We start from the raw sequence: 576,716 nt of genomic DNA on the forward strand, positions 1-576,716 counted from the left end.
TGAACCCAGCTATATAAAACAAATACTAATGGACCTGAAAAATCATATAAGCACAAATACAATAGTAGTGGGGAACCACAGTACTCCACTGTCAGAAATGGGTACATCAACTAGACAAAAAATAAAAAGTGAAATACTACAACTCAATCAAACTCTTGAACAAATAAACTTAACAAATGCTCACAGAGTGCTCCACCCGACAAAATCAGAATACACATTCTTTTCAGCTGTACATGGGTCGTTCTCTAAAATAAACCACACACTGGCTCATAGAACATGTTTAAGTAAATGCAAAGGAATTGAATTTATCCCGTATATATTATCAGACCATAGTGTGATGAAATTTGAGATCAATTGCAAAAGAAAGCACAAGAATTTCATAACCGAATGGAAATTGAACAACACACTTCTGAATAACCAATGGGTCACAGAGGAGATTAAAGAAGAAAACAGACAGTTTGTACAATTAAATGACAATGCCAATACAAATATTGGAATCTAAGGGACACAATGAAAGCAGTCTTACAAGGGAAATTCATAGCAGTGAATACGCATATTAGGAAAATAGGGCAAGCTGAATTAAACAACCTGATGCTGAACCTCAAGCTTCTAAAAGAGAAGAGCAGGACAATCACAAAGCTCATACAAGGGAGGAAATTATAGAGATCAGGGCAGTAATCTATGCAATGGAGACTAAGAGAATGATACAAAAAATCAACAAATCGAAGAGTTGGTTCTTTGAAAGAACAAACAAAATTGACAAAGCCTTAGCCAACCTTGTCAACAAAAGGAAAGAAACCCAAATGCAAGCAATGAAAAATGGAAAGGGTGAAATTACAAGAGACCCAGCAGAAATCCAGAGGATCATCAATACCTACTTTGAGAACCTATACGCCAATATGATGGAAACTACAGAAGAAACGAACAGATTTCTAGATACGTGTGAATTACCAAAGTTGAAAGAAGATGACCTAAAGTTCTAAATGACCCAATATCAATCAATGAAATTGAAAATGTAATTAAAAACTTACCAAATAAGAAAAGCCTGGGTCCTGATGGCTTCACTGCTGAATTCCACAAGACATTTAGAGAGGAACTGCTGCCACTACTGTTTAAACACTTCAACGAAATTGAAAAGGAAGTAATTCTCCTGAATTCATTCCTGGAAGCAAACATCACCTTGATCCCCAAACCAGAGAAAGGCTCAACCGAAAAGGAGAACTATAGGCCAATCTCACTAATGAACATAGATGCAAAAGTCCTCAGAAAGATACTGGCAAACAAAATGCAGAAAATCATCAAGAAGGTCATACACCCTTAGCAAGTGGGTTTCATCCTAGCAATGCAGGGATGGTTCAACATACACAAATCAATAAATGTAATACACTGTATCAATAGAGGCATGGACAAATCCATATGCTCATCTCAAAAGATGCACAAAAAGTGTTCGACAAAATCCAACATCCATTCATGATAAAAAACCTCCAGAAAGTTGGAACAGACCGTCTCTACCTCAATCTGCACTTGATCTTAGCCAAAAGGCCGAGAAGCAATCTCTCTACCTCAATCTGATAAAGGCCATCTATGAAAAACCAACAGCCAATATCATACTAAATGGTCAAAAACTGAAATCCTTCACACTAAAATCAGGAACAAGACAAGGATCCCCACTATCATCATTCCTGTTCAATATAGATTTGGAAACCTTTGCCTCAGCAATTACACAAGAGGAAGAAATAAAGAAATAAAGATAGGAAAGGAAGAAGTCAACTTGCCATTATTTGCAGATGACATGATACTCTTGATAGAAGACCCGGAGTCTCCACCAAAAGTCTTTTAGACTTAATGACCATATTCAGTACATAGCAGGATGCCAGTTCAACACACAAAAATCAACAGCTTTTCTGTACATGAAAAACAGACATATTGAGGGAGAAATGGGGCAATCAATTCTTTCACAATAGCCTCCAAAAACTTGAAATACTTAGGAATCAGCCTAACAAAAGAAATAAAAAACCTCTACTCTGAAAACTATAGCACTCTGAAAAGAGAGATTGAAGAGGATGCCAGAAAATGGAAAAACATCCCTTGCTCCTGGGTAGGAAGAATAAACATAGTGAAAATGGCAATATTTCTAAAACTGCTGTATAGATTCAATGCAATCCCTATTGAAATCTCAGCAGCATACTTCACAGCCCTTGAGAAAACAATCCAAAAATTCATTTGGAATAAGAAGAGACTAGAATATCAAAAGCAATTCTAGGCAATAAAGACAAGGTAGGGGGTATCATAATTCCCAAGTTGAAACTATAGTACAAAGCTACTGTGAAAAAACCAGCATGGTACTGGCAAATAAATAGACCTGAGGATCAGTGGAATGTATTAGAATATGCAGAAACAACTCCAGACACACTCAACCACCTCATCTTCAACAGTGGAGCCAAAAACCCTCACTGGAGGAAAGATGACCTCTTTAATAAATGGTGCTGGAAAAATTGGGTTTCAACTTGCCAAAGATGAACAATAGACCTATATCTCTCACCATGGACTGAAGTAAAATCGAAATGGATTAAAGATCTAAATGTTAAAACAGAAACACCAAACTTGCTGGAAGAGAGGTTAGGTAGAACTCTTGAAGACATTGGTGTAGGAAAAGATTTTATGAACAAAACCTCAGTTGTCCATGAACTAGCACCATCAATCAACAAGTAGGATCTCTCCTTATTAAAGAGCTTCTGCATAGCAAGAGAAACCACCAACAGTGTGAACAGACAAGCCACAACATGGGAAAAATTTTCACCAGCTGTCCCTCAGACTAAGGTCTGCTATCTAGTATATATAAAGGACTTAAAAAAATCAGTCCTCCCAAATTTAAAGACCCAATCCAAAAATGGGCATCTGAAATGAACAGACATTTCTCAGGCAAAGAAATAGAAATAGCAAATAAACATGAAAAAATGTTCAACATCACTGGACAATCAAGAAATGCAAATGAAAACAACACTGAGAATCCATCTCACCCCAGAAAGTATAGCTGCTATCATGAAATCAATGAATAACAAATGCTGGCAGGGCTGTGGGGAAAGAGGAACCTTGCTCCACTGTTGGTGGGAGTGTAGACTGGTGCAACCACCATGGAAACCACTATGGAGATACCTCAAAGAACTAGGATTGGAAGTCCCATTTGACCTAGCTGTTCCCCTGCTGGGTATCTTCCCCAAAGAATTAAAAAAATCATACCAGAGTGATATATGTGCACCCATGTTCATTGGAGCACAATTCATGATACCTAAAACTTGGAATCAGCCCAATTCCCCATCAACTGGAGACTGGATAAAGAAAATTTTTTTTTAAATAAAATCGAGTATTAGCCATAAAGAATGAGAAACAAGAGACATTTATAGCTAAATGGATACACAATGAGATGATACTCTTAAGTGAAATAAATAGGACACACGTATGAATACCAAATAATTTCTTTAGTGTGAGGAATTGAAAGTGTAAATATGGACCAATGGGTATAATAGATAATGTGAAATAGGAAGAAAATGTGCAAAGGGGAAAGGGAAGTGGGAGGGGTAAGGGAAAAGAAAGAAGGGAATGCAATTAATATGAGAAAAAAGCAAAAATGGAAAGAAAGTCTTCATAGATAGGGAGTGGTGGAGGGGATGAAGGGAGGGCAGGGGAATGGGGAAAAAATAAGAACCAAGATGAATTATGTAAAGGTGCAAATTTCCAATGTTGAATGTCATTGTATACATTAAATGTACCAATAAAATTAATTTTAAAAAGACTGCTTTCATTATATCTCATAGATTCCAATACATTGTATTGACATTGTCAGTTAATTGTAGAAACTGTCTGATTTCTTCTTTTATTTCTCTCTGTGACCCATTGGTTATTCAGAAGTATGTTGTTCAATTTCCATTTGGTTATGAAATTCTTGTGCTTTCTTTTGCTATTGCTCTCCAAATTCATTGCACTGTGGTCTGATAATATACAGGGGATAATTTCAGTTCCTTTGCACTTACTTAAACATGTTTTATGAGTTAGTATGTAGTCTGTTGTGGAGAACTACCCATGTGCAGCTGAAAAGAATGTGTATTCTGATTTTTTCGGGTGGAGCACTCTGTGAGCATTGTTAAGTTTATTTGTTCAAGAGTTTGATTGAGTTGTAGTATTTCATTTTTTATTTTTTGTCTAGTTGATGTACCCATTTGTGTCAGTGGAGTATTGTGGTCCCCCACTACTATTGTATTTGTGCTTATATGATTTTTCATGTCCATTAGTATTTGTTTTATATAGCTGGGTTCACTAGTATTTGGTGCATGTATGTTTATGATTGTCATCTCTTCCTCTTGGACTCTTCCCTTTACAAAGATGTAGTGGTCTTCTTTGCCTCTCTTAATTAGTGTTGGTTTGAAATCCACTTGGTCTGCAAATAGGATAGCTAGTCCTCTTTTTGTGTGTGTTCATGTCACATGGAGTATATGGAGTATTGTTTTCCACCCTTTAACTTTCAGTCTATGAGTTTCTTTTTGAATTAAGTGTGTTTCTTCTAGGCAGCATATTGTTGATCTTGCTTCTGGACCCATTCTGCCAGTCTATTTTTTTTTTTTGATTGTTGAATTGAGACCATGAACATTGATGGTTATAACTGATATGTGTTGACTTATCCTTGTCATGACTTTTTCTTTTTTGTTGGATTCTCCCCCTTTGCATTTAAATTCTTGTTGTGCCTGATGGATTCATTCTGCTGGGCTTCCTGGGGTTGTGATCCTCATTGTCTTTTCCTAGGATATTGTTTAAAATTCTTTGGAGTGCTGGTTTGGTATTCATGAAGTTCCTAAGGTGCTGTTTGTCATGAAATAATCTTATTTTTCCATCAATTTTGAAAGATAGTTTTGTAGGGTACATCGATCTGGGTTGGAGGTTATTTTCTTTTAGGGCTTGGAATACATCACTCCATGTTCTTCTTGTCTTGAGGGTTTCTCTTGAGAAGTCTTCTGTGATTCTCATGGGCTTTCCTTTGTATGTGACTTGTTTCTTTTCTCTGCTTGTAGAATTTTGTTCTTCTGTTGGGTTTCTGGAATCTTAACTATTATATGCTTATGTTTAGATTTTTTTGATCAAGGCTAGTTGGAGTCCTGTATGCCTCACTTATCTGTATTTCAAGTTCTTTTACACTGCTTGGGAAGTTCTCTACTATTACTTCTGTGAACAGTTTTTGGTTTTTTTTATGTTGTCTGCACTCTCTCCTGCTTCTTCATAGACTCCAATCAGTCTTATGCTATGCTTTGCATCATCTAACAGCTGCTGGGTTGATTTCTTGTGGTCCCTTACTACTTGTAAGAAATTTTTCTTTTCCTGGTCACTAATTGCAATTCTGTCTTCTATATCTGATATTCTGTCCTCACATTGGCTCATTCCTCTGCATAAACTATCAGTGGAATTTTTAATCTCCTAGATATCTGTTTGCTTCTGTTTTATGGATTCCATTTGTTTCCTATGTTGGGAATTCCATCACGTTCCTCAGCTCCTCTTTTTTTTTTTTTTTTAATCTGTTTCTGTTCTAGAGTTGTCAATAAGTGAATCATGTCTTGCACTATGGCCACAATCTCTGTTGTTATCTGAGAAATTATTTTTGATTTTATTTATTTTTTTATCCTCTCCTTTTGCTAGTTCCGGGCATCCAGGTGGTTGAGTATCAGTTTGTTCCATCTTGTAACCTCTTGGTATTGCCTTAGGTGATCTGGAAGTCTGGTTTTGATACTTGTTTATGTGTCTTCTCATTTCTGCAGATGTAACCTTATGCACCTTTGTTGAGGTGACTGTTTTTGCTTGCCCAGTGGTCTTCAGTTCTCATCATGCTAGAGAGGCCTTTTCTCTGCTGTTCACCACTGAGCCAATTCCTAGATTCAGAATGGTGGCCTCTGTATCTCTGCTGTACCCTGTTCTCTGGGCAGGGTTCTGGCTGGGGCCTGTGCACACTTGGGATGCTATCTGGGCATGCTTCTGGCTTGGGCATGCCCCTGGCTTGGGCATGCCCCTGCATAGCTTTTGTCTCAGAGGGTCTTTGCCTGGTAGCCATGCCCCTGAGTCCCTGGTGTCTGAACCTGCTTCTGCCTGGTGTCTGCACACACTTACCAATGGTATCTTGGGGGGCCTCTGGCTGTTGCTTCCCCACCCACGTAGATCTTTTCCATGTGGGCCTTTGGCTGGGTAGCTGTTGGTGTCTGGGAGGGGCCCTGGCTGGGATCTGCGGGCTTCCACGCAGCTGTGTTTCACATGGGCCTCTTGCTGGGATCTTCTGCACTGTTGTTATACATCTCTGGTATTATTGTTTTTGAACAGAAAACCTCTGTGTTTTCTTACTGTTTCCACTGTAAGAAAATACCTTGGATAATAAACTTTTAAGGAGAAAAGGTTTATTTTGGCTAATAGTGGAGATTCTAGCCCACTTTGAACAGCCTTCTCAGATAAGAAAAATCACACACATGGTGTTTTATATGTAACAGGCAATCTTGGGCACTCTTCATTCACAATGAGGTACCATTTTAGATATTAATATTTATATTTTGGAGTTATATTATTTGTGTTTTATTGTATTTTTGTTTTAATATCAAACAGATCATTGCTGAAAAGTCTGGAGTAACTTATTCAAGGTTACCCAGTAAGGCAGAAGCACTACCATTGTGAAGCAGGTCTTTCTGAATTCAGTGATTACTCACTGAACTATTGTGTACTTCTGGTCTGTCCAACGTGAATGGAATTTCAGAGTATAAAATTTAGAAGAAATGTAACATGCAGGCTTTAGCTTTTTCACAGCTTAGTTTAGTATTGCATTTCTATCCAGAAACTCAATTTAGATGGTTTCTGTACTGTCTTTAAAAGCATTTCTTTCTCTGCCTTTCCCTGAGCTCTTCAATTCATGAGTGATTATTTTACCATCATACTGGTTACTGATTGATCATATTTGGACCCTGTATATGACATATCAGTGATCTGTACAAACTGTTTTTGTACTAGTGAAAATAAAGAATGGAAGAAAAAAAGGTATATGTAGTCTCCTTTTCAGAGCAAGTATTCACCACTGTGGTTAGGTTCCCCAATAAATTTATGGTTATTGGATGACTCATACAATTTCATGCATCTATTTACTACCAAAAATTTTAGTAATCATTTCTTAGAAAAACTGTTTTTCTATCACTGAATTACTATATTGTTTATAAGAAAGGAGGTCCTATTTTTTAAAAAAGTTTTAAGCCCATTTCTAGCTCAGTTGTATTTTGTTGTATACAACTGCTTTCTTATACTTCCTTTCAGATTGATTATTTTTAATGATTCCATTTTATGTTCACTTTTTGCATGTTAGTAATTCCAGTTTTTTTATATTTTTTAATGTTGATTATAATGTTTATAGTATATGTCTTTAACTTACAGCAATCTACCTTCAAATAATGTTATGGCATTTCAGGTAGAGTACAAGGACTTAAGAAAATAAACAGTCATGTATATTTCCATATTTTCCCCTCCCTTTCTTTATGCTCTTATCATATATTTCACTTTACTTTTTTTTAAACTGTACAATATATTATTCCTATTTGCATTTTAGACAATTAACTTTTATAGATATTAAAATAAGTGTATAATGCCCTTTATATTCATACATATTTTTGCCACTTCTGATATATTTTATTCTCTTGAAGAAATCTGGATTTCCATTTCTTCTTTCTGAAGCATTTTTCTGATACGTTTTGTTGTAGTGCAGGTCTGCTGAGATGAATTCTCTCAGCTTGTGTTTGTGTGAAAGAAATTTCTATTTTATCTTCATTGAAATATATTTTACCTCAGTGTAGAATTTCAGGTTGACATTTTATTGTTTTGTTTTGTGCTTCAAAGGTGTTCTTCATTGGGTTTTGTGTTCCATATTTTTTGATTAATATGCTCTCATTGATTTATTTTCTTCTTTCTATACAGTGTTGATATTTTCTGTGGCTGATTTTCTTTAAAGAAAAAAATTTAGAAAAATACTTTAAGATTCACTCTCTTGTTCTTTTGTTTTACAGTGCTGGGGATTCAAACTCAGAGCTTTGTCATAGGAGGCAAGCCCTCTTTCATTGAGCCACATCCCTGGCCCTGAAGATATTCTCATTACCTTTGGTTTTGATGTGTGCATATATGCTTTTATTTGTGTTAATTCTTATCTGGGTTCCCTGGCCTTTTTGGAACTAATGGTTGATTTTCACTAATTTTCGGTTCTTGGTCAGTATCCCTTCAAATATGTCATCTGCTCCCTTTAGTCTCTCTTCCTTTTCTAGTTACTCACATGTAGGAGACAGAGACAGAGAGAAACAGAACAGACAGAGACAGACAGATAGAATTGTTTCTAGCTCTGTAGGGGGAGAGAAAGAGTGAGAGGAGAGGAAGGGAGAGAAGGGGAGAGAAGAGAGTAGCAGGAAGGGAGAAAATTACTATGGTGACATGAATATTAATGTACATATTTTTTGTTTGTGTTCCTGTTTTCAATTCTTTGGATATATTCCTAGTAGTATATTTGCTGGGTCATAAGGTAATATTACATTTAATTTTTCAGTAAATGTCAGACTGTTTTCCACAGTGGCTATACAATTTCACATTCTTACCAGTATTTCAGGAATGTTCCAACTTGGCCACATCTTCACCAATGCTTGTTTTCCATTTAAAAAATACCATTTTACCAAGTATGAAGTGGTATTTTACAGATTAGACTTTTCATTTCACTAAAGAGTGTTTTGAGCAACTTTTCATGTGCTTGTTGACCATTTATGTATATCATTCAGAAAATTGGCACACTTTTTAATTTTGTTGATCTTTTTGTTGTTGAGTTATAAGACTTCTTCAGTTCTAAGAGTTCTAGATATCAAACACTTTTCAGAGATATGACTTGCAAATATCTTGTATCATTCTGTAGACTGTCCATTGATGTATAAAACCTTGTAATTTTAATTAAGTTTAACTTACCTATTTTTTTTGTTTTTACCCTTGGAATCATTTCTAAGAATCCACTGAGAAATTCAAAGTTACAAAGTTACCACTATGTTTTCTTCTCTTTTATAATTTTATAGTTTTAGCCTCTACATTTATCCTCTGCATTTATGTCATTAATCAATTGTGAGTCAATTTTTGTATGCAGCGTAAAGTAGGGGTCCATTTAAACTTTTGCAAAAAGATTCTCAGTATTATTAGATAACCTACTCTTTCATGGACTAGTGTTGTTATTATTATTGAAAATCAATTGACCATAGATATATACGTTTATTTCTGGGCTTTCAATTCTATTTCATTCATCCGTACGTCTATCCTTAATGCCAGTATCATGCTGGTGTTTTTTTTTCTTAAATTCTTTTATTGATACATTTTAGGTATATAATATGTTTACATTTATCATTGGATGCTTGTACCTGTACATGATGTATCTTGGTTCTTAATTTTTTCCCCATTACCTGTGCACCCTTCCCTATTTACATAGACTTCATTTCCATTTTTTTTTCTCATAATTTTTCCTTTCCCTTCTTTCCTTTCCACTTCCCCTCCCAGCATCCCTACCCGTTTGGACCTTTTCTTCCTATTTCAAATTATCAATTATTCATTTTAATCATTTTAACCCTTATTTACACTTTCAGTTTCTCACACTAGAGAAACTATTTGGTATTTGCACATGTATGTCCTACTTATTTCACTTATGAGTATGGCCTCGATATGCATCCATTTAGCTATAAATGACTCTAGTTTCTCATTCTTTATGGCTGAGTAGTACTCCATTTTATAAAAAAACCACATCTTCTTTATCCAATTTCCAGTTGATGGGCACTTGGGCTGTTTCCAAGCTTTAGCTATTACAAACTGTGTCACTATAAACATGGGTGCACATATATCGCTGTGGTATGATTCTTTTAATTATTATTTTTTTCTTTATACAAGATTTATTAAATGTCTTTATGTAGCAGCTTCCATTTTCAGATACTGCTGCCAAGGATGCCCTGTTATGCTGTAGGGACTGGCTGGGGCATGGCAGGTGGCTCTGGCTTCCCACCCTTCTGTTCCAAGATAGGAGTGGTGGGCAGGATCTCATCTTTGGTTTCCACAATGCTCACATGGTCAGGCAGAGGCTTCTTGGGGCCAATCTTACCACTTGGATCTCAGGGCAGCATGATCTTTACTTTGATACCCAGCACACCCTGTCTGAGCAGCACATGGCGCACGGCGGTGTCAACATAGTAGTTAACAGGGTCCCCGCTGTGGATCATCAAGCCATCCACAAACTTCATGGACTTAGCCCTCTGTCCTCGAAGTTTCCCAGACACGAAAACCTCACAGCCTTTGGCTCCACTCTCCATGATGAACCACAGCACACCGTAGCAGGCCCTCAGCACAGCAAGCCCTCCTAGGAGTTTGTAACGCAGAGATTCTGCCTGGGCAATGGCACACAGACCTCTTGTCGCCACCTTTTCAGCATAAAGCTCTACGCTGCCCTCAGGGAAGCCAAACCTCTTCTGAACTACAGCAGTTAATTCACGGATCATTCAGCCCTTCTCACCAAGAACATTCTGTGTCCTGGTGGCCAAGATAATGATTTCTGTCCTGGTTGGTGTAACTCGAACTTCAACTCCAGAGTAGCCATCTTCAGCCAGCTCCCGAGTAAGAAACTCATTCAGTTCAGCTTTGAAGATGCCATCCACAACAAACTTCCTCTTCTTGGAAATCTGCACCGCCATCTTGCCACCGTGAGCCACCGAAAGGAAAGTTGATTCTTTTAATTCTTTTGTGAAGATACCCAGCAGGGGAATAGCTGGGTCAAATGGGACTTCTAGTCCTAGTTCTTTGAGGTATCTTCATACTGATTTCCACAGTGGTTGCACCAGTCTGCACTCCCACCAGCAGGGGAGCAGGGTTCCTCTTTCCCCACAGCCCCACCAGCATTTGTTATTGGTTGATTTCTTGATAGCAGCCATTCTTTCTGGGGTGAGGTGGAATCTCAGTGTTGTTTTCATCTGCATCTCTTGAATGACCAGTGATGTTGAGCATTTTTTCATATATTTCTTTGCTGCTTTTACTTCTTTGTCTGAGAAATGTCTGTTCATTTCAGATGCCCATTTTTGAATTGGGTCTTTGAATTTGGGGGTTCTGATTTTTTTCAGTTCTTTATATATTCTAAATAGTAGTCCTTTGTCTGAGATACAGTTGCTAAAAATTTTTTCCCACATTGTAGGTTGTCTCTTAGTTTTGTGGATGGTTTCTTTTGCAGTGCAGAAGCTTTTTAATAAGATGAGATCCCAGTTGTTGGTTCTTTATGCTAACTCCCACGCTACTGAGGCTTTGTTCATAAAGTCTTTTCCTATGCTAATGTCTGCAAGAATTCTACCTAACTTCTCTTCCAGCAGGTTTAGTGTTTCTATTTTAATATTTAGATCTTTAATCCACTTTGATCTTAGTTTAGTGCATGGTGATAGGTATGGGTCTAGTTTTAATCTTTGGCAGGTTGAAATCCAGTTTTTCCAACACCATTTATTAAATAGGCTTTCTTTCCTCCAATGATGGTGGTTTACTACTTTGCCAAAGATGAGGTGGCTGAGTATGTCTGGAGTTGTTTCTGCATCTTCTAATCTATCCCACTGATCCTCAGGTCTGTTCTTTTGCCAGTACCATGCTGTTTTTATCACAGTAGCTTTGTAGTATAGTTTCAAATTGGGGATTGTGATACCTCCTGCCATGTCTCTGTTGCCTAGAATTGCTTTTGCTATTCTAGGTCTCTTCTGGTTGTGCTGTTTTGAATACTATAATATGAGTTTTTGAAATCTGAAATTGTGAGTTCTCCAATTTTGTTATTATCTTCAGTGATGTTTTGGCTATTTGGGGCCCCTTTAAATTCTGTTTGAATTGATAATTGTCTTTTGCTTTTCAGTGGAAAAAAAAGGAATTTTAATAGGAATTATAATTAAACTATAAATTACTTTGAATTATATTGCCCTTTTATCAATATTAAGTCCTCTACTACTTATACATGGTATGTCTTCCCACTTACATAGGTTTTCTGTAATGTCTTTTAGCAGTGTTTTGTCGACATGTATGTCTTTTTTTTTTTTTTTTTGGTACTGGGGATCGAACTCGGGACCTTGTGCTGCTTGCCAAGACAGGTGCTGGAACCACTGAGCTGAATCCCCAGCCCTCGACATTTAAGTCTTTCACCTCTTTGATTAAAAAATTTTTAGGTATTTTATTCTTTTGGATTCTATTGTAAATCAAATTATTTTCTTATATTCCTGTTTGGATTATTCATTGTTAATGTATAGAAACACAACTGATTTTTGTGTTTTCATCCTGTAAGCTCCTACTTTGCTGAATTTATTTGTTCTAGTAGTTATTTTTAAGGGTTCCTGTATTTAAGCTCATTTTTAATAAAAAGGAATAGTTTTATTTCTCTTTTTAAAATTTGGATGACTTATTTCTGTTTTCCCTGTCTACTTAGTTTTGACTAGAACTTTCAGTACAATGTTGAATAGCAGTGGGGAAAGTGGGAATCTATGTCTTGTTCCTGTTATTAGGGTTAGGGAGAAGAAGGTTTTCTGTTTTCCACTATTGAGTATAATATTAACTATTGGTTTTTTATAAGTGTCCTTTCCCTTTCATTCCTAGATATTTAAAATTACTTTTGTCAATAAAGGGTTTTGAAATTTGTCAGTGCTTTTCCTGTATAAATTAAGGTGATTTGAGTATATTTTTTTACCTTATTCATGTGGTTAATTACATTGAATCATACTGAATATCCTTTGTATTTCTGGGATAAATACCACTTGGTTATAGTATGTAATCCTTTTTTGCTCTGGTGCTATATTTATTGATACATTCATTAATTTTTTTATGGACTTTTGATTCTGTATTTATGTGGAATATTAATCTCAAACTAATAGGAGTATGTTTTCAATGAATACCATCTTGTCATTAATAGTATACAAAAATTCTGTTCCTATACTCGTCCACTTCCCCCTTTATGCTGCCGCAGAATACAAATTTTTATATGTTTTGTGCCCATTGACAATGATTTGTAATTATAATTTTATGCATATGTCTTTAAATCATATAAAAAAAAGAAAGAGGAGTTCCAAACCAAAAATACAATAATAAAAGGTTTTGTAGTCATCTGTGTGGTTACTTTTACCTGTATTCATTATTTTTTCATACTATGTCTAGTTACTGTCTAGTGTCTTTTCATTTCCACCTGAAGTGTTCCTTTTAGCATTTATTATTAGGTAAATCTACTGGTGACAAACTTCCTTAGCTTATGTTCACGTAAGCTTATCTTAATTTCATCATATTTTTAAAAGAATAATCTTGCTGGATATAGAATACATGAGGGACAGGTTTTTTTAGTATTTTAGCTAAATCATTCCTCTTTTTTGACATCTATAGTTTCTGCTGAGAAACTAAGTTCTAATGCTATTAAGGATTTCTTGTACATGAAAATTTATTTCTCTTTTGCTGCCTTTAAGATTATTTGTTTTGACTTTTGAAAGTCTGATTATAATGCGCATTGCTATGGAAATATTTGGTTTTTATCCTTCTTTCCGTTTGTTGAGATCCTTGGATGTGCAAAGGTAGTGTCTTTTATCAGTGATGGGCAAATTTCGACCATTATTTCTTCAAATCCTTTCATATCCATTTCTCTCCCCCTTCTCTGCTTGTACCTCCTATAATCCTATAGGAGATAATTATATATTTGATGTCCCATAGGTCTCTAAACCTCTGTTTGTTATTCTTCATTTTTGCTTTGTGTTTCTCAGACTCATTTACTTCAACTGACCTATCTTCAGGTTTGCTGATTCATTTTTTCTGCCTGTTCAATCCTCTTGTAAATTTTTTAAATTTCAGTTATTGTGCTTTTGAATTTCAGATTTCTTTGCTTCTGCTCCCAGGTGTCTGACTTGCTTGTCATTTACCTCAGTGGCATGCTGGTGCCTCAGGAAAGAGTGGGCTGTTCATTTGCCTGGTGAAGTTTAAGAGGACTGTCTCCTGTAAAGCCCTTTTTCTACCTGAGTGTTCCAAATAGGGTAAAACAAGGAAAAACACCTTTATTCCTCCTTCAGGTAGCCCTGGACAGGCAAACACAGACAAACACAATTCTTATCTCTGCCGTTTCACAAACCAGAGACCAAAGTGCCAGCCTGGAAAGAGTTTCCCTCTTCAGACTCGTTGCCATGCTGGGGAGGAAGAAGGAGAAAGAGCACATATAAGAGCTATACAGTGTTACTATCATTTTAATTCCCTTTTTTCTTTATCCAATATTTGCTTAATGGCTATAACCCTTTGACTATCTTCCAGAGTTCTGACAAAGTTGATTTTTCTAGTTTTTGTTTGATTTTTTTTGGTTGGCGTTCCTGTAAAAGAATAGGCCCCGTAGCTAGCTACTTCACTATTTTTGCTGTCATCAGCTCTACAAATGCTTTTATACCTGAAGAATTTTTTTGTTTGTTTTTGCAGTACTGGGAGATTGGACTCAGGTGTGCTCAACCATTGAGCTAAATCCCAAGCCCTTTTTAAATTATTTTATTTTGAGATATGATCTTGCTAACTTCCTCTGGTAGGATTTGATCTTCTTATCCTTCTGTCATCATGCCTAGCTATTCTTTAAGATATTTTAAAAAATCAAAGGATACTATTTTATGGCCTGTTTAATATATGGAATTTAAATTTCAGCATTCACAAATATGTGGGGACATATCCACACTTGTTCATTTGCATATTGTCTATGTCTGCTTTCATGCTACAATGGCAGAGTTGCGTAGTTATGACAAAGATAGTATGGTCTGAAAACCTAAAATATTTACAATCTGGCGCTTTCCAGAAAGTTTGCCAACCTCTGTTTTAAAGTCTGTCAGCCTTTACCACTCTCTCTAGCTTTTATAGACTAAATTGTTGTTATGGACACCATCATCTAAAATGGTTTTATTGTGTCTAAAATCTTCTTGGTTTGACATATAGGGTGCTTCTTCATCTGTCTCCAACTTGCTGCTTGACCTCATCTCCTATCTCATCTCGAGGTTCATTCAAATAGTACTCTTTCTCATAAGTGGCATGCTCTTGCATGAATGTTTTTCTGCAATGGTGTTTGCTCTTACTTCTTAGAATGTCCTTTCAAACTTTTCTCCCATGGAAACTTCTGTTTGTTTCTGGTGCAGGTTGAATAGCACCCTACCTCCAGCCCCGGAGACATAGGCCTCCCCCGAACCAGTGAATATAGTCTGATTTAGGAAGAGAATCTTAGATTATGTAATCCCTAAATCCAATGCCAATTTCCTTGTGAGAGAAGAAAAAGGGAAAGGAGGGGCTGATGGGAAGACAGAGGAAGAGACTGAAATGATGCATATGGCAGCCCACAGTCATTAGAAACCAGGAGTGAGGCCTGGGAGGGACTCTCCTTCAGATCATCCCGAAGGAGCTGAGCCTGCCAGCACCTTCAGTTCAGACTCTGGGCTCCAGAACATGGAGAAAATACGTTTCAGTTGTTGTCAGCCACTGAGTTAGTAGTAATTTGGCTTGGTCGCCCTAGGAAATTAATATATCTTCTACAAAAATACATATTTCATATTTTCAAATATTATTTTATGAAAAATTACCTGATTCTCCTAGACCTAGACAAAATCACTTGCTCATTCCTATTTTCTATTAGAGCATTTATTTTAATTTATTTAAAAATATTTATCTTTTCTAAAGGTTCTGTCCTTGTCCATTATTTTATTTTGTCCTTCACTTGTAGCAGGTTTCTTGTATATTCCAAGTGCTTAGTGTTTATGCAATGAATGAATGAAAAAATTGATGTCAGGTGACAGTAAACACTGCTTGGAGTCAATTTATTAGTATTATTTATTTGGTTGTGCCACTTACAAGCTAGATTATATGTCACTTTGATTTTTATCTTGTTCATCTATGGGAATACTATGTACTACATCTTAGCCCCACTATGAGTGCAGGACTAGGTATTTCCTAGCCATAAAATTTTAAGATATACTATTTATTTTGGAAGATTTCTTTCATGTCAGCCACATTTTTATGCGTGAACATGGAAAATAATATCTTTTAGATTTTTCAGGGAAAATTTGGACACTTCTAACACTGATTATATTTAAAAGCACTTTAAAGATTTTCTCCTTTATTTGTAGTCTAAAACCAGAAATAATCTGACTGAAGTATGTGAAAGAATTTCCTTTGAGATTTGTCCACTGTAAACACCTTTTCTGTCTTTAAGAGTTGAATTTGATGAAGAAACTACCTTTGGAATTATATTTTTTCCTCGAGATATTTTATAATAGTTGTTATTAACCATTTGAAGTTTCCATTTTAGTATTTCAAAATAGGTACAAAAAATAAATACAATTATTATAAAAAGATAAAATCAACTGTATTGTTCATGAGTAAGTCACTGCAATCAGATTTTGTTTATATATAACTCAAATTATACACTATCTTCATTTTCAATATTTTTTTTCTGTTTTTAATATTCTTGTGGTAAAATACTAATACATCATCACCAGTGATACAGGCATTTGTGTATCCACATGTTAGAAAACAAGTGAAAGCCAACAAAACATGTTATTTGTACGTTATTTGCATCAATGAAGATGCACCTTTATATAGACCCTTCTTCAAACTGCTATTAAAACTTTGAGTCATCAAATCACTTGGAAGATAATTATTCTCACAAAGAGATAAGAAAATAGAAATGTCAGTACAGTTACAGAACCAAAGATAGAGGTAAAATCATTGGCTGAATCAGAGTTACAAGAAGAGAACACAACTTCAGAATGCAGGCAAATGTTGTTTTGGAAAAAAATTGGGAATTTTTATAAAAGTTCCTTAATTGAAGGAGCACTTAAAAAACACACACCTGATTAAAATTCAGAGAAACCTGGAAGTTCCTTGCATTTCAGATTTTGGTCTTTTCTCCCATGCTGTTCGCAGAATTTTCTCTTATCTTTTTCAATACAACACATTTTTAAAATTGAGATTGTATTATATTTATGGATTTGGTAACAAAAGTGTACCTTGATCTGTTTTTTAAAAGCAAGAATCATTTAGTTTTTATTCTTGATCATATAAGACATGTGCAAAATATGTATTTCCTTGGTGTAAAAATTTAAATGGCACAGTTCAGAAGAGATCACAAAAAGGAGCAATTAGTGCAAGGCAGTGTTTTCTAGTGTTTTCTGAAGGCCATTAAGCAGAATATGAGATTGGATCTAGGCTTTTCAGAATGGGGGTGACAAACCTAGCATGGATAAGACAAACCTGACACAAAGAGGCAGGAGTAAGAGTGACATTCATAGAGACAATGGGGAGGTGCATTGATAAGTGGAGATCAGCTGTGGAGTGTGAGTCAGTCTGGTGGGATCTGCATTGAAATCATCCTGGAAATATAGTATTGTACTCTTTAAAGACTTAGGAAAGGCTAAGTCTTATTATTTGAAAGAACCTCATGGTTCTTTGAAGTAGAAACTTATAAAATCCAGCTTATAGACTTACACAATCTTGGGAACAAATTATTAGGTCTACTTGGATTTATGCTCTCTATATTATAAGTCTGCCTATCCAGGTACTGAGATATTTCATACCGTACTGGGACTGGCAACTTCATTTCATTTTTTTTTTTTTGGTACCGGGGATCGAACTCGGGTCCTCGGGCTTGCGAGGCAGGCTGCGGAACCACTGAGCTAAATCTCCGGCCCCAGCAACTTCATTTTTGAAGTTGGGATGCACTCCAGTTCATGGAATTTCACTTTTCTATTATGATTACTACGTAGTTAATTGTAGTATTTACCTTTTTATTTATCTTGTAACTATACCCACACTTTCATTTTCTTACCAGTGTAGGAATATCAGTTGAAGGGTTGATCTAGTGGTTGGTTGATTGATTTCCTATATCCTTCCCTACCACAATCTCCAAAAAGAATCAAAGACATTATAGAGTTGCAGGAACTGGATTAGACATCATGGCAAACCAAACTTCCATATACCATTAATATCTCTTTAAATAAATTCCTGTAAATTAAATAAATTACATTTTCTTTTGTTGTGACAAGAGAGTAATTTTCATCTAGTTCTTGAATTGCATGAGGTATGTGAAAGAGTTAATCTAATTCATATAATCTGTCAGAGAAGGATGAAGGGAAACAGCTAAAGACATATAGAAAAATAAGGTCACTTTTAAATTTAATCTAATCACAATAAATACTTAAAATAGGAATATATGAAGATATTCGAAGTCTGAAAACCAACAAAAATAAAAACCCTTCAGAGAGTGAGGGGCTTATTTCCTTAATACTATTGCTCCTTTCTGAACATGAATTATACTTCCTCACTTGTATATACACAGACACACGTAGCATTTGATATCATCTAATAACCAGGATGTAAAGGAAATCTGGTTTTACCTTGTAATCCCTGGGCTACAAAAATACTGTCAGACCTATTTGTCAATCTTTTGCCAAGCTATGTGGTGTGGTGGACCAAATTCACTTTTTTATCTATATCTATATATCTACATTTATGTCTATCTACATATCTATCTGTCTATATCTTCATATAAATATACCTTACAGCTGAATTTTATTTTAGGAGACCTATTTGCTTGTTATTTTTCCTTCTGAATTTGTATTTGCAATTTAATCTTAATTTTGTGATTGAAAATGACCTAAATTTCTTGGTAATTTTGTAAGCACATTTTTTAAATGATATCAGCATAATTTTTTTCTTAGAATGAAATTCTTTTTTGGGGTATTTATAGAAGTATAACTAAATCTCAAATAATAATTACCATTTGGGCAAAGGATAGCCTGCATATTTGCATGATGTGTGTGCATGTATGCATGTGTGTGCTTGCAGTAATTCTTGTAATTGTACACAGGTTGGTAAATAAATGTGCAATTATTAAGATATTCAAAAAATGTAAAATCCATTAACAGTTTCTTCATGTTTCATTCACTACAATCTGGCTTCTGATGCCATTTCTTCTCATAAAAGAGGAAAAGGCTACTTATTGACACATCCAGTGAACTGTATTTAGTCCTTTGCCTACTTACCTCTCTCAGTCTTACTGTACTTAGCCATCCCTTTCTTCTTGAAGGACTCTGTCATTTGTTCTTTCACCTTGCATTTGTTTTTGTTTTATTTCTGCTGATCCCTCTCAACTGACTTTGTGGGCTCTAATTAGTCTGTTTCTACCATAAGTAGGACTTTTTTCCTACCTGGGAGATTCTGTGGGTCATTTTATCACTTTCTGTGATACAATTTGGGCTAGGATTCCCCACAGTTATTGCTTTGATATATGTCCTATTTTGGACCCATAATATTGTGAACAAATAGCTTATGGAGCATTTCATTTAGAATGTCTCAAAAGTGCTTCAATATTCTGGAATGAAATTCATAATATCCCCCTATCTTGCAACTCTCTCTTTTCCTGTTTGCTATTCCAGTAAATGACACCACTGTCTGCTAAACTGTGCTAAATTCCGAAGTTGGGAGGGATATTTGACTGTTTACTCGTGCTCAATTTTGACAGCATCTTTTCTATTGCTGTCCCTTTAATTTTGCATATTTGTTCATTCTCTCTAATGCCTTAGTTTAGTTCATCATCACTTCCCACTTTGATTATATGCAATGACTTTTTAAAAATTAACTAATTTTAATAAGATGTAATTTTCAAGTGACAAAATGCAGATGCATCAAGTATACAATTACCAGAAGTTTGACAAATGTATGTACCTGTATGACATTTCAACCAATATATGGAACATTTCTATCCTTCTAGAAAATTTCCTTTCTTCTTTTCAGCTCATCTTTTCAACTTCACCCAAAGGCAGTCACTCTGCTGATTTCTATTTGTGTAGATGAATATGACTATGCTTGAAATTTTTACAGAGTAATCAAATGTCTCATGCTCTGTCATCTTATACTCAAAATAATGTTTTGCAATTCATCCATATTGAGGCACATATCTGTAATCTTTATTGTGAAGTAGTGTTCTAGTATATGAAGACAATATAATTTGTTTACTCATTCGGTGATAAATTTTTGTGTTGTTTCTAGTTGTTAATTATGGGTGAAACTGCTATGAACATACTTATAAAAGCATATTTGTGGGCATATTTTTTCTTTCTTTGGGGTAGATATCTAGGAGTGAAATTGCTTGATTATAGGACTTAGATATTTGTTTAAAGTAATGAGAAATTATCAGGCATTTTTTCAAATTTGTTGGACCATTTAACACTTCCCTTAGCAATTTATGATATTTACATTTTTCTTCATCTCCTTAGCACCAATTAGGTTTCAGTCTTTAAAATCTTTATAATTTGACAATTTTCCCATGTGCAAGTATGAGGTGGTATTTCATTGTGCTTTTAATTTATATTTCTCTGATTCACTCATGTTGAACATGACTTAATGTAACGACTGACCATTTGTATGTCTATTTTTATGAAGTGACTGTTCAAGCCTTTTGACATTTAAAAGAATTAAGCTGTTAGTCATTTTCTCATACATTTGTGGGAGTTCTGCACATAGTCTGGATATAGCCCTTTGTCATGTACATTTCTACCTCTATGTCTGTCACACACTGCCTACAATGTCGTTTGCATTTTCATTTTTTCAGTGATATCTTTTGAAAAACAGAAGTTTTAAATTTTGATGAACTCTAGTTTATCATTTCTCTTTTCATACCTCAGGGTTACAGAGGTGCTCTTCTATTTTCTCCGAAAATCTTTGTAGTCCAACAACTTTTTAACTGCTCTTGCCTTCTCACATGGTTCAGGCCCATAATTTCTCTTTCATTCAGTTTACTTCTGCAAAGCTCAATATAATGATGTTACTTATCCTTTCCCCACAATTTTCTACCTTCTTAGCAGCTATTTGTACCCTTTTTTCCAAATTTTTTCACATGGTCTCCACACACATTCGTGTCTTTTCTCTCTTAAAGGAGCTTTCTCCTACCTCCATCCTCTGCTAGTCTCTGGATTAGCTTTGCCAAGTCATTTTTATTTCTATTAAAGCATTAAACTCTCTCACTTCTGGACAATTGCAATTTCTCTGCCTGGACCATCTTTTTATCTACTTGTTCTCTTCCTCTAGGTGACTCTCATTTGTCCCTCAGTCATGGTTTCAATATCACTTTTCCCGGGAAGCTTTTCCTGACTTTTGAAGAAAGTTGCCCTTCCCACGTGGTCCCATAGCACTTTGGGCTTCGTCCTATTGTAGTAAGTTCCGCGAAATTCTGTAGTGATTATGTACCAGTTATGTTTTTCACTTGATTCCAGTCACCAAGGCAAGGGCTATATCCTGTTCACTGGTGTCTGTAGCATTCTGCAGAACATTTCTCACATAAAAGAAGTAATAGACTGAGTTAATGAGTAGGACAGATAAAGATAATATTTGTGACCTAGTAAACTGAGTTTTTGAATCTGTTATCATTAATAGATATTTAATTCCCATTTTATTGTAAAATTTTAATAAATTTATATTTATTCAAAATAGAAATTTTAGGAAAGAATAAAAAATAAAATAATCCTTCTATACGTAATAATTTAGTATTTGGATGAGATTTAATTGAAGTCTTTCTTAGCTATCTCTATGATTTGCATACTATTTTAAAATAAAATGTAGGTCAAATAGTATGTACAGTTTTAAATTTTGATAATTATGTCTTAAATAACCATCAAGATCAATCTATACAGAAATAATGATGAATTTAAAAAATACTTTTTTATATATTCATGAGATTTTATTGCCTTCACAAAGCCAAAAAAGTGGCAATAGCTCAAATATTTGTGGAGCTACTCCTCAGTATTGCCTTTAGAGCTAAGAAATATAATTTCTTCATAATCACAAATTTTTCATCCAAAATTCATCTGTTTAATCAACATATACTCAGTGAGTTACAGGTACTACTTTAGATTCTAGAGATTCAATTGTGAGCAAGACCTTTCTTTGCAAGCATTGTGGTTACTTTATTGTTAAGAGTTTTGAGTAGAATTAACCATTCTCAGAAAATTAAATCCACATTCAGTGAATGATCATTTTCCATGAATAATGACATTAAAAAGAATGCATTTCTTTTAAATAATTGTATTGCTTATTATTTGGATAACTATTCTAAGATATTTTGTTGATGGCCATGTAATTGGAACAAGTCATTCTTTTGAGACCATAATAATTGTGAATGAGATCTAGAAAAATAAAATATTCAAAATCAGTAATATTGCTTCACTGTACCTTCTCATTTAATAGCTCTCAATAAACACTCTTTTAGTGAATTCCTCCAGTATTGGAAATTTTCATGGAAGACCTGGATTTGGAATTAATTTTGAAAAATGTCAAAAACATACAAAGGAAAGAAAAAAACGAATGTATACTTTTTTTTTCTGGCATGAGCAGTGTGAGGTAAAGCTTGGGAAAATGAAAGATTTACTTGATTAGAAAAAGTATGAGTAGGAAAATGGAATGAAATTTTATCAGTGGTTCAAAATTAAGCATCGCATTGGAAATGCCCAGAGAATTTTCAAAAATATGACTTCAGCATTTTGACAACCCCTTGGGAATATTTAAGTCAGATTTTTCTTTCTCTGACTTTCTTCCTGTCTCCAGCCTTCCTACTGTAGAGAAGAAAATGGTTGGATATGAGCAGTTAGCTTTTTTGTTTCTGTAAACCCATTGTACATTCAAACTACTTTGGATGCCAAAGGGGTAGTCATTATAAAGGAATGTAGACTGTATGCTAGTGACAACTGGGATCTATAATAGGTTTTGAGCCATGTAATGGAAAGGATAAAGACTGATTTTGGGTAGATCAATATTTTAGTGTTGTGCTGGTGGATAACAACAACATTGTAGATTGTCTGTACAGTAGAGTAGGAGTGTAATAGAGTGCTGTTTAAACAGAAGTAATAATTTACTAAGATAAAGCTTTTTAAAAAAAAGAAAATGAAGGCTTCTATTGGATCTGAAAATTTAGATACTTTTCTTGCTTAATTGTTCAAAAGTTGGCTGTGAGACTGTGTAAGTAGGTTACTGCCTTTATTAGAACTGTTATAAAAGATGACTATTTTAAGCAAATAGAACAATCACCTGTAATGTTTATGCCCTCAACAGATGAAAGGCCTGAGAATTCAAATCCATTTTCTTTATTACTTTGGTGCTTTCTGAGAAGAGATTATCAGTTCAAAGCTTTTGAAAACATGAAAATAAGTAACACTTAGCTCAGTCCATAAAGTTGGCTTTTATTACATTCTCTTTATGAAGTTGGAATAAAGTTAGTGAGATGTGGGACTGCCTTTGATTTGCTCTCTAAATTCAGGCAAAGAACAGATTCTGGATGTCACAATTTCCCATCTCTAGGAATATGATAATATGCCTGTTTTATTCATCTCACATGCTAGTCCTATGAATATTTCCAAATGCTTGTTTTTCAAATTATGTAACTGCAACGTTAGATAAATTTTAGCATCCATTTATTACTTTCCTTTTATCTTTGTAAAGTCTCTAAATTTCATTTGTTATAGGATAACATATGTGTTACAGTAATGAAAATGATTTCCTCACAATTGGAACACATTTAAATACTTGAAATGTAATAAACTTTGTAGTATAAATAGAGTTATAAATAGTTTAATAATAATTAGGCTAGTTACTTACATTTGAGAAATAGGCACAAAATAATTCTTCTTCTTACATTCATTATATGAAAAGTAAATGAGAAAGACTTTTAAACTGACTTTGATTTTCTTGGAGAAAAGCATTATCACAGATTATAATTTTAGAGCTCAGAAAGAATATATATGGTTATTTATTAAGAAAAATTGAACACCTATCATAAACCAGACATTGTAGGCACTGGGAATACAGCAGGGAATAAAACAGATGATAATTGCAGTCTCTTGTTGTGTTCCCAGAATAATTGTGTTTGCCTTACTCTTATCAGTTGTAGTACAGTAAAAATAAATGTTTGGACAGTTGTGGCAGAAGAGTATGTGGCCAAATGCATGCTTCCCAGTTTGTCTGCATGAGGCCACTGTGCCCCTGATGATTTCTAATTGCTTATGGAGGCTGATGCTGTGGATCTTGTCATTATCTATTGCCCTACTCTAATTAGTCAAAACAGTGAAACAATGGTGTATGTAGGAATTCTTTTAGTTTCTATTCAAAAAAAAATTTGACACACTTTTTTAATCAGCCAAGATTTATAAGAATGTTTTGAATTTCTAAAGGAAAAATGTTTTACCTTGTAATTTTATTGCCTTTGGTTCTGAACATAAAGTCAAGTGACGATATGGCAATTTCCCTCTTGATGTAAGCAATGTAGATAGCCAAATTGGATAAACAAACTGAAAATTCTCACTGGGGCTTGAATTATCTTGCTGAACCCATGAATTAAATGGAGAGATGTTAGAAATGTCACATTAAGTTAAATCAATTGTTTGTGGAGCATGGTAGTTTATGGAAAAGCATGATATTCTCTTTACGCAACATTGATCTACCTTGAACATTTATTATATTCCCTTAGTAATACATTACTTATCAATTTTCCACAAATCAATTCTCTACAAAGACCTTCTTGATCCCATTTCTATTTTAAGTCAGTACTACCTCTTTAGTAATGAGTTTATTGTCTCTTGTGTGTACTTCACTTCTATATTCCAATGACTCTATAAATGTTAATTTTCAAAATATCCACTACAGCACACTACAATGTGGAATAGATGCTTAACTCATCCATTTCTTTCTTTTATATTATTCTTACCTTTCTAATTCAAAGGGTTTGAATTTTCAACTGATTTTCAGAGCATAAAGTCAAATGATGATATGGTAATTTCCCTCTTGATTTAAGCAGTATAGCTAGCCAATCTATCTACAAAAGTGTAGATAGCCCAAACAACTTTTTATCCTTTTACTCACTTGTAATTCTAGACTCATTTCTCTGTGGTTGAGAGCAGTGAGAAATATGTACACATTCATAAAGAGTCATTTTGTTTATGGGCAATATTTGCTTTATTGTCATATCAGCACGATAAGCATTTTGTTGTACAACAGCAATGAAATAATTATCTTGCGATAATGTGTCAGATATCCTTTTGCTTGATCTCCACTACACTTGCTATTAAATAAACGCCCCAAACTAAAATATTAATGACGTTGTCTATCCTTCTACAGCTCACATATTAAGTGTAATATACTACTTTATCAGTACTGAATAAATATTCATACTGGCAGTTCTTTGGGATTCATGAACCTTTAATATTCTTTGAGTTCTTGGTACATTAACTTCTCTTTGTTAATTTGTGTGTAAATCATTCTTTTTGTAACTTTCTTCAGTCTTTCTAATAGAATCACTCCTGAGATATTGCCAAATGTATTATGCCTTGCCTCCCACAGTGAAGCTTTTATTTCCAAAAGATAAAGTATATTTTGGTGATCTTGTCTTCCCAATACCTTCTTCTTTTCTTATTTTTATCTTCATGCCTTCAAAAGTTCAGTCTCAAATACTTATCAGGAAACTTAATCGATAATTTCAAGTTGATACACTGGAAATTAATTATCCCTTAACATCTCTAGTATAATTTATGCAGATACATATGTCAGCTTTTTTTTTTTTTTGTACCGGGGATCGAACTCGAGAACTTGTGCTTGCAAGGCAGGCTGCAGAACCACTGAGCTAAATCCCTGGCTTAGCTGTGTTTTCATCTTCAAGGTCATTGTCTCTACAGTGCTTTGTTTCAACTGGATTGAATGTGTAGTCTTTACTTGGACTGTAAAATGAATTTGGGAACCAACAAATCTGAACATTGAATTATCTCTTCTAAACAATAGAAGCCAGGTATGATGGCACACACCTATAATCTCAGTACTTGGGAGCATGAGACAGGATTGCTGCTAATTCAAGGCCAGCATGGGCTTCATATTGAGTTTAAAACCAGCCTGAGCTGCATAGTGAGATGCTGCCTCAAAAAACCTCAACAAATAAATGAACAAACAAAGAAACCAAAATAAATTACACAGTGTGATATATTAAATATCTCCAGCTTTGAGGAGTACCTACTAAAGATAACTGTGGACTTTAGAGGCATTACTTTTTGTAATCTTGGCATCACAGTTGTTCATATATGGCATATTCCCTATACCTATGAAATATTTCAGGAAAAATCATATTTAGAGATTATAGAACTAGAGTATCATTATCTACAATTAAACATAAATGACTGTTGGGGAAGTGAGATACTATGGGGACACTGTGAATACCTGCGGCTTTCTTTTCTTAAAACAAACTTCTTCCTAGGAAATAAGCAGAGAAGAATTTTGCCTTATATGTGAAGATATCTCTTCCCATTTTCCTTGAGTAAACATGTGGCTACTTCTAAAATGTAGATTTTTTTGTCTAAAGAGTTTATACTTGGTTCAGTGCATTATTTGAGGAAAAATTTTTTTAAAAAGCTTAGCCTCTTTTACTTGCACAAGAAAAGTCCAGAAACAATTGACACTTTCTTAAAAAGAGAAGACTCAGACCAAGAAAGACCTTTTGATCTTGACTAGAGGCATTATTTCCCTTCCTAAGTTTAGCGGAACACACTGAAGAGGACTCAAAACTGGCTCCTGTGGTTTGTGTCCTCCAGCCCAACACAGCACCTTACCATAGTACAGCAATGACATGGAGAAGATAGTGATAAAGGGCCCAGAGCAGCTGATCTCCAATCTGTAGATGACATGAGCAGAAAGCTTTGAACAAGTGTGGAAAGGCATGACACTTGTCTTCCCTTCTGAGGAAGCCAGGGTGCATCTTGCTCAGCCATCATGTTCCCAGAGGGATGCGATTTAACTTCCACTTTTCACACAGTAAGAATCAACACTGTTGACCTGTTGGGAAGGTGTGGCCACCAGGGAGGAATGTGGAAAAGTGTTTTTCACTCCAGTGTTTTCATGTGACCTGATCTCATTCTCAATTTAGTTACATCATGACCTCTAAAGGGCAGCCATGGTGTGCCTCTCTCCATTTAGTGCACCTCGATTTCTGATGCCCTTGCCCCTCCCTCCTCTTCTCCCACCCCATGCAGCCTCCTCTGCTTTCCTTGCAGTCTACTGATAGTTCCCCCCCTAGATGTCGGTACAGTATTTGCACTCTGATTTCCTGGGTATGGACTGTCCTTCCAGAGAGAAGAAATATATTTGAGTTCCTGAGAAATAAGATATCCGCTCAAAAGCAGCCTAAGCAGTTCCTGATGTCTTCCTAAGGATTATTCATATATCTGACAGCTTAAGACCTTCCTTGTAGGCAGTACAGGCAACAATAGTCCCCACATCTCACTAGCTTCGCTTCCCTCCCCCCTATTAAACGACTGAGTTTTATGCATGAAGTAATAGACAAGCCATGGGTGACCTGTTTTTTTTTTCCCTTCCCTCCCTTCCCCCCTTTTTCCCTTGCGGTAAAATAGTGCTGAAGAAAGAGGGCACTAGTGTACAGCCCAGATTGCATCCTTGCACCGTCTGGATTGGAGCTGAGGCGTCTGCGAACTGAGGGATGCCAGGGTCTTCTGACCTGGGGACCACAGCTCTCTCTACCCCGACTCAGGTAAGTCTTAAGTCTGCATCCTTCAGACAGGTGAGCAGACACCTAGCCGTGGCGAAACCTACCCACAAAGGCAGACTCAGTCTAATCTATTGGATTTCCTCCTAATTCCAGGCAGATCTCTGCTTATTTATTTCTTTTAGTTCTGCATGCTTGGGAAGCGGCAGGGGCGGTGGGTGTCTGGGTTGTCTTCCTCCTTTTGCCTGCTTCTCCTTCTGAGCTCTCGCTCCCTGCTCCCTGCCCGCTCCCATAGCCCCTTTCTCACCCGACTCTCACCTTGAGAAGGGATGGGGAGAGACAGGAGAGGGAGCCAACTTCAGCCTCGCAGGCGGCGGAGGTTTGGCGCCTCTGCCCCCAGCCCGGTGGCTGGGTTTGAATACAGACCTGCAGAAGCACTGCCAGCGAGCGGAGAGAAGGAGGTTGGAGCAACGGTGGGGAGGCGAGGGGAGAGGTGTGTGTGTGTGTGTGTGCATGTGTGTGCATCTGAGTAAAGAGCATGGAGGAGGGAGGTAGAAAAAAAAGGGGGAGTGGATCATGGAATTGCAATTCACGGGTCAAAGCATCCTTCGCAGGCCCTGCGGGGGACCGGGTCTGCGGCTGGGCTGGGCGCTGTCCGGGGTGCTGAACGCGGCATGGCTTGGGCTGCGGTGGCAAAAATCAGCGCTCTCTTCCGTTCCCTTTGCAGCAACTGTGCAAAGCCCAGGGGTCCTATCTGTAGTCAGGAGACCTTTTACCTCTCTCCATGTCGGAAAACAAGTCACCCTAGCTGCACCTCTTCTCCTTGAACATGTACAGTACGCTTGACTTCTTGGGAGTGGGGCGCATACCACACTCCAACATATGGAGACTTTACCAGGCGTTGCCTTAGTAACTAATATAGATTTTCCACAAACTGGCAGATTTATATTTACTACTCGGATTGGATGTCCAGGTCTCTTCAACCCCTCTAAGTTAAAGTAAGAGGTGCACCACTTGTTTGCATTCATTTTACAGTAGCGCTCCCACCTTTGCAACACGCTTCCAAATTTTCTTCTGGGAAAAAGTTGATCTTTTCAAATTCGGAAAGTTCTCTTAGGTTGGAGGATTTAGCTCCTCCCCTCCTTTCTTCACCCACCCCAGTTGCTCCAGTGCCTCCCTCCCCCAGTTAGGAAGCGTGGTGAGTACCTGGGGACAGGGATGAGACTCAGGCTGCAGGAAGAGGCGGGTCGGGGGCTCTGAGCGCCAGGACCACGGGGCGTCGGGGCAGCAGGCAGCGCTATCCCCAACCACTGACCTGCCTCCCGCGCTGAGCTGTCCCTGCAGCCGCTATCAGGATGTGTTGAAAGGAAACGGACCAGGCAACAATTAGCATCACTGACCCCAGGTTTAAACACAGATCCTGATCAACCGGCTTTGATTTTTTTCTCCCCTTTATTTTCTCACCAGCGTCCGGCTCACCGCTGCCAGCACGACGTGCAGTGCACGCTTGATCAATTTACCTTGATACACCTGTGAAGAACGGGGACTCGATTTCCCTTAAAAACGCCTCCAGGGCGCGGGGCGGTCGTGGAGGACCCGCAGGAAGAGGTGGTGGGGAACGAGGCGTAGGCGGTGGACGAGCAGCGCTGGTGAGGGGGACCCAGTCGCGAGAGGCAGCGGCGGGCGTCCGGAGGTGCGTGCGGAGCCTGCGGGCGCGACCGGCGTGGGCACGCGGCTGCGGGCTGCGGCTGCATCCTCAGCACGATGGTCCGGCTCCTCTTGGTCTTCCCAGCGATCTTCTTGGCGATAGCGCTGCTCCCTAGCAGCCCCGGTAGGAAAATGCTGCTGGCGGGAGCCTCGTCTCAGCGCTCGGTGGCCAGAATGGACGGGGATGTCATCATCGGAGCTCTCTTCTCAGTCCACCACCAGCCTCCGGCGGAGAAGGTGCCCGAAAGGAAGTGTGGGGAGATCAGGGAGCAGTATGGTATCCAGAGGGTGGAGGCCATGTTCCACACGCTGGATAAGATCAACGCGGACCCGGTCCTCCTGCCCAACATCACCCTGGGTAGTGAGATCCGGGATTCCTGCTGGCACTCTTCTGTGGCCCTGGAACAGAGCATTGAGTTCATCAGGGACTCGCTGATTTCCATTCGAGATGAGAAGGATGGCCTCAACCGGTGTCTGCCCGACGGCCAGCCCCTGCCCCCGGGCAGGACTAAAAAGCCCATTGCAGGTGTGATCGGCCCAGGCTCCAGCTCCGTAGCCATTCAAGTCCAAAACTTGCTCCAGTTGTTCGACATCCCTCAGATCGCCTATTCTGCCACAAGCATCGACCTGAGTGACAAAACTTTGTATAAATACTTTCTGAGGGTTGTCCCTTCTGACACTTTGCAGGCAAGGGCGATGCTAGACATAGTCAAGCGTTACAATTGGACCTATGTCTCTGCAGTCCACACGGAAGGTAGGCATTATGTTTGGGTGAGGGAAGTTCTGAGAGCCAGGGCATTGCATGATGAGCTCCTGGGATCATAGTGTCCTCCCTGTTTATTTCTAGCACTGTGAGAAACAGATTTTACCTTTTGGTACACATTCATCCGGGCATTGCATTTTACCCTAATTTCCTTATCATTATAGTGTAAGAAAACTGTATCTAGAGGCGTTTCTAGGGATAGGAGGAGCAGAAATGATGTACATCTCTCCATACAGAGTCCAGCTCTAGATATTACACTGACAGGATGGCTTGCCTCCATATCTGGAGTCTGTATTTGTCAGGGTTATGGGCAGAAGCTGTATTATATCACCCTTCAGTGACTGGCCATGACTTACCAAGCTTAACGGGCTAATCCAAGATGAGTGAATAACAACTGAAAAATCTGTCTCATAATTTAGACTTGAAAGCTTTGTCTTATCTTCAGCAGCTGAAGGTTCTCTTTCATCCTTTTGTGCCCCTTGCTACACTTCCAAGACTTCCTTGATATGTAGGACTAATGGAGTCATTTCCTACAGGATATCAAAAACTCACATTTTCAATTTTGGAGTACCTTTGAGACAAAGAAAAAGTAAAGAATTTAAACCATTTACTTTTTCTTTATATAATAAAACCATCCAAACTTTCTCACTCCCTCCAAAATTATTTGGTTTTGTAAAAAAATAGAACTAAAGACCTCTCAGAGTTGAGTTTTGGTTTTTAGTCTGTTTCTTCTAATGTAATGACTCTCCTTTTTGGAATTTAAAGTTAGACCAATTATAAATTACCAATAAAAGGACAGTAGATGCCAGGTTTAAATGGCTTTTTAAAATGAAACGGATTGACCTGAGGTTAAAAGCTTTGATTTTTCCAGAGTTTTACAGGTACAAATTCTCAGAATTTGTTAAAGATTTTCTTTACTCTCTTTGCTTTATAAATTTACTCTTTTTGCCTATATAAATTTTTGGATTAAATGAGTATTTTTTTTTAGTGCATCTATTCTTAACTTCCCTAGTAGGTTTGTAATTAAATTTAGGTCCTATTAATAAACTGGCATCTGGGATAACTCACCTGTATATTTTCTGGCAGGTAGAAGAGAATCTTGAGGGTATTGGTGCATTCATATTTCTTAAAATCAAATTATTAAAAAAGGCCATAGAGATGACTTCATTTAAAAATATTTACAGTGTTCAATGACTTGTGTGAGATTTGATCATAAAAATTAAGAAGCATTCTTATGAAGTAGCTGTGTAGTTGTTGCCCATGGAAACAGCTGCTTTAATGTATAAAGAGAACAGAGTTTTCAGAAGAAAAAATCTAGAACTATACACTATATTCCAAAAGACTTTGCTTTTGGTGAAAAAAAAACTTTTTGCTGCAATATAGTGCTTTCAACATCTGATTCTTATTTCTGATTCTTGATTTTTAAATTAACTTCTTTTTAAACACAAACTCATTAATTTTTAAGACAAAAATTGAAGTTCCAAAGTTAATTTCTTACATGTTAATGTTTAATGTTAATTTCTTATATTTTAATGTTTAGTAGTTTCTTCTTAGATGGAACATTCTGAAAGCACAAGTTAAAAATACTGGAAATATCAGCACTGAAGTGGTCTCTCCGAAAGCAATGGCAAAGATCTAGATTGAGTATGCTTTATTTAAATATTTAATAATTCTCCTTCCATTGAACTAGGTAATTGATTATTGGTATTAGAAGTATAAGCTCATCCTTCAAGAAGAGGTAATACTTCATAATTTTTATGTAGTAGTTTTATCTTTCATGTTTTATTATGAGATATTTTATTTCAGGGGAGGGAAAGAATAGAAGGCATAGAAGAAAGACTCCTCTCTCCTGAATTTATTTTGCAATTGCACCACTTTACTAAAAACAATTGATAATAGAGGTTGTTTTCTGAGAATAGAATTACATTTGTGAAAAAATTGGACCAGTGCTTGCTAATTTTTGTGAGGAAGGACTTGCATTATAATTTTACATATATATAAGTTTGGATTACTTTCTTTTCTGCGTTCTGACTGCTGCATGGCCAGAGACAAGTTCTCTACTGTATTACAGTAATTTATTCCAGACTGGATTGTGTTCATAGAACAGACAGCATTATAGCTAACCTTGGTGTTTATTCTATTACAGGAGATCACACCATTCACTTTGCCATTCATGTATGCTATCTTGTTTCTTCTCCAAAGGAATTAATTTCTCCTCTTATTAGACATAACAACTGTGAAAACTAAATTGCTTTTATTTTCTCCTATCTGCAGATCTATTTTGTGTAAGCTCTTTTGTGCAAGCTCCAACTGAACATGTTTCCTGAGGCTCTGGCCTCTGCTTCTCAGGGACCCATGGTGCACTGGCCTACAGGCCCTTTCTTGGATCACTTAGTAATTTTCCTGCCTTTGGAATGATGGGGTCACCTACTGGTGACAGTTTCCTGTCAAACTGCAGCTAAGACCACATATCTTTGTTGTCTCTACCATCTGGCCACTATTTATCAATGAATCCTATCTGTCTGAATATTGGCAATTTGGAGTTGAGAAAACTCGGACTTCCAATGACCTTCAGTTCTCCTTCCCAAATCAACCTTTCCCTCACCAATTCATCACCAGGTCTTTCATTAGAAACTAACCTACTATGGTTACTATCCAGATGTCTAGACTAGTGTACCTTAATTTTTATACTGAATTTTGTGACTTTAAAGTCATATATGGAGCATCCATTCTTTGAATGCCTTATTGTTTTTATACTCCTTTATACTTCATTTTATACTGAGGTCAGCTTTGAGATTTTTTTCTGTTTATCTAAACCACTAGAATTTTGATGTTAAATTCCCTTTGTTTTAAATATACTACAGTATCACCTCATTTGTGCTGCACACATCCTTTGACCATGACAACTGTCAGTTTAACTGACATAAAAGAGAATCAGTATATGTGAAGTCACCTACAATTGACCCTCCAGAAACTGTTTATGATTGCTCCCTGAGAGAAATGTTGAGATAGGTCTGTCAAGGGGGTAGCAGGCTTCTTAAGCAGCAGGGCCTTATTTACTGATGAAATCCGAATGTACTCCAGAATAAGCTGCTCACCTGCAATGTGTGTCTGCAAATATACTCAGCGTAGAGTACTAAAATAAGCACTTCTGAGGTGAGTATCTCGGCCAAGGACACTTTATTCTGCTCTTCTGATAAAATGCAGACTCCCCATCAAAAGCCAAGTTTATAATTTCAGTTTACAGTACTTCAAAATAATTTTAGTTGTTTGAATTCAAATCACTGAACCAGTGCAATGAACAATATTCTTTGAGTTTGTAGCTTCAAAGAGATTCAAAAAATTGGATATATTTTCATTTGTTTTAAGCCTCTCAGATTTTGTTGTAGGCAGAAGAGCAGTGACAAAGCAAGCTTAATGATGCTGCTTTTCTTATGAAAATATCCACTTTAAGGTGGCTTTTTGTTTAGTTAGGGTTTAATTGTGGTGCAACATTTTTTGGACATTTTCTTATATTTTATATGAAAATTGCCCTTTTGTGCTTCTTTTCAAAGTCTCATCTTTTTCTTTACAGAATTTTTCTCCTGTTTGATATAATATCTAACTTAAACAATATCCCCTTAACCCGTAAATATATATGTTAACCATTGCTTTAGATAATGCAATTACATATAATAATTTTGTATCTACTCTCACCTTATCTTGTTAATTGACCAATAACCTTCTCTATAGACTTTTTTTTGTCTTGATTGCAATCCATTGTACATGATGTTATTTCAATACATTGTTTTATTTTATCATAGAACAAAGAATGAAAGTATATTGAAAAGTTATTTAGGCCAACCACTTAAGGATGCTTAAAACACCACTATTCCATCATTGCCCATACTCCCCGTTTTCTCATTGTGATTAGGGTTTCTAATGAGAGTGAGGGGATTTATGAGTAGATTTCAGATGATGAATTTCACATGACTCTTAGTCCATTCTTTTACATACATGAAAGATGACCCTAAACTTTCACCAATTCTCTACCAACTACTGTGAGTCATAGAAAACAACTCAAGCTCTTCTTCCATGTGATATTTGTTATCAATGAATCCTTTCTTCTTCCTACTGTACCTCACCAGTCTCTTTCCTCATATATTGCTTTTTTTCTCACATCAAAGCTGATTCAACTAGATCCTGGATCAACCAGTATCCCAAAATCTTTAAAAAATTATGCACTACTATTAAGCCGTATGTGTTTCTGTTATCCTTGAGTAACTATTAGTATTGTCATTATTCATAATATTATTTTATCTGTGTATAAATTTGATCTTTTCTTTTAAACATGAAATTGTCTTAAATCTGCCTAACTTACTAATTAGTTCCCACATTTTGATTAATTTATCTTGCTGTCTCAACCTTGTGTTTTCAGGATTTAATAATGGACATTAAAACTTGAGTAAGATACAGTCAAGTGCAAAGCCCCAGCCCTCTCATCTGCAAACTGCTTCCTTGCTACCTTCAGTGGTTACTCAGCCTGTTATGAATTCCCTGGGCAGTGTGCTTTTCTACTGTATATCATATGCCACCTTGTACATACATAAAAACTACAAGTCGTTTAAATGAAAAGCTATTGCAATAAATATTCAACTGTACTTGAACATTTACTGCAAAAACTATGTAAGAAATTTGAAGACTTAGTCTCAGATACTAAGTAGTTTCCACATTAAAGCAAGTGTACTTTGAATACACATAAAATAAACAAAAACAAATAAAAACTAATCATTGAAGTATAGACATTTTAAAACATGAATTTACACATGTTTAGGAAGTTTTAAGAGAAAACATTGGTCATGTAATCATTTAGAGAAAAGCTAGAGAGAAGGGAATCTTCCTTAATGTTTTATTTGGGAATATAGCATTTATGAAGTTAGAAACAGTACTGAAAGTGTCTCCATGATGGGAAATATAAACAGGTCTACTTAGCTGAAGAATTTGGGCCAGGAACTAATAATAAGGACAGTAGTGACTGTTGATATTCCGTGATTCTAATGAATTTTTATAGCTACAAATGACAACTGATGGGAATCTTGAAGTATGTGCTGATGAGCTTTGGTTTCAAGAAAAATATATCTAAGCAGAGCTTGACATAATTCAAGTATAAATAAAGAGCTCTCTTTCTGAAATATGTAAGGAGAGTCATTGGATGGGAAGAGATAAAATCAATGATAAAAAGCATAATTATTTTAGAATTCTAAGTACTTGGCTGTTAAGAGAATTAGGAAATATAGAAAATGTTCCAGAGAAATACTTTATGGGAGAATTTGATAAAACAAAGTGTTAGGAACAAATAAAGAGGAATCAAAGATGCCTACAGTTTTGTAATCCAGAACAATCAGGAGAATTTTGGTATAATCAACAGGCTTGTGATGAGTAGGTTTCAAATCTATAATTCTTTCAGTTTAAACTGCACTTACTTAGACTTAATATGTTTAATTTGTTGTGAAGTTCAGTCAAGAGAATATACCTCACTAACAATCATGAAAGAATGGAAGTAAAAGAAAAGCCAGAGATAGTTATGAGGTGTTTGATTTGTAACTGAAAGAAAAAAAGTGTTCCAGTAAAACCTTATTTACTCATATCCTTGATCCTTTAGCTGCTTTACTTGTGCTTTATGCTTTGGAGCTAGTCATTTTAAACCCAAATCTTTTACACTTAAATTGATTAAACATTCATTGACAAAATATTAATTAATATAAAAATATTAATTTTTAATGTTTTTCAAGGTGATTATTGCAAACCATAGTCCATAGTTTCCCACCTTCTTTTAAGGAAAGTGCTCAATTTAATGGACTTTTTCCTAGAATATACAAAGTAAATATACAACTATATATATTCATGAATATAAACAGTTATGTACACAATTACTGTTTTATGGATTTTTGATAGCTTGCTAAGCATGGACTGGAGTGATTTTAGCATAAATAGACTTATTAAACTCGCATTCTTAGCACATTCTCTAGTTACATCACAGAGGCTGGGAAACCACAGTTGAAGGCAGAATAATTTAGTGGACACCCACAACTTATGAAAAGACAACTCATAGCAGGAGTGTTCTGTTATTAGGTTGGAAATTTGTCAATTTTTGTAGGTATTGTAGTTGAAAACCAGACTCAAGGCAAGATATAAATACTTCTTGAAATGATCACTGTCTCATCCATCAAAGTGTTATCATTAGATTCTAAAGTTATGTAGACATATTTACTCTTTTATATGATTTTTTATAAATGTCTATGTTTTAAATTTTAACGTATGTGAAAAAGTATAATTTTAATTTCTCAGTCTCACAGGAAGGCTTGCTTTCTTAAACTGGAAGCATTATTGTACCAAATATAGCATTATTATATTTGTGAAGAGAATTTATTGATTTAAGCAGAAACTTGGGACCAGAAATCCTCATTTATTGATTTTCAGGATTGTCTATTTTACTCATTTCATAGCCAACACATTTTAGATTTAAGGTAATGTGAATAATTACATGCTGATTTTCTAAATAATTCAGATAAAAGTCATAATTGGCAAAGAACAAGATTTTTGGGAACAGGAATTCTTTGGTTACTAAGTAGCTCATTTGCTTCCTAATGAAGAAATTCATTAGTTAACATGTGTCTATTATCAGTCACACATTTTTCTGGGTGCCAGAAACATATAAATTAAATAATAATAGTAAACATAGTAATGACAATTATTGCTGCTACTCCTATTATCAGCGCTGGTCTCATAGTCTTGTTGAAAGAGACAAATATATAAGTAGTCATAGACTCATAAATTACATAAAACATATGTAATCACTTAAAAATTCACAGAGGATCATGGGAAATTCTGTATGTATATCTGAATTTTATTGTAAAATAATAACAATGTTCATTTTCCATTTGTCTACCTCAGAGGAGCGTTTCATGGAACAAGGAGATGGTACACATAACTACCTTTCAGTTACTTTTAACTGAGACTGCCAGCAAACAAATGGATTTTTCTTTGCTGATGAGTGTTGAGCAAGTGTAAGAAATAAATTAATGAGGTGTGGATATTTGGCCCTCAAATCTCGCAACATAAGGTGTAAATGAATTCATGGTTAAGCTAAGCATTTATGCAGCTACCATAGATTTTTGGAAACTTTCTTATGGTACAAATGAGAAATCTAAAGTGAAGAAAAATAAAATAAAATAAAATAAAGTAAAATAACATACTCAAGTCCATAAAATTCACTAGTTGCAAAGCCTGGCCTACTTTAGCTTTGTGTTAGGTACTTTAAGTGTTTTTTTGTTTTTTCGTTTTTTAACTCACATGACTGACCCTCATGTAAAGTTCTCATCAGCTGGCTCAGCTACATTCTCCCCAACTTTGCTGCAGTCATTTAACAGCTTCTCAGAGGCTTCTCTCTGTCAATGAAACCCATCCTCAGAGTTGATATCTTCCCCTCAGCATCAACTCTTGCTTTAGTTTTAGGTGCTGGCAACATTGACATGTGTGGCCCATCCATGTGATAGCAATCCTCATTGTTCAGTGCCCTCAGGTCTGTATCATTTGTCTTTACTGCAGCATCTCACTTACCCTGACTTCCATCTGGCACCTTGACATTGCCAAGAACTGCTCTACCTCTGAACTCCCCAAAGCCTCTGAAAAATACAAGCCTATTCTTTTATTCAACTTCATCCCTTCCCAACTCACCCGCTTTCCGTATTTCATGGAAAGCCTGCATCAAGCCATTTTCTTACCTTATTTGATTCTCTTCCTGCACCTGAAAAAATCTGCTTCCATACCTGTGCTTGCTACCATCTTGTAATAAAGCTCCTTTCTCAGTGAAAGTAAACTTCCAATTCAGAACTTCTACTCCACATGAAACTCCAGTTGGAAGAGATTATAAGTCAGTTATTCACCCATCTCATCCCAGCTTCTTGGTGCAGGAAAATAAAGTAAGACCAGAAAGCAGCACCTTATAAAGATGAAATTAAAAAGGAAAAAAAGGATTCCTTCTTCAGTAAGGCTATAGTCAACAGTGAAAGATCACATTGCTCTGATATTTTGGGGGTGTCTAATCTCTAAGTAACTAGGGATGGTGTGGAGTGGAGAAGCATGAGAAAGATAGGGAAGGGTGGCTAGGCTTGAAGTCCAGAGTTCTGAAATAGGATTGGCCCAAAGGATTTAGGGAGTTAGCTATGCTTAGGGAGCCATTAGGGTAAAATGTACAAAAAACTATCTCATAAGTTTCTTGTGCATATGACATGTGACAGTACTTAAATAATGATAGGTAAATGTAGTGCATCAGTATTGTTGTCAGGGTATTATAACTTTAGCTAAAAAAATGTCTTCAGCCCAGGTGAGGCTGCATAAGGAAGACACAAGGAAGTTCTGGGGTAGGATGTGAAAGTACAGAGGCTGAGGTATATCTTGCTGATTTGGTAACATTGAGCTGGATAGATCTGACTTCTCATTCTCTCCCTTCATAACAGTTGCACCAACAGTTCTAAGTACAACTCCTTTGGTTGAAGAGAATATTTCACAGCCACTGTTGGATAATCTGAGGCACTTTTCTGTGTCCTCTGTGGTGCTCTGATACATTTTATGATTTTGGTGTCACATGGGGGATAGATTCTCACCAGGTTACCCAGGCTGGCCTTGAGTCCATGAGCCACTGTGCCTAGCTATATTTTATAATTTATCTGTTATACCAGGAAGAAAATAAAAGACCAATAAACAAATTGCTACTAGTATGTTCAAAAGGAGAAACTTTATGATGGACATCCAAAGGTGATATTGAAGTACTGGAGAACATTTACAACTAACAAGCAATGTCCACTTTCCCTGGATAATGTGTATACTATCTGATATTTTCACTGTTTGATCAACAAGTTTTACTCTGTTGGTAAAGAAGAAACCATATCTACCTCTCTGTCTTAATTAAAAACTGTTTTGTAAGCATGTTGTCTGGGAAAAACCTCTGCTAGAGTCATTGAGGAACAAAGATATATGAACGATAGTCCTTCCACTAAGAAATTCACCATGTAATGGTTACCATTTGTTTGCTAAGTGCCACCGTGGAAATAGGTATGATGTAGAAAGGTAATAGAGGGAAGTGTAATTAGCTCCCTCTGGGCCAGCAAAAGAAGGGAGGGGATGTTCATGGAGGTCTCACAATGGGGCAACATCCAAGGTCCACACTATTGGAGGAATAAGAGGAAGAAACAAAGGAGTGAATATGAGGAAGACCCTAGCCTCTGAAGGGCCACACTTATCAGATTATGGAATTAGGACTCTATTTTGTAAGCATGGTGGACAGTGAAGGACTTTAAACAAGTAAGAGCCATGAGCATATTTTTATGTGGAGAACATTGGTACCCTGAAGGTTTTAGAGAAGAAAGATTAACAGAAGGAATCAGATGGGAAGACGGGACATTTTGGAGCCCTTTTTGATTTGGAGAGGTACTGGAAGAAAAGCAATTCAATTAGTCAATTTAGTGGGGAGATGATGAGAGCTTTACTAAAAGAAGTGTGAAATGGTGGGGAAAGCACTGAATTGATTTGATGGCCAGTAGTAGGTAGATTTGGCTTTAGAAGCTGATTTGTTCTGTGGATCAAAGAGAAAGAGAAGTGCAGAATGACTCAGGATTTCATTTTGTAGGACCAGATAGGAAAGAAAAGAAGCACAGATTGGGAAAAAATAAGTTCGAAGCTGGTTGAATTTGGGGTATCCATGAGAACAAAAAGTTAAGAGAATCTGTAGAAATATCCAGAAAGGGTATATTTGAGATCTGTCAGCAAATAGGTGATATTAAAACTCCAAAAGTTGATGACATTGCCAAGAGGGAGGACGTAGAATAAAAAGAGAAGGGTCACGGGAAGAACTTTAGGGAAAATGAAAAAGAATAAGAAGTTTCTGAAAAGGGAGGGACCAAGAAGAGTTAGAAAAGAAGGAGGAGGAAAGAGTAAGCATCAGGAATGAGCCCAGATAGAACGAAAGCCAGGGGAGGAGAGAATTCTAAGATGAGAACAGTGACAAATTGAGCGGGGAGAAAAGGGAGTGAGGAGTATGGAAACAGGCCTGTAGAAGTAGTGTCTTTGTTTGCTGGTACTACTATAAACAACAAGAAGTTAGTTCTCAGATTTCTAAGGGCCGAGAAGTCCAGGTTGAAGGTGTCAGCTGGTTTGGAGCTGCTCTCTGCTTCCAGGAGGGCACATGAGTGCTGCATCCTTCAGAAGAGATGAGCTGTGTGTCCTTGTGTGGAAGAAGCAATGGAAGAGGAAAAAGGTATCAGCTAGTTCTTTCCAGTGCTTTTATAAGGCAGTTTCATCAGGGCCTCCCTTTTAATACCACCAAGAGCGGGGATTAAGCTTCAGTACATATGAAAAGACACTCAGACCACTGAGTATCCTCCACTTCCTCCTGGCTTCTGCCCTTGCAATGGTCTCTTGAGTGTTAAATCTATTGAAAGGGACAGGAGGGAATGGGGAACTGTTAATATACTGTGTTGTCTCTAGAGACAGAAGGGAAAGTGAGAGATAGGAGATACCTAGGGAAAGGTGAAAACAATTCTGTAGGGTGGAAAAGGCTTCCATATTTTTAAAGGATGTTGGGAAAGAGTAGAAAAGGAAGGTCAATAAATCAAGGCTATAGAGGAAACAAGAAGAAACTGTGGAAGGGCCAGCTTTGAACAGAAACCTTTCCTGTCGGTGATGATGTAGTTATGTTTGGAGAAGAGGAAAGAAGAAAATTTGACAATAACACGTGGTAACCTTTGCTTTCTCAGCTTTTCAGTTATGGAAAGAAAGAAGGAAAAGAAGGACAAATACAAACAGAGAAGATTTGGGCAGTGTTCCCCTGAGATTGCAAACCATGTGCTTTGAGTAGTGTCAGTTCAAACTGTTTTGATATTCACTCCAGTAGTGTACAGGCCCCAGACACAAGAAGGGACTCTCAGCTTTCATAGCCAGCCATTAACTTGGCCACCTGCTGGCCCAGTGCCCAACATGCCAACTAGGATCTTTCTGCAATTAATTACACAGAAATCATAGCCTAGAATTATCTTGTATTCGGCTCCTGTCAGAAGACCAGATGAGGGAATTGCTGTTTAGTATGTCTTCATAGCATCTAAGAGGTCATTGTCTTCCTTTCTACACAAAGTCAGGTTTCCGGAATATTACACGCCTGACTTTGTTTATTCTTCCTAAAGAATTACCTTTTCTAAATTGCTGTGTACGTAATATTTCCTCTTTTCATTCCTTAAAGGGCAGAGAAAGGATTGGAAAAGAAATAGTGCGTAATAATTTTTACTTTTTTGGTTGAAGACATTGCTTAATGTGTTGTTTAATGTCCCTTGTATAAAGTCCATTGTTAACAAATTGCTTTAGGTTTTAATTTCATGAAGCCATTTGTTTCTCTTGACGAGCTGACAGGTTTCACCTTAATTGATAATGGAGTGTTTCCTACTTTTCTTTTGCCTACTGGAAAGCTTGAAACTGAGTAATGCACAGTCACAGAAAATGTTCTACCTTACATGTATAAATATTAGTGTCTGCCACTTTACTTCAAAAGAGTTATCTCATAGTCTTTTTATAATTGTAAGATGCCTCAACTTTATTTGGGGAGGAGGTGTGTGTGTATATATATATATATATATATATATATATATATATATATATATATATATTGAGGTTACCCTTATCCCTGTAGGATCTGTAGGTACAGATTCTAAAGGTGTCCCTATATGTTATGGAGCAGATGGTAATGAGAAGCTGAGAACTTTTTAATTTGTGGAAGCGGGGGGGTACTTCACACCCATAATTTAATACACTAAATGTGGAGAAAACTTTTATGTGTATCTAGTGTGTGTAGAAGAATCCTCGAGTGTCAGTCACATAACAGAGAATCATGCTACTTCAGATTAGTTGAAAAATCCTTCCCCGGGCTCAGACGCTGTGTGGTCTCCATATCAAATGCCTTCCGAGCCTGCCTTGTGGCTGTACGGGCTTGCTTTGCCCCATTTTGGCAGGGTGCAGTGGTGGCTGAAGCTGTCTTTTTTCCCTATGCAGCACTGAGCAGGACTGCTTGCTCCTGTGAATTGATAATAGCTTCTTTTCCAAACCCGCTTCTCATCCTTAAGGGAAAATAAATCTGTGTGTAAAGTGGCCATTCAGTGACAAATGGGGAGGCAACTTCTTTTTTACTCACTTGCTAACTTTCCCAGGTCTTCTCATGTGCTTCCTGGACCACAATTGCTTGTCATTGTGCGGCTGGTTTTGCTGAGTGTTCTAGGTAGGCTCAGCACCCAGGATGCTGCATTCTACATCGTTCTCCTTTGAGCCAAGGATGACATGATTTCATTTGGGGAACTGTGCTTTACATGGGATGAAATGCTAAGAAGATTCCCCAGGTCGCTTTATCCTGTTAATAGATGGTCATTAAATCACAGAGAATGGAGGGAGACACTGTGCATTGATATATATGAGGGAGGAATCATCCCTTCTTGGGAGGGCTAGAAATGCTAGATTTGAAACTATGAGGAGGCAAATTTCTTTTTTTCTTCTATGTTGGTACATCCTGAAGGAAAGTGCAGCATGTAATATCTTTGATCTTAAAAGTGAAATCTTACTTGAAAAGAAATTACTTCTTAAAAAATAAAAAGAAGTATTGAGGGAGTGATTAGTTTTTGAAGTGCTCATATTCTCCCTTTCAGTGAGTTATTTTTAGGATCTCTCAGTGCAGAGCAGTGCACAAGCAGAATCTTCTCAAACTTGAGCATGCATACAGATCACCTGGAGCACTTGCCAAACTGCAGACTCTGCTTTGGTAGGACCGGGATGGGCCTGGGGTCTGCATTTCTACCAGGCTCTTGGAAAATATTGATGCTGATGTTGCATGGATCACAACATGAACAGAGCCTGAGGAAGTCCTTTCCGATAATGTGCTTCTTGTGACAGTACGTTGTCTACGCTTTGTCACACGTTTATGAATAATTTCTTTCAGAGTAATTTATATGTCTAAAGGCAACGTTCTCTATTCCCACAATAGGCAGAAAATGGCTTTAAAATGGTCATATTTAGAAAATTACACTGAAGATATTGATCTGGTCATTTCTTACATTTGATAATTAAAAAAAATATGCATTAGCTAACCTTAATAATTGCTGAATGTAGCATTATAGTTAATCAAGTTTCGGAATAGATGAATTCCTTTTCACTAGACTACTCTTCCCCAATAAAATACCTTTCTTGGTCAAATGTAAACTGCTAGAGGGTGAAATCTTAGCTTTGTTTTGCAATTAGAGCCATGCTTTGCACATTGTACGCACTCAATAAATATTTTTTCAATTGGATTAACAAAGGAGGGCCTTTATTTCCTGTGCTGTTTTCTGCTTTAGTAAGGAGTTTGATGATTTAAGAACTTGTGGGGCTCTCATCAATTCTCATTGCCTAGCACTATAAATGTAAATTAAATGGGATAGTGAACTAATTATTCAATTTCTAAGAACTGACAACCTTGGAAGTGTTTTGGTATTTTACTAAATTCTTTACAGATTATTTTTCTTTCTATTTGATTCTTTCTCACGAAAGAAAAAGTCCAATGTAATTTCATGGGTTAGATTGTACTTAGCAACACTACCTTTAACTTTTCTAATGATTGAGGAATACATTACATTCATGGTCAGTTAAAACCCTCAGATGTTGCATTTTTAAAATTTTCTTCCTTTGTGTGAATATCATACGTGGTACTCTCTCTTTCTTTTGGATTGGTGCCCATGCGCGCAGGGTGGGGGGTTTACTATAGAGGAGGCCTAGGTTCTTTTCTCCTCCTCCATCAGCCAGCCTTGTGACTCTGGACAAGTCCACTGACTGCTGTAAGTCTTTGGTCTAATTTATGAAGACTGTCATACTTTTCTTCCAGGTTTCAGATGAGCAACTTCAAAGTATTTTAAAAATTGTACACTTTCATATGAACACCATCAGTTGCATTCTAGCCCACCATAGCTTATATTATCATTTTTCATTTTTGTTATTAATAATTGCTACTTGACTTCTGCACTTCCCAGAAAGTTAGAAGCAACTAGTACTTTTCAGCATTTACTTAAAATGATAGACTTTGTTTTGAAAGGGACATGGTTTGAAGTCTCTGATTTGAAAAAGAAACTTTGAGGTCTGCTGACTTTCCTGAGCTTGCATACAGCTAGCTACTCAAAGATTCAGATCTTTTGTTGTAACTAGCTTTTGCTTTCCATGATCCCTGGACTCTCTCCAGATCACTTACCTTTAAGTCTTCACATCTTCTGCTTACTTTGGTTTTATTCCATCTTCGGTCTTTGTAGGTTGTCTTGAAGGGCTAGCCTCAGCTTCCTATCAGTCAGCCAGATGTTAATTCATCAGATTATAAGTACAGTTCCTACTGGACATTAGGCAGTATGCCAGGAACCAGATATCAGAAATGGATTCAGGTGTGCAGATATCTATAACATTTGGTAATAGGCAATTATCTGTAATCAATTATGCATATATTATAATATATATTATAATACAATAAAACAATGTTATCTATGTTTCCAGGCTTTATGGATGCCCTGTATTTTTGCCATTGCTTATAGTGCAGAAAGAGACACACAAGGTGGGGGTGGAGGTGGGGAGAGAAAGAGAGAGAGAAATGAGAGAAGTGCTTATTGCCACAAGAGAGAGGGTGTAGAGACCCATGAAGCAAGTTAATTCTAGTCCCTCCCTGGGAACATCAGGAAAGTCTCTTGGAATAAGTAATGGCAGAATTGCATCTTAGATGACACTAATCTTTCCAATGCAGAGCTAGATGGAAACTGAAAACAGAATCGTTCATGAGTGAAATCATGAGTGAGTATTGGGGGGCTTGGAGTAGAGAATAACAGACATACAAAGAATGATGAATTGCTTAAAGTTTTTGGAGTAAAAGGTTCCAAGAGGGGACTTGTGGAAGAATTGGTTGGAAAAATGGACCTCAGTATCAGAGTGATAAGAATGTCAGAGTTTGAGCTGGCCTTTTATTTTTTGTTAGTCAAAACAGAGAAGACCTTCTTTTGCAAATTCCTACCAAAGAGTAATAAATAGGGACTTATTTTTAACTTTCCCTTCCCACTCATATTTTAGGTCCTTTTATTTTTCCTTGGGCTAGAAAATGACACCTTTGCAAGGAAGCCACCTTCTTTGTTTGTCTGGCAAAATGTCATTAATCCTGTAGCCCATTTACATTTCCAGAGTAACATAAATACAGCATATGATTGTAAGTAGGATGCGGGAGAATATATTGCAACATTTTGTAGCTCAAGCTTGCAGCCTCTGTGGACATGTGGCCCGCCTCTCAGTGAAGCAAAAGGCATATCACAAGCTGGCTTCTCAGCTGTGAAATGCCACTACTTAGGTCACATGCCTCAGTTAAAAAAACTGCCAGGAGCAACGCCTTCTTGGCAGAGAGGCGTGCCACCTGTCACCCAAAGCTGCTGTCCCCCCGGCAACATGCACAGATAACTTTGCTTCACTGCATGTGGGGAGCGAGCTCGTGTTCTCTGCCTCTTGCAGTGAATTTTTCCATGGTATATATCTAGGGTTGAATTCAGCCTAATACTTATTGACTTGGGGACTATTGCCCATACTTATTGGGGCCAAAGATGAGTCTAGAAGAATAGTTTAGGGATGATGCTTAAGTGAAAATGTGAATTATCTTTTGTGTGAAAGATGGCGTATGATAGGCATATTTCCACCTGATACCTAGCCACGATGCCACCCTTGGTGACATGGCAAGATCACACTTTATGTCATTCCTTTAATAGCATTCATGGATTCTTGGAAATAAGCCTTAGCACATATTTTGGGCCCATTTGAGACCACACCTCATCAACTCTTATGTCATACAAAGCAAAAAACATAATTCATATTTTATAAGCAGATAAAATACCCTATGCACAATGGACTTTAATTTTGATTTCCCCCATATCTTTGTGGTATTAAGTAGAAAATGCTTGACTAATACTCATCAAAGAATAACTATATAGTGGATTTCTTAAAAAGTAATTTAATATGAATTTGGGCTCACCAGGGTATTGGGATCTTTTAGCTTACAATTTCTCTACAAAGGACCTATTGAAAACTGAGCATGCCCTTCTTTTGTGAAGATATGTATGTTCTCACTGCCATAAGCAAGACTGGTATTTAAAAGTTTAAGAAGCATTTCCCTTGCATTTTTGAGTGGTTTAAGAAAAACTATATATTAAAATTTATACTTTGCAAAGATATTTTAACCGTAATTATTGGATTTGCCTTCTGTTCTTGTTATGGGCCAAACTGTGTCTCCTCAGAAAAGGTACACTGGAGTCCTAATGCTCAGTACCTCAGAATCTGCCCTTGTTTGGAGAAAGGCCCTTTATGAAGGAAATCTAGTTAAAATGACACATTTCTTTTCTTTTTTGGGGCCACTCTGTGAAACTTTGTTATAGCAGCCCTAGGAAACTAATACAGTGGATTAGTATGGGCTTTAATCCAATGTGACTGGTGTTCATATTAGAAGGGGGAAATTTGTATACAGAAGGATACACAAACAAGGAGAACAGTGCATGAAGAGTGCAAGGCAAAGATCCCAGCAATCCATCTGTAGCCAAGGGATGCCAAAGATGGCCAACAAACCACCAGGAGCTCTGGAAGAGCTACAGAGCAGGTCTTCTCTCACAGCGCTTAGAAGGAACCAGTTCTGTCGACTTCTTGATTTCAGACTTTGAGCCTCCAGAACTGGCAGACACATTGGTGTTCTTGTTTTTGGCCATTTGGTTTGTGATACTTTGTTATAGCAGCCCTAGGAAACTAATATAGTTCTGAGGTTATTACATTGTAAACTTAGTGAGGCTTAGGTATCCCCTCATGTGCTGAAAAAAGCTAGACTGTATGGTGCAACTGATGCTGATTATCAATCCCTCACCATGTGACCTACCACCTTGAACTCCTAAATGGTGACATAACTCAGATGTCTGTTTGAGAAGGTCAATTTTAGGTCTCAGCTTGAATGGGTTAAGGGATAACCAGATAGCTTATACAACATTATTTCTAGGTATGTTTATGAGGATGTTTTTCAGAAAAAATTAGTACTCGATAAGTTGAGTAAAGACTCAACCCTAGCCAATGTGGGTAGGACTGTACAATCAGCTGAGAATAAAAGAAAAATGTACAGGAAAGGTAAATTTATTTCTCTCTCTGGAGCTGGGGTGCACTTATCTTTGGACATCAGACTCCACTGTCTCCAGTCTTTGGTCTCTGGGGGTCCCACCTGCAGCCCCTCAGGTTCTCAGGTCTTTGTTCTCAGACTGAGAATTCTATATCAGCTTCCTGAGTTCCAAGGCTTTTGTACTTGGACTGTATCACACTACTGACTTTATGGATTGAAATGTACATATTACTTCATTTGGTCCTCCCAGTGACACTTTGAGGTAGATGATAATCTTGTTTTAGAAAAATTAAAAACAACTCCATATGTCACACAGATAAAAAATGGCAGACACAGTCAGTTCAAAATCAGCCAGTCTTATTTCAAAGCTCAAGTGTCTGATCACTAGATAATTTTCTGTAGAAGAAGGCACTCGGATCCTTAACAGGCTTATGATTTTTGCAGCTACATATTGTCAGCATTTTTAATGCCTATTTAAACCAATAAGAAAATGTAAATAATCAATACATGCTTAAAAATGTTAGATCCCAGAGCTATACACAATCCAACATATTTATTATAGTCATCCTGGAGAACCACATAGCCCAACCCATCACTGCTTCAAAAAGGATAAAATAAATACAAGCTTGGTTTTCCTGTTCAATTCTCTTTATGTTCTGAAATATGTGTTTTCTAGAAAAGGCATTTTCACACTAAATCTCATTCCTGTTTGACTTCCCAGTAAGAGAAAGAGGGAAGCACTGTCAATGGGGGAGAAATATCTACACATTGATTTGTTTTCAAGCAGATTTGATCCTTTTTAAAAAACCCTCAAGTATAGTAACTCCTAAAAATGATGATTAAAAATCCTTTTTTCTTGTACCTAGAAAAATCTTGTAATTTTAAAAAATGAACACATCTATATTTCTAAAACCAAGAGGTATAGGGCCAGGGATTTAGCTCAGTGGCGCGGCGCCTGCCTTGCAAGCGCAAGGTCCTGAGTTTGATCCCTGGTACTGCAAATGGGGTTTGGGGAAAAAAGCTTCATCCTATCCCTGGGAATTTCTAGGGCTTTAATACTGGCGAGTTTTCTACATTTTGTAATTGATGACACCCTTAATTGACATGTTCTCAAAAGCAGAATGTACATGCTGCCAACTGATTTTCCAGTGGGGTGTGCATGTGTAACCCCGCCTGTCCTAATTGGTCCTTAGTGTTACAGGCACATGGCTGTGAGGTTCTCTGTTCATTGTATGAGGAAGAGGGTTATTAGGCTTATTTGATTGAACAAATAAGCCCACATATCTGAAGACTTCTAATACTGTGAGTAGGGTAATAGTCCGTATAGATTTATAACAGAGAAATGCTGACCTGACCATTCCTTCCTGGAAGAGCTCTGTTGATGACTGTGGCTTACCAATGTAGCTATCTATCAGCCTTTTAAAATTTGGTTACTCCATTTGTAGGCACCGTTTGAACAGATACAAAAAGAATAGATGTGTGTGTGTGTGTGGGGGGGAGGGTGGCTAGTGACTAAAAGGGAGGCTTCTAGAGTCAGAGAAATCTGGATTTTAATGCTACCTTTGTCATGTTTGAGCTGTGTGACTTCGGGTAGGTCATTTAACCTTTCTGTCCTTGTTCCTTAAGTCTGTAAATTGGGAATTATACTTGTAATTGCTTCTTGTGTGACAAATGGGATAATGGCTGGCATGTAATAAAATTCAATAAAATACACACATAAACATACACAGGCTAAAAAGGTGGTGGCATGGTACAGCATATTCTATTTTGGTCAGCTTTTATTGGAAGTGGCTTTCTTTCCTCTGTAAGTTTGCTGCTACTCTCATGTTAGATATTTTGTGGATACCATCTGGAACTGGCACATAAAATATTATCAGAGGGAAAGAGAGGAGATTCCATAGGGAGAATAATTCTGTGTGAAAGGATACCTATAGAACCTCCAGAAAGGCATTTAACTGCTCCCCTCCCTTACCTGTTTTTCACTGAGGAAACTTTTGGGAATGTGTTCCTGTTAAAAAGTAGTGCCTTTGGAAAGTGTAACATTTAAAGCTATTATTGATCATGTCAGGGTTATCAGGTAAGTGTTTGGTTTGAGCATGGCAGAGTGATTCTGGCAGGGGAGAGGACATCAAAGGTTATTCCTATTATAATTTAATTTATACTTATTTAATTGTAATTCTTATATTATAATTTTTATTTGGTTTTAGCTGTGAACATACGTATAGCATTTTCTGAAGGTCTGTGATGATCCTCTTTAATCATCATCACTATCATTTCCCAAGTACCCTTATCTAATCTTGATTTACATAAAGCAATGGTCTCTACTCTGTACAAGGTTGCCAACTTCAATGGCTGCATACTGTGGGGTGGGTTGAAGTCATGTCAATGAGATCATGAAGCTGAAAGTAGACATCTGGAGTCCTGCTTATAACTATCTTGTTATTTATTTATTTATTTATTTTTGTACCGGGGATCGAACTCAGGTCCTTGCACTTGTGCAGCAGGTGGTGAAACCACTGAGCTAAATCCCTGGCCCTGCTTATAACTATCTTGAGGATATGATATTCCATATCTTACTGATGATTTTTGTAGCACCTATCACAACTCCTTGCTTGTAGACTGCAAATGTCAGCGAAAATGAATTCACCATCATAAAATAGTAATTGTTTCTCAGAGTTGTGAGGTTGTAAGAAAAAGATATTCTTTGTCTTAGAAAAGGAGTTAGATTTGAGGATTATTTCTATACCCAAACTTTCCTAACATTTATTTATTGCATTCCCCTTTCTTTGTTTTTTTTCTATAAATTCAGCCTCTCTGGTTTATATCTTAAATGTTGATGTTTCTGCTTAGGTTCCACTTTTGACTGCACTTTAGAATCATCTAGGGAGTTTTATAGCTGAAAGCTTTTGGTCGTGGCTGTAGGGGTTTGGTTGGAGTTTGGAAAGCAGCCTGAAGGATCCACAGTTCATTCTGTGGAGAGAAGGTTCTGGAGGTGAGAAAAAAAGGGAGGAGAGAGTAGTTCTGGTGCTGGGAATGTGAAGGGTGAGCCTGCACTTGTATCCTCTAGTGTCACTCACACTACCTGTTCCATACTGTGGCGTCCTGGCCAGCCTTGAGTAAAGGATGCCACCTCATCTAGCATGGTGTTGGCCAGTTCTTTTGACTGGAATCCACTTCCCTCAGATCTTTCTGTGACTATTTTTTCATGGAGGCTTAGTTAAAAATGTCTGTCCTCAAGATGTTCTTCTCTATCAATGCAAAGTATCCACCTTCTCTCCTCCTCTCCTACCCTATTACAGGACTATCTTATTAAAGGAATATCCTATTCCTTTATTTGCTTAATGCCATTTAACTTTCTCAAAATTATCTCATTTATGCAATTCATACATATTTGTTGTTCATCTCACCTACCAACAGGATACTGTTGTACCTCTAGAACCAACAAGGGTGCTTGGCACCCAAAAGCTTTGCAATAGATATTGAATGGATTAACCCAAGGCTTTATGTGTACAACAGGAATTCCAAATGTGTCTCAGCCATAAAGAAGAAAGAAATCATGTCATTTGCAGGTAAATGGATGGACACGGAGGACATCATGTTAGGTGAGATAAGACGGACACAGAAAACCAAATATCACATTTTCTGTCATATTGCAACAGAAAGGAATAAAGACCTGAAAGCAAAAGAGAGACTATTTGGGAAGAGGAAGGGGACTTGGGGGAGGGGAGAAGAAAGGGGAGCAAGAGAAGAGAAAGAAAGGAGGTGGACAAGAACAAAGCATGCTATATGCATCTATCAGTGCATCACTGTGAAAACCATCAATATGTACAGTTAATATGCCTTAAAAAGTATAAACAAGAATGGCAAATAGGTGCATAGACATTGCTATTTGTCTTGTGGTTTCCTTTTTCCTGGATTCAGGGGCACAGTTTCAACCCAGTTCTCAATAATTAATCTCAACATAAAGCCTTTCTTATATCCCTAGTTCAAAGCATAATTTTCCATATATAACTTTTTCAGGTGAGGAAATTAAATCTCAAATAGGTTAAGCAAATTCTATTTTTCCATTCTCTTTTTTATTCCATCATTTGAAAATATTGAGAATTTAAAGTACAACAAGCAAGACTTATGTTTGTGCAACACGTAACCAGATCTTGGGTCTTGTGCTCTACTTGATCATAATGTGTTTTTCAATATACTTGCTGAAATTAATTCACTAGGAAGCTGAAAAAGGACACACACAAATTACTTTATTCAAGGAGATATATGACAAATGCAGGTGGGACTATTACAGTGTAGATTACAGGGTAGAGAGGTTGAAGAGATTTCACATCATCCATTCTAATGACCTCATTTTACAGATGACTTGAAACCCAGAGAAGATAATAGTTTGTTTCCCATGAATGCTTGTAGGATGAATAAAGGACTGACAGCATGACCTGCTGAAGGTCATGTGATTATTTTGTGCATAGCAGATATCAGCGTGGAGTCCTCAGACAAAACTTTCATCCCCATCAGTGATCCTGAATCACACATCATAGAGCCCTCTGGGAGTACTGCTAAAGTTCGTGTTGGGGACTGTGCTGTGGGATTTGAATTTTTAAATCCTCATCCCTCCCCTAGGGTGATTCTGTTGCACAGGCATATTTGCTTTCTTTTTTTTTTTTTTTTGGTACCGGGGATCGAACTCGGGACCTTGCACTTGCAAGGCAGGCGCCGTAACCACTGAGCTAAATCCCCGGCCCCTGCACAGGCATATTTGGAAACCACTGAGTACCATGGATTTGCTTTACTTTTACTGCAGAGATGCGGAGGTTCTATAAATTATATAGAGATTACCACTTATAGAGGTTCAAAATAAAGAACCCTTAATTTTGGCTTAGCTGCACTGTATCAGTCTTAGTGCTAAATCTCAATAAAGTCTTACTTTTGACATTTAATTAAATTCAACAGTTATTGAGTGTGAGGGATAAAAAATGAGTAGGACATGCTTCTTAATATAGACTCTTTAAATCCTACTTAAATAGAGGGAAAGAAGTTACAGAATCCTGATATTTCCCTGAATTTTAGATAGTAATGATTTGTCAGGCTGCTGGTAACATGTCTTGTACCTTGTAAGGTGCATTTCAATGCTCAATTTGTTCTGATTAACTATTAAAAGAAAGTACATTTTTTTGCTTAAACTATTGTGGAGTTATCTACCAGGTGATAAGTGAACAAAATATTCTTTCATTATTTATATTCTGTAAATGATCAGGGTGAAGAAATTGAAAGGAAACATCATATTTTATCCCTCTCATATTTTCAGATTGGAAATAGAATAGTCTAAATTATATAACAGATATAATTAATTATATAACAAATTTAATCTTTCAATGGAGGCAACAAGCTCTGCTTTTTCTAACTAGTTTCTACTTCCTTCACATTTTTTCTTATGGTGTTTGTGAGCAGTAAAATATCCTATGCATAGCTCTTCTCCAGGAGCTCTGCACACAATGTTGGGCCTGACGTGATTCATTTCAAGAGACATAGAAATTCATTTCTCACAATTATGGAGTAGAGAAAGGGAAAGAACATCTTTAGAGACAGACTTAAAGAAGCACTAGGAGATTTAGTGTATGCTGGGGTGCAACATACAGATGAACCTCAACTTACAATGGGGTAATGTTCCAGTAAACCCAAGGTAAATTGAAAATATCCTAAGTAAGTTGAAAATGCATTGAATTCGCCTACTCTACCAAGCATCCTAGCTTGGGAACACAGCACATTGCAGATTAACAGTTGTTTCTCTTTGTAATTCTGTGATTGACTGGGAACTCAACCTCTTAAGACGGGATTGTATCCCATTGGTAGCTTGGGAAAGATCAGAATTCAAGATGAAAAATATGGTTTCTACTGTAAGCTTATCACTTTTATACCATCCTAATGTAAAAAAAATCATAGGTCAAATATCTTAAAGTTAGGGCTTGTATGCTTTTTTATTTCATTAAGTTTATTGGTACATTTTAGATATACAATACAGTTACATTCATCATTTGGATCTTGTACCCCTACATGATGTATCTTGGTTCTTGTTTTTTCCCTATTCCCCTGCCCTCCCTTCACCCCCTCCACCCTTTTGTATTTACAAAGACTTTGTTTCCATTTTTTCCTTTTCTCATATTTTTTCTTTTCCCTTCTTTCCTTTTTTAAAAATGATCTATTAGAAATGTGTCATAGAAAAAGGAAGCCAGAGGTTTAGAACAATGGTTGTGGATATACATGTGTGTTTCCCCCTGAGGGTTCAGTGGATTAGAGGATTGAAGCAGAAGAAAGGGTCTTTGTTAGTGCTGTCAAGAGCTGACTTTCTCATCTGCTATGGATGCACGGGTAGGTGTGGATGGCAAGAGAATGGCAGGGGTGACTGTGGTTAGTGGCTGTGGAGTGAGGAGAACCAAGTGCTGGCTAAGTGAAGAGCTGGAGTAGGTATGCAGGATCTGAACAAACTTGCCTTGAGTTCAGGCTGTTTCCCGCAAAAGGAGGAACCTGCCTGTCTTGTTCCTGCTGTATTCCTGGTGACTAGAACAGTGCCTGGCACATATGAACCATTTCTTTTAAATGTGTTAAATGAATGTACTTATATCTGAATAGCTCCTTATGGAATTAGACCAAATCTTCTGAAGAAGATGAAATTTGATAAATAGAATTAGTGATGTTCAAATGAATTTCTTTTTAGAATTTTATAGTTTCTTTATACAAAAAGTGGAAACCAAAAATCAGAAGCAATTCAAATATTTATTAACTGAAAAATAGATAAGCAAATGTAGTATATCTACACAACAGACTGGTTTTGTTTTGTTTTTTTAACCAGGGATCGAACTCAAGACCTTGTATTGTGAGGCAGGCGCAGTGCCACTGAGCTAAATCTCTGGCCCCACAATGGATTGTGTTTTAGATGAGTTCTTGATTCTAGAATAATACCTTGCATATAATTGGCATATACAAATATTTTATAGTCTAGTTCCTAGAGTAGGTGTTGACATGTGTTTTAGATTTTAATTTATAAAATACATTAGAAAGGATTGAGAACACTAATTTTTCTTCACTTTTTAGGCAATCATGCTTTTCTTTTCATTTTCTATTAAAACAAATTCTTGAGAAAGAGAATATATTAGTCACTTTTCCTCACTAGGACAAAATACCCAGAGAAGAGATTTATTTTGGCTTACAGTTTCAGTGAATTCAGTCGATAGTTAGCCTGCTCTAAGGAAGAAATGGAATGGTGGAAGGACATGGCACAGGAAAGTTGCTCAACACACAGCAGCCAGGAAGTGGAGAGAAAAGAAGGGAGGAATTTGGGACAAAAAAAATATACTCTTCCAGATCATGCTCCCAATGACCTACCCCCTCCAACTAGGCCTCACTTCCAAACAGCACATTCAACTATGAACTCATCAATGGATTAATTCACTAATGATTATTGTACCTCCATGATCCAATCATCTTCCAGAAGCCCCACCTCTGAGCCCCACATGAAACTTTTGCAGGACATTTTAGATCTAAACCACAACAGAGAAGTTTTTTTTAAAATCCAAAATTAGTTACTTTAAAGTCATGATTCCAAGTTTCTAATACATTAATTGATTATCTTTTCTGTTTTGGATTGAAAACTCTGTTGAAATGTAATGCATCTAGCCTTGAGCAGTGTGTATTTGGGTTGTGGGTACGGAATTTAAGAGCTGGGCAGGTATGCTTATTTTTTGACAGCATGTGGGCAGTATGTAGAGCAATAAATAATTTCCCTCAGCAGCTAAAATATGAGTAATTTTTATTTAACATTTATAAAAAATGTGATAAAATGATTGCAATAAGCTGGTCTTGGCAATAAAAATGGAATATAACCATAATGAAATAACTTGAGGAAATGGAAGCTGGATGGCCATTGGTAAGAGAAATGCGTATTCACTCTATTGATGAATTTTAATAGTTTGTAATTATACACATCAGCTCACTAAAAAAGATAAAATAATTATATTAACTAACTACTAGTTATAGGAATTCTGTTTAAGTTAAAACAATATAAAGAATGCTTCCAAACAGTGGTCAGATTAGATAGAACTCATATTTCTCCTCTTTGAGACATCATGGGAAAGTTGATACATTTGGAATGTAGTGTCTTTCTATTAAATCTGTTATGTTTAAAATTTATTTTTCTAAAACCACCTTGGTCTGGATAATCTTGGCAGCATGGAATAGATCCTAATGTTTTAGGGGTCAGACACGTGAGACTGACCATCTAAAACCCAAATGAACCCAACCCCAGCCGACTGCTGGCATAGGGGAATGACAGCGGGCTGCTGCCAAGTCTCTTGTTAGGAGCAAAGCTAGAGATAGAAAACTTCAGCGTCAGATGCCTCTGTCTTTATATTTTAGCAACTAATTAGATTTTAAAACAAATCTTAACTGAACGCTTGTTGCCAAAGTGACATCTCTGCCTTAGGTAACCAGGTTCTGAGAAGAGAACAACCTGAATGCTGGGTGCCTCAGGCTCTGAGCCAGAACTAAATGCAGGCCTTAGCAAGTCACTTGTTGGCTCACAGTGTTTTTTGTCTTTAAAATGAGAGCCTTGAGCTAAATAATACATAATTTGGTTTCTTTTCAACTTTCATAACATCTATGGTTTTATATAAAACAGTAACTGATCTTCACATTCATTAACATTCTCATTTTCACTTTCAATTACATGATCTCCCCCAGTATTTGAAATCTGCCTACTATTGGCCTCTCTGAAAGTTGTTTATGAACATTTGTTGAAACTGACCAGAGAAAATACTGTCAACTTGTCTCTGAGTCCCAGCAAATTATTAGCAGAGTTGCAGTACTTGGCTATCTCCTGCTGTAGTAAACATGTTAATAAGCTCTCACCAGAAGAACTGCGAACAGATGCAGTTCTTGAAAACACAGTGTCCTTGTCACATTTACTTGTCTGTCTCTCCTAGTAATGCAAGACTTGCTTGTGTTATCCTAGTAAATATTCTCCTTTTTGTTACAATCAGATCATAGGTTATGAATACAGAAGAAAATTAGTATACCCTGGATTTTTAATACATAGAACATGAACCATAATGGAAGATACCCATTGGCATGGAATGATGAGAGTTTTTTTGTTTTCTCTTTCATTTTGTTATATAATTTCTTTTATTCTATTATGCAATTCCTTGGAACCAGTAATAAGAACAGTTATAGCCTTTGTAGTCACTTTTCAATAGCAACTTTAGAAGAATTAAACACTGTAGATACACACATACATCTTAGGCAGTAAATTAGAAACTATCCCTAGAAGAGTAGAACAACAAGGTATTACACTTAAGCAATTCTGTCTTTGCTGATAAGTAGCTGGGTAATCTGGAAAACCACATACCTTGCTAAATTTCATTTCCTCATTTATAAAAATGCTACTTTAAAAGAATCTCAAAGTGTTGTTTTGAGGACGCAAGAAATCAATTAGATATGAAAGTGCTCTACAAGACATAAAGCACTATATGTCATTGGGACAACATGCTAATCAATCACCTACCTCATTCACACACGAAGGATGGAGGTACAGTGGAATAAAGCAGCTTGTTGGAATATGTACTGCAGCTGTAATTCTCTGGAATTTGGAGTTGCCTTCCTGCTCTCTCCTACCGTTGTTTCTTTCTCCATTTTGAACCATCTTAAACCTCAGCAACTCAGTTTTTAACTCTACTGGGTATATGGACTCATGTTCGTAGTGTCAGAGGGAAAGGATTTTGCTTGTTCCCTGAAGGATGTTAAAAAAATTCCTTTGGATTTATTCTTTTAAAGTAATATTTTATTTTATGAAAAAAGAAAATAAAATGTCATAACAAAATACTACTCCTCTGCCATCAAGAAAGATAAACCTGAGGCATTTGTAGGTAAATGGATGCAACTCGAGAGCATAATATTAAGTGAAATAACTCACACAGTATTTATTCTTCAAAAAGAGGTGCATATATAATCTCCACTTCTGTCTCTCTGAATTTCTCCACTTTTTCCATGTCAGTGTTAGAAGTGAGTACCATGAGTGATTGTAATATCACAGACACAATTATATAGAGAACATACCATCATGTTTTCACTAGTGATTTCCACTCATTTTTAACAGGCACATTTGCAGCTTCCACCTAGTCGTGCATTCATAATTTAAAGTGGTGGCAAGATATTCAGTCACTAGATGGACTAAATTTCCTTTTGTGCTAAGCATTCAGGATGTTTTTGGTTTGTTGCTGTGTCTTTGTTTGTTCCTTAAATATACCCAGTGGTATATACTAGCTCTTGTTTGGCGATGGGAAGGGAAAGAAAAGTTTAAAAAAAAGAAAAAAGAAAAAAAAAGCTCTCATTTGTAGCACTTGCTGATTTCCATAGTGTAACTGGTGTAACTTCCTCCTACCATGGCTGATTTCTCAAGCTACTGGTTTTGTAGCATGAATGGGGAGTAGGGAGGAGCTATGCCTAAGATCTCTTGAGGCAGGACATCGCTGCATAGCAATATTATGATGAACAAGTTAGCAAACTTGGAAAAGAAAAACACTCTAAGAACTGCTTTATCTAGAACATATTATTATTTATGAACTGCATTTAATGTTTGTATAATATTTAATGCAGGGAATATCTTAAATTTTTTTTTTTGGTACCGAGGATGGAACTCGGGTCCTTGCGCTTGCAAAGCAGGTGGCAGAACCACTGAGCTAAATCCCCGGCCCATATCTTACAATTTTTATATATGTAGACACAATCCCTCCAAATGTATGCCCCAAAGACATAAAGACCTCCAACTGAAGACCTCTTCTGAAGGTTCTACCCCTCCTAACATCATTACCCTGGGGCTCAAGGCTTTAATATACGTGCCTTTGCAGGCATTTAACATCCAGACTACAATACTAATCTGTCAAGATTAATATTTTTACTATTTAATTTTCACCTTAGTTACAGAAATTATTTATGTTCATTATCTTCTTTGGTGACAGAGCTTACTATTCCATACTCTGTTCTGCATCATTCTTTGTGCCTTTGTGTTTTACTTTTTTATTCTTTCTAATTTTTTTGTCCTGTATTTACATTTTTACATATCTGCATTTGTCCACTGCACTGCCAATTTAATTTTCTGAAATATCTATTTCTTCTCTTCCACCAGTGTGAGTTTTTGGAAGTCTTTTACTTTATTTTTTACATGGTTAGAATCATTTTATCCTGGCCTATTTGCCTTAGTCTACTCTTGTTTAATAGAAATTGTATCCCTTTATAGACATCATTTCAAAACATCACGTACATTATTCTCTTAAAACTGCCTTACATTTCCTTAACAACTACTTTTGAGGATCCTCTCACCCCTACCAGTGTGTTTCAGAGTTGTTCCCTTTCTGTGCTGTACATTTTCTTTCACGGACACATGTCTCTCCCTTTGCTCATCTTTGAGTGAGGCCAAGTTTGACCAGGTCTGATGATCCAAGGCGACTGACAGGTACCCCTGTTCCTTAAACGCTGCTGTCTGCATCTCTGACCCCAGCCTCCTCTTGCAGATATGAGGTCCAACAGTAAGCTGATCTCAAGGCACACAGCATAGCTTCCAGGGCACGGACCCACAGAGCAGCCACTCAGCACATTTAGTTTGCCCACCTAGCCATGAAGTGACTATTCAGAATTCAAGTTAATGCGCATTCTTTGAAATGGGTGAACAGTCTTCTGATGGCTGGTTACATTATTTATTTCAATTCCTATCAATTTGAGTTTGTAGAAATACTGGTTGGATTCTAGTAGATTATTTTCTTGGTGTTAATTAGTTTCCAAACTTATTAAGATTTTCTTCTCAATTCAGACACTTTCTTGGACATAGTAATCTAGATTTGGGAAAGGAGCTTTCTCTTTCATTTTCATGTTTACACAATTCTGCACCCAGTTTTTACATTGAAGAAAAAAATCACTGAATTTTGTTTTTTTGTTTTCTAGTTTATAATTTTTTTTGCTTATTGAGTTCCACATACATAATGAAGTCATTTTTTGAAGCTGTGTTTTTGGCTTATTTAAGCTTAACAGTCATTGGAACCTGCATGATACATTTCATCACGTATAAACATTGTGGATTCTTATTGCGCCTCTGATGTGACGTATCAAGGTCAAGGACAGTCACACATGCCGCACTGGAATCGCTGCAGATCCAGCATCGATGGGACAAGAGTTAATGATATTTAAATATATTGCATACTCAAGTACAGTCAACTTATTATCTATGCCAATTAAGGGGTGCAATACTGCAGAAATACAAAGCAACCCAGAAACTATGCATTATTTTGGATTCATATGCATTACCACTGTTTCCTTGCTTCATATTTGCATAATTGCAATTTCACCTAAATTTATATGCAAATTAGGTTAGAGCTCTGAAAATATACTAATTGCCTAAATTAACATTCTGGTTCACAGCCTTATCATTCTGTCCCCCCTCCCCTCTACAAAACTTCACAACAATCTAGGATATAAAATTCAAAGTAGATAATTCTCAAAGAGAATAATCCACAAATAGTTAAAAACTACAGTAGCAAGTCTTCCCTATGAATCTGTAAGTTTCTAGAGTGATGTACATGTATCTCTCTGAGTCCACATGTATGCATGTTTTTGAAGGTGTGATTAACTCTAGGAAACTGAGGCAGGAGAATCAAAGTTTGAGTCCTGGCTGGGCAATATAACAACTTAGTGAGACTCTGTCTCAAAAAAAAAAAAAAAATTTAAAAAAGGAGCTGGGGATGTAGCCCAGTGCCTTGGGTTCAAAGCCCAGTGTTGAAAAAAATAAATAAATAAAGAGGAATTGTACCTGTAATTTTTTCCATTGTTAAGTTAAAACAGTAGAGTTGTTACATGGTTTTCATTTTAATTCTTTAAGCCTATTTTTATGGGCTATTTTAATCCAATTTGAAACTTTGATTGATAAATACATTAAACAGTATGGGATGTAACACTAAACCCTGAAATTCTATGTTTATGTTCTATCCATGCTTTCTTCAATTTTGAAAATATTTAAACATGTGACAACATTTATACTCAGATCCATTAGGATTATTTCTTATTAAATTGTGGTGCTCTTTATGACTTGCAATATATAATGTCTGTTCTATTTCCTTGATCCACTAATTTCTCATTCATAACAAAAACAAAACAAAACAAAAGTTCAAATTTGTTCTTTGTAAATCTTTCCTTTTTCATGATGACTATCCAATCATACTGATATTTACATATTCTTTTCTTGCTAGCAAGTCTTTTAAAATGTTTAAAAATTATTTTAGGGTTGTGATACATATTAAATACATATATCACAGGGAATTGGTACATATACATATTGGGTGTCATTAAATCATGCTTAAGAAACCATCGGTATCTAGGTACTAGATGGTAATTTGCACACTATAAAAGATGATTGCCATTGTTGTTGAATATTTGTAGCAAGTTTTGATCTTGATTTATGTTTTTCTTGTAATTTTCTTTTAAAACTGTTTTAATATTTTCAAAAATTCTGACTCACTCTTTAAGCCTTTCTTGTCTACGTCTTTCAGTTACAAACTCTTCCTTTATCTCTGAAATACTCCATACATACTCCAAATAACTATTTTAAATGCAGGAGAGAAGCTTTTTAATGTGAGCTTTGTAAGAGACATATTCAAATCTTTCGTTTTTGTTGGTTTCCCTGTTAATTTTTAGAGTTGATCTGGAGGAACACATGATGGTCCTGGGGTGGCATGGGCTAAGGCGGTATGTTCACCACATTCTGACCCAGCTGTGCCACTTGTCCAAAGGCAGCTCTGCCTCGGGGTAAAAAGCCCAGTTGTTGAGCCAAAGCTGCCGTTGCTCCAAATCCTGACTCTGTCACTTAGTGGACAGGCTCTTGAGCCTTTTTGTGCTTCCGTTTCCTTTTCTGTACAGTGGAGGCAATAATCATACTTGCCTTTTAGGTCAGTGAAGTGGCAATTAGATGAACTGGTGCAATGCATTTTTTGTAGCGTTTGCTCTCATTGTTGCCAACCGTTCTGTGCACCTCACGGGTTCATGGGCCTGGCCTGGCCTGTTCTGTGCGGTAAGCAAGGGGGACAGTCAGGGTCCACACTCCCCATCCACATGGAATAAAGTAAAATTTCCAAAGCCAAGAAGGGGGCCGTCTAGGCAGGAGATGGCAGAAGGAATGTTGAGTGAGTAAGAGTGACAGATGTCTCCTTCTTGGGGGCAACATTAAAGGGATCATAATGGGTCGGAAGAAAGACAGTCATCTTCGCGATCAGAAGTATTAGTTTGTGAAAAACAGGTTAGCCTTGTTCTATGTGGTTCCAGGGATCAAGACTTGACCATATGGATGGAAGTCAGAGTCTTGGAGTTCAGGGGAGAAAACGGTGCAATTCTTTTCTTTTTAATTTTTATTAGTACGTGTTTGCAGTACGTGCAGTTGACATTCATCCTGGGGAGTGGGTCCATCTATATAACACAGCTTGTTTCTCTCCTAATTCCCTTCCCCTTTCCATCCATCTCCCTTCCTCTGCCTGTAAATCCCCTTTCCCCATTTTCATTTTCGTTGTTATTGTTACTCTTAGGTCATGCTTATGATATAGAATGTTTAATTCAATGCAGTTATAAGGTTCTTGTACATGGAATATCTTCATTCTTCTTACTTCTCCTTCCCTTTCCCCATCTTCCCTTGCCCTTGGTCTCCTAGACCTCAATGGTGAGATGCATGTTGCTGGTGATGGCTTTTAAATAGGTGTGAAATCACTTGCAAAAGAAAATATTATACTTAATGATAGGCAGGTAGATATAACAGTAAATGCATCTAATTTCATGACCCCTATAGATGTGGGACATTTAGGGATTGATGATTTTGAGGGCTTGCTCTGTTAATTGGTGGTTATATGATATTCAATCTTACACATTTCCAGTGATATACTAATGTATTTATTCAACACTTGATTTCTATGAGCTGCAGTTCAGATGTAGTTTTATTTTTGTCTTTCAAATTTAACTCAATACTGTCTAATCCTTGCCAGTCTATGTTTTCTGGAGATAAGGAGAGTCTCAAAACACAGGTAATTCTCAAAGCTCATATTAGCTAATAATTTCAACAGGACTAGTGATTTTCTGGTATTATACTTCTGACTTTGACATAAATGAATTTCACTGAGGGAACAATTTGATTTACTAATTGATTTCATGTCAGTAAAATTAAATTTTTTCATCAGCAATAAGAATAGCCTAATTCTTCACAGAGAGAAGCATGTGGATTGGAATTTTGGTCATTTGTCTATTACTCAAATGTGTCTTCAGTATGACACATGCCTTTAAGCTCCAATGAAGGTAGGCAGAATAAGAATTAAATTTGTGTTTCATTTTAGACCTACTTAGCTGCCGTTATTATAAAAAGATTATACATAGTTTCTATCTTGGTTACAATTTAGAGAGTCAATTACCAAGCATAAATATCCTTTTGGAAAGTTTAAAATTTATTTGAATGAGCTAGAGATTATTTAATAGGAAAGAGTTACATAATCAACATGATCTTCAGTAAAGTTATGTAGAATCTTAAACTATTTAAATAGTTTTAAAATAGGTTATAATGAACCTATCTGCCACAATTTTGTTATGAACCAAAATCATAGGTAAGGCCTCTTTATTATTTATTTTGGAAAAGCCTTCTAATATTTTTTGAAAACAAAACAAAGTAAGAATATAGAGATGAAGGATTTGGAAAGGAAATCTTATAAACTATGCTGCAAATAATTCTCAAAAAGGCTATTAGAATAGTTAGTTCTTCAAACCTCATGTGTTTGAGTTATGACAAGATAAAATGAAAATAAAACATGGCTATTTAAATTTTAATAGTAGGGAAAATGACCTGATTTTCTTTTCTTTTCACTGATTTTATTTTGTTCAACTCATACATTATTCCAGAGTTTGAAGGGAAGAAGTACTTTTTGTATTTGATATGGTGACTTATAGCTTACCCACAAAGCAATTGGTTATTGGCAGTAATCAGCAGTATTCAATGGAATAGAAATACCATTAAATCTCCAAATGGCTTTTTAAAGACATTATGACATGTGAAATGTAAAGATTTATGATATGTGAAATGATTCTATTTTCATTCAGTTTTTCTGCCCTTCCTCTTGAGGTTAAAATCAAAATTTGAGCTGGATGTGTGGTTGCATGCCTGTAATACCAGCATTCAGGAAGGCTGAGGCAGGAAGATCACAAGTTCGAGCCCAATTTAGCTACTGGGCAATTTAGCGAGTTAGTGAGACTTTACATTTACATAAGTAAGTAAGTGGCTGGGAATATAACTCAATTCCAAGGCCCTGGGTTCAATCCCCAAGAACACACAAACATCCACTCACACACGCAGACGCACACACACACATCTATTTGCAAAATAGAGAAGACATAAGAATTCACTAAGACATGAGGACAGGATCTTCTGCATCATAAGTTAGGAAGACTGCATATGAAATAGTAAGAACAATTAGTGGGTTTGAATATTTTGAGACTCTAATGCTACTTTGTGATTGTAATTGTTTTCCTGACTAAAATATGATTTTTACCCAGTAGCAAAATAGTGCTATTTATTTATTCCAAGAATTCTTGAACACCAGTTGATAATAATATATTTAAAAACCTTGTACTTTGAAAATGAAGTCCATAAAATTAAAATAATTAAATATGAAATTTGTTTTAGGTTGCTCTGAGAATTTATCTGACTCTTGACCTGTGTGTTTCTTATGAAGTTCCTAAATTCCTAACAGTCCGTGATTTATTGAATTTAAGATTTTTCTCTATTTTAGTGGTTTCCAATTTTGAAAATCACGTGTGGAATTTAGAAATGTAGACATTATCAACCTAATTTTAGACCTGTTGAAGGATAATACACAGAAATGGAATCTTTTTTTCTTCTTGAGATAGGGTCTCCCTGGGTAGTAAAGCCTGGTCTTGAATTCTCTGCATAACTCAGGCTAGCCTGGAACTCGAAGCAATTCTCCCGCCTCAGCCTCCTGAGTGCTGGGATTCCAGGTGTGTACAACCACACCCAGCCAGAAATGGAGTCTTAAAACTATATTATTTTTAAAGTTTCCTGGTGACTATAACTACTCCATATGCCTGGGAACCCTTGGTTTTGACAATTGTTAGGTTCCTTACCTTCACATTGTGCTTAATGTTGAACATTACACTAAATGTCCTTCACCAGATTGGAAGCTTCATATTGATATTACTTAAAATACAATGCTGAATTGTATTTTTAAAAATTTTTTATTTATTTATTTTTGCTTAAATTCTTTTATTGGTACATTTTAGGTATACAATATGTTTACATTTATCTTTGGGTGCTTGTACCTGCTGTACATGACGTATCTTGGTTCTTATTTTTACCCCATTACCTGTGCACCCTTCACCCTCTCTACCCTTCCCTATTTACATACCTCATTTCCATTTTTTCTTCTTTTCTCATAATTTTTCCTTTCCCTTCTTTCCTTTCCCCCTCTCCTCCCACCACCCCTACCCCTTTGGACCTTTTCCTATTTCAAAGTATCAATTATTAGTTATTAATCCTTTTAATCCTTATTTACACTCTCAGTTTCTCACACTAGAGAAACTATTTGGTATTTACACATGTGGATCCTATTTATTTCACTTAAGAGTATGGCCTCAATATGCATCCATTTAGCTATAAATGACACCAGTTTCTCATTTTTTATGGCTGAGTAGTACTCCATTTTATAAAAAAACCACATCTTTTTTATCCAGTTTCCAGTTGATGGGCCCTTGGGCTGTTTCCAAGCTTTAGCTCTTACAAACTGTGCCGCAATAAACATGGGTACACATATATCTCTGTGGTATGATTCTTTTAATTCTTTTGGGAAAATACCCAGCAGGGGAGTAGCTGGGTCAAATGGGACCTCAAGCCCTAGTTCTTTGAAGTATCTCCATATTGATTTCCACAGTGGTTGCACCAGTCTGCATTCCCACCACCAATGGAGCAGGGTTCCTTTCTCTCCACACCCCCACCAGCATTTGTTTTTGGTTGATTTCTTGATAGCAGCCATTCTTTCTAAGGTGAGGTGGAATCTCAGTGTTGTTTTCATCTGCATCTCTCCAATGACCAATGATGTTGAACATTTTTTCATATGTTTATTTGCTGCTTTTACTTCTTTGTCTGAGAAATGTCTGTTCATTTCAGATGCCCATTTTTGAATTGCATCTTTGAATTTGAGGGGTCTCATTTTTTTCAGTTCTTTATATCTTCTAGATAGTAGTCCTTTGTCTGAGGTACAGCTGCTAAATTTTTTTTCCCACATTGTAGGTTGTCTGTTAGTTCTGTTGGTGGTTTCTCTCGCAGTGCAGAAGCTTTTTAATAAGATGAAACCCCAGTTGTTGATTCTTTTTGCTAGTTCCCATGCTACTGAGGTTTTGTTCATAGAGTCTTTTCCTATGCCAATGTCCTCAAGAGTTCTACCTAACTTATCTTCCAGCAAGTTTAGTGTTTCTGTCTTAATATTTAGATCTTTAATCCACTTCGATCTTAGTTTAGTGCATGGTGATAGATATGGGCCTAGTTTTAATCTCTGGCAGGTTGAAATCCAGTTTTTCCAACACCATTTATTAAATAGGCCATCTTTCCTCCTGTGAGGGTGGTTGGCTCCTTTGTCAAAGATGAGGTGGCTGAGTATGTCTGAAGTTGTTTCTGCATCTTCTAATCTGATGAATTGTATTTTTAAATGTTCTAAAATAACTTTCACAGGTTAATCACTTAAAAATTTTTATGAACAACTGACTCTAGGTTGTGTTTGGAATAATAGGAGTATGGATGCCTTTTTAAAAGGTGCAGATAGGATTCTAATATGTTTGAAATGCTTTCTGTTCCATTTATCATTGTTCACAGTCCATATTCATATGCCCTGGTAGCCAGTTTTCAGTCTCACCTACTGGATTTCCTCACAAATAATGCACAATCCGAAGAGTTCTTTAAGTAAAATTCATACATTCAGGTTTTTTTCTAGCCAAAGACCTGTTTAAATGCAGCGATGATTCTATGTTGAATTTAAAAAGTGGCTTAACATTTTCATATGATAAAAGACTTTAGTCTAGTCATATGAAAGTTATAAAACACCCAAGAAGCCTATTGTCTTAGCCACTTTCCTCATTGCTGGGTACATAATACCAGCCACCTACAACATAAAAGAAGGTGAGGTTTATTTGACTCACAGTTTCAGAAGTTTCGGTCCATGGTCAGCACACTTAAACACAGAAACAGCTGGTAGAAAGGGCTGGGTGGAGGAAAGCTGCTTACATCATGGCAGTAGAGAAATGAATGGGGGAGGAGATGAGAAGGGAGATAACTCTTCCAGGTCATGTCCCCAGGGAGCAGGCCCCACCTCCTAACAGTGTGTCAGCTATAAGTCCAGTAGTGGACCAATCCCCTGATGAGTATAGCACTGCTGAGATCCATTCACCTTCAAACACCTGAGAGTTTGTTGGACCAATCCAGGTCTAAATCATAGCACCTATGAAGTAACCAACCTTGCAGGGTAGGGTACTTTCTGGGTTTTGATTTTGGTATCATCGCCATCAGCCTCCTATCTCCACTTCCTGCCATGGTTACTGTATGTTCAGTGCTATGCAAAGCTTTTTAAGTACTTGATCTTATTTATTTATTTTTTGGTAGCAACTCCAGTACTGGGGAGGAAGAAAATGAGCATTAGCATTTCAGTACCTTAAACTCATGCAGCTAAAAAGTGGAGGAGATAGGATTTAATCCTATCCCTTATCTTGTGTGCTCTTCTGCTGTGATAAATGCTCCAAAATCAAAGAAAAGTGTTTCCCTGCTATCTGCCATTTTCTGTGCCTAGCCTTGAGGAAACAAAGATAAATAGGACCTGTTTGCTACCAATGAAGAGCTTAAAATCTTCAAAAAGGTCACTTTTCCCCCTTAGCTTTCTTTTTATTGTTAATCCTGATTATCAACTTCATTGGCTGGAGAGATACCTATGAGATTGCTGAACGCACTTCTGAATGTTGTCTGGGTGGAGGTGTGACTTTAGGGACCATATTTGGTCCCTGGTCCCTTCATTTCTGGCCTCTTTGTCTCTCTGCTTCCCAGGTACTATGAGTTTAACAGCTTTCCTACTATGATCTTCTTCCATGATATTTCTGCCTTGGACCCACCTGACTATGGACTAAAACCTCTGAAACCATGAGCCAAAGGAAACATCACCTCCTTTAAATTGCAGATGTCAAATATTTTGTCCCAGCAACAGGAAGCTGGCTAATACAAATATTAAAGATATTTCTTTGTTGAATAAATTTATTACTTAATGAAGGTGACAAGAACAAAATTTTAATGCCATTTAAATATATCACAGAAAGCTATTGTAAAACTGAAAGAATAAATTATATAAGAGCATCCATTAGGAAAGAAATGGGTACATTGTGAACATTTAATACACATGATTTCATTTAATACTTTGAAAAATCTTGTACTATGCATTTTTTATAAGATTTATCAAGGGGAAAAAGGAGACTCATAGAGGTTAAGAGATGGCCCAAATACCTAATTTGTAAGTAGAAATACCAGGATTTCAGTCCTATCTGGGGACACCAAAGGCCTTTGCATTCCTATTAAATCATGCTGGAGCCCACAAAGTGCTCGTGCCTGATTTTTAACCTGGCACCTTTAGTAAAGGAAATATTTATAGATCATCAAGTGCTATTCTTTTGGTACCGGGGATCGAATTTAGGACCTTGCGCTTGCAAGGCAGGTGGCGGCACCACTGAGCTAAATCACCGGCCCCATCAAGTGTTAATGTTATGTACCAGGTAGATTAGTAGACTCCATGTTAAATTAACCCATTACACAAAAATATGAAATAAGTAACCATGCCAGACTTAAAGTTTGTCTGATAACTGTCCATTAAAAAGTTATACTTCACCTGTTTTGTCAATTCTAGACAGCAAAATCTTAACCTTACTAGTCAGTCAGAAATCTACTTAAGATCAAAGGTCCCATAAATGATTATCAGGAAGGATTTATTAGCTTGGGATTGCATAACAAAAATTTCATGGCAAATGACCAAACACATATCATATAATAAGAACTATAAATGTTTAACTTAGACATAATTATATATAACAATTTTAAATTCTATAAGGCAGTGGTTGATATAACCTAATTTGAATTTCTAAGGACTTATTGAGATATTTAGCTTTAGGAGCCTGAGGAACCAACTCCTTTTTGTTTATCTGGATTTCTCTTCCAAATTTGCAAGTCACTCTCTTTGTTCATGTTGTTCTTTTCTCACCCTGGCCTGCTTTATTTGCATCAAGGTTATTATGGCATTGACAGGAAATTCTTGGGTTCTGTCCATGTGATTTATATTCAAAGATAACTTAAGTCTTTATTCTTTACAGCGGAGATTCTTCTTATAATATATAGTGCTTTCTGTTGGGTAACTTCTATCTTAGCTCTTCTTTTTGGTATGGTACCCAAGCACTGCCCTGACCTGTAACTCATTCCGTGTTATTCTCTGTAGCAGCAAGAAGGGATTTTACTTATTTTCTCATATAAGAAGAAATCCCAAATATAAATTTAAGTTAGACATGAACTTCATGTTGTGTGGAAGAATAAATGCTATAACACTTCATGTTTAATTATTACTACATAGATACATTCACATGCACAATTCTGGAGTTTTATTCTTTTCATTGTGTTTCTTCTAAATATGTGATCTCAAAAAACACAAAACTCTTTTGAAAGAGGTAGCATGGTTTCTTTGAGAGTTATGTAACAATATTAAAACCTATTACTTTTTAGTTGTCTCATATTGGGCTAGTAAGCAGACCTTGAGATGAAGATTAAGCTACAGGAATTTTATTAGGAATGCTCTTGGGGTTCCTAATGGGGGGTCATGTTGGAGAGGGGGAAGGAGGGAAGGAAATAGGATAAACAAGGTGGTTTGAGTGCAGTCACAACAAACCATTGTTCAGCCCAACAGGGAGATCTGAAGCTGGTATACAGCACTCATCAGAGTTGTGTAGTGTTAGAATGAACCTGGGCTTTTGTATCTGTGCATCGACAAGTTGTTGCATAAAGGCTCCTCCTGAAGGGGGCATGACTTTGGCTGTGACAACTCTTCAAGCAGTGGCAATTTGTGGAAAAAAAGTTGATAGCTGAGAGCTCTGCCAGTATCTGGAGAATGAACCTATCAGTGCTAAAGATGGACCTGAACAGCACAAGGTAGTATCTGTGACACTAATATTTTGTGAAGAGCAAACAGTGACACAGAGTAAGCCAATCTTCCTCAGTTTTGTCCAGCCAGTCCTCTTTCTAATAAGCATAAGGCTTGTATCTTACATATCTACCAGCATGAACGGTAATCTGACACTCTTCAGAGTATGTCCTGAGCCTTGGTATTTGTAGGCAGATATTTCCTTTCCTTTTCTTTTCTCTCTTCCTAACTGTACTTCCCAGCCTCCTCTCTCAGCAGTCAGAACCATAACATTCCTTGATATTTTATAAGAAACAAAATATGTGCAGCAATGTTTTGATATCCCTCCTTTTTGTGCCTATTTTATACTATCCTTACTAAATGCTTACAAAAGATCAAGCAATTGATGTGGAAAAGAAGAGCTGATGAACAGTATTTGTTCTTATTTTCTAAAGTTTCAACCAAGATTCCACACCAAACAAACAAACAAACAAACCAACCAGAGTCTACTTTTTTGTCCTGAGTAGGGTAGTAATTCTTTTTTCATTGTATCTATCTAAGATGTACAACATGATTAGAGTACTAATTCTGAGGTCAAATGGCATATAGAACTATCAGATACATAACATGCAGGATCTGTCTTATAATGTGGGTTTTACTAGTTTACACAGATAGAGGAAGGAAGAGATTGTCTGGATAAAAGAATTAATTTTAAAGCAAAGACAATATGCTTTTAAGGGATCAAAGAAGGGATTGATGGTAAAGTCAGAAACTCTGTGAGTCTCTGAAGACATTTGACAGAATGATCTCCAGTGAGCACTGATTAAAGTTTATGATGTTCTAGGTCATATGCTGTGTGCTTTGGGTACAGAAATGAATGAGGATTAGTACCTACTTTCAACTCAAATTGCTTGTTCCTGATGCATAAGGAAGGTGTACCTAAGGGGCTCTGGTCTCAGAATGGCCAGGTGTTTTCTTTGTGAGGTAACACCATTCTTCTTTGAGATAATTATTATGATAGGTTAGCTAAATATCTATACAGTAAACACAATTACATATGTGTAAAAAGTATCATTATAGCTGTCAGAATGTGCTATTAGAATGGGGAATGTTTGTTACTCTCATTGGAGAAACTGAGGAGAAATTGATAGATTGGTAAAAAGAAGATGAATGTGCCAGTGTGTTGAACACTGTTTGTTGAGCTTGGCTAGAAAAATGTGTCCAGGGCTAGAGCTTAAGAAGTCAAAACATTTTTATTATGGATAAGAACATTATGAGGATTTCACCCTACCCTTTGTGATATGCAGGGGGAGAGGCTTGTACTTTAGACTGAGGCAGGCTATAAGACAAGGTGGGATGGGGGAAGGATCAGAGTCTCCTCTGAGCATTAGCTGTGCAAATGGGCAATTTATGAAATTCTACTTTTCATTTGTATTTTGAGGCTAATATTTGGCCTACTTCTATACTGAGATCTACAGCTATAGCATAAATGAATGCACTTTTTAAAACTTTAAAGTGAAACGCAAATGTCATTGTAAAATTACAGACTGTGATCTCTCAAGGGTGATCAAAATAGGAGATCTAGGAATCATTGTAGATTTTTGCCTATAAAACTGGTGATCATAAGGGGCGAAACCTTATGATAAAAACCTTACAAACCTTATAAATAACGATTTTAAATGACTACAAGAATATTATGCATCACCTAGAAAAGAGCTCCTTCAGAACAAAATCTTGTGTGTCTGCGCCTGAAACAATGAAATTTGTGGAACTACCTGGCCATGCAAACAATCAAATGTAAACAGTGCATGTACAGAGAGAGAAGAAATGCTGATACTATTTAAAACTGTTGATATTGAGTGGTATCAATGAACTGATAGTTAATATAATATGAGTTAAAAATCTATAAAAAATAATCGAGATTAAGATAGTGTTGATGTTTCATCATTATAGGAACACTAGATTTGGGGAGCAGCTATCCTTCAAAGCTTGAAAGATATGCTGAGATAAAAAGACAAAAATTCTCTTTTACCCAGAAGGTCATTATCCCGAGGGAGTGTACTTACTGACTGTCTGTGCAGCAAGAGATGCCAAAGAAGGTTCACATGACATCTTCTCTTGTCCTTCCTGCAGTAGGGTTGGAGTGGCAGAGGCAGCTTGTGCAGGTTTTATCTGAGCAGGTGAGGGGAGTACCATTTTTGTGACTTTGCCTAGTAGTCTTGGTAATATTGCCTGCTTTTTCCTCAGGGGAGTGGAAAGGCTGGTGATGCCTGGCCACAGCACTCACTTGTCAGTCTCAGACAGCCCCTATACCCCTTGCCTGAGAGAGTGCAAGGCTACTGGGATTCCTTGAGTTCAAGGCCACTAGTCTGTACTTAGGTTAAACTCCACCCAGAATCCTGGAAGTCTTTAGTTTATTTTCTCTTTTTGCAGTACTGGGAATTGAACCTAGAGTGTCCTGTGTACACTACCACTGAGCTCCATTCCTAGGCCCTGGCTGTCTTTCAATGAATGAGTCAGTCAATCATGGGGCATTTTCTAGGCATTTCTTCTGTGGTTAGGGGTTGTGCTTACTATTGGTATGAGTAGAGTTACTACTTCCTGGCAAGTTTCTTTATTAATAAATTGTTGTTTGATTTTAGGTATTGATATCAAAGTAATATTACCCAACAAGCCTTATTCTTAAATCACTTTGGCCCTTTTGCTATTGGTTGCAATTACTTGGACCGCTCTCTTTTGTAAATAACAATACTTTTTAGTGAATAGTTGAGAGCAATAAACCTGACTCAAACATCCCACAGGCAAGACCTATTTATATTTACATAATAGTTTAATGACTTTAAACTATGGTTATATGACAAGTAGAGACAGAAGTCCAAATACCTGTCCAAATTAGACATAATCGAGGGCTGTGGCAGCTTAGGGAAGTGCAGTTACGGTGTCAAATAAGAGTATTTTAATTTACAGAAATTATAATTTCCTTTTTCCCCTATGCCTACATCATTCTACCTTTTATTATTTAAATAAGGCCTTATTTTTCAGAGTTCATGTACTGTCATATGAAACAATGTAACCATATATCCTTAGATTGGGCTCCATTGTCTCAGGGCTCTAACAGCTTCCCAATATTCTGTTTGGAAGAAGAATGAGAGGTTAGCCTTTTAATCAAGGGGATATGTGATACAATTCAGAAAAAAATGACGCAATATTACTTTGATTAACAAAGCAATCGTACAGCAGTTTCACTGTTATAAACACAGTACCAGATTCAAAAATAAAAGAAGTACAACATTTTCTCTTGGGTTGTATAATAAATATTAATTGATCATCTACTATGTAGAAAGCACTGTGTTGTGCTCTGGGAATTCATCAGTGAACCAAATTTTCTGTTCCCAGAGAGCTAATATCCTAGCAGCAAAAGGTAATAAACATAAATAACTAGATTATATAATACCATGGAAACTGAATGTTAAGAAACTCCAGAGCAGGGTGATGGCAATGAGGATAGGCGGAGTGAGTTATGTGTTGAATACAGCGGTGATGATAGGGTGCATTGAGGAGATAAAAATTGTACGGAGAAATCAAGGTGAGGGCTGCCATGACAAAGCACCACAACTGAGTGGCTTAAAACAACAAGAACTTGTTTCCCATAGTCTTTGAGCCTTGAAGTTTGAAATTAAGCTATTGATAGGGCTGTGCTCCCACTCATAGCTCTAGGGAGGAAGATTCTTTGCCTCTTTCTACTTTCCAGTGGCTGCCAGCAATCCTGAAGAGTGTCTTCACCTCTATCTCCTCATGTGGGCTTCTTCCCTATGTGTTTCTTACGTGTTCACTGCTCTTTTTTAAAAGAACACATCATATTGGATTGAAGCTTACTCGAAGGACCTCATCTTAACTTGATTACGAAAACTCTGTTTCCAAATAAAGTCACATTCATAGGTAGTAGGTCCAGGGAATCAGGACTTCAACATATTTTTGTGGGGCACACAATTCAACACTTTAACAATGAGGTAATCAGCCCTGTGGCCATAAGTTCTTGAGTTCAGGGAGCAATTTAAAGGTCTCAAGAAAGGAGCAATTGACTGGCAGTTGAGAAACATCAAGGAGGCCCTTTTTCTGGTGCAAAGTGTGTGAGGAAGGAGCAGAATGAGATGCTGTCAGAGGAGAACCAGGGGAGAGCCCAGCCAGAGCTTTGGAGGCCATTTGTGAACTTTGCTTTTTAACATTCGATGAATAAGAAGCTTGGGGAATTTGATTTACATCTGTAAAAGTTCACACTGACAGTTGTGTTAAAAATAGATTTCAAAGGCAGAGGAGAATGTAAGGAAACTGATTGGAAGCATATTGAAATATTCCAGAAGAAAGAGGATGGTGGCTTGGACCAGAGTGGTGGGAGTGGAGTTGTAGAAATTGCTGTATGGATTGTAGGTATATTTTAAGGATGAGTCCAAGGTTTTCCTGGTAACTTGGGTGTGAGAAAGTGTCAAGGTTGACTCTAAGAATCTGGGCACCATCAAGTGGAAGGATGGGGTGACCCGGGGAAGCCTTCTAGTGGGGCAGGTGTGATGGCAGGATGGGAAGCTCTGTTTAGGTGGTGTAATGTTTGACAGGTCTTTTCCATACTGGGGTGGAGATGTTGGATGATCAGTTGTGCATGAAAGGCTGGAATTCAGGGGAAAGATCTGACAGAAGAGCTGCCTCTCTTCAGAGAGCATGTGTGCAGACAGGAAAAGGTACCACTCTGCAGTCCCCAAACTTAAGCCCAGGCCTGTGAAGCCTCACCTCTGTACCCCTAGGAACCTTCACACAGTACTAGCTCCGATTACACTGTTAGTGACCAGTGTGCCCTAAAAGGTCCTTTCTTCCTTAGCTTCTCTGTGTTTCATTCCTCCTAGTCAGAATGACTTTGGACAAGCGTGGGGAGGGCAGGAAATAAAGACAGGGGAAGCAAAAGTCTGATACTAGGTTATTCTTCCTAGGGAGGCTGGGGTTCTTTTCTGCTTTGGCTCTGTCAGGTAAGGAGACATCCAGGGGGAAAATAGATCACCCTCTCCCCTTCCGTAGCTTAGAGCATGCTCCAAACATGAAAATCATTTCCTCTTCTCACCTGCCAGTGAGACACAGAGTTCCATTTCTGGTCACGTGCTACATAGTGACATTTCAATGAACTATGGACTACAGATATGAAGCTGGTCTCATAATGGAAGTGGAAAATTGCTGTTGCCTAGTGACATTGTGACATTGTGGTATAATACATTCGTTGTGTGTTTGTGAGGATGCCACCATGCTGGCAGTCATATAAAAGGATAACACTATTACATATAGTACATAATAACTGATAATGAATAACTGTACTGCAACGTATGTGTTTATTGTACTATAGCTTTGTTATTTTAGTGTACTGGTACTTATAAGAAAGGAAATTTGACTATGTTGGGTTATGCCATACACGTTGTGTTTACCATGTCTCTTGATTGCATCAGAGGCTATATTGAGTGGTTGACTTATATTATTTAGGTTTGTAGAAGCTCTGTCTATGATGTGCACACAGGGACAAAATTGCCTAAGGACATGCTTCTCAGAACATATCCCTGTCATTAAGTGACCCATGTTTACATGCTCATTTTAAAATTTATACCTGAAAGATCCTCAATGATTATTTATGAAATGTTAAGATTATAAATTTTTTTTTTTGTGGTACCAGGGATTGAACTCAGGACCTTGCGCTTGCAAGGCAGGCACGGTACCACTGAGCTAAATCCCCAGCTCAAGATTATAAAATTTTAATGATAAACATGAATCTCATACACTTCAAGGCTTACTGAATACTCTATCTCAGCCTTCTTCTAAGAAATGAGGGACCCCTTCACACAAGGCATTTATGCAAAGTCTGTTCTATGAAAGTCCTCACAGGGATGTTGTACTTAACTCAAACTTCAGAGAGGGATCTTTACTGGGATAAACTGCCCTATCCATAGCATTATCCTGAGCCTGTCATGCCTCCTAATTTCCTTTCTTTTGGCATTTAAATGAAAAATAACCATTAATTTACACTTTTCATTTTCAATTAATTCTGTTACTGGTTTTACAATTGAAGCTGCAGTATACAGTGAGTGATACATCAAACAGAAATACTTGGAGTTCAATTTTCCAACAACTAGACTTGGAAACTATCAAGCATTGTGGTTTATGCACAGAAATGAATTATCCATACCAGCATTGCTCAGAAATCCAGACAGATGCCCCTAGTGCAACTATGCCTTTGAGAATTCCCTTGGTTGATGGGACTTTGCAGGGTGTGGAGGTGAAGTATTCTGGCTCTGTCCCAAAGGCTGTCTTTATTCACTGTCTTCCTTCGTGGCTCCTTTCTGCCTTCCCTTTCTCATCTCCAACTGAGTAGTGAGGAGACAGACATTTTCCTCAACTCAGAGACATATTTGGAAACACAGTGATACACTAGAGCAAATCCTACCTGGATTGAATGTCAGAGATGTCAATAGATTTCTGTTAGATTGTAGAAAGGACAAAAATAATAGTTAATTTATTTATTACCTGCAAAACTAGAAAATTAATTTTATGTCTGGATAGTGACGGGGGAAAATCTTACTTAGCTGAAATCACCAGGCAATTCAGAGGTACCCCCTTATTTTCCAAAATGCTTTCTACACTATCTAGCTCAATCTTTATTTCCGCAAGTGTTTCTTCAATGATTTCTTGTATCAGGCAGTAGACTGGGCACAGAGTTCAGCCTCTGCTTCACTTTGGTAGAAGGAGTTGGTCCCACAAGTCAAGGCCAGGTGCAGCTGACTTGATGTTGGCTGTGCTGCCTCAGTGGAGCTGGAGGGGCAGCTGAGGAAGAGCTCAGGGCAAGGCCAGACACTGGGCTGGGAAGAGGGAGGTGAGCTGTTCTCGGTGAAATGTAGCCCTGGGCTTTGCTTCATTTCCTTTGATGAAGCAGATGCTGGTTTAGTTGATACAAGCAAATGAATGTTATTAGGGGGAAGATTTCGTTTCTTCCTTTGTGTTATGAAAAGAATAGGCATTGTCAGCATAAATTTTACACAGGCTGAGAATGTTTCCTGGTGTTTAGTGCAACATCAGTCACATCTAAAGCATCTTCATTATTATTCAGGTGGAGATCTGCTGATGTGATGGGAGATGAAAGACAGGATGTTTGTAGCTCAATTCTTTTCCTGGGTCGTGTTGGAACTTCTTTCTTCATGTGTTGTTTTTAACGGCAGTCTGAAAGACCTCGAGATAGCAGCTGTGGAAATACATTGTTGAAAGGCAGAAAGAAAGATTTTTAACTGTTCAGCACACATGCTAACTAAGAGTAGCATGTGGCTATGAACTGGCTGGGCCAGTGTCTACTGGGAATGGTTAATAGCCCTAAAATTCTGTGACAAAATACTAACTAAAATGAAAGAAATATATTTATCATCATTCCACTGGCATGAAATGTGAGCATAAAGAAAGATTTAGGTTATCATTAGATTTAATTTACGTGGGTGAACCATGGGAGCAAAGTTATTTATTATTAATTATAGAATGTTTTACAGTATTTAAAATGAAACAATTTGGCAATAATTTAGGAAAACTCGGGTTGCACAATTCAGTCTTTCCACTCATATTTTGTTTCATAACGCATTCTTTATTTTTTAGGAACGTGAGACTGTAACCATTACTGTAACTTGTGTGCAGAAACACTTGTTGCCAAATATATGGAGCGGAAATCAGTGACTTTTGGTTTAAAAGCAAAACTCTGTTCAGTACTTGGATATGTGATGTGTGGAACTTAGTAGTGAGTGGGGGTGGGATAGAAAAAAGGCAAGAATAAAAGAAGGAAGCAACTTTTCCTGAAGAAAAGAATCAAAATGTATCTTCCTTATTGGAGCATGTCAATGGAGAACAGCTTTTGTGTTTATTTGTTTTTAAATTGTGGGAACTTTAAAAAAAAATCCATTATTTAAAAGTCATCTTGCCTCAGCTGTCTAAAAGAGAACATATCTGTTTTTTTAACTCTATGGAACAAAACTAAGGTTACCTTGATGTCTCCTCATGTGTTACGGTTTCTATCTAGATGCCCCTCCAAGCTTCGTGAGGTCACAGGCTGGGCTTTTGGAAGGTGATGTATGTTAGGAGGCGGGTCACCGGGGTAGTGTATCTCCCTCCCAAGATCCTCCCTTCGCTTTCTGCTTCCTGGATGCCACCAGGGGAGCAGCTATTCCTCCGCCATGACCGTGTGCCATGCTCTCCTTTCTTCTTTTTTAAATTTTCATTAAATTCTTTTATTGGTACATTGTAGGTATACAATACAATTACATTTCTCATTGGGAATTGTACCTTTACACAATGCATCTTGGTTCTTATTTTTTTCCCATTCCTAGCCCTCCCTTCACCCCCTCCACCCTTCCCTATTTACAGACTTTATTTCCGTTTTTTCCATTTCTCATCATTTTTCCTTTCCCTTCTTTCCTTTCCCCTGCCCCTCCCATTTCCCCTACCCCTTTGGACCTTTTCTTCCTATTTTGCATTATCGATTATTCATTCTAATCATTGGTACATTTTAGGTATACAATATAATGACATTCATCATTGGAAATTTGCACCATTACATAATCTCTCTTGGTTCTTATTTTTCACCCTTGCCAGCCCTCCCTTCAACCCCTCCATTTCTATCTATTTACAAAGATTTGGTTCCTAGTTTTCCATTTTCTCATATTAATCCCATTCCCTTCTATCCTTTCCCCTAGCCCTCCCACTTCCTTCCCCTTTGCCCCTTTTCTTCCTATTTCATATTACCTAGTATACATTTTAGTCCTTATTTACACTTTCAGTTTCTCACAGCAGAGAAACTATTCGGTATTTATACATGTGTGTCCTATTTATTTCACTTAAGAGTATTGCCTCAATGTGCATCCACTTAGCTCTAAATGTCTCTAATTTCTCATTTTTTATGGCTGAGTAGTACTCCATTTTAGAGAAAAATCACATTTCCTTGATCCAGTCTCCAGTTGATGGGCATTTGGGTTGTTTCCAAGTTTTAGCTATCACAAACTGTGCTGCTATGAACATGGATGCACATATATCATTGTGGTATGATTCTTTTAATTCTTTGGGGAAGATCCCCAGCAGTGGAATAGTGGGGTCAAATGGGACTTCCAGTCCTAGTTCTTTGAGGTACCTCCATAGTGATTTCCACAGTGGTTGCAACAGTCTACACTCCCACCAGCAGCGGAGAAGGATTCCTCTTTCCCCACAGCCCCACCAGCATTTGTTATTGGTTGATTTCATGATAGCAGCCATTCTTTCTGGAGTGAAGTGGAATCTCAGCGTTGTTTTCATTTGCATCTCTTGAATGCCCAGTGATGTTGAACATTTTTTCATGGATTTATTTGCTATTTCTACTTCTTTGTCTGAGAAATGTCTGTTCATTTCAGATGCCCATTTTCAGATTGGGTCTTTAAATTTGGGAGGTCTGATCTTTTTTTAAAAAATTTTAAAATTTTTATATTCTATTCTTTATTGTTACAAATATAAAACTTAATAGATGAAAAACTATATCTAGTGCTATTTAAAGTTACTATATTGATAGTAAATATTTGTGCAAATATGCTAAATATTAAATAAATTACTCTTGTTTCATTCTGCAAATTTCTTAAATATTGCATAAAGTCACTTAATTAAACATCCAAACTGCACAATTTATATGCAGAGAAACTTGACAAATTGCTGTAATAATCAAGGAATTCTAGTTTTAAATGTGACATTGCTAAAATAACATTTCAAAATGTTTCCTTAGGTATATTTAATGTTTACAAAAATTAATTAAGGATTATATGTGTATCAGATATATGTGTATGTGCAGTAGAAAGATTTGCAAAATACCAGATTTGCAAAAACTGTGTGAAGCATTTGAAAATTTTGAGGCTTCAAAGAATAGCCAACACTTATAAATATTTCATTTGCACCTCAATTTCGAAATTAGAAAAATTTACTATTTGGAAAATGTTTTATTGTGAATGTTTTAAAATATTTTATATTAATTTTGTCTTCATAATTTATCTTAATTTTACTTTAATATCGTATATCTTTAGTTTATATTAATATTTATCATACACAGTTTTCATTGATTTTATTTCTTTAGACTTTCATGTCTCATTGTTTAGTTGCTTCTCTTCAAATCGATATCTCTGATTTGTTCTAATTATGATTACTATTTTTGGGCATACCCATATTCAAAAGAAACTGGAAAAATTCTGAAGCTGAATAGTATTGGATATATTTATTATTAATTATAGATAGTAAGTTATTTGTGATCACTAGTCAAAGAGCAAATACTATTTCCTTGTTATTTTAATGTACTTGATTATGTATTTAACATGGTTGTCTTTCTATGGCATCTATTCCTTGAAATGTATTAGGCTTCTTGATACAGAATATCTTAATTTAAGCTGAAGGACTCAGTGATATGACCAATTGACATCAGAAAGATAGTACTTTTTAAATGTAACTTACTGTGTTTTTTAAAAATTAAAAATACAAGTTCTTTGATGGAAGTTGATAAAACACAACAAGAAATTTTTAAAAAGATAAAAACTGTAATTTCAATACAAAAGACACCATTGTCTTTCCTTCTACACTGAAAACTAAAAACAGAGTTTAGGTTATTTTATCATGATCTAACATTGTGCTTGAAAAATACAGATCCTGCCAAACAAAAGAATACACAGTCCTGGAAAAGAAAAATTTGTATATTTGAATACTAAATTTATTGAGACATTGATAAATCAAAGTTACCTGTGTCCTCTACAGATACATGAGATGCTCAAAGTGGTGGCCATGAGCTTCCAGACATTTATTAGCTGCTGCTTGGGTAACCTGGTCATTGAGATTGCGGCACAGGCATTTTCAATTTCATCTCTAAGGGTCAGCAGGGTAGTGGGTTTTCTGCAAGATATGACATCTTCTAGGGTTCCCCATATGCGAGTAAAACCATAGCTTCTAGTGGTTTCAGTACATAATCAGCTGGTTCCAAGGCAAGGTGGCATGGCGGAGGGGTATTGCAGAGTCAGCAGGAGGCAGCGAAAGACAAGCAGCAGCAGCAATAGAAGCAGTACCAGCAAGTGATGGGGCGAGGTCTGATCTTTTTAAGTTCTTTATAGATTCAAGATAGTAGGCCTTTGTCTGAGGAAGAGCAGGTGAAGATTTTTTCCCACATTGTGGGTTGTCTCTTCACACTGCTGGTGGTTTCTCTTGCTATGCAGAAGCCTTTTAATAAGTAGACATCCTACTTGTTGATTGTTTGTGCTAGTTCACGAGCAACTGAGGTTTTGTTCATAAAATCTTTTCCTACACCAGTGTCTTCAAGGATTCTACCTAACCTCTGTTCCAACTGGTTCAGAGTTTCTATTTTAATATTTAGATCTTTAATCCATTTTGATTTTAGTTGAGTGCATGGTGAGAGATATAGGTCTAGTTTTAATCTTTGGCAAGTTGAAGCCCAATTTTTCCAGCACCATTTATTAAAGAGGCTATCTTTCCTCCAGTGAGGGTGTTTGGCTCCTTTGTCGAAGATGAGATGGCTGAGTGTGTCTGGCGTTGTTTCTGCATCTTCTAATGTGTTCCACTGGTCCTCAGGTCTGTTTCTTTGCCAGTACCATGCTGTTTTTATCACAGTAGCTTTGTAGTAGAGTTGCAGGTTGGGGATTGTGATACCCGCTGCCATGTCTCTGTTACCTAGAATTGCTTTTGCTATTCTGGGTCTCTTCTTGTTCCAAATGAATTTTTGGATTGTTTTCTCAAGGTCCATGAAGTATGCTGCTGGGATCTCAATTGGAATTGCATTAAATCTATATAGCAGTTTTGGAAGTATGGCCATTTTCACTATAGTAATCCTTCCTACCCAGGAGCAGGGGCTGTCTGTCCATTTTCTGATATCATCTTCAATCTCTCTTTTCAGAGTGCCATAGTTTTCAGAGAAGAGGTCTTTGATTTCTTTCATTAGGCTGATTCCTAGGTATTTCAGTGTTTTGGATGCTATTGTGAAAGGAATTATTTGCCCTATTTCTCTCTCAGTGAGTCTGTCATTGGTGTAGAGGAAAGCTATTGATTTTTGTGTGTTGACATTGTAATCAGCTACTTGACTGAATTTGGTTATTAAGTCTAGAAGACTTTTGGTGGAGTTCTTGGGGTCTTCTATATAGAGTATGATGTCATCTGCAAATAATGACAATTTGACTTCTTCATTACCTATCTTTATTCCTTTTATTTCTTTCTCTTGTCTAATTGCTGTGGCTAATGTTTCCAGAACTATATTGAACAAGAGTGGTGATAGTGGACATCCTTGTCTTGTTCCTGATTTTAGTGTGAAGGATTTCAGTTTTTGACCATTTAGTATGATATTGGCTATTGGTTTTTCATAGATGGCTTCTATCAATTTGAGGTAGAGACCATCTATTCCAATTTTTTGTAGGGTTTTTATCATAAATGCATGTCAGATTTTGTCAAATGCTTTTTCTGTGTCTATGGAGATAATCATATGGTTTTTGTCCTTGGCTCTATTGATATAGTGTATTGCATTGATTGATTTTCATATATTGAACCATCCCTGCATCCCTGGGATGAATCCCACTTGATCAGGGTGTATGATCTTCTTGATGATCTTCTGCATTCTGTTTGCCATTATCTTATTAAGGATTTTTGCATCTGTGTTCATTAGTGAGATTGGCCTATAGTTCTCTTTTTCAGTTAGGTCTTTCTCTGCTTTGGGGATCACGGTGATGCTTGCTTCCAGGAATGAATTTGGGAGTATTGCTTCCCTTTCAATTTCATTGAAGAGTTTAAACAGTAGTGGCAGCAGTTTCTCTCTAAATATCTTGTAGAATTCATCAGTGAAGCCATCAGGTCCTGGGCTTTTCTTAGTTGATAAGTTTTTAATTACATTTTCAATTTCATTGGTTGATATTGGGTTGTTCAGAATTTTTAGGTCTTCTTTGTTCAACTTTGGTAATTCATATGTATCTAGGAATCTGTCCATTTCTTCTGTGTTGTCCATCTTATTGGCATACAGGTTCTGGAAGTAGGTATTGATGATCCTCTGGATTTCTGCTGGGTCTGTTATAATTTCACCCTTTTCATTCCTAATTGCATGGATTTGGGCCTTTTCTTTCCTTTTTCTGACAAGGTTGGCTAAGGGTTTGTCAATTTTGTTGATTCTTTTGAAGAACCAACTCTTGGCTTCATTGATTTTTTGTATCGTTCTCTTAGTCTCCATTGCATTAATTTCTCCTCTGATCTTTATAATTTCCTCCATTGTATGAGCTCTGGGGTTGTCCTGTTCTTCTTTTTCTAGAAGTTTGAGGTTCAGCATCAGGTTGTTTAATTGGGCTCATTCTGTTTTCCTAATATGGTTATTCACTGCTATGAATTTCCCTCATAAGACTGCTTTCATTGTGTCCCATAGATTCTGATATGTTGTATTGTCATTGTCATTTAATTGAAGGAACTGTCTGATTTCTTCTTTAATTTCCTCTGTGACCCATTGGTTATTCAGAAGTGTGTTGTTCAATTTCCACGTGTTTATGACATTTTTCCAGTTTCTTTTGTTATGGATCTCCAATTTGATCACACTATGGTCTGATAATATAGAGGGGATAACTTCAATTCCTTTGCACTTATTTAAACATGTTCTATGTGTAAGTATGTGGTCTACTTTTGAGAATGACCCGTGTGCAGCTGAGAAGAATGTGTATTCTGATTTTGTGTGGTGGAAGACTCTGTAAACATCTGTTAAGTTCATTTGTTCAAGAGCTTGATTGAGTTCTAGTATTTCATTACTTATTTTTAGTCTAGTTGATCTATCTATTTGTGACAGTGGGTTGTTGAGGTCCCCCACTACAACTGTATTAGTGCATATATAACTTTTCATGTCTGTTAGTATTTGTTTTATATAGTTGGGTGCACTAGTGTTTGGTGCATAGATATTTATGATTGTCATCTCTTCCTCTTGGATTGTTCCCTTTACAATGATGTAGTGTCCTTCTTCGTTTCTCTTAATCAGTGATGATTTGAAATCTGCTTGATCTGCAAATAGGACAGCTACTCCTGCTTTTTTTTGGTTTCTGTCACATGGAATATTGTTTTCCACCCTTTAACTTTCAGTCTTTGCGTTTCCTTTTGAATTAAGTGTGTTTCTTGTATGCAGCATATTGTTGGATTTTGTTTCTTCACCCATTCTTCCAGTCTATTTCTTTTGATTGGTGAATTGAGACCATTAACATTGATGGTTATAACTGAAACGTATTGACTTGTCATTGCCATGACTTTTTCTTTTTGTTGGGTTCTCCCCCTTTACATTTAATTTCTTGTCAATGTTCTCCTTTCTTGGAGGCAGTAAACTATGAACTGGGATATGAGCCAAAATAAGCCTCTCCCCCTTTAAGTTGCAGATGTCAGGTATTTTGTCCCAGCAATGAGGAAAGTGGAGAGCAAGAAGGGTGCAAAAGGCATCGAAAGATGTTTCTTCCCAGGTAGTAAGAGAGCCTGGGCTTCTCAGTTGGGAGGGTCACTGATAACTTATAGATGATTCAAATTGAAAAGCAGACAGTTATGGTCTTTAAAAGCCCGGAGTCACACAGGAACCATCAGCTGGGATGTCTATTGCCCCTGCCTGCTGCAGCACATAGTAAAACCTTTAAAGCCCTCTGTTGGACAAGAGGCAGATAAAGGGATAAACAGTTGCCTGATTGCACTTTGAACCTTATTCTCATTCTCCTCCATGGAAGAGAGCCCATGGATGCTTTCAGAACTCTTCACTAGAGATTTGTTACAGTGACAACACATAATTTAAGGGGACCTTGGCTGGCTGCTGCCAATATACAGGCAAACACATGAATGTGTGGTCCAGAGAATCGCAGTATCTCTGAGAACATTCTAGTCAGAGGCGGTGTTCCAGTTTTCACTGAGGATGGTGATTTTCCATTGTTCCCATGTAGAAGAGACAGGATGAGGCCGATGAAGCAAGTAGGTTTAACACACCATTTTAGACAAAGTAAATATCAGAATTTTATGTATACTTTCATAAAGGTGGTATGATAATTTTTTTAACATTAACCAATAACTTTCCTCTCTTTTCCTCTTCTGAGTATCTGAGTTTAAACTTCCATTGCCCCAGGAAAGGGATGATACATGTAACAGGGAAGCACAGAAATATTTTGTCTTTTGTGTTTCTGAAGCCTAGGTCCCCAGGGTAAAATAAAATGCTGAAGGATGTGTGATCCGGGGAAGGCCAATTCTGAAAATAGGTGGGGAGGAATTTCTACATCCCCTCAAGGCACTTAGGAATCATTTAGTTGCTTCCACTTTGCTAGATTGGGGGAAATTCAGAGTGTATGTGTAAAGTGGTCCCATGTTTGAGACACAGACAGCAGTGTGTTGTCCTCATCATTGTTGGGGTATAGAGAACTGTATGAAATTTTCTCAATCCTGTCATCTCACTGCCTACATTTTCCTCACTTTTTCTCTCCCTCCCCATCAAGGCTTGGATTCTCTCTGCTCTTAGACATCCCCCCCCCCCCGCGACAAACAAACAAACAAACAAGCTGAGAGCCATAGATTTGGCCCAGGGGAGAGGACCAGGGCTCTTTTTTCCGCAACCTTTGCATTTAACTTTTCAGCTTACCTTGCTACTTTCTCCTTTCTCTCGAGACTGACACACACTTTCTAGTCTCAGAAGCAAAGAATGGAATTGGCTTTCCCTGGATCACATGTCCTGCAGCATTTTATTTTCCCCTAGGGACCTGGGCTTCAGTTATGAAAGATAGGACCTGCACAGTAGCACACATTAGAGTAGATGACCCAAGGCTAGGTAAAACAATGTCCATCTTGGCAATGTCATTTAAATTCTGTGGAGTGACTAAAATATCTAGAGATGAAGAGGCTTCTTGACCACAAGTTGGGAGAATGATAAAGCAAAGAAGATAAATGTTAACATTTGGGGAATCTGGGGAAGGGTATATAGAACTTGTAAGTCTTAAACTGCTTAAAAGTTAAAAATTAAAAGAAAGCATAAACTAAAAATAAAGTATGTAGAAAGGCCTAGATCCTGTCAAAGATCGGGAGAATATCACATATTCAAAAGGAATAGCCTCATATTACTGAATTAGTAATAGCTGGAGGCCCACCTCTTCACCTGTGAAAAGAAAGAAATATATTCTTAATGAATCTTGAGGATGCATAGTGAGAAGAACTGACAGAGTGCTAATTTATTTAAGCTAAAGTTAATAAAAACTGAAGTGAGTAGCTTGAAGCAGTTTCCAGTTTGTAGAAGAATGAGATTTGAAATATTCGAGCTTTTGGTGAGTTAGTTAAGTAACAAAATGCCCGATTTTACCAGAAGCACTTATTTGAAATTAAACTTAATGCCTTTATTTATTATTTCATTCATTGGTGGAGTGTATATTAAGCAATGTGTACTTGAAGTGGTGGGAGCTACAATGAGCAGGACTAGATAGTAGCTTTGAAGATATGCTTTGAGGGTATTTATGAATCTTTAAGGGTGGCATGTATATATGAATCCAACCATGGATTAAAAGAATATAAAAATAACTATACAAAGTACATAACCAATGATGCCCTCAAAACAAAATAAAGCCTATTTTGGGGCAAGAAAAGTATTGTGGAGGAGGTGGCATTTTAGATGATTTTAAAGATCAGTAATATTTAAATGGGTAATGATGGGAAGTTAAGGATAGTCCTACTGGAAAGAATACAAGGCGTGATCAACAAATAAGTGAATATAAAAAAGCTTATTACAGAAAAAGATACATTGCCATTAATCCCCCTCAAAATACTCCCTCTTGCTTTGAATGCACACATCTCATTGGTCTTGCTGATTTCTGAAGCAGTTCTGGACATCCTCTTTCATGAGTGTCTTTAGCTGTGCTCTCATGGCTTCCCTGATGTTTCAAATCAATTCAAAACGTTTACCTTTCATGGTCATTTTGACTGGTGAAGAGCCAGAATTTGCACAGTGCCAGATCTGGTGAGTTAGGTGGATGAGGACACACTGTAATGTTTCTATGAGCCTGCCTTTCCTTTGAATGACATTCAGCAGCACCATTCACCATGTTTTTGTTAAAGACACTCACAGAAGAGGACCTCCAGAACTTCTTCAGAAAGTGGGAAGAGTGATGAGATACAATGTGTTAGAAGCAAGGGGGAATATTATGAGAGGTTATGACAATGTGTCTCTTACTGTATTTTTTGGTCACCCTTTTTATGAACTAAAGCACAGGCAAGGTGAGCGTATAGAGTCCTGAATGGATGGAGTATTCTTCACAAGGCTACTTTGGGGCTAGATGATGCTATAGTGGAATGAGTCTCAAATTGGAACACATACTGGAGGTCTTTGATTCATTGAAGAAATTATATGATTCCATCTTCTTAAAATTTTTTTTCATCTGGAGTATATTTGATATTGGTTTTGATATTAGAATCCAATATAATGCTCCATCTACCCTTACCAGCTACATAGTTATTATACATACACTCTTTCTTCATACATCCAATCAATCATCAAGTTCTATCAAATCTACCTCTAAGTTTTTATCAAACATTCCCGTTTTCTCCATCCTTATCATTAACACTTCAAGCTACAGTCATCTTTTACCTGAAATACTCCAATAGCCATATAACTAGCTCTGATGCTCACATTTCTTGCTCCTCTGACCCACTTTAAGAAGCAAAATCTGATCAAGTTGCCTACCTGTTTGACATTCATCAGTTTCTTCCCATTGTCCTTTGGTAAAGTTAAAAAAAAATATCCCTGATAATCCCTGCACGATCTGGCATCTCCCTACCCTACAGATTCACTTCTTGTTACCTCCCATTACTCTCTATGGTTTAGTCACGGGGAACAATTCTGTTCACTAGACCCTTATTTAAGACAGCACAATTCTGTCCAGGTGCTGCTGCTGCACATCTCAGCTTATGTGTACTTTCTCAGAAGCCCCCACCCCCAGATTATAGATTAGTCTATTCTTTTGAATATCCCATAGGTACCCTCTGCATCTCCTTTAGCATGTGTGTAATTACTTTTTAGACCTGTCCTCCCCACTCTCCTAAATACTCCATAGGGTAGTATGCCTTTCTTCTCTTCCCAGCACCCACCATGGCTCTAGGTACATGGCAGATGATATGATAACTTTATGGGGTGATCACATCCATCTCTTCCTCTATTGTTTTGTGTTGCATCCTTCGTCATATATTAAAATCCTTATTTCCATATGTTTCGGGGCCACCTTCACTCTTCTCATGATTCCCTCTCTGTCTCTCTGTCTGTCTCTCTCTCTCATCATCCATCTCTATATCATTATTCTTCTATTTTTATGATATTGCTGTGCTTAGTATGTCTTGTTTTTCTGGATTAGCTCACAAATTCTTATGGTGTTTGACTAGATTATGCAAAATTGTTTTTAGGAAAGAACTGACAAATAGTCACTTTTCCCATACAAAAGCATGTTACACTTCTCCATATAGTCATGTCTTTCTTTGAGCATTGAAAGAATGTTTGTAGATTTAAAAACTATTTAAAAATACAAAGAAGATGTAATTGTATGCTTGGTCTCTAGAGAGAAAATACTTTTCCAAACATTTGGGGAATGGAAGAGCTAGCAATGGAGATGGGTGATTGATGTTACTATGTAACAATGACAATAATAATACATGTTTAGACACATAATAAGTAAAATTAAAAGACAAGGGAGAAACTATAAGAATTGAAGAGATGTGCCAACTGGCTTCTATCTTAACCACAAAAATAAATGACAAAAACTGATAAGAAAAACACTAATACAAAAAGAAAGGGGCAAAGAACTTGACCAGTTTTCAAAGGAGGAATTTAAAATGGCAAGGACTATTCATTATTAAGTTATTCTGATTCTGATGTATCACAGTTTGTGCCTGCTGTGTTTAGGTCACTTGTAAAGATACTTTCTTCAGATGAATGATACCTACTGGGTTTTTAAAGTGGTTAGACCCTTTGTTAATTATAGGTTTCAAACTTTGAAGGTTTTATTCCAATTTCTTCTCTATGATTTTTTAAAATTTAGATTTCTTGGTAAAAAAAGAAGAAAGTAGTATCTTCTATAGTTCATAATGAGAAGAAAAAGACCTTGGTACTTAATTGGTCATAAGCATGTATAAATCTTTGGTCTTTCAAACTGTATATTGATTTCAATACATAGAGAGTCTATTAGTATTTTCTTTTCTTGTCATTGATCCAAGTATTATATATTTAGTTGAGCTGAGGGAGCAGTGCCCAAATTTGCTTTGAATAATCCCTCTTGTTTTGTACATTTAAAGTGAAGAATGATACTTTGAGGTAATTGTTGAAAGTTCAACATAGAATTGCTGAGTTGAAAAAAATTAGACAAAATTATTACAGTACTTTGTGCTGGCAAATCTACATGTTGGGACTATAGAAATAGGAGCTGTTCAGTTCCTCAGGCATGTGAGTCTGAGGCGTGTGAGTGACAGTGTATTATGGGTGGGTAATATATGTCAGTTTAGAAAGGAGCCAACACACAACACCCTCTTCTTTCCAGTTTAAGAGCGATTAGGACAGAATCAGAGACAATAATCCAAATATCACCGTTCTTTCATTACAGTTAAATTTGTATATTTGACTTGATCTGTAGTTATAATTATCATGCAAATTCTGATTTGACATTTTTACCCATACCATTACACTAAATTGAATAAATCGACCTAAAATTGCAGCTTTCTCTCCGAAGATAAAGCCTGTCAGTGTTAGCTTACTATGATAGAATCTTATATGACAAGGTAGAAAAGTGTGCGTCCATCTGTTGGCCAGAATAATCTGTAAGGGAAAGGGGCAGAACATATATGGTCAGTAGCTCCTTCTGATAAGTCACTGATCTTATCCAGGAAATGACGGAGGGGCCAGTTAATCTTTTCACACAAGGAGTATTCTCCCATAGAGAATGAATCACTCTCTAATACCTTGTGTTATCTAGGGGTAGCAGTCATTGTAATTGTCATCCCAAATCACACCCGGCCTTGTGATTAACATCACTTCTGCAAAGTTATTTAGGGAGATCATATGTTAGCATAAAGGAACCCCATAATATTATGATGGCAATATAAAAAATGCCTCCAACTGTGGGTTTCCTTTTTAATGAAATTCCCATGTCAAAGAAATATCAAAATTATCTTGCTCTTGTCTGACATATTAAGATGCAAAGTCTTTACATTAAAATGTAAAGAAATTAATTTTCAAAATTATACCTTCGAGTTTTTCTGTTTCAGTCTCAGATAGAGGCATCTACTATTCAGTCAACATAAAATTGAGTCCCGTTCATCAGCTGCAGTTTGAGCAGCCTGACATTGGAGTGAATAAAGTTCTTTCAACCCTAACTTTCTCTTTACCTCAAGAGTTTTTCCTTTTTAAAAATGTTGACATTTTACAATCCACATGCAACTATAAGAAATAATATGGAGGGGTCCTATGTCCCCTTTGCCTACTTTTCCACAGTGATAACCTGTTATGTGACTATAGTACAAAACCAGGAACCTGACATTGGGACAATCCACAGTGTTATTTGGATTTCACCAGTTTGGTACACACTGTGTGTGTCTGTACAGCTCTGTGTACACTTGTGCAGCCACCACAAGAGTCAGTAGAATAGAACTGTTCCATCGACCCAAAGATTCCGTACACTACTTCTTATGGTCACACTCATACCTTCCATTCTACCTCAGCTCCAACTCCCGACACCCACTAATCTATTTCCATTTCTATATGTTTGCTATTTAAAGAGTGTTATACAAATGAAACCATGCAGTATGTGACCTTCTCAAACTGGAACTTTTCAATCAGCATTACTTTATTGAAAAATCATTTAATTTGTTGAATGTCTCAAGAGTCCATTCCTTCTTATTTCTTATTTGATTTGCTTTGTGCACATTTTGCTTGGCCTAACTTTTTAATTCTCTGGGATGGATAGCTAGAAGTGCTATTTGTTAGAGTAGCTGTATCATTTTATACTCCTACCAGGTATGTACGAGTGATACATTTTCACCAGTGTTTGGGGTTGCCACTGGTTTTTTAATTTTAGCTATTCTGAAATGAAAACTCACTACTTCAGATTTGTGTTTCCCTGAAGGTTAATATTGTTAAATATCTTTCCACTTGCTTCCTTCTCATATGCACTGGATAGACTTTTTTAGTGTAATGTCTGTTGATATATTTTCCCCATCTTCTCATTGGATTGCTTTTGCTTTTATTTTTATTTTGTTATCTATTATTTTAGTTTGTCATCTATTATATATATGAGTCCTTTGCCAGATGGTAATCATGTACCTCATTTTTAAAATTCAAAAAAAATAATACATACTTAATTACAAGACTGGTCTTACAACCATGAAATTTAAAACGTCAAGCAAAATTTGTGACTCCCAGCAAAATGTTGCTAGAACCCAGGGTTTCATCTAATATAGACCTGTGTTATTGCTGCCAATTATCTGAAGAGGAATTCTAGGATGCTTAATGAAAAGAAGGTACACAGACACAGTCTTGTCTTACTAGGATGCCAGTGGTCCAGAAACAAGGATCTTTAAATTTAAACTCATCTGTGAGAAACTGTTCATCAAGATGTTAGTTTGGCAACATATATTTACCGTAAATGGGGAAAAAAATCTACCTGTCTACAAGCAGGTATCCTGCCACAGTGGCTGCCACCTGTACCTGTGGCTTTAAAACCTGCATCCTAAGGGCATTTTCCTTCTGTCTCCACATCTCTTTCTCCCTTAGCTTATGCATTAGGAAAGCTTCATTTCCTCTAAAGGCTGATTCTTTAGTGTCCACAGATGGGGAAATAATTGTTTATAAATATATTGCTTAACTTTGCTGCATTTGCTCTTCTTATTCAACAATACCTTTAGAAACCCTGCAAGTAACATCATCCTAATCCGTTCTTTATAATGCCTACATAACAGTCAATAGCCTCCCTGAATCAATGAGATGTCTTTAGTGGAGGTACAGATCCAGCATGGCCATTCTTGGTATGTACCCTTTCTCCCTGTGTACTTCTTCTCCTTGGGGGTGGGAAGCACCTATGATTTGAACATAGCAAAGAGGGTGGGATGCCACTCCTATCACTATTATATGACAGAAAACTGTCTCGCAAACACATTTGTTCTCCAGATGTTTCTTGCTGGGTTCACATTAAGTGACCGTGTTGAGGAAGCCTATCTGGAAGGGAACTGTGGGCCTACTCCAGGTAGCCTTTGAGAGATGAAGACAGTTTCTTGCCAAGAACCAGCAAGAAGCCGGAGACCTCAGTCTTCTAGTCTCTAGGAAATTAATTCTGACAAAAGAGTGAGTGAGATAGAAGCACATTCTTCCCCTGTCAAGCCACTGGATGAGAATGTAGTCTGGATGACACCTTAGTTGTATCCTTGTAAGATTCTAAGCGAAGTACCTTGAGTCTTGACCCCCAGAAGCTGTGAGAAAACAAATTGCATGTTGTTTCATGTCATTGAATTTGTGATAAATTGTTGCCCTGCAGTAGAAAACCAACTCCTCTTTACCCAGGTTTTATTTTTTATGTTACTGGAAACAATGCGGAAGTATTTTTGCTCATGTATCTTTACATATTGACACCTTTGTTTCATAAGGTATATTTTTCAGAAGCATGGTTACTGTATTTTTTTAAAAAATTTTACTTTAGCAGTGCTGAGGATAGAGCCCAGGGCCTCCTTCATGCTGGGCAAATGCTCTACCACTGAGCTACATCCCTTGCCCCATGTTCTTTTTAGTGTTAATAGGTGGTGCTGGATTGTTTTCCCAGGAAGCTCTAATGAGTCACATTTTGCCAGGAATGCTGTAAAGGTTTGCTTTCTCCTAAATCCCCACCAGCAGTGGACCTTAATAGGGACTTATAATTTTTTCAGTCTCAAAGACATAAAAAGTTATTGTATTGTTATTTTAATTTAAATTTCACTGCCTATCAGTGAGTTTGAGCATATATTTATGTTTCTTGATCATAGGGGTAACTATGTTGAGAACTGATCTTTCAGATTTGTCCTAGTCACTTTACTGGGACAAAATGCCTGAGAACATCAATTTACATTTTAGAAGTTTTAGTCATTGAGTGACCTCCAGGCTCCAGGCAGAAGTGGAGTGGTGGAAGGGCCTGGCACAGGAAACTGCTCACTTCGTGATGGCCAGGAAGCAGAGCAAGGAGAAAGAATGGAGGGGCTGGGAAGGGAGATACACCCTGTCAGGTCACACCCCAAGTAACAGGCCTCTTTAACCAGCCTCCCCTTTTAACAGTACATTGAGCTATGATTCCAACCTGTCTAACAGCCCTGCCTGTGAGCGCACAAGGCTCTTGGAGAACATCTAGGTTTAAACCCTAACAACATTCTTCACTGGGTTTTCCTCGGTAGGGTTTTTTGTTTTTGTCTCCTTTTTATTTTGTAATCAGCCTTTGTGTATTGTATATATTAACCTTCAGTCCTGTATGTTGCAGATTCTTTTTTACCCAAATCTGTTTATTTCTACTGAGTTTATTAAGGAATTTTTCATATTACAAGTTAACACTTTTACTGAAACACTTTATTTTCATTAATAACTCTTGAGTTTGTAGTTTTGCCTAAGAAGGTTTTTGGGGTTTTGCCCCCAAATATTTATAATTTTAGGCTTTTATTCTATGTGGAACCTTTTTTTATACTTGAGATAATTAAAGTTCATCTTTATTGTCTTTGGAGTATGTAATTAGTTATAGTAGTAACATATAAATTGCCAAATTAAGTCAGGAAAAGAAAGAAAAGATGAATAAACTAATCACCATAAAAGACATTGAGAAATGATATTTTAAAATTTTGTTGAAAAGACACCAGCTCCAGATAAATGTACCACTGCATTTTAGCTATCCTGTGAATAACAGATTCTGTAATTCTAGTACATTTTAAACCTTTCTTACTCAAAGTATAATTCCAGGGATAACAGCAACAACATCAGCTGGGAGTTTGTTAGTAATTTTTACAAAATTTCAGCCACCACCTTAAATTAATGAGGCAGAATCTGCATTTTAACAACTCCCAGGTGACCCATGTATTCCTCAGTGGTTCTGAAGCACTGCTGTAAACCACTGCAGGGGAGAGAAGACCTGAAAAGACTTCCTCCAAGTTTTCAAACATGTTGCTATAAAGTTCCACACAGTGTTCATTTACGTTGGTTTAAATTCATTGACTATTTTTTGATTATCATTTTTCCTTAATTTGCTTGTAATAGATTTATGTGTTTTACTGGCCTTTTTTAGAACGCACTTTCTAATTCTGCTATGTTCTCTTTGTTTATTTCTGCTTTTGGTTGGTCTGGTTATTCTAGTTCATTTTGGTTTACTTTTTGTCTAATTTCTAAGTAAATATTAAGTTGTTTTCTTTTCGATCACAACAAAAGCATATTATTTTGTATTTTGAATACAACAGATTTTGTTATTTTTTTAGGTTTTGGCTAAAATTTTCTTTTTAGTTTCCTTTGGTTTTTCTTTTATCTACATGTAGTCAAGAATTACGATTTTCAATTTCTAAGTAATAAAATATTTTATTTTATGTAATTTAATTATGATTATACTGTGTCCTCTTTACTTTAAAATGTTTAAAATTTTATTGTGCCCAATTATATATTTGAATTTTGTAAATGTTGCATGAGCATACAAAAATTGTGCATTTAAAAAATCTACTGAATTAATATTCAGTTCCTTTTTCTTTACTTTTTAATTTTATTTTTGTCTCAGATTTGTATGGAAAGTAGTTCCTATTTAGTACTCTGGGTATGGATATATACATAGACCAATGTTTGTTCATGAATACTCTTTTTTCAGCTTCTATCCTGAGGTCTCTGACTCATTATTTTCCTGTCAGGTGATATACTTGATTCTTTCATACTCACAGAATTTTCTAGGTGTGCCTTCTTTCCTTTCTTTTTTGTTTGATTTTAGGGGTAGACATTGTGTTTCTAACATATTATGGCTCCCTCTATACCCACTTGAATTTCTGGACCTAAGATCAGGATATATTTTCTCATCAGAACCATGTCTGAGCCCAAGTTGTCATTGTCTTGTTTATCTTCCCTTTTTGGTGGTTCACCTTCCCTCTGTCCTTGCCAAATGTCCAGATTTCACACATTTCATGAACATGTGTGTCAGAGTACAGACAATAATTGCTTTTCTAGCATAATAGCTTCCCTAATATAGTATAATATAGTTTAATATGTAATATAGAATTAAAATAGCTATAGCGGTTTTTATATATAGTTATATATAATAGTTATCCATATAATAGTCATGTGATCATAATATATACATAATGGTTAATATAATCATATAGTTATACGAGTTTTCTTAAAACTTCTCCATTTAATTTACTTGAGATTGTTCAGATCTTTTAAGGTGAATTCCCACTTGCTTTTACTAGGTACACTGTACATGTCTTTCAGAGGGTTATTCTCAGTAGTTTCTTGGATCAGAGCTTTTTTCTGGAGAAGCGTTTCAAATTACTCTCTGAGATTTTTGACTCCTTTGCTCTATTATATTTCAATGGGCTTGTTATACTCCCCAGTCCAGTAAATGCTAAGATATCTGTTCCTCTTCAAAACTTCTCTTTATGAGAGAAGTTATGTCTATGTTCATCTTTTTATTCCATTTTTTCCTAGCCTGGCCTTCAAGGTCTCATTTCTTCTTTGATGTCTAGTGTGCAGACATTTCATCTGTGCCTTATTTTTTCCTCAATCACAAGGGCTCGCCTCCTTTTATTTTTTGTTAACAACATCAATGTCCTTTCTGTGAGGATATAGTAAAGCTCTGTAATCCAAAGTTGCGTTTCTTCCTTATTTCATTAACAAGTCATAACTACCTTGAGGTCATGGGTTTGATGTGTGATTCTTGAGAGCTTTTCAACAGGCTCTGTGAAACCTAAGTTAGTTTCTCCACAATTTTCTTTTTAATTCCTGTTGTATTTCAAAATAACATACAGAGGACTACAGTATGGGGCAGCATACTAGTCAGTACTATTTACCTGTGCCTGGCATATGACTCACCTTTAAGAAAACTCCATGTTCTATAACTTGGCTGCTTTTGCACTGTGATGATCCAGCCTACAGATCTGCCTGAGAGATACAATCGAATGAACCAGGCTTGATCCACCCACAGTTGCCTAAAATGCATTTTACACTGAATCTCTGCTCTTTTATTGGTGAAAAAGAGACTCTGTAACCTGCAATGTAAACCCTGTCCCATTGATGTGCTTTAAGACATTGCTCTGCTGGCCTAGGTCAGGTCAAGTTCAACCACAGAGAAGCACTAAGACCATGGTTACTAAGCCCCATGCTCCCTCAGCAATTAGAAACCAGCCACACAGTGAGAAAAAAAGCCACAGAAAACCAGAGAGGTTCAAACCCAAGTGACCTAGGTGGCCCCAGGTTTCCAGTCCCTTCCTTGCTTTACCCTGACTGCATTTCTGGCCCAAGAACTGGTAAATTAGGCCTGGACAAGGGCGTTGATAGCATTTCTCCTGTGTATAGAAAATGACAAAAAATAAAGACAGGAATCTAAACAGTTGATGAGAAAAACATCTGTGTTTTTGTGGATAATGAGAAATTAGAGAATTTTGCTTGACCTATAGCTAGCCACACATTGTCTCTAGTACGTGCTCCCACAACCTAGACGTTGAACTTGACCTGTAGCCAACCACATAATGTCTCTCTTTAGTGCCCCCAAGCTGGAAACTGACCTTATATACTCATAACATCAGACCTTGTAATAGTAGAACCTTCCTGGTAATGGATGAAAAGATGTGTATGTCCTGATGACTGCATTCTGAAGAAGAGAAAGGAGCTAAACCATTTGTTTCAAAATTCCTTCTTCCTGCTGCCAGACTCAGAGAAGTCTTTCCTCCCTTGGGAAAATACAAGTGAGGGAGCAGAGGGTACTCTGCTGGGATGTAGTGCTCCCCTTCTCTATGTACTTATGAGAAATGGGGAACAGATAAACACCCCTCCTAACACGAGGCTGGAAATTCCAAGATCAAGTCCTAACCAAGTCCATTTCCTGGCCTTTAGACAGTTGCCTTCTCCCCATATTCTCACACGGCTCAGAAAGTGAGCTTAGTTGCTTTCTTCATAAGGGCAGTAATCCCATTATCAGAGGTCCACCTGCATGACCTTACTGAAAGCTACTGCCTCACCCTCTGATATTATCCTATTGGGGATTAAGGTTTCAGCCTATTAATTTTGGGGGGACACAAACATGTAGTTTACAATACCAGTTATCTTTACCTTTTCTAGACACCTATTTCTTCATATCTGGTGATGTGTGCCTTCACTAATCATTTGATAAATTTAACATTGTCATGATTTTGCTAATGTGCTACTTTTAGGGATAAGATTCACGGTACAGCCCCTCTTCCCTTCCGTAGATTGGACTGAGAATTTATGCATATGTGATCACACAGACTCCAACTGTTTATTGGCATTTAGGAGAAGGCCCAGATTGAGGACACAGGCAGACCTCATGACTTTCCACAGAGTAAACATACCCCTTGTGACACAGGTGAGATGCTGTGAAGCTCACGGAAAGGCCTTGCTGCATTGACACTGTAATTCCGATGCCTGGTGCATCTGGAGAAGCAGAACCAAGAGGAAACAAGGAAGAGCACAGACCTTCCTTATAAACTCCGAGGCACCTTGTCTCCCACTTGTCCAGTGAGAGTCAGGCCTTAGTGTTCTCATCGTTTTGGCTTATTTTTCTCCCTCCAAGGGGGAGGAAAAATTCACAGCTTTGAGATAGAGGCCGAAACGTTGCTGGTAACACCGTCCTCCCCTTCCCAGGGATGGGAATAAGATCTTAAGTCTGGTTGAGGAAAGAATGTGGGAGGAACAGGAATAGGGTCACCCATCATATTATTCATCTCAGGTAATATTTTGTAAGTTTTAGGGCAGGTGGGTCCAACTAGTCTACAGACCACATCCAGCTCTGGACAACCAGTCATGCAGTGTTGTAAATTTAACCTTAGGGTGTGATGTCTAATGATATTGTTCATGACTTGATTGCATGGTGCTCCAGCACAGACTTTATAGGTGACGACAAAATGCTGTGTAGGGAGGGTGGTGTGCTATGTGACTCCAAGAACAACTTGATCGTGACTTTTCACTAGACATTTATGGAACCTATTTTTCCAGAAAAATCCCCTTCCCCACCTCACCATTATGCCTTCTTCCTGTCACTGCTTTTTGGCAGTGTATACATTTGCAAACAACTGTTTTCAAGGGTGGGGCACAAGAAGAGTAAAATTAAACAAAAATTCCTGAAGAGCATCTTGAGAGCTCACTAAAACTTGCTCCCACTTCTAGACACTGATGTGTTAGAAAACAAGGTTAACCATCCCGCTAGTTTTATGTTCGTGTTGCCCTCTTTTTAAAAAATGTTAAAATGAAAAATGTAAAACGGGAAGTTTTATTACTTACAAAATTAACTATGTTTTGTATTCTATGTAAAGACCAAGACAATTCCTCCTCCTTCTATGTGGCCCAGATAAGCCAAAATTTTATAGCCCTATATTTTAGGCTATATGCTTTTTATTTTCAATTTGGAATTCCTCTGATATTAGAGCCCATATATATTGCTCCAGTTCATTCTCACACCAATGAATATTAGAAACAGAAATAGTTACATGTAGTTGGAAATGTGAAAAATGGGATGTCAGATGGGAGGGCCTTGCTGCTACTCAAAGACTAGGTAAGATTAGCTTGAATCCAACAAATCCATGTTTTTGGAAGATTTCTGTCAGTTTGGGGGCCTTATGTTCTCATGACCTTCTGTGACAACCACCATCAGCTTCTTTATGTGCTGCTTTGGTTGTACATTCAATTAATTGCAAAGTGGTTCTGAGAGCTTTTCAGGGTTCACACGCACACTGAAAGCATTTGTGAGTACAGCAGGTTTTTTCCTAGAGGAGCAGATAGTCAAGGGAAGCAGGCCCCTTCTGCATAGTTCAGTCAAAAACAATCCATATTATGCATTCCAGTTCTCCAAAGTCCTTTGCTGTTAGCTTTCACTGAGGTTCAGGCTCACACATGGTGCTATTTTTCATTCTTCCATGGACTCCTCATTTTTCCTTTCTTGTTCCCATCTCTTCTTGAATTTCCCTAAAAATTCTGAACATGTAAATCTTTATCTTTCTCCAAGATTCAGCTTTCTACAGTTTCTTTCCTCCCAAATACTTATACAGATCCATCAGACACCAAGACTTCCAGTGGCCAAGAGCTGTTCTCCCGAGGAGCTATTCCTGAGTATAAATATGCTCTTCTGATAGAATTATAATTATATCCTCTTACATCTATGTTAATTTTACCCTACTGAATAATAGGAGAGTAAATACTAAAACTGTATTAAGAACTCTCAGTAGTCATTTCATAACAGTCCTTGTAAAAGTATAGGATAAAAATGAGCCTGGGGATAAGAAGTAGAGCTTCACATGTTGTTTTCAGGAATCTGGCGTTTGAATGTTTTCTTGGATTGTTAGTGCTTATGAAAAGCAAACAAAAATCCCCAAACTTTTCTGATAGTTATTGACCATATCCCCTTTTTGGATGTAGTTCTATCTTGGATATTTAAAGATAAAACTAAGGACAGAGAAGTCTTTGACCAAAAAGAGCAATTTATTAAGCTTGTTAAATTAGGATTAAGCATTCGAATACCAGGAGGCAGGACAAAGTGTGAGAGCACAGCAGTTAACCTGTGAGTTAGGGTGAGTGCTGTGCCTAACGAATGTGTAGTCACTGTCCTCCTTGTCCTGATATGAGGAGCCTGCTCCCTCCAGGTAATAAGGAGCCAGAAATCGAGATCAGGGACATAGCCTTTTCTGGTTGTTACTACATTAAAATAGACCCGAGGCCTTACAATTCTATCTTTTCTGTCGCATTTGTATGTAATTAACATTTCTGTGCCATAAGCTCCTGGAATCAATCAGAGTACTATCTTTGTATGACTGCCACTGCCCATATTATTACATTTTCTGTACTATATTAATCATAAGTTTGGCACAGCAGGAGCTCTGAATTTTAAGCAAGATACTTAAGCTATCCCACATATGCATAATTGATCATTTCATTGTTAATGGCATGATGTTAAACACTGAAATGTTCTAAATGGTGTGTACTCAAGTACAGCAGAGTTGTAGACTCGGTTCAGTGTATAAGTACTTGCACTGGAGTGGGAGAATAAATACTCACTGAGATATGTCACGGAGGATGTGCTATAAACTCATGACTGAACTGTCAAATTTCAGAAGGTGTGCTAAAAATCATGCACTAATTTAAGGAGAAAACCCAGGGCAGTGATTACATAACAAAAAAGCTGAAATCCCATACGAGCTGTCACGAGACAATTCCTCCAAACAGCCAATGGTAGAGCTTCATAGATAATCAAAGTAGAAGCTTTCACTGAATTTGGATGTTCAGAGAGCAGTCCAATAAATGATCAAGGGAGTAGAAATACATGTAGGTCAACACTACTATGAAAAGGTATGTATCATTGGACTCAAAGTGTCAAGCCAGTGTCCATAGAGCAAAAATTTTATCTAAGCCTATAACATCTCTGTCAAATTTGAATTTGCCATTTGGTGGCCTTACCCAAAGATGACTAAAATGCACCTCTGATTCCATACTCACTGTGGACTGCTGTTTTGGTCCAGCTTCTCCTGATTTCAGGGTGTGCACTACTGGCTCTTGCCTGATTAGCCTCATGAGTCAAAAGTTTGGGCAAATAGGACTTTAACCCAGATCTGCTAAGGTATGTGTGCTCATTTTCATGGCATTTTGGGCAGTTTACTGAAGCACATGGTCTCTTCCTCTGTGCCCTTTGCCTTTCTTCCTCTCCGCCTTTCTCTCCTCCACAAACTCATCATTGGAGTTCCATGCTTGCTCTGGGAAAAGTGTTTGTTCTGCACTTCTGTGCCACCTATCGCTACTTAGCTGATAGACATCAGGTTCCCATCTTATCCCTCAGTAGTATAGTGCATTCTCTGAATCAACTTTGTATACTTAATAAAACTATAGAATATATGTGTTGGATGAACAATGAGATGCAATTGTGCCATAGTTCACCAAAGAAAAAGAGTGGATTCAGGCACAGCAGTTCATGGTGGTATTTTATACACTAAAGTTAGAGGGATCTTGACTTAGAAGCTTCGCAGCTTTTCTGTACAATCCTTGCCAGGTGATCGCCCAGCCTCTCCTTGAACGTTTCCAGCAATGGTTGACTCATCTCCACTAGAGGCGGTCCACTCCATTTCAGAAGGCTCCAAGTGAGACTCTTCCCTTCTTGAATTTATCATCATTCCAGCCTAGGCTACTTTAACAATCAGGCTGAACGTAGTCTGTGGTTTGAATCAGTCTAAAGCCTAGACGTGCCTAGAATCTGCTTGCCTTTGACGAATTCTTCACATACTTTTTGTTTTTTTTTAAAAAAATCTTTATTGAGATATATGAAAACTGTACATGTTCAATGTATACAATTTGGGAAGTTTGGACATAGGCATATACCATTTTTTTTCAGTACTGGGGACTGAACCTAGGGCCTTCTCACTAAGCTACTTCCCCATCCTTTCTTATTTTTATTTTGAGACAGAGTCTTGCCAAGTTGCTAAATTGCCCAGGCTCAAATTTGCAATCTTCCTACCTCAGCTTCCCAGAGTGCTGGGATGGTGTGTCACCAAATCCAGCTGCCATTTTTTTAAACTCGTTATTCCGTTTTATGGATTCAGCAGGGTAGAAGACACATGGGGACTATCTGCTCTAATTTACTTTATTTTCTGCTGATTAAACTGAACCTGAAGAGAGGAAGGGACTTGGCGAAGGTCACATGCCCTCGTTACAATCCACAGCTGCGCTGGAAGGGAGGGTGCATTCCTAGGGACGGACTTGCTTAAAGGACTCAGTGGCTATCTATTCCACATATTTTATATATGAGATAATAATACCATATGCCACAGCTGAAGTTTTTTGCTTTTGAAGTACAAGATTGATGACATGAACTTAATTGCACACATAAAAACATCCCCTCTTCTCAAGCCCTTACTTGTTCATTAGTCTGCATGTTTCCCGTGGCCACACAACTGTTTGTCTATCAAGTGACGGTGCTGTGATGTTGACTGGTTTCCTTTTTTGTGAAGAGGAGAGAATCGGAAATTCATCATAGGAAGGAACATGCTTGAGTAATAAATGTGAGGATATAAATTTTAGCTATGAGTCTTTAAAAACGGATAACTTTTTTAATGATAGTACATAACGCTGAATGTTATCCACTGTAATGCATGGGGATTAGTAAGGAAATAAAGGATATTAAGTCTGAAAATATTCTGTGAATATATTTTTTTCACAGATTGTTGCTTTTTAAAAAAGTCATGTTCTACTATGCCAGGTGTGTTTTTACTCCCAAAAGCTAATATTATATGTACTTAAACTTTGTTCAGGAATTGAGATAGAACTAATCTGTGGAAAAATACAATAAATTGAGAAGAGCTTCACTTAGTAGTTTTTCAACATGAATTCTGATTTACTCTTTTTCCACATAACCCTTCATGTCTGGATTTTGCTTTTATTTTGGTTTTGTTTTCTGTTCTGCAGACCAAACCCACTGGCTCATGAATGTTAGGCAAGTGGTCTACCAATGAGCCCCAAACCCTAGTACCATTTAAAAGTATTTCCGTATTTTAAATTCATGTTCTGATTAAATTAGTTCATTTTTGATGATTCCAGAATTTTTAATAGAAAACAGTTTTACTGGACTGGCTGGAACAAATGTATGAAGCTGTAGGACAGATATTTGCTAGCACTGGGTAGGAAGTACCTAAAATAACAAGTAAGTGTGGCCGAGTAAAATTTGTAAAATGCACCTGCATAATGGCTTATAGTCCTGGAATCTATTTGCAAAACTGTGACGGGTCATATCATTCTATCTCGTGTTGGAGCCAGTTTAACCCAGTTATTGCATGAAAGCTAAAGCTGCTTTCATGTTCTTAACACTGGGTCCTGCTATTTGACTATGTCCCTCAAGGTCCTGTGTTGCAAACTCAAAGCCCAGTCCAACAGTGTTTGGAGGTGAGGTGAGAAAGGAGCAAAGAGACCATGAAGACTCTGCCTTTGGGAATGGATCGCTGCTGTCATGAGAGTGCGTTAGGTATTGTGAGACTAGGCTGTCCTACGTGAGTGCGGCTCCTGTGGTGTTGCCCGCTTTTCCCCTTCTGCCTTCTACCATGGAATGTTGCAGCATGAAGCTCCACATCAGGTGTTGGGGCCACACTCCAAGCCTTCCCAGCTTCCAGAATCATGAGGCATATAACTCTGTTCAGTTCTTTATAAAGATTCCAGTCTCAGATACTCTATTACAGTGGCAAAAATGGGCTTCAAATTGCCTATGTAGTATCTTCTTCCTCTATATTCTTCCACTACATGATTGCTCTAGCTTCATAAATCCCTTTTCCTTAAAGCATATGTAGGATGTTTATCCTCTGGCACTGCACTGTCCTCACCCTGGAGTGTCTGAGGAACTTGTTCAGATTCATGCATTGGTCAGGGCCAAACCTGGATTATCTCTTAGTCTCCTTCAAATAACAGTCTGCCTTGATTTATACAGAATGAATTAAATATTCCCGGGGTGTATTAGTTGCACCTTTGTTCATTGCTCATCTTAGCTTTGTTTTATGGTTACTTTATTTCATATTGATCAATTGAACTAAATTTGTGTGATTCCTTATTGTCCACACATTATCCTTTTATTTAGTCCACTCACCTCATTACCTAGTACAATGCTTTTCACAACACTCAAGCTCCAAGATTAATATTTATAGAGGTGATACTATTTAAAAGGATAAAATAGTATCTCTAATTTTCTGATGAATCAGAATGGTTATTTCAGTGACTTTACCACTATACAATCAATCTAATCTCTAAAATTACATACTAAAAAACAGGAAGAAAATGAAATGTCTATGATCATTTTCATATGAGGTGTGATCCAACAATATGGTAAATGTTTAAAAAATTTAAAAAAATTATTACAGTAAGAGAAACATTGCCATTAATCTCCCTCAAAACTCCCTCTCACTTTGAACACACTTATTCCATCATTTTGCCATTTTTAGAAGCAGCTCTGGAAGTGAGCTTCTGTGAGTGATTTTTTAATGGCTGCCTTGATGTCCTCAATCAATTAAAAATGTTTGCAGCAATGTTTCTGTCAAATAAAAACATTACAGTGTTTTCTCATCCATCTTATTCACTGAATCTGGCACTGTGCAACTTCTGAATCCTCTCCAAAGTCAATTGTTTTAAATCCACTCAAGACATCAAGGCAGCCAAAGAGGCTCAAGAAAGAAGACTTCCAGAAATGCTTCAGAAAGTGACAAGAGTGGTGGGATAAGTGTGTTCAAAGCAAGGGAAGTATTTTGAGGGGCATCAGTGGCAACGTGTCTTTTACTGTAATACATATTTTAAACATGTAAACTTTAACCATAATCTTTGATCACACTCTATATTGGAATGCTAAATTTAAAAATATAGGCATCGAAGCACCTATTTCAATCAGATAACATGTAACCATACGTTGTGGTACGTTTCTAACCCATCTCAAAAGGATATTGATGTAATTGCTCCGTTGTGGAAAATCTACACAAAAAGTATAATTACTGATAACCACACATAGTTTGGAGTAGTAAAAGTAACTCTTGAAATATTGCTCTATTGAAAGAAAGAAACAAAAATTTCAAAAACACTTTTTCTCAGGTAGGCCCTTATCTATAGATAGTTTAATGAAATTGTCATGCATATTTTGTTATTTGTATAGATAAATATGTTGTACAGATTATGGTCAATTTCCACAGTAAGTTATGAAGTGTTATCTTTCCTACTATTATTTGATGCAAATCTTATCTATACTTTGCTTTACATTTTTCACTGAGAAATAGAACTTGCAGAAAAGTGTGTAAAAATCCATATGAACAGTTTTACAAATAATTTAAAAACAAATACCTATGGAGAAACTGTGCAGTTCAAGAAATAGAACATTGTATATAGATTTGGAATAACTACTGAAGGCAGAAGGGGAAAGAACTAGTCAGGTACAAATATTACCCTACTGCCTGGTGCAAATTCCTTCCTTTTCTCTAGTGCTTACACTATACTGACCTTTATAGCAGTAATGCATTTGCTTATCTTTTGATTTTGCCATCTAAGGATGCATCTGTAAGCAAAAAAGTTAATTTTTCTATATTTTTTGAGACAGGGTCTCACTATGTAGTTCAGGCTGGTGTTGAACTCGCTATGTAGCCCAGGCTGGCCTTGAACTCCCAGCAATGCTCCTGCCTTAGCCTCTCAAGTGCTGAGTGTGGCACCACACCGGGAATTTTTCTATTTTTTGACGCTACATAAATGGAACCATATTGTATTTATTTTTCTGTGTTTTTTCCCCTTAAATACAGGTTGGTAAAATTCATTTACATCATTGGGTGTGATTTCAGTTTATCCATTTATTTTTAATTCTTTACAGTGTTCATTAAATGAATATTCCACAGTTTGTTTATCCATCTACTGCTATGGCAGTTTGGATTTTCTCTAACTTAAGGATGTTATGAACAATGTGCCTTGATGGATGCATTTTCTTAAAATAAATAAGAACCAAGATGGATTATGTAAAGGTTCAAATTTCCAATGATGAATGTCATTATATTGTATACCTAAAATGTACCAATATAATTAATAAAAAGAAGAATGTTCTAAAAAAAGGATATATACCTAGTAGAATTGCTGGGCCCAAGTGTGCCTTGGCTACATTAGAGAACACTACACCACTTTCCAAAGTGAGTGTATGTAATTTATATTCTCACCAGCAATGTATGGTAAATCCTGATGCCCCAAATTCTGCCCAACACTTGGAATAGAAATTTTGCATTTTTTCCAATCTTAAGGATGTCTGATGTTAACTTGCTATTGTTTTAACTTTTGTTTATTGCTAGTGAGGTTGAGTACCCTTTTTTTTTAGTTTATTAGTGATTTGGATTTTCACTGTGAAGCATCATTTCAAGTTCTTTCACTATCTTTCTGTTGGATTATTTGTATTTTTAAATTTATTTTTATTTCTATTTAAGTTTGCTGTATTGAGATTGAGTATTGTTTTTCCAATGTCTTCCCTTCTGTGATTGCCTTTTAATGTTTTTCATGGAGTCTATGAAATCACATTCAGGTGGTTTATTTCCAGCCTCCATTGTTACAGTTCTGCTTATTTGATAGTGGCATTTCTCCATTGCTCTGGAGTATTTATATGTTATAAGCACAATGTTCTCATGTGTGTGTTGTTTCTAGACTTCAGTTATAGTCCTTTTGTCTAAATGTCTATCTGTAATAAAAACTCACCATCTTGATTAATATACTTTATTATAGATCTTGATATCTGGCCAACTGGTTCCTACCTTGTGTTTCTTATGTCTTGGTTATTCTTTGCCTTTTTAATATGTGTCAATTTAAAAAAATCTTCTTGCTAACTTACACACACACACACACACATACACAAACACACACAAATAACCTGTTGATGATAAAGAATTCATTGACTTTATACATTAATTTCAGTAGAAATATTTATACTCATGCCAATCTGTGAGTTTGCCATAAATTTTTATTTTTGAAGTTTTCTTTAATGAAACTCAATACTCCTTTGCCATTTTCCTGTAGTAGTATTATATACCTTTGTTGGACTTTTTCTGAAGTACATGGTATGTTTTGATACTTCTTTGTTCTTGATTATAGCCCATCTGAATCTTCCAAAACCTTACTATTTCTCTCTCTGACTTGTATTCTCATTATTTTTCCTCCACTGAGGTAGCTCCTTTATTATATGAGCATAATTTGTACCCATTTAAAAATAATCTTCTAGGAGCTACCTGTCTGCTCCTCTTTCTTCCCTTCACGGCTGACAGTTTGAACATGATAGTCTACACTTACACATCGGCCTTTGTATTTCTCAGCCATCTTTCAATCTGCTGTGGCCTGGTTTCTTCTATCACCATACTGCACCATATTGCCAGAGGAAGTTCTTGTAACTAAAGCCAAGGGCCATTGTTCACAGTCCTTATGTTGGCTTTACTGCATTTTAGAGTATTGATGATAATAACAGTACGAATGATAGTCATAAAGGGGAGCAGGGAAGAGGATGAAAAAAGAATTGGTACATGTGTTACGCACATGTACCAACGCCTCATGAGGAATGTAGTCATTATGTACTGCAAATATGTATTAATAAAAAATAAAAATTAAAAAATAATTATAATATATTAATGTTAATATCAGAGATTAAAATTAACAGCAACAAGTATCTTTTGTGGTACAACACTTGAAATTTCTTACTTTTACAAACCACATATTATTATCCCAGATCAGGTGGCACAATCCCTTGTCCAAGGGGACACTGAAAAAGTCTAAGGGAAAGTCTGCCTAGTGCAATAGTCTCAACTCTGTCCAATATTTGTCTCTTCGTTAAATTATGGACCCTGATTCTCTTCCATTCCTCCTTTTGTCCATCCAGACTCTTGTTTAGTCTTTTTCTTGGGTCTCTCTGCCACTGTCCATATTCTCCATCTGACTCCTCCCCAGGGTCCTGACATTGGTCGTTTTCTCAGTCTTCCTGTCTCCTTGTGTGATTTCATCCCTTATCACAACAAAACTTGTCAGTTACCACACAACATATTTCTTTTCTAGGACTTAATATGGTGCTTGGTTTGTAGCCCTTGAATGGTAAATGAGCCTATAGATTGATGTCTGTCAAGTTCATTGTTCCTTGCCTTACCCTCAGTGGACTGACAGATGTAAAACCATCTTGAATCTTCATTGAACTGAATCCAAATATCTATCTATCTATCTATCTATCTATCTATCTATCTATCTATCTATCTCTAGGATGAAAATCAAGGCACTTTCACTGAGCTACATCCTCAGCCCTCTATTATTCTTTTTTGTTTTCAGACAAGTTTTCCACTAAGTCACTAAGCTGTCTTAGCCTCCCAAATGCTAGCCTTACAAGGCAGCTGCCACCATGTCCAACTCCTTGTATATATTTATCTTGGTTAAAAGAAGCACCCTTGATCTATTTTCTTATTCCAGAAATTTTGCAGTCACAGAACTCTTTATCCTGCCGGCCACAGTGGTGCCTTCTACTTATACAAATGTTTTGCATTCTGGTCTGTAATGCCCCTTCTCTCAGCGCCACCCCTTTTAGTGCACCTATACGCTTGATTTATTGGGGATTTGATGAACTATCACAGAAGAAATGGAGTAACTTCATATTCTACCTTTTCCCCAGTAGAGTAACTAGTTTTCTATTGAAACACCTTTCTAGTATGGCACTTTATGTTCTGAGATTCCCCAAGAGAAAGCCACATAAGTATCCATTTCCTGATTTTTTCCCACACTTTGAAGTGTTCAAATCATGGAAGAATATACTATTGCAGAAACTGATACTCAGATACCTTGGAACTTAGTTGAGATCTTCAAGTTTTTCTTTTACAGTGTTCACATGAATATGACTAGGAATACCCAACCATGCACTTCATTAAAATGAGCTGAGGAATAATCAAATGCTGAGTTTTCTGTCACCTCTGTCTTTCCAGGTAAAGTCCCACCGAATGCCCACTGCAGGGGTCTTTCTGTGCAGCTTCTGTGAATTTCTTTTGGATCTGTCCCTTTCCAATGCTAGCAGCAGGACATAGGGAGCAAAGCAAAGGTTGTAAAGTAAGAACAGAAACTGTATCAAACACAAGGAATAATTACCATGTTTTGGATCATGACAGGTATGTTTAGAGTCAGTGGAAACCATAGAAAGTATTATACCTAAGTCAAGAAATTGGTTCATGAAATTATTCTTTAATAGCTTTATACTGTGGTGACACTATGACATTTATCTCCTTCTGGAAGTGTCACTTTTAGCGGTCAGAGCTCTTTGGGAATTGCATAGGCCAAAGGGGTCACACTTCCCTTCTGAGGAGGGTGGAGGGATCTGCAGACTGAACCTTCTCATTCTATCTTGATACTTCCATCCTTAGAATTGCCTGTGGTGCCAACTAAGTCCTCCACTGAGGCTACATCATGTTTAACATCTTCTCTTCCCTTCCCTATCTTGCTTCTTCATCTTTGTTTCCGTTTCCTCCCACAGACAGTGTTCCAAGAGCTTTCTGCAGTAAATACCCTACATGCTAATCTCCTTCTCAGACTCTGCTTCCAAGGGAGCCTAACCTGGAACACCCACCATGTAAAAGTTTGATACAGCTTTGCCAGGGAAGCTTAGCGTGAATGGGAATGCGGGAGGCTTTTCCATAGCATAGCAAACTCAGAAAGGTTACCAAATAAACAGACTCATTCATTCTGGCAACACTGATGCAGCGAGCACTCTCAAGGATACAAAGATAAGGAAAGTTTTCTGTTCTCTGCTGAGAGAGACGTGAAGGAATGTTCCTTAATCAAGGTCATACATGCTTAGAGCAGAGGATTGCATGCTGTGCTTTGGATACACAGACAGGGAACAGTGACAGTTACCCAGCTGTCCCTGAAGACCTCACAGGAGGGAACATTTGATTTGAAAATTAAAAGATAAAGATAGGAAAGAGAATTCCAGGCTGAGGGAGCAGGACATGAAAAAGCAAAAGAGCCAGAGAGTGGCATGATTAGGCGGTGGCTTTGTTCTGCAGCTATGTAATATGTAGGCTGCCTGGGGAAAGGGAAGGGTCAGTGAAAGGAGAGGATGAAGAAAAGCAGAAAGACATAAGTGCCCTACTAAAGTAATCTGAGCCAGAGCTAAAGAAGAAGCTGGTGTCTAGTGGATACGTGAGATAAAGAGATAAAAAAGACTCCAAAAGGAGATCCATCTTTCCTACTGGGAGCACTGAGGAAAAGCAATAAGCTGAAAATCCATCCACATAGTTGAAGCCAAATAAGGAGAACATTGCTGGAGAAAAGAGAATTTCAAAGTGGCATCACTGTTAAATGGTCAGAGATGCTCATTGGGATGAGGACTTCAAAATGAGGTTTTTGAGCCCCTGGCATAATGGGCAAAAAGAAAATGGTGGTATATTTATAAACAAAATATCACACAGTACCAAAAGTGACAAACCACAGGCCCATAAAAGAAAAAGTAAAAGAATGAATCTCACAACATGATGTTTAGTGAGAAAAGTTAGGTAAAGTACAGGGATAGCTTTAATTAAGCTTCTGGTCCTTAGGGATTCTTGTTTAGGTGGTAAAAAAATGTGAAAGGAAGCTAGAACAACGGGCACTGTAATGAAGGTAGTGACTGCCCTTGTACTAGAGAGATAATGACCAGAAGTGGGTGTGGGAATCTGCTGGACACTGGGATTGTTCTGTTTTTTGATCTTAGGGATGATTTTATGCATGTTTCCCTGAAGAGAAATCTTTGGGCTATATATTTCTGTTTTGGGAGGTTTACTGTGATGTAATTTATATTTCACAACAAATAGAGTTAAAAAATAAGCAGTTAGAGTGATTAATTCCAGGGTCATGTTGGCTTTTGCCAACATGATTCAGTAGATCAGTGAGGGGGTAGTAGAAACCTGATTGTCCTGGTTTGAGGAATCAAAAACAAAAAGCTGGAAATGTGGATTATCTCTTTTGGATATTGATGTTGAATAGAAAGAGGTGATATGGAAAAGAGGTAATATGGGTAGCCTTGAAACTAGGAATAATCCTAAGGCAAATACTCTTACTTAAAGTTTATAACAATTACAAGTAGAGCAGGATAAGTTGTGAATAATCAAACAAAACAGTGTAATAAGTGGTTAAATATTTTTGGTGGCAAACAATGACCTTTTCCTTTTAAATGAGGGTTTTGAAAGCTTCTCCCATAGTTGTTATTTAATGTGAATCCAAAGAACGATTCTTAGAAACTTGGAGTTAAAGAAAGGACTACTTGAAAACAGAATGAGTGAGCCCTCTATATGGATAGGTAGTTCACACATGTGTTGCTATTTCCCTTTCAGAGGCTGGAATGTTTGCATATACATAATGAGATTTTTTTATATGAAACCCATATCTAAACATGAACTTCCTTTATGTGCCCTATATACCTTATACACACAGCCTGAAAGTGATATTATACATTATTTTTAGTGCACCTGCACTTTGACCATAACCCCTCACATGAGACCAGGTATGACCTTGTCCCTGTCATATTGGTGTTATGTGACTCTGAAGCTCAAAACCCTTCGGATTTTAAGCCATTTCAGATATCAGATTTTTGGATTAGTGATGCTCAACATGTTTCTCATGGGTCAAATCTTGCTAAAAAATTCTAAATAGTCTCCAGGGCTTTGTTATGACAGAATTTGGTCTGTACCTAGACAGGATGTTCTTTATTTGGAAATTGTTTCCTTTCAAGTGTTAGTTTTAAGGGATATAATAAAGGGCTAAGTGTTATTTGTATTTTGTCATGAGGTGGTCAACATTTATTTAGGGAGAAATCATCTCTTTTGTAGAATGTCATCAAAAAGTGACTTGCTTAATGATAATTCTCTTTAAATATAACTCACAACACAGCCTAAACTCTGAGGCACAAGGTTAGCTGCATAATCTTGTCAGATTTCATTACAATATAGGCATAGCTGTGTTGCCTTGTGACAGAACCTTAGCTATTTCGGTGGATGACGAACACATCTGTTCTCAGCAGAGGCCAGAGAAAGAATGAATTCTTGGTTCCTTTGGTGGTGGGCCCTGGGTATATATTTCATTCAAATCTTGGCCTTTAGGGAGTTTATGCAGTCTGGCCGCATTCTTCTTATAGGAAAATTATCCTCTTTGTACAGAATTGTCCCACATGACATACCATGTAATGCACTTAATATTCAATAATAGTTTGCATTAGGATTTTTCTTTGACCATTCATTCTCTTGTAAGGAGGACTTTGTATTCAGACAGCCTGCAGATCTCTATAGTCATTGACCTTCCCAGTGGCTGTCAATGAAATCTTTTAGTTTATCACTTCGCAGAGCCACTTTCATCATTTATAATTCTCAACTCACTTAAATCCAGAGGACCTTGTGGTACTGTTTTTTCTATATCAGAGCTAATACCTTTACCAACTGTGGGTGCCTCAAAGACAGATAATAAGGCTGAATCCTTTTGCTGCTCTCTGATGTGCCCAGCATGGTGATATGCACAGGTGAGTCCGAAATAACCCTTAGTGACAGCTTTCCATCTGGCTTCCTTGTTTCTGATGGTCACTAACTTGCTTTTTGATCTCTAGGCAGCGTCTGATGACTTGCCCACAAGGGCTTTCTCTTCCCTAGCCCTTGGTGGCCTGCTCCTGTGCCTTTCCTCCAGAAGGCTTCATTTGCAGGGTCTCCCTGACAGCATTCCCTCAGTGTTCTGTGCCTGTTACCAGGAGGACAGCTTCCTATTACTCCTTCTATGCTCCCTCTTCAGAGATAAAAACACATTCACGAATTATGTTTCTATGGATATTTGGGTAACCGGTATTACTACATGAGACAAAACTAAGCAGAAACATCCAGGCAACATGTAGTAGTGTGCTTGCTTAAACTCATATTTTGGTGTTGTCTGTTTCTGCAGGTTATTTCTCAGGACTGAAAAACAGCCCCAGGGCTTGGTTACTCTGAGATCACCAGCCTAGAGGCTTCCCCATAAGCCACTGAAGCATCTCTTCTGGCTTGAAATGGCCTTTCTTACTGGAAACCCCGCCCCTCAGGCCTGACCTGGAATTGCCATTGTCCCAGAAATTCTGAGCTCTCTTGGGAACTCGCAGTCCTTCTCAGGGGTTATTGATTTCTTCTCCCTTTAATTACTCCTTCATTGCATCTGTGTCACAGAACAATAGGCATTTTCGCATTTGACAGGTAGGTTTTGGGAAAATGGGTCCTGTAGGTGCACTACCTATGGTGCCCGGAGACAACTTTCCTGTCCGTCTCCCCTGAGCGCCTCATTTCCCATCAAGACTTGGGCTTGTCTGAATAGCTGCTCTCTTGGTTTATGGGGATACTTTTTTTTCTTGTCAGTCTTTCATCATTTTCTGATTCTTGGGTCTTAATTATACATTTCTTATGTATAAAATGCTTCACCTATATTGAACATTAGTTTACATTTTCTGCTATGTAGATCCAACTTGCTATCTCCATGTTACACCTGACTTGTCTTTGGCTTCCAGAGAGATTTACATTTCCCAAAGTGCTTCCATATATATATATATATATATATAAAATCTGTCTGTCTGTCTATCTATAGAGAGAGTCTGCCAAAAAGATATATACACACTTCAGCAATCCACCATACCAATAAATGCCTGGAAGCTAAAGACCACCACTTTGAGCACCTCTTGTAATTGTAAAAGCCAAAGGTAATTTGTAGTAATCTCATGATGTCTCAATAAATTTAGTTTTAAGATATTTATACAAGTTTTTCCTTTCCTGTTGTGTACATTTCTTGGCAGACTATATATTTATATCTATCTATCTATCTGTGAATATTTATGTTTATGTTAACATTGTAAAAATACAGCCAATTTTACAAATGTGGAAATTAAGAATTAGAGAAGATACATGATTGTGAATTCACATAGCTGATAAATTACATGCTGAAATTTGGTTGTAATGTTTCAAAATTTTGTATCCTTTTATCACCTTCTACCAGTAGACTCCCTAACACCCCAGCGATGATATACAGCTCAGCCTTTCTCTGTGCTCAATGGGTTCTTTCTCTCCACATTTCTTTTTGAGTCCACCTTCCTCCTGAAAGGTGTCCCAGACAAAGCTAGTCTAGATTTATTTTTCTATACCTGGTATTTATCCCATTTATTTTGTGTTTACTCATAGGCTAATCTGTATGGTTATATGATTGTAATATTTAGATATGGGGGAAAACATAGTGTTGCTGTCTAGACTTGGGTTCAAATCGACTGCTACTCACCATTATGACCTTGGGTCACTGTTAATTCATCTGGAAAGTGGTTACTTGTTAATTCATTCAAAATATCAGTTGAATGCATGCTATATTCTGAGTGTTCACAATAGTGAACAAGACACAACAAAGACTGGGAAGAAGATAGATAAGTTAGACAAATCAAGAGACGCAAGCAAGTGTTAAATGATTTAAAATACTGTACAGCCAGATGGCAAGGCTGTGAGTGCAGGAAGGTGCCACACTGGGTGGGATTGTCCTGAGAGGTGTCTCTGAGGAAGGTACTGCCTTACAGAGATCCGAATGGCATAGGAGTCCTGTCATGTGTGTCAGCCCCGCAGAAATGTGGGGAGGAACTGTCCAGGCTAGGAGACTTGAGGTTCGAGATAGCTTGATTTATTATAGGAACAGAGAGGAGGCTGGTATGGCCGGGCATAGTGAGCAAGCACTGTGGTCATCCTGGTAGTAATGACTTTGCTGATGAAAGGAAGGATGAAATCATGTGGGGATTATGTGCAGTGGGGAGGAGTTTGGGTTTTACTTCATTGCTAGAAGAAGTCATTGGGGAGGACAGCAAGACACTCTTGCTGTTCGAGGTGTAGGACAGATTAACACAGAAACACACTTAACACAAAGCTTTACAGTTCAGTGTTTGATATATTTTTAAATTTTGCATTCCTATATATATTTTTAATTAATCTCTTTTAGAATATAGTGCATGTCTGCAGTACCTGATGGTTACATTTCTTGTGTGGATTTGGCGCATGCACGTAGTGCATCTTCACTTCTTTGTATCTCCTTTCCCCTCCCCTCCTCCCACTCTCTACATCTTTTGGTTCCCTTCCCCTTTGAGAAAGATTTATCTCTCTATTTCTTATTATTGATCTTTATTCTGCTCTTTGTTTATAATTGGGTTTCTCTTATGAGAGAAACTATGTGATATTTAAGCTTGTGCATCTGATTTATTTCACGTAACATTATGGTATCAAGGTGCATCTATTTTCCTACAAATGCCTCAAGTTTATATTTTTTATGGCAGAATAGTACTCCATTGTCTATAAATATCATTTTCTTCATTCATCTCTGGATGTAGATATATGCTGATTCCAAGGTTTAGCTGTTAGGAATTGTGCTGCTATAAATACAGATATGTTTGTATCACTGTAATGTGATGTCTTTTAATTTTTTCAGAAAGATGTCTAGAAGGTGAATTAGTGGCTCAAAATTTGGAATTTCTAGTTTTAGTTTTGTGAGGAATCTCCATACTGATTTCCATAGTGGTACCTCGGTTCAGGAACTTAATTAGCTCCATGAGTCTGGGGAAGATGGCCACGGTCATGTTTGTCACCAGACATGGAGTTCCCAAACGGAAGCAAAATTTTGCCAAACACTTGTTTCCAAACCGAATTGTTTGCACACAGATGCGTCTGTGAACCAAGATTTTACCGTATATGTTAGATTATGAGCATCACACTGTAAGCTCCTCCTCAAATGCAGAGGGTATGTGTCATACTATGGTATTCCCTACCCAAAGTGGCACACTGACAGAGAGCTTGCTAAGCGTTGTTAGATGTGGGTGTGAGCCTGGAGTGCCACTCAGCAGCAGCCACTTCCGAGTCATGGCTGCTGCCGTTCTGAGAAGTTCAGCTGAGCTGCCTTCTTCTGCCGATGTCTTAACATCTCATCCACACAAGGCCCTCTGCTGAGTTCTGGAATAGAAGCTCGCACACAGTGAAGTGTGTAAGTATGCATAATTCTCAGCTCAATCTATATTTAATTGCCATTTTGGAAAACATTGACTTTTGTATGATTATCCAAAAAGTTTTTTTAAAAAATATAAAAGAACAACACAAGTGTAAGGGATGAAGGATCCACTTAGCATTTTGGAAAGGGAATGTCTTTGGAAAAGTTCATTTTCTTTTTATTTGCCACACCATCTGCTTTTCAGAGAAGTAGAACTAGTGAGTTCTTTATTGAGATACATACTGTTACTTAGACCTTGAAAGTTTATTTCTTCTTGAAAATGCCAAGTGTTAGAATTTCTCTGTGCTTCAGAGCATGCATTCTTTTTCTGACAGAAGAGACATCAAGATAGAGACCCTCTCTCTGAGTTTCCTTGGTAAAGTTTCCTTCCAGAGTGGCAGTTTCCCAAGAGCCATTTGTCACTGTTGCTATGTAGAAGTGGAAAGATTTTTATATTTTTCTTTGTATATTCACATTCAGATCACTCACTCCGGGACATGCACTGATTTTTAAATTGTCTGCTATTTGGAATTAAAGGTGTCTCTTGGGTTTTATGCAACCACAAACCTGAGCCAATTTACTTCTCTCCTAAAATGGTGCCCCTTTTGGTTGTTTCTTCTCATTTTTTTCCACGGAAAGTCACCTTCAGATGATAAAAAGGCGCACTCCCTTGAGCTTCAGCACACATCTAAAAACATTTGCCGAATTTTCAGCCATCCAGCTCACTTTGGAAACTGTCAATAGAGAAGCTAAAACTGATAAGTTAAAGGAAATCCATTATTTCATGAATTTCTCTTTTTCATATTCTTAAGTCTTTGAGTTACATATTTCTTTTTGGCAAAAACATCAAGTCTATCAGTAAGAGAGGAGCAAAGACATTAAACCAAAGTACATCAAATCATTTACTCTTTGTACCCGCCTCATCTGTGTTTTAAAGTTTGTCTCATAATTGAAATGGAAACTTCTTAGGGAAGCAGGTTGTTCTCCACAATCCTGTCTCCTCTATGATGCCAAAGCCTTGGTTGGATGCTCAACAAACACAGAGTAAATAGAAAAGAATATTTGGAGATACTGCATTTGAATTATTATTTGATGACTCTTTCCTGTAACTTAAAGCCTTATGATATCCCATTTGTGACAATAATTAAACTATATTTAACTTGCAAGCCCTCAAAGTTGACACACTGCAAGAAAGGAGTGTCCTAATAAGATCTTATCTTACGCTAAGTACATCGCTGCATTTATGCTGTATAATTCAGGCCCTCCAGAAGAAAGCATATGCAATCCTTATTTTAAAGACGGAAGACTTCAAAAGGGAGAATGCAAATGAGGACAGCTTAATTTCTTTCCCTTTTAAATCTGTGTAGTACAGCACTACATTCTTTGAAGCTTTTCACTGAAGGTCACAGGGTTCGATGCTGATGACATTTTAATGCCTAGAACGTTGACCGTTTTTCTCTCCAAGTTTCTGCAACAAAGCTTATGAATGACAGTGAAACAAATTATATGTTTTAGAGTAAGGTTTTATGAAAATAAAAATAATGATTCATTCCTCTCAGGTAGATTGTGTTAGATTTTAACAAATCATTATCCCATAGTCGTTTCTCATAAGCATGAGAGAGCTGCTTTGGCAAGTGTTTGGGGGCATCCGCCCTCTGTCCTCTCTCTAATCTCAGAAACAATGGCTTGGACATGGTGGTCATAAGTCTCAAGTACAGCCAGGTACTGCTCCTGAATCAGCTTCCCTTCATATAACAAATGTTTGGGTCTATATGTTTAACTCCTCTTAAATAATTATTACATTTTTGACAGCCTGTTTAAACTTAAATGAGAGAGGTAGAGGATATATACTTCATATTCTGACCAGTAGATTCTGCTGCTTAACTTTTCTACCTCAAGAATTTGGGCTTTCTACCAGCTACCAGGACAGACTTTCCACCAGCCACCAAGACAGGGTGAGGAGGAGGCCCCCCCCCCTGCCCCACCCCGGGCAGGCCCACCAGCTGATGGCTTGGCCGTGCAGGCGTCTCCAACAGTACACCACCTCCTCCCTGGCCTCTGGCCTTTTGGCTGTGCAGCTACTTGGTTACACACTGCAGACGCACAGGGGGACAAAAGCCATTGTCCTGAGCTCCAGAAGTGAACAACAGAGAGAGTGCCTGTCTCAGGCTCCCTGATGAAAACAAGCCCACTGGAAAAGTGAAGGGAATCTCTGCAATAAAGGCACACCAGACCACTGTGATTGGTAAGTTGGAGAGATTATCAACTCCCATCAGAAACTGGACTTTCTTCAGGGGAAAAGCAGCTGGAACCTGCAGTAGAAACTTGCAGAGTGCAACCCTGCAGGAGGACAGGGAGCTCAACTTGGGACTTGCAACCAGAAATCTGCCTGAATCTCTCGGGTCTGGGACTAGCTTACTGAGATTCATTGACTAATAACTGCACACTGCTGCCCACATTGTCTATTGTGACAGCAGAGACACACCTTGAAGGAGGCCCTTTATTTTTCAAAGGTGATAGACTAATAACTACCACAGATTGTCATTCTTTTAGAGGTATTTGATGCTATGGTGTTGCTGATTGTATGACTTGGGCTAAGGTGTGGTGATTGATCTAAACAGTTTTCCTTCCTGGTATAATGAAAATGAGATAGCCTCAGAGTCATTAGAGACTCAAAACCTAAAGACCAGCTATATCTGGTAGACACCTCTGAGAAGCAATCATTCTATAAGGGTTTTAAATAGATCAACAAAGATACTTACAATAAACAACTTCATAATATCAACCCAGGAACTAAACCAGGGACAGTACCAAAAACAAAAATGAGAAGGCATTTAAGCAAGTCACAAACCCAGACTTCCACCCCACAAAAGGCAATTTCTGGGGGAAATGAGGTGCAAAAGTCTGATAATCAACCACCTGGACACCCTGAAGTGATAGCACAGGAAGTAACAAAACAGATGAATGAGGCTCTAGAAAAATTCAAAACAGAAATAATCTCCCAGATAACTACAGAGATGGTGAGCAGAGTGAAAGACATGATTAGAGGCTCTAGAAGAGAAACTGATAAAAAAAATAGATGAGCTCAGAAACATGCTGGAAGCCAGGAATGGTCAGCATAAGAAAGAAATAGAAACCATGATTGCCCAACATAAGAAAGAAATGGAATCCATGAAACAGATTCAAACAGATATTCAGGAGATTAAAAACTCCATTGAAAGCATGCAGAACAGATTAAGAGAATCTGAAGGTAGGATATCAGATATAGAAGACAGGATTGCAGTGAAGGACCATGAAAACAGAGATTTCTTAAAAATAGTAAGGGACCATGAGAAATCAATTCAACAGCTGCTAGATGATGCAAAAAAGAATAACATAAGACTGATAGGAGTCCATGAAAAAACAGGAGAAAGTACAACTGACATAAAAAACTGTTCACAGAAGTAATAGTAGAAAACTTCCCAGACAGAGGAGGAGAATTGGACGTACAGATAAGTGAGGCATATAGAACTCCACCCAGCCATGATAAAAAAAAAACCTACACCTAGACACATAATAGTCAAGATCCCAGAAACCCAACAGAAGAACAAAATCCTACAGGCAGTTAGAGAAAAGAAACAAATCACCTATAAAGGAAAGCCCATCAGAATCACAGCAGACTTCTCAACGCAAACCCTCAAATCAAGAAGAGCCTGGAGTGAAGTATTTCAAGCCCTAAAAGAAAATAACTTCCAAGCTAGACTGTTGTATCCTGCAAAATTATCTTTCAGAATTGATGGGGAAATTAGATACTTCCATGACAACACCTGAGAAATTTCATGAACACCAAACCAGCACTCCAAACAATTCTAAGCAATATCTTAGAAAAAGGCAACAAAGGTCACAACTCCATGAGGCTCAACAGAGGGAAGCCACCGGACAAAGTAAGAAATTAAAGGGAAGGGATGGGGGGGGGAATAAGAGCCAACAACAGTAAAACATCATGACAAGGATGAGTCAATATCTCTCAATTAAAATTATCAATGTTAATGGCCTCAATTCACCAACCAAAAGAAGTAGACTGACAGAATGGATTAAGAAGCAAAATCCAGCAATATGCTGTGACAAGAAACACACCTAACTCAAAAAGAAATTCATAGTCTGAAAATTAAAGGATGGAAAACAGCTCTCCATGTGACAGGAACCCAGAAAAAAGCAGGGGTAGCAATCTTGTTTGCAGACAAAGTAGATTTCAAATCAAAACTAATTAAGAGAGACAAAGATGGTCATTATATCCTTGTGAAGGGAACAATCCAAGAGGAAGAGATGACAATCCTAAATACATATGCACCAAATATGAATGCCCCCAACTATAGAAAACAAATATTAATGGACATGAAAAACCAAATAAGCACTAATACAGTTGTAGTGGGGGACCTCAACACCTCACTATCACAAATAGACAGATAATCTAGACAAAAAATTAGCAATGAAATTCTAGAACTGAACCAAGCTATTGAACAAATGGACTTAATAGATATTTACAGAGTGTTCCACACTACAAAATCAGAATACACATTCTTTTCAGCTGCACATGGGCCATTCTCCAAAATAGACCACATGCTAGCTCATAGGACATGTCTAAGTCAATGTAGAAGAATTGAAATTACCTCCTGTATATTATCAGACCACAGTGCAATAAAATTGGAGATCAATAACATGAGAAACTGCAAAACCCCCACAAACACCTGGAAATTGAATAACACCCTCCTGAACAACCATTGGGTCACAGAGGAAATTAAAGAAGAAATTAGACAGTTTCTACAAGTAAATGATGATGCCAGTACAACATTTAGGAATCTATGGGACACAATGAAAGCAGTTCTATGCAGGAAATTCATAGCAGTGAATGCCCATATTAGGAAAACAGAGAGAACTCAGATAATTAATCTAATGCAGAACCTCAAACTCCTAGAAAAAGAAGAGAATAACAAACCCAAAGCCCACACAAAAGAGGAAATTATAAAGATCAGAGCAGAAATCAATGCAATGGAGACTAAGAGAACGATACAAAAATTAATGAATCAAAGAGTTGGTTTTTTGAATGAATAAATAAAATTAATAAACCTTTAGCCAACCTTATCAAAAATAGGAAAAAAAAGACTCAAATCCATGCAATTAAGAATGAAAAAGGGGAAGTCACAACAGAACCAGCAGAAATCCAGAGGATCATCAATACCTACTTAGAGAACCTGTACTCTAATAAAATGGAAAACACAGAAGAAATGGACAGATTCCTAGATACATATGAATTGCCAAAGTTAAATGAAGAAGATAAAGAAATTCTAAACACCCCAATTACAACTAGTGAAATTGAAAATGTAATAAAAAATTTACCAACAAAGAAAAGCCCAAGTCCTGATGGCTTCACTGCTGAATTCTACAAGACATTTAAAGAAGAACTAATGTCATTACTCTTTAAACTCATCAAGGAAATTGAAAGGGAAGCAAGGATTCCAAACTTATTCCTGGAAGCAAGTGTGACTTTGATTCCAAAACCAGGGAAAGACCCAACCCAAAAAGAGAACTACAGGCCAATCTCCCTAATGAACATAGATGCAAAAATCCTCAAGAAGATACTGGCAAACAGAATACAGAGGGTCACCAAGAAGATCATACACCCTGACCAAGTTGGATTTATCCTAGGGATGCAAGGATGGTTCAACATACATAAATCAATAAATGTAATACACTGTATTAAGAGAGTCAAGGACAAAAACCGTGCAGAAAATTGGAATCGAAGGTCTTTATCTCAACTTGATTAATGCTATCTATGAAAAACCAACAGCCAACATCATACTAAATGGTCAAAAACTGAAAACTTTCACGCTAAAATCAAGAACAAGACAAAGATGCCCATTATCACCACTCCTGTTCAATATAGTTCTGGAAACATTAGCCACAACAATTAGAAAAGAGAAAGAAATAAAAGGAATAAAGATAGGAAAGGAAGAAGTTAAATTCTCATTATTTGCTGATGATATGATACTTTACATAGAAGACCCAAAAAACTCTACCAAAAGACTTCTGGACTTAATTGACAGATTCAGTAGAGTAGCTGGATATAAGGTCAATGCTCAGAACACAATAGCCTTCTTATACACAAATAGCTGACTCATTGAGAGAGAAATTAGGGAAATAATTCCTTTTACAATAGCATCCAAAAAAAATGAAATATCTGGGAATCAATCTAGCAAGGGAAGCAAAAGACATCTATGCTGAAAACTACAGCACCTTGAAAAAGGAGATTGAGGAGGATTTAAGAAAATGGAAAGACATCCCTTGTTCCTGGGTAGGAGGAATCAATATAGTGAAAATGGCCATACTTCCAAAACTGCTATATAGACTTAATGCAATGCCAATTCAAATTCCAACAATATACTTCACAGAGCTGGAGAAAACAATCCAAAAATCCATTTGGAACCAGAAGAGACCTAGAATAGCAAAAGCAATTCTGGGCAACAGAGACATGGCTGAGGGTATCACAATACCCAACTTGAAGCTATACTACAAAGCTACTGTGATAAAAACAGCATGGTACTGGCAAAGAAGCAGACTCGAGGATCAGTGGAATAGATTAGAAGATGCAGAAACAACTTCAGACATACTCAGCCACCTCATCTTTGACAAAGGAGCCAAACACCCTCATTAGATGAAAGATAGCCTATTTAATAAATGGTGTTGGAAAAACTGGATTTCAACCTGTCAGAGATTAAAACTAGACCCATATCTATCACCATGCACTAAACTGAGATCTAAGTGGATTAAAGATCTAAATATTAAGACAGAAACACTAAACTTGCTGGAAGATAAGTTAGGTAGAACTCTTGAAGATATTGGCATAGGAAAAGACTTTATGAACAAAACCTCAGCAGCATGGGAACTAGCAGAAAGAATCAACAACTGGGATTTCATCTTATTAAAAAGCTTCTGCACTGCAAGAGAAACCACCAACAGAGCTAAGAGACAACCTACAATGTGGGAAAAAATTTTTAGCAGCTGTAACTCAGACAAAGGGCTACTATCTAGAATATATAAAGAACTAAAAAAATCAGACTCCCCCAAATTCAAAGACCCAATTCAAAAATGTGCATCTGAAATGAACAGACATTTCTCAGACAAAGAAATAAAAGCAGCAAATAAACATACGAAAAAATGTTCAACATCACTGGTCATTGGAGAGATGCAGATGAAAACAACACTGAGATTCCACCTCACCCCAGAAAGAATGGCTGCTATCAAGAAATCAACCAAAAACAAATGCTGGTGGGGGTGTGGAGAGAAAGGAACCCTTCTCCACTGTTGGTGGGAGTGCAGACTGGTGCATTCACTATAGAAATCAGTGTGGAGATACTTCAAAGAACTAGGGCTTGAGGTCCCATTTGACCCAGATATTTCCCTGCTGGGTATCTTCCCAAAAGAATTAAAAGAATCATACCACAGAGATATATGTGTACCCATGTTTATTGTGGCACAATTTGTAAGAGCTAAAACTTGGAAACAGCCCAAGTGCCCATCAACTGGAAACTCGATAAAGAAGATGTAGTTTTTTTCTAATAAAATGGTGTACTACTCAGCCATAAAGAACAAGAAACTAGAGTCATTTATAGCTAAATGGATGCATATTGAGGCCATACTTTTAAGTGAAATAAATAAGACACACATGTAAATACCGAATAGTTTCTCTAGTGTGAGAAACTGAGAGTGTAAATAAGGACTAAAAGGATTAATAACTAATAAATGATACTTTGAAATTGGAAAAGATCCAAAGGGGTAGGGGTGGTGGGAGGGGAAAGGGAAAGGAAAAAATGGAAAGCAAAAACTATGAGAAAAGAAAAAAAAAAGGAAACGTATGTAAATAGGGAAGGGTTTAGGGGTGAAGGGTGCACAAGTAATGGGGAAAAAATGAGAACCAAGATACATCATGTACAGGTACAAGCACCCAAAGATAAATGTAAATGTACTGTATATCTAAAATGTACCAATAAAAGAATTTAAGAAAAAAAAAATATTCACCTGGACAAGTCACCAGAAACACAAACTGAGGACTACTGAAGCCAGATGAGTGTGCAGAAAGTAACAGCTGTTCCCTACAAAACACAAGTCATCCCTAATCTCACTGACTGTAGCCTGCTTTGGAGTTTTGCATTTTCTGTCCTAACTTTAACCTATTTTTAGACAGTGTAACTTTATATATAAATATACACCTTTTAAATAAAAATGGTTGTTTGTGCCCTGTCAAAAAAAAAAAGAATTTGTAAAACACAATCTTATTTATCAACAGCAGCTATGCTGTTAAGAACATTGTTTAGAGTCTATTAAATGAGCATAAGGAATTTAAATAATGAATACTCAAAGTTGAAAAGTTTGAAATAAATATTCTTGTAGATTGCTAGTCTTACTGCTTTTCTAATAATTGTAAAGCAGTCTGGCATATGTTTTAAAAAAGCAAATGTGTATAATATTTTCCCTGGAGTTCTATTTTCTCAGGAAATAATTGGAAATATGAGCAAAATTATAGGCACAAAGAAATTCAGTGAGGTATAATGCATAATTATAAAAAACAAAATTAAAAAACAAAAGCCCCAAATAGATGAATAACAGTTGGGTTATGCTTATGTAAATTAGGCTGCCCCCACTCAATGAAACATTACGTGGCCCTCAAAATCATGGTTAATGGGTACCGTAAACATCATAAAAATGATTATTGTAGATAAAAGGAGTCTTAAGTCTAAATTGTATTATTCCAGTATCCTAACTATTGAACAGGTTAGGAAAGAATGGTAATATTATTAATAATATTATTAGCTAATATTATTTCTGTTTGGGGGATGGGAATATTCAATCAATAAATAGAATATCTAAACTACATACATTTTTATCCTTGCATTAACTCTGCAAATTTTGCATTCTGAACCTCATTACTTAAGAATTAGGAAATATTTAAATAATAAAATGTTTTCAACCGAAACTCAGCATTCAAGTGAGTAATTCCAATAGCATTTCAACACTATGGATACTGGAGATGTGCTAGGTTCTTTATTTTTCTTCAGAAATGTATCAGTTTTATCTGTTGCTTAACTAAGGACTAAACTACATGTAAATGTTTTCAAACAACTCAGAAAATCTGCACTTCAGATACTGAGATTGTAACTCTTCTGGTCAAAAACTTTAATGGGACAACTGCTGTTTGAGAGGGAAAAGTGAACAATTTCCCTCAACATTACCTTTTTAAAATATTAGTTGTGTGACTTCTCTTTGGTTCAGTTTCTTCATTTTAAAATGGTAATGATCACAGTGTTATTTTGAGGGTTAAATGCATGTGTATTAATTAGTACACAAATGACTTTTCTGTTGCTTTCCATCTAATATTTAATGGTTCATCTCTTCTTGCTTTATTCCATTGGGTATGTACAGTGCTACATAAGTGAATTGGAAACAGATATCTTTTCTATTTAACCCTCATTTTGTGTATCATTTGTATTTGATGACCATTATTCATTAACTTAAGAGAGATTTCAGTCATCTTTAATGTGTAATTTTTAAAACTCAATAAAGTCCTAATTTTTAGAAAAGTTTTTTCCTCTTATCCAGTTCATCTCAAACTGTTAACACATTCAATCATGTTCATACATTTTCTAATGTTGAATAAACCTTGTTGGATAATTAAACAATATCTTTTAATATCCTTCTATTTTTCTTTGCTTATATTAGGTACTTAAAAATCTCACCACAACCTCTGCCAGATGCTGGCCGTGCAACTATAGGATTTAGTGTTTGTCCTTCTGAGCTTTGGTTTTGCTTGGGTCTCGTTCCTTTCTATTCCTCTACTCCTCAGTTTGGAATGGGAATGTTACCTTGTGCCCCTGTATGTTGGAAGTGTTTAATTTTCTTTTTTTATTTTTAAAGGGGCTTACAGCTAAGAGTTTGCCTTGAGTTTCAGAGGAGACTTTGGATTTGGACTTTATATACTGACTTTTTGGATCAATGCTTTTAATAAATCTATTTTCATGGTAAATGTTTCAACTAGAAGAAAAAAACATGTATATGAAGCTGTAATGCTAGAACCTAAAATTTTGGTTAGTCTTGCAGATGGACTAAATTCAGTTTGCTTAATAAGATGGACATGAGCCTTTTAGGGTCCCAGAGAGGGAATATTATAGTTTAGATCTAAAATGTCTCCCAAAACTCACATCTGTTTGGAGATGTGGACTGGTCATAAGAGGCAGGTCTCTGGGGGTATTACCTGGAAGGGTATATTCTTATGCCTGGCTCCTTTATTATCTCTCTGCTGTCATGTTTGAGTTTCTTCCCCCTTCTACCATGCTGCTTTTGTCTTGGAGCCAGACACCATGAATTAAATCCTCCAAAACCATGAAGCCAAATAAACCTCTCCTCCTTTAAATTCTGGGTTTCAGGTATTTCATTGCAACAACAGGAACGCTGACTAAGTCAGTTTCCATTGGCATTTTTCATTTCTGTGATTTAGTTTTCATTTCAGGATTTCAAATTAGTTTTTTTTTTGTTGCAATCTCATGAATTTTTTGATGTGTGGGAGATCTTTGCAAATCTCTCAGAATTCTAATGATATTTATTTTCAAGTTCTCTATGATTTCTTGTATTAACTTTATTTCCTCAAATATTATTCCTTGTTTTGAGGTAATATCAATTTTCACATTTTTGGATTTTGTGAAATGTATTTGTATTTCTAGTTGACAGTTGAGTTTGATAAGTAATAATAGTTAGAGATGGGCTTCCTAGCAAAAATGAATACAACAATTCCCTCAGGGAGCGATTTTTTATTCTATTTTTAAAGGAGCTTTTGAGGAGAAAGGGTGAATATTTGTGACTATGCAGATTATGTCTGGGCTACCAAGAGAGTTTACTTGATGGACAGGGGCTGCTTATTCACAAGGACTAGATGTTGTCCAGAACACCATGGAGGTGCTCTCCTTCTTTTGCCCCATGACATCTGCAAGTTTTCTGGGACAGACTCCTTTTATTTAGAGAGTTCTAGTCTGGAGGCTCAAAGATCAATCAGTGGTACAGCAGTTCTGCAGCTCATCATCACTACACAATTTTGCACCTGCTGTCTTTGACCTTGGTGTCTTTCATGGACTCTGAGAAGAACACTTACTTCTCTAGTATCCATCCCTCACGTCTTTCTGGTGCTACACATTCAGATTTATTAGATTTTACCATCAGTCGGATCCCATCTGCCTCATATCTTCTAGAAGTTCCCCCCGTTCTGGTCTACAGCTGGCACCATTCTCAGGTTTCTTGTGCTACCATGGATTCATTCTTATTTTTAAATCTTTTCTGCTAATTGAGTGTGAGTGGCATCAGGAAAAGTAGGAAAGATGGACACATATGCTCAGATTCACTATGAAGCAGAAACACTTAGTTTTTAGCATTAGCAATAAAAGTTTCTTGCTTCTGAGGATTATTAGTTTCTTTATAACGCTCATCATTTTTCTATTTATTTAAACTTTGATGACTGTTTCAGAAATATTTTGTGCTGAGTCTATTGGTATATGCTTGATATGCATTTTTCTATATCTTCATAACCATGCACATTCAATGTCATTGTTCTCACTTTGCATTTTAAAAATACTTAGGGAAGTTTTTAATTAGTAAGTGATTTTAAACAACATGATGCTTTGTGAAGTTATACTTTTAAGAAAGGCAAATTGATTTAAATATAGCATCATTTAAAATACTTTTTGTGGTTTTGTAATTTGATTCAAGACTGGTATTATGTGTAAGAATTTCTTCAGTGCATATTTCAAAAAGGACCTGAAATATTTGCACTGAATTTGAGATGGCTCCTAAGTCCACTAATACGTAGTTTCTCCAGATACATCATTCTATTGGGCATTTTCCTTTTGCCTCACATGACACTAGACACTAATATATTAGTAAATATGAATTTACTATCTATAGCACATCTACTTATAAGTGCATATTTGTGTCCATATCACTTGTCGCCCACCATTATCTTTACTAGCTATGTGTCAACCTGATTTTTGTGGCATAAGAATTAGTGGTATTACAATAAAAAATTTAAAAAAACACAGAACAGTTAAATAATACTATTCATGAATAGAAATATGTAGAGCATTTTTATATTTTAAATACTTCCATATCTTTTTATCAATTCATTTGTGATCATCTATACTTTCAAGAGTCTACTATAATTCATTTCTTCAGGTTGATATTAATGATGACAAACTTCTGGCAGAGAAAAATTGTTTAGATTTCTTGAAACAAGGAAATTTATAAAGCCCAAATAGTTATTTAAATAAGACAAAACAGTTCATGACATGAGTAAAATTGTGATAATTATCTAATGCTAATGACATCATTTAAATGACTAAAAAGCATTCATAATACTTCTTTACCACTGATGTAACTTTTTTCACTCCAAATAGGTTTGAGCTTTACGAATGATCCAGGATGGTTTTTATACTTTTGTTGACATTATCACTTGCCCATTCATGGAGCCTGGAATCAGACTAGAAGCTATTCCTATTTTCTTTAAGAGGGGAAGGAGTAGGCAAAGATATATCTTTACCACTGCCACCCCGTAACAGTTAATCTCATTTTATTTTTAATTGATTTTAATTGGTGGAATTACACATGCACAGAGATAATTGCATGTTAATTAAGTTATTACATGTAACTTTTTGTTTTCTCTACTTTCCAGGCATTTTTCAAAGCCTTAGATGGTAGTATGGCTGGTATTTAGATCGTGAAAGTTTCTCTTCCTCCTTTCATCCCCACCTCCTTTCTTTTTTGCTTCTTTCATTCCTCCTCCTTCCATTCTTTTCCATTCCCTCCCCTCGCCTTTCAGCCTTTCTCCTTTCCTTTCATTATGTTTTTCCTTCTGATCATCATCATTTTATTCCTAGACTAGAAGTATAATTTATAAAATGAGAGTATAGATCTGTATTCTAAGACCACCTGAGGCTAAAGTAATTTTGTCTTTGTCACCTGAAGTGGGCTCTTTTATTTGCTACTCCCATTTCCTCCATTATGAGTTGCTATTTATGTGGAACTTCTCACACTTGCATATATTTTCCCTAGTTCACTTGCTCAGACTCCTTCATTTCATCATCTGATTCTTAGAGGAAGCAAATTATTCTGAAATTGTTTAAAGGCAACAGAAAGCAAAATATAATGTATAAGGGAATTCATGATTTAATTTCACTGGTCAGAGTATTTACCTTAGCAACTTAATCAAGATTGTTTTCTAATCATATTTTTGTTTCCAATGTACTTCTTTTAAATCTGAAGAAGTGATATATTTCTATTCATTTCTGGCGATAGCCAGGAGAAAAATATTTTTAAATTTAAAAAATGTTGCTGCCCTATATATTTGGGTGAATGTTTAGTGATATTCCTTATCAGAAAATATCAAAAGTTGACCCAAATTGTGGAACAAATTGAATTAATCTTAATGGAGCATGAACTAAAAGAAACTATTTGGATTAGCACTTGGAAAAAGGCATTCTAGGCTGTGTATGCTGGTGCATGTCTGTAATCCCAGCTACTCAAGAAGCTGAGGCAGGGGATCACTTGAGGTCAAGAGTTGAAGAACAGTTGGTGAAATATACTGAGATATTCTTCACAGTCAATATTTGTCTTTTGTGCTTATAAACACAATCCACATTCACTCCTTAACATTTCTAAGGTAGAGAAAAATAAAAAGGAAAGAAAAAACAGCCATAATTTTATCACTAAGAAATATTTACTGTAATATTTTGATACATTAATTTCCTATATCCTTTTGTCTCATGAATGTTTCCACACAAATGGACGCATATTGTAATATGCTATGTATATATAGTTAAAGCTTTAAGAAAATTTATTTCATTGGTTCAAACTGGAGCCAAACTCGTTTTCTAAAATATCTGAACTACAGTATAAAATATTATTGAACTTAATAATTATCTCACTTCAAATGGACTTATTATAGGCAAGTTTCAAGTCCTTAAATGCTCTTATTAGTTTTGTCATATCACTTCAATTCATAATCATTAGGGGAGAGCAGAAAGATTCTCCTGTATGTTTAGTTGCTGAAATTCTAACTATATTCATTAATTTGAGAGGCTCTGATGAATATACTATTGGAGAAAGTTTTTAACTCACTGTAAAGGAACTTGTAATTTCACTGCTACCAAACTGTTTTAAGATCTCAAGCCAACACAACGACCACTCATATTGAAATAGAAGTTAATAACTTTGGTGTGTGATCTGTTTCTGCAAAGCTACTCTTGAGAGTAGGGACAGATTCAAGGTTGGTTATGATTTGTAAGGCTTTTATGAAAGAGAAGGTAAACATGTTGCACTTGGCAATAAAATAAGAAAATATTTTCATAAGAGCATTGCTAGGACCCTTCTTGAGGTTTGAAAGGGGGCTGTATAAGTACATAACTATGAAGCTTAAAGCTTCTAACCTCATATTAAATGTGCCTTGGCCTAGGAGCTAATGTTAGTTTTCCTTTAGAAGCATAGTTACATTTCATATTATGTAACTGACTGTGATTTTTGTAGTGAGTCCTCTGTTGATATCTGGAGGAATTTGGCTTCAGGACCCACTGCACTTACCAGTATCTGAAGATACTCATGTTCCTTACATAAAAGACTGTGCTGTTTGCATATAAACTACACACATTCTCCTGTGTACTTTAAGTCATCTACAGATTACTTATAATACTCAATGCAATGTAAATGCTATGTAAGTGCTATAGTTATAATGTATTGTTTAGGGAATAATGACAAAGAAAAGAGTCTGTACTTACTCAGTGTAGACACAAATAGCATTTTCAAGTGCTCGCTTCGGCAGCACATATACTAAAATTGGAACAAATAGCATTTTCTAATATTTTCTGTGTTTGGCTAGTTGGACCCTCAAGTACAGAGCTATGGATACAGGGGGTTGACTGTGTTTATTTCCATGGAAAGAAATGGGGAAGGCAGAAGTGGGAAAAATGAGACTGAACTAGAGATTCTGTGGTCCAAGACTAGGTGAGGAATTGTTGTTTACCTGATGCTTCAGGTGATGGTCATTTCAGTAGTATATTTTTAGTACACAACTAGTCCAGGTTCAGAAGTCTCAAAAGGCAGTCTAAGCCAGTAGCCAAATGAAAGGACACCAGAAACAGAAACCAAAATTCCTTCTCACAAGCAAGGAATATAATCAGAAAGCATTTTGCGGGGAGGTAGGATGTCATGGTTTGGATCTAAAGTGGCCCCAAAGCCTCATGTGTTTGGAAAGTGGTTGGATCATGAGAGTTTATAGCTGACTTGATGCTAGGAGATAGAGTTGGTTGGAAGAGGCAGTCACACATGGTGCAGCCTGGAAGAGCATATCTGCCTCCCTGGCTCTGTCCTGCACTCTCTGCTCCATGGCTACCATGAGGTGAGCAACTTTCCCCCATCAGACCCTTCCACCGTCCCTTCCTACCTTGAAGCCAGCCAACAATGGATTAAAAATGTGAACCAAGACAAACCTCTCCTCCTTTTAAGTTGTGGATGTCAGATATTGTGCCTCAGTGATGAGAAGTGAGTAAGACAGGGAGCATGTGGGTCTTGTTGTCCATAGCTACTGCTTGCTCCTAAGTTGGGCAGTGTAGAAGGACCACCTGGCTCAAATGATCAGAGATGAGATGTAATAGACCCACAACATCACCCTAAGCCAGGCTCATGAGCCAGTCTCCTTTCAGTTTAGCAGAGCATTCATTTTTCATTCAGGCAACTTTCCAAAATTCAAATTGTGGAAGGAGCACATGATTGGAATAAAAACACTCGAGTTTGAGTTCTCTTGCTCCTCTTAATAGCTGTGTGAGCTTTGGCAAAATTTATTGTCCTTGAGCTTCAATTTCGTCATTTGTAAAATCATGACAAGGATTTTCCTGGTTGCCTATTGATATGTAACAAACCACCCCCAAAACAAGTGGTTTGAAATCATCATAGCCACTTTTCCCATGAATCTGCAGTTTGCATAGGGCTCAGGGGAGAAGCCTGTCTGCTCTACCTCCAATGAGATGGGGTGGCCCAGTGGCTGAGGACAGGAATCGTCTTCACTCAGGGTGTTGATTTGCGTACCTGCTGGGTGGCCAAAGCTGGCAGTCCTCTAGGACCTTGGGCAGTAGCTGGAATGGCTGCACATGGCCTCTCCATGTGCTGCTTGACTTCCTCATGGCATGGAGGCTAGTTTTCAAGGGCAAGTATCCCTAGGGTCTAGGAGAAACTGTATCACATTTGTGACTCAGCTTTAGAAGTCATCCAGGATCACTTTGGTCAGTCACAGGCTCACCATGATTCAGAGGGCAGGTACACTCTGTTTGTGATGTAGGAGGGGTAATGTCACATCGTGGGAAAAATGCATGGAATGGTATGTTCTGCTCTGGCCCTGCGCAGGAAATACAATCTGCTATAAGAATAATGGCTGTAGATGTTTAACAAGAGTACTCACTATACACCATGTGTAAGAGATATGCATCCACATATTACCTCATTGAATTTCTCATCATTGAAGCCCGAGGTAGGGAGTATTATTATCCCTATTTTTCAGTTGAGGGACATGTGGCTTAGAGATTCTACTTTACCAAGAATAAGGCTGATAAAAGAGAGAGCTGTGATTTGAGTCCATATCCCTAGAGACCATATTGTTAATCCTTCCTTGCAGAATTGTCTTCACAACAAGAACATTTACACAGAAATGATTTGTGACTCATAAATCCGATATGCAAACTTAAAGCCTTTTTGAGAAAAAATTTGCAGAAAATTTTCAGGAATACTGTTTTAAATTTCAGACACAGTGAATGTGTGAGGCTGGCTGCAAAATTAATCTAATAAAAATGGTATGATGGAGTTTTTTTTCCTAAAAGTAAAAATTCACAGGATCTCCCTGTTTTTATTCTCTCTGATGATTCCCTTCTCTCATCCCAGCTTCCTTCACTAACCCTCATGTTTCCATTATAAAATCAGACCATGTTAAATCTGTAAGAAGCCTCACCTCCTAAATAGCTCAATTCTCTATTGTTATACTAGGGGTGATGGTGAACCTTTTATAGATCGGGTACCCAAACTGCAACCCAAAACCCACTTATCTATCACAAAACAGCAACGCTGCAATTAAACCTGAATATTGAGGTTTTAGTTTAGAAAAAACAACTCTACATTAACATCTTTTGTCTTAAAAGGAAAAAAAATGTATGCCATAGGTTCAACACCACTGCCCTAGTGTCTTTAGGTGTGTTTTCCAGAAATTGAATGCATTTTGAAAATAAATACTGTTGTAGACTTTTTTCTTCTGATATTTTCAAGTAAATATAATATTTCAAGCAGATGGTACATACAGTCCTAAAAATGACAGACTAGGGGCAAAAGATTTCTTTTTAATTTATTTTAGTGATTAAATATTTAGATATTTTACTGGAAGTTTCCTTTTTTCATCTATTAATATTTAACCAAACTGCATTATCTGGGCAGTCCAGGAAAGAGAATAGAAGGTATCATCCCTGTGTTCCTGCAGCTTGCATCCATAGGAAGCAACCTCAGAACAGTGATAGGTTTCAAAGTAGGGGAGGCTTATTATAGAGGATGTGTGGTCTCTTCTTTTTTTGGTACTGGGGATCGAACTTGGGACCTTGCACTTGTGAGGCAGGCGGCTGCACCACTGAGCTACACCCTGGCCCCTGTGGTCTTTTCTTGATATGCTCTGTTTCATTAAACAAGACAAAGGATTTCCATGTGTGTACGTGAGGTTGTCTGTGGCAAGAAAGTCAATTTCAATTATTCTCTAACACACTGCCAAGCACCTGTCCTATGTGAAGCCTTCTGGGAAGGATTTGTGGGCGGGACAAAGTCACAGTCTCCCTGGGAGGTGTTACTGGAGTCCATGGAGAGGCTTTACAGGATAACTTGGGGTGATCACATGGATTTGTGACCTCTGGCTCACCTGAACTGAGCTTCAAACCGAGTTCTTAGGTAAGCTAGGCTACTCTGTATCTACTGGGGACAAAAGGTCATGTTCTGACCACAGCCATATGCTGTTTCAGGTCCCAGACTCTAGCCTGGCAATCCCTCTGAGTCCGTAGGATCGCCATCTTCTAGGGTCTTCTGCAGTGGAGAGCGGCCAGCAGGATCTCTGCATTGGGTAGGTTGGACTGCCTGACTCCCAGCAGCTCAGAATCACAGTTTGGCCTAAGCCTGGACTCCTAAGGCTAGAGTCAAAGATGCCAAGTTTTTTGTTTGTTTTGGTTTTTTCTTCTTTTTTTTTCTGTCTGGAACAAAAAAGACCACTCAGACCAAAGGCATTCCTTTTGCAACCTAAACGTGTTTGGTGGTCAGGCTGAGATTTCAGATGTTCTAGCTATAATAAAGTAATTATGGAAAGAAAAATTCCAGGTGCCAGTTCTTAGCCTGGTACTTTGGTGTATATATAAGATGATCACTGGAACTGTGCATCACGGAGAACTCCAGACCAAAGGGGATTGCTCAGGATCCTGACACGTGGTTTAAAAAAATGTTTGATTTTATTCCTATTGTTTTCTGAGGTTCAAGGTTTTAATCTTCTTTATCTTCCTCCCTTCTATTCCTACAGTTCCTTCATCATCCCCTTCTCCTCCCCATCTCCTCTCTCTCCTCTCTCTCTCTCTCTCTTTCTCTTTTCCTTCTTAAAAAAGACAAATAACTTGTTGAGGAATTGTTGCAGTCAATGCACTTGTAACCTATTCATGAACTTCCTGAAAATAAATAGTGATATCAAATTTAACAGAAGTAGGTGGAGGGTGTTAGATAACCAAGAGAAACTGCACAGCAAATAGTTGGGAACTGGTCAAATAGATTTCATATTTCTTATGTTTTTGGCAGTATTATTTAAAGTGTCATGGTAACTAAAGCCCAACACTGCTAATATTTCAAGGAACTTTGTGATAACATTGTTTCTTCAACTCAGTGAACTCACCCTTTACCATATTTTATTAATAAATTTATATGGTATATATAGAAGGTAAAATCCAAATAATATTATTATTTTTTTATTTATTCCTTAAATTTACTGGTACATTTTAGGTATACATTATGATGACATTCATCATTGGAAATTTGTACCTGTACATGTCATATCTTAGATCTTATTTTCTCCCCATTCCCCTGCCCTCCTGTCAACCCCTCCACCCCTCCCTATTTACAAAGACTTTGTTTCTGTTTTTCCCTTCTTTTCTCATATTTTTTTCTTTCTCTTCTTTCCTTTCCCCTACCCCTCCACCACTTCCCCTTCCCCTTTGGGCCTTTTCTTCCTATTCACATTATCTATTGTACATTTTGGCTCTCATTTACACTTTCAGTTTCTCATGCTAGAGAAACTATTCAGTATTTACACATGTGTGTCCTATTTATTTCACTTAAGAGTATCGCCTCAATGTGCATCCATTTAACTATAAATGTCTCTAGTTTCTTATTCTTTATGGCTAAGTTGTACTCCACTTTGTAAAAAAAAATCTTTAGTCACCAGTTGGATGGGCAGTTGGGCTGTTTCAAGATTTAGCTATTACAAACTGTGATGCTATAAACATGAGTGTGTATATTTTGCTGTGGTATGATGCTTTGAATTCTTTTTTGGAAGGTACCCAGCAGAGGAATAGCTGGATCAAATGGGATCTCTAATCCTAGTTTTTTTGAGGAATCCCCACATTGATTTCCACAGTGGTTGCACCAGTCTACACTCCCACCAGCAGTGGAGCAGTGTTCCTCTTTCCCTATAGCCCTGCCAGCATTTGTTATTGGTTGATTTCTTTTTTGGGGGAGCAGGTATGGAGATGGAACTTGGCACCTTGTGCTTGCAAGGCAGGTGGCGGAACCACTGGGCTAAATCCCCAGCCCTATTTGTTGATTTCTTGATAGCAGCCATTCTTTCTGGGGTGAGGTGGAATCTCAGCATTGTTTTTATTTGCATCTCTCAGATGACCAGTGATGTTAAACATTTTTTCATATGTTTATTTGCTGTTTCTGCTTCTTTGAGAAATGTCTGTTCATTTCAGATGTTTATTTTTGGAGTGGGTCTTTAAATTTGGGGTTCTAATTTTTTAAAGTTCTTTACATATTCTACATAGCAGATCTTTGTCTGAGGGACAGCTGGTAAAAATTTTTTCCCACATTGTGGGTTGTCTCTTCACACTGCTGGTGGTTTCTCTTGCTGTGAGAAGCTTTTTAATAAGATGAGATCCCGGTTGTCGATTCTTTGTGCTAGTTCATGTGCAACTGAGGTTTTGTTCATAAAGTCTTTTCCTACACCAATGTCTTCAAGAGCCCTACCTATCTTCCAGCAGGTTTAGTGTTTCTGTTTTAATATTTAGGTCTTTGATCCATTTCGATTTTAGCTTAGTGCATGGTAAGAGATATGGTACAATATTATTTTCTATATTAAATCATCAATTTTACCAAGAAACATCTAAAAAAAGGATGCAGCTAATGCCCTATCTGTTCAATATTAGGAAGCAAGAAATTTTTCCTGAGCTTGGGTTTGGCATTATGGTGCTGAGTGATAACATTGTTGGACTAGGTTTTCTTTGAAGCACCTTACAGTTTTAAGAGGAATATAAACATATGCAGAATTTATTTACCATTGTGACAATAAAATTTCTTTGGTAAATAATTCTACTTGGAGTGGAATTAGCATTCTTGGCCACTGATAATTGAAGTTTTTGCTGCTCTCTGGTTCTCCTAATTATAGTACACTGGAGGATTCTAGTGGGCTCTTCTTCCAAGGCCTCATTTTTGTCCCCGGAAGAAAGTTGCTCTGCAATAGCTGTTAAATCATCACATGTTTCAGAAGTCAGAAAACTTAAACTGTGTATATCTGTAAGAACCTATTTAATCATCTGAGAGTTGGGTGCTGAAGGGCTGGCACACCTTTTATTGATTATTTCAGGGAGCAGTGGCTGAAGATGAATTTATATTGTCCCAGAATGTTTTCATCATTTTTTTTTTTTTTTTTTTGGTACCTGGGATTGAACTTAGGACCTTGCACTTGCAAGGCAGGAAGCGGCACCACTGAGCTAAATCCCCGGCCCCAGAATGTTTTCATCTTAAGGCAGATTCAAGCCTGCTTTTCTTCCTGTATCTCTCTTTTCATGTAGAATTCTGAATGGCAGCTCAAATTTTTCATGTAGTAATGTGATGGAAAAGTGCTACCACCAAAATCAGGAGCCCCAGGTTCCAGGATGGTACTGCCACTAATTTCCTCTGTGACCTCTGACAAGTTTCTTTTTTTTAACGTTTCTGGCCCTCAGATATAAAGTGAGAGTGGTAGACTCAGTAATCTCTAAGGTCTCTGAGGTTCCAACATGATTAATTTTATAGAAATGATATTTTGTATATAAATGCAGAAAGTGTACAAACTGTCACTTGCAAAGACTGTGAAAGGGCAGAGATGCACATCTCCTGAAATCCAATTCAGTTGACTCTCCATATCCATGGATTCCACATCCTTGGCTTGAAAATATTTTATAAAAATTTACCTTGTCATTATCTCCTAGACAATACACTGTAACAACCATGTACATGGACTTTACTTCATGCTGGGTGTCTCTAATAGGAAGCATACACAGGAGATTTGTGTAAGTTATATGCAAATAACATGCTTTTTTTTTATAAGGGACTTATGTATCTGTGGATGTTAGTATGCACAGGGGATCCTGGAACCAATTCCTCATGATAAGGAGAAATGACTGTACAATTACACTATAGTAGGACAAGGAGTTTATTAGGCAGACTACTAATATATTACTGCTTCAGAGGATCAAAAATGATTTGTGAGAGAATTCATCTGTCCATTCAGGATTGTTGAGCTGATATATTGCCTAGGCACCATGCAGACTCTAATGGATGAAGATGATACAGATGTGGCTCCGACCTTCAAAAAGTGGGCATAGGAATATGATATATGGGCAGTAAGCAAAAAGCTACACTAATAAGTACATGGATATACAGGTATTTATACATGACTATAAGTGCTAGAGAGGGAATAGAGAGTAGGGAGATGGAGCTAAGTTGAAGGCCACTTTATGTAGGGTAGATTCAGGGAGGATTGCTGGGAATGTGGGGCAGAGTGAGAAGTTGAAACCTGGGTAGCTCACAGTGGTAAAAGGCATAGTGGCAAATACAGTGGGAAGCCAATGAGTGAAGGCCCTGAGCAAGAAAGAACTTGCACATTTGAAAGCAGAGTCCAGCGTGGGTGACAGAGTAACCAGGTGTAAGACTGAAGAGGAAGGGAGGCTGAAAGTCACAAGGACATTTCAGGTCATGAAAATGTTTGGGGTTTTATTCTGTCAGAAGCTTTATTCTCTCAGATGATCTGAGTGGTTAGTGAACTGATCCAATTATATTTAAGGTAACTATGATTTCTAGTTGGAAAATGGATTGGAGAGGAAAGAGCGACATGGGGAGACCCCATTAAAAGGTGTTGCAATAGTTCTGACAGAGATAATGAACATTTGGATGAAAGCAATGTTAACGGATAGATTCAACTGACTATGAAGAAGGTGATAGATTATAGGGAAGCAAGTATAGTAAAATAAAGTGCTTTTATTATAAATAGACATATAAAATTTGTCTAAATTAAATTCAACCTTTTCACATATCATACATAGAGATATATCCATGTGTGCATATACATGTGTATATTTGGAATTGTCATACATGTTTTTGTTAATCTCTCTCCTCTTGTTGTTTGTTAATTGCAAAGATCAGTAAACACTCCCATTTTAGAAAGGCTCCAGGGGGCCATGGCAAAGCTGCGGTTTTGATTCCCTTACTTTCTGATCCTTCACAATTAAAAGATTCATCATCTTTCAATCCTAATGCAGGTACTCTTTCGTCGAGGAAGTCTATCCTATCCTTCACATTGGTGTGGGCACTCTCTCCTCTGGCCTGCAGTTCAGCATCCTACACACATTTGCAATCATCCTGTTGCAGGTCTGACCCTTCTAGACATGTATGATTTTTTTCTATCTCATGGGCTCGCTTCTGTTAGTTTGCCCTACCCCCCAAAGCTAGCTCTACTTAGCAATGTTCATGCTCAGTGACAATGAATATCGATGAGATCACAGTGATTAATAGGGTTTTCTGTAGTAGTCCATTTCCTGTTACTATAATAAAATTCCTAAAGCTAGATAACTTTATAAGGAAGGAGGTTTGTTTTGGCTCATGATTCTGGAAGTCTAAGATCAAGGGCTGCATCTACTGCTAGTCTTCTTGCTGGCAGAGTTCTGAGGTGGTGCAGAACATCTCACAACAATAGACAGAGAGAAAGTGTGTGTATAGTCTGGTTGCTCTCCTTCTTCTTATAAAGCCATCAGAATTCAATCATGAGGACCCTACCCTGCTGACCTTATCTAACCTTCATCACTTCTCAAAGGCCCTACCTCTAAGTACAATATTTGGTTTAGTACCTAACAACGGGGAGTAAACTCTAACAAAATGTGTGGGGACACATTCAGCCCATATCCAAGTCAGAGCAGACATAATATGTTTCTTTCTCTGTCCTGTGGTGGTAGTGGGGAAACCTGAGACTGGGTTATTTGAGCTCCTCCGTCTGTGCTATCATCTCTCTGTAAAGAGCCAGGGATATTGGAAGCTATTATTTGGCATTCATAGAGACTGGCTGGATGTCATTGGAATGGCTAAGTTAGCAATGTCTATGGGGCTTATCAGCTTAACACTCTTGGAATTGCTAAGAACCTCAGAGGAGATCTATTCCTACAAATGATTCATTTATCATAGATCAGGCTTGTCTAACATGTTCAGTCCTTAATCTTGAGCTTCTCAGAAATAATGCTTATTCCTTTAGTTTTTTTGTTGGTGAAAATTGATGATGATTTAATTCCAAAATTAAAAAGTAGACATTGACTCATTCTCATTTTTGAGTTATTAAGTTATATGTAATATTAATTCATTGGGAAATAGAGCACAAATATAGATGAAAGGAGATTACATAAGACAATTTCTACTTAACTAACAGAATGCAGGTATAATTCACTATCAGATGGTATTTGTAAATGACCTAAGGATAATCAAGGGAAAGCACCTTGGACCCAGCCATGTTGTTCAATTGACCAACTCTCCCTTTAATGCACTGCTGTGCTCTGTGACTCCTGATCTCCATGACACCCTGATGCCTCTGGCTTCCTTCTGCTTTCCGGAAGAGCTGGGAACCAAGTGGGGTCAGAATGCTAGGGCTTTAATGGATTAACCCTCCCAGGATTATTTTTATTTTTCAGAAGAAAGAGAAAAGTAATGTCTTGCTAACTGTGGAATTTCAGGTATTGGTGAATGGGTATTTGCTAGCACTTGTAATAACATCCTATGTAAAACTTATCCCGAGCACCCTGGCCTGAGGTGCAGCTTAAATGCCCAGTGATATTTAGTTGGCTGTGTTCTTGGCACTTCATTGACTCTGTGTTGCTCAGCATCACACACAGATACAGGCTGTCACCCTCCTGTTGGTCTCCCTGACCCATCTGACTCACCCCTGCAGGCTCATCATCATGTGTCTCCTTCTGCACAACATATTGAATAAGACCATGGGCTCTGCTCTGGCTGCCTGGGCTATGTTCCTTTCTCTCCCATTTGCCATATGTGGGAAAAGCTGCAACATCTTCACATCTCAGTTTTATTGTATGTGAAGGGGAGATAATACTATAAGGGCATTTTTGTGGAAATTAGCACATAGAGCTCATAATGCTACCTAACGAAATAATTACAAGCTCTTAGATGCTAATTGTTATAAATAATAACAAGCTCTTATCTGCTGTGAATGCATGAAAATCCTACTATGTTTATACATTAAAAAAATTGAAATCTCACAACAACTTTAAAGGCTGGTTACTATTATCTACATTTCTTAGATAAGGGAACCAAAGCTCAGAGAAGTTAACTGACTTGTACAAAGTCATACGGGCAGCACAATAGGACATTAGAATTTAAGCCTAGTCCTCCCTAGGTCTAGAGTCCTGCTTCTCACCAATCCTCAGTGCTACCTGTGCTGTATATATAGACAAAGGCTGCTTACTCTGAAAGATCTGGCAAAAGCCATGGGAAAACTCCTTTGGGTAGTCTGACTCCAGGTGAAATATGAGTCACAGGAAGGGTTTGTAATGGGAAGTGGTGTGGAATGAGCCTTTCTTGCCATGCTGCAGAAGACTTGGGTTAGATTTATGGACCCATAATGAGAGATCTTGGGGATTTCCCAGAGCAACCTCATCACTTCACAGAGCAGGAAACTTGATGCAGTGGAGTTCAGATACTCATACCCAGTCACAGTTTAAATGTGGCAAATCCAAGCCTAGGTTAGTTTCACAGGACCCAATCCAAGGGCCTGTTCATTACACTTACTGTAAGAGGTCCTCATGTTCTTCAAATTAAAGGTAATTTTTTTCTCTATACCATAATTTTCTTTTGACCCACAGTGAAATCTGTTTTGACTTGGTTAAGTTACATTTTTCACTGCTGATGCAAAATATATTTTAAAAATGAGTTAAATAGACTAAGAACTTAGTAATAGGGTTGGGTTAATTCTGCTGAGCCAAAGGTGGCTAAAAGTAGCTACTTGGAGGGGAAAAAGAACAGCTGGCTGCTACTGAAGGTCAGTCCAGCAATGCTGGGCAGTATCTTTCCATTAGTGCAGGTTCCCCTAGAGAGCTTGCTCTGTAAGTTGCTTTGTTTCCTCTGTGTTGGCTGCTTCTGAAGGTGTTGTCTTCCTCCCAGGTTTTCAGTGAGTATTGATACAAATGAGTCCGCAGGCAAGATAGATTTTAAATGATTGCACAACAAATGGTTTCTCTTCTCCTATAGTAATACACTTGTGAAAGAAATCAGATTGGGCAAAGAAAAAGCTGTTGAAAAAAATCTGTTAAGCAGATGTCTACTTTGAGTACTGGGAATATGAAAAATGTTTTGACATGAAGCTCTAGATAATGAAAGAGTGCTGATTCATATTGTTCTAGAATCACCAAATGCTTATGCTGTAAGGAACCCGAAAGATTTCCTAGTATGAACCCCACATTTGGACATTCGCCAAGAAGATGGAATCAGAAACGGCGGAAGGACACTGCTGGTTAGGGGCAGTCAGCACTTCTGGCTCTCATCCTGGAAATTTTGCCGTGAAATGTCAGGTAGAGTTTTCCCATGGTGTCTCCAGGGAATTCTTTTCAGAAGCCCTCACAGAGACCAAAATCCATGGATGCTCCAGTTCCTTGAAGAAAATGGTGTAGTGTTTGCACGTAACTTGTGCACGAGAGGTATCCTCCGTATAATCTAACGATCCCTAGATCACTTTTACTACCTAACATAAATAATATCATAAACATAAGTAATAATAATAAACATGAATAATATCATAACATAAATAATATCTAAACTGTTGTTATACTGTATTATTTAGAGAATAATGACAAGAAAAACATCAGTACATGTTCATATAGAGACAACCATCATCACTCGACTTTTCACAAGATGAGAGATTTTTAACCTTCTTGAGAGATACCTCTTTATACCCCCCTTCAGCCTTTGACCACTTAACTGCTCTTTAGTAACTTCTTTGGGGAGTGAGGATTTTAGGAGCCACATTTTCATGGAAATGAAGAGTCACATCACATAAGTAGTGAACACAGGAGACAGGAGTTCTTGTTTTGTTGTTGTTAAATTCTTTTATTGTTACATTGTAGGTATACAACACAATTACATTTCTCATTGGGAATTGTACCTTTACATAATGCATCTTGGTTCTTATTTTTTTCCCAATTCCTAGCCCTCCCTTCACACCCTCCACTCTTCCCTATTTACAAAGACTTTATTTCCATTTTTTCCATTTCTCATCATTTTTTCTTTCCCTTCTTTCCTTTCCCCTGCCCCTCCCACTACCCCTACCCCTTTGGACCTTTTCTTCCTATTTTACATTATCAATTATTCATTCTAATCATTGGTACATTTTAGGTATACAATATAATGACATTCATCATTGGAAATTTGCACCTTTACATAGTCTCTCTTGGGTCTTATTTTTCACCCTTGCCCAGCCCTCCCTTCAACCCCTCCAGTCCTCCCTATTTACAAAGACTTTGTTCCTATTTTTCCATTTTCTCATATTAATCCCATTCCCCTCTATCCTTTCCCCTAGCCCTCCCTCCCACTTCCTTCCCCTTTGCCCCTTTTCTTCCTATTTCACATTACCTATTATACATTTTAGTCCTTATTTACACTTTCAGTTTCTCACACCAGAGAAACTATTCAGTATTTATACATGTGTGTCCTATTTATTTCACTTAAGAGTATTGCCTCAATGTGCATCCACTTAGCTCTAAATGTCTCTAATTTCTCATTTTTTATGGCTGGGTAGTACTCCATTATATAAAAAAACCCCACATTTTCTTTATCCAGTCTCCAGTTGATGGGCATTTGGGCTGTTTCCAAGTTTTAGCTATCACAAACGGTGCTGCTATGAACATGGGCACACATATATCACTGTGGTATGATTCTTTTAATTCTTTGGGGAAGATCCCCAGCAGTGGAATAGCAGGGTCAAATGGGACTTCCAGTCCTAGTTCTTTGAGGTATCTCCATACTGATTTCCACAGTGCTTGCACCAGTCTGCATTCACACCAACAATGGAGAAGGGTTCCTCTTTCCCCACAGCCCCACCAGCATTGGTTATTGGTTGATTTCATGATAGCAGCCATTCTTTATGGAGTGAAGTGGAATCTCAGCATTGTTTTCATTTGCATCTCTCAAATGACCAGTGATGTTGAACATTTTTTCATGTATTTATTTGCTATTTCTACTTCTTTGTCTGAGAAATGTCTGTTCATTTCAGATGCCCATTTTTGGATTGGGTCTTTAAATTTGGGAGGTCTGATCTTTTTAAGTTCTTTATAGATTGGAGATAGTAGACCTTTGTCTGAGGAAGAGCAGGTGAAGATTTTTTCCCACATTGTGGGTTGTCTCTTCACACTGCTGATGGTCTCTCTTGCTGTGCCGAAGCTTTTTAATAAGAAGAGATCCCACTTGTTGATTGCTAGTTCATGGGCAACTGAGGTTTTGTTCATAAAATCTTTTCCTACACCAATGTCTTCAAGGGTTCTACCTAATCTCTGTTCCAACTGGTTCAGAGTTTCTATTTTAATATTTAGATCTTTAATCCATTTTGATTTTAGTTTAGTGCATGGTGAGAGATATAGGTCTAGTTTTAATCTTTGGCAAGTTGAAACCCAAGTTTTCCAGCACCATTTATTAAAGAGGTTATCTTTCCTCCAGTGAGGGTGTTTGGCTCCTTTATTGAAGATGAGATGGCTGAGTGTGTCTGGTGTTGTTTCTGCATCTTCTAATGTGTTCCACTGGTCCTCAGGTCTGTTTCTTTGCCAGTACCATGCTGTTTTTATCACAGTAGCTTTGTAGTAGAGTTGCAGGTTGGCGATTGTGATACCCCCTGCCATGTCTCTGTTGCGTAGAATTGCTTTTGCTATTCTGGGTCTCTTCTTGTTCCAAATGAATATTTGGATTGTTTTCTCGAGGTCCATGAAGTATGCTGCTGGGATCTCAATTGGAATTTCATTAAATCTATATAGCAGTTTTGGAAGTATGGCCATTTTCACTATAGTAATCCTTCCTACCCAGGAGCAGGGGATGTCTGTCCATTTTCTGCTATCATCTTTAATCTCTCTTTTCAGAGTGCCATAGTTTTCAGAGAAGAGGTCTTTGATTTCTTTCGTTAGGTTTATTTCTAGGTATTTCAGGTTTTTGGATGTTATTTTGAAAAGAATTATTTACCCTATTTCTCTCTCAGTGAGTCTGTCATTGGTGTAGAGGAAAGCTATTGATTTTGTGTGCTGACCTTGTAACAAACTACTTGACTGAATTTGGTTATTCAGTCTAGAAGACTTTTGGTGGAGTTCTTGGGGTCTTCTATATAGAGTATGATGTCATCTGCAAATAATGACAATTTGACTTCTTCATTACCTATCTTTATTCCTTTTATTTCTTTCTCTTGTCTAATTGCCATGGCTAATGTTTCCAGAACTATATTGAACAAGAGTGGTGATAGTGGACATCCTTGTCTTGTTCCTGATTTTAGTGTGAAGGATTTCAGTTTTTGACCACTTAGTATGATATTGGCTGTTGGTTTTTCATAGATGGCTTTTATCAGTTTGAGGTAGAGACCAACTATTCCAATTTTTTGTAGGGTTTTTATCATAAATGCATGTTGGATTTTGTCAAATGCTTTTTCTGTGTCTATGGAGATAATCATATGGTTTTTGTCCTTGGCTCTATTGATATAGTGTATTACACTGATTGATTTGTGTATATTGAACCATCCCTGCATCTCTGGGATGAATTCCACTTGATCAGGGTGTATGATCTTCTGGATGATCTGCATTCTGTTTGCCATTATCTTATTAAGGATTTTTGCATCTGTGTTCATTAGTGAGATTGGCCTATAGTTCTCCTTTTTGGTTGGGTCTTTCTCTGCTTTGGGGATCAAGGTGATGCTTGCTTCTAGGAATGAATTTGAGAGTATTGCTTCCCTTGCAATTGCATTGAAGAGTTTAAACAGTAGTGGCAGCAGTTCCTCTCTAAATGTCTTGTAGAATTCAGCAGTGAAGCCATCAGGGCCCAGGCTTTTCTTAGTTGATAAGTTTTTAATTACATTTTCAATTTCATTGGTTGATATTTGGTTGTTCAGAATTTTTAGGTCTTCTTCGTTCAACTTTGGTAATTCATATGTATCTAGGAATCTGTCCATTTCTTCTGTGTTGTCCATCTTATTGGCGTATAGGTTCTGGAAGTAGGTATTGATGATTCTCTGGATTTCTGCTGGATCTATTGTAATTTCACCCTTTTCATTCCTAAGTGCATGGATTTGGGCCTTTTCTTTCCTTTTTCTGACAAGGTTGGCTAAGGGTTTGTCAAATTTGTTGATTCTTTCAAAGAACCAACTCTTGGCTTCATTGATTTTTTTGTATCATTCTCTTAGTCTCCATTGCATTGATTTTTCCTCTGATCTTTATAATTTCCTCCCTTGTATGAGCTCTGGGGTTGTCCTGTTCTTCTTTTTCTAGAAGCTTGAGGTTCAGCATCAGGTTGTTTAACTGGGCTCATTCTGTTTTCCTAATATGTGTATTCACTGCTACGAATTTTCCTCATAAGACTGCTTTCATTGTGTCCCATAGATTCTTTATGTTGTATTGTCATTGTCATTTAATTGAAGGAACTGTCTGATTTCTTCTTTAATTTCCTCTGTGACCCATTGGTTATTCAGAAGTGTGTTGTTCAATTTCCACGTGTTTTTGAAATTTTTCCAGTTTCTTTTGCTGTGGATCTCCAATTTCATCGCACTATGGTCTGATAATATACAGGGGATAACTTCAATTCCTTTGCACTTACTTAAACTTGTTCTAGGTGTGAGTATGTTGTCTATTTTGGAGAATGACCCATGTGCAGCTGAGAAGAATGTGTATCCTGATTTTGTGGGGTGGAAGACTCTGTAAACATCTGTTAAGTTCATTTGTTCAAGAGTTCGATTGAGTTCTAGTATTTCATTACTTATTTTTAGTCTAGTTGATCTATCTATTTGTGACAGTGGGTTGTTGAGGTCCCCCACTACACTTGTATTAGTGCATATATGACTTTTCATGTCTGTTAGTATTTGTTTTATAGAGTTGGGTGCACTAGTGTTTGGTGCATAGATATTTATGATTGTCATCTCTTCCTCTTGGATTCTTCCCTTTACAAGGATGTAGTGTCCCTCTTCATCTCTCTTAATCAGTGTTGGTTTGAAATCTGCTTGATCTGCCAAGAGGATAGCTACTCCTGTTTTTTTTCAGGTTCCCATCACATGGAGTATTGTTTTCCACCCTTTAACTTTAACTTTCAGTCTGTGAGTTTCCTTTTGAATTAAGCGTCTTTCTTGTATGCAGCATATTGTTGGATATTTCTTCTTGACCCATTCTGCCAGTCTATTTCTTTTGATTGGTGAATTGAGACCATTAAGGTTGATGGTTATAACTGAAATGTATTGACTTGTCATTGCCATGACTTTTTTTTTGGTTGAGTTCTCCCCCTTTCCATTTAATTTCTTGTCATGCCAGGTTGGTTCATTCTGCTTTGCTTCCTGGGTTTGTGATCCTCCATGTCTGTTCCTAGGATATTGTGTAAAATTCTTTGGAGTGCTGGTTTGGTATTCATGAAGTTCCTAAGGTGCTCTTTGTCATGAAAGTATCTTATTTCTCCATCAATTTTGAAAGATAGTTTTGCAGGGTACATCAATCTGGGTTGAAGGCCGTTTTCTTTTAGGGCTTGGAATATGTCACTCCAAGCTCTTCTTGTCTTGATGGTTTGTGTTGAGAAGTCTGCTGTGATTCTGATGGGCTATCTTTTGTATGTGATTTGTTTCTTCTCTCTAACTGCTTGTAGAACTTTGTTCTTCTGTTGAGTTTCTGGAATCTTAACAATTATATGCCTATGTGTAGATTTTTTTGATGAAGGCTATTTGGAGTCCTGTATGCCTCACTTATCTGTATGTCAAGCTCTTTTCCCCTGCTTGGGAAGTTTTCTGCCATTATTTCTGTGAAGAGATTTTTTATGTCATCTGCCCTCTGTCCTGTTTCTTCATTGACTCCAGTCAGACTTATGTTATTCTTCTTTGCATCATCTAGCAGCTGCTGGATTGATTTCTCATGTTCCCTTATAATTCTGAAGCAATTTTTCTTTTCCTGGTCACTAATTGCAATCTTATCTTCTATATCTGAAATTCTGTCCTCACATTGGCTCATTCTGTTGTGTAGACTTTCAGTGGCATTTTTCATGTCCTGGAAATCTATTTGCATCTGTTTAATGGATTCCCTTTGTTTCTTATGTTAGGATTCCATCATGTTCCTGAGCTCTTCTCTAGATTTATTAATCATGTCTTGCAGTAGGGGCACAATTTCTCCTGTTATCTGAGAAATTATTTCTGATTTCCTTTTTTCCAGATCCCCTTTTGTTGCCAGTTCAGTGGGTCCAGGTGGTTGAGCATCAGAGTGTTCCATCTCATTTCCCTTTGGGTTTGCTGTAGGTTATCTGGGAGTCTGGTTTTGAGACTTATTTATGTGTTTTCTCATTTCAACTGGAGGGGTGGGGATGCTCTTGGTGCCTGCACAGATTACCTCCTCTGAGCTGGGAGAGGTGGGACAGGGCCCGGGAGCAGCAGTAGGGATGGTGCCCCAAAAGCCCTTTCCTCTGGGCTGGGAGCGGCCAGGAGGGATGGTGGTCGGGAAGTCCCTTCCTCTGGACCGGGGGCAATGGGATGGTGGCTCTGAAGCCCCTACCTCTGGGCCTGGATCGGTGGGACTCAGTACCTTGGTCTGGTGGTCAGGTGTCGTCTATGTCTTTGTAGTGTAGAACCAGGTGGGTGTACAGAGGAGTGGGTGGTGGTGGAGGGTGTCCAGTGGATTGTTGCCAGGGAGTGGGCTGATTCAGCGTGTCCAGAGTGACCAGTGACCTCACTAGGGCATGGGCAGACCTGCCTGTCTGCAGAGGAGATAGGAGTTCTTAATGCTCAAAGATGTAATGCTGTGGAGAGACTGAGGATTGTGAAATAGTAGGAGACTATAGCAGAGTTTACCTGCACATACTTTTATTTCCATGGTTTCAACATAGTGCTGTGCATGTGGGAAGTTCAAGTTTTTTATTTTGGAACTTTCTGGATTTTTTTTCCTGTATATTTTCAATATATAGTTGATTGAATCCATGAATGCAGAACCTGCAAATTGAGCCAACTATGGAGTATTTTATTAGTTTTCTTGGGCATCCATAAAAATATGATAGAGTAAGTGTCTTGGACAACAAGAAACAACACAGAGTGCACAAGCCCTCTGGTGTGACTTCTTTAAAGGATGATAATCTTATTGCATGGGGCTTCCACTTTATGACCATTTTAACCTTAAGTAAGTCTTGAAGGCCCCCTCTCCAAATACAGCCACACAGGGATAAGGATTTCAATATATAGATTTTGTGGAAATAAAGACAATCCACAGAAATATTGTGAATGGGTTCATCTGTAATAACAGAAACTTCATGTAATAACAGCTTATCTGGCAGTGATTCAGCGTTTTCATGCAAGAAAACATCCAGGGATGGAAATACAGGACTGGTTTGCAGATTAGTGATGCTACCAGGTCTTTGAGATATTTTGTTACTTACTCCTCCTGCTTATCTATGGAGGCACCATCCTTGTGTTTGCCCTTTGTTGTTACTACATGGTATTTTGCACCTCCAGGCTTAGGTTCATATACTGGCCTAAAGAGAAGAGAAAGAACAAAAAGGCCTAAGAGCCACACCTGCTCTCAGACTTTCCCATAAGCCTCACTTGATAATTTTAGCTTAAATCTCATCTTATGGAACAAGGTCATAAACTTCTTTATCTCTAAAGGAATCTAGGAGGGTAGGGTTTTTGGGCTATTCACAGTCACCTCAAACAAAAATTGGGTAATTTTGAGCAAAGAGAATGGGAGAATTATAGTATACAGAAAGCTACCAATGTCCAAAACATACAGGACGGTGGTAAGCAATTAGGAGCCATAAGCTTCAGAGACAGACCCATCTGAGTTCAAATCCTGGCTCTGACAATTTTGGGGCAAGTTTCTTATTTACTAGGGTTCAGTGTCCTATGTAAATAGAGATAATTATTACTGTGTGAGACAACAAAGTTGTATTGAAGATTAAAGAAGGTAATAAAGATGTAAGGTCTCTACAAGTGTTAATTACTTTTGTATTACACAATTATTTTAGGATTAGACAAGATTTATGTTGTTTACCCTCCCTGGACCAAGTATACTTTGTTTTAACTTCAATAAAAGAAGATTCACAGCACCGGACACAGAAACTGCTTAAACAAGTTTTTTTTCCAACGTATTTTCTATTAAAAATAATGCCCAAATGATATTTATATGTTATTCATAGTGCTTCTAGCTCTTTGCCCAATGAGGAGAATTTGCAAAGAGCACATCATCCTTGCCTCAAGATGAAGTGCTCCCTTGTGATGGAGAAGACATGGACAGGGCTACAGCCCAACCCTTTAGGAACGTACAGTTAATAGAGAGGGCGTCCCAAGCCTTTTACATATATATTTCCTTAGGATAGTAGCTCGGTAGACGATGAAATCTATACCTTCCAGATTCAATCTCATCAAAACTTAGAGAGAGAGAGAGAGAGAGAGAGAGAGAGAGAGAGAGAGAGAGAGAGAGAGAGAGAGAGGGGCAGCCTGAGAGAGGCAGCCTGAGAGAGACAGCCTGAGAAAGACACATTTTATTTTTAATAAATTGGAAGACTCACACAAGATTTCAGGGCTCCACAGGGAAACTGGTAGTATAGATTTTCAGGCTGACCTATTCTTTGGAACAAAGGACTGGAATATTAATTTGTCTACTGAATGTATCCATTCATAAACATCTTAAATCTCAATCCTAACAAATCTGAAATGAACTTTCTCTTCTCCACCTTGCAAATGTGTTCCTTCTACATATTTCCTATTAGGAAATAGTGTCTTAATTCACCAAGCTTCTCAAAAAATTTTGTGTCTTAACAAAATTTAGGAATTGGTTTGTTTTTCTGGTGTTTGTTTTTGAGATGGAAACTTGCTACGTTGCCTAGGCTGGTCCCCAAACTCCTGGGCTCAAGTGATACTTTTTGTTCAACCTCCCAAACTGAGACTATGCCTGTGAACCACAGCACCATGCTCCTGGGAAGCTTTAAGTACCGTATTTTTCCTCACATTACAGTTCCCTTCCTGTAGACCCTGTCTATAGAACATTCCTAATCCATTCTCTATCCTCTATACCAACCTCTGCCATATTCCCTAAAACAGAGTCTGAGATGAAATTCTTGCTCAAGAAATGTATTGAGGAGAAGAGGAACCAGAGAACTGATTGGGAAAGGAGGAGAGAAAGCTAACCAGAAGGGGTTTCTCAGCTAAAATTAGTTTCAGGGTGGTCCCACAAGGAAAGGCTAGAGCACATTGTCCCGTGGTTCCACCTTGGAGCCAGTGCATCAGTCACTGAGGTTCCCAAGAGGGCTTTCGGGAAGTGGTAGCTGGGACTGAGAGACAACTACTCACATAGCAGTGGAGAAATGGTACACCAGGCAGGAAAAGGGAATCTGGGAGGACTCTTGGCAGTATCCCCTACACCAAGTAGCTATCAGCTCTTACCTATGCAACTGCCTTAGCCTTCTGAGTGGTCTCTACTTCCATTCTTACTCCCAACAATTCATCTCACAAGTAGCACCCAGTGTTCTGTTAAGGTGCAAATCAGGTTATGGTGCTCCTTTACAGAGAGTTCCAGTTGCTTCCCAGTGTACTTAGAATGGAACTAAGCCCCCTCCCCTGAACGGCCAGGTGGACTGAGCATTCTGGCTTCTCCAGCTTCATCTCTTCTCCAGCTCTTTCCCTCTCTCACCTTCTTCAGTCCCAGCACTGTCTTTCTCTTCCTGGCTCTCCCAAACTCATCCATGCTGCTGCATTAGCCACTCCCATCACTTGAAAAGCTGTTGTTGAGAAGAGGTTGTTGTCCATCATTTCTCAAGATAAATCCCATCTTCTCTGAAAAGTCTTCCTAATTGGTGAACTTAAAATAGCCTCCAGGTTAAACCTCTTACTTTTACCTCAATACTTATACCTGATATTTTTATTTTTTATTTTTTGGTATAGGGATCTAACTCAGGACCTTGTGCTTGTGAGGCAGGCGGTGGCACCACTGAGCTAAATCCCTGACCCCTGATGTTTTTATTTTTTATCCCCTCTATAAGGTAAGCTCCATGGAACTGGAATGCTTCTTTATAATTTGTTTGATGATGTAGCTGGAGTACTCAGGATAGTTCTAGGTAGTTACATTTATAGTCAAATAGCATTGGATGTAACAGACCAATGGAGAAATAGGCAACAGTATAAAGAAGCAAGTTAGAGTAACTAGTAAGTGGGTAACAAGCATTTTTTAAAAAATTGAATCTTATTAATTATCAAGACAGTGGAACTAAAGTGACATTTTTTCAACATTTGAAAATTTCAAAGATAATTAATATTCAACATAGGAAAGGTATAAATGCATTCATTGTTGGTAAATGTAGCTCAAACTTTTGCTAGACAACTTAGGACCAATTTTCAAATTTTTAAAAGTAAATATCAAGTAGCAATGATTTAGTTTAAACAATTGTAAAAGAATGAGACTTAAATTTTAACATATATAAAAATTTCATGCGCATTGTCATGAAACCTAGTAAGATCTTTGCATATCTTTGAAGAGAAAGCTTTCTTGTGTCCAAATGATCAGATTAGTGTATCAGCCTCTTCACCATCTTCAGTGTCCTCATCCAGTCCTGTGAAGCCCAAGTGGAAGCATCAAGACATCAGGAAACTCACTCCCCAGGCGGTGGAAACATGTCACAGCTGAGACAAGAGGCACTGACTGATTATAAGGGAGAAAACAGCAGCTGGCAAGTAAATGCCTTATTCATGTGCAGAAGCAGACTCAGGAAGGAAGTCAGATGCTGCTTTCTCCCAATAAATGCAGGTTCAGGAGTCTACAAGGTAAATAGACCTCACCAGCAGACTCTCAGCAAAAGTCACTGTCAGTCTGTCAGAGGTTATGCTGCAAGGGAAATAACTTTACTGCCCAGGCACCAAAACTTGGACTTCAATCACAAAAATGATTTTACTCCTTTGTCAAAACACATGAATATTAAACAGGCAGGAATGCTCTTTGCATGGCAGTAAGAACATCCTTGGGATTTAAATCTATGGAAGGCTATGGACATACTTAGTATAAATCCTTACAGACAAGGGAACTGAGGCACAAAGAGGTGGAATGAAGCTTGTTAATGTTACAATTGGAACAGTTACTATGTATCCTGACTTCTAGGTTCTTGCTTATTTCTCTTAGAAGCAAAAAGCAATTGAATGTATATGTTTTCATAATTTACAATATGTTCTGGATAGACTAATTGATTCTATAAAATTATCTTAATTTCTGTATTTGTATGTTCTTGTTTGGATAAAGATTCTTTTTTTTTTCCCGATTAAGTTTATTGGTACATTTTTGGTATAAAATACAGTTACATTCATCATTGGAATCTTGTACCTTTACATGAGTATCTTGGTTCTTATTTTTTTCCCCTTCCCCTGCCCTCCCTTCACCCCCTCCACCCTTCCCTATTTGCAAAGACTTTGTTTCCATTTTTTTCCTTTTCTCATATTTTTTCTTTTCCCTTTTTTCCTTTCCCCTACCCCTCCCACTTCCCCTGCACCTTTAGACCTTTTCTTTCTGTTACACAATATCAATTATACATTTTTTAAATTACAATATCAAGATCTAGGAGACATTACCACAGATTTTACAGAATTTACAAGGATATAGAAAGCATATTTCAAAAATCTCTTTTGAAATAAATTTGACAACTTCTAAGAAGTACCTTGGAAGACAAATTAATGAAACTAACTCTGGAGGAAATATAAAATTTGAATAGCACCTATTAAAGAAAGTATATTCCTAGCTTGAAAACCTACCTGTATGAAAATAGCAGGCTCATATACATTTTAACTGATAAATTATATCAAACAATTAAAGCAGAAAAAAGAAGGAACACTTCTCCCCACATTTTAGGAACTCAACATTGTGCTAATCCTAAAATTGGATAAAGATAAAAGAAGAAAAAAATATGAACATGGATAGAAATTTGTTTAACAAAACAAACTGTTAGAAGTCAGATCTGGCAGTATGTAGAAATTGGTTTTGTTTTAGGGATGGCAGTGTTGGTTCAGCATTGGAAGAGCCACACCCAAAAGTCATCATTTTAACAGAGGAAAGGAAAAAGCCATATGATCCTGTCAGTAATTGGAGAAAAAGTATTGGACTAAATTCTACAGCTGTTCATTGTAAAAGCTATCAGGAGACTAGAAGTAGAACAGAACGGGGTTGGGGATTTAGCTCAGTGGATCCACTGCCTGCCTTGCAAGTGTAAGGACCCGAGTTTGATCCCCAGCACCAAAAAAAAAAAAAAAAAAAAAAGAAGTAGAACGGAACCTTCTCAACAGATTAAAGACATGTATTCCATACTTCCAGCGAGAATGCCTTATATGAATGGAGAAGATACAATGCTTTCTCCTTAAGGTGGGGAACAAGGGCAGATATGCTTACGCTTTATCTGTCCATTAAACTTTGAAACCTAGGCCCCACCAAAATAGTCTGGCAATAAAATGATACAATTAGGATAGGATTGTCAAGGTAGAAGCAAAATCTTTATATGTAGATGAAATGATCATCTACAGTGAAAATACTAAGAAATCTCTAGGAGCCCCTAGAACTTGTATTTGAATTTAGCAGGATTAGAAAACACAAGGTATAAATAAAAATTCAGGTCTGTGTATACTTGCTATAAATGAAGAATTGGATATTGAAATTTAGGAGTACAAAGGACCTAGAAAAGTTAAAAAAAAAACAGTGTTGGAAGATGTTTAGTACCTAATTTTAAGACTTCTTCTACAGCTACGGTAATCAAGGCAGTGTTGGTGTAAGGAAAGACATATAGATCATTTGAATAAAACAGAGAATCTAGAAATAGAACCACACATATATGGTCCACTGAGTTTTGAAAGATTATTTATCATTAGCATTTTATAGAATATAAACTCAATTCAAGAGCCGAGGAAGAGATAGTGTTTTCAGCAAATGGCACTAGAACACCTAGTATCCGTATATAAAAAATTAACCTCAACCCTTTTTTTCCATACATGAAAATAACTTGAAGGGATCTATGAACCTAAATAAGAAAGCCTAAAAGTATAAAACTTTAAGAAGAAATTATAAGGGAAAATGTTTATGAATTCAGGGTAGGCAAGAACTACCTAGGATACAAAAGACATGATGTATAAAAGAAAAAAATTGATAAATGAGATTCCATCCAAATTTAGAACTTTAAATGACATCATTAAAATGAAAAGTAATCCTTAAACAGACCATATTTACAATGCATATAACCTATGTCCAGAATATATAAAGAATTCTTAGAGCTCATTAATAGACAACCCAATTAAAAAGTAGACATAAGAAGATGATAAATAGTCAGTACAGCACAAGGAAAGGTGTGCAATTCTAGAATCAGAAAAATACTAATCAGTACAATAACAAGATTGAATTATACACTCATTAGAGAGATGAAGTTAAAAGTTTTAAAAGCCTTGTCATGACTTTTTCTTTTTTTTGGATTCTCTCCCTTTGCATTTAATTTGTCACGCCCAATGGATTCATTCTGCTGGGTTTCCTGGGGTTGTGATCCTCATTGTCTTTTCCTAGGGTATTGTCTAAAATTTTTTGGAGTGCCGGTTTGATATTCATGAAGTTCCTGAGGTGCTCTGTATCATGAAAGTATCTTATTTCTCCATCAATTTTGAAAGATAGTTTTGCAGGCTACATCAGTCTGGGTTGGAGGCTGTTTTCTTTTAGGGCTTGAAATACGTCACTCCAAGCTCTTCTTGCCTTGAGGGTTTGCATTGAGAAGTCTGCTGTGATTCTGATGGGCTTTCCTTTGTATGTGATTTGTTTCTTTTCTCTCACTGCTTGTAGAATTTTGTTCTTCTGTTGGGTTTCTGGAATCCTAACTATTATATGCCTATGTGTAGATTTTTTTTTTGATCAAGGCTACTTGGAGTCCTATATGCCTCACTTATCTGTATGTCAAGTACTTTTCCCTCCTTGGGAAGTTTCTGCCATCACTTCTGTGAACAGTTTTTTTATGTCATCTGCACTCTCTCCTCTTTCTTCATTGACTCCAATTAGTCTTATGTTATTCTTCTTTGCATCGTCTACCAGCTGCTGGATTGATTTCTTGTGTATCTTTACAATTTTAAAGCAATTTTTCTTTTCCTGGTCACTAATTGCAATCTTTTCTTCTATACCTGAAATTCTATCCTCACATTGGTTCATTCTGCTGCTCAGACTTTTGATGGAGTTTTTAATCTCCTGGAAATCTGTTTGCATCTGTTTTATGGATTCCATTTGTTTCCTATGTTGGGATTCCATCATGTTCCTCAGCTCCTCTATTTTTTTATCTGTGTCCTCTCTAGATTTATTAATCATGTCTTGCACCATGAGTACAATCTTTGCTGTTATCTGAGTAATTATTTCTGATTTCATTTTTCCCAGATCCTCTTTTGTTGCCAGTTCAGAGAGTCCAGGTGGTTGAGTATCAGATTGTTCCATCTCGTTTCTCTTTGGGGTTGCTGTAGGCGATCCAGAAGTCTGTTTTTGAGATTTGTTTACATGTCTTCTCATTTCCACGGCGGAGTGGTGCTTCTGGTGCCCGCGCGGCTCACCTTCTCTTCCCTAGGAGCTTGGGATGGTGGCAGAGGAGCTTCCTTCTGGGTGCTCAGATAAAGATTCTTAATTATACCAATTGATAGAGAGCTGAGGGCTCTGCATTAGACTGTATTTGAACCAACCAATTATCTCCTGTTGTGGGAAAGTCTCCACATTTGCATATAATTTCCATGAGAGGAACCTTAATATAGAAAGAACAATGATGTTCTTTTATAAATCTTTATACTTTAAAATTGCATTCATAAACATTTTGTCTTTCAAGAAACTCAATTGTACTTATTATATTGACAACAGTACTAGATGCAAGGGGCAAATAAAATGGGAAGAAAACCATTTCCCATTAAAGTTAAAGTTGTATAACATTCATTTATAAGCAACAAAATTAATGACATAATGAAGACCAGTACAAGCGTCAGGTACAGGTGGTATGGGTGGAGGATCAGGAAAACTGCATAAAGTCAAACTAGTTTCGAGTCTTAAACTAAAAGTATGTTTTCCATAAATAGAAAGAGAACTCAGGGACTTATACCATTTAGCTGTCCTGCAGGTCATGAGCAATGTCAAACTAAAGATAATACACTCAGGCAGAATCCCACTCCCTTTCCCCACCTACATCCAGCCTCTCAGGCTTCCTTTTCCCTTTCAACATATTAAAGAATTTATTTATATACTTTTGTGTATCTAGTATTTGCATACCAAGTTGTGAATATACAAGAAATTGATTAATAGTAAAACATTTAAAAATAATTTAAGGGCCATATAATTGTATACACTCAGAGCTGTTAGAAAGTTGCATATTTTCATTCTATTAGCAAATATTTTATTGAATTCTCAATTTAAAAAAAAATCCTTGTGTTAATCTACATTTTAAGCAGTGCTAAAAAATCATACAATGGCTTTCCCTTCAAATTTGTTACTATTTACCTTGTGTCTGGTATTGGGATAAACACCTAAGCATTTCATTTATTCATCAGAACAACTCCCTATAAAAGTTACAGCCCCTCTTTTTTTCTCCATTTAGTTTATTGGTACATTTTAAGTATACAATACATTTACATTTATCATTCAGTCCTTTTACCTGCATATGATGTAACTTGGTTCTTATTTTTTCCCCATTCTCCTGCCCTCCCTTCACCCCCTCCACCTTTCCCTATTTACAAAGACTTTTTTTTTCCATGTTTTTCCTTTTCTCATATTTTTTCTTTTCCCTTCTTTCCTTTCTCCTTCCTCTCCCACTTCCCCTGCTCCTTTAGACATTTTCTTCCTATTTCACAATGTCAATTATACATTTTGATTCTTATTTACACTTTTAATTTTTCACACCAGAGAAACTATTCCATATTTACACATGTGTCCTATTTATTTCACTTAGGAGTATTTCCTCAATATGCATCCATTGAGCTATAAATGTCTCTAGTTTCTCATTCCTTATGGCTGAGTAGTACTCCATTTTTTTTTTTTTTAAAAACCACATCTTCTTTATCCAGTTTCCAGTTGATGGGCACTTGGGCTGTTTCCAAGCTTTAGCTATTACAAACTGTGCCACTATAAACATGGGAGCACATATATTGCTGTGTTATGATTCTTTTAATTCTTTGGGGAAGATACCCAGCAGGGGAATAGCTGGGTCAAATGGGACCTCTAGTCCCAGTTCTTTGAGGTATCTCCATACTGATTTCCACAGTGCTTGTACCAGCCTGCACTCCCACCAGCAATGGAGAAGGGTTCCTTTCTCCCCACACCCCCACCAGCATTAATTATTGGTTGATTTCTTGATAGCAGCCATTCTTTCTGGGGTGAGGTGGAATCTCAATGTTGTTTTCATCTGCTTCTCTTGAATGACCAGTGATGTTGAATATTTGCTATTTCTACTTGTTTGTCTGAGAAATGTCTGTTCATTTCAGATGCCCATTTTTGAATTGGGTCTTTGAGTTTGTGGGGTCTGATTTTTTTCAGTTCTTTATATATTCTGTATAGCAGTCCTTTGACTGAGGTACAGCTGCTAAAAATTTTTTCCCACATTGTAGGTTGTCTCTTAGCTCTGTTGGTGGTTTCTCTTGCAGTGCAGAAGCTTTTTAATAAGATGAGATTGCAGTTGTTGATTGTTTGGGCTAGTTCCTGTGCTACTGAGGTTTTGTTCATAGTCTCTTCCTATGCCAATGTCTTCAAGAGTTCTGCCTAACTTATCTTCCAGCAGGTTAAATGTTTCTGTTTTAATATTTAGATCTTTAATTCACTTCGATCTTAGTTTAGTGCATGGTTTAATTTCATGAGTCTAATTTTAATCTTTGGCAGGTTGAAATCCAGTTTTTCCAACACCATTTATTAAATGGGCTATCTTACCTCCAATGAGGGTGGTTGGCTCCTTTGTCAAAGACGAGGTGACTGAGTATGTCTGGAGTTATTTCTGCATCTTCTAATGTATTCCATTGATCCTCAGATCTGTTTCTTTGCAAGTACCATGCTGTTTTTATCACAGTAGCTTTGTAGTATAGTTTTAAGCTGGGGATTGTGATATCCCCTGCCATATCTCTGTTGCCTACAATTGCTTTTGCTATTCTAGGTCTCTTCTGGTTCCAAATGAATTGGAATTGTTTTCTGTAGTTCTGTGAAATATATTGTTAGAATTTCAATCGGCATTGCATGAAATCTATGTAGCAGTTTTGGAAGTATGACCATTTTCACTATATTGGTTCTTCCTACCCAGGAACAAGGGATGTCTTTCCATTTTCTTATATCTTCTTTGATCTCTTTTTCAGAGTGCTGTAGTTTTCTTTGTAGAGGTCTTTTGTTTCCTTTGTTAGATTGATTCCTAAATATTTCATTTTTTTGGATGCTATTGTAAAAGGAACTGTTTTTCTAATTTCTCTTTTAGTGAGACTGTTATTTGTGTACAAGAAGGCTATTGTTTTTTGATTGTTGACCTTGTATCCAGCTACTCTACTGAATCTTTCAATTAAGTATAGAAGTCTCTTGGCAGAATTTTTTGGGTCTTCTATGTAAAGTATCATATCATCAGCAAATAGTAAGAGTTTAACTTCTTCCTTTCCTATCTTTATTCTTTTTATTTCTTTCTCTTTTCTAATTGCTGTGGCTAATGTTTCCAGAACTGTATTGAACAGGAGTGGTGATAGTGGGTATCCTTGTCTTGTTCCTGATTTTAGCGTGAAAGTTTTTAGTTTTTGACCATTTAGCATGATGTTGGCTGTTGGTTTTTCATAGATAGCCTTAATCAGGTTGAGATAAAGACCTTCTATTCCAATTTTCTATAGGGTTTTTTCATGAATGGGTGTTGGATTTTGTCGAATGCTTTTTCTGCATCTATTGAGATGATCATTTGGTTTTTGTCCTTGGCTCTGTTAATATAGTGTATTATGTTTATTGATTTACATATGTTGAAACATCCTTGCATCCCTGGGATAATTTGACTTGGTCAAGGTGTATGATCTTCTTGATGACCCTCTGTATTCTGTTTGCCAGTATCTTGTTGAGAATTTTTGCATCTATGTTCATTAGGGAGATTGGCCTGTAGTATTCTTTTTGGGTTGGGTCTTTCCCTGGTTTTGGAATCAAAGTAACACTTGCTTCCAGGAATGAATTTGGAATTATTGGTTCCCTTTAAATTTCCTTGATAAGTTTAAAGAGTAATGGCATTAGTTCCTCTTTAAATGTTTTGTAGAATTCAGCCATGAAGCCATCAGGACCTGGGCTTTTCTTTGTTGGTAATTTTTTTATTACATTTTCAATTTCTGTCATTGTAATTGAGATGTTTAGAATTTCTATATCTTCTTCATTTAACTTTGGCAATTTGTATGTATCTAGAAATCTGCCCATTTCTTCTGTGTTTTCTATCTCATTGGAGTACAGGTTCTCAAAGTAGGTATTGATGATCCTCTGGATTTCCATTGGATCTGTTGTGACTTCACCCCCTTCATTCCTAATTGCATGTATTTGTGCCTTTTCTTTCCTTTTTTTGATAAGGTTGGCTAAAGGTATATTGATTTTGTTTATTCTTTCAAAAAACCAACTCTTTGATTCATTAATTTTTTCTATCATTCTCTTAGTCTCCATTGAATTGATTTCTGCTCTGATCTTTATAATTTTGTCTCTTGTGTGAACTTTGAGTTTATCATGCTCTTCTTTTTCTAGGACCTTGAGGTTCAGCATTCGGTTGTTTATTTGAGCTCTCTCTATTTTCCTAATATGGGCATTTACTGCTATAAATTTCCCTCATATAACTGCTTTCATTGTGTCCCGTAAATTCCTGTATGTTTCACTGGCATTATCATTTACTTATAGAAACTGTCTAATTTCTTCTTTAATTTCTTCTGTGACCCATTGGTTTTTCAGGAGAGTGTTATTCAATTTCCATGTGTTTGAGGGGGTTTTGCAGTTTCTTATGCTATTGATCTCCAATTTTATTGCACTATGGTCTGATAACATACAGGGGGTAATTTCAATTCCTTTACATTTACTTGAACATGTCCTATGAGCTAGCATGTGGTCTATTTTAAAGAATAACCTGTGTGCAGCTAAAAAGAATGTGTATTCTGATTTTGTGGGGTGGAACACTCTGTAGACATCTATTAAGTCCATTTCTTCAGAAGCTTGGTTCAGTTCTATTATTTTGTTGTTGATGTTTTGTCTCGATGATCTGGCTATTTGTGACAGTGGGGTACTGAGGTCTCCCACTACAATTGTATTAGTGCTTATTTGATTTTTCAGGTGCATTAATATTTGTTTTGTATAGTTGGAGGCATTTGTATTTGGTGCATATGTATTTAGGATTGTCATCTCTTCCTCTTGGATCATTCCCTTCACAAGGATGTAGTGACCATCTTTGTCTCTCTTAATTAGTTTTGGTTTGAAATCTGCTTTGTCTGCTAATAAGATTGCTACCCCTACTTTTTTCTGGGTTCCTGTTGCATGGAGAACTATTTTCCATCCTTCTACTTTCAGTCTATGAATTTCTTTTTGAGCTAGGTGTGTTTCTTGTATACAGCATATTGCTGGATTTTGCTTCTTAATTCATTCTGCCAGTCTATTTCTTTTGATTAGTGAATTGAGGTCATTAACATTGATGGTTATAATTGATAGATATTGATTCATCCTTGTCACCATGTTTTACTGTTGTTGGCTCTTTTAATTTTTATTTTTCCCCCTTTCCCTTTAGTTTCTAGCCTTGCTTGGTGGCTTCCCTCTTTTGGGCCCCATGGAGTTGTGACCTTCCTTGTCTTTTTCTAGGATATTGTTTAGAATTGTCTGGAGTGCTGGTTTAGTGTTCATGAAATTTCTCAGGTATTCTTTGTTGTGGAAGTATCTAATTTCCCCATTGATTTTGAAAGATAATTTTGCAGGATACCACAGTCTACGTTGGAAGTTATTTTCTTTTAGGGCTTGAAATATTTCACTCTATGCTCTCCTTGACTTGAGGATTTGTATTGAGAAGTCTTCTGTGATTCTGATGGGCTTTCCTTTGAATGTGATTTGTTTCTTTTCTCTAACTGCTTGTAGGAGTTTGTTCTTCTGTTGGTTTTCTGGAATCTTGACTATTATATGTCTAGGTGTATATATATTTTCTTTGATTGTGGCTAGTTGGAGTGCTATATGCCTATCTGTATGTCCAATTATTTACTTCTGTCTGGGAAGTTTTCTATTATTACTTCTATGAACAATTTTTAATGTAAATTGTACTTTCTCCTGTTTTTTCATGGGCTATCAATCTTATGTTATTCTTCTTTGCATCATATAGCAGCTGTTGGATTTATTTCTCGTGGCTCCTCACTATTTTTAAGAAATTTCTGTTTATATTGTCACTAACCTCAATCCTGTCTTCTATATCTGATACTCTATCTTCACATTCCCTTAATCTATTGTGAATGCTTTCAATGGAGTTTTTAATCTCCTGGATATCTGTTTGAATCTGTTTCATGGATTCCATTTCTTTCTTATGTTGGGTGACCATGGTTTCCATTTCTTTCTTATGCTGGGCATTCATGGCTTCTAGCATGGTTCTGATCTCATATTTTTTTTCTGCTTCTGTTCTAGAGCCCCTAATCATGTCTTTCACTCTGCTCACCATCTCTGTAGTTATCTGGGAGATTATTTCTGCTTTGGATTTTTCTAGAACCTCATTCATCTGTTTTGTTACTTCCTGTGCTATCACTTCAGGGTGTCCAGATGGTTGATTGTCATATTTTTTCACCTCATTTCCCCCAGAATTTCCCTTTTGTGGGGTGGAATTCTGAGTTTGTGCCTTGCTTAAGTGTCTTCTCATTTTTGTTTTTGGTGCTGTCCTTGGTTTAATTCCTGGGTTGATACTTTGAAATTGCTTATTGTATCTTTGTTGCTTGTGTTTACAATCCTTGTGGAATTATTGCTTTTCAGAGGTGTCTTCCAGATATAGCTGGTCTTTAGGCTTTTGAGTCTTTAATGACTCTGAGGGTATCTAATTTTCATTTTACCAGGAAGACACTCACAACATCTTAGCCCAAATGATACAATCAGCAACACCATAGCATCAAGCACAGCTTAGAAAATGACAATTTATGGTAGTTATTAATCTATTACCTTTAACTGTATGAATTAAATCAAAATTAAGGACCAACCCAACATACGTTTATAGTGAATAAACTCTTCAATATAGTAACTTTACCCTTCAGGATGGGGAGTTAGAAGGAGTTGGGGAGGGAGGGACAGATAGGTAGAAGGATCAGGAAAGGTTAGCAGTGAGGCCAGAAGACACAGGAAGATCACACAAACTCTAAGAAACTGTTGAAGGAAAGAGGAAAAGGCAGAAAGAAAGAAGAAAGATGTGAACAGATCCACCTAACAGCAACAGGGAGGTTAGATACTGTATTTACTTTCCTTTAAAACTAATGATTATTGAGAAAAGGAAAAAGAGAAGAAAAGAAAAATAAAGGTGAAATCTGAATTAGGTCCAGAAAGGAACAAAAAAGAAGATGAAGAACAATGTGGGACAGTGAGAAAATGAGTGAGCGAGCGAGAGAGAGAGAGAGAGAGAGAGAGAGAGAGAGAGACAAAGAAAATAGAAAAGAAAGAAAAAAAGAAGAGAAAAATAAAAATTTGAAAGGAGTAGAAAAAAATAAAAATTAAGAATTAATAATAAGAGAAAAACATTTTTTTGCAAATAACAAAAAATAAAAATGAAGGGCCTCCTTCAGGGTATGTCTCTGCTGTCACAATAGACAATGTGGGCAGCAGTGTGCAGATATAAGTCAATGAGTCTCAGCAAGCCAGTAGCAGACCTGTGAGATTCAGGCAGATTTCTGGCTGCTAGTCACTAGTTGAGCTCCCTATCCTCCTTCAGGGTTGAACTCTGCAAAGTTCTACTGCAGGTTCCAGCTGCCCTTCCTCTGAAGATAGTCCAGGCTCCGATGGGAGGTGATGATCCCTCCAACTTACCAATTACAGTGGTCTGGTGTGCCTTTATTGTAGAGATTCTCTTTACTTTTCCAGTGGGCTTCAGTTTTCATCAAGGAGCCTGAGAGAGGCCCTCTTTCTGTTGATCACTTCTGCTCTTTCTTGTGCAGCTCAGGACAGTGACCTTTATGACCCCCTGTGCCTCTATAGTGTGGAACCAGGTAGCAGTAGAGCCAGGAGGCCAGAGGCAGTGTGTGGGGGGGTACCAGGCCATGTAGGCACCCACGCAGCTAAGCTGGTTGTGTTGTGCAGAGCATGGGGACAGAGCAGGGGCTCTGAGCTGCACCGGGTCCTCACCCTGCGCCCTCTCTCTCAACTATCATTTTTATAGCCTTCTATGTTAACTTGTTACATAGGTGGGAAGATATGGAACAAACATGATTCAACAGCAAAGAGGAGGTGTTTATGCTATTGGGAATTGAAAAGTATCGTAATACTAGATTTGGGGATAAAAGAGCAAGGACAATCAGAGAATATCTCTGGGGAAAAGTAGGAATGAAACTGGGCCTTGAAGAACTTAAGCAAGGTGCTGGTACTTGGGGGGAATGGGAGTGAATGTGAATCTACAAAAGGTATTTTTAGAGGCAATGAGAAGAAGGTTCATGGTTTTCAGAATGACACTCTATGTGGCAACCTCTGGTGAAGCAGCCAGCACACACGCCAAGACTGAAACACAGAAATGTGCTATATGTTGCTGTGACATAACAGATTTTATAACAGACTTTATTCCTGTGATGATGTTGCCTAAAACCTAGAGAGTGAGCGAGGAAGAGAAGAGTGACATCTGGTGAAGCTTATAACATAGAAAACTTAGTAGGGTAAAAAAAAAAAACAACTCAATTTTTGTCTGGGTTATGTGATAAAAAGATGTTAAAAGTGAATCAAGATATGCTATAAAATCAAGCATCTAAACAGAATGGATAGAGACATTTACAAGGAAGAACATAGAATTTACAGAGAAATTCCTATTATTTCAATAATAACAAACATAATTTAAAGTAACAGATCTTGATAATTTTTTTATAAAAGGGCAATGTTAAGAAAGACACTAAAAATGAGGGCAAAACACAAAATTGTCTCAAGAAGGGAAAAATAATAACTACAAATCTGGATTTTGTGAGATAGATATGATTTTGAAGCAGTTAGATAGGGAAACGTTTCAACTGATCAAAAGACATTGATTAGAGTGACTTGATATCTAAGTGTCACTGATCAAGCAAGTCTTGAAACAAAATGGTGTTAAATTTGATAATCATCTGTATGAAAGGCCACCATGGCAAAAAGAAGGTATGAAAACTAGGTCTATGTTGATTTTTTCCTACTTCTAAAATACTGAGGGTATACAGGTACTTAAGAAAGAATCTGAGCTTCATTTGGTTGCTAGAGTAACACATCAACCATCAGGTGGAATGTAGTTCAAATGCTGTTTTGTGTGTGTGTGTGCATGTTCATAAACTTTCTTTGTCAAGCAAGTATATTCAACATTACTCATCCCTATGTATTTATACATCAGTTATATGGGAAGAAACATTCATGAAGGGAGAATATTTAGATATTTCTTCACTCCCTAGAAGAAAGAATACTTCACTTTGGAAAAAACAGTATCCTTAGCCCTAGAGCCCCTTAGGCACTATTTCATGCAGTTCAGGATGCCCTGAAGGTGAATCGCTTCCTGATCTGGTCCCCCGGGTCACACATAGTCCTTATCAACTTATTTCCTGAGACACACTGGCAAATAAGATAGTATCCCATTTTAAAAAGTATTCTGTTAAAATTTTTGTCCACAGTATACTCTAGAAGTTTACTATTCAATGTCCATCATTATTGGAAAATTCTTCCTTTTTACTAAATCTCTTATGAGAAAGTCTAAATTTATCCCTTCTCCATTCTCAGTTGCAACAGATACGAGATGTTTGAAATTTGTGTGATAGGAGGAAATGTGGAAAGTGCTTCTGGGAGAGACAGTTCAGCTTTCTCTTCTCCTAGCAGAGAAGCAATCCTTACTGCTTTAACCTTTCCCAACAACCTATTAATTTATTTTCTTGTCCCACTTAAAACCTAGGAAATGTTATTCCTCTCCTACCTTCCCCCAAACACCTGCTGGTCCTCTAACACTGTCAACATTGTGGGTCTTGCCAGTCAAAGGCTAGTGAGTCATACCTCTGGGGTCCCAGGTGGTAGCATGTAAGGAAATTTGTATGCAAGGTCAGCTATGGAAGTGAGGCACACAGCAGTTACAAAGAACAAAAAGGAACCATTTACACCAGAAACTCCCCAGCCTCATCTTGAACAATCCCAGTTTAGAAGAGTTCAGGTATAGCACCCAGGTTGGAGAATTGCCACAAACTGGCTGTTTGCTCCATACAATGGGACTGAGGCCAAATGATCTTTGTCCTCCTATGTCTTTGTGCTCTTAGCTATTCTTTATGGTGGAGTGATTAAGAGGTATGAGCGTATCAACCAGTTTGGACCCTGGATCCTAGGTGAGGAGATAGATAGCCTTAAACATTTTTTTGTGGAAACCTTGGTTACTTCTTGTATAAAATGAAGGTTATGAAATGCATCTCAATGACTTGTGATTATTAAATCACATGTGATAATAAATGTAAATTTCCCAGAGCTTAGAAAAAAATGCAGGGAATACTCTCCATGTCTCTTGTTATTATAGAATCTAAAACCAAACATAAGGCTTTAGCATTGACCCAAGAGCTTTACAGTCCTTTATTTCCAAGGTTCCTATTTATAAATCACAAGCTTGTTATTATTTCTCTAACTGAAGTGCTTTATTCTCCATTCAGTCACCTTGTGCCAGGTTTTCCTCCAATTTTATTTTTCTGCCACGCTTACAGAAAGTTCTCTTTGGAGGGCTTTGGGCATGTCATTTTAAAAATGAATTTAAAGTCTACATTTTTCTAGTGTGAGTCTTTTTTTGAAGCAGAATATTTATTGGTACATTTTAGATATATGTAATGATAACACTCATCTTCGGGAATTTGCAGCTGTACATGATATATCTTGTCTCTTCAGTTTTCTTTAGGTTACAGGTGTACATGCTCATTGTGTTCATGTTAGAACTTTATGAAATTATCTAGTTTGTTGATTCTCCAACTTGAGTTCTTTCTGACATGGAGAAAAAAGTTAAGAGAAAGCAATATTTAAGTGGCATAAAAATATAACAAGAGTTCATTATTCTTGCAAAACCCAGCATTTTTCCATTGCTGTTCCCCATACAGGGAACAGGCACACAGAGACAAACCTGTCGTATCTGCTTACTATCCCTACTTCTGTAGATCTGATAAACAATCAAAACCAGGAAAGTTGTAGCAGGAAGCCCATAAAAAGTACCCACAAATACACACACACAGACACACACTCACTAACCCTATATCAACTTTTTAATAATAGTACTCAGTGTTAGCATGAGTTGGTGCCATAGTATAAACTGTTCTAACTTTTTGGTTAAAAATTGTAATACTAGTGTCATAAAATTTTAACATTGTGGTAGATTATGTTTATACTCTTTAACTCAGAATAATTTCATCACTGTATGGGGGACTCAATAGTGGTATTAGTTGGTACTTAAACTGACTGAGTGGGAGAACCTAGTGTGGGAATTTAGAGACAGCTTTTCAGAATTGCATCCTTGCATGACAATATTTAGAGGTTGAATGGAGAAGAAAAATCTAGCAAATATACTGAGGAGTGGTCACAAAGTAGTGAGGAAACTGAGAGAGGGTTGTGTCTTAGAAACCAAGGAAATAAACTTTTTCAAAGAGAATGTGACTTTGAATGTGACTAAGTGATTGGTGAAAATCCAGACAGAACAGATCATGGCATGTGGCAGCAGGTAGAATAATAGTGGCCTTGAAAATTGAAGATTTTGACTAGAGAAGACTCTGATCTGATGACTGTACAAGTGCTCAAACTCTTTAAGATTAAATGTATACAATTTTTTGCACATTAAATGTATAACTCAATTTTAAAAATACAAAAAAAGGGACAATGGGAAATAAGAAGCACATACATTGATGTAGGCAACTGTTATTGCTGAGAACAAGAGTAGTGAATGAAATAGTAACACAAGTGGGACAGTAAGTCAGAGGATTTTTTAAAAACTGACACCACTATGAGCGATAAATTGCTTATGCAAGAGATAGGGAACAATTCCGGAAAATAATCCCAGAATAGAAAAAAAAGGACAGGATCTATGTCCTTGAGCAGGGGTTGGCTCTATCCTTAAGCCTTTTAAATTTGCAATAGGAAAGATACCAGAGAATTTAAGAATTAGATATTATAGTGAGTTAGTTTTTGTCTCTTTCTGTGTCCTTATTGAAGTAGGAAATGAGAATCCCAGTTGAGGTAAAGTGGGGATAAAGTCAGTAGTTGAAGATTTGAAAAGAGAAGAGTTAGAGTGAAATGATCATGTTAGAAACTAAGGAAGTTTGTTCATAGGGATGATGTAGTATAATTTCCTTGTACTGTTGACTATACCCTTTGGTACATGAATTTTAATAAAACCAGTCAACAAGGTTGTGAGTTTATTTCAGCCATCATTAGGCGCCGAGGTATAGACATGGAATGAGTGGCTGGTTGGGTTTAAATAGCATTAGGGTTTTGTCAGGAAAACACAAGAGAATTAAAGCATTTGCAAAGGAATGATTATCCAGATAGGCTATAAGGCTAAGAGAGAAAGAGTGGAAGAATGGGGAAAAAATAGGGAGGAGGTTAATTGATATTAAATTTTTATGAGGTTGAAGAAATTCTGTGGTAGGGGTAAATAGAACATATAAGCTAGAATGATAACAGATTGGGATGTCTGACATCCACATTTAGAGATAGTAGAATAGCTGTCAAAAGTTGGACTGGGAAGAAGGTGGGCTGCAGGACATGTCCCTGGAAGGAAGAGGCTGAGGAGCTGAACCATGAGAACATAGTGCGGAGTGCTTCACTCAGGTGGGCATCAGAGAGGCCGCTGCGGTGGGGGCTACAGTCAGTGAAACCGAGAGGAGGAAAAATAGTTCAGTGTGGTATTTGTTTATTTTTCATTGATTTCTATAAATCCTCCTGTTTCTGAAGTGTATTTTAAAATTAGAAGGACCCAACATAAAAATCAAACCACAAGGCACAAGCTCCCATCCTCCTTTTGTTTCGGCAGAGAAGGGTAGGTTTGGAAGCGGCCCAGAGCTGGTTTTGGGCTGCTCCTCTCTGGCCTGGCCCACCTGGTCTTCATGGAGGAATCCGGGCTCTGAAACACCAGGAGTGCCTGCCACTGAACTAGCCGCCACCAGCAGACCTCCCTACCCCGCTGCTCGGAGCTCCCCACGCGGTGAAAATCTGGGACAAACCATTCATCATAGTTGTAAAATAGGACGGCATTCCTCCTCACACAAAGCTTGCTTCACTGTGGACGCCTTAGCGTGGGTAGTTTCTCATCACTTTGAGTAGATTGTCCAATTACATTTGATCACTCTTGAATCCACCCAGAGCTTCCTCCAGCCCCAGTTATATTTGCAAATTATTTAACAAATGTGACCTCCGTGTTTCCAGCAATTAAGAAATAATCCTTACGACAGTTTGTACCGTGCTGTTCCTGGTACAGTAGCCTTGAACCTCTGCTGGTTGTTTCCCGACAGGGAATTATGGAGAGAGTGGAATGGATGCCTTCAAAGAGCTGGCTGCTCAGGAGGGCCTCTGCATCGCCCACTCCGACAAAATCTACAGCAACGCCGGGGAGAAGAGCTTCGACCGCCTGCTGCGCAAGCTCCGGGAGCGGCTCCCCAAGGCCAGGGTGGTGGTGTGCTTCTGCGAGGGCATGACAGTGCGCGGGCTGCTGAGCGCCATGAGGCGCCTCGGCGTGGTGGGCGAGTTCTCGCTCATCGGCAGGTAAGTCTCCCTCCCCCACCCCCTCCCCCTCCCCTCCCTCCCCCTCCTGCTCCTCCCCCCTCTCCTTCCCCCCTTCCTTTCTTACACATATATGATTGCTTTATATGAAACCAAGACTTTCTGACTCCAAAGTGGGCGAGACGCTCAGTGCTGAGCCCAGCATTGGTTCTGGGTCTCATGGAGAATGGGGAAGATTAGCAGCTTCCCTAGAGAAAGATAAGAGCAGCACCACTGGCAACAAGCCCATGAGATTTTCAGAAAAAAATGGGAAGTTGTTTGCCAGAGGGCATCTCCTCCTGGACAATTATTCTTTGAGTTTACTTCCCCCATGTCCCCAAGTGAATGCTAGAGTCTTCCTACTTCCCCAGCATACAAACCCTAATGGACATTGGTGGGTGGAAGGCAGCAGTGAAAATGGCAAATCTGTATCGAGATTTGAAATTCCACTAGTTGACCAAACACAAGAGAAGATACACTCTGGAACTTGCTGATATAATTTCCTGTCACACTCAGGGACAGGCTGAGATTTCAGCGTGTGGTTTCTGTATGTGATGGGTTGCCTAGTTCTGCTCTCTTTCTAGACTGCATAGGCTTACCTGGGAGAAGCTTTTCAGTGTCATTTTATTTTTCATGAGATTTTTTACCTAAGAGACATTTTGCATACTTTGCCCCCTTCTAATATTGCACAGAAGGACTACTCAATTTTTCCAAGGAACACGCTGAGTTTGCATAGATGAGAGCTCTACTGAACTTCCACTTGTACATACACTCATCCCCCTCTTATCTCTTCCACTGGCTGGAGTCCAGCCTGTTGCACCCCCGAAGAGCCTCCACAATGGAGTCTCTTCTCTTGGAAGCTGGGTAGTCATTGTCACATCCTCCGTGGACTTTTCCTACTTTCCTGTGCTTGTAGTAAGGGCTGTGGTAGCAGTAGGACTAACTGCATCATCATCCAGAATTAGAGACATACAACACTTCGAAGACTTTCAAGACGAAAGTAGGAGAGAAATACAAACAAACAAACAAACAAAAACTAAGGTGATGCTCTCTAGGAATGAGGAGGTATGGCAGCAAGGTCAACCTACAATTCAAGATTAAGAAAATTCTTGAATTTGGGTAAGATTGACACAGGGGTAGCCAGAGTCATTTTGGCTTCTTCTACATAATACAGTTTTATGAAGCCACTAACGTGTTCAGGAGAAGGCAGGTCATGTAAGAAGGAATATTTAAAGAAGGAATGATGTTTCTTTAAGGAGTGAAAAAGGTGTAAGCAGCATTGTTAAAGTGTTACTTGGAATACTGTTCTTAATATATGCGCTAGGACAGATGGTGCACAGATATTCTGTGCTTTTGATTGCTTTTTTTTTTTTTTTTACTGAGGAAATGGTCTCTGCTACTAACCATAAAGTGAAATTATTTCCATGTAAACCTGTAATGTCATAATGTTCTAAAAAGGAAACAAATATGTGGAACTATTGCACTAATAATATACTTTTAAAATGGAATAATTTACATCTATTGTACCAAATTTATAGTATATATTAAAGCAAAAGAAAAATGATGCGCATAAACCACTACCTTTGAATACATTCTACCTGATATAGTTATAATAATACATAAAATGTAGCATTAGATATGAAAGATATGTTTCATTATCATATACTTTAGAAAATTTAACTTAATATTTTGAGTATAACGTGATTTTTTTCCTTAAAATATATTTTACTAGGATTGTTATTCCACGTTGACAAATTTAATATTTTACAAACAGACTTAAAAATACTAGTAGAAATTTACAATTAGGATAATATTTATTGAATAGGAGGCATTATTAAATAAAATAAGTAATATATAGATTATAAGGTGAAAATGCATTTTTGTTATTTTTTTTTGCACTTTATTAAATTCTTTTATTGGTGCATTGTAGGTATACAATGCAATTACATTTCTCATTGGGAATTGTACCTTTACATAATGAATCTTGGTGCTTATTTTTTCTCCATTCCTAGCCCTCCCTTCATGCCCTCCACCCTTCCCTATTTACAAAGACTTTATTTCCATTTTTTCTATTTCTCATCATTTTTGCTTGCCCTTCTTTCCTTTCCCCTGCCCTTCCCACTACCCCTACCCCTTTGAACATTTTCTTCTTATTTTGCATTATCGATTATTCATTCTAATCATTGGTACATTTTAGGTATACACTATAATGACATTCATCATTGGAAATTTGCACCTTTACATAGTCTCTCTTGGTTCTTATTTTTCACCCTTGCCCAGCCCTCCCTTCAACCCCTCCAGTCCTCCCTATTTACAAAGATTTTGTTCCTATTTTTCCATTTTCTCATATTAATCCCATTCCCTTCTATCCTTTCCCCTAGCCCTCCCACTTCCTTCCCCTTTGCCCCTTTTCTTCCTATTTCACATGACCTATTATACATTTAGTCCTTATTTACACTTTCAGTTTCTCACACCAGAGAAACTATTTGGTATTTACACATGTGTGTCCTATTTATTTCACTTAAGAGTATCACCTCAATGTGCATCCACTTAGCTGTAAATGTCTCTAATTTCTCATTTTTTATGGCTGAGTAGTACTCCATTTTATAAAAAAACCCACATTTTCTTGATCCAGTCTCCAGTTGATGGGCATTTGGGCTGTTTCCAAGTTTTAGCTATCACAAACTGTGCTGCTATGAACATGGGTGCACATATATCACTGTGGTATGATTCTTTTAATTCTTTGGGGAAGATCCCCAGCAGTGGAATAGCGAGGTCAAATGGGACTTCCAGTCCTAGTTCTTTGAGGTATCTCCATACTGATTTCCACAGTGCTTGCACCAGTCTACACTCCCACCAGCAGTGGATCAGGGTTCCTCTTTCCCCACAGCCCCACCATTTGTTATTGGTTGATTTCATGATAGCAGCCATTCTTTCTGGAGTGAAGTGGAATCTCAGTGTTGTTTTCATTTGCATCTCTCGAATGACCAGTGATGTTGAACATTTTTTCATGTATTTATTTGCTATTTCTACTTCTTTGTCTGAGAAATGTCTGACATTTCAGATGCCCATTTTCGGATTGGGTCTTTAAATTTGGGAGGTCTGCTCTTTTTAAGTTCTTTATAGATTGGAGATAGTAGACCTTTGTCTGAGGAAGAGCAGGTGAAGATTTTTTTCCCACATTGTGGGTTGTCTCTTCCCACTGCTGGTGGTTTCTCTTGCTGTGCAGAAGACTTTCAATAAGGAGAGATCCCACTTGTTGATTGTTTGTGCTGGTTCACGGGCAACTGAGGTTTTGTTCATAAAATCTTTTCCTACACCGATGTCTTCAAGGGTTCTACCTAACCTCTGTTCCAACTGGTTCAGTATTTAGATCTTTAATCCATTTTGATTTTAGCTTAGTGCACAGTGAGAGATATAGGTGTAGTTTTAATCTTTGACAAGTTGAAGCCCAATTTTTCCAGCACCATTTATTAAAGAGGCTATCTTTCCTCCAGTGAGGGTGATTGGCTCCTTTATCAAAGATGAGATGGCTGAGTGTGTCTGGCGTTGTTTCTGCATCTTCTAATGTGTTCCACTGGTCCTCAGGTCTGTTTCTTTGCCAGTACCATGCTGTTTTTATCACAGTAGCTTTGTAGTAGAGTTGCAGGTTGGCGATTGTGATACCCCCTGCCATGTCTCTGTAACCTAGAATTGCTTTTGCTATTCTGGGTCTCTTCTTGTTCCAAATGAATTTTTGGATTGTTTTCTCAAGGTCCATGAAGTATGCTGCTGGGATCTCAATTGGAATTGCATTAAATCTATATAGCAGTTTTGGAAGTATGGCCATTTTCACTATATTAATCCTTCCTACCCAGGAGCAGGGGATGTCTGTCCATTTTCTGATATCATCTTCAATCTCTCTTTTCAGAGTGCCATAGTTTTCAGAGAAGAGGTCTTTGATTTCTTTCGTTAGGTTTATTTCTAGGTCTTTCAGTTTTTTGGATGCTATTTTGAGAGGAATTATTTGCCCTATTTCCCTCTCAGTGAGTCTGTCATTGGTGTAGAGAAAAGCTTTTGACTTTTGTGTGCTGACCTTGTAACCAGCTACTTGACTGAATTTGGTTATTAAGTCTAGAAGACTTTTGGTGGAGTTCTTGGGGTCTTCTATATAGAGTATGATGTCATCTGCAAATAATGACAATTTGACTTCTTCATTTCCTATCTTTATTCCTTTTATTTCTTTCTCTTGTCTAATTGCCATGGCTAATGTTTCCAGAACTATATTGAACAAGAGTGGTGATAGTGGACATCCTTGTCTTGTTCCTGATTTTAGTGTGAAGGATTTCAGTTTTTGACCACTTAGTATGATATTGGCTGTTGGTTTTTCATAGATGGCTTCTATCAGTTTGAGGTAGAGACCATCTATTCCAATTTTTTGTAGGGTTTTTATCATAAATGCATGTTGGATTTTGTCAAATGCTTTTTCTGCATCTGTGGAGATAATCATATGGTTTCTGTCCTTGGTTCTATTGATACAGTGTATTACATTGATTGATTTTCATATATTGAACCATCCCTGCATCCCTGGGATGAATCCCACTTGATCAGGGTGTATGATCTTCTTGATGATCTTCTGCATTCTGTTTACCATTATCTTATTAAGGATTTTTGCATCTATGTTCATTAGTGAGATTGGCCTATAGCTCTCCTTTTCGGTTGAGCCTTTCTCTGGTTTGGGGATCAAGGTGATGCTTGCTTCTAGGAATGAATTTGAGAGTATTGCTTCCCTTTCAATTGCATTGAAGAGTTTAAACAGTAGTGGCAGCAGTTCCTCTCTAAATGTCTTGTAGAATTCAGCAGTCAAGCCATCAGGGCCTGGGCTTTTCTTAGTTGATAAGTTTTTAATTACATTTTCAATTTCATTGGTTGATATTGGGTTGTTCAGAATTTTTAGGTCTTCTTTGTTCAACTTTGGTAATTCATATGTATCTAGGAATCTGTCCATTTCTTCTGTGTTGTCCATCTTATTGGCGTATAGGTTCTGGAAGTAGGTATTGATGATCCTCTGGATTTCTGCTGGGTCTGTTGTAGTTTCACCCTTTTCATTCCTAATTGCATGGATTTGGGCCTTTTCTTTCCTTTTTCTGACAAGGTTGCCTAAAGGTTTGTCCATTTTGTTGATTCTTTCGAAGAACCAACTCCTGGCTTCATTGATTTTTTGTATCATTCTCTTAGTCTCCATTGCATTGATTTCTCCTCTGATCTTTATAATTTCCTCCCTTGTATGAGCTTTGGGGTTGTCCTGCTCTTCTTTTTCTAGAAGCTTGAGGTTCAGCATCAGGTTGTTTAATTGGGCTCATTCTGTTTTCCTAATATGCATATTCACTGCTATGAATTTCCCTCATAAGACTGCTTTCATTGTGTCCCATAGATTCTTTATGTTGTATTGTCATTGTCATTTAATTGAAGGAACTGTCTGATTTCTTCTTTAATTTCCTCTGTGACCCATTGGTTATTCAGAAGTGTGTTGTTCAATTTCCATGTGCTTATGAATTTTTCCAGTTTCTTTTGCTGTGGATCTCCAATTTCATCGCACTGTGGTCTGATAATATACAGGGGATAACTTCAATTCCTTTGCTCTTACTTAAACTTGTTCTAGGTGTGAGTATGTGGTCTATTTTGGAGAATGACCCATGTGCAGCTGAGAAGAATGTGTATTCTGATTTTGTGTGGTGGAAGACTCTGTAAACATCTGTTAAGTTCATTTGTTCAAGAGTTCGATTGAGTTCTAGTATTTCATTACTTATTTTTAGTCTAGTTGATCTATCTATTTGTGACAGTGTGGTGTTGAGGTCCCTCACTATAATTGTATTAGTGCATATATGACTTTTCATGTCTGTTAGTATTTGTTTTATAGAGTTGGGTGCACTAGTGTTTGGTGTATAGATATTAATGATTGTCATCTCTTCCTCTTGGATTCTTCCCTTTACAAGGATGTAGTGTCCCTCTTCATCTCTCTTAATCAGTGTTGGTTTGAAATCTGCTTGATCTGAAAAGAGGATACCTACTCCTGTTTTTTTTCAGGTTCCCATCACATGGAGTATTGTTTTCCACCCTTTAACTTTAACTTTCAGTCTGTGAGTTTCCTTTTGAATTAAGCGTCTTTCTTGTATGCAGCATATTGTTGGATTTTTCTTCTTGACCCATTCTGCTAGTCTATTTCTTTTGATTGGTGAATTGAGACCATTAACGTTGATGGTTATAACTGAAATGTATTGGCTTGTCATTGCCATGACTTTTTTTTTTGGTTGGGTTCTCCCAAGATTTACATTTAATTTCTTGTCATGCCAGGTTGGTTCATTCTGCTTTGCTTCCTGGGTTTGTGATCCTCCATGTCTGTTCCTAGGATATTGTGTAAAATTCTTTGGAGTGCTGGTTTGGTATTCACGAAGTTCCTAATGTGCTCTTTGTCATGAAAGTATCTTATTTCTCCATCAATTTTGAAAGATAGTTTTGCAGGGTACATCAATCTGGATTGGAGGCTGTTTTCTTTTAGGGCTTGGAATATGTCACTCCAAGCTCTTCTTGTCTTGATGGTTTGTGTTGAGAAGTCTGCTGTGATTCTGATGGGCTATCTTTTGTATGTGATTTGTTTCTTCTCTCTAACTGCTTGTAGAACTTTGTTCTTCTGTTGAGTTTCTGGAATCTTAACAATTATATGCCTATGTGTAGATTTTTTTGATGAAGGCTATTTGGAGTCCTGTATGCCTCACTTATCTGTATGTCAAGCTCTTTTCCCCTGCTTGGGAAGTTTTCTGCCATTGTTTCTGTGAAGAGATTTTTTATGTCATCTCCACTCTCTCCTGTTTCTTCATTGAGCCCAATCAGTCTTATGTCATTCTTCTTTGCATCATCTAGCAGCTGCTGGATTGATTTCTCATGTTCCCTTATAATTCTGAAGCAATTTTTCTTTTCCTGGTCACTAATTGCAATCTTATCTTCTATATCTGAAATTCTGTCCTCACATTGGCTCATTCTGTTGTGTAGACCTTCAGTGGAGTTTTTCATGTCCTGGAAATCTATTTGCATCTGTTTAATGGATTCCCTTTGTTTCTTATGTTGGGATTCCATCATGTTCCTGAGCTCCTCTCTGGATTTATTAATCATGTCTTGCAGTAGGGGCACAATTTCTCCTGTTATCTGAGAAATTATTTCTGATTTCATTTTTTCCAGATCCCTTTTTGTTGCCAGTTCAGTGGGTCCAGGTGGTTGAGTATCAGAGTGTTCCATCTCATTTCCCTTTGGGGTTGCTGTAGGTGATCTGGGAGTCTGGTTTTGAGACTTATTTATATGTTTTTTCAGTTCAACTGTGGGGGTGCTGTTGGTGCCTGCACGGATTACCTCCTCTGAGCTGGGAGAGTTGGGACAGGGGCCTGGAGCTGCGGTAGGGATGGTGTCCCAGAAGCCCTTTCCTGTGGGCTGGGAGCAGAGGGAGGGATAGTGGCTGGGAAGCCCCTTCTTCTGGTCCAGGAGCGGTTTGATGGTGGCCCAGAAGCCCCTACCTCTGGCTGGGGAGTGGTGGGACAGAAGGTGGCCCAAAAGCTCTTTCCTCTGGGCTGGGAGCAGCAGGAGGGATGGTGCCCAGGAAGGCCCTTCCTCTGGACCAGGAGCAGTGGGATGGCGGCTCAGAAGCCCCTACCTCTGGGCCGGGAGCAGCGGGATTCAGTACTGTCATCTGGTGGTCTGGTGTCCTCTGCATCTTTGTAGTGTGGAACCAGGTGGCTGTACAGAGGAGCAGGGCGAGGGGGTCCAGTGGATTGTTGCCGGGGCGTGGGCTGATTTGGTGTGTTCAGAGTGACTGGGGACCTTGATAGGGCGTGTGCAGATCTGCCTGTCTGCAGTGGGCTGATTCAGCATGTTCCGTGAGACTCGGGACCTTTGTAGGGCATTCTTTTGATTGCTGTTGTAAAGTGACTGCTTTTATGAAGGTTGACTGCTTAAAAAATTCTTATGCTTATCTTTTTCAAGACAACAATACTCTATTTTGCAGAACTTATCCTCTTTATAATCCTCCAAGGCTATATACCTTAGTTCTGGAGACTTTGAACAGATGTGATAAATATGTGAGCTTTGGGGTATATAGATTGTCTAATTACAAAATACAATTATACAAAATGCTTACAAGAGTAATTGGACTGTAAAGAATTCATTCCAACATCATTATTTAAAAACCAGGCAAAGATGTTAATGGTATACATCCCTCTGGCTCTTTCTTACCCACTAATACAAGGTAATTGAACTCACTGAAGTATTTCTGAGAGTCTCACATGTGCTTGTTTATGACGAGGTTAGCCATATATGATGTCTATTTTCTAAATTACTATCTGCTCCACTATGGGTACTCTGTGGAACACTGTGCTGGGTACCATGCACACATGGTAGGGACTATCATCACAGTGAACACTTCAGCTTCCAAGAACACAGCTCCCTGTACCCATGGTCACTGTTGCCGAGGCATGAAACCCTGGCACACCAAAGCTGTACCATGCTCTGTGCCAAGGTAAGGGACCATCTCTGCCTTCCTGAGCTACTTTCCTTGAGGGTTTATTAAAGTGTATTGGCCTTTACAGTATTTCCATATCTTAGAGAATTTTGAAGAGTATATCCTTTTCTTGGTTTTTGTTTGAAGTTTTGTCCCATTCTCTGCCATCCAGGTAAGAGTCCACAGGGAACTGAGCTGGGGACCAAGCCAAGTAGCAACGCTACACACACAGAATGAGCCTTCCCTGTTCTTCAGGTGGTGACTCATTTCTCTCCCTTGTCTCCCTTTTTGGGGATAAATTCTATCCTAAATTCTGTTTTGTCGCTCTTGCTAATGGATGTTTGGTGAGATCGGTTCACCCATTTCAGCAGCTGTCCAGAATGGTTCCAATTTAATCTCAAATTGCAACTTCCAGCAAATGCTGGAAAAATATGTTTTCTCTTCCAAATGGCAAACTCCTGTGAGGTCAGGTATCATTGTTTATTTTCTTTCATAATACATGGTGTGATTCTCGTTGGTGTGCGATTCACAAGAGGACAGTAGGTAGCTGGTGATGGGCTTCTATTCATATAGGTGAAGATAAGTCCTGATGTATACTGCAGCAGGAGATATTTCAATAAAAATACTTATAATTTCTTGAATAAAGAATTTTTGCCCTTTTTTATGTCTCCAATTTTCCATCACACTTTACATCCAATGCATTAGGAATGTTTGCTAGCACTATCATCAAAACATACCCAGACTCTGACAGTTATTATCGCTTCCACTTCTGCTACTCCTACCTAGTCTAGGACAGGGTTCCCTCTCACTTGACTTATTGCAATAACTACTGGACTGACTCTTACCCCAGCTAGCTGTCTATTCTTAACATAGAAGGCAAAATGATCTTTTAAAAACTTAAGTCAGATAATGTTACTCCTTACCTTTCATGTTCAGTATCTTAAATGACTCCCAATTTCTTTCATATCAGAGTCCTTAGAAAGGCCACATATTCTGTCACTGGGACTGAGGTATTTAAAAAAAAAACTCCTTGAGTTAACATTGGGTTTGCCTCCCAATAAACCTATCATAAGTTGAAAATACCATTAAGGCAAAAATGCACTGAATACATCTAACCTACCAAATATGGTAACATAATAACACAGTATTAATTCCTTACCTCCATACCGTGTGGCTGACTGGGAGTTTCACAAGAGAATTATTGTACCACATACTGCTGGCCTTAAAAAAAGATCAAATTTCTAAATTCCAAGTACAATTCCTAATGAATATGTCACCGTTCATCATCATAAAGTTTAAAAAAATAAAAAATTGAAGCATAGTAAATTGGAAACTGTCCATTACAGAGTAATAAGCTATAAAGATGAAAACCCCACAATTTTTAAAAGGAAATTCTCAGTGATAATAACATTTATTCTATATTTAATGAATTCAGGATAATGGAAAAGCAAAACAAAGCAAAACAAGGCATGGGCCAAGGATTCTCGCTCGGCCGTGCAGCAATCACATGGCCTTATTTACTTAATGATTCATCTCTCAGCCTTTTTTTTTTTCTATAAAAATAAAAGATCTGGCTGCAGATCGTCTTTTAGAATTTTTTACAGTCCTAGAACTTATTAAGGTCACATGATTAAGCTATGATGAATAGAATTGTACTTATGGATTTATTTTCTCTATTGTTAGTTTTGAATTTGGACCGAACAATTTGCATTTCCTCATCAGTCACATTGTCAAACCCTGAATTCATAGAGTAAACTGAATTTTTAATCTGTGGTCCTGGAATATATACAACAGACTCATGAGAGAATCAAACCTCTAACTTTGGACAAACTGCTGTAATTGTCTCATCATCCAAGCCAACTAGTTAAGTTACTCATCATGTACAAAATAATTTCTTCTCGGCTCTACTAAAATGTCATTTTTTCTTGAAAGAGTCAAAGACATCACATTACAACAATACATGCATACCATATTTATAACAACAGAACTTATAATAGCTAAATCTTGGGAGTGTCCTATATGTCCATCAACAAATGACTGGACAAAGAAAATATGTTTCGTATATACAAAAGAATACTACTCTGCTATAAAGAAGATTAAACTGGAGCCATTTGTAGGAAAATGGATATACCTTGAGACCATAATTTTAAGTGAAATGAACCAGACACACAAACATAAATACTACTTGATTTCTCTTATATGAGAAAAAATATAAATTATAGAACAAAATAAAATCTAACAGGAGACAGGGAGGTAGAAGTTTGGCAAAAGGGAAAGGAACCAAGTGTTGGAGGGAGGAGAGAGGGAAGGAGAAGAAAGAGATGAAAAAAGAATTAAAATGTGTTATACACATGTACCAACTCCCCAGAAAGAATGTAATCATACTGTAAACAGGTACTAATAAAATAATTGCCATCTTAGAGGCTTCTCAGAATTATGATCATCATATCCACAATGATGATTTTAATGATGATAGTGATACAGGTGATAGCTAAGACTTACTATATGACAGGCATTGCTCTAAGCACTCAATATATAAACCACTTAATTGTCATTACCATGTGATGAAACAGGTAGTGACATTCTGTCCATCTTGATGTATGGAGAAGTAAAGTGACTTCTCAAACAGGGTCACAGAGCCAGAGCTGTGATTTGAACCTCAGGACTGAGGATTTAGAATCTGTGCTCATAATCAGTAAGTCAGCCTGTGTGTCAAGCTATGATTATTGTGTTTAAGAGATGTTGTCATTAACCTTAATTTACTTTCAGTTTTCTCTTCTAGAGATTTATTTTATTGTTCAGATTCGCTTTGGGAAAATTAGCTGAAGTATCTCTATTACATGAGAAAATTATTTCACATTTCTATTACTCTTGATTTCTCTGAATCTTTTTTATTTATCTTCTAGTATTTTAAGTGATGATTCAGTAAAGGGGACATTTATCCTCTCTGTCTGTAAAATAGGAACTTATATTTAGCTGCTTTCAGGTTATATTTGCTAATCATAAAATTCTAGTTTGCTGGGGAAATGACAGCTGAGTCTCCATAGCAGATCCCTTGTGGGGATTTCAGCCTCTAAAGACATGCTCTTCTATGAGCAAGAGCCTCCTGGCTTTGTTCCTATGCCTGGTGTTGGCATCATCCTGGACCTCTCCCCCGATGTTCTCATTGAGGGAAGCCCTCACAGTAAGTTTGCATTCTCCCTCGTTAGGGGTCTCTGATTAAACATACTGTACTAAGTGTACAATATTTATTTCCATGTTTGCTAGTTCCTTTTATTGGATTATGACTACACCTAATTTCTCCACTATCCAAAATAAACCTCTGGTAAGCATAATGAGGTCAATAACCTTCTGTTTCATCCCTCTCCCTACTGTGTCCTGGCCAATCAAGTTATCAGTATATGGTTCTTCCCTTTCAAACACTGGTTCTTTATTGGTATGTGCTGGTTTATTTATCATCTGTCCCATTCTGTGATACTGTTCCACTAGAATGCCCATCATTTGTTACTGCAGAGAAACACCACCCCCATCCTTAATCTGAAACTTGATCAAAGAAAGCACAAACACCATGCTTTTTTAGTTGAAAACACAACAATCACATTGAAAAATAGTTGGAGTATAGTAATTGCTTTATTTGGAAAGAAGGCTAATGTTTCGTTTTAAACCAAGTGAAACACATGTTCTCTATACTCTTGTAATATGATATACAATGGGGTTATGTTTCCATACAATTTTTTTAAATTAAAAACAAGTTATTTTAGGTTTCAGTTTTCCATTATGGAAAAAAATAGTAGGAAAACCTTTTTGGCTTTCAGACAAAATTACAGAGGATAAGTGTTTTAAGGTAAATGTGAACTTTCAGTGAAGCCTGACACCCCCAAATATAGATCATCAGAAGTCGAGCCAGGGCCATCGGAACATTTTCTGATGTGCAGTGGTCAGGATGTACAGACACATAATCTGGTCTTCTTTTGGCTGGAAGGGCAGAAAATAATCAAATATCTGTTGATGATCTGTCTTTGCCTTGAATCACTCCTGTTCTAAAGGCAGATTAATGAAAATTTTGGGAATGATTACTCTGCTAGAAAAAGACTGAGAAATGTGTGCTAGGGTTGGAGACAGGATTTGGTGTAGAGTACTTTGGAGAATCAACATTCTTTGTAAGGTATTGATAGGTATTTTGAGCATAGATGTAAGATACAGAAATATTCAAGACTTCCACAATGATTGGAGTGACTGATATACATTATAATGGATAATTGGTCCCATGTTTCAGATAGCAGACACTGCAAACTGAAAAACTCCACTGTCATTTTCTCTACTTACATTCAGGATATTAAATGTATTGAAGGAAAGGGTTTGAGTATCTTTTGTGTCTATAAGGCAGTGATCAGTTTGAGTGTATTAACAAAAGAAGTCATTATAATTCAGTCCATTTTGTCTTTGAGGCTGAAAGGAGAAACAGAAAATTCACCATGATATCTTTCCAAGAGTCCCAGTGATAGTCTCTTTCCTAACTGGCTGCACATCAGAATCAGCTAGGGCGCTTAACAACCCTGGACCTCGTCCAGACCCTCAGTAAAACTTTTCAGGTAAAACCTTGGATCATCTTCTTTTAAAACTTCCAATGAGTTAGCTTCAGAACCACTACTCAGTGATGCTGAGTTCAGTGTTTTGTACTCAGGCAACATTCATTAGAATAGACTTGCTTATAGCATATTTGAAAGAGAAGACAAAATGAAAATTCAACTCAACTGCATGTCATTCCTTCACTTTAGCTCTGTTTTTAAATTTTTTTGAAATTCACTTCTCTTCAGAATTTTTGTTTTAAACCACAGATACATCTGAGAGTAGTAATGATAAACACTATTGGTGAGTTTGCTTGTTTTGAGTGTTTCTGTCTTCTGCTGAGCGAACTGGTCTACTGCCCTGCTCCCTGAAGATATGGCCAAGTTCCAGCTTTCAGACTAATTGAGATGTGAAAGCAGAGGCATTTAATCAATCATATAGCAAGCAGCTCTGGGTCTGCAGTTGCTCAGGGCTGACCCATGAATGGAGATAATGCTTTCTTGCTAATTATCAGAACTGTGGTCTGGTGACTGAGTTGCTCCTAAAGTTAGTCCCTTTCCACAGCTGCATATCTGTCCATGTATCATAAATTTAGGGAGGTTTTCAAAAATATATGCTTCTTAAACTCCACCTCCTTCATACTAATGCAGAATACCTGGAGAGGGACTGAACAATTTACATGTAGTTCTCAATTCATTTTTGCTGGAATTCACCAGTTTTAAGTGTTTAGTTTGCTGAATTTTGTCAACTCTATATAGTGATGTAAGCACCTTAGTGATCTTGAAAGAGGACATTTAAATCACTGCAAAACTCTTCCCATGTCTCTCTATGGCCTTTCCTCTCTATGCCGGGAAAGAGGAAACCAGTAATCTGCTTCTGTCATTACACTTTTTATAGAATTTCACATAGATGGAATCATCTAGAATGCAGTCTTTCATGTCTGAGTTTTTCAATTGACAAACTTTTGTGGTTCACCCATGCTGTTGTGTGTATTTCTAGTTTCTTCTTTATTGTTGAATAATATTTGGTGGGATGGATGGGCCCGATATTCTTATCTGTCCACACATTGATGGACATTTAGATTGTTCCCAGATTGTGACTATCCTGAATGATGCTGCTACTGTGCACATTCATTTACAAAGCTTGTGTGGACTTAGACATTCAGTTCTCTTAGGACAAATCTAGAAGTGAGATTATGGATCATAAATCTATGATATGTTTAACTTTATAATTTACTTTATAAAATGTCTATTTCTCAAAGTGGCTATACAATTTTTCAATTATACCAGCAATATACGAGTTCCAAATCCTCCACTCCTCCACCAAAATAGTATTGTCAGTCTTTTTACTTTTAGCTGTTCTAGTGGGTGTCTAATGGTATCACTTTGTATTTTTATTTGCATTTTACTAATGACTAATAACGTTGGACATTTTATGTACTTATTTGCCATTTTAATATCTTTTTGGTGAAATATCTTGTACATATCTATTTTCATTTGTCATTATTTGCCTTGTTGATAGAGAACTGTGAAGTTCTTTATAATATTTCAACAGAAGTTACTTAACATATATTAGATGTGATTGACAACTACAGTAAATGTTTAAACTTTTAAAAAATTTATTATAGTAAAAGGCACATTGTCATGAATCCTGCTCAGAATACTCCTACCCTTGAACACATTTATCCCATTGTTCTTGTCATTTTCTGAAGCAGTTCTGGAAGTCCTCTTTCAAAAGCATTTTTAGGTAAGCTGTCATGGCTGCCTCATTGCCCTGAACTGATAAAACATTTATTTTTCATGGTCATTTTGACACTGGGGAGGAGCCAGAAGTTACCCAGTGCCTGATCCAGTGAGTAAAATGGATAGAGACACACTGTAATGTTCTCACAAGCCTGCTGTCCATTGGATGGCACCTGGCAGCAGCACATACCATACTTTTTACTGCACCTCGCAAACACAATGATGAAAGAGGACTTCCAGAACTGTTTCAGTAAATGGCAAGAACAATGGCATAAAGTTAATTATCACATGTACAGAAGAACAACCAGATTAATAGTCCAAAAACATATTAAACACATAAGATAGTTAAACTAAATCAAGGTGAACTTTCAGATACGTTGTTCACGATGGATTACAAAAATTTCTTCTTCTCTTTTTTTCCTTTCTCAGTCTTTTATATTTCACTTTATTTATATATTGCGTTTTTCATATAAGCCAAACCATGCAGTATTTAAGCTTGTGTGTTTGATTTACTCATTTAACATTATGGTCCCTAGGGGATATTTGTTTTCCTAAGAATGACTCAAGTTTATCCTTCTTTATGGCAGAGTACTACTCCATTCATATAAATACCACAATTTCTTTTTATATTTTATGAAAAAAATTCATAATCAAATAATCAGAGAATAACAATAGTTATTACACTATATATTGCTATTTTCAAACTAGTTACTCAGAGTACAAGACATAGACCAAAATGATTTTCTTACAAAAAAGAAACTGATAATAACACAAAATTTTATTTTCAATTAACTAAGGTAAATGAAGCCAATTAGCATATATACTGAAATATTTTAAACAATGGAATTGTATTTTGGGGAAATATTTGAACTTGTCCCTGCTTCCTATTTATCTCTCTTGTCTTTTAATATATATACATACATATATATATATTCTCATTCATAAGAGAAACCATGCAAAATCCATTTGCCTATGTATGCCTCAAGTTTATCTTTCATTATGGCAGTGTAGTACTCCATTGTATATAAGTTCCACATTTTTCTTATCTATTCATCTGTTGATTGTATCTTTTATTGCAATAAATTTTAAAAATTTTATGTATTCTTTATATATTTTGATATATGGGTCTGAAATTTTAATTTTGTTAATTGTGGATTTATAAGATGAAATTTTTCTATTTCTGGTAAAGTATAGCTATGAAATTCTTTTATGGTATGATTTTTGTTTACTGCCTCCAAGATCATGAGTATTTTTCTGAAAGTCTTATAATTTTTGTTTTTATATTAGATATATGATTCATTTTGAGTTAATTTTTGAGATAAGGATGGGATTTCTATTCATATCCAGTTGGTCCAGCACAATGTATTGGAAGGACTACATTTCCCCATTGAAATAACTTGTTTCATTGAAAACAGTTGAATGTGTATATATATATATATTTATTTTTAAATTAATTAATTTTTTTGAGACAAGATTTTGCTCTGTACTCCAGGCTGGCTTAAACTTCCAACAATCCTCCTGCCTCAGCCTCCTTAGTGCTGGGATTACAGGCATGTGCCACCACACTCAGCTTGAAAACCGTTGAATATTTACCTGTTCTTCTCCCCACATTTCCCCTCCTTGTTGTGCAGCTTAGAGACCACCGCATGCAGTCATGTGGATAACTTCACTCATCTCTTGGTTTCAATTTCTGAGAAATCATATATGTAGTTTTTTGTTAAAGTGACAAGCATGTGTAGGTCCATGTGTCTGTGTAATTTTCTATCCTCCTTCCTTATTTTAGATTATTTGAAAATTCCCAGAATTCCATTTTATCTCTATTTCTGGCTTACTCGCTATGATTCATTACTTATGAGTAGTTGATCTAAGGTTTAAAATATACTTCTTTAAATTATTATTGTCCTCTTAAAAACATTATACCACAACACATAGTATAGGAACTTTATAGCAGTATGTTTCCATTTGTCTTTCCAGCTGTTTTATTCTATTATCTATTTCATTTCTATATTAGGAGACTCAAAATATATTGTTAATATTTTGCTTATGTTTAACTATCAATTTAAGAAATTGAAATGCATAAAATTATCTCTTATAGTTATTAATACAATATAATTACTATTACTTTCTTCATTTCTTTGTGTAGATTCATATTTTCATCTAGATTATTTTTTTTGTCCCTGAAGAATTCTCTTTAACGATGCTCGTGGAGCTGGTCTGTTGAGACAAATTCTCACCACTATGTTGTTTGCAAATATTTTTTATTTTCTCTTAATTAAAAAATTCACTGCTATAGAATTTTATGTTGATGTTGTATTATCCTCTCAATACTTCATCTATATTACTTAGTTATACTTTCACTCCCGTAGTTGCTGATGAGAAATCTGCTGTAATTCTCATCTTTGTTCTGAGAGGATATATTATCTCTGATTGCTTTTAAGCATATTTCTTTATGACTAATATTCAGTAATTTGATTATGACAGCCTTTATCTTTCTTTTATGTGCCAGGAGTCTTTTGATATTTTTAGACAAAGGAGGTTATAGATATTTAAAATAAAATTTCAAAAATCATTAGTCATTATTTCCTCAAACATTATTTCTATCTCTGATATACTTTTGTTCCATTGAAACCTTAGTTAAATGTGCATTTGACAGCTTGATATTTCTACACAGGGAAATTCTGTTTCTTTGCAAATTAAATCTACTATTGAGTAGATTTTTAAATTTTGTTTATTGCATTTTTCAATTCCAGAATTTCCTTTTGGTTCTTCTTTTCTATAATTTCCATCACTTAATTGATATTTTCTATTTGGTTAGAGATTGTCATCATATTATCTTTTACTTCTTTAGTCATGGTTTTCTTAGATTTTTGAACATATTTATATAAATACTTTGAAGTCTTTGTTACAGATGACATCTAGTCCATATCACAGGCATTTCTTCTTATGTTCTTTTTTAAACATGTGAGTCAGAGTTTTTTGTATCTTGGAATATCTTACAAGTTCTTATCTCCTGAGATACTCATCCAGAGTTCTAGTTCTAGTCAATAACAGATGTGTTTACATATTTCCAGAATTCAGTCTTTCTCTTTCTCTGAGATCCTGAGAGATGGCCTTGTTATCTGTACATTTTAAAAACAATCTTGAACTTTGAAAAAAACCCACATCTAATACTCCATTTTAGTTATTTTTACACTTTTCTTCCTAGTAGTAATTTCCCCCTAGCACAGATATAATCTGTCTTAGGCAATTTCCCCCTAAAATGTAGATACAACTTCGGGGACTTGTGGAAACATTACACAATAACTAGGAGTATCACCTCAAGGGTTTCTGGATTTGGCATATTTTTCTAGTAAGGAAATACACATTTTTTCTTTTTTGCTTATCAAATATATCACATTGAATACTTATTAACATTCATTCTCTGTGGAGATTGCAGACTTAGCTAAAAGTACAAGGGAGCTAGAGTGGCAAAAATGCTCTCAAAGAATGACTTCCTCTCATGTTTGCTAAAGAAAAATACTGTAAATTATTAAATCGGTGTAATGATTTTGGTTACTACATCCTATTGGAAAAAATTACATCATTGTTAGAAAATCATTTAATGAATCTTGTAACTTTCAAAGGATAACAAAGAACTTATTAACCATGTTTCTTTCAGGTTATTAAATTAGGGATGTTTACACTTCTATCCCTAAGGCTTTCTGTGAAAAGAAAAAGGGGTTTGGTGAGCCTGAAGTTCTGTAAAAAACGGGGGGGGGGGGCTTTGAAATGCAAATAGTTTCCACCTGCGATCTTGTTATGTGTCCAAACTCACTCAGATTGCTGCTCCTATATAGCAGTTTTTTGCGCACTGTTTGGTGGCGTCACCCGTTTCTTGCCACATGAGCCCCTCTGGGAAACAGCACATATAGCTTTTTGTAAGCTAATTCTGCAAGTGTTATCCTGTCCCTTGCCACACATCCTCCTCACCAGAGTAAGTCACTAGGCCCCGCATTTCAAGGGGAGTGACTGCAACAGGAGCACCGGGAAGCAGGACCCGATTTGAGGGTGTCTATTACAGCATTCTAAGTAGAGACACGGTACTTGGCCTTGAGGTTCACTTTTTCTGGATAAATGAATTTACGTTTTCATCCTTTTATGGTGTTGAGGTTACGCTAATGAAGCTAAAGCAGGAATCAGGAGGAAAACTTTCCATGGCACCTTTCAAGGACATGAGTACCCTTCGCTGGTGCCAGCTCGTGAGTTTTCCAGGATTTGTACTAAGATTCTTATCAAAACCTTTGCTTTATCTAATAGCCATCAATTTAAAAAGGTTCAGCAAGGCCTGTCACAAGTTTTCAAACCTACATGTATGGGTGCTGGATTTATTGTATTACCTGTAAGATCTTGCATAGTAGCATAGTAAAAACAGCAGCATTTTACTTTGTGGAAATTGGTTTGACTTTCTAGAATTTTTGCCAAAATGGTAAACAGTAAAAATACAATACAATGCACATAAGTATAAATGCAAAATTCATCTCATAAATTCAAAATATCCTCTTCTGACTAATTATGAAATTTTTAAAGTCAGTAGCGAGTTTCCAAGTCTTCATGCACTATTTGTATCTTAAAGAAAATAATATATGAATGACTTCCTTTTGGTGAATAAAAAAAGCCTAAGGTCTTTTCTATAGATGGTGTGGCATACGTTACATTAGATTATTTAAATACACTGATCACATTTCTCAGATGACATTATGACTCTTGATTTATCTAAACTTATATAGCAACACGGTTGCAGTTTACAAAAACCTCTAACCCTCTTTCCTCACTTGGAAAGTAATAGTGTATAGTACATATCTCATCAGTTATTTTGAGGATTTAATGGTACAGTGTAAGCATGATAAGTATAATAAGCTCTTTGCTGAATTCCTAGATCCCACATAACAGTGCCTGGCACTTAGTATTCAGTGCATACCTAATATCAAATATATGTTTAAGTAAGCACCAACACACAATAAATGCTCAAAAAATGTTGACAAGTGTGATTATATATTCAACAGGAAAATAGATTTCTGTAGGAGTCAACAGTTCTATAGCTGGAAATAGTCAAGCAGAAATAATAGAGCCACTTATCAAGAATGGGAAGGGATTAATATATAAAGTGATTTATTGGTTTTCATGACTTTAAATCATAAAATTTAATTACTCTTTTAGAATTGATGAATTAATAGGACTACTTATATTTGAAGACCAAAGAACACAGCTGTAATTTGAATATCTCTCCATGGGCTTTTCTGGACAAGTAAGATAAAGACTCAGAGATCTTGACCTCTAAAATTTTGATTTACTTCACTTGGTTCTACCTACTCTGGAATCAGTAGCTCAAAATAGAAAAAAACCCTGCACATTTTCCTTCATGATAACTTAAATATTGTAGTTCTTTTAGATTTTCTAAGCAACAATTGTATTATATCTGTTGTATATCAAAATAGTTGATTGATTCAGTAACCTCTTAGAAGAGATAATTAAAAATTTAAACTATTATTTCTTTAAATTACCAATAAATTATATCAAATGACTATTCTAACAGAATAGTTTGAATAGCGGCTATAATAGGAATACTGAGGTTCTAACCCCAGCTTCCCCGTTGATGCTAATAGAACTTGAATAAATTATTTACCCTTTTTACAATGGAGTAGCAGGTTAGCATGTACCATGTTCAAGCTTTTGTACCCTTAATGAATATAATGGAATTTAAGTACTTCAAAATGAGTGTCATTAGAACAATACATATCAGGTGTAAATTTTAGTCTTATATTATTGGATGGATTCAGACCGAGCTTTGTTTTCTTCAGTAAGCATTAAGCAATTGGCCTCAAATCCATGTTATTTCTTTTCACTGAGCACTAGGAAAGGAAGTGGCCAATTGAGTCCTCTATGTGTGACCTTTAGACCATTGTTCCAATATGTGTATTCCTCATTTCTACCTGGTGGAGTAACAAGAACCGACATATATTCCCAGGGTGACTTTCTCTGACAACCCACAGCAAGCTAGAATAGGACAGAATAAAAACTAGACTCTCTTTATTCTCTTTCTGCTTAATATGCTCTGAAAATAGCTTGTAAAAATAAAACTTTACCTCTTCCCTGTGATACCATTAATGGATACTATTAAGTGTGTATTTTATTATTTATTTATTTATTTATTTATTTTTGGTACTGGGGATCAAACTCAGGTCCTTGCGCTTGCACACCAGGCGGTGAAACCACTGAGCTAAATCCCTGGCCCTTAAGTGTGTATTTTAAATATTTAGCTTTTTTGATTTTTCTGTATAGCTCAATGTATATATTTCTTACTATGCTTAATATTCCTAGATTTCTAGTGTTGAGTTTCACAATTTTTATATCACACTTAAATTTGGCATTGAGATATTTGTAACTATTTTAAACTGGATATCGTATAAGTGATATTTTGAAAAATGAATTCCATTCTTTTCTCAGTTATTATTTATATTTCATCTCTTCAATCATTGAATTTACTTCACTGTTCCTCTTAATAAATGCATTATTAAAATTATTACTTGGCTATTTCTTGTCCCTGCCTTGAAAAATGTGTTTTAAATCAGAATTGTAGCCATCTATCTGGCACCTAATTTACCTTAGTATTAACATCTTACATTATTAAATTTCATTTATTAGAATTAGCAAATCAATATTGAAACTTTATTGTTAATGAAAGTCTGTATCTGTTCTTCATTCAGATTTTCTTAGTGTTTACCTTATGTCTATTTTCTGTTTCAGGATACCCTATTACACACAACTTTCATGTCTCCTTAGATTCGTCTTGCTGTGACAATTTCCACATTTTCCTTGGTTTGACGACCTTGACAGTTCTGAGCAGCATTGTCTGGGTATTTTGTAGAACCTCCCTCAACTAGGATTTGTCCAAGATTTTTTTCTCATGCTTATAATTAGGATATCTATTTTGGAGCGTAAGACCACAGAAGGAAAATGTCCTTCTTATCTTATCAGATCAACATGCTTTATTACTGTTGATCAACAAAATGACCTTAAACATCCACTTTTTCTATTTTTAAAAAAGCAATTTGCTCACCTAAAGACTCAACTTGGATACCGAGTGTCTCTGCAGATATACTGTATTTGTGATTGGGATTATGTGCTCTAGACCCAGTTTCCTACTATTTCATTATGTACCTCATCCATTGGTTCCAAGGAGGATAAGCTGGGCAACCAACATCCCTGTGATTTAACTCAGTACCATTAATCTGCTCAAGAGTTAGTGGCATTGGGCAGATAGTGGAGGTGTGGGGCATAAATGTAATGCCTTAGAAGAGAGTCCTGTAAAAAAAAAACACCCAATGTTTAGGTTCTGTATATGTGGACTCTTTGGCCTGGAAGTAATCTCTTTTCAGATATGAAATAAAGTACCAGACTACAAAATGCTAGAAAATCTCAAATATACAAATGGAAATAAGGAGTAGATCAAAGAAAAAAACCCACCACCCTCATGAACCCATGTATTCTCTAGAGTAACACCTGAGAGTTCAATCTGGACATGAGGCAGGAAGACAAATTTCATATTCCACTGCCGGCCATGAATTGGCTGCCTTAGACAGGATAAGACTGGACGGGACTTGCTGAGAGATGATGTTGTGGTTTCACCTAAGTGCTTGGGGGAAGGAATGGACTAGTGCAGGTAGTGTCAATAGATTGACCACTCTGCTCATTCATTTGTACCAGAGGAAATTGAAGACAGAGTTCTCCCTGGTTAAATTGTACAGAATCAGAGTCCTGCCTAGAATTGGAACTTAGAACCCTCAATTTTTATAGTTTTTATTCATTTTACCTTATAAGAGTTTTTGAAAATCTCCATGAAACATTTATAATTTCCGTCATTCCTTAATATTTAATATATTCATTTTATGCGGATATTAATTTTAATATTATAAGGCCAAATCATACAAGGACTTTGTTAGATTTTGTTACTGCTTGTGTTAGGTGCCAGATTTTCCAATGAAGTATTTACTTTCATTGATTATGAAAGGTAAAATTAATCTGTGTTTATTTCTACTAATTATAATTCTACTAATGATTTTAAAGAGGAAAAATTAGTCTCACTGATTCTTACGTTATGAAGTTATGTGTATGGGATTATCAATTTTTTAATAGCAGAAGAAAACATATATGTATATATCCTTTACATACAAAGCCAGTTACCTCTTAAGAGTTCTTAGAGGTCTTATATGAAATATAGTATATATTGTGTGTGGTGGTAACTGATGAAATATTTCTCTATCCATTCTATTTAAGGAAGAGCTAACAATCTCTCCTGTTTCTGTCTTAAATAGGTTTTGCAACTTTCAGCATTTTCACTCTTTAAATCAAAATGGACTGTAGCAACCAAATGTTGTGAGCTTATACTTTATTAAAATTGGTTTTCTTCAGAGGATTTTTATTAGCTTCTCATGGTTTACCCTTTCCAAGTCATAGCCTAATTGTTCTTTTAACACACTGTACTTTAGGTTTAAAATGATATTATGAAAGTTCTCTATTATGTGACCTGAAGCAAAACTGAGTACTGAATAAGAACTAACTTTCAATGAATATTTTTAAAGAAACCTCTCTTGTTAGCTCAAGCATAATGGCAGAAGATAAGATCTTAGTTTAACTAGAAATAACTTCGCCTTAGTACATTTCTTGTTACTGTAACAAAATACTGGAGGCTGAGTCATTTATGAAGAAATGGAGTTTATTCAGCCCATGGTGCTAGAAGTCCAAGAGTATGGCATTGCATATCTGCTCAGCCTCTGCTGAGGCCTCATTCTGCATTCCATCATGGTGAAGAAGAGGGAAGCGGGAGGGGGTATGTGCATAAGGAGTCTATCTGAGAGAGACCAAGGTGATGTACCAGGCTCTCTTTATGACAGCCTGTTCTCATCAGAACTAATATAGGCTCAATGAATAACCAGCCCTTTAGAAAGACATTAATCCATTCATGAGGGCAGTTTTCTCATAATTCTCAGTGTCTCTTAAGGGCCTCACCAGCTCTCAATGTTATTATATTGGGAAGCAAACCTTAACACGAGTTTTGGTGGGAAATAAATCATATTCAAACCATAGGAAATCTCAATGTGATAACACACTTAACACCCATAGGGTTATAAGGTGTGTAATTATTGGAGAACATCATCTGAGGAGCATGTAAACAAGAAAGGGACAGTGCTACAGTCACTGGCCACCAGCTAAGGAGAATTTGCAGTGGCACACCTCAGGTACAGAAATAGACGTGTGGCACACATGAATGCCAAATGCAGTTCAGCAAGAGATTGCAGTGAATACAGAATGAGCTCGGAAGGAGACTAGGAAACTTGAAATGTTCACACATAACTCGCCACCTCTTAAAAAAAACCAAAACAAAGCAAAAATCCACAAACTCTCCAAAGAGTAATGGTGAGAAATGAAGTGTTGGAGGCACTGAATAATGAAGGCTTTGTGATAACTTCAGTTCAATAAATAAAATATGTCTTATGTCATCATTCTAACATATGAATATATCCAAGATTATGAAGAAAGCCCAAAATAACTTTCAGTTTTCAAGTGAGAAGAGAGATGAAAAAAGAAGATGTATATTCTTAACTCATCACTATGTTGAGCAGAAGTTCACTCTGCCATGATTACTGTTGGATTCTCAGTATAGCTATTGCATTACACTACAGAGTCATTGCTGAGTGACTTTAGATGGAAGAGGTTCAGCAAAGAACTAAATAAGGGGAAAATATTAGAAATGTATAGGTTGTTTCAAAATATCATTATAGCTGAAGCTGTCAATTTCTTGCTTCTCCAAAACGAATAACAAAAACAGTAGTTTTATCTTTTTCACCTTTGTCAGTTGTGCCGAGGACTAAATCCAGAATCTAGTTACAGGAGAGCAGAAGAAGGGGGAGTATTTTGGGTCAGAATGGTTGGCAATGAAAATCAATATGTAATCATTTTTCAGTAGGAGTTGTTAAACAAAAGCAGGTAGGTAAGAATGTAGTTAGAGTATATAAAAGATTGTCTTTGGAGAACAAGGTAATAGAATTATTGGGGTATAAAAGAAGCAAAGAAATCAGTAAAAAGGAAAAGTGGAATAGGGTAGGTATTTTAGTCTTTAAAAATGTTGTGGAAGATTGTGCCAAGAATTTCCACAACTTACCCAAGAAGCTTTCATTTTATGGAAGATAAAGCAAACTGATTGGTTATGACATGCACAATTATTGACCTGTTTTGTTGTTAAAAACTGAAACCTTTTGAACCACATCTCATTTTCATAGGCTACATCTTAAAATTTTATCTATGGTAACACAAAGTTTTAGAATACAGGGTTTGAAAATTGACCCATTTCATTAATAAGCAGAAAGACAAGAAGCTTGATTACTAGAATATGTTTTCTCTACCAGATTGTTTCTCCCTGAAAAAAATGTATCCAGAATCCTCTTTAATAGAATTTCCAAAGGACAGGTGGATGAAACTTTTCCTCTTTTGAATTTGCCTTGATTGCAAGACATTATCTAATTTCATCCCTCAGTTCTCCATTAGTCAGTTACAGCTGTACATGCCACATTATCTGCATTGGAAATATGCTTTTAAATCATTCATTTGCATGTTGTATTAGGAGAACAGGAAACTCTAATGGTAACAATTACTTGTCCTTTTTTGATGCTCTTTAAATAAAATACTTGGCAAACTCTACATAATGTGCCTTAAACTTTTGGGGTTTCCATGTAGGATCCTCAGAAAGTCTCCTTAGTTTATTTAAATGAATTGCCATCCCTAGCATTTCAGATTTGCATATCATTTTTTTTTCTGGAGCACAATGAGACTTTGGTAGTTCACAGTGTATAACAATCATGCATAATAGAGATTAAATCAATAAATCATTCCACTTTAATCTTTCTGAAAAGAGATACTAACCAATGACCAAGTATCCTATACAAACCATTTTTCAATATTTCCATATAAAATTGGTAATAAAAATACCTGTTTTTGTCATTTCAATTGGAGTATAAGTTTGGCTATTATAATAGAAAGGAAATCAATACTTAATAATCTGAATATATGCAGTTCAGGGCTGATAGTACAGCTGTCATCTACCGGGTCTTTTCTAATTTGTTGTCCATCATCCTATCTGGTATTATTCTGGTCAGTAACATCCAAAGTGGCACATCTACATCGTCCATGTCCCAGCTATTGGAAAAAGAAAAGGAATAATTGATAACTCCTTTTTTGAAGCCATGCAGATTTTGCAAATCCATCATCTCTTCTTATATGCCATTGGTGAGAGCTTTGTAAAATGCCATATTTAGCTTCATGAGAGACAGAAAAGTTCATTCTTTTGTCTGGTTGGCCATGAGTTACTATTAGGAACTCTTGTTATGTAACAAGGTGAGAGGGGTGGATTTTGTGAGTCAACTACCATTTTCTGTCCCATGTTCTAGCTCTTAGGGTTGAAATGAAGGTCAAATAAAGTGGTTATTGGAGAAAAGACAGAAAATTGCCTAGTCACACACTAAAAATGGTGTGGCTAGTCTTAGAATTACCTACTAGGACTGGATGGGACCAAATGCGATATCCTTAAATGAACCCCTGATGGTAGTTGCAATGTATAAAAAAAGACCTAAGCTAAATGATCTCTTTGTTCCTTTTCCATGGCTTGTGTATGATCTTAAAATTGTTTTTTGTGCCCTTTTAAAGAAACTCTGTGATCCTCCTGAAGGACTTTTGTGCCTTGGCTGATTGCCTGGTGTTAGTTTTTCTAATTCCAACACTTTCCTTTGTTTAGTCTGACTCTTGATGTTGGCAGTCCTCATTTCTGTCTTGGCTTCTTCTATCACTTGCTCATGGCCTAAATACTCACATTTTGATAAATTCTTTATATAGTTTTTGTAAGGATAAGAACACAGTTGAAAATGAGAAGATATACCTCAGGAAGTATGACAATAATCAGGGCACTTAGCCTGTAAATCACAGTTGGAGTAGGCAATTAAATAGGTCTCCTCCCCACTGAGTACCCTGAAGCATTGCAAATGTAGGACCTGGAACATTGCTGGATTTAGCCAGGAATTCAATATTAAAATGGGTCACTTCAGTCATATAACAGCACTTGACAGATAATAAAAAAATGTTTAACAGGATTAACATAAATCTTGAGTTCTGCCTGGATACTTAGCTGCTATCTTGTTTTAAATCAGTTTGAAAGGTATAGAAGGGGAGGCAATTATGGTAACAGATTCTTTGAATCAGAAAAAAATGTTAAGGTCATTTCACTCAATTTCTCCTCCAAAACAAAACTCTCTCTCCAATTTCCCAAACATATTTATTCTATTTTTGTTTGATGGGAGATGCACAGCTATCTGAAATAGTCTATTGTTCTATTATTTACAGTACTGAGAAATTCTCATATTGTGTGGTGATATATATATATATATTCAATTATCTATGTGTGGATTATCTCAATTGGGCCTCATGAATTTCAGCGAGAATCAACTCACATTCTCCTTCATTCAGTTTTATTATTAACATTAAAATACCCGTCTGAATTCAGTTCCATCAGCCAAATCTTTATTGAGTCCTGTGGTAAGCAAAAGGCTGATCTCCTGTAGCTATGTGTCTTACTTGGTTGGATAGGTGATATTATGCTGCAATAAAAATTAGCCTTAACACCTTCTTGGCTTAAAAACAATTAAAAATGTATTTATTTCCCATGTTGTATATCATCTCAAGTTTGCTTCACAGTGTCCTCAAGCTTGATGAAAACTTTTGATCTGTAAGATTGCTGGTTAAGGGCGGGGGATTTAGCTCAGTGGTTTCGCTGCCTGCTGTGCAAGCGCAAGGACCCGAGTTCGATCCCTGGTACCAAAAAAACAAAAAACAAAAACAAAACAAAACAAAAGATTGCTGGTTAAGAAGGAAGCAGGAAAGGAATGTTCAACTAAAATGCTTCCCTTAAAAACTTTCACCCCCAAAGAGACCACATAGTTTGCATTCACATAGCACTGGCTAAGCCTCATCTTATAGAATTGCAATACTATCATGCATCTGAAAGGAAAAGTATTCAGAAATATTCATTTTCCAAGAAATATTAATGACAAACATAATATTTGCTCAGAAATGGTCAGTTTACTTTATTTCTCATGTGCACAACGCAGTCATTTTCTCCAAAAGGAGAAAACCCAAAGTTTGATTTCAAAGAGCGTAAATCTCATATACCACACTACCTACATAATAAACGGTAGCCTGTATCATGTCTAATGTACTCCTTTTTATTTGGAAGTTAAAAATTAAAAATGTAAGTTTTTAAATTAAAAAATGTAAGTTAACTTTCCACAGTCAAATATATACTGGGCAAATTAGAATTGGATAACTTCAACAAACCTTCCAATTTACAGAGGGAATAATGAAAGATATGTAGCAAGTTTTAGTCTGGCTCAGAGCAATTCTGTTCTTCTACAGAGGCACAGTTGGGGAAGCTTCTTTAGGTTGGAAAAATTCCTGCCAGAGACCCTGGTTATACTACGTGGGAAGAGTGACTTAGTCCATTGTTCTCACTGGCTCTCTGAGAGATTCTTTACTGTAATCCCTTGTAGGAACATCTGAAAAATGGGTGTGGGAGACTATGACATTTTTTCAGGCCTGAGCAAAGTTCTAAGTCCACTTTCTGTTTACAGATGGTTGACCGATTAAGGGTTGATTTAAGCATCGATCAGTGCCATCCTCTTTTAATCCACACTGGTGATTTGAAATGGCAGCAAAACTGTGAACAGTCTGTGGGTGTCTTATGTATTTCATTCCAGCCAGCACATTGTGTTAGCAATCCCACTCACAGTTCTTTGTAAAACGTAGCTCTTAAGGCAGCTATATATTCTGAGTCCAGGTATCTCTAAATCTTGCTTCATTGTAGACACTTTGAGCCAACTGAGCTTGGAGGAAGGTCACATCATTAAGCTCAGCTTCTGGGATGCACACCTTTAGTTAGGTGACGTTAACCCAGTCACAGATTTATTTATACTAGTGCAAAGGGCATGTTCTTAAAATTTGAGCTTTGCATTTAAGAATAAGTTTTACTTGGCCTTCATTGCTCAATGACTACAAATTTTATCTTTTGTTGTTGTGGTTGGAAAGCAGTTGTCCCTACATTTCAGAATTCAGGGGCTCTTTTGATTTCTTTTTCAGTTTTTATTTCAAGCCAGTTAATTTTTTTCTGACCAAATTCACCCAATAGCTACTTACACATGCCACAAATATTATTTCTCTAACTTCTTCTCTGGTAATATGGAGTTCATGGTGTACAAAATCTTCCTATCAATTTATGAGAGGTAACAATTTTACCAGATGTTTTCCCACTGTTGAACTGATAATAATTTTTGCCCACCTTAATAATGCCTAGTTGCTAAGCCAATGGCATATAATGTAGTAGTTTTTTTTTTTTTTTTACAGCTACTTCCTTTTCTTGTACAGATGTCTATATAAATCAAAACATTCTAGATAATCCTCTGGTAACAAGCACCTACAAAATTACAGTAGTATAAACTAATAAGGGATTATTTATTCTTCACAGTATATGTACATTGGGTTATAGAGATTACACTTATATTCTATAAGTGAGGAAGGCTTAATACTTAGAACATTACTGAGTAGCATGGCAGGAGGAAGGAAACTTTGTAGGCTATCACCCATAGATACAGTGTCAGTTATATTCACGTTTCATTGGTTTGTTTTTGTTTGTTTGTGTTTCTTTTTTTGGTGCCGGGGATCTCAGGACCTTGAGCTCGAGAGGCAGACCATGGAACCACTGAACTAAATCCCTGGCCCAATGTTTCATTGGTAAACAAGTCACAAAAACACATCAAGAATAAAGAGAAGAAATGCAATATTACTACCAGTATATGCCTAGAAGGAGAACAAAAGTTTTAATTACCATTATTAACCATGACTCTGCTCTTTTTAATTTCTGTAAAAAGTTGAGTAATTGTGTTTAAAGTCCAAAAGTCCTGAGGCTCTGAATATACTAGCTGTTGTGCAGGTAACCTCTGAGTATGATTTAATTATTCAAATTTATGGAAAGCTAGAATACATTAATCACCAGTATAACAGAATACTTGTATAATATCTGCTAAATTTTTGAATAAAGAAAAAAATAAATCCTTTGGAAAATAAATCAAGAACTCTGACTCAATAATTATTTATTTTTTAGGGATAGAATGTATTTCGCTTTTTAAATGAAGACATTCATGACTCATATCATGTCTTGAAATCTTTGATCAATTAGAATTTGCTTCTCATTTCCCCCTTACTTGAAAATGAGGTATGCATTTGTTAAGATGCAATTTAAGGGCCTAAGGATTTTATTAACCTGTCCAGAGCAAATGATTACATTCTTTTAAAAGAACCATAATACCCAGTAGTGCACCAAATACCTGGGAGACAGAGGCATATTTTATCCACAACAACAAACACTAATAGTTTTTAATTACATGGTTTAATTTCATTAAATGTGATTTATTTTCACTAAGAAGTAAGGAGAAAAATAGTTGCAACAACTAGACACAAATTTGTCCATATCAGCCACAAAAGGTGTATGTGATTAGCTATTTTGCTTTATAAAATTCAGTAAGAGAAGACAAGACCAAAAAAGCACCAAATGGGTAAACAAGGTTTTTATAAAGCATTTTCTATAATTAGTAAAAACAACCAAACAAATATACCATCCTCTAGGGTCTACTAGGATAGCTGTACTTAGTATTTGTGTTCTTATTTTAGTGTTAATAGAAATTTCTCAGAACAAAATACCTGGTTGGTAAAATAGGAAGCTATTTTATACAGAGTACTATCTTATACAGAGTACTTTCTTTGTAAAACCAAAGTCTATCATATTTATCTCTGCACATAATTACCATTGTCATTCACAATGTTTGAAAAGAGATTAGTGACCACAGTTCATAGAATTAACAGGAATCTCAAATCCCTCTGTAGTCACTATACCTCTGGGATAACTGAAACAGCCTTTCCTCCAGTTTCCTTCTTTGCAGATATCTTCTCTTTCAAACACATTCTGCACCCCATGGCTGAGTCCATCTTTGTGAAAATCTTTCTTTGTTCATATCAGACTAAGACACAAATGACTTTGATTCCCTATTGTTTATGAGATAAAGTCCAGATTTTTTGTAGTAGCATTCGAGATTCTTCCTAGTCTTTACAACAATTTCCTTTTGCTTCCAAGAGAACAGCAGTTCTCTTTTTTCAGTTTTTCGATGAGCCATAGACATTTCATTCTGAAATGTTCTCCCCGCTGTGGCAATCAGAACCTATGGTAGGTGACTCTACACGAAAGGCCCCTTGTATAGAGTTCTGTCTTTAAAATGTAGTGTCAGAATTTTTTACTTTCCTTTCCATAACTTATACTTGTATGCATTTTGTTTTCACAAAGAAGTACAATTATCAAGTAATGAAATGGCTTAATGAGCCAAAAAATATCTTTTTACAGTTTCTCACATCATCAAGCTTATAGTTAAGTACTGAAGAAATGTTAGTTTATTGACTAGCAGACACTGGTTTAGTCTCGATTTCCTGCAAATTATGAGACATTCATTTTAGTTTCTCATTCGTAAAACCAGAAGTGCCTTTAATAATACTGCTTCTTTCTTCCTCATTTCCACATGACAACAACAAAAAACCTTCCTTCAGATTTTTCTTCAGAGATTTTACTTCTTTTTTTTTCCATTTAGTTTATTGATACATTTTAGGTATACAATTCATCATTGGGATCTTGTGCCTGTACATGATGTATCTTGATTCTTATTTTTTCCCCATTCCTGCTCTCCCTTAACCCCTCCTTTGTTTCCATGTTTTTCCTTTTCTCATATTTTTTCTTTTCCCTTCTTTCCTTTCCCATACCCCTCCCACTTCCCCTATTCCTTTAAACATTTTCTCCCTATTTCACGATATCAATTATACATTTTTACTTCTTAATTGGGTAACACTAAACTTGTTATTTGTCAATGTAGTTAGAATCTCTTTTGATATTTTTAAAACATACATTTAGCTTCCATATACAGTAATTCAACAGATCAGAGAGAGAACAAGTATTACATTTTAAAAACTCCACCGGCAATTGTGATGGATCTTATCTGTTGAGAATTACTGCTCTGACTCTTGGCAATGCCATTTTTCATAATGTGAAGAAACCCAACTAGTCTTGATCATTTATTATAACTTTAAACTTCCTTCTTTTTATTATATGCTTCACAAAGTGGTTCATCATATATTGGCTTTAGGTATAAAGTATTGGTAGCTTGAGAACTGACTCCTCCATCAGACATGAGTCTATTTTATCACCATTATTTTACAGCTCTTTACAATGTGCTTTATAAACCACTTGAAATAGAATCATCCAACTGATTTTATAAATATGTAAATTATTTGGCTCCACCATAAACTTATTTATTTTCATTTGTACTAGTATTTGGAAACAACTTGTCATAGTTACTTTTCTTGTTGCTGAGGAAAAATACCTGACACCCCAAGTTAAGGGAGGAAAGATTTATTTGGCTCACAGTCTTTAGAGATTTCAGTTCATAGTTGGCTGACTCCGAGGCAGGGTGGCATGGCAGAGAGGCACCACAGAGGAGAAACAATTCATGGAGGGCAGAAGGTAGCAAAGCAAGCAAGGGACCTTAGCAGCTTCTTTCTGCCCTTTTCATACTCTTTTAAACTACCAGGATTAGGATGGTGCCAAACCAATCAGTGGACTGATTTAGTAATCACACTCCCTTAATCCCAGCATCACACACTCTAGATTCAACCACCTCAGAAAAAGTCCTATCTATGACTGCATGAGGCTTTGGGGGAACATCTAGACCCAAGCCATAACACTACTGTAAACCACTATTAACTGTTTTATGATGTAATCAGGCATATCAATGATAACAAACCTAAATCATAGAGTCACTGTGAAAACTCATAGAAGAATTGGGAAAGAATGAATAATTGCAGCACATGTATTTAATTTGGTCATTATGTTATTTAAAGCGTAGCCAAGCTTATAGATGATCCAAAACCCCATCATTTTAATGAGACAGGAACTTGAATCTCTCTCACTGAAGAGTCCAGAGATGAATGGTCCAAAGCCATAGGATAATTGTGCCCTATAAGATCATCCAGAGACTTAGGCTGGAGACTTGTCCCTGTCACCCGAATATGTGGCTTCTTTCTTTAAGTTCAATGCACCTGCTCTAGGGTTTCCTTTTCTTGGTTGTCAAGGAGAGGGGAAAAGATTGTGTAGCTTTTTGTTATGAAAAATAGCAAGGAAGTGGCCAGCTGTGTTTTTCTGGAAACTACTCGGCATGTACTTAGATTTTGTTTACTCACACTTCACTGGTGTTTAAATATCAGTTACTTCTTTATATAATCCACCATTCTATTACATAAATAACTTGATCTGGAATATTTTTCTCTCACCAAGGCCACGGCAATTGTTCTGAGTTTCCTTTGAACCCCGTTTGTTATCCTTCTGCCTTACTTTTTCAGAAATGTATTCACTGTGTGGGTTGACTTGCTTTTTCTGCCCCCTTTGAAGAACAGTACTCAATACTGTGCTTTCATCCACTTCCCAGAGGCCTCCTCTGCTCTCTCTGCACACTCTTGGGGAACTTGTGACTTGGTAACATCCCCTGCCAACTCTAAAGTGCCAGGAAACCATATGAAAGATGCTCTGTTGGTTTGCTTGTATTTAGCTATCGCAGAAGCCTATTTTTCCTGTCTGTTTGTCCTTGCATCTTATCACATTTTGCATTTGTTGATTGAACATTCAGTTGTTGGAAATGTAGGCTATACAAAACCTCTGCTCCAGAATTGGGGAATGGAGAAGTTGTCTCTTCCCTAAAAGTGTTTGTAATGTAGCCATGGAGACAAAAGCTATGTCAGCGTGCACAATAATGTTATATGAGTGTTGAGTTTAAAATATAAATAAGCATAATGGAATCATTTGAAATTCAGTAAAATGACAAACCCAAAGCTTTTGTTTCTTAATTGTTGATATTTTGGTAAATAACATTATTCATTATTTTTCTTATTTCTCTTAAACAAAGAATCTTTTAAGTTTTGCTATCTCTCAAACTTTAATATCCTTGATCTGGTTCCTATGCATGTGGACTATTTTCCTGTTTTCCTCAGTGACCTGGCCTGCTTTCTACTCTTTGTGAGATTCAGTGTGTTTTTTGAGCCTTTCACAGCTCTACGTTGAGCCACTGAGGTCCTGCTGCTTTTTCTGTCTGTCTGTGTTCTCAGAGAAATCCCTATTCTGATTTCCACCCAGGCATAAACTCAATGCACTGCACGATCTGACTCTGTGAATTCTCTTCCCCCTGAAGTATTCTTCCATCTGAACATTTCCTATAAGTGGCTAAAAGTGTGGAACTTCCACCTGCTGCTTTCAGGCTGCTTGGCAAAATTAAAGATGCTTTCAAATCATTATCGTGATACATTTTTTTTTTACATTAAAGGTCTTTATATGTCTCAAAATCATTTCTGCTCCTCTAATTTTATGAAAAATAAACTGATCTAAGTGAAATAGAAGATTTGATTGCAGTGTTATGGTTCATAGAAGACAGTATGTAAACCCAAGTGTTCTTAAGTTTAGGCTTCGTGATCCTACTGCATTCTCTGTGTAAGAAATGTTTTGGCTCTTTCATGGAAGTTTATATTTGCTGTGAACATTTTCTTTAGATATTTATCTTCCACTAGGGTAGGGTAAATATTCTTCCAATTACATAGAAATTATGAATATATTTTAATTAGCAAATTCTTTAAAATTCTTATTAATATATGTTGTGATACATAATAATTACATTCACTGGGGAATTGGTACATGACCATAGTACATCCTGATCATTTTAATTCCCTTCCCTCCCAAACCTTCTCTCTTTCCCCCTCCTAAGATTTCCTTCTTCATCTTCAAAAAATCTACCTCCCTATTTCCTATCATCTCTCCTTTATTTTACTCTTTGAATTATTTATATTTTGAGTTTCTTATATAAAAATATAGTATTTAACCCAACATGTCTAATTCATTTCGGTTAGCATTCTGAGTGGTAAATAAAAGAAGGGAAATTTCCAGATGTCGACATGGAACAGGAATTTAAAGCCAGAGTGGTAAATTGGAATATTTTGATTTGGCAGCTATAGCATTGGAGGTCACACATATAAGTTTAAGTCTAGGTATAGGGCCTTGGGTTAATGACTGGATTTGAGTATCTGTTGGGCTGTAGGAACTGTGATCTTGGATTCAAGTAAGAAAATGGGAATTAATAACCATGTTAAAGCTAGAACTTCATAAGGAATGGAATGAAAGAGGAAGCAGGAGAAGTTTGCTCAGTTGTCCAAAGAAGTAATAAACAAACTGACTCCACCATTATTTTTGTTGAGGAATAAACTATTTCAGTGAGAAATTGCATTCGTAGGCCAGAACCACAGGGGACTGAAAGACTGAAGTTATGTTTTGCTGGACTCCTCAAGCCAAATTTTAATTTGAAAACTTTGGAACTAGTAAATACTTCAAGAGTACTTAAAATGTGAAGATGAAACAATTACGTAACAACCAAACCAGGGTGGATGGAACTCATGGAGGAAAAACATCCCACTAAAAATGAGCTCATGAGAAAAAAATAGAGAGCACACAAGAAAATATCACACCCTGAGGGAGTCAGCCAACACATGTTTAAGAGGACTAGTTCTCTTAGAATTTGAGATAATGCCTCAAACACAGAGGCCATACAATAATCACTGCCATCTTAGAATGAGTAAAATAACCCAAAAAGAATAGTCTCATAAAGAGTAAGAAAAGACAACAGCAAAATAGCTTGCAGATTTGAAGAAGAACAAACTAAAACTTCTGGCAATAAACTAGTCACTAAAACTAAAATTCACGAACTGTTTCTACAATAAATTATAGCTAAGAGATTTACAATGAAATAAATCTGAGTACATTACTCAGAATGCAGCACAGAGGACAGGAGATAGAAAATATGAAATAAAGATTAAGAGGCTGGAATGAGACTGTGGTGATCAGTGTGAAGAGCAAGAATGTTAGAGTCAACATTCAAATGCACGGAATGAACCTCTGTCTCAGATTCCAGAACCTTAAAGGAATTCTTGTTTGAAGCAGTATTACAGTATTGCAGAAATGGCTGGATATTGAGAAAGAGAGCTTAAGTGTATCCACTTTTCTGGGGAGGGTATAGGGAGAGGGGTCTAAGAGATGACCCCAGAACTGACTCATTCTATTTTATTGTTGCAAAATTTGATAGCTCTAGTATTATTTTTATCTTTTATCTAAGCCCTATCATATAAAAATCTCTCTCTCTCTCTCTCTCTCTCTCTCACACACACACACACACACACACACACACACATACACACAGATAGTCCTCTTCATCTGCAGTTCTGTATCTACTGATTCAACCAACCACTTTGGAGTCAAACATGGATGAAAAATAATTTTTATAAAAAAGCTTGACTAGCTGGGTGTGGTGGTATACTCCTATAATCCTAGCACTCTGGGAGGCTGAATCAGGAGGATTGAAGTACAAGCCCAGCCTGGGACACTTACAGACTTAGCAAGACTGTCTCAAAATTAAAAAATAAAAATAAAAATAACAAAGAGCTTGAGGTGTGGCTCAGTACAAAGGACCTGAATTCAATTCCCAATGTTGGAAAAAAATGAGAAGTTGTCTGTACTGAACATACTGAAATCTTATAATTTTCCCCAAAACAATGAAATACAGCAACTATTTATATAATATTTACAGTGTATTAGGTATCAGAAGTGATCTAGAAATGAATTAAGCTATATGGGAAGTTATATATGCAAATACCTTGCCATTTTATAGAAAGGGCTTGAATATTTGCAGATTTTGGCCTCCACTGGGGGTCCTGGGAACAATTTCCTGCACATGTCAAGGGACACGTATGTGTGTGTGTGTGTGTTGTGTCCATGTGTGCAGCTGTCTGTATATCTCAAACCTGTCTTACCTGTCACTACATTTTGGGATTTGCTGTTTGAACACTACTGTTTTCTGAACCTAGTAATTAATGTTCCTTTTTCTGCCAGTCAGAAAGCTTGCCTGGCACACCAGGGTAAAGAGATCATCTTCCTCCTGTCATGGGCCTTTTAAGATTGTTTTTTTTTTTGTCATTAACTCAGAAATGTCTTTTCTATGTGGATAAATGCTCCCACCTTTAGCAAAAATTTCTTTTCAGACTGAAGTAATCAGTAGCAGGTGTGTTGATACCCTTGGTCACATCTTCCCAATGGAAGGCTTTCAGCACTTAAAGAGAGGGACATCTTGGGTAGCTGCTGGTCTCTGCTGCCACTACCAAGCTTTGGATGGTTAATTTTTTTTTTGGTACAGGGGATCGAACTCAGGTCCTTTCACTTGCACAGCAGGTGGTGAAACCACTGAGCTAAATCCCCGGCCCCAGGATGGTTAATTTTAAAAAATGTTATTTGAGCACAACAGACTGGACATTGTTCTATGTCATAAAGATACACATAGGAGCTACACAGAGTTAGCAGGTTGAAGACGAAGGTTCACTGTGGGTTCCACAGTGCACACCACCTGCATCCTGCCAGCCCTGCACAGGCAAGTGAGACTACACCCTTACCTTCAACACTGGGGTTCTGGAACGGTCATCAGCTTTGTGAGAATTGGGTCTACATCACTAGCTATTCTCTGCCAAATCTCAAATGAACGTCTCTTCCACTTTTGTCCTCCCCGCACCTGTGGCTGTAACCTGATGCGGGCTCATCCCTTCTGCCATCCTGTCGCACACTGAGGGGAATCTGTCTACTGGCATTCTGGGTCCCGCTGTCTTCAGTGACCTAACTTCTCTCCTGGTTGATGCTCATAGTGCTGTATGTAAACCAGCTCAAATGCAAATCATGCAAATAAAAGCAAAATAACAATAGCAACCAAAGAACAGAAGCATTTTCCCAAAGCCATGGCTTTTGTGAGGGAGGCAGCACATCTCAAGGTTTCCTCATTGCCCTCCCAGCTCACTCTTCTGATTGCAATCAGACTTTTGCTGCTCTTTGCTCGCTCTGGTAATGACCTCCTGGTTGCTATAGCCAACAAACACTTTCATTCTTCTTTATTCACTGCTCTGAGAATTTGTCACTGTTAAATATTCTTTTCCCAGATTCCATTGTCCCTTCCTGTTTCTTCTGTTCCATTCTCCCTCTTCTTCTGGAAGTTCCTTCTCAGTCTCATTGCTCGCTCCTTTTTTTTTTTTCTGCTGGCTCCTTAAATGCTGCTACCTAACGGGCTCCTTCCTCACTGAGCTGTATTTCAGACTCTTTCCACTCTCTCTGGGGATGTCATTCACTCTTCAGGCCTCACGCACTGCCACTGGCCTCCCACTCACACTGTGCCCACATCCATGAGCTTCTTTCTATGTCCCACAAGCAACACAAGCTTCTCTCATCTGATTCTGAAGTCATCATCTTCCTGCTGCCCTCCCCCATGTGCTCCTGCTAATTCACTCTGGTAGGGATTGGTACCCAAACTACTGCCCTGTCATACAAGTAACATACTTGGAAATTTCACAAACACACACAGATACTCAAATCTGTTGCAGGGCCAGGGATTCAGTACCCAAAAAACAAAAAACAAAACCCCCCCAAAACACATCAAATCTATTGCTCTGGGCATTTTTTTTTTTTTGAGACATGGTTTCGCTATGTAGTTTGAACTCACTGTGTAGCCCAGGCTGGCCTTGAACTCACAGCATTCCTTCTGAGTGCTAGAATCATCAGCACGCACGACCACACTCGGCCTGGGCACTTGATTTTGCCATTTTTATGTCTTCAATAGTTTTTAACTTTGTCCCCTCTTCTCCATCCCCCTAGCTACTACCTTAGTTGAGGCCTCATCATGTCTCTTTTAGATGATTGGCACGATCTCCTAACTGACTTTCTTGACTTTAGCATTGCAATTTTACCTCCCTGAATATTGTCTCTATTCTCATGTACTCTTATGAGGACGTGCTGTGTGAAAATATGTCATTCATCTGACTTAAGTATTTCAGGTTGCTTTAGTCACTGGAGTGGAGTCAAAGCTCTTTAACCTTGATTGTGTTCAGAACTCTGGAAAGCTATGACTTCAGACTGGCTCTGATATTAGCACACGACTGCCTTCCCTCTGGGAGTAGCTATTCTCTCTCTCTGCGTGCCTTTGCATGCTTCATCCCTGCTGTTCACAAAGGCCTCCCAGCTTGCTTTGCCTAAATCATTCCCCTCTTTAAGAAGCTTCGGTGATTCATTCTGTGCCCAGGCCCTTCCCTACCGGGGATGAGGTTCCCTGCCATCAGGTCCCTGTGCCCTTCAGTGTCTTTTTCCAGAGTGTCCTATCTACTCTCTGCCAACGCATTGCCATAATGTGCTATGACAGTCTGCGGACTAGTGTCCCCTGAGAGGATTTGGGTTCCTTGAAGGCAAGACCAGGTCTTATTAGGATTTGTTTCCCATACACTCAGCAGAGGGTCTGGCACCAAGGAGGAAGCCTTTGCCTTCATGAATGAATGTCTTACAGTCTATTTTTCTTTGTTGTGGTTGCACAGAATTCAATTCAAATACTGCTTTTATTTCTAACTTAAACCAGAGACTTTCTCCCTTAGCTACCTTTCTTAAGTTATTCAAATTAGATTTGATTGCTTTTTAATGGTCCCCTAGTTTTGGGTCACACGTCTGCCCCTTCAAGTCCTCCTCCTCTCCCGGGGTTCATTTGATAATTTTTATGTGAGTTGGAGGAATAATGTATTGAGCCCTCTCCTTTTATTTTCCAACTGGTTCCCTCCTCCTCCATTCTTCTCCTTCATCAGATATTTTGTTCATTCCTCTATGGCTTTTCATTGGATCCATTTTCTCTTCCTTTCTCTAAAAGCAGTCTGTCACCTTTTGTTCTTTCCCTCCAGCCAATCTCTGATCCATGACAGATTAATATTGACAGGCTTTTGTTTTGAATATGAGATGGTTTCTCTCTGTGCTTAAAAGGGAGCACTGGGGACACAAACAGGTTGGGTAAAGGGATTTTTATACAAAAGAAGTTGGAAAATTAGAATAAGCCTATTGATCCATCGTGGTCTTTTGATTGTCTTAAAATCAGACAAAGTAACTAATCACAGAGAGAATTAGTTGCCTCTTCACACTTAAGAGTGCTTAACTTCTAGTTGGAACAAGATTTATTGTTCCCTAAGCTGATCTCCAAATTCTAATATTCACCTTATTGAACAGAGAAAATCCTCAGAATAATAATCTTTTGCTATACTCCTTTTAATGTGAATATTTATAGTAATGTTTTGAAACAAATGAAACACAATTAAAGTAAATAAAATAGGAAAAATAGAGTTATCATCTGTTTTTAATTACCATAAATAATTTATAGAATAATAATGGGACATGCATAGAAGAAAAATTTTATCTTTTTTTATTTTTATAGAGGAGAGCATTAAAATCTACAGAGCTGGGGCCCGTGCATGGTGGCACATCTGGCTGAAGCAGTACAATTACAAATTTTAACCCAGCCTGAGCAATTTAGTGATACCATGCTCAAAATACAAAAGTAAAGAGCATGGGATGTACCTCAGTGCAAAGGCTATGGGTTCAATCCTCAGTACCACACCAAAAAAAATCTACAGAACTGGGCTACAGTCCTGGCTCTGCAATTTACTCTGCATTTGATTTTGGTCAAAACCTGAGGTGCTTCATATGTTGTTGTGTAAGGGTTCAAAATGGTAATATGTTAAAGAATTGACCATAGTTCTGGTGCACAAGATCCCCACAATGTGTTAGTAAAGGCATTAAAATAATGACTGTCATGAATACTCTCATTCTCCTTTTTTCTTTATTCTTTCTATCCAATATACTTATTTGGTCTCAAAACTCACTATTCTTATCTTTTCCTAAACCCATACTTTTCAAACTGTTGTGTGACCCATTAATGAATCTTGAAATCAATTTAATGATCTGAATTTAAAACTGCTGTAAATGTAACACATTAGAATGAACACCATATATAAAAATATTGTCCTTTTGGAGAAAATTTCAATTGTACATATAATCTTCTGCCTGCCAGGTGTAGTGTGGACTACAGCTGAGCACGGATGGAAGGAAGTGATTTTGCAATCATGCATGTGAGTGACTACAGGGTGCTAGAGTAACGTGGAGGAAATCCTGCTGGGGAAAATGCTGGATTATGGATATGGTTCATGGGTAGAGGCAATAGGTTTTGTTCACACATTAGCTGTAATGCAAAAGTTCTTTGGTGGACCAAGAAATGGAAGAGTCAATTTGACATTTCTGAAATGGAGAAGCCTAAAAGAGGAGTAGGTTTGGGGAATGGAACAGAGGAATGGAGGTGGATCTGGGACATAGTAAATTTGAGATGCTTCTTACCATGGATGTGGAGATGTGAATAGTCAGTTGGATAGATTAATGTCCAAATTCAGAGTCCAGTTCTAGGCTGGAGATGCAAGCTCAGAAATCATTAGGACACACATGCTATTTAAAATTACAGGTTTGGATAGGATCTCCAAGTGTGTAAGTGGCTTTAGAGAAGGAACAAGGACTGAGCTTCAATACTGTGACATCTGTAGCATGGGGATAACTACAAGCTAATAAAAGAGCTGACACAGTTGCTTTTTTATGGTACTAGGTACACTCACTCTAGGCAAGCACCATAGCACTGAGCCACATCTTCAGCCTGATGCCCACCCTTGATCTTCACAAGATGCGGCTAGCCTTATCTTTGAGTAGCTGCATCCGTTTGGCTTTTCACTATTAGTGTATGGGAATTCCATGTTTTCATAACTTTTCATATACTTGACTTTAGCCCCTTCATGAAATTTTGTTTTTTGGTCATTGTAACAGATACTCTATGATTTCTTAGTGTTTTAATTTGCATATCTCTCATCACTAATGGCTTAAAAGTATTTTTATTTCAATCTTGGCAATTTGGGCTTCTTTTATGCATTTGCCTCGTCATATATTCTTTGTCCAATTTCACTCTTTCGCCACTGAACTTCTGACTCCCTTTTTGGAGTCTACACTATGCACTAATGACAACTGCTTTGTCATTAATTGTCAGCTTCCATTCTACATGGCAGCTTCTCTTTATGACTTCAGAGTCTGGATTACAATTTTCCTTTCCGCTTTATCTTGAGGCTTTAAATACATGATTTAAAATCCAACTAACAGTTTGATCTTATATTTTCTTAACTTTCTCAGCTATGTTGGCCAAATGTCTAATTGAACCAACAGCTGAGAAATTTTTTAGAACCTTCCCCATTTAACCTTTCAAAACAAGAGGTTTTTCTTTTGCTATAATTTCTTTATCTTCCCATTCTCTTACTTCGTATCTACCTTTTGAACTTGATAGCACACCGATGAACATTCCTCTGTCCCTATTCAGCACCTTGCTGGACAAAAAGAATTTAGGGACCTTTGAGTCAAATATTTTCTTCTCCAAGAAACCACACAGACCTACAGTGAGCTCACTTAAGGATACTTAGTAGATACTGCCTGCCTGTCACTCTTTTGTGTTTGGCTTAAATGTCCTACTAGGTTGTAACTCGTTGTAGGGCAGGTGTGTTATTTTAACCAATATGAATGGGAGTTAAGAATTGGGATCTTGGGCCTAGTGGTCTTGGTTTAATCCTGGCTGTGTTACTTAATAACTGTAGTTCTAGCGATGTTACCTAACCTCTCAGGTTGTACACCATATTGTGGTAATTAATTGTATTGCAATACATACATATGTAAAAGAATGTCTTGAATGTTTTAACTGCCCAATAAATATTAACCTCTACTGTAAACATTGATGTACCCTTTATTCCATTCTAGTAATAGGTAGGTATTAATAATTCATGTTTTTTCCCAAACAACTTGAATGTAAATATAATATTACAGGTAGTAAGTAAAGTGAGAATTGGGGGTAAAAATTGGAAAATGTAAATGAAACCATTTTCCAATACTGCTTTTCTGTACCTTTGAATTGGTCCATAGGTATAGGACCTTCACAGCTATTAGAAGGGAATTTTACACTTCTATTTCTGCTTCCTCAGACCCATTGTTGAGGAGGAAAGCTCTATCGGGGAGATTAAGAGATTATCAAGTATGCCTGTTTGAGCCCTGTTTTCATTCTTTCTTTCTGCCAAGTCCTTTCTCCTCCTGTCCAATGACTTTGTCCTGTGTAGTGAGGTGCTCGTTCCAGAGGAAAGAGGAAAGGCTGTGCTTGCTCTGAGTGCAAACTAAATCCTCTAATACAAATTTATTAGCAATAAAGCTGATATTTTAATTCTTATCTGATTTCTGTGCTTTATTTCTGAGTTTATCTTCTGAGAAGTGACAATAAAAGGGAAGTTGCATAATGTAATGGAGAGGGAGAGAGACTGGGAGAGGGAGAGAGAGAGAAAAAGAGAGAGAGACAGGGACAGAGACAGAAAGAGAATATGGTTGGATAGATGGTAGATAGAAAGGGGAGTAGGCAGTTGTGAATGAAAAGGTGGAGACCCACTTGCTTGTTTCTTACAGTGAGAAAGCCCATACCATGACAGTATTGGTGACTGACTCAGAGAGGGATAGATTCAAGGGCAAGAGTTGCTGAGAGAGGAATAGCTACAAATAGTCACCATATGTCCTGATTTGTCTAGGACAGTCCTGCAGTCCCAGCGTTTTTTCCATTTTAGCACTTTCCCTGTCAAGGGTATCCTAGCTTGAACATTTAATTATATTGTTACCAAGAATATAATGGAAAGAACATGGTAATGCGTAAAACAGTTGAGCAGTTTCATGAGGAATGTGATTTTTAAGTGATGGGTAACCACACATCTTTAGTTTCATATGTAACTTGAAAACTGTGTATAATAATGCTTCTTTGAGCAAATATGGTCGTTAACCTAAGACTGACCAAAGAAACTTCTAATGATCTAGTTCAGTGGTTCTCAAAACGTAGCTTCTTAAAAAGAAGTATAATGTCACCTGGGAATTTGTTAGAAATAGACAATTTTAGGACTTTCCCCAAATCACTGAATAAGAATCTTCAAGACTGGGGCCCAGACATCAATGTTTAACAAAGCTCTCAGGTAAAGTTGATACAAGGTGATGTTTAAGAACAGTGGCATCATTTATGTGTAGTAATTATGAAGGTAGGAATATTGTTGTGTTATAATCTACCTATTGAGTTGCTATCTGTTAAAAACCTATTTGTGATGGATGTTTTATCCTGTGAAAGATAAAATGGAGCACAAAAAAGTTAAAGAAGTCTCTACTCATGAGAAGGTTACTTTTCCTGGAGAAATTGCACTTACACCCATAAGAGGTTGGGTATTAATAGGAAATGGTGAATAGTGAGCACACAGAAATGTTCATCAGAATCAGAAGAGAATTTCCAGGGGGATAACAGAGTCAGGAAATAGTTTTTGGAGAACAGAGAACTCAGAAAAGAGAACAGATGGGATATGGCAGGAAGCAGAGGACCTCACTGGGAAGACAAGACAATTCTCACCAAAGGACAAGAAGCAACTGAGGAGAGCAGTGTTAACTACCACAAAGCAAATAAAACAGACATGAGAGGAAACAGAGCAGCAGACTATGTTGAGATGGGAAGGGGACCTGGCATGGGAGCAGGGAAGGGGAGGGAGAGGCAAAAAGGACCAAGATGCAATGTGTGTATGTAACTATTCCCCACAACGAATGTATTATGTATTATAAATAATAATGAATTTAAAAAGGGAGGAAAAAGAGAAAAGATTTTGAGTTAAGGCATGTTTTAGAAATGGGATTTAACAAAGTTCTCTTACTGCATTTTATTTTTCAGTCTTTGAAAAGCTAAAGAGCACTGTGGTGCTCCAAAAGGATTATGGTCATTACTAGTTTTGTTGTAGACCCAAGATGCCAGCCAAGTCTTGCTTATCCTGTTGAATATGAATTATTTACTGATGAAACAGATCAAAGTGATGTTATATAGAATGTCCAAAAACCCATGTCCCTTTGAACTTCATTATCTAGAGGAGGAGAGAAATTACAGAGCCTCAGGCACAAATGGAAATGAATAGTGCTGTTCATTCTGTATAAATGGCAACTGTTTGTTAGCCTCTTTTCTATTTGTAATAAAGAAGGAACACATTTGCCAAAACAGTGGCAGCATATCACTTTTAAGGAAGCATCTGTACTAGTCAAACTCAGAGAAGCAGAGATTATCAGGGCAGTTGCCAGGAACCAATAGAGCTAGCTGTGTTGTTAAATAAGTATAGTTTCAGTTATATCAGATGAATAAGTTCTAGAGTTCTGCTGTACAACACAGTGCCAGATTAACAATGTGGCATTGTGCATTTCAAAATTGTTAAGCGGTAGATTCCATGTCAAGTGTTTTTGCTACATACACACAGACACAGACACACACAGACACACACACACACACACAAATGGATACAAGGAGACTTTGAGAGGTGATAGATATGTACATTACCTTGATTGTGATGATGGTGTCATAGATATTTACATGTGCCCAACCTCATTAAAAATTGCACATATTATATATGTGTATATCAATTATTAAATATGTGTATATCAACATTCATATATCAATTATAATTCAGTAAAGCTGCCTAAAAATAAACTAAGCTTTACTGACCAGCTTTAGCAATGCTACATACAGCATAGTAGTTGACATAAGGGCTACAAATTGGTTGAGCCTGGAGGAGTCTACAGTCATTCTCCAGGTTATGTGTGGTTTCTGGAGGAGTTAGTCTAGAAAATTAGAAATATAATAGCAACTCTTCCTGCCTCCTTTATGATTTTAATAGTGGTAATAATCTCTATTCCCTACCCTTGCAAGAAAGTGCATTTTTATTGACTATTTTGTACAGAAGTTGGGGGAAACTTCAGGGCTTTGTATTTGGTCTTTCCCAAGGCTAATGGCAGAAAGTAGTGTTGACTCCAACTGCTAAGTATATTAGTTCCAACTACACACTGTAATGTATACATTACAAGCAAATGGAGGATTCTTCCTTCTAGGCACTCTGCCAATTCTTCAGTCAAATGTTTCCAGATCTGAAAATCGGCTTAGGTCTGGGAAATGAACAAGACTGATAACTTTACTGAAGCCATTCCCTTCACCCTTCACCCTTCTGACTTTCACTTCTTGCTTTTTTTTTTGGTTGTAGATATTCAGATGTGCTTTTATTAATTTCCAGACTCTTTTGTTATAGGAACATCATAACCTAATAATTGTTTCTACAATTCTCTCTAATTTCAATCCTTGTGCTGATGCCCTAACAATTCACCATTTTGGTAGTTACATAAATTTCAGCTCCCTGGCTTCCAAAAATTAAGGAATCTCCTATGATATCTGTCATTTAGGGAACTATCACTTCCATAGATACTAACATGCCCAGGCCTCCTTTTTAGATCTGATTAATAGAGAAGAGCCACAACTGAACAATTCTAATATGCTAATGTCCCTCTTACTGGTGCATTTTTGATACTCATTGGATTCCCATGAAACACAATTCCTTGGTGGTTTATGACTACACATCCTATATCCATTACGTCATGCCCAATTTCCTCAGCCTCTTTATTTCTTCCTGTACAACCACAAAGCCAACTCAGTCATGTCCATTTGCTTAGCATTGGCCATTGCCTTTTCTGGGCTCCTAAGAGCTCCCCTCAAGTGGGTTTCTCCTGGTCTTTGGTGTCTTTGCCAGGTCATTAAACCTCCTGTCTCCAAGTCAATGAATTCTTTCTTATCCAGTCTTCAATTGTGAGCCTCTTAACTAAGCAAACTTAAAATTCAATCCCAGAAGTAATTCTTAGCCTTCTACCGCATGCTGGTTATTGTAGCTCTTTTCATGTATAATCTCTTTCTTCCCTTGTCCCACCCAGCATATCCCCAGCAGAGTTATGCTGGAATTAACTTGATACCTACCTGACAGGCAGCTCCTGCATTATGAGAGTAGATCTCTACAGCATTTTGGAGTATAAGAGAAATCCTACTCTTTCCAAGGAAGAATGGGGTACCTCAACAAGATTCCAGTGTTCTGGGTGTCTGCACAGCCAACATCTACACAGGTGTCCATCTCTCCTCCCTCTGTGTTGCAAGCTCCCATGTTTTCCAAGTGGAGGGCTTGATCTTAACATAGACTTGCCTTGGCAGAGCACTGAAACATTTCTGGAGCTTGGTAACTCTTAACACTGAGGTCTTCAGCCTGCCACTCTTCTGGCTGAGTACATATTACTTATACTATGGAGTAGTACATATACAAACCCACAGTCATGCTCCACTCCCACTAAATGAATTGTGAAGCTCTGCCATGCTTTATAGCACATGTTCATTTTAAGTAGACACAGTTAGAACTTTTTCAGTATGCTCATAAGTGTACTAGGAGATGGTTTGTGTGGGATCTGTGGGGTTTGAGGCTATGCAGATGTTGAAGACATGTATACAGACTCTTAGTAAAGAGACATAATGGACAAGTTCCTTTATTGATTTGAGATTCAGTTGTCACATCATAAGGCTTATCTCACAGGGTTGCTCTGGAGATCACATGAGATAGAAGTGAAGCTGTTGAACTCAGCCCACCCAGGAGTGCAGTGAAACTTTTGTAAATGGAATTAAATATTATCTGCACTTCTTAACAGAATGTAAGTTTCTAATTATTAATGGAATGATCAAGTATTATGTTAATCTTAGTGCTTTCAAATACATGCCCTGTTGGTACTGCTAAAAAAAAAAAATCAACCTTCTTGCTTTTTTTTAGGTTGAAATCATCAGGAGTCCCAAATTACCTTCTACTTCTTCCACTGCTTTTAGACAAACAAATTTCCTCGTGGGGTCTAATTTATTGTTTCTAGGTTATGATTCTCAAATTCAGGACCATGGATAGGTGCTGGTTTGACTGCAATGAGAACCAACAACTCTTTGAGAAATTACAGTTAAAGACGTTACCTCTGTGATTCCATTTTGCTGCATTTTGCTTATTAGGATAACATTAGTTACTACAAAAATGAATTCCTGATTTTTATTGGTTTAAAACAGGTAAGTTTGTTTCTTGATTATGTAAGTGTCTGATGCCTGAGTTCCTGGTATTTGTGCAGCAATTTTCTTTGTGGGAATTTGACCTTATTTTATCTTGTTGGTCTATCATTCACTGGAACATTGGAATCCTCCACTTCCAGCTAGCAGGCAGAGAAAGTGTGTGGAGTGGTGTCTACACAGATAATGCAGATGCCTTCCTTAGATTTCACTCACTAGAACTTAGTCAAAAGGCACACCTGGGCTCAGTGGGTTGTGGGAAAATCCAGGGGCACCTTTATGCTGAAAACTGTAGAGCTCATTTCTTCTGTGAACAGCCAGCTATCTTCATCATAGTTCGTGAGTAGTGGGCTTGATGGTGAAAACACAGTATAAATAGAAGAGTCTGATTTAACTTTCACTTTACAGGGTTCTGAAGACATTTTGAAACTTGAAAACTTGCATCTGTCCTAAATTTGAATTCCACAGGGAAGTGAAAACCAGAAAAGATTATGGAAAAAATGTCTTTTATCTAAATTTCCAGAATTTTAGATGTTGCAGCATTAATTACCATCAAACTTTGTTAATTTCCTTATCTTTTGGGTATGTGATAGCAAAAATCTTTCAAAGGAGGTACTTTCCAAAAGGAAATATTTTTTAAATCACTATTTATAACAAACTCTTAATCAGAATGAATTCCCTTGTTCTTCAACACATGTAGATTTTTTGTTATTTTTGAATATAATGTTCTTATTGAGTGTTAATTGCACGCACCTACAGCTTTCAAAGAAGTGATAACAAGATACTGTCAAACTGATAGTCTCCTCTCTAGTGTTATGCATGTGTTAATTTATAAGGTGGATTTGCAGAAACTTCACAAGATCCTTATTTTCAGGGATGCTTGATGATGTGAGTGATGAAAGAAAAATGTGGATATGCTGCTTTGGTATAAGATTTTGTAACAAGGCGATGGGCAACAGTGCTCTAGTGCAGAGGTTTTTATTGAGGAAGCATTTAAAAATTTATCCTAATTTCCTGAGCCCTTAGGATTAACAAAGAAAGTATATGTAACTACATAAATATTTAGACATAGTTTCTTTTCCTTAATATACACATCCTCATTTGGAAACTGCCCCTGTAACTGTGCTTAAAATTATTTGCAAAGGACCCAGTGTACCATCTACATTTTTGTAACTGTAGGGTCCCATAAGATAGGTGTGATAGGACAGACAGTCATCACCTTTACACATGAGTCTAATACCAGGGTGTGTAGGGCCCCATCGAGAACTCATCTATACAAAAAATTTCATTAGTATGTGTGATGATTAGCAAATAATTCCGATTTGATGTTTTTTGTAAGAGCTTACATACTAGATAAAAAGTGCATGAAATGTTATAAGAAAAAAGCTCCATTTGTTAAAGAACTTTAAAATCAAACTTTGAGTGTGCTTTGGGAGTGTTCACCATCACAAGCAAAACAAAAACAAAACAAAAAAAAAACAAGGCCGCAATTTGCATACACAGGTCTGGAATAAGGATGAAGAAACGCAGCCAGAGAATAGGGCAGTAGCCTTGTTTCCAGCCACTCAAAGACCTACCTTTGAAGTACACGTAATGCCTTAAAGCATATCCTGAACCCTATGAGGATAGGAGTCCTCTTTCTGAAGGTTCCTTTCATTTCATTCAATTTACCTTTAAATTGGAGGTGAGTCAAATAATATTGTATAACGGTATGTTAAAGAAAGAACATAGGAAAAATTCATGGATTAAAAATACTAATGATTCCATCATTTTCAAGATTAAACTTTTTAATTATTGAGATTTTATGTAATGTAAAAAGTTCTTGTGGCTTCAAAATAGGACATGTTTTAAAGTACAGATGCTTATAATTATAATTCAAATATTTTGTTAAAAATGACAAAAGGGGTGACTGAGTTCTTTTTTCTGGAAAGGCAATCTCTTTCTTTCCTTCTTTTTTTGAATTCTGTCTTTCATAGCATACAAAACTTATTTTAAAAGGTAATATTCATTTTATGGGAAACTTTATGGTGTTCTGCCTTTTGCCTTTTTCCTTTTGAGTATTTATTTAACCCAGCATGTATATTTTGGGTAAGTGAATATTTAAGAAACAAACCTTAATGTCTAGCTGATCTGACTGTGAAATATTCAAAAGGTTAAAGCAATAGGAAAAGGATGATGAAAGTTGCAGAAGGTTGATGAATTCTTCTGTGGAAAATTTTTGAAACCTTATTTTTTTAGTTAAGCCAATGTGAACCTGAATTGTTATAACAACACAGTGAATTCTTTTATTTCAGGATTTAAAATATAAAATCTCCTAATAACTATACTTAGAAATGGTTCAATAAAACCTAATTTCTTTATCACCCCCCCCCCCAAGTTAAATCTAGCTCCTTATCTACTTTCAACCCTACTCTGGGGCACAAAGATTTTCTAAAGGCAAACAGAGCACTGTCCGGCTTTTATATTGTCACCAAAATGGGAGACAACCTTACCTCACCTTATTACTAATGACCATTTACTCAAGTCTTTATCTTCCACATTCTCCATGCACAAACATACAGGAACATGCACAGTCATGAGCAGAGGTCCATTTCTGGACAAAATAATTATTATATCCCTTGAATTTTGCAGGCTGGAGGAGATTTAGTTGGATACGGTTCGAATATATTCCTCAAAGATTCATATGCTGGGAACTTGGTCTGCAATGTAATGATTTTGAGAGGTGGTGGGTCCTAGTTAGAGGTAATTAGACCATTGTGGTACCACCCATGGAAGAGATTAATGCAGTTCTTGATTGTCCTCAGTTAGTTCCTGAAAGAGCTTGAGATTGTCCCTGAGCCTCTCTGTCTTCCTGTCTTGCCAGGTGATGCCCTTCTTCCACATGTGTCTGTTTCCCAGTCCAATGCTCCATCCTATTTCTGCACAGCCAAAGGGAACCATGACAGAAGCTGAACTGGTGTAGCTCTCTGGTCTTGGACTTTCAGCTTCTAAAAGTGTTAGCTAAATAAACCTATTTTCTTTATTCACTACCCATGCCCAAGTATTTTCTTAATAGCAGGAGAAAATGAACTATGACGTGGATCTTTGAAGTCTAGGTGACCGGACTTCAACAGCAGGGGCAGGCTGATTTTATTCAAGGCAAAAGACAGGCAGGGGCAGCATCTATAAGTCTAGGTCAGCATGGTTTTCTGTATTCTGAGAATCAAACCCGAGATTATCACCCTAGGACACTTATTGCTATGGCATTTTCTTTTGAGTATAAAGCAGATGGATGTATTTGGGACAACATGCAAAGAAGTAGCAGGTAATGCAGATGCCACATGGGGGAAGATGAGACCTACAATGTACATCTCATAGGGAAAGGTGATCTTGTTCCTGTCTTCCTTGACTGCCCCACTTCTGGCCCCTCGCCTTATTCATAGTCACCTGCATTGAAGGAGAGGAAGCATTGCTATATCCAGCCTAAGAACTTCATGCTATCAGTAGACAGGGATTTTTTTTTAGGAGGTACAAAGTTAAGTCTATTATTATATCACTGGTATCATGTAGCTGTATGGGTAAGTGGTCTTAAGGCCTCTTGGAGGTTTGTTAGCAAGTATTCTCTTTCTGTCTCTCCTCCTAAAATGCACTTGAATTTATTGGTCCTAATTTGCAAATTACTCGGTTCTACAAATATTCTTTTATCAGAGCTGTATTGTAGTAACTGTCATAGTTATTAGTTAAGCAGCATTTCAATTCATAGTTTCCTGCAGAGAAGAAAAAACAGGCAGCACAAGATATAGGCATTCCTACCTATTTGTACATAATACTATCAAATACCTCTAAAACTCTATTTGTTTAAAATAGAGAGGTAACTCCAGATATAGAGATGTAGTAACTTATTTTGATGAGAAAAGGAAAAAAAGGTATTTAAGATCAAACGGACAAGGATTTGAGTTCTAGCCCACAGACTCAGTGATGGTGGGACCACATTTGGTATATATTCTATGTATTAGGGTATTTGTCTGAGTCTGCTCTCTTATGGATAAAATGGAGCCTACAATATTAACTCTCAAGAGTTTTTGTAAATATCAGAGGTAATGTGGTCATAAAATAGATATTAATATAGAAGCATTTTTTTCATTCAGTTTATTGGTACATTTTAGGCATATAATACAGTTACATTCATCAATGGGATCTTGTACCTTTACATGATGTATCTTAGTTCTTATTTTTTCCCATTTCCCTGCCCTCTCTTCACTCTCTCCACCCTTCCCTATTTACAGAGACTTTGTTTCCACTCTTTCCTTTTCTCATATTTTTTCTTTTCCCTTCTTTCCTTTCCCCTAACCTTCCCACTTCCCCTACTCCTTTAGACCTTTTCTTCCTATTTCACATTATCTATCATACCATCTCAACCTTCTTTACACTTTTAGTTTTCACACCAGAGAAACTATTTGGTATTCACTCATGTGTGTCCTATATATTTCATTTAAGAGTATGGCCTCAATGTGCATCCACTTAGCTATAAATGTCTCTAGTTTCTTATTCTTTATGGCTGAGTAGTACTCCATTTTATAGAAAAACCACATCTTCTTTACCCAGTCTCCAGTTGATGGGCATTTGGGCTGTTTCCAAGTTTTAGCTATTACAAACTGTGCCACTGTAAACATGGGTGGGGACTTATTGCTGCGGTATGATTCTTTTAATTCTTTTGGAAAGATAACCAGCAGAGGGATAGCTGGGTCAAATGGGACCTCTAGCCCTAGTTCTTTGAGGTATCTCCATATTGATTTCCACAGTGGTTGCACCAGTCTGCACTCCCACCAACAATGGAGAAGGGTTCCTTTCTCCCCACAGCCCCGCCAGGATTTGTTATTGGTTGATTTCTTGATAGCAGCCATTCTTTCTGGGGTGAGGTGGAATCTCAGTGTTGTTTTCATCTGCATCTCTTGAATGACCAGTGATGTTGAACATTTTTTCACATGTTTATTTGCTGCTTTTACTTGTTTGTCTGAGAAATGTCTATTCATTTCAGATGCCCATTTCTGAATCAGTTATTATATTTTGGGGGGTCTGATTTTTTTGAATTTGTTATATATTCTAGATAGTAGACCTTTGTCTGAGGAACAGCTGGTGAATTTTTTTTCCTACATTGTAGGTTGTCTCTTAGCTCTGTTGGTGGTTTCTGTTGCAGGCAGAAGCTTTTTAATTAGATGAGATCCCAGTTGTTGATTCTTTCTGCTAGTTCCCTTGCTACTGAGGATTTGTTCATAAAATCTTTTCCTATACCAATGTCTTCAAGAGTTCTACCTAACTTACCACCCAGCAAGTTTAGTGTTTCTGCTTTAATATTTACATTTTTAATCCACTTTGATTTTAGTTTAATGTTTTGGTGAAAGATAGGGGTCTAGTTTTAATCTTTGGCAGGTTGAAATCCAGTTTTTCCAACACCATTTATTAAAGAGGCTATCTTCTTCAGTGAGGATGGCTGGCTTCTTTGTCAAAGATGAGGTGGCTGAGTATGTCTGGAGTTGTTTCTGTGTCTTCTAATCTACTCCACTGGTCCTCAGGTCTTTGCCAGTACCATGCTGTTTTTTTTTTTTTAATCACAGTGGCTTTGTAGTATAGTTTCAAGCTGGGGATTGTGATACTCATACCCCCTGTCATGTCTCTTGTTGCCTAGAATTGCTTTTGCTATTCTATGTATCTTCTGGTTCCAAATGAATTTTTGGATTGTTTTCTCTAGTTCTGTGAAATATACTGTTGGGATTTCAATTAGGATTGCATTGAATCTGTATAACAGTTTTGAAAGTATGCCCATTTTCACTATGTTGGTTCTTCCTACCCTGGAGCAAGGGATGTCTTCCCATTTTCTTACATCCTCTTCGATCTCTTTTTTCGAAGTGCTGTAGTTTTCAGTGTAGAGATCTTTTGTCTCCTTTGTTAGATTTATTCCTAGATATTTCATTTTGGGGGATGCTATTGTGAAAGGAATTGTTTCCTTAATTTCTCTCCCAGTGAGTCTGTTATTTGTGTACAAGAAGGCTATTGATCTTTGAGTGTTGACCTTGTATCCAGCTACTCTACTGAATCTGTCAATTAAGTCTAGATGTATTTTGGCAGAATTTTTTTGGTTTTCTATGTAGAGTATCATATCATCAGCAAATAGTAACAGTTTAACTTCTTCCTCTCCTATCATTATTCCTTTTATTTCTTTCTCTTGTCTAATAGCTGTGGCTAATGTTTCCAGAACTATATTGAACAGGAGTGGTGATAGTGGCCATCCTTGTCTTGTTCCTGATTTTAGCATGAAGGTTTTCAGTTTCTGACCATTTAGTATGATGTTGGCTGTTGGTTTTTCATAGATAACCTTTATTAGCTTGAGATAAAGACAATCTATTCCAATTTTCTGCAGGGTTTTATCATGAATGGGTGTTGGATTTTCTCAAATGCTTTTTCTGCATCTATTGAGATGATCATATGATTTTTGTCTTTGACTCTGTTAATACAGTGTATTACATTTATTGATTTACATATGTTGAACCATCCTTGTATCCCTGGGATTAAATCCAATTTGGTCAGGGTGTATGATCTTCTTGATGACCCTCTGTATTCTGTTTGCCAGTATCTTGTTGAGGATTTTTGCATCTTTGTTCATTAGGGAAATTGGCCTGTGGTTCTCTTTTTGTGTTTAGTCTTTCCCTGGTTTTGGAATCAAAGTAACACTTGCTTCCAGGAATGAATTTGGAAGTATTGCTTCTATTTCAATTTCATTGAAGAGTTTAAAGAGTAGTGGCAATAGATCTTCTCTAAATATCTTTTAGAATTCAGCAGTGAAGCCATCAGGACATGGGGTTTTCTTCGTTGATAAAGTTTTAATTGTATTTTCAATTTCACTGATTGTAATTGAGGTGTTAAGACTTTTTATATCTTCTTTGTTCAACTTTGGTAATTCACATGTATAGGAATCTGTCCATTTCTTCTGTGTTTTCCATTTTATTAGAGTACAGGTTCTTGAAGTAGCTACTGATGATCCTCTGGTTTTCTGCTGGATCTGTTGTGACTTCACCTTTTTCATTCTTAATTGCATGGAGTTGAGCCTTTTCTTTCCTTTTTTTTTTGGTACCGGGGATCGAACTCGGGTCCTCATACTTGTGCAGCAGGAGGTGAAACCACTGGGCTAAATCCCTGGCCTCTTTCTTTTTTTTTGATAAGGGTAGCTAGGAGTTTATTGATTTTATTTATTCTTTTGAAAAACCAGCCCTTTGATTTGTTGATTTTTTTGTGTCATTCTCTTAGTCTCCATTGCAATGATTTCTGCTCTGATCTTTATAATTTCCTCCCTTGTATGAGCTTTGGGTTTGTCTTTCTCTTCATTTTCTAGGAGCTTAAATTTCAGCATTACATTGTTTATTTGAGCTTGCTCTGTTTTTCTAATATGGGCATTTACTGCTATGAATTTTGCTTGTAGAAATGCTTTCATTGTGTCCCATAGATTGCTGTATGTTGTATTGGCATTATCACTTAATTGTAGAAACTGTCTAATTTTTTCTTTAATTTCCTCTGTGACCCATTGGTTGTTCAGGAAGGTGTTATTCAATTTCCATGTGTTTGGTGTAGTTCTTGTGGTTTCTTATGCTATTGATCTCCAGTTTAATTGCACTATGATCTGATAATATACAGGGAATAACTTCAATTCCTTTGCATTTACTTAAACATGACCTGTGAGCTAGCATGTGGTCTGTTTTCGAGAATGACCCATGTGCAGCTGAAAAGAATGTACATTCTGATTTTGTGGTGTGGAACACTCGGTAAACATCTATTAAGTCCATTTCTTCAGAAGCTGGTTCAGTTCTATTATTTTGTTGTTGATTTTTTTATCTAGATGATCTGGCTATTTGTGATAGTGGGGTATTGAGGTCCCCCACTACAATTGTATTAGTGCTTATTTGATTTTTCAGGTCCATTAATATTTGTTTTGTATAGTTGGGGTCATTCGTATTTGGTGCATATATATTTATGATTGTCATCTCTTCCTCTTGAATTGTTCCCTTCACAAGGATGTAGTGACCATCTTTGTCTCTGTTAATTAGTTTTGGTTTGAAATCTACTTTGTCTGCAAATAAGATACTTACCCTCACTTTTTTCTGGGCTCCTGTTGCATGGAGAACTGTTTTCCATCCTTTTACTTTCAGTCCGTGAATTAAGTGTGTTTCTTGTATATAGCATATTGTTGCATTTTTCTTCTTAATTCATTCTGCCAGTCTATTTCTTTTGATTGGTGAGTTGAGGGCATTAACATTGTATTATAACTGATACGTATTGGCTTCTCCTTGCCATGTTATTTTCCTGTTGTTGGCTCTTTTATTTTTTATTTTCCCCCTTCTCTCTTTAATTTCTTGCCTTGCCTGGTGGATTTGCTCTGTTGGGCCTTATGGAGTTGTGACCTTCATTTTCTTTTTTCAGGATACTGTTTAGAATTGTTTGGAGTGCTAGTTTGGCATTCATGAAGTTTCTCAGGTGTTCTTTGTTGTGGAAGTATCTTATTTCCCAATCAATTTTTAAAGATAGTTTTACAGGTTACATCAGTCTAGGTGAGAGGTTCTTTTCTTTTAGGCTTGAAATACCTCATTCCAGGCTCTCCTGGACTTCAAGGTTTGTGTTGAAAAGGCTGCTGTGATTCTGGTAGGTTTTCCTTTGCAAGTGATTTGTTTCTTTTCTCTAACTGCTTGTAGTATTTTGTTCTTCTGTTGGGTTTCAGGGATCTTGACTATTATATGTCTAGGTATAGATTTTTTTTTGATCATGGCTAGTTGGAGTCCTATATGCCTCACTCATCTGTATGTCAAATTCTTTCACTCTGTTTGGGAAGATTTTTGTCTTTAATTCTGTGAACAGGTTTTTTTTTTTTATGTCATTTGTATTTTCTCCTGATTTTTCATGGATTCCTATCAGTCTCATATTATTTCATCCATGAGCTGCTGGATCGATATCTCATGGTCCTTTACTATTTTTAAGAGATCTCTCTTTTCATAGTCACTGACAGTAATCCTGTCTTCTATATATGATATTCTGTCTTCACATTTGCTCATTCTGCTGTGGATGCTTTCAATAGAGTTTTTAATCTCCTGGCTATCCATTTGAATATGTTTCATGGTTTCCATTTCTTTCTTATGTTGGGCATTCATGGTTTCCATCATGGTCCTGAGGTCATCTATTTTTTTTTTTTTTATCTATTTCTGTTCTAAAGTCTCTAATCATGTCTTTCATTCTGCTCACCATCTCTGTGGTTGAGAATATAGAAGCATTTTTATTCTAATAAACTTCTGATAATTTTCCCCTGGCCCCAAACATCTCTTTCTCTCTTTCATACACAGCTCTTAGGCTGCCGCCATTCTTCTATGATTTCTTTTTTCTTTTTAAGGGTGACACTGATTCATTGTCATTGAACTTTACCTGCAGACCTATAGGAAAAGTTGAAGTACATAAGTTCTGTGGACTTGGAGTGACACAGATACTTCTGGCATATAAATAGGTAAACTTCTCATCAACTGACTTGATGATGTTCTTTGGTAATCCAAAAAATTTAATATCATGACCTGCCTTCAAATTTCTGCCCTTATTTTTTTAACTTTTATTTAGACTGAGCAGACAGAAGGTTTCAATTAAAAATATACATTTCTGTGTTGCAAGTAAGGATTTTTGTTTGTATTGAAAATAGCATAAAATTTTAACTTTTTAGAATTAGCTTTTGTTTCATGATTTTAAGTCAATCATAAACAAAGAGCATTGGTTATTCACATAAACACTGTTAAAACAAAATGAACATTTTGTTCATTTATGCTAACTGATCCCTCCCTTACCTGGTTAAAAAAATATCATCTAAGTAAATGTTAGAATTATTTCTCCTGCCACTCTTTCTACTCATCTTGGGGCAGCAATTGACTCTTCAACTGTTTCTGTTATTGTTATGTATTTTGGAGTTAAGATCAGACTGTTACATTTATATCATATACATATGCACTTCTCTTTAAAAGAAAGATAAATTAATTACTGGGAATATTTTGTCAATCATAGTTATTAAATTTGGAATAGAATTTAAGAGGCTTTTCCTCTTAAAGTTTTACAGGCATCAGTTTATTAAGTGTATTATATTTAAAAAATCCAAGATGATCTGACTAAATCAATGAAATTTTAGTATATGTGCTGCTGAAATGAGCATAATATCAATGAAATTTTAAAAGACTACAAAAGGATATAAAAAGGATATAAAAGTATCAGTTATCAGCAAAGGTCTTAATATATCATTCTAACTTTTGTGTATTACTTTATGATTTATTTATAGTCTAAAAATAATTTCATATCTTTTATTCCTCACAGTAACTCCATAAAGTAGATACTATGCTTTAGACAAATAAAAGAGACAAAAATCCTTTAATTTACCCAAGAAAATGAAACTAGAAGTTGACATGAGCAGAACTCAAATCTGAATCCATTTGATCCTAATCTTATGTTCTTTGCTGTGACCATGTTGCAGTTAACAGATATTTTTATTTTTAGAAAATTGAACTAATGCTCCAAATCTTAGGTGAAGAGTCAGAGAGGTAAGAATAGAAACTTATCCACCTGGGATGATTTGTCCTAGAGAGTGCAATTAATGTAGTCCCAAAGTGTTTTGAAGATCTGGGACATTTTTGACTAATTAGGTAAAGGTTGGCAGAAATTTGCCAACTTTTTCCATTCTGATTTCATTCAGTTCTTTGTATTTTAACTATGGATTCATAGGACCATGAAGAAATGGAGCATCACGTAAAAGGCAGATAGTCCATAGCTTCAGGCATTTGAGATACCTTTTATTTTACTACATAGGATTTTAGGGGAAAAATGTAGATTAAAAGATTCCTAGAAAATAGCTTGAAGGCAAGTACGTAAGGGAGAAAAAAATGAGGTGTGAACATTGGCATGAAGTTTCAATTCAACAGGACTTTGTTCATTTACCTAATAATAAGTAAACAAATCCAACTGGTGTTACTGTTCAAGTTTTCATTAAATGATTCATTTAACTTTCATGTGCTGATGAGTAGAAGATCTTTACTCAAAACTATTTTGTAGATTGCTAAGATATAAGGGGCAGGAAAGTTGAAAGAAGAAACAGATTGGAATAAACAGCTTTTTGAATCTAGTTTCTCCTTGAAAATTGTGATATACAATCACATTTCAAATAAAAAGGAATCTTGAGGAGTAAAACATTGTAATCTTTCACATGATTATAGATGAACAATAGTATTTTATTTTCTAGTGGTACTGTTAGTTTAGGGTGAGGGATTGGCTAGAAATATAAACTATTACATTTTCAGATGCAATTTTAAAGGAGCTCTCTTGGTTCTTATACTTTCAGTATTTTTCAGTAACTTGGAGAAGCTTGAGTTGGAATACTTGGGGAAGCGGAAGAAATTCAAAGGAAGAAGCTAAGAAACATGGCCATAATGGGCAAAGGAGGAAAGCCAGGTTGAAGAAGCTATGCAATTTGTCCAAACTTTCACAACTTCTAAATTTATGTTCTTGAATTCCATATCCTCAGAGTTTTTGAAATCTAGGAAATAGGGATAATAATAACACTAATCCATAATGTCACTATGGTATCGAACTAGAAAATAAGTGCTTAACACAGTGTGAAACAGACACACAACAAATGCTGTAAGATTATAAGGAAAATAATAATAATTCTACATTCCATGCTTTCTTTACCTTACCCTACTGGAGTAGCACAGGATATAATTCAGTGCTGGGATGAGAGTTGGCAGGAAAGCTGCAACTCCTTTGTTCTGTAAAGGTGGGAAATGGCTGGATTATGGGTAGGTGTGGCAGGCACAGAGAGTGGAGCTTGTGGTGGGTGGAAGAGGGAGGAGATAGTGAGAAGTAGACCCAGGCGCCTGCCCATGGTGCTGCTATGGAAGTTAACATCCTTTACCAAACACGCTGAATCCACATCCTAGCCCAGTGGTAAGAAAGATGTTCACAAAAGGGCTTATTTACTTACCAATTCTTTATTTTGAATTGGTAGTTCTCAAAATAAAGGAGACCACAGCAGTCTCCCAAGCAGTTGCTTGTGTGGGGTTGAGAATCATGTGTCTGGCTCCTACAAGTGTGAGCGGTGTAGCAGTGGAGACTCACAGCAGGAAGGAGAAGAAACCTTTTAAACCTCACAGGAAGTTAGGCAAACGGGGTGAAATAGAGTGCCTGCCCCACACACCACCCTTCTGATGTGACTCTTTCAGAAAAAAGCCTCTTAATGTAATTAGAACCTTCTCAAACAATCATCTTGCTTTCAGCTACCTCAACCCCTTCAGCTTCAATTGGTGTTCCTTTCTATTTGAATTTTGTAGGGAGCAGGGAGAAACACGCTTTCCTTTAACATGCTGCACCATTTTTCCAAAGTAGAGCATCCCTAGAGTTCTTGGAAAGTAAAGAGTATTGAATTTGTCTTTGATCCAGGGAGTTTTTATCCATTCTCCTGGCGAAAGTTGACAGTTCCGACATTTGGTCACTAGTAATTGGTGACCCATGTGTCTCTAGTGAGACTTGAAGAGACAACCCAGTTTCTGATGATAGAAAGAAAGGAAAGGAAATTTAGTTTTTAAAAATTACTCACTACAGCAGATGGACAATCTGTATTGAAATTTTAAGACAATGAAATTTTTTATTGTGTCTCTTAAAAATGAGTGGTCAGGTTTCATCTAGTCAGGTTAAATATGATCAAATAAAATCAATTTATCAGACAACATATTTAATGACATCCATTAGAGTTTCATGATATCCATTAGAGTTTCAATTTAATTGCTGAGTAATGTACCGATGACTAGAACAGAACCTATTAAGATTTTATTTAAAAAAGCATCAGCAAACCTAAACATCTCAATTTATATCTTGCAAAATTCATGGTACTATTTAATCTTCTATGTGCTGACGGCACAGATGATAAACTACAAGCTAATGAGCAACAGTGTTTGTTTGTTTTCAACGTTTTCCTAAATATTATGGTTACTTTTTGTTTGAATTTTATTTTTATATTCTGCTGGCCATTTTAGTCCCAGATAATTCTCCAGTAACTAAAAAAAAAACAAACTGCCCCCCCCCAAACCAAAAACATGTATCAGTCAGGGCTCAATCAGAGAAATAGGACCTTAATATATATATTAAGAAATTCACTGCGAAGAATTGGCTTCTGATATTAAGAGGGCTGGATAGGCAAGCCTGGATCCCATAAAGCTATCAGAAGGCCAGGCTGAATGAAGCTTTTAGGAATGGGCCAAAGTTCCACCCCCTGGGCAAATTTCTCCTTCATCAAGGGACCCTCAGCTCTGCTTTAGTACAATTTCACTGATGGAATCAGGCCTACTCAATTGTCTAGCATAATTCCCTTACTTAAGTCAATTGATTATGAACTTCAGTTACACCAACAAAATACCTTTGAAGCAGCACTGGATTCATGACTGATTGGACTGCTGGGTACTGTAGCCTCACTGAGTTGACACATCAAGAGACCATGGCAGCATGCCAACATCTAATAGATCTATTTACAGATAGAGAATTAATACTTTATTTCAAAGGGAGGTTATCTGTGCACTTCCAAAACAAAATGATTTTAAAGATGCTTCAGCATTGCCTTTTAATTTGTGGTGTAGCTTCAGATAAATAAATCAGTGGGTGATTTGGGTAGATTTTACATTTGGAGACAATCCAGGGATTACCTAAACGTGACATTAGTACCTCAGGCCTATAATGTCAGGAGATAGATCGCTCCAATGTGCAGGACATGGACTTGTCTTCTCCTTTTTTTCTCTTATCTTCTTTTTAGTCCTTATTTAAAAAAAAAAAAACAGCAAAACTCTGTTCTTTCATTTACTCATTTACTTCAACAGTAAAGGAGGAATAGGATTTTTTTCCACAAAATAATGGTGATTACATGATAGTTAAATTACAATTTAGTGATTGGGCTATCACTTGGAGATTTTCTCTATAAGGAAACTACTGCTCAAATTTATAGCTGCTTTAGGAAGTGTGTATATACCTACCTATACTCATGTACAGTTTTCTTCATTAATTCATTCACTAACTTATTCTCCTATTCTTTTTTTGGTACCTGGGATCGAACTCGGGACCTGGTGCTTGTGAGGCAGGCACCGGAACCACTGAGCTAAATCCCCAGGCCCCTAATCTCCTATTCTTAAGGGTAGACTTGTTTCAAATGGTTTCTCCTAAGACAACATTTACTGAGTTTCTACTGTGTGTTAGGCTTGATATTATACGCTGTGGTATAAAACATCAAGGTAAAGGAAATAGCCTTAGAGAGAGTAATTGAATCTTCACTGCAGGGTGATTGTACTGTGATTGCTATGTTATGCTAATGTTGTGTTGATGGATTTAGATCTTCACCTATGGAAATTTAAAAGCCATCAGAGTTTTGGAAGTAATAAAATAAGGGGAGATTTGTATTTTAGAAAAAGTTTTGCTGGATGTAATCCAGAACATAGACCGGAGGAAGGAATCCTCTACATTCAGAGATGGTGGAAACCATGTGCATTTAACACATCATTGTATTTATTCCTCTGACTAGTTCAGTGCTGGGAATGGAATAGGAATTTATTTATTAACTTGTTATTTCATTATTTCAATGTATGCTTATTGATTGCTATATATCATACCCTTTATTCTAAGCAGAGGAGGCAGTGCTAAATAAGACTGGCATGGTCTAAGCCATTATGGGTCTAATGTATGAGTAAAAAATAACAAAGAATACATTTATACATGAAATAATTATATATTGTGTGGGGTACAATGAAGGAAATCAAAGGATTGTTCAGATGGAGAATAACATCAAGTGACTACTTTAAGTAGAGTTGTTGGGAAGGCTTGCTTAAGGAGCTAGTAACTTTGAGATATAAATTGGAAAATAAATATTTTCATGTAAATAATAAGCAGTAGGATCAGGTGAGCATTTTTTTTGGTACCAGGAATCAAACTCAGGACCTTGTGGTTGTGAGGCAGGCACAGTGCCACTGAGATAAATCCCCAGCCCAGGTGAGCATTATTGCAATGACTGAGGGAAGTGTTATTAGTATCTAAACCAGGGTAGTGGAAATGATCATGGAAAGAAGTGATACAAAGACGATAATGATTCTATAGGACTAGGGCTTTGATTGGATGTGGGGACTACAGGAGAGGGAAGGGCTAAGGCCAGCAGCTTGTGCCTGTGCCTGATAGTGTTCTTTCCTGAGGAAGAGATGAAGAACAGAAGCTGTTGGACTTTTATGATTGGCAGCCACAGGTTCAGTTTTGTATACTTGAATCTGAAGTGATTTTGAGATCCTAATGGATACAGCCAGATTGAGACCAGAGCCATTGTAGGGAGGTCTGAGTTGAGCACAAATAAAAAGAAACAAAAATCTGGGTGTGGTGGGACACAGGCCTGTAATCCCAGCACTCAGGAGGCTGACCAGGACAATTGCTGTGAGTTCAAGGTCACCGTGGGCTACATAGTGAGTTCAAGGCTGGTCTGAACTACATGGTGAGACCTCATCTCAAAAAAAAGAAAGTAAGAAAAAAGAAAACAAGAAAGCAAGCAAGCAAGCAAGAAAGAAAGAAAAAGAAAAGAAAGAAAAGATAATGTTACAGCAGCCACAGGGATAGCCATTTGAAGGAATAATGGTAAAGATTGAGCTTTGTAAAGCAATCAAGTAAGATAAAGGTGGGAAACATACACACTGCCAGATATGAATTTTAGGATAGTGGCTAGAAAAATTTTCAAGAGATGGAGTTTGCAATGTGGATGGTTCTGAAAGTCTTGGGAACACAAAAGAGTTGTTTACTGTAGATAAGGAAATAAGTGAAGAAACTCATTGAGAGCAAACTTGAGAACAAAGGAGTGGGTCATCTTGCTGAAGTGGGAGAATTAACATTCTGGAAGTTATTGAAGAGAACAGAAAAGATAGGAGGTTGTGCTTATGAAGTACGGCATTTAAATGTGAGCTTTCAGTAGTGAATTGGACTAAATGATCACAAGGTCCAAAATGTGGTGTAGGACTTCTTTGAGTTGGGGAAATAAATACACACTTGTAGTTGGAAGGGCAGTACCTCTGAGATATTCTAGAGGGTACAATAACTTACCCTCAGTCAGTATTGAATGTGAAGGCTCAGGAAGAAATCCTGGAAGGCTCCTGTACTCAGACGGGAGCAGATATATTCAGACAGGCAGGGGACTCTCGGTGGCCTTTGGCTCACATCTATGTTCACAGGTGATAGGTGTACACAGGTGACAGGCACACACTTACAGTACATTGCTGGTGCTTCTAAGCACTGAAAACCTTGATGTAGTCAACCCCTATTCATGTCTTTATACAAAACACTTCACAGCCATACCCTGAACTCTAAGACAAAGATATGATTATTGTTCTCAGAACTCACTGTTAAACAAGCAGACGGTGGCAGACCAGGGAGAAGTAATTGTGATACAATGTGATGAACAATGTAAGGAGCCATGTACAAAATGTGTCGGGAGAAGAAAGCAATAACTAGTTCTTTGGGCTGTATATGCATGGGAGTTTTCACAAAAAAGGGAGGGATGAGATCTTTTCTGTGAAAATGGATGAAATTTCGCCAGGGAGTGGAGTGAAGCAAGTGGGGTGTACAGAGGAATTGCTGGTCTGAACAAGGGTGCAAAGAACAGACAGGACAGGAGGAGCTTTAGCACAGCGCGTGTAGGAGACCAAGGAGCTGAGGCTGGGGATACACTGGAGTAGCCTTTGATCTGCCTCCCTCTGCGGGAATATTGACTCTGCTAACCCAGAAAGCCGTCTAATATACGTGGGCTAAAACAATCCCATTTCATGATGGCGCCCCTCCTTGAGTTTTCCATGATCTCACTGGGTTGATCCAAGTTTTCTATTTCACAATTGCTACTGTTTTCTGTAGTGTTCACTCAAATCACCATTTCTGCCTTTATCTAGTTGTGTTTTTCAGAAAGTGAACAGAAGATATCCTTAACGTGAAAGTTAGGAACTTTGATTTAGTTTTGAGAGGGTAAAGAAATTTCAGTCTTCTAACTTAGTCTGTTTTATGGCACAACTAGTCCCAAGACAGTCAAGAAAATATCTATTTTTTTCCATTTATTTCATTATTGCTCTTTACATATTTCTCTGTTTGGTCTATGCATCTTTTATGTTTCTATTCTTTTTTCACTTATAATTTTGACTATACATTATGAATCTGCAGCTGTCCCCTTATACTTGTCCTTCAAATAAGCAACAAGTATATATGAGGCATGTTGTGGAATGGTTCTAATTTTGTGCATATACTCTGAGTCCTATTGGGATATTATTCTTATAAGTAGTGACTTCTTTTAAATCAGGATCCATCACTATTATGGATATTTTTAAAATATGTTTTCCCATTTAAAAATTTCTCAACAAAACCAAAAAAGCTACATTTTCCTAGTGGTACTGTTCTGTAAATCTGACACTAGTCTGTATTAGGTTTCTCCATATGAATAATGCACTAAAACTATTGAACCTTAATGTTTTTCTCTTTTTAGGTAAGATCACAAACTCTAGAGTGTGAAAATAAGGAATAGACTTATCGCTGTTTAGAATTCTAATGCTTCTTTCTTTCATTTTACTTGTAATAGACTTATATCCAGTTGTTTATAACCTGAAGTGGATAATTTAGAGGCAGAAAAACATGGTAGGCTGTTGCACTGAGAGAAGTATCTTAAAAATGCCACTTAGAATCATCTGGTTTACTTTTGTCATCTTTTGAATGGTGAATGATTTTGTTGCCATGTCAACAGTTTGATCTAAAGTTCAGTCTTCCCTTGCCTTCAGTGGAAAGATATTCTTCAGCTGACTAGTTTTCTTAGAGAAATTTATTAAAGCTGGCTAGACAAGTAATAACGCTGTGGAAATTGAGACTAATGGAAACTGTAGCTTGAAAGTTTAGCATTTATGATAGAAGAGGCGTGTTTCTATATACTATAAAACATTTTCAGCACTCAGTGTGTACTCTCATGAGCTGCTTTGCATGCTTAAATCAAGTTCTCAATCAGTAAATTGTTAAGAACATTTCATTGGCAGTAGAATCTTTTTTTTTTTTTTGGTACCAGGGATCGAACTCAGGACCTTGTGTTTGGGAGGCAGGCGGTGGCACCACTGAGCTAAATCCCTGGCCCGGCAGTGGAATCTTTTAAGGAAGCTTTTCAAACTAAGTACTACCTGCTGGAAGCCACCTGTTTTTCTGAACAATAAGGTACCTAGACAGGCAGTCTGTTAAGACACTAGGTTTTCCTAAGACATCTTCCCAAATCCTATAGGATTGTCAAGTTTCAAAAGATTTGTTGCTGGCAAAGCCTTATATGCTGAACAACAATCATTGACTGAGGCTCTATTGTATATCAGGTGTAAGGCAATGGTTACAAAAAGTGATGTTCTTGTGTATGTTCTTGCTAAAAATTTCTGCAATGTGGTCACTCACTACATAGTGTTCATTAACAAATTAATCACCCAGAGGGCAGTAGTTTTGGTTGGTTCATTGATTTCATGAATTCAGGTTTCTTTGGAACATTCTGTTCAGAATCTTTGTCTTACAAAATTCTGATGAATTGGGATGATTTTGGGCTACTATTTGAATTCAAAAGGGGTTGGATGTTTCCTGATTTAAGATCTAGTATGATATGATGGCCTTTTTCAGAATTGTGGTTAATTTCAGAACCCTTCCAAATTAAAATGAATTACAACAGTTATCTATTTGATGATTAATTTGCATGTGTATTTCATTTGTGTCACAATACTAATAATAGTAAATTAATACAGTTTGCATATTTTAGTAACATGCTGGTTTTGTGACCTAATACTCCATAAACATGCTTAGTGCACCCTTTTCGATGGATGCCATTATTCTGCTTACAGATAAAATCATGCTCAGTAAACATTAGCCCAGGATAACAGATCCCCCAGTTAAGTTTTAAGACATTTATCTGAGTAACTAGATATTGAAATGGCCTGCAATGAAAAGTCATTATATTATGTTCTCATGACATTCAGAATCATGTAGAAATGCTGCTAACAAGAGAGCCATTCATGCATTTAATCAGGAGAGGAATGTATGTGTCAGTTGCTCTGGTAGGAGCAAAAATGCACCTTTCCTGAGACACAGCTTCTTTATTAGGGAGCTCACAATCTATTTGAAATGATAGATACATTTTCATTATGATACAAAATAAAAGTACTAATAGATGCAAGTAAAACATATTAGGGGAACATCAAAAATAGAGGAGTATTAGCAAGGAGAAAACTTATCTTAAAAGGTGGATTAAAGCCTAATTTTAAAGGAGAAATAAATTTTGTAAGACAGGTGGATTGTCTTACAATTGTAGCAAACTTATTTTATCCTATCCATTTTGCCAAGTATTTTGATACACATATCTTATTTCTTGGCAATACATCTTATTACTCAGCATAATAATTCTTTGAGTCAGGTAGCACCATCATCTCCATTTTCTGAATAGAAAAATTACCAGGCTTTGAGAACTTAGTAATTTCTTGAGGCTCCTCAGCTAGAGAGGGAAATTGCTTTACGACCTATCTCTTACCCATTGAAACAAAAACATTTCTCACTGTAGTTGTGAGATAAATAAACATAAGGGTCTTAGAAAACTTACTGTCATTTTCAAGCCCTGGTTCCTGGAGTTTAGTATTGGTAAGAATGTGAGGTTCAGATCATACATTTATTTTATATTTCTTATAACACTTGTGATGAACTTCCTAGGTAATTATTGATATGAATATATATCTCTGTTGGAGAAAATATGTTTGAAGGAGAAGTCATTTACACTTGCAAAACATTGCTGTTAAAATATTGATGATAAAGATTTCTCTGAAGCAAATGTGACACCATTGATTCATGAATCCTGAGTCCTAAGTTTACTAAGGAAACTTTGTGAAATCATAAATGATGTACATGTCAGTGATGTGGTTGCAAGATTCTGACAAAATCAGTTAGTATCAAAAGAACACACATCAATAAATTAGTTTCTTGCCAAATAAAACATGTGAGTGAATCCAAAGAATGAGCCCAAAGGATCTAGATTCTACTTCAGTCGCATAGGTAGTAGATTATACATGCCATAAAATGTTGGCATCCTTGAATAAATCCATAATTCCAACTGTAACATCCTGCCTATTGCTGTGACATTATGTATCAAATTCTGGAGGCTCACTAGGTAAACTTAATATTTGAATATAAGTGAAACTGAGAAAAGGAGATGTGGTTCCTATCACAAATATGGTTTATAATGGAAATAATATTACAGAGACAAAATCATGGTTGCTTCACAGTTAAATCTGTTCTATTATTTTGTTAGTGGAAAGATTTGGAGCCATTCCCCATGGGTTGGTTGATTTCTCTATCTTTGAAGAATCAAATTATGTTATGTCTTAGAAATGATTTTTTTACTTCATTTTTTTCTCTAAATCCCTTGATTGCTCAAGCTCTGGTTATTTTTAAAAGCTTTAGATTTTCTTTGCATTCATTTCTCATTTAGAGTTTGAAATTATATGATCAAATACATCTGCCTTAAGAAATGGCATTCAAATGAGGATCTGGGTGGAAAGAATTGAAGTATTATATTTTAATGTAGAAGCATTCTATTAACTAAGTTTCTGCTCATGGGAATATTTTAAATGTGTGAGGATAAAGAGAATATGTTATCTTCTGATCAGCTGGTGTGAGAAAGCTGTTGTGAGGCTTGTTAAGAAGAGGCTTTGATTAAACCACTGAGCGTGCGATCAAGACTTTGGAGTCACAGGTAGAATTTATGCCTAGGATTCATGTAAGGAAAAGAGCACCTTTGAAAGATGAAGAATGAATGAAACAGAAATTGCAGGGGTCACTCTGTCCCCTCTGGATCCATGGCTTTCAAGCTGCAGGCCATTTCCCATTAGTGGATTACACACTCAGTTAATGGATGGTGGCTGCTGCTAAAAGAATCCAAAGAGAACAGACTAGGAATTATCAGTGCATAACCTGTTGTGAAAATTGGGAATTGTTTTTAGGAGATATTTGCATAAGAATATACCTCATAAAGATTAAGCATTGTTTTTCTAATGTTGGGTTGTATTTGTGTGCACGGTGGATAAATATTTATCAAATCTTGATAAAGTAATTCATGAAAAATGATCTAAAGAGAAGGTGAAATCTGATTAATAGTGAGGGAGTGATTATCTTTGGGAAAATATAAAGACAGAGTTTGAAAGCCTTCTCTATTTCCTTTGCTAAAATTCCAGTAAATTTTTGTTTACAAATACTTCCATTAAAATGAAATTTATTGTTGTTTTGTTCTTGTGTGTACCTGTGTACATATGCAGGACTGTGTTGAGGAGAAGTGAGCTTTTATGGACAGAGAAGGTTTCAGGAATGTAGGAAAGAATAGATGTAGAGTAACGTATCTGTGTGTGTGTGTGTGTGTGTGTGTGTGTATACCTGTATCAATCCTATGTAGGTATATTTATGACATCCATATCTGAGAGTCTTAAATATATCTGTATATACATTTAAAATTTTGAATATGTTTAATATCATCAGTAGGTCACAAACTAATAAAATCCAAATGGCTATATTAATAATAGAAAGTAATATAGCCATAAATAGTTATTTTGTTAAGTTATTCAATTTGATTTCTAAATTCCCTCATCTGAAATGAGATATATGACTAACTGAATATGTAACATCAGGTCTTATCTAAAAATCACTTTAATATTAATGATTTTTTCACATTGCTGAATTTTAAGGTGCTATCAGAAAGATTGTCAGAGTATGTTATTTTCTTCATGAGAATATTAGTCTTAAAAGTCATTACCTAAATTAGTAAGTGTGATTTCCTCTGTACATATCTCCTAATATTTTATAATGTTGAAATTTATCATCGTGGTTTATTCTGATTTTTAAAATTTACAATCTATAGATTAAATTGTATTAGAAACTATTCAGAAATTGCTGAACATTCTCTTTAGTATGGTCATTAAAACAATTTTTCCTCCTTCCATTCTTGTCTTTAATAGTTTTCTTTCTCCCTCTTTCTTCATCTATATATATATATGAGAGAGAGAGAGAGTGGTATTTATATATATACCTTCCTGTGTACCATACAGTGGGGTTAGTGCTGGGAGGATAGGCACTGTCCCTACCCTTGTGAAGTGACAGTAAAAAAGGGAAAGGACAAAGTTTAAGAATTCACATAGGAGGGGCATCTAGCCTGGCCTTGGGGTGCTGGAGAAAATTCTTGAATCAAATTATATCTAAGATGGCACCTGAGGTCTGAGGTAGAATGAAGTGCAGAATGCCGTAGGCAGGATTAATGTGTGCATGGGGTTGGTGACAGGATGGACATGGGAAGGGAAAGAAAGAGACCCTAGAGAGGCAGAAAGAGGCTCCATCTCATCATGAAAATTACTAAGCCAGGTAAGAGTCTGGATTGTATCATAAATGCAGTAGTGGTTGATAATGGTATTTAAGCCATTTCCACTTGAATTCCACCTGAGCAGGATTATATGAAGAGTCATCAAGGTATATGCTGGATATTTGAATTTAAAAATTATTACAGTAAAAGACACATTATTACAGTAAAAGACACATTGTCATTAATCACCCTCGAGATATCCCCTCTCACTTTGAATATACTTATGCTCCTGTTTTTGCCGTTTTGTGAAGCAGTTAGGGAAGTCATTTTTTGTGAGCATCTTTACAACATGTAATTAATAAATAGTGAGTCCTAATGCCAAGTGGCATCCAGTGGCAAGGCGGACTCATAAAACCATTACAGCATGCCCTCATGCACCTTACAAACATGATTCGACACTGTGTGAGTTCTGGCTCTTCCCCAAAGTCAAGATGGCCAAAAAAGTAAACGTTTCAAATCCTTTCAGGACATCAAGGAAGCCAAGACAGTGCACCTAAGACTCTTACAAAAGAGGACTCCCAGAACTTCTCAGAAAGTGACAAGAACAATGGAAGAAGTGTGCTCAAAGCAAGGGGGAGTATGGAGAGGATTAATGGCAATGTGTCTTTTATTGTAAGAAATTTATTTTAAATTTAAACATCCACTGTATTTGTGGATTAAACCTCACATTTGTAGAAACAGCCCAAGTCACTTAACATCCACAGTAGACTTAGACAAAAGGCCGACAAACTTTTTCTTTTATAAAGGCCAGGATATGAAATATTTTAGGCTCTTTGGTCCATATGACTCCTGTCATATCTAGGAAACTGTTACTGTAGTGTGAACATAGCCACAGACCATATGCAAACAAATGAGCATGACTGTATTCCAATAAAATTTTATATATGGATATTGAAACCTGAATTTCATATATTTTTTCATGTACCATAGATATTCTTCCTTATATTTTTCATTCACTTAAAAATAATTCTTTTGTCACAGACCGTAAAAGACTAGGCCTGTTCTGGTCCATAGCCCTAGCGTGCTGACCCCTGCTCTGGAGAAAGTAGGTGAGTACACCAGGTAGTCACATTGGGGTGGATTGGAGGACAGCTGCAGAAAGCACACGCAAGTATTTTGTGCTCCTAACTCTAATCCCAGGAGCAATGTGCAGTGGTACTTCAAGCATTAGGTGTAATTGTAAACACTCTCATCTGCCTACGAAGGAGCAATACATATGTTTGTTTATGTGTTCTGAAATGTTTAAGAAGAATTAATGTTTTTAAAAGATCAAGTCCTTTGGTGTCCTCATAATCCCATAGTAGAAACAAGTATTAAACATATAAACATTTCTGTACAAGGGTTTTTTTTTAAAAAAAAATAAAGTACATATTTACATATTACAGGAAACACTTACATGGAAAATGCATTAGCTTGGGTTTTTCAGAGAAATGTAAGCAATAGGAAGTGTGTTATAAATACTCTCACACAAGTATGAGCACTAAGTCCCAAGGTCCAAAGCTGGCAAGCAGAAAGCCCAGGAGAGCTGATTTTACAGTTCCTGTTTGAGTCTGAAGGTCTGAGAACCAAGAGAACCAGTGGTGCAAGCTCTAGTCTGAGTCCGAGTCTGAAGTAGAAGACAATACCCCAACTCCTCTGCATCAGGGAGTCAGGGAGTCAGGGAGTCAGGGAGTCAAGGAGAGGGAGAGATTTTTTTACTTGGCCTTTCTATTTCAGTCAGCCCCTCAAAGGATTGGATGAGATTCATTCACAGTGGGGAGGGGAATTAGCTTTGTAGTATAACAATCCAGGTGTTCATGTCTCCCAGAAATACCCTTACAGACAGACATAATGATCTTTAGCCAAATATTTGAGCACCTCGTGGCTCAGTCAAGTTGATCCATAAGATTGACCATCACAGGAGACAAGTGTGTTGATCAGAATGACACTACTGGAAGGTCAGGTAAACTGCTCCAAAGGAGAATATTAAACAGACTCTTAAAGAAAGAAACGGACTCATTAGCTAGGCAATGAACCAGGTGGTGGTGTTTAGGATAGATCAGAAAGAAGAAAGCAGTTTCAGATGGGGGACTTACATACACTGGACTCTAGAACAAGGTGAGAACAAGGGCAAGATCAGAAGAAGAATTTATTTTCTTGGAGCCCCCAGAAACTCTTAGTATTTCTTTATCATGTGGCCAGAGTAAAGCCAGCTCCAAGCAGCTGCAGACTACTGCTACTATTCAGTTCTCCAAGAACAAGCACTCTTCTAAGCAAAGGTTCCCTATATTAGTAACAAAATAAGAGAAAGGGTATTGACCGCACACCAAAAATTTCATGTTTCATGTTCTGGATTTTGTCCTTGGCCCTCACAGAACCCTTTCTGCTGGGGAAGGGAGTGTCCAGGAAGAAATAACTCTTCTTGCATATCAGGCCTTGCATTAGGAGTTAGGATAGATGTCTGGCCAGTCACAGGTAGTCATTTGAAGACTTCATCTGCACGCTCTAACTTGGTCTTCTTAGCCCCGTAATATGTTTGTCAGACTGTGAACATGCCAATAACAGGGAACTGTTTTAACCAAAGAAAACAATAAAAAATTATCTTGAAAAAATTCCATTTTTTGGTCAGGAATATAGCTCAAATATACTTGAAGAAAAATAATTCTCGTGGTTTTAAAGCAAAGCAATTTCACTGTTTTGGTTCCACCCTCTTTAGATTCAATAAAATGTCCTCTTTCTGCCACATGTTTTAATAATGGAATCTACTAGGTTTCTAGGCTTACGTGTGCAACCTAGGTATATCACGTGCACATTCTGATAAACATGCATACACATTATAATCCATGCCCAACCACAGGAAAGTGAATTTTCAGCCTTTAAAATGTGTCAAAGAACACAGTTTGCCACTCTAATATTGTTTTAATATTATTCTTCAAGGGCCTGGCATATAATATACATCTAACATTATGGTAGATCCACTTTCAAGGGTGAAAAAAACCCAGTATCTTCATTGCTTATGAATAGTTTGGGCTGCCAAAAATCCAGCTGTGTTACCATAGAAACCTCATTGGCCTAGATGTGACGTCATCGCCCAACAAAAGCTAAAATCCAACCACTCTATTATAAATTGTTAATACAAGTAAATATTGAATCATCTAATTACTGGTTAGAGATAACATTTTGCAAATGCTTTGCAAGAAGGTGTTTTTAAAAATCCATTATATACGATTGGTCAATAATGAAATACTGGAGCAGGGGTAAGAGGGTTGGCTGAAATGGTGAAATCTGCCTTTTTTAAATGTAGCAAACAACTGAAAATATATCTTAGTCAAAAACTATCTTAACGATGATATTTTTAAAAGCTAAGTGCAACACTGGCTAAATAAGTCCTATGCTCAGCCTCCTGGTGACAGAAGGGGTTCATAACCATTGTGTTGAAAGAGTAAAACTCAGAGCATGCATCATAAAGCAACTTTATGTTTCTCTCCAACTCTCCCTTTTATTTGCACTAAAGGTTGCTAATTTTCTCCTAACCCTAAATGACATTCAAGCTAGGTTTCATGAGTCAGATAACAAAAGTCCTTCATTCACTTCTCATTATGAAAGAGTCTTTGTTTGGTAATTCATAAGTCCAGTCTGGGATAATAAAATAACACTGGATCTTGATTTAACTAAAAACTTCTGCCTTCACTTTGAGAGAGCCTGATACTTGTACTTGCTTCAGCAGCACATATACTAAAATGGGAATGAGAGAGGCTAATACAAATAGGAGTCTGCAGACTGATGTGGGAGGGCTTAGGTCTTTCCTTAGATGGCTATATCTCCTAGTCAGTTGGGGTGGGAAGAACGGAGAGAGAAAAGTGAAGAGAATGGAAAGTCTCATTTGACTGGTACTTGAAAGTTAGTACCACTCCTCTGAAAGGGCTGCAGGGATCATCACTGACTTGAGCCTTGAGGTGCCCTCATGGGTTCCCTGGACACCCTCCACCGTTACAGAGATCCAGCATTGCTTCTCCTGGTTGCTTGTTTCCTCCATCGCCTGTGGGAGGGTATACTTGGCCTTTTTCTCTGTTAAGATCTCCTCAGCTCTGTAGGTAGCACTTCTGGGAAAACTTATGGAAATCCCACCTCTGTTTTATCATTTCTGATTCATAGAAATCATGGTGCCCTTGATGCATCATGAGGGAGAATGCGAATGCAGTTCTCTTCTTCTTTGGGGACAGCTGTAGCTTTTGCCTATTTGACATCCCAGGCATGTTTTTTGTTTGTTTTTTTTTAAAAAAAACAAGATCCAGGGATATATACTGAGCAATTCTTTAATTTCTTTGAAGTTGTCTCACTAGTTTAGTAGAAAGAGCAGAAAGATGGGGGAGGCACCACAGTGCAGCAATCTGTGGAGAAGTCTTATCTCTCTTCTTCAGCCTTCTGTGTCCAACTCAACTTCAACCCTGTCCAACTCCTAATGTGAAAGAGAGTTAAGGGTAACAAAGCTAACTAAAAAAAAAAAATAACTTCCTTATTTCTGAGCCCCACATTGCCTTTGTTCTCTAGAAAAATTTAGTAGCTTTTCTGTTACTTGGAAATGATATACCATGTTTTCAGGACATTATCTGGGTATCACTAGCTATTGGCAATATAATTGAATGTTCACTCTTACTACCAAGGGAACTTGGGCTGTCTTAATTAAAGTATTTATGTTCAGATCATTCATTTACTCTACAGTTGATCTGTAGGTGGTTAGTTTGACCAATTACTGCTCATGCTGTTTGTTCTAAGATAGTTGATTTAAAATGCTCTAATGAACAGACTTGTGACATAGTTGACTATTCATAACTTTGCTGTTCATTTCTGAACACAGGTTCCAGCTGATTTTCTTTCACTCTCTCCAGGCTCTCAGATAGCATCTCTTACTGCAATTGCCCCTTTACCCATTGTTGTGCCATAAAGATGTAAAATGAACTCTGAGTAAACATGGAATATGTGTATCCAAAGACACTTCCAGAAAAGTTTGAAGAGAAAAAAATTTACCTTTCTATTAGTATTATGTTGATTTTATTTCTATAATAGTAGAATGTTAAATAAGAAATCATACCCCATAACCATTCATATACATAAAGTTCCTTTTAACGTATTCCTTCCTTCTATAAATACATAGAAAAATACATACAAAAATGTAAAGGGATTTGACAAGATTAGACTTCTATTTAGAACTTTTATTTGCTTTTATTGTCAGATGAGAACAAGAATTTTAGCAGTTATACTGAGAGTTTACTCTGACATTTGTTTCTTCTATGGTAAATTGTACAAAAGACCTCCTGTTTATCTCCAAAGCACTTAGCAACTCCTGATTGAAGCCTAAAGCTGATGTTTTGTCCTTATTTGATCAGGAGAATAGGTTTGGTTCTTACATTTGAACAGTGCAATGAGATTTGTAACTGCAGGATCTGTCTCTGATTCACTTGATAACACATGTACCCTGTGTCATAGAACTTGTAAGAAAACTAAATCATAAGTTTATTGCCAAAGTCTCACTTAAAATGTCTGATATTTGACAAACAGTCTACCAGGGATATGAACTACTGAACTTTGTGTCTTTTCTACTTTATCTTTATACTCAATTCCATCATCTATAAACACAGCATCTCGTGGTATCTTTGTGCTAACCCTATATTCCTATCCTTGCTCCATTATGATCTACTTACGTTCGTCTTCAATTCCAATAAATATATGTCTGGCAACCTAAAAAACATAACCATTATTTGCAAAATAGAAAAAGATGATTTAGTATGGGGATGAGATTATAGATACAAAATCCATTATCATTGGACTTGTGTTAGCACTCAAAGGAGAAGATACATTTTATTTTTATTTTTTTATTAAATTCTTTTATTGGTACATTGTAGGTATACAACACAATTACATTTCTCGTTGAGAATTGTACCTGTACATAATGCATCTTAGTTCTTATTTTTTCCCCATTCCTAGCCCTCCCTTCACCCCCTCCACCCTTCCCTATTTACAAAGACTTTATTTCCATTTTTTCCATTTCTCAGCATTTTTCCTTTCCCTTCTTTCCTTTCCCCTGCCCCTCCCACTACCCCTACGCCTTTGGACCTTTTCTTCCTATTTTACATTATCGATTATTCATTGTAATCATTGGTAAATTTTAGGTATACAATATAATGACATTCTTCATTGGAAATTTGCACCTTTACATAGTCTCTCTTGGTTCGTATTTTTCACCCTTGCCCAGCCCTCCCTTCAACCCCTCCACTCCTCCCTATTTACAAAGATTTTGTTCCTATTTTTCCATTTTCTTATTTAATCCCATTCCCTTCTATCCTTTCCCCTAGCCCTCTCACTTCCTTTCACTTTGACCATTTTCTTCCTATTTCACATTACCTATTATACATTTACTCCTTATTTACACTTTCAGTTTCTCACAGCAGAGAAACTATTCGGTATTTATACATGTGTGTCCTATTTATTTCACTTAAGAGTATTGCCTCAATGTGCATCCACTTAGCTCTAAATGTCTCTAATTTCTCATTTTTTATGGCTTAGTAGTACTCCATTTTATTTAAAAAACCACATTTTCTTGATCCAGTCTCCAGTTGATGGGCATTTGGACTGTTTCCAAGTTTTAGCTATTACAAACTGTGCTGCTATGAATATGGGTGCACATATATCACTGTGGTATGATTCTTTTAATTCTTTGGGGAAGATACCCAGCAGTGGAATAGCAGGGTCAAATGGGACTTCCAGTCCTAGTACTTTGAGGTATCTCCATACTGATTTCCACAGTGGTTGCACCAGTCTACACTCCCACCAGCAGTGGAGCAAGGTTCCTCTTTCCTCACAGCCCCGCCAGCATTTGTTATTGGTTGATTTCATGATAGCAGCCATTTTTTCTGGAGTGAAGTGGAATCTCAGCATTGTTTTCATTTGCATCTCTCAAATGACCAGTGATGTTGAACATTTTTTCATGTATTTATTTGCTATTTCTACTTCTTTGTGTGAGAAATGTCTGTTCATTTCAGATGTCCATTTTCAGATTGGGTCTTCAAATTTGGGAGGTCTGATCTTTTTAAGTGTTTTATAGATCCAAGATAGTAGACCTTTGTCTGAGGAAGAGCAGGTGAAGATTTTTTCCCACATTGTGGGTTGTCTCTTCACACTGCTGGTGGTTTCTCTTGCTGTGCAGAAGCTTTTTAATAAGAAGAGATCCCACTTGTTGATTGTTTGTGCTAGTTCACAGGCAACTGAGGTTTTGTTCATAAAATCTTTTCCTACACCGATGTCTTCAAGGGTTCTACCTAACTTCTGTTCCAACTGGTTCAGTGTTTCTATTTTAATATTTAGATCTTTAATCCATTTTGATTTTAGTTTAGTGCATGGTGAGAGATATAGGTGTAGTTTTAATCTTTGGCAAGTTGAAGCCCAATTTTTCCAGCACCATTTATTAAAGAGGCTATCTTTCCTCCAGTGAGGGTGTTTGGCTCCTTTATTGAAGATGAGATGGCTGAGTGTGTCTGGTGTCGTTTCTGCATCTTCTAATGTGTTCCACTGGTCCTCAGGTCTGTTTCTTTGCCAGTACCATGCTGTTTTTATCACAGTAGCTTTGTAGTATAGTTGCAGGTTGGGGATTGTGATATCCCCTGCCATGTCTCTGTTACCTAGAATTGCTTATGCTATTCTGGGTCTCTTCTTGTTCCAAATGAATTTTTGGATTGTTTTCTCAAGGTCCATGAAGTATGCTGCTGGGATCTCAATTGGAATTGCATTAAATCTATATAGGAGTTTTGGAAGTATGGCCATTTTCACTATATTAATCCTTCCTACCCAGGAGCAGGGGATGTCTGTCCTTTTTCTGATATCATTTTCAATCTCTCTTTTCAGAGTGCCATAGTTTTCAGAGAAGAGGTCTTTGATTTCTTTCATTAGATTGATTCCTAGGTATTTCAGTGTTTTGGATGCTATTGTGAAAGGAATTATTTGCCCTATTTCTCTCTCAGTGAGTCTGTCATTGGTGTAGAGGAAAGCTATTGATTTTTGTGTGTTGACCTTGTAACCAGCCACTTGATTGAATTTGGTTATTAAGTCTAGAAGACTTTTGGTGGAGTTCTTGGGGTCTTCTATATAGAGTATCATGTCATCTGCAAATAATGACAATTTGATTTCTTCATTACCTATCTTTATTCCTTTTATTTCTTTCTCTTGTCTAATTGCCATAGCTATTGTTTCCAGAACTATATTGAACAAGAGTGGTGATAGTGGACATCCTTGTCTTGTTCCTGATTTTAGTGTGAAGGATTTCAGTTTTTGACCATTTAGTATGATATTGGCTGTTGGTTTTTCATAGATGGCTTCTATCAGTTTGAGGTAGAGATCATCTATTTCAATTTTTTGTAGGGTTTTTATCATAAATGCATGTTGGATTTTGTCAAATGCTTTTTCTGCATCTATGGAGATAATCATATGGTTTTTGTCCTTGGCTCTATTGATATAATGTATTACATTGATTGATTTGCTTATATTGAACCATCCCTGCATCCCTGGTATGAATCCCACTTGATCAGGGTGTATGATCTTCTTGATGATCTTCTGCATTCTGTTTGCCAGTATCTTATTAAGGAATTTTGCATCTGTGTTCATTAGTGAGATTGGCCTATAGTTCTCTTTTTCAGTTAGGTCTTTCTCTGCTTTGGCGATCAAGGTGATGCATGATGCCAGGAATGAATTTGGGAGTATTGCTTCCCTTTCAATTTCATTGAAGAGTTTAAATAGTAGTGGCAGCAGTTCCTCTCTAAATGTCTTGTGGAATTCACCAGTGAAGGCATCAGGGCCTGGGCTTTTCTTAGTTGATAAGTTTTTAATTACATTTTCAATTTCATTGGTTGATATTGGGTTGTTCAGAATTTTTAGGTCTTCTTCGTTCAACTTCAGTAATTCATATGTATCTAGGAATCTGTCCATTTCTTCTGTGTTGTCCATCTTATTGGCATATAGGTTCTGGAAGTAGGTATTGATGATCCTCTGGATTTCTGCTGGGTCTGTTGTCATTTCACCCTTTTCATTCCTAATTGCATGGATTTGGGCCTTTTCTTTCCTTTTTCTGACAAGGTTGGCTAAAGGTTTGTCAATTTTGTTCATTCTTTCAAAGAACCAACTCTTGGCTTCATTGCTTTTTTGTATCTTTCTTAGTCTCCATTGCATTGATTTCTCCTCTGATCTTTATAATTTCCTCTCTTGTATGAGCTCTGGGGTTGTCCTGTTCTTCTTTTTCTAGAAGCTTGAGGTTCAGCATCAGGTTGTTTAATTGGGCTCGTTCTGTTTTCCTAATATGCATATTCCCTGCTATGAATTTCCCTCATAAGACTGCTTTCATTGTGTCCCATAGATTCCTATATGTTGTAAGGTGATTGTCATTTAATTGAAGGAACTGTCTGATTTCTTCTTTAATTTCCTCTGTGACCCATTGGTTATTCAGAAGTGTGTTGTTCATTTTCCACGTGTTTATGAAATTTTTTGTTTCTTCTGCTATGGATCTCCAATTTCATCACACTATGGTCTGATAATATACAGGGGATAACTTCAATTCCTTTCCACTTACTTAAACATGTTCTAGGTGTGAGTATGTGGTCTATTTTGGAGAATGATCCATGTGCAGCCGAGAAGAATGTGTATTCTGATTTTGTGTAGTGGAAGACTCTGTAAACATCTGTTAAGTTCATTTGTTCAAGAGTTTCATTGAGTTCCAGTATTTCATTCCTTATTTTTAGTCTAGTTGATCTATCTATTTTTGACAGTGAGGTGTTGAGGTCCCCCACTACAATTGTATTAGTGCATATATGACTTTTCATGTCTGTTAGTATTTGTTTTATAGAGTTGGGTGCACTAGTGTTTGGTGCATAGATATTTATGATTGTCATCTCTTCCTCTTGGATTCTTCCCTTTACAAGGATGTAGTGTCCTTCTTCATCTCTCTTAATCAGTGTTGGTTTGAAATCTACTTGATCTGCAAAGAGGATAGCTGCTCCTGCTTTTTTCGGGTTCCCGTCGCATGGAGTATTATTTTCCACCATTTAACTTTCAGTCTCTGAGTTTCCTTTTGAATTAAGTGTGTTTCTTGTATGCAGCATATTGTTGGATTTTGCCTCTTGACCCATTCTGCCAGTCTATTTCTTTTGATTGATGAATTGAGACCATTAACGCTGATGGTTATAACTGAAATGTATTGACTTGTCATTGTCCTGACTTTTATTTGGTTGGGTTCTCCCCCTTTACATTTAATTTCTTGTCATGCCAGGTTGGTTCATTCTGCTTTGCTTCCTGGGTTTGTGATCCTCCATGTCTGTTCCTAGGATATTGTGTAAAATTCTTTGGAGTGCTGGTTTGGCATTCACGAAGTTCCTAAGGTACTCTTTGTCATGAAAGTATCTTATTTCTCCATCCATTTTGAAAGATAGTTTTGCCGGGTACATCAATCTGGGTTGGAGGCTGTTTTCTTTTAGGGCTTGGAATATGTCACTCCAAGCTCTTCTTGCCTTGATGGTTTGTGTTGAGAAGTCTGCTGTGATTCTGATGGGCTTTCCTTTGTATGTGATTTGTTTCTTTTCTCTGACTGCTTGGAGAACTTTGGTCTTCTGTTGTGTTTCTGGAATCTTAACAATTATATGCCTATGTGTAGATTTTTTTTGATGAAGGCTATTTGGACTCCTATATGCCTCACTTATCTGTATGTCAAGCTCTTTTCCCCTGCCTGGGAAGTTTTTTGCCATTATTTCTGTGAAGAGATTTTTTATGTCATCTCCACTCTCTCCTGTTTCTTCATTGAGCCCAATCAGTTTTATGTCATTCTTCTTTGCATTATCTAGCAGCTGCTGGATTGATTTCTCATGTTCCCTTATAATTTTGAAGCAATTTTTCTTTACCTGGTCACTAATTGCAATCTCATCTTCTGTATCTGAAATTCTGTCCTCACATTGGCTCATTCTGCTGTGTAGACTTTCAGTGGAGTTTTTCATGTCCTGGAAATCTATTTGCATCTGTTTTATGGATTCCATTTGTTTCTTATGTTGGGATTCCATCATGTTCCTCAGCTCCTCTCTAGATTTATTAATCATGTCTTGCACTAGGGGCACAATTTCTCCTGTTATTTGAGAAATTATTTCTGATTTCCTTTTTTCCAGATCCCCTTTTGTTGCCAGTTCAGTGGGTCCAGGTTGTTGAGTATCAGAATGGTCCATCTCATTTCCCTTTGTGGTTGCTGTAGGTAATCTGGAAGTCTGGTTTTGAGACTTATGTACTTTTTTTCTCATTTCGACTGGGGCGGGGGGCTGTTAGCACCTGCACAGATTACCTGTCTGTGCTGGATGAAGTGGGACAGGGGCCTGGAGCATCGGTAAGGATGGTGACCCAAAAGCCCTTTCCTGTGGGCTGGGAGCAGCAGGAGGGTTGGTGGCTGGGAAGCCCCTTCCTCTGGACCAGGAGCAGTGGGATGGTGGCTCAGAAGCCCCTCCCTCTGGTCTGGGAGCAGTGGGAGGGATGGTGACTCAGAAGCCCCTTCCTGTGGGCCAGGAGTGGTGGGTCAGAAGGTGGCCTAAAAGCCCTTTCCTCTGGGCTGGGAGCAGCCGGAGGGATGGTGGCTGGGAAGCCCCTTCCTCTGGACCAGGAGCAGTGGGACGGCAGGTCAGAAACCTCTACCTCTGGGCCGGGAGCAGGGGGACTCAGTACCATGGTCTGGTGATCCAGTGTCCTCAGCATCTTTGTAGTGTGAAACCAGGTGGCTGTACAGCAGATTGGGGGGGGGGGTCCAGTGGATTGCTGCTGGGGAACGGGTTCATTTGTAGTGTTCCGCGTGTCTCGGGACCTTGGTAGGGCATGCACAGATCTGCCTGTCTGCAGCGGGCTGATTCGGCTTGTTCTGTGTGACTCGGGACCTTGGTAGGGAGTGCACAGACCTGCCTGTCTGCAGTGGGCTGATTCAGCATGTTCTGTGCGACTCCAGAGAAGATACATATTAATAGCAAGAGAAAATAAATTCTGAAATTTTATTTATTTTTTTCATTTTTAGAATGTTGTGTTTCTATGACACCAATGTATAATGAAAAGTTATACTTTTTAATTTATATATTTATTGGTACATTTTAGGTATACAATGGTAATTTACATTTATCATTGGGTGTTTGTACCTGAACATGATGTATCTTAGTTCTTATTTTTCTCTCATTACCTGTGTGCCCTTCACCCCCTCCACCCTTCTCTATTTCCACAGAGTTTGATTCCATGAGAAGTTACACTTTTAAAGAGCAATTTAGTGAATATTTTGGATTCATAAAATGTATGATTATGCTAATTTACATGGACAAAGTCTTTGATAGGCAGTCTTATACTGAAAGGGCTTTTAAAATAATAACTGAAGTTAACTCTTTTACAGGAGGTATATGTAGCAGACATTTTGCATTCATATAAATTTTGAGCAGGGGGCCCAGGATTCTACTTTCCATTACAGAAGGCCCGAAGACCCAGGCATTCCTATTTCCTTTTCCCCAAAATTGAGCCTATGCACAAAATCAACTGCAAAAATCTCATGTCCTTTTCCAAGACTCTAAACCTAGAGAAAGTGCCACAAAGATGTAGGGTCAGGAGTGTTAAGTTAAGGTGGTGACAAGGAGTCGAACTCGCCCATCTTGGCTAATGACTTCTTGTTCTCTGGCTTCCCTTGACCCCAGCTCATTTCTTGAGCTTGTTTTAAAAGCTTTTCTTAACATCTGAGCCATGAAATTACTTTCAGAAAGATACTTTTTCTGCTTAATTTAGCAGGGCTGGTTATGTTGCTTGCCACCAAGAGCAGATTGATTCATTATTTAACCATTCTAGGTAAACTTCGATATGGTAAAGCTGTGTGTTGAAGAAATATAAATGGTAATCCCAGGTCATATAAAAGGCCCATTGGAAGAAATTCTAGTCTTAAATGATCTGATGGACAGTGCTGTGCAGCTCAAATTCTCTGGGCTCCATTTCCTTTGTCTATAAATTAAAAGTGTGGCTGGGGTGAATTTGCTACTTAATCCATGATTACTTTGCTTCTTAGAGCCCTAAACATTCAAAGGAGTTCCCTCCAGGCTCAAAAGAGCAGAGTGGAGAGGGCATGAGGAGAAGCTGCTGCAGAACTCAATTTCTTCCTCAAATGTTTCCCAAAGAGTAGCCAAAACTGTACACAGTTTTATCTGCTAGATTCTTCTCAAGGTTGCTTTTGAACAAAGGCTTCTTCAATGTTAAAAAATGGAATAAAAGATGTCTAGAGTTTCTTCTAGGTACATGAGTATGGTTTCAAGGTGTATCCATTTATCTATAAATGCCTCAAGTTTATCCTCCTTTATAGCAGAGTAATATTCCATTGTATAAAAATACCACATCTTGTTTATCCATTAATCTATTGGTGGACATTTGGACTTTTTCCAAGATTTATCTTTTACAAATTGTGCTGCTATAAATATGGTTGTGCATATATCACTGTGGTGTGACACTTTTAATTCTTTTGGAAAGGTACCAAGAAGGAGAATAGCTGGGTCAAATAGAATCTCTAGTCCTAGGTTTTTGAGGAATCTCCACACTGATTTTCATAATGATTCCACCAATCTACACTCCCACCAACAGTGGAGAAGGGTTTCTTTTTCTCCACAGCCCGACCAGCATCTGTTATTGATTGATTTATTGATAATAGCCATTCTTTCTGTGGTGAGATGAAATCTCAGTGTTGTTTTAATTTGCATTTCTCAAATGACCAATGATGTTTTTCATATATTTATTTGCTGTTTCTACTTTATCTAAGAAGTGTCTATTCATTTCAGATGCCCTTTTTTGGAATGGGTCTTTAAATTTGGGAAGTCTGATTATTTTTGAGTTCTTTATATATTCTAGATGATAACCCATTGTCTGAGGAACAGCTAGCAAGAATTTTTTCTCACTCTGTGGGTTTTCTATTCACTCTATCATTGGTTTCTTTTGCTGTGCAGAAGCTCTTTAATAAGATAAGATTCCATTTGTTGATTCTTTGTACTATTTCCTGTGTGATTGTGTTTATTTTATAAAGTCCTTTCCTACACCCATATCTTCAAGGGTTCTACCTAATTTATCTTCCAATAGATTTAGAGTTTCTGTTTTAATATTTAGATCTTTGATTCATTTTGATTTTAGTTTAGTGCATAGTGAGAGACATGAGTCTAGTTTTAGTCTTCAGCATGTGAAAAACCAGTTTTCCTGGCACCATTTATTAAAGAGGTTATCATTCTTCTAATCCATTCAATTGATCCTTGGGTCTGGTTTTTTTTTGTTTTCTTTTTCCGGCCTTTACCATGCTGTTTTTAGCATGGTAGCTTTGTAATGTAATTTCAAGGCAGAGATTTTGATGACCTCTGCCTTGGCTTATTTTGTTTTTGGTATTCTAGGTTTCTTCTGGTTCCAAATGAATTTTAGGCTCATTTTTTCTAATTTTGTAAGGTATGCTCTTGGTATTTTGATTGGGATTGCATTAAATCTATATAATAATTTTGAGAGTATTACCATTTTCACTATGTTGGTTCTTCCTACCCAACAACAAAGAATATCTTTCAATTTCCTGGTATCTTCTTTGATCTCCTTTTTCAAGGTGCTGTAGTTTTCAATGTAAAGATCTTTTACTTCCTAGCACAAGGACCCGAGTTCGATCCCCAGTACCAAAAAAAAAAAAAGATCTTTTACTTCCTTTGTTAGATTGATTTCTAAGTGTTTCATTTTTCTCGATGCTATTGTCTAAAATGTGGTTTTTCTAATCTCTCTCTCATTGAGTTTGTTACTTGTGTACAGGAAGGCTACTGATTTTTGAGTATTGACTTTGTATCCAGCTACACTGCTGAATTTAGTTATTAAATCTAAAAGTCTTTTGGTGGAGTTTTGGAGCCTTCTATGTAGAGTATCATGTCATCCACAAATAATAATTTAAATCCTTATTTTTTTATACTTATTTCTTGTATTTCTTTCTCTTGTTTAATTGCTCTGGCTAATGTTTCCAGAACTATATTGAATAGGAGAGGTGATAGTGGACATTCTTGTCGTGTTCCTGATTTTAGAGTGAAAGTTTTCAGTTTTTGACCATTTAGTATGATATTGGCTGTTCATTTGTCATAGATGGCTTTTATCAGACTGAGATAAAGACCATCTATTCTGATTTTCTGTAGGGTTTTTATCATGAATTGGTGTTGGACTTTGTCATATGCCTTTTCTGCATCTATTGAGATGATCATACAGTTTTGGTCCTTCACTCTGTTAATATAGTGTATTACATTTATTGCTTTGTATATCTTTAACGATCCTTGCATCCCTGGGATGAATCCTACTTAGTTAGAGTGTATGATCTTCTTGATGATTTGTTGCATTCTGTTTGCCAGTATTTTACTGAGGATTTTTGCATCTATGTTCATTATGGATATTGGCTTATAGTTCTCTTTTTCAGTTGGATCCTTCTCCAGTTTTAGTATTAGGGTAATGCTTGTTTCCGGAAATTAGTTTAGGAGTATTTCTTCTTTTTTACTTTCATTAAAGAGTTTGAAGAGTAGTGGCATTAGATCTTCTCTAAGTTTCTTATAGAATCCAGCAATGAATCCATCAGGACCTGGGCTTTTATTTGTCAGTAGGTTCTGAATTATATCTTCAATATCACTGACTAATATTGGTTTATTTAGAATTTTTGTATCTTCTTGATTCAGCTTTGGTAATTCATATGTATCTAGGAATCTGTCTATTTCTTTTGTGTTTTCCATCATATTTGAATACAGGTTAGTAGATATCTATAGAATATCCCACCCCAAATCAGAATACACATTTTTCTCAGCTGCACATGGCATATTCTCCAAAATAGACCACATACTAGCTCATAGAACATGCTTAAGCAAATACAAAGGAATTGAAATTATCCCATGCATATTATCAGACAATAGTGCAATGGAATTAGACATCAATGTCAAAAGAAACCACAAAAACTACATAAACAACATGGAAATTAAATAGCACCCTACTGAACAACCAATGGGTCACAGATAAAATTAAAGAAGAAATTAGAGAGTTTCTACAATTAAATGATAATGCTAATCCAACATATCAGAATTTATGAGAGGCAATGTTAAACAGGGTATCTTTCCTCCAGGATATTTTTGTGGCCCCTTTGTCAAAAATCAGGTAGCTGAATTTGTCTGGAGTTGTTTCTGCATCCTCTATTCTGTTCCATTGATCCACATGTCCTTTTATTTTGCCAATACCATACTATTTTTATTACTGTAGTTTTGTAATATAACTTGAAGTCTGGGATTGTGATGACTCCTGCTTTTTGTTCTTGTTGCCTATGATTGCTTTTCAATAATGTGCGTACTAATATACATTCCCAGAAACAGTGTATAACAAGTTATCTTTTTCAGTATCTTATTATTTTTCATCTTTTTGGATATTAACAATTTTAATCAGAATTAGGGGATATCTCATAATAGTTCTGATTTGCTTTTCCCTGATGATTAGTATTTTTTCATGTACTTGTTAGCCACTTTTATATTCTTAAATCACTTGCTAATATTTACTGAGACTATTTTATTTTTTATATTATTTTTGCTGTTGAGTTTTTTGATACTATGATATGTTCTAAAAATTTTACCTTTGTTGGTTGAACAGTTTGCACATATTCTTCCCATTATGTAAATTTTCTCTTTGGTTGACTGCTTTGCTATGCAGAAACTTTTCAGTTTGATGTAGTGTCATTTGTGTACTTTTACTTAGTTACCTGTGCTTTTCAGGTCATATTGTGAAGTGATTTCCTTGCATTTTTTTCTCATCGTTTTATAGTTTCTCATCTTTTTTTTTTTTTTTTTTTTTTTGGTACCGGGGGTTGAACTCAAGTCCTTGGGCTTGTGCAGCAGGTGGCAAAACCACTGAGCTAAATCCCCGGCCCTTTTTTTTTTTTTTTTTTGGTACCAGGGATCGAACTCAAGTCCTTGCTTGGGCTTGTGCAGCAGGCGGCAAAACCACTGAGCTAAATTCCCATCTTAAATGTAAAATTTTGATACATTTTGAGTTGATTTGATTTTTGTATATGACTGAGGTATGAAAGTGTAGGGTTTTTTTCATATTTGAAGGTTATTGATTTCTACAATGAAAATTTTCATACTTTTGTCAAAAATCAGTTTACATTAAATATATGAATTTATTTCTGGATTTTCTATTCTGTCTCAAATGTGTATGTGTTTGTTTTATCCCAATACCATGGTATTTTGGTTACTATTGTTTTGTAGTATATTTTTAATTCAGGTATTTTAGCACTTCCTCTTTGTCCTTTTTGACCAGAACTTCTTTGACTATTTAGATTCTTTTGTTTTTCCATACAAATTTTAGGAGTAATTTTCTATTTCTGTGCAGAAAGCCATTGATATTTTTCCAGAATTACATTGAATCTGTAGATCACTTTGGGTAGATGGACATTTAAACAATATTAACTCTTTCAATCCTTGGATATGTTTTTCTGTTGGGCAATTCCATTTCAATTTCTTTCATCATGGTTTGGAATTTTCATCGTAGAGATCATTCACTTTATTGGTTAAATTTATTCCTAGGTACTTTATATATTTTTTTTTTAGCAGTTACAAATGAGATTGCTTTCTTGGTTTCTTTCTCAGCAATTTTGTTATTGGTATGTAAAAAATGACTGATTTTGTGTGTTTATTTTGTGTCCTGCAACCTTATTGAATTTGTTTATCACTCAACAGATTTTTGTTGTTGGAGTATTTAGTTCTTCTATATGCAAAATCAATGTCATCTGCAAACAGGAATACTATGACAGACACCCCCCCTTCAACTTGGATACATTCTTTCTTCCTCTTGTCTTATTGCTCTCTCTAAGGCTTCCACTCTTATATCAAGTGAAAGTAATGAAAGTGGACATGCTTGTCTTGTTCCTGTTCTTTCAGAAAATGATTGAAACTTTTCCCCATTCAGTATGACGTAGGCTATGGATTTGTCATGTACAGTCCTTATGGTGTGGTATATTTTTTCCATAAGTCATTTTTGAATGTTTTACATGAAGCAGTATTGAATTTTACTGAATAATTTTTCTACATCCATTGAGATGATCATATGGTTTTTATGTTTCATTATGTTGATGTGATGTATTATATTTGTCAGTTTGCATGTATTGAATCATCTTTTCATCCCTGGGATAAATCCAACTTCACCATGATGTATAAACTTTTTATGTGCTAGTATTTTTGTTGAGAATTTTAGTATGTGTGTTCATTGATGATATTGGTATGTGGTGTTCTTTTTCAGTATTTGTTGTCTTTAAGTAGTTTTGGGATTAGGGTAATGCTAACCTTGTACAATCAGTTGGGATTATTTGCTCTCAATTTTTTGAATAGTTTGAGAATTGCTTTCAGTTTCTCTTAAAAGGTTCGTAAAATTCAGTGGTGAAATCATCTGGCCTACTAGAGCTTCCTTTCCTTCCTTCCTTCCTTCCTTCCTTCGTCTCTCCCTCTCTCCTTCCTTCTTCCTTTCTTTCCCACCTCTTGTCTTTCTTCTTTCTTTCTTTCCTTCTTTCTTTTTTTCTCCCTCCCTCCCTCTTTGTTTCTTTCTTTTTTTGCTGGTGTTGGGTGTGAGGGGGCCTTTTCATTACTGATTCAATCTTGTTATCTGTCATTGGTCCATTCAGGTTTTCTGTCTTCACAGTTTATTTTGGTAGTTTGTATGTGTCCAGAAATTTATCCACTTCTGTTTTTAAATCTGCTGGAGTACAATTGCTCATAATATAGTAATACTTCACAAAATATTCGTAAACATTTCTATTTGTGAGCAATTTCATTCACACACAGATGTGTTCCAGAAAATTTTGATTCTGTTCACAAATTCCTCATCAGGTGATAAACATGAACATGGCTATCTTCCCCTGAATCATGGAACAAATTAAATTTGTGAACTGAGGTACCACTGTAGTTCCTAATGATTCTTTGTGTTTTGGTGGAATCATTTCTAATATTTAACTTTTCATTTCTTATCTTATTTGATTCTTCTCTTTTCTTGATTACTCTGGCTTGTCAATTTTGTCTTTTAAAACATCAACTATTTGATTAATTGTCATGTACATATGCATACATACATAGCATGTATGCTCCGCTCTTTTGGTTCCTTTAATTACATTATTAGGGGGTTTTTTTTGGAGCACTCTCTTTTTCATTTTATGTAGAAAATTACTGCTCGAAATTTCCCTTTTCATATCACTTTTCTGTTTCACTTAGGTTTTGATATGCTGTGTTTTCATTTTCATTTGTTTCAATGAACTTTCCCACTTTTTCGGTGACCCATTTGTGATTCACAAAAATTATGTTCTATGTATTTGTACAATTTTCAAAATTCCTCTTATTAAATTTTAGTTTTATTCCATTGTAGTTAGAGAAAATTTATGCTGTGATTTCAGTTTCATTAAGTTTGTTAAGCACATATTTTGTCACTTAACACATGGTCTATTGTAGAATGTTCCATGTGCTTGATGAGAAAAAAAACTATTCCAAAACTGTTGAATGAAAAGTTATATAAATGTCTTTTAGATACATTTGGTCTATGGTATAGGTTAATTCTGATGTTTCTTTGCTGATTTCTTATCTAAATAACCTCTCCATTGATGAAAGTGGGATACTGAAGTCCTTAACTACTGGAGTCTACTCCTTTTAGCTCCAATAATGTTTGCTTTATATAATTGAGTGCTTAAGTGTATATATTTGCAACTAGTTTCTTTTATTGAATTGATGCATTTATCATTATATGACCTTCTTTATCTCTTTTTACAGCTTTTGACTTAGAGTCTACTCTATTTAATATGATTATAGCCACTCTTGCTCACTTTGGCTTTAGTTTAAGGATCATATTTTCCTATTCCTTTGCTTTTGATATACGTGTCTTTGCTAGTGAGGCGAGTTTCTTGTAGGCAACATATCACTGAGCTCTCATCTTCAAAAAAATCTATTCAAGTAGTCTGTATCTTTTAATTGGGAATTTAATAAATTTTCATTCATGAGTATTACTGATAAGTAAAGATACATTCATGTTCTGTTAAATTTTTCTATCTTTTGTATTCTTTGTTTTGTTTTCTATTATTTGTTAAGTTTATTGGTACATCTTAGGTATACATTATGATCACATTCATCATTGGGAATTTGTACCTGTTCATGATATATCTTGTTTTTTATTTTTCCGCTTTCCTCTTACTTCCCTTCCACCCCTCAACCCCTCCCTACTTACAAAACTTTGTTTCCATTTTTTCCTTCTTTTCTCATTTTTAAAAAATATCCCTTCTTTCCTTTATTATTTGTTTCTTGGTAATCTTAGTTTTATGTTCTGTTAGGGTTTGATTCTTTTCTCATTCTAGTGTATCTGCTCTACTGTTGGATTTTGCACTTTTATTTTTTTTTTCATTATGGTAGTTACCATCATTTTCTTCCTAGTGCAGACTTCACTTCAGCATTTCTTGTAGGGTTGGCCTGGTGATGATGAATTACCTCAGTTTTTGCTTGTTGTGGAAAGTTTTTATTTCTTTTTTATTATTGGAAGATAGCGTTGCTGGTTATAGTATTGTTGCTTGCCATTTTTTTTCTTTCAAGACTTTGGATATATTATACCATTCTCTCCTGGCCTGTAAGGTTTTTCCAAAGAAATTTGCACTTGGTGTACTGGAGGTGTCCTTGTCAATGACTTGATTTTCTCTTTCTGTCTTTAGAATTTTCTCTCTGTCTGGTACTTTTGACAGTTTAATTATAATATCCCTTAGAACAAAAATTTTTGGTTGAATTTATTATAGGCACTTTGGTAGGCTTTCTGATAGGTGCTTTCCTGGACTTTGATATCCACATCTTTTCCAAGATTTTGAAAATTTTCATCGATTATTTCAGTGAATGGTATTTCCATGCTTTCTTTCATTTATTTTCCTTCTGGAACACATTTGCTTGGCTAATGGTCTCTCATTAGTCTCAAAGACTTTCTTCATTCTCTTTAATTGTTTTATTTCTTTTTCTGTTCTGACCTGTTTATTTCAAAGGCCTTTCTTTGATCTCAAAAATTCTTTACTGTCTGATTTGTTCCACTGTTGATGCTGTCCAATGTACTTCTTATTTTATTTTTTGAGTTTTGTGGTACTGGATTTCTGATTGTTTCTTTTTATCTTTTCTATTTATGAGACTAGCCATAATCAACATTGACAATGTCTGTCAATGTTTCAGTGGGCTAAGTAAGCATGAGTTGTAAGATTGTACCACAAACTGGGGTGCAGGCAGGATAGGTTTGCTGGTAGCTTTAGTCATGCTTCTTGGGTCTTCATGCTTTACAAAGCTCTGTCACATTTCCACTGCCCTCTGACATTCTGCCTGAAACATTCCAGTGAAGAAACTGTTGAATTTTAGCTATTTTTGTCCTTTGTTATGGAAATAACCATGTCAGGGCCCTCTAGTTATCCATCTGGGTGATGCCACTGCTCTTTTATTAACACTGGTGGAAATTTCTGTCTCTTTCTCTTTTTCTTTTTAGCTAGTGTTGTTTCCTGTTTATAATTATATAGTGTTTTCCAGGAGATAAGCTATGATTTAAATTATTTTCTCTATTATTTTTCTGTCTTCAGTTTCATTCATCTCTGATTTTTTTGTCCAAAATTTTTTCCTTTTGATTGACCTAGGTGCAATTTTCTCTCATATTTTATTAAATTGCAATCTTACACAATTGATTTGAGATCTCCTTTCCTAATGTAAGCATTTACTGATGCCAGTATCCCTCTGAACACTGCTTTAGCTACATCCAGTGATACTTATTTGTTTTGATTTATACTGGTTTATGGGAGCTAATTGTACCATCTTCTCCCAACTTCCACTCCCTTTTGTGGGATTTCAACCATGACATCAGGATTTACATCATAAAGTTGTAAATCCTACAAGTTAAGACTTCTTTTTCTAGAGTGATGTTGGTTGAATATTTATTACCACAGTGTTCTGTGTCCTAATAATTTTGATACATCAAATTTTCTTTTTCACTCAAGCCAAAATATTTTCCCTCTTATCTTTTTATTCCCTTTTTAACTACTGACTTATTTTAAAGAATTTTAGGTTTTTCACTGAGCAACAACAACAACACCTGGATTCATTAATAGTCACTCTCTATTGAGTCTAGAGTGTTACATTTAGCATATTTTTAAGGTTTATCTATATTGTAGCATATATCAATATTTCATTCTTTTTTTGTCTAAGTAATATTTCATATGTGTATATACTGCATTTATTTATCCATTTATCTGTCGATCAACACTTTGGTTGATTCCACTTTCTTTTACTTTACGTCTAACCTATCTATATTTTTAGCCTAATGTATGTAGCTTGTAAATAATATATTAGTTGCATCTTGTTGTTATATCCATTTTGGCATTTTCTTTTCTTTTAATTGATGTGTTTGCATCATTATAATCATTCATATGATTTTATTAATATTTACCATCTTCTTAAATGTTTTTTGTTTGTTTCATTTTTTCTTTTCTTTGGATTATTTGAGGTTTTAATGATTTATCCCCACTATTATATTGTTATGTATATCTCCATAAAATTTGTAGTGGTTGTCCTTGGGTTTATAATACTCATTTCTTTAATGAAAATATCCCTTCACATAATTTTATGGCACTTTATGTATAGTATAAGGACATAACTAGTGCCTTTCAAATTTGTTACAATTCTCTTTACATTAGATAAGTTATTGTTTTTTCAAAAACGTAAAACAAGCATAAAATGAATTTTATGCTTGTTTTTATTGATAGCTCTCTTCATTTCCTTTTATAGGTGCAAATTTCTCTCTATCATCATTATCCTTTGCCTAAAGAATTTCCTTCAACTTGTCATGCAAGTATGCTGTCAATGGCTCTCTATCTTTTTTTCTCTGATACCCTCCTTCCTCCTCCCTCCTCTCTCTTTTGTTTACTTCTCTTGTATTTTTAAAATATATTTTTAATGACATTTTAATATTTTGAGGTACAAAATCCTGACTTGAGAGTTTTCTTGTATTTTTTGGAGCATTTTACAAATGTCACTCTGTTATGTCTAGCTTGCAAAATTTAAGAAAAAAAATCCTTCATCATGTTTATTTTGTTCTTTTGTATATAATATATCTTTTCTGCTTTTCTTTGGCTTTCAGAAGTTTGAATATAAGTCTGGGCATTTGTATGAGGTGATATTTATTTTAGTTATGTGAACTTGAGTTTGTGGGTTGGTGAATATAACTAAACTTGGAAAATTCTTTGTTTCTTTCTCTTCTTCTAAGATTTAAATTATACACATTAGGTTGTTTGATGTTTTTAACTGCTTCTGTATATTTGCTTCTTCATAAAAATTCTTTTTTAAAAATCATTTTGTTCATCTTGGTTAATATTTATTCTCTGCCTCCAATTTCACAATTTTATACTCAATTAATTTTCACTTCAGTTTTCTAGTTGATGTGCCATTAAATACATTCTTCATGTCTGTCATATTATTTTTTATTTGTAGCATTTCCTTTTGATGTTTTCTATTAATTTTATTGCTGTTAATATTATGTCTGATCATGTCTGTTGTCCACTTTTTCCCCTGAAACATTTTACTATTAATTATAGTTATATTAATTTTTAATCATAGTTATATGAATAGTTATATTAATAAAGTTTTAATCATAGTTATATTAATTTTTCTGTTCCAATAGCTGAGTCATATATGGGTCTCATTCTATTGATTACTTCCTCTTAGTTTTGTAAGACTTGTAAATTTTCATTGAAAGCAGGACATTTTCTGGTAGAGAGTAGAGACTACCAGAAAAACAAGTACATTTTTTTTTTTTTTTGGCCTGGAAAAACAGTATTCTCTAATGGATATATAGTGCATGACATATAATTTTGACTTTTTCAGTAACTTTATCTTCAAAAGTAAATTCAGTTTTAGCAACTGAATTTATATTTAATATAATTGGGCATAACCAAAACACTGTCATCTTAACATGCAGCACACATTTCAGGTGCCCAAAAGCCACATGTGATTTGAGATCAATACTGGACAATGTAGTTTGAATATTCCCATGTTTATATTGGAGAGTGGTTTTTCAGAGTTTTTGCTCAGTCCCTTTCTCCATCACCTTCAGATCTTCCCTTTCTGTCTGTATTACAGTCCATACTCTTGACCTTCTAGTAGCAGCACACCGGTGTTCCTTGCTAGTGTGTGGCTTCATTGTGAGGAAGGCACAGCATTTTGCCCCTCTTATCTCAAAGGTGGGACCTTTTCAGTGATTCTTCTTTTCTTTCTGATAGTTTGGGTCCACTATATATTTCTACCTCTTCCCCAGAATTAGAGATTTTGTTTTTGTTTCTTTTCTCCCCAACATTATTTGTATGTTGAAGGTGCTGATATTTTCTCCATTACCCCAGAGACTGAAAATGGTTGCTCCCTAGAAGAGATGGGGGAGAAGGATACTGATAGATCTTCATACTTTTTCCTCCAGGGCTGTTCTTCTCTCCAGCCCAATACAGATTTTCTCAGTCACCTTGGCCTGAGTATGGCAGCAGCATCCAGTGAGGTCTGTGAGGATTGAAGAAAAGTGTGTGCAGCTCCCCTGGTGTTTTTGGTTCCCCAAAGCTGAATGCTGTCACCTTAACTCACGTTCTACTTTTAGCAAGCTGGCATATTTTAGGAAAATTATTCTCACTGGATTCTGTGGCATGGGTGCCTCGTATTTGCCTCATATAATCCAGGGCTAATGTGCTTTTTCCCCTCAACACTCATTTTTCTTTGGGCTTCACATTAGTTCATTGCTCTGTGCTTTGGTTATCTTATGGAATCAAGAAACATTGTAATTTTACAGGTTTTCTTCAATGTCTGTGTGTTTTATAAAAGGATGGAAATGATGCTATTTTCAGCTATTTGCCAAGAGGAAGCTGGAATTCATGATTCTTACTATATATATATATATATATATATATATATATATATATATATTCCTATTTCCAAGGACTCTCCAGTGCATGTTGCTACAAGTTATTGCTGGCCAGACAGTAAACCCTAGCTTTTAGAAAGCTTTTTGTCATATTTTGTTTTTGTTTTGAGAAGCAATATGTTTTAGTATGTTCCTTGAGCATAAATTGTAGTAAATATTAAATATTAAATATCTTTTTTCATACCACCTTCTCCCCTACAGAGAGGCTGATACCTAGGTAAGAGATGACTGTCTCCTCTCCCCACTTCCTTTCTTTGTGACTGGAGTAATGGCGGTTTGATCACTAAATTGGTGAAGAAGGAAAGTAAGGCTCCCATGAGGCAAGTTCAATTCCTCTTAGACTCTTGAAGTTGTAATGTCTGTCAGAGTGACACATGATTGGTTGTGTAGGGTGGATACAATCCCATCATTTTACCAGGGTTTGTTAAGCAGAGACCTTGTACTAACAATTTATGCAGCCAGCTATGCTTGGCACTGATTTTTTATGATCAAAACACATTTGGACAAATTGGTCTAATTTGACACTTTCCTCCAGGTATGGATTGTTGTCATGACCCCAGATTATGAATCATATCTCCTAACTACTGTATGCTCTAGAGGGCACTATAAGCCTATGACTTTGTTGACACCCCAATTTTGTTTGTATGTTTAATGTTGTTTTTGCTAGAGTTTTCTGTGACAAGTTAGATCCCATCTGTCTGCCCAGTAACAAGCAAAATTTTAAACACAACATAGGAAATATTGTTCAGATATCCAAGATTGTTTTCTACCATTTGGTTTTTACTAATATGCTAACATTTAGAGCTGATAAATAAATGAATGATGGATATGGCCTTGAAATTGGGATGATCTGTATGAGAATTGCAAGATGAGAGCAATATTTTTAAGTGAATATTTGTTTGCATTCAGATTGATACAGCATTGAATACTTAATTCACTTAACTCTCACCCAAAGGCTCCAATATTGTGGAACAAAATAGCTATTATATTTTATACCAGTGGTGAGTACAGGATCCACCTCCCTCTTTGGAGCTGGGTTTTACAGGAAGATGTGGACATGTGATATGACATATTTTTTTCTGGTCTAATCATTTTCTTAAATTAGGAAACAAATATATCCACACTTCACTGAACATTTTTTCTTATTGTAGTTACTGAGATACAGTGGTACAAAATATCTCTATATATTACAGGTGAGTTTCTGTGAATTTTAAAAATCTATAATTGTCCATATTGGGAGGTAGAACATTTTGTATCTTATGGTGGTTCATTGCCTTTTCTATACTGAGGTAACTATAGTTGGGAGATGCTCTATATTTTATCTTTAAGCTGAAGTCAAGTGGACATAAGTAAGAATTTGAGGAAATATTTTTAACATAGAAGTAAGCATTCAACACATTCTATGCTTCTTCCTTAGCATACAAATTTTTCTTCCCAGTTTATTTTATAAACTGCTTTGTAAATAGAATGTTAAGCATGAAAATATGCTCAATAAGTGTGTATTCGATTAATAAAATAAGGCCAGGTCAGCTGATTCTAAGATACTCCCCAGTGATGGCACTTGTCTATGAGTTTCTCCTGCATCCATCTCTTTCCAAAATCCAACTTTAACTCCAAAGCATGCATGAATTAAAATATTTTTCAGACTTATAAATACCCACCATTATTGGTGTTATTAATATTCTTTTGTTTTAAAGAGAAAAGTACCAGCTCTTCTCATTTCAGAGCAAATAACACAACTGTAAAAACTGTTGCCAAGCAACCTGCATCACAGCTCAGATGGGCTGAATTGTTTATATCCATATGTGGATAAAATTGACCCATTCCTTGTCAGAAAAATGTATCTATGAAGTCTTTCAGATGTTTGTACTAAAATTTTAGGGTGTTGGTAGTGGCATTACTATTCCATAGGGGGTTGGGAAAGGGACACATCTTCTGCATATACCTCTTGGTGCTGCATGCGTCGTGTCATATTATAGATATTTGGTTTGAGGTCTCTTTCTCCAATAGACTATGAGTTCTTTGAGGGTTAGCATTCTGTTCTGCTTATCATACAAAATATCTTATCCATAGCCAGCAATCCACAAGTGTTTTATGGATGGAAGGAGAAATGATTTTATGCAAGGATCTAAGCTATGTTCATTCTAGAAAAATATCTTCTTATGAGAACTTAGAAGAAAGGAAGAAAGAAGGAATCTATTAGATAAAGAAGCCTAGCAATAGTAACTTGCGACAAGCCCAAGTGAAGCAGTAAGTTAAAAACATTTTAGAATCAGAAGAAAGTTTAGAAACATTTAGTCCAGAGGTTCTCAACTTTAGTTGTCATTTGAATTGCGCAAGGAGCTTGGAACCGAACTAGCATAAGATTTTGAACTGTTTGTTTTTTTTTTTTTTTCCTTTTTCTAAGTTTCCTAGTTGATTCAACTGTGGAGTGAATATACTACAGATATAGTTCATAAAACAGTGCTAGCCGGGGATTTAGCTCAGTAGCTCTGCTGCCTGCCTCACAAGCTCAAGGTCCAGAGTTCCATCCCCAGTACAAACAACAACAACAACAACAAAAACAGTGCCAGAGTTAGGAGAGTAGGAGGTCCTGGAGAGACTGCTACCTATGGAGTCACCTGATAACCATGTGATGTCTCATTTTAGCCACCAGTTCCTCATTGTCAGTGTAATGGTGATAATGATATTCGGGTATAGGATTGCTGAGGAGGGTAAGTGGGAGGACATGTACAGTGCTTCTCGAGCCATGCTTGATGGGAGCCTGGGAAAGATTATGTCTTTTCTCGACAATTTTTTCTGCATTGTGTACGCATTGTAAACAGAACTTTGGCTCATTTTTCCATCAGACTTTCTGTATCATGGAAAATAGTATGAGATTCTTCCAGCTCTGATTTTGTTTATGAAAAGGAAGCAAGTGTTAATATATCTGTCAGAATCCCTGTGGGAAACTCGTGGGGCTCTCAAAAGGGTAAGTTAGCACAGTTTAAGGAAAAAACTTTTTTTCAAAGGCATGGAAAGGTTAAAGCAACTACCAAGAATGGTGTTGCAAGTCAGGGCTTAGCGATCAGGGGTCAGAGTGGAACCTGGTACTTCCTGTGGCTGCAAGCAAAAGGCTTCACTTGGCAAGAGCTACATGCAAATTGAAGGAACAGAGCACAACTGACCAAACTGCAGCCTGGAAGAAAGGGAGTGGATGTCAGACTCCAATTCATCTCATTCTTCTAATTTTCTTCTGAGGATCACATTCAGAGTCAGAGCACAAAGAAACTCCTGTTGAAGTATTTCTAAAAGTCAGTCTTCTGAGACACAGAGCAGGATGAAGGACGGAGAAGACTCTGAAAGAGAAAACAGTAAAGATATAGGCAATCACTAGGCTGCTATTTTACTCTGGCTACTTCTTATGCGTAATGTCTTTAAAGCTTATGTTGCTTTGAGACTAATCCAATTGAACATAAATTATCCCAAAGTGACTGATGTTCTTTGTGGTACAGTGTTCCTTGCCAGGATTTCATATATATATCTGATATCTCTATCCTCAAATGAACTTTTCCCTGCAGGGAAATCCAAACTTCACTACTGGAAGTAGGTTTGGTACAGAAGAGGTTAAGCTTTCCCATCCAGCACATGGCTCCTTTGTTGAACTAGTGGGAAGGAATTCAGCCTGTAAGGTCCATTAGCCAGGGACAAAACCCTCTCCTGCTTGAGCAGCTGCCTGCTTTTCCTGAGCTGTCTCTTCACCTTTTGTTTTTTAATTTATCCAACTAAGAAATGAGAAGAACACCTGCTTATTACAAGATGGTGATGTTTCGAGGGAAATGAGAAACATTCTTATGGAACAGTGATTCTATTTGCTTAAATACAAAGAGATGCATCTACTGCACTAACCATCATCAGATGGGACATATATAAGATCCCTGACATTTTGTTTCTTTTACTAAACTTTTCCGGGGATTCAAAGGGGCATTAAGGTGGCCCTGCCTTTGATAAGTTCAAAGCTTTATGAGAAGAATCAGAAATGAAATATTTCTTAAAAGAGAATGATACAAATTAAATGTTTTGTTATCTTTTTATAATTGTTTGTATGTATCTGTTTCATTTTGGGATCACATGTATAAAAACAAAATTTTATAAACTGTAGTCTGTATACACTTTTTACACACTTTAAACGCATCTGATTCCTGCCAAGGAGTTGATCTTGACTCTTCTCCTACCTGGAAATACCTTCCCTTAGGTTGCCAGTGGCTTAACATCCATCCTCAACTCCATCTGATTCCCTAGTGGCTGGAAGATTTGTTCTGAATAATTTACCCAAATGTGGTATTCATTCCTTTATGCTAAATTTCTTGATACTAATCTTAATTCAGCATTTTTATCCCCATACTCACATGACAAGGGAACAATTTTATTTACTAATTTTATAAAATATCCACTGAGTACCTGCATCTAATAAATATCCAGTTACTCTTGTCTCTTTGTTCCATGCTGAAGGCTCTGGGTGCACAATTGCTGGAACAGTGGAACTAATAACCTGGGAAAACTTAGGATTGCAAATATTTACTTACAAAGTGTCTCTTAGCAATTCTGAAGGAAAAGATGGATGCTCATTATGATTGCAATGTGAGCTGGAGGTAAAAGGAAATAGTGTCCCAAGGAATTCCTTGGGCAATGTCTCAGAGGAATGGCATAATGCTGGGCGATCTATGTGGGGATGAAAAGTTTCTGGTGAGATGTGATTATATCACTGGCCATCTAGTGTGTGACTGCTATGTGACTGGGACTTTGCCAGATTGTTTACATATAGGAGCTCTGATCCGCAACCCCCAGAGACGTGTCACACAGCCACCAAGGAGTTCGAACCCTACTAAGTACTAAACTCTATCTGCTTTCAAAGCCTAACATTTCTCCAGGATGCTGCCTTACTTTATAAGTAATGTAAGACAAATGAGAGAGGGCCAAAACCCAGGGTCCATGAAATCTGGACATGAGGAGCATGAGATCTTAGAAAGCAATTTTAATGTGCATAATTTATGAAAGAACATTTTCAAAATGATAACACTTCACCTTCTTCAGGATTCCGAAGTTAAACATGTTTCAGATTTTTTGACTCTGTAAGTGTATTTTTAATTAGGTGTCATGAAGGAGGCTGGATGAAATTTGTGTGCTCTGTCAAAACCGTTCTCATTGTGGTCATTATTTTCATGTATTCATTACCTAAGTGGCTGTAGGGATGCTTCGGTTTGAAGTGTGTTGGAAATGTAATCCTCTCTGCAGTAGTGTTGAGAGTGGGACCTTTAACAGGTGAATTGTGTCATTATTGTGGAACTTGGTGATTATGAGATCAGAGTGAGTTGTTCTGAGAGCCAAATGCTACCTTTCTCACTCTCTCCTTTTCTGACTTTTTTGTCATCTACTGTGGGATGACACAGTAAGAAAGTTCCTGCAAAACACTGGGCAGATGCTGGCACTATGCTCTTAGATATTCCAGCCTCTAGAACCATGAGCCAATAAATTTCTATTCATTATTAAATTCACAGCTTCAGGTATTCTTTCACAGTAGCATAAAATAGACTAAGAAAGAAAATTAATACTGAGAATAGGGTTGTCACTGTAAGAAATAGCAAAACATGGACAATGGAATTGGCTTTAATTGATAGGATCTAGAAGAATTTGGAAGAGAAGGCAAAGAACAACCTAGACTTCTATGAATAGAATAATAAAAGCGATTCTGGAGGGGCCTCAGGAGAAGAGAAGAAATTTAAGGAATGTCTGGAACTTCTTTGAAATTATTAAAGTGGTCACAATCAGAATGTTGGTAAAAATATGGACAGTAAAGGCCATTCTGACAAGGTCTCAGACAGAACTGAGAAACAAGGTAATGGAAGCTGGAGAAAAGGCTCTCTGTTATTATAGTTGCAAAGTACATGATGGAATCACATCCAAATCCTAGGACTTTGTAGAAGGCAGAATTTGAGAACAATGAACTTGGATATCTGGTGAAAGAAATTTCTAAGCAAAATACTGAAGAAGCTGTGTGTTTACTATTCACTGCATCTAGTAAGATGAGAGAGGAGAGGTGATTTTAAAATAAAATTTATAATTCAAAGGGAAGCAGAACAATACAACTTGGAAAATTTGCAGCCTGGCCATCTAAAGAATGTAAAGGTGTCTTTAGGAAAGTAAACCAAGGATGTCAATAAGCCAAAGGATTAATGTGGACAGAAGAGAGGCAGACATTATTCATCAAGACATGGAACAATGACCTTACAGCCAGTTCAGAGATCTTCAGTGCAAGGTAGGATGTTGAACACGAGATTTCCTGACAGGTGTGAGCTAGACCTCAGCATTCATTGCCCTCCACCCCATCAAGTATCTGCTTCTTGCATTCGGGCACTGTGCTCCATGACCACCTCAACCTTGGCTCAGATGGGCCCAGGGGTGGTACAGTGTTGTTGTTGCTGTGCATTGTACAAGCTCTAAATCTTGATGACATCCACATGGTGCAGACTGCAGGCAGAGTATATGGGCTATGGGATCATGGTAGTCTCACCCATATTTCAAAGATGTCATTGAAAGCTTGTGAACCTAGACAGAGACTTTTTGCACAGATGGAACAAGTGCAGAGAGGCTCTATTAGGGTAATGTTGGGTAGATATTTATGTATAGGTATGTATGAGAATCCCCAATAGAGAAGTGTCTACTTGAGCCACTGGAGTAAAGCCACCTCAGAGATCCCAAAACTGTAGGTACACCAGAGTGCAACTCCATCCTGATAAAGCTTCGGGCATCAGACTCCAGCCCATGAGAGCAGACAGATGGACTGAGCACAAAATGCCATAGGCGTGTACTAGCAGATATCTTGGAGGTCCAATCCCCATTCCAGGATGCCAGGACGCAGGCCCCAGTGTTAAGAAAGATTATTTTCTATCTTTATGACTTAATGTTATTTTCTCTGTTGGATTATAGACTTCCTTAGGACCAGTTTGTCCTTTTATTTCTTGCTTCTCACCTTTGGAATGGGAATGATCATCCTATGCTTAGCTTACTCCACCACTGTATTTTGGAAGTACATAACTTGTTAACTTCACAGGCTCATGGTTGGATGGGATTTATGCTTTCTGTCTCATTTGTATTGAATTCAGATGAGACTCTAGAATTCAGACTTCCAAATTGATGCTGGAACAAAGTTATGATTTGGGGGGCTATTGGCACAGAATGAATGTATTTTGCAAATAACAGAGATCCAAACTTTAGTTGACAAGGATTGAATGTTATGGTTTGGATGTATTTTTCACAGTTCATGTGTTGGAAACAATCCCTAATGAGACCTTTAAGAGAAGATTAGTTTATGCAGGCAAAGCCATGAAATCTACTACTCATTCTTCTCTGATGCGGCTGTTGGTAAAGCTCTGAATTTCTTATCTATTGCTGATAATTTAAAGAATATTTAGTTATTGCAAAAACCTTCATTAATGGATTAATCCCATGCTTGCAAGAGCGGATTTTTCATCACCACTGTGGGTTTGTTATAAAAAATGAGTGTGGATTCACTAGCTGTCATCCTCCATTGCCTTTCTGTATTCCACCATGGGGTTGCATGAAGAATGTTCTTACCCAGATGCTCAGCAGATACTGGTTCCCTGCTCTTCCAGCCTCTGAGACCATGAGCCAATACCATTCTCTTCCTTAAAAATTACCCAGTTTCAGATGTTCTACTGTAGCAGCACACATGACTATGATGAGGGACAGTAGGGAGCATGAATGATGACCAGCTTCCACTGTATCTTCATCTATCTTGCAAGCAGTCCGTAATAATGCTTCAATATCTGAAAGCTTAGAATACTTTTCATTCTCTATTTCTATACTTTCAAAACTAACTTTATGAGAAGCTTTGTAATGATGCCATCTGAGCTACAGGAACTGATGCAGAGAAGAGGAAACATGTGGAGCTACATTAGCATTCTCCATTCATGGAGACTACTTACGATATTCATTGTATTTCACTTTGTTTAGGCTGCAACCTATGTGCTTCAAGCATTCTGATCAATTAGGCTCAATTCTGAGCCATCACCTGACCTTTAATCAGATAATCCAGGGACAGTGGCAACAAACCTTTCAGCAATCCATACCTTGATTAATGCAGGAGAATTTGCTGAAAAGTGTATTAAAAGCCAGGAACGGATTTATATTAGTGAAACTGTTGCTTAATTAGCATGGGGAGTGTTAGAAATGGGCTTTCACCAGTGAAACAAATGCATTCATGATACATGGACTGGCTAAAATATTTTAAAGCTACTCTAAGTAGGGTAGAGGAATCAGAGGCTTCAGTAAAGTTCTCACACTGCATTCTGAAGCGGTTCTCTGTCCAGCTATTTGTGTGTGTGTGTGTGTGTGTGTGTGTGTGTGTGTGTGTGGAGAGTGTTGTTTTTCTAATGGCAACCATAGGGGTAACAAGTCTATCTCTGGAATATTTATTTATATGTCTGCCTGAGTAATACTTTCATGCCAGGGTAGTGCAGTGCCTAAAGTGATAGAGAACTGGGGCTTGTTAGAACTCATTGAATGGGACGTCTGAACTGTTTTGTGCTCCCTGCTGATAAAAGTTTACTCAATAATTGCCCATGTGTTTGGCAGAAGTAGCTAACCCTCAAGCACCTCAGATCATTTAGGAACATACTACATGTAAAAAGAACCCAAGTGTTCTTTGATCAGTTGGCAATGGTTAACTTTCCTTCTGCCTAAATGATAGCATTTTATTGGCTGTGTGAGCATGGAAGGTGGAAGTAGCTTGGGAATCAACACTAATAACTTTCTGTACACATATTTTTTCTAAGTTCTAATTAACCAGCGTAAAAGCAGGGCTTTGCACCAACCTCCTTAGGAAACAGCAAATAGCCCATGGGAGCAATTTTTTATTTTCTAGCAACTCTAATGGTACCGATTAGTGGACTCTTGTTTATTTACTCAGTTTGGAGAAGGAGAGCTAAACCAGAAATGTAGCCATGGATTCATTTCTCATTTTTCTGTGCTTTGGCCATCAGCAAACCTCTGGGCATGTCTCAGCTATTGCTGATAATTTAGAGGAAAGCAATTAGCTATTGGAAATTTGATGACTGTGACTGTTCTGCTTCTGTTATTTTCAACCTGACTTTTCCCCTAATTGATAGCTGCTTCCTTTGTTATGAGTTATTAACAATGAGAAGAAATTTTGTTGTTTGGGAAAGTGATGAACTTTTCTTTTGTTTTTAAGGTTAATTGCAGTCCCTTATGCCCTGTTCATGCTTTAACATTTCCTAATGTTTACAAGCAAACAAACTATTGAAAATGTGAATTTAATTGCATAAGAAGGTAACCTAAAATAAAGATCACAAATTCATTTTTGTCTAGGGGCAAGAATAGTAATATACATATGCAAGCAATGGTAGGAAGGCAATAGGGAAAAGTAGAAACTGTGGCGACAAGAAATACATTTGTACTTTTTTTCTTTGAAAACTGTTCAAATAAAACTAATCTTTTATTCCAGTGGATTTCACCAAGGAAAGCCTTAGATATCAAATTACTACTTTTATATATCACAAATATACACTAATAAAAAGTGAAAAAGGAAAAAATTGCTATTTTCTAACATTCAATTTTTATGCAAATAGACATCTTGATGAAATTGGTAATCTATATGCTGAAAAAGTACTTCTCATAATTGCTTTATATTTATACTGTTAGCAAAAATGGTAGAAGGATTAAAGCAGGTAGTTTCTAAAGTCAAGTGCATATAAACAGATCTCATACAGTTTGAGATAATTATGACATGATCATAAAGAGTGCTTAGCTATTCCAAACCTCTGTTTTTCTGTTGTAAATACATAGTGAGTATTTCACCTTCTCAAATGAACACATTTCATAATCTTAAGATTAATGCTCATATGAAAATTAGACATTATAATCAAGAGTGAAATTCAGCTGAGAAACCTTGAAGGAACAAAATGCTTTTCTAATTGCTGAAAACCAAATATATAAATCGTACAAAGCAGAAGTTTCGTCTTCTGTCAAATATTTACGATCTTGGTGTCTTCAGAAGATACTAGTTGTGACTATTTATCTTAGTGATGTAAGGATCTATAGTGGTTAGTTCAGTGAATTGTGTTCCATAGGCACTTTTCACCAGATCAACTTGTCTCAGTATTCCAAGGTTCTTACAATTACAAACAAGTAGCTTCTGATTTATATTTTTAATTCTAAAGAAGCCTTATTAAATAATGTTTATAATTTTGAAATTCTACAAATAGTAGAATCAATAACAATAGCAAATGTCCAATTTAGTCTTATTTGTGACTGAAGTCTTATGACAGTGCTGGAGAAATTCTTAGTCCCTAGAAGTTATACTTTGAGAGTAAGCATGGGCCATTTGCCTTCAACAATGTAGCAATGTATGGATCTGTTGGGTAAGAGTAGTTCTAGCCAACAGCAAGCACTTTGGTGACAGACGCTTTTGGTTGGAAAGCATGAAGGATTCCTAGGATAATATGGAGAGTCAGGGATTGGTGGGGAGCTCTCCAGCTTAGGTAATGAAGATGACTGTAATGTCTTTGGAAGATGGAGCTAATGACTGTGGGATCCAGTCCATGAACGCACACTCTCAACAAAGAGGGACCAAAGGTGGCATTATGCTGGAAGAAGTAATGCTTATTAATAGATGTACCTAAATCAATTCCATAGAAAGGTCCAGGGTTCTCACTGAGAGTGGGAATTGTACTATGTTCACCACCTGTTATCTGTTTCCTATAGGTAATTTCCAAGAAAATGTGTGATCTAAATTGGCAAGATGTTTTGTTTTATTTTATATACCCAATACATATATAGAAATAGGTTCTTGATACATGTTGTCCCTGATGAAATTAGGTATAGTAATAGTGATTCTTTTGGTTGCAAGTTACAGAAACTTACTTGAGCTAACCTGGCTGAAAAGGTGAACTTATAATGAGTGGAAGGACACATCTACAAATCAGAAAAATAACTGGTACCAGGGACATACATATGAATAGGATGTTTGCCTGTTTCTACTTTTGCAAAATGCTTCCCTCTCTTCTGTGGACCAGTTTTCTCCTCTTTTTTAGCCCACGGGTTGGAACACATGGCTCTCAATAGGCACAGGCATTTACATGAGACAAGCTCAATTTCCTGGTGAGCAAAGACATCTCTTAGTCTCAGTCCTAAATTCTCTGGGAAGGAGAACAGATTTTTACATTTTAGGGTTAAGCACCTACCTGTGAATTCACTTATATCTAAAAACGGTATGGAACTTACCTGGCTGTGATATAGCCGCATGGGTTATGGGTAGGCAAGGCAATTTTTAGGAAATGGTAAATTAAACAATGCTAAAGAAACCCCACAAGGAGCCTGCTATTTTAGAGGAATCAATGTTAAAGAAGCTTATGAAATATATTAATTATAGTTTATATTATATATATCACATAAAATATAATTTACATGTATATATAAATTTAATGTAATAAAATTATATATATATATATATATATATATATATGAATCTACCTACTTTTAAGGACTCATCCTTGTCTTGGTAAAGCTGTACACAGAGTCAAAGAATCTGTATTAGATATTTCCTTAAGAAAGTTGTCTTGAATGCTGGGCCTTCAGAATTGAGAAGTAAGCAAGTGCACCGGGCCTCAGACAAAAGCTTTTGGTTGCATAAAGGTTTCCTACTTCATTTCCTTCCTCCTCCATTCCTCCCTTTCTTTTCTTTTTTCCTTCCTGTAGGCACAATCCATACCAATGTGGCTGCTTCCCTTCTAAAAAGCCCTTTTGGGGATAAGAGCATTGGCCTCCTGAATGAGAGGAGTTGCAAAGATTAAGAAAAGCTGAATAAGTTACTGCTAATATAGGAGAATTGGATTGATGATAAACATGATAGAGGCAGGCGGGTATAAAAAATGATTCAATATATTTATTTGCATTTTAGACAGTGATGGATTAATATGCTTATTCACTATATTGCACAGATATTATTGTTTCACCCAGAGTTTTCTGTATATTTAATATCATGGCTGAACACTTTTGTTTTTCTAGGCGTTCTTCCAAGCATTTCACTTTGTTTCACTATTTAATTGATATAATCACTCATGACATAAATTTTTACTGTTTTTGCAGAGGAGGAAATTGAGTCACATAGAAGTTAAATAACTTGGCCACTATCACACAGTGCACAGTAGAATGAGGCCTAGCCCCTGGCATTCTGGTTTAAGAATCCCCACTCCAATAAACCTCCCAACATCCCTTTCATAAACCTCCCCTCCCTGTTCTGCGCATGTATAGTGACACAATATTTATGTACTTGATAGACTTAAGGAACATATTACTGGAAATATTTGAACAAATGAAGATTAACAAATTATTTAAAGATAAGGAGAGTCATACCATTTACTATAATTTCCTGTACTGCTCTCAGTTCGAAGGTGACAGATGGGACTATTTTAGCAAAATGAATGTCTTCAAGAGCTTAATTTCCAACATTTTACTTTTCAGTCCAGATACAACCCTTTGATTAATGAAGTGCTGGCTTGAGTTCCCTAATTTTCAGACTTAGCACAAAAGTATCTTGGAAGAATTTACACAAAGTCTAAGAGGAAATTTTAGTTGCTATCTATTTACAGATGGGACTCTTTAAATCATTTCAGACAGAGAAATACCTACATTCAAACCATAAAATACATCAAAAAACCTCCTTCTTTAACCTTCTCAAAAGCAGGCATCTATATGCCAACTCCAAAGCTATTGCCTGTCCTATCCCTCACTGGAATTTAAAATGACATCCATATCAAAAGCCCCAATGGTATAATATCTTCCAAATTAGTTTTTCAATCCTCTTTCATAGTGCTTTTATAAACCCAAGATCCTTTTTATTTTGTCCTAGCATTAGTTTTATTGTTAGATGTCAATATCACATTCACAAATGGGCTACCCTGTGGAACAATCTTACATTTCTCCCCTCTGCTCTGGACTGGGGATGTAACTCAGTGGTAGAATACTTGGCATGCATGAGACATACATGAGACTCCACAACAACACAGAAAAAGAAAAAAGAAGGAAAGAAATGTTTCTGACCTAATATTTCAGTGTTAGAAGTGAGAGACAGACTTGCTGTATATAGCTGAGAGGTCTTAACTACCTTAGGCCCAAAACAGCGGATGCTTGGTTCATTTATTCACAAGCACCATGTGGAAGTAGACACCTTTTCTGCGGAATGTAGTCTTTGCATTTGACTTGGGTACATGGATGAGGGCAGAATTCATGGAGTGTAATCCTCCTAAATCAACTTAGATCACATCCATCATCTACTTTGCGCCCTCCACTGACTTCCTATGTGGTTCAAAGCGCACATCCAAATCTTCTAGAATCTTGTCACTTCTAATTTCATCTTTTAACTGAGACTCTAGTTATTCCTTCTTGATTTTCCTTAGCACATTCTTACTGGAAACCTTCAAATTTCTAATTTCCTCTGCTGGAAATGCTCTTCCTTAGACATCTACAGGGCTTGACGTCTTTTATGTCCTTTCTCAACTGAATCACAGTGTAGCTTCCTCAGACCATTCCTTTCCTGAGAGCACCTTTCCTATTTGCCTCTTTGTTTATTTTTGATGAGAAGTTATCTCTATCTTAGACTTTATGTATTTATCACTTTTAAGTTTTTTTACTGATTATTTTTCCTTCATGAAGGTAGATATTTTGGGTAGTTTTATTTGCTAACATGTCGCTATAGGCTAGAATAGTGCCTGGAAAATACTAAGTTGTAAAATACCGATTGAAAAAACTGAATGCACAACAGACTTTATGGACAAGAAACAGAGATAAGGGGAGTATGATTACCCCTTTCATTGTGTTAGAAAATGCTTGGAAAGACTTTCTGGAGGAGCTGACATCAAAAAATAGGTTTTAAGGACAATAAAGTGGGTAAGGTGGAAGAGAAAATTCCACATAGCTAGATAAAATCTACAAAGGCACAGACACAAAATCATATAATGTGTTTAGAAAACTCCAAGTTTTAAAATATCAAATTGTATTACATTAAAAAGAATACTAGTATTTATCATTTAAATAATGGATCATCTACGAGGACTTTTAAAAGTGAAAAAGAATCAGGTTTTGTAAAGATCTTAATAGCAGCAACATGTAGCATAGATTTGAGGAAATTGAAAGTTGATTTAGGGAAATAAGTTAAAAGCTTTGGAATAGTGTGGCTAATGAAGATAGGGTAATGTGTCACTAAATGGTGTGTCAAGATGGTAGCAATAAGCACTAACAGGAATAGATGAGAGAGAGAGAGAGAGAGAGAGAGAGAGAGAGAGAGAGAGAGAGAGAGAGAGAGAGAGAGGAGCTTTGAAAAATAGTGTCCAGCAGAATTATCTAATCTGTCTCTTGTTCGTTGACATTGATGTATTGCGTTGATTTATTTCTAAGCTATTCACCTTCATTTGGTAAATCGTGAGAGTACCAGAACTCTGGATTATTGGTAAAGGGATGCAATTTATAGAATGATGGATCTTTCTTTTTGAAAAATCAATGAAAACATCAGCAAAATACTCTAAGATATATTTTCTCTCAACATGCATAATCTTAAAAACTGCTGTAAAATCTCAAGACTACCACAAATTTCTCTCTAAGTAAATAGAAAAGTATTGATTTTGATCCACTCAAATAAAATAAGAATTATTCCCTGACAAATCTTCTGCATAAAAGTATTCTGCATATGAAATGTATGGTTATCTGTTGTTGCCAACCCATTGTGCATTGTTCAATAGAAAGAACAAAAAATCTTTGAGTCACAGCAACCTGGACTGAATACCATACCTATGACACCATCTTTGGTGAAATCACCAAACCAGCATGAATTTTACTTTTCTCATTAATATATTGAAAAAATACTTGTATCACCTTACAGAGTACTTACAAATTTTATAGTGACAACATATTTGTATCTGGGTAGGATTCTCTGAGGATAATCAACTAGGACAGATGAGCAAAAAAGAATTATTGAGAGGAAACCAGGATTTAAAATGCTGACTTGAAGTTGGAGAATGGTCAGGGATGGCAGCAGCAGGAATCACAGAAGTGGCCTCACATCTGAAAGTGGTCTGTGTGTATCACTAGAAGACTGTGTGCCAGGTGTTCTGCTTTTCATTCTTGTATCGTCCGCTCACGACTCAGAGTCCCCAGAGAGAGTGTCCAATTGGCAGACTTGGCCCCTTCCAGCAACTATGCTGGGAGACAGGCCCTGGAATTTCCACCTCAGCGAGACTTTACTCATTCAGAGGAAGTAATGATGACTTTAAAATGAATCATTAAATCAGTGACTTTTGACTTGTTTTGAATATGATCCACCATAAGAACTGCATTTTACATCATGGCCTAGGGCTCCCCTAAATAATATGTATGTGTTCATATATAACCAAAACAAAGGTTTCTCTAAACCAAACTTATTCATACCAATTGTGTTTGTTCTCTTTTATTCGGTTTCACTTTCAAAAGTGAAGCCTGGCCATAGCTCCCTATATTGATTTCATGACTTATGAATGGGCTACAAACTATGGACTGAAAATAATTTGTTAGGCTGTACATGACTTTAGCAAGCTGTAGGCCTTCTATAGATTTCAGCTTCTCTCATACCATCATCCCCTTTATTCTGTTTTCTGCTCCTCCATAAAAATTTACAGAGTTGGCAAGTGACCAAGATATCTTAAGGCTGCTTATCGGCCTGATGGCATAGTGTTAATCGTAATTTCCCAAAGGACAGAGCTGTGTCAGTTTCAGGATTTTTAAGAGACATTAAACAGAAAAAATGATATGGAAGAAGAAATGCTAACACGATAGACGATGATTTAAGGTTCAGCAAAACTATAATCCCCATGTTGAAATATCGTAAAACAACTTTCTGTTCCTCATACAGAACACCTGCAGTTGTTATTTTAGCCTAAATAGTAATCATTTTACAGATTTAGGGGCTTGAACTGATAAAATAATTGGCTCAATTCTTTATTTCATTTTTTTCTCAAAACATTAGGCTCATAATGTATTCAATCAGAAGGACTTGAACATGTTTTTATGCTTCCAAAATAAGAACTTCCAGGATTAAAATGTTTCTATTTACTTTGTAGTCACTGCAACTGTTCAAACCGCCTCAAAGGAACCTCTCTTCCCAAACTAACTGGTCTATTTTACATCCAGATCAGCTGGCCTCATTTATCCTCACTTTTCAGCAATTATTTTACTTTTATTGATTTCCTAGCCCGTTTATAAAGAGAACAAAGTCAGCCTGTCTTACTCACTCCCTTTGGGCCTGTGCTTGTCAAATCCTGAGGTGATTTCTTGAACTTGTATTTGAGGTCTTCCTAGCCGAGACTTCGCTATTTCTACCTCTCCAAGTCCCTGTTTCCCCACCTAGAAAAGCCCTTTGATTTTAAGGCACACTCTTTCTTGTTGCTGGATCTCACTCCTTTCTGCCTTTTCTGGGATCCAAGTTCCTTAATTTTGTCTTGTCTCCTTTGCTTCTTCAAATTGTCCTTCTCTGCTGGGAATCTCTTTTCACAAATGCTCTTAGGTTCCTAAACAAAACAGCCCAAAACCACTTGTACTTAGTTGTCCTACTCCCACGAGCTACCTCCACTTGCTGTCAAGAGCTACAGCTCTTAAAAATATGTATTTGTTTTTTCCAGTTCCTCATGCCCTCTCCTTCCTGTGTCTCTAATCAAGCTTCACCTCTACCAGTCTGCTGGAACACTTCTGAGTTTCCATGACAAAGCAAAGAAGTTTTTTAAAAAATATTAAAATCGATATTTCCTTCAGATATTTAAAAAATGTGTTGGGTAGAATCCCCACAGGAAAGGGAGAAGGTAACTTGAGATAGTTGCAAAAGAGACAGATCCTCTCCTCTCTCCTCTCCCCTACTTTAGGGGTTTGGGAAGAGACACGAGCAGGGTTGGGAGTTGACCCCTCATCTGGGAGTGTATTTCTTGGCGTAAAGGGGAACAGGGAGGAGAGTGGAATTATACAGGATCATTTGCTAGAATTTGTAGTTTTCTGATCCCAGATTGAATTAATACAAAGACTAAAACTAAACCACAAACACTACCCACCCCTCTTGCCCACAAGTGCTGTAGTGTGAGCTAGGTGAAGGGCACAGACTTCCAACAGACTGAGGAGTTTGGGGGAAGAAAAATAAAATGTGCCCTACTTGGTACTGCAGTCTCAACACCTTGTTCAGTGTATTTAAATAGTCGGTATAGCAACAGAATGATCAATGAACAAGAATGCTAAGACATGAAGAGGGCCTTTCTATCACATTTAGGATATGGAAAACTTCCCCCATCCTGGGCTGGGGAAGACTTTTCTGTCCAAGCTTCTACGGGCTGTCTGCCTAGCCAGCGTCATTCCATGGGCTTATTCATGGCTAAAGGTTGATGCTTCTAGAAAATACTTACCTCCAACCTCTTCTCTGGACTTATTCCCGTTCATCCATTAGGTCTCTTTTACACAGGATCATCCAGCATTCCAGGATCCCTGGATCCTATGAAAGTCTTCTTTTTAATATTTGGAGGAAGCTCCATACTGCACCGCAGCTGCACCATTTTCATTCTCAACAGTGTACAAAGGTTTCAGTTTCTCCACATCCTTACCAACACTTAGCTTTTTGTCTTACCAATAGCCATTGTAATAAGTGTGACTGTTAATTATGATATGCCAACTGGACTGTATTAAGACCCGCCAGGGGATTAGTAAATTACTCTTCTTTGTCTGTATGGGTAGGTCAGTGAGCTGTGACCTCCTTCACTATGTATAGTCCCTAGCACCTTTCTCTCTGGCATTGTTCCTCTCTTCTGCTCCCACCAACATGACTGAAGGAGATTTACTCCCCCATACCCTTCTGCAAGAAGAGTTTCATGCATGGAGCCAGCCTACAGCATTCTGCATCCCCTAATACTGTGAGCCAAAATAAGCCTCTCCTCTTTCAAGCTGTGTGTTGGGTATTTTGTTCCAGGAGTAGGAAAGCTGATTAATAAAGTAATTGTGAGATACTATGAGGTAATATCTCATTAGGCTTTTGATGTGCATTTCCCTGATGATTAACGAGGATCTCTTTATATTTGTTGGTGCTTTTTTACGTCTTTTTTGGGAAAATGTCTATTTGTCTTCTCTGTTCCATTATGGATTGGGTTGTTTTGTGGTGTTAAGTTGTAGGCATTCCAATGACTTGCCTATTCCTCCCTTGGCCATTAACCTGATTTTGGCAAGAATCTTTTCTTTCTTGCTCATGACTGTATTTTCAGGATCTAAGTACTCTTCTTGATAACAGGGTAGGGACAGTGAATAAAAGCTGCTCTGGTTTACTTGGGATAGTTACCCCTGGTGTAATTAAACTTATAGGAGGAACAAGTACAATCTCTGGGTGTCTGACCAAGTTAGCCCTCCCAGGAAATTAGTTTGAGTGAGAAGATCAGGAAGGATCGACTGTGGTTACAGACTACAAGTGATGATGTGAAAAACTATCTCCAGGGATGAACCCAGAGTAAGGTGCCCAGGATATACTCCACCTAAAGAATCTTTCAGGATGATGGGGGCGGAGGTGGGCAGCAGCAGGTACTAAGCAATGGGAGCTGAAACTAGAGACTCAGTGGCATTGAAAATGAAGAGGAAAGGAGCAGAGGCTGAAGACCCTCAAATCCTTGGGACCTAGTCAAGGAGTTGTTTTATTGTGGAGTTTCTGATCTAGAACACATAGTGAAAGGAAAATACTTCAGTATGCCAATCGATTTGAATTAATGTTGCTGTTCATTTCCTACAAGATTCTCTGTAATATGAAGAAACAACAGAAAAAATTCACAAACTATGTCTGACTGTAAGCCTATTGTCATTCTTGGATGAATTGCCATTAATTTAACATTTTGAGTTGAGTTGAGAACTATTTGGCAACTGAGCAATTCTTTCTCACCCGGAATAGACCAAATCCTACTGCCCTGATGGGCACTGTCCTAAGCTTAATCATCTTTCATTACTATTATTACTTAATTTGTCATGTGATTTGCATGAAAAGGCAATGTCAAGGACTAGTGGCATACATGACTTCACTTAGTCTCATTTTGAACAAGGGGTTCAGATGGTCTCCTAAATTGTAGAAGGAAAGTTAAGTAAATAAAAGTACTGATAAAATAAACCATAGGTATGGAAAAACTGAAAAGAAAGAATTGTAAGTATTTTCACAAGAAAGGACAGAGCAAGTAGAACAGAAGTAATGACTGAAAGCATAATTTAAAAAGGTTCTGATGAAAAGCCCTCTTGAAAGGACATGTCCTATTTCAGGAGAACTGAACTTAAAACAAAAGAGGCATCTAGCTGGGCATTGTGCCCTATAATCCCAGCTATTCAGGAGACTGAAGTAGGAGGATTATAAATTGGACCCCAGCCTGGGCAATTTAGCAACTTAGTGAAAACTTATCTCAGAATAAAAATAAAATGAGAGAGAGAGAGATCCTTTCAATATCAATGAATTTCAAAAGTGGTAAAACATTCTGGTGGAAAACACAGAACAAAAATAACATTGTATACATAGGTATAAACATATAAACTTGGGCTAGAAACATATCAACTTTATGCTAGAAAAATATTAAAAAGCATCCAAAAATTTTGTGCCAGATGGTTAGTTATCTGTGCCCAGTCAAGATGTTATCCTCATGTGAAGACAAGAGAAAACATTTTTATTTAAATCTATGGAAAAGAGTATCTTGCTAACCTGCTGGAAACTTTTGCAGATATATTATCCACTGGACTAGTTTTCAAGTCATTATATTTTTATTGTACAGCATAAACCAAACACAATTTAGAGAGATTAAACTATACACATAGGGGGCCGGGGATTAGCTCAGTGGTGCCACCGCCTGCCTTACAAGCTCAAGGCCCTGAGTTTGATCCCTGGTACAAAAAAAAAAAAAAAACCAAAACCAAACAAAACTATATGTATAGATTTGTATTTATGTATAGTTTATTATATATGTATGAGTATAATGAAAATATAAATATTTCAAAGTAATGTCTTGAGCCAAAAGAGAATGTATCTATATGATTGTTCATTAAGCATTGCTTTACAACAGAAATTATCATAAACACAGTAAAGATCGCATTCCCAGAACACACACACACACACACACACACACATATATATACAATGTGCACGTGTAAGTATAAGTATATATACCTATAGACATATTTATACATATACATATAGACATATGGTTACATATACATACATACAAGCTATGAAAATGTAAAAAATGTGAAACAGTTATGAAAGTCTGATATTGGCAAAAGGCGAACAAATATATACAAAGTAAAAGTTAATTTTATTGATCAATATTTATTCAATAAATGCATCAACCAAGAGTAATTAAATAAATGATCTGATGTAATTTTTCATCTATCACATTATGAAAGATCTAAATGAATCTTTGCGATTTCTCCATGCTGGTAACTGTGATTAGATGACCACTTTCAGAAGCTGTAGTAGAGTATAACACTCTACAAAGTAAATTGATAATATGTATCTAGAAATTTTTAGAATGTTTATTTTTGACTCTATATATCCTCTTCCTAATTTTATCCCTAGAAAATTATTAGGATACTGACAAAAATTATGAAGACAGAATAACATCAAAATGTTATTTGCAGTAGAAAAAAATGTTAAAAATAGATAAAATGTCTAGCTTTGTAATATAATCAGGGAGAATATATTCCAGTTGTAGTTATAACACTATTTTAAAATAACCTTGCATGATGTGAGAGATATTTTTATTATATAAATCATAATTAAAACACAATATAAAATTATAATGATTTGTGTTTTGTAAAGAAAAATATATGTTTAAAAAAGATTAGAAAAAACTAGTTGAGCATAATACTATTATTCTCTACATGGTAGTATATTAGGTGATTTCTATGATATTTTTATGTTGTTGCACATAAAATTCTACATATATACTAAAAGTTTTAAAAATAGTAAGGAAGAATTATTCAGTAAACAGCAATTTAGAAGCAATTTAAGTTAGATCTTTATCTTACTTTGCACACAAGCATAAATTTATTGCTTTAACATAATATGTTTTACATCTATCTTAATGCTAGCACTGTAAACTTTTGTAGTCTGATTATTTTGCATTTTAATGACAAAATTCTCTTCAATATTTTAAGAAAAAAAATAATAGAATAGCTTGTTTAATCTATTGTACAAAAACTAAATACACATTCACAGAAAAATAAAATCTTTCATTTATATTTGGATCTCAGTTTTCTCACATTAAAAAAAGTAAGCTGATGCATTGACTCTCTTAGCCTTTTGCAATAATGCCATTACAAATCAATTTGAGAGACTGTGCACATTTCTTACACTACTGAGAATATCCAGCAATTACATTACTCCAGAATGCTATTCATTGTAGAATGTGTACTCACTGGAGAGTCCAGTAGTGTTGAATAAATTAGCATCTCAATGAAAATTATATATTAATACTGTTCCTCTTCCTAAGTAGTCATTTAATTCTAGTAAATCTAGGAATTTAATTTTTGCTAAATAAGAATCATTGTCTTGGGAACTAAGATGCTACAATTGAACATTTGCTGTACTGAGTTTTAGAGCTATTATTAAAGAGAAAATATACTCATTCTGAGGACTATCTGGTTTGAAAATTTTGCTTACTATCCTACATAACAAATCAAATGGGTGTCTTCAATGTTACTAAATCAGTCATTAGACAATCCATTTTAGTTAGAGAATATGATAGCTAAGTCTGTATTTCTCAGATAATAGACTTTTAACAATAGTTCTATCATAAATTTTAGTTTGTGTAACATTTAGACCAGTCATAAAGTTGGTAATATTCTACACACATTACGATAGTAAGGAATAGTTTTTACATAAAACTTTTCATCCAAATGATTTAAAATTTTCAGTGGAATTGAGTATGACTTTTTTTGAAAATAATACTTACTGAAAGATTTAATTTTACAAAGTACCATATATGTTAGTAACCATGATAACCTAGCATGAAATGACCAAAGATTATTTAAAACAGAATTTAAAATTTGGCATGCAGTGTTTGATCCTGAATTTTAATTTATATTGTGTACTATACTCATCTCATAATGGCTACATGAATCACTTTGTGACATGATATAGAAGACATAAGTGTGTGTGTCTGTGTATTTGTGTGTATGCATAGGTACTATATATATAAGTGTTTGTGTAAATCATTTAAAGTGTGATTTTACAGGGTGTTCCTATAGGTTTAGTTTCTAAAGGGCTTCAAGTCTTATTCTCCTTTCATTTTATCTTACTGTTGATCCTTTGGGACACTCACTGTCTTGACTAATTCATTGATGTTTGATCCAACCAGAATGAACTGGCCCTTATTCTTGGCTCTTTTCCTTTTCTACCCACATCTCATTAATCACCAAGTACTATGGAAGCTCCATCCCTCACAGCTCTCCAGCATCCACTTATTTCTGACCACACTTCCACTGATCTGGCAAAGACCCTTGCTGATTCTCATCCAGACAGTTCTGTCTTCCTAACTTGCTTCAAAATTACTGACTTTGTGACTAAGTCTCCCAGCAGGAGCTCCTCCCATTCATTCTCCAGGTGCTTCTGGAGCACTCCTGTTAGAATACAGCTCTACTCAGGACAGCTTTGCTTACACTCTCTGATGGCTCCCTCTTTGACTCACTCTGTGGAGTAGCTCTCCAAGTATTCAAGATAAAAGCAAACTCCATAGGAGGACTTTTGGAGCCTTTGCCCTCCTTCTGGTCCCTCTTTTTTTTCACTACTTTTGATAATCACTTTGCCTTCCAGCTCTAGTAAATTCACATTTCTTAGGATTTATCAAGCCTTTTTAATTTCTTAAATTTTTTTATTTTTTATTTTTTGGTACCGGGGATCGAACTCGGGACCTTGCGCTTGCGAGGCAGATGCCGGAACCACTGAGCTAAATCCCCAGCCCAAGCTTTTTAAAAAAAAAAATTAGGAAGGTTTGAGTGATCAAACACACAAAGTAACTAAACTCTAAGCTTGCAGTAACTACTGTCCCTTCTCTGTACTTCACCGTAGTCCTATTATTCCCACATGTCTTTCAGAAATTCATCACTTCTTTCCTAAAATTAAAGGCTTTCTTTATCCCCAGTGCCTTCTTCCCTCAGGCAGTTAGATAACACTCCTTCTTTGCTGACTATATGTGTTATTATCTATTTACTTATTTTTTCTCTTGTGTTCCTTGACAACATATATGTATTCATATTTGTACCCTCAATACCAATCACATGTCAGGTAATAGTATACACTCAGTAAACACCTGTTGAAAAATGGAAGAAATGAAAATTCCATTACTGAGTTTTATAAAGAGTCTATTAAAATCATTCCAGTCATCAAGGCTCAGCTCAGGCACTGTCTCCTACATAGAGCTTTTTAGATTCTTCTCCCTCTGTCAACTAGAAATAATCTTTCTTTCCTTGGAACCCTCATAGCACTTGGGATATCCCTTCCTTATAATTCATGTTCTGTCTTGTATAATTGTGTGTTTGTCTGTGTGTATGTGTTCTCTCCTATTTAAACTTTAAATTTCTAAGGAGCTAATTTTACATCCTCATCATTTTGTATTCCTAACACCAAGCTAGGCCTTCTATAGCAGGAAATCAATATATAATCATTCAATTTTGAAATATCTGATTGCCATAATGTGGTCAAGCCATAGGGAGATAACCAAGTCCACTTTCTAGTCATATTTTAGGTCTATTGGAAATAAGACTTTTGTTACTTAAATATTAAAATAAATTCTCAATACAAGTCAGGAAATTATGTTTTCTCTGAAGCACAAGCATGAGATCAGAATGATATAATAAAGTGGTCATACTCTCTCTTTCTCCAGGAATAATATTAAAAACAAAATGCTCAGTGCATGATAATTACTATTTATGACATTTGAATAATCAAGATGGAATTTCTAGAATGCTTCCAAATAGTTTATAATTTTTGATGCCTGTCCTAACTTCTAGGTGGACATCAGATGTTCCTCATCAAAGCCATTGTTCTAAATCTTGAAATTTGCTCAGAAATTTCTATCAAGACTCTTATTGTATTCACTCATTAGAGATTTACATCACAACCATCCATGTCTATCTAAATAGCAAGAATTTTGTGCTCATAGTATTGCTTAGGGAAAAAACTAAATTTGAATTAATTTTTGAAAAAATGTACTTGAAAGGCAGACGATGCCCATTGGGCACAATCAGTAGCCAGCACAGTGAAACTCTGAATATTTTTGACATTTACCAAATGTTTATGAAAGACTGTGAATGTAGTGCTATGCTGAATATTTGAGGGCAGAATTCATGAGAATTTTCTCTGATAACCCAAAATTTACAAAACTTTATTAGAAAACTATAACTTACTACTCTGCTCTGTTTATCTAAATAAGGCTTCCAGAGGGAGAGACCAAATTAGCATTCCTCCAGAAGCACCACTAAAAAATACGGTGTACATTCCAACATGAGTACACACATGGGCACCTTCTTTCTAAAATGTAGACTCTAAATGAACATCGTGGCAGTAATGTTTGAACAATTAGTTCTTTTGTTGAGCATGTGCTCCTTTGTGAATACTTTAAATACATCAGCTAATTTACCTAGGAGGCACAGGGAGGTTAAGCAAACTGGGAAATAACAGCTGGCTCGGGAACCTTTATATGTTAGCCACCATGGAGTTTTGGTATAATGTTTTATTTTACAAGACTGAATGTAAGATACTCGTTTTCTGAAAGCACATTTACATTCAATACTGCAATTCTATCATTTTCTAAAGAAAAAATTGTATTATTCATTCTGTTTTTTTAAATACCTTTGCCCAACATGAAGTAAAATGAAGTCTGACCATGACTTACTTTTTCATTTTTTTAAATTAATTAAGTTTATTGGTACATTTTAGACATACATAATGCTCACATTCATCATAGAGAATTTGTACTGCGTATGATATGTCTTGATTCTTCATTTTCCCATCCCCCTCACCTCCCTTCCCTCTTTATTTACAAAAGCTTTGTTTCCATTTTTCTAATTTTTTTCTTTTTCTTTCCTTTCTTTTCCTCTCCCTCCTCCCTAGTTCCTCTTTCCATTTGAACATTTTCTTCCTATTTTCACAATATCTATCATACATGTTGGTTCTTATTTACACTTTAAGTTTCTTACACCAGAGAAACAATGTGATACTTACACATTTCCAATTTATTTCACTTAAGAGTATGGTCTCAAAATGCATCCATTTACCTAGAAATGTCTCAAGTTTATCCTTTTTTATGGCCAAATAGTATTCCATTATATTAAAAAAACATATCTTCTTTATCCATTCATCTATTGATAGACATTTGGGCTATTTCCAAGAATTAGCTATTATAAATTGTGCTGCTATAAACATGGGCATGCATATATCACTGTGGTATAATGCTTTTAATTTATTCAGGAAGATACCAAGAAGGGGAATAGTTGGGTCAAATGGAATCTCATGTCCTAGTCTTTGAGGGATCTCCACACTGATTTTTATAGTGGTTGCACCAGCCTACACTCCCCAAAACAGTGGAGAAATGTTCCCTTTTTCCCCCAGCAACCCCCTCTCAGCATTTGTTATTAGTTCATTTCTTGAAAATAGCCATTCTTTCTGTGGTGAGATGAAATCTCAGTATTGTTTTAATTTTCATCCCTCAAATGACCAGTGATGTTGAACACTTTTTTAATATATTTATTTGCCATTTGTACTTTTTTATCTGAGAACTATATTCATTTCAGATGCCCATTTTTGGACTGAGTCTTTAAATTTGGTGAGGGAGGTGTCCTGATTTTTTTGAGTACTTTATATATTCTAGGTACTAGTCCGTTGTCCCAAGAACAGCTGGCAAAATTTTTCCCACTCTGTGGGTTTCTCTTCACTCTTATCAGTGGTTTCTTTTGCTGTACAGAAGCTCTTTAATAAGATAAGATCCCATTTGTTGATTCTTTGTATTAGTTCCTATGCAATTTGGTTTATTTTATAAAGTCTTTTCCCACACCTATATCTTCAAGAGTTCTGCCTATTCTATTTTTCAATAGATTTAGAGTTTGTTTTATTTTTAAATTTAAAAAAAAAATTTTGGTACCAGGGATCAAACTCAGGACCTTGTGCTTATGAGGCAGGCACAGTGCCACTGAGCTAAATCCTGGGCCTTAGAGTTTCTATTTTAATATTTAGATCTTTGATTCATTTTGATTTTATTTTAGTGCATAGTAAGAGACATGACTATAGTTTTAGTCTTCAACATGTGGAAAGCCAGTTTTCCCAGCACCATTTATTCAAGAGGCTATCTTTCTTTCATTAAAGGTGTTTGGCCCCTTTGTCAAAGATAAGTTTGCTGAGTGTGTTTAAAGTTGTTTCTGCGTCTTCTAATCTATCCAATTGATCCGTGGATCTGGTTTGTTTCTTTGGGGGGCAGTACCATGCTGTTTTTATCACAATAGCTTTGTAGTACAATTTCAAGTCAGAGATTTTGATGACCCCTGCCTTGGCTTTTTTGCCCAGAGTTGTTTTTGCTATTCTAGGTTTCTTGTGGTTCCAAATGAATTTTAGGGTTGTTTTCTTAATTTTGTAAGGTATGCTGTTGGTATTTTGATTGGGATTGCATTAAATCTGTATAATAATTTTGAGAGTATTCCCATTTTCACTATGTTGGTTTTTCCTACCCAAGAGCAAAGGATATCTTTCCATGTTCTGATATCCTCTTTGATCTCCTTTTTCAGAGTACTGTAGTTCTCAGTGTAAAGATATTTTACTTCCTTTGTCAGTTTGATCCCTAAGTATTTCATTTTTTTTTCAATACTATTGTGAAAGATATGGTTTCCCTAATTTCTCTGTGAGTTGATTTTGTGTACAGGAATGCTATTTATTTTTGAATGTTGACTTTGTATCCAGCTGTGTGACTGAATTTGGTTATTAAATCTAGAAGTCTTTTGGTGGAGTTTTGGGGTTTTCTATGTAGAGTGTCATGATTTATTTTATCTGTCATATTTCTCAGCCATTAGTTAAAAAATAATTGAGCTGTTCTGTTACATGTAGTTTTAAGATATCATCATGTATTTCATACAAATAGTAACTTTATAACCTCACAACTTGCATTAAACCTTCAGCAGTAGCAAGGTTGTAGCACTAAAATAAATGTAGCATCATCTTATTCTGAGATATCTAGGTGGCAAATAGCTGCAATTAAAATCTGAAAAATTGGCCTATTGTATTGTAGACCATTATCGTAAATGCCATCTATAGCTGTTTTCACAAGGATATCAATGAAGATACTCTGAAATGTAATAGGGGTAATAAATAGAAGAGAAGAATATTGTATCATCATTTAATCAGAAGTTTTATTAGAGTTCTAATTCAGTTTTATTTCTTAAATTTTGAAAATGTATTCATCATCCTTAAGTACAAGAAAGAAGCAAATAAACAAATATTCCTTATGAAAAGAGCTTCATCTACCCACCCTGACTTCTTCTGAATCTAGTCAGGCAAAATATAAGCAATTTGCCTAAAATTTGTACATAAAATTGTAATGGAAGAAATCACACTCAACCTGTCAGATGTCAGATGTCCTAAGTTCATAGTCTCACCCTATCCAGGAATGAAGTTGTGACCGAAAAGAGGAAGTTAGGAGAGTTGTTTTGGAAATAAGAACAGCTCCTGGATTTCCAGGAGGGATCCTGAGTGGGTGGCCTCAGTTAAGTATAATTTGTACAACAAAACCACAATGTGCATGCAACATAGATCAAACTACCACCAGTGTATAGGATTACAAGTACAGTTGCTTACCTAATATTGATAATATCAATAGGGAAATGCCACGTAACAAGAGTACATGGGAAGAACAAAGGCATTCATAGAAAGGGATGGGTACAGATGTTCTGGTCACCCCCCTGTGTCTGATGCTTTGCTGGAATAACTGGACCATGTGGTGCTAATTACAGTATAACCTCAAATTGTTGTTTATCTCTAAGGAGGCTCACAGGCCTGGCTATCGATCTCTATCTTGATGTCTTTGATTCATCTTTCAATTTGCTTCTAACTACAATTTTGATGTATTTTCATCTTGTGCATTAACTTGCTGAAGGGTTCATTCCCTTTCTAACTTAGCTGTCTACGGTAAATGATGTTGAAGAAGCCTAAATCATATATCCATTGCACATAATAAATTAAAGTTTTATATTTTGGTCTATCACAAGGGCTTGTTAGTTGGAAAAATTGCATGTAGGTGGATTCTTTCTTGAGCAGTACATTTTTTTTCACCTTTTTTTTTTTCTTGTATTGAAGATGGGCCATTTCACTGAGCTAAGTCCTCAGTCCATTTTTAATCTTTTAATTTTTGATACAGAGTCTCACTAAGTCACTAAATTGTCCAGGCTGGACTGGGTCTTGTGATCCTCCACTCTCAGCCTGACAGAGATCTGGGATTACAGCCCTGATCCAGCACACCTGGCTCCAAAATTAAAAAAAAAAAAAAGAAAATGAAAAAAGAGCAAGGATAAATGCAGCATTTATTGAAAGTGTTTTCCTACTAGGGGATTATGGATTAAATATTTCTTCTTTATTCTTTTTCTTTTGTCAAAAAGACTGGACTGGTGCTCAAACTATTTTGAAACTAAAATGAACCAAAACAGAACTCAGTTAAAATGTTTTATCTGGTTCAATTTCCTTAAATCCTTCATTAAAATTTTGTTCCTCTCAGACAGAAAAACCTTCTGTGTTACATCAATATTTTAAGAATCACATTGGAAAGAAATGTTGCTTTTCAATTCAACAATACTGCTCCTCCCTAACTAATGTTTGTAGAAAAGAACTGCAGAGCAACTGCAGGGAAAAAAAATTGCCACTGTAGGATGTGTTTCCCTCTGAAAACATAGTAGGGTTACGCAGGGTCCCATGAGGGTGCTTATTCCTCCCATTCCCTTCTCCATCTTTGCTTTTGGGACACTCGGGGACAGTTGATCACAGTCTGTCCAAGAAAAAATTATTTGCCCCAAACCACATGGAAATCGAAACTACAAACTCATTTTCATGAACACCGTTTTGGGGAAGAGCAGACTTATGGGCTCATCTAACTGCTAATTTTAAATAGTGTATCCACTAAAGAATACTCTTTTTATAGGCTGGGCATTTAGCTCTCAGTGGTGCTGTGCCTGCCTTGCAATAGCAAGGCCCTCAGTTTGGTCCCCGGTAACAAAAAAACACAAAAAACAAAAACCACTTTTTTTAAAAAAGGTAAATGTTAGTGATAATTCAGTTGAGGCTCCAACTCCCTGGGCTCCCTGGTCAAGAGCGAGTAATGAGGTAGTAGGGTTTACTACAGCTCAGAGAAGAGCCAGCAGGAAGCTGATGGAGGGGGTGGAGGAAGAGACTGGTGGAAAGGAGACAAAGGAACCACTTTGGAAGTCCTGGAGAGCGGGTGGAGAGCCAGAAGTTCAGAAAGGCTTCTGACAGGCAGGTGGTCTTTTGAATGCTTGTTTCAGTCAAGCCCAGTTTCTAAGTCTTTGAGATTTGCCTGTCATTAAGTTTTGTAAGCATAGTATTACGTTTTCCTAAATGTAGGCTATTTGTCACCTTAAAAATTGCTGGCCTTGTTTGTAGAAAAGAATGAAGAGCAGCTGCCCAAGTGAGCCACCTAATTTTCTCTGTGGGTGTGTATAGTCCACTAAATGGCCATTTTCAATTGCATCTCAAAATTCACAGATAGCACCTCCTTATGATTTATGAATGAAATCACTCATTAGCAGAATGTGTCTTCAAAGGACAGATAAGATAATTTCTTGCGTGTAAAACCTGGTAGTCTTTTATTTCATTAATAATTCATAGCTTTACTTCTGCTGGTAGCCAAAGCTGGTGAGAAGCTCTTTCCAGTATTGTTTAGAGATCTACCACATTCCTCACATTCCCTAACCCTTTGCAGCTTTCCCAGGCTGTGTCCATACAGCACAGTAAAGTAGCTCTGCCTTCCTGGATGGGAACAAAGGAATATATACGTGATGGATGTGTATATATAGAGTAGGTGTTTGGCTGTTTTCTGTACTTTGAGAAGGCCTAAGAGACTCCATCTTCTCCAAAAATATATCACCCAATGGAGCCTGGAGATTGCTTTTAGCTCATTATTTTTTAAAGTACAAATTATCCTTAGTAAATTAACATCATACTCTCATAATATTTTAGTTGGAACGTATTGTGTTTTTTGGGGTTCAATTTAGCAAACATTTATCAGTCACATTTTATGTTTGAATCACAAAGCTAATTACTTTGTGGGATGCAAATAAATAAGAAGTTATTCTTGCACCTGGATAGCTTCTAGACTACCAAAATGTTTCTTAAAGGTAGACCGTCTTTTGTAGTGACAGTACCAGAATGGTAGAATTGAATAGTAGTGTTTATTGAATAAATGTGTTAGTGATTCATTCCAGTAGAATCCTCATGCACACAAATATTTATGGTCAATACAGTATATTATGAGTATTATGAGAGTATTTAAAATGTCTTGGCAAAGAGAATAACAGATTAACAGAGGATGTTTCATTTAGCTTACTCTTGAATAAGATTTAGGTAGCTTATGGGAAACATTATAGAAATTTTAATTAAAGAGTAAAGACGAACTTTTCAAGAAAAAGGGTAATCCTGTTTAAAGAATAAATTTACTGCCTATGGTGAAACATGGCAGGAAATGAGAAATAAAGTTTGTGACCAGAAACGGAATCTTTGTAAAAGAACATGGACCCTATTCCTAACATAGGCAATAGGGAGCTACTGATGACTTTTAAGCATGAGCTTGTACTGTGGTTTGGACCTTGAATGCTTCCCCGCGACCCGTGGGTTGAAGGCTCGGGCTCAGGCTGTGGCACTTGTGGGAGATAGTGGGCTTTGGGAGGTGAGATCAGTGGAAGGTAACTGGAAGTGTGCCCTGAGGAATTTTGTGAGCCTTTCCCTGTTTTGCCTCTTACTGCCACGAAGTAAGGACTTTCCTATATAATGTGTTCCCCAAATCAACGGTCTGAAACCTCCACAATTCTGAGCAAAACAAACCTTTCCCCTTTATAAGTTGATTTACCTCAAGTGTTTCTTATAGAAAAAGAAAGCTGAGTAGCACGGCATGACATAGTAATCACTGGGTACTTGCGATGAAATTCACGGGCGAAAGTGGATCTCTCCCATAGCACAGTAGATGAGCTTGGTCCGGCTGACAGTCTACATAAGAAGACACTTTCGGTTAGGTGTGCTTTCTCACAAAATCTACTGCCCTCCTTATCCTAGTCCTCTGGGATTCTAATTAAAAAAGGCATTTGGTAAGTATATTCTGATCATCCCATGAATAGTATTTTGCTTCCTTGGGGAGGGACTCTAGGATGAAGAGCCTTCAGCTGATCAACTGAAGGGTAGGAAGACTTGGAGCTTGCCCTGGGTGGAGGACATGGTCTAGTGGGGGAAGAAAAAGACAGAATTTACATATGTGAGAAAAGAAATCCATGGAAGGAGGTGTTCTTTAAACACAAAGTTAAAACACTACAAAAAAAAGCTGTGATTATATCTTCAATAACTTTATTGTTGGTACTGTTTCTTGTGTCTTCTGAAACCCCAGCTACATGTTTTAAAATCTGGCCCTGTTGGCAAAGAGCAGGAACACCCACATAGTTGGTTCTCACTCTTACAAACCCTAAGTAGTGCCTGAAGCTTAAGATGCACCATTCTTACTGAGTTTCAATGCTGGTCACATGGTCATTCTTTTGATTTTTCATGATGGAGACTTAGAAATGGTTCCTTTTATAAATCAGAGGGTAAAAGAGTGTTACAAAGGATTGGACTCAGTGTTTTAGAGCTTGTTCTTTTTTTTCTAGATGGATAATTATTAGAGGGTTATTACAAGTAGTTGAATGAAAAGGCAATTATGAGGAGACTGTGGACAGATCTGCCTTCATTTTGATTTGAATGTTGAAACATTCACAGTATTTGTTGTGTGTTTCTGGTAATGGAATTCAAGCCTTTATCTTTTGTTAAAATGTTCTTCAAAAATATATGATTATGCAGATGCATAGGAATAAAACATGCATTACAGGGTCAGTTTCTACAATCCTTTTCTTGTTAAGACAAATTTAAAGTCTATCTTTATGTAACTACAATAAGAATGTGGAATGTGGCTTTTGATTTGCTTAAGATATACATGAGTTTTTATTTTCTCCCACACTCAAGAATAAAGAGGAACTAAATACAGGAACATTACCATGCTATCTTTTGAACAAGTGAAAATGTACAGAAATTAATGGCAAATGTTGGTATGTGTTTTCTAATATTCTATATCATTCTCTCTGAATTTTTCAATTCAACTTACATTAAAATATTTTTTAAATTACATGACTGCAATAAATATTGTCCAAACTTGTGAGCCATTTCAATAAAAACAACATATATAGGCAATTTTCTAAAACTATTACAAAGAATGAAACCTCCACACCTCTAAGAAAAAGTAATTTGTGGAAATGATGTTTATCTTCATTTTACGCCTAACTTATCTAGTTTGACTCCATGGTTTGAATGGAACAAACCTTTATCAATTGTTTCTAATTATTTTTATTTTTACAGTAAATTTATTACCCTACAACTTCTTTAAACATTCTTTTAAGCTTGATTATTATTTGTGGGTGCCACCAATATAATGAAAAGAATCTTATAATAGCATAAGTATATTGCATTCAAATCCTTTATTCACCTCCAGTGATATTAGGAAAATCTATTTTTCTGCTAGTGTTGGGCCCTGCCTTTGTGAAACTCAAACTCTCAAGCCTGAGGGACCTCTGAAGTAACAGGATTTATTGAGTTGTTCAGATGCTGGTCAGTAAAAGGAACAGGTTCTGGGACAAGTTCCCACAGCAGCAGGGAGACTAGATAGCAGTTGGAAATACATCTGCTGGTCTATGATCCAAGAGTATTTCTATAATAAAAGCATGCTACTCTACATAGGTTATACATGAGAATAGTGGGATAGTGTGAAGTAGGGAAAGTTTGAGGTTAAGAGGGCAGTCCAGGAGATGTATTTGTTCCTTTTGGGTTGGATTAATAGTCTAGAAAGTTTATGTGTAAAAGCAGACAAAGTGGTTCCCAGTTGGCTACCATGATGGAATTTAAATCAAGGTTTTAACACATATTTAGGGATGAAAAATTCTTTGATTTGTTTGCTTAAAGCTGTTAGATGACCAATTTCCCTTATCTATCCTCCCCTCTATTCTCCAGGCATTATAATTAAATTTAAGACATCTCAGAAATATTTGCTTATCACCATTACTAAAAAGAGAAAATCAAAACTATGGCATTGCTAGTTTAGATTACCTAAAACTTTAATTCCAGGATTAATACTGTGTAATACAATTCTTGTCTTCCTTCCTCTGAATTAAGTGCAGTTTATAAACAATTTCTATCAGCAGAATTACTTAAAGAGAAATTCCATCTTCTCACATGGCAAATATAGCAAATAATGATTCCTCAAACATAGCACGTGACTCCTCAGTTACACATTTTATGTTAAATATATCAGCTCCTAAGTGCTTCCACAGTAGTCATCATGTCAATAAATTTACAAGTAGAGACAATGAAAAAAATTGAGACATATAAAATATACTTGTATTTCACATCTAAACATAAGACAATTGTAAATGCTCAATGGTTGGGAGAAAATGAAACTGTAGTTAAAAAATTAGAGATTAGAATAATTAAAATAGATTTATGTTATAAGGCTCATAATCTTATGTTATAAGATTTATGTTATTAGGCTCAATAGAGCTTAAAATTTTGTAGCAAATTTTGTATGTTTTTTGTAGTGAGTTAACTCAATAACCCTGGGTTGACCAGGTGGCCCAAATTTTGCATATTCCAGGAAAAGCATCTCTTCAGAGCAGTGCTGTGCAGTTCCTGGGAGATAAGGTAACCCCTGGCAGTATTGTGTTTTAGAGGAGAATTTTCCTATGAAGACCTTGGATCACCCAGCACCAGTCAGTCCAGGCAGCTTATGCTGATGATATGGTCTCTGGTGAAAACTGCAGCTGTGTTAGAGGGTGGGAAAACGAGTCACTGAGGTCACTCATGCAAGAGCTCCAGGTCCACCTGACTGGTGAGCAGTGAAAACCCTGAGCATCAGGCTTGGGTGAGCTTCCACACTGGCAGGTGTTTTCACATATCAGTGCCAGGAGGATTAAAAATATCTGTGCAGTTGCCCTGGGAGGGCACACTTGAAGCTTCCTTCCGCTTTCTGTGGGTCTGTGGCCTGAGACCAAAGTCTGTTGGAATAAAATTCATACATATTCACTGTTTCATGTTGCTTCCAAATTTCACCCTTAACGTTGTGTTACCTATTCCTTGTCTAGTAGTGAACAGAATAAGTTATGATGCATCAACTTTATTCCTTCTTTTAATACATAACATAAATCACATATAAATCTATCTACGGCTAGAGTATTTTATGTGGGAATATTTTTAATTGCAAATTCATTTTTTGGACAGATATAGAACTATTTCACTTTCAATTATTTTTTCTTTTAATTTTTATTTCATTAGTATTAGAACATGTTTGTAGTACATGCAGTTTACATTCAGCCTGGGGAATAGGTCCAGGTACACAGTACAGTTTGTCTCTTTTTTTAATCCCCTTTCTCTACTCATCCACCTTCCTCCAAAGTCCCCTTTCCCCATTTTTATTCTTTTGGTTGTTATCATTCTTAGCTTACGTTTATGACATATAATGTTTACATTCATTATGGGTATTTGGTGCCTGCACATAGTATATCTTAAATGTTCTCACTCTCTTATTTTCAATTCTTGTATCAATTTTTCTATTCTGTGTATTTCAAGAAATTTTTCAATGTCTTCTAGACTGTCAACATTATGGGTTATACAAGTTTTCACAATTTATTGTCCTTTTAATATCTGTAGAATCTACAGTTATATTCCTTTTTTATTACTACTATCAGTAATTCATATTCTCTCTCATTCACTTTTCACCAGCATACCTAAAGATTTAGAAATTCAATTGATATTTTGAAATATCATTTTATGGTTTCTTTGCTTTTCTCTAATGTTAATGCTCATATATTAATCAATTTTTCTACATAATTTTGGTTTAGATTGATATTCATTTGGTAGACTACTATACCTTAATTTTTAATACATCTGTATTTCCTTCATTTCGAGAGATTAATCTTCCATTTGCCACTGGCTTACATGCATTCATAAATTTGTCTTTGAGTTCACTTTTTCCTTCTCTTGGAAAATCTGTTAAGCCCACCCAATAATTTCTTTTTATTGTTGTATCATATGTTCCATTTTAGAATTTCCACTTGTTTCTTATTTTTTCCCATTTCTCTGCAGAAATTTCTTATGTGCTTCCTCATTATGTCCATTTTTTCTTATAAATACCTTAGGGTGTTCATAGATTCCAGTACTGGTGTCATTTAAAGGTCAATATCTCATTACTTTTTTATGTGACGTATTTTTCTCTTCACCTATCTAGTACTTCTTTTCTTATTGTGAACAGGTCACTGTAAATTTTACATTTTTGAGATCCAGATTTTGTCTTTGAGTTGCTCTATCAGGTTGGTAATTTGCTAGTGAGTTAGCTTTATTTGAGGCTTACTTTTAAGCTGTATTAGGGTAGATATGGGTCAGATATTCATGAATATACTAATGACATTTGGAGGAGGATAATTATTGTTTTGTGCAATGTAATATCCCTGAGCCTTGAGGCATCCAGAATTCCATCCATTAGATGCCAGGAGCATTCCTCTCCTAAATGGTATGAATGACATGATCACTAGACATTCCCAAAAATTCCCTCAGGAAGGTAGAAATCATCACAGTTGAGAACCACTGATCTAGAGTAGCCATTTCTCTGGGACCAGAAAAACACTTTTCTCATGTAGCCTCAACTGAACATCCAGGATTATAGTTAAGTTTCTCTGCTTGGGTTGGTCAGGATTCCAAAGCTTCTATGGTTTGGATATGATTTTAGTTCCCGAAGGATTTATGTGTTAAAATTTAATCATCATCATGAGGTCTTAAGAGTGCAGACACTTCATCTGATTATGGTATGTAGAGGCGGGTCTTTAACAAGTGACTGAGATCTAATAAGGCTATAAGGATAGGTCTCCATGATTGAATACTTTGTCTTTATAAGACAAAGGAGAGAGACCAGAACACATACTTTTCCTGTATGCTTTTCCTGTCTCTTGCCATGTGATACCCTGTACCACCTTGGGACTCTGCTAGCAAAAAGGCCATCACTACATGTAGGCCTTTATGTTGTACAAGAACCATGGGCCAAAGTAAACCTCTTTGTTAAGTTAGGCTGACTGAAATAGTCCATGACAGTAACAAAACAGACTAATGTAATAGCCTTCTGGCTACATATGGCCTCTGGAATCTCAATTCAGCCCAAATCCCTCATTGCTGTTTGCCAGCCTTGTTGAGTATTATTTGCGTATTTTCACTTCAGTTTTCAGCCAGACATTCAAGTGGACTTGTTTGCAGATTTGTGAAGTTCCCTCTCTATGCAGCTGTCTCATTTATGTTTCCTCACCTTCTGATTCTACCAGTGAACTCTGAATACTTTGAACTCTGGATTTTATTTCTTCAATTTACCAACAATTCAGCTCTCTGTTTGGGCTCCAGTGTCTAGTGCTGTGATTTGGATAATGATCCCTCGCAGAAAATAAGGGTTAAATGCAGTTTATTGTGTGTGGCTCCCCTGAATCAATGATCACAGTCTTGTGTCATCCGTTGTTCTATACTTGAAAATGGTTCTGCATATACTTGTCCAGGTAAAGTGTTTACAGTAAGAACTTAACACATGATGATCATTACTCTTTTGTAACTGTTACTCTGTTTGGGACCTGAATAGTTCTAGTTTTCTAATGTGTTCTTCAGAATCTTTCACTTGTTTATTGTCACCCCAACATTGCCTGTGTTTCTTCGCCAGCCTTACTGGGTTTATAATTGTTTCTCTTGATAGTCACAGAAAATATTAGGCGCATCTAAAGACATGAATATTTTCAGCAAAATGGATACTATTGGCCTTCTAATTTTATTCAATATTTCTTTTACATTTTTTTATCTTTAGTTTTAATGGACACTTTACCCATCTTTTCTTGCCATCAGCACATAACTTTGTGTTAAGAAAGCTACTTTCTTTGATTATAGTGATGTATTGTCTCAGCAAGAATTTACCCATATTTGTAGGTAATGCTCAGGAAATTTAAAAAAATAAAACAACAAAATCTTTGGTTCCCTTATTAATGTTATTTCTTTCATTTTTTTTTCTTTTTGCTTGTAATTTCTTCTGAGACTAACTTTTCTGATTGGTAATTTCATCATAATTCCTGACACACTTCTGCTCCCAACTAGTCGTACAATATTTGACAAATTACTCAGCACATTGGGTATCTCTGTACAAATCCTTAACAAGTTAGATGCTTTTTAATGTCCTTTTCATGGCTAAATACTGTCTGAAGACCTAAAGACAGCTGAAATATTTCTTTTTTCCCGGTATGGCTAACTCATACTCCTAAAGAAATTAAATTTACTATAAATGGTCTTTTACTATGGTTGACAAGGAGAAAAAAGGTGATAATAAGAATAAAAGCAATTCAAAAAAGTTTGAAGTGCTTTAGCAATATAATTTTACATCATAATTATTATGATTTCAAAGGGCCATATTCACATTTTGTTTCCCTTCCAGCATATTATACGGGGTAGGTCTTGAATACTTTCATACTTTTATGATTTATAGTTTTCTGGAAAAGGAGAATGAAAGCCAAAATCACTTCTTGTAACAAAAGAAATGCAGCTTTTCTCTTTTCAAAATGCCACCTTTTCTGTGACGCTCTAACAGCCCCTTCCACCCAATCCATTGAATTCAAGGTGACTCGATCCTGCTGTAGGCATCTGTGGTCCCTTTGTCGGAAAGCTCCGGAAGCCTGCGCTCACGCATGCGTACCCTCAGCAGTCTTGTGTTGAGGAGAGCTCGAAAGCGTGATGGCACCGTATGTGTACTGAAGGGACTGAAGTCCCAGCAATTTCGTCTGCCAAGGCAGCCAGCAATTATAAATCCAGCTGAGCAGTGCAGGGTGTATTGGGGAATCACAGGCAAGAGATCCAATTTAAGAAATTTGAGCCGGTTTTTATTTCACCATTAAGCTGAAAATATTTTCAGCTCTGACCTTTTTCTGCACCTTCAAAAATCCAACCTACTTCCTGTCTTTGCAAATTCTGTACCTCTTGCCTTTAATGCATTTCCCTAACTTCTACTTTCCATCATTCAAGTGTCAGCTGAAGCCCTCCCTGTCTACTTTATCTAAAATAATTTCACTGCTGCAGTTTAATTTCCCTAATATCTTCCTTTTTAACCACTTACCATTATCCACAGTTAGCTCACTTATTCTCTCATTGTTTAATATCTGTCTTACCAACGAATGAGAACCTATTTTGGTCACTTCCATGTTTTTGAAGCCTACAATATGCATGGCTCATAACTCTCCTTTCACACCTCCCTTGGAAATTGGGCAATTAGGGAGAAAATTACTCTTGATATTTCATGTTTATTAATTCAGAAAATATTTATTGAATCAAGTACTCTTATAGCCCAGAGTTTATGATATATAAAAAATAACATTCTCCTTGTTAAGAAAAGCATTGTTTATTTATTTCTACAGTAAGCAAGCTTGAACTACATGCAATTGTGTAACCAAAAATGCACACAATTTTAGGTGGCAAAATGAATAATTTAGGATGTAAGTATATACAACGGGTGATCAAAAATGGTGAATGTTTAAATTTTAAAAATATATTATAGTAAAAGAGACATTCCATTAAAAAAAAACTTCCAAAAACCTCCTCATTTTATATACTTGCTTTATCATCACTTTTACAACTTCTATACATTCTCTTCTTTTTGTTTTTCTTCCAGTATCAGGGATTGAACTCAGGACCTTGCACTTGAGAGGCAGGTGTGGTGCCACTGAGCTAAATCTCTGGCCTTTTACCATTTTCTGAAGCAGTTGTGGGGTTCCTTTACCATGTCTCTATGAAGAGTGATAAAAAGTACAGTGAATGCTGTTGCCTAGTACCATTTCATGGAAAGGCGGGCTTGTAAAAACATTATAGCGTGCCCTCATGCCCCTTAATCACTGGATCTGGCACTGTGTGACTCTTTCCCAAAGTCAAAATGACCGTGAAAGGTAAACATTTTGAATCAACTCAGGACGTTGAGGGACCCACGGCAAAGCAGCTAAAGACACCCATGAGAAAGGACTTTTAGAACTGCTTCAGAAAGTGGCAAGGAAGAAGGAAAAAGTGAGTTTGAAGCAAGGGGAGTATTTTGAGAGGGATTAAATGGTAATGTGTCCTTTATTTTTAAAACTTTAAACACGGTTTTTAAAAATTATTCCTTGTATATACATTACTGAGTTACAGTATTAGAAAGAGCATAATCTGGTCTAATAGATTAGATGACAGGTAAATATTCACTCAACAATGCCTCTACAGAAATAGTACATAATACCTATTCTTTGATATGGGGTTCAGCTGTGTTATTTGCTCAAGACCATGAAATACTAGCAAAATGTACAGAAGAAGAGATGTCAAGTATACTTGCATGCTTGTTCTTGTCTCTCATGCATGCCATCACTGTAAGAAGTCCATTCACCATGTAGCCATAGTCCTTGAGATGCATTCCATCTGCTGGAGGAATCCATAAGGAACAGGCCTAAGCCCAATACGTTGCATGTCCAACTCTAAGTGGCATATTTCAGCAGAGCCCACACTATATCAGATAAAACCTCTACCATTCACGGATACGTGAAGGAGGGTAAATTATAGCAGTTTGAAGACATTGTTATTTGTGGAGGTGGCTTTTTATAGAATGTAAAAATCATCCAGATATAAGCCACAAATCCCTGTTGAACTGCTGAGTTAGGAAAATCTAATGGTTATATGATTCATGGTTTTATGCTGTTGAATATGCAAAAGTTATTTAGGAAAACATTAATGGTCCTGTGAGCTGGTAGAGCACAGAAATGGATTTTTATTGCATATTAATGCAAGAAAAGGAGCAAGTTTTGCCCTCACTAATCATATTTGCCTTACAATTTAAAGGCAATTTAGCATGGTACAGAAGAGCTTTGGATTAGTGAGTTGGCCTGTGGTGTTCATACCCTGTGCTAACTCTTGCATCCTTACAAGAAGACTGGCAGAAGCTGATAATACATCATATTTATTGAGTACTTGCTATAGTAAGCATAGTTGCAGCAGTTCAGTATTCATTTAAAACTCTGTAAAGATGTGAGATACGTACACATCACCATTTTATGGGTGAGAAACACAAGGTACACATCGCTTAAGGCATTTCCCCAAGGTCACGGAGCTGGATGGTGCCATAACTGAAATGCTGCCTGGCATTTTGAATTATACAATCCTGGCAAAACCAGGGCCCACTTGCTTAACCACAATGCAGCACTGAATATTTCTGACCTATGACTCATCTAGAGCTCACATATGGTAGATACAGAAACATCTGGTTTCTCAGTATACTTTTCCTCAAAAATTCTGAATTGGTTTCAAACACTGAAGTTTTAGCAAATCAAGGTTCACTAGGTGCAGATGTTCTGAGTCTGTCCCTCTGTAGTGAGTCTCTTGGGCTGTCTGCTTGGGCTTCTGTCCATTAGAAGAGAGCAGGCAAGAGAACATCAAAGTTGAGCACACAGGTAATGAGGAACTGGGGTAAGGAATCCAAAAAGCACTGGAGGAACGCTGGAAGAAAGCTGATCTCCTCTTGGTAGCTAATCAGAAGTACTAGCTTAAAAGTAAACATAGTAATAATGTGAAGACAACAATTTACTACTGCAGATGAGCAGTGGCACATCTGACATTATTTTACAAAAGAAGAAGAAAGAAAAATGTCACCCAATGCCATTATTCTTTCCTGAATGAGTACTGCTATTTTTAATCTAAGGAATCATACACTAAAGAGAAATCATCTGTGCATAATTGAGTTTGTTTGTGTTTCTGATTTGAAAATGATAATGGGTCCTTCATTATATCTATAATACAAAGAGAGGATTTGAAGATGAACTTCTTTGAATTTTAGGGTACACATATTGAAAATTTTAGCTTTAGCTAATCTACTTTTTACTATGTGATGGATAAGTCCTTAAATCAAATGAGGTGTAAAATGGACAAATTCTGTCAGCAAGGTACTGCCATAAAAATGACATGAAATAGAGGACATGGAATATAACCTATGGAACTAACAGCCATCAGGTTCTTGCTCAAGGGCTCAAAAACATATATTGGAGAAAAGGCAGCCTCTTTAACAAATAGTACTGAGAAAACTGGATATATACATATAGAATATTGAAAGTAGACCACAATCTCTCACCCTTTACAAAACTCAATTCAAAATGAATCAAACTAAAAGATGGGTAATAGAAAATAGAAAGATCTTTTGCAAAAAGGGAGGGGACCAAGAGTTGGAGGGAGTGGAGTAAGAGAGGAAAGGAGATGAAAAAAATGAAGGTGTGTTATGTCCATATACCAACTCCCCACGAAGAATGCAATCATTATGTACTGCAAATGTACAAATGTAAAGATTGAGAAAAAATGGATCCAAGTCCCAAGTACAAGATCTGAGACTTTGAAACTGCTAGAAGGAAACACCGGGGAAACACCTGAAAACAGAAGCACAGGCAGTAATTTCCTGAAAAGGTGTCTAATAGTATAGAAATAACAGCAACAAATGTCAGATGAGACTATGTCAAGTTAAAAAGCCTCTTTGCAGCAATGCAAACATTAAAAACAAAGAAGAGACAGACTAGAGAATGGAAGAAAATTTTTGCCAGATATTTTTCTGACAAAGGATTAATATACAAACTGTATAAATAATTTAATACTAAAAAAACAAATAACCCAATCAATAAATGGGCAAATGAACTGAACACACTCTTCTCAAGAGAACTATAAATGGCTGATATGTATATGAAAAAAATCTTCAACATCTGCAGCCATTAGGGAAATGCAAATCAAAACTACATTGAGATTCAACCTAACCCTGGTCAGAATGAAGAACACAGAATCACAAAGAATACAAAAAACAATAAATGCTGGCAAGGATGTGGGAGAAGAAAGAAACTTTATACTAAGGTGGAAATGTAAATCAGGGCAGCCACTATAGAAATCAGTATGGAGTTTCTTCAAAAAACTAAAAATAAAACAATCATTTGATCCAGATACTCAATTTTTGATATATTTCTGAAAGAGTTTAAGTCAGCATACTGTGGAGATACCTGCATACTCATGTTTTTGCAATGTAATTCACAGTAGCGAAGTTATGGAAACAGCCTAGCTGCCCCCCGAACAATGATACATTGATAAATAAGATATGGTATCTATACATAATGGAATATTACTCAGTCATAACCAAGAAAAAATCATGTTATTTGCAGAAAAATTGGTGAAACTGGATATCATCATGTTAAGCAAAAGAAGCCAGACCTAGAAAGACAAATATTGCATGTTTTCTGTCATATATGGAATCTAAAAAAAGACATGCAAGTATAAAGGAAACTATTATAAAAGGGAAAAGGGGGGAGATGGAAGGAAGAGGAATGGAAGAATAAGGTGTGTGGATTATCTAAATATGCAGCAGGTGTGGATATGCCAAAATAAACCCCATTATCCCATGTAATTAGCCAAAAGTAACTAAAAATATTAGACATCAGTCATTAAGATTACTGCAAAAACAATGGACAAGTCCTCATTTCTAGCACTTTAGCCATTAAAAACAAACTCAGTAATTCCATATTCCTGACAGATTACTCTTTTTTCTCCTTTCAAACAATCATAGAGTTTTAAAAATGGAAGAGATATTCATGTCACTTAGAAAAATGTCTACTTGATTCTTAAGTTTCTTCAGACCGAGGAATATACTATTTCTGGGATATACCCAGCCCCAGACCTGATACACTTATTCAGCTGTCTCAAACTTGCCATGTCCCAGACTAAATTCTTGATGTTCCCACCTCACTGACATCCATCTGTTGCTTAAGTCAGAAATAAAGGTCATTCCTGCCCTGCCCTCTTCATCCTTCACAGCTAGTCTGTCACCTGGTTGGGCTGAGTATAAACTTGGACTTATCTGGGGGTCTATTTCTCTAGAGTTTACTATACACTGAGTCCCAGTAACCAAAATGTGTGGTCCAGGCTTCAAAAGTCTTCTTCTATCCATTTCAACCTGTTCTTCTCACAACGGCCAGAATAATCTTTTTCTTAACATGAATCTGATGTTCTACTCTCATCTGTGAAACCTTCAATGGGTTCATACTGGGAATAACAATAACTAGAATCTCTGGCCTTTCTCTTAGGTTGTCTTCATCTCCTTGCACAGGGTTTATTCATGTTCTCTTCTCTGATTGCACCATACACCACTCGCATTCATTCCTTAGGTTGCTACAAGAATTAAATGACCAAATACATGCAAATCACTTAGAATAGTGTCTGGCAGATGAGTATATAGCTCACCATCTTGTATTATTTTGCTACTGTAGTTTATCTATTTTATACCTGCCCTGTTGGAATTTGAGAGCAGGAGCTTGTGTCTATTTTGTTCAAGGGCCTACAACACAATATAGGGAAAATATTCATAATTTACAGTTTGAAACATTTGTTGAATGAATTCTATAATGAGTGAGGTTTAGCCTCTAGAGCTTTATTTTTCATACAGAGTTGAAGTTTAGCTCAATCATTTAGCTCATCCAAATGTTGATCCTACTATACTGTTAGGGAATTCAAATAAGTCACACTGTGTTATATGATGATAAATATTCATATTTATCTTTGCTATCAGATTGAATAAACATTGAATTCATCAATGTTAAAAATATTGAATTTAAATATTTGACATATTTAAAATTCTATAAGTCTTAGTTATATTTAAAAGCCATTATTGCCCTCTAAATACATGATAATGTAGCATTTTACATTTCCCTCAAATTTCCAAAAGTTGCCTCTTCTATGGAAGCGCAATATGCAAAAAAAGTCCAAAATAGGAAAAAGCTAAATGAGGATGTATTTTTTATTTATCAAATTGTATTTTACTATAAAAAAAGTTTTACATTTAAATAGTATGTGACATTGGGCTGGTGATTTAGCTCAGTGTTTTTGCTGCCTGCTGTGCAAGCACAAGGACCCGAGTTCGATCCCCGGTACCAAAAAAAAAAAAAAAAATAGTATGTGACATTGAAATGACATCTCTACTTTTTTCTTTTTTTTAGAAACGACTGGTTACTAGAATGTCAGCATTTTATCTATAAAGTGAATCAAAACATTTTTGTTTTATGGATAAAGGAATTTCAAGTACTTAAATAATCATGGGAATTTCTGTAAGGATAAGTCTTTTAGATTTTGCTAGTGTTTCAACAGAGAAATACAATTAAATTTTAAATGTAGTAACTGAAAGGACTTCATGATTTAGATAGAAGGAAGAAACTGAACAATTGGCAAGCATAGTTGTTAACATGATTTTGCTATAGTGGACTTGGAAATCAGCCTTTAAGAACCAATTCAACTGACATTCATGACCTAAGCTTGTGACAAAAGAACCATAGAGATAAAAAAAAAAAATCCTGGCGGAATGTGCATCTTCTGAATAAAATCTTGTGTAGATTTTTGTAAATCAGTAAGCAATCTCAAATGGAAACAGTGTTAAATTCAGGTATTTTACACCCATCCCCAAGTATAATGAAAATCGAATGTTTTAGTGATGTTGTTATAAACATTACATGAGACGATGGAATGAACAAATATTCTTTATATTTGATTAGCATAGACAGACAATCAGTCATTGGACTCAGAAATTTAAAAAAACAAAAGAAAAGGCTTCAGAGATTTTTGTGGGATTATTTTCCTCCAATAACTGAGTAATGGTTCAATTTTTATTATGAAGTCATTCAATGTTGGCTAAGAAAGAGTTTCTTTTTGATTGAAAGAGGACTGTTCTGTAATAATAAAGGCCTAGGAAGTTTTCCTATAATTTTGGCTTGGAGCTGTGGTAAAAGCAGCCCAGTGAACCTGCCTGCTTGGTCCGTTCCCCTGCTGGCCTTCCTCATCCTATGAGCGGTCAGGGTTCTATTAGGTCATCCTCTGAGGCTTTTTTACTCCCCCGCTTTTTTACTTCATTTAATGATTTACACATAGAATTATTTTAGCACCTTTACAAAGGTCTTTAGATACACACACAAAATTATGTTTCTGAAAATAGTTCAGCTCAGGAACTATTATGAGCTGTTTGTACTGGCATCATTTTTTTTGACTCCTCTATCTCTAGAGGTCTCTCTAAAAGAGATCTTTTTGTCTTTCCTTTTCTTCAAAATAGTCCACCTTCTGTTGCATCCAAGGTGACATGCAAGCTCCCTAGTCTAACATGTAAGTCATATTGACACAAAAGAAGTAAGAGTAATCCAATGTTTAGTCTTGAAATTGGAGCAGGACCACTAGGCAAGACTTGCTGATGAGTAGATTCTGGAGAAGGAGAGAAGCAGATTCTCTCCCATAGCCTTCAGAAGGAATACACTCTGTTGCCATTTTTTATTTTAGCCTCGTGAAATACTTTGAATTTCTGATCTCCAGTATCATAATAAATTTCTGTTGTAAGCCACCAAGTTTGTAGTTGTTTGTAGTTGTAGCAGCAAAAGGAAAATAATAAAATATATTCTACCTAGAAGTGATGAGTTCATGTAACAAATACATAAAAAGCAAAATGATCTTGGGATTGGCCAATGGGCAGAGGCTGGAGGAATTTTAAAGACAATAACAGGAAAATCCTGGTTTATTTTGAATAGGCTATTGTTAGAAATATGAATATTAGTGAGTCCGCTAATGAGGACTCAGGATGTTGTGAGGAACTATAGTACAGAACACGTATGTTATCTCAAAGAATACCCAAGTCATCATAGACATTTGACATACATAAGAGTACTAAGAGCAGTGCTCAAAGGAAATGAGAATATCATTGGAAAATAAAGGAGAGGGGTTCATAGTTACATTGTGGAAGACAGCTTCCTTAATTGTGTATTGCAATCATGTAAAAAAACCAAAACTTAAATTATGAACTTGGATATTTAGCTACAGTGATTTCCAAAGTGTTCAAAGTACATTGTAGTTTCTTTTGGCTACTTAAGGTGTTAGAGAAAGGAGATACACCGAGGAAAGACTTAATTAAAAAATGAACAATTGGAATGATTGTTAGCCAGTCCAGATTGTAAATAATTTACAACTAGGAGATTCACTGTCAGAAAGTGTGCTGTAGAGAGAAAACCAAGGGTGTAGCTACAAAACCTCTTATTAATGCCTCAGAACAATCAAAAGTAGAGTCTCTTCAGTCCCATAGAGTACTCTGAGGAGATTAGAAAACAATTTGTGAATCCTTCCCCCATTTCCGGAGAAGCTACAGAGACTGGACTCTCTAGGAAAGACCTGTGGAGGAGCTGGTCATCAAGTAGGTTACACTGCCTTGACACACATTAAATTCTTGAGAATGTTCTACAAATATCAAACACTGACAGCTCTCACTAGGAGGGGCAAAGAGTACAAAATGAACAAAGAGTATCAGACTTACTAAATTACAAGACAGGAACACACTGATAAAAGTCAGTTTCACACATGTGCTAACATTCATCAAAAAGCAAACATGATTCAGAGGACCAATCTTTAAGTCCAGGAGGCAGAGATTCTAACTAGAAGATCATTTCTTGAAACCCATTATTGTTTGGCTATATGGGTATTGCAATTGCTTGTAATTGGTGATTGGTTTTTTTCTTCCATTTTTTTTTTTTTTTTTTTGGTACCAGGGATCAAACTCTGGTCCTTGAGCTTGCAAGGCAGGAGGCAGAACCACTGAACCTAATCCCCGGCATTCCATTTTTTTTTTTTTTTTTTGAATAGTAATGTCTATAGAGCTGGTACCTTTTTCCTGTTCCACTACTGCAATTTAGGAGCAATTTGTTTTCTAGTTTTACAGGTTCATAATGGAGAGGAATTTTGCCCCAAGATGTGTCAGGTCTCATTTATACCTGCTTTATATGACTGAGGAGTTGATAAAACCAAGGAATATAACTGATGAGATTTAGGTGAGAGTTCAGACTTTTAGTTGTTGGTGTAAACGGTGGAGTTGGGATGGAATGAATGCATTTTGCATGTGGGCATGATGCAAATCATTATATACCAAAGAGCAAACTGTGGTAGACAGAATAATGATGTCTAAAGGTATGAGCATCCTAAATCGCTGAACTGTGAATATTTTACATTATATGAAAAAGGTGGAATTAATGTTATAGATAGAATTAGAGTTACTAATCAGCTGAACTTCTGACAGGCCTTAAATTATTCCTGTTTGATATTTAACATTATGTTACCTGATTTCTTTTTATTTACATTTCTTGGTATACTTGTACATCTTTTTGTTTTACGCATTCTGAAAGACTTTATTTTAGGTTGAATCTGTTGTAGCCAGAAAAATTTTGATTCCTTCTGTGGAATCTAATATATTATTTTCAGTATAGTAAATAGGACAAGCCAATATTCCTTATTTGAAAAGACAGATGTACTTATTTCAGTTTCTGTCATATTGTTTTGTCATTTTATACTTTTTGAAATTTTTCACTAGGCATTTTATTCTTTGGTTCTTTGATGTGTTTGTGTGTGTGTGTGTGTGCATGTCTAGTTCTTGTGACTGTTGGAAGAGTTTTCATTATTATTCCAGAAGTCGATTTTTTGTTTTACATTTAAGTATGCTCATTTAAAAAATATTTATTTAGAAAAAAACATAAAATGTGCAGAACAGTGAACTTATCCATATTAAAAGTGAAAATATCCATTATAAGCCTTAGGGAGATAAAGAAACTCTATGTTATTAATAACCACACATTTCCTTCAAGTTCTCTCCAAATTTCTATCACATTTTCTTTTTAAACAGAACTATGATTCTGATTCTTAAAATGAGAGATTATCTTTGTTTTCAACTATATAATTTGAATCATAAAGAAATTCAATACAAGAAAATAAATCACTGTAATACACCACATTAATGAGACAAAAGTAAAAAGGGACATCTCAACCGAAAAAGAGAAGACCTTTGATAAAAATCCCAAACACTTTCCTAATAGAAAGACTCATAAAAGTAGACATCCTTAACAAGACAAAAAGCATTTAAGAGAAAGCCACAGGAACATCATATCCACTGAGGAAGGACTGGTAGCATTTTCTCCAAGATCAAAAATAAGGTAATGATGTTAACTTTAATCCATTGCATTCAACATTGTGATGAAAGATCTGGCCAAAGAAATTAGACAAGAAAAAGAAGTAAAAAGTACCCAAGCCAGAAGAACATGAATTTATACTACCCCTTTTCTTAGCTGACATAAATCTATTCATAGCTCATAAGCCTTTAACTTTTGCTACTTTTCTAATGAAGCCAACCAGTTACAAATGAAAAAAATTCTTGTATTTTCATTCAATATGGTTGTGACATATTCTTATATCTTTGAAACTTGATTTTATAATATTGATTTTTGCACCTATGTCATGAAAGATATTGGAATATATTTCCAGAAATTTTTCTGTCTTTGGTTTTGGTATTAAACTATAGTAGTAGATTCATTAAATAAATTGGAGTTTATTTTTAAATTTTTTGGACTAGTTTCTATAAGAGAGTGATATAGTTATATTCTTTGAACACTTGTAAAACTGGTAAATCTAGTATAAAAATAGATACATTTTAAACTGCCGATTTCATCATTAACTAAATATGTTAATTATTTCTTGTATTCCTTATTTAGCCAGATTTACTAATTAAGCTTTTATGAGAAATTGTCCTTATCTGTTCAGGGTTAATATTATTGGTATAGAATTGTTCTTAGTAGCTTTTAACCTTATTTTTTATTTCATATGTATCTTAATTTCTTATTTTATTCTAAATATTGTTTATTTGTGTCTTCTCTCTTTTTCATCCATACCAACCCAGAGGATGGTGGATTAGTGTTCCCTAAGAACAAGATTTTAGCTAGGTTAATTATCTCTATTATGTCATTTTACCAATTTGATTTTTTTTTACTTTAGTTTAGATTTGTTATTTGTCCTTTCCTAGATTCTTAAATTGTATATTTAGTTCATTACTTTAGCTTTTCCTTTTCCTAATGTAAGCATGTCTGGCAATAGATGACCTTCTAAGAAACTTATTAGCTGCTTCTCAAAAAATTTAATATCTAGTATTTTTCTTTATATTCAGTTAATACTATTTCAAGTTTATTGGGACTTTTCTTTAACCTAAATTTATTTAGATGGTTAGATTTTTAGTTTCCAAGTATTTGGAAAAAGATTGTTTTAAAATTTCAATTTAAAAGTAAAGTTATGGGTTTAGAGATATGGATTATATATATATTTTTAAATGTGTGAGATTTACCTTATTAGCCAGGCTATTTTTAAAAAAATTTCTATATATGCCATTAAACATGTTTGCATATTATCCTCTTTGATTGATTATAATGTTCTAGGTAGGTTTATTATTTTAAGCATGTTAATTGTGCTACATTTTCCTATATTTCTATCAATTTTTTGCCAGCTTGAGCTAATAGTACTTAAACACACGATGATAGCCTACAATGAGAGGGTCACACAGCGAAGATAAGTTTTCATTAATTTACTTTATATCTTGATGCTGTTATTTGGTGTACACATTTCCAAATATTATGTGTTTCAGATACACTTACTCTCATTATTCCTGCTAAGGACTCGTATCTGCATATGAATTGTATCTTACATTTAAATAAGCACCTCCACTTTGTTTTGGTTACTCTTTTTGTGTCTTATGCCTATAATTTTTTTATTATGCTCTCAGTTGAATCTATTACAAACAAGATATAATTATTTGTGAGCTTTTTAATCAGTAGAAAATCTCTTTTTTTAACCTGATGAATTTAGTTGTAAGTACTGATAAATTTAAAATTAGTGTCACTACCTTATTTTGTGCTTGTTATTTATCTTAGCTTTTCAGTGCTTTCCTTAGTCCCTGCCTTCTATTCAATTCTTTAGGGATTGAGATTTGTTCAAGAACATGAGTTTTATTTCTACCAGTTTTCTGAGAAGAGGGTGTTTGTTCATTTGCCTATCAACTATTTCATGTCACTGTGTTTTACAGATTTCTCAAAGCCTTGGAATAGGTTTTAAATCTTGTTTTAGGATAACTGTTTTATCAAAAAAATTTAATAAATTTCTGGATGTGATGTGTGTGTGTTATGAGCTCATCTTAGTAGGTTTACTTCATTTTGTTTTATTTTAATGGACCGATACAATGTGATGTTGCTTGTATATATTGTGAATGATTGAATCAGGCTACTTATCATATTTATCACCTCACAGACTTATCATTACTTTGTAGTGAGAACATTTTAAATTCTCATATTTAATTATTTTGAAATATAGTATACATTACTATTAGTTGTAGTCATCATGTCGTACAACAGATCACTAGGGCTTTTTCTTCCTCTCTAACGAATTTTGTGACTGACAGATATTTCCTCTTTCTGCACCCACCCTCTACACAGTTTGATGAATATTCGAAGTTCTTCAGATTTTGAAAGTTTTAAACATTGACTTGCAGTGGCATTTTATTTAGATTCTAGGGGTTTTCAATAACCTTAGGCAAAATCTTTGTAATAATTTCTTTGCTTGTTATCTTTCTACTGTTATGTTAGTCAATTTTCCATCACTTTACTAATTACTGACATAATCATCTTATAAAGAGAAAAGGTTTATTTGTGTTCAGAATTTGAGAAGTTTCAGTCTCTGGTCAGTAGGCCTACTTACTTTGGGCCTCTGATGGAATAACATGGTAGGAGTATGGGAGGGTGTGTTGCAGCAAAACCATTCACCTCGTGGCTGGGATGGGGGGAGGGGAAAAGGAAGACAGAGAAGGACATGGGGAAGAGGGAGGTCTCAGCATCCCAGTCTTGCCCAAGGACATGCCCCCTTTCCTCCCATTAACCTACAACTCTCCCCACGCCCTACCTCTTAAAGTTTCCACCTCCTCCCAATAGTTCCTCAGGCTGGGGACCAAGTGTCCAATGCACGACCCTTTGGAGGGTAATCCAGATCTAACCTATAGCAACCTCCATAGGCCATGTAAATTCACACATCACACATGTGTATTGTGACTATTTTTTTCTACACTAGTCCTCAGACTAACTTCAAGTCTCTCTAAGTAGTGAGCATCTCTTTCATTCGTATTCTGTGGAAATTTAGAGAACTTCAAATCTCCCAGGTTTATGCTGGGGCCACAGCTTCAACTTCACTGCTACAGTTCATAAAATTATCTTTTCCATCAACAGATGAATGCAAGAACTTGTTTCCAATTCCTTAGAGCCTCCTTTGTAAAGGTCAGACCTTCCTGAGTGTGTTGACTTCCCTTAGGCCTGGTCCTTTTGGCCCTGATTTCTCTCACCATTTGTAGTATCTGAAAATTACTTTTTGCTTCTTTATTATATTTAACTCTATTTCTGGATAATTATGGTAAGGGGAATAGCTTAGATTTAACTTAGTTAAACGTGTTGTGAGAAGCCTGGACAAATTTTTTAAAAATAATCTACTTTAAATTTAAAAACTCAGGAATAGTTTGAACATCTAGGATGAATTAACAAGCCATATCTCTATTGACCCAAAACTGTTAAGGTCATTGTTTTTCTCCATTTGGTGGCATCTAGAAATTAGAAGTAAGGATAATTTACATTTGGGTCTGTTAAGGGAATTCATTAATGGAGTTACTAAACCATTGGATTCATTTTCACAAGGCCACAAATTGCTGTGCCTTGACCTTTTGTTCAAGTCAGAAAAATAAATCTGTTTGTAAAGAGTAGATTTTCTGACAACTCGGTTTTCATCTCAGAGTGTAAGAAAGCAGTGTTGGAAAATTAGCCTTGATCAAAAGTCCTCCTGATTTTCCTGGCCTAAAGGGCCCATATGCTCATCTCTTAATCCTCTTTCCCTTCCTCCCTTTGCTCTTTGCTTCATTCCTTTCTCCCACAAGTTACTGAAGACATAACATTATATTCTCTGTGGTGCTGAAGAATTATTCTTCATTCCTTATGCCTCTTAGCTGAGGGTTTCATTTTAGCCATCTCAGTGACTCTGTAACCCAGCCACACACTCTTATTAGAGCTCGTTCATTCCCTACTTTCATTTTATAAAGTTCTCACTCATTATCCATAATAACTACTGTCTCTTTGTCCATGTATACTTATTTGGTTTTTTCACATGTGATATTAAGGTACATGAAGGTGAGAATATATACTGTCTTCATCAAAGAGCACTTGTCTTTTCTCTCTCTCACAGCACTGTGCATAGCTCTTGATTCCAAGACAGTGATTTGGACTGTCTCCAACCAGAGCCCTCTTCTCAACCTGATGATTTCATTAGAGTCAGAGAACAACAAAATTGGATGGTAATGGAAGTTTTAGTGATAAGGTGGGTCCACTGGATGGGACACAATTTTGACTCTAGTGAATCCAGAGTCTAAAGCTTCAAATTCCATTCTAACCTTTCAGAATTTAAGTCCCCAAATGAGTCAGTTATGGGCTGAGTTCGAGTGAGGGCCCTTCTTGGCTGTGTCACAGTATGGTAGGAGTGCACACATAAGGAAACAGACCACAGAGAGAAGCAGGAAGCAGGAGAGGATCTGAGTCCCAAAATCCCTTGTGAGAGAACACCTCCATTTGACATAAATACTTCCTACTAAGGCTTCACCTCTTAAAGGTTCCACACTTCCTCCCAATATGGCTGCCCTGGTGATCAAGATCTCAACACATGAAACCTGGGGAAAACTATGTCTAAATCCTAGGAGTATCTATTCAAATATGTGTTCTGTTGTGCAGAAAGATATTGACGCTAGGGTTCTATGGCAAAGAGTAATGCCCAGCCGATGATGCCTGCCTCTGACTTTGTACCAGGTGCCTGAAGCCCTCTTCCCTTTGACCCTCACATGACTCCTGCCTTCATGCAGCTCAAATCTCAGCTTAAGTTCAAAGTTATCTTTCTGTCCACCAAATGCTATTTCTGTGGACCCAATTCTAACATATGTCACCCTATATTTATATCACATGATTCTTGAAGATCCTCTACTTAACCAACATTACTGTATGATAATTTGTTAAACTTGTCACTTTAATATCTCTTTCCTTCTCATTTCACATACAGGTTTTATATGTCTGGTAATTTTTACTGGAAGCCAGACATTGGGAATTTTACCTTTTTGATACTGGATATTTCATATCTCTGAAAAATCTCCTAAGCTAGTTTGGAAGAAAGTTACATTAATTATTTCATATCTTGCTTTTGTGCTTTGTTAGGTAGGATCAATGCATCACTAATTTAATCAAGGCTCATTTTATCCTATGACTAAGACAAGACTCTTCTTAATATCATACTTTGAGCAATTTCCTGTGAAACATGCAGTTTTCTACTCTGGCTATGGGAAACTGCTACTTTTCCTAGCATCATAGGGTCTCCAGGCATTATTCTTTGAAATTCTTTTTCTTGGTTGTTTCCTTGGTATTGTATTAAGAAATTTCATCGCATGAATGGGCTGACAAATATTCAACTGAATACCATACTTGTGGAAGATGTATTCTACACTGTTCTCTCTCTGTGTAGCTCTGTCTTTTCCATTAGTTTGCCTTGTGGCCTCTGGGCTCCTTGTCTTTGCTAACTTACATCTTACCTCAGCAAATCCACTCCAGCTGTACTTGAATTCTTCTCTGTTCTCACCTTCCTGTGTCATGTTTTGGAAACTTCCAAGCAATAAGCTAAAAAAATTGAAGAGCTCATCTCCTTTGTTGCTCAGTAAATTAATAAGTTTATTTTGATATATTGAATGAATAAGGCAAGCCTAAATCATTATCACAAACATTGCATTATGTATGTGAAATATCTCAAAATTGACATTTAAATTACATGATGCTGTATTGTGCTAACTTTTGTGGGTATATTTCACATTGTAAATTATAGAAATTTACACCTATTTGTTTGTGCTTTTGAAAACATTGTCTTATGTTTTTCTTCTTTTCCTGATTATACAGTAATCTCTAAAACATCTTAAAATAATGATAGGTTTCTTATGAGGTATAATAATTTCTTGAATTCATAGAACTTTAAATAAAAATTGCTTTGATACCTCTAATTATTTCATTGAATAGAAATAGATTTTCCTAAAATATTTTTGCAAGAATAAAACATTAATACTATTTATTACTTTTTTTAACCATCCATTTGCCACTTAAGTTATTTTTACTGGTAAACCCCAAAATAATGTGCATGTGACTCTTGTTAAATTATAATTTGTGGAAGTAGAAATAATATTTTCCTGCTATTAATAGCACCATTTATTAGGTAGAAGAAATCTTATAATTACTCTCATTTGAAATATGAAATTTTATGAGGAAGAGAGCAATGATTTGGTGGGAAAAGAACAGCCTTTTGAGGAACTGGTGTACAAAAATGTTAAGAGGCGAAAAGGAAATAAGGGTTTTTGTGAATCACAATATTTAAGACATGTAGCTTCCTGTTAAACAGTCACCCTGTTCCTCCACAATATGTAGTTTTATTTCCAGATGCCAGCTAGGAAAAGAAGAACTCATAATTGGGAAATAGATGGAGTGGCAGAAGCTGCCAGAGGCTGAGAATGTGTCTTACAGGGTCCAGCACTGCCTGGGGCTGGTCGGCTCCCAGCACAGCAGGATTCAGTCCTGACCCCGGAGGGGAGACCCAGAGCCTGCAGCCCATCTCAGTCCACACCACCACTGCCATCTAACGAAGACCCTGGCCAAGAGTCAGGCAGGCTGCTGGCTTTCTGTTTCAAAGTACACTTCACAGATAATTCACCAAAATAATATCACCACCCAAATCTGAATGCAAATAAGCAGCATTAAAAATTCTCCCTAAATGCATTGGACAAGTGATGTATAGATGAAACAATTTAAAGTATAAACACATAGCATTGCTTTGGCATCATGCTCGGGTTCTCTGGATTTATAACTCCTGAATTGAACACCAACAATAACCTCTGGAAAGGGAGTGGCAGGGAGGATGAAGGGTTTTGTTCACTGATGAAGGGGGTTAGGGCTCCACTGCGTAGCTTCCAATTGGTCTATATTTGTGGACAAAGTTCCCTGCTGTGAGGTGCCCTTCTCTTTTGGTGGGCTCAAAGCCAGGACACCCTCTTCTGTGCTTCTAGCACTGATATTTGATTTTACAAAACTAGGTGTGATTCAGAAAGAAACAAGAAAAAAATAAATGCAGATATCCATTATAAAGAACTCATTCATATATTTTTTTTAAATTATGAGTTTCTTATAGAGACTGTAAATGAAGGAAATATCACATAATGTTAAACCTTGAATAAAATGCTTTGAGACTATTAATTATCTCAAAAAGTAATTAGTTTCTCAAGTTATGTCGTTTTGATTTCAAATATTTGCTCAGAGGCAGAATTTCTTGAAAACCTGACTGGCTTTATTTTTACCCTCCTTTTGAGCATGACATAAACTACAGCTTAAATATTTAAATTGCTGTAGAGGTAATTGTGATATAAATATATTTAAATGTAAGTCCCTAAATGAGGTTGAGCCTTTCTCAGTAGATTGAGAAAATAAAAAGATGGAGAGTTGATCCCTAACCAACCTACTGGCCATCATATTCAGTGATGGTGAGCCGAGGACTCTCCAGGATGGTGAGCAGAGGTGAGTGAGGAATCACAGGTCACTCGCCCTGCAGGGGTACATCTGAGTGACCTTCTTAGCAACAGGCTCACAACACTTTGGTCCTTGGCTGCACCCTTTCTAGACTGGAATTTATCCATCCACTTCCATCTCATGCCATGCTTCTCACTGTGCTCCAGCTGTATTATCTCCAAATTCTTTAAGTAGGCCATGCCCTTTCTGCTTTGTTAATTTACCAGGACACAGCAATACAAATCCTTCCTCTTTCTTCTCCTAGCTAATGGTACTCCTCCTTTGAATCTAAAGTCACATCTCACTTTCTTAAGGAAAAGTTGTCCTTCTTAAGGAAGCTGTCATCCCCAACACACACGTACAGATTAAATTAAACTCTCCAGCCCACTCTCATTATTGTAGTATCCACTTCTTTAACCTGATAGGATTTGTAATTCTTCTTCAGTGTCTTTTTTTCTGCATAAATATGTAACATCATAAGGGCATGAAATAGTGAAATGAGTCTTGTTCTTGACTGAATTCATAGCAGAGATCATGGTGACTGCTATATTAAAGAAGAAAAGAAGGAAAGAAAAACAAAGGAAGGAAGGAAAGGAGGAAGAAAAAAGGGGAAAAATGAAAAGATGGATGAAAAGAAGTAGAGAAGGAAGGAGAAAAACAACCTGTGTAAGATTTCGTCTCTAACCTAGAGGATTTAGAGGCATACAGGTATTCTCTGGTCGGGCTGTTGGGCTACACCAGTGGTGGCAAACCTATGACACACATGCTGCAGCCAGCTGCTTGTTATCACTAAATGCTCCAAAAAAGTTCACCATCACAGGGCTACACTGCACCTCCAAAGCCCGTTAGTTCTAGATTGTGTTAAGTCAGCTACACCTTCGACAGCCTTAGTCTTTTGGAAATGTTGCTCATGTGGAGATCACTGGGAAGAATCTGGGCACTGATTGGCTCCACTCAGTGGAGAACATAGGATCTCAGTGGAGCTCAGGATAAAAGGAGTGAGTGATGCTTAGTCAAATGTATTTGACCCATTTCCCTGCTCTGTGAGAAGCAAATAATACACGTCCTCTAGCACAGACTACATGGTTATGTTCCACTAACTGTAGGACACCACTGTGTGTGGAGGGATTAGATATATATTCCCTGCCAAAATGGCCTTATCATCCCCCTAGCTTTCCTAAACATTAGGTAGAATCCTTCCTGGCCATGACACCAACTCCCCTTTTCTTAGAGTATATGCTTTAGAAAGCTTGCAATTATAAATTTGTTCTCTGTCCCTTTGAGATATAAGTCTTCTTCCAGGTTCTTGCTAGCTTTGTCACTTTGCAAGGATGTCTTCCTCAAGGACCTGGGAGCCATTCCTTAGAAATGTAATAATCAAGAATGACTGCAAACCCCTATCTCTCCAACTTTGGTGGGAGCTTAGGCGACCAGTTATAGCAATGACAATTAGGAGACACATCACATTGCTCAGCTTCCTCACTCATGTCCTTCATCACTTTCCTGCTAGCTCTCCCTAGCACTTAAAATTCCTTCCATGTTTAGTCTCAGGACTGTTGACTTCAGTAGGGTTCTTTTACCAATTGCAATAATTTTTTTTTTTTTTTGGTACCGGGGATCGAATTCAGGACTTTGCCCTTGCAAGGCAGGTGGCAATTGCAATAATCTTCAATAAAGCTCCTTTCCTGTTCAACTCTGGTGCAGCTGTTTTTACTCTTAGGTTTAGCTCACATGTGCACCTGAGTTGAATCAGTGTTCCATCACTCATGGTAGATCTGAATGTTCTATAAGATGACCACATTTTAAAGCTTCTAACCCCCTGAATAAAATGTTAGTGAACTCTTATTTAGTGAGAAAGAGGATTCTTTTCCATTTGGGGTGAGATTATTTTCCATTACTGTTATTTTGCAACAGACTTAGCATAATCTCCAGCCATTTCTACGGGAGATGGGTCTGAAAAATGTCCCAGAAGCAAGTACTGTGGTTGATGTTTTCCACAGTGAAACTAATTTCCTACCACAAATAATGCCTTTCACAATAATGCTCTTGATTGCAGCTGTGAAACCTTGCTGAGATTTCATTTTGCAGTTCTTAAGTGCCTAGCTTTTATTTTTATGGCTAGGATAGTGATTGATAGGCTTTGTGATTTAGTGGTAAAGAGAACTGGAAACCACCTTGCCTGGATCCAAGGCTTCAGCAAGACTTTAGCTAGTTGATAAACATTATCATTCACAGGAAAATGAATAGCACAGAATCTGAGGTTTAGCGAATCTCGATAAGCTTTAGTTGTTATAATTGTCATGATTTTCATCACTGTCTTCACTACTATGAAGAACAAACAAGCAGGATGTTCTATTCTCACAACATTCTCCCAGAAAGAGAAACGTTGATGGGTAGCAGTGCTGGCTTAAAACAGACTTTAACCTTTTCTGGGTTGTTTCATTCATATCTAACTCTGAGTTCTATTTGTGAGACATTTGTCTTTCTCTCTCCTTCCCCTGATCCCTGTATTTTTCAGTGATGGATGGGCAGACAGAGATGAAGTCATTGAAGGTTATGAGGTGGAAGCCAACGGGGGAATCACGATAAAGCTTCAGTCGCCAGAGGTCAGGTCATTTGATGATTATTTCCTGAAGCTAAGGCTGGATACAAATACGAGGAATCCTTGGTTCCCCGAGTTCTGGCAACACCGGTTCCAGTGCCACCTTCCAGGACACCTTCTGGAAAATCCTAACTTTAAAAGAATTTGCACAGGTAATTCTTATTCACATAATAACAACTATGCTAGGGCTGAAGATCTAAAAAGATAATATAGCCCTCTTAATAAAATAGAATGAAGTAAAAGTGTGTTTTCCTTCAGAGAGTCACTTTCTTGTATTCTAAAAAATCTGCTTTAGTCTCTAGTGGGACAAGCGATAAAGAGATAACATAAGTAGGTGCAAAGAAAATTGAGAAGCCAGATATCTGTTATTCAAGCCAGAAAGGAGATTTTATTTCATCGTGTAAGTATGTAGAAGATACTAGCCACAGACATAAGTAAGCCATGCTGGCTTGGTTCTTTTTTCCTTTTGTGAGTTGCTTTAATTTACAAGTCTGGGAAAGATGAGGTATACTGTCTTAGACGGCCCCATCAAAATGGTGTTTGTGGACAAAGATGCCAAGATATCTGTCAACCAGAATAATGGCCCCCACCAGACAGATCCTTCCTGGGCGCTGCTCACTCATACCACACCCAGAAGGGGCAGTGCGTTATTCCACGGTGTTCGGGGACTTAGGGAACTCCACAGGCTACCCCTAACTCCCACCTCAGACTTCTTTTTTTCCCTTAAATTCTTTTGTTGGTACATTTTAGGTATACACTACGTTTACATTTATCATTGGATGCTTGTACCTGTACATGATATATCTTGGTTCTCATTTTTTCCCCATTACCTGTGCGCTCTTCACCCCCTCCACCCTTCCCTATTTACATAGACTTTCATTCCATTTTTTTTCTTTTCTCATAATTGTTCCTTTCCCTAGAAGCCACAGGGAGGCTTTCTAAAAGCCTAGATTGAGAATAAATCCTTTCCCTTCTTTCCTCCCAGCACCCCCTACCACTTTGGACCTTTTCTTCCTATTTCAAATTATCAATTATTTGTTTTAATCATTTTAATCCTTATTTACACTTTCAGCTTCTCACACTAGAGAAAATATTCGGTATTTACACGTGTGTCCTATTTATTTCACTTAAGAGGATGGCCTCAATATGCATCCATTTAGCTATAAATGTCTCTGGTTTCTCACTTTTTATGGCTGAGTAATACTCCTTTTTATTAAAAAATCACGTTTTCTTTATCCAGTTTCCAGTTGATGGCCAACTGGGCTGCTTCCAAGTTTTAGCTATTATGAACTGTGCTGCTATGAACATGGGTCCACATGTATCACTGTGGTATGATTCTTTTAATTCTTTGGAGAAGATACCCAGCAGGGGAATAGCGGGGTCAAATGGGACTTCCAGTCCTAGTTCTTTGAGGTATCTCCATACTGATTTCCACAGTGGCTGCACTCCACTTCAGACTTCTTAACATTTGTGACCATTATCATTACTTTGTAACTTTTATAAGCATTAGCTCTACATAACTTTTATGGGCATCATCATTACTACATGAGGGCATTGCTGCCCCCTTTGAGTTTTAGAATTGTCTGTGCTGCAAAGAAAGATCATCTTTGGTCTGTCATTTTACCATTTGAATCCAGTTATTCAGATTGGATTAGTGATATATTACACTGGTCTACGCACGATGATAAATTATGGACTTGTCTCATGACCTCATTCATATTGGATAACAGTGATGTGATGTTTATTTCTTGTCTAGGCTGGATTGATATTATTTAGAAGGTTCTAGAATCCATTCATTCACACTATAGCCATGTATCAAACATTGTGTACAGAAGGGGACAAAGAAATGAATAATCTATAACTCTTAATCTAGAGTAGGTTGTAGTCGCTTTGGGCAAATCCAAACACATCATGTCACACATATGAAACAGATAAATAACCAAAGAAATGAGTTTTTACCAAACAGGGTAAGAATAATGCTGATTACATAAAATACTTTGAATTTTCAGTAATATTCCTATGTTGATGATGAATCTTTTAAATACCAATAAATATAAATGCAAAAAGTATGTCTGATGTGCTAAGTTTTAGCAGCGTTCCCTGAGAAATTACTGATTGTGGATTTATTCTCAATCTAGGCTTTTAGAAATCCTCTGTGTGGCTTCTAGGGAAACAGAAATATAATCTAGGTGAGAAGAGAGAAGGAAGGGGAAATAAGTGCTAAACAACTAACCCCCTTCTGCCACATTTGTATTTCCATGGACTTCACATTTCTCTAAAGGGATAGACTCACAGAAGTCAGCAATTCCAACAAGTCATCTAGGAGAGTCTCCTTATTTGCAAAATCAAGATCTTGAGGAGGGACAGAGACAGAAATTTCCCTGGGTTCACTGAATTAATGGCAACAGTAGAATTAGAACCCACATCTTCTATATAGCACAATGACTGAATACTTTTAGACTTAGCATCTAATAATATATTACCTTTCCTCAAAGAACCCTAACAATATCAACCTCTGGGAGCCAATCAATCCTTATTAGCTAATTAATCATTTAATTTATATTTTCTTATAGTGTAGAATTTTTTCAAATTAAGGATTGTTATTTTAAAATGAATTATTTTTTAAATTCAACATTCAATAAATATTTAGTAAAAACCTAATATGTATAAGGTTTCATTCTAGACCCCTATATTTCAGTGCAAGAAAACAGTCAATAAATAACAACAAAAAATTAAGGAAAAAGTAAAGAAAATATGTGCTCTTTACTTGATCACAAAAGCCATCATGAAAGTAAAGAATGGGAATAGAGAACAGTCAGATAAAGGGATGAACAGAGAGAGCCTCAGTGAGCAGATGATGAAAGATGTGAAGACAATGAGATAAGGTTAGCAAAGACGTTTGTAAGCATAAGGCACAGCACATGAAAAGAGGCACAGGCCTGCCTGGCTTAGTTGAAGAACAGGAAGGAGGCCAGTGCTGCTGGACCCAGTGGGTGCATTAGCACTCAGAGAAAGGGAAAGGACCCAAGTAACAGGAGCAGTGACAAGGCTAGTGTGATCATTCAAGGGACAGTGGAGGATTTAGCCATGGTGGGGGAAAGAAGATGGAGGTAAGGGTTCGATGTTGCATCTATTTGGAATAAGAATCAAGGGGTTTGGTGACAGAATTGTCCAGAACGACTGATCTGAACCACTGGAAAGATGGTATCATCACTGAGTAAGGCCTGCAAGACTTAGGGAAAGGCAGCTTGCAGAAGGATGCACAGGTTAATATGGGGTAAGTTTGAGATCTCTTAGTGGCCTGTGTCACAATGTCATTGTGTTTTAAAAAAAAATTTTAGTACACATTTGCAGTACATAATATTCACATTCTTTGTGGAGAGTTGGTACATGCACATAACACATCTTAATTCTCTTTATTTTTTCTTCCTTTCCGCTCTTTTCCCCCTTCCTCCATGTCTTGGTCTCTTCTCATTTGAGAAAAATTTATCTCCCTACTTCCTATTATCTATCTTTTTGCTCTTTTTTATAGTTTCGGTTTCTCATCTAAGAGAAACCATGAAATATTTATTGTGTTTCTAATTTATTTCACCTAACATTATGGTCTCAAGGTGCAGCCATTTTCCTACAGATGACTCATGCTTATCCTTCCTTGTGGCAGAGTACTACTCCACTGTGTGTAAATGCCACATTTGCCTTATCCATTCATCTGTTGCTGGATATATAGGCTGCTTCCAAGTTTTAGCTATTGTGAATTGTGGTGCTATACACATAGGTATACATGTGTTACTGTAATACAATGCCTTTAACTCTTTGGGGAACAGATATAGAAGAGGAATAGCTGGATCAAATAGAATTTCTAGGTTTTGTTTACTGAGGAATCTTCATACTCATTTCCACAGTTTTTTTATTAGCTTACATTACATTTCCACCAGTAAAGTAGAAGGGTTCCTTTTTCCTCACAGCTTTGTCAGCATTAGTTACTATTTGATTTCTTGATGATGCCCATTCTTTCTAGAATGAGATCAAATCCTAGTGTTGTTTTAATTTGTATTTCTCTAATGGCCAGTGATACTGAATATATCCTTATCTATTTACTGGCCTTTTGTACTTCTGAGAAGTGTTCATTCATTTCAGGCTGCCCATTTTGGAAACTTTTATTTAGGGAGTCTAATTTTTTTTCTACTTTTTTATATATTCTAGATATTAGTCTCCTGTCTAAGGAATAGCTTGCAAAAATGTTTTTCCATTCTGTAGGTTACCTCTTCACACTCTTAGTTGCTTCCTTTGCTGTGAAGAAGATTTTTCATTTCATGTGATTGCATTTTTTGATTCTTGGTACTATTTCCTGTGCAACCAGGGTTCTGCTCAGAAAGTTTTTGAAGTTATATGACTTCAAGAGTTTTACCTATTTTGTCTTCCAGCAGGTTGTTTCTGCTCTAAAATTTAGATATTTGATCCATTTTAATTTTATTTTAGTGCATGATGACAGGTATGAGTCTAGACTCAATTTTCTGCATGTGGGTAGCCAGTTTTCCTAGCACCATTTATTAAAGAGGTTATCTTTCCTCAAGTGAATGTTTTTGGCCCCTTTATTAAAGGTCAAATAGTTAAATGTGTTTTGATTTTTCTTTCCTACATCCTCTATTCTGTTCCATTGCTCTACATGTATTTTTTGTGATAGTACTATTCTGTTTTTAATCACTGTAGCTTTGTAATATAACTTGAAATCTAGGATCATGATGCCTCCTGCTTTTCTCTTGTTATCTAGTATTGCTTCTGTTATTCTGGGTCTCTTCTCCTTCTACTTCTTACAGAAGGAATTGCTTCCTCTAGAATTGCTTTCTCTAGTTCTGTGAAGAATTCTGTTGGACTTTTGATTGGGTTTTCCTTATACCTATGTATCAGTTTTGGGTATGGCCATTTTGACTTCCTCCTTCTGCCTAGGTAGCCAGGAGCTACATTTCCATGTTTTGATGTCCTCTTTATCTTTTTTTCATAGTATTACAGTTTTCATTGTAGAGGTATTTCACTTCCTTAGTTAAGTCAATTCAGAAGTATTTGATTTTTCAAGAAACTATTGTAAATTTTTTTCTTGATTTTTTTTCCTCACTGAGTTCACTATGAATATACAGGAGCACTATTGATTTTTGTGTGTTGATTTTGCATCTTGATATTGATGAATTTGGTTATTATTTCTAGGAACCTTCTGGTGGATTTTTTGGGTCTTCTATGTAGAAGATAATGATAATTCACTTCTTCCTTTCTTACATATACATATTTTTCTTTTTTCTTGCCTAGTTGCTCTTACTACTGTTTTGGGCATTATATTGAATTGTGATAGTGGATATCCTTTCCTTATTCCTGATTTTAGAGAGAACATTTTCCATTTTCCCCCATTTAATATGATGTTGACAATATGTTTCTCACAAATGGCTTTTATCAAATTGAGATAAGCTCAAACAAGCAAAGAAATAAACAAAATACAAATATGACAAAACATGGTAATAAAACACCTCCAGAAACTCCCAACTCTTCTAAAACTGATCCGTGGAAAATCAAAGGGAAGGAAACCAAAATCCACACAGCCAAATTATTTGAAAAGATAACAGAAGATATAACAAAACACATCAGTAAGATGCTTGGCAAACTCACTTAAGATATAACTAATGGGTCTTATAAACAAAATGGTCAGCGAGTTGACAGAAGATACTACTAAGCTAGCTGAGCTAAACAAAATGATGCAAAACATGAATTACCAGCATAGACAATAATTAGAATCCATAAAAATGTACCGAACAGAAATTCAGGAGATTAAAAATTCTTTTGAACATATGGGCAGCAGAAATGGCCAGTTTGAGAACATTGTGTCAGAAATAGAAGACAGGGCTGTTGTCTGTGACCAATTCATAAGAGATACCTTAAAAACAATACGAGAACATGAAAAATAGGTCCAACGGCTACTAGATTATGCAAAGAAGACTAATTTATGAGTAACTGAAATTAGTGAAAAATGAGGAGAAAGCGTGAATGACATAAAAACCTGTTTACTGAAATAATAGCAGAAAACTTTCCAAAGAAAAAGAATTGAACATACACATGAGTGCGGTATATAAAACTCTAAATAGGTAGGATTGGAAAAGAACCTCTCCACAACATAGCATAGTAAAAATCCGAAAAGTCCAACACAGGAACAGAATTAGGTGCTGTTAGAGAAAATCAGCAAATCACTTATAGAGCTAAACCCATTAGAATTACAGCAGACCTCTCAACATGAAACCTTGGAATGAAGTGTTTCAAGCCCTGAAAGGCAACAATTTCCCATCCACGCTGATATTTTCTGCAAAAGTATCCTTCAAAATTAATGAAGAATTAAGATATTTCCATGATAAAGAGACCTAAAGATACTCATAGCCATCAAACAAACACTCCAAAAATTCTCAAGGATATCCTAGATAGAGTCAATGAAGCTAACAATGACAAAATGTCTAGTGGAATCTATACAATAGGTAAGGTGAGCAGTTAAGTAGAAGGGAAATAAAGGTAATCATCAACCAGAAAGTAATACAATGACAGGAATATGCCAAGACCTATCACTAATAAGTATCAATGTGAATGGTCTCAATTCTCCAATCAAAAGACACAGATTAACAGAATGGACCAATAAACAAAACTCAATGGTATGCTGTATACAAAAAACCACATTTGATCCTCCTCCCCCAATTCATAGACTAAAAATGAAAGGATGGAAAATAGTATACCATGCAACCAGAACCCCCCAAAAAAGCAGGTGCAGCTACTCTATTTTTGGACAAATTGGGCTTTAAACCAAAACTGATCAGAAGAGGCAAAGAAGGTCACTATATGTGTAACTAATGTTACAGGAACAATTCAACAGGAAGAACTAATGATCATTAACATATATTCACCAAGAAAAGAAACACTCAGCTTCATAAAAGAAGTACTACTGGACATAAAAAAATCAGGTAAATATAAACACAATTATAGTGAGGAATCTCAGTACTCCAATGTCACAAGTATGCAAATTGATTAGACAAAAAATCAACAAAGAAATATCAGAGTTAACAAACCTTTAAAAATGGACTTAGTAGATATCTACAGTGTTCCACCCAACAATAATAGACTACACATTCTTCTCAGCAGCACACTGAACTTTTTCCAAAATGGACCACATAACTAACTAATAAAGCATGCTTAAGTAAATGTAAAAGAATTGAAATTATACCATGCATACTATCAAATCAGAAAAATGAAACTAGAAATTGATGACAAAAGAAAACACAAAAATTATGCAAATACATGGAAGTTAAACAATACACTTTTAAATAACCAATAGGTGACAGAAGAAATCAGGGAAGAAATGACAGTTTCTAGACCTAAACAATAATGCCAGTACAACATACCAAAACTTTGAAACCAATGAAAGCAGTCCTAAGAGGGAAGTTTATAGTTGTGACTTTCCATATCAAAAAAGAGTGAGTCCAAACAAATAACATAGTGATGCTCCTCAAGGTCCTAAAAAAACAAGAATAATCCAAACCCAAAGGTAGCACAATGAAGGAAATTATAAAGACCAGAAATCAGTGAAATTGAGACTAAAAAATAAATACAAAGAATCAATGAATGGAAGAGCTGGTTCTTTGAAAGGATAGACAAAATAGATAAATCCTTAGACAATTTTACCAAAAAAGAAAAAAAAAGACCTAAGTCAATGCAGTTAGAAAGGAAAAAGTTTAAAATAAAATGGACTCTGCCAAAATCCAGAAGATTATTAGCAACTACTTTTTAAGTGTCAATAAATTGGAGAATGTAGAAGAAAGGGAAAAATTCCTAGATACATATGAGTTACTGAAGCTCAACCAAGAAGTTATAAAAACCCTGATTAATCTAAAGCAGGCAATGAAATAGAAGGAGTAATAAAAACATACTAAGAAATGTCCAGGCCTGGATAGATTCACTGCTGAATTCTACAAAAAGTTCAGGAAAGGTCTAACACTAATGCTCCTCAAGCTCTTTAATGAAATTGAAAAGGGAGGAGTATCCCAAATTCATCCCTGGAAGCTAGCATTACCCTGATTTCAAAATCAGACAAGGATCAAACCAAAGAAGATTACCAGAAGCCAATTTCTTTAATGAACAAAGATGCAAAAATCCTCAGCAAGATACTGGCAAACAGAATGCAGCAAATCATCAAAAATATCATAAATCATAACGAAGTAGGCTCCATCCTAGGAAAACAAGCATTGTGTTGAACATACACAAGCAAGGTTGAACATACACAAATCAACAAGTTAATACATCACATAAACAGAAACAAAGACAAAAATTCCATGCTCATCTCAATAGACTCAGAAAAAACCTTTGACAAAATCCAACATCTATTCATGTCATTGTGTTTTATTAGTAAATATCAGAACACTACTTACTAAACATTCTTAGATATTTTTATATAAGGATTTCTAGGAAAATATTTTGTGATCCAAGCTCTCATAACAATAGTTGAACTCTGCAGCCATGTACTCATCCAATAACACATTGGCTTTTTGATTGTCACAGCACATGTAAATGTCAAAGTTAAAGCCTGAGCTTGATTAATGTTTACAGCAAGAAATAACTGCTTGAAAATTCATAAATTGTTCTTCTATTTTGCTTGACTCTGAAAGCTAGTTTTAAGAACAATTTTAACATTTCATAAGCATGTTTGTTTGCATTTCATTCTGGTGTCAAATTCAGAAAACATTGCTCTGTGTTTTTAGTTCAAAGGAAGGCAGGAGCTTATTTAATTTTCTAGTTGGAATAAATTCATAAGATATATTCATCTTTTCTGCTGTTGAAAACCTAGAATTTTATCTTTAACAGTTTTACCAATACTATCTATGAGCATACATTCATGTAAATTTACACTACTCTTCAGCTTTATTCCCTGTTTTTCTTTAAAATTGACTTCACTGTTATTGACAAATAAGATAAATTTTCACTTCCTGTATTATTCTTATGTAGTTGAGATTCTTGCATATCAAATTAATTATATAGCCTTAGGATGAATATGTAGGCACATTTATGAAATTTAGTGTGAAAAAGTAGAATTAACCTTCCCAGATTTTTGATAGCTACTGTTTCTGTCACTCACTTTTAGACTTCTGGTGTTTTGGAAAGTTTTGATATTGATATTTGTTTCCATAGAAACCTTTATTGAGCTTAATCTCAGATGTCCCTATTGAAATAAAGAGTTTATGTACACTAGATTTCCAATTGGAATACTAAGGGTCCTGAGCCAAGGCTTAGTAATTTGGGAATCACTGCAGCTAATTAAAAAGTACTTTATGCAAAGTCCGCATCACTGCTTAATTAGTTGAGTATATCAAGGGATTGGAAATGTGTTGGCAAAGCACTGAAATATCAAAGCCTAACTTCTAAAAATTTAATCATTGAGAGGACAGTGGAAAGATTATGTATAAAGCAAATCAAAATCACTCTCTTCTGGTATATGAGTTAATTACCCAAGGGATCTGTATTGCGTTTGCAATGGCACAGTGCTTTATCATTCCTAATGAAAATCATTAGAAAGATTCCTGGAAACTGATATAGTGTAGTGTTTGGAAGCAAAATCTCTGGGTCCAACATGGGTTCAGTGTTAGTCAGAAAAACATTATTCAGGTATGTGTCTATCCACATGACCAGGATGACCTTACTCAACACCAGAGTCTCAGTTTCTGCAATTGCAAAGTGACGATAGTATCTACCTCCCACAGATGCTGTGTCAGAATTCAATGAAATAATGCAAGTGGAGTATTTTACAGTGAAATAATACATTTGAAGTTCTTTGCAATCTGTAAACACATTTGTCCCTTGGTATCCACAAAGGAATGGTTCTGGGACAGCCTCCTCTGCAGATGTCGACATCTGAGGATTATCAAGTCCCTTGCATACAATGAACTAAAGTCGTATGTAACATACACATATCCTAATACATATTTTCAATAAAATCTCTAGATTACTTAAAATATTTAATATAATGTAAATTCTATGTAAATAGTTGTATTTTTTAGGAATAATGACAGGAATACAAGTGTGTACATGTTTGGTATAGATGCAATTTTATATATTTTTTCAGTAATATGTGCTTATGATGTTTATTTCACGCAACTTTTATTTTTCTGTGTAGTTTTAAATCACGTAGTTCATACTTTATATATTGCTTTTTAAAATGTATAGTGCTTTTTCTTATAAATTTATGGTTTTCTTTTTTTCAAATAAGCTCTAATTTATATAATGCTTCCTATACATTTGGGTATTTTTTGGTTCTCCACAAAGTAAAAAATGCTGTAGTGCTGTAAAGTTTATCTTTCCTAAACCTTTCTTTTTTTCACTTTAGATAATTTTCTTATGGCTCCAGAATGGAATTAAATTTCCAAAAGTTCAATCAAAAGATGTGAAAATTTCTAACGCTTTTGAAAATAGAGTTCTGAAAGGCAACTCCTACCAGCACTGTATGAAACACTATGCATTTTTCCATTTTGTGTGTACAGTTATAATCATAGCATGATTTAATTTTGTATCTTAATTTTCCTAGCATTATACTTCATATTTTTTATTTTTCTGAATGATTTTAGAGCTGCTTTTATACAGCCCTATAATATTCAATCCAATGAAAATACTTGACCATTCTTATATTATTGGACATTTAGGATGCTTCCAGTTTTCTTTATTAAAAAACAATGAATATGGGGTGAAGAATTTTCATGGCAGTTGTTGTTACAATTTTTGAATTTTCTTCTTACAATAGATTCCCAAATATGTAATTATTAGACTAAGAACATGGTAGTATTGGGATCTCTTAAAAACATATTGCCGTTGTTTCATATTCTGACAATACTGATATTTTCTGCAGTGACCAGTATGTTAACTGTAAATGATGACTGGGTTCAGTATGTCCTTATCAGTTGTTTTCGTAACCCTTGAATTTGCAGCCATACTTTTGTTTTGTTCCTTTATTATTTGTACCATTTGGAAACAGATGGGCACAATGCTTTTCAAAGCTCGTGGATACTTGTAGTTGGCTATTGTCCAAGGTATAATGAAAGAATTTAGGTCATACTTGTAAAGCTCATCAATAGTTTATGACCAGCAGGATAATGACAGCTAGTCTGGTTCTATAGTTAGAATCTCCCCTCCAAATCATATGTTGAAATTTATCTGCCACTGTAGTGGTATTAGGAGATGGGAACTTTGAGAGATGCTTGGGATTATTAAGAGCTCTCATGAATGGACTAGTGCTATTGCCACGAGGGTGGGCTCCTAGTAAAAGGATTCAAGTCCGGTCTCCATTCTGTCTGACTTTTATGCCTGCTTCTCCTTCCACCTTGGGAGACACCATGGTATGATGCAGTGTAAAGGATGTTCATCATATGTAACCCTTCAATTCTGGACTTTCTGGCCTCTAGATGGACCCAAATCAATGTCAGTAGTTTATAATCCACTCAATTTGTGATATTCTAAGGTAGCTGCTGGTAACAGACTAAGATATCTGGTAAGATACAATATCAAAACTTTCAGGCAAGGGGAATCCTACCACAGTAGCTTAGAAACTACTACTCACAATTTTTAGACTAATACTGATTTTAGACTGGTACTGATGTTAGCCTTAGTACTAATTTTCCTATTTTATGGACATTCCACTTTGAATTAGCTGAATAATCAGTTATGTAACATAAATTTAGCCCGTTAGAGTTTATTTGACATTATAGTGGTCTATAAACTAAGACAGGTCCCAGTTTACTTCATCCTACTGGGTTCTGGAGTAATAATTTTTATTTTCTCATTGCAAATTTGGCCCAAATGTCAATATACACTCCTGGAGAATATAACTACCTTCAACAAGAATTTGGCACTGTTCATCAAGGTTTGTGGAAGATGACACATCTGTCCAGCCCTCTTTGTATCTGTGCTCTTTGAAACACGGCTCTGCAGCTCCCCTCATCAAGAGGTAGGGTCCTGTTCTCTACCTTTTAAGTATCAATCGACTTTCCAATGTATTAGCTCCAAACCTGGACCTCCAGTGGCTTGACCTACTCCCATTCTGTTTCTTGGAACTTCTCATCCACGTGTCTCTAGAAGATGAGAAATAGCACAGAGCAGAGACAGGATACCTTCTCAAGTGAGGCTTTCCTGGAGCAGCCAATCTCCAGCCAATCCTCTACCTGACTACTGAGGCATGAGTGAGCCCAGCTGAGATGAGTCATGTCCAACTCAGAGCAGCAGAACTTCCTAGGTGACTCCAAGGTTCAGGAACACCAAAAGTCTTGTTATTTAACAAACTTTGGGGGATGTTTATTTTTCAGCTTCACTGTGATAGAAGAGAATTGATTAAAAGTTTCCATATCCCTGTAATCTGTGACTTTTACATGGAACAATAGTTTAATTAAAGTAAGGAACTTAATTCCTCAACACAGTGCTGGAATGCTCAGTCTTTTCTCCTCCTGAGTGGAATGGTACAATATTGTACCCTAGACCTAATGGAACAAAAACGTTTTTATAGATTCTATAATGAAGAATAGTTTAGAGAACTATAATCCAAGGCACTGAAGCCATTCTACTTTGGAATTCTGGTGTGCATAGAAGTGCTAAAAATGGGGCTATAACTGAGCCAAACATCATCAAAATGAAAGTCATGTGTTATTAAAAAGAAGTGATATTAAAAGTGTTGCTTTATGGAAATATGTTTCCAAGTTTAATTGGAAGAATTAAAGTGATCTGACCTTTTATTGCACTGGACATTATAATGTATAGATGGAGCTCTGAAAATAATATTCAAGAAGCAAAACATTGGTGTATTATTAATACTTTTAGTTACATTATCAAATGTGGGTAACCACTAGCCACGTGTCTGTTCTTAAAACTTAAATTTTTATTAACTAAAATTAAATCAAACTGAACTTTTACTTTTTGAGCCTCACAAGTACCACAGTTCATGTTTCAGTACCTCATGTGGCTAGTGCAAAGTTCTATGGGTCAGCAGTCCTGTGTTTTACTTTCTTAGTTCTGTAAATGCAAGTTTGATTGTTTCTGTGGTTATTTGGATCTAATTCATGTTAGGGTTCTGAATATCCTAACTGAAACTGCTAGAAGTTGATTCATTCTTACGGTATGAGCACGGGCTGTCAGCTTGCTTGGTGATTCCTACAGATTTGTCATCCAAGATAGGATGAACTGGTTCCCACAGAGACCTCAGCATCCTGTTTAGGTCCAATAATGTCTCATTCCATGGTTTTTTTTTTTTTTTTTTGGTACTGGAGATCGAACTCAGGTCCTTGTGCTTGCACAGCAGGTGCAAAACCACTGAGCTAAATTCCTGGCCCTCCATCTTATTTTATATACTGGATGGACTCAGAGAAACATGTGCATGCTTTAGCATCAAAAAGTCATAAAAGTTGATGCAGAGGCAGGGTTGTTTTTCTTTCGGTGGTGCAGGGGACTGAAACCAAGGCCTCATGCGTGCTAACAAACACCTTTTTTAATGAGGCACATCTTTAGCCCTCCATTCTTTAACTTTAAGTACATATTGATTCTGTTCCAAAAAGGTTTGTGTTACTCTGGCCCATTAACCATATGGCTCAGAAAACTGCTAGTTTTGGGTGGGGTCCAGAACAAGAAAAGGCTCTAGAACAGGTCCAGACTGCTGTGCAGGCTGCTCTACCACTTGGACCACAGGATCCAGCAGATCCAAGGGTACTTGAGATGTGAACGGTCTCTGGCAGGTCCCATAGATGAATCATTGAGAAAACCTATAGGATTTTGGAGCAAGGCTCTGCCATCATCCACAGACAGCTACTCTCTCTTTGACAAATAACCCTGTCCTGCTAACTAGGGCTTAGTGGAAACTCAATGCTTGACCACGAGACACCAAGTTTTCCTGAGACCTGAGCTGCCCATCATGAACTGGGTATTATCTGACCCACAGAGTCAAAAAGCTGAACATACTCATCAAAAATCCATATCAAATGGATGTGGTATATATGTGATCAGGTCTGAACAGGGCCTGAAGCACAAGTAGGTTACATGAAAAAGTGTCCCAAATACTACAGTTCCTACTCCCACTATACTGCCTTCTGTCCCCTAGTATATATCTATGGCCTCATGAATGTACATTATGGTCAGTAGACAGAGGAAGACTAGGGCCTAGATTACAGATGGCTCTGCACACCGTACAGGGACTATCCAAATTGGACAACTGCATGATTATAGCCCTTTTAGGGAACATCCCTGAAAGACAGTGAGGATGGTAAATTTTCACAATGGGTGGAACTTGAGAGAGTACACGCTGTCTTGCATTTTACTTGGAAGAAAAAATTATCTAATGTGTGACTATGTACTGATTCATGGGCTGTGGCCAATTGCCTGGCTGGATTGATTAGGGTCTTGGAAGGAACATGACTGGAACATTGGTAACAAAAACTTTTGAGAAAGAGTTATGTGCAGAGGCCTCTCCATATGTTCCAAGGATGTGAAGATCCCATGTAAATGTTTACCAAAAGGTGAACTCAGCAGAAGAAGATTTTAATTATTAAGTGGATGGGATGATCCATTCTGTGGATAGCAGTCAACTTCTTTCCTCAGCCACCCCTTTCATTGCCCAATGAACAAAATGCCCATAGTGGAAGGAATAGAGTTTATGCATGGGCTCACCAGCATGTGCTACCAACCATCAGAGCTGGCCTGGATAAAGCCCCTCTGAGTCCAATCTGCCAGGAGCAGAGACCTAGGCTGAATCCCTGATATAACTCCATTCCCCACATTGATCAGCTTGTGTCCTGGTGGTAGGTTGATTATGTTCAACCACTTCCATCATGGAAAGGGAAGCACTTTGTCCTTACTAAAATAGACACTTACACCAGGTATAGATTTGTCTTCTCTGCAAGTAATGCTTCTGCCAAAACTACCATCCAGGGATTTACAGAATGCCTCATCCATTGTCTTATTATTCCACAGAGCATTGCCTCTGACCACATGTACCTTTTCATGGCCAAAGAAATGCAGCAATGGGCTCATGCTCATGAAAGTCACTGGCCTTATGTGTTTCCCACCATTCAGAAGCATCTGGGTTGATAGAATGGTAGAATGGTCCTTTGAAGCTGTAGTTACAGTACCAGCTAGGTGGCAATACCTTGCAGGGTTGGAGCAGCTTCTCCAGAGAACTGTATATGCTCTGAATAATCATCCTGTATATGGTAGTTTTTCAAATAGCCAGGACTCATGGGTCCAGGAATCAAGGGGAGAAAATGGGAAGGGTACCACTACCTCTAGTGATGAACTAGCAAAAGTTTTGCTCTCTATTTCTGTGATCTTATTCTCCATTGGCCTAGAAGTCTCAGTCCCAGCAATAGGAGGGCTTCTACCAGGAGGCACAACAGTGATTCCATGGAACTGAAAATTAAGACCCCTTCCCAACCATTTTAGGTTTCTAATGCCTCTGATTCAATAGGCTAAAGTCAAGGAAGCTAAGAGGTTAGTGGGGGTGATTGATCCAGACTAGCAATAGGAAATTGGACTACTACTCAAAAATAGAGAAAAGGAAAAGTTTCAGTAGAATCTCTTTTTTTTATTGCTGTGTCCTATTATTAAGGTCAATGGAAATTGGAATAACCCAATTCAACAAGGGTGTCAAATGGCCCAGAACTTTTAGGCATGAAGTAAAAACTGAGTAAAGAAGCAAGACCTGCTAAGGTACTTATTGAAGGCCACAGGAATACAGAAAAGTAGGGCAGTAGAAAAAGATAGTCATAAATACCAGGTATGACCATGTGACCAGTTATAGAACTGAAGATTGTAAATGTCATGAGTATTTTCCCCCTATTTGATTAATATGCTTGCACTTGTACATATATTTTAAGCAAATACTGGTTTTCTGTTTTTGTATTCTTGCACCATGTAACATAATATTGATTGACTTAATATTGTTACTTGAATATTGTTCAATCTACATTATATGTTATGTAATGTCAGGAGAAGAGAAAGCATCACCCAAGAAAAACTTCCTCCAATTCCAGGGAAGGATTTAGTGCATTTCTGGTTGTACACAGGAAGCTATACTTGATTAGATAGAATTATGAAGTCACTATCACCTTTATTTGGTGATTAAGTACTATGTAACGAAATAGGTTTTGTTGTCAGGTTGATAAAGAGTGGATTATAACTATTAATCTTGATATGTCAACTTGAGTAGATTAGGAAATGCCTAGTAGAATAGCAAAGCATCCTACAAGGTGTGTTTATGGGGCATTTCCAGAGATGATTGGCACATATGCAAGCAAACTGAGGAGGAAGATCCATCCTAGATTGTGGGTGGCACCAAACAATAGGCTTGTGGTCTGGATGGAATAGAAGGGAAAAAAGAATGAAGGTGGCATGCTGTTTTGGAAGCTTCATTCTGCTTAACTGGGTGGTCTTTTGCTGCTCCTATGGGTGTCACATTCAGTTTCTTCAGTGTTCCAATGCAGACTCATATCAGCAACTCCTCAACTCTCCAGAGGGCTTCCAGGCCTGTGACTTGGACTGATGCTGCATCCTTGATCTTTCTGTATTCTTGGGCTAAGCAGCTACTGGTCCTCCAGCTCTCCAGTGCACAGGTGACCATTGTGGATTCTCTTACCTCTGACCCTGTAAGCCTATCTACTAAATCCCATTGCATAATTACATATAATATATACATTCTATTATATATATTCTATTAATTCTATTCCTCTAGAGAACACTAACCAATACAAAAAAAAGGTTTTTAGTCTTATATAGATTTGAGGTATAAAATTTAAAATAATTTGAGGCACCCACACTGTTATAGTGACAGTCACTTTTAATTTTTAATAGAAACCTTTCATTTGTAGCTTTATATTGTTGAATATGTGCACATTTTTACCATGTCTGTAACCAGTTTCTTAGAGATGACCTAAGTCTCACATATCACACTGATTAGTAGAATTTGCTTCAATTCATAAATGAATCAGTATTCTGAATATGTGTGTGTGTGTACATTGAATGCTACCTCATGTTGTCCAGCCTGCCAGCTGAACAAATTTGAGAGTCACTGCTCTAATGATTAAAATCTATGTATCTTCATAAAAATTTCACCCCTAGCATGAATAGCTAGTATAAATTTAGACTGTCTTGGATGGCTGCTTATGAGGTTGCTACACAACTTGTAAGTTGTGTTGATTCTCATCAGTAGTAATTTTGCATTTTATGTCTTGTACATGTTTGCTGCTGGGGAAATTAATATAAAATAAATTATAATTTCAACCATAATAAGAGGTAATAGTTCTTTCTTGATGGGTGTGACCAAGTATACTTGGGGTCGTTTATACTTTTCCTTTTATTTTTATAATTTTAATAAAGTACAATTAATATACAATAAAAATTTTTGGATGTATGTATGTATCTATCTATCTATCTCTCTATCATCTATCTATCTATCTCCCCAAGAAATAATGAAAATTAAGATAATGGATATATCACACCCCACATTCCTTTGTATGTCATTGAAAATTCCTCTGTTCTACTCCTGCATCCCAGGCAACCACTTATTGTTTTTTCAGACATTGCAGTGGATTTGTAGTTTCTCTATTTGATATAAGTGGAGTTGTACTGTGTCTTTTCTTTCTGCTCTCTCTTATGATTTGGATCTAAAATGTCCCCTAAAGGCCATGTGCTAGAGGTATGCTTTCCAGCTGATGGGCTTTTGGAAAGTGATTGGATCATGAGGGCTCTAACTTCATCATTGGATTATTCCATTGATAAATTCATAATCTGATGGATGGCAGTTTTAAAAGGTGGGGCCTAGTCAAAGAAAGGTAATGGGAGCACATCTTTGGGGACAATATCTTAGTACCTTCCTCTTGATTTTCCCCTCTCTCTGTTTCTTGGCTTCCATTAAGTGATCAACTGTCTTCAGGCACATCTTTTCACCATGACATTTCTGCCTTACCTCAACTCTGCAATCTATGAGGTCAGCTTTCCATGGACTGAATGAAGCCTCTGAAACCATGAACCAAAATATACCTTTTCTCCATTAGCTTGTATTCTTAGCTTGTATTCTTAGCTTGTATTTTTTTTTGCAGTGGCATAAAACTGACCAATAGGCCTTCTTTCACTCAGCATGATCATTTTAAGATTCATCATATTTCATATGTTAATTAAGTTTTTTAATTGCTGACTAGTATTATATCAATTTCATGTATCATAATTTGTTTATCCATTCACCTGATGATGAGCATTTGGGCTCTTTCCCATTTTTTTGTTATGAAAAATAAAGCTGCTATGAACATCAGTGTACAAACATAAACATATGTTTTCATTTTCTTGGATTAATTACTAGGAATAGAATGTCTGTATTATGTGGTAGGTACATGTTTAACTTCCTTTTACTCACCCCTAGGTCCTATTAATTATGCAATCATATGATTAAATCAAACACTGCGATAATAAATGGCTCATTAGAGTTCAAGAATTTGTGAGACTCCTATCTGCTTCTTGAGGAATATGTTCCATTATTTCTGCCATTTAAAGATGACAGTTATGAAGAAGGGAATATTTTACATCCATATTATGAGACAAATCTTTGGCCAAAATTGCTGTTAAACATGATTCTTTGTGAGATTCTATAGGATCCAGGTTTTCATGTCTTTGAACAACTTCCCGAGTAGATTCCCTACTGGTAGATTATCTAGTGGCTGCTTTTACTGAAAAGAAACAAACTCACACTATATGCTTGTGCTTTATAAGATGTGACACTATGTAATCAGCCCACCAGTTACTCTTTTTTTTTCATTTTTATTTTTTGATACTGGGGAGGGGATGGAACTCAAGACCTTGAGCTTGCAAGGCAGGCGTGGCACCACCTAGCTACATCCTCAGACCCCCACCAGTTACTCTTACAGTATAGGTTAGTGATGGTGAACCTTTTAGAGATTTCAATGATACAAACAGCCTGCTGCAGCATGCGTGCCCTAGGTTTGCCCCCACTGGTGTAGATCCTTTATCTCTAGGCCACAGTAATGTTGCAGAGAGTCATACTGCATTTCAGGAGCTGCTTGTCAAGCCCACACCAATGAGCTTTGTGAAGTAGAGATGAATATACTATGATTATAACCTAAGTCTATTGTGTCACTATTATGCCATAATTCAATGTGACCATTTTATTTATCTGCTAATTTATCTTTCTGGAGTGTCACTAGCTAATAAATAACATTGCTACAATACCAGTTCTTACAGAGGCTCTGTGGGCAGTCACGGGTCCCACAGAATACTGTGTGGTGACAAGTATTTGGAATTTGTTATGAATGCCAGTAAACCGAATCCATACAGACTTGTCTCTAATAGATCTGGGTCCACTACACCAATAGGTTCAATGCTCTTTTGCAGTCCATTTGGCTAAGTTAATAACCCAAGTCCTGATGTGCTGTAAATAAGAATCCTGTCCTTTGGACCACAGTTTTCAAACCTGGTTTATTCAAATCATCAAGAAAGCTTTTCAAAAAGTACTTCCCTGTACCAATCTGAAACCCACTCCATACCAATTGAATCAGAAGCTCTGAAGCAGATCCAAATGTTTATTTTAAGGACAGGAAGAATTTCAAACTTAGAATGTTTGAGCCATTTAACACTTCAAAAAATTCAGAATTTGGAAGAATCTAACCTTGTCCAATTTGAGAGCTTGGTAATGTTTTGGCTCAGACTGTGGATCTGAGGCAGTTAATGAGACCTTAGCAATTCCTGACGCTGAATCAATCTCTTCTTATTTCTTGGTAGGCTTGTTTTGTATTGAGGTATTGGCATTCTGAAACCAGTGAGTCATGGCCAGACACCATGTTTTTATGTGCAGATTGGGTAGTTACTAGTTGTATTAATTTTCTGTTACTGCTGTAAGAAATTACTATAAATTTGGTGACTTAACACAGATTTATGTTACAGTTCTGTATGCTAGAAGTGTAACAAGACTCGCAGGGGTCTACAATGTAGAATTGTCATTAGGATTATATTTCTTAGTAAAGGACCTAGGAGACTTATCTTTTTTCTTGACTTTTTAACTTCTAGAGGGCACCACGCAATCTTGTCAGCATGACACATATTCACAGCAAGAAACACTGCATCTGCTTGACCTTCTTCCTCAGCCATCCATTTCTCTAATTGTGCCTATAAAAGGTTCTCCACATTGAAGGATTCATGGAATTGAGTCCACCCAGATAACTCGGGAGAGTGCCTTCCTCTCAAGGGAAGATTAATCACATTTCAAACTTTCTGTTACCATGTAAACTAATGTATCCATGGGTTGAGGGATTAGTATGTAGTTATCTTTGTGGAATCATTATTTTATTTTCTACCACACTAAATATCTACACAGGGCAAGGGATTAGCTTTTCTAAGTCCTTTCTATCAGCTATTTCTTTAGCTTTCTGTCCAGCTGCAGACCTGCCTCTGTCGACAACTGTGTTGAGCACAGGGCATAGTCTTTGGAAAAAGATTTTAAAAGTCATTTCCATTGTGCTTCTGTGAAAGGCAAAACACCTAAGCAGTTGAGGACATGAGTGTCTTTACCTTCAGTCTCTGGAAGGTTCCTTCTTTCTCATCCTTCTCCTCAGCCTCTTTTGATGGGTCGCCGGAGACTCTGAGGCATGACTGGGTCTCTTTCTCTGTTTCCCGGCCTTAAAGTGTTGGCGACCCAATGATCTTTTTAAATCTCCAGGGAGCACCATTACTTTTTGTCTAGGCTGCTAGAGTTTACATTTTCTTAGTAAAACTTTTTAATAATGTTTCTTTTTGTAAATAGTTTCCAACCACCAGTCACAACATGTACCTGTAGCTATTATGCCCATAGCCCTTTTGAGATGAGTCTGTCCTAGTAGACTTGACATTAGGAACAGTGACCCTAACAGACCTCCAGTGGAAAACTACCACCTTACTCTCCTCTTTGTTAGCCATTCTCTTTGTCTGAAAGATTCCTGGGTGCCAAATTAATTCTTTCCAAGCTTTTAACAAAATAATGAATATTTCTTGGTCCTTGTCATCAATCTGAATTTTTATTGGTCTTTCGTAGTGTGAAAATCTTCTTAGTTTGATCATTAACAGCTGGAAATGAAAGTAAGTTTCATTTTCATCTCTGCACATTTAATTTTCCTGACTCCTTGCTTAAACATGCAAGTTCACTTGATGAAATGCCCTCCTTCCCAATTATGGCAGGTAACAATGTTACTGAGAAGTTTGTCACTACAAAATAATGCATTTGTGTCATTTAAAACTAGTTGACGTTTCTCTGCAACGTACTGCCTTTTTTTCTGTATGCCTCATATTTTAAATTTCATTGATAGTTGTGTAGTTATTACAGCATCCTCTCTACTTTTTTAGGTACCAACTACTGTATTAGTCATAGACTCTATACTGTATTAATATATAGGGTAATATATACTGACAGTATACTAGTACACTGCTGTAACAAATTATCCTTAATTTAATCTCTCACTACAGTAAACAATCATTTATTACTTATGCTACATGCCCATTAATATTAGTTAAAAATCTTCTCTGTGTCCTCTCTGTTCTTGGAGTCAACCATTGTGCTGAGTTTAAAGATTCAGCTAAAAATTATATGTGTTGCTTCTATTTAAGTTTCACTCATCAGTGCAAGTCCCATGGACAAGTCAGATGTCAACGGAGAGAGAAAATATCTACCATGGGGGAGGGAAACCTAATATTTGGGGGCAATAATTCTGTTTTTCAAACTATTAAACCACAATTGGTACTGTAGCCTTTTTTTTCCCCATTAACTTTATTGGTACATTTTAGGTATACAATACACTACATTCATCATTGGGATCTTGTACCATTACATGAATCTCTTGGTTCTTATTTTTTTTCCCCTTCCCTTGCCCTCCCTTCACCCACTCCACCCTTCCCTATTTGCAAAGACTTTGTTTCCATTTTTTTCCTCTTCTCATATTCTTTCCTTTCCCTTTTTTCCCTTCCCCTACCCCTCCCAATTCCCCTGCTCTTTTAGACGTTTCCTTCCTGTTACACAATATCAGTTATACATTTTTAAAATTACAATATTAAGATCTAGGAGACATTACCACAGATTTTACAGAATTTAAAAGGATATAGAAAGCATATTACAAAAATCTTTTTTGAAATAAATTTGACAACTTCTAAGAAGTAACTTAGAAGACAAATTAATGAAACTAACTCTGGAGGAAATATAAAATTTGAATAGCACCTATTAAAGAAAGTATATTCCTAGCTTGAAAACCTACCTACATGACAACAGCAGGCTCATAAACATTTTAACTGATAAATTATATCAAACAATTAAAGCAGAAAAAAGAAGGAACACTTCTGCCCTCATTTTAAGTGAGCAACTCTGTGTCTACAGTATATGGTCAGAATCTTTGATTTAACTTGAATTTTAAGTTGCAGAACAGCTGAATCAAAATGCCTTGGAAGTTTTTTTCCAAAGATGAAGAGACAGTTTCTTCTTCTTCAGCTGAGCTCCATTAAATTAATTGTTTGAGGTATTAAGTAAAAGATTCAGAGTTCCAAGTCAGAAGGGCACATTAATAAAGTGTATTTTTATAATCAATAAAAAGTGCATTTTTTATAATCAGTCTTTTTATAAGACTAAGGAAACATCATGTATTACTGTACCAAGCTTTCACATTTCCATTGGTGAAGTCTTCCATGTTGTTTAATGGCTTTGAGCAGAACTGGAGCTTGTTCCTCTCTGAAAAGGGAAACAATGAAAAGGGTCCATGGATGGTCTGACATAGTGACCATCTCTCTATGGAAGTGGCCCACTTTCCAGGCTTATCCTCAATGATTGACACTGATGTAAAATAACAGGATTTCTTTCTCACACGGGACATTCATTTATTTATTTTATAAGCCCTTATAAAGTAAATTATTATACATACAGATTAACAGCTAGACTTAAGGCCAAAAATATGTAAAACACATAAGACCCCCCTCTTGGTTCTGGGGTCCCCAAAAAGTTATTCTAGTTTGAAGGGCAAAGGGCAGCACATTCCAGAGCATGACTGCTTGACTGGAGAGGAGAAGTTCACTATATACCCAAAAGCTGAACTTATTGTGGGTTGCCACTATGGTCACTGGCCACTGCAAAAAGAGGTCCCCCTCAGCTGTGACCAGCAATGACAGTAATGTGGGTGCAGACACAAATGTTTAGGTGGCAGTTTCATTGACACATCATACCCATTTAACAAAACAGCAGCAGAGGCTTTGCCCCTGGGGCCTATGACTTCCCCAGCCATAGGCTTTTGTCCTGGATTACAGTACCAGTTGTGGGACCTCTCCCTTGAAGTGAGCATAAGGTTCAATCAGCATAAGTACCACTACTATACCATTAGCCACATCCTGTCTGCCATACTGGTAATATAACATTCAGGGTTGTGATAGTTGATTGTGTCAACTTCAGTAAGAAACACCCAAAAAAATTGGCTCAGCATAGTTCTGGGTGTGGAAAACACACCCTAGGAAGGATTATTGCAGGAATGCCATAAAAGGGAAAAGAAGGAAGGATTGCTTCTGTCTCCTTTGAAGGAGCCCCAGTCTTCACTTTCATCTTGGACGTCTTCTCCTGGCTTCCAGCACAGATCCTTAGCCTTCCACTGCAGACCCTTTGGCTTCCTGATAGGGATTCTCACAGGACTCTACACAGAGCTCCAGGCTTTCAACTGGATCCTTCAGATCCCCAGTGCTCAAAGGGCCCTTTTGCACTCTTCCACAGCTGACTCTGTGGGTGGCCATTTTAAACCAATCTGTAAATCCTTATGTATTTGCATATCTTGTATTACATCTGTTTTTCTAGTAAACACTGATACAGGAGCCCATTGGCAAGCAGAACCATTGATGAATTCTACCCCGGCAGCCTGCATATCACCCTCTGGCACTATGAACGTTAGCCAGTAGGGAGGAAGCTTCCAGTTCAGTCCCAGCTTGATTTCTCCATGTCCCACAGACAAAGCATGTGGTGTCTTCAGCCATAGGGACTTACTATCCAGGTCTAGCCTGCAACCAACTGCAGTGGCAATACCCTGTATGGTATGGGGTACCTTGGGAACCTCCCTGGCCAACGACTCATAGGGAAGTACCTTACATTGGCATTGGGAGTTTCACTCAACAATCTTGTGGCTCCTAGAAATACCTTTTTCCATTCATGCAAGGTGCCTTTATTTAAACATTTTTTTCCCATTAAGTTTATTGGTACATTTTAGGTATAAAATACAGTTACATTCATCATTGGGATCTTGTATCATTACATGAGTATCTTGGTTCTTATTTTTTTTCCCCTTCCCCTGCCCTCCCTTCACCCCCTCCACCCTTCCCTATTTGCAAGGACTTTGTTTCCATTTTTTTCCTTTTCTCATATTTTTTTCTTTTCCCTTTTTTCCTTTCCCCACCCCTCCCACTTCCCCTGCTCCTTTAGATCTTTCTTCCTATTACACAATATCAATTATACATTTTTAAAATTATTGTATTAAGATCTAGGAGACATTACCACAGATTTTACAGAATTTAAAAGGATATAGAAAGCATATTACAAAAATCTTTTTTGGAATAAATATGACAACTTCTAAGAAGCACCTTGGGAGACAAATTAATGAAACTAACTCTACAGAAAATATAAAATTTGAATAGCACCTATTAAAGAAGGTATATTCCTAACTTGAAAAACTACCTATATGACAACAGCAGGCTCATATACATTTCAACTGATAAATTATATCAAAAGAAGAAAAAAGAAGGAACACTTCTCCCCTCATTTTAGGAACTCAACATTGTGCTAATCCTAAAACTGGATAAAGATAATAGAAGAAAAAAGTATGAACATAGATAGAAATTTGTTTCACAAAACAAACTATTAGAAGTCAGATCTGGCCGGATGTAGAAAGTGGTTTTGTTATAGGGATGGCAGTGTTTGTTCAGCATTGGAAGATCCACCCCCAAAAGTCATCATTTTAACAGAGGAAAGGAAAAAGCCATATGATCCTGTCACTAGTTGGAGAAAAAGTATTGGACTAAATTCCACAGCTGTTCATGGTAAAAGCTATCAGGAGACTAGCAGTAGAACAGAACCTTCTCAACAGATTAAAGACATGTACTCCATACTTTCAGTGAGAACACCTTATATGAACGGAGAAGATACAATGCTTTCTCCTTAAGGTGGGGAACAAGGGCAGATATGCTTACTCTTTATCTGTCCATTAAACTTTGAAACCTAGGCCCAACCAAAATAGTCTGGCAATAAAATGACACAATTAGGATAGGATTGGCAAAGTAGAAGCAAAATTTTTATATGTAGAGGAAATGATCACCTACAGAGAAAATACTAAGAAATCTCTAGGAGTCTCTGGAGCTTGTATTTGAATGTAGCAGGATTAGAAAACACAAGGTATATATAAAAATTCAGGTCTATGTATACTTACTATAAATGAAGAATTGTATATTGAAATTTAAAAGTTATGTAGGAGTACAAAGGACCTAGAAAAGTAAAAAGAAAAGGAAAAAAAAGCAGTGTTGGAAGACATTTATTACATAATTTTAAGACTTCCTCTAAAGCTATAGTAATCAAGGCAGTGTTGGTGTAAGGAAAGACATATAGATCATTGGACTAAAACAGAGAATCTAGAAATAGAACCACACATATACGGTTCACTGATTTTTGAAAGGTTATTTAACATAAACATTTTATAGAACATGGCTTTATATGTCAAATTGGATAGGCTGTAGTATTCGATTATTTTTTTTTGAAAAGGAATAAACAAAACTTTATTTGTAGACAACATGATCATCTAAGTAGAAAATCCTAACAAATTACAAAACAAAAATCTTCTAGAACTAATAAAGGAGTTTAGTAAGCCATGAGCTGAAGCTCAATTAAAAATATTTCTATAGTATTAGCAATAAACAACAGGGATTAAAAATTAAAACCAAACAGGACTATTTATAATAGCAGCAAAAGAGAAGAATTTATTATGTATAAATCTAAGTTTGCAGTATACCAAAAACTAGAAAACTTTGGTTTAAGAAATCAAAGAAGACCCAAATAAACAGAAAGATATAATGTTGTTGAGACAAATCTAATTGACAAACAGCTCAACACAATCTTGAATTTCAGCATAGCCACAAAGATCAATGGAATAGAACAGAGTACAGAAACAGAGCCATGGGAACATTGTCTATAACTGATTTTTTTTTTTTACAAAAATGTAAAATACAGAAAGGATATCCTTTGTCAACAAACAATGCTAGAACTGTATATTCAGACAAAACAATACATTTTGAGCAATTCTTTACTCCTAATAAAAAATTAACTCAAATAGATCACTAACCTTTATAAAATTCTAAAATTTCTACAAGAAAACATTAGAACAAATCTTTGTGACTGAGGCAGATTTTTAAAAAAATTTTTTTTAAAGAAACATGCCAAATTAATATTTTTAAAGTGAACACTACAGGCGGCCAGTGTTCACTCACTTCGTGAAGGGGCTCACGGGTCTCAGTCACCTCCTTAGTGGCCGGGCCTTGGGCTTCCGCAGGCTGGGGGAGAAAGTGGGGAGGGAAATGAAAAACCGAAGTCGCAGCTCGCGACATTCCGCGTGGGCGGTGCTCGCGCTGTACACATTCGGACCTCTGTTACTATGGAGGGGAAGATGGAGGCAGCGACTGCGGCCGTCCCCGCTGAGTGGATAAAGAACAAGGAGAAATCAGAGAGAGATAAATTTTGGCATTTATGCCGGCTTCTCAGTAAAAATAAAAGCCATAATAGTTAAACTTACAGAGATTTACAACAAGCTCTCTATGAATTGTCCTATCATGTCATTAACGGAAATTTAAAGCACGAACAAGCATCAAATGTTCTCTTTTTTTTTGTATTAAATTCTTTTATTGGTACATTGTAGGTATACAACACAATTACATTTCTCATTGGGAATTGTACCTTTACATAATGCATCTTGGTTCTTATTTTTTCCCCATTCCTAGCCCTCCCTTCACGCCCTCTACCCTGCCCTATTTACAAAGAATTTATTTCTATTTTTTCCATTTCTCATCATTTTCCTTTCCCCTGCCCCTCCCACTACCCCTACCCCTTTGGACCTTTTCTTCCTATTTTACATTATCGATTATTCATTCTAATCATTGGTACATATTAGGTATACAATATAATGACATTCATCAGTGGAAATTTGCACCTTTACATAGTCTCCCTTGGTTCTTATTTTTCACCCTTGCCCAGCCCTCCCTTCAACCCCTGCAGTCCTCCCTATGTACAAAGATTTTGTTCCTATTTTTCCATTTTCTCCTATTAATCCCATTCCCTTCTGTCCTTTCCCCTAGCCCTCCCACTTCCTTCCCCTTTGCCCCTTTTCTTCCTATTTCACATTATCTATGATACATTTAGTCCTTATTTACACTTCCAGTTTCTCACACCAGAGAAACTATTGGGTATTTACACATGTGTGTCCTATTTATTTCACTTAAGAGTATCGCCTCAATGTGCATCCACTTAGCTCTAAATGTCTCTAATTTCTCATTTTTTATGGCTGAGTAGTGCTCCATTTTATAAACAAACTACATTTTCTTTATCCAGTCTCCAGTTGATGGACATTTGGGCTGTTTCCAAGTTTTAGCTATTACAAACTGTGCTGCTATGAACATGGGTACACATATATCACTGTGGTATGATTCTTTTAATTCTTTGGGGAAGATCCCCAGCAGTGGAATAGCAGGGTCAAATGGGACTTCCAGTCCTAGTACTTTGAGGTATATCCATACTGATTTCCACAGTGCTTGCACCAGTCTACACTCCCACCAGCAGTGGATCAGGGTTCCTCTTTCCCCACAGCCCTGCCAGCATTTGTTATTGGTTGATTTCATGATAGCAGCCATTCTTTCTGGAGTGAAGTGGAATCTCAGCATTGTTTTCATTTGCATCTCTTGAATGACCAGTGATGTTGAACATTTTTTCATGTATTTATTTGCTATTTCTACTTCTTTATCTGAGAAATGTCTGTTCATTTCAGATGCCCATTTTTGGATTGGGTCTTTAAATTTGGGAGGTCTGATCTTTTTAAGTTCTTTATAGATTGGAGATAGTAGACCTTTGTCTGAGGAAGAGCAGGTGAAGATTTTTCCCCATATTGTGGGTTGTCTCTTCCCACTGCTGGTGGTTTCTCTTGCTGTGCAGAAGCCTTTTAATAAGAAGAGGTCCCATTTGTTGATTGTTTGTGCTAGTTCACAGGCAACTGAGGTTTTATTCATAAAATCTTTTCCTACACCAATGTCTTCAAGGGTTCTACCTAACCTCTGTTCCAACTGGTTCAGAGTTTCTATTTTAATATTTAGATCTTTAATCCATTTTGATTTTAGTTTAGTGCATGGTGAGAGATACAGGTCTAGTTTTAATCTTTGGCAAGTTGAAGCCCAATTTTTCCAGCACCATTTATTAAAGAGGCTATCCTTCCTCCAGTGAGAATGTTTGGCTCCTTTGTCAAAGATGAGATGGCTGGGTGTGTCTGGCGTTGTTTCTGCATCTTCTAATGTGTTCCACTGGTCCTCAAGTCTGTTTCTTTGACAGTACCATGCTGTTTTTATCACAGTAGATGTGTAATAGAGTTGCAGGTTGGGGATTGTGATATCCCCTGCCATGTCTCTGTTGCCTAGAATTGCTTATGCTATTCTGGGTCTCTTCTTGTTCCAAATGAATTTTTGGATTGTTTTCTCAAGGTCTATGAAGTATGCTGCTGGGATCTCAATCGGAATTGCATTAAATCTATATAGCAGTTTTGGAATTATGGCCATTTTCACTATATTAATCCTTCCTACCCAGGAGCAGGGGTTGTCTGAACATTTTCTGATATCATCTTTAATCTCTCTTTTCAGAGTGCCATAGTTTTCAGAGAAGAGATCTTTAATTTCTTTCGTTAGGTTGATTCCTAGGTATTTCAGTGTTTTGGATGCTATTATGAAAGGAATTATTTGCCCTATTTCTCTCTCAGTTAGTCTGTCATTGGTGTAGAGAAAAGCTTTTGACTTTTGTGTGCTGACCTTGTAACCAGCTACTTGACTGAATTTGGTTATTAAGTCTAGAAGACTTTTGGTGGAGTTCTTGGGGTCTTCTATATAGAGTATGATGTCATCTGCAAATAATGACAATTTGATTTCTTCATTACCTATCTTTATTCCTTTTATTTCTTTCTCTTGTCTAATTGCCATGGCTAATGTTTCCAGTACTATATTGAGCAAGAGTGGTGATAGTGGATATCCTTGTCTTGTTCCTGATTTTAGTGTGAAGGATTTCAGTTTTTGACCCTTTAGTATGATATTGGCTGTTGGTTTTTCATAGATGGCTTCTGTCAGTTTGAGGTAGAGACCATCTATTCCAATTTTTTGGAGGGTTTTTATCATAAATGCATGTTGGATTTTGTCAAATGCTTTTTCTGCATCTATGGAGAGAATCATATGGTTTTTGTCCTTGGCTCTATTGATATAATGTATTACATTGATTGATTTTCGTATATTGAACCATCCCTGCATCCCTGGGAAAAATTCCACTTGATCAGGGTGTATGATCTTCTTGATGATCTTCTGCATTCTGTTTGCCAGTATCTTATTAAAGATTTTTGCATCTTTGTTCATTAGTGAGATTGGCCTATAGTTTTCTTTTTCAGTTGGGTCTTTCTCTGCTTTGGGGATCAAGGTGATGCTTGCTTCCAGGAATGAATTTGGGAGTATTGCTTCCCTTTCAATTTCATTGAAGAGTTTAAACAGCAGTGGCAGCAGTTCCTCTCTAAATGTCTTGTAGAATTCAGCAGTGAAGCCATCAAGGCCCGGGCTTTTCTTAGTTGATAAGTTTTTAATTACATTTTCAATTTCATTGGTTGATATTGAGTTGTTCAGAATTTTTATGTCTTCTTCGTTCAAATTTGGTAATTCATATGTATCTAGGAATCTGTCCATTTCTTCTGTGTTGTCCATCTTATTGGCATATAGGTTCTGGAAGTAGGTATTGATGATCATCTGGATTTCTGCTGGGTCTGTTGTCATTTCAACCTTTTCATTCCTAATTGTATGGATTTGGGCCTTTTCTTTCCTTTTTCTGACAAGGTTGGCTAAGGGTTTGTCAATTTTGTTAATTCTTTTGAAGAATCCGCTCTTGGCTTCATTGATTTTTTTGTATCGTTCTCTTAGTCTCCATTGCATTGATTTCTCCTTTGATCTTTATAATTTCCTCCCTTGTATGAGCTTTGGGTTTGTTCTGCTCTTCTTTTTCAAGAAAAACCTTGAGGTTCAGCATCAGGTTGTTTAATTGGGCTTGCTCTGTTTTCCTAATATGAGTATTCACTGCTATGAATTTCCCTCATAAGACTGCTTTCATTGTGTCCCATAGATTCTGATATGTTGTATTGTCATTGTCATTTAATTGAAGGAACTGTCTGATTTCTTCTTTAATTTCCTCTGTGACTCATTGGTTATTCAGAAGTGTGTTGTTCAATTTCCATGTGTTTATGACATTTTTTGAGTTTCTTCTGCTATGGATCTCCAATTTCATCACACTATGGTTTGATAATATACAGGGGATAACTTCAATTCCTTTGCACTTACTTAAACATGTTCTAGGTGTGAGTATGTGGTCTATTTTGGAGAATGACCCATGTGCAGCTGAGAAGAATGTGTATTCTGATTTTGTGTGGTGGAAGACTCTGTAAACATCTGTTAAGTTCATTTGTTCAAGAGTTCGATTGAGTTCTAGTATTTCATTACTTATTTTTAGTCTAGTTGATCTATCTATTTTTGACAGTGAGGTGTTGAGGTCCCCCACTACACTTGTATTAGTGCATATATGACTTTTCATGTCTGTTAGTATTTGTTTTATAGAGTTGGGTGCACTAGTGTTTGGTGCATAGATATTAATGATTGTCATCTCTTCCTCTTGGATTCTTCCCTTTACAAGGATGTAGTGTCTTTGTTCATCTCTCTTAATCAGTGTTGGTTTGAAATCTACTTGATCTGCCAAGAGGATAGCTACTCCTGCTTTTTTTCGGGTTCTCATCACATGGAGTATTATTTTCCACCCTTGAACTTTCAGTCTATGAGTTTCCTTTTGAATTAAGTGTGTTTCTTGTATGCAGCATATTGTTGGATTTTGCTTCTTGACCCATTCTGCTAGTCTATTTCTTTTAATTGGTGAATTGATACCATTAACGTTGATGGTTGTAACTGAAACGTTATTGACTTGTCATTGCCATGACTTTTTCTTTTTGCTGGGTTCTCCCCCTTTCCATTTAATTTCTTGTCATGCCAGGTTGGTTCATTCTGCTTTGCTTCCTGGGTTTGTGATCCTCCTTGTCTGTTCCTAGCATATTGTGTAAAATTCTTTGGAGTGCTGGTTTGGTATTCACGAAGTTCCTAAGGTGCTCTTTGTCATGAAATGTCTTATTTCTCCATCAATTTTGAAAGATAGTTTTGCAGGGTACATCAATCTGGATTGGAGGCTGTTTTCTTTTAGGGCTTGGAATATGTCACTCCAAGCTCTTCTTGCCTTGATGGTTTGTGTTGAGAAGTCTGCTGTGATTCTGATAGGCTTTCCTTTGTATGTGATTTGTTTCTTTTCTCTGAGTGCTTGGAGAACTTTGTTCTTCTCTTGTGTTTCTGGAATCTTAACAATTATATGCCTATGTGTAGATTTTTTTAATGAAGACTATTTGGAGTCCTATATGCCTCACTTATCTGTATGTCAAGCTCTTTTCCCTGCTTGGGAAGTTTTCTGCCATTGTTTCTGTGAAGAGATTTTTTATGTCATCTCCACTCTCTCCTGTTTCTTCATTGAGCCCAATCAGTCTTATGTCATTCTTCTTTGCATCATCTAGCAGCTGCTGGATTGATTTCTCATGTTCCCTTATAATTTTGAAGCAATTTTTCTTTTCCTGGTCACTAATTGCAATCTTATCTTCTATATCTGAAATTCTGTCCTCACATTGACTCATTCTGCTGTGTAGACTTTTAATGGAGTTTTTCATGTCCTGGAAATCTATTTGCATCTGTTTTATGGATTCCATTTGTTTCTTATGTTGGGATTCCATCATGTTCCTGAGCTCCTCTCTAGATTTATTAATCATGTCTTGCACTAGGGGCACAATTTCTCCTGTTATTTGAGAAATTATTTCTGATTTCCTTTTTTCCAGATCCCTTTTTGTTGCCAGTTCAGTGGGTTCAGGTGGTTGAGTATCAGAGTGTTCCATCTCATTTCCCTTTGGGGTTGCTGTAGGTGATCTGGAAGTCTGGTTTTGAGACTTATTTAGGTGTTTTCTCATTTCGACTGGGGTGGAGGGCTGTTAGCGCCTGCACAGATTACCTCCTCTGAGCTGGGTGAGGTGGGACAGGGGCTGGGAGCCATGGTAGGGATAGTGACCCAAAAGCCCATTAGCGGAAATTTAAAGCACGAACAGGCATCAAATGTTCTTAAGGACATTAGTGAATTTCGTGAGGATATGCCCTCCATTCTTGCTGATGTTTTCTCTATATTAGATATTGAGACAAATTGTTTAGAAGACAAAAGCAAGAGAGACTATTTTACACAGTTGGTATTAGCATGTTTGTATTTTGTTTCAGACACAGTTCTAAAGGAACGCCTAGATCCAGAAACATTGGAATCATTTGGACTCATTAAACAGTCACAGCAATTCAATCAAAAGTCAGTTAAAATCAAAACAAAACTCTTCTATAAGCAGCACAAATTCAATTTGTTAGGAGAAGAGAATGAAGGATATGTCAATCTGATTGCTGAATTGGGGCAAGATTTATCTGGAAATATTACTAGTGATTTAATCTTAGAAAATATAAAATCTTTAATAGGATGCTTTAATCTGGATCCCAATAGAGTTTTGGATGTCATTTTAGAAGTGTTTGAATGCAGGCCAGAACACGATGACTTCTTTATATCTTTATTAGAATCTTGCATGAGTATGTGTGAACCGCAAACACTGTGTCATATTCTTGGGTTCAAATTCAAGTTTTACCAGGAACCAAATGGCGAGACTCCATCATCTTTATACAGAGTTGCAGCAGTACTTCTGCAATGTAATCTTATTGATTTAGATGATCTTTACATACATCTTCTTCCAGCTGATAATTGCATTATGGATGAACACAAACGAGAAATTGTGGAAGCTAAGAAAATTGTTAGAAAACTTACAATGGTTGTACTGTCTTCCACAAAACTTGATGAGCGAGAAAAGAAAAAGGAAAAAGAAGAGGAGAAAGTAAAGAAGCCACCTGACAACCAAAAACTTGGTTTGTTGGAAGCTTTGTTAAAGATCGGTGATTGGCAGCATGCACAAAACATTATGGATCAGATGCCTCCATACTATGCAGCTTCACATAAGCTAATAGCCCTTGCTATTTGCAATCTCATTCACATAACTATTGAGCCTCTCTACCAAAGAGTTGGCATTCCTAAAGGTGCTAAAGGCTCACCTGTTAATGCTTTGCAAAACAAGAGAGCACCAAAGCAAGCAGAGAGCTTTGAAGATTTGAGAAGAGATACATTCAGTATGTTCTGTTACCTTGGTCCTCACCTTTCTCATGATCCTATTTTATTTGCAAAAGTGGTGCACATAGGCAGGTCATTTATGAAGGAGTCTGATGGAAGAAAACAAGATAAAGAGAAAACAGAAGTTATCCTTAGCTGTTTGCTAAGCATTACTGACCAGGTACTACTTCCATCTCTTTCTTTGATGGACTGCAATGCTTGTATGTCTGAGGAACTATGGGAAATGTTTAAAACATTTCCTTACCAGCATAGATACCGTCTGTATGGCCAGTGGAAGAATGAAACTTATAAGAGTCACCCACTTTTAGTAAAAGTTAAAGCTCAAACAATAGACAGAGCCAAATATATCATGAAGAGGCTAACCAAGGAAAATGTGAAACCTTCAGGAAGACAAATTGGGAAGTTGAGCCACAGCAATCCAACCATTTTGTTTGATTATATCCTGTCACAAATACAGAAGTATGATAACTTAATAACACCTGTAGTAGATTCATTGAAATACCTCACTTCATTGAATTATGATGTCTTGGCCTATTGTATCATTGAAGCTTTAGCTAATCCAGAAAAGGAGAGAATGAAACATGATGACACAACTATCTCCAGCTGGCTTCAGAGTTTGGCTAGTTTCTGTGGTGCAGTTTTTCATAAATATCCAATTGATCTTGAGGGTCTTCTGCAGTATGTGGCCAATCAATTAAAGGCAGGCAAAAGTTTTGACCTGCTTATATTGAAAGAAGTGGTGCAAAAAATGGCAGGAATAGAAATTACAGAGGAGATGACAATGGAACAACTAGAGGCTATGACAGGTGGTGAGCAGTTGAAAGCTGAGGGTGGTTATTTTGGCCAGATCAGAAACACTAAAAAATCCTCTCAGAGATTAAAGGATGCAGTGTTGGACCATGATCTTGCTCTTCCTCTCTGCTTACTTATGGCTCAGCAGAGGAATGGGATAATCTTTCAGGAAGGTGGAGAGAAACATTTGAAACTTGTGGGAAAGCTCTATGACCAGTGTCATGATACCCTGGTACAGTTTGGTGGGTTTTTAGCATCAAATCTAAGCACAGAAGATTATATAAAGCTAGTGCCTTCCATTCATGTGCTCTGTAATGAATTTCATACACCCCATGATGCAGCATTTTTTGTATCTCGGCCAGTGTATGCACACCACATTTCATCAAAGTATGATGAACTTAAAAAATCAGAAAAGGGAAGTAAACAGCAACATAAAGTTCATAAATACATTACATCATGTGAGATGGTGATGGCTCCAGTCCATGAAGCAGTGGTCTCCTTACATGTTTCCAAAGTCTGGGATGACATCAGCCCTCAATTCTATGCCACATTCTGGTCACTGACAGTGTATGACCTTGCAATTCCACATACCAGCTATGAACGAGTAGTCAATAAACTTAAAGTCCAGATGAAAGCAATTGATGACAATCAGGAAATGCCTCCTAATAAAAAGAAAAAAGAGAAGGAACGTTATACTGCCCTTCAGGACAAGCTTCTTAAAGAAGAAAAGAAACAGATGGAACACGTACAGAGAGTTCTACAAAGACTGAAATTAGAAAAGAACAACTGGCTTTTAGCAAAATCTACCAAAAATGAGACCATCACAAAATTTCTACAGCTGTGTATATTTCCTCGATGTATTTTTTCAGCAATTGATGCTGTTTACTGTGCTCGTTTTGTTGAGTTGGTACATCAACAAAAAACTCCAAAGTTTTCCACAGTTCTTTGCTATGATCAAGTTTTCTCTGATATAATTTACACAGTTGCAAGCTGTACTGAAAATGAAGCTAGCCGATATGGGAGATTTCTTTGCTGTATGTTAGAGACTGTAACCAGGTGGCATAGTGATAGAGCCACATATGAAAAGGAATGTGGAAACCATCCAGGATTCCTTACTATATTGCAGGCAACTGGATTTGATGGTGGAAATAAAGCTGATCAATTAGATTATGAAAATTTTTGACATGTTGTACTTAAATGGCATTACAAGCTAACCAAGGCATCAGTTCATTGCCTTGAAGCAGGCGAATATACTCACATCCGGAATATCTTGATTGTGCCAACAAAAATACTTCCTTGGTATCCAAAAGTTTTGAGTTTGGGTCAGGCTTTGGAAAGAAGAGTGCATAAAATCTGCCAAGAAGAAAAAGAGAAGAGGCCAGATCTATATGCATTGGCTATGGGCTACTCTGGGCAGTTGAAAAGTAGAAAGTCATACATGATACCAGAAAATGAGTTTCATCACAAAGACCCTTCTCCAAAGAATGCTGTTGCCAGTTTACAAAATGGGCCTGGTCGTGGGTTTTCTTCTTCATCATCAACAGGAAGTTCCTCTAAGTCGTATGAGAGCAGTAATGAGAAGAATGATAAATCAAGGGAGAGAGCTCAGTGTAGTGTGAAAGCTGTTAATAAAGCATCTAGTGCCACACCTAAAGGAAATTCAAATAATGGAAATAGTGGCTCTAACAGTAGCAAAGCTGTTAAAGAAAATGACAAAGCAAAAGGGAAAGGGAAAGAAAAAGAGAAAAAAGAAAAGACTCCAGCTACTACTCCAGAGGCCAGGGTAATTGGTAAAGATGGTAAAGAAAAACCAAAGAAAGAGCGGCCAAATAAAGATGAAAAAGCAAGAGAGACCAAGGAAAGAACACCTAAGTCTGACAAAGAGAAAGAAAAATTCAAGAAAGAAGAAAAAGCTAAAGATGAGAAATTCAAGACTGCTGTCCCCATCGTAGAAGCAAAATCGACTCAAGAAAGGGAAAGAGAGAAAGAGCCGTCGAGAGAAAGAGATATACCAAAGGAAATGAAAAGAAAGGAAAATGTTAAAGGAGGAGAAAAAACACCAGTTTCTGGGTCCTTGAAGTCACCTGTTCCCCAATCAGATATTGCAGAACCTGAAAGGGAACAAAAACGTCGCAAAATTGATACCCACCCTTCTCCATCACATTCCTCCACAGTAAAGGACAGTCTCATCGAACTCAAGGAGTCTTCAGCAAAGCTCTACATTAATCATACTCCTCCACCACTGTCCAAGAGTAAGGAGAGAGAAATGGACAAGAAAGATTTGGACAAGTCAAGGGAAAGATCCCGAGAAAGAGAGAAAAAAGATGAAAAGGACAGGAAAGAACGGAAAAGGGATCATTCAAACAAGACCGCGAAGCGCCACCGGACTTAACCAAGAGGAGGAAAGAGGAAAATGGAACGATGGGGGTTTCAAAACACAAAAGTGAAAGTCCTTGTGAGTCTCCTTATCCAAGTGAGAAAGACAAGGAAAAAAATAAGTCAAAATCTTCAGGCAAAGAAAAAGGCAGTGATTCATTTAAATCCGAGAAGATGGATAAAATCTCCTCCAGTGGTAAAAAGGAGTCCAGGCATGATAAAGAAAAGATAGAAAAGAAAGAGAAACGGTACTGTTCAGGAAAGGAAGAGAAAAAACATCATAAGTCCTCAGACAAACACAGATATGGGTATGGACAGACCCCTAAGCTGAAGGTCTCCCAGAGGAAGATGCCAAAGCTCCCTGCATCATTCTCAGAATGGTATCTCCCATGATTAGGAGCGTCTGGTGCTGTCCATTTAATGGGAATCTGCTTTAAGTCAGAAGATGAATATACACCACCATCCTCTTGACAAGACATTCCAAAGTCACTGATTTTCGGAACATTATTTTCACCTCCAGGCAGTTTCTAGCAGCAAGGTCCCTGTGCATACAATTTTTACTCAAGATACTCCATGCAGAAACAGCATCTAATGAAAATTTCACTAACTGAGTTTTAGTGCATCCTTCTTTTTCAGGAAGGAGAGGAAATCGCCCCCTGGAACCAGTTCCTTGATGATGTAGATCGGCTGTCTTTGTGTGCAAACTATGAGTTTTACAACATTGGGATAATTATGTTGCTTGAGGATTTTGGCTTCTTGTAAAAATTTTGATTTCGGTTCTGGGGAAAGATCTTTACTTATTTTAACAGCAACATAGTTTTATTCCTAATATCCCCTTAATTGTGTCATCAAAATTTACCTTGCCCAATAAATCTCCTAATATGACATCTTGATTATTGAGAATGTATTTCTTATTCTAGTTATGGTCAAACAGATATTGTGATGTTCTTTATTTAGAACATCACTTTTTTTCTTTTTTTTAAATTAAATTCTTTTATTGGTACATTGTAGGTATACAACACAATTACATTTCTCATTGGGAATTGTACCTTTACATAATGCATCTTGGTTCTTATTTTTTCCCCATTCTTAGCCCCCCCTTCACGCCCTCTACCCGTCCCCATCTACAAAGACTCTACTTCCATTTTTTCCATTTCTCATCATTTTTCCTTTCCCTTCTTTCCTTTCCCCTGCCCCTCCCACTACCCCTACCCCTTTGGACCTTTTCTTCCTATTTTGCATTATTGATTATTCATTCTAATCATTGGTACATTTTAGGTATGCAATATAATGACATTTATCATTGGAAATGTGCACCTTTACATAGTCTCTCTTGGTTCTTATTTTTCACCCTTGCCCAGCCCTCCCTTCAACCCCTCCATTCCTCCCTATTTACAAAGATTTTGTTCCTAGTTTTCCATTTTCTCATATTAATCCCATTCCCTTCTATCCTTTCCCCTACCCCTCCCACTTCCTTCCCCTTTGCCCCTTTTCTTCCTATTTCACATGACCTATTATACATTTAGTCCTTATTTACACTTTCAGTTTCTCACACCAGAGAAACTATTCAGAATTTATTCATGTGTGTCCTATTTATTTCACATAAGAGTGTCACCTCAATGTTCATCCACTTAGCTCTAAATGTCTCTAATTTCTCATTTTTTATGGCTGGGTAGTACTCCATTTTATAAAAAAACCACATTTTCTTTATCCAGTCTCCAGTTGATGGGCATTTGGGCTGTTTCCAAGTTTTAGCTATTACAAACTGTGCTGCTAAAACATCACTTTTTTTCAATTTAAAAAATTGAGATAAATTCACTTTTAAAGTGTATAATTCAGTGGTTTTAGTATAATTCACTATGCTGAGCAGCCATTACCACTGTCTAATTTCAGAATTTCTTTCATGTATTTGACAATAACTGTGTGTAGTGAAGGTTTTCCCACATTCCTTACATATATTAGGTTTATCCCAAGTGTGATTTCTTTCATGTCTTTGACAATGACTGTGTCTCCTGAAGCCTTTCCCTTGTTATTTACATATACAGGGTTTCTCCCCAGTGTGAGTTCTTTCGTGTTCTTGACAACTAGTGTGTGTACCAAAAGCTTTCCCACATTGCTCACATACATATTTATTCCCCCCACTGTGATTTCTTTCATGGATTTGAACATAACTGGGTTTGGTGGAGGCTTTCACACTTTTCTTCCATACAATGGTCTTCTCTCCAGGGTAAGTTCTTTCACTAAAATCAGAGTGGGTTTTCCCACACTGCTCATATTGATAGGGTTTTTCTCCCGCAGTAGTCCTTGCATGATTCTGAAAGAACTGGAAATCACCACAAGTTCTTCCATCTTCATTACATTTATGCAGCATCTCTTCAAATCCCAAATACTCATATGGCTTCAGCCTGGTGTGAGCTGTGACAGGCCCATTTAGTGATAAATGATCAATCAGGGATTTTCTACAGGCTAGGTTTTCAGGTGGTTTAAACCAGTTTGTTTCAGGTTCACATTAGCATTTGCAGTCCAAAGGAATATTTCTTCATGTTGCTTCCAAGCATTATACTGATAGCATTTCTCTACCTCTTCATTTTTTAGATTTGTCCTGTTATTTTTGTATTCTTCTTCAATTTGCTGGTTATCCCATGTTCTTCCTATAGCAGCCACGAGCATAAAGGTTTCCCCATCACATCTCCGTAGAACTTCTTTTGGGATGGACTCAGCAATGCCCACTCCTCCACAGTGAAGTTCACAGCCACATCTTTAAAAGCCACTACCTCCATTGTGAGGCTTGAGGGTTTCCTAGCATCCTTCTCATGCAGTCCACAGCCAGTAGAAGTCACAGAAGCGCATCTGTGTCAATTTCAGAAGCGCCCCCTGGGTGTGTGGGTAGAAGGGATCCAGGAGTCCCTTCGAGGGCAGCCCCATGCTGGACCCGGCTCTGGGCATGCCGCCACTGCTGCAAGTGATGCAAACGAGCCCCGCCCTAGCCCAGCAACATCGCAGCCTAGCCCACCGGCTGCCTGGGCCAGGGGCCTAGGCCCTCAGTACTCGGTTATTTTTCTTTATTTCCATTAAGTTTATTGGTACATTTTAGGTATAAAATACAGTTACATTCATCATTGGGATCTTGTACCATTACATGAGCATCTTGGTTCTTATTTTTCTTTTCCCCTTCCCGTCCCCTCCCTTCACCCCCTCCACCCTTCCCTATTTGCGAAGACTTTGTTTCCATTTTTTTCCTTTTCTCATATTTTTTCTTTTCCCTTTCTTCCTTTCCCCTACCCCTCCCACTTCCCCTGCACCTTTAGACCTTTTCTTTCTGTTACACAATATCAATTATACATTTTTAAAATTACAATATTAAGATCTAGGAGACATTACCACAGATTTTACAGAATTTAAAAGGATATAGAAAGCATATTACAAAAATCTTTTTTGAAATAAATTTGACAACTTCTAAGAAGTACCTTGGAAGACAAATTAATGAAACTAACTCTGGAGGAAATATAAAATTTGAATAGCACCTATTAAAGAAAGTATATTCCTAGCTTGAAAACCTACCTATATGACAACAGCAGGCTCATATACATTTTAACTGATCAATTATATAAAACAATTAAAGCAGAAAAAGAAGGAACACTTCTCCCCTCATTTTAGGAACTCAACATTGTGTTAATCCTAAAACTGGATAAAGATAATAGAAGAAAAAAGTATGAACATAGATAGAAATTTGTTTCACAAAACAAACTATTAGAAGTCAGATCTGGCAGGATGTAGAAAGTGGTTTTATTATAGGGATGGCAGTGTTGGTTCAGCATTGGAAGATCCACCCACAAAAGTCATCATTTTAACAGAGGAAAGGAAAAAGCCATATGATCCTGTCACTAGTTGGAGAAAAAGTATTGGACTAAATTCCACAGCTGTTCATGGTAAAAGCTATCAGGAGACTAACAGTAGAACAGAACCTTCTCAACAGATTAAAGACATGTACTCCATACTTCCAGTGAGAATGCCTTATATGAATGGAGAAGATACAATGCTTTCTCCTTAAGGTGGGGAACAAGGGCAGATATGCTTACTCTTCAGCTGTCCATTAAACTTTGAAACCTAGGCCCAACCAAAATAGTCTGGCAATAAAATGACACAATTAGGATAGGATTGTCAAGGTAGAAGCAAAATCTTTATCTGTAGATGAAATGATCATCTACAGAGAAAATACTAAGAAATCTTTAGGAGCCCCTAGAACTTGTATTTGAATTTAGTAGGATTAGAAAACACAAGGTATATATAAAAATTCAGGTCTGTGTATACTTGCTATAAATGAAGAATTGGATATTGAAATTTAGGAGTACAAAGGACCTAGAAAAGTTTAAAAAAAAACAGTGTTGGAAGATGTTTAGTACCTAATTTTAAGACTTCTTCTACAGCTACAGTAATCAAGGCAGTGTTGGTGTAAGGAAAGACATATAGATCATTTGAATAAAACAGAGAATCTAGAAATAGAACCACACATATATGGTCCACTGAGATTTGAAAGATTATTTAACATTAGCATTTTATAGGATATAAACTCAATTCAAGAGCCAAGGAAAAGATAGTGTTTTCAGCCAATGGCACTAGAACACCTGGTATCCATATATACAAAATTAACCTCAACCCTTTATTTCCATACATGAAAATAACTTGAAAGGATCTATGAACCTAAATAAGAAAGCCTAAAAGTATAAAACTTTCAGAAGAAATTATAAGGGAAAATGTTTATGAATTTAGGGTAGGCAAGAACTACCTAGGATACAAAAGACATGATGTATAAAAGAAAAAAATTGATAAATGAGATTCCATCCAAATTTAGAACTTTAAATGACATCATTAAAACGGAAAGTAATCCTTAAACAGACCATATTTACAATGCATGTAACCTATGACCAGAATATGTAAAGAATTCTTAGAGCTCATTAATAGACAACCTAATCAAAAAGTAGACATAAGAAAATGATAAATAGCCAGTATAGCACAAGGAAAGATGTGCAACTCTAGAATCAGAAAAATACTAATCAGTACAATAATATGATTGAATTATACACTCATTAGGGAGATGAAGTTAAAAGTTTTAAAAGCCTTGCCATGACTTTTTTTTGTTGGATTCTCCCCCTTTGTGTTTAATTTGTCACGCCCAATGGATTCATTCTGCTGGGCCTCCTGGGGTTGTGATCCTCATTGTCTTTTCCTAGGGTATTGTCTAAAATGTTTTGGAGTGCCAGTTTGATATTCATGAAGTTCCTGAGGTGTTCTTTATCATGAAAGTATCTTGTTTCTCCATCAGTTTTGAAAGATAGTTTTGCAGGGTACATCAATCTGGTTTGGAGGCTGTTTTCCTTTAGGGCTTGAAATATCTCACTCCAAGCTCTTCTTGCTTTGAGGATTTGCATTGAGAAGTCTGCTGTGATTCTGATGGGCTTTCCTTTGTATGTGATTTGTTTCTTTTCTCTCACTGCTTGTAAAATTTTGTTCTTCTGTTGGATTTCTGGAATCCTAACTATTATATGCCTATGTGTGGATTTCTTTTGATCAAGGCTATTTGGAGTCCTAAATGCCTCACTTATCTGTATGTCAAGTTCTTTTCCCCTCCTTGGGAAGTTTTCTGCCATCACTTCTGTGAACAGTTTTTTTTATGTCGTCTGCACTCTCTCCTCTTTCTTCTTTGACTCTAATCAGTCTTATGTTATTGTTCTTTTCATCGTCTACCAGCTGCTGGATTGATTTCTCGTGTTCCCTTACAATTTTAAAGCAATATTTCTTTTCCTGCTCACTAATTGAAAACTTTTCTTCTGTATCTGAAATTCTATCCTCACATTGGTTCATTCTGCTATGTAGACTTTTGATGAAGTTTTTAATCTCCTGGAAATCTGTTTGCATCTGTTTTATGGGTTCCATTTGTTTCCTATGTTGGGATTCCATCATGTTCCTCAGATCCTCTATTTTTTTATCTGTGTCCTCTCTAGATTTATTAATCATGTCTTGCTCCATGAGTATAATCTTTGCTGTTATCTGAGTAATTATTTCTGATTTCATTTTTCCCAGATCCTCTTTTGTTGCCAGTTCAGAGAGTCCAGGTGGTTGAGTATCAGATTGTTCCATCTCGTTTCCCTTTGAGGTTGTTGTAGGTGATTCAGAAGTCTGTTTTTGAGGCTTGTTTATGTGTCTTCTCATTTCCAGGAGTGCGGGGCTGGGGGGGGGTTGCTTCTGGGGCCCGAGCAGCTCAGCTTCTCTTCCCTAGGAGCTTGGGATGGCGGCGGGGGAGCTTCCTTCCGGGTGCTGGGACCTGCTCACCTTCTTTGCCAGTACTCGGGTATTTAATCAAAGACAAATTTAGGTGTTGCAGTGAAGGTATTTTGTATATGTGATTAACATCCACATTCAGTTATCCTTAAGTAAAGGATGTAGGTGAGCCCCCTCCAATCAGTTAAAGGCCTTAAGAGCAAAAGTTAAGTCTTGGTGGAGAATAAATTCTATCTCAAGACTGCAACATAGAAATCATGGCCAAATTTCAAGAGTGTTGGTCTGCCCTATAAGTTTTGAACTTCCCATTCTGCAAGGTTGCATGAGTCAATTTCATAAAGTCAATTTCTATTTAGATATAAATTTATGTACATACCACTATAGATATGTAAGCTACTGGTACTGTTTTTCTGGAGAACCCTGAGTCATCACAGAATATCATGATTCAATTTTTTATAGACAGAAGAGATATTGCAAATTAAAATGTAAAGAACTTGCTAACTGTTCAGCAATTAGAATGAGAGGGAAGAGCTAAAGATGAACACAGGCAACTTTTGTTTTGTAAGAATTAATTCTGTTTTTAATTTTTCTTCAAACTTCCTGAACACTTTTTCTTTTTTTTTCTTTTTTTTTTACAAAATGGTAGTATATTCCTAATATCCTCAATTTGGTTATTATTCATTATGATGTGGATATGGAAATTAGGTTAAAAGTTGCAAATATAAATTATTTCCCTTAAAAAAATACACCGCTCCTCAATTCATCACTAATTGCTCTAAAACTTGAATTTTCCCAACAGGTGGAAAACAGATATCATCCAGGACCAAGATCTAAGCAAGTGTCCCTGCAAAAGAGTAAATTTTAATATAAGTACCTATGCCTTGATTTCTTTAAAATACATTAGAGTTGCCCCAAATGAATGATGAAATACCAGCATTTCTCAGTGATCTCCACCATTGTCCCAAGTCTGGTGAGATCTCATCAAATATATCTGAAATGTAAGAGTAGAAATGTCTGTATCTGCACACTATGTCTGTTCTGATCAATTTAATTCTTTCATTCCTATGCTTTCATTCCTATCCATTTCTGTAACTCTTCAGTTTCTCTTACAATTTTATACAATTTCAATCTATAACTAGCTCAGATATTGTAGGGGAATTAGGATCATTTAGTATTTAAGAGTACATTCACAACAGTACATGAAGTTATAAAATTGATAGATTTAATTTTTGTTATATCCCTCTGAGGTAATCTGCTATGTCCTGTAAAACAGGAAATTTAAAGAGTCATATACTTTGAATGGGAAAGAAAGAAAGAAAGAAAGAAAGAAAGAAAGAAAGAGAGAGAGAAAGGAAGGAAGGAAAGAGAAAGAAAGAAAGAAAGAGAAAGAGAGACAAAGAAAGAAAGAAAGAAAGAAAGAAAAGAAAGTGAAGGAAAGAAAGGGAGAAGGAAAGGAAAAAGAAAGGGAGAAAGAAAGAGAGGCAGACAGGCCTAAGGAGATGGAACTGATAATTGCCTTGATTTGACCATTACACATTGTACATATGTAACAAACTATCATATAGTATTTCATAAATACAACTGTAAAAATATGTCAATAAATCTATTTTCTCATAAAGATTATTAAGTGGCAACCATGGACAAAGCCCTTTCCAATGTATTATGAAACAACAATAGAAAGCAATAACAGCAATATATAAAAATGTACACATTATCAAGAAGCTAAAGATTTGGTTTAAAAGAAAATCCTGGTGTAATATAATCTCCTATGCAGAGTGTTCTGCCTTATATAGACCTCTTTTCCTTACTGCTACATATAGGTTCATACCTAAGTTTTTCATTATGACCTGTGGACATGTCTCCTCTTTGTTACTTCGGAGGGTTCCTCCCCATCCTGTTGATAGTCTGCCGCAACAATATCAGACTATTTCTAAATTTTCAAACACGCGATTTTAACTAACCAGGTCCACAGCTGACCCAGATCTTTCTCCCCAAACCTTCCCTAGACCAGTTTATGTTAACTTCATCCTTCCAGTTGCTGTGACCAAAAATGTGCAGACATCCTTGAATACTCCTTTTTTCTCCATTCCATATACAGATGTCCTGTAAATCTGATTGAATTTGCATTCAAAATAAATCCAGAATCTAAGCAGTTGTTATCCTGACTATCCTTGTCTGACCCATGTATTTGGGAGGAAAAAATACTTTCTGAGACTAAAATCAAAGAACAGGAATCTTAGTCCCTCAAATGAACAAGAATATTAGCCTCTCAACTGGAAAGCATACAGTTGTACCAGTATATTCAGATCAGAGGAGTATAAACTGCTGATGGGTATCTGTTTGTTGTATAACCAAGCCTCTCAGCTCTTCAAATTCTTCTAAATTATCAAAGGTTTTAGTCATTATCCTCTAAATTTAGTATAAATAACTTTTTTTTCAGGGTGTGTGTATGTGGTCACCTATGAATAACTTGCAATTCCCATCCTCTTTTTTAGTTAGGTTTAGACATGTTTGTGAATCATCTTTCATGTGGTAACAATAATAGCCAATAAAGTTGGCATCTTGGTCTTGGACGTCTCAGCCTCCAGAACTGTGAAAAAATAAATTTTTGTTGTTTTAAGCCATCAAGTTTGTGGTATTCTGTTACAACCCTACTTTTCTTGGCTAATTTGTTAGGTTGCCAGGCACTGTGCTAGGTACTCAGTCATTATCTCTAATTCCTATCAGATCCCAGTGATTGACATACCATTATCATTAACGGCCAGCTCTATTTTTCTTTTTTATGGATAAGCATAGTGAGACTTAAGAAAGTTGTCTCTGCTCTGTGACACTTGGCACCTACCCCATAGAATCAGGTATCCATTCAAGTCAGTCTGGGAGGGAAGCCAATCTTACCAATAGTTCAATGCTCCAGTGACAGTGAACCTTTTAGAGCTTTCAATGGTACAAACATCCGGCTTCAGCATACATGCCACAGGTTCGCCACCACTGGCTTAAGCTGTTCCCAGGCACTGAAGGAGGAGTTTAACTGGATAATTATAAGGTCCCTGCTCATTTACAGGTAAATGAGTCTAGAAAATTCTTGGTGATTTTTGGCTAAATGCTTCATGTACTTTTGGAGAAGACAGAGACAGTTGTTCTTAATGAGCAACACTAGGCAGAACCTTGAGCTTCAGGTGGCCACTCCTGTCCTTGTTACAGGAGAAATTTCCCTGATGGCTTTATGAGAGGTCACTGATCCCTCATGCAGATTTAAGAGATTCTGAATGTGGGTGAAAAGATCAAGTTGGTTGATACTAGCATTGGCCTGCTGATAAGATATATACAGGTATTTCAAAACCATGCTGGACTAATCTGCTCAGGCTGATGTTACAGAATATCATGAACTAGGTGCCTTAAAGAAAGGAAATTTTATTTCCTCACATTTCTGAAGGCTGGATCAAATCCAAAGTCAAGGTGGAGGTGGGGATGATTTCCAGCGAGGCCTTTCTTCCTCACCTGCCCACGTTCTCTTCACATTCCCTTTCCTCTGTGCATGTACGGAAGGCTCCTCAGTTGCTCCTCTTCTTACAGGATGCCATTCTTAACAGATTAGGCCTCCACTTTTATGACATCATTTACTTTAATTACCTCCTTAAATGTTCTATCTCCAAATACAGTCACACTGGGGCCTAGGGTTCCCACATAATGATATGAAATTAAGGTACACTTTTGGGTACAATGTCTATGCTGGATTATAATAATTTTTTTCTTTTTTTCCTACTGTCTGTCCTTTCTTTTGTATAAAATTCTTTTATTGGTACATTGTAGGTATACAACACAATTACATTTATCATTGGGAATTGTACCTTTACATAATGGATCTTGGTTCTTATTTTTTCCCCATTCCTAGCCCTCCCTTCACGCCCTCCACCTTTCCCTATTTACAAAGACATTATTTCCATTTTTTCCATTTCTCATCATTTTTCCTTTTCCTTCTTTCCTTTCCCCTGCGCCTCCCACTACCCCTACCCTTTTGGACCTTTTCTTCCTATTTTACATTATCAATTATTCATTCTAATCATTGGTACATTTTAGGTATACAATATAATGACATTCATCAGTGGAAATTTGCACCTTTACATGGTCTCTCTTGGTTCTTATTTTTCACCCTTGCCCAGCCCTCCCTTCAACCCCTGCAGTCCTCCCTATGTACAAAGATTTTGTTCCTATTTTTCCATTTTCTCCTATTAATCCCATTCCCTTCTGTCCTTTCCCCTAGCCCTCCCACTTCCTTCCCCTTTGCCCCTTGTCTTCCTATTTCATGTTACCTATGATACATTTAGTCTTTATTTACACTTTCAGTTTCTCACACCAGAGAAACTATTCGGTATTTACACATGTGTGTCCTATTTATTTCACTTAAGAATATCGCCTCAATGTGGATCCACTTAGCTCTAAATGTCTCTAATTTCTCATTTTTTATGGCTGAGTAGTACTCCATTTTATAAAAAAACCACATTTTCTTTATCCAGTCTCCAGTTGATGGGCATTTGGGCTGTTTCCAAGTTTTAGCTATTACAAACTGTGCTGCTATGAACATGGGCGCACATACATCACTGTGGTATGATTCTTTTAATTCTTTGGGGAAGATCCCCAGCAGTGGAATAGCGGGGTCAAATGGGATTTCCAGTCCTAGTTCTTTGAGGTATCTTCATACTGATTTCAACAGTGCTTGCACCAGTCTACACTCCCACCAGCAGTGGATCAGGGTTCCTCTTTCCCCACAGCCCTGCCAGCATTTGTTATTGGTTGATTTCATGATAGCAGCCATTCTTTCTGGAGTGAAGTGGAATCTCAGCGTTGTTTTCATTTGCATCTCTCCAATGACCAGTGATGTTGGACATTTTTTCATGTATTTATTTACTATTTCTACTTCTTTGTCTGAGAAAGGTCTGTTCACTTCAGATGCCCATTTTCAGATTGGGTCTTTAAATTTGGGAGGTCTGATCTTTTTAAGTTCTTTATAGATTGGAGATAGTAGACCTTTGTCTGAGGAAGAGCAGGTGAAGATTTTTCCCCACATTGTGGGTTGTCTCTTCCCACTGCTGGTGGTTTCTCTTGCTGTGCAGAAGCCTTTTAATAAGAAGAGATCCCATTTGTTGATTGTTTGTGCTAGTTCATGGGCAACTGAGGTTTTGTTCATAAAATCTTTTCCTACACCGATGTCTTCAAGGGTTCTACCTAACCTCTGTTCCAACTGGTTCAGAGTTTCTATTTTAATATTTAGATCTTTAATCCATTTTGGTTTTAGTTTAGTGCATGGTGAGAGATATAGGTCTAATTTTAATTTTTGGCAAGTTGAAGCCCAATTTTTCTAGCACCATTTATTAAAGAGGCTATCTTTCCTCCAGTGAGGGTGTTTGGCTCCTTTGTCAAAGATGAGATGGCTGAGTGTGTCTGGCATTGTTTCTGCATCTTCTAATGTGTTCCACTGGTCCTCAGGTCTGTTTCTTTGCCAGTACCATGCTGTTTTTATCACAGTATCTTTGTAGTAGAGTTCCAGGTTGGGAATTGTGATACCCCCTGCCATGTCTCTGTTACCTAGAATTGCTTTTGCTATTCTGGGTCTCTTCTTGTTCCAAATGAATTTTTGGATTGTTTTCTCAAGGTCTATGAAGTATGCTGCTGGGATCTCAATTGGAATTTCATTAAATCTATATAGCAATTTTGGAAATATGGCCATTTTCACTATATTAATCCTTCCTACCCAGGAGCAGGGGATGTCTGTCCATTTTCTGATATCATCTTTAATCTCTTTTTTCAGAGAGCCATAGTTTTCAGAGAAGAGGTCTTTGATTTCTTTCGTTAGGATGATTCCTAGGTATTTCAGTGTTTTGGATGCTATTGTGAAAGGAATTATTTGCCCTATTTCTCTCTCAGTGAGTCTGTCATTGGTGTAGAGGAAAGGTATTGATTTTTTTGTGTTGACCTTGTAACCAGCTACTTGACTGAATTTGGTTATTAAGTCCAGGAGACCTTTGGTGGAGTTCTTGGGATCTTCTATATAGAGTATCATGTCATCTGCAAATAATGACAATTTGACTTCTCCATTACCTATCTTTATTCCTTTTATTTCTTTCTCTTGTCTAATTGCCGTGGCTAATGTTTCCAGAACTATATTGAACAAGAGTGGTGATAGTGGACATCCTTGTCTTGATCCTGATTTTAGTGTGAAGGATTTCAGTTTTTGACCCTTTAGTATGATATTGGCTGTTGGTTTTTCATAGATGGCTTCTATCAGTTTGAGGTAGAGACCATCTATTCCAATTTTTTGGAGGGTTTTTATCATAAATGCATGTTGGATTTTGTCAAATGCTTTTTCTGCATCTATGGAGAGAATCATATGGTTTTTGTCCTTGGCTCTATTGATATAATGTATTACATTGATTGATTTTCATATATTGAACCATCCCTGCATCCCTGGGAAAAATTCCACTTGATCAGGGTGTATGATCTTCTTGATGATCTTCTGCATTCTGTTTGCCAGTATCTTATTAAAGATTTTTGCATCTATGTTCATTAGTGAGATTGGCCTATAGTTCTCTTTTTCAGTTGGGTCTTTCTCTGCTTTGGGGATCAAGGTGATGCTTGCTTCCAGGAATGAATTTGGGAGTATTGTTTCCCTTTCAATTTCATTGAAGAGTTTAAACAGCAGTGGCAGCAGTTCCTCTCTAAATGTCTTGTAGAATTCAGCAGTGAAGACATCAGGGCCTGGGCTTTTCTTAGTTGATAAGTTTTTAATTACATTTTCAATTTCATTGGTTGATATTGGGTTGTTCAAAATTTGTAGGTCTTCTTCGTTCAACTTTGGTAATTCATATGTGTCTAGGAATCTGTCCATTTCTTCTGTGTTGTCCATCTTATTGGCATATAGGTTCTGGAAGTAGGTATTGATGATCATCTGGATTTCTGCTGGGTCTGTTGTCATTTCACACTTTCCATTCCTAATTGCATGGATTTGGGCCTTTTCTTTCCTTTTTCTGACAAGGTTGGCTAAGGGTTTGTCAATTTTGTTAATTTTTTCGAAGAACCAACTCTTGCCTTCATTGATTTCTTTGTATCATTCTCTTAGTCTCCATTGCATTGATTTCTCCTCTGATCTTTATAATTTCCTCCCTTCTATGAGCTTTGGGGTTGTCCTGCTCTTCTTTTTCTAGAAGCTTGAGGTTCAGCATCAGGTTATTTAATTTGGCTCGTTCTGTTTTCCTAATATGCATATTCACTGCTATGAATTTCCCTTGTAAGACTGCTTTCATTGTGTCCCATAGATTCCAATATGTTGTATTGTCATTGTCATTTAATTGAAGGAACTGTCTGATTTCTTCTTTAATTTCCTCTGTGACCCATTGGTTATTCAGAAGTGTGTTGTTCAATTTCCACGTGTTTATGAAATTTTTTGAGTTTCTTTTGCTATGGATCTCCAGTTTCATTGCACTATGGTCTGATAATATACAGGGGATAACTTCAATTCCTTTCCACTTACTTAAACATGTTCTAGGTGTGAGTATGTGGTCTATTTTGGAGAATGACCCATGTGCAGCTGAGAAGAATGTGTATTCTGATTTTGTGTGGTGGAAGACTCTGTAAACATCTGTTAAGTTCATTTGTTCAAGAGTTCAATTGAGTTCTAGTATTTCATTACTTATTTTTAGTCTAGTTGATCTATCTATTTGTGACAGTGTGGTGTTGAGGTCCCTCACTATAATTGTATTAGTGCATATATGACTTTTCATGTCTGTTAGTATTTGTTTTATAGAGTTGGGTGCACTAGTGTTTGGTGCATAGATATTAATGATTGTCATCTCTTCCTCTTGGATTCCTCCCTTTACAAGGATGTAGTGTCCTTCTTCATCTCTCTTAATCAGTGTTGGTTTGAAATCTGCTTGATCTGCCAAGAGGATAGCTACTCCTGCGTTTTTTCGTGTTCCCATTACATGGAGTATTATTTTCCACCCTTGAACTTTCAGTCTATGAGTTTCCTTTTGAATTAAGTGTGTTTCTTGTAAGCAGCATATTGTTGGACTTTGCTTCTTGACCCATTCTGCCAGTCTATTTCTTTTAATTGGTGAATTGATACCATTAACGTTGATGGTTGTAACTGAAACGTTATTGACTTGTCATTGCCATGACTTTTTCTTTTTGCTGGGTTCTCCCCCTTTACATTTAATTTCTTGTCATGCCATGTGGGTTCATTCTGCTTTGCTTCCTGGGGTTGTGATCCTCAATGTCTGTTCCTAGGACATTGTGTAAAATTCTTTGGAGTGCTGGTTTGGTATTTACGAAGTTCCTAAGGTGCTCTTTGTCATGAAAGTATCTTATTTCTCCATCAATTTTGAAAGATAGTTTTGCAGGGTACATCAATCTGGGTTGGAGGCTGTTTTCTTTTAGGGCTTGGAATATGTCACTCCAAGCTCTTCTTGCCTTGATGGTTTGTGTTGAGAAGTCTGCTGTGATTCTGATGGGCTTTCCTTTGTATGTGATTTGTTTCTTTTCTCTGACTGCTTGGAGAACTTTGGTCTTCTGTTGTGTTTCTGGAATCTTAACAATTATATGCCTATGTGTAGATTTTTTTAATGAAGACTATTTGGAGTCCTATATGCCTCACTTATCTGTATGTCAAGCTCTTTTCCCCTGCTTGGGAAGTTTTCTGCCATTGTTTCTGTGAAGAGATTTTTTATGTCATCTCCACTCTCTCCTGTTTCTTCATTGAGCCCAATCAGTCTTATGTCATTCTTCTTTGCATCATCTAGCAGCTGCTGGATTGATTTCTCATGTTCCCTTATAATTTTGAAGCAATTTTTCTTTTCCTGGTCACTAATTGCAATCTTATCTTCTATATCTGAAATTCTATCCTCACATTGGCTCATTCTGCTGTGTAGATTTTCAATGGAGTTTTTCATGTCCTGGAAATCTATTTGCATCTGTTTTATGGATTCCATTTGTTTCTTATGTTAGGATTCCATCATGTTCCTCAACTCCTCTCTAGATTTATTAATCATGTCTTGTACTAGGGGCACAATTTCTCCTGTTATTTGAGAAATTATTTCTGATTTCCTTTTTTCCAGATCCCCTTTTGTTGCCAGTTCAGTGGGTCCAGGTGGTTGAGTATCAGAGTGTTCCATCTTATTTCCCTTTGGGGTTGCTGTAGGTGATCTGGAAGTCTGGTTTTGAGACTTATTTAGGTGTTTTCTCATTTCAACTGAAGGGGCGGGGATGCTGTTGGTGCCTGCACAGATTACCTCCTCTGAGCTGGGAGAGGTGAGATAGGGGCCGGGAGCAGCGGTAGGGATGGTGACCCAAAAGCCTTTTCCTGTGGGCTGGGAGCAGCCGGAGGGATGGTGGCTGGGAAACCCCTTCCTCTGGACCAGGAGCAGGGGGATGGTGGCTCAAAAGCCCCTCCCTCTAGGCCGGGAGCGGTGGGAGGGATGGTGGCCCGGAAGCCTCTTCCTCTGGGCCAGGAAAAGCAGGACAGAAGGTGGCCCCAAAGCCCTTTCCTCTGGGCTGGGAGCAGCGGGAGGGATGGTGACTGGGAAGCCCCTTCCTCTGGACCAGGAGCAGTGGGACGACGGCTCAGAAGCCCCTACCTCTGGGCCGGGAACAGTGGGACTCAGTACCTTGGTCTGGTGGTCTGTTGTCCTCTGCATCTTTGTAGTGTGGAATCAGGTGGCTGTCTGTCTGCAGCTGGGTGATTCCGTGTCTTCTGTGCGACTCAGGACCTCGGTTGGGCATGCACAGACCTGCCTGTCTGCAGCGGGCTGATTCAGCGTGTGTTCCGTGTGACTGGGGACCTCGGTAGGGTGTGGACAGACCTGCCTGTCTGCAGTGGGGTGATTTGGGAGTCTTCCATGTGACTCAGGACCTCGGTAGGGCATGCACAGACCTGCCTGTCTGCAGCGGGGTGATTAGGTATCTTCAGCACGACTCAGGACCTCGGTAGGTCCTGTCTGTCCTTTATTCTGCACTTTATTTATATGTTGAGCTTCTCATATAAGAGAAATGATGATGTTACCAGTTGAGCTTTTTAAATTCTTTCGCCGTTGTATAATAACAATAAAAGAAAATCAGATAAAGTCAAGGTTGTCTTTAGAGATACAATGAGATTTATGTTTTGCTGCCAGAGATGGGCAGCAAATTATAACCCTGAATTACAGTTTCCAATAATCTTTGTTTTTTGGGGGGGGGGGTTACCGGGGATAGAACTCGGGTCTTTGTGCTTGCACAGCAGGTGGTGAAACCACTGAGCTAAATCCCCAGCTCCCAATAATCATTATTTATGATGCTTCATAGAAATGAAATTCTTCCTGGTAGGGAGCTCTAAGATAACTTGTGCCTGGAATTATCTGGCACTTTCTAGTATCTTAAACCCTTTTCTTAACATATATTTGTAAAATTAAAACGTGACTTGTTAAGGCTATTTGCTATGCTATCTCTGAGGCCAGCCAAGGTCATGAAGACTGCACTGCAGTTGAGGGGAAGAGGGACCACAACGATGTCAAGACAGTGCAGCTCTGCAGTTCTCCCTGATAGCTGTTCCTCCAGGCATTTCCCCAGGCTCTCCTAGGCCAGCTAAATCCATCAGCATCCTGTTGGTGCCTTCACAGAGGGACCGTGTGACTCTGTGTCACTGCACTCTTTTCCTACTTTCTCCTTCAATGCAAGACAAGCAAAGAACTTTAAGAAACAGGAACTTGCAGAGGGATTTCAAAGGGAGGCTTGAAATAGGTGAACTCCAAGTCAGGCTGTTCTGGAAGCCAGTAGGACCCTAAGGAATGTCAGCATGCATGGGTTTGTGACAGCTCACGGATTGTAAAATAACTTCCTGCTCTCTTTTTCCATGTCAAAGTTTATCTGTTCATCTTGGCCAAAGCCAGCTGCTCATAAAACAGTTACATTTTCTTTGGCCACACTTCTCTACAGAGTAGTTGCCAAAAATTTGAAGCTACCTTTTTTGTGCAATTCTAATATGCCAGGAACTAGATGAGATTTTTTGTAATTGCAATTATTTATATTGTCCTCTCGGTTTAGAATTCCTTTGTGGACAATATTGTTAATTAAAGACTTGCTACAATTAAAAGTTTTACCTACTGTCCTCTAATGCCTTTAAATATAACACATGTACACACACATACACACACACAGATTCAATTCTTATTGTTGCTCTAGATCTGTACTATGAGATTAGTAGGCTCTTATTTAACTTCTGACTTTACTTCTTGATATGTATGGCTTTGGAAAAATGTTTTAACATCTCTGGGCCTCATTTTCCTCATCTGTAACATAGGAATATTACCAATGCTAAAGGGTAAAGATTAAAAGTGAAATACATTGTGTAGTTGCCTTATACAAATATTTACATAGAAAAATTGTCTTATATTCTTTCTCAATATATACATATATATGATCATGTTATTGATATAAACATGATACATTATATTGGTCTTATTTATTACAATTAGGTCAGTGTCTTTCCTTTGTGATGTTTGTCATAAGGTTCTGTTGTTACTTCTCTCTGTTGTCTTGAATTCTCCATTTTCCTAATTGTCAGGTGTATCAATAAGCACCTAACATCTTCATTTTATTGATTTTGAGAGGTTGGGAATTCTGTTCCAACCTTCATTTGATTTTTTTACTAGAGAGGAAAACGATCCTGTGACCTGAGGAAGACACTACCTTAAGTCTCAGGTATCCTTGAGCCCTAGTAGGAGAATCTTCAGTAGGGGATAGGAGGCCAATAGCATGGTACAGAGCAACCTGTCCATCTGCTGTTAATGCCATGTCAATGGCTTTAGGGTAAATCCTCCAAACCCCACCTTATTCCACCCTGGGACCATCTGTTACCATCTGTTACCTGCAGACCATTGAATCTCCCTGAGCAGGCTCTGTGTTTCTTAATGCTATTATCAGACTTCTCTCTTAGACCCTAATTTCCTTGACAAATGTGACTCTATGATGCATTTGTATCCCCTCCTCACCAACAACAGTGACAAGATAAGTATATGATTCACTGAATTGAAAGAGTGGTTGAAAGATGGCATTGAGCATTTTTCAGAGATTCTCTGATCCAGCTCTGTCGGTGTTTCAAAATTCATGTTACCACTATAATGCAATTGTTATCTTGGATAGAGGCACTCGACTAGCCTCAATACATGAGAGAATTCTATGGTGAAGGACAGGGCTCTGAGGAACAAGCTCACATGTATTTTGGAGGATTGGTATCATGATGGTTGAGGGACATCCTAGGATGTCCCTCTTTTTTAACCAAAGTAGGGTAGAGAGAGAACATCATGAAGGCAATGACAAGAGTCTGGGTGCCTTGGAGAATGTGGGACACCAAAAATGAATTTTGTTAAACATTTACAGATAATTTTATGTGATTTTCTACAAATTATTTCTCAAATTTTCCTGGAGTTCTTACTGACTGTCCAAAAACACCACTGTTAAGTAGGATTTTTGTTAGCTACAGAGGACAAATAGTGTAAACTTATATAAATTAAGAACCCAGTTGGCCAAGTCAAGCAGCAGCAGGTTTCCTGAATTATGGAAGAGGTAGCAGTCTGGTTATGCCCAAGCTGCCTGAGGAACCCTAGGCCTCCTTCAAATCTGCTAGCTGAGAGGGAAAATATTGAATATATTTTGTGCCCTGGTTTTCATTTTTCTTATGAAATAGATATTTATTGGCTGTCATTTGATTTGGCTTGTTAAGTAACTGAAAAAAACAGAGGAGTTTCAAGGAAGAATCAGTGCCCTTTTGAGGAGTTTTTACTGTCTCCTGCTAAAAATGTTAACAGAAATTGACAAAAGATTTTCCTACATTCTTATCACTTTATTTAATTTGTTGCCATTCATGCTTTTTATATTATAAACTTCATGCATAACAAATTCTTATATGTGACAGTGCTATTGTGGGTCCAATATTATACTTACGTGATTTTCTCTTACACTTATAAATTACTATTTTTTCTTATTACTTCTGTATCTATTCACTTACCCACTCTAAACATTGCATTGTTAACCTGCTGTTATCCTCTGTATACTAATTACTGTTTTCTATAGTAATGATTTTTTGTAGTGCCTTAATATTTTGATTGTAACAAACAGGGCTTGATACATACGTTCTGTACAAAGGAAGGATCAATCAAGTATTTGGAGTTAAATCTATCAGATGTTTGTTCCATATGATTGTGTCTCAAACACTGTGTGTGTACAAAAAACATACTATGGAGTACTAAAGATTAATAAAATTATATCTGTGCCCATAGGAGTTTTAGTCCAGTTGAAGTGATGGGACATGCATGCTTCAATTAGATAACATGACCTAAGATAAGTAAGTGCAAGAAGGCAGCAATAATAATATGCTAAATTGTGAGATACAGAGACCAGCAACATGGGGAAGCACAAAGGATAAAAAATGTCCCAATTGTGAAGTTCACATTCATGAAGAAAGAAGATGTGCAGAGTGCCCTGGAGTCGGGTATTCTCAGGGGAGGGATTCTCAGAGGAGCCACTGATCTAGAAGCATTGAGGTACACATAGGAATGGGTTTTACTTGGTGCCTGAAATTGTGCATCAAAGTCCTGGAATGTTTTGTAGAATGAGCTCGTCTTGTGCTATGTTTCATTTGGCCAGGACTCCACCGGTTTGTACCAGTCCAGAGAAAATGCACTGGGGAGAAAGAGTAAACCTCTGACGAACAAGATAATACTGTGTTTTTATACTTAAATTTTTCCTAGCTAGAAAAAGAATGGATAGTAAATAATGAACAATGGGGACAGGTGTTATACAAGTCAAAGAACAGAGACTATTACATTATTTTATTTGTATGTGTGTGTGCAGTTAAAAATCCTAATTAAACATTCAGAAACCTATCCTATATAAACAGAATAGTTGTTACCCAGAAAAGTTCTGCTTAGGAGACAGAATGAATGCACTTCTTTCTTTAGTATGCTCCTAACTAGTTATGAACCAGAAACAAGGTTAAGTTCTTTATCTGTAGAATGAGGTCCTTTGTAACCTCTTTGTAAGATTTGAAAGGAAGTACATAGAATACAAATAAATGTCAGTCTTGTTCTTTTTTCTTTTTTAAAAGCTTTCTAATTTATAATGTGTTTATTTTTCAGGATGACTTTAAGCTTGTGCTAAGTGGCAGGAGAAAAGCACAATGAGGCCAACAATTGTCCTTGAGGGATGGCCTTATGCTCAGCTGGTTGGTTGAAAAATTGGCCTTCAGAAAATATGATGGGGGGAAGTTAGCAAGAATTATAGGAGTATAGTAGGGATAACATACTGTCCAATTACCATGTCTGGGACATGAGCATTTCTTTTTTTCTTAAATATTCTGAGGAAAGGAACTGTCCACCAATTTGGAGTTTATTGTGATGGTGGATTTCATGGAATACACAGATTGTCTTCTCCAAGGAAGATCATTTCATCCTCTTTCTCCAGTTGGCTAAGGGCTAATGCACCGAACACATCAGCCAATGAGAACTGTATTAGTTTTCCACTGCCTCCTTAACAAATTACCACAAATTTAGCAGTTTAAAATAAATCCATTTATTACTTAATAGTTCTGTGGATCATAAGTCTCACTACAGCATGGCTTAATTGAGCTTCATTTAGCATTTCATAAGGCTCTGGGGATGGATCTGTTTTAAGCTCATTTAGATTGTTGGTTGAATTTTGTTCTTGAAGCTTTAGCTCTTAGGTCATGGCTTCTCTTCTGTGGATCAGATAGTAGTTTTTTCTAAATGTTCCAAGATATTTTCCATGTACTTTTTCATGTGTTCAACATGACTGCTCTAACTACAGTGGGTCAGGGACCTCTTGTACTTCAAGTCTCCCTTGATTTTCCTCTATCACATTTCTCTGACTGTAGGCAGAGAGTGTTTTCAGATCTTAATGGCTCCTGTGGTTCAGATTGGGCTCACTTGAGTAATCCAGAATGTTTCACTTATTTTTAGACTCAACTTTAATTTCATCTCTAAAGACCCTTTGCCATGTAACATAATATTCAAAGGTTCCAGAAATCAGGGCATAGACAACACTTGGGGGGCATTTTTTCTGGCTACAAAGAAATTAAAGACTCTTTAGTATGCCTTATCCAATTTCAGATCTTACTGGCCTCCTAAAATATATTTTTACATCAAATAAATTGGCTTGGAAACCTCAGCCATCAAATATCCCTGGAATGTAACTTCTTAGTTACTCATTACTGACTTACAGTTTCATTGGCAATATGAATAAACAAAAACCAGAATGCAAATTCTCTGTCTTTTCTCCATATGTTCTTCTTACTAGCTTATATCTGGCCAGGTATGGAATGGTGTACAAAAAGCAGGTGAGCTATAGTAGAGTGAATGTGGAGGGTGGAAAACATCCAGCATATCATCTGTATCTTCAATTGCTATTAGTCTGCCCTGATTCCTTGTTTCCTACTAATAAATCACCATAACCCTGAGGCTTTTGTCTTGACAACCTCATTTTCTCTCAGACCATTCCATGGTCCTGGTGATATATGATCAGACCTTATCCTTGCATGAATTCCTATATAAATAATTCCTCTTCATTTGAAAATCTTTTCCCTTTGAAATTTAGCTGAAATTTAGTGAGGAAAAATTACTTCTTTTGCAGCCTCGGTATTAAAATAAATATGATTTTCTAGTTGCACAAGTCTAGTAGATATTGTATGCTTTCAGTTAGGAATAATTTATGTATCAAATAAGCAATCCCTTTCATTGACTGACATCTTGCAAATGAAATCTGCAACCTCTTGAACTTCATTATAGCTTCATGAATATTGGAAGACTTCAAAACTTGGCTGTGGTTTAGAAAACTCAGCCAGGTATTAATAGTGTTGTAACCTGTATTTATGAATTCCCTTTCCTCCAGTTGATTTAAAGCAGTTCATCCCCACACCATGCATATGCATTGTTAAGTGGAAGGCTTTATTGCAAGTAGGGACTCTAAGTGTCAGTGATGTGACACACACTAACAAAGGCGACATAATGTCCTCATCAGTATCTTTACACTCCGAATCCCTTCCTAGGAAAGTTGCTTTCATTACTGAGGTGTTGCTTATTCCTATCACATTGTACTAGTTATGCATTCAGCCTCACTTTCTGCTCCAGCTGTCAATCCCAGCTCCTGTGCCCCTCTTCTCCTCATTTGCCCACCCACTTGATTTCTGTCTTTAGCTTCTTCCTACTCCAACTCCTGGGACAGGATTCTTAATCTTTATAAAGTACATACGGCTCCCAGGGTGCTCTGAGCCCTAACAATAGTCTTTGTTGGTCTATGATGCAGCCCAAGAATCTGAATGTTAACAGATGTGGTTAAAATGGCCTGATGCTGATAGTAATTGAAAAAAGTATCTTGGATCAATCCTGATGTGAAGAAAGAAAGAAAAAATGTTAGCAGTTCAAGCCTATGAATAATGGTGCACTTGTTTCCAGACTGTCCATCCTAGTTTCGGTTGAGTTCCTGAGAAGTAGAGCTGGAGGCAGACTCTTGCTACTGATTTAGTGAAGTTGTGTCTTCAAGAGAAGGAAGGAAGTCAGATAGGGCTGGGGAATATGCAAAGCACTGTCTCCACCAGAGAGAATTTTCATCTGATCCCATAGCAGGATAGTCTGGAGGACAGAAGGTAGAAACTGTAGGTTGTTATGAGCAACACTCCACCAACTGGGATGCAGATGTTCCCACTGGCAAAATTCGTCTGGGCAGGCTGCAAGAGTGTTGGCCATATCTCTTCACTCAAGAAGTCACTTTTGCCCCTTCCAGCTTTGTCCTCCAGGCTTCCTTCTTTCCCCAGGAATAGTTCCTTATCTGCTTTGATCCTAAGATACAGTCCCACACTTCACCCAGTTTCAATGCATAACTGTACATTTTCTGTACTTCAATTCCTTTCCTAGTAGCTTCTATTTATTATTTATTTATTTGTTTATGCTGGGAGATGGAACTCAGGACCTTGCTTTTGCTAGGCAGGTGAGGCACTGATGAGCTACATCCTTAGCCCACCATAGTTTTACTTTTAATTGCTCTTAATAACCTTTTGCCTAGAAAATGAAGTCCTACTCTGGAAACCGCCCATTAAAATGGTGCTGCTCTGGTTACCACTGTGTACCAGGTGTCTGCATGACTCTTCTAGTACTTTATGGTTCCAAAGTCCAAACATGGTCTCTCCCCTTCTTGCTGACTTTACTTGTCTCTTCCAATGTTTAAGAAGGGCTTCTGGGTTTCATAATTCCAAAGGCAGCATCATCATCATCATCATCAACAACATCATTACATTCTCTGAGAATCCACACCCTCTGCATGTGTGCAGTAGTACAGTGGACCAAACAGTGCTTCCTGGTCACAGGACTTTTATGCCTGTGGACTACACCTGTGCAGCACAACCTGGCAGCCTACTTTGCCTTCAGCTTTTCCCGATCTCTCTCATGCTCCAGGTTCTGCCTTGTGATGTCCATGTGATCTTGGGGATGCTTTTGCTTTTTGATATCTGTTTACTTCTACTACTTTTCTTCCTTTTCCTTTAATGAGAAAACATAGCAAAATCATAAGAGGCCAACAAATGTTCTTACACATTTGGCAAACCAATAATGAAATTTAATGATTTGATGAAATTACTTCACTTGGGGGAGATATTCCTAAAATGTTTGTTGGACAAATTAGACAAAGATGCTAAACTAAAAATGGAAAATAAGGGACAGAGTTGTTATGGCAACTTCCTAGTCCCTAAGATTGTTGTCGGCACATGTTGTGGCCTACTCATAGGTCGGTGGCTATGGCAGAAATTCAGAAGCACTGCTTCCAGCTACTTTCCTGCCAAAAATTCCTGTTCTAAAGATGTAGCACAATGATGTGCTTGGTAAATTAAACTTATCATTTGTGTTTATTTACAAATGCAAAAAATTCACAAAAGCAAGATATTTATGCATGCTTGAAAGTACTATAATATAATAAATATTAGCATTGGTAATTTAAAATAATGAGGCAACAGACAGGGACACACATGAATGAGAAAAGAAAAATAGTTTGCCTTTCTTAGCAACCTAACAAAGCAAACAAAAGGAATAATTTTCCACTTGTTAAATTGGCATATATTTTACAAAATAATAGTATCAAGTATTGGTCAGGATATTGCAAAATGGACATTCAGATATATATCTGATGGTAGCATAAATGATATTGTTTCCCTGATTAGAAATTTTTCAAAATGCACCAAGAAACTAAAGAAAATTTTGATTGAGCAACTTTACTGCAAGTGATTTATACCAAAGAAATATCAGATATATAATGAAACAAAATTTATTTAAAAACAGGAAAATTAATAACTTCTTATATTTCGAATCTTGAACAGCTTAAATGGGTAAATTCTGGAAGACATATCCCCATTCTATTGGGTTGTATAGTTTTTTACCATTGGTGATTTAATTCAAGGGCAAAGGTTTCTAAATCTGGGATTAAGTAGGCATGGAAAAGATGGACTAGGTATGAAGCTACCCAGTGAGTTTTCTGTGTGCCCTAACCCATCCTCTTTGCATTCTGAATTTAGTTTGGATCAAAGCCTTGATTAATAGGAGAATGTTAAATTTGACTTCATTGTTTGTCTGTCTTCCTTGGGACCTCCTGGGTACCTAAAGGTGAAAGTAAAGTTCATGAATTTATGCATATTAGGATAGTCACAGTGGACTGGATACCAGGAGCTAAGACTGACAAAGAAGTGATAATGTCAGGAAGTACCCATAACCATCTGGGCTGAAGACCATTGGGATTCCTCTGACTTATTGCTTTAAAGTGAAGGCCCTTCTGGTTCACTATTTAAAGTTCTACAAATAAGAGCTTTGACCATCACCATCTTTTTTTACTCTTTTTCATAAAAACCTAGATCCTTTCTGCTCCACTCAATGTTTCCTCTCTATTTTACATCTCTCCCCGTACTGCAGCTGCTTAGGGCCCTCTCTTCTTCTCCTTTCTTTACTCTGTGTCTTATCCTTACTTAATGGAAACCTTCAATCCAATCTCCTCCATGAAGCTTCCCAGGGATTCAGGGACTGGCTCCTTTCCTAAGACTTTGTCCTCACAGTTGGACCCACACAAGCTGACTTTATTACACACAAACATCACAGAGTTAGACAGATGGGATGAACTCAGTGGATGACTGGGTAAGCAGATTTCAAATTGAGAATGCAATCACTGCAGTATTAAATATTTTTGTTGAACTACTTCAATGAATGATCTGGTATTCTTGTTTTAACTTTATTATGAAAATTTTATAAAATTCCTATTATCCAGGTCCTAATACCTTCTGTCCATGGAAGAACTGAACAAACACGAACCTCAAACAATCCTCTTCCAACCACTTTGAATTCACAAGCTTAAAATAGAGCATAGTTTTAGTTCTACCTTTAAGAGATTTGAAGAACATTCTACTTACTGCATCAGACTGAAATAATTGTCTAAACTTCCCCTTTCATTTTTTTCATTTTTATTCAGCTCATTATTTTATTTCTATAGACACTAAGAGCTCCTAATTCGACTAATGTATTTAATAGACAGTTCATTTTATATTACAGTTTTGATTCAGTAATCTCAAGTGATAGCTTACAGTCATCATATCAGATTTCCTTTTGAATGTTCTTAAATGTACTGTAGTCACCATCAATAATAATCAAGCACAGTTAGATTATCATTCTACTCCTGAGCTGTCAGTCATTCACTACAAGAACAATTGAGATAATATAGAAGATTGTCAAACTAACTCTTAGTACTTTGTGAAGAGAAGGAACATGTGCTTATATTGCAGATGAAGTCTTCTCTGACAATGTGATAGTTGTTCTTCAATTGGCAGGAGGATTAGGGGAAGTGTTGTGAAGAATTCCAGGCAGGGAAATGGCCCTTTGCTATCCTTTCTCTTCACATTACAAACTACTCTGTGCTTCTATAACTGGCATCCCAATAGCATTCAACTGCAGGAACCCAGAGACAATAGAAGTTCACCACTAAACCTAAATGTTCCTTGGCACCCACCATAGGCCTTTCCTCCTGGGCTAATATAACTTGAAAAATATCCCAAGGAATTGTGCATATGGTTTCAGTTTACGTTAGCAGATGCAGAAGCACCTGATGATTTTGATTCAGCACTAGTTGAGGCAAAATGAAGTTGTTGCTGCCTTCACTTCATAGTTCTGTGAGCTTTCAGGGAACACAGCTGAGAAATCAGTACCAGGTGTGTTCTTGGAGGAGATGCATTTAATGGTTTCCTGTTGACCTTGCCACTAGAAGGAGCTGTCATATTTGATCAATGTGGGCAGTGTCATGGGGACTGATCTTTTCCCTGCTTTCGTTTCTCAAGTATTTCTGAGCATGTACAGGGTTGATACATGCCTTGATTCCAGATCTCATTTCTTGGCAAACTAGCAGCTGCAATGGCCTTCTTATCTCTAGTTAAGGGTATTATTCATCTCTACTGCTGCCTTTTTGTTCCTAGCTGTGTAAGAAATCAGTCCACATGGACCAAAGCCATCTCTAACCTCATTCAGAGTGTTGTGAAAGGTCTGTATTCTCTATATCAGCGAGAAGCAGGTTTCCTCTTTCTATGTTAAGTTCACTTCGAAAATACCGCAAAAGACCAAGTCTCTAAATAATATGGTCCTTTGAATGCACATATAATGCTCTTTAACTCCAGTTATGTGTAAGAACATAAACACAGGGTAAGAAAGAGTTTTACTATCACAGGAGTTTGCATCCAGAACCACGATTGTTCTCAAATAACACAGGATTTGGTGTAAATCTAGTATAGTAACCTACACTTCTTCCTTTATCATGAGTAACAGGTACCCATTGCCTGTTCCTTCAATCTAGCTTTGGTTATAAGTAACCTTGGCATTCATGCTTTCTTGATTTTAGACCTTAATGACTATCAGAATGTCCTTTCTCTTTCTTCCTCTTTCTCTCTAAAATTGGCCCCTTGTCTATGTGGTTTTTGAGATTTAATTAGATAATCAGGGGACAGTCCTATTTTATTTAAATTTCAAGTCACAATTAAAGATGATTTTCTTATTGTATTAGAAATAGTCCATTTGGGGCCCCAAATTGAAGAAAGAATAAATGTAAACAAAGAAGCACTTGGACCACATTTTTGTCTGTCTCATATATCTTCGTGTAAGAAATACTAGAACCCAATAGGGAAATATTGACATGTTGTCCTATTAGTATTTCAGGACTGAATCCCATGGTGGCGATCACATCCCAAAATGGTATAACACATGGCATCCTAGAAAGCAAAGTTCTCACAAAGCAATAAAAAAGTCTTACTGTTAACAGAAATATTGCTCCAGAGATGCTAATTTCCATATGTTCTGCAAGAACGTTTTTCATCAATGTGTTCTGATAATCTTGAGCAAGTTCAGGTTGCAAAGACCTGACTAATCCCAACAGTGCAATTGCCTTCATTATAGGAGTTGAGCATGGATTCTGCTTGAAGGGATTCCTTGTGTTGCCCTAGACCCCCTTCAAAGTTTTTTCTTATCATCTGGCTCCCAAATTAATATTAGCAGCCATGACTATAAGTCTGCCCAAAGGGCCATTTATTTAGTTCAGTTATTAAGTTAACCTTCTGTGGATATTACTTCCTGAAGCAGAAGGTGCCCTTCAAGGGCAGCAATTGTGTTCACAAAAAATGACTATGGAACAGCCTGGAAGCTCAGAAATAAACTTGGGGAATCAGTTTATAGTATCCTGTGGCTAGGTACCCTGAGGGTCATAGAATTAAGAATACTGACTCTCAGTGGGGAATTTCCTTACAAATGTTTTTGTGAATTTTGATTTTAACTTTATGCAGTGATGAATGGAACACCTGTATGAAGCGTCAAAAAATTCTGCCTCTATGTCCACATTATGTGTGTGAAATAAATTGTGGTAACCTCATCACATGATGAAATGTTGTGGAAGATCTCTTTGTCAATTATACAACGAGGAGCAGATTTTCTTTTGTATGCACACCCATTTATTAGTATGGTGACAAGTATTACATCCTTCTACATGGTGCTAAAGTAATATCATGTGACTCCCTGGCTGCTAAGTGAGAGAGAGAATATAGTTCTTAAGACTGAAACTTCTTGAGAGAGTCAAGCTGGATGTGCAAACTTAGACACATAAAAACAAATTAGACCTCTCGCTTTTCATCAGTAATCTAGGGATAGTAATACCACTAATCTCATAATTCCTTATGAGGTGAATGAGACAATACATATAAAACATGTAAGTTGAGATCCTGTTACATAGCAAGGATTGAATCATGTTATCTCTCTCTCTCTTTTTTTTTTTCTTTTGGTACCAGGGACAAACTCGGGACCTCGGACTTTCGAGGCAGGCAGTGGCACCACTGAGCTAAATCCCTGGCTCCTCAATCATGTTATCTCTTATTGCCTGATAGTAGACTAGATATAATGCTAATTGTTTGACTGTTTTTTAAATAAAAGTTTTTATAGAATACTTTTTTTTTAAAAAGTTGCAAAATACTGTAGTGTTCTTATATAGCCTGCACCTACTTTTCTCTATTGCTAGATCTTATATTGCTATGTAACTTTTGCCACAATTATGAACTGAAATTCAAACACTGTCATTAACTCTAAACTTTTTAAAGATTTCATCAATTTCTCCTTTTTCTACCAGAATCCTGTCAAAGATATCATATTACTTATTTTTCTAGTCTTTTTGTGTTCTTCTGGGCTATTACAGTTCTCAGACTTTCCTTATTTCTAATCACCTTGACAGGTTTTTTATAATGTCCCTAAATTTGAAAGCGGGTCATGGTATCAGAAGTCTCAGTCCTCTGGCCCCATTGTTTCTAGGCCTATGGCGAGACAGAACACCATGGTGCAAGGGTATAATGGAGGAAAGTTGTTTGCCTCATGGCAGTCAGGATGCAGAGTGAGAGAAAAGAAGCCTGAGAAAAGATATCTCCTATAAGGCATGGCCCCATGACCTACTTCCTCCAACTATGCCCCACCTCCCAATAATCCATTGAGCTATGAGGTCATCATCGATGAGGTTAGTGCCTTCATTATCTAATCACTTTCCCAAACCCCCACCTCTGAACGTGGTTGCACTGGGGGCATCAAGCCTCAATCCAGGAACCTTTGAGAACACTTCTAATTTAAACCATAACAATCTCAAAGTAACTTTTTTAAGCACAAAATTTTTCATGGTATAGATGCTGTGTTGTATTCATCAAAATTAATGCATGCGCACAAACTTAAATATGCCATGGTTTTTCTTATATGAGAAAGTCAAAGCATAAGCAATTGAAGAGAAGAATAAAAGATAATAGGAAACACAGAGGCAGATGTTTTGTAAATGGGCAGGGGACAAGAGCTGGGGGGGGCATAAAGAGAATTAAGATGTGTAATGTATCTGCACCGCCTCCCCATGATGAGTGTAATTGCTGTATACTGCAAACATGCACTGATAAAAATAAATATCTGAAAAAAGTCGGGAGTGCAAATGAGCTTACAATGCTAATGTCATATAGAATTTATGTTTTTATAATAGTATATATAATATATAAATAATAATGTGTTTTTTGTAATAAGCAGGAACCTATATTGGTTATCAGAGATACTGTGTTAGACCCTAAATAAAATAGATCAGAGATGAATAGAATTTTTATCAATAGTGGTCAGATTTCTATGAAATCCATCCTGTGTTATTAGCTCAGCCTGAGGTGCTGCATCAAGAAACTAGAGACGCTAAAAAAGAACAGCTCATTGATGGGAACTCAACGAGGACCAGAGTAGCATTAAACTCCCTTGTATATCTAAAAGAAAGCATCCCTCCTATCTCCCATAAATAAGTGGTAGCTGTGCTATGAGCATAGAGCTACCTCCCTAGAGTTTGGCAAAAGCCAAGGAATCTTACCTAGCAGGTTATTGAGAAGGGAGCTGGTTCCTCATGAGTTTTAACAAGAGTCAAACTTTCCACACTTGCTAAAGCTGCTAGAGACATATTACAACCTTATAGTCACCTGCCAAATGCTTACTGCAGACCTGCAATGATTAGTTACTGCAAGGGAAGTGGTTTTCTTCCAGATCAATAATAAAAGCAAAGGCACACAGCAAGCCACCCTTGTTTTCTCTCTTTGGAGAAACAAAAGGCCCCTCAGTTCAACTGAATGTTACCGACTGATCCTCCATATCACTTAAACACATCAGCAATTGTCCTTACTTGTTTTTCACACACACCATAACCTTCTGAAATATGAATTAGCTAAATGCAATTGTACTGTCAGGAAATTGAGGCTTACTATACATTATCATCAATTGGCAAGGAGCTTGCTGTTTCTGTGTCACAGAGCTGGGGGAATTTCTCTCTTAATAGTAGATTCTGATGATGTGCTGAGAAAAATATCTGTGTTGCGCACATATGTAAAAACCAGGTGGGGTAAAGCAATCAAAATTCAACTAATAAAAAGAGCGATAATAATATGCTTGGTTAAATGACTCTTCCTTTCTTCTCTTCCACCCTACATAGGAGTTAATTTACATTTTAATAAATAGAATAGAAATAATGGTGGGGTCATATTTTTCAGTGATGTGAACAGAGAGAACCTCTTAGGGAAAGAGTAAAATGTAATGTCAAAGGAAAAGAAATTCACAGATTCTAGACTTGAACATGGGCAAGACTAGACTATTCTCTTATCACACATTTCCCTGGAAAAGAATAAAGAAAATTTAACACCCTAAGCCTTCAAGTTAAATTGAGGGCACTGTAGTTTTTTCAAGTCATTATTTTTTAAAAAAATATCTTATTAATTTTCCTTCAATAAATCTGAAATGAGCAATTTAAAGGAATATAAATTTCATGTTTTTGCTTGATACGTTAACAATAAAAATACAGTCCTTTTTATTTCAATCTCCCTGACATTGTATCAAATTATGTATCTAATATATAATGCTGTCATGATATAAAGCAATATAGAGCTACACATGGCAAGAAATTAGAAGAATGTTTCCTCCTGCGCTAATCATGTTTAGCCATGTTCCCCAGAATGCTTCCTTGTTTTATGAGGCAGTAGAATAAAGTCTGTGTTTGGTTTTTTTTGCTTGAAGTTAATGCCAAGGGTGTAGTTTTAAACAGGTACCTACCTCCACAGTGATAGGATTGCATTAACAAAGTTGAAAATACAGGTGTCGACAAAATTACTTTATTGGAGCTAAATATTCTTTCAGTATATTGTTTATATTTTCTGATTCTGGACATCAAACAGGCACAATGAATGTCACACTAATTATTTTCACTAGCAAATACTATGTTCTGTTTGCAACAAGCTTCCTCACCTGTGAGGGTTGCTACATGCATGCATAGTGTGACTGGGCAGAGAATACTGCTCATGAATATTGCTTCTGTCCTTGCCAGCTATAAGTCCTTGAACACAAGCTGCTGGATGTTAGTGTGCCAGCTAATGTGCTTCCTTCTAAAATGTGGATCCATATAACAAATAGTCCCAGAAGTAGACATATGGAGATTAGATATCAGTTTTATTAGTAATGTTAATAGATGGATGTAGAATATCCAAAAGAATGTATAAAATTAGAATTAATAAGTAAATTAAGATTTCAGGATAAAAAATTGGTATATAAATATTAATAGTATTTCTATATACTAGCAATAATGTTTTAAAACTGTACCAATTATAGTAGTAGCAGAAAAAATCAAGCACTTAGAATCTGCACTCTAAGCATTGATTAAAACATTGCTAGGATAAATTCAAGAAACCCCAAATAAATGAAAACCTTCTGGAAATGCTCTACACCATGTTCCTGGTGGAAACCACATGGGTTTGTACACGTGTGAAAATTTATTGATCTGTAAAGATTTGTGCACTTTACTCTAGGTAAATTATGCCTTAATGAAAAAGTTTTTAACATCTACAAAAATAGAAAATAAAAAATTAAACTGGAAGAGAACATGGATTAGATATTGCCCACAATTGACTTTTGAGCATTTGATTCCAGAATTTGCTAGACTAACCTGTCCAGTAACTGGTATAGCTGGACAACCACTGGACACGTTTCCTCAGGCCAGTCAACCGAAAGTTTGAGTCAAGTGCCTTGTTCCAATTAAAAGAGTAATAGTTGGGCTGAGCATGTTCAGTTTGCTGTTCTCAAGTCACTCACAAAGTGAGGCATTGCTCTTCTCACTAAGTAAGAAGAGAGGTTTGAGGGTTCCTCCATGAGTCCCTCCATGAAGAGTCATAGGACAAGGGAAAGGAGGGTACCCTTACCCTCCCCAGCCACACCCTGTATACTCTGTGCTTTGTTCTTCTCATCTGTAAAATGGTCCTATGGTTTATTTTCAGGTGTCCTCCCAATGCCTCACGCACACATAGGTGAGGTGTTGGGAAAGTGATTGGATCATGGGGCGTGTTACTTAGCACTGTATTAGTCCACTGATGAGCTGATAGCCAAATGGGATTTTCGAGGTGAAGCCTGGTTGGAGGAGGTCGTCACTGGGCCGTGGCCTGCAAGGGTCCATCTTCCTCTCTCCCTCCCTCCTTCCTTGATCTCTGTCTTCCTACTGCCATGCCATGATCTGTTTCTCTTCTGGCATGTCCCTCTGCCCTGGAGCCAGCTGAGACTATGGACTGAAACTTCTACAAACTGTGAGCCAAAATAAAGCTTTCCTCCTTAGAATTGTGGGTGTCGAATATTGTGTCTCAGCAGTGAGGAAAGTAACTAAGACAAATGGTGATAGGAGAATTTATCTCATGTATGAGGATTGAAAAGTATAATACATGTCAGTGGCTGTACCCAGTGTTAATAAATGAGAAATTAGAGAAGCAATGCATACTTTACAGGGCAAGGAAGTCTTCAGGAAAATAATCTAATCTATTTGTGTTATTTTTGAGATTTGTAAACTGAGGCTCAAGGAGGTCAAAACTAATGTCCAAGTGCCATGACTTTTTGGAAATTTGTTGTTGATAGACGCCGGTGGAACTGCATCTAAATATCATCAGTTGAGGTGCCTGGCCCAGAGTTCTTTCTGCTGTACCACTCTGCCATCCTAAATGGCAACAGACAGCACTACCCATCTCTCTCCCAGCCACCATGAATTTCCTGTTTCTAGAGCTACACTACCTTCCCTGCCTCCATGGAAGCCCTGTGTGCTGCTGCACTCTGGTAGCAATTTATAGTCCTCAGGCTTTTTGCAATAAAGAATGAAATTACTATTTTAAATCAAGGTAGCTATTTTCACAATCCATTGTGAAGCAGTTAGGCAGGTATTCTTTGGAAGGTAAATAAACACAGTCAACCTCAATTATTTGATTCCATTTAGTATATTAGAAAAGGAAATGGCTTAATGGTTTAATGACACCCTAGTGGTCTATCATAGTTAATGCACCACAGAAAATGAAACATGAAATCCCCATCTCACAAATAACTTTGAGACTAGGGTTATGAAAAGGTACTAAACCCTGGGGAATCAAAGTGTTTTCACCTTCCCACCAAGTGACAATGTTATTAGTTTTAGATTCTTTATTCAGTGGTCATAAAAATATAAGATCTTAGGGGGACAGGGAAGCCTGTAATATATTTCGTTTGTTACATGATAGATTCTGGCAACATTATCTGGGACAGTTGCTATGACAAAGAAGATGATCTTGTAAAGGCCGCATGATTTTCCAACTCTATGCCACATGTTCCCAAGTGATAGTTCATTTGACTGGAACTGACAGAGATGAGATGGGTAGTAGCTGAGGAGAGAGTTTTTCCTAGTGGTCCCCTCCTCCTTTGTATGCAGAGCTGGTGGTCTGCCAGGGTAGGGAAGTACATGAGCTTATTACAGAATTGCACAACACAGAAGCTATTTTTGGTTAGGTAAGAGTGTGAGCTATTACTTTGCACCTATTCCCTGGAAACAAATGTCTAGCCTCCTTTCTCTCTTATGACGGATATTGACAGGATAGGTTTCTTTGTCATATTTTGCTATCAATAGATTGGGTGCTAGCAGTTCTTATCAGAGAGGCAGCTGTGCACACCTGGAACAATCCCAGGGAGAAGCCCCAAACCAGGCTTGGCAAAGATGCTGGTACATGGCAGGGTGCCTTGTCCTCTGATACCAGAAAAGTGCTTCCTTTGTAGCTTTCTGTATCTGCACCATGTAGCCACTGAGTACAACGGGAGGAACAAGAACTGAGAGGGCATTTGAATTTAAGTTATAACACATTCTTCTTTCTGCACCTGTAAAATGGTGACATTAATGCCTATTTGGCAGGAAAATGGTGAACCTTAGATCTCATTTATTGAGTGCTATAGATAGATAATACTAAAAATATGGTAGCTATTGCTATTGAACACACTTGCCATTAAAGTTAAATAAGTGTAAAATAACTTAAAATTAATGAATATATTGTACTGATTATATATATTGATATGTGGGTATACACACACACACACACACACACACACATATATATATATATATATATATACTTATTTACAATTACATCGGTATATATAGAGTGGACATGGATCAAGAGATAGGAGATATGAATTGAGTTTTCCCAATTTGCCTTTTTTGCACCTGTGTTCTGGAATAATTATTGTCAGCACTCACCTTTACTCTGCGAAGTGACCCAGTTTGGATATGTTGTATGATCACCCTAAATAATGATCCAAAGGAAAACGCTGACCTCACAGGTGTCCAAGAACACTTACTGTCTTGGTGCTGAAGAATGAAGTATCCACTAGATGACCACTGGGTTAGGACATCTGTTCTCAGGACACCAGCACAATTTTCATGTAGAAAACAAATCTTCCACAATCATTACTACACTAGGAATAGCAAATGCAGTGGCCATAGAATATTTTCCATTTGATAGTGTTATAAACCTTTCCCTGTAATTTTGACCCTACTGTTGATTTTTTTTTAAACAAATACCCAAATCTTTTTCAAAGTATACCCATACATAGGCAACACAAACAGCAAAAGTGGAACTCTTGGGCCGGGGATTTAGCTCAGTGGTTCCGGCGGCTGCCTCGAAAGTGCAAGGTCCTGAGTTTGAACCCTGGTACCAAAAAAAAACCCCCCAAAAAACCCAGAACTCTTGCACCTGCTTTTATTTTTATTTTTAAATTTATTTTTATTGTTTTCCCATTCAGTTTATTGGTACATTTTAGGCATACAATACAGTTACATTCATCATTGGGAACTTATACCTTTGCATGATGTATCTTGGTTCTTATTTCTTCCCCATTCTCTGCCCTCCCTTTAACCCCTCCTCCCCTTCCTATTTACAGAGATTTTGTTTCCATTTTTTCCTTTTCTCATATTTTTCCTTTCCGCTACCCCTCCCACTTCCCCTATCCTTTAGACCTTTTCTTCCTATTTCACATTATCAACTATATATTTTGATCCTTATGTACACTTTTAGTTTCTCACACCGGAGAAACTATTCAGTATTTACACATGTGTGTCCTATTTATTTCACTTAAGAGTATGGCCTCAATGTGCACCCATTTAGCTATAAATGTGTCTAGTTTCTCATTCTTTGTGGCTCAGTAGTGCTCTATTTTATGAAAAAATAAATTAAAAAAACACATCTGCTTTATCCTGTCTCAAGTTGATGGGCAATTGGGCTGTTTCCAAGATTTAGCTATTACAAATTGTGCTGCTATGATCATGGGTGTGTATGTATCACTGTGGTATGATTCTTTTAATTCTTTGGGGAAGATACATAGCAAAGGAATAGCTGGGAAAAATGGGACCCCTAATCCTGGTTGTTTGAGGTATTTCCATATTGATTTTCACAGTGGTTACACCAGTCTGCACTCCCCCCAACAATGGAGAAGGGTTCCTTTCTTCCCACAACTCCGCCAGCATTTTTTTTTATTAAATTCTTTTATTGGTACATTGTAGGTATACAAAACAATTACATTTCTCATTGGAAATTGTACCTTTACATAATGCATCTTGGTTCTTATTTTTTCCCCATTCCTAGCCCTCCCTTCACCCCCTCCACCCTTCCCTATTTACAAAGACTTTATTTCCATTTTTTCCATTTCTCATCATTTTTCCTTTCCCTTCTTTCTTTTCCCCTGCCCCTCCCACTACCCCTACCCCTTTGGACCTTTTCTTCCTATTTTGCATTATCGATTATTCATTCTAATCATTGGTACATTTTAGGTATGCAATATAATGACATTCATCATTGGAAATGTGCACCTTTACATAGTCTCTCTTGGTTCTTATTTTTCACCCTTGCCTAGCCCTCCCTTCAACCTCTCCATTCCTCCCTATTTACAAAGATTTTGTGGGGTTCTTTTCCATTTTCTCATATTAATCCCATTCCCTTCTATCCTTTCCCCTAGTCCTCCCACTTCTTTCCCCTTTGCCCCTTTTCTTCCTATTTCACATGACCTATTATACATTTTAGTCCTTATTTACACTTTCAGTTTCTCACACCAGAGAAACTATTTGGTATTTACACATGTGTGTCCTATTTATTTCACTTAAGAGTATCACCTCAATGTGCATCCACTTAGCTCTAAATGTCTCTAATTTCTCATTTTTTATGGCTGAGTAGTACTCCATTTTATAAACAAACCACATTTTCTTTATCCAGTCTCCAGTTGATGGGCATTTGGACTGTTTCCAAGTTTTAGCTACTACAAACTGTGCTGCTATGAATACGGGCGCACATACATCACTGTGGTATGATTCTTTTAATTCTTTGGGGAAGATACCCAGCAGTGGAATAGCGGAGACAAAAGGGACTTCCAGTCCTAGTTTTTTCAGGTATCTCCATACTGATTTCTACAGTGGTTGCACCAGTCTACACTCCCACCAGCAGTGGATCAGGGTTCCTCTTTCCCCACAGCCCTGCCAGCATTTGTTATTGGTTGATTTCATGATAGCAGCCATTCTTTCTGGAGTGAAGTGGAATCTCAGCATTGTTTTCATTTGCATCTCTCGAATGACCAGTGATGTTGAACATTTTTTCATGTATTTATTTGCTATTTCTACTTCTTTGTCTGAGAAATGTCTGTTCATGTCAGATGCCCATTTACGGATTGGGTCTTTAAATTTGGGAGGTCTGATCTTTTTAAGTTCTTTATAGATTGGAGATAGTAGACCTTTGTCTGAGGAAGAGCAGGTGAAGATTTTTCCCCACATTGTGGGTTGTCTCTTCCCACTGCTGGTGGTTTCTCTTGCTGTGCAGAAGCCTTTTAATAAGAAGAGATCCCACTTGTTGATTGTGCTAGTTCAAGGGCAACTGAGGTTTTGTTCATAAAATCTTTTCCTACACCGATGTCTTCAAGGGTTCTACCTAACTAACCTCTGTTCCAACTGGTTCAGAGTTTTTATTTTAATATTTAGATCTTTAATCCATTTTGATTTTAGTTTAGTGCATGGTGAGAGATATAGGTCTAGTTTTAATCTTTGGCAAGTTGAAACCCAATTTTTCCAGCACCATTTATTAAAGAGGCCATCTTTCCTCCAGTGAGGGTGTTTGGCTCCTTTGTCAAAGATGAGATGCCTGAGTATGTCTGGCATTGTTTCTGCATCTTCTAATCTGTTCCACTGGTCCTCAGGTCTGTTTCTTTGCCAGTACCATGCTGTTTTTTTATCACAGTAGCTTTGTAGTAGAGTTCCAGGTTGGGAATTGTGATACCCCCTGCCATGTCTCTGTTACCTAGAATTGCTAATGCTATTCTGGGTCTCTTCTTGTTCCAAATGAATTTTTGGATTGTTTGATCAAGGCCCATGAAGTATGCTGTTGGGATCTCAATTGGAATTGCATTAAATCTATATAGCAGTTTTGGAAGTATGGCCATTTTCACTATATTTATCCTTCCTACCCAGGAGCAGGGGATGTCTGTTCATTTTCTGATATCATCTTCAATCTCTCTTTTCAGAGTGCCACAGTTTTCAGAGAAGAGGTCCTTGATTTCTTTCATTAGGTTGATTCCTAGGTATTTCGGTTATTTGGATGCTATTGTGAAAGGAATTATTTGCCCTATTTCTCTCTCAGTGAGTCTCTCATTGGTGTAGAGGAAAGTTATTGATTTTTTTGTGCTGACCTTGTAACCAGCTACTTGACTGAATTTGGTTATTAAGTCTAGAAGACTTTTGGTGGAGTTCTTGGGGTCTTCTATATAGAGTATCACGTCATCTGCAAATAATGACAATTTGACCTCTTCATTTCCTATCTTTAATCCTTTTATTTCTTTCTCTTGTCTAATTGCCATGGCTAATGTTTCCAGAACTATATTGAACAAGAGTGGTGATACTGGACATCCTTGTCTTGATCCTGATTTTAGTGTGAAGGATTTCAGCTTTTAACCATTTAGTATGATATTGGCTGTTGGTTTTTCATAGATGGCTTCTATCAGTTTGAGGTAGAGACCATCTATTCCAATTTTTTGGAGGGTTTTTATCATAAATGCATGTTGGATTTTGTCAAATGCTTTTTCTGCATCTATGGAGATTATCATATGGTTTTTGTCCTTGGCTCTATTGATATAGTGTATTACATTGATTGATTTTCATATATTGAACCATCCCTGCATCCCTGGGAAAAATTCCACTTGATCAGGGTGTATGATCTTCTTGATGATCTTCTGCATTCTGTTTGCCATCATCTTTTTAAGGATTTTTGCATCTATGTTCATTAGTGAGATTGGCCTATCGTTCTCCTTTTTGGTTGGGTCTTTCTCTGCTTTTGGGATCAAGATGATGCTTGCTTCCAGGAATGAATTTGGGAGTATTGTTTCCCTTTCAATTTCATTGAAGAGTTTAAACAGTAGTGGCAGCAGTTCCTCTCTAAATGTCTTGTAGAATTCAGCAGTGAAGACATCAGGGCCTGGGCTTTTCTTAGTTGATAAGTTTTTAATTACATTTTCAATTTCATTGGTTGATATTGGGTTGTTCAGAATTTTTAGGTCTTCTTCATTCAACTTTGATAATTCATATGTATCTAGGAATCTGTCCATTTCTTCTGTGTTTTCCATCTTATTTTCGTATAGGTTCTGGAAGTAGGTATTGATGATCCTCTGGATTTCTTCTGGGTCTGTTGTCATTTCACCCTTTTCATTCCTAATTGCATGGATTTGGGCCTTTTCTTTCCTTTTTCTGACAAGGTTAGCTAAGGGTTTGTCAATTTTGTTAATTCTTTCAAAGAACCAACTCTTGCCTTCATTGATTTCTTTGTATCATTCTCATAGTCTCCATTTCATTGATTTCTCCTCTGATCGTTACAATTTCCTCCGTTGTATGAGCTCTGGGGTTGTCTTGTTCTTCTTTTTCTAGAAGCGTGTGGTGCATCATCAGGTTATTTAATTTGGCTCCTTCTATTTTCCTAATATGCATATTCACTGCTATGAATTTCCCTCATAAGACTGCTTTCATTGTGTCCCATAGATTCCAATATGTTGTATTGTCATTGTCATTTAATTGAAGGAACTGTCTGATTTCTTCTTTAATTTTCTCTGTGAACCATTGGTTATTCAGAAGTGTGTTGTTCAATTTTCACATGTTTATGAAATTTTTTGCATTTCTTTTGCTATGAATCTCCAATTTCATCGCACTATGGTCTGATAATATACAGGGGATAACTTCAATTCCTTTCCACTTACTTAAACATGTTCTAGGTGTGAGTATGTGGTCTATTTTGGAGAATGACCCATGTGCAGCTGAGAAGAATGTGTATTCTGATTTTGTGGGGTGGAAGACTCTGTAAACATCTGTTAAGTTCATTTGTTCAAGAGTTTCATTGAGTTCTAGTATTTCATTACTTATATTTAGTCTAGTTGATCTATCTATTTGTACCAGTGGGATGTTGAGGTCCTCCACTACACTTGCATTAGTGCATATATGACTTTTCATGTCTGTTAGCATTTGTTTTATATAGTTTGGTGCACTAGTGTTTGGTGCATAGATATTTATGATTGTCATCTCTTCCTCTTGGATTCTTCCCTTTACAAGGATGTTGTGTCCTTCTTTGTCTCTCTTAATCAGTGTTGGTTTGAAATCTACTTGATCTGCAAAGAGGATAGCTACTCCTGCTTCTTTTTGGGTTCCTGTCTCATGGAGTATTGTTTTCCATCCTTTAACTTTCAGTCTATGAGTTTCCTTTTGAATTAAGTGTGTTTCTTGTATGCAGCGTATTGGTGGATTTTGCTTCTTGACCTATTCTGCCAGTCTATTTCTTTTGATTGGTGAATTGAGACCATTAACGTTGATGGTTATAACTGAAACATATTGACTTGTCATTGCCATGACTTTTTCTTTTTGCTGGGTTCTCCCCCTTTACATTTAATTTCTTGTCATGCCAGATGGGTTCATTCTACTTTGCTTCCTGAGACTGACCCTCAATGTCTGTTCCTAGGATATTGTGTAAAATTCTTTGGAGTGCTGGTTTGGTATTTACGAAGTTCCTAAGGTGCTCTTTTTCATGAAAGTATCTTATTTCTCCATCAACTTTGAAAGATAGTTTTGCAGGGTACATCAATCTGGGTTGGAGGCTGTTTTCTTTTAGGGCTTGGAATATGTCACTCCAAGCTCTTCTTGCTTTGATGGTTTGTGTTGAGAAGTCTGCTGTGATTCTGATGGGCTTTCCTTTGCATGTGATTTGTTTCTTTTCTCTAACTGCTTGTAGAACTTTGTTCTTCTGTTGAGTTTCTGGAATCTTAACAATTATATGCCTATGTGTAGATTTTTTTTGATCAAGGCTATTTGGACTCCTATATGTCTCACTTATCTGTATGTCAAGCTCTTTTCCCCTGCTTGGGAAGTTTTCTGCCATTATTTCTGTGAAGAGATTTTTTTATGTCATCTGCACTCTCTCCTGTTTCTTCATTGACTCTAATCAGTCTTATGTTATTCTTCTTTGCATCATCTAGCAGCTGCTGGATTGATTTCTCATGTTCCCTTATAATTTTGAAGCAATTTTTCTTTTCTTGGTCACTAATTGCAATCTTATCTTCTATATCTGAAATTCTGTCCTCACATTGGCTCATTCTGCTGTGTAGACTTTCAATGGAGTTTTTCATGTCCTGGAAATCTATTTGCATCTGTTTTATGGATTCCATTTGTTTCCTATGTTGGGATTCCATCATGTTCCTCAGCTCCTCTCTAGATTTATTAATCATGTCTTCCACTAGGGGCATGATTTCTCCTGTTGTCTGAGAAATAATTTCTAATTTCATTTTTTCCAGATCCCCTTTTGTTGCCAGTTCAGTGGGTCCAGGTGGTTGAATATCAGAGTGTTCCATCTCATTTACATGTTTTCTCATTTCGAGTGGGGGGGGGGGGTCGGGGGCGGTGCTGTAGGTGCCTGCACGGATTACCTCCTCTGAGTGGGAGAGGTGGGAAGGGGGCCGAGAGCAGTGGTAGGGATGGTGGCCCAAAAGCCCTTTCCTGTGGGCTGGGAGCAGCAGGAGGGTTGGTGGCCGGGAAGCCCCTTCTTCTGGTACAGGAGCAGTGGGACGGCGGCTCAGAAGCCCCTACCTCTGGGCCGGGAGCAGTGAGACTCAGTACCGTGGTCTGGTGGTCCGGTGGCCTCCGCGTCTTTGTAGTGTGGAACCAGGTGGCTGCCTCCCTGCTGTTGATTTTTTAACCACTGCATTTTCAGGTGGTTGGTTTTAGTATTAAGTAGGATCCTTTAAGTGGCCACTGTAGTGAAGGTTTTTGACCGCTCAATCAATATTCCCACCCTATAAAATGTCTCTGATTCCAGTAACATATTTATTTGAGTCTCTCATTTAGGACTCAAAGTAGCATGTAAATTCTTGTTCAAAACTTATCGGACAGGTCCTGCTAATTTACCTCTCTTATTATACTAAAGGGAAAGAAAAGCATCATGAAGGTCAGGGATTCATGGTGACAGACATAAATTACCCTGTTTCAGTGACTTTGCATTGTTTGCAAGGAGGATCTTTGCTTTCTGTCTTAAATAACTGTCTATTCTTATTCTATGCAGTTTCTTTTTTTTAATGCCCTCTCTATTTCTCATAATCCTCATTTCTTTCTTGAAAGTTTCTTTTCAATATGGAAAATACTACATTAGGTAATTTCTGGGTTTTTTTTCTTTTTTTTTTGTTAAATTCTTTTATTGGTACATTGTAGGTATACAACACAATTACATTTCTCATTGGGACTTGTACCTTTACATACTGCATCTTGGTTCTTATTTTTTCCCCATTCCTAGCCCTCCCTTCACGCCCTCCACCCTTCCCTGTTTACAAAGACTTTATTTCCAATTTTTCCATTTCTCATCATTTTTCCTTTCCCTTCTTTCCTTTCCCCTGCCCCTCCCATTACCCCTACCCCTTTGGACCTTTTCTTCCTATTTTGCATTATCGATTATTCATTCTAATCATTGGTACATTTTAGGTATACAATATAATGACATTCATCATTGGGAATTTGCACCTTTACATAGTCTCTCTTGGTTCTTATTTTTTACCCTTGCCCAGCCCTCCCTTCAACCCCTCCATTCCTCCCTATTTACAAAGATTTTGTTCCTATTCTTCCATTTTCTCATGTTAACCCTATTCCCTTCTATCCTTTCCCATAGCCCTCCCACTTCTTTCCCCTTTGCCCCTTTTCTTCCTATTTCACATTACCTATCATACACTTAGTCCTTCTTTACACTTTCAGTTTCTCACACCAGAGACACATGTGTGTCCTATTTAAGGAAATTTCTGTTTTAATAAGGTCCTATCAAGCAAAATTGGAAGATGGATTGGAATTGAATCTTTTTCCTCTTCTACCTGGCCTGAGTATTTTGTATCTTACTCTTGGGGTTGACATACTTGTATCTTTTGCACATTTTCAACCACATCCAAGAAGAGCATCCTTTAAATAGAACTCTTTAGAAATTTCTATTTTCATCCCAAGCTCAATATCAAGGTCAAAACTCTTTACCACTCCTTCTAAAGACTTCAAGATCTCCACCTTCTTATGTACCATCTGCTAGCTTTTAGCCCAAGAAAGAACATTAGCGTGCAATGAATGCTTAAACTGGAACAAAGAAGGAGCTGGTAGGAAGTGCAGAGAATCTCAGATTGTTCTCAAAACCATGAATCTGCCAACAGCTGAGTCTGCCAACCTTCCCAACCTTTAGAACCTCAAGCACACATAGGTCAAAAAGGACCCTCACTATCAGTCAAGTGGGTGAAGGAAAGCCCAATGCAGAAAGAAGCAGATTTCTGAAACTAAGTGCAAAGTCTCTGAATTATGCCAATGGTGTACACCAATCTATGTTATTTTCCAAACTTGTTACCTTTATTTTTCAAACCCAAATGATCTCCAAATTTCTCACCCGTGTGCAAGTACTAAAGCTTCAACTTCCAATATGCAGGTTAGGTTTAACACATTACTGTTGCTGTGAAGTTCTTTGCTACTCGGGGAACTCTTTTACTTGGGCAGAAATGATCACAGGGCTTTTGAAATGTACAGGTAAAACCAAAAGGCTAAAATTAATGGGTAGTGTGACTTCTATCAAGAAATATTTCACCTAGGTTTCTAATAATTAGCCAATCTTATTTAAATATTTCTGTACTGCCAACCATAAATAAGAAGATGTTACACCATACTGATGTCTTCTTCTAATTCTGGGTTTTTGTGTCCTTAGAAATGATAAAAATAGTGAGATCATCAAAAGAAAATGTCAGGGAGCTGGTAATGTAAACACTGACTTACTATTAATTGCAGATTGTCATAGAGAATAAAAGAATGCTCTTCCAGTACCATGAGATAGGGAGAGACTTTTAATCTGAGTTCCAAGGAACCAAAAGAGAATAAGAGCTAATTTTATTGCCCCTTAAGAATTGTCTTATATGAAAAAAATTTTTCAGTCCTGGGGATTGAACTCAAAGTCTTTGCACTGAGCTGTATCCCTGCCCCTTTATCTATTTATTTTTATTTTTATTTACAGACAGGTTCTTACTAAGTCTCTAAGTTGCCTAGGTTGGGCTTGAACTCACAATCCTCCTGCCTCAGCCTTCCAGAGCGCTAGAATTATAGGTGTATACCGCTATGTTTGGCTTATAAAAATTCTTTATTTTTACCTTGTATGGAGCTCCTTTTATATCTCATAAATCCATTATCGAGTAGAGACAATGAAACTGAATGAACTATTTGCAGGTGGAACATACCACAGATGGTCACAAGCACAAAGCTTACACAGGTGGACTTTTCCTCTCTCCCTTCCCTGAAAGCCCTGAAAGCACTTGACTGTTAAGCATGCAAGGTCTTGATGAATGTGCCCTTGGTAAGATCTATTTTTACTATTACAGGCAACGAAAGCTTAGAAGAAAACTACGTCCAAGACAGTAAGATGGGGTTTGTCATTAATGCCATCTATGCGATGGCACATGGGCTGCAAAACATGCACCACGCCCTCTGCCCTGGCCACGTGGGCCTCTGTGATGCCATGAAGCCCATCGATGGCAGAAAGCTCCTAGACTTCCTCATCAAGTCCTCCTTCATCGGCGTGTCTGGAGAGGAGGTGTGGTTTGATGAGAAAGGAGATGCTCCTGGAAGGTAATGTGGTCTTCTCTATAATGGCCCTGAATCCCTTGGTGAGCCTTCTATACAGGACAGATGGCAAGTAGGGCTCTCTTTGGTTTCTTGATGTCTGGGTATCATGAAGTTAGATTCAGCTGAATACTAAAAAGACAGAGTCAGTATCAGATGGATATTACCAAAGACCACACTCATGATTAAAACATTGAAAATTTTCTTGGTAAACCACAAGAACTCTGCATCCTTCCAGTGCTGACCCCCTACCCAGCTGTCACCTGATCCTTCCTTTCCTCAGAAGGCCTGGAACATGTCTGCAAGTCTAAGAGATCATACAGAGAGTATGCCTGGCCAACAGCAGACTCCCAGCCACACCCTGCCCCACTCAGCATCTTTCTGATGGATTAGTCGCCATACTATACTGGTCAGGAAACATGGATACTTGGATACTGCACCCACTGAAAGTATTTAGTAGGTGAAGAGAACCATATTCTATACATATACAGCCTTTTCTCGAGCTATTTTATGTTTCTCTTGGAAAGAGAAAGGAAAGAATTTTGTTTCTAGGATATGGTCTCTAATGACTTTCAAAGAATTAATCAAATAAGAAGCTAAAAAACCCCACTAAATATCTGTGTGTACACGCTCACGCACACACACATATATTTCCCTCCAAGCCATTTTACATACAATCTCTTCTGCAACACTTGTTTTGATGCCACCAGTGAGCCCACTGGTAACTGGTACATAGAAAATGATTCCAGTTTCAATAACACCAGTTTTCTTAGGAAAGAGATAATTAGAAGGGCAGAAGAATTAAAAGTCTCAACAGAAAGGGGAAATGTCCGCAGCTTGGCCTCTACACTCTCACAACCTCATAGCCCCTATTGTTTTTCAGGCTAAGATTTTGCAGAGTTAGAGCTTTCTAGGAAGGCACAGATTGTGTTAAAATGGATCATCAAGTCACTTAATTCTCACTGCTTTCCGTGTATCATTATCCTTTTATGTATAATAGAACAGTGTCAGATAAACTAAGCAAGTCACCTACAGTCACACAGAAGGCAAGTAGTGAGAGAAGAGTAGTCTGACTCTGAGGCTTGTAATCTTTTGTCACATCGTGCTGCGTTTTAGCTAATCCTGAAATTAGGCAAAATCACTGGCAACCTTCTCCATGTCATGGTAAAAGTACTAAAAGGGACTGTATGACCCTAAGCAATTCTCTGTGTATTGCTCCTTTCGATGGATGCTTCATGTTCTACATATAGATCACCCCTTATGGAGACTAAGTGGGAACCTCCCTGATAAAATCCCACAGCTCTAGGAAGGATACATATGTCACTGTCAGCAAATAAAATAGCACATTTACAGGAATCCTTCTCAGCTGCCAGTTAGGTGGGAGCAGCTTTTGATTGGAGGAATGTGAGTGGGATGGATAAGCCAGGGCATGAGACTGTATAAAGCTTTGGGATGGTGAGCACCTCAGGACATGGTACCAGGAGGAACAAACTGCCCTGAAATTCAGAAAGGGACCACCTAGAGAGGCTCAGTACCGGGTCAGACTTGCAGCATAAACCTTCCCACACAATTTGCAAAAGAAAACATACAGCGTCCCTAGTTCAGGGCCAGATGCATTTTTTTATACCCAATAAATTACAGGTCTTCTCCTTTTTCTATCTGTTATTCAAAACATAGGTGCACAATTTTAGCTTGCTTCTCTTCCATGTTTAATTACATATTAAAATTAAGAGCTTTCCCCTCTGTGCCTTTTTGGGGATCATTGCCTCCTGCTTGAAGTTGGTCAGCTGAATCTGTTTAGCTACCGTTCCAACCACCTCCGGGGGCTTCCTGCTCCTGCCATACCATCACTCATGCTTTGGGTCCTTCTTGTAATTACTTTATTTAATCATCACACAACATAAACCAGTGCATTGAGAGGATGCTCTGAAGAGTAATTTACAGCATGAGAATATTCCAAATAAAGGCCAATATGCCCCATAGGAAGCCTGGGGTCAAGAGGAAAGAGCAGCACTCATTAACACACACTGTGCACACATTTTAGTAAGTCAGTATTTTTTCCTTTGGTATCTTCTCGTATTTCTTTCTTCTTATTTTTTCCTCCAGTATTTGAAACTTCTTAAAAATGTGTTTTCATATCAAAATTCTGTGAATTTTTCAGTTTTTAAATGTTAATGAAGTGTGAATCAATTCCCTTATGAAAGAGCAAATGAAGAAGTTGAAATAAAAGTCCTATGAAACTGATTTATAGACAAAAGATATTTATATTAAAAAAGATGAATAATGAGCTCCAGGTGCATCATACTCTGTTTTCACTCTTAGTAAATTTTGCTCACTGAGTTCACTCTCCCCAAGTCCACTTTCTTTTAAGAGTTAGCTATTTGTAGAATCTCCCAGAATCTGGATATGGAGAAACCAGAAACCACCCTGTGGACAACAGGGTACATTTACACATTAAGTGTAGGCAGAAATGCCAATGAGCTGGTAATCACTGTCTAGATAAAGAATCAGGCCAGATATAGCCAATTGTTTCCAGAAGTCAACTCAGGCCTGATTGGCAGTACCTTCCCAGAGTGCTATGCTAAGAAAGATTGTGAGTCTGAGTGAAGTTTAAAGAGGAAAGATTCCAGAATGGATTAGAAGGGAAGTGGGAGGAAGACAGCTGAAGAAGAGGAATGTCTGTTGATTAATTCCTTGGGTCAGGCATAAAGAGCTAGAGACCATGAGATTCATTGCAGCCTAGGAAGGCAAGAACTCTGCATAGATAGTGCAAAAAAAAAAGAATTCCACTGTGGACCCAGTAAGAAGAAGGGAGCTAAACAGAGTTTGAACACACTGCCACATGAGTTTCAGTCTGTTTGGAGTGAATAACAACATAGGAATAAGATGTAAGAATACCAGAGAATTTTCAATGACTAAGAGACAAATGGCCATGCCAACACAAATATTTTCCTCAGTTTCCTTATAGAAATGGAAATAACCAGAGTATTTTGAATTATTTGTGAAATAAAGCTATAAATGATTCCACAATATCACCGTACCTATTGTCTTAGTCTATCTGAGGCTGCTATAACAAAATACAGTAGACTATGTGGCTTATTAACAATAGAAATTTGTTGTTCACAATTCTGGAGGCCAGGAAGTCCAGCATTAAGGCACCAGCAGATCTGACGTCTATGAGGTCCTGCTTTGTGCTTCACAGATGGCCCTTTCTAACTGTGTCATGTGGTGGAAGAGGCAAGAGGTCTTGGGGTGCTGCCTTTTATAAGGACACAAATCTCATTCATGAGGACTCTGGATTCGTTATTAATCACCCCAAAGACCAATCTCCTAATACTATCATTTTGGGGGGTAGGGTATGAGGATAGGAATTTTAAGATGCCAACATCTGGCCCATAGGGACTATACATTCACCCCAATTTTAAAGAAGTTTCGTGACATACCTTATGTACATATACTTCCCAAGAACCCCAAGAAGCTTAAAGAGGTTGGTGACATTCCTAGGCACTACTGAAATGTTAGAAGGGCTCCAGCTCACACAATTGGATGTCAGGTCCTCTGTTCTTCCCATTGCATTGGAGAACTTCCTGTGCTTCCTGCCCTGGAAAAATGAAGTCTGGCCCCCAGAAAACACTCAGGCTGTAGTAAAGATTTGGTTTTATAAAAAGATACACATTACTCCAGGGAAAAGATCTACATGTATATTTTGCCCTTAGTCAAATTTCTCCATTTAAAATTACTGGGAAAACTGACACCAATTATTTGACTTCAAAAATGTTTGTCCTAATCTGGAAAGAGATCAGTTTAAGTGTTCATGTATTAGATATTAAATTTCCAACATCCCTACTAATTAAATCTACCTTTTTCAGATTATTTGCTCTTCCAGCACCTAAAAAATCCAAACTCCATAGAGACTCCCTCTTTTAATCTAGTATAATAAAAATGGAAAGTGAATGTCAAAAGGATATTTGGAATATAAGCAATCAAATATATAAATTGATGTTCTCATGGATTGCTACTTGTTCAAAGAATAATTTAATGAAGAATGATTTGAAGGAAATGATCAACACAGAATTATTTTTGGAGTATAAGCAGAGACTATGATAGGAGTAATATTCTCTTCAGGAAATGTAGATGATACACAAATACATTCTAGAAAATCAAAGGAAACATAATTAAACTAAAATTTTTGCAATAGCTGGTGTTGGGTGGTTTTTTGTTTTGTTTTTTTTTGAACCAGGGATCAAACTCGGGTCCTTCCGCTTGCAAGGCAGGCAGTGGAACCACTGAGCTAAATCCTCAGCCCAATAGCTGGTGTTGGGATGTGTGATGATTCTAGCTTTTATTTCTCTTCTCGCTATTAAAACTTAGATACCAAATTCTTTGTTTTCTACATTATGTCCATATCCTGTAAGACTCGAATGTGGTTTGCTTTGCAGGTATGATATCATGAATCTGCAGTACACAGAAGCTAATCGCTATGACTATGTGCACGTTGGAACCTGGCATGAAGGCGTGCTGAACATTGATGATTACAAAATACAGATGAATAAGAGTGGAGTAGTGCGGTCCGTGTGCAGTGAGCCTTGCTTGAAAGGACAGATTAAAGTAAGTGCAGATTCCTTCTTGGAAAGTATTTCTGAGAGTATTTCCTCCCTGAGTCCTAGTAGAGAAAAATGCATACATTCATCTATTCATACATTCATCTACTATCCAGAAAGGTTGTGCCAGGCTTACTGTTTTGGTCTTATATTTACATAAAATTTAAAAGACAGAAAAGATTAAGAAGTGGAATAGGTTAACTATTAGGATATTTGAAAATAGCTTCTGTTTTAATTGTAATGATGGGCTGGAAACTTACATATAATGTAGACAGAAAGAAGATGAGTAATCAAATTAAAAAGTGAAGCAGAAGTAAATGTGGGAAACCAAAACCAATAATTCTACTTAGTCATAGTTCCAGCTATTACTAAAGAAAATTCAAGGGATCTATTGTACAACAAGTGTTGTGATGGATGTGCTAATGGAGTGTGATAATCACTACACAATGCATACATTTATCAAACCTCATATTGTACGCCTTGAATAGATACAATTGTTTCAAGTAAATATTTTAAAGTTAAAATTTTTGAAACAAAGTAAATGTGGAAACCAATGACACTGCTTAGTCATAGTCCTAGCTATTGTTTAAAAAGGCAAAAGCTGAACAATACTAAATAAGAATGTAACTAAAATAAAAGAAGTTGAAATGAGGTAACACAGAAGTCCTTCCTCATCCTTTCTCTCTTCTTTACCAAGTCCTTTGATTCTTATGAAATACATTTTTTTTCTAACACAGAGAGTCCCTACTTTCTAATGATGTCCAGTGACTTTTTCATTGCTGGGTGAGATGGGCCAAGTGAGAAACCTTAACATTAATGTATATATACAATTAGAGTAAGTAAACAATAATATTGGGCATTTGCTGGATCTGCTAGAAAGAATTCTCCATGAAGGAGGCATGGAAGCAGCTCTGTCTGTATCATGCTATTTAAAAGCAAACTGAGAAGGAAATGGGGCATAAGGGAGGGCTGGTGAGCTGCCAGGGGTACAGAATAGATGAACTAATAGGCCCTTCCCTGTCTCTAATTTTCTGTGATTCATCTTGGGGAGCAGACAGGCTGTCAAATAAATGTTGCACTGCACAGCTGGGGCTGGAGTAGATCGTGTGGAGGCTCTGGCCCTCTCACCATGCCACCATGCTGCTTTTCCAGTCTTTGCCTGGGAGCTACAGGGTAACATTAGATGAGATGCTCTAAGTATGCTGAAAGGTCCCAAGGGCTAGGATCTCATCTCATGGTATGTATGTTTTGGTGTGGATGCTGGAGAAGGGCTATTTTAATGTTCTAAAAATAGTGGCAGATTTGGAACCAGTGACAGTTTTGGTATCTGAGAACTGTGCTGTTAAACAAACTCTTAATATTTCAGCCACTTGGAGGAAGTAACAAACTTCTAAGACAAATCAGTCTAGTTTTAAATATCTTGAGCCTTCTCTGTAGAAAAAGAATTTAATAATTGTCATGATAATTTATGAATCAAGGTACACTCCATTCTTGACTATGACAGGGTGCTAGAGGCCTCCTTCCATGGCCACATTTAGTCCTTGAATTTGTGGATGCTGTGGTTGGGATATGGCTTGAGTATGCGCCCTAAAAATTCGTATGTTGGAAGCTCTGTCTTCTCTGTGATGTTGAGAGGTGGTGGAACCTTGAAGCTGTGGAACCCTTTCAGGAGATGAGTAGATCAATAGTGGCATCAACCTCAGTGGTCTCACGAACTGATTTAGTTCTCATGAGTTTGGTTGCTATAAATGGAGTCCACCACATGTGCTTAGCATCTTCTACATATGCCCAGTTCTCCTCCAGTTTATGATACGGCCTATGGGACACTCTCTAGCAACCAAACAAACACTGCTGCCCAATCTTGGACTTTCAGTCACTAAAACTGAGATCTAAAAATCTGTTCTTCGTAAATCACTCAATCTGTGGTATTTTGTTATAGCAACACAAGACAGACTAATATAGTGGTAATGAGGATTTTTGACTAAGGAAATCATTACATTACATAGCTGAGATAGAGTGGGGCAATTCAGGAAACATGGAAACACCATTAGTTAACAATACATGCAGGAGTACGTCAGTGACATGTGTGACTCCAGACACAGTGTGCACGAGCTAATAGCCCTCCTTCTGAAACATCCATTCTTTTTGTCCAGATGGAGTCCTTTCATTCAAGGCCATCTTGTGGTATGCAAGTGTCCTCTAGAATACATTAGCCCTGAGCTTCTCCTTGACTGTTACCGTTAGATGTCAGACCAATGGATTCTGGTTACATCACCTTTTCAAGATGGGAAAAAAAGCCAGCATACGTGAGGCTGAAGTCACATAGTGAGGAGAACATAGAAACCCTGGGCTCGTGCACTAGTCCCAGGCCTTCATTCTGGTACAGGTGCGGGTATTCAGTCTGCTGTGAAGGCATCTATTGTGAAACAGTTTACAGAAGTATAAAGTTTGGTTTTTCAGGATATACAGAAAAAAACTGGCAGGAAAAAAAAAAACAAGTTGTTGCAAGGATTCACTGTACTCCAGTTCCCTGTCACAATTCCCTCCTGTTACTCTGACTAGTGGCAGGCCGTGAATGGGCGTTCACATAGCATGTGTATTCCACATGCACATTTTGGGAGTGAGGCCCCTTTTCTCCCCAAGTTCAGAAGCAAAGATGTCTGCATTCATCTCTCTGCCTAGATACTGAAGTCTTTCTTGCATCATGCTTGTGTTGTATCCATTCAGTGTTACTGAAGGAGAATCCCAAAAATCATTGCTAAGCCATTACTGAGCACTCTAGAAAAAAGCAAATCTCTTGCAGGCCAATTTTAGAAATATTTTGTATCCCACAGGAAAAAATATGCCTGTTCTCAGTAGCACCTGGAGTAGAGGTAAGGGGGATGTTTATTTCCCATAAGCACCTTGGGAGGTACAGAAACAAATGAAACCTGAATCCCATTTACTAAATAATAGCACTTACATTCTAACACCACTAATTTGCCACCTACCAAGCTCAGGATGCTGAGAGTCAGATCTCAGTAACCACTGTGAAAACTGGAGAGAGGCAGCTTACAGGGTGATTGTAAGACATGTTCTCTTATTAACTGGGAAATATAGCTTTTAAGAAAAACTACTCATTTTATGAGGTGTAATCAAAACATATGGTGAATGTTTAAAATAAAAGAAAGTTTATCACAGTAAAGGACACATTGCATTTAATCCCCCTCAGAGTAGTTCCCTTGCTTTAAGCACACTTATCCTATCTTTCTTGCCACTTTCTGAAGTTCTGCAAGTCTTCTTTCAGTCTTTAGCTATCCTGCTGTGGCTCCCTCCATGTCCTGTGGATTCAAAATGTCTCCTTTCCATGGTAATTGTGGGTAATGGGAAGAGCCAGATGTCACATGGTGCCAGATACAGTGAATGAGATGGATGAGAATACATTGTAATAATTTTATTTGACAGAAATTGCTGTAGATGATTTGAACCAATTCAGAAAGAACATTACAGCAGCCAATGAAAAGTCACTCATAAAAAAGTATTGCCAGAACTATTTCAGAAAAGGACAACCACAATGCGATAAATGTCTTAGAAGTGAGGAGGAGTATTTTGTGGGAGATTAATAGCACTGTGTTTTTTAGTGTAATACTTTTTTATTTTTCCTTAAAGAGTTACTGTATTTTTTATCATATTTCATAAAAATCAATGCTATTTAAAAGTTAAAACAATAATTTGATCTCCTTTCTGATAACCCACAGAACATTCTTATGATAATTTTTAGTTGAAGCACTTAAAAGCCCAGTTTTCTAATTTTTAGAAATATATATCTTAGGGATGCTACCAATACAGTTAACTAAAATTAAATTTTTACTTTTGTATGTTTTACAAGGATCTAGTCAGTAAGAAAAGAGATCATGCCGTACAGTTTGGTAGATGGATTTTAATATAAGAAAGGCAACTCAAGGATGAGTAATGCTAGGAATCCATTTCCCACATCAGGAAAAACTGAGCCTCTACCCGAGATATCCTGTAAAGTGGAGAAGATGAGGATACCTTAGATTATCTCTTTCCTTCTCTTCAGTCTCCCATTAGATCATTGTATTTTTGCCAACCCTCCACAGAACACAGTTGGCAGGAGATCCTGAGAACTGTAGCCCATGGGTTTCTCAGCACAGTTCTCTTGAACACTGAAAACTATGTATTACATGCCAGTATTATTGGGAGATTCAATCCCAGAGAAGACAGAATGAGGGGAGAAGTGAGAGATGAAGGAATGGGAGAAAACAAAACAAGGTGATGCATTACTGAGCAGGACCCTGCTCCCCTGAGTGTAACTGATGGCTGAGCCTTGCAGAGATCTTTGGACAAGTTGTTCAGACTTTTAGAAGACAGAAGTTGAGGAATGGATGCACTTGCACCATCCTATTTCTGCTTCCTTTTGTGATAGTTTACACTCACAGGGAACTGCATCTCCTGATCTCTTTAGACAGCTACTGAGGAAGTCAGAGTCCATAACTTGTTACCTTGGTCCTCTTCAAATTCTGGAAGCCATGGGAGGTGTCAAAGTCTGAGTGGGTCCCCAAGCGTCTGGTCAGGGTTCCTGCCAAGATAAGTCCAGTAGAGGAAGTTCTGGAATGACTTCCCAGGGTGGGAGTGACAGGATAGACGCAAGACAATGAAGCAACAGTGGCAGAAGTATCTAGAGCTTTTAGTACCTGATGACCAAGGGACTAAGGATCCAGGTGAGGCCAAGACAGTCTAAGGCAGCACGTAAAATACAAACTATATCATGCAAGAAAGTAGAGAGGAGCATGTTGGTCCTTTCTCTTGTGATGAAGAACAAGAAAGGGTAGCTAGGTAAAGGAAGGGAATTAGCAGGAAGGAAGGAGAATGGAAGGAATGGGGATCAGGGACTAACATTTACCAGATATGTCCTTATAGATGGTGGATCTGAGACCCGGAGGGCTGGAGTCATTTGCCCTGAGCTGTCTCAACTAGAACCTGCCAAAGCTGGACTTGGAGCCAACCAAAGGTCTTATCATCCCACGGCCACATGTTACTCAGCTGCCTTTCATGATATGAACTGGCATGTTTCTTACAAATGTAAATTTCAATTTCTAAGCCTGGGTTTCTCAATAGTTCATGATAAAAACACAACTAGTGGTCCATTTTTAATACACCAAGGAAACAGAATCCAGAATGAAGGAAACAATATTTGTAAGGAAGTTAGGGAGAACTTAATAGAGACAAAGAAATTGGCAGAGAAGCGAGGGAAAGGACCCCCTAGCTTTCCTCCCATGGAGTCCTAGTCTTTCTTTCCTCCTATCTCTTCTCTCTTATTTCTTTTTCTCTTAAGTTTATCTTTAGATTGTTTTCTCCAAGGTAATGGTTTTGGATAGGAGTCTGGGTTATGAAAGCAGAGATGGTTTATCCTCACCCAACCAATCAAAACGGAGTTCTGGTAAACATGGCATATGTCATAAATATGTTCTCATCTACATATTTTCCATTCTAATAAGTGAAACAACAGCTTATATATGTAGAATAAAGCCCAGTTGCATACATCTTTCAAACTGCAGACTTCAATATTTCTTCTTTTCCATTCATGAATAAGACTGATTTCATTCTATTTGTTGACATTATTTGGACCAGAGAAATGAAGGTTTGATTTCAAAAGATATCAGAAGCATAGCCATTGTAAGGCTGTCTTATTTAAACAGCTAGAGAGCCCCTTCTGACAACTTTAGCCTCTAACATCACTCTAATTTCTTGTGGGTGAGCAAAGAGGACAAGAACAGATTTATCGAGTATCAAAGTACAGGAGTCATGATCGTGTTCATTCTTACAAAGTAGCCAGTAGAGCCTGTTAAGAAACCATTTATACTTCTCTCCAACTGGAACTTGAAGGGTCCCAGATTTGTGCCAGGAGCATTATTGGTAATGCTGCTATAGGAGTTATATTTTGGTTTTCTTGTTGGTAGGCAAAGCTACCTGGGAGAAGTTGCAAATGAAGAAACATAATTTCTAATAATATCCTATCTAAAGAATATGTTGATTATATTGAGTTCACATTTACACTATAGCCTTCTCACACAGGCCAATGATTGAAAATTAGGCAAATTGTTTGAAATCATACATCATCAAGACTCTGCATGGGGTTAGGGTTTTAGATTCCAGAACATTTGCCATCTGTAGCAGCCTAAGATTATCCTCATAAGGTGCACTATTAAATAGTTCTTCCTTTTCTTTTTTACTTTAATGTTGTTTTCCTCTTATGCACATCTTTCTGCCTTAAAAAAACTCTATTTATGGTTGTTAGTTGTTTATCCCAACTCTAGAATTAGTCTGTAAAAAATGTATTCTATTTGGAAAATTGGATATCTTTTTTTTTTTTTTTTTGGTACAGGGAACTCAACTGAGGACCTTGTGCTTGCTAGGCAGGTGCAGCCCCAGCCACTGAGCTAAATCCCCAGCCCTGGGTATCCATTCTGGAACAAAATTTTTAAGCAATTAGTACCACCCCAGCTTTCCCAATAATAAAACAAACTGTGCTAAGAGTGAATTTGATACTACAAAGCATATAATGTAGAATACATGTCTATATGGGTATGTATGTATGTATAGATGAATGATATCTCTACTGTTTGCTATGAATGTTTCCTGTTGCATTATACAGAAATAGCTATATGAAATAGATATGTATTGAGGCTCAGCTACCAGTAGCAAAGTTGAGAAGAGAATGTGGGTGTATTGTAATGTTCCTGCTCCAGGATATAAAACACCTGTCAATATCACAATTTAATGAAAAACTGCTTCAGTCATGTGACAGACTATGAACGATGTACAATGTGAAATCAACTAGATGAGCTTTGAAAAGCATTATCATTCCATTTATTTTGCAATGATGGAAACATTGCAACATATCTGTCAAATATAAAATAACTAAAGATATGTTTTACCACAAATTCCTGGTAATATCTACCATCCAATAAGATATTGATACTTTGATCTCATTTCTTTTGATTGGTGGATTGAAGTGATGGAAGACACCAAAAGCACAAGAAAAATTGAGTTGGTAAATTCATTTAACATTATTATCTTTTGAACTTGTCTAAACAGTATTTTTATAGGGAGAGAAAAAATTACAACTTCTTGAAATGACATACAGTATTTTGTGTTAGCTCTTACTGCACTGCTTATCATAATTTAAATAAAAAGAAAATAACATTGATTTACTAATTCAGTTTTTATCAAACCATTTACAAAAATATGATTTGAAATGTAGATTCTGTGTGATTATTCTTAGATACTTGTGAATTATTTTTCAAAACAGACAATTTCATTCAACTTTCAAAAACCATTTGAAAGTAAAGTAAAAAATGGGAAAACTTTCACATTTGTTGAAAAAATTGTGTCATTTTATCATTTGATGCAATTCTAACATAGTGATGTAAATTTCAACTTGCTCTGCAGGAAAATAATTTCATTTTCATGAAGACTAGGGTTCTTATTATTTTAATGTATAGCAATATGTACAGTTTAATTCTGACTCTACATATGGAATTATTTGGTACTTTTGAATGTTTTAGTGAAGAACTTCTGCTCCTAGATATGAGGGAGTAACAGGGTCCATACTTAGACTTCTGCTGTAAATAATAAGAAAATTTGATAAGATTTATGAGGCAAATATGTTCAGACATTGGAAAACAGAATATAATCTTAATGGCAGGGAAGTGAAGGAAAACAAAGAAGATAAACTCTAAAACCACTAAGGCTTGTGGCCTGGAGGCATTTTACTGACTCTTCAACTAGAGAGACCACAAAGAGTTTGTCCATCTTGGTAATTGAAGTATATGGTGCAGCAGACTTTGGGAAGGCCAAGGCAGCTAGAATTTCCAATACAGAGGAAGGGAGAAGATGCATCTATACAAGAAAATAAATGATTAAATAATATATAAGGTCTCAGAAGTTAGCATACAAATTCCTTTGAGTATTCAAATATCAGTCTGCAGTAAGCAGAACAGAACTCTGACTCCAGGTTAAGGACAATTACTAGGGAATTGAATTTCTAGAGTTGATACAGAACCAGGAATTGGAGTTTCCACCAGCCAGAATGAGGTATCTTGTTGAATACACAAGGAATTAAATGATGACAGGAGAAGTGTCAGACTTTAATGAGGCTAAACAAGTCCTAGAGCAGAAACTACTCTAGAAACTGCTCTAAGGGATTAAAGAAAAGCCCCCAAAGGGGAAAACTGAGCTACAAGGAGCTTATCTGCCTGCTAGAACAAAACCCAACACTCCTTAAAGAGAGAAACAAGAAATTCAGCACTCTACCCCTTAATGTACAAAATGTCTATCATCTGGTGAAAAATTTTTGTACATGTGACAAAGTGGAAAAATGTAGCATTACCAGGAAGAAAGTCAAACTATACTAGAAGTTATATTGATGGTGGAATTAACTGTGAAGATATTGAAACCCTTACTATAAATACATATTATGGAATTTTAAAGGAAAGACAAATATAAATAGAAGAAAATGAAAATAAAAATTATAAAATGGAATTTATGCACATAAAAATAAGATGAAAAAGAATTATGTCAATGGGTGGAATTCAGCCATTGCAGAAGTAAAAATCAATGAACTTAAAAACATAGCAATAGAAAATGGCCAAATATGGTAAAGAAAGAAAACAAAAATGAGCAGATGCTCAGTAACTTGCAGGATAATATCAAAGGGCTATGTTATTAGTGCGTTTGGAGCTCCAAAATGACATGAAAAAGATTCAGTAAAAAATTTTGAAGAAATAATGACTTAAAATTTTTCAAATATAATGAAAATGTAAACACAAATCCATGCAGTGCAACAAAACTGTAGGCAAGATAAACACAAAGATGGTATAGGTTGATTTTAAAAAGTGACCAAAGGAAACTTTAATGTTATTCAAAGTAAAAGGCGTATTATATACAAAGTAACAAAATACAAATATAGCAGACCTTTCATCAAATGCTATATGCTAGACAAGAAAGTGTTGATATCTTTAAAGTTCTAAAAGGAAAAAAAGAAAAACAATTGAACCTAGAATTCCGTTAATGGAATTTCAAAAAAAGCTAAAATACCGACAACGAAATTGATAAGTGAAAATATTTCTTTAGAAAATTAAGGCAAAACAAAGCCTCTTTGAACAAATAAATACAGTGAGAAACCCCATTTTGCTAGAAATATTAAAGAAAACTCTTCGAGGAGAAGAAATTTATATAAGGCAAATGAGTGTTTATATGAAAGAATTAGAAATAGTAGAAATTGCAAATGTGTGGGTAATGGTTACATATAATGATGTTTCTATAATTTTAAAATTTTATCTAAAAATAACTTTAAAGCAAAAATAACAATTCATTGTGAATGTGGGAGACCCTATAAAATACTAAATGTAGGTGAAATTATTAAACCATAACCCAAAGGATGAGAAGGGGAAAGGAAGAATATTTCTATAGGTTTCTCACATTATATGAGTTCCTGTTTTTATGGTATAATGGTAGAGTATATGGATGTAGACTGTGGTAAGTTAATGGTGCCTGTTATCAACCTTCAAGGAACCACTAAAACAAAAAGGTAAAAAAGCCGCTATTTTGGATAACATGGAATGCTAAAATTAAAACAAACAAACAAAAAAACCCACAATCAAAAGGAACAAAAACCAGATAGGACAGATAGAAAGGAATGAAGAGATGATTCATTTGTATGTAACTATATTGATTATTACAATCAATGTAAATGTATTAAACAATAAAGCAATAAAAGGCAGAAATTGTTTGGTTGCAGATCAAGGCAAAACCTGGTTATGTGCTGTCTGCACGACACTCACTTTTATTGACAAGTAAAATAACAAGCAGTGTTTTAATGTTTATTTTGTTACTATAAAGGTGTGGAAGTGTCTGCCAAATAAATGAAAAATTGGAGAAAGTTTAAACTTCTCAGCTAAGAAGCAATTCTCCAATAATTTCTGACTAATTTTTCCCCCTGGAACTAATGTGATCATTTGAATTCACCAGAGCAAGTTACCCAGGACCAGTAGTTGCGTTCTTCCCTAGTCATCACTCTGCCCTTATGTATATAAATTTTCTCTAGAGTAAAATTATTCACAATTCAGTCTTTCAGAATTATAACAAAAAATTTATGATTCTTCAGTTTTTATGAATTAATGTTTTATCATATAAGAACTTTGCGGTTAAAGATTACTTGCTTTTTCAGAGAAAAAATGTACTTCTACTATTGTTAAAATAATAAATATGAATATAAACAAGAATAAAATTAAATTTTCATGTTTTAATTCTGCAAAAATAATGTAGGGTGAATTCACTCTATCAAAGAAATAATTGAAGCATTCAAATTCAGGATGGAATGAATTGACATTGACATCTTAACTGTAGGATAATGAAGGATATTCCAATATATCATTTTAAGGATCTTCAGCACAGAAAGCTTTTCAAGGTTATGTTTTTACTGTGTCTATCATAGCATGAAGACAAGTCTTCATCTGCAACAGAAGCCTTTTGGGGGAAGTTACCTTTAAGACATATGCAATATCCCTGTTACAGGTCATACGGAAAGGAGAAGTGAGCTGCTGCTGGATTTGTACCGCCTGCAAAGAGAATGAATACGTGCAGGACGAGTTCACCTGCAAAGCCTGTGACATGGGCTGGTGGCCCAATGCAGACCTGACAGGTAGGAGCTGCCGCCCTCTAATCCCCGCCCTCCCTTTCTAACACGCTCACCCTTCAAAGGTGAGGGATTAACTCATGTCTCCCAAGGCTAATTTACAGTGCATATTTTGTGATGCTCATGTCAAACACTATGTGCAGACCTTTTATAAGTTTTTCATGATCTATATTGAAAAGAAAATTCATTTAAATCTAAATAAAAGGGACTTGCTATGTAGGAAGTTATTCTGGTATAGAGACATTTGGTTATTTTCTGGTTTCCCTTTCTAAAATTTTATTGGAAGGTATTTCCAGCCAACTTAATTTATTCTTCTATTAAGGCTTATATCTAGATGTCCCCGCAAAGCCTCATGAGTTGTAGGTGGGGCTTTTTCCGAGGTGGCTAAATCTAGAGTGTGTGATAGATTCTTGGTGCAATGCTAGGCCCAAGAGAACTCAGATTAAGGGTATGAGTGCTACTGGAGATTTAAGTAGTCTGAGTAAGAGAAAAAGGACAGGAAGAAGCTATTAAGATCCCTTGTTGCTTTTGTTACCTTCTGGCCACCATGAATTGTTTCTCCTCTACGATCTCCCTCTGCCCTGCCGTCCTGCCTTGGAGCCAGACGATTATGGACTGAAACCTCTACAGACTGTGAGCTAAATAAACCTTTCTCCGTTTAACTTTGGGTGTTGGATGTTTTGTCTCAGCAAGGAGAGAAAAGTAACTAAGACAACTTCTAACCATTTTCTGAACGTCTGCTACATGTGAGTTGCCATTATAGACCCTAAAGGTACTAAGGAAAATGAAACACAATCCTAGCCTTTATTTTGCTTAAAATCTGTCAGAGAAGAAATGTGGAAAAATACAGCAATTATGAACATAGAAGAGATATTATAGGGCTACAAATCTTGTTAGGCAGACAAGGAGATGAAAGGAATTTTACAAAGAAACTAGACCATGAGAAAGTTGAAAGTTTGTAACACATTTTGGGAAAACCATGGACCAAGTATGTGGGGTTGCTTGTAAGACAAGGGACTGGCAGAGACATGGTGAGAATAAGACTGGACTGGGCTGTAGCAGGGACAAGACAGGTTTCCACGGGATCAACCCTCATGTTTGGCTCTAAGCACAGGGGATTGCTGAGGACTTTAAGGTGGCGACACCATGAGACCTGTTTTCAGAATGATGGAGCCGGAAGCTGTATAGACTCTAACTAGATTGGAAACAGAGTGATCAGGATGCTGTCACGTTGGTCCCAATGAATCATTTCAAAGGGTGTGGACTAGGGCAGCCGCAGTGGAACTGAAGAGGAATAAATGAATGCAAGAAGCGATTTAGTAGTAAAATTAATGGGACTGAGATGGAGTGATTATGTGAGTTTATACCTTTTTAAACAGCAATGTTTGTAGGTGAAGTTTGTTTTTCAGACCCTGGTATGACCTTATGGATGGGAGATGTTTCGCAAGTATCTTTCATAAATTTTAAGAGTCGTGGAGCCCTGGGAACTTTGTCATGGATACTTACAGCCATTGTCATCTGAGTAACCTAACCTCTCATCTGAAAAAGAGGAAGCCTACTTGGGTGAGGCTGTGTGCCAAAATTGTGCAGCTAGTTAGAGGCAGACCCTACTTCACTAGCTCTTAGCCGCATACCTCCTTGGACACTTGAAAATGATGGAAGGGAATAATAATCCGATCCTGATGATTGCTTACTCGTCCCTTGGCTCCTTCCCCTCCCTTCCCACCCCTTCTGATCCTTTCCTATCTTGTTCCATCCCATCCTCTCCCTTTTCTTCTTTCAAATACAGAATCTCACTCTGTAGTCTAGGCTGCTGTTGAACTCACCATGTAGCCCAGGCTGGCCTCAAATTTGTGATCCTCTTGCTTCAGCCTCCACAGTGCTAGGATTCCAAGCACATACCAGGACAACTAACTACTTTCTTATTTGGTTTTAGATGTGAATATGAAGCTGAAAAATGTGGTTTAGTGAAATCATGGAAAATGTTTCTATAAATAAAATCAGGTCACATAACTGTGACCTATTATTAAGTGGCAATATCTTGTAAAATGCTAACGCTTTTAGAAACAAGTTAAAATGCATATCAGAAAACTTTTAGAAATCATTTAAGACAAAGACCTTTTTCAAAAAAATTATGTTGGAATATTTTTTAAGGAACACACTGTGTCCAGCCATCTTTTCATCTCTAGCTAACAGCTGGCTCTCAAATGTTCATGCACCGAAGAAGTACCCAGGATTTACCCCCTGCAGGGACTCCCACTTGGTGGTTCCAGAGTGTGGCCCCGCAGATGCTGAAGCAATTAGGGCCTGTCCCACTGGTGGAGAAACACTGCTCTCTTGCTCAAAGCCTGGTGCCGTGAACATAACAGCTACCTAATAAATGTGTGTTAAATTGAGAAAATTGGAAAGAAAAAGGAGCTCATTCATTTCTTTGGTTGTTGCAGTTGGTTAATAGGAAAACCACAATGCAAATCCATTGTTTCCCCCATAGGCCTAATAATGGTTTCCCACTATGTCATCGATCCCATAGCTGCATGCAATGAACTGGCTTGGAAAAGTTTCTCCAATTTGTCTCTTTTCTAATCTTCGTCTGACTTCACGTTAGGTGCTTTCTTTTGGGCCTCTTGGATAAGCAGGTCTCACAAAGGACCCTGTTGTGTGGGAGAGCTGTGGCTAACTTCATCATCATTCCTCCCTGCCACCTGACTGAGATCACAGCTGGCAAGGAAAAGACTAAAAGACAAAAGTGATCCCTTTCTCAGGTCAGCCTTAGAAGTCAGAAGTCCTGGCTTTGAGGCACAAAATTTTTTCTCATTTATGTTCTTTGAGCTTTCCCAAATTTTTCTTGATGCTCTATTTTTTCACTTGAATTAAGGTTTATCTCATACATGAAAAAGAACTAGCCTATTTTAAAACCTTAAAAACCTTATATGAAAGATCTAATATGGTATAATAATGGAACTCCAATTCAGTATTTTATTTCCTAGAGATCTACCACTGTGGGTGTATTGTCAACCCTTGGCCAAATGATTATGCCCAGTGACAGGATTCTTTAATTTGGAAAAGCATAAAATAAATCCCTCATCACTATAAATAGATGAATAGTAATTCAATCATCTTTTTAATGCTTTAATATTCTGCCATGTATCATATATGGACATCACTTTATCATTCAAACAATGAGTGAGGCACCAGCTCAGACTTTGCCTTTGTCTCTGCCAAGCAGCTACACCTGTAACATATATCTGACTATTGTGTAAATATTACCTTTAGGATCTTTCAGTGCATACACATCTCATACTAAGTTTTACTCATGTTTTAATGACATGCACTGTTTCTGCGTTCCTTTTAGTCTCATACTTGAATGGAGAATGAGATGTCATCTGCCACTTACTTGGTGCTATGTTAAGCACTGAGCAAGAACACATTACATGGCAATGGGTTGTTGTGTCGTGGTAGCAGTAGTTGTGGAAAGAAAAACCCACTGTCATACCAAAAATCAGCTGAAATATGGAGAAGAGTAAATGCATTGCCTTTAAGTAGGTGTTTAGGTTTTTTTGGTGGATTTTTATGAGTACATTTTAATTAAAATGCAAAATAATTCTTCTTTGAGAAATGACTTTTAAAAAAACTGAATGTAGAGTTTGTTCAAATAGCTGCTTTTATGTAGATTCCAAAGATTCTAATAGTAATGAATAAAAAGATATTTATGAGTCATTTAAAACTCTTTTAGAGTATGCCTTACTTTGGCTATGAAGAGAAGTTGGTATATTTCTTAGAGGAAATGCTTTTTGAAGCTGTTAAGTTTCTCATATTTTCTTCTTGGGAAAATGCACATTTTAATTTAGCATTTAAATTTCACACTTTATGTCTTATGATACTAAAACAGGATTCTCTTCTGCAATGATATGTAACTTGACAGTAGTTTAGTAATTCACAGCCCAATGTAAGTAATCTAATACTACTTAATTCTTTTTAAAAAAATCAAAAAGTACAAGAAGATTCCTCAAAAAGGCAGTGTCCTAGATCTTCTCATTAAAGACAGACATTAATGTCGAAGAAATTAACTATTTTTCTCTAGCACAACAATTATTGTGACCTCTCACTCTACTATTTGTTCATTTACTTAGTTCTATAATATAACCTGCCACCCGCTTTGTACAAGGCATTTGGACAAACTAGGGCTATATAGATGAGTGAAGCAAGTTTATGAGGAACTTCATGTGAAACTAGACATGTAAACAGTCAATTATAATATAAGTCCTACATCAGGATATGTACAAAGATATGTGTCATAGGAACAAAGAGAGAGAAGAATTATACTTTCCTGGGAAGAGAAATACCTTCACAGAAAAAGAAATATTAAAACTTAACATTGAGTTATAACCATAATTTTTATCTTGTAGATAATTGATACTAATGAAATAACATGAAAGAAGGTATTTCAGTGCAGCTTTATGTAATCAGGAAAAAGTATTATAAATGTATGAATTGCCCTAAGGCACTTCAGGCAAAATAGTATTACCATTCTTTATTTCTTAATTCATATTATATTTCACTTGACCTAATTGGAAAGAATTCTGATATTAAATTTTAGCTTTCTTGGGCCCGGGATTTAGCTCAGTGGTTTCGCCACCTGCTGCTCAAGCACAAGGGCCCAAGTTCGATCCCCAGTACCAAAAAAAAAAAAAAAAAAAAGCTTTCTTCAATACAGTTGGATGCTATAACCTCCCAAATAGCTTATTCAAAGATTAAAAACAGTCCCTGGTCCTCAGATCGGAGTTAGTATGACTCTCTGATTTTGCTAATTTTTAGTCTGCTTGAAGGAAACTAGCTTGTCTGAGGCCTCTGAGTCCTCTGGGATAAGTTATACCATGGATTGCCAGGTTGGCCTTGTAGCTTCAGGTGCAGTATGCATAACTCTCATGAAATCTCATATGCTCTGGGGTGTTAAGTGGGCTGGAGACACTTCTCACGACTGGCTGAAGGCAATTTCCACCCAGTCTAGGCTTCAGATACCCGAAAGCAGCCAGGGGTTTAAAAAGTTTTTTGTTTTTTAGTGTTTTTTATTTGGGGTGGGTGGGTATTGGGGATCGAACTCAGGACCTTGCACTTGCAAGGCAGGCACAGAAAAGTTAAATGCCCTAAAATAGAACCAAAAAACTCATTATATTTCACATGTGAACAGTTTGAACATTACTCCCTCAAGATAGAAAAGCCTGTGTTTCTCAAATTTAGGATGTTTAAAAAATATAGGAAAGGAAAAAGAAAAACAATTAAATGATTTTTGAAATGTAAATTATCAGTCCTATTCTCCAGGTGAATCTGTCTTGCGGGGGGGGGGGTTCTGGGTTGGCAATGAAGAGCCTGGTTTACACATATCAAAAAGAATCGGCCAGATTTAGCTCAGTGGCACCGCATCTGCCCCAAAAGCGCAAGGTCCTGAGTTCTATCCCCAGTACCAACAAAACAAAACAAATGAACAAACAAAGCAAAACAACTCTTTAGATAAAGAATCTAGGCTCTCCTCAAGAAAAAAGAAAGTAACTATAGTGGAGTTTCCAGCATGCTTCTGGGTGTTATGGCAAGCTAGTACTGTCACAGCACAAGCATATTTAATCTTCTAGCATAAAGACATTTTTCCTCATTTGTATGTAGGCTACTATGTAGGATAGAGTTACACTGTAGGGAGACTTGAACAGCTCCTCAATTATCTATGGAGATGCCTCAGTATCTGTCTGACTTTCAGCCATGTTATGGGAAATGGGATTTATGATATGTAGTTTGAAATTTCACTTGTGTCAACCAAACTCAGTTTTCTCACTGATGGATTCCACTTGGCATAACCAATTCCACAGCCAGACTCAGCTTCATAATTTGAGGGTGGTAACAAGAATCCCCTGAGAATTTCTGCCCTGAGCTGTCTCAAACCTAGTATTCATCATACAGACCTTGATACCTCAATCTGCAGATAAAATAGATTTGTGTATGCATAAGAGAGCTTGCACTTGCTTATCTCTTGGTTCCTTGGTGTGACAGGTACCACTTCTCCCAATGAAATGGACTTTTTGGCTTTAAATAAAAAGTTACTATGAGTAATCCTGAGTCTCCTGGATCCTTTCAAATATCTAAACTCACAAAATCCTTGCATATACATAACATATTGAAAAAATTAGTGCAACATGCTTACATATTAATTTTAATTTATCTCAACTCACAATAGCTTGTCATAACTAAATTATTGAGTTAGAATGATAATTCTCTAATAACATCTAGGCTTAGACAGATTCTGGTTACTAGTAGGGAAACAGTAAAGATAAACAGATTTCCAACAGTAGAGAAAGTAATGTAAAAATTAGTAAAAAATAATCAGTGAAAAAATCAGTAAAGAAAGTATGAATGAGCAAGCATTTGCAGTGAATACATATATATGTGTATATAAAAGTTTTCTTATGAAGATCTTTTACAGAAGACTATAGTGTGGTCATTAGTTTGCTCTAAGGTCCTCAGGTTACCAAAGGACTTTCATGGACCTACTAATTTTAGAGTCTCACAGTAGAAGCTCAGTTAAAAATCATCAATGGGAATAATGTTCAGTGATACTAAGGTTTTCTTTTTTTTCCCGCAGAGGATTGGCAGTGATGAAGATAGCTGTACAAAGCTTAAATTCACGGGTAAATGTTCCAGTGATATGTCCCCCTGCCACTAGATGCATAAATTGGAACGTTCTAGCTAAGAAATACAAAGTTTAATCATAATTTAGTCATCCAGAAGATAGTGTCTTTTCAACAGGGGAATGTTTCAACCTCTTCAGAAAATAAACACACAATTAAAACTAGAGCATATCTGTAAATCATAGAGGGGGGCAACTGTATGCAATCCATTTGGACATGGTCAAAGGATCGTTTTTGCAATTTTAGCAGTCAATGCCCTCCCTACACTTTTTGTTTGTTCTTTTTTTTTTCTTTTGAGCCAGGGTCTTTCTACATAGTTCAGACTTGTTTTGAACTCACAGTAATCCTCCTGTCTCAGTCTCCTGAGTGCTAGGATTACAGATGTGCACACCACACCTAGCTCATCTACATTTTGTTTTAAATTTAATTACAAGTGAAGCATGATATAACCACATCTGCTACCATCCTGGGAATAGTGTCACATTAATCTTTAATTTGGTGGACAATTTGTCACTCTTGGAATGAGATGCTTCAATTTTTATGAGGATTTTATCCAGTGTCCTTTGGATAGTTTTCCTGGTGTTATCAGATGCCATTCTAATTTTCCCGTATCATCTTTATAGATCTTACATTATTATCATTCTGGGATTTTTTTTCAGAATACCTTCTGGCCTGATTTTGTATATCTGTAATTAAATCCTTGAATGTTTCTGTGGATTTCTTATTAATATGAAATTCCTTTGCCATTTTATGAGCCCCTTGTTTAAAGACTTTTTGTCAGAGTAGTTTGTTTGGCACAAGTATCTTTAAAGTATTTTTATTATGTTTCTAAACTATTCTTGTATGTATACTTTCTATAGTACCTTTATGGCTGTGAGTCAAATTTTATAACAATAATCATTTTAGGTAAAATTAAGACATCAAGTAATTAATAATCTTGCTTATATTCAAAGAATACATAAAGACAAAATGTTTCTCAGAATGAGGATGTAGTTCAGTGGTAAAACACTTTCTAGCATGTGCAGGGTCTAGATTTGATCTTCAGTTCTGCCAAAAATAAAAGTTTCCACGTAATGTCAATAAATGAATTATTTTGAAAGCCTACCAACCAAGGGTTATTTATATATGTATCTTCTTTAATTTAACAATTTGATATGCCATAGAAAAGGCCATAATTCAATTATTAGAAAAACTTAGATTGGAATAAAGTCTTGGATTTTATAATACTGATTGAACTCCTTATTGTCTATTAAGCCTAGAAGTTTCCTTTTTATTTTTAGTATAAAGCCTTTATGAAAAACAATATTAAGTCAATAATTAGTATTTGAGTATTCAAAATTCTGTTCTTAATAGAAACACTTTTTGAATCACAAAATTATAATCTTGAGAGTCCCTGTTGATTAACAATTGTAAAGTTTCTGTATTATGAGTGTTAATCAGCAAAGAGCAAACGGGAAGAAGTAGTAGCAATAATTCACAATTACTAATTAATCTATGGACATTGTTGGGCAGTTTCTGTTTGGAATAGGGATGTATTACATATGTTAACATTAGATTTAAGTACATCATACAAAGCCTAAAAGATGTTTTGACTAGATAAATGTCTGCGATTACTTTAAGGCAAGGGATCCAAGCATTTTCTAATAATTTAAGGAATTGGGCTTACTTGGTGAATTATTTATCCCTTAATATATAACAAAATAACACAAATCTAGTGGCTTAAAACAACACGTACTCAGTGTCTGTGGATCAGTAATTTGGTTACAGTTTAACAAGGCTGTCTCCTTTGTGACCTTCACAAGTCTGGGGTCTGGTATAATAGGAATCATTTATGTGATTATGGGAAGGATATAATCCTCAAAAGATGTTGGACTGAGAACCTCAATATTTTGCAGGTGGTTGAGTGGGAACTGCCCTCAGTTCTGTCATGTGGACCACAGTAACACAACAGGTTATCAGAGCCAGCAACTCATTACCTTATATAAGCTAATGTTGGACATGACATCCCACCAACTTTGCTATCCAGTATTCTATAGCCTAGAAGCAAGTTACAGGCCCTGTTCATATTCAAGAGGAGGAGATTACCCCAAAACAGAAATACCAGGAGGTGAGGATCATTGGAGATCCCCTTAGAAGCTTCCCACCATACTGGAAAATTGTTCTTCAATATGATCCATGTTGCAAATTTTCATTGAATGATATAGCTTTTTCATATTTGTACAGAAAGAAAGATTCATGATACTCTAGATACCTATAACGATCTGGACACTTACATGCTCTGTCACTATCTTCTTTCATATTTTTGTAGGGTTTTCTGTCCATGGAGATTTTGGAAGAGTAGCTATTTTCTTGAAATATACAAGTACACAGTATAGGTATACTTTTCATATCTAAGAGCAGCTATATAATTTGCTCATGTGTAAGAACTATTGTTCATTTTGTCCAGGAATAAATCCTATCTATTGAATGTGAAGGGGGAATTATCACAGAAAATCAAGAAATATTCTTTCAGTAATCTCGAAGTATCAGTTATAAGTTCAGACATAGGATTATTTTCACTGTTTGAATAGTTTTAATAAACCAACCTATCTGATAGTCTATTAATAGTAGCAATAAATAGTGCTACTCTTGAGAGAAATATTGTTTCCCTTGGCAGTTCAAAGGAAGCACAGGGAATTCATGGTGTTGCTGTCTCCCAGAGAGGTAGGTCACTGGACAGATTCTGAGTAGTTGTCCTGCTGGGTTTGGGCCAGTGTTCTTTAAATAACACTTCTGTTTGCAGTATCCACAGATGGTCTTCTCTAGGCTTCCTATCTATAGGAAACAAGCTATTTTGATTGGTTTATCTAAAGATTCATAATCATATTGATTTAAATAGCTTATTTACTTTCTAAGTCATGTGGAAATATCTAGTCAAATATCATATTTTAAGTGGTAATTTTACCTTTTAATATCTTTTATTCCACTAATTCAGACCTCAACCAATATGCAGAAGAGAACATGTTCTTCTACATCAGTTGTTGAGTCAAGTCCCAAGCTATTTGAAAATTTCCTTAAGTTTACATTTTATCTTTATTTAGTTTACAATTTTGAATATTTATGAAAGGAAAAAACTCTGAAAATGCCTTATGTAATACTGTCTTCTAGTTTATAGAATATAGCAAAGTTGATGAGATTTTAAAATTTTAATATTGGTGGATTATTCATATCTTCTCTTTTTGCTATTTTTGAAAAATTAATTTAATTAATGGGAACAGTTTTGTAGTGCAGGGCACTACCAAATAAAAATAATGAATTCAATAGCACACAATTCATCTTGTATCCCCAAAGTTTACTGAAATCATTAAATATAGCTATTAATGTAGCTTTCGACCAGGATTTTAATTCAAATTCTATGCATCTGACTTAGAGCAGAAATGTTAAAAAGTAGTATTCTTTTATAAAGAACCCTCTGAGGACAGAGAAGTTCATTTAGAAAGTCAGACAAAGTTACCATACAAAATGAGAGAAATGGAAACAGTAATTTTTTCGGAGGTTACAAAAACGTGGATAAGTGCTACATTTGAATTTGATATTTCTTCACAGCCTTGGTATGCCAATTAAAAGAGCTGACTCTTGACTATTTGGTACATTTGTCTAGAGTATTTTAACATATTTATTTTGTCAAAAGTCCACTAAATGGGCATTGTTATTCTAGATCTATCAATTTATCTACCTGTCATCTGTGTATCATCTATTCAGGCTTTATCAAAGAAACAAAAAGATTTAGGGTTAGGCCAGATGTGGTGGCACACACCTATAATCCTAGCATTCAGGGGGCTGAGGCAGGAGGTATGCTTTAAATCACCTCTGATTACTTATACTATCTAATACAATGTACATAGTAGTTGCACAGTATTTTTTGGGAAACAACAACAAGAAAAATGGCACACACCTATAATCCTGGCATTCGGGGGGCTGAGGCTGTTGCAAGTCTGAAGCAAGTCTGGCTTGCATAGTAAGTTTGAGAGCAGCCTAAACTACACAGTCGGATTCTGTTTCAAACCAAAAAAAAGATTAAAGTGAGACTTTATATTTCAAGCAGAAGTTCTTCCAGGAAGAGGAAGAAACCCACAACCCACATAGACAAACCCCTGACATGGGGAAGAACGAGGCCAGCCAAAAGTGTATGTCTATGAACAGTGTCTTAGATTCCCAAAAGAAAAGAATCATAGGAAAACACCACAAAATCACTAAACAGTGACCTTTCACAAAGTTAAAACATAAGAAGTAAACTTACAAAGGTTTTCTAAAGGACCTGAGCGTCATTAGTTTTTATAAACTGGTCACCACTTCAACAGATCTTCCTCTCTCCCTCTAAACTATGGTACCCTGGGCCAGCTTGGATGAGACATGGCCCAGACCTCCATCTCATCTCAGTGGTCCACTTCTTTATACAACGAACAGAAACAGACCGTACAGTTCAAACTCAGACCTGATTTCCTCCAACAGGAAATACAGTGTATGGATAGATACACACACATATACACACACAAAACACCAGAGGAATACACAGATATGGAAAAAACTATTTAGCAAATTGTGTAAATCTAAAGTGAAATGCTTGTTAACGTTATAAAAAATTATGTCTAGTTGGTAACTGGAGCACCTCAAAATCAAAGGTTGTAACACTTAAATATAAAGATAGGTTAATTACTTTTCATGAAGACTTAAGTTTAAAGATGTTTATACAAAGACAAACATAATTACAAATCCTAGGATAATTAAATACATTCAGCAAAAAGAGCTCAGCAAAATTAGCCAGGGCTAACACACTGCTGAGACTGACTCACGTGTAGTGTGAGGGTTGAACAGAGTTTGGGCAGGAGGAGCCCAGGAAGTCTATTGGCCACAATATCTCCAGAAATATTATGGTGAAGGTGTTCAAAGGATCTTGATGAAGTCTCTAGAGATCTGAAAGATGGTGAGACAAAATACAGTCAGCCTGCTGTATCTACTGGTTATGTGTCTGTGGGTTCAAAAAACTATAGATGAAAAATATTAGGGAAAATGCTTTATTTTTAATAACCTATTCTATGTAGCTGGACTATGATGGCTGTGTCTGTACCCAACACAAGCAGACATTTTTCTTGTTGTTGTTTCCCAAAAAATACTGTGCAACTACTATGTACATTGTATTAGATAGTATAAGTAATCAGAGGTGATTTAAAGCATACATGAGGATGTGTGTAGGTTATACACAAATACTATGCCATTTTATAGAAGGGCCTGAGCATCTGCAGATTTGGAGATCAGTGCCAGTCAGGTACTTGGACCAATTTCCCATGGGTACTGAGGGACAACTGTGTGTGAAATTAAAACAAAAACAAAAACAAGATATGAAAGCTGAATGTATTGCTTACTAGCACAAGGGATGGCTGTGTTCCATGTATGTTCTCTGAGCAGAGCAGAAGAGACTGTTCCTCTTGTATGAGGATTTTAGAGTGTGAGGTGTAAGAATTGATAAGCTTCCAGAGCATGAGCTGCTTGACATCATCTGTGGAACGGTGATGCTCCATGAGGCGGCATATTGTTGATGCCTGGGGCTCAGTAATTGAAGTGAGTGTATCCGGCCAGGTGACCATCAGCTGTGAAGGTAACACTTACTGGTTGGCATGCACAAATGTGCTTCCAAGAAGGATGATTGCTGGTTGACTGAACAGGCATAAAACCGGTTCTGGTGGTTCCTTGCTATTAGAGCTATGGAACAATGAGTCTTCCTAAATGTTTGGAAACACTTTTACTCGCACACTTTTGGGAAATACTGGCTCAGCTCAAATATAAACTCCTGTGAAGAGGTTGTCTCCAGAGCCTGAAGGGTTTTTCTCTCACTCTGAGATACAAAACAGATTTTCTTCTACATTTAGAGGGAAAGCAGAAGCGAGGTGTTTAGGAACACAATACTGGTCTCCTTTCAAGAGACGAGTGAAGAGAGATTTCCTTTTTCTTTGGTGTTAGACGCTCTATTACAAACGACTAACCCAAAGGCCTGCATGTGCCAGATGCAGATGAAACATGACTGCGGGGATTCGAAGTGTAATACAGAATTACGTTGTGAACAGGAGAATACTGAATCCTCTACACAAGGAAGACTAAAATTGCATTGAAACTACTCTGCTGGCCAAACATATACATATCTAAGAACTGTACTTGCTTATGGACAATGGCTGTATAATTTATTTCATACCCACTTGTTCTATTACATTATGATCACTTAACTTTCACTGGAAATGCAGGGTTTTTTTCTTTCTTTCGCTTAAAATGTAGAGCTCAATTCTGTCTATAGAGTAACATCTATTTATAATGCTGGTGTTGAAAGAATAGGTAACTTTCAGGTTCAACTCTGTCTCACGTGACACTTTAAATGAGACGAGGTTTGGGGACAAACATGATCGTCCAGGAGGGCGATGGATCACCTTTGACTGTGTGATGCTGGCCTTCATGCGGGCTGTCGCTGTAGCTTTGTTCCTGATAACTAGCAAGCGCTATTATTGTTGCTTAGCAAGCATCTCAGATTCACGTTACACGGTTTTTCTCATCACAGGGTGTGAACCCATTCCCGTGCGCTACCTTGAATGGAGCAACATTGAATCTATTATCGCCATCGCCTTTTCCTGCCTGGGCATCCTTGTCACCCTGTTTGTCACACTCATCTTTGTGCTGTACCGAGACACACCTGTGGTGAAATCCTCCAGTCGCGAACTCTGCTACATCATCCTGGCTGGCATCTTCCTTGGGTACGTGTGCCCTTTCACTCTCATCGCCAAGCCCACCACCACATCCTGCTACCTCCAGCGGCTGCTAGTCGGCCTCTCCTCTGCCATGTGCTACTCGGCGCTAGTGACCAAGACCAATCGCATTGCGCGCATCCTGGCAGGCAGCAAGAAGAAAATCTGCACCCGGAAGCCTAGGTTCATGAGTGCCTGGGCCCAGATGATCATCGCCTCCATTCTGATTAGTGTGCAGCTGACCCTGGTGGTGACCTTGATCATCATGGAGCCCCCCATGCCCATCCTGTCCTACCCAAGTATCAAGGAAGTCTATCTCATCTGCAACACCAGCAACTTGGGTGTGGTGGCCCCCGTGGGCTACAACGGACTCCTCATTATGAGCTGTACTTACTACGCCTTCAAGACCCGCAATGTGCCCGCCAATTTCAACGAGGCCAAATATATTGCCTTCACCATGTACACCACCTGCATCATCTGGCTCGCTTTTGTGCCCATTTACTTTGGGAGCAACTACAAGATCATCACCACTTGCTTTGCAGTGAGCCTCAGTGTAACAGTGGCCCTGGGGTGCATGTTCACTCCCAAGATGTACATCATCATTGCCAAGCCCGAGAGGAATGTCCGCAGTGCCTTCACCACCTCTGACGTAGTCCGCATGCACGTTGGCGATGGCAAGCTGCCCTGCCGCTCCAACACTTTCCTCAACATCTTCCGAAGAAAGAAGCCGGGGGCGGGGAATGCCAAGTGAGTTATTTGGTCTGGGTTTGCCTCTCTTCCTATTTCCTTCCAACCTTTTCTTCTTTCTGCTCCTCCTCTTCTTCCCCCATATCCTTCTCTATTTTCTCCCTCTCCTTATCCCCTTTCTCTTTTCCTTCCTCCCTTTCTCTTCCTCCTTCCCCTGTCTCCTATTTGCTAAATTATTTACCCAAAGCTTTTCTCATCCCTTTTTCAAATCTCATGTCATATTGCGGTAGGATGGTAGAACTAAATGTCCTCTTTGTTTTCATTCCTTTGAAAGAGCAAGAAGCCTGAAGCAACAATGAGCCATGTGTATCCTTATTTTTATCTGGAAGCTCAGACTCCATTTATGCAGGATTCTTTTTCTTTTTATGTGGGTCCTTCCTGTAAAGAGGATCAAACACTATTTTTGTGATGCAAACACTATTTTTAATTTGTAGTTTAGACCATGGTTGAAACTAGCTTCTGGTTTACTTCTATCATCCTGGAACCGCACTGTTGCTAATCTGGAGTAGAGGACAAGGAAATGAAACACCTGGTGAAATTGCAATTTCAAAATTGGGTTGCAGCTGTGCAGCAAGCACACCCTGAAACCAGACCTCTTAAGTACCCTACTAGAGTCTCTTATTTATTAAAATTTAATTGATGCTGTAATGAAGATGTTCTACAACCCTATACGTGAATGGAGCATCTCTACCACTAGGTCATGTTCTGAATGGTTTCTTAGTCACAAGAAAAATAAGGAACCAGGTAAAAATGATGAGCCCCAAACTTGAGAGTCAGTGTAAGCATCAAAGTCCAGGTGCTTGATATTGTGTTAATTCTTCTGATCAGTTGGTGTAATAAACGCTTTCCTATTTTTTTCTGATTCTGTTTTAAGAAGAATGAGTTAAAATTTTGCTGTTGTCATCTAGGACCCAAGAAAACAAATTTCATGTTATATTCACAATTTTTTAAATGACACAGATAGTTTGAAGGTCTAAAAGTAGTTGAACTATTAAAAAATTAAGGAAGTTTCCCCAGTAGGATTAATTTTATTGTTTGAAACAATCTTTTAAAAGTGAAAAATTTTAAAGATAGCAATTATAATACATACATAATGTGTGTGTGTGTGTGTGTGTGTGTGTGCATATGCTCAGGGTTGAGCGAGTACTCTACCACTGAGTCAAATCCTTGGCCTATATATATATGTAATTTTATAACTATTGCATTCACCTGAACCAGAATGGTAAGGAGGATGGCTGGTATTTTTCTATACTTTGTAGGTAGAAAAACTAAGCTGCTGTTAATTTTTGTAACTTTTAAATATAATTCCACTTAACTATTCCTTGCCTAGGTCTTAAACGGATATGAATTACTTTTAACATATCCCTCAATTTCTACATGCATTAAAATCCTGGGCTTTGTATCTTTATGTGCCAAGCAGAAACATGGGCATCGTTTACAGAACCATATAATTTGTGGATCTGATAAATCTTTGGGAAAACCTAACTTTGAAATTCATAAAATGATTATTATTTCAAGGAAGGGCATGCCTAAGTTTTATCTGATGAAGCCCATAATTTGGGCTTGCTTCTTTCTATAACAATTTCAAGTTCTTCAGAGGATGCTGATCATAAAAGTTGCTTGCTGGACCGGGAATTTAGCTCAGTGGTTTTGCTGCCTGCTGCGCAAGCTCAAGGACCTGAGTTCGATCCCTGGTACCAAAAAAAAAAAAAATTTTTTTTTAAATTTAAAAAAATAAATAAATAAATAAAAATAAAAGTTGCTTGCTCATATTTCCCCCTTTGCCATAGTTTTCATTCTAGTCAATACCCCCCCCCCAGCAGGGAGTTAATAGTGACAACAAAATCACAAAGCACTGCCATAAAAATAAAAACAAATGATATCCCATTAGCCACACTGTACAGATGTAAAATAGCAAATAGCATCATGGCAATTTTCATTCAGAGGGAAGGAATGAGAGAAAGCAAAATGAAATGAAAGAAGACACACTTTGAACTGAAATGTTCATAGGGAGTCAGAGATTCCCTTTGCGGCATCACAGAGGGAGTTGCAGAGGGTTCCATTCCACCATCACCATCTAACACCATGCATTTAACTTTTCTGTCTTTATCTTGGTTCTTCAGAAACTTCTATATGATTTTAGTCATAAGTCCTTCCTGAAAGTTTTTCTTTTGAGAATTTATAGAATTATTTTATATTGTGTTGGTGCTTAAAAATGTGAATGATGGAAAGGTCTACCAGTGGTTTTAGTTACAGATGGATATAGGCACCTCTCCTAGAGAACTGTGACTAATGAGTGGTACTTGGTGGGTGCCTAATGCTGAGATGAGATCATCGGGCCATCTGACCTCATGTTAATGATGCTTTGCACCCCAGAGCAGCCAGACTTTATTATACATTTTCACCACCTCCCCACACCTGAACTGCTTTCTTCATAATCTGAGAAAATCCCCTTGACTGCTTTCAATTTAGAAATTAATTTCATTTGGAATCTTGTATTTGTAAGAAAAATCAACTTAATTTAAATTAACTGAATTGTTTGTCTTGAAAGTGCTGGTTTCACCAGTAAATTGTTTTTAATGATTAAGTATAATTTAACATTATCTGATTATTATATTAAGAAATCTAGTTCTAATTAATAATTGTATATATGTGTGTGTGTATTTATATATATATATACACTTTTTATATATAACAGAGATCAAACTCAGGACCTTGCACTTGAGAGGCAGGTGCAATACCACTAAGCTAAATCCCCAGCCCTCTAATTAATAATTATAACATACAGCATTCATAGTACAATGTGTAGCTTCTGCAATATGCTTCATACATATGAGCTTACCCAAAGAGGGTATTTGGTGCTAAATTTCTGTGGATAACAATTTGTTTACTCATTCTCATTTATTCTGCTTTTGCTTCTGTTGTACCTCTTTATGAGACTGTAATTTAAAAATATTACAATAATCTCAGTGCCTATGTTTTTACCTTTCTTTATTGTCACTTTATACTTTCTTGGTTTATCTCCAAAGTTACATAAGCCACAAACAATCTAATATTTTCTGCAGCAATAAAAATCTAGCAGAGTTGTGCCAGCTGAAGCAAGGGGTTGAAACTCTAGAGAATACATCGCCCAATGAGTTTATTACCATTCTGGATGTGTAGTTTCCTGCATTTATGGTGCACGGAGGGTTTTCAGCAGTCTACATATGTATCTATAAACACAGAGCAGATGCTATATGAAGAGCTTCCAACTGATCCCTCTGTTGGAATATTGTTCTGAGGAGTTGCAAGTTCAACAGCATTCTCATAACAGACTGTTTCTGAGATACACGGGAGGGATGATATTGCATGTTTATTTTTGCAAAGTTTATTTGCATTTTTTATTTTACTCATAGCTAAATACCTTCCACAACCAAATGTTTGGCCACTTCTCTACATTTTTCTAATATAATTTGGGAAGAATTTAATTGATAAATTCAGTGTTTTCATTACTGTAGTTATTGAGACTCATAAGTCCTTTTAGATAAAATCCAAACCTGAAACATAGAGTGAAGTGTAATTGCCTTGACAACTCCAATTTGGTTTTTTTTTAATGTAGTTGGGAAAATATTTAGCCTTAAGCTAATACAAAGTTATCAGAAATTTTCTCTGTTTGGGGGAATGGAATAAACATAGAAATCTTTGGACATACACAGAGAAGTAAATTATTTACATCCAAATTATATTTCAGGGCAAAATGACAACATTATTTGAAAAAAAATTAAAATTTATGTCAATGACATGCTTCTTTAAAAATAATTACATCAATGACTCAATGCCAAGCCAACATTTTTACTTATTTTCTGGATAAATAATCTCAATGAGTCCCAAATAATTTGATGGCTCATGGAAAAGAAATATGAAAATACACTGTGTCATTCTGCATATTTATAATGTTTTTAGTTTTTAGTCCCGAATAAGGTATGAGTGTGATGTAAGGAAGTAATTTTAGAATACAGGTGAATAGAATACTATTATGTTTCTGCAAAGGTTTCTTAAGCATTTGAATGTTTCTCTTGAGTCCAAGAGCTAAGGGCTAGAAAGGTATTTGTCAGGTAAAACCAAATGAGCCTGCAGTGTTGGATCCATCTTTATTCCCTACGTAACCATTTAGATTGATCTTTCTTCATTTGATTATGAAAAGGATACTAGTAGGGAGCCAGTAGAATACCACAATGAAGTTAGCAATAACATTTTCTCCTCCCTGATAGGAACTCATTCACTACTCTGCCTGGTAAATAAGAAAAGCTGCCAATTTGAAATTATTTTTCCCTTACTCATATAATGTATGGCTTTAAAAGTTATGGTAATTATTCATTTGATTTTATAGTAAGCATCAGGTGATTTTATTGAAGGAGTTTTCATAGAATTTTACCACTTGATAGAAATATTTATTGAGAATCCTCTGTTCATTTATTCACTTATGTAATCAATCACTGTTTCACAGTCGGCTTAAAGCCATTTAGGTACTTGCAAAGACACTGGAGAAAATTCAGAATAAACAACACAGAAGAGCAAGGCACTGACTGCACCAATCTTACAGTACAGTAAGGGGGGATAAACATAAATATTCTGTGTTCAGTGCCTTAATAGAGGACCAATATGACATCGCAAGGGTCCAGGGATAAAAAAAGATTTACATCTACCAGTGGAGTAGTATCTGGGGAAGGAGTGAAAAGATATTTTAGTAAAAACACCATGACAACTTCAGGGTTTTTTTCAACAACAGAAACTGTGCTTTAGTGAGATCATTACACATACAAAAAAATAATAGAAGTGAAGATTCAGAAATGTTAATGTACATTTGGGCCACAATATGGAGATTGGTGTGAGTGATGTACAGCGAAAGATGTAGGAATTCCTGAATTTATAGATATAGGAAGAAAACAAATTATAGATAATGGTCAATTTCCTAAGTTTAAGTAATTTTTCTATAAATGAACAGTACATTAAAGGTTTCTGTGAAGTTTCATGATCCTATATAAGCTTTAGAAGATAAAGTTGACTATGGAAGGGCTAATAGAGTTTAACATTTAAAAATTTTAAGTTTTTAATATTCAAAACATAAGCCTTGGGCAGGGGATTTAGCTCAGTGGTTCCACGGCCTGCCTTGCAAGCACAAGAACCGGAGATCGATCCCCAGTACCAAAAGAATAAATAAATAAAACAAAAATAAAATATAAGCCTTAAATTACAGCAGAGAAATGAAAGTTGACATGCATATGATTCATTAGAACTAGAATACTAGAACTACTTATGGAATCTGAAAGAAAGGAGAAAAATAAGATATGACTTAGAGGATTTGAACCTGAGTGACAGGAAAAATACAGTTACTATCAAACATAACAGACAGGAATATGACAAGGAGATGTTTTTGGATGGAATTTCTGACCTAAAATTCCATGAAAGCATCCAAAAAGAGGCATTTACAAGGTACTGAGAAATTCAAGTCTAAAATCCCAAAGGGAGGGGTCTGGAAGAACTCCAGACTTGACACTCAATTGTCAGAATGTTGAAAGTGGCCAGGAGAGAAGCCATGACTGGAGAAAAGAAGGAAATACTAGAAGGACTAATGCCAAGGAACATTTTCATTTAAGAGATAAGACGAAAGAGGAAGATCTGAGGTCAATAGCGAAAAAGTAATAAAAAAAAAAAAGGAAAGCGGGCAACAGGAAGACACATTTTCATGGAAATCAAGGAAGAGACTAGGTCTTAGTCTTTTCTGGATTGCTATAGCAAAATACCACTGATCAGTGGCTTCAATAATAGAGATTTATCTTCTCAGAGTTTGTGAGGCCGACAGCAGGAGGGCAGCCAAGTGTATTCCTGAGGACAGTTCTCTCAGAGTGGCAGAGGGACAAAGGGAAATGTGTTCACTCTTCTTTTAAGGGCTCTAAACCATCCTATGCTTAGAACCCCATCTAAGCCTAATTACACGTTCAATAGCCCCACCTCCAAATATGATCTCACTGGGGCTGGAATCTTCAACATATGAGTAGGAGGTCACAGACATTCATCCCACAACATATAGCTTCGATAGGTTAGAACCTGAGATCCATCTTTAGAATCCCAAAGATAAGAGACTTTCTGGTTAACCTTGAGAAGTTTCAGTGGTATGGTACTGGTGAACACTACACTGCAGTAAGTTGATGAGTATAGAAGTAAAGGAAGTTGTGCAGACAGTAATTGAGATGACTGGAGAAGAAGGAAGAAAAGGTACAGTAAAAGAGAACTTCAAGGAAGTTTGTAGCGTCTGAGAAAGGAGGCAACAGAGAAAGAACAATTGAAAACATAAAAGAAAGATCAGGTAGTTAATGCCAGAAGCCTGGCTCAGAAATGTGCTATTGTAATAGAGCCATTTGACATCAGCTGACAACTGTGACAATGACATACCAACTCTGACGATCACGGAACATGTGTGTTTGACATCAGTTCTCTCAGCTTTATATGTAAGGCTTAACATTGCAAAAGGATGAAAAAACTCAGACTAGGAACTTAGAAAGACTATAATAAAACCCCTGCTGCTGATTTTATCCCTGGTGTCTGGACTTGTAAACATTGATTGTAAGATTTGAGAAGGGATAAAGGAGGACAAGCCTAGAAAATAGGGTGTGGTGATCTGGAGGATTTGCAATCTGTAAGGAGAGGTTGTTTGTACAAGAAAGAAGGTATTATGTGTCTAGAGGCAGGCTCAGTGGGGATAAAGGAGGTATATTTGTTCCTCTGTGCTAGAAAGTGCTAGAAATCCATGGATCTCTCTCTGATGGCCATTTGGTCATGGTGCCCAAGGCTGTCAGCATAAGAATATTCTGTTTAAGGTAAAGCTTTGCTCCATCTGAAAACCCAGGCCAAAATGCCTTTACTGCCTGAAAGATGAAACACTTTACCATCACATAAAGGCACCTTAGGCATAATTTAGGATTAAGCCAGTCTTCTAAGTAAGTAGCATGAAGGAAGATGCTGCTGTGAGAGGTCACCAGGAGAAGCCATGGGCTCCCCAGGCAGGAAAAGGGAAAATGGCCTTAGGATAATGAGGATGGACACAGCTCCCCCCGACCAAGGGTAACGAATTTGCTCCCCTCATCATTTCCTTGTATTTTTTCTCCTGTAAAGATCACACTCAATCTACAAATGACACAGAAATATTTACTTTTAATACTGATATTTTATGTTTTCAGGTCCTAGACTCAGACCATAGGCACAGATTTTGTTGCAACTTCAAAAAGAACAGAATACATTTTGAATAGAACTCACCCTTTTTTTTTCAAATTCAAATAAACTTGTATGACCGACACTTACTGAAGTTCTTGTCATGGAATACCAGGATAGTATCCAGAGACAGAGGAGATAGAGTAAAAGCAAAATTCCAGTGAGAGCCCTCTTGCTGGTTCTAAGATGGTCATTTTCCCATATCCTCATGCAATACAGGGCAAACAGAGGGGAACTAAGCTCTAACTGGTATTTCTATATGTGTACTGATTCCATTTTTGAGAACTCCACCCTAATGACCTAATTACCCCCACAAAAGTCCACCTCCTAATAGTACATTAGGATAGGACTTTAATATAATAATTTGGGGAAGATGTAACATTTAGTCTATAGTCAACGTTTATTGAGTTGTTTCTTGCTTTTTCTCATGCTACTGGTCCTTTGGCAAATTGTTTAATTTCTATGAATTTACTTATAAAACTTGAACAATAATTTTACTTACAGGGTTGTTAGTGGGATCAAATGAGAAAATTTAAATAAGCATAGCGTAGTACAGTAGAAAATATTATCTAGTGACATTACAAATGAAGTTCATATACTAACATAAAACTCTTCATTACACCTTTCAGTAAAGAGAGTGCTAGAATTGGAGGCTATGCATAGTCACCTCCAGCTCGTCATATTCATGTTGAGGGTGAAGCTGCATATCTGCTGGGAGTGGAGGCAGGTGAGTATTCCTCAGGGTGAGACATTTGTGAGGAATGATGCCCTTTTGACACATGCTTGGCCCCAGCTAAGGAAAGATGAGGTCATTTGCATTCCACCATCTGTTCACCTTAGCATCCAGCATAAAGTGTTATCTACTCACAAGGGGAGCAGGTTGTATGAGTTGTGTTTGTAAAACTGGTCCAAGAGCAAATATATTGATGGTTTGCAGAATGAAGAATAAAGCACCAGTGGATTTGGAAGCTTTAGATCATGAAGACAGAAACTGATAGGCTTGCTAATTAGAACTCAGGATGTAAGCTATAAACAGTAATTTAAGATACCCTAAGCACAAGGAGATGGTGTATTTAATTTTAAAAACTGGTAAGGAAGGCTATCAGGTAGCTCACGTGACAGGGTTCAGAATAGTTCTAAGCTACACAGAGGACCAAGCTCTTGATTAGAAAGACTCCAGGCCTCCACCTTGACTCTTGTCTCCCTGCAGGCCTTCTTCATCTTCTCCCGGATCTTCTTCCTCCATTCCTCAGGCCTTTGCAATTAGTCTAAGGATAACCATCCCAGTACTTCTGGTACAGTTGTTGTCTTAGGTACAGTAACTCAAAGAGACTGATTCAATTCCCTCTGCCTAACACAGAGGAACATTGGCGGTGAAGAGGAAAGAAAATTCTGCAGCACGGACACAGCATTTAGTATGACAGTGTGAGAAGTCAGCCAACTCAATTTAAAAACTATACCTTACCTTTGCTACTTTATTATGTAGAGTCCTGGCCATAAGATGCTTCTCAGTAGCTTTAGGATAAAGAAAGAAAAGGGAAGAAAGTTTTGTCTTGCTTTGCTTTATAAGAAAAACAAATCATTAGGATACTGTCTTCTCATTTAACTAAGTATACCTAAGTTACTTACCAACAATAAAAATTTATTGCTAATATTGTTTAATAGGATAGAAAAAGAAAGTCAGCAAATATTTCATCAAATTCACATCCCAAAATGTGTCTGTACTCTCACTTTATTTGAAAGGGACATTGGCAACCTCTTATAACTAAAGGCAACCCAGTAATACCTTCTACATGCAAATTATCGCCAAGATCTGTGAGGAATCAGCTGCTAACAAAACTAGGCCAAGTTCCTAGGTGATGCTGCTTATAATACCAAGAATTAATTGTTTAGAAGAAATTAATAATAGGAAGAAACACTCTCCTTTTCCTGATTTTTCAGTTGTAAAAATATATATTCAGTTATCTTGCACCTAAAAAATGCTCTCAAAGATTGTGAGAATTGATAAAATTTTCCACTTGATTAAACTTGGTACTGCTCATTTGATTTCACTTAGATGGATATGGGGTAGGAAAAGTATTAGTAGTGAAAATTTATGTAGACCTACATTGAAAGAAATGATAATCATGGTGCCAGGGTATGGGAAACAGGATGAAGGTTGTTAGCAACCAGCTCCGTGACCTTAACTGTTGGTCCTGTCAGTGTCTTCTTGCAGGCAATAGTTGTATCAGTAAGTTGTTTATAATTCAGTACTTCGTTTTATATACACGTTTATTATATACACATATATACACGTGTGCGCATGCATTACTGCTTTACGAACTGAGAACAGTTTATTGGTGAAGAACATAGCATGGTCTGTGACCTCACAGAGCTTCTGGTGGAGTGGAGTGGAATGGAGTGGAGTGGAGAAACGGCAACCAGAAGCCAGCAATGATGGGGAATGAGGTGAAGGTCTTGTCCCATGACAAGGGAAGTAGAGAATGCTCAGAATGCACTTGCAGGGCCTCCAATGTCAACCTTGAAATCTGGGAAAGAAGAGTAAAGAAAATCTATGGATGATGTTGGGACTACAGACACATTTTGGGGAGTAAATTTGATGAAAATCTGCTGGTTTTCTTTTGCTACTCTATTAAGCAATATTAGCAGTATATTTTTATTATTGGCCTATAACTTAGGTATCTTTAATTAAATCAGAATTAGCTATCCCAAAGAGGAGGTTAGTTGGAGAGATGGGGTTAAGTAGGGAAGGTACAGGAGGGTATGCTTAACAGAGAACTGTGTAAGGAGAAGATGAGGAGACAGGAAAGAAACCAGCATATTAGGAAATGCAAAAAATAGCTTGCAAAAGATGTATTAGACAATTTTCTGTTCCCGTAATAAAATACCTAAAGCTGGGCCTTTATAAAGAAAACATGTTTATTCAACTCACAGTTCTGAAAGCCAAAAGTCCAAGCCTGGGTGGCCCCATCTGTTTGACCTCTGGTTAAGGCCCACTTGGCTGTGTCACAACATATCAGAAAAATGGAAAGGGAGCCAGCTGTGTGTAGAATGGCCAAGAGCATGGGTCGGTCTGGCTTGGAACAACCCACCCTGAAGTGAACTAATTCATTCCATTGACCAGTATTAATCCTAAGGCAGTTCCTCCAATGACCTAAAGATGCCTATTGGTCCTACCTCTTAAAGATTCTGCTGCCTCTTCCACTGCCATCCCGGGGACTAAGCTTCCAGCATGTGAACTTTGGGAGGACAAAGTCCAAACCATAGCAGTAGTAGGGATGGTAGTATTTTTCTATGGGGAATATCTGTTAGCTCCAAATGGGTAAAGTCAGAAGTAATTCCAGGACTGACCCTGGTATAACATCACTTTTGCTCTGATGTTTAAAATGTCTTCAAGGCCCAAGGCACATGTTTTATGATCCAGAAGACAAACAGTGATGACTGATTCACTAAAAAAAAAAAAAAAAAAAAAAGATTTTCGAGCACCCAGCATGTGCCAGGGACTAGCAAGAGTGCAGGGAATATAATGGTGAACAAGACAGAGCTGGCCCCTGCATTGGTGGCAATTGAAATCCAGCCAGGAGACCACATATTGCTGAATTAATTACAAGTTTGGTGAATGTTTCTAAGGAGAAATGCAAGGTGTTACAGAAATGTCATCAGAAGTCTCTAACTGGGCCAAGAATGCTGGAAGTGTTTCCAGGAAATACGGTCTAAACTGAAACTTCTGAGGAAGGAGAAGGGAATACATAAGAAAATAGAGGGCTGGTCAAGAAGTTAGAATGAAAAGACTACAAGCATAAAAAACAAAATCAAACAAAAAAAATCACTGATGGTTGAAAGGACTGAGACAATTCCACGATGCCTGGAGCAGAGCAGAAGATGGAAAGCATGATGGGATGAGACTGTGCGGGTCTGCTAGAATCAGATCATGCAAGGCCACGCTAAAGGCTTTAAGAGCTTGGATCTCATTCTCAGCACAATGGAAAGTCACTCAAGTAACCAAGCAACGTGCTTTGTGATGAGTTCAGTTTGTGTTTCAGACTTTGGCATCATCCACATGGTGCTGGTTTTAGGTGCATGCAGAATCCAAGAGTTGTGGGGTCAGAAAGGCTTCCACCCAGATTTCAGAAGGAGGCCTAGGAGGCAGGCAATGTGCCCTAAGAGGGCAGTGTGTGAAGCCAAAGGTGCAGTGGAGACCCCAAAAGGTTGGAGAAGCCAAGAAGGTGGATTGTATGAGGGAAGCTGCAAGGAGTGAGCAAAGCCAGCCCAAGAGCGAAGCCACGGCAGCTGCAAACACCAACAATGCCATCCGGGCGGAGCCAGCCAAGCCCTTTGGAGTTCACATCTTGCCACAGATTGCCCTGGACACTGGGCTTGGAACTTTCTTTTCATTTGTACAGGGACCCACAGCTAAGAGTTTGCCTTAAATCTCAGAAGAATTTTGTAATTTGACTTTTCAGCAATGCTGAAACTTAGGGCTTTGACAACTCTTAGAGATGGATTAAATGCCTTTTGCATAAATAGATGCACATGAGTCTTTTGGGAGCCAGGGCTGAATGTTGTGGCTTGTATCTAAATGTCCCCCCAAATCCTCACGGGGTCATAGGTGGGGAGTTTCGAAGGTGGCTGGATTAGGGTGTGTGAATGTGGGTTAATGGTGTGATACCGGGATTAATGGATGCCCCACCTTGGGTGTGTGTGGCACCAATCAATAGGCTTACATTCTTTATGGAATATAAGAGAAAGAGGGAAAGCAGGCTTGCTGGCTGCTGCTGCTGCTGCTTGTGTGTTGCTGCTTTATGATCCACCTCGGCCATGCCACCCTGCTGTGGAGCCAGCCGCCTATGGACTGAAACCTCTAAAAACTGTGATCTGAAGTAAACCTTTCTTCCTCTGACACTGGGTGTTGGGTATGTTGTCTCAGCAATGAGAAAAGTAACTAAGACACGATTAAATACTTTCCTATTGAACTTCAAAGTCTCCTACCTCCTTCTTCTGATTCCCCGTGATTGAATGTCTCCCTTCATAGGTCCATCCATATAGGTTATAGTATTCTCATTCCTGTAGATTATTTCTGTTGCGAATGACGCTGGAATTCAATATAAATCTTTCCCTGGGTGATGTAGCAGTTTATTGACCAGGAAATAAAAGCCCTGCACTTGGCATTGGTCTGGGAGGTGAGTGGTGGGAAGGAGGTGGGTGGTGGGAACCCTGAGAAACAGATCCCAGCTGGCTCGGACAGGCTTTTCTTCAGGACTGATGCTCTGTGTGGCCCAAGGAAACACATCACATTTTACTCATTTACTTTTTTTTTCTTCACAGAATATAACTTTATCTGTACAGTGGAGACCACAATACCTACATTGTTCTCAACACACTCTACTTATCAACATGCTCTATTTATATGACATCTTATTGTCCTAAAACAGAGAATTATGTAGTAGAAGGTTTTAAGATACAAGTCAAAATTAATGTCCAATAGCCTACAGATTATTTCTGTTCTCAGCCTTTCTGATCTAGAAGTTCATGGAGAGGTCATGCATTATTACTTACTGCATGTATATTTTCTTTCTCCTACAGTGAGAATCCAAGTTTCCAAGAAAACAGGAGATGAAAGAATCAGAACATTTCATAAGTGTACATTTATATCATTCCACAATAGCCACAGAATTGATCTAGATAACCCCTACTACCACTACCACTACTAGCTCATTACTGAGGAGAGTTAAAATATTTGCACAAGATCTTCCCATCTCCCTGTTTTAGTTTCACTATATTTATATTATCTACATAATCATTGATGCTATAGTTTCTCTTTGAATCCTTATTGAGTCTTAGTTCTACAATTAAAAATGTGCATAACACTCACCTCTGATCCTTATGATGGTATCTCCATAGTAATTTCAGTAGTCTGAAGCCTATAAGCTTGTTCAAGAATACTTGTGTCTTTCTCAGGAAAAGCTCATGGGAATAAAATTCACATCATTTTTGCTTGTTGACAACATTTTTTCTGTGAGCTCTACTTTAAAAGTTAATTTTACTAGAAATAATTCAGTATGCACATTTTTAAGTATCTTCAACATGTTATTTCAATCAAATTTAGTATAAAGCTTTGTTGTCCAAAATTCTGAAAATAAACTACTTCCCCTTATAAAATACTCATTGCTTTTTCCTAAACATCCAAAATACAGTAGTACCTCGGTTCATGGACTTAATTCATTCCACGATTCTTGAAAAGATGGCCACGATTGTGTTCATGTGGGAAAGATGGCCACAGTCCTGTTTGTCACCGGATGCAAGAATTCACAAACAAAAACAAAAACTTGCCAAACACTTCTCTTTGTAAACCAAATTCTTTGCAAACAAAAGCATTTATGACCTAAGGTACCACTGCACTCTGCCTTTCTCTCTCTCTCTGTTTCAAGTTAGCTTGACTACACATTTACACTTTTTCTCCAATTCTTTTTATTTGTTCATTTAATATCCTTTTTCATTGAGGCAAAAATACATCATTAATATGCATAGATAGTAATGATAGTTTGATAGATTTTGCACAAATGTGTAAAATACTCACATAACCAACATACAATCAAGACTTTGAGTGCTGCCATCACCCTAAAAAGTTTTCTAGTATCCCTTTCTAACCTATGCTGTTCTCCCACTCAAGAGAAACAGAGAAGCACTGTTCTGATATCTACCACATTTACTAATCTTGCTCATTCTTCAACTCCATAAACATGAAATCATATACTAAATATTCTCTCATTCATCTCTTCTGTGTGCATCTGTGTTCTTGCAGACAGTACGGTGGTACCTTGGTCCATGAATGCTTTTGTTTGAAAACAATTCGGTCTGGAAACAGAAGTCTTTGGCAAAATTTTGTTTTTGTTTGCAAACTCTCCATTGAGTGATGAACATGACTGCAACCATCTTACCCTCATGAACACAAAGTTGGACATCTTTTTCAGAATCGTAAAACAAATTAAGTTCATGAACCAAGGAACCACTGTACTTGATTTCCTTTAATTGCTGAGTGAGGGTTCCATTGTATAAATATAAAATTTTGTTCTTCTTTTGATAATATATAGATTGTTTCTAACTCACCATGACAAATAAAACTATAGTCAACTTAAATATGTAAATTTTTAAGGACCTATATTTTTATTTCATATGGTACATACCTCTGAATGAAATTGCTGGATGATAAAGCAGGTATGTATGTAACTTATAAGAAACTACCAAACAGATTTCCACAATGGTTTTGCCATTTGATATTCTATCAAGAATATATAAGACCCATTGAGTGTTGACAGTCTTTTACATTTAGCCATTCTAACGAGTGTGTAGAGATATTTAATTATTCTTTTTATTTGGACTTTCCTGAAAACTAATGATCTTGAGAATCTCTTCATGTTCTTATTGGCCATTTATATGCTGTCTGTTGTCAAATGCCTATACAAATTCTCACTCATTTTTTGTTTTCATTCACTTTTATTATTTACTTTATAATTTGGATATGAGTATTTGTTAGATACATGTATTACATATACTTTTGTCAGTCTGGCTTTATTTTTCATTTTCTTAATGTTATCTTTTAATGAAAGAGTTTCTAATTTTCATATAATGTAATTTATTAGATTTTCCTTTGTAGTCATTTCTTTTTATGTTCAGTGTTGAAAATATTCTCCTGCTCCCTCTTGGGTGATAAACATTGCTCCATTTGTCTTAGAGCTGTATGGTTTTGACTTCTACATTTAGTACTGTAATATATCTTAAGTCCAAGTTTTTGGAAAAATTTTTCACAATGGGCATTGGACATTTTCTATATTACTGTTTTAACATGGGAAAATATATTTAAATACTCATATATTTCATAATAATCATTGAGCTTTGAGTTTCCAATATAAACCCCCCTTTGTCTTCCTCCTGTGTAGTCTACTAGCCATAAAATTTACTTTGTGTGATGTTATAGCAAAAAACTTTTACATTTTGCTTAGTGTTTGCATGATACTCTTTTCTGTCATTTGATTTTCAGCTTTTCAATGTCCTTATATTTTATCTCTCATAAACTAGATAAAGTTTGATTTTGTTATTATTCCAACAATGTTTGCCTTTTAATTAGAATATTTAGCTCACTTACATTGGATATAATTGCTGTCACAATCATATTTATGTCCACCATTTAACTATTTTCTACATCTCAGTGGGTTATGTTCCATATCTGACTTTTCCCCTCTTCTCTTGATTAATCTGGTATTTTAATATTCATTTTCCCCCTATTAATTTTTAGTTCTACATTTTTATTATTTTTTATGGTTACTGTTAAGATTACAAAAAGTTCCCTAACCTTTTATGGTCTCAAATAAACCAGTAGTTTTATTACTTTCCAAACAAGGCAAGAATTATAAAACACCGATAGTATTTATGGTGTGTAAACTTTTATGCTTTTTTGTTATGCACTTTAATTCTGTGCGTATTTTACACTTTGGCTTTACATTACTATTGTTATTTTGTATAATAAATGCATATGTTCCTTGCCTTATGAATGTGTTATGCCCCAGGAAACCCAACATAACTTGAAAATATTGTAAATGAAAAATGTGTGTCGATCAAACCTCATACCTTGCCCTAGTTTACCTTACATATGGTCAAAAAATTTACACTAGTCCACTGATGAAAAAATCAACTAATACAAAGGCTATTTATAATAAAGTATCAAATATCTTATGTGCACAGAAAGATGAGTATTTTGTAGACATGCTGGGATGCAAAAACACAAATCACAACACCCCAAAAAGGCCAGCAGTCCTCTCAAATTGGACTGAGAGCTGTGATGCTCATTGTCCTTAGCCAGAGCCTAATACAAGGCATGCCAGCACAGGGAGAAGATAAAAACTCAAAGAACAGCTTCTACTACATTACTTTGTACCCTTGTAAAATCAAAATATTTTAAGTCGAACCACCACCAGCCTGGGACTGTACTTATATGATCCCAGATGTTTTTCCTTAATGTTGTAAGGCAATTATGATTGAAATGATTGTTAGTTGTATAAAACTTGTCCTACTTCACTTGGTATAACCAGTTCCCAGGGCATAGCTACCCAGGGGTCCTGTTTGAGAACATGAGTCCCAACTGTTTATTTGGACCCCTTATCCTTTAAATATCATAATATCCAATTTTGATTGCTCAGCACTGAGACTTCCAAAAATGTTACTCTGCTCTTCACTAACCTTCCACTGCACTTTGTATTCTGTGATTTGTGAAGCTTAAAATTTGCAAATATTTCTTTTTAAAAATTTTTATAGTTGCTTTATTGGTTAATCACCAAAAACTAGAATTAAAAATGTCCTTCAATTGATGAATAGATAAATTATGAATTAAACAAACTTTGGTACTATATATATATATAGATAGATAGATTAGATAGATAGATAGAGATAAATCTCCAGCAAAATATGCAAATATTTCTAAGGTAACTATCAAGTGTTGGTCTCACATTCCTTTCCCCCTCTCTCTCTCCAGAATTTTGGCTCCTTAAGTCCCAGCTACCTTGAAAGATTGTATGACTATAGTCATGTGAATTTTCTAAAAGTTTTCTTATTTCTTTGCATATTTGTTAAGGTCTTCTGCCTGGATTTTCAGCCTGTAGTCCTGTATAAAGAATCATCAAATGTCCCAAGGTGAAAAATAACTTAAAGATTATCTGCTTACCTCTTTGAAGTTCTCTTCCTCTGACTTACTGATCCCTTGGACTCTGGTTGTCATGACAACATCCTAATGTCTTCAAGTGGCTTTGAAAAATATTTTCTCTGGCTTTTTTAGTTGTTTTCCGTGAGAGGGTTCATTTGTCCCACAGTATTAAATCTTATCTTAAAGTGGAAAATGGCATTTTATTTTCTACCCTTTGATTTTTCTGAAGGCCGTGATGTGAGTATGATTCCTACTAGTGCTCTGGTGACTTGTAACTCTGTCAAAGAGACTGTGCAATATTGCCTGTTCTCTTCTTTTCCAGGTATAATGGGGGATGAAAGAACAGGATTAATGCCTCTGCTCAAAGAAAAATAAAAGCATAAAATAAACTTTAGTGGAAACATGTTTCTAATATTGAGGCTAGCCAAGAATTTAAGAAACCTCACAAAATTGTAGTTTAAAGTGATCTAAGTACATTTTAGCCATCGTTATATTTTTGATTTCAAGCTTCTTAAGTAATGATTTCTTTCTTTTTTATTCAAAACCTGTGAAGATTTTAGCTTGCAGTGAATTTTTTTCATCATCTTCTTTCCCTTTCTGTGATAAGTCAGAATAAAATAGTAAAAAGTCTCACCTTGGCAGTTTGTCACCTAAAATCTATCTGAAAACACAGCAGGATGTTTTCCCTTTTTGTATAACTTGAGATGCTTTTTCCCTTCAAATGTTGGGCTTTTACTTTGCCATTAGCACAAATTCCTGAAGTTGAGGACATTTTTATTGTATGTATAAGATGAATATACAATAAAATTATTTATAGCATAAAAGCTAACTATATTACAAAATTGTAAAATGAGACATTTCAGTATTGGATAACATTAAATATTAGTATAAATAGCCAAATTCTATTTTCAGTGTTTCTTTACTAATTTATCATATAGTTTAACAATTATTCTCAGCATTTTTACTTTTTTTTGTACAGGGAATTGAACTCAGGACCTTACAACTATGAGGCAGGCGTAGTGCCACTGAGCTAAATCCCTGGTCCTCTTTCTTTCTTTCTTTCTTTTTTTTTTTTTTTTTGGTACCGGGGATTGAACTCGGGTCCTTGCGCTTGCGAGGCAGGTGGTGGAACCACTGAGGAGCTAAATCCCTGGCCCTTTATTTCTTTTCTTAAGCAAAAAATGTTCATAGGTCCCACATGATATGTTAGTAATTGAGGTAAAGTTAAAAAGAGAAGGAATCATAATCTTTAATTATAGGCTATGACAGATTTTTTTGGCATAAGAGTTCTTGCTTATTTTCATATTCAATTATACTAATACACAAAGAAAAACTATCTTTTACATTTTCTATGTACTTCCTTATTTTACTATATACACATACTATTTTTTCTGCTATTTTTTTTTTTTTTTTTGGTATCGGGGATTGAACTCAGAACCTTGTGCTTTCAAGGCAGGCAGCGGAACCACTGAGCTAAATCCCCAGTCCCCACATACTATTTTTTCTGAATTAAAAAAATTTTTTTTTGTATTAAATTCTTTTATTGGTACATTGTAGGTATACAACACAATTACATTTCTCATTGGGAATTGTACCTTTATATAATGCATCTTGGTTCTTATTTTTTCCCCATTCCTAGCCCTCCCTTCATGCCCTCCACCCTTCCCTATTTACAAAGACTTTATTTCCATTTTTTCCATTTCTCGTCATTTTTTCCTTTCCCTTCTTTCCTTTCCCCTGCCCCTCCCACTACCCCTACCCCTTTGGACCTTTTCTTCCTATTTTACGTTATCGATTATTCATTCTAATCATTGGTACATTTTAGGTATACAATATAATGACATTCATCATTGGAAATTTGCACCTTTACATAGTCTCTCTTGGTTCTTATTTTTCACCCTTCTGAATTTTAAAATTTAAATTGTATGGGGTATTTTATGGCATTCAATATCAAGTGTTACAATATCAACTGTTGTAAGTGTTTAAGAATTAGCAAAAAATGGTTTTATAACTCTATAACTCTCAAAGTGATTCAGAAGTTCATAGCTCTTTTGGCTTATTTAAATATTAAGAATATTTCTTTATTCTGTTGTGATGATATACTCAATCATTTAGTCAACATTTATAGTAAATGAAATGGCCAGATGTCTTTGTATGCCAAGGACAGTTCAAGTTTATGGATTTTTTTTCATGACATAATTAAGAGCATTTCCTTCCCCCTTCATTTTTAAAAGAAATTGGCTTGCATGATGAATTACATGATTTCCTTGATTATTTTCAAACACTGGGATACGTAAAAAGGGATAAGGTTGCACATAGTGCTAAATTTGCCATAGATCTTAACCCCCAAAGAACATAGCCTACCTAGTATAAGGGATCAGAAGTAACATCAATAACTGATAATAAAAAGTGGAAAGAATCACAAGCAAAGTACAGAGATATATACGTTGTAATGTGGTCAATGTTACGGGAGCTTGATAAATATGTTAGAATGGTGAAGAAAATGTATACAAGGCCCTTTGAAAACTATGAAACCTAAACATGATCAAAGGAATTGAAATAGGAAAAACAGTAAGATGCCATTTTATGCCTATTAATTTGGTGAAAATTAAGAAATTAACATGTACTAATAAATTTTTAAATAAAAAAGAAATTAATAACTCTAATGATACTTGCTTATTAGTAGAACAAAACAGACTGTGGCAGAACAGCTCCAAAGAAAAAATAATCGGAAACACAACATAAAAGACAAAAATCTCTTTACAGTATCAGAAAGGTGCTGAAATGATGAGGTTAAAGAGACTAAAACTTCAGAGATGTGATTGACCTGCGCCAGCTTTGCCAGAGGGCTATTTGGCAACTTAGGGCCCTGTTGGGAGGCGGAGTCCCTGGGAATGGCCCAGGCAGAAAGCAGTGGAAGGAGAAGGCAGAAGTCCCATGTGTAGTCACATAGGATTGATGATAAAATGAAATGCCAGAGAGGATTTCACATGGATACAGCCTCTCTCAGAACATTTGCTGATGTCTGCAGTTTGGTGGGTCAGAAAGATTAAAAGATAAACTTTCCCAAAGGCCTGGACATACAGCTTAGATTTTCCTGGAGTTCTGCAGTGTTGAGATGAGACGCCCACCTGAGGTGAGTCTGCAAGACACTTTCAGTAGTCATGTGTGGCTGGAGTGACAAAATTCATTGAAGTACATGGTCATGTTTCCCTGCCAAGACATTTGCCTAATTCTGAAGTCATATATGGCAGGGAACCAAATCTGAATTGAAAATTTTTGAAAAGCAGAAAGAAGAGATAAAACACAAGAGATGAAGTTCATTAGACTGTCCACAGTCCAAATCTCTGCTAATAGTCCTGACGGGATAGCTGAGTGGGAGACTGATTTGTATCAACATTGCATAAAACTTCTGAGCTCAGGAATTGATTGGATTCAGATAGATAATCAATTGGTCCCCTCTACTTAGCAGAGAAAGTGATAAAGCAACTCTGATGTAGATAACACTGTCTAGGGGCTGTACATAATCTTATTTTATAAATAAAATAGAAAATACCATTAGGCATGCCAAGAAATAGGACTGTATAACTGGAAAAGCAAAGGAAACAAGACAATAGAAACAGAGCCCTTGGGTGATACTCCACTCACTTGAAGAATGTTAGAAAACCAGCTTATCCTGAACACTGGTAAATAAAGGGAAATTATTACCCATTTGGTTTGCAGGGGTTTATTTTGTTTTTGTTTTTTGGAACTCTATATCAGAAGAACCAAATAGTGGATAAGGGAAAGTTCTTTAGAAAACAAATCTAGATGGCAAATACAGAAGGAAGGATAGACTTGGACTTACCATTTTGTAATCTTGTAATAAAATAATTGATCTGCCTTACGATCATTAATGGCTGCTAATACCTTTAGATATAAGTTTAATAGGATAGTTTAGTAATGTATGAATCAGATTGAAAGCCTTTTATGTTTTAAAAATTATCATAATAAAAAATTAATTTGAAAACAGTGTAGAAACCAAACAGAATGGAAAATAACAGTTTGGATGCACACACAGCAGTATAAATTGTGTAAGCACTTTTCAGAGTGATTTGATAATGTAAGAAAGATGAATATCCATGTAGAGCAGTCCACTAACTCCACTTCTCAGGCTGTAGCCCAGAAAACTCTCCTATATGGTGCAAGGAGCCATACCCAAGGATGTTTGCTGCAGCACTGTTTAAACGTGCAAAACATAGTAAACAATCTAAATAACCATCAGTGGAGAATGGATTGTTTTATAATGTGATATTTGATATTTATTCAATATAGTTTAATGAGCTAGAGCTATGTCTAGCAACATAATACAGTGCAAGAAGTACCTGCTGAGTGGAAATGAAATGTGATGTATCATATATATGTATGCATCATTTAACAACTGAGTTCTATTCCTGTGACTGTCGTTGACTGAACTGGTTGCTAACTGAGGAACTGTATATAGTATGTATATCACAATATTCAGAACAAAGAAATGGGCAAACTAAACTCCAACTTGATGACTTTGGTTTTATTTGCATAACTCTTACATGCAGTACTATAGTGTATAACAGAACATAAAGCTGCAGTCCTGTACTGTGAAATACCGTCAGCAGAAATTACAGTACTATGCTGTAGAAAAAGCCACCTAAGTCCACACTGCTACTCATGTCCCTGCATTTTAAGTCCAAATGAGGCTCCTAAGTCCCAGAAGCAGGCTGCAAGCCAAGCATTGTGCCTGGGTTGTAAGTCAGAACAGTTGTTAAACAGATTGTTAAATGAGTTGTTAAACAGATTGTTAAATGTTAAATATAAATATATATATATATCCTAATAATCTGCTAAAAACAATCACATATTACTATATATTAATATACATTGTGAAAATATTAAAATATGCCAAGTGATTAAATAGACTAAATTTTCTCTATGAAAAGAGGGAATTAGTATCTAGGCTGATGTGTAGAAGGCTTTAAACATATTGTTAATGTTTTCAAAAGCAAAAGGATTTTAATAAGGCAAATGTTAATATTTGACAAATCTGTGGTGGTAATTAAATTGAATTTTATTAAATCATTCTCTGTAGTCTTTTATTAGCTTTCTAGTTTTAATCATTAATAAATTTTAAATGGAGCAATATTTTGCACCTCTAATGGAAAGAATTGCATTTGTGTTTTAAACAACGAGCCTTAATGTATTATGTTAGGCATGGGTGTGTTAACAGAAAAAGTAGAAGAAATTACGGTTTACAGAAGACTTGTAGATGCAGTCAGAGCTCTCTTCTCCATTCTGCTGAGCAAATGCTAAGATATAAATATTAAAACTCAGATCATAGAAAATACGTATTTAGTTTTGGAAAGCAATCAAAGGCAAAAATTGTCTCATTTATCTGTAACAACAATGAAAAAACTTATGATATGCCACTAAAAGAGTCTCAAATATTTGTTATCATTCTTTACAATTAGTTTGGATAGCTGCCATGTTATTATTTCCATGGTGAGCTTTACGTATCTTTAAGAATGACCATCTGGAATTGTCTGGACCATTTTCTCTCTGCTAAAAGTAGCTTCACCTCTAGCCCTACCATAGACAGACAGCTTCAGACAGAGACACGTAATCTGACTGTGTACCAAGACTTTACCTCCTCCTGATACATCCATTTAGTGTCACCGATGTTGCCAAAAGGAAAAAAAAAAGAAGGAAAGAAATTCTGGGAGAAAGGGAGGATAAAATTCAGTTTACGTTTTACTGAAATGAGGAAAACACCGGAAGTCAATGGGTAAAGCGAAAGTGAAGTTTGAGATGCTATAAATTAGTTTGATTTAAATACACACTGGTGTTTTAAATATTTGCATCTCTTCTTTGTGCCTTTGTTTCTCCCTCCTTCAAAGGAAGGGTATTAGTAGTAATGGCTTTAACTAGAACAAAATTTTGCTCTTTGGAGGTTGTTGGGGTTTTTGTTTTGTTTTGTTTTGTTTTGCAGTACCGGATAGTGAACCCAAGGCCTTTGTACTGAGCTACACCTCCAGCCCATTTTAGTTTTTATTTTGTCACAGGGTCTCACTAAGTACCTAAATGGTCCAGGCTGAGCTCAAACTTTCAATCCTCCTGCCTCAGCCTCACAGAGTACTGGAACTACAGGTGTGCGACACTGAGTGCAGCTTGGAACTACTTTCATCTGTACAATTTCTTCTTTGTGGATAGAAAATTAAATCTTAAAGAAATGATTGTCCAATTGCAGAGTGCCAGGTTTCCTGGCTGATTGTCCAGTGACCTTTGCTAACACCATACTGCGTAAATCTTGGTAAATCTTGTTTGTAATAACTTCCCAAGTTCACTTATAGAATAAATCTTGATACAAAAACTATAAGGGGGTGATCTGATGTAAATAAAGTAATTCACTAAAACAAAATCTTATAAGAGAGGGTAATACACAAAGGAATATTTTGACATTGGAAATAGGTGGAAAAAGCTATGCTTCCCATTTAACGTATGGTAAGTAGTGATTTTATAAAGAAAGATATGACAGGGAGAGGGAAGAAGAGAGAGAAAGAGGGAGAAAGACTCTTGTGCTTTCAGAAGAAACTGAAGAGGAATCTTTCTAACCAAACGTCTGAGGTTTCTTTAAATCCACACTTTCTGCCAGAAGATTCAAGCACAGATTTAGTGCTTATATTTGACAAGGCCCCATATGCTGCTTTTTCCCTCCACGCATTTGCTCTGGCTTGCTGAGCCTTTGATTAGTTGAATATGTGGTTTTACAATTGCTAAAAATACCCTGAAGTCAAGTCCCTTCTCTCAGTTTTTATGAGTTAATAAAATGGCCATTTGGGCATCGGGGTTTCCAAGCCATGGCCTGTAACCTTTAACAAACTGTCCCTCTCGGAAAAGCAAAATCTGTATGTGGGGTCATCTGTTCTGCACTTCAATACAAAGTGAAAGTCAGAGAATAAAGAAATGGAGGTCATGGAGGAGATGCTCTATTCTTTTCAGCTACCTCCATCCATAGTTAATAGGGTGGCTTTGGGAGTACTTAGGGTTAATATGGGGAGCTTGGCTGTCAGTATGGCGGGACCTCCAAAGGAGCCACAGTACCAGCACGAACCACAGGAGCAGTTCCCAGTATCATTGTGAGCTGTACAGGTCATGGAGCTTCCCATGGAAGTCCCCGGGAGACAGAACAGTAGCTGCTGGCAGGGGATGCCACACTCGGGGCACCTGCTCTAGGTCAGCACATTGAGTCTTTGGCTGTCAAGACAGCCCCCCTCCGCGTGCATTTTTGCCATTGACCATGCCAGGAACAGCTGCATTGCTTGCGAGGTCCAGCACAAAATGAAAACATTGAGCCCCAGGCTAAAAAGCCAAAGTGGTAAAGGTACCAAGAAAGTCATCTTCCTTTCATCTGCATTGTCTGCCCCCACCCCTAGTCACATTGTTTTGTATTTGCCATTTAATGTCATTCTCCCTTGCCTGGAGTCACTCTCAGAGCACAGCAGTCCTCTTGGGCACCACAACTCCCATTCTGTAGCTGGTGCACAGGCAGCCCACTGATTACCAAAGTCCACAGGCAAATGCTATGCAGAAATTGATCTGGTCACTTCCTCTTCCTAATGCCTCCTGCCCATCCCACATTAACATCTAAAGTATCTGGACAAAAGGTGGGCAAGAAGTTCCCTCCTGCCTGGTTGCCTGCCAAATGTTCAGTGGCACTGCCAGCCCATGGCAATATGGCCACTGCCATTTGTGTCCTGAAGATCGTACTGGGCACATGATAGAACTTGGTCTTTCAGGGGCCTGTGTCCAGGTCTCTGCCAGCAGTGGAGGGTGTTGATGATCCCTGGGTAGGGCAGGTGGTAGGACACTAGATGGGATGAAATCCCAGGGGCAGGAAACCCAAAAGCCAAGGACCTGTCCAGGGAGGGTAGGGAGGCTGAGAGACAAGGAGTATCTGTGACATGAGGGTCTGAGCTCCATCTTCCTATCTACCACCATTTTCAAAGCAGCAATTAAGAGACCAAAGAAATAGAATCTCAAGATGATAATCACAGAGCACTATACATCAAGCACGCGGCTCTTTGGAGGGACTGCGTATCTGTTTGTGTTGGTCACAAGGCCCTGAAGCCAACCTTGCCTGGCCCCATTTTCCTCAGCATCGTTTGACCAGGCCATGTATGTAGAAGATCAAGAAGATGCAGGCAGTATACCTAATTGCCTAGTATACTAGTATACCTAGTATTAGTAAATACCTAGTATATTGCCTAATGCTTTAGATACTCTTTTGTCTTTCATGAGAAATGAAGTTATTTCAATAATATTTTACAAGTTAAATGCTCCTTCCTATTAACTTCACTCACATATCTAAACTTTTATTCCTCATCATCTCCTTGCTGATGTTAGTTGTTGGAATGATCTTTGTGCTTTCAGATGGGCATATTGAATATCAGTAATATGTTGTTGTTTCGGCAACTTGATAGCAAACATTGTCTCTTTGTCTAGTTCTCTTAAATAAATGGATCATTGTAGTCATAATGAAAGTGCCCCAACTTCTTATTTCTGGATGAAGATTTCGAAGTATTTTAAGTAAATATGTAAGTTTTTATGATTTACTGAACAACTCAAACTTGATGGGCGTGTACATATTGATCAGGTTCACTTTCTCACTTACATTCAACTGTCCTATGGAAAAAAAACTCCTCCTTATAAATACAAATCAGATATCTTGTTTCTATGTAGTGAAAAACTACTTAAACTTCCAGGGTATTCTTGTGTAAAATTTGAAACTTATATTTCTCTTTCCCAGTACCTGTCAGGCCTCAGCTGAAAGATATGGCATTGGAAGCTCCATGATCTGTTCCTGCAACATCTTCTTCTCTTTCTTCTGAGTTTCCATTCCTCTATCTGCTTTGATGGTAAAGGGGGGGTGGGCATAAGAGAAAGAGAAAGGTCTTTGGTCGAGTGGAAGTTGGTAGAACCAGCTGTAGTCCTCTCTAGCTAACACTGGAGCATTATCACCTGAGATTTGGGTAAATGGCCAAATGCTGACTAGTAAAGAACATTTGGGAGTTGTTTGGGAGCCCTATTGGGAACTGCAGAAATTTTTCAGTTTCCTACTATGGGAAATTTTCCCCAAACTGAGCCCACCTCATCCATACTTCCACAGCATGCACTGATGGTACACTCTTAGCATCTTGGCCTTAAACTTCTTGTCAGTGGCAGACAACTCTCTTCTGTAGCAGGAGAATGAGATGAATTTATCCCACCACTTCCGAAGTATCACTGGATTAATGGGAAAGCCATTCATCTTATTCTTACAAAGGAAGGCAAGGCTGCCTCCCACAGTGACCTCATCAGCCTTGTTCTGTCTTGTTAGTGCCCCTCTCTCCTTGCCCAACAGAGCCCAGGGGAAAGTCACCCTATGTGTGGTATAAGGAGACGTTCAGCCAGGGAATGAGATGACAGGCCTTTGTGTGGCAGATTTCTCCCATCTCACAGGAAAGTCTCTTGCTGCTTCCCTCCTTCCACCATTAGACATATTCCATCTTGTCAATGTCGAGAGATGAATGTGATTTTATAAGGAGTAACAGCAATGCTCTTATGACAAAATAATGTAGAAGAAAATTAGCAGTGTAATTAAAAGTCACTGTGTCATGTGTAAATCCACAGATTTCCTTTAAGTGCAGTGGAGGGTAGAAAGACCCAGGATACATCAGTGTGAGAGGAGCTGGAGTCCACTGCCACCAGGAAGGGTGTGTCAACAGTGGAGGGAAAAGGGCCAGTACAGGACAGACAAGCACAGCAGAAAAAGCGTCTGCCACTTGGAAAGATGGTCCCATAAGGTAAAAGAAATAATGACATGGCTTTAAGAAAGAAGCCCGGCAGTAAGAAACAGCCAGGCTGTACAGGGTCCAAACTGGACACGGAGGAGGCGAGAACACTGACAAAGGCTCAGGAGCCAGGCCCGGCCCTGCTTCAGGACCAAGCACTGCCTGAGTCGCGTCATCACCAAACCTGTACACATGTGTAACCACTCGCTCACTGGGTGTCTTTTTCTTTTCAATCTTCAGGAAGAGGCAGCCAGAATTCTCGCCCACCAGCCAATGTCCGTCGGCACATGTGCAGCTTTGAAACCCCCACACTGCAGTGAATGTGTAAGAGAAGCTGCATGGAAAATATAGTGTTTTGCCCCTTGCTTTCTCTCTCCTGGGTTTTTCTACTTTCTGACATGGAAACAGATGTGGTGCATGCCATGAAGAATGAGGAACTCACGTACGTGCCACTGTTTGCACGGCTGCCTTAATTTGATTGTCCATCATTCTTAAAAGGACACTGTCAAGTTGGTAGCTCAGTCTTTCTGCTTATTTTATGTTTCAATGCAACACTTTTTCTGATTCTGGAGATTCACTTTTGTTTGTGACTCCCACTCACAGGCTCGAAAGTGAATTTTCCCCCTTCAAAAATTTGTCAGCTTCTCCTTGGCAAACAGCTATTTCTTTTCTTTGTCTTTTTTTATTTTTTTTGCCTTTTTGCTGTTGCACAAATGTTTGAAATGATCCTGTCTGCATTAAATAAAAGCCATAGTTTAAATTGGTGGAAGAGATCCATAATGGCAGTTTGAGGGGATGGGCGCCAATAGGAGCTCTGGTGTGGGTCTCCCCAGTGCTGGGGAGCACAAAACAAACGTTTTGTGAATCCACAAAAAGTGAGGCTTATATAAAAAGGAAAAGTAGTCACTTCCCCAATCTTCTGGGTGATTTTTATCAGATTTCCCCATCTGATAAAAACAGTGCATGTTTGGTCCAATTTTTGACCTTTAGATCTTGACAGTGTCTCTTTAAGTTTACAAAAGAACATAGACCATGTTCAATTCATTCTGCACGGAGTCTGTGGTCATTTTCAGCTGTTTCTTTACAGCCCTTCAAACTCCTGGGAGAGTCAAAGGTACACATTCCTGCAGCAGGAGGGAGCCCACTGATGAGGGGTCTGAGGCTTACATAGCTCTTCAGATAAGCAGAGCCCAGTTTGTTCCAATGTCTGCTACTGAACTGGACACACAGGCTGGTAAATGGGGCTACGGTGTCTCTTCCCTTCACATAGTTGAGTGCACTGGGGAGCCCATAGCCTGCCTTTCTTCTATTCCCTTTAAAGGCCTAGATAGAAAGAGTATGGTCTCCACCGAATCATCCTGATTCTCAGCAGCAAAAACATGGTAGTCATGCCAGTGTGTTCCAGGAGGTGGTAGAAGGCCTTTCTGCATAACAAGGGTAGAGCTGTTCTAGTATGGCTGGATTCATTCTGTGTAATTCTCACAAGTCAAAAGGTATTGAGTATTTCTTACACCATGGCATGAGTCTGACCAAGGATGCAGCAAGGAGATCCTAATTGTGACAGCTGCTGGCTGCCTGTCAGAAGGGATTGATGTGAATGGGTAGATATGCATGTTCTTCCTGACAGCAGGGACAGAGAGAAAGAATCAACTGACATTTCTTGACTTAAAGGTGAGTGTCTACATGCAAATGTGAAAGCCAAATGTGGTTCATCTGTGGTGGGTGACACAAAATAATGCAAGTCTCAGCAAAGGTAACAGGTCAGTAACTAAGAACTTTCAAAATAGAGTCCATTTAAGCTTTCCTTCTTGAAACTATAAAGGATCGGGAACAGATCAGTGGCTTTTTAAGCTGTGCATTGTAGCCTAAAACTGGATATATTTAGCCTTGTTTCTGCAAAATTAGAAGAAATAGAAAGATATGTTCTTTCTGGTGACCTTCGGTTCCCACTGATTTTGTGAACAGCAAGGCTAAGGGACCCATGCTGGAAATAAACTGGATCATTACAGTCTTACAAGGTCTATCTTGGCCCTGAGGAATAATCCCAGTAGAGCAATGCAACTGCCCTTTATTTTCAGGGCAAATTATGAGAGCTTCACATAGAGCTAATGTATATCAAGTGACTTGCAATTAAAATGACGAGTGTGGAAGCAGAGAACATAGGACAAATGATAGTGTTTGATCTGAAGTTCCTTCAAAGGGTCTGCAATCAAGTCTTGTCCTCAAGGACATAAATGCCTCTGTATACCTCTGCTCAGGTGATGATGCTCTGGTACCAACATGATGTCTTAAGACTTGCTTTTGTCAGTCAGTAAATCATGATTAAGTTGAACCAAAGATATTTAAATTTTACTTGGAAAAAGTTTAATGAATATCAGAATTCTACTATTTATTTTGGGAATTTTCACCGAACAGTAGACAGTATATTCAGAAAAAAAAAATGGAGGGGGTCTTATATGCTTCACTGGTCCTGATGAGATATTTCACCTGTGGGTGTCTTTTTCCTTACTGGCTCAATAAAGAAAGCACTGGGTTTAAGGAAAGCAGTGAGTTTTTGTGCTATCTTTGGTCCTGTATTATATAGTTGAGGATATGTGATGGAATTGATTTAAAGATTTAGATGTGATACTATAAATTTCAGCAAGACAATAGTTCTCTAAATGACTTGTGATGAAGTTAGAATTAGAGGGGAAAAGGCTAAAATTCATAATGTCATCAATATTGAATAGGAGCAGAAACCACCAAGTTCTCAGACAATAAAAAGCATTTCCCTTAAAAAATGTGTTCAGAGATTCTCTACTGCACAACAAATAGTGACTCAAAGGGCAGGAAATTGTAATTATGTCCAGATAGGCACACAGGTTGGAGAATACATAGTAAATAAGTAAATTTTTCTGGAAGGCTTTCAAGAAGTGGAAATGGAGTCAATGGGAGTCCTTCGGATAGAAGATCACCTTGGGATTCCCAGAGAAAACACTAGTCTGACTCAAGTGGTTTCAGGTAGGTCCTATGTCTGAGAGTCTCCACGAACCACCTGTGGGGCCAGCTGGCTGACACACGGTGGGAGCCTGTGGCTGGCTCCATCTGCAAAGTCCCTTTGGGCCAGTCTCAGCCAGGTGGCACCACACCCAGCTGCAGCTGCAGCAACCAAAGTAGCACCGCCCCAAAGCTGGTAGCTTATGGGTTCTTTTGGAAGGGTGAGCCATTCTCTCCATAATGGAACTCAATGGCAACTCCTATTTCCATTTTCGTATGATTTCCAAGAAAATAAATGTTACATCCTCGTGTTCAAAGTCTCCCTTCCTCATGAGCAGGTCTCACCTGCCTGTGAGCTTTCTGTAGACTCTTAGGTGTTATCTCTGTTGTGATACTATGAGGCCCAGCAACGTACAGAGGTGGGTACTTATGGAACATGAGGGACACAGGTGTTGTGTAAGCTTCCCACTTCGGGAGCTTCAGTGTGCACGATGCTTCCTCCTGATCTCAAGCACCCACCCACTGTTATTCCCATTTTAGAACTCTCTGGAGCAGACAGCAGCGTACTCTGCAGATGTAACTAGTGCTTACTGAAACAAATAAAACAGGCAGGATCACTCAGAAAGCCAGATACACTAATCTGTTTACACCACCCACTGCCAAATATTCTCTCAAGTGCGGTAAATAGTGAATTTTGTGTTTTGGGGGATTGTGATACTTATCTAATGAAACAAAAATCAAAGCAAGATCCTGACTCTGTTTGTAGTTCGGGCTGCTATTTCAGGGCTGCCTAATTCTGAATGCAATAAAGACACATAATTTTCCACACTTCGTCTAGGCCTACCAGCCATTCCCGCCCATACTTTGATACCAATAAATATAGTTAACCACCAGAGATATTTGCCCCAAATGTGCTACATTTGATCTTCAACTAGGAGATTATTTTCAGTCTGTCTTTTGAAGATAAAACAACAAGGATGGGATGTTTTGTGACAATTATGTGGTGTGTTCTAAACCAGATTGCTTTACTCAACATTATGAAATCAAGTAAAATTAAGCAACAGACTGAAGTTTGTGCTAAAGCAGAAAATATTAAAGTTATCTGGAATTAAATAAAAATCATATTTCATAGTACCATTGGATTTTTATAATATATATATTCTTTGGTGATGCCCATAACATATATTTCAGGCCTCATATTTTATGTTTTTTTCTTCTTAGCATCACAGCCTTCTGATGCTCCAATTTCACATCAAAATAGTTATTAAGCCTCTACTTGAACTAATAATAGTACTTAACTTTATTAGTGATCATTTAAATACAGAACACATGAAAGGTCATCAGGATTTATTTATAGTTTTATCTCACAGCACACTTTATCAAAACAGCATTCACAGGCATTTAAAAATAAATTGGGAGCCGGGGATTTAGCTCAGTGGTTTCGCTGCCTGCTGCACAAGCGCAAGGACCCGAGTTCGATCCCTGGAACCAAAAGTTGAATGAATGAATGAATGAATAAATAAATTGGGCACGGTGGAACATCCCTATATTCCTACCACTCTGGGAGGGTGAGGCAAGAGGATTCGAAATTCAAGCCCAGCCTGAGCAGTGTAGTGATTTATCAAGACCCAGTCTCAAGATGAAAAGTAAGAAAGACAGGGATATAGCTTAATATGAAGCTCCTGGGATCAATCCCAGCAGAGCATGGACAAACACACACAAAGAAGTATAATCTTTATTCAATCTAAAACCAATGCTTAATGCATAAATTCATGGCCCATTCAGGTTGTCTATGGCCCACATGGAAGGAATGACTAATCCTGAAAGCTCAAAGTTTCTACTTTGTGCTGCAATTTCTGAGAAATGATACATTGTTCTCTACGGTTTCTGATGTTCAAGAAACAATTTATTTTATCCTTAAAAAAATGTTAGTCTACTTTTTATAATCTGATAAATGCCTGGGGGGCATGAGATCTGTTTCCTAATTAAACAGGACTTTACAGCAAATTTAGAGCAAAACTCTGAGGGCCAGGAAAGCTGCTCATTTTGACAGCTAGAGTGAAAATCCCTCATCATAAAAAATAAAAACTGAGTTCAATGAAAACAGAACTAAATAGCTATTGTATCTATCTACAAGGTCATTATTGATACTGTTACTTTATGGATGTGTATAATGCAGAAACAGGGCCATAATGGACCCCTGGATGTTGAGGAAGACAGCTCTGTGACTGAGTACAGTTAGGGAGACAGCTTGAGGCTCCCCAGGAGCACAGGGAGACAATTTCCTTGGAGAAGAAGGGACAATGTGTTATCAAGGCTTCTAAGCCTAATTGGGGTTTCTAATGTAGCTGAAAACTAGCTCTCAGGGCACTTCTTCTTTTAAATACACACAAACAATTAACTGAAGACACATGCCAGCATCTTAGTTTAATGGTTTTATTAATGAATATTAAGGGGTAGGCACTTGGGAAAGAAAAAGGCTTTCCCACTACAATTGAAATTGATGTAAACCAGTGAGTTGGAAGGGTCAATAAGGCTTACGTGCAGGAGGGAGGAGCAAATAGGTTTTATAATTTTTGCAAGAGCCATGCCGAATGCATAAAGAAATGACGTATAGAGAGTGGTGGCAACACCTGGGAAAAATGGAACTGGGAGGTTTGCTTACCTGAAATTTTATGCCCAGAAGAGGACCTGTGGATTCTGATTTTGTTTTCAGCTGGAGAGGTGATTATTTTCTTGCCAAGGACACTACTCTTTTATTTTTCTTTTTTTTCTTTTTAATTCTTTTATTGGTATATTGTAGGTATACAACACAATTACATTTCTCATTGGGACTTGTATCTTTACATAATGCATCTTGGTTCTTATTTTTTCCCCATTCCTAGCCCTCCCTTCACGCCCTCCACCCTTCCCTATTTACAAAGACTTTATTTCCATTTTTTCCATGTCTCATCATTTTTCCTTTCCTTTCTTTCCTTTCCCCTGCCCCTCCCACTACCCCTACCTCTTTGGACCTTTTCTTCCTATTTTGCATTATCAATTATTCATTCTAATCATTGGTACATTTTAGGTATACAATATAATGACATTCATCATTGGAAATTCTCCCTTCAACCTCTCCATCCCTCCCTATTTACAAAGATTTTGTTTCCATTTTTTCTTTTTCTCTTATTAATTCCACTCCCTTCTTTCCTTTCCCCTAGCCCTCCCACTTCCTTTCCCTTTGCCCCTTTTCTTCCTATTTCACGTTACCTACTATACATTTTAGTCCTTATTTATACTTTGTTTCTCACGCCAGAAAAACTATTCAGTATTTATACATTATGTGATTCAACTCAGAAGAGACTACACCAATAAGATAGCATGGAAGTCTATAATTTGAAATTTAGAATTTGTAAACATTTATACTTTTCCAAATAGTGTATGAAACATATATTTGCGAGAAACATTATTTTCGATGTAGTAGTTTAGAGATGAGATTTTTTTCTTAGAGAATTAAAAATACAGCTGGAATTATCAGATACACTGAGGAATAGCCTTCTTTCCGAATAATAAGGTCAACATTTTAGCTGTTATATGTATTTTATATCCCTATATCCAGATTTTCTAGACTACATATCAGATTTTCTACACTAATCTGTACTTATTTGGCTCACTTCACATTTCAATATTACAAAATATGAAGTGTCAAAGTATTAATCTTATCATTAATGTGGCAGTCATATCATTTTTGAAGCATTTAATCTTGTTTCTTCAAAATGATTAAATAAACCATTATGCTAACTATTCATCATTTTCTACTTCTTTCTAAACAAAAGATTTGATGTGAAATAGTCTATTTCACACCTCCACAGAAAGAAAAAAATGTTCATTTTCTTATTCCTTTAAATGTCACAAATGTGTTCTTATTGTGCTACTTTTTCTGTTACCTTAATGGGTATGGAGAAGAAAAGCAAATGGAAAAAAAAAAACCCCAGAAGAAATGATTTCTTTTTAAGTATTAATAGTGTTGTTATTATTAGAATGTGTTAGTAAGGCACCACCATCTGCTAAAAGTTTTGCAGAAAATAAGCAAAGCTCAAAAGTAAGCCCAGAATGACTACAATTTACAGAATAGAGTTTGCAGTATATGTTTACAGTACATTTCATTGTTTTTCTTCCTCAGAGAGACATTCCATTTGTTTGGTTTTATGAGGGTTCGTGAAGTTGAAACCTGGAAAGGCAAGAAGACTCCTGGGCCCTAAGATTTTTCTGTACCAAGGCTCGGGGAGAAATGGTCCACACAGCGGCCTCTGTCTCAGTGACTGCTGCTTTCCCCGAATCTTCATTTTTTCTCATTAGTATCAGAATCTGTTGGAAGACTAAAGCACCATATGAGCATTAGCATTTGACTGGGCTTCCCCATTCTATTTTCAAACACACCTTCCTGAATATTCCCAGAGTGAAAATCTGAAACCGTGAATCAGGGTCTGTATGTGAATTGTGTTCCATTGTATGTGTCACAGTGTTTTGAAATAAAGAAAATGGAAAGTTTTGAAACACCTTAGTGGATCGTGGGTGTAGGCTTTTCTGTCATCTGCTTTTTCCTCTTTTGTCCAGGTGCCATGTGTGTGGTCAGGAACATTCATATATCAGAAAGGGCAGCAGAGAGGGTCTACTTTACAGTCCTCAGAACAGTGACAGTAGCTTTGTATGTGGGTCTTAATTTCACCCAAAGACGAAAGTCACTGTGCTCTGTTGTCAATATGTAACCAAGAGGTTTTTTTTTTTTATTTCCTTCCACCAGTTTGGGAATCATTCACAGTCTTGCATTTGGAAAACCATTATTTCCTTACAGTGTATGTGTGGGGTGAGTTGGAGGGGTGACTCTGAAATCTTCTAAAATAGCTGTTTCTGCAGCAGACAGGCTTTTCTCCCCAGCAGCTCCTTCTTTGGTGTGGAGTGCACGCTCTGGCTGCAGCTTCACAGGCAGCCTCCAGGAGCTGCTGTTTGGTTGTTTGATTCTCAGCAAGGGCAGCCTGGGGGTGTGGAAGAAGGGCTTAGGGCAGAGGGTGCAGCTACACTGCATTGGGCAGGGTTTGTGTGGGATTGGTATACGTATTTTATCCTTTGTGCATGACCTATCTGCAAATAAACCCATCTCTATTTTATTCATAGTTCTAATGGCAAGTCTGTGTCATGGTCTGAACCAGGTGGAAGACAGGGGCCCAAGGGACAGCACATGTGGCAACGCCTCTCTGTGCACGTGAAGACCAATGAGACGGCCTGCAACCAAACGGCCGTCATCAAGCCCCTCACTAAAAGTTACCAAGGCTCCGGCAAGAGCCTGACCTTTTCAGATACCAGCACCAAGACCCTTTACAACGTGGAGGAGGAGGACGCCCGGCCGGTTCGCCTCAGCCCTCCCAGCAGCCCTTCCATGGTGGTGCACCGACGCGTGCCACCCGCGGTGACCACGCCGCCCCTGCCACCCCACCTGACCGCGGAGGAGAACCCCCTCTTCCTTGCCGACCCGGCTCTCCCCAAGGGCTTGCCCCTTCCCCTGCAGCAGTCACCCCAGCAGCAACCGCCCCAGCCGAAATCCCTGATGGACCAGCTTCAGGGAGTGGTGGGCAACTTCGGCGCGGGGATCCCAGACTTGTGCGCCGTGCTGGCCGGGCCCGGGGCGCAGGGGAGCGGGCTGCGCCCCCTGTTCCCGCCCCCGCCTGCCCCGCAGCACCTGCAGATGCTGCCCCTGCAGCTGAGCACCTTCGGGGAGGACCCAGCCTCCCCGCCCGCGGAGGACGACGACGACAGCGAGAAGTTCAAGCTGCTGCAGGAATACGTGTACGAGCACGAGAGGGAAGGCAACACGGAGGAGGACGAAGTGGACGAGGAGGAGGAGAACCCGCAGGCGGCCAGCAAGCTGACCCCGGAGGACTCCCCGGCCCTGACGCCCCCGTCACCTTTCCGAGACTCGGTGGCCTCGGGCAGCTCGGTGCCCAGCTCGCCCGTGTCGGAGTCGGTGCTGTGCACCCCTCCCAATGCGACCTACGCCTCTGTCATCCTGAGGGACTACAAGCAGAGCTCGTCCACCCTGTAGAGAGGAGGTGTCCTCCCGGGGAAGCAGGATAAGCCGGAGAGCTCCCACCCCTCCTGAGATGTGCGGAAAGCCAGGAGGAGAAGGCGGGAGAGGAGGGCCGAGGGGGGAGAGAAGGAGCGGAGCGAGCTGCTGCTGCCTTAGGGAAGGAGAGAGGGAAAGATCCCGAGCAGTGATCCAGGCCAGGATGTGGATCCTTGAATTATTCAAAAGCCTTCTCTAGGAGGAAAGGGAATTCTGACAAAGCACAATTCCATATGGTATGTAACTTTTAGCTCAAAAAATAAATAAAATCCACAAAAATATTCTCTCTTGCACAATCGTGCATCCATATATCCACCCGCACACACTTGGCCATGCTTGGGAAGAGACAGCACCTGTGGACGTGGACGCGCCAGTTGAATCATCAGTTCCTATCCTGGCATTCCTGGGGAGGGCCTGGAGCCAGGCAGGGCGGGAGTGCGGGGAGAGGGACACCCAGGGACCAGGTGATGGGACAGCAGCTCCTCCTGAGGAGCCCTTCTCCCTCCTGAGCCTTCGGAGTCCTAATGTCCCGGCGATTCAGGAACCGACCCTAACGGGGCCGCTCCTCACCTGCTGCTGTCACCCGGAGCCAGCCTTGCTACTGCACTTGGAGAAGGGTGCCCAGTCACCCCGAGGCTCTGGGATTTCACTCTCTTTAGGAAAAGAGGAATGAGAGCAAAATCTCACCAACAAGCACTTCATTGGGAGTGGTACGGGAAGAACCAATGAGAAGTCCCATGGGACTGAAGCGTGGGTCTTTGAGAAAAAACAGTCTGCACAACCACTGTCTCATACTTGAGGTTGCTTATTGGTGGTTTGGAAAAAGACAAGAACAGAAAATTGTTTTGAGAGTGACAGAAACGTTTGTGGATTCATTTGTGCTTGGGCCAAGTGGACTCGCCATTGCCCTTCAGTTAAACAGAACAAACCATGTGGCAGAAGTGTTACCTTCCCTTTATCGTAGCAAATAAAACCAACCAGTTGGACTTTGAAGATTCAGCATATGTACAATGTGGTGCCATTCTTTCTCCTATGTACTACAGAATCAAATCCATCTTTGAACCTAAGGTGTACTCATAGCAACTATTACCGGTTTAAATGACAAGTAACTCTTTCCTATTGTCATTGGAGTCCTTGTAACTAGTGAGTAAATGTGTTCCTGTGTCCTTGTATTCATGTGACTATAAAACTTGTGCAGTGTAATGTCAACCTACTTCAACTGGAGGATTGTCTTTTGGATATAGTATAGACATTTTTATGTTTCAATAATGTTTTATATATCATTGCCACCCATATATGCAGAAGTTCTTTGAAGGTTTGAGTACTATGATCCAATGTTTTTCAAATGCAGCTCAAATGATAATTCTTCTTCTAAGAGGGAATGTATTTTTCAGAAATTTTATGGTGTGGAAATGTTATTAATGAAGCAGTTTGAAAATCTATTGTATAGAGGGTCATAAATTCTGTGGATGACAAAAGGTACATTTTATAAACTTACACACATCATTATTAAAACATAAGATTAAAAAGACAGTATTTAGATTATTTCAGGTTATTTTAGTTTTTTAAAAAAGATTTACCATAGCTAATTGAACTTTATCTTCCTTTAGTATACAACATCCAAGTCTAGTCATGATTTCTCAAGTATTAGTCATTAATCACATTTTTGCCTTCTTTTAATTTTTATTTTCATATTTTTTTTGCTATCATAACTTTTCTTTATGATTCTCTCATTTGCTGCTGCGTAATATTCATGTACATGTAATACAGTTATTCTATTTTTGTGCTCCTTTATTATCCCCAATAAAAAATTTTTTCTTGGTGTTTATTTCGTCTATTATTTGTGGAATGAATCCTATCCCCTTAAAAATTTTTGTTTATGCCTTATGTGTAGTTATATTTTAAAATACTTTCTTCATATTGATGCTGCCAATGATGGTGTTGATTTCTCACCCAAAAATCATCTTAGAATCTTTAAATATTGACTGCATTATTTATTCAGAATTTAACATCAACTCCAACTTTGGAGCTTGTTTCTTATGTTTTACCATATTCTATCACCAAGTTTAGTCAGTTCTATCAAGAATAAACTGCCTTTCCTTTACAAAATTCTTTTAAAATGCCTTTACTGAAAAGACCTCATGACTAAAATGTGAATTTCAGTTCTATGTTTTCATTGTACTGAAGCAGAATGAGAAAAATGGATAGTTCCATTCCTTTAATAGATGGATTTCTACTAATTGGAATCCTTACAAAAGGATACATATTATACCTTATTAGTGAAACACGGTCTTTTAATCTTAAAGCCACTAATATATGTCCTTAATATTTGAGTACTTGTACATTCAGATTTTTTAAAAGTCAAATTAGATAAGAAAAATGATTTCTATTGAACTGATGTAAGATATTAGTTTGTTCTGAGGTTTTTGGTCTGAGACATTTGGTGAACACATTCAACACTGATTACAATATTACTCTGAATGCCTACTAATATCATGATTATGAGTTTTCCTAAATAATTAGAGTATTAGCTCTTATATCATAATTATTCAAAACTGGAGATGTACACATACATACTCTGTAACAAAATGGCAGAAACTCTTCACTATAATGTATGTGATTGTACAAGTTGTTCTGCTTCTTGTAAAAGTGTTTTTCTTTGGCTTGTTACTGCCTTTTGTCAAATAATCAAAAATAATGCTGTATAATAAATATTTTCTATTTATTAAGTGTGTATGCCCTTTTCTAAACTTTGACTTACTATAATAGAAATAGAGGAATGTAAGAACTGATTCTAATGGTTTAAATTTGGTGAGGACATACCTTCTAAGTGAAAGTTGGAAAGCACCACACAAAATCTACTGAACAGGTAGGTGACAAAGTAGAGAAAAGTTTGATTAAAGTGTAATCCAAAATTGAAATTTCAGTCCCATGACAGACATATTCATGCATGTTTTCGATACAGTATGTAAGGCTTGACAACCTCCTGAATCTACAGGGGAGCTCTAGAAACAGAAACATCCCATGGCTCCACCTTTGTTTCACTTGTGCCCTACAAAGCTTTTCTGTCTGCAGTTCACACTTTTGAGGGAATTAGTTTACAATTTTGGTGATGTTCTTCTGTTCACATCAAGTGCAATTCCCCTAGATTCAGGGAAGACTTCTTTGGAGCCCCAAACAAAGACAACATTCACATTTTCTGCTACGAAATTCCTACAAAGTATATTTTGCAGGTATCAGTCAAAGTGAGATCAGAGTGATATGAAGGTTACATCCATGAAACTGTGATGTGTTAGATGGTAGGAAGAAGACTCCCCGTTAAAGAAATTACTATAACTGGGCTAAAATACCAGTGATTTCATTAATGTACCTAGAAAATAGAGTAAAAAATCATGAAACTGGAACCTTTAATCTCAGGAAGATAAGTCATAGAAGTGAGAATGAGAAAACCGGATAAATAAAGAAGGGTGATAGAGAAAAAGAAGGAAAGTATTTGAGATGTGTAGTCCAATGATAAATACCCAAGCATCATAGTGGGTCAGAGGGCCTCTGCTTGGAGAGAGCATGGGAGCTTCTCCCAGAGGGTGTAAAAGACATTTGGGGAGGCTGGGGTTGGGGTCCTGATACCACAAAATAAGGAAGGGTAATGGAACCATAATTTCTACAGAGAACACCCTGAGAAGCGATTGACGAGAAGAGAAGCATTTTTATGAACCTGTTCTGTGCCAGACACTGTTTTAGGTTTGTTCTTGTTTAACCGTCCCAGGATAACTGCTACATGGAAAAGTGAAATAACTTGCACAAGGTCTCTCACTTGGTAAGTGGCCCAGCAAGGCTTTGATCCCCAACCTCAGCCAGTACAGAGACTGTGAATTCATGCTCCTCTCCATGGTACAGGAAGTATGTCGGAGTAGGGTCCTTTTTTCTTGGGATCATTTTCCTTGCTAATTTCTGAGCCCTGAAGACAAAGCAGATATTCAGTAAGGATTTGTTGGGAAAGTAATAATAGTAAGAGAGTGCTATAACACCACAGTTTCCCTAGCTCAGTCCCCTAAAGATTTATTCCAAGATCCTTATGGGTCCACCTGTCAATCCTCGCTCTGCCAGCTGGAACACCACATGCTTTAATCTGGAAAAGCAAGCACTCTTTTTGGTTTGAAGAAGAGCTGTCCTATTTTGCAGCCAGGTCCCTCTTTCCTGCAGAAGAGGAGACAATACTTAGCATCCACTGAGCTCAGCCAGTTGTAGGAGACAGCATCCTCTGCAAGAAAACTATAGTGAGACAGACTTGGACATCATCCTCCAGGAGGGCTATATAACTCATTCACGAGGAAAGCAAGGGCCTGGAGTTCTTTGCTTACAGACATGCATGTCTTCAAAGTAAGGAACAACTTAGTTTTGGAATTGAGCTAATAACACTATACACCAGAAACTGTTCTAATTTTCATAAGGTTTTGTTTGGGGAAGACATGTTAACAAAGAAAAGAAACTCAAGAATGAGGATAACAAAACCTGAAACAGAAAATAATGATAGAGTCTTAGAGTCAGAAGTAGGTTTAGAAGTGATTCAAAATAAGCTCTTACCTGGTTAGTATTCATTCCCTTGGGCCCTTTTTCGTTTTCTAATGGCCAAAAACCACTGCTGATGGGAGGAGCAGAGATACTGTGCATCTTACCTGAGATTACTGTGCTAAGGGAGAAGGCAGAGAGCCCTGGATACTGTGACAATGAGATCAAAACTACTTATTAACCCATGAAGCAGCTCAGAGGACAAAACTGAAGCACAAACACAGGATGAAGAAATTTCAGGAACCAAAAACACTTAAACTACCAAGGGTGGCTGATGAAATTCAAGAAACAGTGATGATTGAAATGAGCTTTTGGTGAGAATCACAGAGCATTTCATTTATAATCTGGGTTGATTTTAACCCTCTGCTTAAGTATTTACAGGGACTAGGATCTTGCATTTCATAAGGGAAGACTGTAATTGTTAGAAAATTCATCTTCTCAAGGTGAAACTTTCCTTTCTTTAATTTATTTTCTCCAGAGCTCTGCCTTCTACAAAAAGTCTGAACAAATTTAGTTCGCTGTGTGCACAAATTCCCTTCAGCTACTTGAGTATAGTGATTGTGTCATCTTTGTGTGATTTATTCTGTAAACCAAAGGGATCCAGTTCCTTTCACTGCTATCTTTGTTATTATGTTCCTAACCACTAAGGAGGTCATGCTCATATTCCAAGTCTTGAATGTTCTTTTTAAAAAAGGATGTATCCAGAACTAGAGCTAATATTGCACAGATACTTCAAGTCTCTTTAACCATATTCTAGTAATGCTACCTGAGATGATGTTCTCTTATAGTCTGGCCACATTTGGAGCTCACACTTAGTTCAGAGTCAGCTATACCACATGTCGTGCTCTACAGGAAATAGCTACAGATCTCAATATTTTTAAAATTTTCCAGAAACAGATCCTGAGGAAAGACTTGAATGCAAGTTATGTACTAAGGAAGAAATCCCTGGAAGCTTAGGTAGGAGTGTGGAGAAGAGAGGTAGCCAGAAGTGTACCGCCAACAGGAGGTGAAGTACCACACAGGTTAACACCATGGGAAACAAAGGGGTCACTCCTGCGAATTCCGGGGAAAATGCAAGACACATCTCACTAGCGTCTCCACTTGCCATGAGGCAAAGAAATTGGGGGCATTTATCCACCAGTTTCTGTTAGTTATGCTTAGGGCTTTCAGGGATGCGTATCCATTTCCAGTTACTCCCTGGACATCCTATGTGCAGGCTCCTTGGTTCCTATCTCCAGAGAAAGACCCCATGCAAGAGAAGCAGATGCTTAAAGTTAGGTAACTTAATGCTGGCCCATGTGAGGAAGATGAGTGCCATGAAGATATGAGTGGGGTAGCAATGGTGCCTACTAAGGATGTGCTTATGGAGACAGATGATAGAGAGATAGATAGACAGATAGACAGATAGACAGATAGACAGATAGGAAATAGATTCACAGATAAAGATACCAGAAATGTGAAAGCAGAAAGCTGTAGCATGCAAAGCAAAGGTATATTTTTAACACTAGCATTGAGAACAAACACTTATAGGATCATCTGAAGAGACCAATTTTCTTTATAACAAAACATCACAAGAGAGAACTGGAGCAAAACTTTGCTTTTGAATGAGAATGTGGTTAGCCTTCGGGGGATCTCTTTCCAATGACTTCTTAAATTTTGCCATTTCCCTATTATAAGAAGAATAAAATTCATTGTAGAAATTCTCTAATTAAAGGAAAATATCTAAGATACATCACTCAAATATTATCGTTGCACTTAATTTTGTTTTTCTTTACAGTGACCTTTATATAGCTCTCTCTTAACAGCATTAGAATAATTTTTCCTTTATAATTGTGTTTCTTGCTTTTTTAGTCAGCATTAGGACTTGCAGGAGCTCCCACTCAATCAGAGCTGAAGAATTACCTGCCTGTGGAGTTAGGCCATATTTCCGCACCACATGAGAAATATAAGAACCTTTTGGAAACTATTATCAGTCCCCAACTGAAATACAAATGTATTAGTGCCATAGCTGATAGGCAGGAGGGTCATGTACAGACAGGTATGGACAGTGGTCTGAAAGAAGAAGGGGAAAAAACCGTGAAAAATGAGAATGGAATTAGTGCAAACTGGCAGCAGGGCTTGGGTGGTCAGAGGAGGTGTTCAAAGCCGTCAGAGCCTGGTGAACTCTGTGATAGAGAGGTCTGCGTGGCCCACATAGGGGGAATTTCCTTGGCTGAAAGAAAAGCGTTATAGACCAAGAGGGTCAGAAGTCCTGTTTGCAGACAGCTGATCAGAGGGCTGGCAGTTCTTGCCTTTCTCCAAAGACTCAACAGAATTGGGAATGCCATGGGCTTTGCATGTGAGTTTAGAGTAAATCACTCAAGTGACCTGCTTAGCATTCAGTCTAAAGGTATGGAAGGCGTTTCTTACTGACATCACAAAAACACTTGATAAACATCATTATAGGGATATCTTGTGATTTATTTCTCTATTGTTAGACACTGATCATTTAACTTCCTGAATTTGGTAAATAGCATGAGAAACTATCTCATGCCAAAAGCTTTGTATATATATGATAGCACTAACATTTAAGTTGATTTCTAAGATTATTTTTCAACTATTTAATAATTATTATGTTTTCCCTTGCCAAGTAGTACACATTTTGCATCTCACTTGATCTGGTCCATCTTTTAAAATATGAGTTATTTTAAAAATGTGATCCTGAAGCTCAGAAAGGTTAATTTGCTTGCTTAAGTTCCAAAGCAAGTGGATTTGGTCACTGGAATTACCAAGCTCACATTCATAATCACCATACCATACCAAAGCTATTCTGAGAAAGGAATTTGACACAAATAAGCCTCTTTAGCTTGAGTCTCAAAAAAATAAAAATTTTTTTTGCCTGTTTTAAAATTATCTGTTGGATGGGCAGGGGATTTACCTCAGTGGTTTTGCTCTCTGCTGTGCAAGTGCAAGGACCGGAGTTCGGTCCCCAGTGCCAAAAAAAAAAAAAAAAGAATAGAAAATTATCTGTTGGAAACTAGTGTGCATTATCTTCCAAAGGAGTCCTAGAGTCTATGGAATTGGGAGATTTGTCAAAATACACAAGCAGAATTACCCAAGCACGTTGACTCCTGACAGAAACCCACCAAGGAAAAAAATTCTAATCTGAAGTCATTCAATTGTAGTAATTTATAAAAATATTAGAAAAATAATTGAAATAAAAAGATAGTAACCATTTCATTCTATGATTTTGAGACCTAATAACGTAATGCCATTCTAAACATAGCATATTTACTTAGAATTTCTTAAAGGGTCACTTTTATTTAATTCATTATTATTGCTTCCAAAATATTTATTAAAAGATCTGAGGGGGCAAATTAATGGAAATTACTCCTCCCTTGAAAAATGTGAGCAACTTTATGAGTGGATGTGAAAGTATTCAGCTAAATTTCTAATAACAGCCACTCAACAATTACAAGATTGATATCAGCATTGTGTGGATATCACTAATGGACTAGCTGTTTTTAAAAAGTAAATCCTTTTTCTCTTTCCTTTCTTTCTTTCTCTCTTTCTCTCTCTCTCTCTCTTTCTTTCTTTCTTTCTTTCTTTCTTTATTTATTTATTTCTCTGTCTTTCTTGTGGTCCTGGTGATTAAATCCAGAGCTTCATGCATGCTAGCAGGTGCTCAATTCTCATCCTTAATAGAATAATTTACTCAGCAGATACAGTGTACAAATGTTTCTTTCACTAGAGTAGTACAGTATATGGGATTTAGAGAAAAATCTACACTATTAGAAGCCTAGGTTGGAAACCTTTATACTAAAAGCTGTTTGGTCTTGGGTATGTTTCTTAACTCCTCAGGATAGACAAGGTTACACTAGGAAGAAAGGAAGGAAGGAAGGAAGGAAGGAAGGAAGGAAGGAAGGAAGGAAGGAAGGGGAAGAGAAGAAAGGAAAAGTAAATCTCAGTGCCTTAATAAGATAACATTTATTTTTTGCTCACGTAAAGTCACATGCAGGTTAAGCTGCCCTCTTTCAGGCTGGCAGTACATGGTCTGTAACTCACTATAGCAAGAAGATCGTAGGAGTTGGAGGTTTATGCAGGACATTTGGAGATGCCAGAGACAGAAGTGTTTGCTTCTTTCCTCCCACACTCCTTGGCTTTAGAGCTCAGTCACTGTCCCCTGAAACCCCACTGCAGGGAGACTAACCATAAATGGGAAGCACATTTCATCTTCTGTGCTGCAGTTATTAGATCAAATCACCACATAGAGAGACCGGGGCTTAGGTGCGGTACCCAGCCAGGCTGGGGTCTCAGAGCTAAATAATGATGATGCTGAGACACAGAGTCAAAAGAATCTGGAGCTTACCTTAACTTACTTCTGAATTATATAATCCGCTAAGTCTCCATCCACTTTCAGGATACTGAAAATCCTTTTCACTTGTTTTCTTTTTTCAGTTTTTTACTATGACATGACCCTTTCCCATGTGGGCATGTCAGAAATTGTTAGCACAGATTTTTGTGATCAGTCCTTTCCATTATCAAAACTCAGTCTGATCATGAAGATTGACATCCAGTCCACTGCAAGTTACTAGTAATTAGATGTGGCTTAAAATAGCCATAAACCAACCATCATGGATTATTTAGTTTGCTGTAAGTAGTAGAGAGGAGAAACATTTTTAAATGATTGAAGACCTCATTAGAATTTTTAACTCTTCCATCTTTCCCATCTCCACTCCCCTCCCCACAGTAGGGTTTCAGAGGGACAGGTTCTGAGAATCAAAAAGATGCAAGATACAATGAGTCCTGAACATGAGCAATAGGAGCAGTCCCCAAACAGAAAGAGAATGCAGTCTATACAAGTATTTACCTTGATGGCTCTGGTTAAGTTGCTACCCTGGTATTTAGAGATTTTCAACACATTGTTAACAGGCAGCAGAATACTGATACAAAGTTAAACAGTTTTAGTCTGTTCTACTTTCAGAAAGATTGTTGATCCTCATTGCTTCTTCTCTCCACCAGGTTTGACTCTCTAGATGTAAAATATGAAACCCCAGAGATTTTCAATATTATCTTCTTTCTCTTTTCCTATTCAAGTATTCTAAATTTTCTTGATACATAAAGTCTAAGCTAAAGGGAAAATATGCAGTCATGAAAGATTTAGGCATCCTTATTCTCATCTTTCTGTTTACCATTTCTGTTGGTATATGCATATAAAATTGAATGACAAATTTCATTTTTCTCAGGCTCTTGGTATGTTAAAGTAATGATACTGCAGAATATTATGCATAATGTATGAAACAGATTCACTAAAAAGCATCTGTATTCCTCTTCCTTAAAACCAAAATATGAGACAAAAGAATGAGGCATGTTTAATTTTACCTCCAAATGTTCAGCAAAAGCTTAAGAAACATTATTTCTTTATATTTAAAATAATAATTACATTTTCAAGTTGATTCTCAGGATCTATAAAGAGCTTGAACCACAACTGAATAGAAAAAATTAACTTTTGCCCCATTGCCAAAGATAAAAGAAGCCCTAGAGGAAATTTTTTTCACATTTTAGGAAGCAAAAAATCATTGCATCACTCAGTTATTGGGAAAAAAGCTCAAAATACTGGTGAATTTTATTTCTTATCAAATATTGGTTGTCATCTATACTAAAAATGTTAGTAATAGGTATTTATTGGGTACAGTGCTACCTACTTTGACCATATAACTGTTCAAACAGTGTTGAATATTCTTTTCCAGAGAGTTTTAAATGGAAATATCAAGAGCCACTTTGCTGGGTCACCCCTGTATCTGTTGTCCAAAGCAGGGTGAAGTCTCTTTTCTTTCTAAGGATCTTCATCATACAAATGAGCATCACAATATGCTGTACATTGGGTAGTTTGTTTCTGAGTGTTTGGGGTAGGATGTAAGCCTCCCGATCCAGTGATTTACAACTATGTTTCTTCTAGTAGAAGTAAACCCTCAATGTTGGAAGGAGCTTTCAAACTTTTAAGGTTCTGATAAACCGGTTAATAATAGTGAATGTGAAAACTACAGTGGAGTCCCTTTAAGGAAGTTACTGAGCCTGGCCTGTACTTCAGAAATCTCTGGGGAGCTTAAAAAAAAAACTAATCCAGCTCAACTTCCCAGCCAATGGATTTGAAATCTCTGGTAATGGAATCTACAAATCCATCTTCCAGAAAAGTTTCCAGATGTTTCTTCTCTGTACCTAGGTTTGAGAATGCTTGTCTCAAGAGTGTGAATTCAAACAAATAAAAAGAGCCAATCCCTAAAAGCAGTAGAAAAAAGTCTATGTAAAAAAAATGTTCATGCTCCTACCTGCAATCTTGGCTTTCATTTTATGTCAGAAACAGCATCTCTGGTCCAAGCTCATTTTATACTTAAAACCGAATGAGGCAGGGTGGGAGTTGAGAGACAATGTTTGAGTTGAACTCTGTGCTCTCAACAGTAATCATGACCACAAAATCACATCTCATTGTTTGTAAAGGAATAGAGTAGTATGTTGAGATAGACATGGGTTTAGTCTTCTTTCATTAATCTATGTTCCATCGGGATCCTTGTGGCTCTTGTGTTATCTACGATGGATGCCATGTTTGACTCATTAAGTAGCTGGTTATGAAATGCTTATGAGACTCGGGCATTGTACTTACTCTTAGTTCACAGACAATTTAAACAATAGATGTACATACAAAATGTCCAGGAACACAACAGAAGTGGTCTACTAGTTCTGGTGAAGTTCAGAGCCTACCCTTTCTCAGCAGGCGGGACAACTCCTCCCGTGGGACCATGCCTTGGGGAGCATTGTGCAGCAGAAGGCACTGTAGGAAATCTGGAATTAGACCATATCCTGGCAGTTTTCTCCCAGAGTGCCTTCCACATGTGCACTGTCCACTAAATAAATGCTCAGTCAATAAATGAGTAAAAAGTACTAAATTTCAAAGGGAAATTGTCTTCATTATTTTCTTCCTTTTCTATGACCATTCATAACAGGAATTTCAGAGGATATTACCAATTTAACACTTCTGACACCCACCTACCAGCTACAAAATTTTCTTATTGTCTTGAAAGAAACAAGACAGCTAGGATCATGGCTGGTTTTTGTGCTGTGGGTGATCCACACACACACGTGTATGTGCTTAACATAAGATCTGTACAAGGTGAGAAAGAAAGGAACTCACCAGCGAGCAGAACTATAATAGACATATTATACAGAGGACGTCAGTTAATTTATATCATTAATTACATTATTATTTATATTCTCATTTAATCCCTCATAACAACCCCATTTGGTCTGGTGGTATTATTATTAATTATTACTTGGTTTCTTGGTTTTGTAGCCAGATCTTACTTCCTAAGACTGTTCTTTTTTCTACACTAGAATTACTTTCAAATATATTTATATATAACAACCATGTTTTATATTCAAATAATTTTTGGAATCTCTCAATGAGACAAAATTAAGGGTATTTCCCAACTACAGAACATCGCAGGGCTTTTTAGATGCCATATACTTTGGAAGTCTGTAAGAAAGCAATCTTACCCAACATTCCTTGCTCTGACTAAGCAAAACTTTAGTGCTGTGAGCTGCTCTTGAGGATACTGTGCCGCTTTCTAGTATATTGCTCTGTAGTCTGCAAAGCTCTAGGCTGCCAAAAGAGTTGGGTAAGGGCATGAATCGCCACTTTAATTAATTAAAGGTGTTGTGTGGCCAGTGTTCTCAGGGATGTCAAGAGAAGAGCCAGAGAAGTTCAGAGAAAGGAGAAAACTCCTCCAGCTGCTAGAATAGGCTGCCTAGGAAATGTGACATTTTGATTTGTCAATGACTTAAGCTTCCTTCCAAGACCCTGCAATCCAAACCTAGGGACTCCTAACCATAGCTACAGTTTAGAATTTCTGGAAAATTAAAACAAAGAAATAATTCCTACATCTTATTCCCAGAGAGTCTGCTTTATCTGATTGGGGTGTGACTTAAACATTAGAAGTTTAAAATTTTGCCCAAGTGATTTAAAGAGCAAAGAACGTTGGAACCCTAGATGTAAACCTTGGCAAAGTCTATGACTTGCCATATGCAGCATGCAGAACTGACACATTCTTCTGCAACAATTCTCAGATCGTCCCTCTCATTTGTTCCCATGGCCACAAGCCATAAGCCAGGTAGAAGTCTTAGCCTTATTTTCCTCTGTAGTTGTATGGCAGAGGCTTCCAAACCTGTTCCCTTGTTTCAGATCTTCTCTCCTGAAGGATGCCTAACACTTAAAATTCAGGTTACAGACTCATTTCAGATCCAGGATGAACAGAATCCTTGAAAGCACAAGCTCAGTATCAAATTGCTAAAATTCAAATATATGTACCAGGCTTCTAAACTTAAGTATGATGCCTAACTTTTTAAGCCTTGATATTCTCATTTGTAAATTAGCACTAATATAACAGCAAGGCTTATCTAGTTGTTCTGAGGCTTTTAAGCTAATTCTAAAAGCCCTCAGCATGCTGATTGACACCAATTGGGCATGAATTAAATATTAGCTATTGTTGACATCATTGCCATCATCATTATTTGATACCTTTTTCACTTAGTCCCGTCCTTTCTGAAAGTCAGAGACAAGTTTGACAGGAACCTGTAGGATCTGGAAGCTTATTAGGCATGTAAAATACCGGATCCACCTCAGGCCTGCATTTTCTTCAGGATGAACTGTGCGTCCCTTACATTACAGAGCCATTGCCACATTCCTTGGCTCTCAAATTTGGTTGCAGATTAGAAATCATTGAAAAGTCCATCCCAGACTAATTAAATCTGACTCCTCAGGCATCAGTATTTTTAGTTTTATGGATGATTCCAAAATGCATTTCAGGTTGAAAACTGGCTTAGATCTAGACACTACCAATAACCCCCAAAGTCCTTGGCAGACTCTCCAGCCTGCCTCTGTCTCTTACTTCCTTTCTCCCTCACCCTCTCCCTTTCTCTTTGGAATTCTCTCCCTCTGATCCTCTCTCTCGTGTTCTACTGCAGCCACATTCTATTTTCCTTCCCATGAAATTTATGTACTTGTTCTCTCCTCAAACTTGCTTATTGTCATATTGTGAACACAGACTTGATAATTAATGTCTTCATGAAATGGCAGGCAGAAGCAGAGAGATCAAGGGAGGAGGAGGGAGGAAGATGCACCCTTCCACACCACGTCCCCAGTGACCCACCTCTTCCCACCAGGCTTCACCTCCCAGCATCCCATTGGCTATAGAACCTTCAATGGACTAATCCAGTATCTCACACCCAAGAACCAGTCACCTCCTATAAACTCCACCTATGAGCTGTGTGGCTTTAGGGTGACATCTAGATATAAACCATAACAATAACTTGTTTAAAAGAGATTAAGACACAAGTGTTCCAAACTCACCATTTGCTACTTCCATCTCCTGTGATTACTCTAATTCATGATACACCCTTGTTACTACATAGAGTTATGTCTTTTACCCCAAGGTCTGTAAAAAGAAGGGTCTATGTTTTATTTTAGCTCCAGATACACAAACTTTTCTAGACAAACAGTAAAGTCTTGAAATTAAAAGAAAGTGTTGTCCAAAACATATTGCCAGGAAGGTGCAATTATGATTCCTTATCTGTGCAGCTTTCAGAATTCTTTTATAATCATGATCACATGTGGTTCTTGTTACAACCCTTGATTGTATTTTAAGCCAGTTTTGCCCTCAAAATAATGATCAGAGAAGTCAAACAACATTGCTGTTCCTGCGTAGTTAGTAAAGGGTCTGAGCCAGCCCTCCACACTTTCCTTCCAGGCCGTGTGAGGCTGCTTCTATCACACTGTGTGATTGCTTGAACTCAGTGTCAGGTAGTGGCAACTAATGAGAATAAAGTAGAGAAACCATGAGTTGTGCTTATCTCTGTCTTTACCTAATTATGTCAGGATGGCAAAGCAAGGCCTGTTTCTGAAGCCCAGAAGTTCTACATTAGACCAAAAATAAAGAACTGGACTTGAAGCTCTATTTTTCTTCAGTTCTCTACACTTTCATCATTCATTGACTAGCTCCTGGTTAGGCTTCTGTGAAAAACCATTGCAATATTTGCTTTGATAAAAGGTTTCAGAAATGTCTTTGACTTCCCAGAAGCCTGCCATCTCTCACTGAATACACTTCAGGATTAAGTGGGTGAATGAGAGGAGACCTGTCTATGCATAACAGAAAAAAACAAAACAAACAAACAGTAAAGAAAAGTGTATCACTTATCTCTCAAAAGCTTCTAGCTAGTGAATAATAAAGCAAAATGAAAAAGCAAGAAAACATTCCTGTTCAAAAATGTGCTCACGATGAATGTCGTTTTGAACACAACCCAAATCCAACTTTTGGACATATGTACAAAAAACATTTCGAACTCAGTTACTGCTAGCATTTTCTTACAGCCAAATGAGAATTTTAATGATATGCAAGGCTCAGAGCCTTTAGTTAGAAACTATTTCAGTCGCCCCTTTATATCTCTACCATCTTATCTCTCTTCTTAGTTTGGCACAGCTTGTTGCAGAACGATGAGTGTATGTCACTTCAGTTCCTAGACTAAGACAACAGGAAGGCAGGTGACATGTCCAGCACTCTTTTATATCCTAGAGAAACCTTGTTCACAATTTGCATATTGTATACACACATTGTAAATGCTGAATATTTTCAACTGAAGTGACAATCAATTAAATAATTGAAGAGATTTCTTTTCTTGGACCCAGTGCCTAGAATGGTGTTGAGCGTTAAGCGGACATTCAATGATTATGAATGAATGAATGAATGAATATCTATCTAAGTAAATGAATACATTTTTTAAAGTGAGTGTGCTTCCCAAAGGACCTAATTTATTTAGCAAACTCTAGAGAAAAAACATTATTATATGCAAAGTAAAAGAGCAGCCATGCTGTAAATGAATAACTATTAAGCCTTGTTATTTTTCATGTTTTCCAGTAATTTGCTTCCTATACTCAACTATCAATGGTTGGTATTTATTGACAAGGAAATTTCAGAGTTTCAAATTTTCCTGATGTTAAATATCACCTCTTTAGTTGGAAGAACTAAATGTTTCCAAATCCTTGTATTTATTTGTGGCAAGCAACTTCTTGTAAGAAAAGAAGCTATCATGGAGCATTTTTAAAATGCTAGGCATGTGAGTATGTGTCCAGCAGAAGTAGGATCAGAGCCAGATACTTAATAAATTCATAAAGTCTTTTTCTAAAATAATATGTTTAAGCCAGGCATGGCAGCACACACCTGCAATCCCATCACTTAGAGCCTGAAGCAGGAGAATCACAAGTTTTAGGCCAGTCTGGGCTACATAGTGAGATCAAGTTTAGTTTGAACTGCATAGAGAGACCCTGTCTCAACAAAACAAAACAAAATAAAATAAAATGCTTAAATATTATTTGGCTGTTGTAAAAGCATTTAATAGCCTTGAATGTAATCAAGCTGCAGATTTTAGAAATTATGAGAAGATAGAGGAACAAGTTAAATGAAACCATGGAAATGCATACATTAGATAAAATTTCATGAGTAATAAAAAGGTAGAAGATAATATTCTAGATTAAAGTGTCTTAATGTTAAGAATGACACTGTTATGTCATTGCATTAATCCATGTCATTGAAAGATAGATATAAATATTTACTCTAGAAATTGAAGAACCATGAAAGGGGGTGCACATTCCATGGCAACTCTTTTTACACTGTTGTTGTTAATATATTTACATTATTATCCTTAATTGTTAATTGTTGCACAAGTCAGTTTAGGCTGCTATAACAAATTCTGTCATCCTCCGCTGAGCAGGTCGTCAACAGTAATATAACTTTCTATTCTATTTATGAAATCATATATTTACTCTGTTGTTTTGCTTTGCTATCTTGCTTATCTTAGAGACTTTGGTAATGTTATATAAGAGTTGTTTCATGCTTCTTAATATTGGGATGTAATTCTGTCTCACAGCTTTAATAGACTTTGCTTTATCTGATTATATTCATGATAGAGAAAATGGATTCTGAGTTCAAAGAAAATCCATTGCACACATTTTATCCAGCTCTCCAATGATGCAAGTGTGACTTGAATAATGCACCAGCAAAGAGGTGTTTTAGGCAAAACCTCATCACTAATCAGAAAATTGTGCATTTTCACCCCTTCCTGATCTTCCCTGACCCATACAGAACACTTAGTACTTGGATATAACTGGAAACTGAAAAATTTTTTCAAAATAATAAAATAACCCAGTGATAAGAAGGGAACATATTTTCAATGGTTTAAAAGATACAGCCCTAATAAAAGCATTAAAAAATGACTTTCAGAGAAAATGCAGATTTTTCAGAGGTTTGAAGACAAAATAAGAAAGAGAAAGCTAATATTCTTGTTTAACTCTTTTCTTTTTTGTTCTTCTAAGACAACAGAAACCTTGAATATTAAAACTTATAATTATTAAAGTTATTTTCAAGAACATAGGCCAAACATTTAACCGTAAAAGCAATTTTCCTAGTTTAATTTGAATGCATTTGCATTCAGTCATCAGATTATGACTGAATCACATCTTGGAGTTTAAATGACATCTTGGAGTTCAAGCAGAAATAATATATTAAGGAAAAGTTTGTTTTACTATTTACTAGCATATGAGTCCATGGAATGATAAAATTGACCGTGGTCATAAAGCAGAGAAAAGCAAATTTTATTTTGTCTATTAAGGGTCACAAATAGTGCTTCTCATCATCCCCTACTCACCCACAGGGAAATTGAAAAACATTTTCTATGTGCCTTGTAGTTTCCCATGTACTTAGAAATGTAACAGATATTGTGTGAATTAGAAAAGATATTTAAACACGCAATACTTTTATTTTTCACTACCACTTCTTCTCAACAACCTCCATGGGCTCAACAACAAGTTTTGCTTCTTGCTCTTTTATAACCAAGTTCATAAACTTGACAGTATTTCCTTCTGTCATAACTTTAAGCACTTTCTAACTTGCTCCTGGAAGCTTTAGTCATTCTAGGACATATTCGCAGGATGTTGTCTTAGTTACTTATCTCTTACTGCTGAGGCAAAATACCCAACACTCAAAGTTAAAGGAGGAAAGCCTTATTTAGCTCACAGTTTGTGGAGGTTTCAGTCCAAAATCGGCTGGCTCCAAGCAGGGTGGCACATGGCAAAGGGGCAAACAGTTCATGGTGGGCAGAACATAGCAAATCAACAAGGGACTTAACAGTGTCTTTCTGCCCCTTTTATTCTATCCAGGCTGCTGAGGGTGGGTAGCACTCACACCCTTAATCCTAATGCCCTTGAGTCTAGCATTGCACCATGAATCAATTCCAGTATCACAGACTCCAGATCCAGCCACCTCTGAACAAGCCCCACATATGCCCAAATGAGGCTATGGGAACCAAGTCTAGAACCAAACCATAATAGATGTTGGTTCTGATCTTAATTTATTCCCTTACATCTGATTTCATTACTAGAAAGCTCAAAGGAAAATAACAAAATTATTTATGTAGAAGAGATATTGAAATGACCATTCATAACTCAATTGACAGTGTGCTAATAATACTGTATTATTTATTGAAAACTGTTCCATGCCAGTCACTATGCTAAGAACTTTTTCTGTATCATGGTGTTTCATTGTTACAACAATCCTTTGCAATTACTCCCCTATCTCCAATACAGCAAGGATGGAGTGGTTCATAAATGTTAATTATCTCATTCAAGCTTATGCTATAAGCCCGTTCATTGTCTCCTTGATATTTATCACATGTCTTCTTGCACTTCAATTTTCTCTTAAAGAACCTATTGTCTCTTCCTGCACTCTCAGGTAACAGAGTTAAATTGAGGCTAACTCTAGTCTGACTCCAAAGAAGAAAATCAACCCTAGTCTTTTCCAGACAGAAACATTCATTAGCCCAAGGGCAGAACATGTCGCAAATTGAACCAGTCAGAGTAAATCCCAGGACTGATGATGTGCTGTTGGTGACTGCTGTAGTTTTGGGATTGAATGTTCCTTGAAGGTCCATGTGGGAAAGCCTGGTCCCCAGTGTGGCATTCTTGGGAGGCAGAGGAACCTTTGGAAGATGAAGTTGCTGAACTGATAAAGTATAAACCTAGAGTTCATAGTGACTGTCTTATCACAAGGTAAGGAGAAGCCAAAAGAAATGAGACAAATTTCCAATATCGATCATGCCTGAAGTCAGAGCTACTCTTCTATTTGGAGCTTTTATAAATGAACACATTTCTTATTTATTTAATAATCAATTGAGTTAATTTATTTTTATCTTTTGCTTTGGAATGAATGGTGAGTGATCCAATCACTAAGCTGATACATGGCAGAGTCAAAAGTTAAATTCAAGTTTTCTGTTCTAATCCCTTTCCATCACAGTATTAGGATTTGATTTAAATTCTCTCTTACTTCTAAAGAACAAGCAAAAATTAAAATAAGATTTAGCCATAGAAATGCCTTAGGTTAAGTTGCCTAGAATCTGAGCCTGAGTCTAAGATTTATGTGCAAGTAGTTTGTTAAGGACATATTATCAGTAGTAACTGACTGATGTTGGGGAAGCAAAACATCAAAGTATAAGAAGCCATGCCAATGTGAAATGATGGGCTGAATTGTACTTCCCTCCCAAACCCATATCATGAAGCCTTAACTGTGAGTACCTCAGAATGTGGCTGTATTTGGAGATAAGGTCGTTAGGGAGGTAATTAAATTGAAGAGAGTTTATGTGTTGGGTCCTAACCCAATCTGCCTCATGTCCTTATAAGTAAACAATTAAAACCCAGAGACACCAGGAAATAAATAGACTGCACACAGATCAAAGACCATGTGAAAATCTGGGAACCCAGGAGAGACCCAGGCTTCAGGGGAACTAAATCTGCCCTGGATCTTGGAATTCTTAGACTCTAAAACTCTGAGAAATATGTTTTCCTTATTTATGTCACAGAGTCTGTGATTTTTTTATTGCATCCATAGCAAATGAATACACACGCATATCTAAACTACCACATCCTCAGTTTCTCATTATAGTATCCATCCCTGGGTATGTGTGAGTAGATGGCCATATGTCGGGATAAAAACTTATCTTCTGCACAGTGTTTTGGACTTACTGTGTTGGACATTCTAGAAACAAATCCTAGAACATAATGGAATAGTTTGTCCAGAAGGAAGTGTTTAATAGACTCATAGCCTACATTCCCTGACACTGTGTTCTCAGCAGGGAGGAAATTCTTCTCAGGTCTGAGCCCCAGAGAATACAGTCAAATCAGCATGAGGACCAGATGTAATAAAATGAGGATTCAAAAGCATTTATTTTCAGAGCATTAGGAAAGGATGTGCTGGAGTGAAAGTTAAATCTCCCTTTGGTCTCCTGGGTCTAATTTTGACTCACTAGCTCTATAAAAGCTACTCAGTACCTGGGGAAAAAATAAGAACCAAGTTACATCATGTATATGTACAAGCACCCAATGATAAATGTAAATGTATTGTACACCTAACATGTACCAATAAAAGAATTTAAGAAAAATAAAAGCTACTCAGGAACATTAAGTATTCAATAGAAGTTAAACAATATCTCCTTGTCAAGGCTATGATCCTGAAAAAGTAAATATAGAAAATCAAAGTCATAAATCTCTTCATAAGTGCCATCCAAAGCAAACAATTTCCTAGATGACTTTTATTGCCATAGCAAGTTCAACAAATAAGTCCAGAGCCACAGTAAAGCTTTACTAAATGGAAATAGAAAAATGAGTTGAAATATTAGAACAAAAAAACCCAGAACTTCTATGAGCTTCTTCTTTTACAATTCTAGTCAATTTCCTTGAAGCAAAGAGAATGTCTCACAGTATGCATCTTTCTAGAGGTTCTTCCACTTGACTTCACAATAACACAGGAGATAAAAAGGAAAAGTTAACTTAAGTTCAGAGAATTCACTAAGGATTTGACTAAGATAAAAATAATAAGTAAAGTCAACAGAAAAATATCAGGTTTTGGAGCAGTTCTATACGTAGGCATATGCTGTAAATATTCAGAAAGATAAAGTTAAATTAGGGTCAGGTTGATTAGTATCCTATCAATCAAGAAGACTTGGTTTAATGTATGTTTTAAACAAAATTATATTTTGCTTGATGATAAAATTTTAAGTCATATTCCTTACAGTTTATTAATACAGAAACACAAGAAGTTAAGGGCAGGAATAGAAGCAGGTTTCCTAAATATAGGTCATTCTTTAGAATATGCAAAGACACAGATATGGAGCCTGCCCAACATATAGTTAAAATCCTAAAAGAAATGTTTCTGGTATGTCATGACCTAGTGGCTCAAAATATCACTTAAAACCTAGTTACTCTTAATTTCTTCATCTTTCTAATTGATTTGTGTTGCTTGTAGTTATAAGAAGGCTGAAACAACTACAGAAGGATTACCTCCTTCCTTCCTAATTTCCAAGAGAAGAGTCTCAACTGGAGAAAATGAAGCTACATTCTGAGAAGCCTATAGCAAATATATGGTGGCATCTCAGTCATCTGCCTATTTATCAACCAATCTATAGCCAAAAGGATTGAATGTGCTTTTTGGCTTAAGTTAACTAAGAAATGCTCCTGTAAGAGGGATATGGACTCCATGAGAAAAGGGTGAATATTTCAATGAAAACAAAGATATTATTATTAATAAATATTATATAATATATAATTATATATTACTGTTAAATATTAATGTAATAAATATTAAAGTATTATAGAGAGTGGGTGTTGAATGGTCAAATTTCAAACAAATATATAAAGAGAGATATTAAATTTGAGCAGGTTTGAAGAACAGATGTTTATGAAGGGAGAGGTTGTATCTTCCTTAAGGGATCATTGTGACAGGAGCTCAGGGTTAGGAAAATCAATGAACATGTGGCAGACATCAAATGACATAGTTTGATAGGAAGAACAAAGGGATGCTTCACCTAGAGTCATATTTTTAGGTAAGATTGAGCCATCTAAAATGATGTAGCAAATGGGTTTATGGATACATGGGAATCTTTATGCAGAAAAAGTCTACAGTTTTTAAAGACACTGGTATCAAAGAACAAAAGAAACAAAAATAAGTGAATGGAACATAGTAATACAGTAGAAAATTCCACTAAATGAAAAGGAATAGATTGGGTCATAATGTTGAAGCTCTTAGAATCCAGGGTATGATGTTTGCAGTTAGTCGAATGGTTGGCACATGTTCTTTAGAAAGCAGGTTGAGAAATAAACTAATCTGGGTGGGAAATAATAAGTTAAATATTAGATATGTGGCTTTTAAGATGATTGTAGACAATGTCTAACCAGGAAATTGGAATGGCAAAATGAATCCCCAAAAAACAAGGGAGGTTGAAAATACACTTGAGACCATGTAGAAACAGAAGTCAGCATCACTATTGACATGTAGAGGCTATTAAAACAACAGATTTCACCACATTCTTTCATTCTAGCTCCTACTATAGTTCAGGGATCAGTTCTTAGGCGTGCAACTAAACTAAAATGTTTTAATCTGATGAGGACAGTATGTAGGGAAATGAAATTGGCTCAGTGGAATTCATTTTGCATTGGCTGTGTTTTTCTTCATAAAACTTCAGGTTTAATTTTATATTGCTTTTTAAAATATTATGCCAATGAGGTAACATGCCTTTCTTGTGGGATTCTTAGCTTCTGACATAGAAAACTGTATAAATAATACTTATTAATTTTATGAGATAGTATGGCTTATGACATTAAAATAAAAACAACTTGGAAAATGCTGATTTATTAACAAAAACTCTGAGTTTGACATTTTACATTTTCTTTCCAATTCATGATTAATTAAGATTTAATTTCGATGCAATTAAGCCTAAGTAGTGTTGTATAATAATAAACCTTCCAACTGAATGGGCTGCAATGCAGATAAACCACAGGCACAGGTTGAAGTTGGAGGAAAAATGAAAAGTATCACATGTTATTCAGAGTCATTAAATTACAATCATTGTTATAAAATGGGACATAATTGATAGTTAGTAAATGGATTTGTTCTATGTTGGGCATTTAAAATTGTCTTTGAAAAGCAATTAGCATAAGTAATTTCAGAGTATTCACTAGCAAATGGTTGTATATTATTGAGAATTTACACAATAACATACAACATAAAGGAAAAGGGAGAGTACCAGTGAATCAAACAACTGAACTTTAAAAGTTACTTTTATTGAACACCAATCAAATATTATCCCAATACACAAATATGAACATTACCATTTTTCATTTTTATTATATACACCCATGATTTTATATATGATCCTTATAACAATGGAGAACATTTCAAAAACGGTGGTCCATATGAAATGTTAAAATTATCATAATGCTGATACACATCATCATTTAAGATGTCTGTCAATTCTTATTTCACATTTTAGAGAGCCCAGATTTTGTCCTGTGCCACTGCTACTCTCCACTGTAGTAATTAAACTCATCTGTCTCTTCACTAACTACCACTTTCTAATGGAATTCTTTTTATAAGAAGACCCTTTGTATTATTTCTCAACCTTTTATCTAATGTTTTCTTTTTCATTTAAACAGTGAGAGAAAGGTAATAGTATTTTAAGCCTAATTTGTAGTATATAAACCATGTATATATCAACTATCTTAGTCATGTTCTTCACTAAAATATAGTACCTAACATCCATGAAAGTATAACAGGTTTATTTTGGGTGAGAAATATGGTACATACTCTTCTGGCTTTAAATTAGAGACAACATAACAGAGGGTTATACCAGAGGAAAAGCTGCTCAAATTATGAGATCATGAAAGCAGATAATGAAGAGAGGAGTATATGAGGGAAATATACCCCTCCAGATCATCCCCCCAGTGACCTGCCTATAACTAGGTTCCTCCTCCTAACAACAAGTAATTTATAGCACTGCCATGATTCAATCACCTTTCAAAACCCCAACCTCTGCATGCATGGGAATTTTAGAGGTCACTCTTGATCTAAACTACATCATTCCACTCCTGGCCCTCAAAAGACACATGTACATCTCTTCATGAAAAATGCATTTAGTTCATCTCTATGCATCACCAAAGTTTTAACATATCCAGCATTGCTGAAAAGTCCAAATTCAAAGTCTCCTCTGAGACTCAAGACAAACTCTTATCGGTGAGCCTCTATAAAAAAAATCAAAAAAGTTAAAACAATTCCAACATATAATACCATAGGATAAACATTCCCATCCCAAAAGAGTGGAAGAGCAGAATAAATACAAATCAGATCAAAGCAAGATTAAAACTCATCTGGACAAACAGTAAATGTAGCAGATACCCCTTCCCGGTATTCCCAGGCTATAAGGGGCACAAGCCTCTTGCTTTCCCATAAGTCAGCTATATTATATTAGAAGTCTGACCAAAGCTTTATGTGACTCAAATAGGCATGTCAGAGAACAGAGTTGGCAAGTATAGTTCTTCTGCTAATGGCTGCTCCCGAGATTTCAGTCCTGGTCTATGAAGTACCAAGGCCCTGCTGAGTTAACTTCCAGCCAAAGTCAGCTTGACCCCAACTAAATTCTTCTCTTCTAAGTTACCCATTTGTTCTCTTCAGTAAGATATGAAGTGCCTCCCATTTTTCAGTCCTGCCTGTGATACCCAGTATCATCAGATGTCCCAAAGCATACCTTGCTCCCCTGCTTCCCACACTTGTAATGACTAAATATTGGCTATCTTTGGTGCCTTTTGTCTTTGCTGCCCAGAGAAGCTTAGATAAACCCGAGACCCAGTTTTCTCTTTAAGTCTCTGTGTCTGTGTCTTTTGTTCTCTCTCTCTCTTGCTTGAGTTGTACTGTCTCATGGGAGATTGAAAGTCATGGCCTGGGTCTGCAATAATTAAATCCTATAGGTCCATGTCCATAACCCAGAGCAAGTTGTGTGGACATATGAATTCCAAAGGGCTTGGGCGTGCCCGTTCTTATGATATTGCCACTTTAAGCCTCATAACCTCTCTTTTGTCATTGTTTTGCTCACTACCTGCATCTTTTCTCAGCAGCTATTCCATGTTGCTGGCTTCTATAACTTCCCAGGCTCTCCACTGCACTCTTGGCTTCACTCTCACAGCTTTAGACACTGCTGTCTCAGCAGCAGATTCTTTAGCCTCTCAGGCCTTCTGAAATCTTGGTAGATGCCTTCCTGACCCTACAATTCTTACATTCTGAAAGCCTGTAAAACCATATGAATAATGCAAAGGTCTTCCACTATCTCAAGCAGTAGCCAGGCCCCCTTGGATCAGCTGCAGAGACTTCCAAATGCCTGGATGGCTTAGCACTGAGAGCTGAATCCTGGGGAGCCTATTCCATAGGGAGTCTTTTTTAAGCAGGGACTCCAGGGGCTTTCTTTTAAAAATGCAAGCTTTATAGCTTTGCAACCTTGAGTTGGTGATAGGACCTGGATGATTTCCTGAAATACTCTCAAGAAATCTTTCTTATTTTCCTGATGCATACTTAGCAATGAAGCTCTCCTGTGCTGCAATTTTATAGGTATTTCCTTTCTGGTAAAACTGAGAACTTTTCAAACGAGCTTTTTACTCTTGTTTCTCACTATAAACCTTGCCAGAAGCCACCAATAGTCCCCATATCATAACCTGAACAGTGGGCTGTCTTGAAATTTCCTCCACCAGATTATTTAGTCTAATGCTCTTAATCTCACTCTCCCACAGTCTCAGTATATGAACAAAATGTAGACAAATTTTCTGCCAGGGTGTAACACACATGGTCTTGAGTCCTGTTCTCTACTGAAACCTCCAAAGCCTTGTCTTTACCATCTCAATTTTTTATCACCATTCTAGTCTTCTGAGCTCCAACCAGAATCTCCCATCAGCCATAGCTCACAAAATTCTAGAGCTTCTGTAGCTGCCACTTTCCAAACTCCTTCTGCAAACCAGTTTCAAAGGCTTCTGAACCACATGGTCAGGTATATTCACAGCAACAACCCCTTACCTGGTACCAAATATCTGTCTTAGTCACTTCACTTGTCTCTGAGATACAATACTTGACATTCACAACTTAATAGGGAGAGGTTTATTTTGGCTCATGCTTATAGACTACAGGAGGCCAGCTTCAAGGCAAAAATGTTATGGCAGAGGAGCATAGCAAAGGAAAAGCTGCTTATGTCTTGATGGCTATGTAGCTTTCCATGGCAATGAGAGGAGCCAGGAGAGAAATATACCCTTCTGATCACATCTCCAGTGACTCACCTCAACTAGGTGGTACCTCCTAATGTCAAGTTAGCTATAATGCTCACATGATCCAATCACCTTCCAAATCCCCTACTTTTGAGTGGATTAGAGTCTCGGTGGTCATTCTTGATCTGTCATAACAGCAACCCTATGACAAGAAGACTATAACAAACTGCATGGTATCAAGACTATAATTGAATTATTTGTGCTTTATTCACCTGAGATAAGACAACTGCACAACAAAATATATTGAGATATTTCAGATGTTGTGTAAGGCTAAAAATAATGACCCTTAGAGTTGCATCTAGATAGATTCTCTGTCTCTAAGACACATCATTTTTGGACACATTGGTTTTAGTCAGTATTACGTATTTGTATTTTTGAACAGAGCCACAAATGTGGACTCTAATTTAACCTGCATTATTAGTGTTTTAGAAGACAAATTTATCAGTATTGTCTACGAATGCCATGCATCAAGTTCAAATAATAACATATGAAGTTTTTATGTGAGATAGATAAAAAGACATTTAAAAATTTATTTGCAGCTACATTTAAAAGCTATCAGTGAGGACTTCCCTCAGTGAACCAGCTTTGGATTGAACAGTATAGGCCCTTTAGAATGATGACTTCTAAGTGCCTACCCATAGACCTATTTAATTTCACAGGGTTTCTATTAATCTAAGTAAAATAAAATAACATGCAGTACAATACATTTATTATAGAAAAAATTCACTTCAAAGTCTAAGGACAGTTCTAAGGACAGTGTTCTATTCCAAATTTTTTTAAAGTATTGGTATTAAAATCATTTTTGTATTATGAAATGCCAATAATAATGATATGGATTTTTGTTTGTGTTTGTTTGTGTTGCTGAGAATTGAGCCTAGAGCCCCTTATAAGCTAAGTACTAACATTACCATTGAGCTATACTCTCAGGCCCCTCTCCGTGTTTTTTGTTTTATTTTGATGACAATCAGAATTTACAAGTTAAAAAACTCTGATTTTTCTGAGTTTCAAACAACTTCAACTCTTAAGAAAAGGATTTGTGTTAGGTGAGTTTTAGGATTATCTGCTGAGACATACAGATAATAAAAAATTACAGTGAGTTTTATGAGGATTGTGAAAATGAGGCACTTGATGGCATAGATACTATTTGTGAAATATAATCTTGATATATTAGTCTATAAAATGATCTTTGGTTTACCCATGCCCCGAAATGTTTTGCACTCATTTGCAACTTGCTATTTGGCTGGAAATAAACACAGTCTAGTTTTCTTACTTAGTTCCACCTGGTTACATGAATCTTTCAATTCAGAGTTATTTTTTAATTACAGGAAATGCAAGCTTTCCTCTGGCTAGGTTTCTCAACACTGAGAAAAGTCATCTAAATGAATCATGAGAAAGCTAACCCTCAAAACCAAGAACTTTGATGTGGTTCTTTTTCCTTAAGGATATTGTGATTAGCAATTCGGTAAATAATGGATCTGTGCAGAATTTTCTGAGACAGACAAAGAAAAAAATACGCAAATCTTTTTTTTTCTGAACGAGAAGACACTTTGCTAACACAGGTAAATAATGTGGAATATCTTAACAACCTCCCCACCCCCTGCATGCTAATATTGGTGCCATGTAAGAGTATTATGTGAACCATACCTGTCAAAAGCATTGAAACTGAAGTCTGACTGAATAAGATTTTGATCTATTTATTCTGCACTCCTTTCTTTGATAATTTAAATTTTCTTTTCTCTTAAAATATTTCAGATATTAATTTGTGTTTTTAAGTACTCACTGCTATAATATTGGCCATTTCGCTTCAAACCTAAATACATCTTTGTAGATATCATTTCAATTCTCAACAAAATTTGTCTGTCCAGATTTTATCTTAGTTAAAGACATATGATAAATCTACCTTAACAGTAAGTCTTTTCATCTAGATTTACACCTTTGCCTATTTAAGTGATGTCCGTTGTACATTTCTTTTATTAACTGCCAGTTAAATAAAAGGGGAAATTTTAATTTTAATGAGCAGCAAGTACAGTTATGTTAGTGAACTCCATTGAATTTACCCTTCAGGAATTTTTAAGATTTATTTTGACTTTGAATATAAAAGCAGGGGGAAATGGGAATCACATAGATATTGAAAAAAATATGCCTGAAGTTGCTTCCATAGAGGGTGACACTGGTGTCATTCAGGACTGGTGTGTTTGCCTTAAAAGACAATCCTGTCATGATGAACATGTTTGCATAGTTAAAGAAGCAGGAATCTTGGATGAAGAGTCATAAATGCTGACTCTGTGCAATCTATTATTTCCAGGACAAGATGTTTAAGAGAGAATTGCTGACTGTATAACTCCAAATAATAAAAATATTCTAAGATTTCACTGTTGCATCCTTGAGGGTCCCAAAAGTTGGAAATCTACCAGAGGAACAAGAGAAAAAAGTGCTGTAGATTTGAAAGCATTTGAGACCTCAGATTCCCTCACTTAGGGAGTAAATATTTGTAATGATTCTGACTGACTCGTTTTTGTGAGGCAGGCTCAGCCACCTAATCCCTGAATTCCACAGCTCCTCACAGCAGGTAAGCCATAGGTCTAGCCTCAGGTGTTTTCATGCCTCAGCCAATCTTAGAAGAGCCAAATCTTGCAAGAGCGAGGGGGGACTTCCATCTTCCCTGTCCCTGGGATGTGGAGCTGAGTCCGTGTCAGTGTCCACATCTATGGATCCTGGCACAATTGTTAGGCTCCTCCATCTTCCTAAGTTTACATAACCACCTCCCAGAGTCTGGGTTTGGACTCCAAGTGGACAGTGTAGTGTTTGTAATCTTCATCTGTCCTGGAGCCTGGATCTAGGCTCTTGCCTTGAGTTCTAGTCTGTAGCTCTCCTGTCTGGCACTCTGGCCCTGTGGAAAAATGAGTGTGCTCTGCCTCCATTCTGTTAGATTTGTATCTTTATGCTCTGTTCTATGTCTGCTTGACCAAGGAAGGGTCTAAGTGTAGAGCTTGTCTCACTACCTACTGCCAATTGTGGGGGTTTATGTCCAATGTGAACATTAGATCTCCATGGCATTCATGCCTCATAACAGCCCTCCTATGGTTTGAGTGTGTTCACTCAAAAGTTCATGTGTTGAAAACTTTTTGTTTTGTTTTTGTTTTTGTTTTTTTGAGACAGGGTCTCTCTATATAGTTCAGGCTGGCCTCTTACTCATGGCAATCCTCCTGCCTCAGCCTCCCAAGTGCTGGGATTACAGGCATGTGACACCACGCCTGACTTGTGGGTTGAAATCTTAATTCTTTACCATGGCAGTGTTGGGAGAAGACCTAGTGAGAGATTTTAGATCAGAATCCCTATGAATGGATTAATGCCTTTCTCTCAGTAAGAGGTGAACTGTTGAAAGAGTCAGACCCTTTTTTCTGTCATACATGCATGCTGTCTCTCCAATTCTGAGTTCTTCCATGTTAGGAAGCAACATAAGGGCCTCTTGGACTTCTCAGCTTCTAGAACCATGAGCCAAAATATACCTTTCTTTTATAAATTAGTCAATCTCAGGTATTTTATACCAACTGAGAATGAACTAAGCTACATACCCTGCAAGGGTATGATCTTACCATAAGCTATGAGCAAATTGGCTAATACTGCGGGCCACTGTACCAGAGTGCTTGGCTTCAAACCTCTGCTTCATCACTTACTAGTATTGTGACTTTGGACAAGTTGTGCACCTAGCGGAACCTTAGTTTTCCCATCTGGAAAATGAGAATAATAATGTACTTAACATTTAGGGCTGACATAAGAGATAAATGAGAAGCTAGTAAACACTTGGGAAAATTAAGTTCTTATGTTGATGGTTATATCTGTTCCCATTCCCATTTTGTATGTCAGATCAAAAGTTCTATTTCCAGTTTCTATGGTTACTTCAAGCAGTACACAACTAAGCAACTATAGCAAGATTTGTGTTACCATAATAATTATAAGCAACTATGGCAGGATTTTGGTTTCCTCTTCAGGCAAGCACGTGGTGATAACATAACAAAAACCACAATTAGGAAAACAAATGCCTTATTCTTTTTACTTTTTAAACACATTTTTTCTTTTGAAAATTTAAAGTAATTTTGGCCTTATGAAAAGTAATAATCCTTTTAATTAATACATAGAAATACTAACAATCACTTTACCCGGGAGTATCTTTCAAGTTTGCCAATTTGTCTAACTGTGTCCTTTGTATTGAAATCATACCTTGTTGTAACCAGTTATCAGGTCTGTCTAGTTTCCTTCAATCTGGAGGAATTTCTGTGCCTCTGTGACCTTCTCAATCTTGACATTTCTGGAATTTTAGGACATCATTTTTCTGTCATTGTGTGAGTTTGTCTAATGTTTCCTCCTGAAATGCACATTTTGCATTTTGGAAAAGAATACCGCAGAAGTGAGGTGACATTCTCATTGCATCCTATCAATGGCACATGGTGACAATTAGTTCCATTATTGATAGTTAATTTGGATACTTATTAAAAATGTGTTCGGCTAAGATTCTCTTCTATAACATTACTTTGGATTTAATAAGTAGACTGTGTAGAGAAAATCTGAGGGCATTCAGGTGTCTCATTTCTCATCCCACTTTTACCTACAAATGTTAGCATATATTAAATTAATTATTGTTATAACAATTAAGTAGCGGTTTTTAAATTGTATTAATTTTTCTGCTATGTAGTCAACCATACAAATACTTTTGGCTTCCATTTACTTATATTAGTGCATTGATTTATTTTAATATTGATATTACTACTTTTAATGGTTGAACTTTCCCTAATTTGGATGGTGGGAAACCTTTGAACTACATAATATGTCTTTTTGACGAATTTTCTTTGTTCTTCTAGCACTTCCTTCCTTTGTTTAGAACAACATGTTTCAAATACGCTTTCTACTTTTCTTAGTCCTAGGTAAGCTATTTATTTCTCTAAGAAGATTTCATTTCTTTAGTGGGTAGCTATACTAACAACTCAAGGTCTGAGTGCCAAAATATGTTCATTGGTCATGGAGTCTTACTGTTTGATTTGGGCCTTTTATTGACATATTGTATTATATCCCTTAGCCTTTCATACTGCATAGCTTATATGCACTAAGATCAACTTTAGTGTCGTACATGCATTCATTTCTCCATCAGTGAGAAACCGATGTCCTCAACGTATCTGAGTATTTCCTGAGTCCCCTTGTGCAACCAATGTCCATCAAGCTCCTCTCACCACCCAACTCTCACCACCATCTCTACACAGGTCACCATTAATGGTCCTGTCCAGTGTCAATAAAGAAAGCAAGGAAGTAAGAGAGGGGGAAAGGAAGGAAAGAAAAAAATAAAATTAATTTGATCCTAGTTTCAATTGATTATCATGCAACATTTAATATATTCTTAAAATTACTGTTAGTTATTGCTCTTATTGACCATTCTCCTATAAAATTTCCTTGGTCTCATTTCAGAATTATTATTTTTTCCTCTCACATTCCTTCTCATATTTGGATTCTAGTTCATTAGAACTGATAGTGACAGGGATGAGTAATCAACATAGACACGAGCACAGAACTTGGACCTTTATTGCATTAGGATAGCATACTGTGAGTGGTGGCTTGGCCAAAATCCCATAGTGGGAGAGAGACAGAGATGGAGGTGGTGGTGGGGGCATAACAAGTAGCAGTTTCCAAAATGTACAGGGAGGTCTACTTCCAAACGGAGGAAAGGAATGTGTCACCTCTCTGCAGCCCTCATGACTCTCCTGACAGGAGGTAAGGCTCTACCAACTGGTGTCTCTGCCTTTGGTTTTCACCAAAATTAGCTTTTCTACTGGAGACCATGCATTTTCCTCAATCAAGCTGGAATCTCTCCTTTCTTCTTCAAATGGGCTTGCTGGGTGTCTCCATTTTATCACTTATAGTGGTCATTTGAACTGCTTCCTTATGAAGAAACTCCAAGATTCAACAGAGCAGGAATCATTTGATCTATCTTTAAATTTCCTGTCCAAAAGTACCCAGAAATTAGTAAAATTTAAATAAACATGATCTGGATGAATTAATTAATAGATACATGGAATCTATTCAATAAAGCTAGTATAAGATATTTCTTCCTTTATATGTTAGCTTCTACTATTTATTATTTTGGGGCAGTGTCCAAACTTTTAACTTTTAATGAAAACCCTAAATTATTCTGTTCAATAAAAACTGCTATGTGAGTCTAGTTCTATGATATCAAGTTTAAAGAAAGAATTTCATTTTTTATTTATTCTGTTAGTATGTTGAGTATTAGAGATACTAAAAGACCACAAATCCAATGGGCCTTAAAAACAATGAAAACTAGAGATCATTGATAGCCCAATATTATATGCTATGTAAATGGCTAAATAAATAAAATCATGACCTTTATTTCCAAGTATTTGGAATGATATTATCAGGTAATAATAGTATTTTCTACCCAGCTGAGAAGCTTTAGATCATTTCTAATAAATGAACTCAGGAGGAAAATAAAATACTCATCATTTCTCATACCATTTGTTGAATTAAATCTGAAATAGTTATGAAGGTTATATATGAATTATATCTCCACTTTGTCTGAGATCTGCAGTGATTGTGATCAGAGAAAAATATTAAGAAAAAAACTGATCTGTTTCTGTATGTGATTTCTAGAAGTGTCAATAATTCCAGTGCCTCTGACTGGGAGAACATTCGCTCAGAGTAAGCCCTTGGCTGGAGCAGGCAGGGGTGAAGGCTTGGCCCACTTTCTCATGACCTTTTTCCTCCATGCAGTTGGGCTCTTGCTTTGTCTAAATCAATCACATCTCATTTTCACATATGTTGAGTGTTGTGCTCTACTTCATCTGTTGACCTTTAGATTCTGTCATTATATTTTTTACATCTTGTGGTCTTTTCTTGGACCTCCTCTTTCCCTACATATCTACTGAACATTGAAGTTTATATTAGAGCCCCACGGCCCTGAAAATTTCAGAACACTCTCAAAGTCTGATACCCATTTGCCAGGAAGGATTTGAATGTTGTGCATACTCCTAGAGTGAACTGCAGAAATGAAAGGAAGGACAAAATCACAGAGAGAATCTGTAAATCCATCTCTCTTTCTCTTCTACCTTCCCTCCCTCCCTTCTACTTTGAGGAAAAAGGGGGAAAAGAAGTTATGCCAATATAAATAATGAGAGATTTTTCTTTAGTATGTCACAAAAGAAAAAGCAGAAATGAATTATATCCCCATTATAGTTGCTCCAAAAGTGTTTCACATCATGTAGTTATATCATTTCCCAAATAATCACAAAAATGCTGACTGCACCTGCAGTATTGAAGGGATTTTCTAGTGTTAAGCAAGACTAATGCAAAATGATATCAAGAGATGAACAGTTGTTAATAAAGAAAGATATTTCCCAGGATAGTCCATTTTCTCAGACTTCTCTATATTAGTAACTATTGTTTCAGAGTCCATTCCTGAAATTATTTGTCTGTGTAAATATGTTTGTTCCCTGCCACCAGCTCATTCAGTAGAGCATTTTTATGCACATGGTTACAGGCTACTTTTAATAATGTTCATAAGAGCTGGGGATTTAGCTCAGTGGTTCCAGCGCCTGCCTCGCAAGCACAAGTTCCCAAGTTCAATCCCCGGTACCAAAATAATAATAATAATAATAATAATAATAATAATAATAATAATAGTGCTCATAAGAGTAGTAAAATTTGACTCCGAGTAGCAGAAAATTTGCCCAAGAGAGGTAGATGCTATCAAGACAGTTTCTTAAAAATCACCTTATCACAAACTCTAGTATCCTTGGATATATATCATATATTTTCAAACAGCTTAGCTGGTAATCATTGAATAAAAAGGAAATAAAAGAGGTCTGAGCTGATTAGTCTTCACTCTCTGAACTTGTTTTTATGGACCAAGCCAGACCACTAACACTCTCCAGGGCAATTAGCAATATGATTGCCCCTTAATTATAGTGCTCTATCACAGATATTTTTTACTTCAGAAAATTAAGGTGGGAAAAGTGCATTTCCCTCTGCTATTCCAAAGTAATTTCATAGGAAAGAAGGACTGAGGCTGCTTGATTATATTAGAAAAGACAGGGTTGTCTAGGCTCCCCAGAAAGTAGTGTCTCCAGAGATGGGAATATGCACAGGACAACAGGGTGGGAGGAAGGAACAAGAAGCTTCTTCTTGAGAAGGAAAGGTAAAGCAATAGCTTAAAGATCGTGTTGGGTCAACAGGGAATGAAAGGCTGGCTTTTTGGATTAAGGGAAGTGAACTCCTTACCTTCTGTCACTCACAGAATTGTCCAGAATGCATCTGGATTAAAAGACAATGTTTCCTATTACATTTGGGGAAGATTTTCTCAATGAGACAAAGCCAGGTTAAAACCAGCTTCACCACATACTTGCTGTGCAACCATGTGCAAATTTCTTAGCATCCTTTTGTCTGTTTTCTCATTTGTAAAGTGGGAATAATACTAGTATAATTAACAACATAAACATTTGCAGTAAGGATCAAAGAAAGAATACTTAAATTATTACTTTCTTTGCTGATAGAATTTTAGTAAAAATTTAAATTGATTTGTTTTGATCATTTATTTTCATGTTTAGGCTTAGTTTAATGATTACTAGTTATATTATTGAACTTTGATTGTGTCATGTTTTCGCTCTTGTCTAAGTAATTTCTGCTTACTGATTTTATTTCTCTATCATTTCTTCCTCTGCCAATTTGCTTAAGACATTAAAATTGTGAGATAATTGACAATTAATAAATTTAATTTTAACTTGACAATTTCTCTTAAGAAGTAAAACCATGTTTCCACATGGAATATGTAAAAAGTAAAACTTTTATATATGGAATATGTTAAAATTTCCACTCACAGTTGGAAAAAGCCCCAAGGAAGATAAATAACACATTACAATATACAAATGATTTACTAAACTTTTCAATGATAAGAACACTTTCAAAGACATAAAAAATATCACAGATATCTCCGTAAAGATAGTCATAAGTATTTTATTGGTCAAGGGAGAATATATATATAATAATACCAGAGTATAGATTTATAGCATATAAATCACAATAGTGAAAAAATTTAAATAAAGGAAGCAAGATGAATATTTATAAATATATAAATATTCAGTCTATATATTATAATGTGTATATTAATCTACATTTTTATACTTATTGCAAAATTCCATAGATCCAAATAGTTTCTCAATCAATAGTTTGAGGAACCAAATACTGAAAAACATTTTTTATTGATTACATAACACACTTTCTGGCGGCATTTTTAGGTATATTTGGTTTCACTTAGGTTATGTCTTACTTACTTTTTCTCATGGCTGAGACACAATATCTGACATCCAAAGCTAAAGAAGGAAAGGTTTATTTAGCTCACAGTTTGTAGAGGTTTCAGTCCATAATCAGCAAGCTCCAAGGCAGGGTGGCATTGCAGACAGGGATCACTGAGGAGAAACAGTTCATGGGAGGCAGAAGGTAACAAAGCAAGCAAGTGGCAATAGCAGCTTCTTTCTGCTTCTTTTCTATTCTACCTAGGCTACCTGGCTGTTATGGTTCGTGTCTAGATGTTCCCCCAAAGCCTCATGCAGTCACAGGTGGGGCTTTCTCAGAGGTGTCTGGATCTAGAGTGTGTGACACTGGAATTGATTCATGGTACAATGCTAGGATCAAGGCACCAGGATTAAGGACATAAGTGCTACTCCTAAGTAGTGTGGATGAGATATAAGGGACAGAAAGAGCTATGGTCTTCCCTTATTGCTTTGCTATCTTCTGCCCATCATGAACTGTTTCTTCTCTGTGACACCACTCTGCCTCAGAGCCAGTTGTTTATAGACTGAAACCTCTACAAGCTGTGAGCTAAATAAACCTTTTCCCCTTTAATTTTAGGTGTCAGGCATTTTCTCCCAGCAGCAAGAAAAGTAAGTAACACACCAGTTTAGGGTGGGTACTAAACCAATCAGTGGACTAATTTAGTAATCACACAATCTTAATCACAGCATTACCCACTCTAGATTCAGCCACCTCTGAAAAAGCCCACTTATGACTTCATAAGGCTTTGGGAGGGGATCTAGACACAAGGTATAACAGGTCAAGTTTAAGAAAATATTGTATTTGTACAAACAACACTTAATAAGTATGAACTTTGACATTTGCACTTTAGTGAAATAGGAATGTGCTTACTTACCTAAAATAAGTATGTTTTAAAAGAAAATTTTGAAAGTGCCCATATTAATAAGAACTTTAATTTTACATGAATGGCAACTTAGAAGCCAGCATCTGTCAGAATTTTTTAAATTTTATTTTAAACAAACTACTTATATAACCTAATAATGGTAATATTAGGAAAAAAATAGTCATTAACATTAAAGAGAAACAAGATATTCAGACAAGATAAAAGAAACAATACAAATATAAGGATATATGAAACCTAAAAAATAAAAGGACAGTAAAGTAAATCTGTTTTAGCTTTCCTGTTTCTGGGACCAAACATCCAAAACTTACAACTTAAAGAAGGAGAGGTTTATTTTACACAGTTTCAGAGAGTTCAGTCCATGGTCAGTGAGCCGCAAGGCTGGAACATCATGGTGGAAGGGCCTGCTGGTACAAAGGTGTTTAGCTCATGGAAGCTGAGAAGCAGAGCAGGGGAACTGCACTAGAGGGAGGGTCCAGGGACCATATATAATACCCAACATCACATCTCTGTGACCTATCCCACTAATTCTGAGGCATGTCTTAATCCAATCAAGCTGACACAGCAAGTCAGCGACCAAAATCTACCCCTTCTCAACTTCCAAAACAGAACACCTCACAAAACACCTCACTAAAACATAATTATTCTCCAAATAAAGACGATAGAAATTCATAATTCTTCCTAATATGATACAACTCCCTTGCACAAATCAGAAATGCACAAATTCCCTCCCCAAGTCTCAAAGGTTCCAGAATTTTTCAGACATGCAAGTCCAAATCTCTTCTGAGACTCAGGATAAACTTTTAGCTGTGCACCTCTGTAAAAATAAAAAACAAATTACATAATCCCAAGGATCAGTGGCACAGGGTTAACATTAGTACCCCTAAAGAAAGTAATGAGGGGATAGAAAATAATTAGGACAAGGCTAGACTAAACCCTTTAGGGCAAAGATTAGGTCCTGCAGTTCCATGTATTGCCGCCAGGGAAGATGGTGATAAAATGTGAGTTCTAAAGGGTTTTGACAACCCTACTCCTAGGACCTTGAGGGTTGCAGTCCACAAGGCCTCTCTCTTGTCTGGCTCCACTTGCTGCCTACAGCTTTCCTTGGCAGATTTTCCACATTCTTGTCTTGTCCAACTTCATGAGATCATCCTGAACCAATGGCTTTGTTCCCATAGCTTCATGCACTGCCCACCCAGGGACTCCTTGCCTTGCCTCCTAGGCTTTTCTTTGGAATACAAGTGAAAGTCTCTCTGACCTCTTCAGACTTCCATTCTGCATTCCAGTAAAGCCAGAATCATGTAGAAGATGCCAAGCTCTGCTCTCATAGAAGCAATAACATAAGGATGCTCTGCCTGCAGTGGCCTTTGAGTGCCTGCTGGCTGAGCTCAGTAAAATGAATCTTCAGGAATCAATTTTCTAGGAGGCCCTTCTTGAGAAGGAGGCCCAGAAACTCTCTTCTCAAGTGGAAGTTTCACATTTTTGCATCCTTTAGACTACAGTAGGTGGGCTTTTGCTGATTCCTGAGATTTTTCTCAAGGCATCTTTCTTCTTGTTCACATTGGAAGTACTTCGTCTTTGTGGTATTAATTTCTTTAGCAACTACCGTTTGCTTGGCCCCAACTTTGCACGTTCTCCTTTTCAGGGCAAAATTTAAGTTTTTCTAATCATTATGCTCCGATTTTTGCTCCCCTTTCTCACTATAAATCTGACTAAAAGTAGTAAGAAATACCCATGCTATAGCTTTAATGTTGGAATGCTTTGAAATTGCTTCTCCCTAATCAATCATCTTAATCTTAACTTTAAATCTCCATCTCTCACAAGATCACAGGCCAGGGACAAAAATGTAAGCACATTTTTTCTTGCCAGAGAGTAACGTACATGGCAAGTCTATTTCCAATAGGGTCTTGGTTTCCAACTGAAACCTCATGAACCTGGACTTTATTGTCTGTGTCCCTGTCAGCCTCTGGTCTTCTGGACGTTGACCAGAATCACCTATCAAGCTGTGCTTATAGCATTCTAGGGTTTCTCTAGCTCACATCTCAAAACTTTTCCAAATTCTTCTCATAAACCTGTTCCAAAGCCTTCTGAAACACATGTTCATATATGGTCTTAACAACAACCACACTCTAGGTGTCAGTTTTCCTGTCACTGAGACCAAATACCAAACACCCAAAATTTAAGGTTTACTTGGCTAACAGTTTCAGAGAGTTAAGTCCATAGTTGGCTGGTTCCAATGCAAGAATATTATGGCAGAAGAATATGGCAGGGCAAAGCTGCTTAGTTCAGAGTGGTTGGGAAGCACAATGGAAGAGCACTAGAAAAGAAAAGGTCAGGGATCCTATATTGTTCCCAAGGTTGTGGCTCCAAGATCACCTAGGCACTCCCAGAAGTGTTCTTTATTAATCCCTTGAGCATTTCTCAATCTAGCCAATTTGACATATCATGATTAGTGGATCACAACATGCAAACACTAACCAAATTAAAGTTGTTTAATAGTGTGAGAATATTTTAAGGTAATATAAGACTAAAAAGAAATTGTATTCATCATAAATAACTGCAAAAGGCAGATAACTTAGTGATAAAATTGGGAAAACATTGGACTAAGGTATTTTACAAAACAAGCTATCCATTTGGTCAATAAGCATAGAAAAAAGTGCTCAACTTTAATACCCACCATGGAAATGCAAATTAAAATCACAGAAAAAAATCACATCTATCAGAATGAAATATAAATATCTGATTATACTAATTACAAAAAGGAAATTTAGAAATTATACTGCTAATGAACATGTAAATGATGGGAAAAAAAGATTTGAGAATGAGCTGGAAGGCATATTCACTGTAGCCACAGATCTCTAGGCTTCTTGGTGGTTCCAAATTAGTGTTAGAATCAATTTGGAGGGAGTAATTTTAAGGATCTTCTATTCTCTTCAAGAAAATGCACATGTACACATAATCTGTGTGCATATATATGTACAATATATATATTTTTTTTGTACCAAGGATCGAACTCAGGACCTTGTGCTTGTGAGGCAGCAATGGAACCACTGAGCTAAATCCCCAGCCCTGTACAATATATTTTAATATATATTCAAGTGAGTATATATTCAGAAACATGTATCATATTTAATACAATTTATTTTACTCTTATTATACTGTGCATACTTTCATTCTTGAAAGATTTTTCTTGTCATATTAAATCCCACTCAATGTTGGTAAATACATTCATTTGAGGTTTGGGTATCCCAAATATTTAGGCTAGAAAAGCCTTACTTTAAATAATAGGTATGAATAAGAATTATTTCTCTCTGAAAGTGCTGTATTTCAGATGTCATCCTCACAACATTAAAATAATATCTTCTCTTTTAAATGAGAAAAATTGGCATTTTGTACAGCATGGTATAGTGGTATGACAGAAAATAGAATTTAATAAATTGTTTCCTTATTTTAATGGTAATCTTTTTAAATTTTTTTGACAATTGAACAGACATTTCTCAGACAGAGAGGTAAAAGCAGCAAATAAACATATGAAAAAATGTTCAACACCACTGGTTGTTTGAGAGATGCAGATGAAAACAATGCTGAGATTCTACCTCACCCCAGAAAGAATGGCTGCTGTCAAGAAATTAACCAATAACAAATCCTGGTGGGGTTGTGGGGAGAAAGGAACCTTTCTTCATTGTTGATGGGAGTGTAGACTGGTGCAACCACTGTGGAAATCAATATGGAGATACCTCAAGCAACTAGGATTAGAAGTCCCATTTGACCCAACTATTCCTCTGCTAGGTATCTTCCCAAAAGAATTAAAAGAATCACACCACAGTGACATATGCTCACCCATGTTTACAGTGGTACAGTTTGTAATAGCTAAAACTTGGAAACAGCCCAATTGTCTATCAACTGAAGACTGGATAAAGAAGGTGTGTGTGTTTTTTAATGGAGTACTACTCAGGCATAAAGAATGAGAAACTAGAGACATTTATAGCCAACTAGATGCACATTAAGGCCATACTCTTAAGTGAAATAAATAGGACATACATGTGTAAATACTGAAGAGTTTCTCTGGTCTGAAAAACTGAAAGTGTAAATAGTGATTAAAATGAATAGTTGATATTGTGAAATAGGAAGAAAAGGTCTAAAGGAGTAGGCAAAGTGGGAGGGGTAGGGGAAAGGAAAGAAGGGAAAAGAAATATAAGAAAAGGAAAAAATGAAACAAAGTCTTTGTAAATAGGGAAGGGTAGAGGGGCTGAAGGGAGGGCAGGGGAATGGGAAAAAAATAAGAACCAAGATACAACAATAGAGGTATAAGATCCCAATGAGGAATTTAACTGTATTGTATACCTAAATTGTACCAATAAACTTAATGGAAAAGAATCTTTCTACATTCACAATCATTTTTTCTTTAATAATCAACAAAACTGCTTGTTACTTTATCTCTAATTCTATGAAAACTCTATCATCTTCTCTAAAATTTCCAAAGCTGTTCAAGGAGCCTGTACATTCTATTGGACATGTCACATTTTTTACTGCTCTTCCTGAATTTTTAAAAGGCACTTCAGTGTTATATCTCATCTCTCCTGCTGCCCTCTGTCTGCACACTTCACTCTAAATCAGTCATCTAACCATTTCCTCTTTTTCCATGGCACCATATCTTAACCAATTTAGGTTGCTAAAACAAACTACCATAGTAGGCTGGGTGGCTTATAAGCAAAAAAAGTTAATTTTTCACAGCTTTGAAGGTGAGAAGATCAAACTTCCAGTATGTCTGGTTTCTGGTAAAAGCCCACTTCTCAGTTGTGGTCTGCTGAGGTCATGTTATATCCTCACATGGTAGAAGGAAAGACAGCTAGCCCTTTAGCTTTATTCTCAAAAAGACAATAATCCCACCAGTGAGTGCTCTGCATGACCTAATTGCTTTACAAAGGCTCCTCCTTCAAATACCATCACACTGAGGGTTAAGATTTCAACATATGAATTTTAGGAAGGGGGAAGAAACATTCAATCCAAAGCACACAACCAATATAAGTTTTACAGAAGATTTAGTAGGAGTAGTGCACAGAGTAATATCTTAAAATAAGTACTCAACATCACTGCTCCTTGGTCACTCTCTCTAGATCTGATTTTCTGTTAGCTATCTGTTTTCCCAAGGCTTTTCTACCTTCTTCCAATCCTCCCTCTATGGCACAGAAAGCAATCCCCAATACCTTGTCACTCTACTATGCAAATAAATAACTATCCTTTGTCCTTTTATTCATATTTATGTAGACCAATCCTAACTGTTATGGGTTGTGTCTAGATGTCCTCTCAAAGCTTCATGCAGTCATAGGTGGGGCTTGTTCAGAGGTGGCTGGACCTAGAGTGTGTGACTCTGGGATTGGTTCATGGTGCAATGCTAGCATCAAGGGCACTAGGATTAAGGGTGTGAGTGCTACTTGCACTAATGGCAGGTATCTTGGATAAGGTATAAGGGCTAGAAAGAGCTATGGTCTTCCCTCCTTGCTTTTGCTGTCTTCTACATGCAATGAACTGTTTCTCCTCTGCAACACCCTCTGCCATGTGCCACTCTGCCTTGGAGCCAGTCAACTGTGGACTGAAATGTCTAGAAACTAAGCTAAATAAGCCTTTCCCCCTTTAACTTTGGGTGTTGGGTGTTCTGTCTCAGCAATGAGAGAAAAATAACTAAGACAAAGCCTAACCAAAAAGACCTTCCAACTCATTAACTTTAGCAACACATACACACACACACACACACACACACACACACACTCTCACAGACACCATGGATATACACACATTCATACACCCACATACACACATATACATATATATGTTTGCCAATCTAGCATAGTAATTTATTCAGAAGCAAGCAAATCAAGACTTTTATTTTCTAGGATCTCACATGCCAAAGAGAAAAACATAAACTCTGTATACATTGAATATATTTACAATAACTTCTTTAATAGCCTTTATTGTTAATTATATCATATGTCTCAATTCTCTGTAGCTCTTATTAACTTTTTAATCCTTACATTAACCCTGAGAAGTAGGTTACTATTATTATTCTCATTGTACAGAATAAGAAAACTGAGGCATAGAGATGAAGTAACTGCCCAAAGTCACACCATAATAAATGAGACCAGGACATGAACCCGGGCAGTCTGACTTCTTTGAAGTAGGTGTAGACAAAGAGTTTGTTATTACAATTATCTAAAATTGTCGAATGAACCTCTGAAATTTTAGATTATGATAGTCGGGAGTTTCAGAATTTCTGGTTCTTTTAGAGAAACAGAGCTTGGTGAGCCTCTGAGCCACTGTATCTGACATGGAACCATCTGGGCTGCGCCTGGACCCTGGTCTTAATTAAGGCCTCCAGGGCCAGGGATTTAGCTCAGTGGTTTCACTGCCTGCTGTGCAAGCTCAAGGGCCTGAGTTCGATCCCCAGTACAAAAAAAAAATTTAAGGCCTCCAGCCTCATCTGCCAAATGAAGAGAATACGCCAACATGTCCAAAAGGTCACCTCCAGCTGTAACTTTGATGATCAATAGTATAATGGAATGTGATTCTGTTGTTCTGAGTACTCTTTAAAAATATTAGCTTAAGCTATGAAAACTCAGGATTGTGTTAGTCTTTGTTCTTCAAGAATATTGAACAGTTATTTTTATTATGAGTTTAACAGTCTCACCTATAAAATATGGTGACCATAGTGCCTACTTGTTTCATTGTTGTAAGGATTAAAGGAGATGACATATAAAGCCTGTTATTTCATGAAAACAGAATCCAAAAATGGTGGCCATTTCTCTAAAACTTTGTAATAGAAAAACCATAATAAGAGTACTCCTGCAGTCACCAGGAACTATAGGTCTACAAATAGCTCATCAGTTTATATCAGGGACTTTCTCTAGAATCTAGAGTCAAAGAAAGCACTAGCGGCAAAACTTCAATCCAGAAACATCAGTATGCTTTGTCTTTATTATGCTTATTGGAAACCCTGCAAGATCCTGCGGTGTCATGGACAGTCTCCATTTACAACAGAAGTACATTTCCTTTCAATGACATTAGGCTTGGTTAAACCACATACTTGAGAAACTGTGCTAATGTTACATTAGTGCCCATGTGAGAGAAGGGACTTGGACAGATACAAGAATTGAGGGAGAAGTGAGCAAACCTAAGAACATTAAGAGGTCAGGCTCCCTAATATCATATCCTACCGTTTTTTCCTTCATGATTAACATGTATGACAGAGGACTCCCTGGCTTTGGAAATTTCTACAAATTCTTACCTCATTAATTCTGAAGGACAGCATTGAAAAATCTGCTTCACTACTGAAAACATGAGTTCAAATATAATTTAAATTTTCTTACATTCAGCCTTGTAAATAAAATCATTGTTTTTGCATCAGTATCTGAGTAATAGATGTGTGATTTCCTTCAAATTCTGGTAATAAAAAAATCCAGATGGTTTCATTATGTCCTAATACTAAGATGACAGTCCCACTCCATCAGCTTTGGACACCAATTTCAGTACATAGGAATGAGCTGGCTGAGCACTATAAGAACCTATATATCCCTTGGTTATAGTACATGCTTCTTTCTTGCTGAATATCAGAAAGAATGAATTTCACAATGGGACTCAGAACTAATTCAAGCCAAAGACTTTGAGAAAACAAACACCTTGTTTTTTACTATCAGAGAATGTTGATGTTAAGAGTTAATGTGATCTTTCTATACAAAGTTAGTAATTGTAATTTAGTAATGGTTTATATAAATCTGATAAATAATCAGGAGTAGGAAAGAACACAGAGAGGAGTATGGGGGACAAAGGTAGTCCATACAGTGAAGCTCACACAATGAAGTTCACTTGCATTTAGGAGAGATTTTGTGGTCTTTGAAGATTTTTGTTCTCTAAATGATGTGGTATGTGGAGATGACACAATTATCGAAAGGACTATTTTAACACTGGAATTTTTCATGTAGTTCATCAGAATTTACCTTTTCATAAAACAAGGCAATGAAAATGCTAGCACAGGAAATGAGAGAGTGACATTATTATCTTAAATCTTTTCCACAGTTAGAAAATGCATAGAGAAGAAGAAAGGCAAAAGGAGCCCTGGGCGGAGCAGATGGCTTGGTGCACACTACTGGTGATTTGAGTGCACACAGTTTAAAATGAGTCTTCACTGTTCCCTGAAGATGGCTTCTGATTAAAAAGCAAAGTCAACAGCCTTAAAAATATACAGACATGTTAATATCATTTTATAAATGGAAATTGCACATTATCTATTTAGAAACTCAAGGTCATACTTTATCATATGTCATTACTATGCCGATTTTATTGATAGATGAAAAATACAATCTGGAAGGAGCTGTGAGACAGCCGTCACCAACTTCCAGATCAGAGCCATGAAGTAAAGGAATACAAAGGGACATTTATCTTTTTTTATGAAGCTGATTGGTACATTTTAGGCATATAATGCAGTTACATTCATCACTGGGATCTTGTACCTTTACATGATGTATCTTGGTTCTTATTCTTTTTCCCATTCCCCTGCCCTCCCTTCACCCCCTACCCCCTTCCCTATTTACAAAGACTTTGTTTCCATTTTTTCCTTTTCTCAGATACTATGGTACCCATTATAATGAATCAGCCCCAGAAGAGCTGTTTCAATTTGGAGTGACAAACACCCAAAAAAATCTTTAAAAATAAAATGTTAAAGATTTTAAAACAAAAGCAGTTTGAGGTAAATTCACTCTGCACCTATTTTCAACAGGGTTGTTTTCATGAATGGAAGTTGGGTTTTGTCAAAGGCCTTTTTTGCATCTATTGAGATGATCATGCGATTTTTAATGTTGATTTCTGTTAATGCTGTGTATTACATTTATTGATTTATGTATGTTGAACCATATTTTTATGCCTAAGATGCAGCCAACTTGGTAATGATGTATGATCTTTTTAATGATTTGTTACATTTTATTTCCAAGTGTCTTGTTGAGAATTTTTGCCTCTATGTTCACTAAAGAAATTGGCCTGTAGTTTTCTTTTATGTTGAATTTTGTCTGGTTTTGGTATCAGTGTAATGCTAGCTTCCAGAAGTGAGCTTGGCCATATTATTTCCCTTTCAATTTCATGGAAGAGTTTGAGGAATATTGGTGTTAGTTCTTCCCAGAAGTTCTGGTAAAATTCTGCAATGGGATCCTGGGTTTTTCTTAGTTGGTTGGGCTTTTATTACTGCTGCTATTTCTTGCCTATTAGCTTTCTGTTTGGGATTTTAGATCATCTTGGTCAGTTTTGGTAATTCATATGTGTCCTAGAATTTCTCCATTTCTTGTAGATTTTCTGATTTATTGGAATATAAGTTTTTGTAGTAGTTTCTTATAATCTTCTGAATTTTGACAGTAAACACTGAGATTTAGATTTTTAAAATTTCTAATAACTTAAGCTGAAGAAAAGGTAGTTTCTTTAACAAATGATAGAGGGAAATCTAGTTACCCATGTACGGAAGAACATACCTACATCCATGTTTCTCACCTGTACTAAAATCAAAACAAAATGGATCAAAGACCTAGATATAAAAACAGAAACACTGAATACCCTGGAAGAAAGAAAACTGGTAAAACTCTTAAAGACATAGACATAGGCAAGCACTTCCTGAACAGAACCTCAGATGCACAAGATACAGTAGTACCAAGAATCAGCAAATGCAATTTATCAAATTAAAAAGCTTTTGCACAGTAAAGGAAACAACCAACAATATGGAAAAACAACCTACAGAATGAGGAAAAAATTGCCAGCTCTAGGTATTCCTTGGACAGAGAACTGATATCTAGAATAAATAAAGAACTCACAAAGTTAGACCTCTCAAAATAAAAGACCCAATCAAAAAATAAGAAATTGAAATAAATAATGACTTCTCAAAAGAAGATGTTCAAATAGTCAATAAGTACATGAAAATATGTTCAGCATCTTTGGGCATTATAGAATTTTTAATCAATGCAACACTGAGATTCCATCATCTTCCAGAAAGAATGGCTATCACTAAAGAATCAAAAACCAACATATACTGATGAGGTTGTGGGGGGAAAAGAAACTCTTATACAGTTTTGGTGGGAATGTAAACTAGTATAACCATTATGAAAATCAGTATGGCAATTCCTCAAAAAGCTGAAACTAGAAATTCCATTTGGCCCATCTATACCTCTCTTGAATGTCTTCCAGAATGGGTCAAAACCACATTACAGTGACATCCATATACTCATATTACTGGTAGCTCCATAATAGCTGAATTATGGAACAGACTATATGCTCCTCAGCAGATGAATAGATAAAGAAAATGTGATACATATGCACAGTGAAGCACTATGCAGCCATAAAGATAAATCTGAGTGATATGTAGGAAGATGGATCTTGAGACCATAATACTAAGTGAAATTAATCAGACACAGAAGTTAAATATCTCTTACAAGAGAAATTTAAAATATAAATAATTCAGGGTGCAAAATAAAAGGGAGAAAGTAAGAAAGAGGGAGGAGACTCTGAAAATAAAGAAGAGGATCCTGGGAAGGAGAGACTAGGAAGGGCAGGGAGAAAAAGGAAGAATAAGAAGATTAAGATGCAGCATGTCTATGTACCAATTCTTCAAGATGAATGTAATCACTATGTATTGCAAACATGCACTGATAAAAAGTAAAAATGAAAATGAAAACATATAACCCATGATAAAGCTTGCAGAATGAGTGCCTGATTTCTTAAAAAGAATTGAATAGAAGATTTTGGAAATATTTAGTGGAGAAGCAGGTATAAAACTGAAGTGAGAATATTTATTTTTTTAATATTAAGAAGACTAAACTACTGGGGCAGATAAAATTAATTCAAGTGTACAAGTTGCAAGCACTCTTTTGAGAGTAGAAAGTGAGGACCCCATGAATATTTAAAATTTCAAATAGGGAATATTAAATGGATTCACTAAAAAAATAAAGCACCAAAATTATATTTCTTTCCCATATTATGATCAATTAAAGTAAAGAAGCATAGTGTTCTAGAAAAAAAGGGGGAAGAAGAAAAGCTAACAGATTCTTGCTGATGGATAAATAGTTAACTGGCCACCAAAGGAGTTAAAGTCATATCCCAGATAGGGACAGGAAGTCAAAAGACAATGTGCCCTTTGCCTGGTTACCCAGTGGCCCAGTAGGGAGATTAAGGGCAGAGGCCTTTTGAATCTTGCCTGTTCTGATTCAACATTTGGCCATGCAAAATACAAGTATCTACTGTGGGAAATGGTAGAATTCAGCTATCTAGTTGTAAGAATAGATCACAAAAAATTTGTTAACTAAGAGAATGAAGTGGTTTCTGGGAAATTCCACAAGTCTGTTTGTTAAAAGAATGCCAGGAAACTTTGAGACCTTGTAAAAGTCTCACAGGAGAAAAACAGGTTTTCCCAGTTTTCTTATTTACCATTGCCCGGGATCCAATGAGAGATACAACTCACTATACACATCTGTGATGTTTGTGGTGGGCCAGTGGGCTTGATTTTTGGCTAAAGTAGTCCTGCTGTCTTGATACTATCTGGTAAGAAGAGGGCTGAGGTGTGCTCTTTGATGTATGGGATTGGTGAACGGAAACAGGGGACTTGTGAATTTGCCTGTAGCTTTTATGAGTCACTTAAAGTCATTTGTCACCAGAGATTAAAATCAGAAAGACGATAGCCAGAATAACTAAGCTGCTTTCCTACATGTATAAAAGCCTTGCTTCTTCCCTTTGTGATTGTCGAATAGTGCCAGAGAAATTAAACTGCTGTTCGTCCCCCAGGCTGTCTCCTTTTCTTTCTTTAAAAGTCGGTGCTTTCCGGGGTTCCAGGTCTCCCTCAAGAGAGACATTTATTAAAATAAAAATCAACACCTACTTCTGTCTTAATGTCAGTACCCTTTGGTTTATGCTACAGCCTGAAAAGCTGAAATGGATCGAAGCTTGGGGGCACCATACAGGCTCCAGATTGTGAGACAAATACATACACAACCCAGAGGTCCCTTCCTGCAGACAGCTCTACAGGAATGGATTCGTGGATGACCTCTATGGGATCCACAAGCCCCTTGAAATTGCATATAATTTTTAAAAAATCAGTTGCATCCTTTTATTTGATATAGTCTGAATAACTAACAATATAATTTGATCATAATAAAACATGCATTCATTTTTAATTACTACATGTGTATTAGTATAGAGCACTATGTTGGGGCTGAAATTGCTTTGAATTTTTATATGCATTTTTCAGGCAAGAGAGTGTATACTTTCATGAGATTTTCAAATGGGCTAGATCAGAATGTTTTAAAATGTTACAAAGCACTTCTGTGTAAAATAAACTGCATTGTGCATACAGTAGGTAAAAAAGTGTGGTAATGGCTAAGCACAGTCTATATTCCTAAATTTATTAAGTACTTACTATAGGTCAGGCACTGGGTTAGCTCATATAGTACAATACTACATTTATATTCCTCGACTTATAAATGATAAAACTAAGGCCTGTGGTAGATGAATATATGTCAAATGCCGCACAACTAATTCACTCTCAGATTCTCGCTGTCCATCTCATTTGTAGTTGATGTTCCATAACTTTGTCCTGCCTTATTTTGCCATCATCTTTAGCTGTTTTATTTCTTTGCATTGGCTTCAATTGTCATCTACATGTGATTAGTTACAGAACTCTTAACCATATGCTCTATGTCCTCCTAAGCTCAAGACCAATAAGTACAGTTGCAGATGAGACTTCCTTCTTTATCTTAGGTTTTTAAAACCTACTTTTATCCTAAATGAGATCATCCCCTTCCACTGTTCTCTTCTAGGCATCTGACATTATCATTATCAACTTCCTCATTGCCCATGTTTGATTCCATGTCTCTTAACTCATACATCCAGACAATCACTGACTCTGACAACTTCCTAAATATTTTAGATTCTTTCTACTTCTGTCTTCCCTCACTACTTAATTTCTTAATCAATTTGACTACATCACCTTTTCGATAGCTGACCTTCTGAACCTCTCTGGATTCCAATTTATCTTAGGAGGACACTCAAATGATCTGTTTGTAAAACCTGTGTCACAGTATAATTTTGCTTTAGACTTGTCTTTTATAACTCTCCAAATTGCCATGTAAACTTGAGTGGTCAGTACTCAGTCTCATTCATTTGCTATTTTCTCTACTAGTAATGCTTATCCTCCTTCTTTCTCTAACTAACCACTCCGAATCCTTCAAGTCTTGGAGATTAGTTATTCAATGAGTATAAATTTTCACTTATGATGAATAAATACATTCAAGAGATCTGATGTAGAATATACCACCCAGAGTTAACAAAGGAGAGGTGGGGAGTGGAAGGTAGGAGACACAAGGAAACTTTGAGAGGTGCCGGGTATATATCTTACCCTGATTTTGATAATAGTATCCCAGATACTTGCATATGTTCAAACTCATCAAATTACACACATTGAATGAGTGCATTTATTCACATATCAATTATACTTGATTAAACTCTAAAACAAAAAGAATTAAGGTTATATTTTAAGGGAAGATTTCTTGATCCCTGTGGAGTGCTTTCAATATCCCACCATGTTCTCCCACAATACACTATTTCCTTCATCACAGTATTTCCAGGGTGGCCTATCTCTACTAAGCAGTAACATCATGGAGCAGCAAAGTCATGACTGTCTTGTTCAGTCTTATATAGCACCCCCAGTGTTGACCATGCCATCTGCCACATAGTAGGTACCTCATAAACACTGTTCAGTAAATAATTTTAACTGGAACCTATGAAAAAAATCTCCTTTCCAACATCCTGGCAGATTATTTCAGTTAGTGCTGCTCAATAATAATTTGCCCAACTGACTTTGAATTTCAGGCAATGAAAAAATAATAATCTATGCATGTCCCATGCCACATTTGGGACATACATAAACTAAAATTTATCAGTTGTTTACCTTAAATTCTATTGTAATTGGCTGATCCATATTTGTATTTGCTAAATATGGCTGTCTTACTAACTTGCTTGGCTTTTGTCAAGGAATTATAGGTCCTTTTAGCTCTTAAAGAGAAGACACCTCTGAAAGCCTTCAGAGGCATGTTTACAAATAACCCTCAAAGTGCACTTCCTGGATTGCCCAGAAACTTCTCTGATTCTCCTCTGGATTCACCACTCGGACCCACCTGCTGGGTTTCCCCTTACAGGACTTTCAGTGACCACAGATTTCCCACTACTGACCATGGCCTGACATCTGTACCTTGATGATGCCTACTAACACTCGTGTCTGGCCCAAAGCTGCTACTAAGTTCATTGTCCTGGACTCAGCCTTCACTATACCCCATCCTGGAGAACCACAGCCAAACTTAATGATAAGAGACCACAGGACATCTCATTACATTTTTGGTTAGGTCTGCTAGGTAGTATGTCTTCGTGTGAGTCTAAGTTGTCGTCTATGAAGTTTCAAATGATTACAATTTCAATAGACAGTTTGCTTCTTAAGAAACACATTCTAGGGCCGGGGATTTATCTCAGTGGTTCCACCGCCTGCCTCACAATCACAAGGACCCGAGTTCAATCCCTGGTACCAAAAAAAAAAAAAAAAGGAAGAAGCAGCACGTTCTATTTATTTCAGTATCTTCAGGATCTATGACAATGACTGGGATATGGAAGGTTCTGCTGAAAAACAAACGTATATTATTCATACCCCCAAAGCTACATTGTGCAAAGAAAATCTCCTATTTACAGTGAGTTTTTCAAATATGTGAACAATGATACTAGAGCTCTGCATCAGTCTGGTCTTCCGTAAGCTGGCCATTCCCAGTTTCTCACATCATTCTCTATTTGAGAAGAAGACAAGGTATCTGATGAATCTTAATCTATTAAGAATTTCCCCATGTCAATTAAAAAATAGTACATGTTGATATAAAAGGGTAATCTAGATATAGCTTTAACAGACATAGACATTTCTAGTGGTAGATAAAAATAATAAAATTAATGATCAAGTGATAATTATATCCCACAAAAATGGGTATTATCTTAATGTTTCAAGGAAAAGAAGACTTAACAAAATAGACTGCCTAGGTATTTTGAAAATGCATTCATGTGTACACATGCCTAAATATGCCCATAATTTGAGATACTTTCATTTTGAATCATAATACTCTACTTTTTGTGTTGTATTATGAAAGAAATTTCAGCAATTGTCTAACCTTATTATTTGCCATGTGCCCAAAGTGAATTGTCTACATATTTTTAACTTCAACATTTAACATGTTGCAGGAAGAAATTATCAATATTTTATTTTTAATGACACACATTTTTCACTTTCTCCTGAAATAATTAGCAAGAGAAATGATTCCCTCTTCCCTTTTTTTCTATGCAAAAATATCTATAGAGATAGAAATAAAGATGGAAAAGGAGAAACCAATGACTCAATCTATGAATTAGAGAAAAACGGTAAGACACACATCCAGATTCTAGATTAGAATATTAACCTTAATTAGATTATTTTAAAAAGTGGGATAATTGTCAGAGTATCTTCAAAAATCTATTACATACAATATATGTATAGTCCATGGCTATACACTTTACTTCAGCTTGGAACTGCTGTTTCATCATTTATAGCAATCAGAAAAAAAATCTAAGATTTGTATTATACTTGAGTTAGTTGACACTTTACTGTTTTATAATCCTCACTAGTTTCTATAATGTTATCTTGACTCTACAATCTATACTCAAATCTGACACGGTATTTAGTCACGTCATTTTTTTTTTGCCACAGCACTCTGATAGCTTTAATATTAACTCAGTTTATTTTGCTTTTACCAAAAATTTAAGTTACTATCAATCTCCGCTCCTGTAGGTTACAATTCATGTTCTCTGCTACCTTGTATCACATTGCTCCGGTATTCAGATTTCTTATAGTAATTACACTGGTCAGTTGTTGTCAATGGCATGTGAATTTCTGATTTCTGGTCCTTGTTCACCCTTTAGAAACCAATTCTGGGTTCCACTCTCCCCGTCCTTTGAGTATCTTGATGCTCTTTGTACAGTGGGCATTAGAGGAGAGCGCTTTCAAGAGGCTGCCCCAGGATGGTCTATTTGCTGATTCAATTCCACAATGAACTAGAATAACTGAAAACAATATAAATTGGTAATAATAGAGCAAAATAAGCCTTAGTATTTTGAGTTCTTAATCCCTTAAAGGTTATGGCAGTAGAATTTTTTAAAAAGTGGTTCATTGTGGCAGAGATTATTAGTTGTCCACCATAATCCATGCTCATCTTCTGGATGCAAGCTAGACCTGCATTTGTTGGTCAGTGCCACCTGGGCAAGAGTGATATGTCACTTATAAGCCAGGGCTTTACAGAACTGGTCTGCCTTCTCAGTGCTTTTTTCGCCCCTGCTGCCTTAAACTAAGGGGTGGGGGCTAACTTTAGCCACATAGATGGCAAAGCCCTACGTAACATACAACTGCAAGCCAGGTCTCTGAATCCAACCCAGAGGAAAGCCACCTGCTGACCTGGAATGAGCAAGAAACAACCTTACTGTATTTGGGCCATTGTTGGGGGGTGCGGGGGTGTGTGACATCAATTTAGCCTACTTTACCTAATAATTTTTTAAGACTTTTTTTTCAGTACTAGGGATTAAATCCAGGGGCTCACACATGCTAGGCAAGTGCTCTACTACTGAGCCGTATCCCCTCCGGCTCCCAAATAATCTTATTTAAAAGACTATTATGTGTTATGTTTCTATGTAAAAGATGCAAGGATATGGTGTTTGGGCCTGAGGAGTACAATGGGGCACTCTACCATTGTACACTTTCTTACTCATTTTTACAAAGAATTTCCATGGCCAGTAAGATAGGAGGGAAAAGACAGAAGAGTGGTGGTGCAGAATTCACTTATAGGGGTCCTTCCTTGACTGCCTCAATCCTCAATGTGCTTCCTCTGACTCCTGTAGTACTGACTGTCCCTAGTCCTTACCTGGCACTTATATTTGGAAAGAGCAGAGCAGAATTGGGAGTCTTAGGGTAGGCCATTCAGGTGGGGCTTCTCAAGGTCTTAATTCCTTCAGGGTTTGGCTTTGAGCTTTTTGGATCCAGAAACACAAGACTTGCTGTGTACAGAGCTCTTCAGGCTTTCACACTGAGACGCTCATGCTGACCACACTGGATAAACCGGGATGTCCATGCATGATTATGCTGAGTGACAGTCCTGCCAGTACAGTCTGGAAGTCCCTGCTAGTATGTGATGCATTTGGGAAACAGTAAGTAACCAGAAGGCTGTCTGGTAAGAAGGAATCTGAGTAGTTGGGTAATCAGGGGAGTCTAGCATCCAGGCTTTGCATCTGGTAAATCACCTCACAGGAGAGTTACACATTCAATGACCCAAATCCTTTTATGAAATTTAGTCTCTCTTCCTTAGAGAGCATGCCCTAAAACTGGAGAGTACTACTGTTAAGATTTCCAAATTCTAAGGCTTGCGCAGCTTTTTTTTCCTCCTGATTAGTAAATACAAGTGAGCAGAGCAGTTTTCTGTTACACTTATCTGAGTCCACATCCTGGTTTCCGTGATTGGACTTGAATGTACTCCAAGTTCTGTCATTTATCCACTGGAACTTCAATTTCTCTGTGTTTATTAGTCACATGATTGCTTATGAGTTAAAAGTACCTGGCAAGAAGTTTAATGAGTTGAAATGCTTAGCAAGAAGTTTTATATGATTAATTAATATTAACACTATCATTACTTAGATTATAAAGCTCTTATCATTGTCCACCTAATATTACCAGGCACCTGTAGTCCACAGGTGTCCAATCTTTTGGCTTGCCTGGGCCACAGTGAGTGAAGAGGAATTATCTTGGGCTGCATATAAAATATATAATAGTTAATATACATAAGTAACAAAGTTAAAAAAAATTTTAACTTGTGAAATAACACACCAAGCCCAAGTTTGATAATTAGGAACACTTACAGGCCAGGGATTTAGCTCAGTGGTTCCACTGCCTGCCTCGCAAGTGCAAGGTCCTGAGTTCGATCCCCGGTACCAAAATAAAGAACACTTACATTTCTGCTTAATAACAATAAATGCCTGTTTTCACAGGCACACACTTAGGTGTGTTAAAATACTATTACTAGTAGTTGCTGTGTTTGCCTTGCCAAGTTGCACAAGTGCAAGTAACATCTGCTACACGTGGGTTTCTATCTGCCTGTGTGATGAGTACAGGAGGCAGAGTTACTACTGCACTGTGCCCTCCCCTACACAGCGTTCCACTGTTGAATACATAGTCCATGTTCAAGCATCATGCAATCAAGTTACAAAAAATGTTGTTAATATAATAATGTTGAAAGCTTATGACCCTCTGGAACTGCATTACGAGCTGTTCAGGACCACTCATGGACTGAGGACCAGACACATCTGCTCTAGTGTCTTACATCTAGTAAGAACTTAATGCTTGATGTGGTTTAAGGAAGTTGCTGAAATAAACATGGGAGTAGAAACACCCTAGAACAGGCACTACCATTCTCAATCTGTCCAGTTCAGGACTGTGTTACCAACAGAGGGAAGACCTGGAATTAAATGACTTGGAAATTAGTCAAAGCATAATTTCTCTTAAGTCTAAAGTGTCCTCCCCATATTTTGAGACTTGGTGAAATTTTCTGACCTTTTTAAAAAAAGACTTTTAGAGGCTGGAGGGTGTAGCTCAGTAGTAGAACACTTGCCTAGCCTGTATGAGCCCCTGGGTTCACACTTCGGCATCCCCTAAATAAAAAAAATTTCCATAGACTTTTATTTGGTTATTTTTTTCTTGGTTCCCAATGTCTTTGGCCTTTGTCATATTGGTCTACTTGCCTTCCCTCTTCTCTTCCTTCTCAGTTGTCTGGATCTTCGATTTGGGGCCTGTTATGATTCTTTAAAGTACAGTAACCAAACATTCAGAATTCTAGCTGCAGGTGTATCTTATCTTTAATTGAGAATAGGATAAGGCAGTGGTGGCAAACCTTTTAGAGCTTTCAATGATACAACCAGCCACCACCACTGGGATAAGGTTTTCTGTTTTGCTTCCAATACTCCTTTTGGTGATCATCCTCTGAGTGGCCTTATGGATTTCAGTTCCAGTGAGTGCTTCTCAAATCTTTACATTCCTCAAAACTTTGGCTTTGGATTGAATGTAGGTTCAAGAAAAAAGCCCAAAACCACACAATTTAAATTCATGCTGGTCTTAATCCAAGTCTTTAACAAATCTTTTCTGGACATTGAACGGAGAATCTTTTGACTTGCTCAAGTTTTCACTTGTGTGGACCAGTCTGCTCTTGGTGCGTTCCAGCTGGTCTCGCGGTTCCCCCAGCTCTTCTATCATTTCCGAGCGGATCTGGTCACTCTGTGGCAGTCCGATGAGACCGCTCAGTACTCTGGGTGGCCCTGTTGAGCCTTTCAGTGCCTTGCAGAAGCAGTGCCCTGCAAGACTGTGGCCGATTCGTATGCTCATTCTCCACAACATATGTGCCATACTTCATGCCTCCTCGGCCCCCAGGTATGGCTGTCAAAGGTGTGCTTCTCACCTCCGGATGCAGTTTGGCAAGGTCCTTCCGGTAGTTTCGCAGCTTAGACATCACGGGGTTACGGAAAGACAGGGGTGCATACCGTAGTTCCTCCTCCCTCTCTGCCAGCGTTTCATTTGCTTGCTGCTGCTTTTCATCAAAATCTCTGACCAACTTCTTCATCTGCTCGGTCCCGGAGGTCCCCAGCAGCCGCTCAGACACCCCCATAGGTCTTCACGGAGGCCTTGGAAGATCTCGCGCAGCTTCTCAAAATGCTCCGAGGAGGCGACGGAGGCGGCCATGGCGCAGCCACGGAGACTCTGGGCGCTGGACCCCTTTCTCGGCCCGCGGTCGGCCGCCCAGCCCGGAAGCCGCCCCCAGCGAGGCGCTTCCGGGGTCGCGGCGGGGTCCTCGGAGTCGTGTCATTTTTGTGGTCCAAGCAATATGAATGGAGTTTTCCTCTGTAATAAAATTTGCACATGATCACACTATAAAACTATAATATCGATTGCTCCAGAAATATGAAGCATAATTAAATGGATGGGAAATAAAGGGCACTGCTCTGAGCAAGACTCCTTGAGAGGCATGTCGTCAAGACATAAACAGGGAAAAAGAAAAGCACTCAAGAAACCTGGTTGTGTTTTGCACTTAATCAAGGGCTTTACCATCAAAAATAACATTTTCAGAACAGAAGATTCTGTTTTAGAGAAAATGAGTATGCACACGTGTGTGTACAGAGCCAGATATTATACATTGCCATGCTGGTAAGAAGCCATGAAATAGCTCCAGGAGTCAAACCGAGAGCTCTCAGGACATGAGCTTGGCTTCTCTTGACAAACACTGCAGTAGCCATGGATGGTCCACATATTGGGTGCGCCGAGTTCTAGCTCCAGATCGTCATGAGTTTATCCTCCCCAGAGGACAGGGGTCCCCTTGTCCTGGTAGCTCCATCACCCACCCTCATATTGCCTCTGCTCCAAAATAGAATATTTGAGGGGAATCCCTGAAGTAGGTTCTAATCAGTTGCCAGAAGAAATGCTTCTATTTTTAAAAGAAAAAGCAACTACAAGGAGAAGATTCCACTGCCTCTGCGATACTCCTGACAAGCTGCTGTTTAGAAGGCAAATCTGCTCCTGCCGCCTCCACATTATCTGGGAGCCGAGTAAGAAAACCTTCTGTACAGAGGCTTTTCTATTCCAGAAGTGCATCCTCCAGGAGATGCAAAGCCCCTTTGGAGAGATTGAGTGGACAGGCTTGTGACAGAAATCTCATGTGAGGAGAGATTTCCAGGGTCTGGCGAAATAGAGGAAACAGCAGCCCCTCTGGGCCATGTATCATGGCCGGTGGTGAGAATTCAGTCGCCTGCAATCTCCCTTGGCTCTCAGCTGCAGTGTCAGAATCCAGGTAGCCTCTTCGACTTAGGGTTTTCTTTATTTGAATTATAGCATATGTTCGCGCTGTCTCCCTAAAGTCATGACTGAGCTACTAAAAATAATATGACTCCTGAGATAAATAATGAGTAATATGCTGAGCCGTGCTATGAGAAAGGGAGGAGAATGTTTGCAGCTGAGATTTTAAAGAGAATCAGTAAGGAAAGGAGATTAAAATGACTGCATGAGCTGACAGAAGAAAATCCTTCTTCTGTCCAATTTTTTCTCATTTTGTCTGTCAAAATGAGCCAGTGTAGATAACAAAAATATTGAAGAGATTCTCAAAGAGTTGCCCTTGGATAGTTACAAACCTGAGAATGAGCAATTTGAAATGATTCTTAAAATTAAAAAATAGCTTCCAAAAGAATTGATCAAACCACAATTCATTCTTGTACTTAGGCAAAATATTAATTGTGTGTAGTGTCATTCTGCTTGGAGCAGTTTGATGATGTCAATGTCATGAGAAGAAGGCTTGCCTTGGGAATTCGCTTCACACCTTCTAAGAAGTAGGAACAACTTTGCTTCTCCCTATTACATAGCCATGAATCAAAACCCTCAGCTTTTCATCACATTGAGAGATTTGAAAAACTAGACTGTCTCCCTTATGTTCCTTTGTGGGTAATTTTATTTTTCAGTGCTTGGGAGGAAACTCGGGACCTTGTGCATGCTAGGGAAAGACTCTACCACTTCATGTTAAGTAAGTAATTCTATTTATTTATTTAGGTACCAGGGATTAAACTCAGGACCTTGCACTTATGAGGCAGGTGCAGTGCCACTGAGCTAAATCCCTGGCCCACAGTGAGTGATTCTAAAGTAAGCCCTAAAGAAGGAGTACCAGGCATCGTTAATCAGGCATAACCCAAATTGGTAAAGCAGATGAGATTATTTTGGCAAATGGTACATGTTAAAGCCTTGAGCCAGATAACACCAAGGTCTCTATTTCTGAAGTCTTCCAAGAAAACTACTTTAGATGATACTTATTTGGATTAATGCAACTCACATGAGTTTTCCTAAGTCATCTTCATAACATTAATAGTTAAGAAAGCTGCAGAAAAGATCAGCCGGATCCATCTAGTCATCAATATTGACTTTGAGAGCAGTTAATTTAGGATTTTAAAAATGAGAAAAATAAGCTTGCCCCAAATTCTGTAAATTAATTGTAGCCTGTCCTTTGAAATTTTTTAACCAAAAATATTTTCTGACTATTTTGGCAGCAGTTTCAGAATACCCTTCAAGAATTTGTATTTATTTGTATATTGTATTAATGTTTCAATTTGACAGAATTACAAGAAATCTCCTCTGTCCTCCACTTTAAAGAACACTCCAAGAATCTCTTACCTGTCATTATTTATTTTGTATAGGCAGGGAGACACTTATATTTCCCCAAACCTATTTACTTTTCAATCAATGATCTACCAGTGAGGAGGAGCACATGCTCTTCTCTTAAACATCGAGATGGTCAGAGACCAATAAATCACTGATGGAATTTGACAGCCTCTTCCAAAAGGAGTTGTCTCATTTTTGTTTGTTTTGTTTTGTTGGTACTGGAGATTGAACTCAGGTCCTTCCACTTTCGAGGCAGGTGGTGGAACCATTGAGCTAAATCCCCGGCCCCAGGAGTTGTCTTATTTTAACAGCACAATTATAGATATGAATTCTTTCAGAAAGCACTATGTTAGCAGTGAAGTTGGGGGGAAGTAACCATTTTCAATACAGCCCTAGCTGACTTTCTCATGGATTCTGCTAAGTAGAAAGGATTAATTCTTGCCCAGTCTATGGCATTTGTCCCAAGAAAATACATTAAATTCTCTTTAATTTGAACGTTGAAAAATTACCTAGCTTTGCCCAGAAATATGGCTCATGAGATAAGAGTCATTTTATTTTACCTAATCCCTAGATCACACTAAAGTTTGTAGTTTAGTTCTAAACACAATTATATCTGCTGTAGAAGGCAAGGATGAAGTCAAAAGGTGGAAAGTTTATCACAGGGCATGTGGGATGTTCTACAGGGGTCTATGGAGGTCCTGGGGATACATCATTGGCTTCAAAGAGAATTGAATTTGCTGACAAATGAATGGATTATTTCTTGCCTAGGCTAAAATCATAATAGAGTCAGAATCTATGACATATTTTGCATGTAAAAAGTCAGATGGATAAAATATTTATTCTAGTCATTAATTGCAGTGGCTCTTTAGAAGATGATGACTGGACTTTATTTAACAAGTATTTTTAAGCTCCTCAACTATATTCTATGGAAAGCTGAGAAATAGGGAACAAGGGCATGCAAAATTAACAATTTAATCATTATTTATCAAGTACCATGTTAGAGAGATATGGAAAATCCCACACACAATATCCATGGTGAAGTGTGTAATGATTACCTTTCTATAGGAGCAAGAAAGTAACAGGTACAATCTATGCTTCCCTTGCCAGAGCTGAACTACCATCTGCAGTGAAGGAAGAAGAATATTGGCAAATGTTTTATTGAGAAATTATGCTTGTTGATATTTCATATTTCTATAAATCTGAGGAAAAGTCTAGTTCCTTTGCATCCCAAATAAGGACAAAAGAGACTAAAATTGGTTGCTACCATGGACACCCAGATTCCATGCAGGGAAGTGTAAAGAGAAGTGATTGGAACACTTGCCTGCTGGAATTACATGTAAGCCATTCTGTGGTTTGACTACATGCTCGGTAAAACAACGCTACCAAGGCAGCCCCACACCCTTGAGGTGCAGAGGGATGTGAGTACTGAATTTCATCAGAAGCAGAGGGCTTGAAACATTACAAAGGCTGGCAGTTTTGTTCTTAAAACTGGTTGATAGGGAATAATGGGAGAGTGTAAACCTTTGGTTTGTTTATTAACATTCCGCAATCTCTGTTTCATTAAGATCCAAAAGAATCCAAGGATGGTCTTGCCCTCAGGTGACATTTACATGGTTAAAAAATTTCTAAGATTAGAAGTTTACAAAAGTGAAAAATAGTCTTCCAAGATCAGAGTCAATAAAACACCTAAGAGCAAGGCTAGGAGACATGTAAGATTTGTTAATCTAGTAAAAGCAATAATAACATAAAGCAGAATTTGGTCATTATTACACAAAGAAAGAATAACAAGAAACATGGCATGCTATTAAAAAAAGAAGGTAAAGTTTTCTTCTAAGCCATTTGTTTATTAATAAAAAATCACAGTTTTAAAATCAAACTTTTTTCAATACCTATATATTCTGCAGAAAGGTACAAAAACCAGGAATGTAGTTCTTAAGGGAAAAATAAAAGCAAAATAAAATAGAGGGGTTATTGTTTGGCTACACACCATAGTGAATAACAATCTGCCTACTTACCTGTGCCTTACTTCTTTCATCGGTAAGTCCCACAAAAGATGAACACAGATGGAAACAGCTGTTTCCTTCCTACTTAGTGGAGAGTCTTAGCAGCCTAACTAAACTGATGTCAATAGGGCATTTTGAAATCTATAGCAGAAAAAGGGATAAAAGCACATTGTATCATTGATCCTTTTATCAACAATGTGCTTCAGGAAAACCGACATTAAAACATGTTATACTGCTATGTGTATCCTATTTTATATAAACAAGTTTGAATTCTATGAGACTCTCACATCTTTGAAAATGGGAACGTTAGTCATTATAGGCCAACTTGAATGGATTAAGAAATGCATAGCATATTAGTAAGGCAGAATTCTGGGTGTGTCTGTGGATGATTGACAGGTAGGTCAGTAAACTGAGAGGGGAACCCCACTTGTGGGTGCCACGGATTTGTAGCCTGGGTGGAATCAAAAGGAAAAGAGGAAGACAGTATGCCCTGTTTGGAAGAGCTCCAGTGTTCCTGAGCAAGTCAATCCTTTGCTGCTGTCACCTTTGCACATCAGACACTAGGTCTCCAGTTTCTTCAGCCTTCCAATGCAGACTTGTACTGGGGAACCTCCAGTGAGCTTCAAGCCCTTTGACCTTTCACTGGCATTGCATCCTTGATCCCTTTTGTTCTGCAGCTTCCATCATGTTTTCTGAGCAGCCACTGGATCCTTTGGCTCTCTAGTGCGTTGACGGCCATTGTGAACTCTTCTGCATCGAACCCTGCAAGCAAACCTAATTATACATGTATTTTCTACTGCTTCTGTTCTTCTAAAGAACTCTAATACAGAAATTTTAAAATATACCCTACAGAGTTCCTTATACTATTATTTCCTTAACTTAAACATATAATAAATTTTAGTATAGACAAAGTTATTAGAAGACACTTCAGCCTAAGGAGACACTGCGCCTTATTCCAGTTTGGATCTGGAATAACCCTAGAGTCTCATGTGTTGAAGTTGGTGGCACTAGTGTTAGGTGGAGGAATCTTTAGGAGGTGTGTCATAGTTGAAATGGCAGGACAGTAGTGACATGCCTTTGAAGGTAGGATGATGTCTCTGGATATTCCTTCTTTCTGTTTCCTGGCTGCAATGAGGTGAGCAGTTTTGCTCCTTTATGTTCTTCCACCCTGATGCTCTGCTTCATCATGGTTCCAAAGTGAGAGACCAAGCAATCATGGACTAACCCCTCTGAAACCCTGAGCCAAAATGAATCTTTCCTCCTTTAAGTTGTTTTTCTCAGTTATTTTGTCACAGCAATGGAAATCTGACAAACACTTTGGGTTTGGTTACAAAGGCTCAATAGATCATATAGAGCCTTGTGGCCATTGGCAAGGACTTTGGATTGGCTTTGAGTATAGTAGAAGAAGAAAGTAAATCCATCAAGGGATTTGGGAAAGAGTTGGTGAAGAAGGTAATGTTTTAACTGGACTGTATGAACAGAATTTGCTGTGTATAGGCTATTGGTCAAGGTCTGACCAAGCAGATGGGAGTAGATGTAAAATTTCAGAGCTATCAAAGAATGCAGAATGATGGCAGAGTGTTTGTTATTCTGGAGTTTAGGATTTGGGTATATTAGGCAGTAATGGTTAAAGATAAGTCTGCTGTTCTTAGGGGCTGGATCTTGTATCATTTTATGACCCCAAATTATTTTTTTCTGGGTTCTTTTTAGCCATAGTTTCTCAATAGCATGTGTATTTATTTTCTTTTTACTATTTAACCAATTTGATAGCTTATCTACATGCCTAATTATGAGGTGATTAATTTAACATGGCCATAAATCATTGAATGCTAATTTTATACTGCCTTCGGGGGCTTTATACTTGCATATTTACAGCAAGCTCTCTTCTGTTTAATATTTTAGCAGATATTACAAATTAGTCACAACAAAGAAGTGCTGTACTTAATTTTAGCAGATATTAAAAACTAGTCACAACAAAGAAGCTGTGTACTTGAAATTATACACTTAATTTGGATAGAATACAACATTAAAGAGGTCACAGAGAAGTGCATTTTCCTTGCTTCTGAGCCATAAATGACAACCTGATCTAGAGTTAGCTGGCTTATAAAGGCAGACCCTTCATCAGAAAGGACTGTATGTCAACACACTTGTGAATTACCACGTCACAGAATTCCAGGATTAACAATAAATCAATAAATATTTATTGAGTGTACGATATTTGCCAGTCATTGCTCCAGGAGAAGGAGTTAGAGCAGTGATGAAATAAAGTCCTACCTCTCAAAGGCATAGGGTTTAGGGGGTAGAATGCCAAGATGAACAACATAGATACATATGCACAAACATATGCACATACATGAAGTGAGTACAGAGAGTACAGTGTGAGGAAGATATAGATCTCATTTTATAATCAAGACCTGGGAACTCCTCCTTAGTGAAATAACATTTTGGGGAAGTTCTCAACTTGGAAACTCAACAAATAGCAAGAGCTAAGGTTGTGTGCTGTGGAATGCTGGACATGTTTGGCAAGAGCAAGGAGGCTCCAGTGACTGGAGCAGATTCAGGTAGAAGAGGAGATGGGACAGGAGAACCACAGCCTGGTCGAGGTCAGACAGAGCCTCGTGGGCTTTAGCAAGGACTTTGGATGTGCCGTGAGAGTGGACCTCAGAGGATTATAAGCAAAGAAAGTCACAATCTGCTTTGTATTTGAAGGTGATCACTCTGGCCAGTATGAAGAGAAGAGTCTCTAGGTGACAGGGTGGAGGCAGGAGGCTATTGCAACAATTCAGGGAGATTAAGGTGGTTTTGTCCAGGGTGAGAGCAATGGTGATGTGTAGGAGCAGAAAGATGGATTGTTTGTGAATCTATTTTAAAGTTGTTAGAAATGGAGAGTAGGATTTTGGTCTGTTTAATTCTCTTCTGTACACCCACATTGTATACTTAATAAATATTTCTTAAAAACTTGAGTGAAGTGAATGGATGGAGCATTAGATTTCAGGAGTGAGAGAAAAGTGGAGTCCAGGATGGCCCTACCACTACCCCATGGCCACCTGCTCCACACCATTGAGGAGAAGGAAATGTTTGCCATTTATTGAGCACTTACACTGTGTCAAGCATTGTGCAGTTGCTTTATTTAGAGAAGTTCAGCTTCCCAAACCTGTTAAACTGCAGCCACTTTCTTCCCATCTCCCTCCGCAGAGCCCAGGGCTCTTCCTTGGCTGGAGGATTCCAGGCAAATGAGGAAGAGTCTTTGGAGAACTCCACTCAGAGCATTCTGTCCCTCTCTGGCCATATACCTCTGCCTCCTCCCTGCCTAGAGTCACAAAGAACCTGAGCCTCTCTTTCTAAATCATCCCTTTCCTCCAATTCTCTACTTCTATTCACACTACTGTTTCTGCAAACAGTCTTCCTTCGTGTTGAGTTTTTCCAGTTTCACTCCTGCAGTGTTTGTCACACTGAGTTGGCAGCCGCTGCCCCTCCCACCACATGTTTTTGCGAGGAGGGTTGAGGAACATTGAGGTAGGAGGTGAGACAGAGTGAGGGAGGATTGTCCTCAACCATCACAAGCCATGCTATAACTGCCAATAGTGATGGACTGGAGGACCATGACAGCAAGGAACAATTTTGACACCACAATTCAAGAAAACTTGGATCAGGGGCAAGGATTTGATGAGGACAATCAGGGGGGAGTAGGACTTTAGGCCAGGGGGCAGGGATTAAGGGCCAGAGAATGGAGTGAGCCTGAAATAGTGAGGTAGCACAGGGACAGAAACAGGGGCCAAGTCACTCTTTCATGGCTGTGAAGGGTGAAGATGGAGAGAACAGCACTGCAAGAACACAGGCTAAGAGCGATGTGAGCAGATGCATCCTGATGAATGAAGCTCACTGTGGGCCAAGATGTTCACGTTTGAGAAAATGATCCTTAACAAACACTCTAGTTTCCAAATGAGGAATTTTAAATCTGTGTTACTCTGTAACAGTCCTCACTGCCACAAGTCAGAGCTTAATGAGCAAAGTCTGTCTGGCTTACTTTGTGTAGCTTATAGTCACTTAATTGGCCAGATTTTCAAATCATATAGTGACAGAAAATCCTATGTATGCTAAGGAATTGCTACTCTTTAAAAAAAATTCTCCCTTAAACTGAAAAATAATTAAGGTATTTAAATATTAACATAGCATCAAATCAGAAGGCAAAGCTAGATAGCCCTAAGCATCCGCAATTCAGCCCTCAGACAAATGAGCTGCACATCGAGCTTCCAAGCAGACTATGTTTTTTTAAAAAAATCTGTTACTTATCATTTATATGCAGGGTGGCCTTCTTTAATCCTATTCTTACTTGTTTGCTTGTCTCTGCATTAGAGGCATACAGTCGGAGCTGAGTTTTAAAGCCGTAGTGGGTTTCCGCGGTAGGGGCTCTCCTCGTACTCTGAGGAGATGTACTGGAACCAGGTGTAGGCGCTCCAGTCCCCTGGGACTCACCCGATGACAAGGCTGCAGTGTAGGGCGTAGTGCGATTTTCATCATTCTTCCCTCCCCTCTCAGTGTGGTTTTTCTGCCGTACTCTATATTTTAGTTCATTTTTTCTCCTGTGGAGACTCAGAAATAAAAGTCAACACTCTTTGTTCCATCGATTCGTACCATCTTTCCCTTAGCACTGTTGTATTTCTGCTTCCGTTCTCTGTTCTGTGGGCACCACACCTCCTTCTGAAGCACACTGAGCCTCGACATCAGAACACTGGGTTTAATGATTGCCAATAAAATTCTGTGCTAGTTTGTCTTGTGTGTGTGTGTGTGTGTGTGTGTGTGTGTGTGTGTATTACTGAGGATTGAACTGAGGGCCTACAGACAGCTCTGACCCTAGCCCTTTCATTTTTTAATTTGAGACCAGACATAGCTAAAATGCCCAGATTGGGCTCAAATTTGCCATCCTCCTGCTTCCGCCTCCCAGAGTGCTGGGATTACAGCTGTGTACACCACCATGCTGCCTTAATTTGTCTCTTTTATCAACTTGACGGAAAACAGAAACAAGATCTTCTATCCACTATTATGTCACCAGTGCCTGTCCGACAGGAAGTACTCAACAAAACCTCCTAGCTAAAGTTTGTGTCTCGGGAGTGAGAGAACTTCGATTCACTTGGCTCCTTTTCATTCACTTATCTTGTGATATGGACACAGTTTAGCACCTTTGCCAACTATTTCCTGATACATTAAAAAGAATAACTCTGTCTTCTTCAAATTACGATATTGCAATGATCCTATGTAAAATGCTTCAAATAATGTAGAATATACATGCATATGGTAGTGCATTGACTCTGGTATTTGCTGCCAAAAATGACAGGGAGGCTGTACTCCAGCCAATGGATTTTTACTTAGGGTGATTCTGCCCCAGGCAGCCACTTTGCCATGCCTGGAAGTGTGTTTGGCTGTCGTGTCTGACTGTGGGCAGGGGAGGGTTGGCTGCTGGGCCAGAGATGCTGCTATATATCATACAGAAAATTCTCACACCACAGAGAATTGCCAACAATGTTGAGCTTGAACAACTCTAGTTCAAATTTTAAAATGTATGGTAGGGAAAACACTTTCATTGATGTATTTGCCACTAAACAATTATCTGAGTTTTAGCTTTTGGGTATATAGATTGGGACATCATATTAATTTTGTGATTATTTTTGGAATATCTCCCTGTCTTTTATAATAACATTCACTTACTCCTTGCTTGGTGTTTAGAAACAGTAGACTTCATATGGCAGAAACTTCTGGTTTCCTCTCCGTCTAGGCACACAGAGAGCTTATACTTCCCCATCTTGCATATATGCATGTATGTAGCAGGTTTTATGGCACTAACCAAGGTCTTGTGAATAGAAGTGCAAAGTGTTACTTCTGAGTCAAAGCATTTAATGGTTGGTGCAACATGCCCAGTCCTCCTATGCCCTGATTTAGTGATTACAGAAGCGGCAGTAGAAGTGGTGATGCCACAACATGAAAACAACCTGGATTTGAGAGCATCATATAGCAAGTACACAGCTACCTAGAGCTGCCCAAATCCACATAGGACTTTAAACCACCAAAAATAAGGGTTTCCAGGTTAAAGAACTGTGATTTGAGGGTTGACTGATAATCACCTTCAATATAGACTCCTCTGATTACTCTTCCACGTGAAAGGGAGAACCATACTGTTTGTATCGAGCACTTCAAATTGAAGTTAACAATTCCCGGGAGAGAAATCAAGTGCTTAAAAATATTTTTAGTGCCTAATTAGAGGAAAAAGAGAAATGGAAATATCTGGCTTTTCTGAGTATTTCTGTCCACATATGACAAGCATGCTTGGTTTGTCTTCATGTTCTTATTTTCCAGACTCACAGCTTTGAGTCTGGAAATTTTGACTAAGGCATTTGTGATATATAATACATCAACCACTAACATATAATCAAATCATGTGCAGCAAATGTTGAAACCCACATCATTTTCTGGTGACCCACAATGCAGTAATCTTATGACTGAAAAATCTGCAGTGGACACTCGGTGATCTTTGGCTGTGAGGAAACTCCTAGGTAAATTAGAAGTGAGCGGCAGAACACCCTCTCACATAGTTGAACAGACCTGAATTTGCAAAGCTTGCCCTCTTGAGGCTGAACGGTTCCAGTCTATAAATTGTTATAGCCGGATAATAAATAGATAGTAGTCTCCTTGCCTCTTCAAGCTTCTGATTGATGATGCCTAGGCTCGGCAGCACTGCAGAGGAAAGCAATAGGGACCATGAAACCAGATGTCTGGGTCCTGTGTCTGGGACTGGCTGCTTGCTATCTGTGTCATCGTGGGCCTCTTTACTCTTATCCATAAAAGACAGATACTAAATTACCCATATTAAAAGGCTGTTTAGTTCCTTGTGTTAACACATGTGTTGGACCTAGGATAATACTTGGTTCACAGCAAGTGTTCAAATAAGGGATCCAGTGGATGAACTAGTATCTATGATAATTTCCTTGTGGTGCTATCCATATTAATGGGACAAGCAGTTGCTATTCTTACAGGGCCTATAAATACTTTGCCAACTAATTGTTCAAAATATATTTGAAACAGATAAATCTGGTAGTTTAGAAACATGACTGTAATCCACATTGAAACACATCTTCCAAGTCATGTGGTTCTCTATGATAAAGTCTCTAGGAAACAATGAAGATGTTTCCACGAAGACATGGGAAACTAAGAAGTCCAAATAGTAATGTCTTCCAAAATCAGGTTCTTAAATGATTTAGGGAGAAAAAAAGGAATTTGTTAAATATTCTTTCCCTCATATTTGAGGGGTTTTTTTTCCTCAAATTTCCAGGCAATTGAATAAACATTGTAATGATTAATTTAGACCTGAATATCATATTGCATATAAAAAGAGATAAATTGCTTGAAAATGATTTTTGGTGGATTCAAAAATGTCATTTAATATAGTAATAATTTGTAAAATTGATTATTGTGCATTCCCTGGGAATTATGTCAACTAGCTCTGTGCAAACATAGTTTTAAAAGCTTTCTATCTCCCACACAGCTCTAGGCTTCCACAAAGAGCATGGGATGTAAAATGCAATCTCCTAAACTGAGAAGAGATTATAACTGTACGAGGCTCTATGGTACAATACCATGATATTAGATTACTTTGCACATTACAGAAGCAGAACGCAATAAGCAGAATTGTCCAAAATGGCTAGAATTTGCTTTATATTTTGTCAATCTGTTCTGCATTTACAGTTGTAAAGTATGTGAAATGAGCAAGGAATTAAAGTTAAGAATGGTTAAATAAGCCTACATGACCTATGAAAAATATTACAAAATATGATCCTGATAAATTTATAATATTTAATACACATATAATTACTTAAAATTATGCCAATAACAGGGACATGTTACTGCTTTTGTTCTTAATCATATTATATTACTATAGACAAAAGAAAAATGAGAGACTATTAATTTAAACAAGTTATTTCAGAAAACATACATGCACAGCAAAGAACTTGGCAGGGAGTACAATACTAAGTGTTCAAAAGCTTTTTAAAGAAAAATTAATTTTTACCTATTTCAATATTTGTTCAATGTAGTGTGCATTTCTTAATATTATCTATATACTGCTTTACACAAGAAGCAAGGCATAGATTTTCACTGCAGTTAAAGCCAAGAAAATGGAGATTGGAGGAAATTTTACCTCTTTTTTTCATTCATTAATTTTATTGGTACATTTTTGGCATACAATATACTGACATTCATCACTGGAAATTTGTACCCTTACATCATATATCTTCGTTGTTATTTTTTTTCCCCATTCCCCTGCCCTCCATTCAACCCCTCCACCCCTCCCTATTTACAAAGATTTTGTTTCCATTTTTTTCTTTTCTCATATTTATTCCTTTCCTTTCTTTCCTTTCCCCTGCCCCTCTGACTTCCCCTGCCCCTTTGGACCTATTCTTCCTATTTCACATTATCTATTATACATTTTGATCATTTACACTTTCAGTTTCTCACACCAAAGAAACTATTCAGTATTTACACGTGTGTCCTATTTATTTCACTTAAGAGTATCGCCTCAATGTGCATCCATTTAGCAATAAATGTCTCTAATTTCTCATTCTTTATGGCAGTAGAACTCCATTTTATATTAAAAAAAAAAACACCCACATCTTCTTTATCCAGTCTCCAGTTGATGGCCACTTGGGCTGATTCCAAGCTTTAGCTATTACAAACTGTGCCGCTATAAACATGGGTGCACATATATCACTGTGGTATGATGCTTTTAATTCATTTGGGAAGATACCAAACAGAGTAATAGCTGGATCAAATGCAACCTCTAATCTTAGTTTTTGAGCTATCTCCATATTGATTTCCACAGGGGTTGCACCAGTCTACACTCCCACCAGCAGTGGAGCAGGGATCCTCTTTCCTTACAGCCCTGCCAGCATTTGCTATTGGTTGATTTCTTGATAGTAGGCATTCTTTCTGGGGTGAGGTAGAATCTAAGCATTGTTTTCATTGGCATCTCTCAGATAACTAGTGAGGTTAAACATTTTTTCTTATTTTTATTTCCTGTTTTTACTTCTTAGTCTGACAAATTCATTCATTTCAGATGCCCATTTTTGGATTGGGTCTTTAAATTTGGGAGGTCTAATTTTTTCATATCCTTTTATTGGTACATTTTAGGTGTACAATATAATGACATTTATCACTGGAAATATGCACTTTTACATACTTTCTTGGTTCTTATTTTTCCCCTTTCCCCTGATCTCCCTTTAACCCCTCCATCTCTCCCTATTTACAAAGACTTTGTTTCCATTTTTTCATTTTCTCATATTAATTCCATTCCCTTCTTTCCTTTCCCCTAGTCCTCCCACTTCCCCTTCCTCTTTGCTCCTTTTCTTCCTATTTCACATTATCTATTATAACTTTTAGCCCTTATTTACACTTTCAGTTTCTCATACTAGAGAAACTATTCGGTATTTACACGTGTCCTATTTATTTCACTTAAGAGTATCACCTCAATGTGCATCCATTTAGCAATAAATGTCTCTAATTTCTTGTTTTTGATGGCTGAGTAGTACTCCATTTTATGAAAAAAACACATTTTCTTTATCCAGTCTCCAGTTGATGGACATTTGGGCTGATTCCAAGTTTTAACTATTACAAACTGTGCTGCTATGAACATGGGTGCACATATACCACTGTGGTATGATTCTTTTAATTCTTTGAGGAAGATCCCCAGCAGTGGAATAGTGGGGTCAAATGGGACTTCCAGTCCTAGTTCTTTGAGGTATCTCCATACTGATTTCCACAGTGGTTGCACCAGTCTACACTCCCACCAGCAGTGGAGCAGGGTTCCTCTTTCCCCACAGCCCAGCCAGCATTTGTTATTGGTTGATTTCATGATAGCAGCCATTCTTCCTGGAGTGAGGTGGAATCTCAGCATTGTTTTCATTTGCATCTCTCCAAACACCAGTGATGTTGAACATATTTTCATATGTTTATTTGCCATTTCTACTTCTTTGTCTGAGAAATGTCTGTTCATCTCAGATGCCTATTTTTGGATTGGGTCTTTAAATTTGGGAGGTCTGATTTAAGTTCTTTGTAGATTCAAGATAGTAGACCTTTGTCTGAGGGACCCCTGGGTGAAAATTTTTTCCCACATTGTGAGTTGTCTCTTCATACTGTTGGTGGTTTCTCTTGCTGTTCAGAAGATTTTTAGTAAGAAGAAATCCCCCTTGTTAATTGTTTGTGCTAGCTCATGGGCAACTGAGGTTTTGTTCATAAAATCATTTCCTACACAAATGTCTTCAAGAGTTCCACCTAACCTCTGTTATAGCCAGTTCAGCATTACTGTTTTAGTATTTAGATCTTTAATCCATTTTGATTTTAGTTGAGTGCATGGTGAGAGATATATATCTAGTTTTAGTCTTTGGCAAGTTGAAACCCAATTTCTCCAGCACCGTTTATTAAAGAGGCTATCTTTCCTCTAGCGAGGGTGTTTGGCTGTTTTGTCAAAGATGAGGTGGCTGAGTGTGTCTGGAGTTGTTTCTGCATCTTCTAATCTGTTCCACTGGTCCTCAGGTCTGTTTCTTTGCCAGTACCATGCTGTTTTTATCACAGCAGCTTTGTAGTATAGTATCAAGTTGGGGGTTGTAATACCCCCTGCCATGTCTCTGTTACCTAGAATTGCTTTTGCTATACTGGGTCTCTTCTTGTTCCAAATGAATTTTTGGACTGTTTTCTCAAGGTCCATGAAATATGCTGCTGGGATTTCAATTGGGATTGCATTGATTCTATATAGCAATTTTGGAATTATGGCCATTTTCACTATGTTGAATCTTCCTACCCAGGAGCAAGGGATGTCTTTCCATTTTCTGATATCGTCTTCAATCTCTCTTTTCAAATTGCTATAGGTTTCAGAGAAGAAGTCTTTGATTTCTTTTGTTAGGATGATTCCTAGGTATTTCAGTTTTTTGGATGCTATTGTGAAAGGAATTGTTTGCCTTATTTCTCTCTCAGTGAGTCTGTTGTTCATGTAGAGGAAAGCTATGGATTTTTGTGTATTGACCTTGTATCCAGCTACTTTACTGAATTTGGTTAAGTCTAGAAGTCTTTTGGTGGAATTCTTGGGGTCTTTGATATAGAGTATCATATAATCTTCAAATAATGACAATTTGACTTCTTCATTTCCTATCTTTATTCCTTTAATTTCTTTCTCTTGTCTAATTGCCATGGCTAATGTTTCCAAAACTGTATTGAACAGGAGTGGTGATAGTGGACATCCTTGTCTTGTTCCTGATTTTACTGTGAAGGATTTCAGTTTTTGACCATTTAGTATGATATTGGCTGTTGGTTTTTCACAGATGGCTTTTATCAGATTGAGGTAGAGACCATCTATTCCAATTTTTTGTAGAGTTTATATCATAAATGCATGTTGTATTTTGTCAAATGCTTTTTCTGCATCTATTGAGATGATCATGTGGTTTTTGTCCTTGGCTGCATTGATATAGTTTATTTCATTTATTGATTTGTGTATGTTGAACCATCCCTGCATTCCTGGGATGAATCCCACTTGGTCAGGGTGTATGATCTTCTTCATGATCTTATGCATTCTATTTGCCAGTATCTTAGTAAGGATTTTTTTGCATCTATATTCATTAGTGAGATTGGCCTATAGTTCTCTTTTTCGGTTGGGTCTTTCTCTGCTTTGAGGATCAAGGTAATCCTTGCTTCCAGGAATGAATTCAAGAGTATTGCTTCCCTTTCAATTTCACTGAAGAGTTTAAACAGTGGTGACAGTAATTCCTCTCTAAATGTCTTGTAGAATTCAGTGGTGAAGCCACGAGGCCCAGGCTTTTCTTAGTTGGTAAGTTTTTAATTATATTTTCAATGTCATTCATTGATATTGGGTTGTTTAGAATTTTTAGGTTTTCTTCATTCAACTTTGGTAATTCATACATGTCTAGGAATCTGTCCATTTCTTCTGTGTTTTCTATCTTATTGGCGTATAGGTTCTTGAAGTAGGTATTAATGATCCTCTGGATTTCTGCTGGGTGTGTTGTAATTTCACCCTTTTCATTCCCAATTGCATGGATTTAGGCCTTTTCTTTCCATGCTGCTCTGGTCTATGTGGGCTTCTTGCTGGCGTTTGCATGCACTTACATATGGTATCTGGCGGGCCTCTGGCTGCTGTTTGGGCCTGACCTCTTGAGATCAGACAAGAAGTAGAAGAATCAGAAAATCAGAAATTGACCTTAGACTACTCCTCTAAATTCTCTCCCCTTTTGCTATTGAAAGATCAGAAAAATGGCCAATGGTTAAAGCCAAGATGGTAAGCCAAATCTTGGGAGAGTCTATTGCTCATTTAATTTCCAGTCATCAAACATCGAGTACCTACTGCAAAGATGATGCGAGTTTATGTTATTACAGTGAAAAAAGTGGGGTCCCAACCTACTCCTCCAATGTGGAGTGGGACACGGAATACTCAGTGCATATGGAAATACAGTGCCACAGGAGCTAGCACAGCCCAGGATGCCACAGGAGAGGGAAGAGTAGACTTAGAGCTCGACCCATGAGAGTGGAAAGAGTAGGTGATTTTTAAGATGAGAGATCAATATTATTAGATATTAGACAAAGCAAGAGAGGGAAGGGATAGTTCCATGCAAATGTCCTGAGGTAAAAGAGGAAAGCAGGATTAATTTTAATATTTATGGATAAAGATATCATGGGGGGGATGGGATTATTGAGAAAGTTAAGTGCTGTCTTACAAAGCTTCACTCTCAAACTGAGTTTCATGTGGAATCACTGGTGAATTTTCTTTCTTTTTCTTTATCTTTTAAAGGTTTAATTTATATAAAGTTTTTTTACATATTTAGTATATACATTTTGATGAGTTTGGACATATGCCTATATCCATGATGTTGTCACTCCAATCAATGTCTTAAATATATCCACCACATCCAAGAAACTTTGTGTTCTTTACTATGAGTATGAATTTTTTTATGTTTGGGTTTTTGTAAGAACATTTAATGTGGGAGTAACTCTCTCGGGGTAATTTGAATAGTGCTCAGCACCGTATTGCTTTGGTATAGGTGCACTCTTTCTGTAAGGTGTGTGTCTTACCTATAAATGTATAAGACACCAAACTAAAACTCCTTGAAGAGAAGTAAGAGATAAGCTTCTTTACACTGCTTTTGGCAGTTATTTCTTGGATTTGACATAAAAATCACAAGCAACAAACTAAAATCTAGACAAGTCAGATTACATCAAACTAAAATGCTTCTGCACAGCACAGGAAACAAAGTGGAAAGGCAACTTACAGAGGGGGATAAAATATTTACCAGTCCCTCTGTTGATAGGTTAATATCCAAAATATATAAGAATTTCCTCAAGCTCAATGAAAAAAGTAACTAACTCAATTTAAAAGTGAGTAAACGCTTGAAACTCTTGTTCTTCAAGAGAACAAACAAACAACTCCCAGCTACATGCAATGTGCTCAGTTTCACGAATTATCAGGAAAATGCAGATGGAAACTACATGAGACATCATACAGTATCTGTTAGAATAGCTACTAACATAATAAAAACGGTAACAGGTGTTCATAAGAATGAGGAGAAATTGGAACATTTATATACTATGATGTGAAGGTAGAATTGTACATTCACCATGGAAAAATTATGGAAGTTCTTTAAAAAATAAAAAAATAGGGGAACACATGATCTATCAATCCCATATCTATGTTTATATCCAAAAAACTGAAATCAGGATTTGAAGGTATATCTATCTACACTCTCAATGTTCATTGCACATCAGCCACGATATTGAGGCAATCCAAATGGCAATCAATAGAGGAAAAATAGAGAAAAAGTGATATATATATATATATATATATATATATATATATATATATATATATTTCAGCATATAAAAAGAAAGAAATCCAGGTGTTTGCATTAAGGTAACCACAGAAAGATAAATACCATGTGATTCCATCTATATGAGGTAGCTAAAATAATCCAAGTTACAGAAGCAGAAAAGAGAATGGTGGTGGGCAGTCGTTGGTAAGGGGGAAATAGGGAATTGCTGCTCAATTTGTAAAGCGTCTCAGTAAAATGAGATATTGTATTCTGGAGAGCTTCTGTCATGAGATTTAAACAGGGTTGAGACATAATTCTACTGGAATTTTAAAAAATATTCTGACTTCTTGTCAAATATGACAAGTCACATACATGTATTTTTCTCCACTTGATCTTAAAATCTCAGCAACATGGCAAAATTTAAAAGGTGGAAAATCCAAAACATAAGATAGATTGAGAGAGAAGACAATACTAAATGAGAAATAGCTACAAATATTTTTTTTGAAAGTGAATAGCACACAAATATTAGTAACTGACATACAGATGAGATGACAGGTCTAGGAATCTGCAAGTGAAGACACCTATAAGACACAAGGTAATTTATAGCACAAACCTGGAAAAACTTGGGAAGTGGATACACAAGCTCCCTTGAAAGCAAAGGTAGATACTAAGCTAGACTCACAAATAAATGACTGAATATATAAATTAATGAATAAAAAATTTTAACATTGTATTTGTTGATCGCATCACATACACATCTGACTTTTTTAAAAAATTCCACTTATAAGTAAGATCATATTGTATTTTTCATTCTTTATTTCACTTACATAATTTCATGCAGGGTCATCCATGTAGTTACAAATGGCAGAATCCCCTACTTTAAGGTTGAATAATATTCCCTTGTGTGTTTATACTTGATCTTAGCCGAAAGGCCGAGAAGCGATTGTGTGTTTATAATTTATGTCTCCATTCACCCGCCAATGAACACTTGAGTTATTCCCTTATCTTGTGATTGCGAATAATGTTGTAATCAACTTGAAAGTGCAAGTATCTCCTTAGATCCTGATTTCATTTCCTTTGGGTATACACTCAATATAACAGTCAGCTTTTCTTTTGCTGGGAAAAAATATCCGAAACCCACAATTTAGAGGAGAGGTTTCAGTCCGCGGTCAGCTGGCTCATGGTGGAAAAGCATTGCAAAGGAAAGTTGCTCACCTCCTGGCAATCAGAGAGCAGAGAGATGGGAGCTGGAGGCAAGAATATGCACTTCCGGGTAACTCCAAGTAACTCACCTCCAACCAGGCCCCACCTCCTAATAGCACATTCATCCATGAACTCATCAGTGGGTCAGTCCACTGACGAATGTAGCACACCTAGGATCCAACCATCTTCCCGAAGCCCTAGCCCTGAGAACATGAGACTTTTGTGGGACATTTGAAATCTAAATCACAACATCCAAAAGTGGGATTGCTATTTCCCACCTTGACACTGGCCTCAGCAATGATATTTTGGACAACACACCAAGAGTTAAAGCGGCAAAAGAAAAAAAAAATTAGACTAACGGGATTTTATCAAACCAAGAACTCTGAGCAGGAAATGAAACAACAAAATGAAAACCTGTCTATGGATTGGGAGAAAGTATTTGTGAAAAATATATCTGGTGAGGGATGAATACACAAAAGATATAAGAAACTCAAACAACTCAATAGCAACAAAACAGAGCAAAGAAAGCACGACACACACACGCGGGTGATCAAATGGGCAAAGGATCTGAATGGACATCTTTCTAGAGGACATCCACACGGCAGAGGTGCATGAAAAAGCGCGCAGCGTCACTAGTCAGGGAAACGCAAACCACAATGAACTATCACCTCGCAGCAAAAAGGCGGCAAGTGTTGCTCTGGAGAAAAGGGAATACTCGGGCGCGGTTGGTTGGAATCTAAGTTAGTACAGCTCTTACGGAAAGCAACACGAAGGATCCTCAAAAACATTACCATTGAAACATAAAAACATTAAAACTAGACGACTTGGGCTTCTCAGCTCTTTGTGGAGTAGAGCCCTCTGTCTAAAGTGATTGCCACGGCCCAGGCCAGGCCCGGGAGCCTGCTTCGGGAGCTCGGGGGTGAAGCAGAGCTGGGCCGAGCAGGCGAGGACCGGACGCGAGCGGGGCACAGGAAGCGCCCGCGAGTGCCTCTGGTCCTCCCCGGCCCGCCCCCGGCCCGCCCAGGCGGCGATCGGGCAGTTCCGGGTCCTGTGACTGCTGCCTGGGAGGGTGAGCCGGCTGCCCCTGGGACGTTTCCGCCGCGTCCCCGACCGATCGCGCTGCCCCGAGGGCGCGGCGGGGCCCGGCGCGGAGCCCATGGCCGGCGGGGCAGCCGGGGAGCCGGGGGCGGCGGCCTCTGCGGCGCCCGAGACCCGCGAACACCTCTTCAAGGTGCTGGTCATCGGCGAGCTCGGCGTGGGCAAGACCAGCATCATCAAGCGCTACGTGCACCAGCTCTTCTCGCAGCACTACCGCGCCACCATCGGCGTGGACTTCGCCCTCAAGGTGCTGAGCTGGGACAGCCGGACCCTGGTGCGCCTGCAGCTCTGGGACATCGCGGGTAAGCGCGCCTGGGACCCGTCCGCGCCGGGCGTTCGCCGGCTGCGTCCGCCCCCGAGTTCCTGACCGTGTCCTCTGCCTGAACTCCCTGCCTGCGTGCTTTTCGAAGCACTGGGACGCGGGAAAAGCGAGGTGCAGCTGATCGTGGTGCGGGGGGGGGGGGGTGTCACACGCTGGACCAGGTCGCGGAGGCCTTTCCGGGCAGGCTCAGGTCAAGGCACACAGCGCAGCTCCGCGTGCGGCCCTGCTAAGGCCTGGGAAGCCCCTGGTCCTGCAGATCGGGAGGCAGAGACAGTCCTGGGCCATCCCTGCCCGGCTGGAGGCCAGGAAGCCCGAGAGCCTGGCCAGAAGTTTGAACTCTGAGTGATGCCAAGATTATAAAACACCGGGACAAGCTGGGCTGGGGCGGGAGAGCCCACGCGAGGGACGGGTGGCTCAGTGTGTGTGTGTTGGGGGGGGGGGTGTTCCCCTCCTTCAGCTGCCACCGACGTTCACACCCAAAGGTGGCCCCCTCGGAAGGGGCACAGACCAAACTGAAACTCGGTTCCCTTCCAGCAGTTTTTCTTCTTCACCCACCCTGGATCTGGTCCTGTGGTTTTGTGAGGGCTTTTTCCTGACAAGGAGGTGGGGAGCCAGGAAGACTACTCCAGAAGTTTTAACTGTGGCTCACGATAATAAACCCGGAAGAGTAAGAAGAGCTTGGCTCTGAGCCCGGCCTTAGTGAGGGAAAGTCCCCTCCTAAATAGTTGTTCTTCACGCTGGGGAAGATCTGGAAAATTTCCCTGGAACTTTATACCCTTGTTTCCCTCCATCCACCAGCGTCTACGTCTACCCCTAACCCCAGCCCCTCCTCCCCATCCCACAATTCCTGCCTTGTCTCCATGGCTTTGTGTTTAGTTGTCACTCTGGAATATAAAAAATCATTGTCTCCGAGGGACGTTCTCCTTACTGACATTTAAAAATTGCACTCTGGCCGGGGTGGAGGGTGGGATGTGGACATTTAAAGGTAGGTGAACCATTGGGATGTTTAATGATGAAAATGGTAGCGAAGGTTACCCTGTTCGTAAGTGAAGCTCAGTGTGCCATAGGTCATTTGAGTGGGAGCACATTTAGGGTGAGAGGCACCTTACCTTAGCATCCTTCCTATAAGGGGTACCCCGAAACCCATGGAGGATACAGCTCCCTAGCTGAGATCAGAGCGGGGGGACCCATGGCTGCTGTGTTCCAGATAGTGCTGTCTTCATGGAGCCTGGTTCATGGAGCAAGTGTTGAAGAATTACAGACTTTACACTCATAAGAGCAGATTTAGGCTTCAAATAAGACAGTGCATTCATGAACACAAACTCCTCAAAGAGATGATAATCAGCCTTGGGGGGGGGTCAACATTTTTGGGGTGGGTTTCTAAAAACCAAAAGTACGTTTGAAAAGTCATCTTTGAACCCAGTCTTCTTTCGAAACACTTCCTGCTGTTCCCCAGAGGTGTAGTGAACATTTTACTGCCTCTTGAAAAGCGTGCATTCTGAAGTTGCCTTACCATGTGATAAGCACCATGCAGGAGTCTTGGGTGTACCCTTTCCACGAGAATGACTCAGCCCTCTCATAGAAGTGGGATTGACTTTGTCTCCTTTATGTAAATTAACATGGTATTTAGATGTTAAATTACAGTGGACTCCTACTGCAGATAAATGAGTATGAAAAATGAAACTTTTATGGCGTGTATATTTTTAAGCATCATGGTAAAATGCTTTTATTTGGAGACTTAAGAGAACAAAAGTCCAAGTAAGAGTTTTTTTCCTGGGTATCGCCCCTTCTGTTTTTATCATTGTTTTCTTGTGAGTGTGTGTGCATGTGTGTAATAGCGGGAATTGAACCTAGGGCCTTTGTACTCTCTTCCAGCCATTTTTAATTTTTTGTTTTGTTTTGTTTTTTGAGACAAGTCCTTGCTAAATTGCCCAGGCTGGACTCAAACTTAGGATCCTCCTGCCTCAAGGTCCCAGAGTACAGGGATTACAGGTCTGCGCCACCATGCCTGGCTCTTTTAATCATTCTTGAACAGATCTAGATAACCAGCAGTAAGACTTACTCTATCTTTATCATATTGCTAGACACCTGCCAAGATAAGATATCTTTACACTTTCGCCTAAATCCAAAGCATAAGCTTTGCCAGAAAGGAAAGCAGCATTTTACAATCTCCAAAAGGCATTTCTGCTTGCTAGCTACTGTTGTTTCAGTGAGAACTGTTGTACCATTTAGAAGGTATATATCAGTAATTGATAACACTAGAAGTCAACTTCTGAGATCATTAGAAATTATTAGTTTCTTTTAGTAAGATTATGAGAGATGGAGTCAATATCAGGATAACAAGGGACAAAAATGACTTAGACTTAAGCTAGACTTTGGGGAGGTACATCATAACTGCTTGGTTTGAATATTTGAGCTGTTGGTGAGTAAAGTAAGATTGACGTAATGCAGGGCATTCCAGAGATTTTTTCCTCAGCCCTACATGTTAGTCTAATACTGAATTCTCAAAGAATATAAATATTCCTTGATTGCAAAACAGGAGGTGAAGCCAGCCACTCGATATGACTAATTTAAGATTTGGTGTTATTACTAGCTTGTTTTTGCTTTTGTTGTTTTGGAGGCCTTGTAGGAGAACATGATCATAAAGAAATTATGTCAACAATCTCTATTCTAGAGAGCTTTAGCAAGTGTAATAGGCAATCGTTGTTGAATGTTTCCTGTAAATGTAGCCAAGCAAATTTAGCTAAACTCTTCAAATTAAGAACCACAGTAACTTTCAGATAGAGGCCTTAAAAAAATCTTTCTCATGGCATTGAAAGAACTTATTTTTAAAATAAAGATATACTTTAATGCCATTTTTATATGAAACAATTGTTGCATTTTAAATTCATACTTACTTTGAGACTGTTGTTTGATAATAACTGAGATATGTTAACATGGTTAAGTCTTGAATAAGATTTTAAAGCACGTTTAATAAACACACACTAACATTAAGATGTAGCTGGAGAGGTCTCTGATTTTCTTTTAATGTTTAGTAGGGGTAAAGTATTGAGGTTATCACAAATTGTGAGCTTATTGCTTAACAGCAATGATAGAATTTTCCAGGCAGGTTAAATGGCTAATCTAAATAAATCCTTAAATATATCCACTTAGATCTACTGTACTTTAGACTTGATCTGCCGTACTTTAGACTTGATGTATTGATTGAAGGGAGTTGTAACAACACTTTGAGCAATCAAATTCGGAATAATTTGCTTTGAAAAAAGTTCATGTAGTAATTTTTACCGAAGCACAAAATGCATGCTTGGAAGACCTTATAAACTATATAAGCTATATTTAAATTCATTTTTATCATTTTAATTCCAGTCCTAATGCAGAAGGTGGACCCTGATTTTCTTTTTCCACTTTGTACTTTGCCAATTAGTATACCTGATAATCTCCTGTCTTCTTTCATAACTCTCTTTTAAACATTCATGAAAAAGAATCAGGAGTACTACGGAGATCCTTTACTGATCTTCGAATTATCACTGTGGATAGCCAGTGCTGTGGTTTACATCTGGATGACCCTCCAAAGCCTTTTTTGGTAAATTTTTTTTTTTGGTCCCGGGGATCAAACTCAGGTCCTTGCGCTTGTGCAGCAGGCGGCAAAACCACTGAGCTAAATCTCCAGCCCTATTGGTAAATTTTTAATTATGTTTTCAATTTCACTGATTGTAATTGGGGTGTTATGTATATAGAAATCTGTCCATTTCTTCTATTTTATTAGAGTACAGGTTCTCGAAGTAGGTATTGATGATCCTCTGGATTTCTGCTGGATCTGTTGTGACTTCACCTTTTTCATTCCTAATTGCATGTATTTGAGCCTTCTCTTTCCTTTTCTTGATAAGGTTGGCTAAGAGTTTATCCATTTTATTTATTCTTTCGAAAAAACAACTGTTTGATTCATTGATTTTTTTTTTGTATCATTCTCTTAGTCTCCATTGCATTGATTTCTGCTCTGATCTTTATAATTTCCTCCCTTGTATGAGCTTTGGGTTTGTCTTCCTCTTCTTTTTCTAGGAGCTTAAGGTTCAGCATTGGTTGTCTATTTGAGCTTGCTCTGTTTTCCTGGTGTGGGCATTCACTGCTATGAATTTATCTGATAGAACTGCTTTCATTGCGCCCCATAGATTCCTGTTTGTTGTACTGGCATTATTGTTTAATCACAGAAGCTGTCTAATTTCTTCTTTAATTTCCTATGTGACCCATTTGTTGTTCAGGAGAGTGTTATTCAATTTCAATGTGTTTGTGAAGTTCTTGCAGTTTCTTATGCTATTGATCTCCAGTTTAATTGCCCTATGGTCTGATAATGTACACAGGATAACTTCAATTCCTTTGCATTTACTTAAACATGTTCTATGAACTAGTATGTGGTCTATTTTGGAGAATGACCTGTGTGCAGCTGAAAAGGATGTATACTCTGATTTTGTGGGTGAACACTCTGTAGACGTCTCTTAAATCCATTTGTTCATAAGTTTGGTTCAGTTCTAGTATTTCATTGTTGATTTTTTTGTCTAGATGATCTGTCTATTTGTGATGGTGGCTTGTTGAGGTCCCCCACTACAATTATATTAGTGCTTATTTGGTTTTTCATGTCCATTAAAATTTGTTTTGTATAGCTGGGAGCATTCGTATTTTGTGCGTATATATTTATGATTGTCATCTCTTCCTCTTGGATTGTTCCCTTTACAAGGATGTAGTGACCTTCTTTGTCTCTCTTAATTAGTTTTGGTTTGAAATTTACTTTGTCTCTAAATAAGATAGCTACCCCTGATTTTTTCCGAGTTTCTGTCACATGGAAAACTGTTTTCCATCCTTTTACTTTCAATCTATGAGTTTCTTTTTGAAGCAGGTGCATTTCTTGTATACAGCATATTGTTGGATTTTGCTTCTTAATACATTCTGACAGCCTGTTTCTTTTGATTGGTGAGTTGAGGCCATTAACATTGATGGTTATTACTGATATATATTGACTTATCATTGTCATGTTATTTTCTTGTTGTTGGCTCTTTTTTATTTTTTCACCATCTCCTTTTAATTTCTTGCCTTGCCTAACGGATTTGCTCTGTTGGGCCTCATGGAGTTGTGACCTTGTCTTTTTCTAGGATATTATTTAGAATTGTTTGGAGTGCTGATTTGGTATCTTGAAGTTTCTCAGGTGTTCTTTGTCATGGAAGTATCTTATTTCCCCATCAATTTTGAAAGACAGCTTTGCAGGATACATCAGTCTAGGTTGGAGGCTGTTTTCCTTTAGGGCTTGAAATGTGTCACTCCAAGCTCTTCTTGCTTTGAGGGTTTGCATCGAGAAGTTGGCTGTGGCTCTGATGGGCTTTCCTTGGTATGTGATTTGTTTCTTTTCTCTAACTGCTTGTTGGATTTTGTTCTTCTGTTGGGTTTCTGGGATCTTGATTATTATATGTCTAGGTGTAGATTTTTTTTTTTTTATCATGGCTAGTTGGAGTCCTATATGCTTCACTTATCTGTACGTCAAATTCTTTTGCTCTCTTTGGGAAGTTTCCTGTCATTAATTCTGTGAACAGTTTTTTATGTCGTTTGTACTTTCTCCTGCTTTTTTGTGGACTCCTATCAGTCTTATATTATTCTTCTTTGTGTCATCTAGGAGCTGTTGGATTGATTTCTCATAGTCCTTTACTGTTTTTAAGAGATCTCTCTTTTCATGGTCACTGACTGTCATCCTGTTTTCTATATCTGATATTGTGTCTTCAGATAGGCGCAGTTTGCTGTGTATACTTTCAATAGAGTTTTTAATCTCCTGGATATCTGATTAAATCTGTTTCATGGATTCCATTTCTTTCCTATGTTGGACATTCATGATTTCCATTTCTTTCCTATGCTGGGCACTCATGGCTTCCATCATGGTCCTGAACTCACCTATTTTTTTTTATCTGTTTCTGTTCTATCCCTAATCATGCCTTTCATTCTGCTCACCATCTCAGTAGTTATCTGGGAAATTATTTCTGTTTTGAATTTTTCTAGAGCCTGCTTTGTTACTTCCTGTGCTACCAGTTCAGGTGGTTGATTATCAGACTTTTTTACCTCATTTCCCCCAGAGTTTGCCTTTGGTGAGCTGGAAGTCTGGGATTGTGCCTTACTTAAATGTCTTCTCCTTTCTATTTCTGTTGTTGGTACTGTCCTTGGTTTATTTCCTGGGTTTATACTTCAATATTGCTTATTGTAGGTATCTTTTTTACCTTTGTTTTGAACCCTTATGGAATGCTTACTTCTCAGAAGTGTCTTCCAGATATAGCTGATCTTAAGGTTTTGAGTCTCTTATGACTCTGGGGCAATCTCATTTTTATTATTCCAGAAGGAAAATTGATTAGATCTGTCACAACACCTTAGCCCAAGTGATACAATCAGCAATAACAATAGTATAAAGTACACCTTAAAAAATGACAATTTATGGTAGTTATTAATCTATCACCGTTAACCATATTAACCATGTAAGTTAAATCAAAATCAAGGATCAGCCCAAAATATGTTTATAGTGAATAAACTCTTCAATACAGCAACCTTACCCTTCGGGATTAGGGTTTAGAAGAAGTTGGGCAGGGAAGGATAAATAGGTAGAAGAATAGGGAAAGGTTAGAAGTGAGCTCAGAGGACATAGGAAGATCATGACAACTCTAGGGATCTTTTGAAGACAAGAGGAAAAGACCGAATGAAAGAACAAAGACAAGAACAGACCAACCTATCAGCAATAGGGCAGCTAGAAACAGTATTCACTTTCCTTTGAAACTAATGACATTGAAGAAAAGGAAAAAGAGAGAGGTAAAGAAAAAGAAGAAATCCAAATTAGGCCAGGAACAGGAACACAAAGGGAGATGAAGAACAATGTGAGAGAACAAGACAGCAAGAGAGTGAGAGAGAGAAGGAAAAGAAAAAGAAAGAAAAAAAATTTGAAAAGAATAGGAAAAAATAACAATTAAAAATTAAAGATAAGAGAAAAAAAATAATTTTGAAAATAAAAAATAACAATGAAGGGCCTCCTTCAGGGTATGTTTCTGCTGTCACAATAGACAACGTGGGCAGCAGTGTGCAGGTCTAAGCCAATGAGTCTCAGCAAACCAGCAGCCGACTCCTGAGACTGAGGCAGATTTCTGGCTCCAAGTCCCAAGATGTGCTCCCTGTCCTCCTGCAGGGTTGAACTTTGCAAGGTTCTACTGCGGGTTCCAGCTGCCCTTCCCCTGAAGATAGTCCAGGTTCCGATGAGAGGTGATGATCCCTCCAACTTACCAAGTACAGTGGTCTGGTGTGCCTTTATTGCAGAGATTCTCTTCACTTTTCCAGTGGGCTTCAGTTTTCATCAAGGAGCCTGAGAGAGGCCCTCTTTCTGTTGTTCACTTCTGCTCTATCTTCTGGAGCTCAATGGCCTTTATGACCCCCTTTGCCTCTGGGGTGTGGATCCAGGAACAGGCACAGCCAGGAGGCCAGAGGGAGGGGGATGCTGGGGTGGCGCTGCAGGTACCCGTGCGGCCCTGCTCCTCACCCTCTTATTATTTTCATTCACTCCTATCCACACATTTTCCATGGACTCCTTTGCAGTGACTTTTGATTGCTTCTTGAGGTTACTATAACTATTTCAGGGTTCTTGATGTGATTAAATGGAGCCTTTCCAACAGAACTGCTGGAGGTGCCTAAGATGCAGATTGTTTAGCTTCCACTGCATCTGTAGATCTGGCTTCATCTGACAATAAGTGCAGTGCATCATGGGTTAGCAGGAGAGAAATTACTTCTCTCACACATAAGTTTAGGGACAGCAGTCTATGACTGGTAAGCAGCACCGTAAAGGCTTCTTGGATGAAGCCTGGCTTTTCACCCCTCTGGTATGCTAGGCCATATTTGTCTCTATGATCCAGTCAACTGGATGCACCCATGGCAAAGGGCAGCTAGGAAATCTAAGGCTTTCGTTGTACTCTGGATACATGGGCTGCCCAAATAAAATTCTGTACAGGGAATATGGTATGGGCAACTAGCAATCCTTAGTATCTACAAAATCCACTCCTAGGGCTTGGAAAGTTGCAGTCTACCCAGAACCATGAGTGGTTCTTATTTATATTAACTTTTGAGAAGCATTGTTCTGTCTTTTTCACTTTGTTACACCTGATAGCACACTTATCTTCTTAACCAACCTTCCTGGTCCTCATTCTCCCTCACTTTCCACAACCTCTCAGTTCCTTTCTCAGATTCGCAGTGCTTCCTTATTCTCTGAGAGAGACCTCAGCAGCCTCTCTTGGAGCCCACAGTGTGGGCACCAGAGTAATTGGCAGGACAGAGTCAGGATACTTTTGTTCCTGTTGGATACTTTGATTTCAAAAGGAAATGCTCAGTGTCATAAAATGTTAAAACTATTATGAGTTTGGACACAAATCAGGAAGCTATTTGATTTGATAATTATCCTCTTATACCTTCTGATTAGAGACAGCTTGTTGGACATACTTCACCTCTGAAATGAACAATGAGATAGGATTTTTCTTTAAAGGACTTTCCATTTATTAAGTGGAAACTACATATTTTCACCAAGACACCTTGACTGGACTAGCAATATGTAGATTAGTAATTCTCAAAGTAATTGGAAAACTAAGCACTATTTCATCTTAGTACTTTGACTTGGTTAGAGTAAAATTTGTATTTTGAATTTCAACTAACATTTATCAAGTGGGTCCATGAATATAAAATACAGATTCAAACACTGAAAAACTATATGAGAACAGTGATGAAAATTCCAAGGGAAGGTATCTCTGACTGGTATTTGTGATACTGCAGAATTTAGCACTTTCGTTATCAAATCTGAAGGAAAATGCTTCCATTAGCTGTAAAGAGATAAATAAGTTTGTGCATTTTCTTTAACTGAATGAGAATCCTCTAGGAAACATACATACCTTGTTGTTTCAAGGGCTCCTCAAGGTCGTTAGTGTTGGATACCTCCGAATAATAAGATAAACATTTTAAATCTTTGCCAACATGTGCGCTTTGTAGTTCATCCTTTGCATACGTAAGTGGTTGTGTGAACCTTTAAATATCTTTTCAGCCTATTTGAGCAGCACCGGGCTCTTTTTTTCTTTCTGATTGCTAAGATATCCAGTTATCATCAAAATTCCCTCCTTTAAAGAAGGAAGTAGTGCATTGTTTTAAGGGACACAACATTTTGAATCATTGGGAATGTGCTGTCCTGTGCCAGCAGCCGTGCTGATAACAAAGGCCTTACCTAGTAACAGGATGACTAATGCTCTTTGCCTGAGACGAGATTCCCTTAGATCCAGTGTAAAGCCAGAGGTGACATAGAGAAGTGGGGTGACTTTCACAGAATTAAGCTGTCTTTAGGGAAGCTACTCTTGGGCTCCTGGCACTGCTGAAAATTATTTCGGATATACAGAACACAAGCAGAAATGTCTACTCCAGCAAGTGTGTGGGTAACAGATTAGTCAGCACAAAAAATAACAGATCAGTTCAACAAGTCTGAGTAATTTCACCTTCCTGTGACTTTATTCTTTCGTCCATAAATCTAGAGAAATTGGACTAGATGATTTGGGATGTTTCCAGAAATCACTGGAATTAACTATGTAAACATTGCTGAAAGAGGCTGGTGTTGCTTAGAGTTCTCTCTGAACTGATAGGAACTTGTTCAGTAAACCTATTAAGTAGATGTTCTCCTGGGTTCTCCTAGGTTTTCCATTCTTACAAGCTTTCTGCACACACACACACACACCCCCACCCCTGGAGCAAACCTTATGCAACCTCTCTTTGTATTTTCTAAGTGTAGATTTCCTTCACCATCCAGCCCTTTCGGGCACGATCCCGCACTGATCCCTGCATTTTGATGAAGTGTCTCTTCTAATCTTTGATTACTTAATTGATCGGGTTTTTAAAAAATCTTATTTACAAGTCTTGAGAGTTCTTTATGTGTTTTTTCTCTGTAAATCTTTATCAGGCAGATGATCTACATTTTATCTCCCAGTTAACTTTCATTTGCTTAACTGCATAATTGATACTTTTTTGATTTGATGTATAATGTATTTTTTATTAAAAGCTTGGTTCCTGGTACAAGGGCTGTCAGGGAGTTTTGAATCCTAACCTTGGGATCAAAGGAAAATAAGCTAACATTCTTAAATCCTAGTGTCCCCCTCCTTGTGTCAAAAAGCTTTTTTGAGTAAAATTTAACATTGCTCGAATTAAAAAGCAACAGCCACTTAAGCTTAATAGTGTTTTGTAGCATTTGGATATTTATCCTTTTAGTCATTTGTCAGCCTATCATCTTTTCTCATTTGCAAGGAGGCTCCAAAGAATACTTTTATATAAATGTCTAGTTACCTTGAAATCTTAATCTTTTGACCATTTTTAATCTAAGACTACCACAATGAGGCTAGTTACTCTTGTTGCCATAGTCCTTTCATGTTCAGTCATTAAAATTTAAATAAATAGTTGGTAATAACACTGTTTAGAAAAGAATGAAGTCTGATATATTTTTAAATACCCATATAGTCTTTAATATACCTGTATAGTCACTCTGCAGAATAGTAATTGTGACTTTGACCACTTAGAGTACCCTGAGTGAGCATACCCTGTCTGGAATGCTAATTTTAGCTCAATGCTAATTTTTTAGAAATGTCAGTATTATCACCAAATGAAATACACAATTAAGCACAATAGCATGGTTTCACATGTGACTATGTATTATAATAAAATTTAGACCTTTGGATTATGATAATAACACTTCAGATAAAAATGCACGAAGAATTTTCACAAAGAAAATGCACATTTAGTTTATTTGTATAAGTTTGATAGTTGTTATACTATTCTTCTGTTATTCCATTAAGTAATATATAATATTGTATGATGGCATTGTAAAGTTTGGAGCAGAAACAATTCTCTAATTTGGAGTAGCTCTGCATCTGTGTTGATAAAATGTATCGATAAAATGTAGATAAATCTTGTTTTTCATCATGTGCTTTAACAGGAAAAGTGTCTTATCACATTGCCTTTATCATAGACAAAGTGTTATAAATCTGAGTGTTACATTAGTTACTTTTCATTTTTCCCTCTCAACCTAGTCATGAGTTTGACAAGCTGGAGGTATGAGCTCTAGAAGTCAAGGCAACTGCAAGATAGCTCAGAATCTTAAAGTATGGGCTCTAGGGAGTCAGAAAACCTAGATTAGTCCTGTCTTCTTTAGTTAGTATCACTGTGATTCAGACCAAGCAGCTTTTTGCCTGTCTTCTCATCTGTCAGATAAGTGTCTTTCCTAGGTGACAGATTAGTATGGTAACAGATAGTAAGAGAATGGTTTATAATCCCATCTTAATGCATCGATAGTATTAAATGAAGTAGCAGAATCTACGCAAAATGATAAATTATTTAAAAAGAACAATACTTAGAGAACTCTACACTTGATCCTTCTTATAATCAAGGAACCAGTTGTGATACATCTTGTTCTGAGACCCTTGATTTTCATGTGCCTGCTTCTTACAGGAGACCAATCTTGCAATTGAGTCAAAAGCAGTTATGGGCTAGATATGTGAAGGAAAGATGATTGAGAACATGCTCTACTTTATCTCTTGTCCAGTCCTAATCTCTTAGGCTGAAGTTTTAGCCATCTCCTTCCTGTAAGCTTCATTTCCTTATTTCTTCCTCTACTTCCAACTTTCAGTTTTTCTCAAATGCCTCTGTTCTCTTAGACCAAGAGAAGGAAGACCTGACAATCTTTTTAGCCCTCAGTACTGTCATATTGAAGTTTATGGTGAAGATGTGCATGCACAGAACCTAGAAGTCCTTAATTGTGTACTCAAGTAAATCCTCAGCCACTTCTGCTTTACAGATTGTGGTTCTGGGTAAATTTCCTTACTGTGTGCTTACTGTGTTATCTATGTTACTGTGAAATGGGAGATACTTGCTTATAGAATTATTCTTGGAGCAGATGGGGCCATAACCAGCGTATGACTTCATGAGTGTTACAAATGTTTAATCCCTTTTTATATTTATTTCTAGGTCAGGAGCGGTTTGGCAACATGACTCGAGTATACTACAAGGAAGCTGTTGGTGCTTTTGTCGTCTTTGATATATCAAGAGGTTCCACATTTGAGGCAGTGTTAAAATGGAAAAATGATCTGGATAGTAAAGTTCATCTTCCCAGTGGGAGCCCTATCCCTACTGTCCTCCTAGCTAACAAATGTGACCAGAGTCGGGACAGTGGCCATAATCCTTCTCAGATGGACCAGTTCTGCAAAGACCATGGCTTTTCTGGATGGTTTGAAACTTCTGCCAGGGTGAGATCTGCTTTGCTGATGAGTGTGCTTGTCTGTTTACCATCGGAGTTGTGACTAAAATATTTAGATGGATTTCTTTTAAACCCAGTAAAAGAAAAGCATAGCATAGATGTGTGGTAGCTTACCTCATTCTGTAGCAGGAGTGCTTTCAAAATATATTACTAGGGAAGTGAATAAAAGGGTAGAGTTTTGCCTTAAAATAAAAATGAATTGTTATTTAGAGGAACAATCAAATGACATTTTCTTTGAATTTGAGTTTTTCACTGAGGTACTTTTCGTGCTACTGAAGTGAGAGATAAGCTATATTATCAAGTACAAGCATTTTTTCCTTTCAAAAAAGGCTCAAAGAAATAAGGGGAGATGCCACTATATGAAGATGTATGAGATATGATCAGCAAATATTTAAATTAAAAAATGTATTACAGTGAAAGACACATTGCTATTAGTCCCCTCACAAGATACTCCTCCTCTTCAAACACACTTATCTCATTGTTCTGGCCATTTTCTGAAGCAGTTGTAGAAGTCCTCTTTCATGTCTTTAGTTTTGCTGTGAAACTTGCCTCAGTATCCTTCACCTCTTCAAAGACATTGACCTTCCAAGGTCATTGTGACTTTAGGGAAGAGTCACATGTCACCTGGTGCCAGACCTGGTAACTAAGGTAGAGGAGGACACACAGTAATATTTTTATGAACCTGCCTTTCCACTGGATGGCACTTGGCAGCAGCATTCACCATATTTTTTTTAATCACACCTCATAAAGACACTCTAGAACTGCTTCTGAAAGAGGCAAGAAGAATGAGACAATCAAGTTCAAAGTGAGAAGGAGCATTTTGAGGGTAATTAATGGCAATGTGTGGAACAGTTTTTTTTTTTTACTGTAGTACAGTTTTTTATTGAGACACTTGCCATATAATTTATCATACCTCCTATGTCATACGCAACGTGAACAAAGTTGAATGCTCAACAAGTAGATTTACTGAGATGTTTGTAAAGCTTTATATCAACTCTGTATGAAAGATTTGAACAAGAGCAAAATGTCAACATTTGTAAAGTGCTTCATAAGTACTAATTTTTTTCCTTACTAATTGGGAATTGGATAAAATATGTTGTGAAAGAAAAAACACTGATGAAGATTTTGAAAATCTTAACCATCTAGATATACAAGAAAGCAAAGGTGAATTTCAGAAGTACAAAATATTGGAGGGTTCAGTGCACTGGAAGTTTCATATGAGAGGCTTAAATGACAAAATCAGACATATAAAATGAAATGTTTGACAAATTCTAACTAGAGAAACAGTAAGTCTTACATTTGTGTATTCATGACACAGTTCCAGCTTTAATATGTGCTGTGTGGAGCTCTTGTAAATACATGTTCAAGTATCATCGTTCCTGTGGTCATTCCCCTCACTCTGGAGACTTACAGTAGTAACAGGTGACTCTTGGCTGTGCAGGAAACTAACCCTCAAAGTGCAAGAGTATTAGACACCACTGGTGGTCAGAGTGCTGAAAGCAAAAGAAGCGACAGCATGGAGGGCAGCCTCAGAATTCTGGGTGAAGGTGGAGTCCCTGGAGGGAAAGAATGTATCCTGGGGATAGGGGTAGTGCTCCTAAACTACATGGTTACAACATCTGATTTATTTTTTTATAATTTTTTCTTTTATGAAAAAATAAACCAAAATTTCATAACAAAATAATAACAGAATAACCATAGCTAATACACTGTCTATCATTACCTTCAGAATAGTTAGAGGTGCTGCATGAACACTTAGCCTGCCAGAGGAGAAGGAAAGGCGTGTAAGAGACAAGGACTTGGCCTAGGCAGCCAGGCTTCTGTCTGCTGAGTGATGTGCCGTCACTTTTCTAGCTTCATTGAAAAAAAAAAAAATAGCAGCATATGTAAATGTGTATGTGAGCATGTAGTTTGGTTGGAGGTATTCTGCATTCCAAATAAAATACCACTTTAGGCTTAATTTGAATAAATCTTAATTATAAAAATCTAACGTTTCGGCCAGAATCCACATGTAAGATTTATAAATGATGTCATATGGTCTATAATTTGAGAACGTATAAGTGATCAGCTTTATTTTATTTATGGATGAGATTACATGTAGAGGTTAGAGGATAAAATTGGTTTAAAGATGCAGGTATGTTCTGTGCATCCCTACAAATATATTGGAAACAACTTCTGAAGAATTTCCTATGTAATATAGTGGAAATTTTCAGAGTATAACAGTAATATAAATTCTAAGTTAAAAATCTGCGGTCCAGGACTTAAACTACTTCCTATATGTGACCAATAGATATACTAGATATACATACACACATACATGCATACACAGATTTATAGAGAAGTAGGTATAGAAGTATAAATGTATATGTACATGTATTTACTACTCTATCTGTTCAGAGAGGGCTTAGAAATAAGGCTACCATAAAAATGAATGAACTTTCTTAGTGCTTAGAATTTGTTGTTATTGCTGGTGATTGAACCCAGGACCTCATGCATGCCAGGCAAGTGCTCTAACACTGAGCCATGGTCCTGGTTCCAGAATGTGGTTTTTAAATATAGTTTTCCAGTAAGCAGAAAGAAGATACTTAGGAAAATAACTGATTCTACAGCTAGTGCAACTAGAAAGTTAAGATTGCCTGAGATATTTTGTGGTGCCAGAACCTAAAGAAGCAGTCAAGGAAATGATGGAGACATGTCACAAAGACACAGGAGCTTCTCTATAGCAGCTTTAAAAATCCAAAGCAATTGAGCATCGAAGTAAAAGTTAACTCCTAGAATTAAATAACCCATGATGTGCACAAACAAATGTCAAATACCTGGAGAACAGAATCATTTTCTAAAAGAATCCCAACTAACAATTACAGAAAGTAAATAAAAGGTTGCCATGAAACACCATGTTAATAATTGTTTTACAGGAGAATTAATAGGTGCTGGAATTGGTGAGGAAAAGGATGGCGAGAAATAGGAAACTTAACATAAGTGTGCTTACTAAGTACACAAGAAAAACTCATAGGTGAGAGGCCTGGCAGCCATGACGTTAGTGAGTTTCCTGATACTCTGAGAAGGACACAGACTCCTGTCTTGCTCCTGCCAAGAATGTAAAACGAATTTAATTGTAGTGAAATATTAACAGACCCAGATTGAGAGAGATTTTCTGGTTAGTGCTCCCTGCAAGTATCACAGTCACAGACTACAAAGAAACTGAGTTCCTGTTCCCGATTGAACGTGGGCAACGTGACAACAAAATACAACTTCTGATGCTGCTCCAGAAAAAGGCCCTGAGATAGCTGGGGAAATTGAAACAGGGTTGACATGATACTGTTGCCTAATTTCCTGATTTCTGTGCCTGCACTGTGGTTGTGTAAGCTGTTGATCTTTGAGGAATATGGATGAAGGTTAGGAAGGAAATTTTATTACATTTTGCAGTGTTGTTGGAGATGTGACGTTATTTTAAATGGTGAGCAATAGTATTTTATATGTGTTGTCAGTTGTGAGTTTTGGGAAGATTTATGCAAAAGCCACACAATTGCTGTAGAGCTAATGATTCTTAGGGTTTCCTTAATGGCCACCACACAACATGATTTTAGGCTAATTATGCATGATAATTAAAAGTATTAATTTGTACTTACAGATGGAAGAGCAACATGACGCATTTAACATATTCGGATGTGGTTTAAGTCCTTTTTACATTTTTCTTCAAAGAGCATCTTGAATTCTTTAGGTATAAATTCAAGGGCAGAGATTTCCCAATCTGAATGCTTTCAACTGTACATAGTAACCTAGAACAGGTTGGCTCGTTTTCAACCATCAAGATAACTCTCTGAACCTAAGTGGCCAAAGTTTAAAACAGGAACATCAAAAAAGATAAATCCATGGTTAGAAAAACAAAATAAAAAGAATTCTTCCTGCAGCCACGTGACTCCATAATGTTGAACTCAGTATGCAGGCATTTGAATATTAGAGAATATGGTAGCTGGTTACTTAGTGTCCCCTCTGACATTTCCCTCTATACTCTTAACACATTCTTCTGAGAACTGACGCAACGGTAGCATTGATCCTACTCTTCGCTTCTGTGTTACAGGATAATATAAACATAGAAGAAGCTGCTCACTTGCTGGTGGAGAATATTCTTGCAAACTGTAAGAACTTTCCTAGTGAAGACAGCGATGTGGACAAAATTAAACTGGATCAGGAGACCTTGATGGGAGAGCGTAGAGCACAGTGCTGCTAGTTGGCCTTTGCTTTCCCTGTTCCTGCCTCAGTCCTGAGTACGTGCTGAGGATGGTCAGGTGTTGCTATGGGCTGTGAATCTCCCACCTGTGTCCTTCACAGTCCAGTTCCACAAGGCTTCTCTGGCCATTTAAAAGCAGAACAGGTGGAGAAGTAACCCCACTCATGTTTCTGTGACTTAACAGATGACCCTAGGCTTTTGTTGCTGTCACCATCCTGTGGAGGATAATATTTACATCCTTTTAAACATCTTTGTAAGTGACTTCCTAGTTGAAGTTTTTAGTGTAAGCACTGAGGTGGTAAGAGAACTCCCCTGCAGTGCTCTTATAATGTTGAGTCTGTATCTTCGTTTCCATAGTCCATCTTCACTCTTCAAGAGATTTTTAGACGCTGTTAGCCACAGGCACTCGAAGTTATTGTTTAGAAACTATTTTCTATTCAAAACTAGGGTACTTTGTATAAATTTTTTTTCCCTTAAATGTCGTGAGTCCACCAGTCATGGCTGGTGTGGCATGTGGTCACACCTCTTAAAACTGTTGTTACCCTTTCTAATGTCTCAGAAAAGGATTCCTGCCAAGTCTGTACTGTGGAGGTCTCCTTCTGGACCACTTGCTACCACTTGGAAACAATATAAATGAATGTTTTTTCTCTCTCCCTAGTCCTGTCTCTTCTCTCTTCAGTGTCTTTATGTTTGCAACCAAGGGCCTTATTGATATTACTATGCCATTTCTCTCTTCCTAGAGTTGAAGAGTACTTTTCAAGAGTACTTTTCTGATCTGTAATGGTTATAGTCAAGAAGAGAATTTATTTGAAAGCACTTACAATTAAATCTGAGCTTCTGAAGTACAAATTGTGAAAGAAATTAGGTCATGTATGATTTTATATAAAATTTGGGACATTTATAGTGTAATGGTTGAAAACTTCATCAATGTTTTATTGTCATTAAACCCAGTGAAGGAAAAGAATAAATATTTTAAGTGAAATGTGTGGCCTGTCTTGAATTAATGTACTATAAGAAGCTATTTTTCTGCCTTAGAACATTTTATTTACTTCTTTTAATTTTTAAGGGGCTTAATTATGTGAAAGATCTAACTTACTTCTTTCAAAGAAATGTTAAGGATGTTTATGTCCTAAGTCAGAGCTAATGCAAAATGAGACATTGACAAGTTTGCCGCAGGAAAGATCCACACATTTGCCGAAAACAAGAGAAGAACCAACTGTATTTTCTCTGACAGGTATGATCTGAGAATAAATAGAAGTTGTCATAGGCCAGAAATATAGCCCTATATTCTCATTAAACCTGAGTCTTGCCTACAAAGCACAAGTTTGTTTATATACTATATATTTAAGTAAAAAGAAATCCTTTGAGTTCTTTTGACATCTCTTCTATGTGGGAGACTGCAATACTGTTTATGCCCAAAGCAGGCTGTAAGCAGCGCAAGCTGTAAAGAATTAACCCCACAACTGGCTTCTTTATAGATGTGTGTCTGGCTAAAGTCTATGTGCCGTGCAGAGTCAGAGTAACTCTCACCCAAATTCCATTCCCACAACTAAAACCTTAACTAGAAGGACAGTGTTGTAATTATAAACATACATTTTTCTATTCTGTTCCTAATTGGAGAATGCTTTGTCTTGTCTTTTATGAGCTTTGTTTACGTTAATTTCCATAGAAACCACACAACTGCCCATCCTCACATGTAGTTCTGCCCTTGCACATAGCTTGCCTTTACCCCAGTTGATTACCAGTAAAAATTAGTGGCTTAGACTTGCCAGCGCCTCTGTCAGTTCCACTGGCATTGGTTGTCCTGGCCTCTGCTTTCTGTCTCTTAGTTCTTAGTTTTTTTTTCCTCAGGCCTGCAATGTACACTGGGCAGGAGACTGCAGCCTACTGCAGAGGTTTCCAGTAACATTTCAGGGGTCACCAATATTATACATATAATCAGATTTCCTGAGGTGAAAGAATACAAGGTCTTGATTAATTAATACTTTTATTAATATAACTCATCTTTAAAATATTGAATCAAACTTTGCTTTCTAAGGCATATGTCATACTTTATTATTTTTTCTCCATGTGTAACATAACAGTTGAATTCAGGGTAATCTACATAAGTGGCTAAATGTAAGAAGAGAATATTTTGGTTCCATTGTTCACTTTGAAAAATAATTATATACACACACACAATGGCTTAGACACTGTACAGAATAATTTAGGAATGAAAGGATATGTATTTCTTCTTTACATGAGTCTTATATATTATAAAAATGGCAGTGTTTTAACCTGCTATGTATAGATCAGTAACCCACTAATGTTTCTTAAAGTGATTGCTATCAAAAGTGGTGATTTTTCCAGAAGTGTGTTTTGGGCTCCTGCGATATGCACATAAAGCAATTCAGTTGCTCCGTGAACATTCCCTAGACTTACTGTAGACTTGCTGAGTTAGTTTTCTATGGAAGGAACTCAGAGATACTTTTGCAGAAAATCTAATGTTTATTTTGAAAATATACACTAAGCAAATAGTAAAATGTTATTTACTTTAAAATCTATGGTATTGCTCAAAATATAAACACTCTTAAAATACACCACTTTCATTTCCACTTGCAAATCATTGTTATTAGAACTGACTTCCTTAAACAATGGAAAGGCAGTATAAATTTGCTTTCACCTACTGAACAGGACAAAACATTCTTACAGTTTTGACAGTCTGGACTAACCTTCCAGTATTGTTGCTACCACTGGTTAGTCATTTGGAAAAAAAATCATAATTCTGTCCCACTTCTTGCCAAAATTATACAATATGGAAATTAGCATAAATGAAAAAATAAAAGTATAAAATGTTCAGCTTGGAAGGAAACAGTGTAACAGTGTTGATGTGGATTTTAGAAAATCCTTTTGCATTCTCAAATACTGGAAACCAAAGAGAGAAAGACAGGTACATTGGATTACATCAAAATGTCTTATGCAACAAGCCTCTGTAAGCAAAATTATGTGCAATAGTTGAAAGAAAGTAGTGTATGTACAACCTGTCCAATTAGGTGAAGATTGATAAGCAGGATAAGAAAAACTCAGATAATTAGTAAAAATGGGCAAGTAATATAAAACCAGCAGTATTACCAAAGGGGTAATTCATGTGCCAAATATTAGTAAGCTGTAATCTTTAGAAATAAAAAACTTGTCAGATTCATAGAAAGTACTTGTTTGATTGTATCCTTGATTTTGCCGAACAAACAGGAAAATAGGTGTTTGTAATCTGCTGTTAAGACTAAATTTATCTTAATAGATATTACCAAGTTACCTTCTAAAACTGCTATTCTGTTTTCACTTTTAGTCCATATCTTGCCCAGAAGTGAAACTGTGATTGTTAGGGAAGTAAAATTAAAAAGCAAAATTCCTTCCCAACTCAGAGAACCTCTCTGTAAAGATTGAAGATAAAGAAAACTTTTATCATTGCATATTGAATAAGTATTAAACCAAAATGTCATATGCATTATAGGCAATTCAGTGAGACTACAAAGACAGGAGGAAATTTCACTCATATAGCCAGGACTGTTTAACACATTACGTAACTATTTAAAAAAATAAAAAACAGAACAGAACTGGCCCTCCCTCCAGAGGATTTGGCACTGTGTGTGACACATGGTTCATCTCACATCCACTTGGTGATTGCTATGATCATGAGTTGTAGGTAATTGGTTTTATCTATGGGAAAAATCAACTTTTCATCTCGTCATTACAAGAGTTTTGTGACTTGGTGCAAGATACTAAAGGTAGGCTTCTAGAGGTGAAATGTGCTCTATTTCAGAGATGGTTCTCAGAACTTGAGAAAGTTGGTGAGAAACGAATTTAGCTCATAAAAAGATTTGTACACATTTCAAAGAGAATGAACTGAAAGTTTTCTAATGTAAATATTCTGAGGAAAGGAGAATTAGTCTTTCATTTTTAATTTATATCTTCACTTACCACCAACCCTGAATAAACATGTGCTTGTGTATACAAAGAAGTCCATGCACTGCAGCATTGTTCCTATATACTTTGTACTTCATGAAAAAAATTAGAAATAATCTAAATGCTCCTCTAAACAAAAACAAAATGGACAATTATATATCCACCCTAGGGGGTACTGTGTAGCAGTATGGGGGCATTGCTGTTAAAGTATGTGTTAAGAGGGCCAGGGATTTAGCTCAGGGGTTTCACCACCTGCTGTGCAAGTTCAAGGACCCAAGTTCTATCCCCCCGTACCAAAAAAACAAAACAAAACAAAAAAAATATGTGTTAAGAATTTAAAGGTTTTGTGAACCACATGGAAAGATAAATACTGAATTCCTAATTGCAGCTGTCTCAGAGAAGTTTGGAATTGGGATAAATTGGTTAAAATAGACTTTAGCTTTTTAGACAGTGTTTATATGTTTATGCCAATGGATGACAGATGTTAGTAACAATTCATATTACACTGGTCACTATGCTTGCTACAACTGTCATTAAAATGAAAAGGAGCGTTCTCGTTTGGAACACACTGCTTTAAACAAAAGCTAGTTCCATCCGTCTTTTCACTGCATTAAATAACATCACCAATGATTTTATTCTTTTTGGATTTTAAATGTATTAGTTTTTTTAACAAATCAAATAACTTCTTAAAGATTAATAGCTCTAATATCCAGCTCAGAGTACATCTACATTTGCATGGAGTCAGTATTTTGTTCCTGCTCACTCTAGCCAGTGTTCAAGAATAGACAACTGGCGACTATGAAGGAGGCTTTATCTGTAATCCCAGGACTCTGGGAGGCTGAGATAGGAGGGTCACAAGTTTGAGCTAAGCCTGGGCAACTTAGCAAGATCTTGTCTCAAAATAAAAAAAATTTTTTTTAAGTCTATGGATGTAGCTCTGTGAAGGCTCTGATTTCAACACCCAGTAACATCAAAAATAATTTTTTAAAGAGTAAGATTTATGTACATGTAAAATCATGAACTACACATTTATATTCCATTCCATTTTGAAAGATGAACATAGAGTAGCATGATTGAAGAAGGGGTTTGGGGTGGAGCTTAGCAGCAGAGTAATTGCCTAGTGTGTGCAAAGTCAAGGATTCAATCTCCATCACTACCAAAAAAAAACCAACAAAGATAAATTCTTCTGATTTTTCAAGTTGTGCCTGTATATGAGAGGCAGAAGAGTTATAGAAGTATGGGTTGTGAAGGTTGGGATTAGAGGTGAAGAACTCCTGGATCTATTTTCACGTCTGTATTTCAACCCACAGGCTGTAGAAGTCGTTAAACACCACTGACATCGTCCAACAGGTCCATCAGCATTTCCCACACCAAATTCACTATTTTCCCATCTTCTTCTGACAAATGTGCTCTTAAAGTTTAAGTGTTTATACTTTACAATCTAAATTATAATTCCATTTACTCTAAAACAAAATGAGATGCTGTCTTAGTGAAATGATCATTTGATTGAATTTGTCAGACCACAGTAAATTTATAGCTTGCATTTATAAAAACTTTGTATCTTTAGTACAGCATCAGACAAGCTGTTAAAGTATGGTTAAGACCAATTTGTATAAGAGCATATAGAGCTTTAACATGGAACACGGAAATTGACTTAAATGAGAATAGTCATGGGGATTGAAACTAGCTTCAATTTCAGTTCAAGGTACTGTTTGGTCTACCTGTAAAGATTAATTTCTGTGGATTTCTTTTGTATTGATTATAAACTTTTAAGTACTGTACTCTCCCAAAACCCTTTCTGTTAAAGAAGTTTAGTGTTGTAAAGTACTATAGCACTTTGTGCTATTTCGATTCAGAATAATTTTAATAGCTAGCAATATAGTCTTAATTTTTCACAGCATAATACCTTTAAAATTGACTGTGTGCTCTACACTATTTTATGGTACTATTTAAACATTTTTCTATCTAATTCTATTACCAGGATGATGATTTAATGACAAGTTTTATGCATGTTGGCAACAACGTACAATATGGATAATTAGTGGACTTTATGTTATGTAATAAGAAATTAGACCTAAAACAGAAACTTGTTGGTAGCATAGATTTGTGAACCAGTGCTAAGGTGTATACAATTCTAAGTACACTATCTTCTAAAATAATGGTAATGGATAATCAGAAATCAGCTTGTGTTCAAACATTTAAACGTATTTCATCTCAGTATAAGATCAACGCTGCTATATCAATGATAGGATTAAAATATTATGTTTTGATATTACTCAAGTATTTATATATTGAAATATCTTATTCAATGTTTTCTCGTCACACATTTTAATTTAACTATACACATGAAGTAAATATTTCACTCTGTTACAGACTTTTAAGGCATTGCTCAAATGTCATGAGGGTCCCCCCAAAAGATTTAATTCATGTATATTTTAAGATAGCGCTATGGTGAAACAAAATAAGCTGAATCCATAAAAGTACATGAAAACCACTCCTATACTCAATTCTTTTAACTCATTACTTGTGGTTGCCCTGACTTGCAGGTGTCAGAGTCTGATATGACAACTGATCTTCGAGCAGTGGCTGAACATGGGCATGCTGTCCTTAAATTATTAGCACCCAAATCCTTTGGTTAAAACTCAGAAGTGCCAATTAAAGTCTCTCACTTCTCCTAGAATTCTCCATGCTATGTGTTAAATCAATAGATAAAGAAAAGAACCAAATGATTTGTTTTCCCCCTAATAAGTTGGACAAGCTTCCAAATGACCTCTGGCAGTGATATCTTTGGAACTGTATATTATGAAAGAGTCTGACTTTTAACCTTTACTAAATGACATATTTGTAAATTCATTTCTGAAGTCTTCTTGTCCTTTTCAATCCAAGGTTAATGATGAACTTGAAAATGAGAAACAGTGTGTCAAAAGGAGTTACCTATGAGCTTCTGAACTCACATTTGCTTTTATTAGAGAAGAAATGGTACCCAGTTCCCACTAGGCCCTTAAATACAATTTATAATTCTTTTCCTACTCTTAATGTTTTACATAAAATATCAAATATGACATGGCTGATTAACTGTGTTCTAACACTTGTTTTATAATTCAACTTAAAATTTATATATAATACCATTTGCATTGTCAAGAGAAATTACATTCCTAGCTGTCTCAACTTTGTAGCAATATCACAATGTATAAAGATATTAGGAAAAAGCGAACAATGATTGATGTCTTTATTAGGAGATGTCCAGGGTAAGTAAGCACCTTGTGAAAACAATGGACTGAACAGACTCGTCTATAAGGCCAGCAAGAAATGCCAAAGGTGGTCAACAAAATGCCACATGCTAGGAAGAAGCAAGGAAGCATTCTGTTACCAAATGAGGTCCCAAAAGATTCCTCCACGTGGAGATGGGAAACCTCAAGCCCACTCCCCCTACACAGCTGGACAAGGAATAAACTTGCTGAGTTCCATCACAGAAAAATGTTTTCAAGATATGTCAATAGGCCATACAGAAAAGGTTCAGTTAACATTGGAAGAATTAATATTTTTAAAATGACCATACTACCCAAACCAGTCAATAGATTCAACGTAATTTTTATCAAATCAAGAGAACATCAGTTTATTGGCAATATTCCCTAACAAAGCACAGTCTTCTTTGAAGGGTAGGTTTTAGTCAAGTCCAACGGAGATGCCACATGACTAGGAAGAGCACAGGCTGAAGGGCCTTCTGAGACAAGAGGATACACCCTTGCGAGGCCCCTGCTCTCATGACCTTTGCTGAGTGACTGAGAGATTTCGGGTGTCACACAGAAACCAGCACAGTGAAAGGACTAAAGCTATATTTAGATCATTGAATATTGTAAGACAAAAGTGACAGAAATTGTCACTGACAATAATACAGGTATAGTGGAGATGACGAGAAATCTAGAATGTTATTAAACTTTTATGTTCACTTTTATAGTGCTGAGTAAAAATAATATTTACTGGTCAGAGCAGAAAAACAGCAGGCCATTTTAATCCCTTAATTTTTGTTGAGACTCAGTGAACGATTGTGAAGGATATATTTCCTTTGTCGGGACTTGTCAAAATGAAGTGACTGAGCTAATATACCTGAGAATGTCCATATTTCTTACAGGATATTTGCTACAACAGCATTTCATCATTTTACCTCCATGAGAAACACTGATATTAAAACAAAACATAAATAGAATAAAGATGAGAGTTAAGAAACAACTTTAGTACCTTGAAAATATTCATTATTCCACTTCTATAATTTCAGGAGAGATTTTTTTCAAGTAACAAAAGCAACATCCTTATCATGGGTAACTGTTGCAGGAGCAATCAAAACACTTGAATTCTTCCACTAACCCTACTGGACGTGAACATCCATTTAGTGTTGAACATTATAGTAGAGTGGACAGAAACAATCTAGCTGCTGATGGTGTTGAGAAATTATTCCTCTGCATTATAATGTTAAATTTCTAAAATTTAGCTATTAAATATTTTAATAATAAAATTGTTCCCATTAAAATTGCTATTGCATTTAATTTACTTCCATATACCAAAAGTTCTTTCTGTGACAATGGCATAGGCTTGGGCCATTCAACATTCTGTTGAAATGCATATTCAATACACCTCTAAATGTAAATCAGTTTGGTATCAGTATAGTAAGATAGATCAAATAATTGCACAGTCCAAAAATAAATCTGAAAGCATTGGTAAATGTAGTATATGATTGAAAGTTATTTCAAATCAGCAAAAGAAAAGTGTATTATTTAAGAAAATGTGTTAAGATAGCTGGAAATATAAAAAAAAGTTCACTCTGTGTAATTTATTGAAATAAAATTCAAATAAATACTTTAAATGGAAAATATTTTTAATTTCTAAAATAAAATGTGGAATAATTTAAAAAATTGAAAGGAAGAAAGTCTTTCTCAGCATGATATAAAATCTAATACATTCAACTACATAAAAATAAAGAAACACATTGCCAAAAGTCTACATAAATGGACTCAAAAATTAATTCTGTAAAGTATTCCATGCCATACCTAAATTGCTACTTTCTTTAATTTTTAAGTAACTCTTACAAATAAAAAAGGCACCTAATAGAAAAATGACCAAAGAATAAGCAGAAAATGTTCACTGAAGAGAAAATAAAAAATTATTCAATAGATGACAAGATGTTCTTATTCACAAAAATGCAAATTTAAAATTGCACTGAGATAGCATTTGCCACCTACTTGATTGACAAAAAATATATTGGCTAGGGTCAGGGATTTAGCTCAGTTGTTCCAGCCTGCCTTGCAAGCAGAAGGTCCTGAGTTCAATCCCTGAACCAGCTAAAACTGTTAACAGGGTCTCATACTACTGAAAGTGAGTATCAGTGAAACTTTTATGAAAGACAATACTTAACAAAACTACAAATACGATTTTACACTGAATTTCCATAAAGACATTTATCTTAGGGATACAACTAAAAGCTGTAAATTTGACTTTATTAATTTTTATAGATATTTATTGCTATAATATTTGCAAAGACAAAAATCTGGAAGTTGTGGATTAGAAGCAGAATGGCACAATAGTGTTACTTTCATAATCAGAAAAAACATTGATATAGAAAAGGGATGGTTCCTTTTATAGGAACATAACTGTTTTGTAGGTTACTCAGAAGTACTTTGAAAATTAAATGCTTAAACAGCTGCAATCTTTTTTTGGGTGTAGCAGAAATATAATCTTTATTATGCAATATAGGTCTTTGATTTGGCAGGAAGTGATTACTTATTGTTTTTTCTTAAGTGTTGAGAACTATGCTGAGAAATGCAAAAGGTTTTTTTTGCTTTATTTTAATAATATATGACTCACAAATCACTTTTCTAAAGCCAGTAACTCTACATATCTTTTTTCAAAGAACCTTGAAAGCACACCCACTCTATGTTTATTAATGTTACTGAAGCCTTAATTTAACTTCTATACAATAGAAATAGTCTCTGTTTTAGTCTTATTCAAACTGTAATAACAAACATTCAGAGATTGGGTAGCTTAATAACAATAGAAATTTGTCTTTCCCAGTTCCGAAGACTAGGAAGTCCGAGATCAAGTTACCAGCAGATTCCGTGTTTGGTGAGGACCTGCTTCCTCTCTCTTGGATAGCTATCTTCTCACTGTGTTCTCATGTGTCAGGAGGGTTAAAGGAGCTCTCTGGGCCTTGCGTACAAAGCATGAATTCTGTTCATGAGAACTCCTCCCCCAACCTTGATCAAATCACTTCCTGAAAATCTCATCCTAAAAAGCCATAACCTTGGTGGTTAGAATTTAAGACACTAATTTGAAGAGAATCACAAACACTAAGGCCATTTAAGTGTCCTTTGCTCCGAACAGAATTGCTGATCCTTTCTTTGTCAGTTCCTCATGCAGGAGAGTACAAAAAAAGACTAACCCCAATATTTGAGAAACAAATAAACATGTAAAAATAGTCAAGTAGCATTATCTCCCAGTTGTGACTGTCCTCAAATCACACCAGAAAGTTGAAAAAACATATACCTGCTTCTGAAGAACTTCTAGAATAGACAATTTGAAATAACTAAAAACAAATAAAGCAACCACCCTTTTTGTTTGTGAAAAAAAGCTCTCATTAATTTAGAAATTTGCTATAATATCAGTCAAGTTTGAATTCATTTTGAAACTGGATAGGTTCCCAATTCAGTAATACATACTAGTGATTCAACAGCTGAGATAAATACACTTAACTCTTATCACATGGCAAACACTGTTTTTATTGTGTGTGTGTATTTAATACTCACTAGTGAATAAGATATATGATATCAATATTCTGACAGGTGAGAGGGCAGAATTCCAAGAGATAAAGACATTTTTCAAAAACAATTCCATGTGGCGAACAAGTTTGGATGAAATCCCTCATTTACTAATCCAACAAGCAATTCCAAAATGACTATTATAGCATCTTATCAAGTCTGAGATACTATAAAATATATCACCATCTTATCTTGAAAAAATTCTAAGACTTCACCAATTACAATTTCAAAATTTAACATATAAAAAATAAAGTCTTAAAGTGGTTGAAAAGGCATGTGTCAAACAACATGCTAAACACTGGGAATACCAAGGAGTAATGATGGTCTTTGCCTTGTCCTTTTCACAGCAGTTAATGTGTTGTGTGATGAGAAATGTAATGATAAACATACAGGCAATCCTTTCGGTACTTCTACTTTATATAGATACATTCATTTATCCTTATAAAAATTTCACCAAACAGGTATAGGATAAAGTATGAATCTGTCTAGACACTCAGCAAATGTATAAAATCTATGCTGTGTGTGGATATCATTTTGTAGGAGGTAGCACATGGGGTGAGTAGTAAAGAAGGGAAGAAATCAGATTGCAGGTGGTAACACTGCAGAAGCAGAAGCAGAGTGGCTGAGAGAGGACACAGCTGGAATAACCCGGGTCAAATAGTAAAGGGGCTGTGGATCATAGCCTGCTGCAGACATGGAGGAAGATTCAGGAACAAAGCTTTTGTACCGTAATAGGAGTGGAAACTTATCCAAGAGCATTAGGAGCACCACTGATGGATTATGATTAGGACCAGAGAGACTAGTCAAGAAAACTAGTTTTTAAAAGCCCTAGTTTAAAATGAGGTTCAGATAATGTCACGGCAATTTGTGAATATTATATGCTAATTTTAAAGAAGTAACATCAACAGAAACTGGTAAAGACTTCTGAATTTCCACTCTTCCATAAAACAATAAAAAAACTGAAAACCTATGCCAATTAACTTTTTGGAAGTCTATAAATCATCCAGTCAGTGACTTGCAGCAACCCAGGAAGCATTTACTCAAGACTTCTGCCAAATCTCAGTGGAAGTTCACAGCTTTGTGGCATTTTCATTTATCTCAGTCTCACTTCCTTTTGCCATCTCATACATATCCCATACTAAAGAATGCAGAGCAGACTATTCTTTTTCCTAGAAGATCAATGGAAAAGGCCTGTATTTATTTCACCTCTCTCCAAACCAGCTCAGTGCTAAAGCTGCTATGTCCTAGGGAGGCATTTTTCTAAATGTTAACAGGTAAACATTTTAGTGTCTGTTGCCTTCAGGCTCTAAACAACCTTGTGGCAAAAGATAGCTTGTTCAGAAAGCTAAGGAGAGAAGCTTGAGGAGTGTGATGGCTGCAAGACTTTGAAAAGCTCTGAGGTACTCTTGGAAATCTATTCCCAGGTGGTGAGCTTGCTCTTGGTTAATGCTCTGTGGGTGCAGGAAGTAAAGGCCAAGGTAGAGCTGTAAACTGCTCTGGGTCAGTTTTAAAGACATAGTTCTTGGCAAAGATTGGGAGATTTTGTAGCTTCAGGCATTTAAGGAAATCTTCGTCCAGTCAATATCTGACGACTAAGCTAAAAGAATAGATGTAGCTGACCACCCTTAATCTAAAAATCCAAAATCCAAAATGTTCCAAAGAATTTTGGATATTGAAGCATTTAAAATTGTGAATTTAAAGGAAAGAAGGGAAAGGAAAAAATTATGAGATAAGAAAAAAAAATGGAAATGAAGTCTGTGTAAGTAGGGAAGGGTGGAGGGGTGAAGGGCACACAGGTAATGGGGAAAGAAATGAAAACCAAGATACATCATGTACAGGTACAAGCACCCAATGATAAATGTAAATGTGTTGTATACCTAAAATGTACCAATAAAAGAATTTAAGGAAAAAAATAAATAAAACTGTGGATTTTTGAATTAGGGGTGTTCAACCAGTAAAGCTTATTCAAATATTCCCAAACTGAGAAACGCCATAATCTGAAATACAAAGATACATTTTGTCTATAACTCATTTTTAAAGGACTTTATGTTTTACAGAAGTTTTACATTCACAGTAAAACTCAGAGGAAAATACAAAGATTTTTCTCTGCCCTGACACGTTTCTGCTCTCCCATATCCTCTTCCAGAGTTTAGTAGATGATCCTACATCAATACATTATCATCCAAAGGGCATAGCTTACATTAGAGTTCATTCTTAGTATTGTACATTCTATAGGATGGAATCAATGTATAATGTCATGACTCCACCATTATATAGTATCATGCAGATTGGTTTCACTGTCTTAAATGTTTTAAGTACTCTCTGCCTGTTCATTTCTCCTCTCCCTTGACTTTTGGGAACGACTGATTTTTCTGTCTTCCAGAATATCATATAGAAGGAATCATACAGTATGTAACCTTTCCAGATTGGCTTCTATCACTCAGTAACATCCATTTAACTTTCTTTCATATCTTTTCATAGCT

The 576,716-nt window shown here is 37.1% G+C and overlaps 2 protein-coding genes and 3 pseudogenes across 7 annotated transcripts; 3 read left to right on the forward strand and 2 right to left on the reverse strand.

The window, feature by feature from the left end:
- Positions 1 to 9,978: 9,978 nt before the first annotated feature.
- LOC101713571 (small ribosomal subunit protein uS3 pseudogene) lies at positions 9,979 to 10,795 on the reverse strand (annotated as a pseudogene).
- A 16,372-nt stretch (positions 10,796 to 27,167) lies between these two features.
- Grm1 (glutamate metabotropic receptor 1) lies at positions 27,168 to 472,870 on the forward strand. 5 transcript variants are annotated; one of them, XM_087190088.1, is made up of 10 exons: positions 27,171 to 27,640; positions 29,063 to 30,056; positions 168,851 to 169,100; positions 323,047 to 323,282; positions 404,554 to 404,800; positions 409,234 to 409,402; positions 419,974 to 420,100; positions 433,352 to 434,282; positions 461,307 to 461,390; positions 469,235 to 469,410. In XM_087190088.1, the coding sequence occupies exons 2-9, from the start codon at positions 29,360 to 29,362 to the stop codon at positions 461,365 to 461,367; spliced, it is 2,718 nt and encodes a 905-aa protein (XP_087046214.1). In that variant the 5' UTR covers positions 27,171 to 27,640; positions 29,063 to 29,359; the 3' UTR covers positions 461,368 to 461,390; positions 469,235 to 469,410. The 5 variants fall into 5 exon arrangements, with proteins under 5 accessions (XP_004846065.2, XP_087046214.1, XP_087046213.1 ...); XM_087190087.1 differs by having other exon boundaries at positions 469,200 to 469,378; XM_004846008.4 differs by lacking the exon at positions 461,307 to 461,390 and having other exon boundaries at positions 27,168 to 27,640; positions 469,200 to 472,870.
- LOC101713273 (THO complex subunit 2 pseudogene) lies at positions 355,345 to 360,839 on the forward strand (annotated as a pseudogene). The gene has a single exon (XR_015442511.1). The product of XR_015442511.1 is annotated as a THO complex subunit 2 pseudogene (transcript).
- Positions 472,871 to 525,287: 52,417 nt separating the features above from the next.
- Positions 525,288 to 525,984, reverse strand: LOC101708757 (vesicle transport through interaction with t-SNAREs homolog 1B pseudogene; annotated as a pseudogene).
- Positions 525,985 to 546,538: 20,554 nt separating this feature from the next.
- On the forward strand, positions 546,539 to 564,464 carry Rab32 (RAB32, member RAS oncogene family). Its single transcript, XM_004846007.3, has 3 exons — positions 546,539 to 546,897; positions 558,963 to 559,240; positions 563,333 to 564,464. Exons 1-3 carry the CDS (start codon positions 546,654 to 546,656, stop codon positions 563,480 to 563,482), a joined length of 672 nt encoding a protein of 223 aa, XP_004846064.1. The 5' UTR covers positions 546,539 to 546,653; the 3' UTR covers positions 563,483 to 564,464.
- Positions 564,465 to 576,716: the final 12,252 nt, after the last annotated feature.

Source organism: Heterocephalus glaber, unplaced genomic scaffold, assembly GCF_053883595.1.
Source record: "Heterocephalus glaber isolate CG9 unplaced genomic scaffold, H.glaber_assembly_v1.0 deba00001550, whole genome shotgun sequence".
Lineage (NCBI taxonomy): Eukaryota > Metazoa > Chordata > Mammalia > Rodentia > Bathyergidae > Heterocephalus > Heterocephalus glaber.

Coding starts and splice junctions, on each gene's coding strand:
- Grm1 (XM_004846008.4), top strand. CDS start 29,360: ATGGTCCGGCTCCTCTTGGTCTTCCCAGCGATCTTCTTGGCGATAGCG. Junction 169,101..323,046: donor GAGTTCTCGCTCATCGGCAG/GTAAGTCTCCCT, acceptor TGTATTTTTCAG/TGATGGATGGGCAGACAGAG. Junction 420,101..433,351: donor GCCCAATGCAGACCTGACAG/GTAGGAGCTGCC, acceptor TTCTCATCACAG/GGTGTGAACCCATTCCCGTG.
- Rab32 (XM_004846007.3), top strand. CDS start 546,654: ATGGCCGGCGGGGCAGCCGGGGAGCCGGGGGCGGCGGCCTCTGCGGCG. Junction 546,898..558,962: donor GCAGCTCTGGGACATCGCGG/GTAAGCGCGCCT, acceptor ATTTATTTCTAG/GTCAGGAGCGGTTTGGCAAC. Junction 559,241..563,332: donor GGTTTGAAACTTCTGCCAGG/GTGAGATCTGCT, acceptor TCTGTGTTACAG/GATAATATAAACATAGAAGA.